Source organism: Lepidochelys kempii, chromosome 8, assembly GCF_965140265.1.
Source record: "Lepidochelys kempii isolate rLepKem1 chromosome 8, rLepKem1.hap2, whole genome shotgun sequence".
In the NCBI taxonomy this organism is placed as follows: Eukaryota; Metazoa; Chordata; order Testudines; family Cheloniidae; genus Lepidochelys; species Lepidochelys kempii.
Genome location: NC_133263.1, coordinates 74,958,222 through 75,534,937, shown reverse-complemented (window position 1 = coordinate 75,534,937; position 576,716 = coordinate 74,958,222). Strand labels below are relative to the sequence as shown.

Genomic DNA, 576,716 nt, shown 5'->3' with positions numbered 1-576,716 from the left:
TTGTAGGCTCTAAAGTTTCACATTGTTTTGGTTTTGAGTGCAGTTATGTAACAAACAAAAAAACCCTACATTTGTAAGTTACACTTTCATGATAGAGACTGCTCTACAGTACTTGCATGAGATGAATTGAAAAATACTATTTCTTTTGTTTATCATTTTTACAGTGCAAATATTTGTAATAAAATAATATAAAGTGAGCACTGTACACTTTGTATTCTGCGTTGTAATAGAAATCAACATATTTGAAAATGTAGAAAAACATCCAAAAATATTTAATAAATTTCAATTGGTATCCTATTGTTTAACGGTGCGATTAATCACAATTAATTATTTTAATTGCAGTTAATTTTTTTGAGTTAATCAAGTGAGCTAACTGCTATTAATCGACAGCCCCAATTATAATTCTTTGCTTTCAGGCTGCATGGTGTCAGGTTGGTTAGGGGAAGGGTAGATGGTCTTTTGATTTCCATTTGAAGCTCCTCAGGGTCACGGGGAATCCAAATCTACAGTTCAAATCTGATGGATAGATCTACTCCACAGGACCGGGACCTTCCTTCTTACTTGTGTTACTACTAACAGATCATTTAAAATTCAAGAATTATTTAAAGAGTGTAGTTTATTTCTCATGCTCTTTTTATAACTAAACCTAGTTTTTATCAACAAAGCACTTACAGGGATCAGTTAACTAGAGAAGAAGCTCCCCAGGTTAGCCATCTACTACCTTGGTTTGACTCAGATACGTTATGATCTACTACTATAAACAGGCTCCAAACATACCGTGGTGTACCTGTTTTCTCATCAGCCCCCATGGAAACAAGGGTTCTCCCTCTGCCCCGAGTCCCAATGTCTAGGCTTCTTTGGTGGACTTTGGGTGGGCGGGTTCTGGGCACCACCAAAATTTCTACAAACCTGCCACCCCTGATTCAGTAAACTATTAAAGCACATTGAAATCATTGAGACTACTCATGAGCTTAAGGTTATGCTCCTGCTTTAGTAACTTGTAAATACCTAATCCCTCGAAACACATCAACAAACCTATATTTTACTCCCTTTTTGTTTCATAGAATCATAGACTATTAGGGTTGGAAGAGACCTCAAGAGGTCATCTAGTCCAACCCCCTGCTCAAAGCATCATCTTTACGTTTCCTTATCTTTCTGTAGGTTTTTTTTCTCCAAACTTTTTACACATTTTAAATCAGATTATTGGTGGTCTGTCCCCTCTGATATTACAATAGTGAGTCAATTCACTTTGCCTTTATATTCTACCTGGATTTCAATTCAATTTCATGAAGGAACCCCTTCTGCTATGTAAATGTCTCATTGCCTTAGATATTGTCATTCATTTAGTACTCAGATTCTTCAAATTATGTTTTGTAAGCAGATTAGTTTGAGATCTAATGTGCAATTTGCATGTAATAATGGTATTTTTGTATCAAGTACAAATTACTTTATTCAACTTTTAAAATGCTGTTTGTGGTTTCTTTCATTAACAATCCCAGTGAAAATCTCTATTTTGAGTCTGTGGTGCATTCATTTTCAGCAATATCTGTTCCCATTCTGCTAGTGCAAAGTAGACTTGTATACTGCCTTATAATATTATGTATTTTCTCATAAGCAGGACATTCCCTCTGGAAATACAGTTTTTCTACAACTTTGGAACCACCTTTGTGCTTCATTATCCCATCCTTTACATTTGTTCAACTTTTCTTTCTTTTAGCTAACCTTGGTTTTTATTTTAGCGAGCAATGTTGATTGCTGCTATACTTTTGTCTCTTTCACGTGTTCTCACTTGAATTTGTTTAATTTCAGTGGCTTGACAAATTTGTATTGCTTTGTCTAGGATTAATCTTTTGTCCCTTAACAGCCTTTCACTTATTTAGGTACTATTAAATATAATCTCATAACAATCTGATCATGAATCAAGGGAACTCCCAGATTTCCAAAATAACAACTGGATGTTAAGCCTAAAATTAGTTGCCAGTCAAATTCTTCACTGATCTCATTTATCCTATTGCATACTTGGTTTGAAAAAGTAGTATTCATAATTTTAAGTCTTTGAAGAAATGCAAAATTCTTAACATTTTTTCATTAGGGCATCAAAATCACATTGTTTTCCATCTTGAACTAAAAGGAATTGTGTACCCAAGTTCTTGCTTACAACCAGCCTTTCTTTTTCAATCAATGATGCTTCAGGCAGGCAGAGTTGTAGGAAAGACAATTTAAGAAGTTTGCTGAGTGGCCAATGTTATGTGCTGGGGCACTGACATCTGATAGTTGGCAGCCTGGACTCAATTTACTGTGAGCCCCTCTGGAAAACACAAAACTAGATCTCTCCTGAAACCTGACCTTCTTTCTCCAGTTCCAGTCATCACACTACATAGTTCAGAAGGATTTGTAATCATGGAGTGACTTATCTCATCACCAAGAGAGAAATGAATGGACACAGGTCCATGATAGTCTCTCAATACAATAGGCACATACAGTACTTCCTATAACTACTTTGAACACAGATGAACAGGGAAAGCCTGAATGTACAAGCTCATACATTGGTGAGAGCTTGCTCACATTAACAGTCCTACTACAGCCAATGGGACTACTCATGTCAGTACTTACCAACACAAGTAAATGTTACACAACTGTGGCACTAAAAATAGCAACAACACTTACACAGACATATTACTATTTTCAAGACTCCAGGCAGAGAGCCCAGAGTTCAAATTCTCTCGCCAAACTGCTTTTCACACACAGACTCTCTGAAAACACACTGTCTGGCTGAATCCCTCTCCAACATGTTACAATCCTCTCTGAGTGGAAAAACTTTCAGTCAGAGTTACCCTCTCTTCAGCCAGGGGTATTTTTCCCTCAAAGGCACCTTGACCTTATGGTCTCCAAGTTTTTAAAGTTTTTGTCTGGGTCAGAGAGTGTAAACATTTTTTTAAAATATAGAAATTGACATATCCGATTAGACCAGTTGTTCTATTGAATCCAGTATCTGGTCTCAGAAGAAAATGCAATTTAGCCCCATAGCGAACAATATAGAATAATGTGACTAAACAAGAATTTTCTTCCTAACACCATCAGTTAGTGGTCTCCAAATTTTGCCACCTCACCTTTTCCCATACCACTTATAAATATAAACACCACCAGTTCTAGAGTGTAACATTTTGCCACATTGAGAACTGACCATTTAATTCTCCTCTTACTGTGTTTTAAGTAGTTTCTAACCCTTGACAATGCTTTGTCTCTCACCCTATGACTACTTAGTTTCCTTAATGTCTTGTAAATGACTTTAACAAGGTTTTTTAAGAGTCTAAATGAACTATATCATCCAGTTTTCTTTTTCCTCTATTTTGTTAACACGCACAAAGAAAACTAGTAAATTTAAGAGGCACAACTGTCTTTTACAGAAGCTATGCTTGCTTGTTACTATCAAATCATGTTCATATATGTATATAAGAATTCTATTTAATTACCATTTCCTGGGACTGAAGTAAAGATTTCTGGCCTATAATTTCTAGGATCACCTTAATGCCGTTTTAAAAACAGGCACACATTTACCACTCTCCAGTCATCTAGGACAACATATTTTAATGAGATTGCATATTTTTGTTAGCAGGTTAGCCATTTCATTTGTGAGTTCTTTCAGAACTCAAGATTGAATATTCATAGAATCATAGAATATCAGGGTTGGAAGGGACCTCAGGAGGTCATCTAGTCCAACCCCCTGCTCAAAGCAGGACTAATCCCCCACTAAATCATCCCAGCCAGGGCTTTTTCAAGCCTGACCTTAAAATCTTCTAAGGAAGGATATTCCACCACCTCCTTAGATAACTCATTCCAGTGCTTCACCACCCTCCTAGTTCCTAGTAATATAGTGTTTCATATTTATTCCTGCATCTATTCTTTTGACACGCCATTCTGACAGTAATTCTTCTTTATTACTTGAAAAGAGTGTTTGGGCTGGGTCTATTCCCAAAATCCTAAACAGCAAAGGCCGACGGAAAGAAAACATTGAGCTCTTCTGAAGTGTCCTTCTCCTCCTTAATTACTCCCTTTTATTTCAGCGGATCTACTGATTCTCTCAAAGATTTCTGACTCTGATATACTTAAAGACTTATCATTTGTATATCTTTGTCTAGTTGTTCTTCAATTCTCGTTTAGCCCTCCTAAATTCCATCATACACTATACCAGCCATACTTTATTATCCTTTCTGTTGGGCTGGATTTCCAGTACCTATGTGGTTCAAATAACTCCCGCAAATTTGCCATTTACCCACACTTTTTTGAAGCGTACAGTATACTGCATTAAAAAAGGAAGTTATGTTTTTGAAGTAGGTCTGTCTATTGTTAATATATTAGCTTTCCTATTCAAGTGCTTCAAACAATTACTATTCTTTCTGTATACTGGTATACAGCATGACACCATTCTTCAGACTGGATGGCTAAGGAAGCACCTTTCAAACTTCATAAACACTGCTTCAGCCACAAGATTCACTGCACTTACCAAGACAGGACGTGCCATACATACAAGACCTCTGGCCTCTGCCAGGCTAGAGAATAAACTGAAAATGTATTTATTTGTTTTGTTTTTTCACTCTGTGCAGTCAGTTATTATTCTGTCATGTATGTATTTTCATGCATTCCATGTTTCTCTTCACAACACAACGTTCCTAGCATGCACAGAAAACTGATTTTGACAAGAGACTTTCACGAGATAAAGCTTGTCGTTTTTCTCTCCTATTTGTATTTTACTTATTTTTCAAGGATACAAAACTTGTTAGTTATAATTTGTACAACTCTGGAGATGAAGTATCTGGTTTTATACCACAAACTGCAATATACTTCCCACTAACTATTTAATTAGCAAATGTTCATAGTTGATGTATATATAACATCTCATAATTTACTAGGTAGTGTTCTTTTTATCAAATTGTATATGAAATATAATTTATCTGGCAAAGTACAGTTCTTTTTTACTAGTGGAAATCACAATGGAAATCCTACTATTAAAAAAAAGCATAAACATTGTCAAAAAATCATAACCAAATAAGGTTTGTAAGGATCTTTTTATTTAAGTAGGTAACACATTATTTATACTTTTACAAGTCCTTCCTATTTTAGTAAATAGTTGGCAAAGTTACTTGATTAAGAGAGCAACCTGACCTTCATTCAACATAGTTATTTTCCATAACTAACTCTTCCATGAATTCAATTAAACTAGACAATTTTTTTTTAACCTAATGAAGAAGGCATTAAAGTAGCACTTGTTCATAGCTGGTTAAAAGTCTACTTAATTTAGGCACAATTGGCCAGGTGTCTTTTAAGAACTTAACATATACACACACAAAGATTTGTGATCACAACACAGTAAAACTAAAAAACAACCTACTATGGTGCGGGTCATGGGGACAAGGTGAACTTTTGTTTGGTTGCAGGATTCCTCTTTTATTCTCTTTACAGAGCTTTACTGCTAAAGATTTTTTTTTTTAAACAAAAAGTTATTTGATCAGAGGAAGCTTTTTAAGGGCTATGGAAATGCTGTTCCTTGCACAGGTGTCCCGAGGGAAAAGGGGGAGAACACAGTGACCCTTCCCTCCCCCACCTGTGAAACATCACAATTGCAGTCCTTGAGCTCACATGAATATAAAGACTGCCTGGTGTTAGCACTACTGAAGTGTTGGTGAGCAGACAGGGCCCTGAATCCGCACTCCCCTCTTCAATGGTTTAGCGGAGTTTGACAGTTAATGGAGATAGGACATGTTGCATCTCTTAGCCCTGGTCTACACTAGGACTTTAGGTCAAATTTAGCAGCGTTAAATCGATGTAAACCTGCACCCGTCCACACAATGAAGCCCTTTATTTCGACTTAAAGGGCTCTTAAAATCGATTTCCTTACTCCACCCCTGACAAGTGGATTAGCGCTTAAATCGACGTTGCCGGCTCGAATTTGGGGTACTGTGGACACAATTCGATGGTATTGGCCTCCAGGAGCTATCCCAGAGTGCTCCATTCTGACCGCTCTGGACAGCACTCTCAACTCAGATGCACTGGCCAGGTAGACAGGAAAAGAACCGCGAACTTTTGAATCTCATTTCCTGTTTGGCCAGCGTGGCAAGCTGCAGGTGACCATGCAGAGCTCATCAGCACAGGTGACCATGATGGAGTCCCAGAATCGCAAAAGAGCTCCAGCATGGACCGAACGGGAGGTACGGGATCTGATCGCTGTTTGGGGAGAGGAATCCGTGCTATCAGAACTCCGTTCCAGTTTTCGAAATGCCAAAACCTTTGTGAAAATCTCCCAGGGCATGAAGGACAGAGGCCATAACAGGGACCCGAAGCAGTGCCGCGTGAAACTGAAGGAGCTGAGGCAAGCCTACCAGAAAACCAGAGAGGCGAACAGCCACTCTGGGTCAGAGCCCCAAACATGCCGCTTCTATGATGAGCTGCATGCCATTTTAGGGGGTTCAGCCACCACTACCCCAGCCGTGTTGTTTGACTCCTTCAATGGAGATGGAGGCAATACGGAAGCAGGTTTTGGGGACGAAGAAGATGATGAGGAGGTTGTAGATAGCTCACAGCAAGCAAGCGGAGAAACCGGTTTTCCTGACAGCCAGGAACTGTTTCTCACCCTAGACCTGGAGCCAGTACCCCCCGAACCCACCCAAGGCTGCCTCCTGGACCCAGCAGGCGGAGAAGGGACCTCTGGTGAGTGTACCTTTTAAAATAATATACATGGTTTAAAAGCAAGCATGTGAAAGGATTACTTTGCCCTGGCATTTGCGGTTCTCCTAGATGTAGTCCTAAAGCCTTTACAAAAGGTTTCTGGGGAGGGCAGCCTTATTGCGTCCTTCATGGTAGGACACTTTACCACTCCAGGCCAGTAACACGTACTCAGGAATCATTGTAGAACAAAGCATTGCAGTGTATGTTTGCTGGCATTCAAACAACATCCGTTCTTTATCTCTCTGTGTTATCCTCAGGAGAGTGAGATATAATTCATGGTCACCTGGTTGAAATAGAGTGCTTTTCTTCAGGGGACACTCAGAGGAGCCCATTCCTGCTGGGCTGTTTGCCTGTGGCTAAACAGAAATGTTCCCCGCTGTTAGCCACAGGGAGGGGGGAAGGTTGAGGGGGTAGTCACGCTGTGGGAGGAGGCAAAATGCGACCTTGTAACGAAAGCACATGTGCTATGTATGTAATGTTAACAGCAAGGTTTACCCTGAAAGAGTGTAGCCACTGTTTTATAAAATGTGTTTTTTTAAATACCGCTGTCCCTTTTTTTTTCTCCAGCAGCTGCATGTGTTTCAATGATCACAGGATCTTCTCCTTCCCAGAGGCTAGTGAAGCTTAGAAAGAAAAAAAACGCACTCGCGATGAAATGTTCTCCGAGCTCATGCTGTCCTCCCACACTGACAGAGCACAGACGAATGTGTGGAGGCAAATAATGTCAGAGTGCAGGAAAGCACAAAATGACCGGGAGGAGAGGTGGCGGACTGAAGAGAGTAAGTGGCGGGCTGAAGAGAGTAAGTGGCAGGCTGAAGACAGGGCTGAAGCTCAAATGTGGCGGCAGCGTGATGAGAGGAGGCAGGATTCAATGCTGAGGCTGCTGCAGGACCAAACCAGTATGCTCCAGTGTATGGTTGAGCTGCAGCAAAGGCAGCTGGAGCACAGACTGCCACTGCAGCCCCTCTGTAACCAACCGCCCTCCTCCCCAAGTTCCATAGCCTCCACACCCAGATGCCCAAGAATGCGGTGGGGGGGCCTCCGGCCAACCAGCCACTCCACCACAGAGGATTGCCCAAAAAAAAGAAGGCTGTCATTCAATAAATTTTAAAGTTGTAAACTTTTAAAGTGCTGTGCTTAAAGTGCTGTGTGGCATTTTCCTTCCCTCCTCCACCACCCCTCCTGGGCTACCTTGGTAGTCATCCCCCTATTTGTGTGATGAATGAATAAAGAATGCATGAATGTGAAGCAACAATGACTTTATTGCCTCTGCAAGTGGTGATTGAAGGGAGGAGGGGCGGGTGGTTAGCTTACAGGGAAGTAGAGTGAACCAAGGGGCGGGGGGTTTCATCAAGGAGAAACAAACAGAACTTTCACACCGTAGCCTGGCCAGTCATGAAACTGGTTTTCAAAGCTTCTCTGATGCGTACCGCGCCCTCCTGTGCTCTTCTAACCGCCCTGGTGTCTGGCTGCGCGTAACCAGCAGCCAGGCGATTTGCCTCAACCTCCCACCCCGCCATAAACGTCTCCCCCTTACTCTCACAGATATTGTGGAGCACACAGCAAGCAGTAATAACAGTGGGAATATTGGTTTCGCTGAGGTCTAAGCGAGTCAGTAAACTGCGCCAGTGCGCCTTTAAACGTCCAAATGCACATTCTACCACCATTCTGCACTTGCTCAGCCTGTAGTTGAACAGCTCCTGACTACTGTCCAGGCTGCCTGTGTACGGCTTCATGAGCCATGGCATTAAGGGGTAGGCTGGGTCCCCAAGGATACATATAGGCATTTCAACATCCCCAACAGTTATTTTCTGGTCTGGGAATAAAGTCCCTTCCTGCAGCTTTTGAAACAGACCAGAGTTCCTGAAGATGCGAGCATCATGCACCTTTCCCGGCCATCCCACATTGATGTTGGTGAAACGTCCCTTGTGATCCACCAGAGCTTGCAGCACTATCGAAAAGTACCCCTTGCGGTTTATGTACTCGGCGGCTTGGTGCTCCGGTGCCAAGATAGGGATATGGGTTCCGTCTATAGCCCCACCACAGTTAGGGAATCCCATTGCAGCAAAGCCATCCACTATGACCTGCACATTTCCCAGGGTCACTACCCTTGATATCAGCAGATCTTTGATTGCGTGGACTACTTGCATCACAGCAGCCCCCACAGTAGATTTGCCCACTCCAAATTGATTCCCAACTGACCGGTAGCTGTCTGGCGTTGCAAGCTTCCACAGGGCTATCGCCACTCGCTTCTCAACTGTGAGGGCTGCTCTCATCTTGGTATTCATGCGCCTCAGGGCAGGGGAAAGCAAGTCACAAAGTTCCATGAAAGTGCCCTTACGCATGCAAAAGTTTCGCAGCCACTGGGAATCGTCCCAGACCTGCAACACTATGCGGTCCCACCAGTCTGTGCTTGTTTCCCGAGCCCAGAATCGGCCTTCCACAGCATGAACCTGCCCCATTAGCACCATGATGCATGCATTGGCAGGGCCCATGCTTTCAGAGAAATCTGTGTCCATGTCCTGATCACTCACGTGACCGCGCTGACGTCGCCTCCTCGCCCGGTATCGCTTTGCCAGGTTCTGGTGCTGCATATACTGCTGGATAATGCGTGTGGTGTTTAATGTGCTCCTAATTGCCAAAGTGAGCTGAGCGGCCTCCATGCTTGCCTTGGTATGGCGTCCGCACAGAAAAAAGGCGCGGAACGATTGTCTGCCGTTGCTCTGACGGAGGGAGGGGCGACTGACTACACGGCTTACAGGGTTGGCTTCAGGGAGCTAAAATCAACAAAGCGTGTGCCTGTACATCAAGGAGTATTTCAGGCAGGACTTCACGGAGGGTTCCAATAAGAAATGGTGCACCTAAGTTATCGTTCTTATTGGAACAAGGAGGTTAGCCTGGCCTCTGATTGATACATGGCTAGATTTACCTCACTGCACCTTCTCTGTGAGTGACTGCAGTGTGACCTAGAGGAATGAGTCCCCTAGACAGGGGAGGAGGCAAATGAGTACAAAACAAATCTGGTCTATTTCTTGTTTTGACCCACTCCATCTATCTTTTACATCTTTGGCTGGCAGCAGACTGTGCAGAAGGACTGCATGCCATCCACATCTCATGGCTGCTCGGCAGAAGATGGTACAGTACGACTGCTAGCCATCCTCATCTCTTGCCTGCCTGGCAGAAGATAGTACAGTACGACTGCTAGCAGTCCGTATCGCCTGCCTGCTCACCATAAGATGGTTCAATAGGACTGACTGCAGGACTACAGAGAATGACCTGGTCAAGTCACTCCAAATTTAGTCCCTGCGCTCATGTCTGCCCAGGCGCTCCCAGCCGACGTGGCCAGGAGCACCTCGGACACGACGAGGACGACTACTAGTCGTATTGCACCGTCTGCTGCCAGAAGGCAATGGGTTGCTGCTACTGTGCAGCAAAGCCGTACCGCGTCTGCCAGCACCCAGGAGACATAGGGTGACGGTTATCTGAGCGGGCTCCATGCTTGCCGTGGTTTGGCGTCTGCACAGGTAACTCAGGAATAAAAGGCGCGAAATGATTGTCTGCCCTTGCTTTCACGGAGGGAGGGAGGGAACGGGGGCCTGACGATATGTACCCAGAACCACCCGCGACAATGTTTTAGCCCCATCAGGCATTGGGATCTCAACCCAGAATTCCAATGGGCAGCGGAGACTGCGGGAACTGTGGGATAGCTACCCACAGTGCAACGCTCCGGAAGTCGACTCTAGCCTCAGTACTGTGGAAGCGCTCCGCCGAGTTAATGCACTTAGAGCATTTTCTGTGGGGACACACACACTCGAATATATAAAACCGATTTCTAAAAAACCGACTTCTATAAATTCGACCTTATTCCGTAGTGTAGACATACCCTTAAGGGCTGTAGCATCTGCAGCACTACCTATGCTTGCCACGATGCTCAATGCTTCCTAAGGTCCGTATTGTTCCCAGACACAAGTCACAAACTGTACCTACAATCACAGAATCATAGTGCACCATCTTGCCCTAAAGATTTGCAGAGATGAATTAAAAACAAATCAACAATCTTCTGTCACCAAGCCTCATTAAGTTTAAGACCCAGAGCCCAATTTCTCATTTCTGATTACAGCCTAATCCCCCATCAACTTCAAGGAGAGTTTTGGGTGTTTGAGGGAATGCAGGATCAGGCCTCTAATAGAGTTCTGGGATGGATGAATTGTTCCAGCTGAACCTTCTGAAAGAACTGTTTCAGATTTGGCCCTGACTACTTCAAAGTTTAAGCCGGGCTAGCCAGAAGGCTGTCTGATCGCTGTACACCACTGGTCACAGACTCTCAAATAGAAGAATCATAGGTGTCAAACCCAGTCAGACCTCCTGGGCAAGCACAGTTGATACACAGTACTGTAGCCCAGAGCCTGGTCTAAGAGTGAAAGAACTGCAGGACTGTACTCAGAGAGAACTCAAAGGGGACAGAAGTGCAGCTAGCCCTGGAACCATGATGCCTGTCTACACTACAAATTTGGAACATGTTGTAATAGGGTTAGGGGACAACCGTGTTGTAACTGGGCCCCTGATAGGTTCTACCTGTAGTGCAGATAGGGCCTTAAGGACTTGCATTTGAGTCCTATGAACTTCTGTATGTCTTATGAAGTTTAATCAGCTTTGTCATTCAATTCCACATGTTTCTCTCAGTTGCAACAATCTGTGGGAAACACTTTTTATGCAGACTGTTTTAGTTACAGTAAACCAGGCTCTTTGTGAAATTTATAACAGTTCTTTAGCAGTGGTGCCAGAACCCGGGAGACCATGAGGCCATGGCCCTCATATTTTTGAAAGTGGACGGGCTAGGCCTGTCCACTTTTCACTGGGTGGACCCCATCCCCTTCTTCTCCTCTTCCACCCAGAAGCCCCAGCCAGGCTAGCGTGGAGCCCAGACGGGGAGGGGAGCCTGGGCAGTTGTGGGAGCTGCATGCATGGACCCTCCATCTGCCCCTGGTGTGGGTGCAGTGAGAGCAGCCCCCAGGCTCCCCACCTGACCCAGGGCAGGTGGAGGGTCCACAACTCCACACCGACTCCCACAGCTGCCCGCGGGCCTCTCCCTGACCCAGCTCCGGCCAGGTAGGAGGACCTCAGAGCCACAGCCTAGCCATGGTAAGAGCCGCGTGGGCAGCTGTGGGGAGTTGTGCCGTGGACGTTCAACCCACCCTTGGCATGGGTCTGGGGTTGGAGACATGGGCTGGGGGCTGCTTTCAGCAGGCTCCTCCCCCGGACAGGTAAAAGGCAGATGAAAATCAATGTTGATAAATGCAAAGTAATGCAGCTGGAAAATATAATCCCAACTATACATATAAAATGATGGGGTCTAACTTAGCGGTTACCACTCAAGAAAGAGATCTTGGACTCATTGTGAATAGTTCTCTGAAAATATCCACTCAGTGTGCAGCAGCAGTCAAGAAAGCGAACGGAATGTTAGGAATTATTAAGAAAGGGATAGATAATAAGACAGAAAATATCATACTGCCTCTATATAAATCCATGGTCAACCCACATCTTGAATACTGCGTACAGATGTGGTCACCCCATCTCAAAAAAGATAGATTGGAATTGGAAAAGGTTCAGAAAAGGGCAACAAAAATTATTAGGCATACAGAACAGCTTCCATAGGACGAGCAATTAATAAGACTGACTGGGACTTGTCAGCTTGGAAAAGAGATGACTAAGCGGGGAAATGATAGAGGTCTATAAAATCATAACTGGTGTGGAGAAAGTAAATAAGGAAGTGTTATTTACTCCTTCTCATAACACAAGAACAAGGGGTCACCAAATGAAATTAACAGACAGCAGGTTTAAAACAAACAAAAGGAAATATTTTTTCACACAACGCACAGTCAACCTGTGGAAATCCTTTCCAGAGGATGTTCTGAAGGCCAAGGCTATAACAGGGTTCAAAAAAGAACTAGATAAATTCATGGAGGATAGGTCCATCAATGGCTATTAGCCAGGATGGGCAGGGATGATGTCCCTAACCTCGGTTCGCTAGAAGCTTGGAATGGGCAACAGGGGATGGATCACTTGATGATTACCTGTTCTGTTCATTCCCTCTGGGGCACCTGGCATGGGCCACTGTCGGAAGATGGGATACTGGGCTAGATGGACCTTTGGTCTGAACCAGTATGGCCATTCTTATGTTCTTAAGACAAGTTGGCTGAGGCTTCTTCCAGATAAACTGAAGTTATGCTGGTGAGATGAAGGAAACAAACTTAAAGAAATATTAGAGGTGTCATTAGCTCCCTCCATTACGGGAGGGTGCTTGCCTTTTGTTACTCAATTTTGCAACCTGGGGTATCCTGTTGTATCTCCAGCTGCTTCTGCATGCCCAGCTAGGAGCAGTATCTGAGAGTGCTTTTTATCAACACATGGATCTAAACTGTTGTTGCTGTGCGTAAATAATCTTTAACAATTTACCCATCCAGGGCATTAAGTATATCAAGTAACTCTAATAAAATAGAAGAAAGGAGTAAAAGAATCAACATTCAAAACAAATAGGTGCACCAAATGTAAATAAAAAGCTCCAGAAGAGACTGAAAAGGCAACATTTGTGTTTTTATTGAGTTGTCAAGATTTACCAAACCTTTTCACTGTAATAGAAAATGGCAGCAAACATGGTTTTAAAGAGACTGACTTGTGGGAAGACATCTTCAGTATAGGGGCAGAGAGTCTGGAAAGATCAGCATCTGAGAAGAAGGCAGGTTTCCTGAGGGAGAGTGGATTTCAGAGCTATCGAGGGATGTGTCTGTGGCTCAGCTCCAAAGTATCCACACACACCCCCAGCCTCCTCCTATGTCCTAATCTACAACCCCCAGAACCTTCCCTGAAAAAACAGTCAAAGAGATTTAGGAGACATATCTATAAATAGGACTAATGACACCACTCCTATAATGAGGTAGGAGTTCTATTTAATGGAATACAAGCAGTATGCCTCTGAAATAATTTCACAAATGCACTGAAACAAACAATGTTAGACTAAAATAGTACAACTCCTGAAGCACTAAGTTTTTAAAGGAAATCAGCAGAGCCAAATCAGCCTCTGTTTCTTCTGTGGGCACACAAAAAAATACACTGTACTTCTCATGGTAGAAATTTGTGCGGAGAGCAAGATCAAGATCAGAAAATGGATTCTTCAAATTCCTCTTAACCAAAGATCAGTCTGAAGAAAGCATGCTGAGAGAAGCCTGAAGTGCAAAGGTAGCTTCCCCTTTTAAAAAAGACCTAGTACAGCAATATGTGCTGTTGTAAACTGCTAATGTTTTGGACCATTGTGGGAGTATTTTCTCCTAGGAGGATTACTTCCAAGAACATGGAATGAGGAGGTCATGTTGTTGCAGCAGTGCTTCATTTGGCTACCAATACATTAGTAAATAAATAATAAATAATAAATAGTTTAAAGTTTTATTAGGTTTACTGGACTACCACATGGTCTCAGCCTGTTTGGAGATGAAATATCCATGTATCAGGGTTAATCAGCAACAGCAAATGCTAAATCTATGCAAATATCAGAGAACATTCTCTCCATGAACCTGTAACGCTTTTTAACATTAACAGGAGTTATGCCTCTGCATTGAGAGGAGATGATATTGCCCAGAGAGGTTACTTTAACCCCAGAACTCTGCAGAAGGGAAGCCTAGTAGGCAGTTGTAATCCATTTCTTAATGTTCCTGTTCTTTTGAAGTATAACAGTCCATAGGCACGAAGTACATTTCCTGAAAAACAGAAAATTCTCTGCTTTCTTTTCTGATTGTCAGATATTTCATTTGGAATCAGTCTAAGGACAAAATCCTGCAGTCTTTACTCAAGGCAGTGGTAATGTTGCTTGAGTAGAGAATTGCAAAATTTGACCCTAAGGGCCCAATCCTGAGAGGTGTTAAGATCCTTGTACAGCAAGCTACACAAGTACCCTGCAAATGGCAACAGGTTTAAAGTCCAACACAACCCAGGAACTCTACTACATATTGTTCAGCATTGGCACCGTAACTTTTTACACATGTATCACATTCAGTGTCTGGTCCAACATCCCTTGAAGTCAATGAGAGCCTTTCCATTGACTTCAAAGGGCTTTGAATCAGGATTTTAAGAGCACTCATGTAAAAAAAGGTGCTGTGATTGTCCATTCCCATTGGCTCCAGGAAGTTTAAATTATGAACCTGTTGACATTCAGAAGATCTCAATGGTTTCCAGGGGAGCTGAGGAAACTCAGCACCTCAAAAGATCTCTGTATACAGAGCCTGATGCTGATCTTCTTAGATCAAATTTGTTTCCCTTTAGGGAACACTTTTTCCCATAACATAATTTTCTATTCTTAATTCACCAAGTGCAGCACCCTTGTTGCATACTGCTGTAGTTTACAAAAAGTAAATGTGGCAGAAGCCTCCCCTCGGGAAGAGATTTTTAGAAACAGCCTTAAACCAAACAGAGGAAAGTGAAAATTATTACTGATATTATTTGTTTGGGGTAGTATCAACGGGCCCCAGTCAGGAACCAGAACCCATTGGACTAGGCACTGTACAATCACAGAACAAAAAGATAATCCCTGCTCCAAATAGTTTACAATCCAAACAAAAATACTTGATTAAAAAACTTGTTCTATAATCACTCTTGACAGTACAGTGCCTCTGCTTTTGTCTGTGAGGTTAAAACTCAAGAATTCAAGATCAGAAATGAGGTTTTAATTAAAATTCGGGTCCTCTTTTTCTAAGCACAGGTTTAAAAAGAAGCATAGAACAAAGATACAGTAAAATATGCTTAGTATGATCATACCAAAATAAGAATGCAGTAACAACATGCCTAAATGCCTTTCAGACACCAAGCAACTTCCATTCAGACTGGAGGGCCCACCAGATCAAGCCTTAATATTGTACTGATAATTCTCTCTATTCCTGGCCAAATGGGGTTAATTTACACTGCAGTGTATTAAATCATAAAATATAATATAAAACATGTGCTTCAAATCCACACAACTATTTACACTTAATAAATACTGCAGTGTAAATTCTGCATCTCTGCATCCATTATGCAGAGCTCCTCAGTGTCAATTACACTCTGGAGACTTAAGGAGCATCAAGTTGGTTCATAAAGAGGCACTCCTAGCAACTGCTAATGAAATGCCTCTACATAGGAAGAAAATCCACTGTTGTGAAAGCTAAAGAAAAGGAATTTTAGGGGTGGAAGGTGACTCGATAGCTCATTATTTCCAGCTCCCACTGTGAATTAGAACATTTTTTCTTAAGAGAATCCTTCACTGTCTTAAGGTTTCTACTGTCAGGTATATGCACTTAGTTTTCCTATTAAATACCACTGTTTTAATTTTTAAATTATTTCTTTAAATTTTTATAATTCAGGCATAGGTGTCCATCCAATGCATCCCGAACAATTCTAAATTACAGTATGCATATATCCACCTCAAGAGAAGGAGAAAGATTGACTTTGCATCATGCCTGGAATCTCAACAACCTCAATCTCTGGCAGACCATTGGGGATAGAAAGTTCCCAAATATATGACCTCTCACAGAGAGCACCTTGCCCACGTCTCCCCCTCATTTATACTGAAGGAGCTCCAGTTCAAGCCCCTCTACTGATCTCAGCTGTGGCACTATACTGCACACAGAGAGAAAATCTCTAAGATAGCCAGGTCCCAAACCATTTAGGGCTTTATAGGATAAAACCAACAACATGAATCGAAGCAGTGCAAATCATGGACCACTAGTGTAATGTGTTCTCCCAACATGAGGGAGTAAGCACTCTGCACTAGCTTCAGCTTCCAAATGGTCCAAAGGTGTAGTCCCATCCAGAAGGCATTACAGTAATGGAATCTTAAGTAACAAAATCATGCTTAATTGTGGCAAGAAAAGGTTGCACTCTTTTTGCCAAGCATATATTACTCCTGGGGGCATTCTGCACCAAAAAAATAAAAATAAAAATTCTGTACCAAAAAATTAAAAAGTCTGCAAAATTCTGCATATGTTATTTGTCAACATAACACTACATACTCACGCCAGTTTCAATTATTTTGGTAATTTATTTCAAAATACCTGTCAGCAAGTATGTCTGTAACAATACAGACACACAGAAAAATTCACCCAGGAATAGAGAGTTAAAGAAACCCCTACGACAACCCAGTTCCTGTTTCTCTGCCCCTTTCCCTCTCCCCGCCAGAGCCCAGCCAGGGGGCCAGACATCCACAACCCTGCCCCGCCAAGCCCAGCTGCGGGGGCCTCCTGGCTCAGATACCCACACCCCCTTCCCACGCCCCCCCAGAGCTCAGCCATGGAGCCCCTCCTTGTCCAGAACCCCCGGAGTCCAGGGATTCAGAAGGAGAAACAGCCTGATGCTTGGTTCCAGGCTTGCACAGAGTTTCCCGCGCGCCACCATCTCCTTCCCTCAGGGCACGCTGGGAACTGCAGCTGTGAGGAACCCACTAGCTCCCTCCTCCTTCCTCCTAACAGTATCTTTTATGCATGAGCTGGGCTCTGGTGAGTCCAGCGGCCCCTAGTGGCGGCTAGCAGCACTGCAGCCCATTTCTGTAGGGGGAAAGGAAATACTGCACATACAACGTTAATTTCTGCAAAATTCTGCATTGTGCGGTGGTGCAGGATTCCCCCAGGAGTAATATATAGAAAAACACTCTTGGCCATATCTTCTATCTGAGCATCCAAGAACAGCCTAGGATCTAACAACTTGCTCACCTGTTTTACAAATGGCAATCACACTCCGTATGTGGGGGGCACTGATATAAATTCTGTCAACCCTTTGGCTGCTTACTGTGGCCCAACATCATTCCATAGCACCTTTCATCTGAGGATCTCAAGTGCTTTACAAATATTGATTATCCCTCACTGTGAAGAGTAAGGGACCTCTTCACCTGTCACTGAAATGCCACTAATGCGGGGTGGAACACAACAATTAACAATTTGCAGTAAGGATACACAAAATTGGAATTAATTTGCAAACTGGATACAATTAATTTAGGTTTGAATAAAGACTGGGAGTGAATGGGTCATTACATAAAGTAAAACTATTTCCCCATGTTTATTCCCCCGCCCCGTTCCTCAGATGTTCTCGTCAACTGCTGGAAACGGCCCACCTTGATTATCACTACAAAAGGTTTTCCTCCCCCCGCTCTCCTGCTGGTAATAGCTCACCTTACCTGATCACTCTCGGTACAGTGTGCATGGTAACACCCATTGTTTCATGTTCTCTTTGTATATAAATTTTCCCACTGTATTTTCTACTGAATGCATCCGATGAAGTGAGCTGTAGCTCACGAAAGCTTATGCTCAAATAAATTTGTTAGTCTCTAAGTTGTCACAAGTCCTCCTTTTGTTTTTGCTACACAAAATGTGTATGACTATCCTGACTTGAAGGAGTTTGATCAGAGAGCAGTGTTTGAAAGAGTACCACTGCTTCTCTGACCCTGCCATCAAATTGACCCCTGTAAAAACAAAATAAAACAGCATTTAACATTTGAACCTCATTATTTAACTTATTAACCTCATTTTGACCCATATGTTAACACCTCGCTTCTACCCATCAATCTGCTTAAGGTCTTTTGATTTCAGAAAGAGAATATTTACTTATTGGAATATACCCAGTGTATAGCTCACAATAGCAGGCACCTCTACTCCTTCCTGAAGGGCTGCTTAACTTTTCTTTTTCTTTTTCCTGAATTACTCTGTTGAGATCGAGTAACAAAGATCCTCTTGTAGGAGAATTTTTGTTTGGGGTTTCTCTTAATATGGTGAGATCTTGCTCTTTGTTGCCCTCAACCCCCTCCCCAGTCCAGAAAGATACATTAATTATGACAGACACTAATTTCCTCCTTTTATTCATTTGTGCCCTAGTTGGGTGAATGCTGCAGGCGCAAACTTAACAGTTCTGAGTTGGCACTTACGTATCCCTCTTCACAGTGCAAACCCAGGACCTTTAAGTTCACACAGGAGAGCTCCTGCCCAGTACTTCAGGGAGCACTGCTACTCAGATCTGCTTAGTCCAAATTGCAAGGCACTGCAGACATGCCTTAGGCCACAAGCTAATTATCCCGGGGCAACTAATAACATTTCTTTGTTCCTAACTGAAGCCAAATTTCACAGAGTATTTATTGTGCTTTGGTCAGCTATTTACTTTTTCTCCAAATTGTTCTTGACCACTTTAGTTTGCTGTAAATTATTTATCAGAGGGGTAGCTGTGCTGGTCTGTATCCACAAAAAAACGCAGAGCTGGACTCATTGTTTTTGTAAGTTATTTAAATATTCAACTACTCCTTCCACCCTAGCTAGCTCAGCTGTCCAGTTTTCTACATCTGTTTCTCTTATAGTACATGCTCTCTGAAGTAATGACAGCGAACTTTCCTTTCAGTAAGCTAGTCCTAAAAGGGACACAGCTTCCTTCAAGGCTAGCTATCTGGATCAATCAACAGAGACTGTGAAAGCAAGTTCACACCAGAGTATCAACCTCATGGAGTACCAACACCTCTTGCACTTATACTGCTCCCCAGAGCTGCGTATGGTTGAAAATCTCTGGTAATATTAAAGGCTATAGGTAACAGCAGCCGGACACTCAATTAGTCTGTAAAACATTATTCACCCAACCAGAGCACAAATAAATAAGAGGAAATTAGTGTCTGTCATAATTGGGTTTACATATTAAATTGTGCATTATTGGAAATATACATTATCACGGAGACTGCTTCTTCATCCCAAAATTACTTTTAAAAGGGGGCAGAGAAAGAGTTCCTCTTCAGAAATCTTGATAATTTACAGAGCAATGTTCCCTCAGGAAAGCAGCTGAGCAAGAATCACACCCTGGTTTGCTTTTTGTCAATCTAAAAGAGGGGGAAATTGACTGTGATTGAGGTAGAGTCCGATCTAAGTCAGTGCTGGCAACGACTGTATCATGAGTCTTGAATTTTGTCCTGGAGGCATAGTTCATGAAAATCTTAGTTTTCATTTAAGAAAAAAAAAGTGTCTAGTCCTTGTGATTGCAGAGAAAATCTTGAAAGCATGACGCCTAAAAGTGTGAAGTTCAGAGGCTGTGATTTTAATACAGATCCTTTCCCCCAGTTCAGCAGCAAATGGAGTTCAAACACTGGTGCTGGCTATGTGCCATGCTTTGTCCTTCTCAGACCAAGGAATGGGTGCCATGATGCACGGCATTGGAGGAGGCAATGGGGGGATGGGAGAGAGTGGGATGGGAGAGAGAAATGCACAAAATATAAAGGGGAATGCAAGAGAAGAAAATTACCTGAACTGATTCATTTCACTGGGGACTTCAGCCAGACAACATGTGAAGCTGTTTGTGTTTTGTTTTTTGGTTACTACACCAAATTCAATTAATAGTGACAGATTATTGGAGTGATAGCTGAGACTCAGAAATAAAAATCTATTCTCCAAGATATTAGAATTTCCTTCCCCCCAGATTCAAATGCTACCCCGCCACCAGGAGAGACATACATACATACACACACACCCCCCTCTCCCCCCCCCCCACCACCGCCCCAACTCAGCTCTTACTAAATGCCTGTCAGAAAAACATGAACTTTGAAGTATGCCATTTGGGCTATTTCAGGCCAAATGAGAGTGAATGCTATAGAGAAAGGGCCCTCCCAAAGCCTCTTCAGTTTGAACACTGAGTACTGTATAAGGATAAATGCACCTCCACTACAGATATAACTGTTCCACGAAGCACCATGATCAAACAACCTCTCCCCTCAGACGGGGAATTGTTTAAAGGTCAAACTATAATATTACTTTGTAAAAAGCACAGGTCTACGAGTGCAGTGCTGAACAAAATGTACTTCTTTTAACATTTGATTCTAGTAGTTATCAGCTCAAGGATATTGAAGCGAAAGGTTGTTGTTAATGACCTTCTGTATCTTATTTGATCTGAGCTGCCTTGTCCAAGGCCAGATAATGAAGTATACTAGTCCTTGATTTATTAGTGTGACTTGACTGTATTAAATACACTCTTACTCACAATAATACAGTAAGGATTTGAAAGTTCAATGTCTTATACTTTGTTCTTTCTAAGTAAAAAATCATAAATCAGCATTGCAAACTCTCATTAAACCATAAAATACAAGTCTTTTAAAATATAACATAAAACATGCTCCTGAGAACATGCCCAGTGGCTTTAGATTCAATATTCAGTGGCACACTGATTGTTAAAACAAAATCTTTAAACCCCAGCATCCCCGCTGTGTTTCAGACCTTTACATTTCTAGTTGTGAATGATCAAGGAGTGACTGTCTGCGGGCAAGTCTACATGTAAAATGCTGCATCTGCACTGATGTAGGTGTGCTGCTGTAGAGCTTTAATGAAGATGCTCTGTGCCAACAGAGTTCTCTGGTGGGCGTAGTTAATCCATCTCCCTGGGATGTGGTAGCTAAGTCGATGGGAAAAACTGTCCCACTGACACAGCACGGTCTATGCAGGGGGTTAGGTCGATATAACTACATCTCTCAGGGGCATGAATTTTTCACACACCCCTGAGAGACATAGTTTTACTCATAGGTCTTTAGTGTAGACCAGACCCAAGTCTCCCCTTAGTAGAGGTAATATGGAGAGGTCTCCCCCAGCTTTGTGCAACTGGTTTGGTGTCCACATAACTGAGAGAGCCCCTTGTCAAAGGAGTGCCATGTTCCCTAGTGATCATCACTATAATGTATTTTAAATATGAGGGATTTTTAGCTTATTGTATTGTTTTCATTGGTTGATTTATTATCTCAGTTGTAATAAAAAATTATTACTTTTTTGTGAGATCAGTCACTGTTGCCATACACGTTGATTATTGCTTAGGAATTAGGGAATCCTTTATAGTATTAACATTAGATCTTTCATTGGTTTTTCACTTAATTACTAGTCTTTGTCAAACCAGTGACCAGTGCAAGTTCATCATGGGGCAGATCCACTGAAGTCACTGGAGATACCCCAAACATGAATTTGCTTGTACTTCCCCCAACTTTACTACTAGACCAATAGACAAGAAATTAGAACATTCATGTCATTTGAATACAAAGCTAAACCCACTGGAATTTGTCACTATCACTTACATTGCATAGAACTATTGTTGCAAAAAGAACTTGTCGCATCTTTATCGTCTCTTGTATTAGTATTTTACAACCACAGGAAAGTTTTCTCACACTTGAGTAAGGTCCATTTGGTAGTATCCAATGTGTCTGATCAGCTGAAACAAAGAACATGGATTTGCTTGCTCTGCTTATCCATTAAAAGGTGACCAACAAAGAAAATTAAAGATGCTTCAGCTGTTACAGCCAAGGCACATTTGTGGGGCTGGGGCTTCGGAGGACGTAGACCACACACCCGCGACATGCATGCTTGGTGGGCAGGCCCCTCTTTACAGGGAAACCCCCACGGGGTGGTTCATGTCACCTGTAAGGGAATCAGTGATTGTTTGTCTATGGGCTGGAGCAGCCTGCAAGACGCCCTGCAGCCTGGAAGCTGCACTATGTCATCTTACAAATTAGGCATCTACCTCTGCAAAGTTTGGAATCAAATAACCCCTCAAGAACACAAGCACAACATATGTTATAGAAGACCTGTGACATGCCTCCTTTAGAGACTCGACTATTGATTAGTATTTATGAGAGGCACTCAGATCCTGTGATGATGGGACTATTTGATATTTAGATAGATAAGAACCAGCGATAGATAGAAGTTCCATGTGTACCTCAACGCCTCACTCTAGATCCAGGTAATTTAAATTAAGGTTAAGTTACATACACCAGAAACTCTCAATCATATAACTGAGATTATCGACATTTTTACTGAGGCTAAAATATCATTGCTGTATAATTGAAATTAATTGCACTGTTGTTTATCTCACATTTTAGATGTTTGTCCTATGTTTCTGGGGCCCCATAGTGAATAATTATCCCATTAAGGGTATATATTGCTCATGAAGATTCTAAAACAGAAAAAGTTAGCCCAACAGAAAAGAATGATGTTTCTGTATGACATCAGAGGACTAATAGTAAGTTTCGTTGTGGGCACTAACAACAAGAAGTCTGCACTAGCATTAGAAACACACCTAAACCGGGAAAAGTTTTCATCAGCTGTGTCAATTATTTTTAACTAAACAAAGGCAAACCCTTTAACACCAAAACCAGAGATGGAGGCTGATTGGCACTAACATCAGATTTAAAATCAGGAAGAAATAGTCAGGAGTCCTTGGGGGATAGCTGCATTTTGTAACAAACAATACCTGCCTCTGCTACACACACTGAGGGGGTGGGAAGATAGAACAAAGGGAATGAGAATAAAAATCCTGCCAATCAATTGCACCATTTTTGGGAAACATTACAACACTACATAACAAAATGCCTCCATTGTTTTTCTTCCCTTATTTCATTTCCATATGGTTGAATAATTTTCTTTCTTGGTCCATGGTACTGGTTTCATATTATTAATTTACATTTATGGAGAATCTTTCAAAAGGTTTCCCCAAAGCACTTCATAAACTGATATAAAACCTGTGTAATAATATGTATTCATTATACAATAATAATACAATTCATACAGCACTTAACTGTTTCTTCAGTCTCCCATCCAACAACTACCCCACCTTGTTTAGCTGGTGAAATATTATGGGATCACAGCACAAGGTGAAATGGCTATACTCTTCCTACCCCCTTTGTTTCAAAGATCAGAGAAAAAGCAAATAAACTACCACCTGCATAGGGCATTCAATGGTCATTAAGCAAACATTGTATCCAGGTTACTTTCTATCTTACAAACAAAGGTTTTACTGAAGTCAATACATTACACAACAGTGTCTGTACAAAGAAAGGTTAGTTTTTCCAGACTTGGAACTGTACCAGAGACATTGCAGACACATTCACAGCTGTTTTTTTCTGGCCCTAATCTTGAGGTGACTGAACATTGAGCAGGTGGTGATCTGATGCTCATTTGTCAGTAGAACTCAGTTAAAGGAGAGAGTTCAGCCACCAGGTTTGCCATGATAGTATCGGGGATGCTATTCCTGACAGCTTGTAGTCCCTCTTTGTGTGGAATGTTCATGAAGAGCTTCTACATCCATAGTGGCTAGGATGGTGTTTTGTGGAAGATCACCAAAGGATTATAGTTTCCTCAGGAAGTCAGTGGTGTCTCGAAGATAGCTGGGAGTGCTGGTAGACTAGGGCCTGAGGAGAGAGTCTACATAGCCAGATAATCCTGCGGTCAGGGTGCCAATGCCTGAGATGATGGGGTGTCCAGGATTCCCAGGTTTATGGATTTTGGGTAGCAGATAGAATACCCCTGGTCGGGGCTCTAGGGGTGTGTCCGTGTAGATTTGCTCCTTTGCTTCTTTAGGGAGTTTCTTGAGCAGATGGTGTAGCTTCTTTTGGTAAACCTCAGTGGGGTCACAACAGCCACACCATCAGGGGCTCGTTCACCAGCACATCTACCAATATGATATATGCCATCATGTGCCAGCAATGCCCCTCTGCCATGTACATTGGCCAAACCGGACAGTCTCTACGCAAAAGAATAAATGGACACAAATCTGACATCCGGAATTATAACATTCAAAAACCAGTAGGAGAACACTTCAATCTCCCTGGTCACTGAATAACAGACCTAAAAGTGGCAATTCTTCAACAAAAAAAACTTCAAAAACAGACTCCAACGTGAAGCTGCAGAACTGGAATTAATTTGCAAACTGGACACCATCAAATTAGGCCTGAACAAAGATTGGGAGTGGTTGGGTCATTAAAAAACCTAAACCTATTTTCCCCCTACTGTTACTCACACCCTTCTGTCAACTGTTTGAAATGGGTCATTCTCATTACCACCACAAAAGTTATTTTTCCTCCCTTGGTATCCTACTGTTAATTGAATTGTCTCGTTAGACTGACATCACACTTGGTAAGGCAACTCCCATCTTTTCATTTATTTACACCTGCTCCTGTATTTTCCACTCCATGCATCTGATGAAGTGGGTTCTAGCCCAAGAAAGCTTATGCCCAAATACATTTGTTAGTCTCTAAGGTGCCACAAGGACTCCTCGTTGTTTTTGCTGATACAGACTAACACGGTTGCCACTCTGAAACATATCCTCTTTACTGAGTTTATACGTGCCAAATCAACAAATCCTAGATATTTCTTGAGCATTTCAGTACAGATCATTATTACTAATATTAAATTTAAAATGTATTTTGTTTTAGGTGTTATTAATGCAGTTTACAAAACTAGTGCATTTTAATAAAATAACATGCAAAATGTAAAATGTAGTTATGGCAAAATCCCTTCATAGTTGCCTTTACTAATAATCTTTCCTGTATTTTCCTTTTCTCTTACAAACCAGACTCAGTAACCAGAGCACCGTAGATAAACAACTAGCCATATCCAAAAGAAACAACAGTAAGATTCAGAGAAAATCCTTAGTCAATAACATTTAAAAATGTGATACTTTCAAATCACTAATATTTCAAACAGTCTATGATTTCTTAGATCTTAGCATTAGCATCACTTACAGAATTTGTTTAAAGCTGCAAACTCACTTGGGAAAGAGTATACTAGATTTTGTTGTCTATATATAAAGAGCAGCTGCCTCTGTAAAAAGATTCAATTATTATTTATATTTCAAAAAGGGGCACTTTTAAAATAAAAAAGCCTCACGGGTCTGATCCTCCGTCACTTGAAGTCAATGAGAGACTACTTATGTAGGACCCACTTCTACACCCCTGAAATCCATGGCAAAACTCCCATTGACTTGGTGAAGGATTAGATCACTAACTTTATTACTTTCATGACTGAAAAAGAACTGTGAACATTAGATGTATTGTTCCCCATTCATTCTGTTAGACTAACTTTCAATTTAATTCAGCCTGAACAATGACTCCAGGCTAGCCAGTTCTCCCTTCTGGGTCTCTGGCACTAAGCACAATCCTGTTATGTTGGAGGCTGCAACATTTCTAGGAAATGTTAGAATTTTTTTAAAAAAAGGGTATTTTCTTGAAATTTTTATATAATTTTCACTGAAAGTTAAAATACATGAAAGCCCAATTCCTCATGCCAGCCTCCACCCTGAGCAGCTGGGCTCAGCTCTGGGCAGATGCATGCTCGGCTGAAGAGGGGAGAATCGAATTGGCTGAAGTAGTTCTGTTTCTTCATTCCTTTGCCATGGTGGGGAGGATAGGGAAGGGGGGAAACCAGAGGATTTGCTCAGTGTTGTATCTTTGGCCCATTCCTACTTAGTCTGTCCCCACTGCCCCCACCCCCATTCATTGGCACACAGGGAGCCCCCAGGGGTCAGGACTCTGTGCAGTGTAATGGGTATGGCCCCACCCTGTGCCATTTTAGAGAGTCTCTTTTCAGCATATAATCACAGCTTAAAACAACACACAATAAACAGATAATTATTTTAGTCTCTTCCTTGGAGATAACTCCCTTCCTCACTGCAGAAAATGGCATGGTTGACATAGGTGATTGGTCCTCATTAACAATAGTGACAAAATTCCCTATTACTTTGCCAAAAAATAAAAAAAAATCTTTTAGATGCACATCTCTTTACATAGAACATTACTAGTCAAAATATTAACCTCATCGTACATGCAGTAAGAAAATGTAACTCAGAAAAGTAAAGAACCAGATGTTGTTGCGCTTATTGACTGTTAAAAGATTTCAGTTACAGTCATAGCTGGATGATTACATAGTAAGAGAAATATTTCATACACCCCCCAACCACCCATAAATTTCACTGAATTATATACTTGGCTTTTGATTAAATCCTTATTTTGCTCTCCACTTCTCCCTGCCTCAGTATTTACTTTGCTCATCTCCCTCATGACCTTCGCTGCAGGCTGCGTAGATAGTTGAGAAAGTGTCTTCCTTTGAAAGCAATGTCATGCTTAGTCTCAGAATAAGAGGGGAGTAGTTCAACTGAAATGGGAAAGCATGAGTTCCACAGGGAGTTGACTGAAAAACCTCTACAGTGATATAGCCAGCCTCTTCTGTTTCTCTCTGATCCCTATGCACCCCGACAACAATGAATGAGTCACCTCTATGATACATCCACTAGTTAGTTCACACAGATCCATCCCAAAAAAATAATGTGGAAAGGGAATCTGTGCTAATGTAGATTAACATTGTGAGAAGGGTGTGTGCGTGACCTATTTCCCAGAGAAGTCCCAGGAGAAAGTGCTTTATGTTGGGCCACCATCTTCTTCCATTCCCTAATTTCACAGTGGCCAGGCTGGACAAAGTGCACTCACACCATAGAAGCATTTGCCATACCCCTCCCATTTTTAACTGTTCTTGGTTTGTTTGTTTAGAACTTACCTGTTTCTGACTGTTCTCAACCAAAGGATCTGTGAGAGGAAGAGTCCAACATGGAGGAGGACAGGCAATTGATAGAAGGAAGTATTTCTGTGGGCTGAACTATGCTAATTGGTAGGTGGAGTTATGGCTCTCTCTCTAGAGAGAGAGTTCTGTACAGTACGGTTTACAGCAGATTATTAAAGTAGTGCTAGAGAAGGGAGGAGCTGGTGAACCCTCAGCCCCTGGAAACCCTTCTGTCTTTTTCTAGCATAGAAAAAGCACAGATTCAAGCATAGATTCATAGCTGTTCACACCAAAAGGAACCACCATTATGTTCATCTAGTCTGATCTGCTGCTTAACACATGCTATAGAATTTCACCAAGTGATTTCTTCATCAAGCCTATAACTTCGGGTTGAGTTAAAGCAATACATTATGTATATATTTATTATTTTTTCTTTCTAATTTATACTGTCTTTATAATAAATGACCCACAAGCACTTTGTGCTAAGCCTAAAAGTTTAGAAACCTGTTATTACGGATCATTCAGCATCACATGATATATGTGGTGTTAACGAACAGGACAGTCCGACAGATGAGGACCTGAATCAAGGGTGAGGCTTCAAGAGCTCACCACCTCCACTAGCCACAAGCCATGCTGTGTGTATTCCAGTCTGTATACAGGAATGGGGAGTAATGGAGAACAGAAAAGAGAGTCTCCCCTCTCTACAGGCTGGGGCACACAGAAAATCTATGAAGTAGTGCTCAGTAGTGTTCAGAATCACACACTGCTACATGGGGTCCCCAAATCCAGTTTTGTCCCTTCTAACTAGAGACAGGGAGCACCACAGAGAAATGGCCACATTATTTAGGTTTCCTCACACCAGTCTAGATATCCCTGTCAACACTAACTAAATTCTGAAGGTGCATGTAGCTGAGCATTAGTTACTGAAGGGGAAAGACACACAACAGACGTCTAAGGCAGGTGTTCTCAATCTTTTTCTTCTGAAGCTCCACCAAACATGCTATAAAAACTTCATGGCCTGCCTGTGCCACAGCAACTGGTTTTCTGCTTATAAAAGCAAGGGCCGGCATTAAGGGGTAGTAAGCAGTGTGGTTGCCTGGGGCCCCATGCCACAACGGCCCCCATGAAGCTAAGTTGCACAGGCTTTGGCTTCAGCCCCCTGGTGGCGGGGCTTAGGGCACCAGGCTTCAGCCCCATGCAGTGGGGCTTCAGCTTTCTGCCCTGGGCTCCAATGAGTCTAATACTGGCCTTGCTTGGTGGACTCCCTGAAACCTGTTTGAGGCTCCCCAGGGGCTCTCAGACCCCTGGTTGAGAACCACTGGTCTAATGTTATAACAGTGAAGGCAAGGGGAATCTTCCAAAATCAACTCCCTTTTGCTCATACGTGGTCAGAGGAGAACCCAAATGTTCATGCCTGAAGGCTCTATCTATTTGGACCCAAATCCAATCAGCCCTAAAGTTCAGGATAGTTCTAGTTTTGGCTCATTTCTAATTTAGAGGAAGAAGTGGGTAGCCAAGAGCAGATTGGCGCGGGCCGGGCATCTGGCATTAGAGTGTTCTTGCAGCAGTTGCAGGATAGGATCACAGAATCCTAAGATTGGAAGGGACCTCGAGTGGTCATCTAGTCCAGTCCCCTTCACTCATGGCAGGACTAAGTATTATCTAGGCCATCCCTAACAGGTGTTTGTCTAACCTGCTCTTAACAATATCCAATGACGGAGTTTCCACAACCTCCCTAGGCAATTTATTCCAGTGCTTAACCACCCTGACAGGAAGCTTTTTCTACCGTCCAATGTAAGCCTCCCTTGCTGCAGTTTAAGTCAATTGCTTCTTGTCCTATCCTCAGATGTTAAGGAGAACAATTTTCCTCCTTCCTCCTTGTAACAACCTTTTATGTACCTGAAAACTGTTATCATATCCCCTCTCAGTCTTCTCTTCTCCAAACTAAACAAACCCAATTTTTTCCAATCCTCCCTCATAGGTCATGTTTTCTAGACCTTTAATCATTTTTGTTGCTCTTCTCTGGACTTTCTCCAATTTGTCCCCATCTTTCCTGAAATGTGGTGCCCAGAAATGGACACAATACTCCAGTTGAGGTCTAATCAGTGCTGAGTAGAGCAGAATTACTCCTCGTGTCTTGCTTACAACACTCCTGCTAATACATTCCAGAATGATGTTTGCTTTTTTTGCGACAGTGTTACACTGTTGACTCATATTTAACTTGTGATCCACTATGATCCCCAGATCCCTTTCCACAGTACCCCTTCCTGGGCAGTCATTTTCCATTTTGTATGCAGCTGTTTGTTCCTTCCTAAATGGAGTACTTTGCATTTGTCCTTACTGAATTTCATTCTATTTACTTTGAACCATTTCTCCAGTTTTCCAGGTTAGGGATATAAAGATTGGTTAAAAAAAGTTAACCAGTTAAATTATTAAAATTATATTGTTTAACTGATTAACCGTTAACCGAGGTTGCTCTGGCCAGTTGGCAGGGGGCGGCTGGGGCCACACTGGCCTGGCTAGCATGGGGAGACCGGGACTGGGGTCACTCCAGTCGGCCAGCACAGCACGGCTGGGTTCCCACCACCTGGCCGGGGCTGGGGTCCTGCCAGCCCGGCCAGCAGGGCACAGCCGGGGCTGGGTTCCCTCTGGCTGGCCATCCCAATGCAGCCAGGACTGGGGTCCTTCTGGCCAATACAGGGCCGCTGGGGTTAACGGTTACGGTCAATTAACTGTAAGCCTAATGCTTACTGATTTACCGGTTAACCAATTAACCTTTTACATCCCTAGTTCAGATCATTTTGAATTTTAATCCTATCCTCAAAAGCACTTGCAACATGCCAGCTTGGTATTGTCTGCAAACTTTATAAATGTACTCTCTATTCCATTAGGTAAAGCTATTCAACAGAACCAGACCCAGATCTGATCTCCACAGGACGCCACTTAATAGACCCTTGCAGCTTGACTGTGAACTACTCTCTGGAAACAGTTTTCCAACCACTAATACACCCATCTTATAGTAGCTCCATGTAGGTTGTATTTCCATAATTTGTTTATGAGAAGATCATGCCAGACAGTATCAAAAGCCTTACTACAGTCAAGATATACCAAATCTACCTCTTTCTCCCTATCAACAAGACTTGTTACCCTGTCAAAGAAAGCTATTAAGTTGGTTTGACACAACTTGTTCTTGACAAATCCATGCTGACTGTTACTTATCACCTTATTATCTTCCAAGTGTTTGCAAATTGATTGTTTATTTATTTGCTCCATTAACTTTACAGGTACTGTAGTTAAGTTGACTGGTCTGTAATTCCCCGAGTTGTCTTTATTTCCCTTTTTATAGATGAGCACTACATTTTCCCTTTTCCAGTCCTCTGGAATCTCCCTCATCTTCCATGATTTTTTGAAGATAATCACTAATGGCTCAGATATCTCCTCAGTCAGCTCCTTGAGCAGTCTAGAACGTATTTCATGAGGCCCTAGTGACTGGAAGACATCTAACTTGTCTAAATAATTTTTAACTTGATCTTTCCCTATTTTATTTTAAGATGGCTCAGACCAGGCCAGGGGATGTGCTGGTTGGTATGCTTTGCTATTTCTTTTTAGACCAGCAGCATGTGCTCCTGGCTACCATGTGCTGACCATGGCACATATACAAGCTAACTAGGGCGTTGGATGTCTCCTCCTCTGATGATGTTAAAGTGTTAAGAGACTCTTTAACTTTATTTCTTGGCCCCAATCACCTGAAGTGGATCCTAGGTACAAAGTCTAATTACCCCCATCACATGGAAGAGTGAATATTCACTGACTATAGTAGTTACAGATGCATTTGAGATATCCAATATGGCTTGAGTAGTCCAATTCCCAATATTATCTGAAATGCCCTGAAGAGTTCCTGCCCTGCTACTTGTGTATAAGGTAGGGGTGGTGTCTATACCTTCTCTGCACCACGCACCACACACAACCCACCACACACCACTCATGTGGCACAGGCCAGGATTTTGTCCCTAATTTCCTTGAAATTCTATAGTTTAAAATATGGAATACTGTGAAAAGTCTTGTGTAGGATTCAAGCTGCAGGAGTACTGCACAGTGCTGAAGCAGAGAGGCCGAAGAACACCTATTACTTATTTGTATTACAGTAGCACCTAGAGCTCCCAATTGAGGTAGGGGCCTTGTTGTGTGAATCACTGTACAAACACGTAGGGAGAGGCAGCTTCCTGACACAAAAAATATTTATTGTAAGTAAACAAAGGGTGAGAACAAAAACAGAGAGGGAAAGGCCCAGATCCCCAGGAGGTATTTAGGCACCTAACTCCTCTTGGGCAAAGTACTTGTCCAAGGTCACAGATCAGGTTAGGACAGAGCGAGGATTAGAACTCAGTCCTCAATTCCCAATGCAGTGGCCTTATCTGCTAGATAAACTACTTAGGAACCTAAATGTTTGCCCTTGGGAGTGTGATGTAGAGATTGGCTCACTCTCCTCACACTCAGATCTACAAATGAAGATACCATATACTGAATGCCTCAGTGTTCATGATGTGCAAAGCCCTATTGTTACATCTAAGAGTACAGCATGAACAATTTTAAGGTAAACTAGCTTTGGTGGAAGTGATAGATCCAATTTATTTCAAAAACCTTTAAGTATTCATCATGATGATGATGAATTTTAAACCAAATTCTCCTTATACTGACCTACAAATCAAGTGTATTAAGCTAAGATATTTTCTGTCCATTATCAACAGAACATTCTCCTTAAAGTGAAAAGTTGCATTAAGTAAAAAAATGAGAGCCCTACATTCATCTCTCAGAGCTGAAGTAGATTCAGAACATGCAATTAGTTTTGAAATATACAGTCAACAAAACACAGTTGTTTTAAGTTTACCTTGGATAAAGATATTTCCTCACCATGAGAAACCCTTTCTGGGGCCTCTTGTTCCTTCGAGTGTTTAGTTTACAGCATGACATTTAATACTTGTGCAGACTTACTCTTCCACAAATTACATCTGTTGTGACATACAAATGGTTCTGTATCCACACCAGATGCTAACCAAAAAAAAAAGACTAGATAACAGTGAGGCTTCTCTCTCATACTCAAGGTATTGTCCTTTTATGTAGCTAAAGAATTTCCGAGTACACAGATTTTCATCTGAAAGGCAGGTATGTCAATAAGGAGATCACTTTCCCATAAAATAGCAGCTCCTTGGTTCTAGTTCTTCATGCAACTACACTTAGCTAACAATAAAACTGCCTCATTTAATTCTAATTCATGGTGTTATTTACAGAGGAAAATACAATTAAATATTTCACTGAGCTTTACTGTTGCAGATAGCTTGGACGAAAATAGATAAATGATTGAAATAAGAAAAGACCCAGAATTTAGTTAAAAATTTAATTAAAGCTTTCGTCACTTAACACCTGAAAAAAGTTCAGAGAATTCTGAAAAAAAGATGGAAAATTAAAATTTTAGCACTTCCAGCTGGCATAAAACATGAAGCTGTTCAGTAAGGGAACCACTTAGTGAAAACAGGTTTTTTTAATAATCTTTGGTTTTGGTGCTAACTCACTTTAAATACTTTATGTAGAATTCCTTGAGCAATCAAGATATAATATAAAGAAGAAAAGAGACCCAATACTTTTAATTTAGATAGTGTCTTGCATCTATGGTTTCACACCCTTCTTTGTAAGGTGCTTTCCACTTTACAGGCAAGAAAAATGAGGCACCAAAAAATTAAACAACTTGGCATTGTTACTGGCAGAGTGAAGAATGCAATCCGGTTCATGTGACTCAACAGGTTTGATTCTCTACTGGCTTGCACCTTGTGTAGTTGTTTATACCTGTGCAAAGTGGGTAAAAATGGTACTCTATCAGAATGTATTTTGACCACAATCACTAGGGCAAACCACTGCTTGTAGGGGCCCGGGCTCTTTAATGAGCATACAGGGGCAGACAAGAAATGCACCAAAAGTGCTGCAAAGAGTAAACTGCATGCATCTCAATTTATTTTCCATAAAGTATGAAGGACTGATTTTCTGGGATTTTTAATCTGTGTTTCCTGAGTCTGGGTGCCTGATTCTGATCTCACTCTGCTGAGAGTCAGGAGTAATGCCACTCAAGTCATTGGCATTACCTCAGTATGAACTTTGAATCAGACTCGCTTGGTGCTTTCAACCTAATAGGCCAGATAATCCGACTTGGTGTCTTCCATGTCTAATTTACCATATCTGAACCTTTTATTCTGAAGGTCAGTGCACAAGTATTGCGGAGCTTGGGGCACATAAAGGCAACAGGAGCCAACAAAAGGTACATTGCTAAGAATTATCTGTCACTGTCAGGAATTGAAGGAGGAAAGTATGCAAGAGTAGCTTTTATTGAAAATAAACTCAAGCTATCAGAGGAGAGGATACATAAATAGAGATCAACAGTAAAGTGGCCTACTGTCCAACTCATCTGCAGGAGACTGAGATTTACATGGGAAATTCCCACAGGAGCTCAAAAGATTTGCACACAAAGCCCCTGTACATTGATGGGAAAACAGATCCTTAATATGAGATTGCATTTATATACTAGAAGGCAATGCATTTTCAATTCCTTGGAATTTGGCTGTTCATATTGACCTTATGGAATATCAAAGAACAACCTACTGCTAGAAAAGGCACTACTAGAGGGACTGTTGTTCTTTATATTCACTGCTAAAAGCTTGTCAAGCTTTCTCGAATATGTGTAATAATTTGCTGCATACACTAGGTTTATATTTTAGCTTTCACCAATCTTTTCTCTGCTCTGCTCCCTCCCCCCCATAGCAGACATCATTTTGTGACAATGTGTGAACTCTTCACAGTAGTATTCAAGAAGTCTCTCCAATATTGTATTTTACTGTTACAGTGACAGCCCACATAAAGAAAATGAACAACGCAATATCTTCAAGTCTCTAAAATAACAAAGCAAATGTGCAACGAGTCGATTTCCTCAGCCGGCTGCATCTGTAATATCAAGTCTCTGAACTCAGAGACAAAGAAATGTAACTGGATGATGTAACTTCATTAAGCAACTTGAAATAGGCTTAGGTTTTAACACTAGAAAGCATCAGATAAAACGAACAGTCCTAAAGAAAATAACCTTTTCCTGTGGAAGAGTTTGACAACTGTGTTTGAATCACATATTATATAAGAGCTATCAGTCAAATATCACTTAACAGGAGTATCTAAGACAGATAAATCTAAAGAAACCGTGGAAAGACGAGAAATGCAGCAAGCATCACTCCTATAACTTAGCTCTGTAAGAAGATTAATCACATTGGGTAGGTTGAAACCGCATCTCATGTTGTATGAACAGAGATTTATTTTCATTCAATTATGTTACAAAACTGCCACAGGCTCTCTTTATATCACTGTATGACAGTTACATGTATCTGTGGAAGATTTATAATTTGAGAATTGAAATTATGATATTTTATTTATAGGACTGGGCAAAGAATTCACAATATGCAGTGTCTTTGGTGAATGTAGTCCTTTTTCCTGTTTGCTCATAGATTGAGAACAGAAAATAACTTACTATTTTGGTTGCCATTTGAATGTATTTGATGCATCTTGTGTGTGAACACGTTTCAGATTATAGATTGGTTGCAGACTCTTCACACAGAATACTTAGGGTGACCAGATGTCCCGTTTTTTGGGACTTTTCCTTATATCGGCTCCTATTACACCCAATCCCCTGTCCCATTTTTTCCACAGTTGCTATCTGGTTACCCTAAGAATACTTAAGATATGTGACTGGTTACCTGAGTCACATGCTATTGTTTCTGTTCTCTGACCGGATGATCTAACTTATAAACTACTGCTGCCAGAAGGTGAATAGCCTATACATGGGTCAAAAGTGGAGAGAAGTTTTCCCCTATCAAAATAGTACTATAGGATGGACTTTAGGTATAATTCTTAACAGTGGAGGGGCAAACAACTGAAGGGAACAAGAGCAAGAAAAGATCCTGTCTGTACTGGTCAAGGAACCATTGTTAGAATCCCACTCGCAACAATTGTGCTTAATCACAGGTAGTGCTAACTAGCATGGTCTCAGCTATAGCATGGATAGGACTTCAAAATAGTTGCCAGTTACACACATCTGGAATCATGCTATCTGGAGAGAATTCATAAATGGGTGGGATGGTTACAACTGACTCATGTGTGACTAATCCTAGCACTTTCCCTAGAGGCCTTACCACATGGATACAAATTTGGTGATGGGTCAGTGGATGATGTCATGATTATCGGAAGTGATTCTGAGGTGGGTGAGTGGCTTGGAACACAATTTGTTCCACACCTTGGGAAGTGATAACAGCTAAGGCAAGCAGATTCCATCTGAGGCATCTTTAGAAACGATTCCTCTATCTGACAGGGGCACAATGGAAGTTTGCCAAATAGCTTTCTCTCAAACTGAATGGGTATATCTGTCTCACTTCAGTTTAAGAGAGGCCATAATTTTAAGCCAAAAAATGAAGGGAAAAGACTTCAAGTGGATGTCCTTGGATAAAGTTGTTACTGATAAAGTAACTACCAAGATCTTTCCAAGAACAGAAAGAACCTGTAAGCTTTGTTGTGAAATTGATATCTAAATGACTAATTAACATTATTCAGCTGTTTGGTTGTACATTACCTAGAACACCCGCTTATACCTTCTTAGGGAGATTTGTACTAATATCTGCATTATTCACTGAGGTCAGAAGAGCCCTTTATGCAGGCACTTAGCATACCCCACTTTGGATTTTGTTTGTTTGCTTGTTTGAATCAAACCATTAAATTTGACATTTGCTCATCCCAAAATGAAACTCCCTGATATAAATACAAACATTGATGCCAACAATGTGTGAGTACCCTTTTTTGGAAATGTGAGAATCTGAGTTGGTCTGGGAAGCATTATGATCTTAGGAAAGAACTTTGGTGCTACAAATTTAAAATCGTGTGTACGGGGAGAGTGCTGGCGTAAAATTATAAGATGTATGAGTTGAGAGAGAGGGGAATAATTCCAGTTTTGAAGAAATGTAAGTAAAGGGGGAGGGAAAGAACTAAAGTCTAGGGAATAATATTTGGATCTGAGTAAATATATTGGCCTGTATTCAAACTGGCTGTTTGTCAGATTTATATTTCTGGTAGTCAGTGCAAAAGAACAGCTTGTACACTTAGGTCAGACCCTTAACTGGTGTAAACTGACATAACTCGATTGACGTCAATAGAGTTAATTTACACCAACTGAGGATTTGGCCTTTAGTGTTGCCGCCAAACTTGAAATAATCATCCTGAATAATTCCTGAATGCTAATCAATCATTCTTCCTGGCACATAGCATTGCGGCTACACACACACACACACACACACACACACAATGTAAAAGTTATGAATAAAACTTGTTTATAAAACCTCACAAGTAGTGAGGCAACAATAATCATTAAATCTTGAATTAACTTATCTGAGGAAGCAGGTAACTCCATACCCTTATTCCAGTAACCTTCATTTTCCTTTATCCCATTCCCACACAGCTGTTTGTTATCCCCATTGATTAAGTCAGAACTACACTTAGGTTGCAAGCTCTTTGTGGCAGAGACCATACCTGCCCATTTCTATTGTATAGCATTCAGCACACACAAATGCTGAGAAAATAATAATTAATAACAGTTACACCACAAGATATTTATGAACTTTTTGGATTAATGTTGCTGCCCCCGCCCCCCAGAAATATTCCAATATTTCAGGTCAGAAAAGACTTAGATACTGTGTCAATAAGCACTACAGAAAATCCCAAGATAAATATTTCCAGAACTAATAGTAAAAGGTAATTAGAATAAATATTCCTCTGCATAGTATGGATCAAATTGTCAGCATTTGCACATACACAATATGCATCCAGGGTGAATACAAGTCCCTGTTTTGAGCTCATCCATGACTAAATATGACTGCGTCTCCATATGTTTATATGCAAAATCACCTCTGTGGGCAAAAGTCCAGCTGCGTGGTATGTAAATGTACATGCACAAATACATGCCTACCTGAGCGTCATATTATCTCATCATATTAAGACATATTGTGTCTTGTTTTAACACAACAGGAACAAGAAAAAAACCCACAAAGGCATAGGTCAGTCCTGAATAACCATATTTATTTCTCATACAGAAACAAACATTCTACTGTTCAGGCTGTTTTCTGGACACTTCTAAAACAGAGAACAAGCACCACTAGAGGGCTCACAGCTAGAGATACATACATACATAAAATATAGTCTTTTGTTTGGCGAAAAAAATTTCTGTGGAACCTAACTCCCCCTATTTACATTAATTCTTATGGGGAAATTGGATTCGCTTAACATTGTTTCACTTAAAGTCGCATTTTTCAGGAACATAACTACAATGTTAAGCGAAGAGTTACTGTGCTACCCTATTCCAAGACAATACACCAACATAGGGTATGTCTACACTGCAATTAAAAACCCAGGGCTGGACCATGTCAGCTGACTCCATCTTGTGGAGCTTGGGCTAATGGACTTTCTTATTGCAGTGTAGGCATTAGGGCTCAGGCTGAAGCCAGACCGTCTACACTGCAATTAAACAGCTCCTTAGCCTGAGCCCCGGGAACTCGAGTCAGCGGACATGGTCCAGCCAGAGGTATTTAACTGCAGTGTAAACCTTCTCATAGAGCCTGATTTTCAGCACACAGTATCCCAGTCAACAGTGTAATTTTATTTAAGGTTCATTTTGTCTTGAAGAAAATCACTGGGCCCATTACTAGAAGGGTTTGCAAAGAGAAGCAGCGGTCTGATTGTTTTGAATTAGCTCAGCATAACCCTAGGGCTACTTTCAAACTTCATTTTAAGCTACACAACTGGAGATGAAAAATAATTCTCACTTCATTAATAGTTATATTTTCTCGGTCTTCTGTGAAGCACTTAGCTCACTACTGGATACTGCAATAATTAATACATTATACCGATTTGTATGGGACTAGCTAGCTGTATTTGAACATATTTTGCTGAACCTGAAATTGAGAACAGCCAAATTGTTTCTTAATTAACGGGAAAAACAAATGTGAAATCATGCTCACTAATACTTTGTTCAATTCCATAAAGATTTCAGAATCCATGCAGTCAGCATATCAAAGGAAAACTTTGAAAGGCATCTGAGAGCAGGTGCTATCACCATTCAGAATATTATAGATTCTGATTTATAAAACAAAATGTGCGCTGTTTCAGATCTCATAACGTCAAATATTCCCCTCCAGTGTAGCAGTGGCTTGTCTCACCTTACTTTTCCTCACAAGCAAGAGTTACCTCAGCTTTCCTCTTTGGTGGGTGATTTAGCTCTCTGACTAAACCAAAAAACCTCTAACCTTCCAATGTAAAGAAAGTCCAAAAATAGAAGCCAAATGTAAGGCCAAACCATCATAGTCTCTGTCCTTGTGTCACAGCTCTCCCAAAATGACTTGTCTGTCTGCCCCCTTTCTGCAGTACAACAGCAATGATCCTCTGTTAAAGGTTTCAGAGTGGTAGCCATATTAGTCTGTATCAACAAAAACAACGAGGAATCCTTGTGGCACCTTAGAGACTAAAAAATTTATTTGGGCATAGGCTTTCATGGGTTAAAACCCACTTCATCAGATGCATGGAGTGGAAAATACAGTAGAGAGGTATAAACACACAGCATTTGAAGAGATGGGAGTTGCTTTACCAAGTGGGGGGGGTGTCAGTGCTAATAAGCCAATTCAATTAAGGTGGAAGTGAGCTAGTCTCAACAGTTGACAAGAAAGGAGGAAAAATCACTCTTGTAGTGCTAATGAGTTCAATGTAATCAAGGTGGCCCATTTCAAACTACAAGAGTGATTTTTCCTCCTTTCTTGTCAACTGTTGAGACTAGCTCACTTCCACCTTAATTGAATTGGCTCGTTAGCACTGACCCGCTACTTGGTAAGGCAACTCCCATCTTTTCATATGCTGTGTATTTATACCTCCCTACTGTATTTTTCACTCCATGCATCTGATGAAGTGGGTTTTAGCCCAAGAAAGCTTATGCCCAAATAAATTTGTTAGTCTCTAAGGGCTTGTCTACACTTACATTTTATAGCGCTCTAACTTGCTGGCTCAGAGGTGTGAAAAATCACCCCCCTTAGTGCCACAAGTCTGAGTGCTTTAAAACGCTAGTGTGGACAGGCTCCAAATGCTGGGACCTGGGCTCCCAGCGCTTGGAGCTAATCCCCTCGTGGAGGTGGATTACTTGGAGTGCTGGGAGAGCTCTCTCCCAGCACTCATGCGTGACCACAATCACACTTCAAAGAGCTGCCGCAGGAGCGTTCCCATGGCAGCGCTTTGAAGTTTCCAGTGTAGAAATACCCTAAGGTGCCACAAGGACTCCTCGTTGTTTTTCCTCTGTTAAAGGAAACTCTAGCAGAGGGGACCTAAACAGTGAGGCAGATGGCAGCTCTAAACCTGGCTTCGCTTTCCCTCAGAGTTCCTTCCTGTCAGGAAGCAGGACCCACAGCAGAGCCAGGTTAGCAGCAAGGCCTGCAGCAGAGCCAGTATCCAGGCCATGTGAGGAGCGCAGCTGGCTTGTAGCAGGCTGCCTGATTAGCCACTTCGCCTAGTGGTTGGAAAAGTCAGCAGACTGGCTCTTAAGCCTAGCAACAGCAGTTCACTGGCTGCTCAAAGTGTTTGCCCATGGTTGTGATAGCCTCTGGGTGCCTGTTCCTTCCTGGCTCTTCTCCAGCCTTGGACCCCGTCTTGCCTCTCTCCAGGTAACCTGGCTCTGATTGTGGGTGTCTGGCTTGAACAACAAGGCATCACTGCGCACATCCTGGTCATATACGATACCTCGTCTGTTCTGCCCCACAAAAAACTTCTTTCAGGGCCCTTAGCAAAGAAACCTAAGGCTTTTCCTTTTCTTGGTCCCTCTTGGCTTGGAGGGAAAAGGTTGCCTGTATCTTCAGGAGCTCCTACCCAGCATCCCTTACTGAGCAAGCCTCTCATGCCCATAAGCCATGAGAACTAGAACTACAAAATTACCTTGTTCTGGATTGAATGGACCACCATCATGCTGGGCCTGTAACCTCTCTTAAAGGCCAGCACACTTTGTTACATCACATCACAGAGGGGAACAAATGGATGTTAATCAAGTGAAAATGACCCAAAAGTTTAGACATTGATACAAGGTCAACACATCAAGCCCCCTTCCTCCCCACTCCAGAAAACCTTCCCTGCAGTTGCAGAGGAGACTTCCCTAGGCAAAGGTGCTGCTGGAGCTAGGGGTGCAGGGGGTGCTGCAGCACCCCCTGGCTTGAAGTGGTTTCCATTCATTATATACAAGGTTTACAGTTTGGTTCAATGGCTCTCAGCACCCCCACTATACAAATTGTTCCAGCACCCCTGGCCCTAGGAGCTAGCTCGAGAGGAGTTTCTCTACCCTGGAAAATCTCCAGCTGGAGAGATCTGTCTGCTTTCTCACCCATTTGCATAGTCACAGCTGCAGAAGGTCCTGAACAGCAATCTGGCTCCTATCTTCTGGAGAGGACAGGGAAGAAGCTTAGTTTCATACATTGGGAGGTCTCTTCTCTTGAGTTTCTGAATGTGTTTATAATATTTGTGAAGTACCCACTGAACTCTGGATCAGTGGTTTAGAAGTGCTTTAGTAAATAACATGACCGCATCCGATTGAATATCATAAGTAATTGCACCTTAACTTGCCCTTTAATTAGGAGGTTTGTTATGGGTACCTTTTAAATTTCATAATGCTTTTTCAACTACTGTAAAAGCCTCAGAGTTGCTGTTACATAGAAAGTTTATTTTCCTAAGAACATAATTCTGTTACTATAGTCAGGCACACATTCTGGAAAGTCAGTTTCACAGGCCCTGCCACTGGAAAAAGGAACAATGTTGCTTAGTTTATACTTCTCTAATATTACCCATGATTTGTGAAAGTGAATTTCTAGTGGTATGCAATCTTGCCTTGTGGTATGGGGCCCTAACCTTAGATGCTGTTGGCATTGGTGTGGTGCAGGCCCTTACTATAACAGACAGTTTTGTATGTTGTGAAAGCTAGCCAAGACACTTAAGTGAAATGTGCCATGGACCTTAAGTTTCATTTCCAGGTCCTTTATAACTGCTTCCTTAACATTATTTTATAGTTTCCTTGGAACGATTTATATTTTTTACCATGTTCTGGCACTCATGAAGTTTTTTAAGAGGGCAAATATTATTGGTGAAAATGCTCTGTGTATATGGCAATTTTAATCCTGTTTGGTTTCTTCTTTTCATTTACTAGTTCAGTAATTACTGTGTTACTAACCACTTACCGTGAAATCATGCACTGCAGAGAAAGGCCTGTTAAGTAGAGTCTTTTCCCTGATCCCAAGTTCCTTAGGACTCTAGAGAATACTTTTACTAAGACTAATGGGTAGTCTAAGAGCTTTTTGTTCTCTTACCAGTGCTTACAAGGAAAATCTGGAAGTTATATGCTCAGCATACGAGCAGCAAACTGCTCACCAGAGCAGCTGCACATTGACTTTAACTGGGACTCCTTCAAAAATTAGCATAGCTTGCAAACTAAGCAAACTAGACTGAGCCACAGAAGGCATCTTTTAAGTTTAGGCACTCTTCTTTGCTTCACCCTCAAATTGGGGACTTGTACTGCAATAATTTAGATTTTTCTTTTATTTTAAAGTACCCTATGTCCTTTGCTGGAACTGTGTCATGGGCAGTTTACAGGCTGGAATAAGTAAGAGCAGAGTGAAAGAGACTCCACCCAAAGGGATTTTTTTTTTTTAAACAGTCTTTCAGATATAGATGCCAAAATAATTGAAAAAAGTTTCTTTTTAAAGAAATGGTTTAAGCGTAACAGCTTTTGCTCTCTTTGTTCGCATGACGGTCTGATAAACTGTTTTATGTTATACTTTTTCTAAGCATATAGCAAAACTACTGGACAAAATTGAATACTAGCTGAGGTAGACATACAACCACATCCATTGTGGTGCAGCAGACCAAAAGCCACTTCAATGTCCAAAGCTCTCCCTACAGGTTGTACAGAATCCCTCATGGTTTCTACTAAATGAAGAAATCCATAAAAATTTAATTTAAGCTGTGACCTTTTTTGGGTTGGTGAAGTGATGTCATTTGATCTTTTGTGTGTGTGGAATCCAGTCCATGTAAACGAACACAAGTTCAGAATGTCTGAAGAACTGGGAATAAAGTACAAAAATGAAGGCAGCAAACTGACTTCAATCCTCATAAATATGTTTTACAACTACAAAATGACAACTATGAAAATGTATCAAAATATTGGACCCTGTGATGGGGCAGAGTGGCCCCGCACTGTTACCGCACGGGTTAAACCTTCCTTCCTGGCAGAGGAAGCCCCACCCTGGAAGCCCTGCTGGGCATGCTCCAACTGGAGAATAGGTATAAAAGCCCGCAAAGGTGCTAAATCTGGGCTGACCACTGGAAGAGAAGTAGGCATACTGCCAGCTCCTGAGGAGGGACAGCAAATGGTCCAGGGGCCAGCCAAGAAGGGATGCACCTGGCATCCCAGACAGAGGTCCCGACAGGAGGGGATGGACCGGAGGACCTCCTGCCCCAGAGTGAAGAACACGACAGTGAAGGTAGGAAGTGACCCAGGCGAACTTTAGAGACCAGCAGCGTTAAAGCTGCACTGACGTTCGGCGTGTTGCGGGCGGATCCCCGCTGAGCTAAGCGCGAGGGGAAACCCTGCCAATAGGAGAGCCCTGGGTCGGGACCTGGTGGAGAGGGCGGGCCCGGGTCCCCCTACCACTCAGACCATTGGCACAAACTTCCCCACCTGAGAGGGGGAGCTATGGACTCTGGCCATCGGGCCACCCTGACCTGATACTTGGGGCGCGATGCATGGACTCTGGCAGTTAGGCCCTGCTGGGGTGAGCACAGGGAAACGGCCAATGGGCCACATCGGAATGCCCTTAAAGAATGGGCGTGGGAACGTAAGAGTGGCAAGGCCCCAATACCCCATCCACCCCTGCCACAAAGGGGAGCTGCGGTGCCGGATCCATCACAGACCCTTTTTGTTGTATATTTTCTTGGAGGGAATGCTGCTACACATTTAATTCTGTTTAGAGTAGAAAAGGTCTGGACTATGTTTTTCTTGAAATAGGCCCATACTAATATTTCTTCCCTCTCCAAAAAGCTTATATAATTCACAAGTGCCTGGCAGAGACCAACACTTTATAAATGTGGATAGTCACTTCGTAATATTGAAGGGTTTTATTTAAGACATTTTTAAAAAGTCATGTAATCAACACATTATAACTTGATAGCTCTGATTTTTTTTAATAAAAACTTTAAGACAGACACAGATCTTTGTTCCATATATCATTCAAAATATAAACCTTTTTAAGACAGGGGTGAAGCGCAGATCCAACTTTTTTTTTTTTTAAACACTGAAAATTAGACCGGGACAGGTCTGTGCCAAAGGAAAAATTGCAGAAACTGAAATACGGTCACTATGAAGCTCTCTCTCTATTGCACCTCTGTGAATTATAACTCCTGCAATCTGCAAACTTATGACTGCATCTTATTAGTGAGGAATTTTGCAGTTTATGGGAGTGTTGGCAGTTACAAAATGTTCAGTGATTTATTTTTATCCCTTTAATAGAAACTTAAGTTTGCAAATTAATTTGCAGGACATTTGAGCAGCTTTGAAGCTACACTCGACATGATCTTGCACAGTGCCGACGTGGAGAGTTGTGCACATAAGCACAAGGTACAAAGGAAGGAGCAGGACAGTCAGTGATCACCAAAAACTCTGGCCTGCATAAGAGCTGATGCCTGGCTGCCAAGCTACTGATGCCTAGTAGTTGGAATAGGACATATGAGGAAAAATGTATACCATAGCTCATTAACCTGATGAAAATCAGGCTTAGACCATGTCTCCCCAGACGATCTCCTCTTCTACCGTGGACACTTGTAATTAAAAGAGTGAGTGTAACAAGACTAAAGACTTCTACTGATCAGTGTGGAGGACTACTAGTGGCTCCTTAATCTTACTTGTGCCTGGCATTTGTGCTGCAGTAAAACACCCTTGTATTTTCTGCTTTGCACTATGTAAGGACTTGTAGGATCAGGATTGGGATGAACAGTAGTGGAGGAATTCAATATTTCTGTGTCTGTTTACTGACTTTGGCTGTAAACCATGGTAATGAGAAGTCTGCAAAAGGCAAGGGATGAAATGTGGAAGGGGATGGAAGGTGAGTAAGGACAAAATAAATAAGAATCAGACCGGAAGACAGAATGCTCTTGGACATGCAGCTCTGACTGAAGCTCATGGCAGGTGAATATGAGCTCTTAAGGCACAATATGGCCTATACATTTTGTCAGTGTTCAATAATGCCAGTACGACTTCAGAAAATGAAGCAACACATTTATTAATTGATATATAACTTTATTATGCACAGATTAAGATGACATGACACTGTGGTTATCAAAACCGTACAACTAAGCATTTCCCCAAGTCTTCTGAACACACAACTAAATACCAATGGGCTGTTCAGACTGGCCAGAAGGAATAATTTCTCCCATTGATTTTTTAAAAAAATACATCTGTAATGAGATTTTGCTAATTAAGAACTGATTTAAAAAAATCAAAGTACTGTGTTTGGAACCAGTTGAAAACATGATCGCTAATACCAATTAATTTCATGAACACCCCGTCTGACTGACGAAAACAGAGCACAACAGTTACCTCACAGAAAGTGCTGTCAGCATAACCAGCAGTACAAGTCTTCTTGTGAAGCATGAGGTAGATACACATTACAGAAAAGACTGGTGTATACATTACAGAAAACAATTAGAAAGAGGAACAAAAAGAATTTACAATCATCTCGAGAGACATTATGCAAAACCCTCTTCCATCTGGTAAATGCAATGGAAAAGCCCAGTTCAGAATGTTTTGACTTCTTAAAATGATAATGTAACAGCTGCCCAACACCAAATATTTGTAAAGGTTAAAGCTAGTGATTAGAAAATATATGAACACAACAAGCAGTTTGCTTTGGAGTTTAAATATTTCACTAATGGATTTTATCGTCAGAAGCTGTCTTTTTTTTTTTTTAAAGCCCAATTCTGCCATCCTTCCACCAGATATCCCACTGGACTCAAAGAGATTACCTGTAAAATTCACCTTGGGAGAGAAGGCCAGCACCAATTAAGTCTCTTGTGAGCCCCATTTTGAGGAACTAAATGGGAAGTAAATGGCACATAGGCTTTGTGCTGCTCCTCTGAACAAGGTAAATATCTCATTTGAGTAATGATGGCAGGATCAGGCCTCTTGATAGACTCAAACTGTGGCTTTGCAGTGAAACATTCAAATGATATATAACACAATATAACTTTAAAGAAACTTGCAGTAAATATAAATGGCTGTTTTATAAAAAGAGTTTACGTTTGTAGCAGTATTCTGAATTGCAGTAGTCAATGACTGCTGCAAGGTACGGTACATTCTTCTAATAAAGCTATTAACTGGGAAATGCCCTTGTTTTACGTCTCTTGCCTACAGAAGTGACTGTTCAATCCTATAAGAAATGACACTTGCATTTGATGACATCCACTGTCCAATTAACATATTGGTAACTTTCCATGAACTCAGTTTGATATATTCTTAACTCTAAACAGCTGAGTACATCAAGATGAGGCTTAATTTAAATTGTGTCCTGGATAGAAGGCTAAAAATTCAATTTTTTTTTATGCATTTTATATTTTGGTTTGTCAGTTTGGAAATATAAATCTGTAAATTATTTTAAAATTAGAGTAAATTATTGATAAAATCATTGATAATGCAGCATGTTTCTCTCAAAAATATACAATTAACTATCTTACACACAAGGTTTTAAACTTGTCCATCACAACAGAATTTTCTAAGACTCCTTGTGAGACTCTACTTTTTTTTAATCTGAGAAGGAAAGGGTTAAAATGGTATTAAGACATTACAAAAATGTAAAATTCACAGTAACTGAAATTAAACATATATAGAGTAATTTAAATTTATCTAAAACCACTTAAATATATCTTTATACACAAATGTAATGTAGTAAAATATAGCTATGATTGACTTAAAGGCTTTAGTCTTCTTTGAAGACATCTTTAAAGATTTTATACATAGAATATGCTTACACAATACATTCTGCTGAAGGTTAGGCAAAGCGCATTATTTTCAAAGACACAGGTAGCATATTTGTTCTTCCCACACGAAGGACACAATCCTGCAAACACTTATGTGAGTTATCCTGTTGAACTCAAAGTAATTATTCATTGGTCTGATCTTGCAAAGACTTTCACATGTGCTTAACTTTACTCACTGTGAGCAGTCCCCCATTGACACTGAGACTGATCACAGGGCATAAAGTTAAGTACATTTATAAGCCCTTGCAACATCAGGGTCAGTCAGTAAGTTTACTCATGTGCATAAGCATTTGCAGGATCAGAGCCAAATGTGTTTAAAAATTAAGGGCAAAATTCTGCTCTCTGATCCTGAGTACATATCTCTATTGCACATTTTGATCTCATTATACAGACTGAATATCCATTGACAATATGAGTTGTATACATGGCATGAGTGTAGAGTTAGCAATAGAAATCTTGAGTTCAGATTTAGGAGAATATCACCCTAATATAAAGAATCCTATTCTCCTGCTGCAGAATACAAGCAGCTTCTACTGAAATTAATGGGAGTCATTTATATCCTGTGACAAGAGAATAGCATTCACTTAAAAAACAAAACAAACAAACCAGAAACAGAGCAATCAGAGCATATTACAGTTGCAAAGTGACACCATAATATTCAAAGTAATTCACATCTAATTTTTCCCTCCTTTTGGGATTTATTGTAAGGTCAGGGTATGGCAAAAGCACTAAAATACTATGAAAATTAGTGCCTTGTTGCCCATCTCACATTCTAACATTACTTTGAGAATATCCAATTGCAAAGTTCATATGACTAACTAGTAGTTTGACACAAACCACTGTGGACTGTTATCTTAAAAGAAGAGTTTCATTTTTATATGCAGTGTTTTATACAGATAGGCTCAGTTGTATATCCCTTGTGCACTCAAAACCACAGTGATGTCAACTGGAATTCGGGGCGCACAAAGAACGTAGGACTGAGCCAAGTATCTTTCAATATACTTTCTTTGTATATTAGTCTCAAAATATTCATATAAACTAAAGTCAATTATAAATATCTAACAACATTTTCATGGGTAGAGTGGGATATTAAGATGTTTTTCCCAGTCTAAAAAAATAGACATGCTAGATTAAGTAAAATTGTGTATACTGTGGTATATACATTTGCATAAGATATTTCATTAAGTATACACACTAACATTAGTGCATATTATCTTTTCTTTAATCTTTGTGTGTGTATAAGGGTATAGTGGGTAAAAAACCCTAACTGAAGATAGTTTTGGCCCAGTGAACAAGAAAGGGAATGTTGCTTTAGTGAGCATTATAATTACCAAAGGCAAACACATTTTAAACACCTGAAACTGTACACAAAACAAAGCAGGTAAGATGCTATAGCAGTCAAGCTCAAGAAAACAAGGTGCTATTTTGAAGTGGTTAAATATAGCTGAAGTAATAAAATGGTTTTTAACCAAGTAGATCTGAGCTTGAGACTTTCTTCTTCTGATGTGTAGGAATCCTTTGACCGAAGATCTCCGTTGTTCTACTTATCTTGTTGAAATCCCTTTGCAAACACCTTGTCAGTGAAAAGGCTTAGGAACCAAAAATTATTTTGTACAGACAAAGCAGCATTTTTCAAACTGGCATGTGTTTCACACTGACAGCCCACACTCCCTTTTAACAGGTTGCAGTACTGTAGCATAACATGCTGTAGAAAGGTCCAAAGACTGTATTTATCCAGAAGATCAGGTGATTTTTTTTTCCTACAGTGAAATCCCTCCTTTCTCAAAAGAAACCAAATGAATCCTTCCAACTTTAGACAGCCAATGTCAACGTACTGTCTCTCTGAACCTCTGCCCTCCTATGATGCTCCCTGGACTGACTTCCCCCTGGGTTAGGCTGTACTGCTGCTAGAACAGGGGGTGCTTTGTGTGCTGCCGATACTGTGTGCAGCACTGCTGTTTTCAGAGGCTGGTGGGTATGTGGGGACCTGCTGTCTTCCTGCTGTTTCCCCTGGGGAAAAAAAGAAGGAAACTGAAAATGTTACATGCTACAGCAAAAATATTTCTACCAACTCCCAATGTTCTTGTCATTTTTATTTCCATAAAAACTCTGCACTCGATATATATTTCAAATGGAAACGTTTGTTAAAGATGTTACTTGATTTTGACACCTCTGGGTAGTATTTACATAAGAAAAAATCTTTTCTAGCTGCTTTCTTAATTGTATAAAAGCAGCTGACAGTGAGCTCAGCTATGGATGCTTTGTGTATCCTGCCGTCAGCTGCCCATCAACTGAGGTTCAGTCACCATACTCCTGGGGGAATTCTGTGCAATGGGAGGGGGGAGAAAGGGGGAGGTATCTGGGCCAGGGGATCCCCACATCTGGGCTCGGGGGGTGGGGAAGGGTGCAGGTATCTGGGCCAGGGAGGTCCTGTGGCTGGACTCTGGTGGGGTTGCTGGTATCTGGGCCAGCGAGGCCCTGTGGCTGGGGAGGAGATTTCAGTGTATTGGCTGGGAGGCTCCCTTTGAATAGGCCATGGTGAGAGAGGGGTTGTGGGTATCTGGCGTCCCAGCTAGGCTGGGGGGGAGGGGGAAGAAGGAGGCAGAGAAACAGGAACTGGTTTGTCATAGGGGTTTCTTTAACTCTCTACTCCTGGGGGAATTTTTGGGTGTCTGTATTGTTACAGACATACTTGTTGACAGGTATTTTCAGATAAATTACCAAAATAATTGAAGGTGGCATGATTATGTGGTGCTGTTTTCACAAATAAAATTTGCAGAATTTTAAAATATTGTGCACAGAATTTTTAATTTTTCTGGCACAGAATGCCCCCAGGAGTATCATGTAACTCGGATCAGGATCAGACCCTACATTTTTTGTGGTCTTTTCTGTTTGATGGAAAACAGCTAGAAAAGTGTAGTTTTGTCTTAATGCCAACACATGGAGCAGCGTGTACTAAAACCAATGAGTTGGATCTGAAAGCACTCTCCTCCCCCTCCTCAGTCAGGAGGATGGCACATACTGGGAGACAGAGGACCTTCTCCCCCCCCAGAGTAGGAAAATGGCCTATCCTGTAATGCTGAGTTGATTTACATATCCCACTCTAAATGTAATGTAGCAGGGTTACAGCAAGCTTCCACTTAGCTACTACAGTATGAGCAGTAGTTATAGCACAGTATAAGGTACAATATTCTTGCAATTTCATGCTCAGAGTGTAAGTACACACACGCACTATTGTTAAAAGAATGTTATTTGGATTACAAAGTCAAGCACTAAAAAGTTAGAAAATGCCTGATTTTATGGATGCCTGTGCAATATTAATACTTCCCTTTTCTTGTCCATTTTGTGCACTGAATGAGGCAGAGGTCCTGTGGGGGGAAAAATAGTATGATCGAATAATTAAAGATTGTATCACAATGCATATGGAGGGGGGGACGGGGGATTAAGGTTGCACAGGCAACCATAAATCTGGCATTGCCTAACTTTGAAGTGCTTAACTTTGTAACCTTAATGTTCTTTTAATGTAGCCATGTGGTTTCCTAATGGTTTTTAAAGAAAAAGGTTACAAGTTCTATTATGTGGATCTGTAGCCCTCCTCCCAATCATCAGCAATGTCAGAACCCCGAGTCTTCAGCATTACAGCATAGACTTCTGCTACTTGAGCTACAAGATTAACAATGTTGGCTAGCAGTAGGGTGACCATATTTCCCAAAAGGAAAACAGGACACCATGCGGGGCTGGCCTGAGACCCTTCCTCCATCTGCCCCTCCCCCCCCAACGGGGCTGGCCCCAGGCCCCCACTTGAGGCTGTCGCTGGTTGCTTGAACCATGCCCCCCCACATCCACATCGTTCCTCCACACTGCACCGCTTTTTTGACAAATGGGCATTTGTCCCGTTTGCTCTTGCCAACTGATCCAACTTTTGCCAAAAAAGTCCGGATGGCCAGGACAGGGCTTAAAAAAGGGACAGACTGTCCTGGCCAAAACGGGATGTTTGGTCACCTTAGGCCTAGAAGTAAGAGGGGAGACAGGATTGCTGGTTCTGGAGAGTGCTCGGGAAGCCCAGGCCAGCCATAGCTGGGATAGCTACTGTCCCATGAGTTGCCCCCAGATGGGTGACTGACCCCTGGTACCATGTGCTGGATCCATAGGGGCAATTAAGGGAACGCTGACCTGGCTGTCTGTCCCTCCCTCTCCCACTCCTTCCCTGCCCAGGAGTTGGGAGAGCTCCTACCCCCAGTGGTAAATGGACTACAGGGGACCGAGTGTTGGATCCTAGGATTTACAGGGTTGGAGCAGGCTGGCTCACTCTCCTCCTTGCCCCCTAAAAGCTGCTCTGGCAGCTCCCTGTTCCCACTGCAATGTGGGCTGCTGCAGCAGCAACACGAGCCCAGCCTTGGAATGGTTCAGAGATTTTGGTAGGTTGCCAAAAGTTTCCAGAGGAACACGAGTGACAGAAAGGAAGTGGTGATTTTGAACACTTTGTAGCTCACCCAATTTTTTTTATTTAAACTTTATTTGTATTGTTTTTACATAAAATATAAACACTTAACAAAACGCATACAAACAACCGCCTTAAATGTCACTATTTGTAAAACCTGGACAAAACAAAAACAAAAAAAACCTCTGACCCAGTAGCAGTCAGGCAGGGCATCAGAGCTCACCCATATCTGAATGGAATATCATGGGTGAATGAAGATGCACTTCTGCAGCACAAGGGGTTTCCCACCTATTAAATAGCAAAGCCCTGATGCAAACAATGGAGGTATGAGAGCTTGTCAAGTGAAGGGGTCACAAGAATCCTTCACAATGAAAAGTGCTAGGCAACCTAAATGTAGGGGTTGCTACCAGCTCATCCTACAATCACTGCCATATTCCTACTCTCGAAAGAGTGCACAGCTTTTGCCTTGCACCCCACTATTTTCACAAATAGGAAGAAAACTCCCCCAAACACTCTTCCTCAATTAAGTCAATGGCGCTGCATTGCTTTAACAGAGGTCAGAATTTTGCCCATGGATTCACTCAATAAGACATTTAATTTTGTGAGGCAGTTTCTGATCTGTACAAATCCAAAGTGATTCCACAAATTATAGACTTCTTCTATGTGTAATTGAATCTAGCACAGCATTTCTTAAATAAAATGTTTCATTCCTATCTTTTTATTAGAAACAGCTTTGTATATAAACAAAGTAAACTATAGCAGCAGTTTCTTGTTGTGTTATCTTACTATAAGCTTTTCATAAACCTTGTTGGGGCATTTTCTCCTTCATTATAAAATATATAGTTGTTTTGTGTATAAGCCTCCCTTCCTGTCATGTTAAAGGACATATCTATAAGTCAGTGATAAGCAAACTCCCTTTCATAAAAAAATGAAAATAAAAATAGAAAAAGCTGTTACCATTAGAACACAGGAACTGCAGTTACTTCTATTCCCTTAACAGGGCCCCTCAACATCTCTGCCAAGAAAGCAGTTCTGCAAAATGTAGAACTGGCCCATATTCCCTGCTGTTAGGTCTTATTACAGCTTCGCTGTCACCCATTTTACAAACCGCATGATTACACATAGTTTTGCCTCAGCCACAGCATATCAATACGATCTGTATAAACTTAACCATAACTTAGTTTATATGCTGAATACCTCTTCTTTTTTAGGCAAAATGACAAGCACAGCTGTCACAATCTCTTTAGAAGCCAAACAGCACCACACATCCCGTTCCTTTGCTCTTCTGGAAAACTTCCTAGGAGGCATCTTCCTTTAAAAGTTTGGGGGTTGAGCACTTTGCCTCAGTGGCAAAGACTCTGCTGTCATTTAATTTCCTCTTCACTGCTCCATGTCTAGAAAATTATTGGCAGTTCTGACATAACAATCTGTTTGTGTAACAGAGATACCAGCAGAATTTGCACTGCCCTTCAACTGAAGTATCAAAATCTTAGTGAGACTATGAACAGAACCTACCAATATATTTAGACTGACTTTTGCTTGGTCTTACAGTTATTGTTCACCACCTTGATAAACTGTCAAATCCTCTCGATAAAAAACTCAAAATAATTTCAGTGAAGAGAAAAAATGTATTTAATACACCACCACCTACTGCCTTATTTATGTAAACAGCTTCATGTGTCTAATGTTAGTGCTTGATCACGCCTCAAAATGGCCATGTCCTATCTATTGACAGTAAACAAGCTTTTACCCATCTGAATGTGACAACATGTACTTTATTATTCACACTTAGGAAAACTGCCAGTAGTACTCCCTGTCCAGGAAGTCTGAATGTTTGCTTTTCTATCTCCATTTGCCAAATATAATTGGTTGCTATGTCGGTTTATTTTAAATCAGATCCCATTTTAAAAACAAGAGAAGGGGAGGCCTTTAACTTCCAGAGCTCTGGAAAATTTTATCCTGTTAATTTGAAGCATTGTCCGAATAAGAGAAAAATCATACTTTCTAAGAGGATTATGTGACTGATGTGCGTGCCATACATAATGCAAGGTTTTAAATTGTTGGGTTTATGTTTAGCAAAGTCTAATAACTTATAAAGCTGTTCCATGTCCCTTGTATTTATCCTTAAGCATGATAGTTTATTCACTTAAAGCAGAGGTCTCCAGTCAGATAATTTCACAATCACTCCTGAAGGGTTACTGCACACAAACAGGGCTGGAGCAAGACTTTTACTTCTTCTAAAGAGGCTCAGGTAAACAGTATTCAATACTCGCCAAGCTCCTCTGCCTTCATTTGTTCTAGGATCCTCTCCAGACAGATATTCTATTATTGTGGAAAAGTTGGTAGCTACCTTTCAAGTTCTTTAACCATTTAGAAAAAATAGTCTAAAATAGGGAGCTTTTGGCTGAGGAGGAGGATAGAACACCTCTCAATTCCTCTACTCACTTCGATGCCTCTCCCTCCTTAAGTACTCTCTGAGCTCAAAGCCCCGTGTGCTCAATGGCAAACTAGACCCAAATTTTGCAGTAAAGCTCCTAGATTTTTTGTTAACGTTCTGGTGGAAACTTTGCAGCAGTTTCTGATTTTTTAAAAATGTATTTGAATGAAATAATCGAAGTGAGTAATACAATCAATAACTTAGCTGCTGAGTTGTTTGTTTTGATATTCAATTGCATTTATTTTATGCGGTCTCCTCTACATTTTCAGTTATCTTTTGGTTTCAGCATTAACAACACATTAAGATAAATGGGGGAGTTCATTCATTTAGGGCCTGGTCTATATTAGAAAGGGTTTGCTGGTATATACTAGCAAACCTTCCTAATGTAGACACAGCTAATACCAGCAAAGTAATTCTTTTGCTGATGTAATTTATACCAATTCCCCAAACAAAATAAGGTAAACTGGCAAAAATACTTCTTTTGTTGGTATAACCACATCTACAGTCTGGCTTTTGCCAGTATCAACAGTAATTTAAACACCCTTCACCCCCACCACGCATCGCTACTATGCCAGTAAAAGTTTCTAGTGTAGACCAGGCCTAAGAGATTGTTTCATGCTGCCTGCAAACCTAGGATGAAACCATGGCATCACTTTTGAAAGATAATGTTATGTAAAATGAAAATTGGATTATGTTCTGGAATCCCAATTACAAGGGCTGAATTATATGGCTGTAGTATACACAAGACCCTATCTAAGATATGCAGGTTAGCTACATATTTATTTATGCTTTATCAAAAAAAGTCTTCAGCAGACCCCAAAGCCTTTCAGCTGGGGCTGAATTATCTTGTACACTGCAATTCTCCACTGAGGGGTTATGGTGACCAGCGGAAGTCCCTAATAGAAAATCTCTACTACAAATCCCAATTTGTAGATGCAAGTGTGGGGGGGACAAAATATGTGCCCAGGAACAGCAGTCCATTTTGAGGCGCCTTTAAAAATCTGCACACTATATCTAATTTCTAAAATTCTCTAATCCAAGGAATTAGAGAGCCTGCTTCCTTTCTTCCCTTTTATTCTTTCCCCTTATTTTTGTCTCTCAGGCAATAAGGAACGTCAGAACAGCTGCTCCTCTTGCTGTTTTACATGGTAACTATGACTGATGTAGTTAGTCACTAATTATTTTAATAGGGTTGGTCCAAGTTCCATTTTCTTGAAGGATTTATTATGTCAACTTCCCATTGTTTTTGACAACGGGATTTTGTCAATTTTAATTACTCTCTCGTCTCCTGTATAATGCTCCTATTTATTAATACTGTAAAGTTTAACACACAACTTCTGACATACAACACATGTCCCTCTAGATATCTCTGTAACTGAACAGAGATTCAATACCTATTGATAAAGGATGAAGGCTTAACAGTGGGGCAATTTTCCCCAGGCCCTGGGCCCCACAGGGGCCCCCACGAGAGTTTTCGGCAGCACTTCGTCCTTCAGTCCTTCTTCCGCTCTGGGTCTTTGGCCCGGAGTGGAAGGACCCCCGCCGCTGAAAACCCCAGTCCCCCGAATCCTCTGGGAGGCCCTGGTGGCCAGGAGTGGAAGTGGCCCAGAGCAGAGACTACTTTGGGGATTCTGGGATGGAGAGCAGCCCATAGGGAGCCCAGGAAAGACCGCTGCATGTTAGAATAGTCCATGGTGCTGGTCTAACCATAGCAGAGTGGTTCTATTTACTGTGGCAGCTCAGAATCCAAGTGGAGCAAAAGATGATGTAAAGCCACCTGTGCCTCCCCTTCTCTTCCTCCTGTGTGGCATGTCTCAGGAGACACAGCAGACAACCTAGCCCAGGGGTGGGCAAACTTTTTGGCCTGAGGGCCACATCGGGGTTGCAAAACTGTATCAAGGGTCGGGTATGGAAGGCTGTGCCTCCCCAAACAGCCTAGCCCCCGCCCCCATCCGCCCCCTCCCATTTCCCACCCCTCTGACTGCCCCGCTTAGAATCCATGCCCCATCCAACTCCCCCCGTTCCTTGTCCCCCGACCGCCCTCTCCTGAGACTCCCCCACCCCATCCAACCCCCCTTTTGCTCCCTGTCTTCTAACTGCCCCGACCCCTATCCACACCCCGCCCCCTGAAAGGCCACCCGGGACTCCCACACCCATCCAACCCCCCCTGCTCTCTGTCTCCTAATCGCTCTCCACTCCATCCAACCGCCCCCTGCTCCCTTACCATGGCTGGGAGCTCAAGGGCTGGGCCGGACGTGGGCTGCGGGCCGGACGTGCGCTGCGGGCCGTAGTTTACCTACCTCTCACCTAGCCCATGATTAAGTACAGATTTATCTAGTTTGCCACAGAAGAAACTACTGGATAGGAGTTCCTCAAAGACTGGTTTTCATAGAATTTGCACTGGTTCAACTAAAATTGGTTTTCATATCAATTTACTTAAACCCATGGAAACTCTTGCTTGGCTCACACTTAAATCAGCTATCAGTGGCTATAAATTTAGCTTAACTTTTTAAAAACTGAGAATTTTAATTAAACCAATGTAAGGTTTTGAATAAACAAAGCCTACAAAACATTTTAAATTGCAGCTGGAGTCAGAAAAGGGCCTATGTAAATATGGTGTCTTTTTAGTCATTTGATCTGCTCTTGGTGTATAGTCAAAGTCACATCTGCGTACTTTACTAGCTAAAAAGATTTAATGGATTCTCTTCTGGCTCGCACATCAATAGAATTAACTAAATTCCAGTAACAGAATCTTTATTGGTGATGGCACATGAGCTATAAAATCTCAGTTGGACTTTCAGACCCCAGGGTAAGTTTTCACAGTTAGTCAAAAATCTCCAAATTTCTAAACCAAATATCAAAAGACATAATATGCCCCATTACTGAGAGAGGCAGATACAGCTACCTGGTTAACACCTTCAGTCTGCTGTGGGGAGTTGCTGGAAAGCACCTTAGGGAGAATGTGGAAAGCAGCAAAGAAGACCTAGTCTCCTGATTCATAAGCATTCGATCTCACTGCCTCCATTGTAATGTGCTATGCCAAATGGAAGCCGGTGAAAACAACTGTACTAACCTGTGTGAGAATAGATAAACCACAGTGCTCCTGTCAGCAGTGCTCCAATCACAAATGCTGCAAAGGCGATGCCCACAACGGTCAGAGTGTCCAGACCATAGAAAACTGCTACAAATAAAAACCATTTTTTTCATTTTGAATGCTGAATAGTATTTTTAAAAATTCCTCCTCCCGTTTTCACACAGAGCTTTGACATTTTCATATTTAATTAACCAGCATTTTAAATGCAAGAAAAGAAAGCCCCATGATACTTAGCAGATTACTGTGATTTGTGTCTAAGCAGGACAAGCAATGCGTATGCTGGCAGAGGTGAGTTTAACAAACTGTTTAACAAACTGTTCTGTCAAAAACCCAGCTCAATACATCCCAAATCTAGCAAAACCGGAATGAATTCGAAGTGTTCTCAGTTTCTTGTTAATTATTCTTTGTTTTCAGTTAAATACCAGGTTTCACTTAAATATATATTTAAAAAGCTGTGCAGTCTTACTAAAAGGTTACTTTTTATTCACATCCTACCATGCAAGCCAACTTTACTCTATATCCTCTGTAACTTCAGCCCTATATCTAGGTGGAGAACGGAAGTGCTGTTAAGTGAGAAGTGGTGCCAGCTCAAAAGTCAGCAAAAACATAAATAGGAGCAATTGTTTTTCATATTTGGCAATGTTCTTAATAAAAAATTAATTCCAGATCACAAAAATAGAACAAAAAACTCAGTTTCTAGGGGATGGGATCTTTATGCAGTATAGTTTGTACAGTACTGCATCTGGTTCCTGAATGTATGGCTCCAAATGTTACTGACACAATTACAGCAACTTCCAGCCATTGTCCTGCATATTTCTTCTCTTTGATCAAAAACACCTTAATGTGGTTCTCATACTGAATCAATTATTTTTTGTATTTTTTCTTACATGACTAATTTCAGATGTAGTTTTTCTAGTGTCTCCCATAAACATATGAAATGTTGTAAGCTAGTAAATAACTTTTTAGTAATTGAGTAAATAATGGAAAAGAACTGAACACACAGACTCCAATTCATCCCAGGGTCTGCGTTGGTGGGTGCGGGAGACACGAAGGAGGCTGGCCAGGGCATGCTTAGCAGATCTCCTCCAATTCACCTGCTTTCTACCTCGTTTCCTGCATCCAGCAGAAATTCCTTGGAAAGGCAGGCAGCAGCACTGGTACTTGCTTTCCCTCTGTTATTGACAGGCACACTTGCATGGGTACTGTACCTTTCAGACCCCTGCATCCGCTAAGGGAGTTCTTCAGAACCCCTTTCTGAGTATGTGCAGCCAGATTTGGGACAGAAAGAACAGCCCAGGTAGCGGCTAACTGGAGTTTTCTCCTGTTTTTGACTTGGAGCCATTTCTGAGCCACTTGGTCATGTTTGATTATTTTAAATCCAAACTATAATTGTGTTTGTTAACCAGAGATACCTCTTTTACAACTGCATCATCTTCTTGCCTTAAGATGCAGTTCACAGACAACTAGGTCCCACTCATCGCAGGACACAGGTAGCCCAGCTGGTGGAGGGAGGTAAATGTTATTCTCTGTGCCACCTTGTGTGAATCTAGCTCCAAGACCCAAAGAGACCAGCTCTTTTCCCTCACTTCTTTCCCTCCGCACTTTCTAAATTCTCACCCTTCAGCTACCATTTTTCCTTCCCTCCCATCATGATGTATTTCTAGTGCTACGCACTCTCCTTAGAGCTGATTGGGCCCTTTAGCATGGTTGAGATTTTTGGCTTCCCCAACTCCGCTGATGCTGATGTTGAACTCAGAGTGAAAGTCACAGAGCCACATTTTATCACATCTGTGGTGGTCTTGATGTTGGAGTACTGCAATCACTTACAAATTACTGCTCATGTAATACCCCTCATGAATTCCTCTCTCAAAATTCGTGGGAATGGCCTAGATCCTGGGAGTCATGTGCCTAACTATGTTTGAGGATCTGGGATGGTGTCCCCAGGGGCACTAAAACCAAAGACTTAATTCCGCTCTAAGTTTAAAAAGCTTTACAATAAACTATCTTTGACTTAACCTTTTGTTTGGAAGTTGTTAGATCAGTGGTTCTCAAACTGTGGATCAGGACTCCAAAGTGGGTCGCGACCCTGTTTTAATGGGGTTGCCGGGGCTGGCATTAGCCTTGCTAGAGCCTGGGGCTGAGGCCGAAGCTGAAGCCCAAGCTCCAGTGCCCAGGACCAAAGCCCAAGGGCTTCAGGTTATAGACCCCCTGCCTGGAGCTGAAGCTCTTGGGATTCAGCCTTTGGCTTTGTCCTCCGCCCAGGGTGGCGGGGCTTGGGTGGGCTTAAGCTTCAGTCCCCCTTCCTGGGGTCGTATAGTAATTTTTGTTGTCAGAAGAGGGTACAGTACAATGAAGTTTGAGAACGCGTGTTAGATCAACAAAGTAGACAGATATGTATAACTTACGTGGCTGCAACCCATTGCCTTTTGACTTGTGAATAGGTGGACCTGTTTAAAAAACACGAACACATTAATTGCATGATGTGCCATAGAAATACTACACACTATATAAGCAATCTTCAGCATCTCACTGGGAGGAAAGTCTTTAAATGCTGCATAATGTATTGGTAACATTTCAGGAAATCCTGTCAGAATTTATTAACCTGGATCAGTATGTAAAAAATCCATTTGTATCTTGTTTAGTCTTCAGAGGAATATATCCATAGCACAATGCAAGCAGCATGTTACGGAGTGCTGGCAGATGCTGTGCAAACCTCCCCACCCAGTAGTCATCAATTCTCACCTGCAATAACTCCCTCTTATTCCTATGCTGGGCTCTCCTTCAGCACAGATTGCTAAAATTGTTTCCTGTCTCCAGTCATGAGAGACCAGCACATGAAATCATTTCAAGACCCAGCCCCCCTTTTCCACTCCTGGGAAATGTTGCTTCTAGATATGATGGACCCTGTTCTGACCAGCTTAAATGCACATGTTTTGACTTGTACATTTCCACTGTGCTCTGTAATGTGTATAAATTACTTGGTATTCTATCTTATTTATACTGGAAGACAAAGATCATAGCTATGATGTTAAAGCTACTATTTTGAAATAATAATCAAATAGCATCAGCATGGAATGGAAAGAAATACAAAACTGTCTTTAGAAATGCATCATTACCCCTACTCTCTCTCTTATTTGACATCCCTTCTTCATATACATGCCTGGTATCTCCATGGAGGAACTATTAGATGTCGGGAGTCCCCTTCCTCTCAGGATACCCATGCCAAATTGAGGAATCAGAAACCCAGATTTGGATTCTAATTCAAACATCTTGTTTGGTAACCCATGTTGCACTCTCTAGATCAACAAGCTGCCCGAAGGATATAATTTAAATTCTGACATGTTTGAGTGTACCAGATGCTTCCACTATGAGAAGATTTGGTAAGGAACTGTAATGATACATATTTTTATATCCTTTAACAATTGGGAAAAAATTGCTTTGATCTGGAGGCAAGAGCAGTTCTATAAGTTCCAAAATATACTGAAAGTTATCGGTTTTCTTTTTATTGTTTATCCAGTACGTATTTATATGTCAGGATTAGTGTTCCAAACCTCTTCAGTAGTAACTGCATTAACTAACTTGAACCACACAGGGTACCATGTGGCCAAAATTCTCTCTCAGATTCATTACATGTTCCTCTCAGAAACACATACCTGCAATATCCAAAGCATTTTTATTTACTCTGAGAACAAACTAAAGCAGTGTAGTTTACCAAGTGGTTATCATCATCATCATCATCATCTTTTTTTTTTTAATATATCATTCATGCCAAGTGGACTAGACACACAGGTTAAAACAAGGATGGGGAAATTGGGACAAAGGTAAGGTTTTTTGGGTGACCTTAAGAATTTGTTTCCTGATTTAAGTGCTTTTTTAATTCATGCATTTTGGAATATGTTATTGTTTTTAATATCTCAGCGTTAGCTTTCTCAAAATGTACGGTTTTTTGTTTGTGAATATACTAACAAGTTATCAAATGGAAGTCAAAGCAGAAGTATAAATGAACGTTTATGAAAGGCACTGGATTGAAATACTAGAGAGTGAAATAGTACAACATGAGTAGCAGCACTATATTTGTCCATATATCCAGCTAGCATATCCCAAACTTCGACTAATCCGAACGTCTCCAGTGGTGACAGGAATTAATTTTCCTTGCTAACTCTGTCATTGGCCTCTCCACAGAATAGGAAGGTTGCCAAACAACAACTTTGCCAATTCACTGAATTAGTTATCCAGTTCCTTGGCATTAATGTGTGTTGCTTGCTGCAGCTTTGTGCAACACAAGAAGGGTGAAAGTTCATGAGGCCCAGGGAAAGTGTATAATTTTAAAACAACAGAAGCAGGCTTGAACTAATGCACATGGTTTTCTATATCTTGGTTTAGGAAAAGTGTTGGTCAGTTGCTCACTTGATCTTGTTCCCTTCACTGAAAAAAAAAAAACACCTTATTTTCCACATCTTGCATAAATTGAACAAACAGTGAAAGGGACATAACTATTCAATAGAAGAATATCAATTTCATAGACTTTAAATAAGTTTCTCTCTACACCTTTCACTTAAATTGTGCCAAAGAACAGATGTGACTTAGAGATGCCAGGATATGAATAATTTGTTGTGTTTTTTTTTAAACTTGTATGGTCTTTTTTAGGAGGTTTCACGGGAATCTGATACAATAAGGTGAAGAACCAAGCTTGTAAAAACCTATAAAGCAAAATGCAAACTGTGTGTGTGTGTGTTTTTCTCTAGCTATAGAGGCAGGGTTTCCATTACAGTCAATGGCAGTCATGTGCATGACGTATGGAGAAGAAAACAGACACCTTTGCATTGAACAATTTGTGCTGGCTCCCCAAATGTCAAACATACAAGCTCTTCATTTGGCTTATAGAGCAGATGTAACAGAATAGTTCCAATAACATGGTTTGTAACAATACCCACGAAAGCTGGCCTGTTCCACATCAAAGCAAATGACAACTGACATCTTTAAGATGAAAATACTCAGATTTTAGTAGTGCAATATAATTTGTTCTCAATCTTACAGATTCACTGTGCCAGTCAACCACAGCAGTTATAGAAAAGGGCCATTTGATTCGTTGTGGAACAACTGCATAACAGCGATGTTAAGGTGCTAATAGTTGTGCATTATGCTCAAAATCTGCAATATGCTGGGATGAGTTCCACCAAACATTTAGCCAAACTATTGTTGCATTGTGGGTGATCTTATCAAGCAACTGTCTCTTAGCGTGTAAAAGTAAAACCAGATTTACTAAGACCTCATACTCTTTATACAGACAAAACTCCAGCTGAAGTTATCCTTGGGAGTTGCACACACAGCCCTGCACACCCAAAGGGAGAATAGAGCTCTGGGTGTAAACCTGTTTGCTGAAGGATAAACATCAGTTACACAGTTTGATGTGTTCCGTCAGGAATGGATAATCACTGAGATGAGTGGGCATTTTGCATGAGGAAAGGGTACAGAATCAGGCCCAAAAGCAGAGTTTTAATTGTACTGCATTTACCAATCAAATACTTGCCTTTAATTCTTAGTGAATTTAATTTGCATGAAGAAGAATCGTGTAAAAACATGGGCTGCCTTGCAGAGTTAAACAAAAACAGTTGTTGCTTATGTCCCCCAGCAATGCTCCATGGTACCATATGCTGTTTAAACATTAAAAAGCACGCACTGCAGAACTGAGGTTAAAGGATTTCTGATCCCCCATCCTTTGACTCTCTCTGGAAAGCATTCCAAAATTTCCAACAGACATTGCATGCAAATAGAAGATTTTGATCTGCAAGTGAAGTGAGCTGTAGCTCACGAAAGCTTATGCTCTAATAAATTTGTTAGTCTCTAAGGTGCCACAAGTCCTCCTTTTCTTTTTATGAAACCCTCTAAACTACCATGCTGGAGCTAAAAGAGAATGGACAATGCAATTATTAGTGTTCTAATGTGCATCCCTGCTGTTGTCAGAAGGGCCCCAGTAAGAAATACATTCACAAAAGATGAAGGTCATAACAGTTCTGGTTTTCCCATCTTTTTATACATACACAGGGGCAGAGCCTCAGCTGGTGTGAGTTATCAGAATTCCATTGACTTCAGTGAACAATGACAGTTTACACCAGCTGAGGATCTACCCTGCTGGATCCAGTTTGCCTTTAGATATGTGGGTACAGCTCCCATTGACTTGTTCTGGAGTTGTAGCTTATGCTAGAGGGCAGAACTGAGCCCTCTGTACTAACTTGTATTTGCTACGCTATAAATGTAAACAAATGTTCTCATAAATGTACAAACACTGAAATAAGATATTAAAATGTCAAATGCACACACCATGGGGCTTCACGGGATCCATCACAAACGTGTAGGATCTGGAGGCAACATTTACAGCTGAATTTCTACACAGAGAATAGTTCTGTACTGAATCCCACTTAGGGTCTGGAGTGGGTCAGTGGCCTAGTCACATGCCAAAAGAATGCATCTGATTTTAGCAATCTTGATGGCCACCTTCCTCAGAGTCCAATCAATTAACTATTTCATTTTCCTAAAATCATCAATACAAGTCTGATAATACTACACAGTCTGTTTCCTACCCATGGCATAAAGCTTAGGTTTTTTTCAGGGGAAAACCGAATTATGACACAGTGTAGGTAAAACAATGGGTTAATCAATATGAAGTCTAATTTTCACTTTTGGGACAAATACCAAAAGATGAAAAGCTGCCTTTGTCCTGAAAAAGCTCAAGTTATGAAGGGAGGTTATCAAGAAGCTTAGCTCCTTCATCCATCCACCAGAAGAAAGCTTATGACCTCCAGAAAGTTCTTTATCTAAAAGTTCAGGCTCTCTGCAGCTGGGCAGTGTGGATATACTCTGGTTAGGCTAAGGCAATGGATGCCTGAGAAAGAGAGGAGACTTATCTCCATCAGGAGTTGGTCCATCACCAGTTTCATTGACTGTGGTGCTGAGAGTTAATGAGATCACCTGGAAGTCAGCAGAAGGAAAAATTACTCATGCCCTGTCTCTCCTGGCTTTCTTCATAACTCTTTAATCAGGGAGAGCTGGAGGAAAAGGGCAGGCTCCCCAATTTCCTCGCCCATTGCCAGATGAAGGCATCTGAGTATAGAGCTCTGGGGATGTAAACCCATGAGCAGTAACAGGGAACAAGTCACTGACTCAAACTGAACTGGTCTATGGGATCTAACAGGGACACATGAGGTGCTGGTAGAAACTCAGGAATACTTGGCTTTCTGGGAATTAGCTGGTGATTGCCGAGTCAGTCTGCAGTAGAGCTGATCTTTCCCTACAAGATATAGTGCTTGAAATGAGTGGAGACAGGATTATGTCCTTCAGAAGTCGCTGCAACAGAAGCTACTGATACTGCCCTGATGTTTACATAGGCTATCATTACTTGGTTGTACATAGTTACCATTTGCTGGTCCTGAATCACACACTCATAGGCTTGGAGAACTAAGGGATTGCCTAGAGCTCCAGGAGGGTAATACTAAGCTTCTGCTTCACAAGCAGAAGAGGGAGGTGCATCCCAAGCTGAGAGGGAGGTGCACACTCCAAAAGCCTGCCATCAGCATGGGTAGCAAGGAGGAAGGGGGAGAAGTAAATAAAAGGCACACACATCATGCCAGAAAAATCTTGAATGATTGGGGCAGAAGGAGAATTCTCTTGCAGTTGCAATCAGTGTCTTTTCCCCAGCTGTCACTGTAGAATACAGCCCCACAAATTTAAGATGTTCTCCTGCTGGAGAGTGTGATAGAGGATGGTGGGGACATGGCCACTCATAGGAGAAGGAAGGTGAGAAAAATGGAAACAAGTTTCCTGTTTGTCGTCATGACCAGCCACACTCAGAATATCCTATTTCTCTTTGAAAGAGAAAGCAGAGGAGGAACTATGCACTGAGAAAGGGAAGCTACTTCTAGGAAACCAGCTTAAAAGGGTGAGAAGTGTCAAGCGTGCTGGGTAAAAAAGGGTTACTACATAATTTGGAAAGTGTGTGTTAGTGAGCTTCTGGGGATTCTTCCTTAAAAGTGAGATTTTTTTTCGCATGTAAAAAAGTCCAGGTATTTTAGGGCTTGTCTACATGGGGAGTTATTCACGATTAGCTCCGTGCGTGGATGCTCTTATTCCAGAATAAGATAATTCTAACATTCCTATTCTGGAACATAAGTGTCAACATATGGAGTTAATCTACTTTAAATTCATAGTTAATCCACTTTAAATTCACACTTTACCTTATTCTGGATTAATTTTCATGTGTAAATAAACCCTTAAATTTGGCATGTAACTGTTCCAGCCTTCAAGCCAAATGTATTTTGGGCCACTGTCAAAGGCAATGTAACAAAAGAAAGTTGTGGGCATAATCTATTGAAGTATCCAAGTACCTGGAGGGAAGCTACCAGAAAACAGATTTTCTCCAAGTCTATCTGAAGAGCATGGAAAACAAAAAAGCCAATAGGTGACAATCCTGAGCACCAAAGGGGCAGCCTCATAAATTCTATGCAAGATGAAGTTTAGCCTTATTCTTCACATTTCAGAGTATGGGGGTGGGGCAGAGTGAATGTTGAGGTGGGGAAGAGGGTGTTAGTGGCCACTAAGGACATGGGAAATACCCGATGGAGGCTTGTCAGAGGACAGGGAGCCTCTGTAGGGCAGGGATGAGGTTGAGGCTAGAAGGGTTGAGAGAAAAGGCAACTTGAACCTCTGAAAAGGGTCCCATTTAAAACTCTTATTCCTGGACAGAGCTTTGGGGCTGTCCACACCAAAGATTGCCAAAGTACAAAGGTTCAGAATCACAAGCAGTTGAGCAGGATGTCAGGAAAGGGAGTCTAGAATGGTGTCAGGGTTCTGGAATAGGTAAGTGCTGGACCTGGGTCATCTTCCTGGCTATTGCCCTGCAGCACGGGAGCATTTCCTGCACCAGAGATTGAGGAATCTGAGATGTCCGTAAAGGCAGGATTATGGGTAGGCACAGAGTGGAAGATGGCTCTGATTGTTAGCTTTAAGTGAGCCTGAAAGAAGCCAGTTTGGGCAGGTGGATCCTCATACGAAGGAAATGATGTTGGTTGCTAGGAAGTAGGCTAGGCCCAGCTGCTTGAATGAGCCATGGAGGAAAAGCTGCACCATGGAATCAAAGTGGAAACACCAGAGAAGAGTTCCTGTGAAGCATGAGTGGCAAAGGCATGAGTTGTAACCGAACAACAGGGGGAAGATGGATGGGAGTATCAAAGATGCAATGCCTGAGCTGCTCATAGCTCCAAAGCAGCAGAAAAGTTGGCCTATAGCTACAGAATTGTAGGTGCTGGCAGGGATGTGAGGAGGGAGCAGAGTCCTCATCTCCCAGGAGCAAGCTGCAGTGGGGAGAAAGTATCAGACAGGCTGTTGGAGGCTGAAGGAGCTTCAGGGACAAAGACTGTTGATTACAAGTGAATTAGTTCAGAAATCTGAAGGATGGATTTAAGTGAGGGTTTTGCTGACTCTGGACAGTTTTTGGATTAGACCTTTTCAGTCACCCTCGCTCAGAGCATCTAGTACAGAAACAGAGTTTTCTATCTGCTACCCAGGTTCTTCTCCTTTTCTTCCTGAACCTCCTCTCTTTAGTGTTTAGACTTTTCTTTTTCTTTCTTAGAGCAAGAGAACTAAGTCAAATGCTTCATGTTTACAAGAAGGAGACGACAAAAGAAAACCGAAGAAATGTGGATGGGCTGTCATTTCTATACAGACCTTGTCAGCCCCTTTGCCTCCAGACTTCTTGGCAGGTGGAGCCATAATGCTGTCTGCTCTAACTGCCTCTGGTGGGATGACGGCAGAAATGGACTATTTGACAAAGAGTCATGTGCATTTGAAGCAGCACATCACCCAGGAAACGACACATTTTCATGACTCTGTTCTTGGAGTTTTTTGTAAAGATGCTAAAAGAGTTAAACAAACCCCAACAGAAGAAAACGAATGAAACACTACAGTTTCATCTCTTCATTTTACTGAACTAATCTTCTAGTGGAACTGGTTTCCCTCTAGCTACCTCTTTACTTTACAAACCCCTCAAGCTTTAATATTTCCAATACATTGGCATTTCAATTAAATTATCATGCTTAAATATTTTCAGCCACAAAGAAGAAATTATACAGCAGACAGTAAAGCATTGCTTTCAATTTCCAAACCAGAATTAATTGCTAGAAGCAATTCTTCTACATTAATACTTATGAAACCTATATTGTTGTAAAACATAGGAAGAGTATTCCTTTCTCAACACCAGCCAAATTACATTTCCATAAAAAAAGTAAGTAGCTGCGGGCGTTCAGATAAGATGGTGGACTGTATCACACAAATATCTCTAAATGAACACATTTTATAACAAGAGCACCCTTTAAAATATAAAATTGTATACTCCTAAAGCTATCTTTTTTTGGACTACAAATGGTTATATGTTTTTTAATGCAACATATTTACGTTAAGAAGTTCAAAATGTATGTTGGTACCTTTTGGCTTTTCTTCATGGGTTATTACAGCAAGGGGCTTGGTGAAAGTTTTCTTATTGTGCATCATGGCCAAGATCATATCAACATTGAGTGAGGTGCAGGCTTCGTCAGGAGGAATGCACTGTGGATGGAAACATGTGAGGTCAGGGATTCACTCAAAATAAAACACAATATCAGCCAGAGCAGCTGCACAGCTGCCTCATTATCAGTGTTTGCTCAGTATTGTTTACTAAAGAGAAACAGGAGATCTGAACGTTATCAACCCCTCCCAAAAACAGTCTACGTAATATACTGGCAAAGAAAACTTATTCTCAGCTAGAATGTCCAGATGTCCCGATATTAGGGGCTTTGCCTTATATAGGACCCTATTACTCTCCCTATTCCTGCCCCCCCCAGCCCGATTTTTCACACTTGCTGTCTGGTCACCCTATTCTCAGCTGCATCTTAAGATATAAACTTGCTTTAGTGCTAAATTACTTAAAACTCTATTGAAGTTTTACTATTGAATTGTTGCTGTAATAGTTGCATATTAGGATATCAAAGGCTGATGTTAATTACACAGAGGGTCAATATCTTCAAAGAGCTCTCACCTCAGTTTCCAAAACTACCTTCACTTGTCACAGCTAACTTTTGTACTTATTGAGTAATTAATTGATTTTTCATATACAAATGCTGTGTGTATATGCAAATCCAGGCTTCTATACAAAAATTTGGACACACAGATTTACAACCACAAAAATAAGGGTCCACTTTTGAAAATCCAAGGGCCAGTTCTGTAGCTCACTAGTGCATATATAGCACAATAACGTATGAGTCTTTTCTTATGTTAAAGAACTACTAAAAATAACTCAAATTTTAGAAGTTTACCTAACAGTTCATTTTTTTACAAAAAGATGTATTTTTTGTTATATACTATTTTTAAAGTAATAGTTTGGGCAGCAGTCTCTACAATAATCAAACAGGAAATGTTAATTCTACTTAAATATATTGGAGTGATCATTCAATACAGAGCATTTACTATAAATACAAAAAAGTAACCACACTGAAATCTGGAAAACAAATGCTAACATTTACTTATTTCCCATCGAAGTCCTCCTGAGATGGTCCAACCTTACAGGTCACATATGGATGTTCAAAAACAATTACAATATTATCTCAGCAGGCTCTGGAAAATTAATGTTAATTTTGTTTATCCTATTGCTGTGTGATCTGAATAGAACAGATAAATCTGGACCACTCCCTTAATGAAAAGCAATCTCTGTTTACCACATGTAACCACTTACTGACATTTTAAAGTGGAAAATGTAGACCATGTGATCAAGATTCAGCATAGCTCTGAATAAAAAGAACTTATAAAAATTATCAGGTCCACTGATAAAATGTTCATTACACTAATCTAAGTCTATAGAATCTTCAAATAGAAAAATCAATCTCAGGAACTACTATGATCTGAACTTGTTTATCTTGTAAACAGTCTCATTTTTTAATCTAAATCTGAAAGCTTAAGGAAGTTAAACTACTGACCTTCGGCAGTCCTTGAGTGTCTTTTTCTTTATTTGTACACAAAGTCAGCTCACAATGAAGAAAGAGCAATGAGATGTTGAATATAGGTTTAAACACAAAGCTAAACCTCTTTTTGTCCATCTGTGCATGTGGTATAGGAAAGTTCACCTTCTGGACATTGTAGAATTTAACAGATTCATCTTTAGGACAAATGTTTTCTATGATGGTGTAATCAGATATCATATCAGGGTTTGAATATGGTGAAACAAAACATGTTTGGATTGCAAAGCCCAGGGCTCTGTCAGCTTTCGTCACAGAAACCTGCATATGAAAAATAATTTATTAAAAACTTAGCAGTGGCATTTTTGTTAGCAGCATTCACATTTTGGATGATTATGGGGTTTTCAGATGCCAGTTCCAATCAAATATTTCAAACCTAAATTGTGAGGATGTACGGTCTAGTATATACTTAAAGGACAGATGACAAGTTTTGTGAGTTCAAATCCAACTTAGCCATTGTCTTGGCATGTGATTTTTATTTTTTTTTTTTGGAGGGTCAACCCTCCCTGTATTTCAGCCAGCTCACCTGAAATATCCAGTGAAAAAACAGGCCCACTCAGTAGAATGAATGCTAGATTGGAACTGAGTTTTTGGGAAAGGGGAGGGCACTAACACCACTCTCCCAATAAGTTTACAAACCATAGTAGAAGGCTATGGGAGCTGATTACAAGTTCCCCCCTGTTGTATCTGCATTAATCTTCACTTAAATATAAATGAGAGCATCCATAAGAGGTGGGGTGGAGGGTGGTCACGCTCTTGGTTGATTTCCCTTAGTAACTTTCCTAGGAGAACCTGGGTAGACGCTTCCTCAGGGAGATCCAAACAAGCTAGGTGAATGCGTAACACTGCAGCAAATGAAATTTGGTGCTGAGAAATGCAAAATACACCCTTCTGCAGCAGATAAGACGCTCAGAGTGTGAAGTGGCCCATTCATCTGATGGATATTCTTAAATTAAAAAGTACACTTCAAGGTGATAAATGAAGCCAGTAACAATACCTCTTAGATGTGATAACTGTTCTGCTCATAACAATGGATGTTCTCACTTGCTCCTGAGTTCCTAGATGTCTGTATAATTTACGGAGCATGCCCATTCTTAATCCCTCCCCCCAGGTCCCAGTGGTATATACCTAATGAAAGGACTGAGCATGCCTGTTCCCAGAGCCTGGTACAGATTCAGCAATGAAGTGAGCGCAGTAATTAGAAATAAAAAGCAATACGTATATAACACATGGGGAGAACAGTACAAGCAACATGAATTAGAAGTTATGAAGTGCAGAAAATTGATAACGGACGCAAAAGATATGAGGGGAAAGTCCATAGCTGGCAGCGCTTAGCATAATAATGAGTTTCTAAAATATATTTTATGAACTAAAGAAATGCCAGCAGTAGTATAGCCCCATTACCAGATGTAGATGGTAACACTTAATGATGAAGACAGACAAACGTGTGTAACAAATATTTCTGTATTTGGAAAGAAGCAGGATGATGCACTTGTATCAGATGAGGATGATGAACAATTTTCTAGTCCATTAGAACTAAAGAGGATGTTGAACAACATCTTATAGGACCAAACCTTTTAAAATCTGTAGTCCCAGATAACTTGCACCCAAGAGTCCAAAAAGATTTGGCTGAGGAGATTTCTGGCTCTCTGATGTTAATTTTTAAAAAATCTTGGAACATTGGGGAAAATACTAGAGGACTGGAGGAGTGCTAGTGCTATGTCAATATTCAAAAAGGGCAAGTGGGATGACCTGGGTAACTATAGGTCAGTAAGCCTGAGGTCAATCCTGGGCAAAATAATGGAAAAGCTGATACAGGACTGGATCAATAAAGAATTAAAAGCGGGAATATAATTAATGCCAATCAACATGGTTTTATGGAAAACCAATCTTGTCAAAAAATGTGATTTCATTCTTTGATAAGTTATTATGTTTGGTTGATAAAGGTAACTGCATAGATGCAATAGACTTAGACTTTAGTAAGGTGTTTAACTTGGTACCACATGACATTCTGATTAAAATTAGCACAATACAATATCGATAAAGCACACATTAAATGCATTAAGAACTGGATGACAGATCTCAAAGTAGATGTCAGTGAGCGAATCCTCATCATATGTTTCTAGTGGGGATCCATAGGAGTTGGTTCTGGGTTTGATATTATTCAACATCTTTATCAATGATGTGAAAGTAAATATCAAATCTGTGGGTGACAAAAAGATTGGCGGAGTGGTAAATTATGGTGATGACAGAGCACTCATGTAGAACGATCTGGATCCCTTGGTAAGCTGGGCCCATTCAAACAAAATGCATTTTAATACATCCAAATGCAAAGTTATACATCTAGGAACAAGGAATGCAGGCCATACCTACAGAAGGGGGTGGGAAGAGGGGGGACGACTGTATCCTGGAAAGCAGTGACTCGGAAGGGATTTGGGAATCCTAGTAGACAAACAACTCAACAGCTCCAGTATGATGCTGTGGCAAGAAGGGCTGGTGCAATCCTTGGATGTATAAATGGGGGAGTAATGCAAAGGAGTAGGGAGGTAATTTTACCTATCTGGATGGCACTGGTGAGAGTGATGCTGAGGGGCTGCGTCCAATTCTGGTGTTCACATTTTAAAAAGGATACTGAGAAACTGGAGAGAGTGCAGAGAAGAGCCACAAAAATGATTGGAAGGTTGGAGAAAATCCCTTAACATGAGAGAGAGAGCTCAATCTGTTTAGTGTATCAAAAAGAACGAGAGGTGATTGATTATAAAGTACCTCAACAGGGAGAAAATACCAGATAGTAGAGGGGTCTTTCATCTAGTGGAGAAAGGCATAAAAAGAACCAATGGAAGCTGAAGGCAGCCAATGTCAAATTAAAAGTGAGGCACGGGTTTTTTGGTTTTTACAGTGAGGATGATTAACCAGTGGAACAAACTTTCAAAGGAGGTAGTGGATTCTCCATCTCTTGATGTCTTCAGATAAAAACTGGATCCTTTTTTGGAAGATATGCTTTAGCCAAACTCAAGTTGTTAGGCCCAATACAGGAGTAACTGGGTGAAGTTTAATGGCCTGTAATATACAGGAGACCAGACTAGATGATCTAATGGCTCCTTCTTGCCTTAAGCACTATGAATTATAACATTCTGAATTTCATCCAGTAACCAAGTGATTTTAGAAGAAAAGTAGGTGAGCAAGGATGAGCAAAAAGTCACCACATAAGAAAAGAGATAAACAAGATCTACACAGACAGCATGTGAGATGATTACAGAATTAACATACTGATAAGAAAAACCAAAGCAGAGATAAAGGAAAAATGCACAAGTGATTATAATAAAGAAAACAATTCTTCTAGAAACAGAATCTACACAGGAGAGACAAGTACCAGGTCCTTAGAGATTATGCATGAGTAATTTATTGACGAAAGAGATGGACTTTTTCCAAACAAACACTATACAATGTTTTTTCTATCAGCGGAGGATGGAGGAACAAATGCCTGAAACAGATACTAATTTTCCACTGTGCAGAAAGGAGAAACAGAGAAAAACACATCAAGCTCATCCCAGGACAGGTGATAAAGAAATTAGAGTATGTGTTTGAAGAAATAACTCCAAGACCAGACAAATCCAGAGCCAGAGGGATGCATCCCAGAATGCCAAAGGAAGTTGACAATCTTTGTCCAAGTAAAAAACTAATACCTTTTACTTTAAAAAAAACGTATCTAATGTTGATCTATTTTAACCTTGCTTCAATTTCTTTTGGTGTATTTTTCACAACAGAATTGTAAAGTATTTGAAAGAAAGTAATTTTTATAGGTAGAGGACTAACAGGCAACTAAACATTTACAGAAGCACATAAAATGAACTGTTACACTAACTGAAAGTACTAAAAATCATATTTGAATATTGTTCCCAACTGTGTTTGTTAAATATCACTGGCAATTGCTGCTAGAAAGATGTACTTCTGTTTAAAGAAGGTTTGCTTATATAGTGGACCTTATTTTCTAAGGTCTTCTAAGTACATGGGCAAGCTCCTGTGATATTCTCTTGTCATTCTACTTAGTTGGTATCTTACTAACAAAGATGCATATCCAATATAAAGATTTTCACAGCATATGTTAACCACTGAATAAAAACAATAATTTCTTATAAAAGAGGAAGTTTGACACCTGTTTGGTATACCAAAATGTGACTGGAAGTGGCTTAAAGGTGAGATGGAGTTATGATGACACTGTTAGACCCTTTCCTCCACCATGTAACCAATGGGGGGAAGGGGAAGCTATAACTGTTTTGTACATAGCTTCATCTGGGAAATGCAGCTAAGCCATATTTTTGTATAAAATGAACTCATTCCTCACTGACAACTCTTTGTTTACCAGTGTTTGTAATTATCCAATAAAAGTCTGTAAGAGCTAAGAGACCAGATTCAAATACTGTCCCATACTGCATATCTGATCAGAATGACAGACTTCTTTTAGTTAGATTTACCCATTTTGAGAGGATTTTTTGGTCTTCATCACTAAGTATTATCTTATTAACCTACGATGTCCCTTTTGTGAAACCACAGAAGTACACACCTGTCTGAGAGAGGCAATCACACAATGCCAGTTTACTGCAGGCAAGCACAAACTTGGCTAAATTTACATGGCTTTGCGGAACATTTTGGCTAATCTGAAAGCCTTTCAAAGTTTGTTACCTCAACATAAATCTGTCCATTCTCAGCAACAGAGAAGAGTCCTTGTGAGGGAGCAAGGAAGAGGTCTGTTTTATAAAGCTCCATGTTGAAGGTCACATTGCTGATAGGGGGTTCAGGAGGCGCAGGATTAAGTGAGCGTTTGCCACCCTCTGCCTGGTGGAGTGTGCAGTTAAACTAAAACAAACGAAACACAAATAAATCCCAGAACTTTTGCCCCATGCAACCCTCCAGTAGGGTCATATGGGATGGAAATGAGAACAGAATTAGGCCATAGCTAAAAACTTTAATTTCAATATAAATATAAGGTATTACATACCACAACTATTTCAGGCCTGCTTGGAAAGGTAACATCTGCTTCATCAGTGTCTCCTGGAAATCCATTATCACCCGATTCCACATCTTCATCATCAATTCCCCAACCACTACTTTCCACTGGTGATGACAGCTGAATAACAATCTACATAAAGGAAGTGGGAAGTAGAAACTGAAAACTTTCTTACAAAGGTGATTGTGACTCCCTTTTCATGTTAATTGTTTCTTCCTTTCTTCAGAACATGAAGACCAAGAAGTTGTGACAGCCATCCCTGCAGCCCAGCACTAAGCTTTTAAAGTATGTATACTATATATGCGGAATAACCTTCAGTTTGTTCCCAGATGTCAAAACCAGTAGAGCCATAAAACTGCTCTCTATGTTGGAAAAGCAGCCTGGGTATTGGTATGTAAATGAGCATACCAGCAGTCCAACTCTGCTTCTGGAATTTCTGTATCCAACACTGCTAAAAGAAGCGGTTCTCTGAAATGGATTAACATACCTTCCAACATTCAATAACTGACTCCTGGAAAAATCACAAAAAGTTCTAGCGGTTAACAGGATTTTCTCCTGTAAAATCTCTGTATCCCCCCACCCTCCTCTTTATTTATTTAATATTAAAGGCATAAGCCAGAAAACTTGCTATCCCATTTCACACTTCTCTCTTCTCTGGACCCCTACCTGACCCCTCTTTTCCCCTCTTCCACTCTGTTTTTTCTCTTTCCTCTGAGACACCTTCTCTTTGGTGCTCCACTCATCCTCTGTCTGCTTTTCTCTCTCTCTCTAACCTTCACCACTAAGCTTCTGTGTTTCCCCATCTGCTCCTCCATTGCTCTTTTGCTTCTCTCACAACTTCAGCTTTGTTTTCTCAGATATAGCACAACTTCTAACAAGTGCCATTTTCTTCTGAATTGTTTGGACACCTCACCCTTTCTGCAGACTGCTGAATCACCTTTCAGTGGGAATTCTCCCAAACCCTTGGAAGCTCGGGAAATTGTACAGTAACGTGGAGCTCCAAATCAGTTTTTTTACTGAGAGGTGCTCAGATCAGTTTTAGTTTGACCCACTCTACGGACTGGGTCCAGACACAAAGTTTATATTGAGATGTGTATTTTCCACAGTTTTGGGGTGTTTAGGTTCAAGTTTTTGGTTTGGGCCCATCTCTAAGTCAAAAGCTATTTTGTCTTGCCAGTACAGAATAGTTTTACCCAGGCTAGGTCTGATCAAGTGGCTGTAGCTATTCTTGGGTTTCCTTTATTTGCCAGGGATACTGCAATGTGCTCAAAACCCCCAAAAGAGTAAAACACATCAGTGCTTGTTGGCCTGGCCTGGCCAATATCCATTCAAGTTCACAGCGCAACTGCTGTGCAAATTCTGGTAGTAGAAAGCCTAGAAGCAAAGTGGGATTCTTTCTGTGGTCACTTACCTATCCGTATCCAGATTACATTCCAAGCATGCAGCTGTATGAGAATTCTGAAACCAATTTTCAAACTGGGGGGCCTATCTTGGGTGTTCAGATCAGCACTTAGCTATCTGGGTACCCACAGTACCCATTCAAGTAGTTGTTTGGGTACCCAAATTGGGGAAGTGAATTCTGTACTTGGATTCAAACTTGAAGTCAAGGCCTGTCTTGCACACAAATAGATGAGAACTGAATATTTATTTTAAAACACATACTTGTAATGAGGCTAATGCTCATGTGAAAAGTAATAAGTGACAACAGCATACAATACTGCCTTCCTGTATCCAGAGAATAAACACACTTGAAAGCACATTTGAGGAGCTTATTGGTAGAGTCCACCAGCCTTTCATTGTGGAAGAGCTGGGTTCAGGTATTACGTTAGTGGACACAGGTGAAAGTGTGTGTTTTAGTGGGCACTTGTTCCATTGTAAAATAGCACTACACAATTTGCCATGACCAGCAGTCTGTGCTCAGGAAAAGCCCAGGCCTTCATTGAATGGCAAAAGAGCAAGATAGAAGCCTGCACAGATTGGACCACTCCCCTCAATTTCAGCAGCATTATTCATTCAAAATTGTAAAAGAAAAATGTTACCTACAGGAATTTTAATTTATGTAAATTTATATTTTCTTTTGTGATCATACATTTTTGTTGCTATACCAGCTCAGGGCTGACTTGTGCCAGTAGGGTGGGTGGGGTACTGCAGAGTTGCCCTGGGGGAGCTCAAGGAAGACTTGTGCTTCCCTCTCCAAGCAGCATGGTGCATGAAGGAAGGCTGCATCATCTTTTGGAATAGTGTAGCCAGTTCCCCACAGTGCACTTGGCTTGCTCCAATGCCTAGTGCGGAAGAGGGGAACACACACTCATCTCCTCCCACTCTCTTTGGGATGTCATGTGCACCCAGCAGCACACTGAGGGAGCAGCCTTGCACTTTCCTAAGTACACGGACTGTAACTGTGACTGGCCCTAGACTGGGCATGAAAAGATTGAGAAGGAGGCACACCTCCTGAATACTCATACTAGGGCCAGTCACAATTTGGTCTTTATAGCCTTATTGTGCCATAACAACACACAGCAAAGAAAAACATCTCTCCTTATAAAATACTCACAGAGTTAAAATAAACTATGTTATCCAAGGCATAGCCTATCTGTTGAGTCCCACAGCTGTGCAATGAAGATTCCAAAATGAAATGGGTACCATTCATCTTCGCTTTACAGGCAGGATCTAGTAGTGAGAGTTCTGTCCCTGTGTAACCATTAGCCTAAACAATGACATTGCATAAGTGGCTGAAACCTCGGTGAAAATACAATTGCATGAGATACATACAAGTTATACTCTTATTTTAAGCAGAGCTTAATATATTTTTGCATGACTGTTAATAAGATTGCCATTGAACTGCATGTCCTGTGACATTTACTACAAAATACTGCCACACAATGACATTAGTTGTTGGAACAACAGAAGGGACAAGCATCACATGGAGTAAAAAAAGAAAAAAAAAAACCCTACATTTTCATTGTTTGTCCAAAGCTGAACTTTAAAAAAAAAAAAAAAAGTCTTATTCTGTACAAGACTTCCATCCACAATGCAAATTATTCCTCCCTAAGGCACAAACAACCTCTGTGTAGAAGGTGAAGGGTAGGAGAGCTGTAGATGGCATTTTTTTTTTTAGGGATCATAGTGGATGTCCATCACAGTCCCAATCTATAGTCTCTGGCATCCACCAATTGCCTCTTCACATTTCCAGTTGTGAAGAGCCTGTAGAACCACCGGTCTACAAATTCTGGGACAGGCCAGAACGCAGAATTGGGGGAAAGAATTTTTGCCATATGTTTCCCCTTCAATCTGTGGGTTATCTGGCATGTGGCTATAGGTAATGGCTGGCCAGGATCTGACCTTCTGTAAAGTGTTTCACAGTCTGGGATTAAGAGAGCAGACTAACCTGCAGGGAGTCTTTTTCTACGGCAACAGTCATCATTTTGTCATCACATTTTACTGAGAGGGCTACATCAATGCTTCCCTGAACCTCTTCAGGTTCTTCAGATTTTTGAAGCAGTTGCTCATAGAAACGACTCATTATTGTGTCTACTGTATCCCTTGATAAGGAGATTCCTTCTCCCATCTTATCATGCCTTCCTCTGTTAATGTGAAAAGGAAAACCCAGGCCGTCGCTTAATGTGGGCTCCTTCAGAGCAGGCAGAGGGTTAGTACCTAGCAGTTCGGTCAGCTCTGGGGGAAGAAAAGGGTGGTCTTCGTCTTTCATCTCTTCTAGAAACAGAAAAGAGTAAATCAAATTATTATCATAGAAGATTAGGGTTGGAAGAGACCTCAGGAGGTCATCTAGTCCAACCCCCTGCTCAAAGCAGGGCCAACCCCAACTAAATCATCCCAGCCAGGGCTATGTCAAGCCGGGCCTTAAAAACTTCTGAGGATGGAGATTTCACCACTTCCCCAGGTATCCCATTCCAGTGCTTCACCACTCTCCTAGTGAAATAGTTTTTCCTAATATCCAACCTAGACCTCTCCCACTGCAACTTGAGACCACTGCTCCTTGTTCTGTCATCTGCGACCACTGAGAACAGCCTAGCTCCATCCTATTCGGAACTCCCCTTCAGGTAGTTGAAGGCTGCTATCAAATCCCCCCTCACTCTTCTCTTCTGGAGACTAAATAAGCCAAATTCCCTCAGCCTCTCCTTGTAAGTCATGTGCCCCAGCTCCCTAATAATTTTCGTTGCCCTCTGCTAGGACTCTCTCTAATTTGTCCACATCCTTTCTGTAGTGAGGAGTCCAAAACTGGACTCAATACTCCAGATGTAGCCTCACCAGTGCCGAATAGAGGGGAATAATCACTTCCCTCGATCTGCTGACAATGCTCCTACTAATGCAGTCCAATATGCCAACAGCCTTCTTGGCAACAAAGGCAAAAAAATCCCCAAGTCCTTTTCTGCAGAACTGCCGCTTAGCCAGTTGGTCCCCAGCCAGTAGCAATGAATGGGATTCTTCCATCCTAAGTGCAGGACTCTGCACTTGTCCTTGTTGAACCTCAAATTTCTTTTAGCCCAATCCTCCAATTTGTCTATGTCACACCGGACCATATCACTACCCTCTGGCGTATCTACCTCTCCCCCCAGCTTAGCGTCATCCGAAAATTGTATTGTATTGTATCCCTTTCATCATGTTCTTTATAATTTGAACATTTCCTACCTAAATGTGAATGCTAATTAATGAAACCACTGTGATGATATCTAACAGGTCACTAGTTCTCTGACGCTGGCAGACCATCTCAGATTAGAGCAATAGGGCAATTCACTTGTGTATGAATACCAAAGAAATGCTAAAAGGTCATAGTGTGTTCAAACTAATTCACTTGCTAGTATAGATCAAAAGGAAATACTAATGTTATTGTATCCTCTTGTCTATTTCCTGTGCTTGCTATCCTTATACTTAATTAACCCTAAAACAATAATGTGTGTTAATTTTTACATGTAAATTTACTTGACCTGTAAAACTACATGAAAACTAATGAAGGATTGTTTCTGGCTATTACATTGTCTTTACATTATATTTACCCATTGGAGACTGGAGCCTCGGAAATGTAAATGAAAGATTTTTTAACTTCAAAGCAAGGGCCATTAAGCAAAAATGGAAGATACACAAACTCTGTTTGTTTAGTCAACAGTGGCAGAGCCCATGCTGTGTTAAAAGCACTTTCCAGACTGTTTTCAACTATAAGAAGGAACTCTGGGAGGAATTCTGCATCTCTGATCTATTTGGATGCTGTCAGGAGGCGTTCCAGATATAAGACAGAGGTCCCCAAAAATATTTTGGGAAACCATGAGAGACTTCTCTAAGGTGCCACAAGTACTCCTTTTCTTTTTGCGAATACAGACTAACACGGCTGTTCCTCTGAAACCTGTCATTATAGGAACTAGCAGACATTACATCTCTGCTATCAATTGGACTTACAAACTGTGACACACCTGTTCTATATTTTATCTTCTTTAACCTCTCAATAACTCTAATTCCTTTTTCTTTAGTTTGATAAAAGACATTGGCTGTCAGCATTGTTTTTGGTATGAGATCCAGAGCATCCATTAACCTGGGGTGAGTGACTGATCCTTTGGGTTGGAAGAACCTACTGTGAGGTGAATTTTGGTTTTAATCACCTTTCATCACTAAGTCCAATTTGTCTGAGTGGCAAGATATGATGAAGAGCCTAAGGGGATTTTCTGTGGCTCCATGGTAAGGCTAATATAATAATCCAGGAGTGCACACTTGGTATTAGTTTGGTAAAATTTAATTATAGAATATAACACCAGTTTGGGGTATCTGTCCTGTTTTCTGACAGGCCGACCTGACTTTGGCACTCTTGGTTTTGAGCCACATCCTAGACACCGTGTCAAACATTATCCAGAATAACTGTCTTGCAGGACCGCAAAAGCAACAGCATCTTCATATTTACTAGATGACTACAACAATTTTTCCTTTATAAAATGCAGTAGTGGATGATGGGCCCAATCCTGTAAGTCTTTAATTAGGCATATCTACTACTGGAATTTTGTTTCAGTAAGGACTGAAAAAGGACTTCAAGGAATGGGCCTATTATCTGCAAAGGGTAAACAAATGAGAAGGAAACATCACAACCAATGAATACGGTATATTCATTTCAACAATGCTGCTGTCACACATCAATTCCTGGAGTAAAATTTTACTGTTACCTGCCAGTGTAAATCCAGAATTAACTCAACTGGAGTTCCAGACATACACCAGGGTAACCTCAATATTCAATCAAGTTCTCTTGATTTACACTGGTGGGCAAATAAGAGTAGTATTTGACCCTAGGCTCTCTGCATTGTTATTCAGGGTTGAAATCACAACATCTGGTCTTAAGCAGTTAATTATATGGAAGCCACACAACTACTCTCGATACACAAATATAAGCTTTTTTATTATGTAAAACATTATTCTCAATGGGCCAAATTCAGATCTAGTGTAAGAGTGGCTATTACTTAACTAAAAGAAAAGGAGTACTTGTGGCACCTTAGAGACTAACCAATTTATTTGAGCATAAGCTTTCGTGAGCTACAGCTCACTTCATCGGATGCATCCGAGGAAGTGAGCTGTAGCTCACGAAAGCTTATGCTCAAATAAATTGGTTAGTCTCTAAGGTGCTACAAGTCCTCCTTTTCCTTTTGCGAATACAGACTAAAATGGCTGTTACTCTGAAACCTGTCATTATTACTTAACTGGCTTCAATGGAGTTTGACCCACTTTTGTCATCAGTGACTTTGGTCCAATAACTATCTTTTAAAAGCCTTTCGATTTACTATCTTTGCCCAGGCTCTTCTGTTGAGACAATTTTGTGTGTAAACCATTTAAAATAACTCAGGGAAATATTATGTTCATATTTGAAAGACAAAGCCAGACTAACTAACAACCTATCCAGCCATTGGCAGTCCCTAATTCCAGGGATCACTGAGTACAGTTAACTGTATTAGCTTCAGGTTGTGGTAAATGCAGCTACTCAATTCCACCCCAATATTTCAGGTAATAGCACAGTCTACTGGGGTTTCCTACTAGAACTCTCATAACTTTTTGGGGGTAAGATTTTGCTGACTGGAAGATGTGAGCTCCCTTGGTGTTTTAAGCTTGGAAGTATTGAGATCCCAGTGAATGAAACCTCAAACACATGAGGCTCTGTCAAAATGTCACTTACCAAAGAGTATGGTATGTTTTTGTATATGATAAAAATCCACATTCATACTTACCACTGTCTTCAATTCGTAGATGGAACCTATTAGCTACAGGGGCTATTGTGTAGGAAGTAACTGGGCTATAGCCATGGTCATAAGCCCACTTAATCAAATCCTCATGAGACGAGGGAATATCAGGTATTACTAATTTATTCATAGTCATAGATCGTTCTGTTTCTTTTCCAAAGCCAATACTGTTTGGTGCCTGCATATAAAACAGAAAGAGACTGGTTCCGTGAATTGGCACTTGAAGCTTTTTCCAGTCATAGAAAAATGAATTTAAAAATATGAAAGATCATCATCTATTGCATTTGGTTTGTCAACATATTTTACCCTTTCCTACTAAAAGTTCACTGGGACAAACATATGGCCCTTAATATAACCATATAATTTTCAGACCATGAGTTGAGGTGAACCACAATAAGAGACCTGATTTTTTCAAATGTCCACCTTGCCTCACCAGTCACTGGGGTGGTGTCATTTTAATTATGTATGCAAAAATCTTCACTGTACCACTAATCAGGTCTCCTGCACAGTATGGTAGCAATGAAAAAGGCACAGCCTACGACCCAATCCTTTATGGTACAGCTGCATATCATCTATTCCATCTTTGAAGCCAATGGGACTTGAGGACACTGAGACCCAGATCCTTTGAGTATTTATGCACTAACTCCCATTGAAATCAGATGGGCCTCAGTGTCTCACTAAAAGAGGCTCTTAGAAATTGATCCTCTGAAGTACTGAATGCCTCCCGAAAAATGCTGAGCATCCTCAAACATCACTGTAAATTTTTCAGTCACTGGAAACCTACAATACTCAGCACCTTTCAAAACTATAGCTAACTATAAGACATGTTTAAAAATATATATAAATACCATGTATATTCTCATAAATACAACTTGTGCATAACTTGATAAGCTACAATATGAATTTATTTGTGTACACACTTTTCATAGTGACATTACACAACAATTTCCAGCTGATTACAGATGTCCGTCATCTTTCATTTTATTATAAATAATTATGCTAAATTTCAAAACCTCTCGTTTATATCTGCAAGTCAAAGGGATAAAACAAGCATCTCTAGCTGTTACAGGGTAAGACAAAATATTTGCTGTTATTCCACTTTAAATTTATTTTAAATATTTGGCATCTTGAGTTTAAACATATATTTACACAAAATTAAGTTCAGTAACAATCACATTAACTACAGACCAAGCTGAATGCGATAATAATGTCCAGTAAAGAGGAAAATGCACCACCTTTTAACTGCTGACATGTGCCTGCATTGTATTTTCTGTATGTAGATCATACTATTTTCGTGCTGCACAAAAAACACTTTCATTTCCAAGCCTGATTATTTTCTCCATCATATACGCTGCACTTTTGCTAAAATCCCCATTTGTTTCCCATTTTGTTTGCCATCAACATGACCAAATCTTAATCCTTTCCCACTGTAGGACTTTAAAAGATTTACAGTGCTGATCTGTCTTTGCCAGCTTGCTGCAGGACATTTGTCATATCTGCCTGCTGCTTCAGATTAAGGTTCAAAGAAATACATTTCCTCTTAAGGTGTCATCAACCAAGTTTTCGGACAAGGAGATATGAGTAGGTAGGTCCGCTGATAAAACTAAAGGTCCAATCCGACATTCTTTATACTCTCAACTTCCAGAAAAGTTAATGGAAATTCATTATCAGGCTCTTTAAACATAAAAATTTGATATCTATAGTTTAAAGATCATGCTATCCGAACAAAGTATAATGAGAAGCGAGCTGGGTGATCTGTAGCCACAAAGTTTTCTGCAGCATTATCAATATAGGAAAATCCCTCAAGAAGGAGGAAAAAAAAGGAAACAAGGGACATCCCAATTTTAGTGTCTCATCTTAATGCCTTGGTTCAAATTTTTACTTTTCAGCAGATACTAATCTGGATACAGCTTCATATACATTTCAAATAAACATAGTTCTGACTGGCTGGAATTACTATATGCCCCAAATTTGCCATTATTTCCCTTTCTGCCCTCACTTTTTAAATTTTGTTGTTAGGACAACACAACTGAACAAATATTTTTGTCATAACTAGCACTGGCCTATTTTAGTATTTGTTTGCACCTCTCCATTGCCCACTGAACCTGCACTCCTTCACTCCTGTGCATAAACCCAGCAAGACTAAGTGTAGTAACAAGGGTTGGCAGAATTGGGCAATTCATTTGTATGCCCTGTCAACATCCTGGTTCACACCTTGAGGACCCATATTCATAAACCATTATGTGTTAGAGATAGAAAGCTATTTACATATTTTCCAGATGTTCTTGTGAAGATGTAACAGCAGTTTCCGCTGGTAGGTTCCAGAATCTTTTCTCCTTTATACTTGGCAGGCATCCCAAAACAAATACACAAACAAACACAGCTACCCCAAATGCAGTCTGAAATGAATGGAGACCATTTCAGAACTTGGCATCATTTATGGTACTTGGTTATTTTTTCTTATCCAAAGCACAGTCCTAACATTTCTTCAAGTGTTTAAATCTTTTGGTTTTTACCCATTCCCACTTGCACTTTTATATGCTAAAATGAATGGGAGATAATAGAACTTGGCAATACATTGTATATTCTCTTCCTCACCCACAGCACAACCTATAGGTTTGCAAAACTTGGTATGCTTGAATGGAGTGGTTAGAACGCCAGGCATTCCAAGTGGTGTTCTACATGTGTGAGAGAAAATAATTTGCATTAATCTACCCAGGTACAATACCAATTCAAATATGTAATGCCGTACAAAATGGGCCAAATTCAGCCACGCTGTGAGTGGAACTGTGCCCACTTACCTCAGGCTGAATTTGGATCAGTGTGCACTATAATTTTGTAATTCCTTTTTCCATACGAAATACATTACTGGGCTGTAGTATTTAATCAAAAATCTCATGAGCATAGCAAACTGTGGGATGGACTAGATGACCTAATTGGTCTTTCCATCTCTAATTTCTACGAGTCTATGAATCTGGACCTTAAACTCCCTTCCCTGGTTTAGAGGCAGCTTAGTATTCACCTTTCACTGTTTGCCAGTACTTTCTCCCAGGACAATTGTGATTTGTGCTGAGGGCAAGTTAGGAAAATTCAGAAGTGTGGAACTGATTCAGCTAATAAACGAAAAAGAACATAATGAAACATTACCTAATTGTTTTGTAATGTTTTTACGCAATATCCAAAATTGGGCTTGGAAAGGACTTCATCTGAATAAAGGAATAAACACAGCCCAATTCTTGGATGAGAACTGTAATGTATAGTCTTCTTGAATGATATGGAGACATTCAGTTCTTTCCCCCCATAATTACTGTAGGCCAAGGATGTATATTCAGAAAGGGACACATTTTGAATGACACAATGGAGGAAATATTTGCCCAAGAACTTTAGCATGGAAATAAAAATGATCAGATGTCCTAACATTTCAAAATGTAATATTGTTTCCTGTTTTTGTTATGCTAAATGAGAAACATTACATTATTGTTCATCCACTTAACCAGGATGGACAGGGATGTTGTCCCTATCCTGTTTGCCAGAAGCTGGGAATGAGCAACAGGGGATGGATCACTTGATGATTACCTGTTCTGTTCATTCCCTGTGGGGCACCTGGCATTGGCCACTGTCGGAAGACAGGATACTGGGCTCAATGGACCTTTGGTCTGACCCAGTATGGCTGTTCTTATGGTCTTATGAAAGAATACATTTTATCGTTTTTATTGAATATTTAATTGAACTATAAAAAGGGACCATGTTAAAAAAATCAGTAATCTTGCTTTGTGCTCTTAACACCCAAACATTTGAGACATTTTACTGTCCTTTAGGATTTCATATGACGGCAAATACATAAGCCACAAATGGCAATTTTTTCAGGTAGCTACATGCACATGCAATTTAGGTTCTAGCTGCCTCTGAGCATGCAGTGGATTTGCTCTCAATCCTACAGCATGCAAAAATACTCCTTCAAAAAGGCATAGTTTCAGTTTATGTCTAAAACATTTAATAGCAAATTCTACGCAGCAATCCCGAATGAGAACTTAAACTCTTTTGTTTTGGGGGGGAGGGGGTGTCCCTGTGCTTACGGATGTGCTAAGCTCAGTAAACTAAGCTTGGGCTTTCCCTTACTGCACATGTCTACCCAGGGCACACTTTACCCTTCCACACACTGGCATGGGAGGGGAATTTTGAGATGTCACACAGGATGTCACAAAGAATAACTTTTCCTTCCATAGCTTGAACATCCTTCCTGTTTTCCCTTTACTTCTCTTACCCCCAAGATGCTGCACCCTGCCTACAATTCTCCCAGGAGATCTAGATTCAGCTCTCTCCAGGGCCTGTAGTACTGCTCCTGAATCAGCAAGAGAGGAGAGCTGCCAAGCAAAGTGATGTTCTTATAAATGCACTACAGCTCACAGAGTGTCCTGCAGTTAGCTTGCAGCACTTAACCATTAGGACATAGGTCTGGCTCCCAACAAAGATATCTTTTATTTAGCTTATTAAGCTAAACAGAGAGCATGCAATGTAACTAATCAAACATGACAGATATGGGCCATGCTGTTTATATGGTCAAGATCAATCTATTTTTCACTAGGGAAAGCTCATTATTGTGTTCTCAACCAATATGGTGCTGAGCCAAGGAATATGCATCAGGTGTCTTTCTGAAATGGAACTTCCAGCTATGCCTAAATATGGATTTAGGAGTCTAACTTCAGGTTTGAAACCCTGTATTTGCAGCCTGAGCAAAGGTGAGGGCGGTCTGGCCAAACACTATATGTGGGTAGAAATGTTGGCAAGGGACAGCCTAGCCATGAAGTCCAGTGTTATTCCCAGCATAAGCAGAACTAACCAGTTCCCACTTCTGTAGGAGATATGGGTGTGTTACTTGTAGTTACGATTATGCCCTTGCAGGCATCTTGCCAACTTCTGAGATGAACTTATGAATTCATTCACTGAGGTACCGGCACATGAGAAGTGAACGTGTAAGGAATCTGCATACATCTCATGGATGTCAGATAAGTGGGAGGGATTTACGTTCTAATCAGCAGCACTGTCCATACCTGGCCCAAATGTCACCAGCTGCGAGAAGAGTTTTTCTGTGTATGTGTTCCTCTGTATATATGTAGAGACTTCTGAATGCTGCTTTGTGAAAAGTGCTAATAACTCAGGGATGTTAGCTAGGAGGAAGAAAACATTCGGCGAGCAGTATGTTATTGTACTCTAACTCATTCACATAACATATTAGCTATTAACAGCATTTTGCCTCTTGAAAAATTAAAAAATGCCTTAACTTACAACCACTTCCAGTTTTCCCTGAACATCATGTGACTTGATAACCCAATTGACAGACTTTTTACACTTGAGGATAAGTATGAGGTCCTTGACAAGCATGACGTCTGGTTGAGATGGTCTAATGTCAATGATTATATCCACCTGGAAAGCACTGTATGTGGAAAATAAAGACAAAGTAAGTCCAGAATGCCAGAAATTTTCAGCTATCAAACTTCTTCCAGTCCATCATGATTCCAGTGTCTGGCCAGCTGATTAAAATCCTGGAGATTATCCCAGGCACCACAACATGTGCAAAACAGATTGCTACTTCACACACTAAAACGATTTTACATAACAGAATCAAGTGCTTTTTCAGACTAATAATTATTGTTCAATATTTATCTCCTATTTACAGAAAGTTTTTGTTACTTGTTCCAGCTGTTTGCTTTATACAATATTTTTACCTCATTTCAGCCAAACAAGTCTTAAATATAGTTATTTCAGTTTTCCATGGGTATAGATATATTGAAGATCAAAATCACTCCATCGTACCAAAAACCAAAATAAACTAGGCAGGTTCAGCAACACAAAAGAGTACAAATAATGTATTTTAGTAATACATCTGCCTGTGCAGTTAAACTGTAGAAATTATTTTCACTTAAAATTTTGCATGTGTTGTAGAGTTATTATACTATCGTGTTTAGTTTACAATACTTCTAGATATATAGTTATTTTAAAAAGAAAAGAAAACAGACATCCAACCTACTGATTGCTGGAAAATTGAGGAATACAATCCAGGTTTTTAACAGCACAGTAAAATAAGTAGAGCAAGTGGATTTGTACCCAGCAATAACATTTCCTGATGCAGAATATAAATTCAACAGAAAATCTTCATTTCCATCATGATTTTACCAAGTCGTAGACCATAAAAGTATGCTTGTTGCCAATTAATAGGCCTCAACTAAACTTTGCATTTTGATTTAGTGTCTCAGGGGCCTTTGTCTTATCTCCTGTAGTTATGCACATGTCCCTCTTAGTTCCTGTTGGTTTTTGTGTAGCTCAGTGGGCATACACTTTGCACATACAGCTGCCCTTTCAACATAGGCAGCATCTGGGCATATAACAGGATTGAGGCAGGTTCTGAATTAGTACACTTCTTCTTTAATTGTAAGTTTTACTAGTACATTTAAACTAAGAAAAATGTGCAGTTTAAATATCTGAAAAGTAAACTCCCATTACGCACTTTCAGCCAAAACCAAGACCCAGATCTCCACTCAAGCAGAAGGCTGTAACTGGGTATCTCTGCATGAGACCTGTGGTGGCAGTGATGGAAAGGAACTGCTCCATAGAAGCTTTGCTTCAGCACAATGTCTGAAGGAGCCCTTTATTCATGCCATGCAGCAACAAATCCATGGGCCCTACCCTGCCCTTCTTCTGTCATGACCCAGCCCCCCCCTCAAGTTCCCAGGCACTGCTATTTAAGGAACACCTGCAGAGCTGGGTTCAGCATCATGCTGGGTATGTGCAAGCCCTGTGTAGCCCCCTCCCAAGCCAACTCCTTTGTATAATTGAGGTGTACCAATTCCACTGCCAAGGAGATGGATTTGCTCTTAATGAAATAACTAAATTTGGACAAAATTGGGTAACTTTTAGAGATCTGCCTGGTCTCTTCGGCAAGCAGACATTAGTCTCTTTCCATTGTCTTTGAGGAATACACACTTCTACTGGTGCCTGTGGAAAAGTTGCACTGCTATGCTGACAGCGAAAGACAGATTTTATGTACAATAACAGTACTTAGCACCTATATAGGACTTTACAGGTGGGATTTAAAAAATGCTCCACATTGGCCTAACTCTGCTTCCATTGAAATCAAGCAGAAATTTACCATTGACTCCACTGTGACCAGTTAGGCTACAAGTTAATACTCTTTCCAAAAAAAAACAACCCAACAACAACAAAAAAACCACACCCCAAAATTTGCCTTACATCTTCATGGCATTTTAGCTAAGCTGAATACCCTAGAAAGCAATACTGCGAGGAAAACGGAGTCACAAAGGTTAAATGATTTGGCAAGTCACTGATAGTGCCGTGATTACAATTTGGGAGTGCTCGCTACCAGATAATGCTCACTTCTTTGTGCCAGATGAGTCCTCTTGAACACTTCAGGCCAGACTCTGCCACCCTTACTCTGTGGTAGTCCCACAATTTGAATAGGAGTTCTGCCTGCAGAACAATGGCAGGATATGGCCCACAGGAACTACACTTTACTTTTACAGTCCAAACAGGAAAATGAATGTATCATTTTGAGGCATCAATCCAGGGTCGGGCTCCAATATCCTTCTTGTACTAAACATCTCAGATGTCTACCTAATTTAAAGTATAACCGGTCAGATTCTTCAACTCTTTCTTATAATGACCAGGAAGTCCCATTCATTTTATTTTTGATGGACACTAGGATTTTTACTTTAAGTTATAAAGTAAACTTGTGAGGATTAGATAACTAATTTGTGGACACTTTACCTGTAGGGATTGGAGTTTGGAGTGATTAATTCAATTATATGAACCTCTCTCTCTTGGTCTGTGGCAGACATGAGACACCCCTCCGCTGTCTTTGGTTGTAGATATCCCGCAAGATAATTCAGAGAGAGGAAATTCTTTTCTATGTTGCATGTGGGAGGAAAAACTTGATCTGGGGAAAAAAAAAGTATACACATCTTCACTGATATATATGTACCCCCACCCAACACTCACTCACTCCACTTAAATTCAACACTTCCTGATATAAGTATATTTACTTTCATAAGTATGGATGATACACCAAGAATCTTGAAAAAAATGGTGTTACTATTCTAACAATACAGGATATCTCTGAAGCAAAAGCTATAAATAATTTATAATTGACAGTTTCCATTTACAACACTCAGACATCTGAAACAGGTGTAGTAAAGGTGATATCTGAAAAATGACAGGTGTAGTAAACTTTCTTCAGAATTAATAAAAGTACAGTTAATTTGGTGCACTGTGTTAAAAAAATATTTCTTCTGAATGTAATTCACAGAAAATATTTAAAAGGGATACCTTCAACATAAAAGCTAGACTTCCTTCCTTCAGAAATGTTTTTAGTCATTAGTCATAACATCCAAGATTAATATAAGTGAAAGATCAGATATTTTCTCTCTCTATTTTCAGTTTTCTTACTTTGTGTGTTTGACCATACGTATACCCTTCACACAGCAAGAGGGAAAACGGATTATAAAGTCACAACAGATAGGTTCAAGGGCAAATGTGGTACCTGAAACTACTATACTTCTTTTTTTTTTTTAATACTGCTGAGATTTCAAGTTGACGGTGGCCTTTTGAATCTGTGATGCAAAACAACAGAAACAAGAGTTTGGGGGCCAGATTTTTAAACGGGGTCTGTAAAATTGCGTTCAAAATACCAGTATTTCCATAATACTACTTTCTGTAGGACCTTTCATCCAAGGAAGTGAAAGTACTTTAACATAAGAATTAATCTTCATGATAAGCTGTGAGGCAGTTATCCTCATTTTACAGATGGAGACACTGTGGCACACAGGTTTTAAGTGACATGTCCAAGGTCATACAAGAAATCAGTGGCAAGGACAGAAATAAAACCCCAACTCCTAGCCTTTGCTCTAACCACAAGATTATCCTTCCAAAATAGCAGGATGAACAGTTACTTAGTTTTCATGAGCAAACTCAGGATATGGTGCAGACAAAATTGCACAACAGACCTAGCTCAGTTTCTAAAACCACTTGTAACATTTGGTTCTCTATGTTATGGCTGACATCATCCTTCAAGTGACTTCTAGTTTGGTACATAACTTCTTATAGAGACTCCTGCAATCCCTAGGTATAGTGCAACCAGCTAAGATGGCTCCTTTCCCCAACCCTGCACAAAATGGTCTTTGAATACTCACTTTGCTTCCTCCTCTAGATAATCTTTCTATCACAACTATATGAGACTACATTATGCAGGCTGCCCAACAGGCTCCCCCAACATCTGTTATGTGCCGGGCCAGATGATGAGCCCTGAATGCAGCTGCAATTCTGCCAACTCCTCCCACATAGCAGAGGATGGAAAATGATCCATACTGAACTCAAATAAATAGATATTTAACCCTCAGCAGCAGCACTGTAATACATTTCTTGCCATAAAATAATTGCCTCTCAGTAGGTCATGGATGATCACCACATGCTTTATATCATTAGCCACCGCAAAGAGCTTGATTCCTGTTCCTGGCATCTTCATTAAGTGTTTCTAGAATTTTCAATCAATCAATCTGTTTCTCCAGCTGCCATTGGTACTGAGACTCCTCACACTGGGCCTCTTCTTGATAGTACACTCTCCCTCTGCTCTTCATTTTAACTCTATCTCACTGGCTATTTGACATATACATGTCGTTTCTTTTTCCTCCTCAAAAAAACTGTTTACTCTTGCCACTGCTAGTTTCCAAGACACTGATTGTAACACAAGATAAAAGGAACCCCATGCTGTCTGCCCTTGGTCATTATTTTCTAGTTTATGAAAACAACAAGGAGTCCGGTGGCACCTTAAAGACTAACAGGTTTATTTGAGCATAAGCTTTCATGGGTAAAAACCTCACTTCTTCAGATGCATGGAGTGAAAGTTACAGATGCAGACATAAATATACTGACACATGAAGAGAAGGGAGTTACCTCACAAGTGGAGAACCAGTGTTGACAGGGCCAATTTGATCAGGGTGGATGTAGTCCACTCCCAATAATAGATGAGGAGGTGACAATTCCAGGAGAGGCAAAGCTGCTTTTGTAATGAGCCAGCCACTCTCAGTCCCTATTCAAGCCCAAATTAATGGTGTTAAATATGCAAATGAATTTTAGTTCTGCTGTTTCTCTTTGAAGTCTGTTTCTGAAGGTTTTTTTGTTCAAGTATAGCTACTTTATATCTGTTATAGAATGTCCAGGAAGATTGAAGTGTTCTCCTACTGGCTTTTGTGTGTTACCATTCCTGGTGTCCGATTTGTGTCCATTTATTCTTTTACGTAGGAACCGTCCGGTTTGGCCAATGTACATGGTGGCAGAGGGGCATTGCTGGCACATGATGGCATATATAACCTCTGATGGCATATATGATCCTTCTCTTTATGTGTCAGTATAATAATGCCTGCATCTGTAATTTTCACTCCATGCATCTGAGGAAGTGGGTTCTAGCCCACGAAAGCTTATGCCCAAATAAATCTGTTAGTCTTTAAGGTGCCACCGGATTCCTTGTTGTTTTTGTGGATACAGACTGACATGGCTACCCCCCGATACTTTCTAGTTTATGAATTTTCTAGTTGTTTGAGAGGGGGAGTTTACGGTTTTAATAATCTATTTAACTGGTGTTTAAAAAATGATTTATGGAGTGGTTGGTTTACGGCCTCTGCACCTTCCTGTAATCTCCAGACAATACTACTATGGAATTTGTTGTAAAATATGCATGAAAGAATACATGATAGGGTATCTGGTCACAATATACAGATGCCTTGAAACACAGTTTGCCAAAGTGTACCCACCGGAATTCTGCAATGTAGCCGGCAGCTGCTTCATCTTCAAAGCCTGCCAGATTGCTTGGATTAATATGGAATACTGTACATTGGGACCTGTAGTTTCTGTGGGTAGCACTTCCATTTTAAAGATGAGAGAGGCTGCATTCTGCTACATTCTGTATGAATTGGGTGTTACCCTTGGGTTCTTGGCCAATGTGACCCTAAATTAGTGCTCCTGGCTTAAGAGCATTAGGAGCCATTACTTGCATCACCTTTCCATGATAAACCACTGTTGCCAAGGGTTTAGAATTCAGCTGTAAAAATTCCATCCAACTGGAACTCGCCTTTCAAAGTCTAAGTCTGGTATGAGAGAAAGGTTTGGGATTTCAGCCCAGGAGCAAGCAGAGAAATCTCTCTGTCACGCATGTTGGTGGTTTAACTCATTTCTTTGCACACTGCTATTCCAGAATGTTGAAGACAGCACAGAATTGTCAGCCTTAAAATGGTACCAAGGAGAATTTAAAACTACTGTGGAGATTTTGTGCCCCAGCAGGGGAGTTGGTGCAATTCTTCAGTGCAAGGGATGGGGAGGAGTTTGGAAGGTGGGGTGAGGAAGGGGCAGGCCAGGGAGATGAGAGGTGAATGTGATTTCAAGCAGCAACCTCAAAACCATTAAAATGATTCAGTACAAAATTCTGTAGATTAATTAGCAAAAGCTTGAATATTAATTCAGTGAAATATATAAAGCAGTAATCCTGCAAACCATGTAGTATAACATCACTTTCTATTCACCACACCCATCACTGACAAAGAAATTAAACTACAGGGCAGGTACCCAAATATTTATGGAGCTTATACTCACAGGATTTTTGAACTGAACAACAAAGCCATCAACTGTAGTAAATGGTTGGAGTAACAATTAGTACAGTAGCTACACTAATAGCATGCAACAGGCTATTTGTTAACTGATGCTAACCAAACCTGGGTTCTGTCCTACATAGAAGTTTCAGCATCTGCACCAGCAAAGTCTGATTAAATTTGATCCCACGTGTTGTACAGTCTGTGTCTCAAAACATACATGTTTTGTCATAAAAAGTTATCCTAACTTTATCCTTGCCAGACAAGGAATTGCTGTCATCACATCTGTATCAAAAACATCCTTTTAAATATCATTAAAGGCATTTCTCCTTGTGTGTGCCTGGCTGAGGTCTTGTATTGTATTCTTGTATTCTCACTGACATGTCCCTGCAAACAGAATCCAGTCTCACTCTCTGAACTCTGATAATATAGTGATCAGACTGCTCTCCACTTCAGTTCTTTTCTGAGTCCCTCTTCATTTTACATAGTAACACCATTTTACATATGTTTCCTTGGCCCAGGATTTCAGTGCAGTCTGTCTAACGTTCTGATTATGCCCATCCAGCTGATCTCTAATCAGCCAGTTCCATTATATCCTTGAGATATGGCATCCCCATGATTTATATGCTCCTAGCTGACCTGATTTTCTAGATTTCCACCCTCCCTTCAGCAGCCATTCCTTGCTTCAACAGTGTTGTCTTAGAACAGCAAAGTTAGAAGTGATTTTGTTCTGGGAATGAGCTTTCTTCTTCAGGTGCCAGTCTTTTCTTCCCCGTGAACTGAATTTTCTGTTCAAGTTTATTCACAGTTAGGGCCTGAACCTCTAAAGTGCTGAGCTCTTCCTGGACCAGATTCTGCCTCCTTTACTCATGTTGAGTAGTACCATGCTATGTGAACAGTCCTTTTGAAATCAAGTACTACACAACACAGTTATAGGTGACACACTCAGGTGTCCTAATTTATGCCAACCACAATCGACTCTCACTGTAGCCAGTGGAAGTGGAGGGTGCTTAGCACTTTACAGGAGCCAATCATCATCTTGCATGCTGGGCTCTGGGTAGCTTAACCTTTGTTTCAAAAGCCTGAAAGCGCTCATTCAGTGTAGGCTGCATTTTGTCCAGTTCAGTATTTTGTTTCTCAGCAATTCCCTTATTAAACTTGCAAGGAGGGATATTGCAAAGAGATACTGTATGCAATGGATCTTCTTGTCATTAGACTGCTGTGGTGCATACGCTGAAGAAATCTGATTTTTCACTCTTCTGCCTATTTGAGGACTCAAATCTCACAACTTGCCAGGAGTTAAAAGACAGTTTGAATCTAAAAACCAAATAGGGGTTACACTTCAACTTGTTCGTAGGAACTCCTTGAAAAAGTGTTGATCTTGGTTGCCTGCCAAGCCCCATCTCATGTTGATATTCCTAGTTCAATTGTGGTGTTCAACAGTTTTTAGCTGTAGCAAGCTTCTTATATATTTCACTGCTTATCTGATTGGAGACTTGCAGATCAGACTACAAAATTCAGTCAGATTTTTGAAGCATCTAACTAATTGTTCATCTCCACAGCATACAGAGAACTACCACCAGTGTACATATGTTCCAAGAACAGCAGTGAAGGAAGTTTAGTTTAATAAACTAATAAATATATTTAAGAATGACCCTCTGGCATTAAAGTCTTAAACTGGTGCCAAGTAGAAAAGAAATCAAACGGGGGAATCCCTGCAGAAATTTGGCAGGTTTTTTGGATAAAACCAACAGGCATGTTCTGATTTGCGGGGGCAAGACTCATGCTTCAGGAAATAAAGTGATCATATGCAGGCGCTTCAGAAAGTGGGTTTTCTCCACATAGTCTTGTGTAACTGGCTAGGTGAATTACGCAGCAGTTTTGTCTTCTCCAGCATTACTGCAGGAGCACTGCTGAATTAGGCAGCCCACTGGTTCTGGTAAATGCTATATTTCTAATACTTGCTGGAGTTTGCTAAAATTTCCCACTGATTTCTACTATTCCCAGTCATAGTACTTGAAGGAGCCTCATATGGCTGGATAATATTCTGTGCCAGTTTTACGATACCTGGGCACTACCAGTTGTGCTGAAGATGAAGCCCTCATTTTCAACTGCTGGACTGTGCTCAGTGTGTATCTCAATTATTATTTACACTGTGTTTGGATATCAACATTGCTTTGATCTACAACTCTGATTATGCCTTCAGAGCACAAAATTGAGAGTTGCAGCAAGTTAGTGAATGACTCTACTTTTTCTGATGCAAAATATGCATGCAGAATATGCTGGCACCCTCCACCTATCATCCAGGCCTGCATGAAAATTGTCCCCGCATGGAAAGCTGCACTCAGTACTCCCCACCCTCTTTGTGAAGATGTGGGGCATTATATGGCCAGATAGCATGAAAAGACTTTCAACTGCCTTTGTAAGTGGTAAGAATTTCCTAATGGGCTAACTGAATGGGTTCATGCAGTAAGTATGCTGCAGGTCAGCATCATATAGCAACTCTCCTGAACTGACTAACTCACAGAGTGTGTTCAGAAAAAAGGCAGCTGGAGGGAGAAAAAAAAAAAGTTCACATTCTTTTAATTCAGACTGAATCCTTGAGGATACAAAGTACACATGTCCAAGTTGGGGGCTACTTATCTTTCAAAATGGTAGAAGGGAACAATTCTTTGTGCAAAGCAGTTTAGTCCCCGTTCATTTCTTGGATAAAGCAATAAACAGAGAAAAACCTCAGTGACTTTCTGGCTAGCAAAAATAAATCCCACTCATCTTCATTTTTTGAGGATCAATTCTTTAAATGAAGAGTACAGGCTACCTGATTAGTCAGCATGATTCATTTACCCTTTTAGAAAATGTGACTTCTTAAATATTTGACTCCTCTAATGGATTCTGGACAAAATTTCCAAACTCGGCTGCCTAAAATAAGACACCAAAATCCCTACATAGGAACTTAATTCCATGGCCTGATTTTCAGACTTTTTATTCCCCTCTCCCACATGCCTCTTAACGAGGTCTCCATTCTAAAATATTGAGCATTATATTTAATAATTAAGACACAGAATGTAAAATACAAACTAAAATGTGCCTCATTCTCACCACTCCCTGTTCTGTTAAAAAAAAAAAACATACCTTCTCCCACTTTGATGTAAATGTTTCTCGATATTTTGAGTTCAGTGAAAGATGTGACTGCTCCATATTCCTTTTGGGCCCACTGTAACAGATGTTCATTTCCCTGAGGGAAAGGCTTTTCCTCAGTTTCTGCTGCCAAGGAGAAATTTCCCTTCTCAAACTGAAGAACGGAACCTGGAGATACCTGATGGGAACAAAACCCTATTTTTAATTGGACACATTTACCTAGGACAGAAGTATATTTTTTTAAAAAAAGCCATTTAATCTGTCACACAGAAATCCGTTCATTGCAAGTGATGAAGTGACATTTGCATGTTTTAAAATTTGCTTAACAGACAGTTTTTTAACACTGTTTAGACCACATATAATCATTTTAAATATCACATGATCAGAAAGAACACAAGGTCATGCTTGTCCAGGTTAGCCGAAGATAATGACTGAAAGCCTCACCAGATGAGAATACCTTATTAAATAAAAACTCATATTGTTGCTTTCTTAACAGGAGCCTGTGTCTGGAGGCTTGAAATATCTGGTCCAAAATGTAAGAGCAACCATACACCTTTAGAAAGGAGTTGAAAAATACACTACACTATGAGGCCCTGATGGGCAACCTAACACCTCACTCATAACTTTAAAAATAATGAAAACTGAGGAATAGTGCATGTCACTATAATGAGGATATGTGCAAAAGCCTTGGGATATTCAAATATGTCGGCTGCAGAAGCAGAACAGAGTGAAATGAAGAATGAGAGCCGAATAATTCTTAGTTGTGTCATGGTAAGTCCAAGCAACTCCATGGACTTTGGTGGAGCAACAATGGAGTCAATCTGCAGCAGGTGAGATCAGAGGGCCAGACTGGCCCCTGCATTGGGCTGATTTCTGTCATACTGGTGGTGAAAAGCAGCCCTAAAGCAAGCATTACTAGCCCAAGGAAGATCATCCCAGTCTCAGGGGATCGTCTGGTGGCACCGAACTGGCATTACAACTCCTATGACATCCTCTTCCCTGCAGCTGGTGTATGGGACAATTCCCTGCACCCTGGCAACTCCTGGCTGTCATATTGATCCTTTGGGGCTGGCCACTGACAGCTAGGGTAATTTAGAGCATCTGTAGATGGTTCTAATGTACATCTTCGAACTGGATCAGTGCACAGTGGGCTCAGGATTCGAGGAGCTCAAAGGCAGCTAAAAATCATCAATCCTAGACTGTATTTTGTGCTTGTTCAATGTGACTGATAATTATGGCCTGATATCTGCTCCACATGGTCTACCAATGTTGGTCCTTCAAGTCCTGGTTTCAGCAGAGACTATCCAGTCAAGTCTAATGAGAACATGGGGGGGAAGGGGGGCGGAGAAGAGATACAGGAAGATAGATAACTTTTTGTTGTGATATCTCAGTGCAAAAAGGATTACAACCTAGAAAATTTCCTTCTGTGAGAAAGCACGAAACTCTCTGATGCTGGAGCAGAGCAAAGCAATGATAAGGGGAGACAGAGATATTTAAGATTTCTTCAGACTGTATATTTTCCATAGCAGTATGAAAAATGTTTGAAAGAATATACTACTCAAGTCCTGCATGTACCCCAGATAATTAAATCAATGGGCCATTGGTCCAAATAACCTGTTCTGAACAAATTAGAAAACATTTTCCTGACTTCATCCCAGAAGGCCTAGACATATCTTATAACCACACTGGATGTGCATAAAGCTGAGCTGCAATTACATTTAAACAAAGATTTAGGTGGTGGCAGTATGATCAGGCCCCAGCCTGAGAGGGAGATGGTGACTCCAGAAGTCTCCTCACTGCTTTGAAGAAAGAGTACATTGCAACAGGTCTACCACAGTCTATCACACACTCTGGTGCTGAAGAGTGTGTTGGTGGGAATAGGAGGTGTAGAGTCTTGACTCCACCCCCTACCCATCCACCATGCATGATTGGGGGAGGGGGTAACATAGCTGCTGTGCAAAGCTGGAAATGGCAGTATGATGTTGCAGTGCAAGGGAGAAAGGGGGTGTATCATGCACTTTTCTCACTTACACAAACAAGCAAAACAGGCCACACTACTTCTCCAAGAGAACAGATATTTGTTCATATTTCTGCAACGTGAACATCTTTTTACTGCAATTCATCCTGCACTCTTCTTTTGATGGACTGAACATGCAGTCTGGTTTTGAACTGCAAGTCTAATGCGACTTTAAGCATTACAATCAGAGCAATGAATAAAACATCATAATCTCTGCTCTATCCTGCACATTATTTATGCACATGCTTCTCCAGAATAATAGCCATTTACATCTGTCTAGCTTTATAAACAACAAAATACAACAATGAGCTCATTCAAAGGAATAAACTAAAATCGGTTATTTTTATATTAAACATCCATCATTGCAAACCAACAGCAACTCGTTATTAACTTTGCTAGAACCATTATTAAAAGTACCAGTTTGGGACACTGTAAACCAACCTGCTTAGCAAATACAAATGCTCATCGAAGTGGAGAAACAGCTTGTATGTTCTAGCATGTTAAACTCTTCTAAAGTTCTTTCCTACATCCATTGATATTTGTTAGTATTATCAATCATTTTTTGTGAGGACACACTGCACAGATCACATAAACTTCTCTTTTTTGAAGAGAGAAGACCCTTGAACTTCAGAGTTCATTTTGACCAGACCTGTCACAGAAAATAGCTTAGGAATCCTTTATCCCTTTGCCAGAATAGTTTTAAAATTTAGTCTAACATTTGTTTCAACTCTGGATGATCTTTATTTGTTGCTGTTCATATGATTATCATAAAACATTTTTCATAAAAAGGTTATATTCAGCACAACATAAGATACACGAGTTTAGCACATTTCTGAAGCAAGAAAGTAAACTCTGCATACCATAGGAAAAAACAGTGAGGGACCAAAACACTGTCTAAAATGTATTTGACAATTATGGCTTGATTTTCAAAGATGTTGGGCACCTGTATGTCCCCATTAAAGTCTGTCTACAGTAGGATAACCCCAGTTCTATGGTTTTGGGAAAAGGCAGCAACAAGGAGACATATCCTAAACAGAAAAGTACAATTTGTTAAAAGAATTAATCATGTTATAATGCAGATTTTGAAGTCTGCCTTAAATTGGAGCCAAACCAATTTCTGGAGAAATTCCAGTGTCCAAGATGCAGCTACACTATGGATTAATTTGACCCAACACATCTCTAAGGTATGTTCACATTGCATATTAAGGTGTAATACAAGGTGCCTTACAAGTTTTAATCTAGCTACCACCGGTAACAATAGTAGTGATGACATGGTGGCAGAGGTTTAGTATGGACTAACAATCCAAGTACGAGCCTGCTGGGCCACTGCGTGTTCACTGCAGCATACACATACCCTAAAATGTAATTAATTAGGCCCTACAAATATTTATGCACGTTCCTACCTTTACATATGTGAGTTAGTCCCATGGAACAATTCTTGTGCATATAGTCAAGCACATATATGTTTGCAGGATCAGGGCCTTGATCAGCTATGACTTTACACTAGAAGTCAATGGACACCAGTATACCACTGCACTTCCCACTATCAGCAATAAGATAAACCCTGAATTACCACAGTTATGCTACACAGTACTGAAGAAATGTGGGTCCTGATTGTCATTTAAACACTTGAAAATGCCGAGTGAAGGTGCCTTACTATAAATGAGCATCAGGCCTATGAGCTTTAAAGACTAGAGTGTCATGAAACATAATTCATCTGACAATAGAAAAACTTTGGGATCTTTGGATGGAAATGGTTATCTACTATTAATGACCGTAAGTTATTACATCATTTCAAATAAAATTTTAGTGCAGGCATGTTGTTCTGACATTTACTTATCTGATTCATTTTAAAGACACATTGAATGAGAACTTTCTATGCAGAGGAAGAAAGGATACTTTTGAACACTGAGCTGAAAAATATATTAATATGTGGTAGCTTACTGCAATGCACTTGTCATTCTATTTTCCATTTATGTTTCAACTGATCCCATGTCTGTTAACAGCATAGGTTTCCTCCTCAGAATTCGTTTGATTTTCTATTTGTTTGCGAATTAAAACTTTGAAACACTCTACAACATTCTTTGGCATGACAAATGTCTTCCTGTGGGAATGAAGCTGACAACAAGATCTAAGTAGGAACAAACTGAAGGACAGAAGGCAAAACAACTAGCAAATGTAAGGGTATATTATAGAATGTAGATGTTAGATAGTTAATAAAACATCTTTAAATACATATTAAGCTTTTCATTCACTTTTTAAAAAATCATGCACAAGTTTGCATATGAAATTTTGGTCCCACTACCAGATTTGAAAAAGAAGAGCAGAACTCTGCTTTGTCTGCCAGTGCTGGGATTTTTACTACAAGGACTTAAGGCTAGGTTAAGTGAGCCAACCACATTATTTTTTTTGGACTGGGTTCAACAAACTCTTCCAAAAGAAAGAAAGAAAAAATCAACCATCACTTTGTTTCAACACCTGCCTTTGTACATTAACTACTTACCCTATAGAACCAATCTCTCGGAAAGCAGCCTTACTCCTTAAAGCACCCAGGACATGTAGGTGCACTGAAATTAAAAGTACCATCATTCAATCAAAGATATTTATAACGTTTATCTGAGTGCTACACAGCTCAATTGGTCGGCTAGCAACACACTGTGTCAGGCATGCTATTGTCCTCTCACTCCATCTCCTTCTTTATTTGCTGGCTTCATAGCCATGGGGTGGAAAAAGTATTCCCTTACACTCTTTCTTGCTGTTGCATTTGATGTGGTGATTTCTAATGCCCTCAGTACTGCTGTCACCATTTCTTCTCCTTTTGAATGCACTGATCTCAGATGATGGAGTGAAGGGGAATTTCTCAAACTTGACACACTAAGTCTGGAAAACAGTGTGCAGGCCCAAAAGATACCGATGAGGGAAGTTACTAATCACAGAAGAGAAAGTATTTCTAAGGGCTATTCTGCCTTTCAAGTAAATGAGAACTGGGCAGCTACATCCCTTTCTCCATGAAATATTCTCATTCTCTCCCCCCCACCCCCCCCCCAAATATCCATTCTTGGGGCTTGGAGAGAATTTCTACAGAAAACAAAAACTATTTAGGAAGAGATATTGTCTTACTGCACACTCCTATCCAGCAGCAGCATATTGGTCACAGAGGGGAACTCGCACTGCAACAGGGATTTCCTTTGATTGTCCAGAGACAAAAAAAACATATGTCCCTGATTCTAAAGAAGATCCTGTATATGTCTCTTAAGAGAGCTATTCAGCCTTATAGAAAATGTGTCCTTGTAATGCTGCCAAGGTCCTTTTGTGCTTGACTTATTTTATGAGTGAGTGCTTATTATGCAAGTAATAGCGCCTCAGGGGCAATATTAACTTGAATGCCCCATTTTAAACAACTTCATAAATATTCCACTGGTGAATGAAAACAGTTTACACATTCAAGATGGTTCCTTCTGCCTCCACAGGTTAGCTATCTTCGCGGGAGATTATCTATATTAATCATATATAGCTAGCCATACATGTCACATTAATTTATCTGAATGCGTAACAATATTCAAAACTGACATGTTTAACTTACACAACTGAATGCACATAAAGATCAACAAACTAAATAAGCCTGTTAAAGGCTTCTGATAGAGTCTACTAGAATATTTCTAGGAACCATTTCAATTTAGTAGGAAGAAAAGAAGGCGAGAACTAAGATATAGACATGCAAGTCATTACAGCTGCCTGGTTTCCACTGAAATCGAGGACTAACACACACTGTAGTGATTTGTTATTTCTGCATTAATCACTAGGCTCCGTTAGTGGGATGCAGAAGCCTTCTCCCCACTTCTGCAAACTTCCACAGGCTACAGCACTAATTCCCTGTGGCACAGTAAACCTAGTCACTGAAGCAAGAGAAGAGGAGGAGGAGCCATGATGATACAAGGGAGGAAGATAACCCTGAATGCCAGCTCCACCCCTTCTAGTTTCTCACTGGAAGAAGGAGGTGGGCGAAACTGCCATCTGGGAACACATTTCACTCTTTGTACCAATATGGCTGCTCATCTTTACCTTCACGTCTTGGCTTAGTGTCAGGCCAAGGATGCATATATGGAGTGGTGGTCCTAAGAGTCAGGCTTCCTGTCACCTGGCATTAGCTGCGGGGTGGGACTTCCTATAAGAGGGAGCCTGCTTGACCAGTCATAGGAAGGGCAGGGACTTGAGGGGATACAGAGGTGGTGAGGGGATACAGGCAGGGGCTCTTCACACCAGCCATATGAAAAGGCCTGGATATAGTGTAAGGCAGGAGCTATAGTCTAAGAGGCTTGAAGAAATACTAGGCAGCAGGACCTAGGTTTTGGAAAGAACTGTTGAGCCCAGCAAGAGGCTGAAGTAACTGGAGTGGGAGAAAGCCATGTTTTGATTTAAGCTGACATTTGACGATATTGTTTTAATAAATTGATCCCAACGAGTGTAACTGGACTCAAAAGCAGCTGGATGCAGAGTCCTGGAAGGAAAACTGAGGCAGGATGCTAGATAGGGTAAAACCTCATTACACTCATGCTGAAGCATAGAGCAGCTTTTCCAAACAGGGAGGGCTCTAGGTTTTTTGCCACCCCAAGCAAAAAATTTGCCGCCCCAAGCTCTGAGAGCACAACTGCCCAAGCAGAAAAAAAAAAGGGTGGCCGGAATGCCACCCCTTGAAATGTGCCGCCCCAAGCACATGCTTGGTTTGCTGGTGCCTAGAGCCGGCCCTGTTTCCAAAGATTCCTGCCTGGCTCAAATCCAGAGAAAGTGATACACAATATAGCTGAAAGGTGTTTACATATTATAAAGTTCAGAACAATATTTTGGGATGTCACTGTAATACACAGATATGTTTGTCATGTACCTCATAATTGTGTAGCTTAGTCGAATTGCTGCCTCTCCTTTCTCGGATTCCTTTGTGAAACAATTTTAAAATGAAAAATCCAGTTATTTAAAGAAACACTAGTGGAGTTTTAGGCTTACATCTGATTTATTGTACTGTAAAATTTGATCTGATTTGGATAGTTCATCAGATTCTAAATATATATTTAACCTATCATTTTCCATCACCCCACCCCATAAATCCTTCATCTATTGCCCATAACTTTAAAAAAGCAACAGCATGAGTGGCCTGAGCTTCCACCTGATATGCATGAAAGTAGAGTAAAGATTCCAGTTTTGTAGCCCCGATAAAAACAATACTTAGTATTCTAAATTTGTCTATGTGACAAAAGTTCACAGAGCAATTTTCTGTCATGATAAAGCTCTACAGAAGTTACTGTACACTGAACACTATTTTTAATTATACCAGTGTATTATGCTGAAGTTATTTCAAAATATTTCTGTGGGAGACATTTGCCATGTAGAAAAGGGTAAAAAACTGGAAGGATGGGGAATTATTTTCAGGCTTCTGAGTGGAAAAACAATGGAGATTTAAAAAACCTCTCAATCCAATATAAATTGTAAATGTCCTTTTAAATTATTCTAAGCACAATTTCCCGACACTGAAAATCAGCTGCATTCTCTTGCAGTCATGAAAGGTCACTATTTATACACATTTTATCACTAGTTATGTATTTCCTATCCTATCTCACTCTTCTTCTAGCAGAGCACTTTGCTTACATCTGCAGCTGTTTAACAAGTGATTGCAAATTTAGCCTCCTGATTTCCCGTTAAATACTAGGCACAGGAAAACAAATAGCACTTGTTTTTCAGTGAGTTTTGTCAATCATCCAAAATATAGTGCAAACCATACAACTGCCTGTGGTTTGGTGGCAGAGACCCAAAATATTTGAGCCATATTTTTTTGTCAAGTAAAGAGAGTAAACCAACTTTTGGCAGAAATAATGAGTACCCAGCTTCCCTCCTTCCCCTTCAAAAATTCATAAATGTTTTTTAATTACTAAGCTTTATTCTGGAATTAATTTTTTTCACTACTATAAGTTTTTTTTTAAATGTCAAGCCTACAGATATAATACAGTTATTTGTTATTTTTTTAACTTGTTCCACCTTCCCCCAGACTCCATTTTACTAACTTTACTGACATGAGTAATCCCTTTAAAGTCATTAGGGTTGTTCACATGAGTAAAGTTACTCATTTGTATAAGTGCTTTCAGGGCTCATATCCGTTACTCACTAGGATTACTTAAGTACGTACCCTTCAAAGTAAGGGTTGTAGGATCAGGTTCTTCATAAACAAACAGTTATAAATAATTACACATGATGATTTCTGCCAGAAAGTCACAAAGGACTGAGTATAAATTTTCTATGGCAATTTAATTCTCATTTCTGCACTAAGATGTTTCACTTTCCTAGCAAAGGTGTTTATACCTTCAAGTCAGCGGGACTGCTAGGGGTACCCGCATGGCCCCACAGTATGCCAATACTTTTATGCCTGACTTAGAACAATGCTTCCTCAGCTCTCGTCCCCTAACGCCCCTACTCTACTTGCGCTACATTGATGACATCTTCATTGTCTGGACCCATGGGAAGGAGGCCCTTGAGGAATTCCACCAGGATTTCAACAATTCCCACCATCAACCTCAGCCTGGACCAGTCCACACAAGGGATCCACTTCCTAGACACTACAGTGCTAATAAGCGATGGTCACATAACCACCACCCTATACCGGAAATCTACTGACCTACATGCTTACCTACATGGCTACAGCTTTCATCCAGACCACATCACATGATCCATTGTCTACAGCCACGCTCTAAGATACAACCACCTTTGCTCCAATCCCTCAGACAAACACCTACAGGATCTCTATCAAGTGTTCTTAAAACTACAATATCCACTTGAAGTGAAGTGAAGAAACAGACTGAGAGCCAGAAGGGTACCCAGAAGTCACCTACTACAGGACAGACCCAACAAAGAAAGTAACAGAACGCCATTAGCCGTCACCTATAGCCCCCAACTAAAACCTCTCCAGCGCATCATCAAGGATCTACAACCAATCCAGAAGGACGATCCCTTACTCTCACAGACCTTGGGAGACAGGCCAGTCCTCGCTTACAGACAGCCCCACAACCTGAAGCAAATACTCACCAGCAACTACATACCACACAACAAAAACACTAACCCAGAAACCAAACCCTGCAACAAACCCCAGTGCCAAATCTGTCTGCATATCTATTCAAAGGACACCATCATAGGACCTAACCACATCAGCCACACCATCAGGGGCTCATTCACCTGCACATCTACCAATGTGATATATATGCCATCCTGTGCCAGCAATGCCCCTCTGCCATGTACATTGGCCAAACCGGACAGTCTCTACGCAAAAGAACAAATCTGACATCCGGAATTGTAACATTCAAAAACCAGTAGGAGAACACTTCAATCTCCCTGGTCACTCAATAACAGACTTAAAAGTGACAATTCGTGAACCAAAAAAACTTCAAACATGGACTCCAACTGAATTGTCTCATTAGACTGACTCCCCACTTGGTAAGGCAACTCCGATCTTTTCATGTACTCTGTATATATACCTGCTACTGTATTTTCCACTCCATGCATCTGATGAAGTGGGTTCTAGCCCACAAAAGCTTATGCTTAAATAAATGTGTTAGTCTCTAAGGTGCCACAAGGACTCCTCGTTGTTTTTGCTGATACAGACTAACACGGCTACCACTCTGAAACCTGTCTTCTGCATGGTGTTTTTGTTTGGTTGTTTTTTTTGCAAGCCTCCCCTCCACCCCCGAGCTGTAGCACAGGCAAGATGTTTTCTACAGGTTTGGGGAGCTGTTTTTATAAATTTTCAGGCATCAGAATCTAGTTATATCAATTGCAATACTCAATTCTGACCTATAGAATCCTGATAGTCTGACCCAGAGTCTCTTGAGCAGAGAGCTGCCAAACTGTATGGTGTTTCTATGATGTGTAAAAATATCCAGTCAGGACCAAATACATTTCATCCTGTGACCTAATTGAGGATTTTAACTTGCATCTCCAGAGTAAAGTGAGTGCACCCATTCTACAATGCAACCCTTTTTGCAATGCATCAGAGGACTTCAAAATACCTAATACCCATAAATCTACTTTTGGAATAAATAAAGCAAATCAGTTAAGATTTTTCTTCTCATACAAATCTCAACTATTTCCCCACTGCTACTAAATTAACCAGTTAGTGCAGTCCTAACTCATGTCCTAACCAAGCGTTTGAAAATAAAGTCTACCTAATGTTCAGTGCAATTTTGTTCACCATGCAAATAAAAAATAAATAAAACCATTTAGTCATCATGCATTCACTTTTTTGTGACTCATATACAGAAATTCATCATTTGACTCACTGCCCACAACTTCAATACTCTTGATCATGCTGCTGTTTCCTAGGTAGCCAGCACAGCTTCAGACAGAGCACACTGTCAGCAGAAACCAGGCCCCAGAAATCTCACCCTTCAAAATACTTTTTGAAAAAAAAAACACAAAAGAAATTATTACTAAGAAATAGTGTAGTAAAAACAAACTAAAACAGTGGGAGTAAGATGAAATTAGCCCATTTAACCTTTTGTACAGCACTATGTACAGAGACTACAATACTGCAATCCTTATTGGGTCACTTTTGAGGATGGGGATTACAGTATTTATGTTGACTTCACCTCTTATGAGTTACTGATCCCATCTTTCTCGTTACAATGAGGACACCACTGGGCTAAATTTTCCTGTGACTTGTTTACCATGTAACTCCATTCATTTCAACAGTGTTGCCCAGGTTGTGAGTTGCTACTGTTTGCTAGATGCCAGCAATTGAATCTCAGTGATGTCCAAGACAATGCAGAGTGGGTCCAAAATTTGCATCTAAATGACCATAATTTTTTATGGATACAATATAATATAATAATATACTGATAGAATAATAATATTTAGCTCTTAAATGCAACTTTCTATCCAAGATCCCAACACATTTTGTCAAGGTCGGTAAGTAATATAATCCTAAATTTACAGATGGGGGAATGAGGCAGAAAGAGATGAGGTGACTTGAGGAAGATTACACAATAAATCACTGGATGAGTGGGAAACTTCTTACTCTCAGTCCAGTGCCCTGTTCATAGTACAACACTATTTTCCTATTTATAACACTACAACTCTATGGGTATGTCTACACTACAAAATTAGGTTGAATTTATAGAAGTCGGTTTTTTAGAAATCGGTTTTATATATTCGAGTGTGTGTGTCCCCACAGAAAATGCTCTAAGTGCATTAACTCGGCGGAGTGCTTCCACAGTACTGAGGCTAGAGTAGACTTCCAGAGCGTTGCACTGTGGGTAGCTATCCCACAGTTCCCGCAGTCTCCACTGCCCATTGGAATTCTGGGTTGAGATCCCAATGCCTGATGGGGCTAAAACATTGTCGCGGGTGGTTCTGGGTACATATCGTCAGGCCCCCGTTCCTTCCCTCCCTCCGTGAAAGCAAGGGCAGACAATCGTTTTGTGCCTTTTTTCCTGAGTTATCTGTGCAGATGCAAGCATGGAGCCCGCTCAGCTCACTGTCATCGTATGTCTCCTGGGTGCTGGCAGACGCGGTACTGCATTGCTACACAGCAGCAGCAACCCATTGTCTTGTGGCAGCAGACGGTGCAATAGGACTGGTAGCCGTCATCGTCATGTCCGAGGTGCTCCTGGTCACGTGTGTGAGGTCTATCAGGAGTGCCTTGGCAGACATGGGCGTAGGGACTAAATTTGGAGTGACTTGATCAAGTCATTCTCTTTAGTCCTGCAGTCAGTCCTATTGAACCATCTTATGGTGAGCAGGCAGGTGATACAGATTGCTAGCAGTCCTATTGCATCATCTTCTGCCAGGCAGGCAAGAGAGGAGGATGGCTAGCAGTCCTATTGTACCATCTTCTGCCGAGCAGCCATGAGATGTGGATGGCATGCAGTCCTTCTGCACCGTCTACTGCTAGCCAAAGATGTAAAAGATAGATGGAGTGTATCAAAACAAGGAATAGACCCAGATTTGTTTTGTACTCAAATGCAAACACTTCCCCCCCACCCCGTCCCCCGTTTAGGGGACTCATTCCTCTAGGTCACACTGCAATCACTCACAGAGAAGGTGCAGCGAGGTAAATCTAGCCATGTATCAATCAGAGGCCAGACTAACCTCCTTGTTCCTATAAGAACAATAACTTAGGTGCATCATTTCTTATTGGAACCCTCCGTGAAGTCCTGCCTGAAATACTCCTTGATGTAAAGCCACCTCCTTTGATGATTTTAGCTCCCTGTAAGCCAACCCTGTAAGCCGTGTCGTCAGTCGCCCCTCCCTGCGTCAGAGCAACGGCAGACAATCGTGCATCTGAGTTGAGAGTGCTGTCCAGAGCAGTCACAATGGAGCACTCTGGGATAGCTCTCAGAGGCCAATACCGTCGAATTGTGTCTACAGTACCCCAAATTCGACCCGGCAAGGCCGATTTAAGCGCTAATCCACTTGTCGGGGTGGAATAAGGAAATCAATTTTAAGAGCCCTTTAAGTTGAAATAAAGGGCTTCATCGTGTGGACAGGTGCAGGTTTACATCGATTTAAAGCTGCTAAATTCGACCTAAAGTCCCAGTGTAGACCAGGGCTTAGAAGCATTACCTCACTTCAACTCACATTGTATAAAAGATTATGTTAAAGCAAACTGAAGTTAACAATGTAAGAGGCATGGCTCAAGTGCATAGCACTCTAAAGAGGATGCAGTATACCCTACTTCAAATGTAAATCATAGTAGATCTTTTGTTGTTTAGTAGTTTTCTACAGGATTTTAGTAATATTTTGGTCCACTGTTTGGCTTAACTGATAAACAGGAACTTCTTGTAAAGAAATGGCTAAACTGTGAGCCACTCACATTATATTTATGAATAGACACTTTACCCAAGTCACTTTTCCCTGAATTAAACTATGTGTATAACAAGGTAAAAAAAAAAAAGTATTTTAATTTTTTTCTATGTGCACCAAACCATTCAGAAATGCTTTTTACATTTTTCTACCTTAAAGTATCTTGCAGGAAGATTTCTAGATACTTATGCTTCTTAATTACATTTAAAATTATACTAAAACAATGGATTCTTTTCATAGTTCAAATTTCCTCCCAAAACAGAGTCAGGCATGATACAAAATCCCAACTCTAAGCATATTGTTAGAAAGTTCAGATTCAAATACTGGCCCTTGTCTGTGTAATGGGCTACAATGGATTGAATTCTCCTGAATTCTGGGAAAGTCCTGATCTGATCTTTGTAGCCTGAGCCCATCTCCATTCCAAAGTGGTTCTATCTTAAAACGGCAACTCTGTGCTGTCTTCTGTTACATTCCTTGAACAAATTAGTTCCAATGAAAAACTGAATACAATATTCCACAGACAGGAGGCAGCACTATACAATGGTCAGAGCACCACAGTGGTAACAAAGAGAAAGAGGTCTGATCCTGGCTGTTGCACTGACTCACAACATAACCTTGGATGAGTCATTTACCTTCACTGTGCCTTACTTTCCCCATCTGTAAATTGGGGCTAATAAAGCTGATAACCTTTGTATAGTGCGTGCAAAGGACTACGTTATGTGCTATTACTATTATCATCCTCTGTAGTACAGGGGCCTTTTAACTAAAGTGTTTAGCTTGGGTGCTAGGTTTTAGTCAGTTCAAGTCCATAAACTAGCCAGCTGAACATCTTTTCATGTCTTCATTTTCCTTACTGGTTGGGGATTAATCTCTAAAGAAACTGCAGATTGCATTAAAACACAATTGGGGTAAAAAAAGTATATCTATTTGTTTTGTGAAATGCTTGAAAGAAAAGCTAGAAAGTCAGCAATTACCCCAGGGAAATGCTTCCATAGAGACAGACACAATAGTTATGATACTGCAGCAGAATGTGTGACTTACATTTCTGCTTTGAACATATAATTTGTGGAAATAAAATAAGGAATTTATTTAAATTTGAAACCTGCTAGGAAAGAACACATTAGTAATTAAGATTCAGAATAATCTGTTTTCCACCTTGACCAAAAGTTCAAGAGAAGTGAACAACAGAGATAAAGCTGAAGTGGTGCATGGATAAGTCAAAATATTTTAACACAAAGAGGGCCAGGTAACATATCCTTCATTCTACACCTAACGGAACCTTGAGCTAGAACTGTGTCAAACTTTGCTAGATGTTGTGGCAAGAAGGAAGGGTGCCTTTCACTCCCTAGGTTAGAAATATTGTGTATGTCTGTTCCATGGTTCACTTTGAAATAAGGATCACCCAAAGTGCTTCCAAACCCTGCAGGCCAGAGAGGGAAGAGTGGAAGCCTCTAGGGTATGTATGTCTTCACTGCAGATTTAGCCTGGATGATGAGCACTGGGGTTAGCCTAGCCACCCTATGAAGCCATAACCCAAGTTACTGTGTCTTCACTGGTGCTGCGCTCCCCCATATGTGGCACTTGGACTTCTGAGGAGCACAGTCTGTGGTTCTGTGTGCCGCTGTAAGCTGAGCTGCTCTGATTCTTTCCCAGTGAATTGTGCGCGAACTTGACTGTCCTTCTTGGCACAGAGAGAGAATTGTGGAAAGGTACTGGAGGACTGACAGAACTCCAGTGATTTAGTCTACATCCTCACTGCAAAGTGGTTGGGTTCCCAGCCCAAGTGAAAGAGAACCCAACCTCTACCTCACACCCTGAGTCAGGGCATCTAGACCAGGTTTAAAGCATCACTAAACTGAGGTGAGAGGTTTTTGTATGTGGACAGGCAGGGAGTTAGGTATAATATCTGGGTAAGAACCCAGGCTAACTGCAGTGAAGACATGCCTGAACAGTGAAGGGAGAGGAAGAGAATGAAATGCTGGGTTGGGAGGCACTGCAGGTCGCGAACTGCAGCAGGTCGTGCTGAGTCAGTGCTATGGCACCCTTTGGATGCAGCACTCTATTAAAAAACAAAACAAAACAACCCCAAACCTCTATTCCTCATGGTTATGGAGAACACCTTACACATGGGAAGCAGGCATAAACCGATGCAGTGATTCCTAACTGCATCTACAGAGCACCTGCTATTCATCCCAGTGACTAAATTAGTGCAGATGCTTAGTGATGATCCTTTAAATGTCAACACTGGTAACTAATTTGCTGCCGTCCCACATGTGAATATGGAAAGGGAGGGTCATGCTCTGCACAGCCTACTGTTAGTAAAGTCTTTTTTGGTGCCATGAAGTGGACATTCTTTGAGAACATTGTCCAGGATGGGCTGGGTCGAAATGGAGACAATGGGTTGCTACTTTACATGCTATTTTGAGTGTATCTGAAATTAGCCATAAAGATGCACAGGATAGAGCTCAATCCTGCTCCTACTGAAGCTAATCTGAATTTTGACAAACTTAACTAGAAGCAGGATCAGGTCCTTCAAAGTTTAAAACATTAAGGGCTCAACCCCCCCCCCTCTTCTCTTCAACAGGGCTTGAGGAAAATAGCAGCCCTTGCATTCCACTGAATACTAGGGTTACTGGAGTCTACCACCGCAGCTGGCCAGCTGCAGGGGCAGTACACAGTGCATCCTCTTCACTTTGCACTCCTGGTGGCATTTTACCTGAGGCACAATGACTCCAGAAGCTCTCACTGGGCAGTGCACCACTGTACTGTCCACCATTGCCAGCTGTGCCTTAAAAGCAAAATTAAGCCCCAGATGGATATCCTGCAGCTATAAATAATAATGTTTACTTCTGAGATTATGATTGAAAATAGTAAAGCTGCAATTCTAATAGAGAAGACTCATCCTTAGACATTATGTCATATGCTAAAAATCTAATCCAAACCACCAGTCTGTTTCACTACAAATAGGAAACTTGAATGTCCTGGCAAACTGAAAGAACATGATTTACAAACAGAAGGTAGCATTTGGAGCTTGCCATATAAGCAGTGCTCCAGCCTTTTGAGAAACACTAATGGCTTCATTTTAGATTTCGTTTGGTCCTTCCTAGCAGTGCAACAAAACCTCATGTAAGAAATAAACTTTGCATTGTACACACGAGAAGCTCAGCTTATACGTATTTGTATTTTGGTGACAGACCACACAGTTAGCAGCTACTTGTAAGATTTCCTATTGCTCTGATGTTTTTAGCATTATAGTGCATTCAAGACTTCTAATCAGGACAGGTGATATGTCCTAGGCTACACAACTTCTCAAACTAGAAGTACTGCTAGAGTTAATAATCACACAATAGGTAGATTCCACAAAACCAGTTATTTTTTTAAAATTCACATAACAAGTAACTGGGCACTTTCCCAAACTGCTTTCCCATGCCACCTAATTGCTCCCCAGAGTCTCACACTGAAACTTGATCTTCTGTTAAGTTTTTTAAAGATACGCTTAAAATCCTTCAAAATGAATACTATTCACTCCACGTGCTGTGTTACAGAGCAGCAGGGGACTTGGTATACTTACGAAGAAAAATCTTCGGACTCCAGATGCCAATCTTTCTGTTTTTAGCTTCCAGGTCAGGGGCTGAGGAGAGTTCAGTAGGAACACCACAGGCTTATGGTGGATGTGCACTGAGGAAATGGGATTCAAATGTAACGTGACCTGCAGAGCAACAGAAAAAGATGTGACTATTTCCCTCTAACTGTTCAAAACAAAATGAAAGATAAAACTCTGATTGAGTAACAGGTCATCTTTACATACATTAAAGTTTCTAGAATTCAGACCTTCTGACCCAGGACTGATGGATTAGCCCTTCCCAAACTGTCAGTCTGTGCTGACATTTATGTTCTGAAGATGCTGCAAAAGTATTTAAGAAAACCTTGGCAAAAGCTGATCAAAAATAGTGTGGGCAGAAGGTCAAACCACTAAAGCTGAGGGTTAGAGAACACAGAGATAAACCAAAAGAACTGCAACCTGCATGGGGAGCTCAGATTTCTGATCTCTAAATGAAAGGCTGCAGAGGTTGTCTAGCAAGAGGCCTGAACCTGCTGATACTGATGGGACTGAAATCACACCTGGAAAATACAAAAAACAACCACCACCAAACAAAAACAAAGCACACACACAAGAGGAACAACAAGTCCAGTAACACAAGAAGATAGCATTATACCAGCCCTGACTTTCCTAGAGAAGGGATTCCAGCAGAAATCTAGGCCTACAAAGGAATACATAAGAAAATTAGTAGAATTTCTGAAATGGCCATGTGGAAAAAGGTATGATAAACAGGACTTTACAGTACAAAATAATGGGCTTTATAACCAAGCCCCTGTATTTCCTTAGACCTGCAGGGAACAAAGGAACAGAAAGAATCATCTGTGATCAACAGGCTAGGAACAAAGCCAGTGCTCTATTCTTTCTAAGGAGAATATCAACAGCAGTAGGGGATTGCTGCCTCCGTAAAGGTGGTCCCACAAGACAATGAAAGGAAAGTTAGATGACCCACATGGCCACCAACGGGAGGGGAGGTGTTCCACATAAAGATTAATGGGAGTGGAGTGCCTAAGAGACTATTTGTGTGATTCACACTATGAAGAAGTTTGAGACTAGCTAGTATTTGGAATATCACAAAGAGTAATCAAATCAGCTACACTGCTGCAATAAAGGTTCATTGTTTATAATGGCTCTTGGTACAGTCTATCAAACTAAGGTTCTATATAGGTAGGGTTCTCCAGCCAATAGACCATGCTCTACCACTATATCCCACAAGCCTTTGCCACACAGATCACCAGTTGCCTCCTCTTCTCCCCAAGCCAGCAATGTCCACAGGTCACTGATCAATCTGTAGTGCCTTCTGCTTTCTTTAGAGCAACAGGATGTGCTGCAAAGACAGCGAAAGACCTTCTGCCACTAAGGTAGCTGGCTGGGGGAGCACAACATATTAATCTTGCTTGGAGAGTGAAGATATCCACCCAACGACTGAGGAGGAGATGAAATCCTCCCCTTTGATCACGCTCACATTCAAAGGGCAAGATGAGAGTTGCAAGCGTGGCCAGCAACTCAGTCTGCAGGAGACAAAGAAAAGGATAAACCTCGTTGTTGGCATTGAGTGGAGAGCAGCCAAAAGGGGATACCCAGGGAAGAGAACTTTGGAGAATTTGTTATTTTGGGTTAAACCAAACCAAACCACACATAACATAAGAACTGCCATATTGGGTCAGACCAAAGTCCATCTAGCCCAGTATCCTGTCTTCCGACAATGGCCAATGCCAGGTGCCCCAGAGGGAATGAACAGGTAATCATCAAGTGATCCATTCCCTGTCGCCCATTCCCAGCTTCTGGCAAACAAAGGTTAGGGACACCATCCCTGCCCAACCTGGCTAATAGCAATTGATGGACCTATCCATGAACTTATCTAGTTCTTTTTTGAACCCTGTTATAGTTTTGGCCTTCCCAACATCCTCTGGAAAAGAGTTCCACAGGTTGACTGTACATTGTGTGAAGACATACTTCCTTTTGTTTGTTTTAAACTTGCTGCCTATTAATTTCATTTGGTGACCCCTAGTTCTTGTGTTCTGAGAAGGAGCAAATAACACTTCCTTATTTACTTTCTCCACGCCAGTCATGATTTTATGGACCTCAATCATATTCCCCCCCTCAGTCGTCTCTTTTCTAAGCTGACAAGTCCCAGTCTTATTAATCTCTCCTCATACGGAAACCGTTCCATACCCCTAATCATTTTTGTTGGTCTTTTCTGAACCTTTTCCAAGTCCAATATATCTTTTTTGAGATGGGGTTACCACATCTGCACGCAGTATTCAAGATGTGGGCATACCATGGATTTATATAGAGGCAGTATGATATTTTCTGTCTTATTATCTATCCCTTTCTTAATGAATCCCAAGATTCTGTTAGCTTTTTTGACTGCCGCTGTACACTGAGTGGATGTTTTCAGAGAACTATCCACAAAGACTCCAAGATTTCTTTTTTGAGGGGTAACTGCTAATTTAGACCCCATTATTTTATATGTATAGTTGGAATTACGTTTTCCAATGTGCATTACTTTGCATTTATCAATCATTAGTGATTTATCTGGACCTTTGGGCACAGGGGGAGAAAGAGGAGAAGAGTATCATTTACACGAAGAAGGAGAGAGAAGAAAGTTATATTTACTACTGGAAAGTGTATGCACCTGCCATCTCACACCCATGTCAGCAGCATATGTGGCTGCGTAGGGCACCCGAAAATTTGGGGCACCCCTGGGTCCTAATGTCTTCCCTCCCGCCTCTTCCTATACCTGTTCTGACCCTTCCTGTAGGCTCCCACCTCAGCTGGCTGCTGCAGCCTGGTGAGTCTTCCTCAGGAGGGGATCAGATACTTAAAAGTGAAAAAGCCTTCCAGTCTGCCAGACTTATTAGCACAACATTGAAACTGTTAAAGAGCCATTCAAGTGGTAATGAAGCCATTTAATAGGCATTTGTCAGTTTCTGAATTTACTGACAAAAACAGTTGTGCATTATGGTAATATTTACTCAGAACATGTTAGTTAAACATTAAAATTTAGCATTTAAATTTAAATTTGATTTAGCATTAAACATGCTTTAAAAATATTCCATTAGTGTGTTGCTGAAGATTATAAAATCATATCTCTAAAAAATCCTTGCATAGATTTTTAGATGCACAATCTGAATATTCATCTTTAGCCTTAAATGCTTGGATCTTCAGAAATATATTTTTTTAAATAAATCCTTCAAAAGACCACCCTTATCTAAAATACACATGCTGGCGTCGGACATAGGGGCACCAGTTTAATAATACTGCATAGGGCCCCATAAATCCTAAGGATGGCCCTGGCTGGAGCAGGGGGTTGGTGTGCGGGATGGGGTAAGGGCTCCGGCTGAGGGTGCAGGCTCTGGGGTAAGGCCAGGGATGAGGGGTTTGGGGGTGTAGGAGGGGCTCCGGGTTGGGGCCGAGGGGTTTGGAGTGCAGGAGGGGGCGTGGGCTCTGAGGTAGGGCAGGGGATGAGGGGTTTGGGGTACAGGAGGGGGCTCTGGCCTGGGGCTGAGGTGTATAGGGTGCAGGAAGGGGCTGGGACAGGAGGTTGGTGTGTGGGATGCAGGCTCCAGGAGGGAATTTGAGTACAGGAGGGGGCTCAGGGCTGGGGCAGGGAGTTGGGGTGCAGGCTTTGGGAGGAAGTTAGCGTGTGGGAAGGAGGTTCTGACCTGGGGCTGCGGATTGGGGAATGGGCGGGGATATGGGGTGTGGGCTCCAGGCCATGCTTACCTTAGGCAGCTCCTGGGAGTGGCTAGCAGATCCCTCTGGCTCTGAGGCAGAGGGGCCGGGGGCTCTGTGTGCTGCCCGCACCCACAGGTGCTGCTGCAGTTCCCAGCCAATGGGAGCGCTCAGAGTGGGGGCAGCGTGCGGTGACCCCGTGGCCACCCCTGAGCCTAGGAGCCAAACACGCTGGCTGCTTCTGGGAGCCACGCAGAGCCAGGGCACGCAGGGAGTCTGCCTTAGCCCCGCTGCACCACTGACCAGACTTTTAGGGCACGTCTTCACTGGCAACATTAAAGCGCTCTCCCAGCACTCTAAAAAAACCCCACCTCCCTGAGGGGTGTGGCTCCCAGCGCTGGTGCACTGTCTACACTGGCACTTTATGGCGCTGAAACTTGCTGCACTCAGGGGGGTGTTTTTTCACACCCCCAAGCGAGAAAGTTGCAGCACTGTAAATTGCCAGTGTAGACAAGCCCTTAGTGGCCCAGTCAACGGTGTTCCTTTTTGACTGGGCATTCTGGTCAAAACCCGGATGCCTGGGAACCCTATTCTTGATGCCGTTTCCACCCATTAATGACAGCTGATTCTTTCTGGACCCTGTTGACTCTAATATACCCCTTTCCTACCAAGTAAGGTAATAAATCATAATTATAAGTCCTCCATGACTTTTTAAAAAATTAAGAGAATACCTCAAAAAACCCTCTATATAGAAAAATTAAGAAACAGGTACTTGAATGCCCGTGATTAGAAAATAATATTAATTTATTAGCCCACATTGTCCTGGTTTTTTTTTACAAGAAGTATTCCCAGCTGATTTTAATAGGGAATTTCTATTTAGAACTCATAACACAATATACACTGTTGAATGCAAAATACTTGATTGTTGAATGTCTTTCTACTGCAGAGAATTAGTAAGAATTCTTACTATTTAGAACCTCTGGGGTTTGCTGTTTTGTTTTTTAAACCACAGAAGTCAAGTCTATGACAAAAGAAGCATTTGTCAAGTTTTACTAATAGACCCAGCAAATTCCATCTCTGCAGCACCTGGTACAGGTCCAATGGGTAATAAGAAAATGAAGCTACATCATTATCTATATTTAAACTGATCTCAAACAACTGTGTTCAAAACTAATAACTAGAGTCCACATAATGAAGTACAAAGTTTGACTCCATCTTAGACTTTCTGAAGATTTTTGCTTGTCAGCAAAGTTGTGAGAGACAAAGAAAAAAAAAAAAAAAAAAACCATATTGCTGAAGCTGGAAAGTCAGAGGGATTACCCTAACTGGATGTGCCATAAGAATTCTTGGTTGTTATTCCAGTAGGTTTTGGCTATTTTACTCTTTAGTTTTTTTTAATCATCATTGCTGAATCTGGCTTTTCCCCACAGGCTTCAGCACATGGGCCCACCTGCCATATAGACACAACACTGCCCTCTTTGCAACCGTCTTGTGGCTCCTAGCTGGGCTGAGGGGATGGGGAGGAGTTAAACTATATGTCAGTCTTCCCACATTCCCAAAAGAAAAGTGCACGCTGGTCCTTGGGAAAAGTCACAGAAAGTTACAATTGAAAAGGAATTTTTCACAAGTAAAATCTGTCTTTTTGTGAAAATTCTCTAACGAAACACAAAACCAGCACAATTTTGCATTGTTATCCTCTCCAAACAAAAACAAACAAAACAAAACTTATCTGAAACGTAGGCCTGGAAGCCTCTTAGACCCAGACTCAATGGAAATAACGTGCAAAAAAATGCACACACTTTTCTAGAAGACTCTGTCATGATGTTCCACCAGAGTGGATAGAATCCTCAGTCCCAGCTGTTTCTTAGAAGCAGAGCCATCCGGACTCCACACTCTCCATCTCATTACTCCTCAGGTCCCACCTAAGTCAGTGAGTCTCCATTAGCCCCTTATCCCCCACCTCCATTCCTGTCATTTGCTATTTTTTTGCTAATGGGTCTGTCAGATTTTAAAACCTGAACTAATAATCTAAATACAAGTACAATGCGATTTCTACAATATATTTAATTTAGGTCTTGATCCAGAGTCAGGTTAGTTTCCTCCTATTTTTCTTTTGAGGCACACTGAGCAAAGAACTTCTCCACTTGCCTCTCTTCTGTAACGCTGTTGACATCACCATCTTCCCCATCCCTCTGGCCTGCAGTGTGGCAGCCATTTTTGATCATGTCACTCCCCTTTTCAAATCCTTCCACTGGCTCCCAAAGTGCTACTGCATCAAGTGTAAGCTATGTCAGCACATTCAAATCTCTGTGTAAAACTCTGCCCCTCTCTGCTTATCCGACCTTGACAAGCTTCTTGCCACCTTGGTTCTGCCAACTGTTCCCAGCCTCTTCTGCTTGTCCATCAGCTTCTTGCACAACTGCCTCCTTGACAATGTTCCTTATGTATGGTACCACCTCCCTGAGGGCATTCGCATACATCTAAGTCCCTCTTCACAAACCACGTCTGCCATGCTGCTCACAATGAATCTAGCATACATGAATAAAAAGAACCCTATTTGTTGTTCCCCTTCTCCTAACCTCTGAGTGCCTGTCTATCTGTTCTTCGACTGTGAGCTCCTCAAAGCAGGGACTTCCCCCTCTTCAATGTCTGGACAGTGACTAGCATACTGTAAGTACTACATAAACAAATTAATAAAAGAGTATTTGACCATTTCAAACCAGTAAGCCAGGGTGTATTTAAAGAAAATGTTAGCAGAAGAGACAAGTTAAATAGAAAGTTTTTCCTTCTTGTTCTCTTTTTGTATTTTCCTCAGACTGAATGCTTATTATTATTAAATATTTATATTATGTAGTGCCAAGAGGCCCCAATAAGAATCGCAGCCCTACCATGTTAGGCTCTGTACAAACAGCTATGAAGACATAGTGTCAAAAATTGGCTCCACTGAAGTTCACAGTGGAAGACCCAGGGGGCCAGAATTTCACCCATGATTTACCTGAAAGCAGTAGGGAAGTTACTGTATTTTATATGATGCCTTATGAAGCGATACTCCCCCATCCATCCTTCTAATTTAATTTATATATGTTACATTTTTATTCCGTTCAGCATCATAATATCTTAGCCAACAACTATTAAGCAGTCATCCTCCATTTTAGATGGCGCTTGTAATTCTATCTGAGCACTTAACTCAGAGAATATCAACATAAAATAAAAAGTGAATAATTAAATGTGGCAAAGAGCTATTAGGTCATCTAGTTCATCTACCAGCCAGCTACAACATAGTTTATATTGCTTTATCCAGCCTCCTTTTAAAATGCCCTAAATGATGGAGCTCTCACCATTTCCCTTGGAATTACTATTAGCATTTTATGCATTAGTAATACGCACATGTCCCAGTATCCTCCCTTGATGAAGGTTTCACTTAGATTATTGATGTATCACAGTTAACATTTTCATAAACATTCATTTAACATTTCTGGGCATGCTTTTAAACAACAGTCCTTTCAGTTAAGCTTAAGTCCCAGAAGCTTTGTATGTCAAAATAGTTCTGTTCTTCCAGAATCTGTCTGCCTATCTCTTCGCCTCCTTTGGGTCACACTCACTCACTCCCCCAAGTAACTCATTCATAGACAAAATTTAACTTTAGGGCTATTCCAAAATGCATATACTCAAAATGATGGCAAATTCATTAAAAAAATCATTCTTCCGTTGGCAATTGTTTCAACAACAAAATATATAGTTGCAGGTGGGAAATGATACATACAAAAGGTCTAGTTGTCAGGTCAGTTAGAAAAATCATTTAATATATGCTGTAAAAGGCTTTAAAACTATTAAACGAGTTCAAAAACATAACATGTTTTATAGGGGACACAGCTATCAAACTAAAGCAAGTATTACCTAGCAAACAATATTTGTGTGGGTGATTATGCATGTAACCACTGTCTATACAGTTTGTAAAAAGCTCTTTTAAGGCTTATATCTAACATACATAGTATCTACAAGGTTAAGACAGCTGCAAAGGTTTCTGTTTCCCTGGAGATGATAGTTTCATGGAAGGCTGAATATCACCACAGCAACCAAACTACAAAAACAGTCCATGGGTTCCTGCCCCATTACTCTGGTAAAGCAATTTGTACTACGTGAAAGGCTAGAGCACAAATGTTGAAAAATGATCAAAGTAAACACCGCTGTTAAAGTACCATTTGTTTTGCTGACTTCAAGGCATCAAGTCACAGATTCAGTTTTGTTAAGAAAGATGAAAGTCAAGTGCCAGGAATTTGTAAAGTTGAATTAACTACTCTAGTGTGAAGGTCTTGCAATAAATTCATAGCACATTTTCCAAAACAACCGTTACAAATTTGTGCTAATAGACCAGGGCAAAAATATGCTATTATATCAAGTTACACTGCCCATACTAAGACAGCTGTTCAGTAAAGCAGAAGAGAAAAAGGAGATTTAACCCCAAGAGCATACACCACACTACATCACGCCATTTCTTCAAGTCACAAAAACTGAACAAGACGCACTGAAGGAGAACTTAGGTGAACGTAATTACTCAGCTGCAAGTATAAAATTGACCCTTTTTCCTCTGACCAAATACAAATTGGATCTAAATTGCATTTAGAATAGATATATGGAAGCATACCGCTTTTCTTCAGTTCTGTCTATAAATACTTTAAAACCTGTTGAGTCAATATTCATAATTAATCATTATCCATAGGTTACAAGTTATTTTGATAATACATACTAATGAACAGAATTAGTGTGATGAGAAGATCAGCCTATCTTAACATTCCACTAAGTCCTACTATCCAATATAAGAGATTCAGAAATTCTACAGGAATTCATTTGATGAAACATAATGCTAATGCACTGGCTACAGTGGAGTTCCACCCAGGATGAATTTCATCTATGAGTAAAATCATGATTTTAAAAACAAGGGATGTAGGATTATGTCATTTCTAGAGAAGTATTTGCTTTTTCAGTTGTTTGGGTTTTTTGTCCACAGGAGACAAGTTACCTTAATTTTCCTCCAGAAATAAAGAGAAAATATTCTTCAGGCAGGGACTGTAAATCCAAAATGGCAGCCACATATTTTACTCAGATTTTCGTCTTATTTTTGTAAGGTTTACTTTACTCTCTTTAAAAGATTTTGGGTGTTACAAATATGAAATTAATAGGTTGCAATTTACAGTTTTAGGGAACCAACAGCTTTTGAGAAACTGAGTGTGCCAACCTTTCAAAGACAGGAAAAGTTGAGTTCTGCACATGGTAATTACACTCATAGTATGTATCTGCACACATAAAACAAACAATTGCATGTGCAAGTATCCATCTGCATATAAAATCCCATTCCACAGTTTCTGGTTTTCAAGGGTACTTACTTCTTCTTACAAATGCAACTTAAGCACTAATTTTTCAAAATTTGGCCCAGAAAGGGAGACAGGAGCATGTCTGTGTACATGCAAGTCTGTAACAGAGATGACTCAATAAAACATATATACCTGCACCCTAAGAGAAATTCTGCCTAGAAACGTTACATATTTTGAAGAGTTTTGTGATCAACTTTGAGAAAGAAAATACTGATTAACAAAAGCTTTTGTTAAAACTTCCATAATGAAGCAAAAGGAATATTTGTCAAGATCTTCCTGCTTTCTCACTTGAAACCGTCATCTAAAATACATTCTTCAGCTAGTGTGGAGAAGCATCAAGTGGTTTTTATTTTCATTTTACCACTGGTTTCTGATACAGTTAAAAACTTTAAGTAGGAAATCAATATGCACATAATGTTATACTCATTCTTCTGAAACTCAGCTGTGTCCTTTACTTGGAATCGGAGGTGGTACTAGACACCCCAAAGCATCACACAGCTGACAGCCATGCTGTTACAGTGAAATCTTAAGTTAACAAAACTAGCAGTAGTCACTTGAATAGAGTAAATGTCATTAGCAAAGCCCTGATGTTCCCTTCCAGACCCTACAGAAAGAGGCTCAGATTGACCAAACAGCAGCTTTCAGCTCGTTTCACCCCTAGCATAATCCCACTGAAACTATGGGAGTTAAGCCAGGGATTACTTTGATCCCAACATGTTTTACCTAAGAAAAACGAATACTATCGCATAACTTGCTGACCATTACAACCTACCACCCTGACAGGAGAACCAGGTTTCTTCAAAAAGGAGGTGAGAGCACAGCAGCTTCAGAGTCAGCAAGGGCTACACGGCTAGAATGCAGGGCCCAATGCATTTGTTTCCTTTGCCCTTGCACACTTCCCATTAGGAGACAGCCAGGAACCAGCAGCCTATAGAAGTCTGTTTTTATTTATTATTATTATTATTATTATTAATTTGTCCTGTAATAGTGCCTAGAGGCCAAGACCTCACTGTATTAGACACTGTACAAATTTAAAGAGACAGTCCCTTTCCCAAAGAGCTTAGAAATCAAGGAGTCCAAATCCTATTCTTTTAATATTTGTTACAAACTATTTAAAATATCTTGAGAGTATCCCTATAATATAGTGTGTATTATGAACAATTCAGAGTGGAAACCCTGGCCACTTTGAAGTGAATCACAAACCTCCCATTTACTTCAACGGGTCCAGGATTTTACCCCGGTTTCAGTACTATAGGCTCTGTGAAGCAAAGCAATGTATTGAAATACAAATACAATCTTTAAAGAGGATCTAGGGTCCATTCTGAAAACCAGACATAAAAGCTGACCTGATCCAACCTCTGTTAACACAGCAGTTTTACTTGTGAATCTCAAGGCCCGCTAAAGTATTGTGCATAAAATGAAAGCTTGAGAGTTTACAGAATATCAAAATATAATCTGCAGCCCCTCTCTTTCGCCCCTCCTCCCCTGCAAGCCACCTTTAGAGTCTGTTATATCTCTAGAACAGAGGTCCTCAAAATGGGGGGCAGGTCCCCCGAGGAGAGCACAAAATGTATTCTAGGGGGCACAGGCACCAACTCTGTGGGTGCTCTGGGGCTGGAGCACCCACGGGAAAAAATTGGTGGGTGCTCTGCACCCACCAGCAACTCCCCGCCCCCCCACTCCAGCTCCGCCTCTGCCTCCTCCCCGGAGCATGCCACAGCGTCCTGCTTTTCCCCCCTCCCTCCTAGCGCTTGCACCGTGAAACAGCTGTTTCATGCAGCAAGCGCTGGGAGGGAGGGGGAGAAGCAGGACGCGGCGCGCTTGGGGAAGAGGCGGGGCTGGGGTGGGGATCTGGGGAGGGGTCCAAGAGGGGCAGGGAGGGGGTGGAGTCTGGGCAGGACCAAGGGCAGGGTCCGGGGAGCGCGAGCACCCACCAGCGCCAAGGAAAGCAAGCAGCTTTAGGGAAGAAAAAAAAAAACTTATTGTGTACATTTTGCCCACAGCAATGAACAACTAGCAAAACTGATTCCTCTGGACAAGTCAGGTCCTCAGATGACGCTGTGCATTTTGATGGATTTCTGTTAAGCTTGCATAGCATTATACAAAGTTGTTGCCCTCTATATGTTAATCTGTTTGTTACGACATGGTGTACACATTTAATAGTAAGCATGGACCACAATCACAGTTTCACTTTTGCTCTTATTACAATGGATAGTTGGCTCATTCATGCAACGGAAAACCCCCCAACTCAAATGAAAAATAAAGAACTTGAAACTGATTCAAGTGAAGCACCACCGCCGCATATCCATATATGTACTTGTGTGGCGGAGGGAGAGGGAGGAGGTAAATTACCACAGACACAAAGAAGGGGAGTGCAATCAAATAAGTTTGAGAACCACTGCTCTAGAACTAAAACACTAAAGGTCAAATTCAGATCTGGTGTAAGAGGATGCAATTCCAGTAAACTTGCATCCTCTTACGCTGGGTCTCCATTCAGACACACCAGCCAGCAGAGCAAAAAAAGTGAACTGCTAGCAGCAGTTCAGTACTGGATCATGGAAAAATAGGTTTGGATATAGTAAGAAACACACTATTATAGATGTAGTAAGTACAACATGTACTATATTAGAACTATTCTTCAGCACCTGGCAACAGCACTATGTACAACTAATTTTTAACAGATGTTTTAGTGTAGCAGAAAGACTTTCTCCTAAATAGTTTTAAAGTAACACAACAATATTGATAGGCTCTTACTGGAGGTAAAGTAGTTCAAATGCAACTTCAAAGGGCACCACAGTTAGCAGAAGTGTGTCAGAAAGTTCCCCACACAAACTGGAATTAGGAAGCGTTCTCCATTTTACTTTATTACAACTATTATCATTTCTGGACAGGACTTGTTCATATAGCATTTACTTTAGACAAAGACTGCTAAATCATTTCTCTTACTCCAAAGCATCTTTTTAAACTACAGCTGCCAACTTCTTCAGATTACATTAAATGTAAATAATTTACACAAATATATAGAGAGAGATAATATACACATTAAAAGAAAGGCCTTTCAAAGTGCTTCTTATACACGTTACCTATTGTCCCATTGGTAGGACAATTACTAAGGGGTTCTCTACACTAGAAAGTTGTACCACTTTAACTGTGCAAGTATAGCTAGTGATACCACCCTTCCACACCCAAGTGTGGACACACAATTATGCTAGTATTAAGGTGCTCTATATATAGTATAGATATTCTTTTACAGAAAGGAACAACTATAGGGATTATAAGGGCTTATCTATACTTGAAAGGCTACAGTGGCATAAGCAGCTGCGACACTGCAGCGTCTACACATGCTGACATGAGGAGTTCTACCATCGGTGTAGGTAATCCACCTCCCCGAGAGATGGTAGCCAGGTCGATGGAAAAATTCTTTCATTGGCCTAGCACTATCTACACCAGGAGTTAGGTCGACTTCACTATGTCACTCAGGGTGCTGAGCATTTTTCACATCCCTGAGCAATGCAGCTGAGTCGATCTAACTGTTTAGGGTAGACCAGGCTTTATACCAGTCACCTTTATACCAGTCTACCTTCATTCACACTAGGACTTTAACCATTTTAATTATTTTGGTAAAAAGATCAAACCCCTAATCAAAACAAGTATGCTGGTAAATCTTGTAAGTGTAGACCAGGCATTCGTGTCTGTGCTGCTCAGCTGCCCATGTTAACTTCCCCTATCTATTTGCTACCAAGTCCAACTTATCCTGGACATATGAAATTGTAGTTTCAATTTGTTCTTAATAATCAAAAACATTAGTAAGGCTCAAGATGCCTCAGGGAAGCAGAGGCAACTAGGATCATCAGAGCTCAGTTACGGGCAAGTTCAATAGGCAAATACTGAACCAGCAAAAAGACTTCAGAGAGACAGTGATGAAGAAGCCCCCCCGAGGAGACTACCATCTAGGTGCAGTGATCTTCCTTTATGTTTTTGCGTGTTTGGGGTTTTTAATTTAAAAAGAATAATTTTCACAAAATCCAGGAAAAGTTTTATGTAGAATTCAAATTTTTGCCCAGCTCCAGCAAATCTAAACTTTAGCCAACATTCTCTCCTCCTTTTATTTATCCTTAATATCAAGAGCAGGCTGCATATTTTAACAAAATGAATAGCTTATCACAAAAAGAAAAGGAGTACTTGTGGCACCTTAGAGAATAACCAATTTATTTGAGCATAAGCTTTCGTGAGCTACAACTCACTTCATCGGATGCATACTGTGGCAAGTGTAGAAGATCTTTTTATATACACACAAAGCATGAAAAAATACCTCCTCCCACCCCACTCTCCTGCTGGTAATAGCTTATCGAAAGCACAATGTGTTTGATAATCTCCTTACAATGTGTATGATAATCAAGTTGGGCCATTTGCAGCACAAATCCAGGTTCTCTCACAACCCCTCCCCCCCCTCCCCCCACAAACCCACTCTCCTGCTGGTAATAGCTTATCTAAAGTGACCACTCTCCTTACAATGTGTATGATAATCAAGGTGGGCCATTTCCAGCACAAATCCAGGGTTTAACAAGAACGTGGGGGGGGGGGGGGGGGGCAGGCGGAAACATGGGGAAATAGGTTACCTTGCATAATGACTTAGCCATTCCCAGTCTCTATTCAAGCCTAAGTTAATTGTATCCAATTTGCAAATGAATTCCAATTCAACAGTTTCTCGCTGGAGTCTGGATTTGAAGTTTTTTTGTTGTAATATAGCAACTCTCATGTTATTACCAGCAGGAGAGTGGGTTTGTGTGTATGTGTGGGGCGGGGCGGGGCGGGGGGGTTGTGAGAAAACCTGGATTTGTGCTGCAAATGGCCCAACTTGATTATCATACACATTGTAAGGAGAGTGATCACTTTAGATAAGCTATTACCAGCAGGAGAGTGGGGTGGGAGGAGGTATTTTTTCATGCTTTGTGTGTATATAAAAAGATCTTCTACACTTTCCACAGTATGCATCCGATGAAGTGAGTTGTTGCTCACGAAAGCTTATGCTCAAATAAATTGGTTAGTCTCTAAGGTGTCACAAGTACTCCTTTTCTTTTTGCGAAAACAGACTAACACGGCTGTTACTCTGTAGCCCATCACAGTGCATCTGTGCTCCAAACAGATATACTTTTCTTGGCCTCTAAGTTAACAGTGAACAAAATTTGCTTTCTGTTTTCTTTTTTGCTCTATTTTATTTAATGTAAATACTTTTAGAAAAAGAGTTTAAAAGAACTGGCTACAGCACATAGTGTAGGCAGACTACGTGCAAACTTCCCCATGTAGTTCTGCCAATACAGTTTAATCCTCATCTGCTATCCTAGTTCTGGGCACCTGCTAAGCAGAAGCTGCCAACAGTGTTGAGTCCTGACAAATTATATGATGGTTTTGTAATATGGACAAAAGCCCATGAGGCTGAGACCACCAAACTTATTTCATCTCTGACCTAAACCACATACAAATGTAGGCTCCCAAAGATGAAATGAAACTATCTGTGCCATTTGCCCCTTCATAACACAATTAGGCTTTCAATCAAAAGGACCTAAAACACTGTATTGTCTTAACTCTGCATAGTGGAATAGAGGTCAATACTGTTCACATACGTACAATGCAGCCTAAGGGGAAAGTCATTCTTTTACACATTTCATGGGGAAGTTTCTTGTTTATTTTAAATCTATTTAAAGGCACAGAGCCCAATCCTGCAGCCCTTATTCAAGGCAGTAGTCATAGTGATGTCAATGGGACTACAATTCTACAGGAATTCATTTGATGAAACATAATGCCAATGCACTGGCTACAGCGGAGTTCCACCCAGGATGAATTTGTCAATTAGTCAAAGGGTCTACTCATAAAAGGAATTATTACATTACTAAGGTTGCAAAGTCAAGCACTCAAAAGTTAGGAAACGCCAGAATTCAGGAGGGGGTGAAGGGTGTGGGCTCTGGGCAGCACCTATCTCAGGTAACTCCCGGGAAGCGGCTGGCATGGCCCTCTGGCTCCTAGGCGCAGGGGCAGCCATGGGGGGCTTCTGCACACTGCTTTGGCCCGGAGGTGCCACCCCCACAGCTCCCACTGGCCATGGTTCCCGGCCAATGGGAGCTGTGGAGCCGGCACTCGGGCAGCGCACAGAGCCCCCATGGCCGCCTCTACGTCTAGGAACAGCAGGGGCATCCAAGAGCTGCATGGAGCTCATTAGGGAGCCTGCTAGCCCCACTCCAACTGGACTTTTAATGGCGGGGTCAGCAGTGCTGACCTGCACCACCAGGGTACCTTTTCGACAGGGCATTCTGGTCAAAAACCGGACACCCAGCAACCCTATTCCCCTCCCTTCTCCCCCAGTCTGGTTCTTGTCCCCTTTGCATTGAAGTAAGGTTGCCAGTTCCTCCACAATGACCGAGTACCAGCTGGGGGAGCACTGAGAGCACAGGACAGAGTGTCTCTCTGCTCTCAGTTCCTGTGCCTTGCACAATACCAACCTGCAGCAGCTGGAAGCAGCAATTACAGGAAAAGTCCTACTCAGCCCCTGCAGTCCTGGGCTGGAGCATGCTCAGTGCAGACAGAATCTGCAAGAATTTAGCTACGAAACTCTAATCCATCTCAACTGAGCATGCATGAAGTGAGATTTTTTGAGGTCTATAACTTGGCCAAATTTGTTTCATAAGAACAATAAAAGGCACAGCTCTGTCCCAAAGGCAACCCCCCTACCTAATTTCTCATCCCTGCTCCAAAGCATAGAAGCACTAGACACTAGGCACTAACTTAAACAGTTATACTAATTGGTTTTAACATGGACAAAACAACATATTTTCCCCCAGTCTCATTCTCAGAAACAGCTGAACCATTTGTGCTGAAAGTTTTCAAAACAATTCAGCCTGAGGCAGACACTTTGCATGCATAATTTCAGACTGAATAGTTAAAATTTGATAGTTCTAAGAAACTGAAAGTTTCCAGCAAGCTTAAACATAGAATTTACTACCAGTTTTACCTATAATTCCCACCTCACACAAAAGTTAGGTGCCATAACTTCCCACCCCAAAAGAGTACCACCTATCTGATTCTAACTCAATCCAATACAATTATATCTATTGGGAACATATGGGATTTGGGGAAAATCTATGAAACGAACATCAACTTGATCCCAAAATCCCAGGATTGCAAAATGACTCTAGAATTCCATTCTCTACAGCCACAATTAGGATTTAATTTCCCAAAGTGTGACAATATCATTTCTACGGCTGCATCTTTTCTTTAAAAGATGTCATAAATCAACATAATGTGGCAGATTAATAGATTTGTTTTTGGATGTCTCCACCACACTCCTTATTTAATTACCAGAAGTTGTGGGAATGATAACTTGGGAAAATCCATAGAATTAAAGGCAGTGATGCCATTACAATAATAATAGTGAAGGATGGTCATGTGACTAAGGCACTAGACTAGGGTCAGATGTTGAATGAGGGCCTCTTGCTTCTACTAGACTACAAGCAGCGACTGCTGTGGAAACAGTGCCATTAATGCGCATGCAATTTAGTGACTTCAACTTGCACAAGTAAGATCAGTGCATGCCATGGTTTGTGAAATAAAGGTTATGTGTCGGTTATTATATCTCCTGGAATTTCTGAATTAGCAGACATCAGAGTGTTGCTTATTTGATTCCTATGTTTGTGACAAAGCATGTTGACACAACTAGGGTTTCCTGCACGTGACTGAATTCCTAGGTCTTCAGATCGGAAAGATCTACATCTATCAAAGAAACAGATATTTTTCACAAAAAGAAAAGGAGTACTTGTGGCACCTTAGAGACTAACCAATTTATTTGAGCATGAGCTTTCGTGAGCTACAGCTCACTTCATCAGATGTTTTAGCTCACGAAAGCTCATGCTCAAATAAATTGGTTAGTCTCTAAGGTGCCACAAGTACTCCTTTTCTTTTTGCGAATACAGACTAACACGGCTGTTCCTCTGAAACCAGATATTTTTCAGAACACTTCAGAGAAAACAGCAGCACACAATGGTGCCTATTTAGTAGTGAATGAGATATTACAAGCACTAGAGGAACAATCATGGTCTCACACATGGTGTTTCATAGTCTGCTCTTTAAAGGGAAGGAACTCTTACTTTTAAATAAAAGACTAAAATTTTTACATTTTAGATATGTAAAAACACAGTAGAATTATTAAGGCCTTTCCATTTTTAAAAAATAAAAAAATGACATTTACTGAAAAATCCAATCTTCGTTACCAAGTCTTAACTTCATTCAAATACATGTCTTCCCCAACTTACAAATGTGATCATCTTTTCCCAATGCTACAATCATATCCATGTGGCTTGAGCCTCTCTCTTATGTGGAGTTTCACTGACTACAGTGGGGCTCTGTATTAGCATAAGAGTCCGGTCACACAGATCTCCTATTGCAGGACTGGGGCCTAAGTGAGCAATTTCAGTAAATAAGATGAAGAGACAAGCTTTAGGTAGGGGACGTGTGAGACTGTATTTACATTATTGTGGACATATACTGTATCAGCATGAGGAAAGAGCGGCACGTATGTCTCTGTAACTCACTTTTATGTGGAGTTACAATTGGATGTAGAGGAAACATCTTCATTAATGGGATTCCACGTAACATTATTTAACATAATTCTACTATCAGCACTGGGAAGATCCTCGGCTATCCAGATTATTTTTATTTCAAATATTCAGTGTTTTTTTATTTTCATGATCAAAGTTTTCTTCCAGGTACAAATAAAAAATGGAATTGTTTAAAAGAAACAATAAATATGGGAATTATTTTAGTACTTTCAGGACATGAATTGCATTTGAATAAAACCAAGGAACCAGAGTTACTCAGCTCAGTGAGACGACTTCTGTCGGTAAAGCTACTCACAAGCATAAATGCTTCCAGGATCAGGATCTACAAAACAGAAAAAAGAATATTTCCAGGAACTATGAGAAACTCATAAGTGTCTTAAGTATGGCATCACTGTTGTGAAAATAGTCTTTTGACCTGCATTGTCCGGCTTCTACTTGTTTACAAATTGATTTATAGCACCAAATACCAGCTTAACTTTGAACTACTATTTAATATCCCTGTGTTACTTCCTGTTTACATTATTTGTGTGCATAACCTCAGGTATATTCTGTGTGGCCAACTTTTCCTCCTGTAACTTCCTTCCTGTAACTATCACTTTGAAATACAAATAAATTGTTGTAGGAGGGGAAAGTCGTAGATATCTATTCAGAGAAGAGTACTTTAAAAAAAAAGCAAGTCTCCTGTTCCCTTGAGTTTTTTCATATAATAATAGGTAACAAGGGACTGCTACATATATCCAAGAAAAAAATAAATGCCAAGGCACCCAGAAAACAAAAAGCAGTACAAATAGAGGCCCCCCCCATTTGCTAATGCACCCCTTTTCAAAAAGCGAAGTCCCACTGAAGTCAAAAGTATTAAGCACATGCTTAAGTGCTTTTCTGAATCAGGGTCATAAGCTCTGACCCTGCAATGCAATATGTCCACAATGGGTCAACTTGTCAAGTGGGCCTCTAAATTACATTTACATATTTTGTATGTGCACAACATACATCTGTGCTTTCAAAACAGATCATGTTCAATTGCTTGACTTGAACATGCATATCTGAATTTTGCACATGTAAACAGGTGCTTAAATGAAATCTGTCAATGGAATTGTATAGGCCCCTTTCTTCATTTGACACGATATGTTTCTGTTACTATAAAAAAAGCAAAATTTTCATGAGGATAACAAAGGCCACATGTTAAAGATCTCTAATGGTTAAGCACTCCAGCCTTTAGTAGGAACATAATTACAAAGACCATTGAAAGAAAAGTATGTGGAGGACATATCTACAATGAAAAAAGTCAGGAAGAATAGAAGTCCAATCTGTAAAGCCACAGAATCAAGGTTATTTCCAGCAAGATAATATGTTTGATTATTAGAGTTCTTTCCCATCACTAGGGTTCTGGACCACCACCAAATTCAGCTCTCATTTCTAGCAATGTTAACTGACACTCATGCTCATCACATATGTGATAGATGGACCATGGCCATCAGAAAACATTTCTCATTTTAAACTATAATGGCATGTAAACAGGAAACATGATTACTGTATTCTGGCAGTCTTCTTGGTAGCTGTTAAAGGGACAGTGTCAATTTAAAATCTAGGCAGCTTCCAAAAACAAGTTAAAAGTATTTTCAGGTACTACACCTGATCCTGAGTCCCTGATTAATACCAATCTTGCTGGCTCGAAGAGTCTCTATAGGCAGTAACTCTAAACAGATGATCTCTCATGACCCTGAGAAATGGTGGCTCAAGCACAAAAACTAGAGCCTGAAGAAATAATAAAACCTACCCAACTTGTCTATGATATAAAGGTGCACCTAAAGCTGTAGTGCTGCCATCACTTTCTTAATTACTTTTCCAAAGACAAGGGAATTGAAGACAGGGTGGCAGTCAACATACTCCAGAGTATGTCATGAAGAGACCTTGTGAGGATGGGTCAGTGACGCCAAGAACTGGAACCACAGTTGATTTTCAGAGAACGCAAACCAAATGTATCTGTCTGAAATTGTGTGTGTCTGCATGCATGAGTGGAAAAGAAGGAAAAGACATCTTTCTACCATACATGCCTTTAAAAAATTAAATAAAAATTCTAAAAATAAATACCTTTTAGGGTCTGTGCCTCAGTGCCAGAAGCCCAGTTCTTGTAAGAACCCTACAATAACAAATCAGTATCTGTGTACACACAGTACAAGTAGGGTGACCAGATAGCAAGTGTGAAAAATCAGGACAGGGAGTATGGGGTAATAGCCACCTAGATAAGAAAGAGCCCCAAATATTAGTACTGTCCCTATAAAATCGGGACATCTGGTCACCCTGAGTGCAAGAGAACAAATGTCAGTAAAACAGATTCTCATTTCAAGGTCCCAACAGGTCATTTTAAATAACGGGGGGGCGAGGCGGGAGGGGAAGAGAAGAGATTTGAATAATTATGAAAGTCACTCTGACATTTTCCTTTTAGCCCTTTTTCTTGTTTGCCTTGCCATTATTTGACAGCCAATTCCAGGCATCTTTGTGAAACTGTATTTTCACTGTCATTTTCAACTGGTGTACAGCAAATCATCTCATTTCTAAGAACAGAAAATACTTGAGGTTTTACATGGAACTTCCACCCCACGAAAATTCATTCCTGTTTCTTTAAGAATATACAGTCATCAATTGATGCTTCAGACGAACATCCTGCTCTAAATAAACAGACTCTTCTGGCTGTCACACAACTTCCTCCTGAAGTTCTGGTGGGTAAAAGTTGAAAAAATTGCCAAATTCAGTGACCAGCGACTTCTGAGCTGACTTAGATAACAATCTACACAGACTTCAGTCCAGAGCAAACAAGATGAAAAGCCACATTAAACATGGCTGGATTTCTATACTAGCATGAATACCTTAAAGTGCTCACAGGAGGCAGTGGGGGCTGGGGTGTCTATCCAGGTTTTTTTGGATATGGGAAGACACTATGCCTCAACCAAAGCAATTAAACTAATGGCACCTGTCACATTATTAGTTGTGTAGGAGTCCCTGCTGTCAGAATGAGAACCTTAATTCTAATATGTACAGCATCACATTTGAAAAGCGATACTGACTGACTTACCACAAGGTTTAATAATGGGCCCAGAACTGTGAAAGTGCCCTTGTTATACCAATAAAATAAAAACCAGCAGGATCTTATTAAAGGGAAAAAGGCAAAATACCACATTTATTGTGAATACAGAAAGAATCATAGTAAGCAGTTAGTTATAGCTATAACATTCCATTCAATCTCATATTTATTCACACATTCATTCATACAAACACACACACACAGGTTCTGCAAGGTTGTTATCATAGTTACCAGCCTTAGAGTTGCTCATGCCAAGCCACTGGCCAGGTGGTCTGGACATGAGGAGGGAGCAGGGCCTTGTCAGATGCTCATCTGATGCTCCTGGAAGTTGGTTTGCAGAATCAGACCCCAAAGTTCTCACTTTTTAGAGTCTATTTTTATAGAAGTTTCTTCCTATGCCAGTCTATGAGAATTGCTTCATCATGCTGTTGCTGAATCAATCAGCAGATAGCACATTCCTGACGGCTCCGTGCCGCTAGATGTTATCTTGTTCTTTGGTTCTCCCATTCTTGAGGCTGTTGGGTGGATTCCAGTCTGCCCTCCGGGGGTCCTCTGGTTATTTCCACTTGACGCCTTCTTTAGCCGATGGACACTGGATTCTTAGGCTGGCACCTCCCTGATCATTCAGTTATTATCCACACCAAGCATCCATCCACATACATCCTCTATCTCTATTTTAATCACAATTGTTAATACAACAAAAGGGCGGGGAGTCTCTGGGTGCTGTTTCTGTTGTTAGAGTATTGCTTTGAGTCTCTCTCTCTGTGAATTGCTTTGAGAACAGACTCTGTCTTAGAATGTACTAACACAATTAGCAGCTTGCAAGATTCACACAGAGGGAGAGAAACAGTACCAAAAACCAAGACACCTCTTAATTAGTAATACTCTGGAATTTAAACTATGGGGAATCAAACTCATTTGTGATTTTAATACAGAACTTCTTTAATATGATCCAACACCCTCTTCTGCAGCCCTGATTCACCAGAGCAGTCTCATGTAAGTCAAATAACCTACTCCAGCGAATATGGATTACAGAACCAGTGCACTAAACAGGACAACCCGAGTATTTTGAATATTTCTGGTGAGACTCCTACCAGCCAGCAGTAGACTTGAAGGTCTGTGCTCTGGGTTCTTTCAAAACTTTTAAGACTGCTGACCTGGCTATCCCCAATTTCAGAGGAAGTCAGTCAGTTTGACAAAGGCTCGTCAGATCTAGGAGGGCTGCAAAAATGGCTGGCCTTATCTTTACTGAGTCTGGGCTTGGAAGTCCCAGAGCAGAGTGAGAAGTTTAGAACAACCCTAAAAGAACATTACTGAGCGTCTATTAAAAGGAGTTTGGTAAATCAGGGCTGTGGTGTATTTTAACAAATGTTTAGAGGTTGAAGTAAATGTATAAATCAAGTCTACACATAATACCAGATTAGGAGGGATCATGAACAGAAAAAAGGACAGAGATAAATTGCAAAAGGATCTTGAGAGCATGGAGACATGGATAATTATTAACAAGTTGAGATTTAATTCTGATAAATGCAAAGCAATATGCTTAGGGGAAAAATAATAATGAGAAGTACCAGAGAAGAGACCAATGGTCAGAATGTAGTAATGCAGAGAAGGATATATGGGATGAATTGTAATACCGAACTGGACACACTCAGTGTGATGATGTTACAAAATAAAAAAAAAAAAAAAGAGCTGATACAATACAGCAAATACCCAGATAACTCAACCCCTCTTAACTAAACGTCTTGATTAACAAATCTGAATTCTTTCTCCCCCTTCCAACACCTCATCAAGAGCTATACAGACATATTTCAGAGTAACAGCCGTGTTAGTCTGTATTCGCAAAAAGAAAAGGAGTACTTGTGGTACCTTAGAGACTAACCAATTTATTTGAGCATGAGCTTCGTGAGCTACAGCTCACTTCATCGGATGCATACCGTGGAAACTGCAGCAGACTTTATATATACACAGAGAATATGAAACAATACCTCCTCCCACCCCACTGTCCTACTGGTAATAGCTTATCTAAAGTGATCATCAGGTTGGGCCATTTCCAGCACAAATCCAGGTTTTCTAGCTATGGCTATCACCAGCAGGAGAGTGAATTTGTGGGGGGGGTGGAGGGTGAGAAAACCTGGATTTGTGCTGGAAATGGCCCAACCTGATGATCACTTTAGTTAAGCTATTACCAGCAGGACAGTGGGGTGGGAGGAGGTATTGTTTCATATTCTCTGTGTATATATAAAGTCTGCTGCAGTTTCCACGGTATGCATCCGATGAAGTGAGCTGTAGCTCACAAAAGCTCATGCTCAAATAAATTGGTTAGTCTCTAAGGTGCCACAAGTACTCCTTTTCTTTTTGCGTATACAGACATAGTAACCCTGGATGAGAACATTCTCAGCCCTAAATCACAGCCCCTATACAACAGGTCAGTCTCTTTTCAGTGTACTGCATGTGTAAACTCTTCATCCAAAGCTCCATTTATCTGAAGGTTGTGGTTGGTCCCAAAGACCATTGGATACTCGGGGTCAACTGGAGGCCCGAACAGGGAATGAATTATTACACTAAATATAGCATTAATAAGGCCACACTAGTGTCCTTTGTACATTAGACTACAGAATAATTCATGAAGGGATGGTGTTAGATACCTAACGTGAAGGGGTTCATTTTCAAAAGGACCTTTACCAGCCCTCCACTTGTATCAGCATAAAACAACATGCAACCATACACAGGCCCACCACCTTTAGCATACCTGCAGGCACTTGAAACAGCCTAAAACTTGGGTGCATACAGATGTTAGATTACTGTTTAAGTGTACACACTGGTATTTTCACTTCTTCAGTGTGTGAAAACTTGGAACATAAACATATTCAACTTGAAGTCTGAAAATGTATCCCTAAACGTGTATCTAAGTTTTCTTTTGAAAACAGCTGAGATTAGTAGAGTGGAAAATCCAGTACTCATGCACAAGAATGGATTAGATGACCCAGGATTCCATTCCAATACCCATCATCCAAAACTCTACAATACTAAAAACAAATTACTTTGATGGAGAATGAAGAATAATCTGTTGTTATGAAGTTCTACAAGAATAACTGAAAAATGTTGGTTCAGGATACGTTGCCAAGGTCTTACGGTAGGAAGAGTTTATCAGATGGTCTATGTTTCAGTTTCTCCAGAACTAGATGAATTAGTGTCTCTTCTGTTCCAAATTTTAACTACTTCTAAAGAGTCAAAGCTGGATCTTTTTGGAGTATCTCTTATAAATTTGGGCTATGATAATTTCCCATTCACATGAAGCAGCCATTACACAATGGGGGAAATTATCATAGCCCAAATTTACTAGAGATACTTCAAAAAGATCCAGCTTTGAATTTTTAAAAGTAGTAAAACTGGGAACAAGACACTAATTCAGCGAGATCTGGACAAACTTGCCACTTTACTGCAGGTACTGCATCTTCAAATTATTGAGGAAGAAGATGTAAGTGAAAACAATGGTGAATGTATTGCCAGGAATTCTGATTTAAATTCTAAGTAGTCACATGAGATTAATTTTGTATTTCTTTTCCTTTAGTATTTTGATCATTAGCTGTGTAATTGAAGAAACTCAGGGCAGTTTAAATCAACATTTAGTAGTAACAGAATCTGCCACTAAGATTGTGTTACACCGCTATATTAACAAACAGTGTTCTTCATCTTTGAAGAATTTTATTTATAATTTTATCTCTGTGTATAATTCTCTGCTGCTAATCTCTCCACAGTGCCTTTACAAACATGAATTAATTCTCCCAACAGCTCACAATAGGCAAAGATTATCCTCTTTTTACAGATGGAGAAGCTGAGGCTGAGAGGCTGCCCAACGCCAAAGAGAAAGTTGGTGTTAGAGGTAAAATTAGAACACATTGGAACCTGGCTCCCGTATTAGTTCTCAGACCAGTCCATGCACTTTCTGGTGACTATTTGATCAAATAAACGGAAAAAAATGGCTCAAATTTTCCATGCCAAAGCCAACATTCACGCTCACATCTATTACGCCTCCTGTATTCAACTTCCCATGGTAAAGTATGGCAAAACTGAAATGTTAGGGCACAGACCATGAAACACTAATGGCTGAAAAATACTGAAGTTCAGTATCAGAATGCTCATTTAAAGAAAATGCTTCAATATTTTCAGATAATGAGATGCCACCCAAATAATTACAAAATTAATGAAGTGAAATGGAAATACAGAAAAGCAAATAAACCCCTTGAAAACAGCAGCTATGAAGTCCCCAGAAAAATCATGGAGCAGGTCCTCAAGGAATCAATCCTGAAGCACTTACACAAGAGGAAAGTGATCAGGAACAGTCAGCATGGATTCACCAAGGGAAGGTCATGCATGACTAATCTAATCGCCTTCTATGATGAGATTATTGGTTCTGTGGATGAAGGGAAAGCAGTGGATATATTGTTTCTTGACTTTAGCAAAGCTTTTGACATGGTCTCCCACAGTATTCTTGTCAGCAAGTTAAAGAAGTACAGGCTGGATGAATGCACTATAAGGTGGGTAGAAAGTTGGCTAGATTGTTGGGCTCAACGGGTAGTGATCGATGGCTCCATGTCTAGTTGGCAGCCGGTATCAAGTGGAGTGCCCCAAGGGTCGGTCCTCAGGCCGGTTTTGTTCAATATCTTCATAAATGATCTGGAGAATGGAGTGGATTGCACCCTCAGCAAGTTTGCGGATGATACTAAACTAGGAGGAGTGGTAGATACGCTGGAGGGCAGGGATAGGATACAGAGGGACCTAGACAAATTGGAGGATTGAGCCAAAAGAAATCTGATGAGGTTCAATAAGGATAAGTGCAGGGTCCTGCACTTAGGACGGAAGAACCCAATGCACAGCTACAGACTAGGGACCAAATGGCTAGGCAGCAGTTCGGCGGAAAAGGACCTAGGGGTGACAGTGGACGAGAAGCTGGATATGAGTCAACAGTGTGCCCTTGTTGCCAAGAAGGCCAATGGCATTTTGGGATGTATAAGTAGGGGCATAGCCAGCAGATCGAGGGACGTGATTGTTCCCCTCTATTCGACATTGGTGAGGCCTCATCTGGAGTACTGTGTCCAATTTTGGGCCCCGCACTACAAGAAGGATATGGATAAATTGGAGAGAGTCCAGTGAAGGGCAACAAAAATGATTAAGGGTCTGCAACACATGACTTATGAGGAGAGGCTGAGGGAACTGGGATTGTTTAGTCTGCAGAAGAGAAGAATGAGGGGGGATTTGATAGCTGCTTTCAACTACCTGAGAGGTGGTTCCAGAGAGGATGGTTCTAGACTATTCTCAGTGGTAGAAGAGGACAGGACAAGGAGTAATGGTCTCAAGTTGCAGTGGGGGAGGTTTAGGTTGGATATTAGGAAAAACTTTTTCACTAGGAGGATGGTGAAACACTGGAATGCGTTACCTAGGGAGGTGGCAGAATCTCCTTCCTTAGAAGTTTTTAAGGTCAGGCTTGACAAAGCCCTGGCTGGGATGATTTAATTGGGGATTGGTCCTGCTTTGAGCAGGGGGTTGGACTAGATGACCTCCTGAGGTCCCTTCCAACCCTGATATTCTATGATTCTATGACCTTTTCATTGAGCAGGTTTTAACCTTAATCTGAGTGATCACCTATTTAGTATTTTGCTGGCTGCTACAAACACTGCAAGTTTCTAAACCAGCGATTGTTTTCAGTTTAACGTGCATAAATAATTCCCATTAACCTTACTGGGAACGTTGTGCAGGTGGCCTGGGAAGAAAAGATGCCCCCAAATGTTTAAGTTCAAGAGATCTTGTTTTCTACATGTTCTAAAAAAGTGTCACAGTAAATTATTTGTGTGTGTGCACGCGCACACCTTGTATATTTATGAGTATCATGATAACTAAACAAACATGTTTAATGCATCAGTCCTACAGAGGATTTACTGCAGGAAGGGTTTACGCTCCTCTCAGTAAATAAGGAATGTCTAACTTAACAGCACCCGTAATAGGGCAAGTTAAAAAAAACAAAACAAAGCAAAAAGAAAAGAAAACCCACACCACACTTAAATCCAAGACTTAAATAATTTAAAGCATTTTAAGTCCTATATTCCATGCTATCAGAACCTTGAGAGATCAGAGTGCATGTGCAATCTGTTTTAAATACAGTTTAAATGTTGCATCTGAAAAGAAGGTATTTGCAAACAAAAAGACTATTTTTATTCCTATAGACATATTGTACTGTAAACAAATAAATCTCTGCCTTTGCTACCAGCATTTGCAGGCATCAGGAAACATCCTAAATGTTGAAGTGACCTGACCTAACCTAACACGAGGTGATGGATGCATTTTACTTTTTAAGTCAAAAGGGCACTTACAGTTGATTTTTACAATGATGAAAAAGATAACATTTGCTCTGCTTTGTTTTCAAACTCTTATCCTAGAAGTAAAATCTGATCTTTGAGTTGTTTACTCTCTTCTGCTCTCCGCTGTTGCCAGAAAGGCTTTCTCGGCTTCCTGTTCATTTTCAGAGGAGTTATCTCCAAAGGCTATGATTGTGGTAGGGTTGGGAGACAGGGGAAGGAGGTTAAGGGCTGCCAATACAAAATATATGTATGCCACTACAGCATCAGTGTGTCACCTAATACCCCAAAGAACACTGGAAAGATAGATATGGACAAACTGTTTTGATAAAATAAGTGAGTTAGATGTGACATAAGCAACCTCTTTCTGCTAGACAGAAAACATTTTGATCTAAAAGTTAAATATTTATCTGCTATAAGTGTGTCTATGAGATGTTAAGTGCAGAGTCCTGCAGCCTTTATACTTACATGACTTCTACTGAAGTGGTGTGCCTATGCAACAACTGCAGAATCAGGATAATCCAAAAACAAGCTTTCAAATTACAGTATGGGTTACATGCCCATATAGTAGAATGTACAGCACCTGTATCTTTCTAGACATTTATACTGCCCTCATCACAGTAGTATGTAAATACTTTATGAATTCTAAAAGTGCTACACCAAAGCAGATCTACTTTTCTTGCCTATCCCTAGCAGGACTGGTATTATATCTGTACTTGTTGCAAGATGGTTAGTCTGAAGCAGATCTCATGTCTGGCTGAGGGCAAACAGTGAGGATGTCCACTGAAAAGATAATGAATCACCTTTCCATCATAATCTGGAATTTTCAGACTGTGTAAATATTTCAGATGTACACAACAGCTGAAATTTCAGTTGGAATATACAATATACATTCCACTGACACCACAGCCTGGGCTCAGCTGCCCTGCTCCCATTGAAGTCAATGGCAAGATTTCTACTCACTTCAGAGGTGACCCTGTATATTAGAAGTCAGTGAACTTTATTTAACATTTTTTTAAGCACAGACTTAAGATCTTAGGCCTCTAAGCAATCAGCTTTCTCCCACTGGATCTGCTTCTTTTTCTAATGTTACCAATTCAGCTACTTATATACATATATGGTGCTTTCACAGGCAGCAGTAGTGGTTTGGGGTTTCTTTTGCTTTGCTTTTTGCTGTTGTTGTTGTTGGGGTTTTGGGGGCATAATATTGTAAGTACAAGAGCTAGGGAGCTGAGCTGTCCTGACATGAAATATTTTCTTTCCACTTCAGCAGTCTGTTTTGATGTATTTTCAGAGTAAACAACAGTACTGCACAAGTTAACATCAAGAGTTTTCTGCTGCTTTCATAGCAACTAGAACAAAAGTTCTCTCCAATCCATCTGAGTGAAGCCTACATAAGTAAGTAATTGCATTGTGCTTAAGAACTACTATAGTCAGCAACACTTCCTATCTGAACTACATTCCTTAGCAGTTAAGAATTAAAGATGTATTACAGGCGTAAAAGAATCTGAATTTAAGTATTTGTTTACAGAGGCCATGGCAAGGATCTGAAGGTATTTGTGATAATTTACAAACACACACATTTTGGTAAACGATGAGCAATTCAATACAGGCCTCCTCCAGATGAAAATCTGTTTCTTATTCTTCATTCTATTTTTCGTTAGTGAACTTCTTGCTTGTGAAAGCTGTAGCTGGACGGACAGCTTGGAACACCAAAGGAATCTGTTCCTCTACTAAGCAAAGCATGGATGGGCAGCAATAGTGCAAACTCCCCACATTTCCCTGTAGTGCTTCTGTTTATGCTGAAGAAAGATTTCTTAAACAAGTAAATGCAAAAAGAAAAGCTATTTTTGTACTTTCTTGTTTGGAAAGTGCACAATCCTCCCTTTACCTCTTTTTCATGATGGCCAAGACCTTCCTCTGGATTTCTGAGGTTGAGGATGTGCACCTCCTGTGGCATGCCCATTGTGCCTCTGCTTGCACAACCAGATAAGACGGTAAAGCTCTCCAGCAAGGCATGAACTGGGTGGGAACTATTGACAGGTGATAACACACATTCGCTCCTAGGCACAGGACCTGTAGAGGAAATCACAGATACACACCATTCAGAGACAAGAGCCAGAGTAAATGACACCTTTTGAACTAGAAAAGGAGTACTTGTGGCACCTTAGAGACTAACCAATTTATATAAATTAAATAAATTGGTTAGTCTCTAAGGTGCCACAAGTACTCCTTTTCTTTTTGCGAATACAGACTAACACGGCTGTTACTCTGAAATCTTTTAAACTAGAACTGTCTTTTTGATTACAAAACCGGTTGGAACACAAACAACAGAGGCTTCAATTAGTTATTTGCAATATATAACAGAAATAACTTTGTTTCAATTACTTTGCGTATTTACTTATTTTGTCATTCCTTTTTGGTGCTAGATCTTTAATTAATTTCTCTGACAATTCTCATTTGAATCTGTATTCCTCTCCTTCCCAAAACTGTAGGAAGTCCACCCTACACCAAGAAAATAAGGAAGGAAATGAGGACTGAGAAAGAAAAGAATGAAACAAATAAAAAACGGGGATTGGTTTGCCTGAGATGCAGATTATTTATGTGAAACATCTTTATGACAAAAACAGAAAACATAACTACACAATCACATATAGTCCTTTTGAAGTAGAGCAGATATATAATGCAAACATAGTTCAGGTGTCCTGCCACATTACTGCAGACATTTATTACATGGCAAACTGAAATTTTGTTTGTCAAGTATATTTTGAGTCTGACAGTGATGATCTAAACTGATAACAGCTATCTAGTCCACAACATAGCCAATTTCAGAGTAACAGCCGTGTTAGTCTGTATTCGCAAAAAGAAAAGGAGTACTTGTGACACCTTAGAGACTAACCAATTTATTTGAGCATAAGCTTTTGTGAGCTACAGCTCACTTCATCAGATGCATACTGTGGAAAGTGTAGAAGATCTCTTTATACACACAAAGCATGAAAAAATAACATAGCCAATGTCCTTTCAAATAATTATTACCATGCTCTTATGTTGTATTTGAGACAGCGTGATGTGATATAGCAGGACAGCCCCACAGTGACTGTGTATGGAGTAGTTTACATATAAACTATATCTGCAGGAAACTAAAGCAAGACAAATTTATGAAAAGCAGCCCAACTTTTCCAAAATGGTTCAAACACACTGTTATAACAACGGATACAATAAGTTTTTGATTGCGAAGGTCACTGCATTAGGCCCAGGTCAACTCAAAGATTACACATAGAAAAGACTGGGCACAGGCTTGAAGAATTGTGATATCTCAGCCTGCTATAAATTTGCTAGAAAAAAAAATGGTTTCCACTAGAGAAACTTTGAAATAAAAAAAACAAAATTTCAACAGAAATATTTTGCAGATTTTTGTATATGGTTCATAAGCAGTTACATATCGCTAAAGATCATCAGATCCAAACTGTATAATCAGCAAGTATATATATTTTAATTCTTGTTTTAGCATTGACCCATAGTTTGCTCATTAAATAAAAAGTACGATCAACAACTGATCATTTGAGAGTTGGATAGTTTCTTTTAAAACAGATTTTTTCTAAAGAAAGCAAAGGTGTCGAGAACAATGAGATTTTTGCAGTGCCTTAGATCATGCAGGTCCTGTCCTGTGAAAGGGGCTGTTTCTATTCTAAAACCCACTGGTACATACTACAAAGTCCTGCCCGCTCCCAGAAGACAGGCATGCTTTTTAAAGGCACCACTTGACGCATGATTTGCACCTGCCCAGACATGGAGTGCAAAGGATGAGCAAACAGCATACTCTCAACATGAGAAGCTTGGCAACAGCACTGAATGAACACTGACACGTGGGAGACTTTGAATTTTTTTTAAGCAAGATTAAATGATACAGCTACATAAAATAAAAATACAGTCCTCAAGCAGTGATATGTAATATACTTTATGAAAGAGTAATAAGAATGTTGTTTCTTTTATTGCTTTAAAAAAGTAGTTATCAGTAACAATAATACAACTGACAAATTAGTATATTACTATTATTATTATTACTGTACCGGTATGATGATAATGCCTTGGAGCCCCATTCATAGATTGGGCCAGGACCAGATTGTGCAAGGCGCTGTACAAACACAGTGCAATGAGACAGTCCTCACCCCAATCAGCCCAACCATCAGTGTAACAGTCTTGCAGCTAAGTGAGTTATTATATGAGCTATAGTCCCAAATGCCATGCCAGATACTTGGGTAAGGGAATGAAACAAGAATTAAGGAATGAATGGTCATTCACTTGAGCTCCTTTTTGCTGGCCAATTTATTGAATGGATTTGGGGTCTGTCACCCAGCCTCTCTTCCAACTGTCGAAGCAATGCAACAGTAGAACAATTCATTCATAAGAAGCGGCTCAAGAAAAATACAGCGCAAGCCAGCAACCTCTACCTAAAGCACAGTCAGGTGCTCATCTGAGCCAGCATTTGCATCAAGGGCAGAGCAGGCGAAGTGAAGGGTGCACACCAAAAGGTCCATGGAGGTGTGATGGGGTGGGAAGAAGTGGAGTTGACGAAGCAATGTTGACAAAAACTTGCACTTTCCTTAGTGAGGTGCTGGAGGAAGAGCAACTATCTGCTTTCCAACAGGATATTTCAAAGCCCCTTAATTCATTTCTAAAAACACCCCCCATCCTTCCCCTCCATCTTCCATCCTGGTCTTCTGTAACAACAATGTGTATTTGTGCTGGGTGCTACATCAAGCTTTCTAGGGCTCTCAGATTCTCAGGAACAGCAATTCCTTCTGATCTTGCAACACTGGAAATTACATGAACATAGAACTGTGCAATGACTGGTGTGATTTTGCACGTCTACAGCCAATGTCACACGAAAACCTGAATGATTTCCATATAGTTCCATATATTTTCACCAGGTCTGAATATGACCTGAAGCAATTCTTTCTAGCACTGCATACAGGGTGCCAATCCTCTTCTCATAAAAGAAGTCCTATTATCCTGCAACCCTGTCTATATAGGTTCTTATACTGCACTCATCACCGTATCGAACATGTAGAATTTATAATGCTGAAAAACCAAACAGATTAAATACAAAAATAAAAAACACTCTTTGATACCACTAATCATCTTATTTATCAAAAAGAAAAGGAGTACTTGTGGCACCTTAGAGACTAACCAATTTATTTGAGCATGAGCTTTCGTGAGCTGAAGTGAGTTGTAGCTCACGAAAGCTCATGCTCAAATAAATTGGTTAGTCTCTAAGGTGCCACAAGTACTCCTTTTCTTTTTGCGACTACAGACCAACACGGCTGTTACTCTGAAACCTGTCATCTTATTTATCTTCCCCTGCACAGCCTGCTCATAGCTGAAGCCTTACATAAAACCACTGCCTCATCCTGCCTCAGCTTTACTTTCCTGTTTAGCCATGCACCAGCTTTAGATCCACTTCTGCCAGCCTTCTCACGACATGCCCACATCCTGGCCTTACCTTTTCTACTTCACTGTCATCAACTATGATAACATGCCACCCATACTTGACATTATCACTGTTAAACAGCTGGTCCCTCCAATTGTAAGTCATCACTACTCTCTCACAAACAACACATACAAAATAATTGATATTCTGCCCCTCCCCTTTCATCACTGGCACTCAAGAAGCCAGAAATTGTATTTTAATGACTTTTTAACCCTCAGTTTAAATTGGGATTGGCTTCAAGCCTTCAGAATACAGACTTACCCCTCTTGAGACTATGTATTTTAAGTTGAGCTTGTACTCACCTGTCTTGCTATTGTATTGCATGTTTCATTTCTTTAACAGTTTTCTTATTTAAAAAGATCATGGCTTGTATTGCAACTGAAGATTAATTAGTTAAGGTTTGTAAAGCCCTCTGAAGATGAGAACCAGGTTAAGTACGCTCATTATAACGGACTAATATATACTCCCACGTAGCACAACATATATCAGGGTAACAATTGTTAGAGAATTGAATTAAACGTTTTTCCAATTTCAATAAATAGCAATTTTTTTTTAAAAGGCCCTTAATATAGATCCAATTCTGTTTGATACTAACATCTGGAAATTATTCAACATAATTTAAGCACTCTGCTTTCCCATATCACCCAACCTCCTAATGAGTAACGTGTGTTCTGTGGTAATAAAATAGGTAGAGATGGGGTGGGGAAATAATATAACCCAAAACCAACTCATAATTATCGTGGATTTGATTCAAAATAATAATATAGATTAATATAGTTTCTGTTATATTTCCATAGGGACTTCTGCAGCTCTGTCAGCTTAAAAGCGTGACCAACTCCCGCAAACTGTGTGAATCTGCATGGCAGGCTCCAAGCATGTTAACATTGTTCCACAGGAATCCCAGAAGGCCCTGCGGGAGCCTGCAAACTGCAACAACAGAATCCAACACTTCTTAGAGGAAAGCACAGATTTAGTCTAATGGATTTTCATATGAGGAAATGTTCCATATCTGGGCATTTTGCATAAAGGCAAAAGTTTAAAAACATCTGGAAACAGCAGAGTCCAGAAACACCAGGGATCTCTGAGCTGTTAAGTCTGAAGTAATGTAAATTACTATCGACCAGCTCTTTAGGCCATTGGGAATCTACCTAGATTTCACCACTTTTAATATCTAAAAAGACTCCCTATGCTTTTGCTGGTAAGACTATCCCAAATGGGCCTAAATGTCCAAACAAGAATCAAATATGCCCAGGTGACAAACTTGTACAAAGAAGTGGCTTGGGGGTGTGTGGTAATTTAGTGGCACTTTTTATTGGTCTGTAGCATGATGAATGGAACTAGACAAAGAGGGTCAGATTTCAGGAGAGATCTAGTTTGATGCATCACCAGTGGGTTCAGGAATACAAGCAGAGGCCAAGCTGCTATTCTAGAAAGCAGGGATTGGCAACCTTTGGCACACGGCCTGCCGGGGAAAGCCCCTGGCGGGCGAAACCGGTTTGTTTACCTGCAGCATCTGCGGGTTTGGCCAATTGCAGCTCCCAATGGCCGCGGTTCGCTGTCCCAGGCCCATGGGGGCTGCGGGAAGGGCGGCAAGCACATCCCTTGGCCCGCGCCACCTCCCGCAGCCCCCATGGGCCTGGGACGGCGAACAGCGGCCAGTGGGAGCTGAGATCGGCCCAACCTGCAGACAGTACAGGTAAAAAAACTGGCCCGGCCCGCCAAGAGCTTTCCCTGATGGGCCACATGCCAAAGGTTGCCAATCCCTGCTATAGAGCGTCAGCATGAAACACCAACCACTCTGCATACTCAGTAAAGATCTCTTTCATACAATTCTGCTGCACCACTTATTACTAATGAAAAATAGCCAATGCAGGGGGTGCAGACAGAGACTCTCCATTCCACAGACAGCTCAGGGAGGGACTGTAATCTCCTATATCAGGGGTGGCCAACCTGTGGCTCCGGAGTCACATGCAGCTCTTCAGAAGTTAATATGCAGCTCCTTGTATAGGCACTGACTCCGGGGCTGGAGCTACAGATGCCAACTTTCCAATGGCCCAGGAGTGCTCACTGCTCAACCCCTGGCTCTGACACAGGCCCTGCCCCCACTCTACCCCTTCCCATGCCCTCCCCTGAGCCTGCCATGCCCTCACTCCTCTCCCTTCCCCCAGAGCCTCCTGCACACCACAAAACAGCTGATCAGGAGGTGCGGGGAGGGAGGGGGAGGTGCTGGGAGCTGCTGACGTATTACTGTGGCTCTTTGGCAATGTATATTGGTAAATTCTGCCTCCTTTTCAGGCTCAGGTAGGCCACCCATGTCCTATATGCTCTCCTTTGATCAAGGACTTTTTACTGAAAAAGCACATTTATCTGAGCATTTACACTGTACTAATATGCCAGGGAGAGATCCAACGCAAAGAAACTGGTAGAGGCCTCAGTACTTCAACTTTTCAAAAGAGAAAATATTAAACTTCCACTTGCCTTTCTTGTATGTAAACTATTCCATGCTGTGAATAGACCACCCTATGTGACTCATCCTGAGAAACTATAGCCTTTGGCAAAAACGAGGAGTACTTCTGGCACCTTAGAGACCAACAAATTTATTTGGGCATAAGCTTCCGTGGGCTAAAACCCACTTTATCAAATGCATGGAGTGGAAAAAAAACAGTAGGCAGGTATCTATACACAGAAACCTATAGCTTTTGGGTTGTTTTGCTTTATGCACATCAAAATTACACACAACAAATTTTAAAGGAACGTCACTAAACTGATAGCCAAGTGAGAAAAAGCAAGTAGTAAAGTGTGGGAGCAAAGGGAAAACGGGGATATCTAGGTAAGGTAAGGGGATAAAGACCATCCAATATCCCCTAGAGCCCAGAATTTCTCTTGGGAACCCAACATCTAAGATCACTCAACTTCAACAAGGAAAGAAAAGTGTTAAAGAATTAAAGAAAGGGAGAGAAAGGAAGAAAAAGAAAAAGGAGAGCCTTCACTCAAAAAAATTATACTGAATTTAAGAGAACTATTCCCATTCGGTACCTCTTAAAAGGATCACAGTACTGTAATACAAATATGACTATCAGGACAAATGAGATTTCTTTGAAGATTTATGGTTTCTGCTGATGGTAATGGCATAGTTTCCATTGCCTCATATGGTAATCTGTTGGCATGGACTGTGCTCTGAAGTGCCTGGATAGTAAAAACCCAAGAAACTGTCAGAGTAGGAATTACACCACAAGTTATTCTTTTTAGAGTATCTGTTTGAGCGAAGGAACAGGAGTAACAGCAGGAGGAAGGCAGCTAGGTAGTTTCTGGATAAGGGAAAGTCAGACAACAGTGTCAAGTTAGTGTATGCACTCAAGCATATTAGATTACAGGCCACATGAAATGATAATTCTAGATCTCTCTGTTTCTGCATATTGCTAATTATATTAGGAAAGACAAATCTTTACCTATGTTAGTGATAATTAACAATATGCATCATTAGCCATCTCATTTCAAGAGATAGGGAGGTGTGTTAAAATTGTATTTACAAGTGAGTAGGAGATATCCATTTACTGTTACAGATTCCTCCATGACAAAGAATTGCACCATCTGCCATCTTTTTGAGAAGGAGGAAGCAAATGAGAGAGAAAATCTACACAGTCACTGTAACACATGGCCAGACAGTCTTTCATCCTTAACTTAGAACCCACCTGAACACCAGAGTTCTTAGATTTAATCCAGAACCTTTGAGGATCCAGTATCATTTGGTTCTGGTAAAAAGCAAGTTCTGGAGACTCTAAAACTTATCTTATTCCTTAGAAGTAGAACAAGGATTACTTTCAAACAAATAATCTTAATTGTTTACATAGCGCAAACATCCATTTAGCTATAGAAGCTATGTTATTAAACTGAAAATGTATTGAAAATAAACTACATTTCTTTTTGCGATAAGTCTAAGATATTTCACACAACCCAACATTTCTGGAGGGAAGAGAGGGGAAAGGGAATGATCTTACGGTATCAAATAACTGTTGTTTCTTTTGTTCTAAATTGTGGTGTTTTCTCTTTTTTGCCATTCTGATGTGCTTGTTGAGTAAAAAAACCAAACCTCTCCCCTCCCCCCCAAAAAAACCCAAACAGAGAATTTCAGAAGTGCTCAGCATTGGCCTAACTCCACTCCGACTGACATCAGTAGCAATACTGCCATAAATGTCAGTGGTGCACTTTTAAACCAACAATGAATACTTTTGAAAAACCCGTCCTGAAAGTGTTAGGGGAGTATTGTGAGGATGCTATCCCGAATATCGCAATACTTTTCCACCGCCACCATCATGGACTAAATCCTGAACACAAATCTCACATGTAGGCCCAGTGAAGGAGTAGGCCCAGAGAAGGCTTCAACAGGTGAAGGGGCAAACTTGATTTCTACAAGACTACTTGTGGATGTAAATTTAAGCAGGATTTTGTCCCAGGAGTTGCTCTTAGGGTGACCAGACAGCAAATGTGAAAAATAAGGATGGGGGTGGGGGGTAATAGGAGCCCATACAAGAAAAAGACCCAAAAATTGGGACTGTCCCTATAAAATCGGGACATCTGGTCACCCTAGTTGCTCTACAACAGTGGTTCTCAACCAGGGTACACGTACCCTGGAAGAGGAGATAGGGTCAGGGGACACAGAGGTCTTCTGGGGGTTGTGTCATTATGCTCCATATTCTTCATAGTAATATTATTATGATATGAGTATGGCATAATTATGATGTATTTTGTGCAAGATAAGGCATGTGAGATATCACTGGAAAGGTAGGTTTCAGAGTGACAGCCGTGTTAGTCTGTATTCGCAAAAAGAAAAGGAGTACTTGTGGCACCTTAGAGACTAACCAATTTATTTGAGCATAAGCTTTCGTGAGCTACAGCTCACTTCATCGGATGCATACTGTGGAAAGTGTAGAAGATCTTTTTATATACACACAAGAGAGTGGTCACTTTAGATAAGCTATTACCAGCAGGAGAGTGGGTTTGTGTGTGAGTGTGAGAAAACCTGGATTTGTGCTGGAAATGGCCCAACTTGATTATCATACACATTGTAAGGAGAGTGATCACTTTAGATAAGCTATTACCAGTAGGAGAGTGGGGTGGGAGGAGGTATTTTTTCATGCTTTGAGTGTATATAAAAAGATCTTCTACACTTTCCACAGTATGCATCCGATGAAGTGAGCTGTAGCTCACAAAAGCTTATGCTCAAATAAATTGGTTAGTCTCTAAGGTGCCACAAGTACTCCTTTTCTTACTGGAAAGGTAATGATTTACTGAATATGATTATCTTGTTTACATGCATGTATCATTTTGGTATCTGAAGTTAGGAATATTGTCTATACATCTATTACAAGTGTGTTTACACCTGGGGAACGCCCACTAGTCAGAATTCAATCAGTCTAGATGGCTGGTTGGGAAGGGCCATTAGGGAGAACAATAGGTCTTAGAAGATGCAAATCTCCCACTGGGAAGCCTTCCTGGGGATGCTGCAAACAGCCTCTGAGACATGGCTGCAGTGACCCTATAGGGGCATGTGACCAAGTCACCTGGTACTAGACTCCACAATACTATAACTAACAGGCATGGGATTCCACTAACCGGGCGTGGGAATCAAATGGGGGGAGACAAAGGGTTCCCCCCATATGCTAAAGCTATTTAAGGCAGGGGAATGACATCATCGTGGTTCGTTCTTCACTGACTCCCTACCCAAGAAGGAGGACTGCTTGAAACACCTGAGAAACAAAAAGACTGAACTAGGGGAGAAGGGCTGAACACAGGTTAAGGGGTTGTCTAGCCTGTGAAAGGAATAACTGGAGTTTTAAGCTATAATGAAGTGCAGCTTGCCTTCAGAATCTCAGCAATCTGCCTAAAACAACATTTAGGGTGAGAATTTGCTAATTCTAACCAATTTCTTTAGTATATTAAGCTTAGATTGCATGTTTGTTTTATTTGCTAGGTAATCTGCTTTGATCTGTTTCATTTCCCTCATAATCATTTAAAATATATCTTTTGTAGTTAATAAACTTGTTTTGTTTTAAGACCAGTGTGCGGAAAACATTACTGGTGGGCAAAAGCTGTTGCATATCTTCCTCCACGTTGAGGGAAGGGGCTAATTTCATGAGCTTATGCTGTACAGATATCTGTGCAGTGCAAGACAGTATAATTTTGGGTTTACCCTCTAGAGTGGGGTGCGCACTTGAGTACTGGGCAGTTCCTTAGCTGAGCCTTCCCATGCAAAGCCGATTTCAGTGTCCTGTGTGTTTCTGCAGTTGGGTCTGTCCCTACCTGTATGTGTGCTGGTAAAATGCAGTCTGAAGCCTGAGGGAGGGCTTGGCAGGCTGCACAGCAGTACAATGTAAAGGGAACCAAGGCTGGTGGAAAGGGAAGCCAGACTAGTGGGTCAGGCAGGCTCAGTGGTACCCCAGTTCCAACTGGCACTCTGTGGGAAAGGGGCAGTCACAGGGGTATGTCAACTTATCTAGATATTTGCCTAGTTTTACAACACGCTACATAAAAAGCGTTAGCAAAGTCAGTACAAACTAAAATTTCATACAACTTGTTTATTATACTGCTCTATATACACTATACACTGAAACGTAAGTACAATATTTATATTCTAATTGATTTATTTTATAATTATATGGTAAAAATGAGAAAGTAAAGCAACTTTTCAGTAAAAGCGTGTTGTGACACCTTTGCATTTTTATATCTGATTTTGGAAGCAAGAAGTTTTTAAGTGAGGTGAAACTATTGGGGCTTCGCAGGGCTCCTGAATGGGGTACAGTAGTCTGGAAAGGTTGAGAGCCACTGCTCTACAAAACTAAAGCTTTTCACTTGTTTATTCTCTGATTTGAGCATTATGCATTCAATTCACCTCACACATTGAATTAGTGTAAGTGAATTTGGGCCAGATCCTATTTTAATTGAAGTCAATGGCAAAACACACATGAAGCAAGATTGAGGTTGAGCAACATTTCTGGAAGCACATGTAGCATGTCTTTCCAAAGAGGAAAGATGAGTAGGACACTAATAACTGCTGATGTAAAGCCAGGAGCCAAACTCCGAGACACATGTACCAAGGCGACATAAAGGAGATGCAGCAAACATTGGGCAGTATATGACCTGTAGTGTAAAACCACAAAGGGCAGGTGGGTAAAGATAAGCAACTATTAGGGACAGCTATATTTGTTTAGTGTAACACTAAAACCGTCTGAAGGCAGTAGATTCAAAAGTTTGACTGTTTCTCAAATGTTACTGGTTTCATACTTTGCATAGAACAGATTGGGAGGAAAAGAATGAGGGGGTGGAATCATAGAATCACAGAATATCAGGGTTGGAAGGGACCCCTGAAGGTCATCTAGTCCAACCCCCTGCTCGAAGCAGGACCAATTCCCAGTTAAATCATCCCAGCCAGGGCTTTGTCAAGCCTGACCTTAAAAACCTCTAAGGAAGGAGATTCTACCACCTCCCTAGGTAACGCATTCCAGTGTTTCACCACCCTCTTAGTGAAAAAGTTTTTCCTAATATCCAATCTAAACCTCCCCCACTGCAACTTGAGACCATTACTCCTCGTTCTGTCATCTGCCACCATTGAGAACAGTCTAGAGCCATCCTCTTTGGAACCCCCTTTCAGGTAGTTGAAAGCAGCTATCAAATCCCCCCTCATTCTTCTCTTCTGCAGACTAAACAATCCCAGCTCCCTCAGCCTCTCCTCATAAGTCATGTGTTCTAGACCCCTAATCATTTTTGTTGCCCTTTGCTGGACTCTCTCCAATTTGTCCACATCCTTCTTGAAGTGTGGGGCCCAAAACTGGACACAGTACTCCAGATGAGGCCTCACCAATGTCGAATAGAGGGGAACGATCACGTCCCTCGATCTGCTCGCTATGCCCCTACTTATACATGCAATGAGGATGCAATGAGAAAACCATGTGCAAAGAAAACCAAATACAGAAAGAGCGTGAAAATGGAGGAAAAAAAACCTTCTATTGAAATAATAAATGGCATAGATATCATATCCAAGTCTACATATACTGCTCTTAGGGGACCTTAACTTTCTGGAGGTTCTTTTATTGCCAACATTTAGCATGAGATTACCTTCAGCTAGAAAGGTACGTTTTCAGTAGTGGTTCTTTTGAATTGAATCACCGCTGAGGCAAGGGAGAAGTTTAGAATTAAAGGGAAAAAGTTCAGACTCAGACTACTTTTGTCAACTCAAAACCCACTATGCACCACCACCTAATCTCTGTAAGGAAGTAAATTTGGCCTTTACATTACCTTCATATTGGTGTACTTCTGCAATAGCATATTAAGATACATGCCAATCTCTGTGATTTGTTTTCAGGTTGTTCAGTAATCCTGCATGCAACCAGAGTACGAATGAATGCATTCCTCATCCCACCCAGTATTATCACCCATATTAATTCCTATTCTGTACTATGATCAATTCTATCCCAGAGTATTGGCATGCAACACCCAATCCACTCTTTTCCTTTAACATTGCACTGCAAGTCAAAAGTAAGTTTAACCAAGATACTATTTTCCTCCTTTATTTTCTGTAGTGTTTTTAGAGGATTTTTACCATATATAGCATAAGTATCTGACTTCTCCTACCTGCCCATTTCAGAACCATCCTAGACTCCTGCAGAAGCTGTGTGCTGTTCTCTTGTTGGATTTAACTATGTATGGCACAATCCCACATATCTGATTTTCTCCCCGTGCAGAGGGATTTTTGATGCCTCTTTTGAAATGTTTATTCCCTCCATTCCTGGCTACTGATAAAACCATATGGCCCACTGCCTCTGTCACAGCAGAAGTAATCTAACCTTCTGTACTGCCTGCATACTTCTGGCATTTTCCCTTACGCAGGAATGCAAATTGCCTTTGGAACTAGAAACTTTTCCTTCCACTTTTTAAAAGCAAGTTTCTGCCTCTGTGTTTTGTGTTTCTGTGTGCGTGCACTGCCAAGAAGCAAAACTGAGGTTAGTTAAATTATAAATGGTGTGCTTGGAACACTGCAGGATTAATTTGAAAAAGATAACTATCAGATAAAACTCAGACTTTGGTGCAAGGTATGGTTACTTATGAAGGAGTAAATTACAGATAAAGGAGTAAGTTTATGAATGAATAAGATGACCAAATCAAATTAGTTCTTGATTATACATTAAAGTCCAGTTCAATATCAGCTGAAGCAGAGGAAAGTTAGCCAGTGTAAACAATATACTGTAAACCAAGTTTAGCAAGAGACTACAGTTGTTTAGATACATAGTAATTTGATTATACAAAAACAGGGAATGAATGAGAAACCTGTTCAGCTCAACATCTGCTGACCACAACTTCATGACAGTATTACAAATACAGCATTACTCTAGAAAACAAACATCTGTACCTGGGGGAAAAAAGTCCTTCCAAACAGATGTACTGTATGTTTTATCAAAGTACTAAATTTTATGCAATTTTTCCTGTACTTATTTTATGAACAAAAACTGTCAAGGTTCAAATTTCTGCTTTTCTGAATTTTGCAGTAACATGCTGTTTACAGGGAACTTTTCCCCTAGTACTTTTCCATCTCCAAATACTACTCTCCCTCTCTTCCTCCCAAGTGAGCTTTCAGGAAATACTCAGGAATTCATCTTTTCTCTGAATAATCAGCATAGTCCAAATGGACTGTTTTCCATTTAAATAATCCTAACATGCAGAGCTTTTGTTTTGAATGCCAGTGAACTAAAGACAGAATCGTTTGTGTTACAGACTTCATCACCGAAAATATTCAGACTACACTGATCCACAACACAAAAGTGAAGTTTCCAGTGACAAAATTTTAATTTAGCTTATTCTACTGTGTGTACCTAAGCTCTCCTTACAGTACTAAGTGCATCTAATATGCTCTTTCTAACCAAATCTGTTATTTAGTGTTGCTGTGTCCTATTAACCATGGTCCACATCCTATTAACCATGGATGCATTTCAGTGATGGCTGACTTCCAGCATGTACAGAGACTGAAAAACACTATAGGATTCCGTCACATGGAAGTCTACGTAAAAACAGGATATGGCTGTTATTTGAACAGAGACTAATGGGGGGGGGGGGAATAAAATGTAATCAATCAAGTGGTGTTTAAATCCATGGCTACTGAAAGAAGAAGAAATGAACAAATCTATAACTACTGCATTATTTCAAGCTGTGGTTAACTTTAAAAATGCTTTTTGTTGTGAAATAGTTCCTTTCCCCAGAGATAGCTCATAATGGTCTTGGATTTTAACCTTCTTACTGTAGAAAGGATAGGAAGTTGCATGGAAACAATGAATGGAAGTGCACTTTTTATCACACAAGGACAGGAAGCATTCAGCTCACTTGACATTAGAATTCCATACTGGGGCCAGAGAAAAAAAATAAACCATGTGGTTGTTTTTTAAAAAGCCTATTTAGATTCAAAACCATTGTATTTTTAATAGATTACTATTGAAACTATACAAACCAACCTACCCACATTACTGCTGCGATTGTATTGCTGAAAATGGGTCATAATAAACTTTTGATAAATTAAAGACAATAAGTAATGAAATTCCAGGCCAATTTCATGAGGTGAAAACAGAACTATATTTGTTTTTATATCCAAATAGACAGGAATTCATAAGGCACTAAATAACACACACACACGAATGAGACTTCAACATCTATGGTAGGAGATTCACAGAAACCAATGTCCGCTGACTTTTCCTTTCACTTAAAGGGAAAGGGTTACTTCTTTAAACTGAGAATAAAAAGACCTCAATTCTTTCGATGCTCTGATCTCCAATCTAACAGACCCTTTTAAGAGCAGCACATGCTATCTACAGTACTTACACAGCCCCTATCTCTGTAGTATCCAAGTGCCTCACAATCTTCAAGGATATATCCTCATAACAGCCCTATAAAATAGGGAAGTCCTAGGATTCCCATTATACAGATGGGGATTGAGGCAAAAAGAGACTCATGGTAAAATTTTCAAAAGCACTTACATGCCTTAAGATGTATCCCATTTCCAAAAAAAGGCCTATTGATTTTCAAGATCACACAGGAAGTCTGCAGTAGTGCAATGAATCAAACTCAAGTCTCCCAAATCCCAGGTTAGCACCCTAAACACTATACCATCCTTTCAGGGGATATTTCATGGAGAGGAACTGCCCTACTGAAGCAGGATAGCGTTCGATCTAGTTTGGTATCCTGTCTCTGGCCATGTCGGTACGTGTACATAAACGTACCAAAACATGCACCAACTTCGTGCCAATGACACTGCACTTAGTTAGTACAGTAACTCCTCGCTTAACATTATAGTTATGTTCCTGAAAAATGCGATTTTAAGCTAAATGATGTTAAGTGAATCCAATTTCCCCATAAGAATTAACGTAAGGGGGTGGGAAGGTAGGTTCCAGGGAAATTTTTTTCACCAGACAAAAAAAAAAAAAAACTAACTAAATATATATACATACACACACACACACACACACACACACACTCACAGTTTTAAACAATTTAATACCGTACACAGCAATGATGATTGTGAAGCTTGGTTGAGGTGGTGAAGTTTAGAGGGTGGAAGAGGGTGGGATATTTCCCAGGGAATGTCTTACTGCTAAATGATGAACTAGCATTCGGCTGAGCCCTCAAGGGTTAACACATTGTTGTTAATGTAGCCTCACACTCTACAAGGCAGCATGAACGGAGGGAGGGGAGACAACATGGCAGACAGACAGAGAGAGAGAGAGATGTGCATTGCCCCTTTAAGTACGCTGACACCACATTCTAAGTACTTTGCCTTTAAAAAGATCAGGAAGTTGAGACAGCAGCTGTGGTCAGCACTCCCCCCAAGCCCTGTTGTGTCTCCCCCATACTCTATATGGAGAAGGCATAAGCAGGGGGCAGGAGTAGGGGGGAAGAGGGATACCCCAACATTAGTCTCCCTCTTCCCCCCTCCTCTGCACAGCAAGCAGGAGGCTCCGGGAAGCAGCTACAAGGCAGAGGGCAGGAGCAACACATGGCAGTCGGGCCAGGGATATCTGAACTGCTGACAACTGGTAGCCTGCTGGGCAGCTGCTGCACAGGTAACTTTGGGGAGCGGGGAGCCGATAGGGGGGCTGCCGGTCCACCCTGGTTCCAAGCCCCCACCAGCTAGCTGCAATGGGCTGCTCTTCCTGCAAGCAGTGGACAAAGCAGGTGGCTGCCATACAACGTTATAAAGGAGTACTGCACAACTTTAAACGAGCACGTTCCCTAATTGATCAGCAACGTAACAATGAAACAACTTTAACCGGGACAACTTTCACTGAGGAGTTCCTGTATAATATGAAGACTATACATGCCACACTTATTAATTCCCTGGAGTTTTTTTGAAAGTCTGAATGATTGAAAAACCAGGAGAGGAGATATTTTTCAAAGGCACAAATAGCATTTAAGACACCTAACTTCCAGTTGAAAGTCAATGAGAGTCAAACACCTAAGTGTCATTTGTGCATTTGAAATTTCCCCCAACATGTCCACAATTACAAGGTCATTCATTGCTCTGCACTAACAGGGCAGACACAGTGCAGTACAACAGTCTACAGCTGATGTTTTTATACATGCCTAATGTGGATGACCTCAAGGATGCCACACAAGATTGTGGCTGGCTCCTCAAGTTAACCTCTTGCAGCACAGCATACCACACTCATTAGCTACGCTTCCACTTTGGCAATATCTTACAGCTATTGCTCTTGAAGCCAGGCAATTCTACTATAAAGACAGGATATCCAACACATAGCAATGAACCCATTACTGTGTGAGATTATAGCTGCAGTGTTCAAACTATGGGCCTCCCAAGAGAGTGTAGGAATGTGTCAAGGGAGGCACGAGCAGTGTGCTTTTCTATATATATATATATATATATATATATATATATATATATATATATATATATAAGAGCTCTGGGTGTCAGCCCCGGGTTGCTGGAGCTCGGGCAGAAGAGCCATGCAGATGTGGGAGGCAGGAGGGAGGGACAGCCAGAGCCCCACTGCCTAGGACTGACAGCTGAAGCCCCGATGCCCAGGCTCGGGCTCTCCTTCCCCACCCCTCCATCCTTCACCAGGAAGCAGCCAGGGATCGGGCTCTCCTTCCTCCCTCTCCCCCAATCCCTAACCTTGAGGAGGCGGCAGCCAGCCTCCGGTGTGGGGGGCTCTACTAACAGCTCAGGCTGCCAGCCCTGGGGTGGTAGCAGCAGCACAGAAGTCAGGGTGGCAATGGAGTGTCAAGTCTACTATGAAAACGGATATTGACAAAATATCATTTTTCACATTGCCACCCTTATTTCTGAGCTGCTGCTGGTGTGGTGCTGCTTTCAGAACTGGGCACCCAGCCAGCAGCCACTACTCTCTGCTCTGCCTTCAGAGCAGGGCGGAGTATACGTACTTCTGTGGTTTGAGGAGCATAAACGACTACAGACACAAAGAATGTGGGCGTGATACAAATAAGTTTGAGAACCACTGGATTATTGTATATACCAGTGATACTCCGATCTCAGTGGTTCAGGAGCCAAGTAGCAATCAACATTACCCAAAGAGCCACAGTAGTGTGAATTCATTGTTTCATTTACTCTCTATATAGAATTCTCACTGCAAAATGACTGATGAAGTATTTTTATTTTATCAACTACAATTGGTTAATAGCATAGGAAAAGCATCCTGACTGGTTAATAATTAAATCACACAGCATTTTAATACCATGTGCTGCAAAGAGCCACTTACAGCTCGCAAGCCTCAATCTGAGTATCACTGATATATACAAACGACTCAAACATTTTCCCTGTGGTTTACGGCATCACCATATCCTCACCCAAACTCAGAGGTGGAATTATAACTGTATAGTTCAATGTTTGTCTGTTTTTATATGGGACAAAACTAGCTTGTCTTTCTCACACAGGCAGAGGCACCGAGCCCAATGGGATTATATGCATAACTAAGGCAATCAGGATTCAGCCCTATGTTTATCCACTCCCTCTTTTCTCTCTATTCTCTCCCTTCCACACCACTTCCAAGCCTCCTCTTCATTTGTATCTTCCCACCAACTCTTCCCCCTTCATCAATTGGCTGCTGTACAGCCCAGTTCGGCTTCAGCTAGGATGTCACCGTGTCACGCATTGTCTCTAAACACAAACAGAGCAGCTCTTCTTTGTATGAACTGGATTGTTTCTACTTCTGCATGTTGGATTAGTGGCAGCCACAGGGGGTATATCTACACTGCAGCTGGGAGTAAGCCTCCTAGGCTGGGGAGACAGACCTACACTAGCGGGACTCAAACCAGCATGCTAAAAACAGCAGTGTGGATGTTGTGGGCTCAGGCAGAAATTCAGGCTAGCCACCTGAGCTGAGACCCAGGAGGTTGGGTGTGCTTGGGAGCCCCAGTTGCCACCTGAGTCGCAGTGTCCATGCTGCTATTTTTAGTGCACTAGCTAGAGCTGAGTGAGCATGAGTCTGACTACTCATGCTGGGAATTACACTTCCCAGCTGCAGAGTAGACATACTCTGTTGGAGACACTTTGTCTGCTCATGCCGGACTAATTTTCTTCTCTAGGGAGCCAGGTAGCAGTGACCCCTGTCCAGATTGGGCTATTGCTGAAGTACCTGGGCCATGACCCCAGAAGATTCACATATCCAGGCACTCAAGGAGAGGGGAGGAGCAGGAGACACAGGGCCTTCCTTTTCCTTAGCCTTGTCTGCCACAATTCTCTTTGCATGGTTCACAGAAGTTCCAGCCACTGCAGACCTTCAAGCAAGGACATTAAGTAGGAGACTTTAAATGTACTCTGCTCTCTGAGCCCAGCAGAGCCATGGAGCACAGCTAACAATTAGAAAGTGACAATTTATTCTGCTAAAAATAATTGGAACATTTTACTTTGAGCTGTATGTCAGGAAGGTCTGATGAACTTGTCGCCAGCTGTGGAGGCAGAATGAAACTGACAGGCTCTGAAAGGAGCGTGATTCTCCCAACTCCTGCATTAATAATCATGGACAGCTCTGATTCTGCCTCACCCCCGTCCCAAAGTGTAAGCAGGCTCAAGACCCACTTTAATGGCTGTGGATCCTCAATGAGATGAAGAAAAAATATGGTTCTCACTCAGGTTTATAGGGTCTGGTTAGCAACTTCAGTATGTCTTAGTAAGTTGCAAGAACGTTACTCCAAGGACAGAATTTGGCCTACTGCTGGTAAAGGTCATATTTACATTGCTCTGTGCCACCAAATGCAGACACATAGGTCTCAGAAAAAAAGCCAGAAGCCAAAAGGGAGGAAACAGGTTTAGGGGGAAGAGGAGTCCATAACTTACAACATGCCAGTCCTTTTCTAATTAAAAATAACAAGATTACAAGTTCAAATGAAGGCTGAATTCCTATAACTGACCCTTTAAGGGTAAGTTCACTATCATTAAATGTCTCATTGCACAAACCTTGAAAACTGATCTTGTTTCCACAGCTTAAGCAAAACAAAACTCCTCCATAATACTCTAAGCTTCAGCCTGGTCTTTGAGAAAATGTTCTGCCAAAGGTAACAAAAGTGATGGCAAATATTTATTTTCTTCTTTGTCCCCTCTTTCACTCAGTAGTCACCGTTACTTAGTAGCTCTGCAATGTGAAGGGACTGCAAAGCTAACCCAGCTGGATAAGTGCAACCATGACATTGGCTATGCAAGCTTAAAGTTTTTTCTTGTTTGTTTGGGGTATTTTTTGTTTCCTAATTATTTTAAATTTAAGAAGGAAGGATGTGTAGGGCTGAACTCTGTGCCCAGAATTGTGAGGGTATACAGTGGAGGAAGAAGGAAGAGGACACGAAGTCCTCCCCAGATCAAGGACTGTATGTGGCGTCCTTGCACTATTCTGACCTTGAGAACTCTGAGTCTAGCACTCTCAGAAGGGATGCGGAGAGAGGGCCCTCCTATTCACTGGCCAGCATGGGCAAGTCATTTGTCTGGTTTGAAGCCAGGCAGTCCTGTTTTTAAATGGTTTGTCCCCTGCTCATTACTGAGACAAAACCCCAGATGAGGCCCAGGGGACACCATTTTGAAGATCCCACTGCTCTGCCTGGCTGGTGTGACCGTACCTGCGAGGTCATGCTGGAGGGGGCAGGGCACTCTTCAAAATGGCATCCTCCATATAGCCTGACCTCGGATGCATGGTTATGCCAGTGGGAGCAGTCACTCAGGCAGCGGTGGGCAATGCCATTCCCAGAATGTCTGGTATTCTGGGTGTGCATGAGTGGCCAATGACCAAACAGTGACAGACTGTGTTCTCAGAGTTCCAGGAGACATTACACCTGACACTCAGTGCTTCCTGAATCTACTGCTGGGTGGGCGTGGCTCCACATTATCCCCTGATCTGAATAGCAATTTAAACCCAACAGAGCCCATGGCAGAAGCAACAAATTTAATATAGTACTCACTCTGCTATTACTCCAAAAAATGTCCTTCTGTGTCATACTGAATTGCATTTCATTGGTCTCCATGATGAGTGAACAAAAAACTAAAATCCCTTTTGTGGTCTATGGAAATTTGTTTTCAATCAAACAATGGCTATTAAAACTTCTGGTGGAGAATGGAGAGCCCAAACACAGTTCTGTATCAGTGAGATTGGTGCTGTAGACACATCACACCTTTTATAACTTCAGAAAAATATAATGTGATGAAAGATTTAAATACAAGCTATATTTTTCCTCCCCCCCCCACCCCAAAAAGCTGCTTTTCTTCTGAATACCCTGGGCCAAATTCTGCTTCTCCACTTCACTTGTGTGCATCCATAGGTGCAAAGTTACACTGGACCATAGAGAAAGAAAATTAGAGTAGAATTAAATATATGGGCCAAATTCTACAGTAGGGTGAGCAGCTGGCTTAATTTAGGCTTATGGAAACATTTATCTTCAGCTATTCCATATGTTCTGGTTATTCCTCAAAAATCTCTCATGATGAAGTTTTTGAGTGTATGTGTGTTTTTTGCTTGTTTTTTTAATTCCTCTTTGCCCATAACTTTCGATCTACTCAACAAGATACACATTGTACTGTAAATAATTTGCAGGCCTGGGCGAACTGCAGCTAGCATTAAACAATATGTTAATACATGAATCTATGTTTTTGCAAACAGAGTATCAAAGAACATCTCGTAAAAAAAGAGGAAGGAAGGGCATTTTCTAAAGTCCAGTTGCTGGAATCTTTAAAACATGATTTAAGATACTTATTATCATAAAAGAGATTCAATTCCCTGCTTCACAACAAGGTCAGCTACAAAAGGGATGTTATGACCTGGGTTTAAAACACTCAAGACTCAGACAAATAATTGCAAAAATAAAAAAGCAAGGCCTATTTAAAACTTCAGTATATTTTTTGTTTACACTAGAAGAAGAATTAAAGAATGGGCAACAAACTGTCTTCAAGTTACCATAGTGATATTCCTTCCCCATGGAGTTTACCATTGTGAGTTAGTCCCTGTGGATATCATTTTTAAAACTGCCTAAGCACAACAAATGTTGGCCCATGTACTCCAGCAGAGCCATGAATATTCTGAAGGTCAGAGACAAGCATGGATTATTTCCAATTAGAAAGCCAATTTTGTTGGAAGATATCCAGAAATAAAGTTTGGCCTTGGCTCAGTGTGTTCAAAAAGCATACAAACCAGCAAGCATTAAAAAAATCCTCCATTTTGAACTGGTCTGACACCAAGCATACTATTTTAACAGTGAGAAAAAGGAGATTTGTCTTCACTAACAAGGTCTTCTCCCAGACTGCTGCGCTGGGCATCACAACCTGGGGAGTAGATGGTCAGCCCTCTGTGGAGAAAGAGGTGGTTAGGGACTATTTAGAAAAGCTGGATGTGCACAAGTCCATGGGGCCGGACGAGCTGCATCCGAGAGTGCTAAAGGAATTGGCGGCTGTGATTGCAGAGCCACTGGCCATTATCTTTGAAAACTCGTGGCGAACGGGGGAAGTCCCAGATGACTGGAAAAAGGCTAATGTAGTGCCAATCTTTAAAAAAGGGAAGAAGGAGGATCCTGAGAACTACAGGCCAGTCAGCCTCACCTCAGTCCCCGGAAAAATCATGGAGCAGGTCCTCAAAGAATCAACCCTGAAGCACTTACATGAGAGGAAAGTGATCAGGAACAGTTAGCATGGATTCACCAAGGGAATGTCATGCATGACTAATCTAATCGCCTTCTATGATGAGATTACTGGTTCTGTGGATGAAGGGAAAGCAGTGGATGTATTGTTTCTTGACTTTAGCAAAGCTTTTGACATGGTCTCCCACAGTATTCTTGTCAGCAAGTTAAAGAAGTACGGGCTGGATGAATGCACTATAAGGTGGGTAGAAAGTTGGCTAGATTGTTGGGCTCAATGGGTAGTGATCAATGGCTCCATGTCTAGTTGGCAGCCAGTATCAAGTGGAGTGCCCCAAGGGTCGGTCCTCAGGCCGGTTTTGTTCAATATCTTCATAAATGATCTGGAGAATGGTGTGGATTGCACTCTTAGCAAATTTGCGGATGATATTAAACTAGGAGGAGTGGTAGATACGCTGGAGGGCAGGGATAGGATACAGAGGGACCTAGACAAATTGGAGGATTGGGCCAAAAGAAATCTGATGAGGTTCAATAAGGATAAGTGCAGGGTCCTGCACTTAGGACGGAAGAACCCAATGCACAGCTACAGACTAGGGACCAAATGGCTAGGCAGCAGTTCTGCGGAAAAGGACCTGGGGTGACAGTGGACAAGAAGCTGGATATGAGTCAGCAGTGTTGCCAAGAAGGCCAATGGCATTTTGGGATGCATAAGTAGGAGCATAGCCAGCAGATCGAAGGACGTGATCGTTCCCCTCTATTCGACATTGGTGAGGCCTCATCTGGAGTACTGTGTCCAGTTTTGGGCCCCGCACTACAAGAAGGATGTGGATAAATTGGAGGGAGTCCAGCGAAGGGCAACAAAAATGATTAAGGGTCTGCAACACATGACTTATGAGGAGAGGCTGAGGGAACTGGGATTTGATTTGATAGGGGGATTTGATAGCTGCTTTCAACTACCTGAGAGGTGGTTCCAGAGAGGATGGTTCTAGACTATTCTCAGTGGTAGAAGAGGACAGGACAAGGAGTAATGGTCTCAAGTTGCAGTGGGGGAGGTTTAGGTTGGATATTAGGAAAAACTTTTTCACTAGGAGGGTGGTGAAACACTGGAATGCGTTACCTAGGGAGGTGGTAGAATCTCCTTCCTTAGAAGTTTTTAAGGTCAGGCTTGACAAAGCCCTGGCTGGGATGATTTAATTGGGGATCGGTCCTGCTTTGAGCAGGGGGTTAGACTAGATGACCTCCTGAGGTCCCTTCCAACCCTGATATTCTATGATTTGCATATACTGTACACTCAGTTTCATTCCATCGGTCTCAACAACTTAGTTACTCTACATTTACACTTACGTAAATGAGGGTAGAATTTGGCCCACTGAACTGGATATGACTTAGTAGAAGAACAATCCGAAGAGACCAATTTGAATAAATTACCCCTATATGTACTATTAATTCTGTATAAGGATTATGGACAAACAGGAAACAAATGTAAAGAGACCTTCCTATACAGGTACAGTTCTTTTTCCCTCCTAGTTCATGTTTAGCACAGTTGTAGCACAAAATACTAGCTCAACAGCTCCATTTGCATTCTCACTCTTAATAGTTTCAGCAGTCCACCTAACATACAGCATGCTTACAGAATCCCAAGTAAATGTATTCTCGTGATGTCTTCTGTTTAGTGGATCTGCTATTTATTCATTACCTTTACACATATATCATATCTCTCGGGATGTCGTCAGGAATATGTTTGGGAGAGAAGATGAAGTGTTTGAGGCTGTAATTACATTTAAATACTCATCTGGGCCAATCTAATTTTTTCAAATGGATGTGGAATAAGGACCTTTAGTCCTAAGCCTGGCTACATTCATGCTCTCTAGATTAATATACAGAAGATGTACACATACAGTTGTTGAAAACACCATATGGTGTTAACCAAGATAATTTTATGATACTTTTATTCCCTTGCAGAGGCTATTTGTTCATTTTTGACAAATCTCATGTCACAATGGAAAGTACAATAATCATACTAGCATTGCCTTGGCATGCTTAATAAATGTATTAAATTGCTATTCATATTTTAGGGCTGTCAATAAATTGCAGTTAACACAAGCACTTAATGCAAAACAAATTAGCCAGATTAAAAAATAGTTGTGATTAATCACAGTTTTAATCGCACTATTAAACAATAATAGAATACCAATTGAAATGTATTAAATATTTTGGATATTTTTCTATATTTTCAAAAATATTGGTTTCAGTTACAACACAGAATACAAAGTGTACAGTGCTCACTGCTCACTTTTATAATTTATTACAAATATTTGCACTGTAAAAAAGATAAACAAAAGATATAGTATTTTTCAATTCACCCCACATAAGTACCGTATTGCAATCTCTATCATGAAAGTGCAATTTACAAATCTAGAAATATTTTTTTACATAGCACTCAAAAACAAAATAATGTAAAACTTTAGAGCCTACAAGTTCACTCAGTCCTACTTCTTGTTCACTAAGACAAACAAGTTTGTTTATATTTATGGGAGATAATGCTGCCTGCTTATTTATGACATCACCTGAAAGTGAGAACAGGCGTTCGCATGGCACTGTTGTAGATGGCATTGCAAGGTATATCTGTCACATAAGGTATATCTGGCAGGTAAATAACTTGTTTGTCTTAGTGACTGGCTGAACAAGAAGTAGGACTGAGTGGACTTGTGGGCTCTCAAGTTTTACATTGCGGTTTTTTGAGTGTAGGTATGTAAAAAAAAATCTACATTTGTAAGTTGCTCTTTCAAGATAAAGAGATTGCAATACCATACTTGTATGAGGTGAACTGAAAAATACAATTTATTGTTTATCTTCTTTTACAGTGCAAATATTTGTAATTATAAAAGTGAGCACTGTACACTTTGTATTCTATGTTGTAACGGAATTCAATATTTTTGAAAATGTAGGGAAACATCCAAAAGATTTATAATAAATTTAAATTGGTGTTCTATTATTGTTTAACAGTGTGATTAAAACTGCAATTAATCACGACTATTTTTAATCTCATGATTAACTGCCATAATTTTTTATTTGACAGTCCTATAAATTTTACTTAATAAAAATATGCCTCATGCAATAGATCAATCTAAATTTCATGTTACTATATCTACTTAAAACTACTATTTGACCTATATTTACTGGAAACAAGCACAATCAATTACACTTAAGACATATAAAAGGATCTGTTCCACTCTTGGGTACACACAGGAGATTGTTTTTTCTAAATATAAAGCTTTTCCTGGCATGAATTCATTTACTTTTCTCAGCATTACTAAATTCACCCTTTACAATGGCAGGACATTGTTGTCATGACATAAGGTCTCTCAGTAATGCTTCTCTCCCCAGTCTCACGGCAAGCACACTATTCATGCCTCCGAAAGGGATGGCGAGACTGGGGCTAACTATTTCTTAAAAGACAGCTAAAACAGCGACATGTCAAATGCTGAAAATTTAAAACATTCATCAGAGATCTGAGGTCTGGAACAGTTTTAATGATTTTTTTTTTTAAACAGGACACAACTGTAGCCTTGATTAATTTACACAAAAGACTATTATGACAGCAGTCCTTCAGATACCACGGAGTTACTCATTCTTTTTGAAAGAATCACTCTCTACTTTCTGGTCTAACCATTTTTCAAGAGGCTTTAGAGGGCTTAGTATTGCTTTCAATTGACTAGCTCTTACTGTACGTCTACACTGCAAAAAAGGTTCACTTTGCTAACTCAGGTTAAAATAGCAGTGAAGACACAGCAACTCTGCTTTTAAGTCTGGACAGCAGCTAAAATTAAAGCCTATATGGGAGCATGGGGCTGAACTTGAGCTGCTAAATTGAAAGTTGAGTTGAAAGTCGAGCTAGTCTGTCTTCACCACTTTTTAAACCCTAGTTAGCTACCACAGGTTAGCTAACTGAGTTAAGAACACAGAAGTTTTTTGGTTTTTGATTTTTGCAGTGTAGACAGAATCTTCACATCAACTCTTTCTCCCAACTTCAAAGAAAAAAAGGCTGCTTAAAAAACTAAGAATGGGGGTCAGGTGTAAGAATACTGTTCTGAATTAACTGCCTGCATTATGGATTTGTGAAAACACAATTAATTATGTTACTATTTAAATGACCAAAACCACTATTTTAGAGCTTTAAAAAGTGTGATTACAGCTATAAATGTACTCTAGAGTGGAAAACAATTGCACATCTTATCTCCAGCCATAATTATCTTATGTATCCGCTCTTCAATATTACTGGCCAAGCTGGAAGCCTAACCCAACCACCATGCCCACTTGCAGCTTTCACCAAATAATAGTTTGCTAGCAAAACAAGACTATTTCCAAAAGGAACACAAGTATGTTAGAGTAAGAATTTACTGTACTGCTCTTCAATAAACACGCAGAAATCTAGGGGAACAGTCTAAAATCACTCCATGTAAAAGTAATGGTATTGCAGCAATCAGATAGGGAAGAAAAAATATCAAATAGAAAGCATGAAGTATTAGGAGTGTAACACCATCAAACCACATACATTTTAACTTCACTCTTCAGTAAAAGGAGAATCAGTCATTTCACTCATCACTGAAGTCGGAAAGTTCACAGGTTAGAAAGCACTTATGAATAAGCTGTGACTTTTTAAAAATACTTTTAAATCTCACTGATGCAAAAGGGTTAAATTTGAGGAAAACTAATGGTTATTTGAATTCTAGTATTTTTTTTTTTTAAATTTGCTCTTTTGAGGAGTTAGTACCTCCGTTCACAATGGACTCCAGTTCTGGTTTCCAGTAGCTGCAGATTAAGAACTCCCCATTAGTAGGTCCTAGGTGATAGTTACTCAGACCTCTGTTTTGCCTGGAAAGCTCCTTCCTTAAGAAAACTGATGTACTCTAAATTCTACTGGGATCTGTTGAGGGACAGCGTGCGTAGGCACTTGATGAAAAATAAGGTATAGCAGTATAGAGAGTGTAAAACGCTTTGTACATCTCACTGTTGGGAAGGGCAAGGAAGAGCTGGATCATATTTTCATATTTACTCTATTGTAGGAATGGTCCATAACACACGGTATCTGGGATTAAGTATATCCTCATGAAGCAAAAAAATATTACTTACTTGAATGGTAGCCGTTGTACTTGGGAAATATCATGCATATGTGTATTCCTCACAGGTATGTATGCACAAAGCTGGAAAATTTTGTCTAGCAGTACTGTAGGGGGGCACTCACACCTTGTGGCTGTAGGCCCTCCCCTGGCTACATGGGGTGGCATGGCGTCAACTGCTATCAGTTCTTTCTCACTGAACTTCAAGAGCATAGACTCCAATTCAGAGGGGGACTGAGGGTGGGTAGAACCCACATCTGCATCACATCTCAAGAACAACAGTTACAGTTCAGTTAAGTAACTGTTTTTTATTCTTCAAGTAGATGCAGCTGGTATTCCACATAGGTGACTCACAAGCAGCACTCACAGTGGGTGGAGCTGGGAGTCTAGTTAAACAAGGATTGCAGAACTGCCTTCCCAAAGTTTGCATCTGCTCTAGATGCTGCAGTAATAGCATAATGGTTTGCACATGTGTGTACAATTGAGCAAGTGCCAGGCCTGCAGATTGGTGTTTTTAGGTGACATTTCAATATTGGACATTGACATAGCCTGCACTCAGGTAGAATGACGGGGGGGACAGCTTAATGGTTTGAGCATTGGCCTGCTAAACCCAGGGTTGTGAGTTCAATCCTTGAGGGGGCCATTTCGGGATCTGGGGCAAAAATTGGGGATTGGTCCCGCTTTGAGCAAGGGGTTGGACGAGATGATCTCCTGAGGTCCCTTCCAACCCTGATATTCTATGATTCTATGAGCTCACACATGGGGAATGATCAGAGCTCTCTTGTATTCTGTCTCTCTATATATGAAGTTTTCCCTAGAGACTGTCTGCGAAGAGATTGCTTGTCCTTTCATTCAGTCTGCCTATTACAAATAGATGAGGAGAAGCACAAAAAGACTAAGTCCTTTCCAGGTAAAAAGTCAGACACTGCCTGACATCCAACATGTGAAGACGCTGCTCTGCTGGGGTTGAATGTGGCTTAGGACAGAACACAGGTAAATACACCACCTGGTTTAAATGAAACTGAGAAACCACAATAGATAAAACCAGAGGGTGTTGTCACAAGGTCACTTTGTCTTTGGAGAACTGCATGTAAGGAGACTCTGCCATCAAAGCCTGCAACTCAAACACTCTCTTCGTATATGTTACTGCCATCAGGAACATTGTTTTGACACAAAAGAGAAAAGGAAGAAGATGCTGCAGACTCAAACAAAGGTCCCTTCAGAGCCACTAAGGCCTTAATAAGGTTCCACAAAGAACTGCTTCTCTCAATAGCTGGTGGAAACAAAGAATTCCTTTCAAGAACGTTGTTACCACAGTATTCAAAAATACCGACCTCCTAAGGATGAGCAGATGAAACACTGAAATCACCACCAGATGCACCATCAACAAGCTAAGTACAAGACCTGACGACTGGAGATATAAGTATTCCAAGATGTCCTGGATATAAGCCAGCTTTGACTGAACTCCGTGGGCCAACAACCATATCGAAAAATACTTCCATTTGGCAAAATAAGCCATTTAGTAGAGGGCTTCCTACTATTGAGCAGAAGCTGTCATACAGCTTCTGAATATCACTCTTCCTTCTCCTGTAGCCATGCACACAGTGGCATGGAGAAAGAGCGCAGGATGCAAAATCTGTCCGTGATGCTGAGTCAAGGGGTTGGGATGAAAAGGAAGGGATGTGGAAGGCTGAAACATTAATGTGAGAAGGTCTAAGAACCAACATGGCCTCAGCCATGCCAGAGCAATGAGGAGGAGTCTGGCATGGTCCAATTTCAATATGAGAATGACCTGCAGAATGATTGGAATCAGAAGAAAAGCATACAGGAATGCTGATTCCCAATTCAGGTGAAAAGTGTTGGCCAGGGAGCCTGGACTGAGACCCCCTTAAGGGCAAAACTGACAACATTACTAGTTGTCTCTCATGGCAAACAGGTTGATCGTCTGCATACCCCAAGCTGCAAAGGCAGATGGCAGGACACAGAGCTTCAGAGACACAGGGAGAAATTCCTCATGAGGTGACCCGCAAGTTGATTCTGAACCCCAGGTAAGTGATCAGCTCCTGGAGTAATGCTTTGTCTGATACAAAACCGCCAGAGCCTTATCACCTCCTGACACAGAACACTTGACTGTAGTCCCCTTTGTCTGTTCACATAATACATTACAGCAATATTGTCAGTGAGTATGTGAAAGACTGAGCCTTTGACGTGGACTTGGAAAGTGAGACAGGGACTGTAGGTGGCCCAAAGCTCCTGGATTTTGAAGTCCAGCAGTGAAGTTTCCTATTCTGACCACAGGCCCAGAACTTTCAGTGACCCCAGATGAGCTCCCAAGACCATCAAGGAGATGTTATTGACAATAGTCCTGGTTAGCAGGAGCTGAAAGAAAGAAACACCCTGGCATATGTTGTCATGAACTGTCCATCACTGTAAGGAGTCCATGATCAGCACAGGAAGTGGACAGATTTGTCCAAGAGATGGATAGACTGACAAGCCACATTCGGAGAGGATGAAGATGCAATCTGACAGAATGGACCACTTGTGTGCATGCAGCCATGTGTGCAGATCCAGACAAAGCTGGTCAGCCAGCAACAATGCTCTCAACCTCACAGAATCTATTAGGGCCCCAACGAACTTGCTTTTTTGAGTGGGGACAAACACTGACTTCCTGTTTAGGATAAGGCCCAGGCAATTGAGTCAGTGTAGTGTGACATGTACATGAGAGAGGTCTTCTTCCCTGGACTTGCCTCTCAGTCACCAATCATCCAGATATAGCAAGATATGAATTCCTTTCAGCCTGTGGTAAGCCATCACTGCAACTACAATTTGTTAAAAGACCTGGGTAGCAGAGAATAGGCAAAAAGGAGTATGGTGTACTGATAGTGACAGTTCACCATGACAAACCAGAAGACTTTCCTGTTGCTTGGGAGAACCACTATGTGGAAATAAGTATCCTGAAGGCCCAGGGTAGCAAGCCACATTGTGATTTAATGTGGGGAGGACAGTTGTTATGGTGACCATCTGGAACCTCCCAAACCTAATATAGTTGTTAAAGTGCGGAGCTCAAGAATAGGTCTCACCTCTCCCTTGGATTTGGGAACCAGAAAGTACTGAAAATAAACCCCCCCAATCCCACTGCTGCAGAGGAACCTCCTCCACAGCTCCCAAAGCTAGCAGAGACTAAACCTGCTTGAAGAGCAGTGTCTAGGAAGAGGAGTCCCTGAAGAGGGATTGGGAAGGAGGGTAGGGAGGAAGGATGGAAAAAAACTGGATGGCATAACCTGATCTGACAGTGCTTAGGACCCAGTTGTCTGTGGTAACTGAGTCCCAAACATTGTAAAAGTGAGCCAGTCTGTCCCTGAAAGGGGGGACAGGTATGTAGAAATCATGACTGGATCACTGCCCCAGACACAGAGTCAAAAACAGTCACTCAGTAGATGCTGGGAAGGACATGAGTCAATTGGCTGAAACTAGAACCTGAAGGCCTTTGCCTCTGAGATCTAAGACACTTTCTGGGGTATTTCCACTACTTTGAGTGAAAGAAGGACTGCCCAATGAAGTGCCGAGAGCAGTACTGCTGTTGCTGACTCCCAAAATGGTACCTTTGAACCACTACAGGATACACCTCTAAAGAATGCAGCTTGGCTCATGAATCTTTAAAAGAGTGCAAGTTCTCATCTGTCTTGTCTGAGAATAGCACCCAACCATAGAAGGAAAGATCCTCAATAGCCTGTTGCACCTGAGAACCAGTGCCTGAATTCTGCAGCCATGACACCTTCCTAATGGTCACAGCTGAGGCCATAATTCTGGCCAATGTATCAGTCATGTCCAATGCTGACTACTGAGAAAACTTGATCATCAAACAGCCTTCAACCACAAAAGCATTCTGGAGGCATCCAGCAACTTGTCTGCAAATTTAGATACGGCAGTCCAATTAACGGAAGTCATATTTATGTTGGTTGTTGATACACATTTGCAGGGAAGAGGAGGTAAAAAAAAAAAATCTTTCTCCCAAGTCCATCTTCTTGGACTCCTTTTCCTTGGGAGTAGATTGATATCTACCCTGTCAAGCCCTATCGTTCGCTGCAGTCATAACAAGAGAATTAGGGCCTGAGTGAGACTAGAAACCCACAAAACCCTGCACAGGGATGAAAGAGCACTTCTCCAAATGCTTTGCAGTGGGCAACACTGAAGCCCTTGCCTTTGCAGGTTCCAGGGCAGTTTCATTAATAGGGAGCACTATTCTCCCCAGCACAGACAGTTGGAGAATGTTGAGAACTTGTGCATATTCTCCTGTAAAAATTCTGCCTGGATGCCCAAGAAAGCAGCCATAAGCTGCAAAAGATCCTGGTATGCCTTGAAATTCTCAGGTACTGAGGGAGAAGGAGAATCTGGCACAATTGAATTGTCAGGAGATGACAAAGAAATAATCAAATGAACCAAATGCTGTATTTAAAGAAAACCTTCCAATTTTCAGGGGAAAAGAAGGCAGAATGGACTTTCCTGAGACTTCAAGCAATGTAGTTCCAAAGTAGAGATCTGAATGTCCCTCACAAAATGTGTAAACCTAATAATCAAGTGTCTGATTTTTCCATTTTAGGATATGAATAATTCCTGTGAATCTTAAGAGGATTATTCTTGTGCAAATACTCTACAGTGGGAGACTTGGACCCTTGTTCTTTTGGGAGACTCAGTAGAGCAAACAGCTGCCTTGGACCACCCTGGACTTCGTCTCCATCTGTAGTAAAGACATGTGACTGTTTACTTCAGCTGTAATGCAATACAGAACTGAAAAAAAATATGCTCTGATTGGTCCAACATTTGCCTGAAATAACAAAAAGGTTTTCATTCCAATTGGCATTTTGAGCCTGCTGCTGGAAGGAGCCATCCTGATTAAAAGGGAAGTCAAGATGTGTTACTAGTGATGTGGGAGCCCAAAGTAGGAATACAAGCTTGTTTCCAAACTGCTGTAACAGTGGTTTAAACAACCCTACACAAATAATTGTATGTGGATTTATGACATTATACTACACTTTTGAATCACTTTATCTTAAAATTTACATACATTTTGCTTGCTGGGCTGTTTGTTAACAGAGTGGGTGAAATCCATGTTTCATCATTTACTGTTGTTCTGGAAAACGCCCAATGGTAATTTGCTAACAAAATACCCATATCAAATACGACAATGAGAGTGAGACAACATCACATTTACCATATACAGAATAGTGAAAACAAGTAGCATGAGTCATCTGATTCAAATCAATTTACCATACTGGTCTGATTGTAGCAGGTGATGTGTAGTCTGTTGCCTCAAATGTGAAAGGAGAGAGCTTTTCAGAGGTGGGGTGATGGGGGAAGATGTGTTCTCTGTAAAGGAAAGAAGCATCTCTGATTACACAGAGACTTTGTAAGTACGTTACACTGAACTGCAGATAGCTTTAATCCATAACAGAAGACTTTTCCTCCCCTACCATAGGTAATCTCATAGTTTCATAGATCATAGAGCCAGAAGGGGCCAGAGGGGACCACTGTGATCATCTATTCCAGTGGTTCACAACCTTTCAAAACTATTATACCCCTTTCAGGAGTCTGATTTGTCTTGTGTACTCCCAAGTTTCACCTCACTTAAAAACCACTTGCTTAGAAAATCAGACATAAAAATACAAAAGTGTCTCAGCACACTATTACTGAAAAATTGTTTACTTTCTCATTTTTACCATATATTTTAAAATAAATCAACTGGAATTTAAATATTGTACTTACATTTCAGTGTACAATATAGTACATAGTATGGTATATAAACAAGTATATATAGTATATAAACAAGTCATTGTCTGTATGAAATTAAGTTTGTACTGACTTCGCTAGCGCTTTTTATGTAGCCTGGTGTAAAACTAGGAAAATATCTAGATGAGTTGATGTACCCTCTGGAAGACCTCTGCATATCCACAGGGGTACACATACCTCTGGTTAAGAACCACTGTCCAACCAACTGTAAAACATAGGCCATAGGACTTCACACTCCTGTTTGAACTAGATGCTTTTAGAAAAGCATCCAATCTTGATTTAAAAATTGCCATTGATGGACAATCCACCAAAGACCCTTGGTAAATTGTTCCAATGGTTAATCACTCGCACTGTCAAAAATGTACGCCTTATTTCCAGCCTGAATTTGTCCATCTCCAACTTCCATCCACTGGATCTTGTTATACATTTGAAGAGTCTTCAATCTACCAGACAATCTATCAATTTCCCCCCCCCCACATGTAGGTATTTACAGACTGATCAAGTGACCCCTTTACCTTCTCTTAAGGAAACTAAAGAGATTGCACTCGAGTCTTTCACTACAAGGCAAGTTTTCCAATCCTTTAGTCAGTCATTCTCATGGCTCTTCTCTAAACCCTCCCAAATTTATCCACTTCCTTCTTGAACTGTGGAGTCCAGAACTGGACACAATATTCCACTAGTGGTTGCACCAGTGCCAAATACAGAGGTAATATTATGTGTCTTCTCGTACTCAAGATTCCTGTTTATACATCTCAGGATTGCATTAGCCTTTTTGCTGCAGCATTGCATGGAAAGCTCATGTTTAGCTGATTATCCTCCATGAACCCCAATCCTTTTCTGAGTCACTGTTTCCCTGGACAGAGTCTGCCATCTTGTATCTCACTATTCTGTAACTTAAACTAGAGACCCATTTAGCAGTTTTCCATAATATCTGTCTACATAAGTGTGTTTTGCTTATCTTTTAACTTTTCTATTTCTGTAACGTCAATAACATTTACTTTTATTTAATCTAAATGTCATGCGATTGTAGATATACGGTGGCAACAATTTCTGGCAGGTGTCTTGGAAAGATACTGAACTTTGATCTTGGATAAAACTGACTCAGTAATGAGTGGCAATCTCAATACAAGGCCAGGGGCCAAGTGGCTTGTGATATTCCCACTATGAACATTGCCACAAAAGGGACTGACAAGGAAAAATATGGGTACCAGAAAAATCTAAGCAACATGAACATTAGTAGGTTAATGCACAGGCTTTGTAAGCTGTTTAAATTAACAGTCCACATTAAACTTTTCTTTCTATTAAGCTAATAATAAAGAGTTCAAGAAACTACCTCACTGGCCCTAGGTTCAGAAATGCCAGCTCTAATTATAAACCTAAACAAATAAGTTTCATAATATTTCCAAAAGGTCAAGGGCTTCTTACCTTGAACTTGTAAACTGTCTGACCTCAGCAAAATTGGTGCAGATTTTCTAAAGCCGTCACTCGTTAAAAGGGAATTTTGAGATAAATGCTTTGCACAAACATGACTGTGACTATATTCTCCTTTTTTACAACCTCTTACTGTTACAACCACTAATTTACAAGGCAAAAGAAATACAGGTATTTAAAGAGTTTGCCCCTTAGGCAAATAATTCAATGGTTTTAAATTTAAAGACTTCCAATTAATTTCTATTTACCTAAAGCAGCATGTTTCTTTTGAGTGCTAGATCATGATAACCTGCTTTGACCTCCTGCACTTTGCAGGCCACAGAACCTCACCCACCCATTCCTGTAATAGACCCATAACCTCTGGTTGAGTTACTGAAGTCTTCAAATCTGGATTTAAAGACTTCGAGTTACAGAAATTCTACCATTTACCTAGGTCAAACCAGCAAGTGATCTGTGCCCCATGCTGCAGAGGAAGAAAAAAAAAAAACAACAAAACACCCTAGGGTCTCTGCCATTGTGGCCTGGAGGGAAATTCCTTCCTGATCCCAAATATCACAATCAGTTAGTCCCCGAGCAGGTGGGTGAGACCCACCAGCCAGACACTTGGGAAATAGTCTCTGTAGTAACTCAGAGCCCTCCCCAAATAACAGCCATTGGAGTTATTTGTTAATAGCAGTCTTGCGTGGGCCACATGCCATTGTAGGCAGTCTCATTACATCATCCATTCCATAAACTTATCGCTCAGTCTTGAAACAAGTTAAGTTTTTGCCCCTACTGATCCCTTTGGAAGGCTGTTCTAGAACTTCACTCCTCTGATGGTTAGAAACCTTTGTCTAATTTCAAGCCTAAACTTGTTGACGATGGCCAATTTATATCCATTTGTTCTTGTGCCAACATTGGCCTTAAATAACTCCTCTCCCTCCTTGGCATTTATACCTCTGATGTATTATAGAGAGAAATCTTATCTTCCCTCAGCCTTCATTTGGGAAGGCTAAATTTGCCAAGCTCCTTATGTCTCCTCTCATAAGGAAGGTTTTCCATTCCTCTGATCATACTAGTAGCCTCTCTCTGCATCTCTTCCAGTTTGAATTCATCTTTCTTGAACAAGTGAGAACAGAATTGCACAGAGTGTTCCAGATGAGGTCTAACCAATGCCCTGTATAATGATAAGAACACTTCCATCTCTCTACTGGAAATACCTCGACTGATGCATCCTAGGACTACATTAGCCTTTTTCACAGCTGCATCACATCGTTGGCTCATAATCACCCTGTGGTTGACCAATACATCCAGATCTTTCTTCTCCTCTGTCCCTTCAACTGACATATCCCCCAGCTTATAGCAAAAATTCTTGTTGTCAGTCCCTAAGTGCAGGACCTTGCACTTAACATTACTAAATTTTATCCCATTACTCCAGTTTTCAAGGTCATCTAAATCAGGGGTTCTCAACCAGGGGTACACATACCCCTGGGGATACACAGAGGTCTGCCAGGAAGCACCTAAATTCAGGAAGGTGTTGTCTAGTTTTACAACAGGCTACATAAAAAGCACGAGTGAAGTCAGTACAAACTAAAATTTCATACAATGACCTGTTTATAATGCTGTATATACGATACACTGAAATGTAAGTACAATATTTATATTCCAGTTGATTTTATAATTCTATGGTAAAAAAATAAGAACATAAGCAATTTTTCAGTAATAATCTCACTATTGTATATTTATGTCTGATTTTGTAAGCAAGTAATTTTTAAGTGAAGTGAAACTTGGGCATATGCAAGGCAAATCAGGCTCCTGCAAGGGGTACAGTCGACTGGAAAGGTTGAGAACCACTGATCTAAATCTTTGATGATATTCTGGTCCTCCTCCAAATTGGCAACACCTCAATTGTGTGTCATCTGCAACTTTATTAGCACACTCCCACTTTTTGTGCTAAGGTCATTAATGAAAATGTTAAATAAGATTGGTCCCAAGACCGATCTCTGAGAAACTCAACCAGTAACCTCCCTCCAGCCAGACAGTTCACCTTTCACTATGACCCACAGTAGCCTCCTCTTTAACTAGGTCCTTATCCATCTTTCAATTCTCGTATTAATCCCCATCATCTTCAATTTAACTAATAATTTCCTATGTGGGAAATGCCTTACTGAGATCCAGGTAGATCAGATCTGCTACATTTCCTTTGTCTAGAACAGTGGTTCTTAACCTAGGGTGCGAGATACCCTTTCTGGGGGTGCGAGACATGCCAGATTTTTTTAGAAGGTAAATCATCGAAAATACAAATTAAGCACAGGCACGTAAGTACAACTACTTTGTTTCATCAAACCTATGTATTTATTAACAATACACATTTTTATTGATTACTGTAATATACAAAAAATACAGATATCTAGGTTTAAAGAACTGACCTACTTCAACGATTTTTAATAAGGGGTGCGAGAACATATTTTGAGAACCAAAGGGGTGCTGGCTGCAGTAAAGGTTAACCACCACTGGTCTAGAAGACCAGTTAACTTCTCAAAGAAAGAGATCAGGTTGGTCTAACACAATACACCATTTGTAAAACCTTGTTGTATTTTATCCCAATAACAGTTTGCCTCTATATCCTTAACGAGTTTCTCCTTCAAAATTGGTCACAGTAGGACCCGGTTACAGTTATTATTATTATTTTCAAAGGTTTTGAACATAGTTTGGTGCACACCCAACAGCTTCTGTATGTTAAACAGAACCAGAAATTGGGAACAACTAATTGTATGAAATTCTTCAGTTAATTCAGACTAAAGGGGCCGCTAGCAACATCCATTATTGCCCATAACTCCCCACCACCACAAGGCCCCACTGAAATTAAAATCTCAATTATATTAGAAATGTGGGTTTAGGAAGTACTCTTCTGCAGCAATAGCCAGGAGCACCAGGGCAGGGATAGGCCCAGCCAGAGCCCCATGGAAATTAGCAGGACAAGCTCTCCACCTCCAGTCACGAGGCCTTAGTAGTCCCCCTTCCCCAGCCATATGGGCTGGGAGATGAAAGTCAGACCCCCCAGGGGGTGGGAGGAGCCATCCCTAAAAGCAGCAAGGGAGGAAGAGGCCCAGGGCCCCAACTCTCATCCACTGCCCACCCTCCCCCATATACTCATGATGTCAGCGAACGGCTCTAAACGTTGTGAAGTCTGGATGCTATTTTCTGTCCGCTGACTGGCTATTTGCCTTGACCTCCTTTCCCCTTTCCTTTCCTTCGAAGTCCCTCACCTTCCTGTCTCCTCTCCCTTTTCTTCCACTCTCCCCTCATCTCCCCTCCCTGCACCCCCCCCGCCCTGAGACCCCAAGCTCACCTATCGGGGCCTGATCCAGTAGGTGATGTCAGAGCATGCATACCAGATTGGGCCCCGCAGAGGAGATAGGTGTAGGAATGCCATTCTTTCCCCAGTTCATGAATAGGAAACAGAACCAAGTCAGGAACCCATCACCACCCTGATCCCTCTGTTTATACACTGCACCCCTTATCACCACCACATTTTACGTCATTTTTTATGGTAAGCACTCTGCAGCAGGGATCACATCTTATGTGTTTTTACAGCACCTAGGTCTGGACCCCACGGTACTAGCCCGAGATCTTTGTGCACTATCACAATATCAAAATAAAACAAATAATTATTTTAACAACATATATATGAAGCATCTCATCTCAGAAATTCTTTGCACCTCTGCACAGTTATTTGGTTTAATTTTATCATCTTTGAAACTTGTTTCGGAATTATATTAAAATGTATACTATATTTCCCTTTAAATTATGCTCTGCTTTGATGGCTTTTTACCGTTCTTTGTTCTAGGAAGTCTGTTTTATTAAAATTCCAAAAGCAGAGCAAAGCCAAAACTATGTTATGCATACATGCAGCTAAAGTTACTATCCAACTTTGCTAATTTTTAATATACAGCCTGTTTCTCTTAACATGTTTGCTTCTGTGTCTTGATAACAAGCTATGAATTGATTATTTTTGATAAATGTTTGCAAATACCTGTATGTTTAAGGAAATGTAAGACGAATCATCATCAAAGGCTTTGTCTGGGTCCAAGTCAATAAAAGTTATGGCATTTTTTAGATCTTACATTCGATGGGCCAAATACCACATGGAAACAACTAGCCCAGACTCTTGTGTCCATGAAGATCCTACTGCACAAATGGGGTCTATATTAATAAGGTGCTCAGCATAGATACATCTGATATAAAGTATTGACTTCAGGATTTGGCTGTGATACAGTTCACATGCTTGCTGGTCCCTAGACTGGTTAAACTGCAAGAATATTACCATGATTTGAATTCTCTGTGGGAAATGTAATTGCATGGTCTGTTTGTGGAACTGTGGCTCACTGAAAATTAATTTTCATTTTCTGAACACAGGTATCAAGACCTTCACAAAAGGTGGACGAGGGACTTGAACTGAGGATCTTTCACATCCAAGCTGAGTACACTAACTGCTAAGCTAAAAGTTAGGAGGGAAGGCCTCCTTACCCACACTACTGTGTTGTGTAAGCTCACCTATTGGGGCCTGACCCAGTAGGTGACATCAGAGTATGCATACCAGATTGGGCCCAGCAGAGTAGATAGGTGTAGGAACGCCAATCTTTCCTCAGTTCATGAATCGCTCAGGGACTTCGGTGTCTGGATGAGAAGCAGAGGGCTGTAATGTGCATGCCCAGAGGCAGAAACAGAAATTTACTGCAAAAAGTAACGTTTACTGCAAAAAGTTTAGGCACCTACAGGGTTAGACGGCAGCTGAGCTGGGGTTTTGTGAATCCCAGCAGGGCCTGGTTCTGGGATTTAGGCACGTAAAGTGACAGTTGGATGCTCAAGTCCTTTTGTGAATCTAGCTTAGCCTACCCTGGATTTTCCTTAATCAGGGAAGACTCCTGTTGAAGTTCATAGGAGATTTTCCAGAGAAAGGACTAAATGAAAAGTGAGAAAGGATGGTCCTATAAATTTGGGAGTGGATGTTTTATGCAAATTTATAGGGGATAACTCATATCTCATGTAGATGGCAACCATATGCAAGAGGATTTAGCCATAAAATGTCCTTTGCCTGCTTGCTTCTTGCTTTTTTTTGCCCCCCCCCCTTTTTTTTTTTTTTTGGTGTGCTCAGTAGAGAAATGGTTACAGCTAACATTACTTTGAGGACCTATTTGTAACCCTTCTGCCCGTCAGAGTTGCAGCAACAAGGGCCGGGTTCAGTATCTAGGGGTTCCATTCCAATAACACAATGCAAAACCGGCTCAAGCCCCCACCCAGTGACCTGGGACAATTATATACCACCCCTGCTGGGCGCCCCTAAGAGGCAATACTTCCCCTCTCGGAAGCACAAAGTCTGAGTGTAGCAAAAGCCTTTTATTAACAGAGAGAAACAATGTGGCATTATGTTGGGGAAACACCACCAACAGGATTCATGACACAACCCATGAGCAAAAAATCCACCCCAAGCAAACTGGGCCATGTCCTTTCCCTTTGATTCTTGAGTCCAGCAACCCAAAAGTCAACCAAAGTCCCAAAAGTCCAACAACCCAAACGTCTCTGTCCCTGGTCAGTGCAGCCCCAGAGTTCAAAAGTTTATCTGCAGAGTTTTACCTCCCCACCTGGGTGGAGATGGGGGGGGGGCGTTAAAGGGCACCTTCCGTGGTCCAAAGCGGATTGCCTCACCAGCCGTCCCACAAATCGCTCTGCTCTGCCAGCCACCCCATGAGCTGCCCCAGCCATCCCGCAAGCTGCTCCGCAATATATCTTCAGGGCCCCCCCACACTTAACACAACACTCAGTGATTTCAGCTCTTAGTAATTTTAGCTCTTTTGTGATTTCAGTTTGCCATAGAGAAGCCTCAGTGATGGTGCACCATTGGCCCAAAGTGAATTCAACTCAGCAGCCTGTAACTAGACTCTAAGGGAATCAAAATTAGCTCTGATATTCCATACTGGAGAGAGGAGGAGGTGCAATAGGTATGTAGGGCCCTCACCAGGGGCCCATACCACCAGGTATTAATACCTGTCCACAGCCTCTCTCAATTCATTGAGTTTTGGAACCCATGTCCCTTGCCTAGTGAGTGCTACTTAGTTGATGGCGAGTCCCTCCATCATAACAAAAGGCCAAGTACAGTTCCACTGTCCTTGAGTCACATAATCAGGATAACAATTTATTTTTCCTGCCCCAATAACAGAGGAACTGGGGATCCCACAGCAACCAAAGTGACCATTTGGGCAGCTATGGGCTCATGCTAGGTGGGGTGGGTGTGCCTATGCAAATCAGATCAACCCCTGAAGTTCTTTGCCACAACTCGCCACCAGATGTCAGGGTGGAGCTCATCCTGACTCTGCTTACATCTTTACTCCAACGAGACCCTGCCCCACGTCCTGTGCAGCTGTAAGCCCCATTCCAGAGCCTGGCAGCTGCTCCACAATGCCATCCAGAACCGCCTGGTAAAAGCCATCGCAACACGCCTGGGGGAGGTCGCCGTGAACTGCACCATCCCCGGTACTGACAGCCAGTTGCGACCTGACATGGTAGTCACTGACAAGGCCCAGAAAAAGATCATCCTCGTTGACGTCACGGTCTCCTTTGAGAACAGGACCCCAGCCTTCCGTGAAGCCCAAGCTCATAAGCTGGAAAAATAAGCCCCCCTGGCCAACACCCTGAGAGCGAAGGGCTACAAGGTGCAGAGGGATGCCCGGATCGTCGGAGCCCTGGGCGCTTGGGACCCCTTCAATGAGCGTGCACTGCGGACCTGTGGGATCAGTCGACGCTACACACAGCTCATGTGGCGTCTCATGGTCTCGGACACCATCAATGGACCAGGGACATCTACAATCAGACACATCACCATCCACCGACAGTACCAGGAGGTATGAGTCGGTACAACATCGTGCATCAACTATGAAAAAGGGACAGAGACTTTTTCCATTGGACCATATGAACTGGAAACAAACTCACTGAACATTAAATCTCACCAAATGAGGGTAAATCCATCCTCATCATCGTATCTACTCATTATACTCCACACCTGAACATAGCCATTATATGAACATACCCCCATATCTCACTGTCTGTGCTTTGACCCGTTAACCTTTTACCCCCAATCGGGGAGATTACAGATTATGTATTCACACCCCTTGATAATCTGTACCTTATTCCTTGATAACCAGAAACTTCTATGCTTAAACTCTGTACCGTTTTCTTTTTATTTCAACATCATCTTAATAAAATTATTAAATCTGTAAAATATGGCAGAACGTCACTTCTCTAAGATATAAATAACTTCAATTTTGAAGGTAACCACAACAAATATAAAACATACAGTTTACACAGTCAAAATGTGCAAACGAAACTTCAGTTTGGGGCTATGCCCTGAAGTAACCAAAGGGGGAAGAAAAAACCCCCCAAAAAACAAAAACAAAAACAAAACAGGAACCTAGCCTGAAAGCAAACCATCTAGGGAAGAAGAAACTGATTGATGTGCTCTCTTTCCATCTGCCCTGATCTATGTTTTGTTTAGGAATTTCTCTGTTAAACATTAAGCATGTATTTTTCTTCATTCTCTGACAAACACAAAATGCAGCCTGTTACCAGCGACTCCCATTCCTCCCGCCCCCAAAAAAGTGGACAGATTATTTTTTTGTTCTTGTTTTCTTTCTTCCCTTCTTTCCAAGCGCCCCTCCCTTTTAAATATATGCTGTTTTCCATATATCATTGGATTTGTCTTGTACTGTTCTGATATAGTGATATTTAAGGAAGCGAGAAATGTAGCTCTGCAAGAGTTAACCAACTCTGTATTTTGTTAATGCTCTGACCAGCTGTTTCTTGTTAACTGTAACAGAAGAGAGCATGCACATTGGTGGCTAACTCATTTTCCACAATACTAAGAAGTTAAACAATTCAAGTCCAGGACATCAGCGTGCTGTTCTCCCAAATCAGCATTAGCTACGAAAGGAGAACCGATGTGGTCTTTCTATGAAAGCACAATGGCCCTTCTCCTTGAAAAATCTTTCACGCCATTTTATTCATTAAGGGGAGGTAGGGAAGGGAGTTAATTCATGGTCTAAGTCATATGTGTCTAATAGAGATACATGTATTATAAAGAATGTATCCCAATGATCACTGCAACTTGGATAAACACCTAATGGAAATATAAAACTGATTAAAGTTTAATTGAAAACACAAATGTTCACAAACAGTATATTAGAAGTTCATCTCTTGCTAAGACCTTGTTAAAGTGGGAGGTCTATTCCTGCACTGATTAGAGAATAACACTTTCTTGTTATGCTCCCTTAGCGAGCAAAGTGTATTTATTCTCACTGGACTTTGATTAGAATTATTTAGAACTAAAAAGGTCTCCAAAATATATGTTTTGGACATATTATTTTTTAGTGCTTGGTGCCCAAAGTCCCGCGGTGCCTTAAAACAAAACAAATTATAATAAAAAAATCCAAACAATCGCTTAGTTGTTCCAATGCTTATGGTTAGATTCCCACATTTACAATCAATTGAGTATTGCATCTGTATTGAAATATACACACACTGGGTTGACTGTAGAGCAGGCAAGAAGGTCATGGAAGCCTATTTTTAATATCTTGGATTTTATGTTTGATTCCATCAAATCATTAGGATTTGAGGTTCTTGACGCTGCCACAGATGGAAAAAAAAGAATTTGGTTTGGTATGAAGTAGAAGGTGATGGTCCTGTTACCTGGACACACATTTAGTTATAGCCTTAGTTATGGCAGTGCACACATATAGAAGAGTGAATTTGAAGACAGATTATAGTGGTCCTCAAGCCATGATTTGTCACCAAGCATTAGTGCAAATCAAGTCACACCCTGACCTTGATTAAACTCAAGCAACCCTAGCATAATGGCATCCTGGTCCCAGACTAGGGCTGCAAGATGCTATGGTAATACACATCATGCAAAATAATAATGAAGTTTGCACATGTGCAATGAGTGGAGAGTGTGCTCGTGTGATTTCAATTTTACACTTTGTACTAAACTAACTTCTGAAAGATTGTATCCAGTAATCACAGGTACAGCGGTATGTTTACTTTTATTCGTTTGTACAGTAACAGTAAGTTTAAAATTTTTCACATTACCAGTGACTGAAATTATTCTCACATGCATTTTCTGAACATGTACAAAGTCCTTAAGAGATAGCAAAGATGCTGAGAGTTCAAAGGCTGTGCCAAATTATGTTTTGCATTTCCCCCATATAAAGAGATCTACACACAGCTGCAGTCTCTCTCATACACGTGCAAATGTGGGTTTAACTCTGGGTTTAGATAAGGTATTGCAGTTGTGTGGGGTGGCTTATTAACAAAACAAAATTTTCTTCCATATAGCAAGATTAGTGCATGGGCTTTTTATACTCTTGCAGTACTGTAAACAATTTGAGAGGCCTAAAAGGTTGTCCATGTACTTTGAAGCTGTCACTTTCCCCCACAAAGGGCATAGAAAGCACACACAGAGCATTAAGCAATATGAGTAACATGACCTCCTGCTAAACATTAGAAATACATGTACAAGCTATTATTACTGAGTCAGCACTCAGCTGGGGCAGTTCCCACCATAAAATCAGTTTTGCAGGAATTTATACCTGCTGATATTACATCAGACTGATCACTGCCTTACAAGTTGCACACCAGATTCAGGGGACTCAGCAAGCTGGACTCCACTTACTAGTGTCTCCCACCTAGAACCTAGTGGGAAGAGATCGGTCCTCCGCTCAAGGCTGGGTCCTTCTGAACTGAGCTTCTCCCATTCAAGGCTCCTTCTCAGAGACTGGTATGCCTCACGGATGGGGCCTGCCTGAGTCCTCAGCTGCTTTTTAGCCCATTCTCACCTGCTATGGGGTTTGTGTACCCCATCACAAGGAGATTCTAACTCTAAAAACCCTTGAATTAATGTAGTGCCAGACACAGGCCTGTTCGTCATCCCAACAGAGTCAGTGGTAAAACCTCCACTTACTTCAATGAAATCAGGACCCCACTGTATTTTATTTGCATGTCACAAGATGCATGATAAATTAAAGATTATATAATGCAGAAGTTGTCTTCTGATTGTCTCAGTTTCTCATTTCCTTTGTGCTCTACAAAAGAAACATCCTTGTTTCCAGTTTGAGAGGGAAAGACTAGCATTGCCTAACAACGACCTTTTCCTTGGTAATCAAGAAATGGTACAGATACAGGTCTAAAGGGACATTTTCATCTGGAAAGATGGTACGAGCAACATGCAACTTCAAGGGAGAAAAATGGGGAGGGAGGATTCCTTAATGATCAAACTGAGAACAGGGAATTTGGTTCAGCTGGAAAAAAATAAATCCTTACTTTAAGCACAAACACACTTGTTGGGTTAGGAAATGGCAGGCCACCAAATTATCTGCCATGTTTGTTTGTAGTGGGTTTTTTTCTTTTGTAGCTGTGTTGGTCCCAGGACATGACACAGACAAGGTAGGTGAGACAATACCTTTTATCGGACCAACTTGGTGAGATAATTCCTCACCTACCTTGTCTCTCCCGTGTCCTGGGACCAACACAGCTATAAGTATGGTTGTGCTTAAAGCAAGGATTTATTTTTTTCCAGCTAAACCAAATTCCCTGTTCTCAGTCTAGCAAAGTTCCAATTATGTTAGTAACTAAATGTATTAGAAGTTAGTATTCAAGTGTATCCCTAACCACCATCTTTATAACTGCCCATGACAGTCACTAACAATGCAGCCACATGATTAATAAAGCCAGCTGCAATTTTCACTCACTGGAAATTGAAACAGACACCAAAAATAAACACAGGGTAATCCCATTTCCATTGCATGCATTTATTTTGTTTATATTAAGAGACTACAATTTAACTGCATTGTTGGAATTAAATGTTCCTGAGATTATCTGAGAGATTAGAAGGCTGGTTGTTTTAAAGTCCAAGTCATTTAAATGCACATGTATATTTTAGAAATATTACAAGCAACCACACACACATTAGGAATACATCACTCAGACGATATATCAACATATTCCTGTGATATCAGAGACACAAGGTCGATGAGGTAATATCTTTTAATAAACCGACTTTTCTTGATGAAACATCCTGGGATATCAACATTTACATTATTGACAACAAAGTATTAGAACTAGGAGAAACAACACGCCCTGACATAAGATAGCAAAAAGTAGGAGTGTCACAGATGTGATCCACTTTATCTCTGGGAAAGAGGGATTATGCTTATTGGGTCACTCTGAAGAATTTGACCCTCGATAGCAACCTCTCACTTAACGGACTATTTCACTGGCTAAAACTGCACCAGCTATGGCTTGCGTGACAAAAATTAAGGATGGAATAACTAATGAAAAGCGGGACTGGGTGCGTGTGGGAAGGGAATACATATGGAAAAGAAATTACCAAATCAAGACAATCAAGCAATCAGGTAGTCAACAGCTCAGCACAAAATCCCGAAAGCTAATTCCTTCGGGGAATCCCAGGAATGAGCTATATGAATCTGAAATCCCCCCAAAAGCTCTTCCACCACTAAATCTTTAAAGATATAGCAACATGTGATCACATCTGAGGCCAACACATGCTGACTCTGGGGGAAATCAGAGATCAAATCTTGAACTCATCCCTACTTGCAAGTACTGGCTGCACTACAGAAGAAGCAGACTGAATCCCCAGGGAAGAGTGCCTCGTGTTATTCAGGAAAAAAGCCTCTCATGTAGTTCATGTGTGCCAATGCATGGGCCAGCACTGAAAAGTTCCCAAAGGAGTCACAGCCAGACCTTTCCAGCTGGAGAGAGAATGGCTGTAATCAAAAACACTGAAAGGAGTTGGGGAAATGGAAAGAAAGTGATACCCAGAAGATCCCCCAGAATATACAGTAATAAATGATCATCTAGTCTCACAGTTTGTCCATTTAGAAAACAAATCCAGCTCTAAGAAATTCTCATTTCTTTGCTCAAGAAAAAGTTAAGACTCTCTTAAGATCACAACAGGTACTTGAACACTCGACCTTTAAAATCATTATTAAGTACAATATTATTTCTTTAGGGAGTGCACAGGCCAGGGAAGTAGTGTGGTGCAGTGGAGTGGGTACGGGACTAGGACTTGGGAGACCTGGGTTCTATTCCTGGCTCTACCATGGACCTGCTGGGTGACCTTGGGCAAGTCACTTCATCTCTCTGTGCTCTAGTGGGCATGTGTGGCTGCCAGGCAGTTCATGTAGGCAAAGGAAAACTGTTTTCAAATCAAGAATGTCAGAGTAACCAGTCTATTTGTAAAAGTTGTGCCAATCACACAGGCTCTATGGGTCACTGGCTCTATGGGTCAACACAGCTAGCCCCAGCTAATGAGACACAATAGGTAGATTTATGCAAGGATAAGGGTCCTGCAACTGGCCCAGATGAACTAACTTGGGCTGACTCGGCTAAAAATCACTGTGTAGACATTTGGGCTTGGGTTGGAGCCAAGATTGGGACCCTCCACCCTGGCAGGGTCTTGGAGCTCAGGTTCCCAACTGAGCCTGAACATCTATACAGTGATTTTTCAGTCCTGGAGTCCAAGCCCCATGAGCCCAAATCAGCTGTCCAGGGCCAACCACAGGTTTATCATCCCTGTGTAGACATACCCAGTGAAGTGAGTGAGCACCCACAATGGGATTCCTCATGGAGGAAATATTTCCTCTGTAAACAAATACCACACACAGTTTTTATGTATAACATTTGCTTAAGGCATTTCAAGTGAAGAAAAAAACAGAAGAAATAGCTGGTTCTGTTATGCCTTTTCTACATACAGAAAGATTTAACAAAACTAATAAATAGCTCAACACTGAGAAAAGTTTAATTAGAATTCTTTTCTTCTGAATCACGTCAATAAAGTCAAGGATTGGTCTGGTATTCGTAAGTGTTGACTTACGCACATACTTCTCACTGCAGATGTACAGCTGAGATCCTGTAAATATAACATAGGGCTAGAAAATTATACACAGTGGTATCTTAGGCCTGAAACTGGTTTAAGAGATCTGGTTTTGCTTATTTTATATAAAGGGCAGAAGAGAAAGTTTATCAGATTACACAAACAACGGAATAGGATTTTTTGGTGTCATTTTCATGCCATTAATAGCAAAAATAATATTTCCAGTAACACTGAACTTTTTGCATTAATAATGTGAATCTACTGCTATTGCAGAGGCTACAGCTGAAGTAAACCAGCTTGCCTCCTAACAAGAAACACTTAGGAAGTATTTAATTAATGCAGTTCAGGAGATTTTGCTTTTATAAAAGAAAACACATGAAAGAAATTCCCTCTGATAATGCATATTTTAGCCCTCCAACTTCCATCTGTGAAGATATCTGGTATCAGAGAGATCAAACATTAGTGCCTGTAGAAATGAAGGGGAATGCAGGGAACAATATGGACATGAGCACTATTTCAGCAAGAAAAACAACTATTATTGGCCGAGATCCAAAAAGCAATCGAGACGGGTAAGGTTCAACCTACCAATTTCTTGCCAACAGTTTTCTTGCCAATTTTCTCAAACAAGCATCAGTTTTTCAGATTGAGCTTCAATGGTAAAATATACCCTAAAACAATTAATAAATTACTGCTTTGAATTCATTAGCACTATACAATGAAACTCTGCCAGACAGTTTTGGTACAACATTTCAGAGCCTAATTAAATGTACTTTTAAACTGAGGAAAACTGGTACCCAGAATAAGCGTTTTAGGAAGTGTGAAGTTAATGAATCTTTGAACTGCCCCATTCTCTCTAAAGGTCAAGTTTGCCCCAGTGCAGACAGCCCAGACAATTTAAACCTCACTTAAGAGTCCTTACCATGTAACTCAAGCAGTGCATGAGATCTTGTGCAGGCCATATGCACAGGTGCAGGGTCATCCTAAGTGATCTGTTAGGAATGAGTTTTAGTATGGCTCTTCCTAAAAAGTGATGTTTAAATTATGGATGGGACTTTAGACCATAAAATCAATAAAAACTTTTCAGGGCATCATAAATAATTCACAATTTCCCCATTTTTCAAAACCTCTCCATTTTCAAAACCTTTCCCTACCTGAAAGCACAGAGAATTTCTACACTCCTGCATACATATGCATACACAATTAACTTTGACTAAAAAAAAATTAGAGGATGGGAACAAGAAGTCTGGTAATATTTTCATTATACCCTTTGCCGTTTTCATGCCTTAAAAAAATGGAGAAATATGAAGAATTAGGAGATTATTAAATAAAATAGCAGCAGCACTTAATTTGATCCAAGTGAAACCCACACACCTTCTGGATATGGTGTTCTGTCCCATCTAGTGGCACCAAGACCACTTAGAGAGAGATAAAATTAGTCTGCTAACTAGGGTGAGCAGATCGCAAGAGTGAAATATCAGGACAGACTGAGCAAGCACGGGGGGGGGGGGGCGAGGAGGAGGGTAGAAGAGAGACAGACACAGGTGCACAGCCCCAACTGGAGCCAGAGGCACACTGGTCCACTTGGCCCTGTGCTACCAGTGTGCCTCTTCCTCTTCGGGGTGGGCCCATGTTGCACCACACAGCTCCCCTGCCCAGAACCCCCCTACAAGCCTTCCACCACAAATGCACAGTGCTGTGCACATACACAGCGCGCCCAGCGCCCCCCTGCCCACAGCCCCACCACAGCTGCCCAGCACCCCACACAGAACCCCCCACTCTCTAGTTTCCCAATACACACAGATTTCCCCTCCCTGCCCTTCCCCACAACTACACAATGCCCCACACAGACTCCCACTGCCCAGTGCCCTGACACACACAGATCTCCCCCACTTCCCAGCACCCTCCAACAGGACCCCATTGCCCAGCACCCCAAAACACACAAACCTCCCCCACTGCCCAGCGCCCTCCACGCCCTCACAGCCCAGCACCCTCCCCCCACACCTCCCAGACACTCACTCCACCACACCCTGCCCCCTTTCCTGGCCGCACTCACCAGCCCTGCTGGGAGATCTCTGGCTCCTAGGGTCAGAGCGGCGAGGGGGCTCTCTAGACTCTCCACATGCTGCGTCTGCCACAAGCGCGAGCTCCATGGCTCCCACTCGCCAGGAAAAGCGCCAATGGGAGCTGCCGGAGCCACAGAGCGGGGCTTGCAGGCGCCAGCAGCATGCAGAGCACCCCCTTCCCTCCCCCCAAGAGCCAGAGAGACCTGCCAGGGGGTGAGGTGGGGAGTCCCGGCAGTGCTTACCTGGGGCGGCTTCCGTCCTGGGAGGCATCCGGCAGGCAGGTGCCTAAGGCTCCTAGGGTCATGGGGCAGAGGGGGTACGGAGGGCTCTCTGCCCGCTCCTGGTGCCTGCAAGCACTGCCCCTGCAGCACACGGCGCTCCTGCCAGCTGCTGTCCGGACGGTCCCGATATCGGGACAAAGGACAAGTCCCCTAAAATCGGAACTGTCTCGATAAAAATCGGGATGTCTAGTCACCCTACTGCTAACAGCCAATTGGCTTTTAGCTCATGCTGTAGAGGCTCATTCACTAAGCTCCAGAGATCCCAGGTTTGATCCTGCCCGCTGACAAGCAGGGTCTGTCGGCGTTACGCAAGCACTTTACAGACATTAAATTAACCCTCCCATATCCCTGTAAAGTAGGTAGGCAGGCTAACATGCCCATTTTACAGCTCAACCCCCTCAACAAAAATACTGTGCCCTCTATTGTGGAAAGTCTTCTCACTTTTCAGAGAATTCTCCAGAGTAAACCAAATATAGAAAGAAGAAAATGTAAGCACTTCAGCCTTTTTTGCCTCTTTTCTTCTTCACTGACCTCTGCATTTCCACTTTGACAGAAGTTTTGGGGAAAAAAAAAAAAAAAGGCACCACTGCATGATGCAAGCTGCTATTTATACCCATCTTGGATGATCACACGTGCTCTAGTGCAGTGGTTCTCAACCAGGGGTACATGTACCCCTGGGGGTACACAGAGGTCTGCCAGGGGGTACATCAACTCAGAAAGATATTTGCCTAGTTTTATAACAGGCTACATAAAAAGCACTAGCGAAGTCATTACAAACTAAAATTTCATACATACAATGATTTGTTTATACTGCTCTATATACTATACACTGAAATGTAAGTACAATATTTATATTCCAATTGATTTATTTTATAATTATATAGTAAAAAGTAAGCAATTTTTCAGTACTATTGTGATGTGACACTTTTGTCTTGTTCTGTCTGATTTCGTAAGCAAGTAGTTTTTCAGTGAGTCAACTTGGGGGTATGCAAGAGAAATCAGTCTCCTGAAAGGGGTCCAGTCGTCTGGAATGGTTGAGAGCCGCTGCCCTAGTAAAATAGGTATACCACTCTGCGAATGAGCAAAATTATAACACAACACACAGGCACAAGTCTATGTAGCTTGAAGAGGATTTCAAGGTTGAAACAGGTTTTCATAAACCAGGCTGAGGTGGAAGGATCAATAAATATAGACTAAAGCTGGATTTGCTCCTCAATAAATAATAATAAAAAGCCTTTATAGCTGCATAAGCACCAAGCAAATGTTTAGAATCTAATGGATCACAGTGAAAATTCTGCCTGAAGGAAGGTGAAAAGTGGAGAAAAGAATGATAAAATAAATAATAAAAAAAATTTCACTCCCTTTTGGTTCTCAACACCACTTTTTTTTCAAACAAGGAAAGTAAGGTTTCTTGAAGAGGAAAAAGGGCAAATTCCACAAAACTTTCTGCTGCATAAGCTTTGAATTTCTTCATTCGTGACTCCTTCGGTGTACTACTTTTTCATAATTAACAGGGCTGGAAATATATTCTCAGTTTACCACTTATCCTGCGAGGTAGAATCCCCCTTTTAACAACTGCTTCTTAACAAGTCCCACAATGCAGCAGCTGCCAGATAGATAATGAAACAATAGCTCCATGTTCCATAAATTGTAACAAGTACAACTATCTTTCATGCAATTATATGCAACCATGGCTATTGTCATTTTGGATCAAATTAATCCAATCCCCAATTAAATTCTACTGACTTCAAATGAACCTACACCCAGGAGGAATCTGGCCTAATGTCTTCAAATAACAGAAAACTGAAGAATATCATTTTTGTACTAAAATATATTTTTCCTCAAAATTCATCTGTGCTAGGATACATGGACTGAGGAATTTAAAATTCCATTTATTCTGTCATTAACAAAAGAAGATTCTAGACAGCAAAAAGTCAGTGCAAGACATACATCTGGCACAATGTTGGCACATGCAAATATTATTCCAGTGGAAAAGACAAGAACTGTGGGATCTCAATAACAATTTTAATGAGAACATCATGATAGTGATTGTTTTTCCAACAGCAGATGCTCCATTTCTCATTAAGACGCTTACAACCATATTACAATTTCTTTTTGGTATTACTGTATGTGTAGCCTGATTTCTCCTCCAGACATTCTATACTGTTTGACAAGCATGCGTGTTCTATACACAGTATTCAGAGCTCTACAGGCTGTCAGTTGTTTGGGCACACCGTGTCATGGGGACTATCTTTAAGTGGTCACATTAAGAAAACAAACAAGACTATCCAGAAGATCCATGGAGACAGACCTACTGAAGAGGCTCAAGAAGTTCTACTGGAAGAATTTATACTATATTTCAAAACACAGAAAATAACCTAAGAGAAAAGGGAATGTCATTCTCCCCGGTGTTCATTTTTTCCTGCATACTGCCATGAACATGGAATAAAATTATGGTTCTCTAATATGGCACCTCATATTATGATGAGGTAACCAGTTTCAAGATGTCCATAGGATGGAGCAAGTAAGGCAGCTGAGGAAATCAGAAGGTATGAAGAGAGAGTAATTTAAAAAGTTATGTCCCAAAACACATATGGGCTCACTTTGCACACTTCTGGATTAAGGCAACTGCTTAGGCTCTTTCTTTGAGCTGAGGCAAGAGAAGAATGCTGATTTTTAATTTAATTAATTATGGTCTTTGACATTCTTCATCTTAATTTCTCTTATTTCTTAAATTTGAAGGAGAGATGAAGAAAAGGACAGATGAGGAAGGGAAAGAACTTTCACTAAATCAGAGCCTACTCAGGGAGAAGAAGGAAAAAAAAGGGGAGCTACAAGAAAGGACAACATCTCACTGCCCTCTTTCAAATATACAGATGATTTTTTGCATGCTATTTATGAAATGGTTGCATGGTATTTTGAGCTTGTTAAAAAATGAATTACAGAATTTAAGATCATCTATTTCCTGACAAAGATAAGGACAAATGTCACTTTAATTGTAATATACAATTAAAGACACCAATTTTTAGAAATGTAATCCTGAGCTTTTCCCTCTAGAAGTACTGGGTGATATTGTTGGGTGGGACAGTACAATTCAATCATTGCATGCTCTGTTTCCTTCCCTGGGGATTTCACCTTGAGGTGGTAGAAAGGCATGTTTGTTCCAGTGACCCTGAGGGTATACCTATACTGCAAAAAAAAAAGTGTTTTTTAGCTTGGGTTACCTAAACCATATTAGCTAATTTGGGTTAAAATAGCAGTGAAGACATGGCTCTTAACTTGGATTAGCAGTTCAAGTTCATATTTAGGCTCCCCTATCAGCTAAAACTCAAACGCCTAGCCTGAGCTAAAAGCTTAGTTGTTGTGTTTTCACCACTATTTTAAACCGAACTAGCTAATGGGATTAGGTAACCATGAGTTAAATACACGCTTCTGCAGTGTAGACCCTGAGAGCTATGCTAACAGGAGCTTTAACTCCTGGTAGGGACACCCAACCTGGACAGGTGAAAGAACAGGGAGCAGATGAAAAGCAATCCACTGGTCTTCCATGTTGGGGGCTGAGCAGTAAGGCAACAACCTCGCCATATATTTATAAAAAGTTATAGAAACAAAAGGCAGCCATTCCACTTAGATATGGAAGAGCCTTGTTTGTACCCTAAGCGATGTTTGACAGCATAGAATGTATTCGGATGGTCTGCTTGGTGTTTATGAGAAGAACTCCACTAGAGTCAGCTCTAATTAAAGTGCCAGACTTTCACGTTTGCTCAAAGTCTCCAATTCAGCAAAGCACTTAACACATTCAGTGTTTCACTGAATCTGCACTTAAGCTCCATCATTGCAGAAGATTGCCTGAAGGGAGCAGTTTGCAATATCGTAGCCTTGCTGATGAAGGGAAAATGAATCTGCTGTCTGAACAATTTTAGCTCCTTTTGCACAAATTTTCTTTCCTCTAAAATTGGAAACCCTGTTCCCTTCCCCTATCGTTCAAGTGATGAAATCTTCGCACCATTTGTGGAAAGCCGAATACTGCTTCCAAGTGACTTAAATGAGATAGGACTTGACTCTGTCAAGTAAGTTGTGCAAAGAAAAGAGTTGGGCAATGCCAAAATAATGAGTCTAGACGACCAGAGTAGAAAACTAAAATATACAGAAACAGGTGAGCAAAACCTTCAATGCTGAAATTGGAGCAGCCATTAGTTCAGAACAGAATTGTCAGACAGATAGATTAACATAATTTGTTGAGGAAGAGTCAATGTGTTTTTTGTAAAGGGAAATCATGCCTCACCAATCTATGAGAATTCTTTGAGGGAGTCAACAAGCATGTGGACAAGGAGGAATCCAGTGAACAGAACACAGATTTTCAGAAAGCCTTGACAAGGTTCCTCACCAAAGGCTTTTAAGCAAAGTAAGTTGTCATAGGGTAAGAGGGTAGGTCCTCTCATGGACTGGTAACTGGTTAAAAGATGGGAAACAAAGGGTAGGAATAAATGGTCAGTTTTCAGAATTGAGAGAGAGTTAAATAGTGGTGTCTCCCAGGGGTCAGTCCTGGGATCAGTCCTATTCAACATATTCATAAACAATCAGGAAAAAGGGCAGGGGTGCCATTTGGGGGGGGTGTGGGAGGGGCAGGGGAAGGCTCTAGCCTCATGCTCCCCCCACCAAGTTTCGTTGGGGAGGTCTACTTATCCTAGCCCCAGACAGAGCTCTTAACTGCAAGGCAACTTGAATGTGATACGTGATGAGTTTGGAAGCTGGGAGCAGCACAGCCTTTGTGGCAGGGAGTTTGTTTATAAACAAAGGCAGAGTGATACGATAACAAAAAGCTTGTCATTAAAGTAAATTAAGGATCGTTAAATGCAGGGCCAGCTCCAGGCACCAGCGAACTAAGCAAGTGCCTGGGGCAGCAAATGTAAAGGGGCGGCAGGACGCCGGGCTCTGGGGTGGCAATCTGCCCGCGGCAGCGGGAATTTGGTGGCCGCTCCGTCACAGCACATTTCGTGCTCAGCGGCAATTTGGCAACGGGGACGCGACTCTTCTTTGGTCGCCGGCGGCAATTCGGCAGCCGCACCATCACTCCGCCTCCCCGTTCGGCGGGCAGGATTCTGCCTCCCCGTTCTCCGGCAACCAAGTCCAGCGACTTGGGTTTTTTTGCCGCTTGGGGCAGCAAAAACACTGGAGCCGGCCCTGGTCAGATGATCCTGAAAGCACTGCCCGGCACTCCAGTTAAAAGATAGGGAACAAAGGGTAGGAATAAAAGGTGAAAATGGAGAGAGTTAAATAGTGGTGTCTCTCAGGGTACTGTACTGGGACCTACTCAACATATTCATAAATGATCTGGAAAAAGGGGTAAACAGTGAGGTGGTAAAATTTGCAGATGATACAAAACTACTCAAGATAGTTAAGTCCAAAGCAGACTGCGAAGAGCTACAAAGGGATCTCACAAAACTGGGTGCCTGGGCAACAAAATGGCAGATGAAATTCAATGTTAATAAATGCAAAGTAATGCACATCGTTTAAGAAGGAAAGATCTGAATGCCTGCCTACCTCACAACTTATTCATTTTTTTCCACCAATTTGTGTCCTTCACCTTACTATGGAAGGACTTTCTGTTAGACCAGTGGTTCCCAAACTTCAACAGCCCGCGAACCCCTTTCACTAAATTGTGAAATCTCGTGAACTCCCTCCTAAAAATGAATATTTCCAAGGATTTAAGTTTAACTTTCCTCCGCACTCTGTGGGGCTCCTGGTGCTGGATCCCGTTGACTGCCCCGGTCAACTGAGCTCCACTGAGCTCGGGCTGCAGGTCCTGCTGACCGCCGGGGCTCGGGCTGCCAGCCCCAGCTGCCTGGCCCCACTCTTCCTGGGGCTTGGGCTGCCAGCCTTATGCAGAGCACTGGGGTTTGGGCGGCTGGCTCCCCCACTGACTGAGGCAGGGCTCGGGCTGCCAGCCCCAACTGCCCTGCCCCGCTCTCCCTGGGGCTCAGGCTGTCTGCCCTGCAACTGGGTCCCACCTGCTGCCTCCAATGCCTGGGGTCCTCTGGCTGCCATTAGTGAAATTTTTCTGGTAACCCCCCTGTAACATTCTGCGAACCCCAGTTTGGAAACCACTGTGTTAGACTCTATTGAGGCCTGGATTGCTTCTGCAACTACAGCATATAGGGACAGTGGGAAGTTCCTCTTGAAAGAAGGATGGCATGATATGGCCTGTTTATTCCTACTGTTACACACATTTCTGCGGTGGCCCATCACCACAGTACTTGGGGGCTCAGATCCAAGATTCGTGTTCACATAAATGCAGGCAACCTTACCAAAGATGGAGTGTCGTATCCAATGGGACTTGAGAAAGTAAACAGCAAGCAAGTAAAGTGCTTCTCAAGTATGAGGTTATTTAGAAGAACTAATGAAGCAATTAAAAAAAGGGATGTTGAGAACCAATTTAGGAAGAAAGGCAGTTTTTTAGCTAAAAATCTTAAAGGGCAGCTTGAACCAGCATATGTGAACAAGTCTCTAACGGGGAACCTATAACAAGTCTTTGGCTGTCTAGTTACTATCCATTTCTGTCTCCAAACCCCATCTGTCTTCCTGACCACAACTGTGCCAATTTGGCACAGGGAAAGGGGCACTACCAAACACTGAAGAGTCTAGAGGCAGTGCACAGGTATAGGTACAGCCAGTGTTAATTGTCAGAGTGCCACGGACTTTCATGGAGTTATAACAATTTACACAAGCTGAAAAAATCTGCCTCACGGCTTCTGAATGGATGTCTCTGGCCTCTGCAGATCCATAAGATGTAGGAGACTAAACTTCCCCTTGTTTTTCAGGAGATTAAATCACCCCCCAATTGAACGAGAAAGTGGAAACACAAGGAGGTCAAACTTTAAAAAAAAAAAAAAAGTTTTCTGTCTCCTCGCATAAATAACCACCTTAGAGGATGATTTGGCCCTCAGAGTTTGCAGCATCTATTATTTTCTGTTCACCTCTGTTAAGTCATTTCATCACCATGTACCCAACTAACAAATATTTGCCAGATGGTAAAAGAAATGTGGCTTAAATCAAAGACTGAAACCAATCACACTGATAACTCATTGTGAATAGCTGTACTCCTAAAGGCTATAGAGCCAAACTTGCTTATGAGGTTATCCAAGATTGTGTTGTTTGCACTTGTAATTATTTATGTGGAGTTCCTACAATCCATTCCAGGATGCTAGATCTTTGTTTATCCTCACTTCAAAGGTAAAATTCTTTTAGACAGCCAGGTAGTTTGGCAGCAACTCACTACTCTGCCTTCAACAAAGGAGTCCAGGATTTTCCATGGTAAAAAAAATAATTTTTTTTTTTAAACAGAAATCCAGGTTTTCCTCCCAGAGCTTTTACCTAAAAGCCAAAAACCATAAACAAATGATTAAAAACAATGTTTGCAAACTAGAAGTAAGGTGTGATTTTGGTAAGCAGCCACAGACACATCTGGGTAGTAAAAAGGGATCCAGAAATGGGTATATACCCTCTTGGATATTACATGGATCAATTCCAATGCAGTATTTGCAAAATTTATATAACTATCTATGAGCTAGAAAAACACATGGAACATATGCAGTGTTATAGCTTAGATCTGAATTGATTCTCCTGCACACCATGACATCCTTCTCATTTTTCTTTTTACGTTACTAACCTGCATGGCATTTGGGGCACAATTAACACTGGTACCCTTCAGGGCAAGAATGGAAAAAAATCAGTAGTCATTTAAGCAGTCAGTCTAGAATTGCCCCATTTTATCCATATCCAAAATGCAACACTGCTGAAAATAAGAGAAAACAGGTCAGCATCAGCAAGTGTGTCAGCAGCACAGAAGTAAATGTAGGCCTCCTGGGCTTCACAAAGAGGTGTCCTCTTCTATGCAACTTTACCATTTAAGAACACTATAAGGGCAGAGAAACTCTAGCTGGGGAAAAAATTCAGTGTGTACCAGATATCTCCTCAGGGAGGTGGCATGCTGCCCCCTGCCTCACTTATCCTTCACCACAGGGACAAAGGGAAATACTTTTACCAATATATTTCTTATTTATATTTCTGCTATCAGGAAGAACTGAACATAAAGGACCCAAGCCTGAAAAAACTCTCTCAGTATAGAGCCCCTACGGATTTCACGAGCCAGCTTATGCCACTGACACTCTCATAGCAGAGATACATTATGCTTCTTTGCCATGTTGTTCCTTTGGGCACATACGTATGGAAAACCTCTGTCTTGCCTACAGTTTTTCCTACCAGCACCATAATACTATATCTTTATATTTAAAAAACACTATTTGATATAATAGCTCTAAAGGCTCAGTGCTGCCCACGGAAAACCTCTTAGAAAGCTCTATTTTAAAAAATATAGTCTATTTCTATAGATCTTTCCCCTTAATTTTAATTATTCTAAGGGATATTTGACTGAAAACATTATTTTTGTTTCATAAAAGCACCTGCTCATGGGACTCATTTCTAACCTGCAAACTCCTCTGTAAGTGACATGAAAATCAGTTGGTTTGGAAGTTATCCTAGCATAGACAGATGAATGGCGAAGGCAGAAAAAGCCACAGGAGGGTGTCAGCATATGCCAAGGTTGCCATGCCTCAACTGAACTCTGACTAGTACATAACTGGAACAGTCTAGCTCACCTGTGTGGTGTTACTGTTAAAACAGGTATTACAGTTCTAAGAATGTATTTAGACTTCATGGAATGCTTGTGAGTTGCTGCATGCATTAATCTCACTTATGACCTCTGTATCCCATACTTCAACATAATATAGGACCATTTGTATTGTAAGCCTATGCAGTTATGGAAATCAGCAGATAGGAGAGAGACATTCATTACTGTGAAATGCTGGCCAGCCCCGCAGAGAAGGCCCACCAGCACCAGATGTTCTATAATAGTTCATGTAAGAGGACAAAAAGACTGTTGATTACTCTCATCTAGTCCCATAGTGAGGAGATGTGCAAATGAATTTCTCCCACCAGCTGAGCTGGTAGTTCAGAGAAGGGGGAAAAGGGAATAAAAATCCCTGGCAAAGAGAAACCCTCTCTATGCTGCTCGGTCTCTGGAGGGTAAGGTTTTCTACGCATAAAGTAAGACCTCCCCAGTGTTTAGCCTGGGTTAGCCCTAAGGGACATATGGAGCTTGCTTATTACAGATGTTTCTATTACCTTTTGAAACATAAGACTAACTCATTTGAGTGTGTTTACCTGCTTTAACCTCGTAAATAACTCGTTTCCTTTTCCTAGTGAATACATCTTTAGATTGTTTTTGGTGTGATATCTAAGGGGCAACAGACCTGGGAGAAGTGACTATCCCTTGAGACTGGGAGTAACCTGAATATGGCTGTGATTTTTGGTGTAAGGGACTAGCTACAACAAAGGCAAGCTTGCCTTGGTGAAAGGTAGATCGGAGTACCTATGATTCCACGGCTAGGCTGTTAGTGCCTGAGGAGTTTACACTTGATAACTGGTTGGTAAAATTTAAGTATAGACCTTACAACCAATTTGGTGTATGCGCCCTGCTTCTCAACAGTCTGCCCTGAGGTTGGTATTCATACTCTTGAGCCATTGCAGGACAACTTGATAGAGGGAAACAGATCCCACAAAACCATTTCTAGCCTACCTACTCTCCCACTCCAGATTCAAGCTCTGAGTGAGGAAAAAGCAGCTGCTAAATTCCTGGGCAATAGCAATTTTGCTCTTTCATGAAAAAGCAAATAGAAACAAGAGAAAAAATAAATCGACAAAGAAGTTTCAAGTTGGACAGATATTCCAACATTCCCATGAGGTGTGAATGACTTTTTAATACTGATACTGAGTCTGCTATCACTATATTTGGTAGTGCTCTTAGTTAATATCAGCATTGGGGTGTTGGTTATGCTTGGATTAGTAAATTGTCCCTTTGCCAGAAGACATGTAAACGAATTGCCAATACGATTAATAAGAAATAAAATCAACAAGTCAGATTTAGATACTGGCACTTTTTTAAAAGTAGGTTTCTTTCTTTTTAGAACAGTTATGATTTTCTCTAATAAGCCGTTATCCTTTTCCCCATCCCACACCGGCACTCATCTCCTCATCTCCACATGCAAACATGCTCACAGACACATCCCATATTGCTCATTAAGATCACTGCAGAATCTTAGCATCAAGTACTATTAAATAATCAGAGTTACTAATACTGACTGGATGCTTACAGTGTAGCTCAGCCCTGGACAAAGTCCCTAAAGGTCTGAGGGCATTCTTGAAACAGAATTATTTTCCATGTAATTGATGAAAGGAAGCCAGATGGCAACGTACTTGATTGCTTAGACATGTCTCTTCTAAAGTTGGTAATCTTTTCCACAATGAGGACATCCCAAATTTCAACAAGTCATATGTCCAGTCTCCCCACTACCTCATTTTGACTGGCTGCATCTCTGTTTGCCACTCCCCAGTGATCAGTTTTGGACAATATTCTTGCATGTGAGGACGACACAAAGCGAAGGGTGCCTCACTAAGGAGGGACAACTTCAAACATACCTAAATTTAGTGGACTTTTCAGATTATCACTTGCAGAAAATGCATGTAAAAGTGTGTGTGTGTGTGTGTGTGTGTGTGTATAGAGACGTGAACCTTCAGATCTTTTTATTGCTGCATTTGGATGATGTTGTAACACACTAGTTGAGAAGTATTTACATGGGACAAAAGATGGAGCAGATCCAATTCCTATAAATGGGAATGTATCTCCCTTGTCTATATAACTCCTGCTAACTTTAATACAATAGTCACCATTAAAAGTCTTTACAGCCATCCTTTAAAATAAACAGTGTTCTCCATACCAAGTATAGGCCCTGACCCTGCAAACATTAAGTCCATACATAACCCAAGCAACCCTATAGAAAGGGCTTGAAAAATTTACCCAGGACCTAATAGTCCAAGGATTAAGCCTACTCCCCAGACAGAAATATGCTAGTGCCTGAGCTGGTCAGATACTCACTCCTACAGGATCTTCAGGCCCAAGAACTCCTCACCTCCAATTCATACTACACATACAGTGCGCACACGCACACACCCCACACGTTGTAATTCACGTGTATTATGAGAGCCTAGAGGTCTCAACCAGAATTGGGGCCTCATTTACTATGCGCTGTAAAAACATATAAAGACACAGTCTCAAAGATCCTTATTGGCCCCAGCCCTAACCCCAGCTTGGGGATACTTACTGGCTCCAACCCAAAACTCTAGCCTAGGGAGCCTGCCAACCCCAACCCTAACCAAAGCCCTGACTGGCTTAATTTGCCCCAACCTACTCCATCCCACCAACAGATGAATTTATTCTCAGTTTGCACACCGAATCTTCTTTTTGATTAGCAAGAACATCCTTCCTCCAGTGTACTCTGCTGGGGTGACAAGGTCGTTTTGGCAGGATCCTCCCACACATGCACTGGGTGACTGACCATCTGTCCTCTCATCCTGGGATACCTGCAAAGATGGCCACCCTGAGAGCACAGCTGCCATGTCTCATAAGGGTATGTCTTCCCTGGGTTTTAGCCCAACCTCTCCCCACCATCCACACAGAAAAACCTCTAACCAGATTAGGAGGTGCTTTAAACCTGGGCTATCTTAAACAGCTGAGGGGGGTTAGTTAGAGCCTGTTTCAACTCAGTTGGAACACAGGCAAAAATAAAAAAAAAATTAGTCAAGTTTGATAGTTCCTAATTCCCCTGCCAATGACAGACCAGTTCTCCTGCAATTGAGACAACTGACTGGGAAAGAATCCTAGAACACTGCAGTACAAAGGACCACGGGATATGCCCCCAAACACACATGGGCAAGTGCAGAAACAGTGAGGACACAGTAACATAAGTAGAACTTTGTTGAGGGGATGCTTGCAACTGGACTAGACTAATCTGATTGCTCAGACCCAGGTGCCAACCAACCAGGCTAACCACCAATGAAGACACACACTAACAGTGGCAACAGCACAGGAGCTGTCTCTCTGCAGACTTAGGAAGACATCGATGCACTGTTTACAATTAGTCCACGTTTGGAAAGATTTCTTCAAAACCCAGAAAACCAGAAACTTAATTCTTTTTTAAATGAAAGCTTAGATTCTGCAGAAGTTGATAGCACTCACCCACACAGATTCCTACTGGCCCTGGACAAGACAATTTTTTCAAGTCTTGGTCATAGGGATTACCATAAATATTGCCACTGACATAATAAATCAGTAAGGCATCTTAGAAATCCTATATAGACAAAATTAGAACAGAATGAATGCCAGTGAATATTAACTATTTGAAAATAATTTAAAGAGTCTAACAGCAACCATAAGTAAGAGGGCTCCATTACAGAAGCAGTTATTTCTCATCAAATACTCATACCAGAAAGTACTATCACAATAATACATTATTGCTTTATATCTGCAATTAGATTCTACATGAGTCTTAGCTGACCTAAATTCTTCTAGCATGAACATCTATTTTTGATCAATAATTCCAAATGCACACAATGAGTTACAATGCACACATGATTTACATAATGCCACCTACCTGCAGCTGCTAAACACAAAATCATCAAAGTAAACACTGGAATCACACAACTTGAAGTCATTTTTGCAACACTGGGTCTTCTCAAATCAGCTCCTTTTGTAGCTCTTCATGTAGACATGCTTCCTTTGAAATCAGTGGTATATGCTTTGAAATCAAGTCTTCCAGACTTTTAATTGCCTACTGAGAGAAAAAAATACATTTTAATAGAAATATGTCTTACAGAAATGTCCTCATCTATTTAAAATTATATCTTTTTGTATCATATCTAACAAAACAGAGATATTTCTTAAAAGAGAATTATACAAGTATATTTTACACTGCTGAATATCCTAAGTACCAAAAGGGACACTAAGCACATAACTAATCTTTTCCCCTTTTGTTTTTCTACCTTGTCCATCCTCCCAAAATAATCATACCAGCTATGTCCTGTTCCAAACAGAAGGACACAGCTAGAATTGGAGTCCTGCTGAAGCCCAGAAGATGCCCATATGGTCTCAAGTAAATTTATTTTAAGTATGCAAATTTCTTTGGGTCACTGAAGTCAGAAGATATATTATCCAATCTTAAGAATATCATGAGAGGAGTTGCCCACACACAGTTTATAAGTAACACAGCAACTCTGACTTGCATTTCTAAATTGGCACCACAAACTCGAAAACCATTTGAAAGATCCTGAAACTAAAACACTTGTTAGAGTAAACACAAAAACCCCTAAAACCTACAACTAACATAATATACTTTTACAAGAGAAAGTAGAATGCCCCTACCCTATACTGGCTCTCTTTCAAGCAGCTAGCTGCCCAGAATAAGGGCATGAAATTACACTACAAAATTAGATCAATTTTATAGAAGTCAATCTTTAGAAAACAATTTTGTACAGTCGATTGTGTATGTCCCCACTAAGCGCAGTAGGTCGGTGGAGCGTGTCCTCAATACTGTGGCTAGCATCGACTCACTGAGTGGTGCACTTTCGGTAGCTATTCCACAGTCCCCGCTCCTGACTGGAAATCTGGGTTAAGCTCCCAATGCCTGATGGGGCAAAAACATTGTCACGGGTGGTTTGGGGTACATGTCATCAGTTTCTCCTCCCTTTTTCCCTCCGTCCTTGAAAGCAACGGCAAACAGTCATTTCGCGCCTTTTTTCCTGGGTTATCCATGCAGATGCCATAGTATGGCGAGCATGGAGCCCGCTCAGCTGCACACTGCTGTTGTGAGCATTGTGAACACCTTGCACATTATCCTGCAGTATGTACAGAGCCTGGCTAGGAGCCGCCAGCACGAGGAAGACTGTGAGGAGGACAGACAGACACAGACATTCCTGAAAACATGGGCTGTGACAATTAGGACATCATGGCAGAAGTGGGGCAGGTTGATACAGTGGAATGCCGATTCTGGTCCCGGCAAACAAGCACAGACTGGAGGGACCGCATAGTGTGGCGGGTATGGGATGATTCCCAGTGGCTGCGCAACTTTTGCGGGCATAAGGCCTCTTTCATGGAACTTTGTGAGTTGCTTTCCAGCCGCCCTGAAGTGCAGGAATACCAAGATGAGACCTGCCCTGATAGTTGAGAAGCGAGTGGTGATAGCCCTGTGGAAGCTTGCAACGCCTGACTCCTACCAGTCAGTTAGGAATCAATTCGGAATGGGCAAATCTACCAAATCTGCTGTGATCCAAGTAGCCAAGGCAATCAATAACCTTCTGTTAACAAGGGTAGTGACTCTGGGAAATGTGCAGGTCATAGTGGATGGCTTTGCTGCAATGGGGTTCCCTAACTGAAGTGGGGTGAAAGATAGAATGCATATCCTGATCTTGGCACCGCACCTCCTTGCCAAATAGTACATAAACTGCAAGGGGAACTTCTCAAGGGTGCTGCAAGCACTAGTGGATCACAAGGGACATTTCACCAACATCAACGTGGGAAAGTCGGGAAAGGTGCATGATGCTCGCATCTTTCGGAACTCCAGGCTGTTTGAAAAGCTGCAAGAAGGGACTTTCTTCCCAGACCAAAAAATTACCATTGGGGATGTTGAAATGCCAATAGTTATCCTTGGAGACCCAGCCTGCCTCCTGCTCTCAAGGCTCATAAAGCCGTACACAGGCAGCCTGGAGAGCAGTAAGGAGCAGTTCAACTATAGGCTGAGCAAGTGCAGAATGGTGGTAGAAAGCTCCCCCCTCCTCGCCTCCTTCTCCTCACCCCCAGTGCACCACGTCCCTGCTCGTCCCCCTCCCTCCCTGCACTTCCTGCCACCTAACAGCTATTTGGAGGCGCTTAGGACTTTCCATGAGGGAGGGGGAGGAGCGGGGACGTGGTGCGCTCAGGGGAGGAGTCGGAGAAGAGACAGGGTGGGGCAGGGATTTGGGGGAAGGGGGTGGAATGGGAGCAGAAAATGGGCGGGGCTGGGGTTGGAAAAGGTGGGGTGGGGCAGGGACTGTGGGGAAGGGGTGGAATGGGAGCCGAGAAGAGAGGCGGGGCAGGGGCAAGGCCAGGGGTGGGGCAGGAGTCGAGCACCCATAGGGCAGAGGGGAAGTCAGTGCCTATGATCTGGGATGGCTCCTGGAGGCCAACATCATCGAATTAGACAGCGCTGTGTCTGCACTACCCCAAACTCGACCCAGGAAGGTTGATTTTAGCACTACTCCTCTCGTTGGGGAGGAGCATAGCAGTCGATTTTAAGAGGCCTTTAGGTCGGTGGAAGGGGTTGGTTGTGTAGCTGCATTGCTTATAAAATCGACCTAACGCAACTAAATTCGACCTAACCTCGTAGAGAAGACCAGACCTAAGAATCTGAAGTCAGCAAGAAGGGAACTGGAACGCTGATAACGTTCAATCAAATAAAGCAAATATATTTTATTTCACTAGCAGCCTTCTCAAAACACAAAATGACAGAAGATGCCTCAGCAACCACCAATAGATTACTATAAAGCAATGTAAGGTCTTAAAATCTGGGTGATAGAACAGAACAGAGCTGAGCTGACAGAGAATTCCAAACTGAAGACTAACTCTTCGTTAGTCAATGTTTCTCTATGGCTCTCAATTCATTCTTCAATTTCTTCCTCAAGGATGTTGACGAAGCCATCACCACCCACTTGCCTGGCCACCTGAACAATGTGTTTCACTTCTTTGTCAATGGTCGGGAAACTGTTAAAATCATTCACACATTCTTTCCATAGGTTTCACCAACATGCATTGACTGTTTCAGGCTTGATTGCATCACTTGTATTAAACATTCAATGGATGTAACTGGCAATGTTGAAGGACTTCCAACACTCCATCACATTAAGATTGGGATCAGCATCCATACTGCTACGTATCCATGAGAACGTAAGCCTCGTGTACGTGGCCTTGAAACAGCGAATCATGCCTTGGTCGAGAGGTTGGAAGATGGAGGTGGTATTGGGGGGGGGGGGGCGAGGGGGGAGAAAGACTACTTCAATGTCGTTATGGGCAAACTGGAGTGCCGCAGGGTGGCCAGGAGCATTGTCTACGATTAGCAACACTTTAAAAAGTCAAGTCCTTTCTCTTCTCTTTAAGGTACCATTTGACCTCCGGAATGAAATGCTTGTGGAACCAATCCAGAAGCGATGCTGCCGTCACCCAAGCCTTTTTATTTGATTGCCAGAACACAGGCAGGAGATTTTTTGTTCTTGCCTTTTACGGCACGGGGATTTGCAGCTTGTAGAGCAAGCCTGGCTTTATTAAATGCCCAGACACATTGCCACAAAACACAGTCACACTGTCTTTAGCTGCTTTGAAGCCAGGGGCTTGTCTTTCTGATTTTGAAGTGTAAGTGCGGTTGGGCATTTTTTTTTTTTCCCAGAAGAGCCCAGTCTCGTCAGCATTAAAAATTTGTTCCGGAAGATAGTCCTTTTCTTCTCTGATTTTCTTTAATTGTTCGGGGTAGGCTTTTGCCGCCTCTTCATTCACAGATGCAGCTTCACCAGTAGTATGCACGTTTTTGAAGTTGAAGCGGTTCCTAAAAAACTGTTAAGCCAACCTTGGCTGGCTTTGAATTCCTTCTCATCAGAAAGCTGTCCCTCTTTGGTGGGAGGTTGGAACAGCACAGAGAGGCTAAGAGCCTTTTCTCGCAACGTGTTGCCATCGATAGGCACATGTTTACAGTTCATGTCTTCCAGCCATAAGTTTAATGCTTTTTCAGTCTTCACTAAAGTCTTATCACGCACCTGGCTCGTCACCTTAGCAGTTATTGGAGCACTTGATGCCACGGCTTGACGAATTGCTCTCTCTCGAATCTTGATGGCACGGATGCTAGATTTGTTGCGGCCACATTTACGCACCACGCTGGAGACCGACATACCGCCAGTTATTCCTCCTGCGTTGGAACAGATCACTGTTTCTTCAGTTGAGCACCAGATGAAGTAGTTGGCTTGCATTTAGGGGCCATGTTGTACGAAAAATATGTACAGTATCTTTAAACACTAGAATCACACTCAGCGCAGCAAGATGCTCACACTATGAAAGGCACATAGGAACTGAGACTGACTGAGGGAACAGCAGATTCATGTCTCCCATCTCATGCTCACTCCGAGGCATATGATCATTGAATGGGATGGTGGGCGGAATTGCCCGCACTATTTACAGGTATCTTGTTATTTTTCTCTCTTTTTTTTTTTTTTTTTTGACAAGCACATATAGTTGAATTCATGCAAGTTAAATGCGTGTATTGTGCGACTCATAGCAAATCCATATTTGCTAAAGAACAGAATGAATATTGAGAAAATTACTTTTAAAATGATGAGTCTTTTCTGTTTAAACTCTAACACAAACAAAGCAATCCAGCTGTAGGTTGAAAGCTACTGTCAGCAAGATTAACATGTGAAAGTCTGGTGGTTAGCACAAAGAACAGACAGCCCACTAAGTGGGAGGGATGACTGCTTTGAATTAAGATGTGAAAAATGTACAGAAAAACAGGAACCTAAACTGTTCAACTACAGTAGCAAATGGAGTTGAGACAAGAGACATTTCCAAGAGACTCATCCCCACGAGGGTACACCTGGATAACTACTTTTGTGAGCAAGGTCACAGGAGAGCAAATCAAAACTGTGATAACTGAAGGATCCCAGTGAGGAAGAATGAGAGAGGATGACATGAAACATCCAAGAGCAGAATTTGCATCTCCAACACTGGCTGCCAAAAAGGGTCTCAGAGACCAACTAGACCTCAAAAAAAACGTAGTGCAGAAAAGCAAAATACTGCTATTTTCCTAAAATGACACAAAGGGAATACACCTAGATTAGTTAAGCAGAATATAAAACTAGATACATTGTGCATGCTATTTACTTGTTTGAATTCAATTGTCTCTGCTTATTCTTAATAAATCTTGTGTTACTTGTGAGGATTTCATGCACACCATCCCAGAGATGTGAGACAACCTTCCAACTATAAGAGAGAGTGCCAAGGAAGAGCATCTAGAGCCCAGTCCAGTGAGGATTTTTCAGTCAAGAAGGCACAGCCAAGAGGATCCTTTTAATTTAGGTCTGTTGCAGTAAGGCCTGTGGTCCTAATCAAGAAGAAATGTCTAATGACTACAGACAAGGATCAGATTTAAGAGGACAAAAAACAATAATCAAGGTGCAATCACCACCTATTCAAGTCAAGAAAAACATGTATTCTACATGTTAATGGAGCTAGAGAGAGAGACTGAAACCTATACAATGATGAAGACTATTACGGAGCAGAGAGACTGAATTAATTGCCGAGTTTTAATTTGTATCTTAGAAACATTCAGTAAACCTGTGTATTTTGATATATGAAAAATTGAATCTACGTAACAATACAAATAGAAAACACAATGTAAAAAAAACCAAAACAAAACACATAAACAGGAAGTTCCTAGATGGCTGTCACTATGCTAAACACTATGGCTGTTCTGAACCACATGGTAACAGCAGGGACAGATCTCAGATCCTCCTCCCTCCAAAAGCACAACTCTCGCCACCTCTTAAAGAATCTGTTATCTGCTAGCACAGTCTGTGGCAGACAGCTGAGAGAATCTGATGCCGTCCTGCTAGCACAAAGTGGTAAACACATATACAAGACAGTTCACTACAATAGCTCACCAATTTCCCTACCTTTACATTTGCTTCATATTTGTTTCTTTGTAAGTATCTAAAAATCAAATTTCCCCAGAACTTCCAGTCTTCTCACAGGAGTCTTTAAAACTATTTTCTTCTGCATCAGCATAAAGGCTGTGTGAGAAAGTCAGTTTTAATACTAAAACTTGCTCAGGGTTTTCAGAAGTTAAAGCATCCTGCTTCAGACAATGTCTTTACTTAAAGATGTCTTTCTCATAGGCGGCTTCCTGTTCTCACTGACAGAGACTGCCAAGCTCTGCATATTGAATACCCAAGCACACTTTTACTTGGTCTACTTCTGTATTTTTAGCTAAATGACTATTGCATCGTATTCCCATTAGCATCTTTACTCCTATCTCCTTTTCTTCTTCTTCTTCTAATTCTTTAAGCTACTTCTCCCTACTACTCCTTTTTCTCTAAGGCCCAGCACAGTAATAAGTATGTCTGCATAAGGCCACAGAACAATTCTGGGGGGCTTCTGTTTTCTATTTTGGACTTGCATTGCATGGGAGCTGGACATACTCATTGTTCAACCAGGTCCTTAATGCTCTAATTTTACCTTTTATTTCTGTTCCTCCAAACCCTTTCTCCAAATGTCACCATCTGTTTAATTATATCCTCCCCTTTGTATATATGTCCTGGCTTTGCTTTAAATCCATCTCCACTCTATCATCTTCCCCATGGAGACCTTTCCTTCGCTGGCTGAAGAATAGCTTCCACTTCCTCTTTTCCTTGTCACAACAGGCTCTATTTCATGCTGTCTCCCTTCCATGCTCACAGCCAGAGGTTGTAACCCTCAAAAGGTAAAATACCACACCACAGTACTCCCCCATCATGCTGCAACAGCTCATAAACACTTTGGTTACCAATGTGAGCCAAATCCTACTCACCTTAATCATGGACTTCAATGGGAACTACTCAGGAGAAGCAAGCAGGATTTGTCCCTGTGTTGCTTTGCCATAGCAATGCGAACCCACGTTTCTAGGGCATCCAAGAAAACCCTTCAAAGCCAAAGCTTCTTCATTGTTTGTTTGTTTTAAACATGGCAGCCATTTTACTTATTTAACCACATTCCCATTGGTTCCTTGTACAATAAAAATGTGCATTCCACTGCACAAATAAAAAGCCAATGATTTGTAATCAAATATGCCCAAGCCCAATTTAGATGCTAGATTCAGTTATACAAGCATTCAATACACGAAGTGAAACATGGTTTTTCAAAAAGAAATATTATAACCCCAATCCTATTAACATCCATTTTTCAAGATATGTCTTTTTTTAAAACTTGATGACACTTATTCTCTTAATACTGTATGATTTGCATATGTACAGGCTAGAAGGCAGACTAACTGTATTAGCAAATATTACTGTGGGATTCAAAATGCACATCAATCGTTTTCATGTCTACATCTAAAACCGTGCAGAACTTAAACAGTAACTTATTCATAAACTATTAAGGAGACTGATTCTGCTTTATAAACACCAAAGCAGTTTCATTTCCAGGGAATAAGGAGAGTAATAAAACTAAATATCCTGACATATCAAAAGCCCAGGGAAAAAGTTATTCTGATGCCTAGCAGTTCATATGCTGCTGTGCTTGTAATGGGACATTTCAACAAGTCACAGTTAAAGGCTATGGGAACTGGAACAGGACCAAGGGAAGAGGCTTTATGCCACTTAGAAACTGTGCCCCCTCTATTTCAGATTGCTTTTGTTTTAACATTTTGTTTGTTTATTTGTACACTAATGTTTTACTATGTGTTCTGTCAAATTACAGGAAGCTACAACACATGCACAATCGGTCCCTGAAAGAAAAGACAATTTCACCCTTTTTGCTTGCAAGGCCCTGATAGCAGCAAATCAGACTTGCACCACAGCATGAATATTGCACGCATTTGGCACAAAGGTCTGGCTAGGATCAGAGACAGCCATTCTCAGTCTAAATCTACACTCAAGTTTCCCTTCAGCCTACACAGGATTTGCTGTCAACTCACTTTAATTGTTGTGAGTTTACATCAGAAAAGCAAAATCATTAAACCAGACACTGTGGTGTCTGAACCACCACTGCAGGATAGGTCCTGAATGCAAAAGAATAGACTGGAAGAAGACAGAAGAGAAACCATCTTCTTGTAGGTTATAGAGATTTTTCCTAAAGAGCGAGCTAGGGGGGCAGCTCTTTCGAGGGTCAGGGCAGGGTTTCTTTGTTACAGGAACTAAGGGACAATGCACATGGAACAAGCACTTGAGAAGTCTCTATAAGAGAATCAGGGAGGACATGGAGGTAGCTCCTGATAGGATTCAGGCATAAGGGGCTTTCCCAGGTGGAAGGGGAAAGTCTTCTCAGCAAAAACATCTGATGGCATATATAAGACTGATACTTTTGAAAATGTTACCCTCAAAGTGACTTAAGAGCCTAAGCCCCATTTTCAAAAATAACTTAAGTCTCATTGAAAGTCAGTGGGCGGCCAGGAGGCCAAATTCCATTGCAAGTCAATAGGAGCCTAAATCATTTCTGAAAATGGGACTTAGGCTCCAAATTTAGGATAAAATTTTCAAAAGTGCCTAAGAAAAACAAGTTTCAGAGTAACAGCCGTGTTAGTCTGTATTCGTAAAAAGAAAAGGAGTACTTGTGGCACCTTAGAGACTAACCAATTTATTTGAGCATAAGCTTTCGTGAGCTACAGCTCACTTCATGCAGTATGCATCCGATGAAGTGAGCTATAGCTCATGAAAGCTTATGCTCAAATAAATTGGTTAGTCTCTAAGGTGCCACAAGTACTCCTTTTCTTTTTAAGGAAAACAAAAAACCCACAGTAACTACAGCACAGAGATCTGCAGGACAGACCTAGAGACCATCAGAAAAGATTAGCAGGCTCTAAGGAATAGGTCTATACAACCCTTCCCCTTCAAAAGTTATGTTTCTTTGGCCTAATCACCTTATTTTTATGGTTTCTAATTGGAAACAGAATAAGTTTCCTGGCATTAGATTATCTTACTCACTACAAATACGCTTGCCAACTACCTCACGCAAATACCATTAATCTTGGTTTTATTTGGCTCAGTCCCTAACTGCACACCTAAGCCAAAATGATAATCTCTCAAAAACCCTTGCTGTAACCCTGGATAAGGCATCATCTTCTATGGCCAGTCATAGCAACAGAGTCACAGCAGGATGGAACCTTACCTCCACCCAGGTCTTGTCTAGGTAAGAGATCTCATCGAAGGCACTCTCTTACAAATCACTGATGCAATTATTTTTTTCATACATAGCAAAAGATTATCTAAAACAAGCCCTAATGGGAGAACTCCCTATCATAAAACAAACTGCATTAATCTCTGGCAGATTTAAATCTGGGGTAGGAGCCATGTTCCCTTAAGGAAGTAAAATAATGATTGTTTGCAAGTTTGCACACAAAGAATCCCCTGAAGGGGAAAAAGTGGGCAAAGTTTTTACAAACAAACTTCCCCATGGTCATTTGCAATAGGAAGTTAAAAGTGATAAATGGGTTAAAATAATAGGAAACAGTTATGTAAAAAATGGCAAAAAGATGCATTAAAATGTTTATAAGAGCAATAAGAGACAAAAGTTTCACTCTGGAGCAGCATTTACTGAATTTTACTCACTAAAATACATACTTTAGAAAGAAAGCATAACAGTTTATCTCCTAAAGCTGCTAAGCAAAAATCCCATTAAGATATTCATCAGTCAGTAATCAGTCTCTAAATCTTCAGAAGCACATTTATGAGTTAGGAAACTTCTCCCACATATGTGGGGAAGACCTTATAGTGCAACATTGGTAAAACAATGAGTCAAAAGGTGCTTCCCTTTGAGTAGGCGTCATCTATCCTCCCACAAATTGTCTACCAGATAATCATTGTAATCTATTTATTATGCAGAAAAGCACATTTAAGTTGAAGTGAGATATTTGTTCTTAAAAAATTAATATAGGAAAATAAAGGCATGTTCCAAAACAGTGTGCGAAAGGATTTGGCACACAAATTTCTGTGCATCACCTGCACATGCCACTCTGAGTTTACAATCCATATATTTCAATTCAACTACAACTTGTGAAAACACTTGGGGTTTTTTAGGAAAAGGGAAGACTTTCAATCGCCTAATGAACATTAAAAAAAAAAAAAACAACCAACCCTCATTTATCCATAAGGGCTGAAAAAAGCTCCAAACAGCATGTAATTAGTTATGACTGCAAGGATTGGAGGGAGTGGGGTAGGAAGACTGCAAGAAGTCCGTGAGCCTACACAAATGGTATGCAAATCTTATAACACATGGAGCATTATAATACCTTTGCACCCTAGTGAACTTTTGGTGGGTGAACCAAGGCCACTGGATCTATGACTATTGGGATATGCTGTGTATATCTCCCTATTCAAGAAGGTGGTAGGGGAAAAGAACAAGTTATACCAACTGTGGCTCCACTACTGCTCAGAACCCTTAAGAGGAACTGATCCCTACTGACCTCTGGAGACTTCCTTAGCACACAGTACAAGCTGCATATGGGGGAGATAATTTGGCCTTTTCATGTGAACAACTGTAGCAGTCATACCAAAGAGAAGCCTTCCCAACTCAGAATAGCAATTTTGTAAATCATAACAAAATTTGACTAACCTGTCATAACTAAAATACAAAGTATTTTAAGACTATTGTTAATACCATACTACCATCATTCTCAAGTACATTGGACCAAATTTATCCCTAGTATAACCCCAATGCTTCTGTAAATTTAAGGAAGATTAAAACATTCAGAGCGTGTCTACATTTGAAAGTTGTTGTGGGTTTTGTTCTGAATCACTTAACACAGATAAGTTGTTGTGTGAGCAGTGCATCCACAATGCATTGTTATCCCCAGTTAAACTATCTCCTTTTGGGATCAGTACTTCTACCTTGGCCCTGAATGGTTTCAAAATAAGCACTCGGCCTTCTAGGCAGACCGCCCATAGTGCAATGATCTGCCAGTAGACTCTGAGCATTCTTGGATTTTTCTCAATTCACAGTGCAGATCACTGCTTATGGGCTCAGCCAACAAGCACTGACTGGTGGGACATGATCGCGATACAGACTGGCATGACCAGGAATGGTGGCTGAACTTCAGGATGACAAAGGCCACCTTCTTAGAAACCCTATGCAGAGCTCACCCTGGAGCTGCAACTGTGGAACAACTACATGAGAGTTCCCCTCAGTGTAGATATGCACGTGGCCATTGTTATCTGGAAGCTCACAACCCCCTAATTTCTACCAGTGAGTATCTAACCAGTTTGGTGCTGGTAGATCAGCCATTAGGGCAGTTGTAATGGAGTTGTGGCCTGCTATCAAGAAAGTGCTGTTCCCCCAGATAATATGGCTAGGCAATGCATACAAAGCTATTGATGGACTTGCACAGCTGGGGTTCCCAAATTGTACTACAACCATTAAAAGGACTCATGTGCCCATTCTTTACCCAACCATCTCCCAAGCAGGCCTCAGGCTTCATCAACAGAAACAGCTGTTCCTCCACGATGCTCCTGGTCTGGTTGATCACTGTGGCAGATTCATCAATAATATGTGGGCTGGGCTGAAAAGGTCCATGATACCATGATCTTTAGAAATTCTGGGCTGTTTTCTGTAATGAGAAATGGAGCTTCTGGTCCTATTATCTGTGGACACGGATGATGTTGACATTCCTCCAGTCAACTCTGCTTCCCTTGCTTATGAAACTGGGCACCTGAATAACTGAAAGGACTTATTAAAAAAAATTAAAAAAATAAAAAGTTCAGCATGCATTCAAATTAGTGCTTTTGTGGTCACAGATTTGTGTATGTTTTGGGGGTTGGGTCAGAAATGTTCTTTGCATCTTGGGGCGTGGAACGGTGGTAGAAGGACCTGAGTCCTGTGAATAAGACAGTGAAGGGGGTTCTCCCAGTATGCACGGTTCTCCATGTCATCTGGTGGCACGGAATTTTGAGAAAATGTTCCTTGAAGTTGAAGTGAAGGGTGTATCCTGGTATACAGAGTTCCGAGGGAGAGGGCTGCAGAACACGGGTAGGTTGGGGTGGTGTCCTTCAGTATAATGTCACTATGTTCTCCATTAAGGTTGTTTGCCTCTCCATGATCCTCAGCAACTGTGCCTGTGAAGTACTAGCCAGTGCCCTGTCCTTTTTCTCTTCTATCATGCTTAAGGAAACCTTCCCTCCACTCCTCTGTCCACACACTGAGGTTGGTAAACATGTCAACCCTTGTTCTCTCTCTTCATATGTAGATTGGTCAGATATTCACTCACTGATAGTACCCCTATCCATGGTCATGCCAACGTGTTAGGTGCTACGTAGGGAAAGAGGGGAAAGTGAGTTATTGTCCAAATTGTACTCTCTATGCCAACAGTGATAAAATGTTGCTTTTTCCTGATTTTGGAATCCCTTTCCCAAAGACTCTCCCCAGACTTCAGGGAGCTTAGAGATGGTAAGATGTTTTCAGACAGACATTCTTCCCTGTTTGTGTAGGACTGCTGGGCCTGTGGGGATGAGGCGTGGTTGGAGGATGGGTTGGGTCACCTAGAAGGAAGTTTATTACTTGCATGTGCACCTATGCAGGCTGCCAGTGGCAGGGCAGAGAGGAAGACGGGCCAGCAGGGAGAGGCCATTAGTTGCATATGTACCTCTGCAGGCTGGGGATTGAGTTTGGGAAGGGTGAGGGAGAGCAGCAGATGCAGGCTACTAACTGGATGAGCACCTTGGTAGCCTATCTTGAAGGATGTTACCCTGTGGCATGTTCCCAAAAGGCAGAAAAGGATTTTGTTAAAAAAAAGCAATGCGCAAACCAGGACAACGTGCTATACTATTACTTGCCAGGATGGTGCTTGAGAGCTTGTGCAGAAGTGGAAAGGAAATGCAAGGTATACGAGCAATACTGAGAAAGCTGCACCGCTGTGCAGCTAGCATGCCAAAACAGAACACTATCATTCTCTAACACCCAAGGATCAGCATAAAATGAACCACAAAATAAAAACAAATTCCATAGTAGCCCAAAGAGGGGTATACTTGAATGCCTTAAAATCCCTTTCCTTTTTGAAGTGTCTGTGTAACATGAGTTGGATGATTTACCTCAAAAGAACTAAAGTTTGCTCAAATCTGAAGGAAGGCATTAATAAAACTGTGAGTCAGAAAAGCATTTGTAGTGCTTTTTCTTTCCTGTATCTGCTGCTACAAGAAGTGTGCCTTCCTTTCAATCTCTCATTTTTACCCACATGATGGTGCCCTCTTGAACAGAAGGGTGGGCTGCTGACAGGAGAAAGATGGAGCAATAAGCACCATGGCAAGTGCTGTGGAGGTGGGACCTGGTAACACTGAGTGGTGGTTGGGTTTGCATATTTCAGAGAAATAACAGTAAAGAGTTTTTAAAAGCTATGGCACAGCCCCCATTTTGAACACTGGGCATGTTGGAGATTAAAAGCTGAAGAGGTGGAGGGAGGATAGCCCAACATGGTGGCATCCTGACGGTATCTAAGTTGTTTAAATCTCCCAGTACAGTTGTATTGTAATACAGCACATAATACTTACTGGAAGAGGTCTCCTCCCCAAGCTGGATGTCCACCTAAGATTCAGGTTGGTCCTCTGCTTGTGTTTTTTGAGAGGAGGTCTTTTGGGTCTCTAGCATTGTCTGAGTTGGGGTTCAGTGGGCCGATGAGATCCTGAATTTTAGGATAAATCCCTCTGGATCTGCATCTGCCAGGGTATCCTCAATGGAGTCTATAATATGCTGTGGTTCAGTGGTGGCATCTCTGTCAAAAATATGGTCCAGCTAATCATAGTAGCTGCAGAGCTCTTCCAGAGACTTTATTATGTCCCTAATAGTCTTATGACAGGACCATGACAAGCACAGGGCATGGCTGCTGGATAATCAGTTTTTTACTTGATATGTGTGAATTTGCCATAAGTTGTAGTCACATAGTGCCTCTTCTGGCTGTGGCCAACACTTTAACAGAGAAATTATATCTTGTCAAGATGACCCATGAGCAATCGAGAGCACACAGGTAAAATAGACAGGCCAATCCAGATAGCCAGCAAAGCAGTGTAGGATACCAGGGAGAGGATTGCCAGATGCATAACAGTTGTTTCAGGATGGGGATGCAGCCAGAACTCTCTGTTGCTGGTAAACTCATCTCACAGTTTAGGAAACCTCAAATAGTAAACCTGCTTCCCAAGTGGGTTTCTTATCACAGGGTAAGACACCAGAAGATTCGCAACAAGAACTCTGGCACATGGATGTAAGGCATCTTATCACAAAGTAACTCAGGTTAACCTACAACATCTTTCAAGTGTAGATAAGACCTTAGTCTCCTAGTCTACCTACCTGGCTCCTGACAAGAAAACCCTGCTTTTTTTACAAATACATGGTATGTGGTAAGACTGTTGGACATTACAGAAGTTTTTATTGCCCCTGATGCACACAAACACCCCACTGATTTCAATGGGAACTGCATAGCATGCAGAAGATATAGCATAAGCTTTAAATGAATTTCCATCTTTTCCTCCTCATCATAAAAATTACTTCACAGCCTGCAGTCCTCACTACCTTTTCCCACAGAAAAACAATCTATGTATGTTAGTCCTAAATTTAACCAGCTTCAGCTCATGACCTTTAGATAAGCCATTCTCCTGGAATCTAAACCAGTCTTTTTCAAGGTCACAGAGGCACCCTTTTAAAAGGAGAGTCCCCTCTCAGTTGAATTTTCTCCCAATCTTGTGATATACTGTTACAATAAACATAAAAACTAACTTGGGTCACCTGTATTACTTAAGTTAGACACTTACTTTTATTGCAGTGAAAAAATTCTCAATGAATATTTTTTAATTACCAGTCACACCATGCACATGTGAAACAATACTGCTATATCTCAGTTTCCTCAAGAAAAACAAAACACTTATTTAATTATAAATACTGTCATAAACTAGCACACAACTTACCAATTTAAAAAGCTTCTATCTCAGGACTATAAGAGTCTGCTCTGCTGAGCTTTACAAATCAGAGACTTTGCATACAGCAAAACATAAGGACCCTGCTTACAACAACAAATGATGTTTAAAGAAATTTTCACTCCTGTGAAATAAGCAAACAAGAAATTCTGGGATGGAAATAGACCAAGAAACTACTCCAATGTCCATCCCCCAAAGGACTTCAGAGTTGTGTTCATTTATTTCAGTTTGGCTATGAACAGAACTAACTGCTGCCATCAGAGTGCTGCTCTACTGGACGATCACCACTACTGTGTGATGGCTTTCCACGGTTATGGAATAAAAGCAATTTCCACTTTACTACTTCTTAGTGGATTAAGGTATGCTTAGCTATAAATATACTACTAAAGTTGTTAAATGCTCATGTACATTTATTAATCCCCATACATATTAGTGCTATGGAAGAAATAATCCCGTATTTATTGTATACATACATCTTTTAGAATTAAAGGTCAATATCAAAATGCACTAAAAAGCTATTTCTAATCTGCAGCCCACAGAATTTTTTTTTTTTTTACCACTCTGGATAAATTGTATGCACCTAGATAATTAATTTAAACTAAATATTTATTTGGCAACCAAATTATCAAATAAAATATTTTTAAAAGCTCTAGTTGATTTCAGTTTTCTCCAAGTCTTTGCCAGTTGGCTGCACCAAGTTTCACTCACCCTACTGATAAACAGTATGGGCTTAGTGTTGCATACATAAGACCATCAAAAACAATGCTTTTTTTTTTTTTTAAGTAAGTACCGCACAGAAGAGACAACAAGAAGATCAGTACAGACAAAAATGGAAAATCATTTGTGTTTGACCTTTGATAAAATAAGCAAACAATGGGTCAAGGACATTAACAATTCCCTTAAGCATGAAAGGGTGAACTTCCATACCTAAAAATATTCCCTTCTGTAGCAAAAAATCTTATGGCAATCTTAAACAGTAGGAATGGTTTTGAGGGAGCTACAGTTCCCTGGTGACAGAATGGAAATCCTGACAACTTTAGCACTAACATTGTAAAAGTATGTTATTACTTGTGGACTACAGTTCACTTTTGAAGAAACACTATTAAAAGTACAACCCCCAAATTTAACTAATTGCAATTAGTTAGAAGAGCCTACATGAATACAGTTTTTGGTGTTCCCCCTGCTGGCTTTGCACTTAACTTACAAATACTATTCCTCAGAGCTGGGTATTACTTGATAATACTGATGTTTAAAGGATGTTTTGGCATGACAAGGAAATGGAAAAGGGAAAAATAAGATTAGGCCTGTCTATCTTAGAAAATAGATGACTAAGGGAGGTTGGGGGTGCAGGAAATATGATAGAAGTCTATAAAACCATGAGTGGTGTGGCAAAAAGTGAAGAGAGAAGTGTTATTTACCCTTTCACACAATACCAAAGCTAGGGGTCACTTGATGAAATTAATAAGCAGCAGGTTCAATACAAACAAGAGCAAGTGTGGAAAAAGTACAATGCAGAACCACCTTGTGAAACTTATAACCATGGGGATGTTATGATGGCCAAAAGTATAACTGGGTTCAAAAAAGAACAGGATAAGTTAATGAAGGATAGGTCCATCAGTGGCTATTAGCCAAGATGATCAGGGTCACAACCCCATGCTCGGGGTGACCCCCCACTTCTGACTACTAGAAGTGGATCACTCCAAATTGCCCTGTTCTGTACCCTCCCCTAAAGCTCTCGTACAGGCCACTGTCAGAGACAAGATACTAGGAAAGATGGACCATGGTCTAACCCACTATAGGAGTCCTTATGTTCTTATAATGCTGAAGTTGTGTTTGTTAAAAGAAAAAGGCATGATCATTTCAAATACATTTTTATTCACATAATCTATCTGAAGTTCTGGATATATGTCCAAAAGCTAAATAATCAAATACATGTATTAGCACAAGTGCCCAACATGAACCCGGCTCCCAACTAGGACTCTCCCATCACCCATTAAACCCCACTTTTACAGAAAAAGCCTGAGACAAAAGAAACTCTGAAGTGTGACCTCAAGTTTAGCAAATTTGGGTTTGAGCAAACAACCGAGGGAAGCAAGTTCCAGAACTGAAATTATAAAAGTGTAGTGCTGGAAGGGACCTCAAGAGGTCATCAAGTCCAGACCCTTGCGCTGAGGACCCTTCATTGAAGTAAACAATATGCCTCAACCCCCTCCTGATTAAACCGAGGAGTTTTTAGTTCATACACCTCAGCTGATTTCAAAAGCTGCAGTATCTTCCAGAAACAGGGCTAATCTCTCCAGTAGCCAGGATCCAAACCATCTACCACTTTATAGGTTAAATAAAAGTTGTTCTAAAGAATACATTTTTCCATGAAAACTTTCATGAAAGTTCTTGCTGAGAATATATTTTTGAGTATATTTTTATACATTTTCTATACAGCTCTAGTTAAAACCAATCAGTACCTGGAATTCAGTAGGTAAGGTACTTTTTGCAGAAGTGCTACTAAAGAAATGAGTATATATATTTTGCACTAGTTGCAGTTACTGGGTAGTTCAACTTCTAAGAGGTGTGTGTTTCATAAAAGCAATCCTGAGCATTGTCACTATCCGAGACTTCCAACTCATCTTAGTCTGAGGCTGTGGACATTAGTAACAAAAGTGGGCACACTTCCTCAATCAAGGGAGCCAATTGTCTATTTACACAGTCAGTTAGCATTTTCGAGATCTTATCTAGTTTGAGTTTCAGCCAGCTTGCCCGCACATGCACACCTCAGCCACAAAGGTAAATAATATATTCAAACAGAGGTGACAGGATTATTTATTTCTGAGTAGAAGGGGGGGAAAAATCAAAGTATTTTCATTTTATCACACAGATTACAATGACTATCTGCACGCAAGAAACAGGAATCCTTTAAAAAGGTTTCCTAGTAAAGCTAAATTATATTGACTGACACCTATTGGAGAAGAAAATGATGCACAGAAAAGTTAAAATGAATTAATAATAATAATTTATAGAACTAATGTCATTGAGAAATGTCATCATTTTGATCAACATAATGGAGTTTACCCTAGAAAGTAAACACAAGGACAGAGAGCGGGGGGAAAAGGCACTGCGCAAACATATATGCCTCAACATATGCTTGAAACACTCCTTCTATTTAACAACTTAGTCAGGCTTTTTGCTATTTTGAGAACAACCACAACCTCCCTCAGTGCTGCTCAATTTCAAGTGACATAACTTTGCAACTATATGTGAAGCTGAAATTGTGAAAGGTCCAATAATTTTTTACTTACATTTAACTCTCCTTTAATTGCATACATTGCAGTACTTTGATTATTGTTATTTACAGAAGTAGTAAATACTTACAAGTCTGGAGTTACTGAATTGCAGTACTTCCACTGCAAAATATGCAGCAGTAAATCCCAGGTGTCAACAACCAAAAGCTTTCTTTTTCTGTAGTATATCAATGAAATTCTACTAAAATGACATACTACTGGGATTTGTTCTATCTTCCAATACACTAAACATTGTGAAATCATACACTGCAATACTATACTAGAAAGTTCATAAGCCAACTTCTCTGCTGGCATGATTTAAGTGCCCGTTTATATCAATAGTGAATTTGACTTGATATCTTTATATATAGTTACTAACTGACTACAAACTTCTGTAGCTTTCTTTAACATACGGGTCTGAAAAACAAAAGAATCTGCATTAAAACCCTTGTAGTCTTTATTAGGAAAACTGCCTGCCTCATAGTTCCAGTATTTATTCAAGTACAATGCTTTGCACATCTAACATTCCCGCATCTACAGGGTTTTTGATTCTTTACAAACATTAATGAATTGATCAAACATCCCATCCAGGTGGTGGACATTATCATCCTCTTTTTACCTATGTTAAATCCTTTCCCAAAATCACTCAGTTACTCACAGAAGTGTAAACAAACCCCAGATAATACTAAAACTAATAAAAATCTTTGCTACCAAACTACAAGACCCAAGTTTGTGCTAAATAAGTGTCTAGGCCCCTAATTTGCTCTGTTATAGTGGTGCCATCCAATTAAAAATCAATAGGATGCACAAGTGTAAGTGAGAATTCAGTCTCTACTGTTTAAAAGAATGTTTTTGTTTATTAAAATCTAAACCTGCCAAGAATCAAAAACAGTCATGGTCAACAAATCATTCCAATAATAATAGCAGGACCGTTTGCACAATAGCAAAGAATGTAACAGAAGACAATATGCTGGAACTACAGTCAGTCATTTTCCTGAGTTCACAGCCCGCACACAGTAAATGTCAGCGGGCCAATTTAAATGTCAGAGCACAGAATTCTGCCGTTAACGATTCCCATGCACTCCAACGAAGGCGAGTTATGCTTTGGGGCAAGCGAGCGTGACACGGGTGTAACGGGGGGAGACTGTGGCCCCGTGACTCGGCTCTCGCCAAGGTTCTGACACCCCGCAGCTGAAGCGCAGAGACCCCCAAACCCCGAGGAGACGGACACATGGGAGAGAGGCTGAGCGCACTTGCGGTGAGCTCTCATCGGGACTACACGCCGCGTTACTTCCTCTTCCCTTAGGAAGATGCCGAGCCGGGCATCCCGAGGGCGAGCCGCTCTAAGCGCCGGGCTCACCACCGACAAGCCCCCCCTAGGGAAACCGCTCCCCCACTCCGAACGTGGGTTGCCGCAAGTAAACACACCCCGGTCAAAGCGGGGGCGCCCCCGAAGCCCTGCTCGTGGGCGTGATGTCAGCTGCTCCCAGGCAGCCGCCGAGTCAGGGAAAGCGCCGGGCAGCCCCAACGCTGCGAACAGACGCAGCGGGGAGGCTGCCGAACAAGCATCCCCAGCAGCCTGCAAACTCTTCACTCCCCCCGCCTCCCCTCCCGGGGACCCCCCGCCCCGGCTGCTGCTGGGGCAGCGGCTTTCCCAGACCTACCTCTCAGCGGGTCTGTCAGCCCGGGACGCCCCCCGGGAGCCACTTCAGAGGAAACGGGCAATAACTTTCCCTGCGCTCCAGGGGTGCAGCCCGGCTACGCCATCCGCAGCCAGCTGCCCCGGGCGGAACAGGCCGCGGCGAGAGCCGCTCCGAGCTGCCTGCGAACGCCCTGGTCGCCCCGAGGAGGAGGAGAGAAGCGGCCACCCGCTCCGCCAGGAACCTGCGATTCACCCCATCGGGCTGCGACTCCCAGCAAGTTGGAGCAACACGCACCGGGGCGGGGCCTGATTCCCGGCCGCGTCAATCAGCGCCCAGCGGCCCTGCTACTGGGTGAGGGGCGGGGACTGCGCTGTGATGGGCGCGCGGAGCCTCGGCCCGCGGAGACTCCTCCTCCCTCCGGCCCGCTCGCGCTTCGCCGCCCTCCCTCCGCCAGTTGAGAGATGAGCCTCGCGCGCTCCTTCGCCTTTTTCCCCCCTGTTCCCGGGGCGGGTTGTTTCCTCGCAGCAGCGGCGAGCGGGGCCGGGAGATTTCCTCAGGCGGGGACATGCACAGCGTGTTGAAGGGAGGGACTCGTCCTCCAAGCAGCGAGACACACTGCCCGCAGTTTGTCTTGTACGTTTTACTTTGGTTTAAACCCTAGACACGTTATGCAACATTCCAGCTCCGTTTTTCCAGGACAAGTTTGCGATATTTTAACTTTGTCTTTTCAAGATCTGGGCAAAAGATTGCCCGATCTAGCCCATGCCCCCCCCCCCCATCTTCCTAATTCTGCCTGTTAATAACGGACAAGTGTAGATGAAGGCACTCCTTTGACATTAAAAAAATATCTAGTCATATTGCTGTAGCTGGATCCAGATCCTGTCAGTGGATCTTCCTGGATCTAGACAGTTTTTGGTTGCAGTCTCCCAAATTCTACTGCCTAAATAGAGAATATTGCCACTCTTGCTGCATCTTATAAATCTGGACCCTACAGTGCAACAGTGTTACCAAAAAAAAATTCAGATTCAGCATCTGTATCTGATGGATTCTGCCAAAGAGTACCATCAGAAGACACATCAAGTGTTGCTTCTACTATTATATACAGACACACACGCAAGTATTGCTTCTGCTATTACAGATGCACACACAAATTGACTCCAACACATCCTAATACTGAAAAAACTCAGTTTTGCCGTTGTATCCTATTGCAGCTGGCTAATTTTGGGCTGTATAACCCTGAATTTTACTGACAAAACCTTCTCTGACATATGCACCTTATCCTAATCCACTGTAATAACCCAGATCCCAAAGAATCATGGAGCAATTTAGGATGATATAGGAATTATACAGTCACAAAGTGATTGGCTGGGATGTCCCAAGGGCACTTTTAGATCCATGTTAGGTAACTAAGTTCTCTATGAACTGTATTGACTGATCTGCTAGAAGATTAATTATTGTTGTAATAAACAGGCTGAATAATTGTTTTCTATGCTAATACTGTACGTAAACATTTAACAGGACATTTAAATTTCATGTACATTATAACTCTGGAGGGAAAACATAACCGTGGTAATTCCTAGAAGAAGGAAAATAATTTGAAAAGGAGATGGTTGGTTGCTATTGTCTTCAAGAAGTTAGATGAGCGAGTCTGTGCCAAGTTCCTTGTTTTATAGATGGAAGTCTCCCTTCTGCTTATAATAACCTTCAAACTGACTCATATTAATAGAATGAATCAGGTCTTTTAATTATGCAGAACAATAGAAGAGAATGCTAGTGAGAAGTGGAGTGAGCTAACTGTAACTGCATTGGACTGGAAGGCACGACTCTTGGCTCTGTCAAGAACTCACTGCGTGACCTTCAGTAAGTGACATAACCTCTGTGGGCCTAATTCATCCCTGTTGTAACTCAGCAGAAGTTAAGGGCAGAGTTGCTTGGGAACAAGTATTTCCATTCTGTGGAGAATTCTGACACTTTGGGGAAGAATTGTTCCCAGTTGGAATGAAAAGCCAAAATTTTGAAACTTCCTGCAAAACAAAACCAAAAAAAAAAATAGAAATTTGATTTGTGACCATCTAGATGTTTTGTTTAGATAATATCAAATAGTTTTATTTTTAAAAATCAAAATGTTTCATTTTGTTAAGGTAAAAACATATTTCAATAAAATTGAAATGTTTTGTCTTGACTGTGGTTTCAATTAAATTCACAAACTTTTACTACATTAAAATATTATTATATATATTAACTGTGTGTACATATATTATAATTAATATTTTAATATATAAAAATCTAAACTATGAAAACAGTATTTGAAACAAAACATTATTGAAAACCTTATTTTGAAACTAAATATTTGGATGTTATCAAAACAAAGAAGTTTAAATTATTTGTTTTGACATTTTGCTATCATTTTTAAAAATTAATATGTTCCTGCAAAACATTTTGATTGTTGACAACTGCATTTTTTTAATGAAAAACTGTTCTGTCAAAAAAATTTCAGCCACCTTTAGGTAAGGGTTCATAATAGATGAATCCTTTCTGCCTCATTTTACCAAACTGTAAAATGGGTTTGCTAATACTAATCTCTCTGACAATTAATTATTATGAGAATTAATTACTGAGGCAGATTTTTGGGTCTGTAAAGGCTGCTTTATGTTGCTCTAATGTGCATTCCCCAACTTCCCCTTTAAAAATAACCACCATACTTATCACATATAGCACTCCACAAATTTTAACAAATTAAAGGCCTGCTCCTCCTCCCCCTGAAATCATTGACAAAACTCCCATTAACATCAGGGAGAATAAAACTGAGCCAGATTCCTGACAACACCCCAGTAAGTAAACATCATCATCTTCAAGTACCTATGGCGAAACTAAGCTACTGAGAGGTGAGTGACATTTTAGGATGCTTTTAGCAAGGTTTATCCATTGAATCTATTTCACTATTGTAATTGTTGTAACTGTTTGTGCAGCACACTAAGCACCTTGATTTCAATGGAGATAAGTAGTCTGACCCTGTATTGCAAATCCTATGTTCCTATGACTCCTTCAGAGAACTGTAATGATTGGTTGGATACAATTTATCAGCCTACATGTTTCAATTTGCAATTAAAATACTTTGCTACTACCACCAATACTTTGTCTTTTAGCTGTTCCTTGCCCCCTCCCCCAATTTTACTATGCCTCTTAAAATACTAACTCACTACTTCCTGCAGCACAAACCATTCCGGGCCTGCTTGTGAGATTCCAGACACTCACTTTCACTGCTGAGCACCTCCTGGAAGTAGGCCCAAAATCTTTCTTTATTCTCTGAAATTACTCTGTATTTCAGTGGTACTTTACCAAGTGAATCTACAGCTGCAGTCATGAATACTCACTTTAGATTAAACAATTCAGTAAGTAATCTTATAAAACCCGCAGAAACAAACAAAGCAAAAGTTGGGGCTGTTCCATGGCAGTCTCAACCCACCTAGACTCTTTTTGTGATTAATTTTGTAAGTGTTTGGAAAGTTTTACATGTTAGAACATGGCATGCCCCTATCTTATCAGTTTCAGGCTACATCCAGGTTGCAGACTCTTTGTGTGTAACAGAGAGGTATGGGTGGGGAAAGTCCCTGAATAAAGAGGAAAAGTAATATACTGCAACTCTGAAATGCAAACTTTGCTATTTTAGAAATTTATTCTGTGTCTACTTTATACCCACATATTCAAATTGAATAATATTGGTTAGATATGAAATCAAGCTAGAGAAAAAGGAATGTATTTTGTTTTATTTTAAATCTTAATGTAGGCCCCAATTCTGCAAAGATTTATACATGTGTTTAAAACTACCAATGTGAGGGTTCCATTGAAATCAATGGACCAGTGAGGTATGTGAAACGTATATAAATCATTGCAGGATCAGGGTCAGAACATGCCCTTGTTCCCTTTGAAGTTAATGATAATATTCCCATTGATTTCAACTGAGACAGAATTAGACCCTTCAAGCCCAATTCTATAAGGTATAGAGCAGCCCTTAGAAGGTGCTTGTCATTGGGGCTGGCCAGCCCTAGATCAAATGGCACCCCAGGTGAAGAGCATATTCTGCGCGCCCCCCCTCCCTTCATTGGTTAAACTTTTGAATACTTTATTTTTATTGCATTTATAGCCCATTTCATGACTTGGATGCACAATTTAGCCTTGCCATCTAAGGCGATAAATTTGCATGCAAGGAGCTGTAAATCTGTATTTATTCATGCCATATGTAAGCAAATAAAAAAATTGTTTCCTCTAAGCTTATAAAAACTTTTTAATTTTAAAAATAACTGAAATATACTAACATCAAGAAATTGAACTGTGTACCAACACTGGATGGACCAGTATTCAATAGTGTTACCATAGGTGACCGCCTTAGAATGTTAACCCTAATCCTTTCATTCAAAAGGTTGCTTTTCTCGCCTTTGCCCTCATGAACTGAAGCATAGCAACATCAGAGAGACCCAAAGGCATTTTCAAGTGATAAAACAGCAAAAATCTATGTTCCGCAATCTTAGAAAGTCATCAAACATTACATGTTAAACGTGGCAAAAGAAGTAAGAGTATTTAATGTATATTGTTGCATATAGATATCTCTGGTGTCTCATTAAATAGGTCCTTTATTAGTCGCTAGTTATACTCTTCAAGTCTTAAAACACAAGTACACTTTCACAATTACACAATAAAACAAGGTTCACAATATTGCAGCTGGGCTGTCACTTCACTTCATTCTTGTATCTCACTGACTGGCTGGTGACACTCTGCCCCTTATATACCCGCAAGGGCATGGCTGACAACATTCTAAGGGGTTCAAAGAAAATGTAGTTCTCAGAAAGTCTGAAAGGTTCCATGAGATTCTACAAAGGTCCAGAACATTCGAGGAGGTTAGTGAAAAATGAATCCACATATGGAATACCTGAAACATTTTACTTCAAACATTCTATTTTCCTTTTTGTCACTAACAACAAAAAGAGCACCTTGAGCACAGTGCCCCCGCAAGCCTGGCACCCCAGGTGGTACCCGGATCGCCTGCCCCTAAATCTGGCCCTGGAGGATAGCCCTGTAAGGGGAGTCATGGACAGGCTTACTTGTAACAGGCCCCTATAAAGGGAGAACCAGCCAACTCAGACCCACTTGGAAATAGTCAAATACTGAGGTGCCTGGTTAGTAGCTAATTAGCTAAGGACTCGAAGCCTGCTAAAGGGTTACCAGGGCTCAGATGAGGTCATTTCTAGAGCTTCCAGGAGACCTGAGCAGGAGAGCTTACTCGAGCAAGGGACCTGGAAGGTGTGCTGAGGGACAAGGAATTCCCAAACTGTGGCAGGAAGTGAACATTAGTTTTAAAATTTGATACCAAGTACTACAGGCACAATACTTCAAGTGTGATCTTCCAGAGGTTTTGTATAGTAGAACCATCTGCTATTTTAAAAGGATTTAGGATGTGAATGCTTTGGGGAAGAGAACTTGCACCTGATTCTAATCTCGCACTAGTTTTGCACCAGTTTAAAACCATCAATTTAAACTGAGTTATTGCAGATTTACACCATTGTGGAAGCAGATATCAAGTCCTTTTATTTCAGGCTTGTTGGTAAAATGCTGTTGGCCCTGTATAAGATCTCTGCCCCACAAGGTGCTGAGTCTGCTAGCACCAGTCCAGCAAAGCACTTAAGCCCATGAGCAATGCCTCCAACGTCAACTCGAAGTCAGTAACGTCACATTTAAAACTGAGCACACGCTTTAGTGATTTACTAGATCAGGGCCAGAGTGCTCAACTCCTTGAAGGATCAAGCTCTATATAACCTAGGTCAGGTGGATCAAAATTGATGTTTTGGGTTTTTTTATTTAAAAAACATCTGATTTTTTTAATTTAAATTAAATACAGGGTTTTTTTTTAAAATAAAACCTATTAAAATTAAATTGGAAGTGACAAGCTATGTTAAGGTCTAACCTTATTATAATATACAAAAATAATTTAAATTAAATACACAAATAGTATTAAGCAGTACATATTTGCTGTCAAATTTTAAAGAAAGTCAGACTACTGAATTGGTAGAGTCACTAGCTAAGCACACGTGTAACCAGAATTTACTGAAGCACTAAACCAGCTTTCGACAGTAGTAGCCTCTTCGGCAGGTGCATAAAAAAATTTTTTTTTTCGTTTCAGTTTATTCAACTAGTTCACTTTAATGACAAGTTCATTCAAAGTAAAGAAACCAATTGGGAGTTGAAAAAACAGGAAAGTTTGTTTTCTCATCCATTCTATGAATAAAAACTAGGTGTGAGAGAATGAGATTGACTAGTTCTAACATCTTGAAGGACGTAGTAACCAGAAATCAGTTCAATTCAGTAGCTGCAGACAATACTTCCTTTATTTAATAAAGTTAATAAGTGTTAGTTTTAAATCCAAAACATGTTTGGATATTAACTTTTTTTTTCTGTATCCAGCCCATAAGATAGTGTCATTTAATTTAAAAAATTTTGGTTTTGTGCATTTTTAATTGAATTTGAATTTCCATCCTAATAGAACTTGACACAAGTAAAAAAAATTAATCATTTAGCAAATGCATCATTCACCATTTTCCAACATAATAAAAAATGAAAAAAAATTAAGAAACTGAATAAATGTAAGTTATGTTAGATACCTCTTTAAATAAATGTGTATAAATGCAGTATATCTTCCTAGTTAGCAAAAATCAGCATCACATTTAGTCTAAAGGCTATATTTAGTTGAAAATCAACATGTTTTAATGGTTACCAATCAATAAGAATGAACCTTTCTTTAGGAAAATAGCTATAAAGTACAAATGCAAATCACAATTAAAATCACTGATTTAAATCACGGTTTCCTGCTTTCAGATTTAAATCATAATTAAAATTGGTGATTTAAAACAATATAATATATTGAGTTTGACATACAATTTATATAGGAATTAAGTAGTCCTCAGAAACTGTACCCTATAAAAATAATTATCGGCTAGCTAGATTCTGCAGCTTCCGTGAACGCAGACCTTTCACTGACTTCAGAGTTCTATTAGAATCACAGAATCTTAAAAAAGGAAGGGCTGGCAGGGACCTCAACAAATCATCAAGTCCAGCCCCCTGTGATGAGGCAGGACAAAGTAAATGTAGACCATTCCTGACGGGTACAACCAGTTCTTAAAAATCTTCAGTGACGGTGATTCCACAGCCTCCTTTGGAAGCCTATTCCAGAGCTTCACAGAATGGCTCTAGAATGGGACCCTAGGGAATAGAAGGACCTCATATATACTGTAGCTTGTGCTGCCATCAAATTCACCTTTTGCTGATGAACATATGCAAATGAACATATGCTCGTGCTAATCTACTGTCAAAGGTAAAAGTAAAAAGGCATACTTTAAACGAAAAAATTACTATAAAAATATATGGGCAGACAGTTTAATGATGTCTTGCATTTATATTGCACCCTTCATATAAACGTCAAAAAGTAATTCACGCATTGGAACAAATCAAAGAAAAATTAGCTCAACAAAAATGTCTTAAATCTGGATTTACATTCTCACGGTGACTTGGACATCCTAATCCTGAAAGGCATAGAATTCCATAAATGAGCAGCATAGTATGAAAAAGACTATTCCCCATACATAGAATGGCTAGCAAGTTCTCAGACCTAGAATAAAAAGACTGACCCAGAGGTATGGGGTGAGAAAGTCATGAAAGTCAGAGAGGCCAAGACTATGCACTGTATGTGAATTTAAAAGCACTGTTTTACATTAAATCAGTGGAAGATATAAGTGGTCAGTGACCCTGGAACTGGATATAGCAACAAAGTCCCAGACCCTCTAAAGAAGTTTTAGAGTAACTAGAGAAAGTCCAACGAAGAGAGAAATAACCCAGTCATGAAATTCCAAAACAATGAACACGAGATGCAGGGAAAATGGATGCTAAAGGGAAAATAATTAATTTATTTCACATATGCTGCTTAAGACTCCTACTGGAATAGGGATGACAGGTCTGGGATCTTTATATGATTTTTAACCAATAAAACTGAAGCCATACCAAAAAAGATGTGTACCCAATAACTCATTAATACAAAATAGTAAGAAAAATCTGCATTCTGTCCTAAAGTTATGATCCTGCAATCCTTGCACACCTCAAATTTCCAATGAAGCAATGGAATGTAAGATTTGAAAACTTAGTGGTATAGGGCCCAATCCCGTGCAGAGTCCTCAACTCGCCATGAAGTTTGAACACAATAGTATATGCTATTTAAATTATCTGATGTTGAAGACTTCAGGTGAAAAAAAACAAAACAAATAACTCTGTGTCATCCCAATTTGATCCCTGTACCTTCTGCATCATAAGTCTTCCTAAATCTGCCATGCCCCTTCCTCTCCTTAAATATACTTCTTATAAGATGTTTATGAACTGCCATTCTAACAAGTTCATAGAAAATAGGCCAGAAGAGGTAGGAAAGGAAGAGAGGTTATGTGCAGGAGAGGAAAATAACACCCACAAAAAAAACAACAACAACAAAAGATCAAGAGGGAGAAAAGTGTCACTGCTCAATCATTTTTATTTGGTTGATTCCATTCCCATCCTATAAATTGTCTGTTTAAAGCCTAATCCAAAACCTATTGAAGTCAATAAATTGTAATGTCTTCAGAACAGGGACCTTGTCTTCATACTTGCCCATAAAGTGCTATATAAATAAATAAATATCCATAATATATTATATACATGACCTTTCCAATTCAAGCCTATATAGTAAATAATGTAGAATTCAATCCTGCAAAAATGTACACGAATACATGAGTTCAATGGGACTACTCAGATGAGTACAGTTATGCATATTCATGTTTGCAAAAGTTACTAAATATTGTCTTAAACCTGAAAGATGTGTGTGTCCTTGCAAATTGAAGCCCATAATATGAATTGAATTCTTTGCATGAGTTGTAAATATCTCAGGCTAAAATATTTTCATATATATAATTGTCTTTTAATATTATTATGGCATTATTTCTTACTTATTTTCATATTGCATCGAAGGTGTGACAGCTTCTTTGCTGACAAGTACGAAGACAAGTTCCCTAGAGAGAGTTTACAATATAATAAACAAAAGAAGAGGAAGGGGATACAACAAAAGTGAAAGTGACTAAAATTGAGCATGTTCGGTTAGTTCCATGGTTTGAGGTTTTTCTTTTTTGCTTTTGATCTTTTGATTTCCTACCCTCCTTCCCCCATCCCTGAAATTTCTCGTTTCTCCTTATTCTGGTCTGTTTTGTATGTTAGGGCATGAGTTTATAGGGATCTTATCAGAAATAAGATTAAGGAGGGACAAGAGCATGGCAGTCTGGGTCAGGGATGCAGGTGTAGAGAGCCTCATGGAAGAAGGCACAGAGGTGAAAGTTGAGTCATGTAGTTACATTTTTTTAAGTGATTATTTTCCCCAGTCATCTCATGTGTAACCAAAAGTTAGACTCCTACATCCCTATTTAGGCCCCAAAATAAGTATGGCCTTATATTCAGAATACACCAACAAATCTCACTTAAATCAGTAGGAGCTGCAAGTGCTCAACATCTTAAATTAAAGCCACTTTTTTAAAGTTCCTAAATATGGATTTGGGAGCAGCTAGTTTTGAAAGTTTTGGCCTATGTTTTTAGGAGTAGGTAAGACTCATATAATATATATCTATTTAGTATACATTGTTTCCGAAACTGTTTCTTCCTGAGAACTATCACTCCATATAATTTATTAACTGTGTTAATTTAATTACTAATCAATGGCAAACTGTGTGGTTTTGGGACTCTCTTTGAGTAATACATTACATAGCCTGTAATTTCTTTTGTGAGCTTTTAAAGTCTGACCAAGGAACAACAATGTGTAATGCCAGCCTATTTTAGAACTAGCTTTCTTTCTCTTTTTTCTTTTCTTTTTTTTTTTTGGATCAGAGGAAACTAAGATTTTTGAATACCCTAACTACTGAGACTAATATGAAAGATTCTCATGAATCCCATGAGTGACTCTCAGTTGGAATTAACTTTGCTGGAATTCTGAGCGTCATTTAAGAGCTCTCCCCCACATATACACTTTACATTCTTTGCTATTTAAGATTATCTATGGGATGGGAATTTCTTTTGAACTTATTAGTACTCAGTTTTTTCCCAAATGATTTATAATATAATTTGTTTCTTAAGTTATATATATTTAAAGTTCTGCTGCTTATTGATGCCTTATGTTGATACTGGTTTGTTTTTCCTGTGACTGTCTTAGACTACCAGCCTTGGAGTTATAATTTCTTCCTCACCCTGGGTGGAGGTAAACTGACAGGAAGATGCCAGAGAATGCATCATATCCGCCGTTACTGTCCTTGGCTAAGGGTCAGTAGGAATGGCAGGCAAGTATGTGTAATGTATCATTCATACTGTATGTGACACATGATCTGGACAAACTGGAGAAATAGTCTGAAAGAAATAGGATGAAATTCTATCAGGACAAATGCAAAGTACTCCACTTAGGAAGGAACAATCAGTTGCACATGTACAAAATAGGAAATTACTGCCTAAGAAGGAGTACTCCAGAAAGGGATGTGGGGGTCATAGTGGATCACAAGCTAAATATGAGTGAACAGTGTAGCACTGTTGCAAAAAAACCAAACATCATTGTGGGATGTATTAGCAGGAGTGTTGTAAGCAAGACACAAGAAGTAATTCTTCCCCTCTACTCGGCACTGAGTAGGCCTCAGATGGAGAATTGTGTCCAGTTCTGGGTGCCACATTTCAGGAAAGATGTGGACCAATTGGACAAAGTCCAGAGAAGAGCAACGAAATGATTAAAGGTCCTGAAAACATGACCTGTGAGGCAAGATTGAAAAGATTGGGTTTGTTTAGCATGGAGAAGAGAAGACTGAGAGAGGACGTGACACCCTGACACCTCAATATTCACCACTTTCGTGTAACTAGGATATATTTTGTACAAAGTATGTCTTGTGAGGTATCATTCTAAAAGTCTTGATCTGCTAGACATTAACATCTTGTTGGATTGTGTGTGTTACAGTTGTATATGAAGTTAGGAAGTTTGGGTATGTATGTATCACTGAAACATGTTGGGAGGTTGAAAGCACCCACAAACAGCCTTTCGGGTACAACAATAAAAAGACTAAACAATGTGAACGGCTTATTGAGGAAATGCACACAAGCACAAGGATTACCCCAGGAACTGTGTGCAATAGAAACCTCTCAGAGATAGCACTACACAATGGGAACTGTTTGACCCAGGTTACAGCAAAAAAGCTTTCCAGCAAGTGGGAAGAAGATATAAAAGGGGGACAATGACATCATGGGGGACCTCTCTCTCCCTGCAACCACACACCTGGAAAGATCTGAGGGGCAAGGACTGAACTGTGGGAAGTGATGGTCCCAGGCTAGAAGGATATTTAGCCTGTGTATTGAAACCTGGGAAAGCCAAGGCAACTTGTGCCTTAAGAGTCTGCCAGCCTGTTTATCGCTCAGGGTAAGAATTTGCTAATTTATATCCTACCTATCTAGTGTGTTAAGATCAGTTTGAGGTTTTTATTTACTAAGGTAATCTGACAGATCTGTTGGCTATCCCTTATAATCATTTAAAATCTACTTCTTGTACTTAATAAACTTGTTTTTGTTTTAAACCCAGTTTGTGTAATTCATAACAGGGGGGTAGGGGGAGAATGGGGGCAAAAAGCTGTGCATATCTCTCTCCACATTGCAGGAGAGGGCAAATTTCAATTAGCTTATGCTGTACAGTTCTCTGCCCTGCCTGCTTGACCCTCCTCCCCTGTGTGTCATGTAGCAGGGAGGAGTGGTTGCTTTTCCCCTTCCCCGCCCCCGCCCCCTGCCTACAGCCTAAAAGGGAGGAGTGGTTGACCCCTACTCCTCCCTCCCCCCAACTCTCTGCCCCTCCTGTTGGACCCTCCTCCCCTGCGTGTTGCCTAGCAGGGAGGAGCGGTTGCCCATCATCCCTCCCCCATATTAGGGCCTCCTCCTGCCTCTTGTCACCATGGATGAGACCCCTGTTCCTGCTCCAGGCCCTACCCTTACTCCTACCCCTGCTCCTGTCCCTACCCCTGCTGATCCCGTGGTTTACCACCACCCCTGCCCGCCCCTGCATCCAACCTGTAGGCCACCAATGGTCCAGACTCCGCCACTGCCATCGCCCCCCCTTCCATGAGCAAAAAAGGGCCAGGGGAACAAGAAGGGCAAAGGCCCTGCCTGGAAAATGAAACCTCCCATGGGTGGGTCTGCCCTTCCCGCCACAGCCCACCACCTGCCACAGCCCCTCTTTCCCCTGCCGTTCCCTCCACCAGCTCTGGGGGCACTCCATCCCAGGTCCCCAAAGCGTACGCCCAGGTGGCTGCCATCCCCCCACATGCCACCATGCTGCCCGTCCCAACCACCGCCTCCGGTACCATCCCTGGTGGCCAGGGTCCCTTCTCCTCACTGACCAGGAGCCATGGTGTCCGATGCCTCCTGGTGCCCACCTCACCGCACGTCAAAACATGTGTGGGCATTGGCATGGGCGGTGGGGTCCGTGGGTGGTGGGGTCCAAAGGTGGTGGTGTCCACAGTTGTCGTGGCGGCCTCCAAGATGTATGGGAAGGTCGTGTTCTTCCTGGCATCGGAGGCTGCCGCGCAGGAGGCGGTGGAGAAGGGCCTGGCGGCGGGGGGCATGTTCATTCTCTTAGAACCCCTAAAGGACCTGGGCGTCAAGGTGGTGTTGACCTCCGTCCCGCCCTTCCTCCTTAACACTGCCCTGTTGCCTGCCCTCTCCACCCTGGGGAAACCCATCTCTGTCATCAGCCCTTTCCCACTAGGCTGCAAGGATCCCACCCTCCACCGTATCCTGTCCTTCCGCCAACAGGTGCAGATTCAAGTACTGCGTGTGGTGCATGGTACGGTGGCGCTCGAGGGGTCCTTCCTGGTGTCCTAACAGAGGGCCCATTACCGGGTCTATTATTCGATGGGGGAGGCCCGGTGCTTCCTCTGCCGGGCGACGAGGCATGTTTGGAGGGACTGCCACCTGGCCTGGCCTGGAGGGACGCCCGGGACCCGGGAGGGCGCCGGCCCTGTCACCGCCGGCGACCTTGGTGGCCTGGCCGCCGCTGCCACTGTCCCTCCTCCCGTGGAGGAGAGGGCAGCAAGACCCTTGCCAGCTGAAGGAGAGGGCCCACCCTGGGGGAGGTTTCCCTTCCCCCTGCTGTCCCGCCCTTGCCGCCCTGTGCCCCAGAACCCTTGCTCCCTGGCCCTGCCCCTGCCAACCGGCCCTCCACCTCCACCTCGGAGGGCTGGGTGCTCGTCCGGGGGAAACGCGGCACCCTCAAATCGTGGGCTTGATCCCTCCCCTCCGAGGAGGAGGGAGAGGAGGCCCCCCAAAAGACGCTGCAGGGGGCTGATGTTGCTACATCCTCCACCATGCCCCCAGACGACCCAGCAGAAGGTGCTGGCCATAGAAGCCATGGCAGTGGATGGAGGCGATACTGCTCCTCTCGTCGAGTACCCCCTCCGGGGAGTACTCTATAGGAATTCTCCCGGCCCCTGTGCCCCCTGCCACCACCGATACTGGGGCTATTATTGCCCCAGTTACTGGTGGGGAGGACTCTGGGGCTGTGGGGACTGCATTTACATCCATATTTGAGGATATCGAGGCTCTGGGTCTGACCCTGGTCATGCAGGGGAAGGACAACCCTTCCCCTGCAGGCTTCAATCTGGATGCCGGCTTAGTCCCACTGCCCCCTCCTTCTCCCTGCCCCTCACCTCCAGCTCTAGTCCCTAGGGCGCCTCTGGCTCTCCCTGGCTCCCACGGATGGCACCTTGTCCGAGGCTTCTGAGCCCCTAGGGGTGACAGCCCATACTGAGCAGCCAGGCCCCAAGCCTGTGGGTGTGCCCTCCACCACCCAGACAGAGCCGCTAGTTTCCCTTCCGGAGGGGGGCCCCAATGAGGGCTCTACTGTGCTCGATGCCATGGCTGCAGGTGACACACTTACCGCAACTGCCGTGCCCGGCGTTGATAAAGGCCCCCCTCCCACCCCTGTCTCCTCAGCCCCAGATCCCAGTCAAGAGGAGCCGCACCCCGGTGGCCTGGCTGCCAGAGACTGGGAACCCAACTCTGTCCCCGCTCCTGCCCCTATCCCTACCCCTGCTCCTGTTCCTAACCCCTCTCCTGTCCCGGCCCCACCTTCAGTCCCTGTCCCTACTCTCGCCCATTCTCCTGCCCCAGCCCCCAAAGCACCGCCTGCCCTTCTCCCCTCCACTTCCTGTGCTATTGCCTTCCCCAAGGTTGTCTCATTTCCACTGCCCACGGATGACACTCAGGGGACAGTTTGTGTCCCCCCTTCCCGACCCTATGGGATCTGCACTATTCCCTCCGCCGCCCCCTCCTATGCTGGGGATGGGGATAGGGACGGGCCGCCCAGCGCAGCTGCACCAGGGCTCAGCCCCTTGTTTGCCCATCTCTGCAGGCCGCGAGGATCTCTCAGGGGCCCCACTGAAGGACGGGCAACGGGTTGGCTGCCGCGTCCCCCTCTGTGCTGAGGGATGAGCTGCACCACTTCCTGATGGACACTCGTGGCTCAAAGGGTAAGGTGCAGCTCGCCCTCCAGCGCTGGGGGGACTTCCATCATGTCCTCCGGCCCGTGAAGGCCCTTTTGGGGGAGGGGAGAGGGACTGGACAGCACGACATCGCGGCCTAGCAGTGGGTCCGCAAATTCCGCGACTCCCTCTTGACCTTTGGGGTTGACCATGGATTGTTGTGGGGCCCGCTGGAGGCTGTCAATCACCCTGCCCATGAGGATTCACCCCAGCCCTTCCTCTGAAGAACACCATCTTTGCTACATTGAACACCTGGGGCTGTAGAGTGGGTCTCCGCAGGAGCCAGATGCTCTCCTTCCTTTGGGAGAGGAGGTACTCTGTGATCTTCCTGCAGGAGACCCACACGGCTCCAGCTGTCAAGGCTAGCTGGCAGCGGGAGTGGGGAGACAGGGTATATTTTAGCCACCTCAGCGCCCGCTTGGCTAGGGTGACCCCCCTGTTCTCCCCCGCGCTATGGCCCAAGATGCTGGGGGTCGCTGAGGTAGTGCCGGGCCACCTCCTGCATGTCTGGGCCTGTGTGGAGGGGCTGACATTAAATCTGGTCAACATTTATGCCCCGAATACAGGCCCGGAACAAGTGCGCTTCTACCAGCAGGTGTTGGCCTTCCTCGGCACCCTGGATCCTCACGAGTGCCTGGTCCTGGGCGGGGACTTCAACACCACCCTCGAGGACCGGGACTGCTCAGGAGTCGAGAAATCCCAGGCAGCTACAGGCGTCCTCATGGAGATCATGAACCATCACTCCCTGGTGGATGTCTGGCGCGACCACCACCCAGACGATGAGGCCACCTTCACCTATGTCTGGGTGGAGGAGGACCAGTCGCACCACTCCCGGTTAGACTGCATTTACTTCTCGCGTTTCCATCTGGCACAGGCCCATCCAGCAGGCCCCGTTCTCGGATCACAACTTGGTAACCATGATGGCCTCTCTCAACTCAGAGAGGCGAGGGCCAGCCTATTGGCATTTTAATAACAGCTTGCTGGAGGACGTGGCCTTTGTGGCATCCTTCTGGGAGTTTTGGCTAGCCTGGCAGCGGCGCGCCTTCCCCTTGGCAAGGCAGTGGCGGGATGTGGAGAAGGTGCGCGCATGGCTCTTCTGCCCTGGCTACATCGGGGCGCCAGCCGGCAGAGGGATGCAGTGATAGGGCAGTCGGAGCGGGAGGTCTTAGAGCTAGAGAGGCATCAGGCCTCCGGCCCCGAGGATCCACCCCTCCAAGCAGCGTACCAGGAGAAGCGGGGGAAGCTCAGGGCTCTGGAGGACCATCAGGCCCTGGGTGCCTTCTTCGATTCCGCATCTGTCTCCTTTGGGAGATGGATCGGCGCTCCCGCTTCTTCTACACCCTGGAGAAAAGGAGAGGGGCCAAAAAGCACATCACCAGCCTCCTGGTGGAGGATGGCACCTTCCTCATGGATCCAGAGGAGATGTGTGGAAGGGCCAGGGCCTTCTACGCCAGCCTCTTCTCCCTGGATCCTACCACACCGAAGCGTGCAGGGTGCTATGGACCGAACTCCCGACGGTCAGTGCAGGTGACCAAGACCGGCTGGAGTTGCTTCTCTCTCTCTCTGGCCGAGCTCTCAGAAGCCCTCTGCCTCATGCTCACCAACAAATCCCCAAGCATGGACGGGCTGACCGTGGAGTTCTACCACATGTTCTGGGACATCCTTGGCCCAGACCTTGTCATCGTCTGGGCCGAGTCCCTGCAAAATGGGGTCCTCCCTCTCTCGTGCAGGCAAGCCATGCTCACCTTATTGCTGAAGAAGGGGGACCTCCGCAACCTATGGAATTGGCATCCCGTCTCGCTCCTCAGCACGGACTATAAGGTTGCTGCAAAGGCCATCTTGCTGCGGCTGGGGTCCATGCTGGCAGATGTGGTCCATCCCGACCAGACCTAAACCATCCTGGACCAGACCATATTGATAACTTGTATTTGGTCTGGGACCTCTTGGAGCTGGGGCGTAGGGATGGTCTGTTGTCCCTGGACCAGAAGAAGGCATTCAACAGGATGGACCACGGGTATCTCCTGGGCACTCTGCGGGCATTCGGCTTTTGGCCCCAGTTCGTGGGCTTTCTCCAAGTGCCGTACGCTGACGCAGAGTGTCTGGTCAGACTCAACTGGACTCTGACCAAGCCGGTCAGGTTTGGGAGGGGAGTAAGGTAGGGGTGCCCCCTCTCAGGCCAGCTGTACACTCTGACAATCAAGCCCTTCCTCTGTTTCCTCCACTGGAGGTTGACGGGGTTGGTGCTCTGGGAGCCGGAGCTGTGGCTGGTCCTGTCGGCATACGCTGATGACGTGCTCCTCGCAGTCCAGGACCCGGACGACCTGGTGTGGGTGGAGGCCTGCCAGGCCGTTTACTCGGCAGCCTCCTCCGCCCGGGTCCACTGGGTCAAGAGCTCTGGCCTGGTGGTTGGGGATGGGTGGCAGGTGAGCTCCCTCCCACCCACACTTCAAGCCATCCGGTGGTGCGCGGGTCTGCTGCTCTATCTTGGCATTTATCTATCTGTCACGCATTCTTCTCCGCCTGAAAACTGGCAGGATTTGGAGGCCAGGGTGGGCGAGCGAGTGCAGAGATGGACAGGACTGTTGTGGTGTCTCTCCCTGCGAGGGAGGATGCTGGTGCTGAACCTGCTAGTCCTGTCCATGCTCTGGGACCGGCTCAACACCCTGAGCCCGGCCCCGGGGATCCTGACCAGGCTCCAGAGGATGGCCCTGGATTTTTTCTGGCCGGGGCTGCACTGGGTCTCTTTAGGGGTCCTGAGTCTTCCTCTGGAGGAGGGAGGACAGGGCCTGGTCTGCCTGCGCAGCCAGGTCCACGTCTTCCGCCTCCAGGCCCTGCAGAGACTCCTTTATGGTGCAAGTAGTCCAGCGTTGGAGCACGTTGGCGCGTGCCTTCCTCCGTCGCCTCCAAGGGCTCCGATACAACTGGCAGCTCTTTTTTCTCCACCTGAGGGGCCTTCTGCAAGACCTCTCAGAGCTACCGGTCTTCTACCAGGACCTCCTCCAGACCTGGAAGCTTTTTTCGGCAACCAGGTCCTTTGTGGCCACCGAGGGGGTGGACCTCGTCGCAGAGCCCCTGCTACACAACCCCGATCTCCTGTGCAGGTGGCGGAGTCTCCCTCGGTGCGCCAGAGGTTGGTCCTGGCAGAAACCACCAGAGTCGGAGACCTCCTGGACTACAACAGGGGGGACTGGATGGCTCCCTGTGTGCTCAGTTGACGCATGGGGCTCTCCACCCTTCTGACCCCCATGTGCATACTCCAGGAGGTGGAGGCCGCCTTCTCACCCGTTTCTCTCGTCTTCCTGCAGTGGGCCCTGCAAGAGGGTGCTCCCCACCCATCCCTCACCCTCTGCCCTCCGGACATTTTTCTTTGGCCCCTGTTTCACAAGCCCCCCCTACCCCTGTTGAGGTTCTGGCTGCACTTTTCCTCACACTTGTTCCTTTTTGCACACCCCATCCCTGGCCCCACAAAGTCGCGAGACCTCCTCGTCAACCTCCTCCTGGCCCTGGCTAAAGTCTCCATCTGTAACACCAGGAGGAGGATGCTGGATGAGGGGGTGATCTGTGACTGTCGGGCCTATTTCTGTTCCTCCCTCGTCTCATGCATCCGGGCAGAGTTCCACTGGGCAGCATCTGCTGGCTCCCTTGATAGCTTTGAGGAGCAGTGGGTGCTGGCCGGGGTTCTCTGCTCGGTATCCTCATCTGGTACCCTCGTTTTGAATCTATGACCTTCACTCCGATCCCTGTTTTTCATTAGTTGTCCTCCGCATTCATTTGGTCCCTGGGTCCAGTGGTCCCTCTCACTAGGCTGGGGGAGGGGCCTTTAGAAGTGGGCAGGTTTCCAATATGACCACAGTTGGGCACCAATGGAAGTTCTCCTAATTCTTCTACCTGCTTCCAACAATCCACTTGCATCCTCTGTCTTATCCAGAGTAAGTGGCATCCCACGTGACCCTTATTGAGACTAATTTAGACATGGGTTATTTGTCGCACTGCTCCAACCAATTCAGAAGTGATAGAGAGCTGGTGGATGTCAGCAAACTGACAACATCACAGCCCATGACTTCTCACTAACCCTCCCAAGGGCCTCATGTACACATTGGTCAGGAGCGATTGCAATAATTCCCAGTAATTCCTCACAAATGAGAACCTTTGGGACAGAGAAACTGTTGCTTATTTACCCACTGGGTTCTCAGAGTTAAAAATAGAGCCACTCAAAAGGAACTTCATTCACCCATCCTATGTTTCACAAGAAAGTCAACAAAACCTCATGGTCAACATTACTAAGAGCTGCTTACAGATCTAAAAGAATCATCATGGTTGGGTATTTTATCTTTGTCCATTTCTAGGAGGAGACCATCAACTAACAGTTTCAGTACAGTTCCTACGTTTGACCTCGTTGCCTTAGGGATTAAGTTTATAGAAATTTCTTGCAATCCTGATTCTGGGAAGGTCCCTCTGCACAGAAGTATTCTAGTTATTTTTATAGATTAGAGAGAGATTAGCTTTATATTGGCATGGGGAGAGTGTGCCATGGAGCTCTGCAATGGGTTTCAAACTTCTTATTCAAAGTTTGTTTAGCTCTGTGATAATGGAAATGAACATGATGTACAGTTCCTGGGTGTGATTATAATAATGGACTAAAATACACAAAAGAGCAATGTTTGAAAATAAAAGCAAAGTACAAGGATTTATCATCACCCAAGTAAGTGGAACAAAATACAATAGCAGTTGATATGCAAGGGGCCATTCTTAAACAGCAGACGCTAATATTTAACACACATCATAGGAGATCTATACTTGTGATTTTTCTTAACTAGCGGTATGCTAATGATCCAAGCAGAACAGAACATTATTGTGATTGGCAGGAAACCTCTCTTTAAACATAAAATTTGGTGTTGCCTTTGGGGTAATGGAGAACAATTTTGTATGACATTTCGATACCCAAGGGTTTAGGTGTCTTAGAAATAGAATAGTTAACTAGACAGAAAGCAGTTCATAATGAGTGAGTCATTAAACCATTGGTGTGAGGGTGAGAAAGGCCCCATACTGGAGAATATTGTCTGGCCTCCATCTACCTCATCCTGTTTATCACATGCAATAGGAAACCAAACCTAATTTTATTAAAGAGAAATAAAAGTTCTAGAAGGAACGGGGAAATAGAAGAAAATAATCCTTAATATATATGAAGCACAAGATACTCACTCTGCTTATTGATGTAAATCAAGGGGATCCCTTCTCAGGCTAGTTATTATTTGTGCCACCCCCCACATTTACAGTGATTTTTAAAAATCTATTATTCATTAAGGACCAAAACCTGATCCCACAAGTAAAACCTAAGTAAAAGAGCTTTGCCTGAAAACCGTAAGTGGGATTTGAAGAGATAAGTAGGGATCAGAGAAGCTCAGCAGAGGAGCTATAGCTGAATATGTGGGAGGACTAGCAGATGCAACCCACTACGGTCCCCTGTTCCTCTGAGTAGCTCAATGAATGCATGTTGTGCATGGAGACATTGAATACTGTTCCAACAGGTCCACATCCTGCTCTGAATTCAAGTACAGAGAACTTCCATGAAGCTCTGCTTCTATGGGGTGAAATTCACCTCTGTATAGAGAGGCAGCACAGGGCGTATACACTGCTGTGTCTCATTTTCGCTCTATTCTAGGATTTATAGGGTGCATAGGCCTTTCACCAGTAGTGCACAAAGAGATTGGGGAACCCCCTTGTTAGGTATCTCACACTGCAAACATGGTACTTCCACTGGATTTGGGGCCTTGTAGCTACACAGGGGACACCACGATTTAACTCCTCAAAAAGTTTGGAAAAATACACTTTCTTAAAAAGGCACATTTAACTGTATGTGATGGAATAGTCATACAGTGCTCTTTAGATTGATTGAGAAAAAGCAGCTGACTTTTTCTTTGGATTTAAAGGTTCACTGTAATGCACATAAAATGTTACAAATTCTCTTTGATGCACAGGGGATAATGTATGTAATTTTAATTGGTGTATATAAATGTATATAAATCCCACACATATTGATAGAAGAAAATCAGATTCTTTTTTGTACTAATATGGAGATGTTTCTCGGGGTAGAGGTGGCTATTTCTCATATACATTTTTCTTCCATCTTTTATAAAAAATTGTGAAAGTAATAAGAGGGATGAAAGATATAGGCGGTGAAGAAAGGTTAGGGTAGGGTCATGGGTATAAAGGGCAACTAAGATGTTAGTGATTGAGCTGTTCTTTTTTGTGACTACAACAAATGCGTTTAACATTTAAGAGTAGATTTTGTACTACAAGTAAAAACTTAAGCCCAAATAGGCTTTGTGTATTTTACTTCTGTGGTTTAAAAAACACATATTCTGCACTCTTAATAGAGTTTCTGTGTTCCACTTCCACTTTTTAAAATGTGGGCGTTGTACTGCCCAAAACTAAGCCCATGGTATCTATTAGTATTTTATTAACTATTCCTATGTATACATTTTTACTGTAACCATATACATTTCTCATGGGGGCATAAGCTGGGGAGCATGCTTAGCTCATATTTGTTTTCCATATGCAGCTACACATATGGTGAACATCTGTGTAAATTGTAAGATTATCTTTATATATTGCACATACTGTAGAGTATAATATGCACACAAATGTGTGTGAAACAAGATCTGAAGCATTTATTTTAAAAAACATACAGATACATATCAGATTTTTGGTAAATAAAACCGGATACTTCCCCATAAAACCTAATATTTTGTTTATAAATAAGCCAATTATTCAGAATTACAGGTTTATCAGATCACAATATGAGCAAGCAACTTAACCAGCCTTTAACAAACTTCAGAATCATCCTCTATCAAAAGAAAATCTCTAATGGAACTTTAACTATGGTGTCATGACCAACTCCACCCTAATAAAACACAGAAATGGAAAAGTAGACTTGGAAATACATTTTCTCCAATCTTTGTGTTCTAAAAATAAATAAAAATTAATACCAGTTGAAACCGGGTCATCATTCAAGTGAAATATAAGTACTTTCTGTCTTTAAATCATGATGTGAGGACTTCAGTAACTCAACCAGAGGTTGTGGGTATCATAGGAGTGGGTGGATAGGTTGTGGCCTGCAATATGCAGGAGGTCAGACTAGATGATCATGATGGTCCCTACTGGCCTTAAAGTCTATGTGTTTATGATCGTAGGAATCTGCTGTGCTGGAAGGGAATACTTGGGGCTTGGAGGAGTCCCTGCTTTGATAATACAAATAAAATAAATAATAATAATAATTCTGCCACCAAACTGAAAGGAAAGTGGGGATGATTTTCCCATCTCTAATGGGAGTTTACTCCTTCTCTAGATACTGCTATGTCATTCCTGCCAAAAATATCTTATATCTAAGTCTCATGAAACATATCTGAAGAGTAACTTGTTGGTATTTGGAATGGTCCACACTGCACAATATAGGTTCTTTTTTTAAAAAAAGACTTCCCCTTGGTGGATATTCCCAAACTCATTCCCTCCACAAAAGACCAAAAGATTTAATCCCATAGATGGTACTAATAAATTAATCTTAAAATCAGACAGATGTGAATCAGGCTAACATAATTAATTTCCAGGGTAGCATGGGCCCCAGTTCTGCCAGCCTTGCTCACTGGAACCACTCAAATATTATTCAAGATGAGTAAGAGTGGCATGATCATCTTTTTGAGAGCAAAGAATCCACATTTTAAAATTTATACATGTGTTCACCAGTTTATTTATTTTTATTAATGAATTAGTTGTCATTTATTTAACCATTGGTGATTGATTGGAGAGACCTCTTTTTTCCACAGTCTGAAAATTATCCTCTTAGCTAATCAAGAGATATCAGAATCACTGTTCCCTCTAAGCTGTGCGCATGTGTGCAGGCACACAGATCCTAAATCCCGCGCACACGGCGAAACACCGCGCACACAAAAAATGAAATACTACATCGGGGCCTGGCAGAAATATCATTTACAGGTGACTTTTGACATTGCTTGCCCGCCATCTATCAACACAGCTAGATTCTACCAGATAGCAAAGGGGGGAGGAAAGGGAAAGGAGGGCAATGAATCATACCCCTCCCCTCCAGCATTTTGAATGTGGAATGTTGATCGTGTCGGGACGGTCAGGACCCACACATCTCCATTTTCCTGCGTTTTTTTGCCGCAGATGCATGAATGTAATCGGAACTATGCACAAACTTCCAGTATCCTGATCTGAATGATCTCCCGTTTGCCCTTTTGTCGAGTCACGCTGTTAAGCACATTGAAATAGTAGCCACATAATAAAAGTATTAATTTTAAATAAACCAATCTGGTAAAAAATCAATCCCAAAATGTCACTGTCTAGAGGTCTAAAGCGTAAAAGAGCAGCGACTTCATTTAAATCTGGATGGCTGGATGAGACTAGAGAGACGGTTACACCGAAGTCACATAGTGTAATGCTTGTTAAACTTTGTGAAATATTCACATATGATGAGGACAACAGAGTGGTTTGTGTATATTGTCAAGATGCCAGAGCTTTGGGAGAATTTTCAACAGGAAGAATGTGGAACAATGTATGGAAATTGGATTTCTTAAAGCATCATCTGTCAAATCCCTATGTTCAAAATACAAAGACTTTCATGCTGAATGACAGGTTTCAGAGTAGCAGCCGTGTTAGTCTGTATTTGCAAAATGAAAAGGAGTACTTGTGGCACCTTAGAGACTAACAAATTTATCTGAGCATAAGCTTTCGTGAGCTACAGCTCACTTCATCGGATGCATTCTTGCTGAAGAGATTGTTATAATCAGTCAGTACAATGACTTCAAGTTTGCAGTAGCCGAAAGAATCAAAAGCCAATTGGTTTTAAGTTTCCCAGATATGGTGACATTTGCTCACCAGAACGAACAGTTTCAGGATCTTGCAGAGTTGATGGATATTGAAGGAACATTCCTAGCATCAAGTGCAGACTGTGAACAAGGCTTTAACTTAATGAACACTCTAAAAAACAAACTACAGAATCGTTTACAAGGAAATCATTAGGACATGCTGATGTGTATTAAGAGTTACCAGCTGGATGGAGGACTGATAGATCTGGCCAGAGTTTATATTGAATGGGCAAATGAAAAGGATTGCAGGGAAAAACAGTAAGATTAGTTTAGCAGTCTGATATTTCAACCAATAAGGAAATTAAAATGCATTTGTAATTACATATCTTATTCTTGGCTGATAATCATTTATTGATTTTTTTTAGGAAAATTTTAAATTTAAAACACAAACTCTTGTTTTTCTTTTTTTACTTATGATGTCTCTATCTGAAAACCCATATAAATCGACATAATAGCATACTTATTAAATTGTCTTTATTATATGTTTATCAAAATCTTTTCGGACATGTGTATAGAATGAAAGGTGAAAGCGGACACCAATGGGCAGAAGCGTATGGACTGATAATGATCATGATTAATATGTGCTTGATATATGCTCGTGATTCTCTATAAAAAAGATCATAAAGCGTAATGGTTAAAACTAACTTCTGCTTCATGAAGAATACTTTTTTCTAAGTATTTAAAAATGACATTTATAAAATAACATGGTGTAAAACTATCACAAATTGCAAATTAAAACTTTTTAAATGTATAAGTATTTTACTCGCTTGGGCGCATTTGCCTCATGGCACACAAATTTGAACTCTGCTTCAAAAATTTGCACAGAAGAAATTTTTTTGCTCACACAGCCTGTCAAAAATTAGAGGGAACACTGATCAGAATCAATTTCTGTAAATACATAGGGGTTAGAATTTTTTCCTACAGTCCTGTCAGACAGATTGGGCTGGAGAGATGAATATACTAAGAATGTAACATACAATAATGACTTACAGATGTCAGAGCAATATTCTTGGACCTTTCTATCATTCTAACCCCAAAACTATCATTTGCCACACTAGCAGCCTGGAAGCGCTATACACAAGATTGTAAACAAGCTTCTAGCCTTCCCTAATCATTTGGTTTAACAATGTTAAACCAATCTTTACTATTGGGGAATTTTTTTTTATTTAATATTGCACATTAAAGTGTTTTCTTGTGATTTTACCACTGTTAAAGCAGTTTGGAAGTTAGTTGACAGTAACTTCCACTAGGCTGCCACACTGCCAGCAAGATGGTTGCCTCTATCACAAGAATTAGAGATGCCACTTATTTATGTAACCCTTCTGCCCGTCAGAGTTGGCAGCAACAAGGGCCGGGTTCAATCTCTAGGGGATCCATTCCAATAACACAATGCAAACCGGCTCGAGCCCCCACCCAGTGACCTGGGACAATTATATACCACCCCCGCTGGGCGCCTCCAGGAGGCAATACTTCCCCTCTCGCAAGCACATAGTCTGAGTGTAGCAAAAAGCCTTTTAATAACAGAGAGAAACAATGTGGCATTATGTTGGACAATGGAGACACACAGGTAGAGGATGTCCTGAGCACGCTGGACCCTCCAGCGTTAGAACTAGGAGTGCAGAGGCCTACGCTCCCAAAGTTGTGTTCAAGGGCCTCTAGGCAGTCCTTCACACTGACCCCAGGGTCAATGAGCTTCAGGGTGCGAATCACATCTAATGCTGGACCGCCAAGTCTCTCTATAAGGCATCTTCGCTTTTCTGCATCTGGTACGGCCCACTCTTGCAGCATTTCAGTGGTATGCTCTAACCAGGGTTCAAACTCCTCCTCCCCAGCAAATAATCTTAACTTATGACAAGAGTCTGACTCAGCATGGGACAGCACAACCTTTTCCAATGTTTGCCCCAGAGTTTTTGTCCAATCATCAGCTGAGGCTGCAGCCTCTGAGCTAGAAGCTGCTGAGCCAGGGCCCAACAAACCTGACATATTAGCCATTATACAAACAGTAATTTCCTCAAAATATAAGCACAAACAAAAACAATATAAATTGTTTCCCAATGTAGTGGATCACTCAACAGGTGCTTGCGAGGGGTACTGACCCAGGCAATCCCAGACGAGCCCCCAAAAATGTAACCCTTCTGCCCGTCAGAGTTGGCAGCAACAAGGGCCGGGTTCAATCTCTAGGGGATCCATTCCAATAACACAATGCAAACCGGCTCGAGCCCCCACCCAGTGACCTGGGACAAATATATACCACCCCCCTGGGCGCCTCCAAGAGGCAATACTTCCCCTCTCGCAAGCACATAGTCTGAATGTAGCAAAAAGCCTTTGTTTCTCTCTGTTATTAAATGTGGCATTATGTTGGGGAAACACCACCAACAGGATTCATAACACAACCCATGAGCAAAAAAAAACCCCACCCCAAGCAAATTGGGGCATTCCCTTTTCCCTTTGGTTCTTGAGTCCAGCAACCCCAAATCACCCAAAGCCCCAAAAGTCCAATAACCCAAAAGTCTCTGTCCCTGGTCGGGGCAGCCCCTGAGTTCGAAAGTTTATCTGCGGAGCTTTACCTCCCAACCTGGGTGGAGATGGGACGGGGGTAAGAGGCACCTTACATGATCTGAAGCTGATCACCCCATAGCTCCATAGCTTCGCTCCACTCCGCCAGCCGCCCCACGAACTCCTTCGCTCAGCTCAGCTCCCCTCCGCGGCCCGTGGACAAGCAGCTCCTGCCGTCCACGTCGAACTGCTTCACCAGCCTGTCCACAAGGCACTCCAGCTGTCCCACAAACTGCTCCACAATATATCTTCAGGCTCCCCAACTACTTAACACAACGCTCAGTGATTTCAGCTCTTAGGTGAATTCAGCTTGTAGTAGGGGATCCCCAGTGCTGGTGCACTGTTAGCCCAAAGTGAGCTCAGCAGCCTATAACTAGACTTCTAATGAAATCAGAATTAGCGCTGATATTCCACAGTGGAGAGAAGAGGAAGTGCAATTAGCATGTAAGGCCCTCACCAAGGGGCCCATGCCACCAAGTATTAATACTTGTCCCCAGCCTCTCTCAATTCACAGAGTTTTGGAACCCATGACCCTTGCCTAGCAAGTGCTACTTAGTTGATGGTGAATCCCTCCATCATAACAAAAGGCCACGTACAGTTCCAAGCACAGTTCCCATAATCAGGGTAATAACAATTTATTCTTCCTGTCCCAATAACAGAGACACTGGGGATCCCACAGCAGCCAAAGTGACCACTGGGGCAGCTATGGTCTCATTCTAGGCGGGGTGGGTGTGCCTATGCAAATGAGATCAGCCCCTGAAGTTCTTTTCCACAACTTGCCACACCTCACCACCAGATGTCAGGGTGGAGCTCATCCTGACACTGCTTACATTTAAAAATAACCAAAACCCACAACCACCATATTTGACATAGTGAGAAATGCTTGTGAACTTTGTAGTGTTGAGGCTGATCAAAAGGGGTACTTTGTCTTTAAGCTGTACTAGACTATCCATATGAAAGGGAATGAAAAAACACCCTATGTTACACAGCTGATGTATTTCTAGAAGAGCTTACATTGCCCAGATCTAACTTAAACTCTAAACAATGTAATATACAGTTAATTAAATTTCAATAATGACTATTAAGATGTTGAGTGACTCATTTACTGTGAAACAGGGTCAAGGCTTATATTTCAGATGACCTCATTTGAGAGAAGTTGTTTAATAGAAATTATTTGTGTACTTATATAACTATATTAGCATTAGATCTTCATCCCAGCACCTAAATGTCTATTAAAATTGTTGAAGATTTAACTGTTGTGTAAAACCTGGTCACACTGTATAGAGGTGAAAGATTCCCTTTTACAAATGAAGTCAGAAGAGATTTACTACCACGTTTGTTCTGGGAACTACAAGAAATATGTTTTTGTTGAACATTCACAATGGACCTAGGGTTGCCAACTTTCTAACTGCTGAAAACTGGACACACCTGCCTCCTGCTCTGCATTCATCTGGCACAACGGGAGCACCAAAATGCATGGTTCATTCAGCAGGGGGCACACTAATTCACACCTGGAGCATATTCTTCATGGCAACGTGAACAGCAAGGACATTATTATGTACTATACAATGGCAAGTGGAGCAAGGGGCCAGAGGAAATCAGAGCACAGCAGGGTGGAGAGGGGGTTGGTCCGTCCCTGGAGCAAGGGGCTGGGGGGGAGGGGGAAAATTGGGGCAAGTGGGGGGCAGGGGCAACAGTGTTCCCCCGCTGGGTGGGGGTGGGGGTGCTGGTGCCTACCTCCCCGCCAGTTTGGGAGCCAGCCTGTTCTCTCTGTCAGTTGTGCTGACTGGACACTGCCAGGTCCCCTTTTTGACTGGACTTTCTGATTGAAAACTGGACACCCTGCAATCCTATCTGATTACTAGGCATTTTGCTTGTTGGAGAACATCAGGAATGGGCCTGGAGGAATAAACTGCCTGTCCCTGGGAAGGTCTGCTGAGTGGGGAATAGCTGAGCAAGGGAATCTCTTCCCCACACAAGCACACTCATATCGGAGGCAACCAGAATATAGACCCCGCACACCCTTGAGTACTAGGCTGTTTGACCAATCAGTGAACCTGTGCACCTCACCTCAAAAAGGGCATGGTCAGCAGAGATGGGGGACCTTCTGGCAAGGAGGAATAAACACTGCATCTTCTCAAAGTTTTTAAGCACGTAAGAGGTGCATTGCTAAAGCATTGCATGGGAGTTACATAGTCAACTACCTTAATGGGAGATACCTCAGTAAAGTCTCACTCACCACTTTGAAAAATTATGGCCAGCTGATTACAAGTAAAATTTAAAGTTTTTCCTTTTTGTTGACATTAAGCCACAGTACCCCCATTTTCTGTAGTTAAGATTAATGGATATAATTATATTACCCCATTACCTCATGACAGAAGCCCAATTATCAAACTTGAATATCTAAGTTAAGATGCCCAATTCTACATTTTGATACTCAAGTTAGTATGTAGCTAGTTAGAATAGGTATATGGCTACCTAATTTCTGATTTTAGGGTCTAAATGTGGATATATGTGTCCTTAGGGAACCAAATTTCAAAACTGGGGCCCACACATACCACATGATGCATTTTGGTGAGTTTCAGAAAGTATTCTTCTAAAACAAGGGTTTATAAAAGAAGTTCAGTTATGACAGCAATAATTCAACTATTGTTTTGACATTCAGCAATTGTTTACCAGTCTGTTCCTGATATTCTCACCTTGATTTAATTTTTCACTCTGTAACAGGAGCACTAGTGACAGCTGAGTGGAAGTTATGATCACAGCCCCAAAAGTCAGGCCCTGCAAAAAAGGGGACAAAGAGCTCCACTCTCAGCCAAAAAGAAATAAAGCCATCACAGGATAACTCCTGTGGTCACAGTCCAAACAAAACAGAACAAACACATGGAAGTTTCCTTTCACCTGGAACAGTTGCTCACAGTCACAGGGCTGCTTCCTTCATCCAAAGGTCCACTTGGAAAACAAAACAAAATAGAAGTAGTTCTGACTGTAGTTACAGCTTCTGGCAGTAGAACAGTCCTTCTCAGTCAAGGTAACCAATTAATTTCCCCAGTCCCTCCTCTGTCCTAAACAGGACAGAATCAAAAACAGACTTGTAGATCTACTCTACTCTCTTCCTAAGGAACTCCACTCAGCTCTTCCCCATCAGAAACCTCCAAGTTTTACCTCCTTCACGCAGTGTTGTCAGTTCCACCACCCAACATTCTAACAAGGCACTGCCGCTAGCTCCTTATTTCAGGTCTGGCAGCTGAGTCAGTCTTTAAAAGTCTTATCATAGACTATCAGGGTTGGAAGGGTCCTCAGGAGGTCAGCTAGTCCAACCCCCTGCTCAAAGCAGGACCAATCCCCAATTTTTGCCCCAGATTCCTAAATGGCCCCCTCAAGGATTGAGCTCACAACCCTGGGTTCAGCAGGCCAATGCTCAAACCACTGAGCTATCCCTCCCCCCTCTTCCTCCTTTTTGTTCAGTGAAGGTGGAATTTTTTACACACACACACACGCACTCTCTCTCTCTCTCCTCCCATCCATCCAGGGGAAAATATATCCATGATATTCAACAACCCAAGAAGAACAGGCTTCTAAAAGAGTATCAGACATGAGAGTTCCTGACCCAAGGCTGGTTTTAGGGGCAGACTACCAAGGCAACCACCTGGGGTGCCGAGCTTGGGGGGTGCCGGGCTCGACGGTGCTGTTTTTGTTATAAACAAATTAAAATTTAAAAGTTTCTATAAGTTTAGAGGAAACAATTTTTTATTTGCTTATATATTGCATGAATAAATACAGATTTACAGATCCTAACGTGCACATCTATTGGCTTATATGACAGGGATAAATCATGCATGCAAATCATGCATCAAAATTGTGAAATGGGCGACAAATGCAATAAAAAATAAGGTATTCAAAAATTTAACAAATGGAGGGGGTGCCAAAGACACGCCTCGCCTGGGGCGCCATTTGGTTCTAGGGCCAGCCCTGTCCTGACCAAATGCCTGAGAACTACACCTATGAGTTTCTAGAGGGTTTTCACTATGTTGCCCAAATAAAAAAGTTTCACTGTTATAAAAAAGATGTAAACAGGGTCTGAATGAACTGAATGAATTTTCTGCTGACAGCTAGCTGTGAGGGGGAGAGACTTCAGGAGCAAACTTTATTTACATGAACACACCTACGCTCCTTAGATATCCACCAGATAGAGTGGTGTTGTTTAAACTAATCAATTCCGGTTGGTGTTGGGTTACAAATCACTTTAGTACTGAATGCAGGGATAGTGAAATGCTGTATCAATGTGTCATCCTTATTGTATGAATGAAGGGAAGCAGAACAGTGCTTGACCTGTGCCAAATGAGGGGGTCACACTTAATCCAGGGGCTTGAATACCAGAGCCCTGTGAAAATATGGGAAGGACATCAGGAGATGTGGACTCTTCCTAGGGGGTCCCCCACTGTTCAAAGAAAGAGCTAAATAGGCTTCATTAGGAGCCTCTTTATTATTTTAAATGCTCAGTCAGAGCTGAAAATCAGTTGTGGTGGCATTGTGTGTCTGCCAAGAGCTAAAAATCACTAAGAGACTGACTAACAGAGAGGCAGGTAGCAGCAGAAGGTGACTGATGGGTGGCCAGCAGGAGTGTGCAGCGAGCAGGTGGGTGGCAGGATGGCCAGCCAGAGCAAGTGCTCAGAGAGCAGAGCAAGCAAGGTGCCTTGTGCCCTGGGTGGGAGGTGAACTCACACAGATGCACCTCTGAACCCTCAGTCCTCACTGACCAAGGACAACCACTGTGAGTGGGTTGTCGTGAGGGAGCAGAGGGGAGCACAGTAAAGGAACTTTTGGTTTTAGAACTCAAGAACATGAGGCAGAAGGCACTGCCCCATGCACTCTGAGGTAGGTGTCCTGTTCACAGGTTTATGCTTATGAATCTTGCTTGTGGCATTTTCCCTAATTAATGTTGCGTGACCTCTCCTTTCACTAAAAGCTTCTTTTCTACACTCAGACTCTGTGCTTACGAGTGGGGAAGTATTGCCTCGCAGAGGCGCCCAGGGTGGTGTGTAATTTTCCCAGGTTACTGGGTGGGGCTCAAGCTGGTTTTGTGTTGTATCGATGGAAAGGAAACCCTAGATATTAAACCCAGCCTTAGTTGCTACTGGTTCTACCTGGAGGAAGGGTTACAATATATTTGGTTTATCCCTGAGAAACACTAGAGGCTCCCAAAATCTTTGAAGCTCATGATATTCACAACACTACTCATGCAATATTTGCTCCTTTCTAAAATGCAGTGAATGAGGGCAGCAAGTGAAACTAACTCCAATGAAAAGAATCAGTGCATTGTTTGATCATGCTCCAAAGACATTTGATGAGATCTTATGGCAGTGATAGGACTGGGAGTAAGTACACAGGATTGCCGTACTACATAAGATCAGTCATCCATCTGGTGCAGAATTCTGTCAGAGTGGCCAATACTAGATTTTTCATAGGAAGGGACAAGAAACTCTGCAGTAAGCAGTTTTAGGGTAACCTGTCCTAGGGAAAATGTCTTCTTAGTTAGAGGTCAGTTTATGCCCACAAGTATTAGGGTTTATATCTCTTCTAAAACTCTTGTTTATTTTCTTAATATTTAATATTACAAGTAAATGTAAAAGTAAAGGGTAGAATTAAGGTTACGTCTCAAGAGAAAGTTTTATGTTATTCAGCGTGAAAAGTAAACGTAAGTTAAAATCCAAAATCCTTAACGGAGCATTTCCAGACTTTTAAACGTTTACATTCTTCTATAGAATATTTTCAAAATGGGGAATAATTTAGCAACCTTGAATTAAAATTTACAAAGATTTCTGGCTGAGAATATAAACAAATAAATATTACATAATTGCTATATATATAGATTTATACATTTACAATATATTTACAACATATTAACATCTACTCTCTTTTTGAATCTTGCTAAGCTATTGGCCTCAATGATACCTGTGGCAATGAGTTTTACAAGCAAATTGTGCATTGTTGGGAAACAGTATTTCTTTTTATCAGTTTTTAGTCTGACACCTTTCCGTTTCATTGTGTTATTTTTTTATGAGACAAGGTGAATAGAAGTTCCTGGCCTATCTTTTCTACACCAGTTATTATTTCATATAAAATTGAGGTAATAAATACAACAAACAAACAAATGTATCATGTCATGCCTTATTTGTGTCATCTCCAAGGTAAACAGTCCCAATCTCCCTTTTAATTTTAATCTGAATTTTCAATCTCTCTTCCTAGGAGAGTTTTTCCATACACCTTATCATTCTTGTGGTCCATCTAATTCTATTATAATCTTCTTTAATTCAAGGTGAAGTAAATATTTTGATAGAAGGAACATCTAACTACATGCCAGGTCCTGCTAGGTACTATGTATTCTCCATTCCAACTGAGTTCAGTGCACCTAGTTCTAAGAGGTGCTGAGGGCCACTCAGCTTTCAATTTAGGCTTCACAAGAGCATAGGTACAGAAAATACAGAGTGGAACTTTTTCTATATCTATGTTTCATGCAGTTTTGGAATTACCTACAGAAAATAAACCATTTCCTAAATTAACTTGCTGGCAAACAGTGGTTAATTAAGCACTAAAGATGAAATTTACATTCCTTATGTAACGATCAAACAAATTTTGCATAGGAAACAAACTAGGGTTTAGAGAGAGAGGATTTTCTCTCCAACCAGAAGATAATGCATGTGACACTTGCTGCTTTATTACTGCTGTTTCAGTCTCCACCCAGGACTCTGGACCAGTAGGTTCTTCCTGTATGACGATCCACTCATTACAGCTGTGCTGCTCTCCTAGGTGAACCATAACCCCGGTCTCCAGTCTCATGAAGCTGAGTGCCATGGAGTACAGCTCTGTGGCTCAAAGAGAGAGACCCATGTATGTGTTCTCAACAGCGCAGCCCAATTCAGTTCACCATATCCAGTTTAAACACTTTGAGTGTCTCAAAATGTAATATAAAAATATCAGATACAAAGTGCTGGCCAAACATATTAGTTAGGCATTCCTATAAAACCCCCATTCAATCCACCAACCCACTGCCTAGTCAAATGGTCACAAGGAAATTTGCCTCAAAGGTTAACAAATCCAAGAACACTAATATTCAGGTTAACAATATGCTATAATACTATGACTCAGAAGGGTAGAATTAAGGTTACATCTCAAGAGAAAGTTTTATGTTATTCAGCGTGAAAAGTAAACGTAAGTTAAAATCCAAAATCCTTAACGGAGCATTTCCAGACTTTTAAACGTTTACATTCTTCTATAGAATATTTTCAAAATGGGGAATAATTTAGCAACCTTGAATTAAAATTTACAAAGATTTCTGGCTGAGAATATAAACAAATAAATATTACATAATTGCTATATGTATGGATTTATACATTTACAATACATTTCCTCATTCTAAACAATGCAACCTTGATTATGCCAGGGATGTGCAAAACAGCAAGGATGAATATTTGCTGTCAGTATTTTAGGGCACCTCTGCCTTGCCCTGCAGTTCAGACTAAGCGGGCATGAATAGCAGTGTGCATCAAAGTGCTGAGCTGTAACTCCCCCGTGTGAACACTATGGGTGTGAACTTAAAGGTATCAAGTTCGCACGAGTGTATTACTCTTCAAAGAGACAGCATTCAGAGAGGACTATATTAGTGAGAACTCAGGATCGTTGAAGTTTGCACCTGCAGTGTCCATGCAGGGGAGTTACAGCACAGCACTTTGATGCACACTGCTGTTCATGCCCCTTTAGTCAGAACTGCAGAGCAGTTTAGACATGCCCACAGACAGAACTACAGTTCCTGTTCTGAAAGAAGAATTGCAGCAAAAAGAGTGCAAAAATGTTTTTTTTCCCTGAAAATACACACATTAATTCTAGCTCCTCCCCAATAAACACCTAAAACCTCTGCTACAACTGGAACATTCAGTTATAGTTAGAAAATAGAAAGATAGTGGTATACTAAATCATGTCTGTTTATATTGCTAACCTGAGATCTCAGCTGGATAATAAATCAATTAATTTGATACCTTATATTTCAATTAGTTGGTTTTCATTTTAGTTGAAATTTTAGAATAAGAAATGTTATTGAAGTGACCTCTAATTTTCTGTTTCAGCAGTTTTCTTACTGAGAGAAACAGCAAAGCAAGATCTACAAATAATGTTTGGTATTTGGCTAATTAAAAAGGGATTACTAAAACAAGTTTTATCATGTTGCGTCTACCCAGAAGTTATTTTCTCTCCTAATAATAAGTAGAATATTATAGTCTACATTTGTCCATTTTACTTCTCACTCAATAGTACTTTTGCCTGAGTAAGGATGATAAAAAAATCATAGGTCTGATCCTACACACAGAATCACAGAACATCAGGGCTGGAAGGGGCCTCAGGAGGGCATCGAGTCCAACCCCCTGCTCAAAGCAGGACCGATCCCCAACTAAATCATCCCAGCCAGAGCTTTATCAAGCCTGACCTTAAAAACCTCTGAGGAAGAAAATTCCACCACCTCCCTATGTAACCCATTCCAGTACTTCACCACCCTCCTAGTGAAAAGGTTTTTCCTAATATCCTACCTAAATGTCCCCCACTGCAACTTGAGACCATTACTCCTTGTTCTGTCATCTGGTACCACTGAGAACAGTCTAGAGCCATCCTCTTTGGAACCCCCTTTCAGGTAGTTGAAAACAGCTATCAAATCCCCCTTATTCTTCTCTTCTGCAGACTAAATAATCCCAGTTCCCTCAGCCTCTCCTCATAAATCAAAAGGTTCTCTGTTCTAGAGACAAAGAACCTTTTTCAAGTTCTATTTTATTTTAGCACCTTTCACAAACACTACATTAATTTTAAATTAAGTAAAGCAAAAAAGAACCTGTGCCTAATATGGGAATGAATTGTGAAGCAAATGCATTGTAAGTTTATTGCCTGTGGGGTTTTTTTAAATAAGAGACTGATCCTGAGAAACACTGAACTGCTACCATTGTCATTGTGTTCAAGAAGTTGCAGATATTCAATATTTCTTAGGATCAAACCCTAATCCATGTAAGATTCATTTATATCTATTATTTTGTCTCTGTCACTGGCATTTGATGAGAAATTAAGTAGCAATAGCTACCAAAATAATTGAAAATATATGAAATACTGAGCCAAATTCTGTTTTTTCTCTGCTACATGGGTACCAGAGGCCAGTGGGACTGCACTAATGTAATGGAGCCAAATTTGTCCTCTTACATCCAGTGATTCTTTACTTATTCATTGTGCTAAAGGTCACAGAATGCTAGTAAGTCACGTCATTTCTCCCTATTCCCATCACGTTTAGATAACTCTAATGTTGGATGGATATCACTATAGATTTATGTTCGGATGAATCACCTGCAAAAGGTATAAGAAGAAAACGAAAATGAGTTGCAGTTTTTGTTACTCATAGAGGGAGAAAAGTTGTCAACAGCAATTTGCTCTTAATGGCTGTTTTAGCTCAAAAAAAGCCCTGAAGTGAAGAACAAAAACTGTCACAGGAATGGAGAGAAAGTCTCTTAAGATCAGGGTTAAGGTTCATTGGTACAACAGCTTTGAGGCAAAACATTACCAGATCTTGGATTAATCCTGGCATGTAGATAAATGAAAACATACAGCAGTAGTGCACACATAGTGCCTTTCGTGTAACCACTGCACATACATTTATATCCTCATGCTTAAAAGAAGAAACTGTAAACATGAAAGATGAGTTCTCAATGTATTGAAATGGAGGTTTATAAAATCTGACAAATATAGAATAATAAACAGCAAATAGATGAATATTCTCTACTGGCTCAACCTTTCACAAATAGTGTACCTCTTATATGCGCTAATGCAAGTTTGGCTTCTGCAAAGATTCCAAGCTAACTAATACCCCAGCTCACAAAAAATAGCCATTAATTAAATTAAGGTTTTTTCCCCTCCAATATTTTATTTTTGTTTTAATCAGGACTATTTGCATGTTTGGATCTTTTCCACAAATAAACTGTTCCTCAGTGCATATCAAATGCTTTGGAAAGCCAGCTTAAAGATTCAGAGAACATGCATATGTTGCCTCTCTTATATTTGTGCGCAGACTTCAAGCATGAGTGTATCCTTTAATATTTAATTAGACCTTATTTTAGCACAGGTTTCACAGTTAACATTCAATTCAGCATCAGATAAAAGAAAAGCCATTGCAATGCCTTGCTGCTCTTTCTGCTGCTTTTAAACATAATTTAATGCACAGGAGGCTGTGCTGTCCTCTTCTGTTGTAGGTCCAAAATCCAAATGAAAGCACCAGCTGTACAGCTTGATCTTTGAATCCACTGAGCTGCAGCAAGTGAGAGAAACTCCTGGATGGCATCAAAGTCATTGTAGGAGACTGAGAGCTATTGCAAAGAGGTCTGATGCAATGAGGTGCTGATAATCCTCAACTCCCTTTGGACCTGCTCCTGTTTGTATTTGAAAGTCCATTACTATTAAAAATTATTCTTTTATTGTATTTACAGTTTAAATACATACCCTCAGCAATGCAAAGCTAAAATAATATTTGAAAAGGAGCGGAGAAATTCAGAGGTACAGGCAAAGGAGAAAATAAATATCCATCTGCAATTTGAAAACATGGTGAGGTGATGAATTGGAAAGATAGATGAAGAATATTCTAGAACAATGGTTTTCAAACTTTTTTTCTGGGGACCCAGGGTGCAGAGGCAGACTCCCTGCCTGTCCTGGCACCGTGGACCGCACTGCACCTCAGAAGCGGCCAACAGCAGGTCCGGCTCCTAGGCAAAGGTGCGCAAATGGCTTCACATGACTCTCACCCGCAGCCACAGCCCCCTCCAGCTCCCACTGGCTGGTTGGAGTGGGTAAAGCAAGGGAGAAAGATTCTCTCTCTCTTCTGATCCACTTCTTTTGTGCTGTTCAGGTGATGCAAAGGAAGCTGATACCTCTTGAGTCCCCTGTTCAGGATTCCCATGGGAGTCCCCAGAGAGCATAGAGCCAGCAAAGCTGGCTCCTACACCTCCCTCTTCCTTCAACCTCCAGCATAAAGGAGGGAACAAGAAAGAGGAGTAACCACAATGCAGTGTGCTCTACCTGTTTCCACTTGGCATATAGTCCCTATGGGACCAAAGCTACTTCTAGCTGTTCTAACTTGGGCTAGGGCTGGGGAAGACTTCGGGAGCTGTAAACCAGCTCCCTGACAGCCTCACCCCAACTACTCAGCTGTACCCAGACACAGCAGAGAATCGGCCTCATGGTCTAGAAAGTAGACATGGCAAGCCTATGAGAGTCAGTGGAGTTGTCTGATGATGGAGCGTAGTGTTTATGTTTCTTTGTATATCATAAGGTGGCGGATCTTGACGGGGGAAAGTTGTATGCATGCTCAGCCATCTGCTCACCATTCTTCTGTTAACACTCAGAATATTTCTGTAAAAACAACCCAGCTTTAGGCTTTATTCTGAAACTGTTCCATGTGTCAAGGACAACAGGAGTCCTGCATACAGAGCTGCTACAGAATAAGCCCCTCTATGGCGACAGAAGCCTATCAACCCATCTGCTTCTTCTGTTTGTCAAACTAGTAACCATTACAATTCTTATTCTTGTAATTTACTTCTTTTTTTTTTAGGTCATCCACAGTGTCCATTCAAATTCATACCTTTATTTTAAAAAGGTCACTTTTGCATATCCAGAAATATTTAAAATTGCAAAATGTTTAAGACCATATGCTTTGGAGACAAAAAGAAGAGACAAGGCAGGTAGAGAGGACAGAGAACCATGGCCCCATTCCCCTTTTACCCACAGTGACCAACAGAAAAAAAACCGGTGCACATGGAAATATGCTGCTTCGCACAAAGGTTTGTAATATTGAAAGCAGCTCCACACCATCCCCAGTAGAGGACTATGCCCTAAAGATACCTATATGGTGCTCTGGCAGTAAATAGAGTCTGTAAAGGGGATAGAAACCCCATAGGGAGAGTTCCTCCAGTGCACGAGTAGCATACAGCCAACATATGCAGCCCTACATTGCCCCATTACAGTCTGATGTAGATGGCAGGGAGTATTGCGGGTGGGAAGAGGAGAAGCTATAGTACTCAGTGCTACAGCCATTCTGGGATGCAGAGCAACATACGTGTGGCTCTAGGGAGGCTACCCTCAATTAGCACCTCATGCTGGGCACAGTGCTTACTGTCATGAATAGTTCCACTTCCTTGAAACACTAGTCTAAGCACCCAAGCCCTACAGTCTGAGTATGCAGGATTGGGTGATACCAATTTTTCAAAAATTGCCCTTAAAGTTACACTTATATAATTAAAAATAAAACAGAAGAAATTAGTTATTTTTCAATCAAACCTCACTTCAATTTGAAGTATCCCTCTTTTTTGGAAGAAATTGCTAAAGTGATTATAATGTTATGTTTATACCAACACCATGTTCACTGATGCTCTGATCAAAAAGATACAATGTGAATCCTGATTAATTTATTTTAATTACTTTCCAAATGAGTGAAATGGAGTTAAAACAGTTATGAGCTGACATCTACTGGTAGAACATTGTAAGTTTATGGACATAATTAGGAACTTTTGTCAACCTATTTTACTGACAGGTTTCAGAGTAGCAGCCATGTTAGTCTGTATCTGCAAAAAGAAAAGGAGTACTTGTGGCACCTTAGAGACTAACATTTATTTGAGCATAAGCTTTCGTGAGCTACAGCTTACTTCATCAGATGCATTCAGTAGAAAATACAGTGGGGAGATTTATATACACAGAGAACATGAAACAATGGGTGTTACCATACACACTGTAACGAGACTGATCAGGTAAGGTGAGCTATTACCAGCAGGAGAGCGGGGGGGACGGGGATGACACACCTTTTGTAGTGATAATCAAGGTGGGCCATTTCCAGCAGTTGACAAGAACGGCTGAGGAACAATGGGGGGGGGGGAGAAGGGGGGAAATAAACATGGGGAAATAGTTTTACTTTGTGTAATGACCCATCCACTCCCAGTCTTTATTCAAGCCTAAATTAACTGTATCCAGTTTGCAAATTAATTCCAATTCAGCAGTCTCTCATTGGAGTCTGTTTTTGAAGTTTTTTTGTTGAAGAATTGCCACTTTTAGGTCTGTAATCGAGTGACCAAAGAGATTGAAATGTTCTCCGACTGTTCCTCAGACGTTCTTGTCAACTGCTGGAAATGACCCACCTTGATTATCACTACAAAAGGTGTCCCCCCGCCCCCACTCTCCCGCTGGTAATAGCTCACCAATGAACAGAATGGGGCAATTATCAACTGATCCATCCATTGGTCATCCAGTGCCAGCTTCTAGTAATAAGAGGTTTAGGGACACCCAGAGCATAGGGTTTTGTCCCTGACCATTTTGGCTAATAGCCATTGATGGACCTATCCACCATGAACTTACCTAATTCTTTTTTTTTAGTAAGTTTGAGCTAAACCACAATAAATCATTCTTAGATCAAAAAAAGATAGACCACTGCAAACTTCTCTGTGGACAAAGTGCACCCTTTTAACCAAGACTGTCAAGTTAATGTGCAGACAGAATCTTTGTGGCAGATACCCTTTTCTCCAGCAGCATAACAGAGAGCAGTGGCTGGAAGTTGTGGTCTGGCAGCATCTAGTGCCTTTTATAGATTACCATAGCTCCTGTTCCCAGTAGGATAAAAGTTGTATTTTTAAGATGTTAGCTAACACATTTGAATTAACACGAGTTAGAACCTATGTAGACAGGGCAAGTTGGATTTTAACATGTGTTGGCAGCTCAAGGCAGACCCTAGGGGAGCATGTAGCAAAGGATCTCCCATAGAGCCAGCCAGGGCAGCCTAGGAGGGGGGATCAAGAAGAGATGCTGAGAACCAACAGCCAATTAGGGCTCTTCAATTCTCTGCACCTGCCCGGTTACAAGTTAACACAGCCTTAGGACTGCTGCAATTTGCACAAGCTGGTGACAATCCCAAACTGAATACACACTAGCTAGGGAATGCAAGAGTACAGTGCACATCAGCCACTCCCCTCTCCACCCTTGGCACTCACTCTGCTCTGGAGGCTCCAGGGAGGAAAGCCAAGAAACCAACTGTGTCAGCTCTGTGCCTGCTGGAGACTCTCCCATGCCAGGGGACTCCCTACCAGGCCACTTGTAGCTGGTTTCTATTCACTTTGCATTGCCTACCCAGCATAAAGGGAGTGCTACAGATCAGGGAATCAGCCCCTATGTTTTAATTGTGACCCCTTGTCCTTTTTAGAATGTTTGGCCTTCAGCACATTCTCATGGACTGTCTTTTCAGTCCTCTTTAGGGCACAATCAGAGTTCCCCCAGAATCTGAGCACAGGTTTAATGTCAGGGTAAAGGATCTAGCACTATCTCAGGAGTACCATGAGGTGCTCAAATAGCAGAGGTGGAGAGAGTGAGAGGCTGGACGGATTTTGGGGAGGCAAAAGGTCTGATCTGGTGCAGAGGGCTAAAGAGGGAACCTGGTAGGGCTAAAGAGGGAACCTGTAGTCTGGCAGTGGGGAGAGTTTTTTTGAAGCAGATATACTGGAGCCACAGGTTTTACTTCAGGTGCCAGACAGAAAGCAGAGCATAGGGAGGGAGGGTATCTGATAATTTTCCAGATAATAACAGACTGGTGTGTGAGTTACAGCAGAGGACTCAGAGCTATTGGGGAAGGGACAAATTGTTTAGTTGGTTGATTGTCAGCAGTGATTATACATGAGCCATTTTCAGGGAGGTAGCTAATTGCCAGTCCTAGCCCCACCACTTATGGGCCTCAGCTGCCACTAGGCACTCAAAACTTGGCACACTCCAAACCAATAGACAATTTTGAAAGAGTTGTTTGAGCAGGCATTGATGGAGGGCTGAGGAAACTGAGGGTGAGCTAATATATGTGGGAGGGGCTTAACCTGTGTGGGTCACATGACTGGTAATTAAATTATATGTGGTAAGATATGCTGCTGCTTTCTATGGTTTTATATTTTTTCACACCCACTTGGCTGTGTTTTTAAATCACTCAGAGGTCTTATGTGCACTCTGGTGTGGAGTCTCAGGTTAGACTAAAATCAACATACATAAATACTTTCTTACAAATAACTAGAACAATGATTTAATACGTTTTTCTATCATGCATGCTCATGTAAATCCAGAGCAACAAATACTGAAGTCATTGGAGTTATTTACATTGGTGTACCTGAGAGTCAAATTTGGCCTATAATTTACACCACCTATTGCCAGATCCAATTTCTATATCCAGCAGTGAGGTTTGAATTGTATAATAAAGCTGTGTCTTATTGGGGAAATTGCAATCCCTATTAACTTCATTGTTCCATATCCCTAAAAGTCATTCTACCACATTGCTTTTACACTGTAAAAGCAATTCTTTAAATATTCATGGGAATACTGAAATGAGTTAGTTATAAGTGAATGCTTTCAGGAAGTATCCTTCAATGGTAATAAGTTAAAACAAATAAAAATCCACAGTCACATGAAGATTTCAATTTTGTTTGCACTTCATGAGTTGTGTGGCTGACTCAGCACAGGTAGAGAAAAATAGTCAAAAACCACAAAGTCAGGAGACACAAATAAAAATTGAGTGTTTGTGTGTATCAACTAACAAGAATAAATTCCATTGCTCACCGTAAATTACTGGATACCAAAAATGGCTAAGATTTGAAAATAAGCGTTAGAAATAAAACTCATAATTATGGTTCTGATTTATAAATGCTATTTTTTCACCATCTCACTCTAAAGTCTTGTTTGTAAAACACAGCATGTATTATTCTCTAAAGTGTTTGCCTTTATTTAATGCAAATTTCCAGAACAGCAAAGGTGGTGACATTACTGAAATTCACTTGAGGCAAGATGTAGGAATAGTCCAGCTGTGTCTAGACTAGCAATGGTGGGAGTGCTAGTGTAGACTGGCAACCAACACTTACATCTGTCTAATATATCCATGTTCAGAACAGATCTAGATAGTTCTGCAATTAATTGCAGATATTTTAACCATCGATGCTACAACAGTGATAATACAGCAGAGAGAAATTTTTCAAAAAATTTCAGGACAAAGTCTGAGAGACACAGCACATTTCAGCCCTGATGTAACTCCATTTTCATCAAGTGGATATCTTAGTTTGATGCTTTTGGAAAGGACAGGACGAATTTTAAGATGGCATAAATTTTAGAGGGCTCATTCTGCCCTCAGTTACGCCACTGTGTTACCATAGCATGTCTCCATGGAACTGAAAGGAGTTACTCTAGACTTATACTATTAGGGTCAGAGATGTATAATTTCCAATCCCCATGAAAAAATGCCCAAATTTGGCCTCTAAAATCTTAGTTCACACATGCACAGTAGAGGCTTCTTAGGCCTTGTCTACACTATGGGGGGAGATCGACCTAACTTACGCAACTTCAGCTACAAGTCCACATACTTAGATCTACTTACCAGGGGGACCACACTACACAATGACAGGTTTCAGAGTAACAGCCGTGTTAGTCTGTATTCGCAAAAAGAAAAGGAGTACTTGTGGCACCTTAGAGACTAACCAATTTATTTGAGCATGAGCTTTCGTGAGCTACAGCTCACTTCATCGGATGCATGCCGTGGAAACTGCAGCAGACCACGGCATGCATCCGATGAAGTGAGCTGTAGCTCACGAGAGCTCATGCTCACTTCATCGGATGCATGCCGTGGTCTGCTGCAGTTTCCACGGCATGCATCCGATGAAGTGAGCTGTAGCTCACGAGAGCTCATGCTCAAATAAATTGGTTAGTCTCTAAGGTGCCACAAGTACTCCTTTTCTTTTTACACTACACAATGTTGACTGGAGACGCTCTCCCACCAACTCTTCTTGTGCTCCTCATTCAGGTAGATTACAGGAGACAACTAGAGAGTGACTGGCAGTCAATTTAGCAGGTCTTCACTAGACCTCCTCAATCAACCTCCGCTGCATCCATCACCACACATCAAACCCCTGGTAAGCGTAGACAAGCTTTTAGTTTACTAGCTAAAGTCTCCAAAGATTCCATCTCTGCTGAGCATGCTCCCACCTGTCACTAGACTGCTCATGTGCTATCCCCACACAGTAACTGAGCATGCTCCATTCCCTCACAGCTCCTATATGTGAATGGACTGCTCATGAATCATCCCCCCATATTGATTGAGTATGCTCTAAATGGGTTCCCTAAAATATTCCATATTGTAGGACAGATCCACAGCTATGCTCTAGCAGTGCAAAACAGCCCTAATTGGCCCTTTAATGATTCCTTCTGCATTGGGGAATCCTTAACACGTGAGACAATCAGCACAGCTGCTACTCCACCCGCTCCTGATCTCCAGAACAGGGGACATATCCAGGGAAAGGGGGCTTGTCTGCATATCCTTAGGACACACTGATCCCCAACATGGTGAACATTTACATTAAAGAAAGTCATTAGCTCTAGGACCAATGGGAGCACTTTCTGGGTGTGGTATATATACACCTACTACATTACATTTACTAGTATTCTTACTATAATTTCCTCCAAGTCACCAGATGCTGCTCACCCATCAGTTCCCCTATGAAAACCCATGTGTTCTGCAAAGTTTACTAGCAAGGAGGACCACATCCAGCCCTATTAATTCTAAAATACTCATTACATATCAATTTCCTTGCTAATTAATTTTGTAGATTAGGTGGGTTTTCATGAGCAGAAAGTGTTCCCACTGATCATCGAGTAAAAGGCTTCTGGAATGTAAACATTTACTGTGCTGGGTGATTCTAAAAGATACGTTGTAGTTCAGTCACACCATGCAAGATAAAACCAGAATAGGTATCTAAGGACTGCAAGAGATGGAGAGTTTATCATATCCTTTGTAATCAGTTCTAATGGTTAATTACCTTCTATTAGAAATCTGCATCTTAATTCTTGTTGGAGCTTTCCAGCCATGGTATCTTGAAATGCTTTTGTCTATTAGCAGAAAGAACCTTCTTATCAGATATCTTCTCCCTGTGTAGGTACTTACAGATCATAGTCAAGTTACCTCTTAGCAATCTCTTCAATAAACTAAATAAATTGGGCACCTTAGGAATAATGTCCAATACTAAATCCCCCATGGACTCCCTCCTTGGCACCTGGTATCATTATGAAGTCCCAGGCCACTCCCTCAGGTAATGAGAGGTCCCAGGTTGCAGCATACAGGGCCAAAGAACTTTGAGGTACAGAATATCTTCAAGGAGATGCAATCCAACCCACTCCATGAAGAGAAGGTGGTGGACAAGAAATCTACAGGTGAGATGGTCAGACCCTTTTACTTGTAAAAATTCATTGCTTGGGGTCTGGAGGGAACATTGTTTCAGGTGTCATGGGGTCTCCCACCACACTGGCACCGCCTGCTGGCCATTTCAGGGATTCACTCTGGTCAGCAGGTGTGCCCTCCGGTGGCAGTAGCTCTCCCATGCTCGTCTCTGCCAACAGACCCACTGCAATTCTGGTCTCACTGCTTCATGGCACAGCCCTCCAGCCATGTCACAATCCAGGTTCCCCCCTTCCAGGGGACTCCTTCTGCAACATTCTAGCTGCTCCTCACAGCAGCTCAGCAGTCCATAGCCTGGCAACTTCTTCAGCAGTAAGGGGGCACGGGGGGAAGAAAGGATGGGATCCTGTAAACAACAGCTTCTTGCTGCCCCTCCTTTCTTTCTCTACAAATCTGTCTCAATTCCCTGGGCTACCTCTGGCTCCTTCACCCTCTTCCCAGGGCCTATGGGCCTGCAAGCCCTGTTCATGCTGCTAATCTCTACCACCCTCTAGGAAACCCATCCCCTCCCTTAAGCTTCCTGCAGCTTCTTTTTATATGGGGCGGCTGGGCCTTGATTGGCTTTTTTTTCCTTGCAGCCCTCCAGGCTGGGTTTTAACCCTATCAGAGTCAATGTGGAACAGATGCCACAACACACAGGCTTTAGTGTAGGGTGCTATCACTGTTTTTGAAATAGCAGAAGTATTCTTCTTTGTATGAGGATGGAAGTGGTCCTTCTTTTCCCTCTTCTGCTCTTCACTAAGTGGTTGCATGGGATGCCATTGTCACCCAGAAGTTTCCAATCCACAATTATCAGTGGCTGTCTGGAGGCATATCACACAGCCACAGTCAAAATGTCAGACAAGTGTGAGGAGGAGGGGATGAATATTAATAATAAAATACAAATCCAGCACAATGAACAAAGGTATAACCAAGATATGTTATATGGCTGTAAAACAAGCAGCAGCATTCTGTCTGCACAGCATGTGAGACGTGCAAGAAGCATTTTAAGCACTGTTCTCAACATGTTTAACTGAAACCAAATATTATTGTAATATCATCCTATTTAATCCTTTTTAACATCAACAATACATCAACGGAATTATAATTTCAAAGTACAGTTAAAACAATATGATTTTCAATCACAGTGTTTCCATAGTCACAGTGGGGCCTGGCAAACTTAGCTGACTAAAGACAAAGACAAACAAGCAATTGCAAAATGGAAAACTTGAGGGAGAAAGCTTACTGAGAAAGTAAGAAAGGATCCCCTCCATTGAGGGCCACTTGTCTCTGGTGTAACCATTGAGAAAGTTTCTCCTTCCTACTCCAATGACAAGAGATTCCCATCCATGTCCCTGTCAATGAGGGAACCTTCCTCTCCACTGTCAGGGAGTGTTTCTCTCTTATTTCAAGGACAGAAATCCCTCAGACCCACAGTTCCACTACACCTTGCCACTTACAAGGGTTTATAATAATACCTATCCCTTATATGGAACTTTTCATCAGTAGATTTCGAAGGACTTCAAAATCTGTGATGGATTTATCCTCACAACACTTCTGTGAGGTAGGGAAGTGTAATTATCCCCATTTTTACAGATGGGGAGCTGAGGCACGGAGGCTAAAGGGCTTGCCCAAGGTCACACAGGAAGTCTGTGGTGGAGCAGGAGATTGAATCTGGGTCTCCCAAGTCCTAGTCTGGTGCCCTAGCTACTGGGAGGATTGCCACCCTTCTCATTGAGACAGTCTTCTACCTCTCCCTCTTCTTCAAAAGTGGGAATCTCTGACACTCCAATGAAGGACTCTCCTTGTACCATCCCCTCCTGCTGCCTCTAAAAGATTCTCCCCTCTTCCTTCAGCCCCATTCCAGTAAGATCATTGCAGGGGTGGCAGCTCTTAGCCCTTTCTCCTTGCCTGTTCACCTACCTGCTTTGAAAAGAGTGAGGTGATTAGGATCAGAGTAAAAGCTGGAACTACCTGGATATTGTTGGATCCTATAGCTTTTTTGAATTCAAGCCCCGTAGTTGTACCATCAAAACGGAGAAAAAGTCCAGCTGCCCCTACAGCCTAAATAACACCCAGACACTGACACAGCCCAGTGCAGCAATACTGCAAGAACACAGATCTAATACTTCGTTCTGCTGGATCTAGGCACTTTTTAACCCCAAACCTCAGCTAAATGCAGATGGATACAGAAGAGACATATGAGTTTTTCCAGCTTTCTTGTACCACAGTATGTTGGGGCCAGATTTTTTTTTGGTGCAGCATTAGAAGCAATAGTTGTTCTTTAGGTTGATGTTACAATTTCTGGATCTGTGGCCAAATTTTGGCAGAATCCAGCTACTAGATCTGAGTTTTTGTAGTACTGTTGTCCTGGAGTGCATTAACATCCAGATTTTTAAGGTACAGCAGGGGCAGTTAAACTTGTTTTTTATTCAGGCAGTAGATTTTGAAGGATTGGGGCCAAAAACGGACTGGATACAGCAGGATCCAGGTTTTTGCTGCTCTGTTGTACCAGGATGCATCATGATTCAAGTTTAATTGATGGAAAAGGAGCATCTACACTTGCTCTCTCCTTAGACAGCAGAGTTTGAAGTAGTGGGGAACAAAAATTGTCTGGCTCCAGATTTTACTTTTTCCAGCTGGTTTGCTGACCAGCCAATGAATGGGTGGGCCTGAGTATAAATAACCAGGTGGTCACTATTGACTCCTGCCAGCTGCTTCCATTTTATAATGATAAATCCCCTGATCAAGAACACTGTTGGAACAGAGCTGAAGGCTCTACTCACTTTAGCTTAGGCTGGGGACCTACTCCTATACTTTGTATGTGTGATTGTATCACAGAGATAAAGCAGCTGTGGGAAGAATTAAATAAGCCTTCCCCCTCTCTGCTCTGAGGTTCTGTTCCTCCTCTGTAGGCAGGGTGGTGCTGAGTTGAGGCTACTTCCCTGGGGTTAAGGTAAATGGATGTCTGGTTTAAGTAAGAAAACTCAGGCTTTTAGCTGGTGAGTTCTGATGCTATTTGGTCTGGCTTGTCTCTGACAGTAGCTATATATTGATGCCATTTTGGAGCTAATATTTATATGGGTAGCCTTGCTGGCTGGCGTTCAAAAAACTCATGGCTTTGGAGATAATATAACAGCCCTTTTGAAAAAGGAATCTGAACTGCTGATGGAGATTGGGATGAGGGGGAGGCTTTGAGTCCTGTGTGGCCTAGACTAGATGTGTTTGGTTCTCTTCTTCTGCACCCCCCCACAAGTATTTGAGTAAACATTTTATTAAAAACAACAATGATCAGGTATATAACAGCTTTTTGTTAGTTGGAGGGACTAATGCTTCTAGTGCATGCAGAAATCTTGGCAGATAGCATATCTCTCTGTGTTCAAACATGGGGTGTGAATGTCTGAGTGGCTGTTCTTGGGTAGCAGCATACGTCCCCAGGAAGGGGGTACAGAAGTTAAGTATGTCCTAAAAATCCTATTCACTTTACAAAGGAAACCTTTCAGCTTTCCCATACACTTTCTAGAAGATAATAACTAATATTACCTGTGATATAACACGTGAACTAAAATCCCATGAGACTGTTCCAAATCTTATGACTTGATTCTGACTCTTGATAGTATCTTTCTTAAAGCACTAACTCTTGGAGTGATGTGATTGTGGGTAGCTCAGTCATTCTTTAAAACAAACAAACCTTAATATTTCCTAAAATCTCATGACTTCTGAGCATTAGCCTTCTGACCTTTTGACTGCTTGGGGGCTGGCAATAGTGTAACTCTAAAGTTACAAAGGATCTTCTTTTAAAGTAGGGAAAGTGCTGGTTTAAAAAAATAAAAACAACTTTGTCCTTCAGGTGCAAGGTTAAAGTTGTCTCTTCTGACTGTTTTGACTGGCTGTGCAAATATGGCAGTTAAGGATCCCCAGCACTCTCCAGAACGATGGGCGTTAGCTGCCATTCCCTTAATTTAAAATATTCCAGGTCCCAGGTGCCATATAAACTATTATATGCCTAAAAGCTGCTCTGCCTGATCGCTTGGTTACGCTGATACTGCTACTTAATTTTTTCAGCATTTTATAACCCTAACTATTAAAAGTGCTCCAAATTAAATTCTATTAAATTTCCTATGCAATCTTTTAATTATTGCTCAATTACAAGCTTTTGTCTTTTACCTTTATCTGGTTTCAATGTCCAATCTTAAACCTAGTAACTAATTTTAAATCTTTGATACTTTAATTTATTTTAAAAATTAAAGGGAAAGGAATTTACAATACCATTTTTTAAAGATGGCTTCTATACCTGTGGCCGAAAAACAATACACAGCTTAAAATTGCCTCCCAGCAAAAGGTACTTGGCTGAAGCTTAATGGACAGAACACTGGACTGGGATTCAAAACCCTGTGTTTTATTCCCAGCTCTATGACGGGCCTGCTGGCTGACCTTGGCTAACTCACTTTATCTCTGTCTGTTTACCCATCTGTCAAATGGGGGTTAGGATACTTCCTTCCTTTTGAGCTCTTTAAAGATCTGATGAAATGCCATGTAACAGCTAGGTATTAATGGAACTAATCCAATGTCTGCAGACAGCCTGAATCAGTTCATTTTTAAGATAGGATATTCAAAAACACGTAAGGAAATTAGTTGCCCAACTTCCCACTAGTTTTCAGGATTCGTTTTACAAAAAGAAGAGCCAGACTTTAGTTTCTCTAGAAGACTTTGACTATGGAATATAATTATTCTACAATTTAAAGGGAATTATGCAACTATTAAAATATCTGCATAATCCCATCCACAGGGTTTGTCTTACACTAGGCATAAAATATAAATTTTTCTTTTAAAAATTGTACAGTATGGTAGGTTTGTCCTAAAGTCAAAGCATTGCTCGGAAAAATAAATACAACAAATACTTATACATGTATCTTTCAATTATCATTATTGGATCTGTTTTTGTAAAGTCTACAGCTTAGCCTATTTTTGCTTAATGACCAATATTAAAGATTTTATCCGCCTATTTATTAAAATGCTTGACCAAAAAGTACCTTGAGATACAGTAGAATTTTACATTCCTGTTCATTTAAGAACTGGAATGTAAAATTCTAAACTTGAAAATTAATATCAAGCTATGTCTATTGATACAATCTCTGACTGGGTACAATCGGCTGATGTGAACGCTGGTAGGTTAACTTATCGGTTGTAAGAAATTAAATTAGCTGAAGAAACTGTTTTATGTTAATGACAATACTATCCATTGGAAAAATCTATTTTCTGTAAGTAAACAGAGATGGGGGAGGAATCAGAACAGTTCTGTATCTACAAGCACACCTAGAGATGAGGCTTCTTTTTAAATGCAAAAATAAAAGAGAAAACGGATCAAAATGCCAGATGTAATAGTTCATGTCTGACAAGATGCTGTCCTTACAGTAAGAATGAGTTTAAGGTGTTAGAGACTTTAATCAACTCAAAGCTAACAATTGTTTCTGCTTGAAAATTTCATGTCTCACTGTATATCTTGATCAAAGGTGTGTAGGGGTTTTATTTGTCTTTTGGTTTGCAAACAGAAATTGGACAGGATTATTTTAAACTGAATAATATTTGCTTTAGTAAGGTCAGCAGAAAATGGCAGCCTATAGTTCTTGAATTTACTTGCATTGTAACTTAAAATCTAGCTTCCTCTTGGGTAAAATCAGCAATAAAATTTATGCTCTGGTTTCATTTTCTAACAATTATCTGGTAAAATTCAGAAATAAACACCTTCAGTAGAAAAGGGTTGAAAATTCTTGTTTCAGGTATTCTCTCAGCTCTAAACTGGATGACAATATGATTAGTCTTATAGTAACTTATACTACAAAACACTATTTTAAAAGAACTTTTTATTCCTACTCTTAAGTGAATACATATTTGCATTCTAACATGCTAAAGACTGATTAAGTTTACCACAACAGCACTATCTACTGGCAAAAGTCAAATGATTGCAAGCTATGTTTAGTAAAGTCCCCTTAACGGATTTCAAATGCACTAAGACGGTATCAGGGTAGCATTCCATAAAGCTGTCGCAGCTTTGTTTGTACATAACAAGGATGGTATAAAGATACAAATTATATTCTTGTGTATATGGCCAAACTTGAAAAACAGGTAATCAAAGTCAAGTTTTCTTTGACTATGCAATTGTATGTGGTGGTTGCATGTCATAACTGAAGCGGTTTGGCAGAGATGTGTGAGACAGTTAATTTTAGACCTATTCTTATATTCTAGGTCAGACCAACACATCTGTAAAGCTGCACATTACTGTCCTGTAAGTGTAATATGAAAAATAAACCAATTTCATGAAAATCTTGACATGTCTATAGCAAAAATCTGTGTTATACAACAGCTGAGTTTTCTAACCTGAACTTCAAATCTAGGAAAACTTCTCTGCAACTCTTTTTAAATGAGTGTGTGTAGTGGTGTTGCCGTGTTGGTCCCAGGATATTAGAGACAAGGTGGGTAAGGTAATATCTTTTATTGGCCCGTTGGTAAGAGAGACAAGCTTTTGAGCTTACACAGAGCTCTTCTTCAGGTCTGTGTAAGCTCAAAAGCTGGTTTTCCTCACCGACAGAAGTTGGGCCAATGAATGAGTATAAGCAGAAAATTAACTAGATGTTTGAGTTATCCAGACCCGTAATTTCAGGTTTTTCCAGTATCCTATCTATTCCTGGGTTTCAGATGGCTTTGTAAACACTCTTCAGGTATAACAGCACTCCTAAACTAAGTAAAACATCAGTGGTTTCTAATGGTTTTCTATCTTGGACAGTAATGTTATAAAACGTCATTTCTGTGATCTCAAGTATGCCTTATCACTGTTAAAGAAGCATCCAATGAACTGTTTCATTAAAGAAACTAAAAACTAATGTGTTTAGTATTGCATGTAGCAGTGTCTTTCACCTTATGTACTGAGAGCTTATACTTTTCCTGACTTGGTTTGTCCCACAATATATACACTATAATTTATATTTAAACTTATTTTTTCTTCACAGATTGATGCTATAACAGACCTTGGAACATGTGAAACTCACTAAAGATGTCTGTTCCAAATCAACAGTATCCAACTATTGTTAATCCTCCACCACCAGAATATATCAATCCTAAAAAAACTGGCTGTTTAACAAATCAACTTCAATATTTACAGAGGGTGGTCATGAAAGCTATGTGGAGACACAACTTTTCCTGGCCATTTCACCAGCCTGTAGATGCTGCAGCATTAAACCTTCCTGTAAGACTCCATTTGAGTATTGTATTAAGCCTTATAATATGTTGAAGAATAAGCAAGTGAAATCTTAAAGGTAAACTGAAATGTTGGCTTTAAAAAACGAAATCTGTTACTCCACAGAGATTCTGGGCAGTGCTGCAGTTTAGGCCCCTAGGACTGTCTACATGATGCCAGAAGTATTTCAGCCCCCAAAGGATGGGGAAGTCTATAAAGGGGTCTTAAACCACCCCACCCAGCAACCCCTGAGCTGAAAGTTCTGGGCTGCACTTCTTAGAGGTGCAGCACAAACTCTTAGCCCAGGCCTTTACTCCTCCATCACTATATTATGATAAGAATTGTCAGGAAATAATGCTTGTAAACATTATCGTACCCAATAAGTAGCTGAGATCTTGCAGTTGCTTTCTTCAGAGTGGAAAAAATCCAAATAGTTTCTACCACTGAAAATCTGATGCAACTTATCCAAATACCATCTTGATTTAATGTTATGTTTGTCTGTTCTAAGGCCTCATTTGAGTTTCTGGTGGGAATGATTTAAAGATAGTCAGTGACCTGCTGTGCACAAGAGAAATATTAGAAAGAGAAATTCAGATGAATTTCCCACTAGAAAAAGCTTTCTCTTGGTGAATGGGAGTGGGGTACCCTTCTAAAGACACCTGCTCTTAAAAGTCAGTAGTTTCTTGACATCTTTTAAACTGTTTATAGAGCATTATGTGTCCATTCAAACTTTTGTTCAGGGTTCAGAGAATAGTGTCAACACCCCTGATGCGTCCCTAAGAGGTTGACGCTTAATGCTTCATAATCTGAAAGTATGGCACCTTTGGAACAGTTTAATATGCTATATTTACTTTTATGCATGTAAGATTTATGAGAAAATATTGACTTTATTGAAGATATGTTGTGTTTTAGAGAATGTTTGATTGACATTTGGGCTTGTTTGTGGAATGTCCAATTAACACTTTACACCAGTAAATTAATGGATTACTTTTTTTTTCCTGTAATCATCATGTGTCTCTGACAGGAAGGTGGTAAAACTGACCGATGATGCTCATAAGCTTCTTTCACTGTTATACTGACAGTGTATCACTTTTTTCTACACTGCAGAGAAAATGAATACAAATACTAAGGGTTTAAAAAAATAAACCTCATCAGACTTCCTCAACACCATATGCCTGCTGTGGGGCTTTCACTCACACTTTTGGGGCCTTGATGTAGGGGCAATCTGAGACTTTAACTGGTTTGAGTGGTGAAAGAATTAAGAATGTGTGGTCATTTTCTCACTAGGATAGTCTGGTTTCTCCCTATATCTGTCCTGTCAAAATCTCCAGTTCAAATACAGAATTACGCATTAGTTGACCAGACTAGCTCATTGTGGTAATCTAAAGTCTTCTTGACTTTCAAGTGAAAGACCGAACTTCTGATTTTAACTTTCATTTTCTATGTAGTGCTACATTTTAAAAGCAGGCACCCTTAGATAACCTTCAAGAAACCTAAAAAGGCAATATTCCATTCTTAAAATCACTTATAAATGTATGCATACTCCTAAAAGAAGGCTAGCCACATTTCTCAGTTTGGAAGTCTTTGAGATATGAAGGGTTGTTTTCAATGGTTTGATTCTTGCTTGAACTATAGACTTCCTCTCAAGAATGCATATGTCCAGTCACAGCCCAGGGGTTAGGCTGCTCACCTGGGATGTGGGACACCCAGATTTGAATTCCCACTCGACTTGATTTGGAGCAGGAACATGAGTGTCCCATATCCTAGGTGGGTGTCCTAAGTGCTGGGTTATAGCATCAATCTCTGTCTGGACCAATGAATACTTATTTTCTGAAATCGCTCATCATAAAATTAAAAGAATGGAAATTAACTAGATGACCTAACATCTTTCTGATACCCTACCAAAGAAGGCTTAGAAACATAGGAATTGCCATACTGAATCAGACCAGTGGTCTAGTAGTGTGTCACTAAGGATCTTTCTGAACAATGCCAAAGAAAGGTGTAATAAACCCTGACAGGTGATTATGGGATAGCTTGTCCCCAAATAAAGCTTTCTCCTAACTCTGAATAGTTTTTGGATTATGCACTGAAGTATGAGTGTTTTTTATCCCTGCCCAAACTCTGGTTTCTTTGTTGTTTACAATTAACTCGGGATATAACTCTCATCTTGTAAAGCTCTTGGTCTTAATGAGATCCTGTGGCAATGAGTTCCACAAGCAAACTGTGTATTGTGTGGGAAAAGTGCTTCTTTCATCAGTTCTAAACTCTCCGCACAATTTGGTGTCACTGACTGTTCCTTCTTGTATTACGAGACAGAATGAACAGAAGTTTGATGTATCTTCTCAATAACATTCATTATACTGTGTACTCTTATTTTTGCATTTGAGGGTATGCAATCCTGGTCTCTCTCAATATGAGGTTTTATGCCTTGAACCGTTATTGTTACCCAACTCTGAACTCCCTCAGGATGCTCCTGTATTCTTTCTGATTTTTGTGAGGTGGAGGGTTATGTATTAATCTAATTTTGTCAAGGAATGGGGCTTCCACCACAACAGCCCTTAGACTTTTAATATGCTACAAGATGTTGCTCTTAGGTTTATAATTTCTTAACCCAGTTAAGTTTCTTCTTGGATTACCCTTAAATTTGCCTTTCATTAGTGTCTACATGTACCAGCCATTTATAAATTGTTTCCGTTACGTAGTTGTTACTTAACCAAGGTATGGTATAAATACTTAGTTCTTTTAACATTTTCTCTCAGATCAGACCCTCCAGGCAATTTGAGCAGCAGACAAAACCCTTTATCCATATCTGTTTCTCTTGACAAACTCATTTGGTCAGTTTGTCCAAAAGCACTGTCAAAGTGACTGTCGTCTGTATTTTGTTTTTGTTCTTAGGAGAAGCTGTCACTTAAGGTTAATATTGTAGGTCATTCATTCAAAGTTGTGGCAACAATTGTAGTTAGCCTCGGGACAGTTCTGCCTCTTCAAATTTCTAAGGCAGCCACTTAGAATTTAACACATACTTTCAGAAATAGTGTAGCTTCAACTTTTGCATAATCTACAATAAATTCTGTCTGGCTTCATTACAAGGACAGTGAGTATCTAACTTAACCCTTCTGACACCAAAAGGGGACAGGAGGTGGCAGAAGAGATCAGTATTTTGACAATAGCTGTCTTTTTAGCTGTGCCCGTTTAAATGTTGTTCTGGTCATGTTGCTAAACAGACAGTTAAACATCATTAAGATGTATTTAGCCTTTTGTTCCAGTGGATGAATTGCTCTAGTTATAGGTGCTTCAGAGGTTGTCATTACTAACTTAATTATTTGAAGCATATGTAACCTAGTTAATAGGAGTGTAAAACTGTTGAATGTTTCTGATTTCTTCTAACCTAGCGATTAACAACTGGGTGCTAATTCCCAGAGGTGGAAGTGAGCAATTCTACTAGGATATATATTTTTTAAATGGTCAGTCAGCTAAGACTTGAATTCACCTTTGTCTTTAGGGAAGCACCATGGCCCAATGGATAACGTACTGGACAGACATCAAGAGACCTAGACTCTAGTCCCAGCGCTACCCGCAATTTTGTGCGAGTCTCTTTGCCTGTCTTTGCTTCCATTTCTCCATCTGGGAAATGGGGATGCTTATTTTCACTTGTAAATTGCTTTGAAACCAACAGATGAAAAGTGCTATACAAGAGAACTATTATTCCTAGCAGAAGTGTCATTTGTCCACATGGTCCTATTCAATAATACTATTGAAATTAATACTTTTTTTAAAAAATCTATCATGCAAGAGGAAGAGTACAAAGAAATTAAGTTCCATAATACCTCTGCTGTTGTGGCACTTACGATGCTTTTAATGGTAATTTTAAACCTGAAAGAAAGCTTTCTTTTAATAGAATGTTCCTATTCCAAATTTAGCAACATAGTAATTCTGTTCTCCTGTTAAGGTTAACAGGTTGTCCTCAAATGTACAAGAGCACTCATGTTCTAGTAATACTTATTAATCTTTAATTAAATTCACAAATTAATATAGTTTTAACCATCTTTTTCAAAACCACAGGATTATTATAATATCATTAAGAAACCCATGGACTTGAGCACAATTAAAAAGCGTTTGGAACATAATTATTATACAAAAGCTACAGACTGCATTGAAGACTTTAAAACTATGTTCACGAACTGCTATGTGTATAACAAGGTATGTAAAATGCTAAAAAGAGGGGACTGTAGTAAATGATAGTGATCAGTAGGCCATATACCCAATTCTGAAAGTGTTTGCTATTGATGCATTTTGTTACTTGTAACAGCCAAATAACCTAACGTGTCTCTGAATTTTAATGGAAAACATTCATTTAAATAGGCTGCTAGTATTTATTCAAACTTACCAAAAGCACCTAGTCAATCTCTAGCCATCTGTACAATTCATTGAAAGGATAAATGTCCCCACACAAGGATCCTACCAACAAATCCACTACAACATAGCCCATGTAATCGCACAACAAACATGTCTAACAATTAAAAAGCTTATCATAAGTAAGACGCATGTACACACGCTCCTGATTATCCTGAATCCCACATTCCACTCCTTCAGGAAGCTGGGTGAATAGATGAGCTTTGCAATGGATAATGACTGACAAAATAGTGTGTGACGGACCAAGGGAAGAAGCAACTTTTAAGATGCTTCTTATGCATGGCAAACTCAGGTGATTTTGTTCTAATACTTGATTGCAGTATCCTCAGGAGTTGAAGGATGCTCAAGTGAACAGTCTGAAACTTGTCTCCGTGTAGGGGTGGGATGGTTGGGGAAATATTGAAGGAAATAATAAAGGGGTGGCGGGGCATTTAGTCTTTCAATATAATCATAATTTGTTGTGGAACTGGTGGCGTGGGTTATGTAACCCTTTTAAGGTTGTTCTGTAATAACTTCAGATTGACAGTAAACTTGTACTGCACGATGCTACAGAACATGGGTGTATTATAATGCTACTGAACGTAATACTCTTGTACATTGTATATTAAATTATTGTATTGTATATTAAAGTATATTGCCTATATTCTGTGATTTACAAACATAATTATATCTTGCAGCCAGGTGATGACATCGTTTTTATGGCACAAGAGCTAGAAAAAGTATTTATGCAGAAAGTGGCACAAATGCCTCCAGAAGAGAGAATAGTGATAGTCAACAAAGGGAAAAGAAAAGGAAAGAAACAAGAAGGTAAATACTAGACTACATACAGTGTTAATATATTAACTTGCTAACAGTTCAAATTTTAATTACGACTTTTTTTGTAAACATCAAATTGTGGAAGAGTTGATATTCTTGTCCATAGAATGGTAAAATTTTACGGCAACTGTAAGCAGTTTACTATTTAGACTAAAACCCAAACCTGGATTTGTGCTGGAAATGGCCCACCTTAATTATGCACATTGTAGGGAGAATGGTCACTTTGGATGAGCTATTACCAGCAGGATAGTGAGTTTGTGTGTCTGGTGTGTTTGGGAGGGGGGTGATGGGGTGAGAGTACCTGGATTTGTGCAGGAAATGGCCCAACTTTATTATCATGCACATTGTGTAAAGACTTGTCACTTTGGATGGGCTATCACCAGCAGGAGAGTGAATCTGTGTGGGGGGGGTGGAGGGTGAGAAAACCTGGATTTGTGCTGGAAATGGCCCACCTGGTGATCACTTTAGATAAGCTATTACCAGCTGGACAGTGGGGTGGGAGGAGGTATTTTTTCATATTCTCTGTGTATATATAAAGTCTGCTACAGTTTCCACGGCATGCATCCGATGAAGTAGCTCAGTGGTTTGAGCATTGGCCTGCTAAACCCAGGGTTGCGAGTTCAATCCTTGAGGGGGCCATTTAGGGGGTTCTGGGGCAAAATTGGGGATTGGTCCTGCTTTGAGCAGGGGGTTGGACTAGATGATCTCCTGAGGTCCCTTCCAACTCTGATATTCTATGAATCTATGAATCTAAGTGAGCTGTAGCTCACGAAAGCTCATGCTCCAATAAATTGGTTAGTCTCTAAGGTGCCACAAGTACTCCTTTTCTTTTTGCGAATACAGACTAACACGGCTGTTACTCTGAAACCTAAACTTTACTGTGGAGCAGTTGGGATGAGGACTCTGTATTTCACAAAATGACAACTGTCACTTGATTTTCCTGGAATTCAGTAGACAGGCAAAAAATCATTGCTTCAAAGTTTAAGCAGGTTCAATATGCCAATAATAAATACCCTCCCCAGTTCTAGCTGAATAACTTATTTTTTTTAAATTCTACCTTTTGACATGAGTTTGAGGTTTAGCTCATTCTCTGCATTGACAGTTAACAGGTACAGTAGTATAGTTTTAGGAAAAATTGTTTATCCATCTGATGAAAGATCCTTCCTGAAAGGAGCAGAAGTGCAGTGCATATGTTCCATAATTGACTTAGTTTTTTTTATTGTAAGCTAGTTAATATACTTTTAAGTTAGGAAGTTTAAAAGTAAAATATTAACTATTTGAAAAGGGAAATGCAAGTCTGTTAGCCTTCTTCCAGGTGTGAGAGCAGAGGTGTGCAGGTCAAGAGCGATCCGGTTTTCTATTCTTATCTCTGTTGCTAAAACACTATTTGTCACTGATAAAATTGTTTAGTATTCTTGTACCTCTGCTTCTTCCTTTCTGTAAAATTAAGAGGCTTCTGAGCACTTCACAGAAGTGTGATCTGCTGATTTAAAGGTGCTGTATAAACAAATGTATTATAATAGGGCTGTTGATTAATCGCAGTTAAATCATGGGACTAACTCCAAATTAATCACAGTTTTAATTGCACTTTAAACAATAGAATACTAATTTAAATTAATTTATGTAATAATCCAAAATTAAATTTTTATTTAAATTTATTAAATATTTTGGATGTTTTTCTACATTTTCATATATATTGATTTCAATTACAACATAGAATACAAAGTGTATATTTTTTATTTCAAATATTTTCACTGTAAAAATAAACAAAACATAGTATTTTTATAGTTCACCTCATGAAAGTACTGTACTGCAATCTTTGTTGTGAAAGTGCAACTTATAAATGTAGAACTATTAACTCATATATAACAATATGGTGCTCTTCATTTCCTTTCACAATGAGGATATATACTTTGGCCATGAACTGGGTATCCGTTTGGAAATCTGATTCTCATAAAATGGCTCTACCATCATGCTGTCCAAACAGGTTGGTTGTTTGGGTTTTTTTTGTCCGTCCGTCCCGTCCCCCCGACCCCAACTCTACATATTTGGAGCTTTGTGAGTCATACCTTTATTAAACATTATACATAACGTTTACCATAGTTTACCACAAGTTCATACTTGTCTGTTTTCAAGGGTATTGGGTATTGTATGTTGCCAGAGAGACACATTTAACAGGAAAGATAAGTGAGAAGGTATTCTCTCTGTAGGAATCAAAAGTACATTATGTTGGATTTGCCTTGAAACTACAAGATAGATAGATACATGATGACACAGGTGACAACTCTTGGGTCTGTGCACTTGGCAGTAGAGCAGCAGTCTTGAGCTGTTATCTCTAACAAATGATACTGTGTGATGTCTTAATTAGAGCTGCAGCACCCTATCCCCAGTTGCTTCCTATGACTCCTTCACTTCTGACAGTAAAGGGGCACTGCTCTCAGCTGCCTCTGCTGTATCACCCTGTTTGCTTGATGGCTATCTACCAAAACTTGTGTAAATTTGTCATGCAGTGTCCTGTATTTAAATATTCTGTTACTGCTGTACTTATGGTGTAGGCCTCATGGCTCCATGTTTTCTGGAGTTAATCCTCTGTCAAACACTTATACTACTTTGAAGAAGAAAGAAGACACTTGAGGATTCCCCATTTCCTTTTATCTCAAGTATATCTGAGAAGCATCCCAAGGAGAGGCCCTAGCTGTTTTTGTGCCTTGCCCTCTTGCATCCCACCCCTCAAGCAGCTGAGCCAGAAATAAAAAAGGGCAAGCTAACTGGGAGCACAGCCCAAAAAAAAAAAAAAAAAAAAGTGGCATTGCATTTTGGCATGCCTGAGGTGACTGCCCTATTTGCCCATCCTGAGAACTGACCCTAAGCATCCCTATGGTGTCTTAAAATGACCTGGCGTGGTGTCTGCTAGAGGAATAAAACAGTCTGCTTTGAGGTGGACCATGACTTGCTATTTTTTTTTTATCTTACCATGTTACTCTTTTGGTCTCCCCAGTGCTCCCTAGAAGACAATAAGCCTCCATGCTTGAAAGTCTCATGTGAAGCAGAATAAGGGATCTTCACTACGTTGACAGGTTTTAGAGTAGCAACCATGTTAGTCTGTATCCGCAAAAAGAAAAGGAGTAGAGACTAACCAATTTATCTGAGCATAAGCTTTCGTGAGCTACAGCTCACTTCATCGGATACATGCAGTGGAAGTGAGCTGTAGCTCACGAAAGCTTATGCTCAAATAAATTGGTTAGTCTCTAAGGTGCCACAAGTACTCCTTCACTATGTTGAATGTCTACACAAATGCCACACTTCTCCAGTTCACTCAAAAGTATGTGCCACCACGGCCTGGCTATTGCCTAATCTAGATACAAAGTGTCCTTGGAACATTAGGCACTTTAAATATTTAAACTTTCATGGTGCATTTGGCTATCACTTGTGCTGAGGAAATTACTGATGTTCCTCCATGAACCTCCCTAAGACAATATTAGTTTCTCTTTAAGAAAGGCTTATCCTTATTTTTGATACTGAACAGGACCAGGCCAGACATCTTGAAATGCCTATAAAGGGCTAGGGTGGCAGTGAAAAATGACCAGTCCTGACAACAGCCATGCTACCCTGGCAGTCTATACAAGTGGTGGCTAGGAAGAAAGTTGGCTTCTAGGGATAACTCCAGATTTCCTTTCCATCCTCTTGGAGAAAATTGTGCAGGAAAAGAAGTCATTTTGGTGCCATTCCATCTTACATTAAATTCTTCATTAACGAGGTGATACTGTAAATGCATCTCACTACTTTCAGAGCTGGTATCAAGATTCAGTTTCAATAAGTCACCTATCAAGGTTACTCATACGCCCTTGCATCCATCCCAGGAAGGTTCTCTTCCACAATCTGTTTCAAAGATCTTAAGGACTTCATGTGGAGTAACTAATGTCCTGCGATAATGTACCCAACCTCTCTTGCTTACCACTCAACTGTTCTGCTCTTTGAGAACCATCTCTTAATGTTTGGCAGAGTGAATATTTTATTGTCACCTTTGGCAGGCCTTTGATTTTTAGGGTCACATTAAAGAAGTCTCTGCTTCCACAGTGAACCTTCAATCAGACTTCACATGAGAGATTTATGAGGGCAGCCACCTGGAGTACACAACTATGAATCACTGTTGCTTGGACTCCTCAAGTTAATAATTAGCTTATTAACTAGTGGTCTTACAGAACCCCTTTTCCAAGCTAAGTGCTTCTCCAAATTAGTAAACTTACTTTTGGAATATTGGAATTTGGAATAGTAAATCTTAAATTACAGAGAGGATTTCTGTCACAGACTGTTTATCTGGTATCTGTTCCTTGTTCCAGTACTACTTCTATTCTAGTCCACTTTTTTTTTAAATCCAAATGGCAGACCTCAATGGAGAAATTCAATTTCCAAAAATAGAACCCTAAAAAAGCCTGTATCTCTGGAAAAAAGATGAGTCAACTAACTATTGCTTTCAAAGATAAATAGTTTAGTTCAGTTTTTTTCAAGGGCATTAATTGGATTGAAGACTCTTGGGGGCACTATGGCTCCGCTGCTGAAACAGCACTTCAGATCTGAACCGGGAGAGTCCCAATCTGGACTTGCATTAGGAGCATGAACGCAAGAGTGGTAATTGTTGCACTTATGTATAGCTTCAGAGAGCACCAATTGCACGTAAGTATTTGGTCAGATGAAAATAAGACAGTGTGGCCTTTGGGCCTACAAACAGGAGCTTTGTGAAAGGAAATGTAAAGATGGGGGTTTGATACATTCATTAATGGGATTATGACTAAGTTGCCTGCAATAACAGGAGGTTGGACTCGATGACCTAGGAGATCTCTTCTGTAAGAACATAGGACTGGAACTGTTGGGACACCAAAGTACACATCTCTGTAAATTGGTTTGATTTATTAGGAGCTCAGCAGCCTGATTCAGGAGTTTGTACCACTAAGCAAAATCAGCTGCAGAAGCAACTTGAAAGCATTGTTAAGCAGCCTCAAGTGATGACTCCAGTACCACAGCAGCCTGCGCTAGCCCCTCTGTCAATGACTCAGTCGACTACCTTAATGTCAGCCACACTACCTATATCAAAAGTAAGTTGCCTTTTGAATACTGGCTTCTAAATGAAAGTAGATTGATACTATCTGGGGCAGTAGTTGATACATCCACGTATAATGTGGCTCACGCACAAAACTAATGGAACACCATTTAACATAGGGCACTGTGAATGAACACAACCTATTTATCTTGCATCCTATAAAATGTAGATTTTTTTTTTATACACAATTTCTGATCTCTCGAATAAGTAGGGCAGCGCTAATTACAGTATTTAGGGCAGAGGTTGAGTCAAAATGTAGGGTGATTGCATATTTAAATCTGGGTGTTTTGCTTTTCTTTGTGCTGAGATGAGTTAAAGAACGTGTTTGTTTTTCAGAAAGATGGTTTGAGAGACTGGTAGCTTTGCTTTATGTTAAGTTAAAGGTAGTTTCCAGATATGGGGACAGATCTCTGCTAAACTTCAAAATTAAATATTCAAAAGGAACTGATTTAATGTAAACTAAGTCCATGATATGATGGAAATACTTGATTTTTCAAAATAAGCAGATTACCTGTTAAATCTATAACAGAATAGTTATTTTAAACAACTCGTTTGTATGAGCTACCAAAAACAATTGCTGTTATCTAGACCTGTGTGTGAAAACATGCCATTTTGGTTAGCTCAAACCATCTCCTATCAACTAGCTTTGTTTCAACTATTCCAGCTGGAAACATGCATGCTCTCTCCCAGACCTTTTTCAGAAAAGTAAAAATATGTATCTGGTGAGTGTCTTAGTGAGTTAGTGGCAAAGTGCATATATTGTATCTCTTCCAAACCAGCGGCAGCACAATGTTAGACAAAACTTATGAGCTAAAAGCTTGTACTGATGGCCTCTAATTAGGCCTCAAATACTAGAGTGCAGCAATCTTTGTATTTGCTGGTGGCTGTTCTTATGTCAACTTCATAATCTAGTAACTTTTTTGAGATTTTACCCTACTTAAAAGTGACCGCAAAATAGATTAAACTGTAGTACGCTTTCCTTCCAACTCTAAAGAAGAAAGCATTACATTTGATGCTAGATTTGTAACACTTTTCTGAAAATGTAGGTCTTAAATATAAAATTGTAGAAACAAGTTCTACAGTTGTGGATAAAAAATACAGAAGCTTTTTGTCTAAAAAACCAAAGAAGTTTCTCTTTTGCTATTTATAGTGGAATTGTGCTGTTTTAGTTACTTGAAATATTCTGTGTGAACTTTTGTTTTCTAGGTTAAAAAGGGTGTGAAAAGGAAGGCTGATACTACTACAATATTCACAGCAAGCTGTGAATCTTCTCCAGCACTTAATGAACCAAAAGTTGCTAAAATATCATGTAGAGGAGAAAGTGAATGTAGTGTACCAGACAGTCTTCTAAAGAAAGACTTGCCAGATTCTCAACAGCCACTTGAAATTGTCAAAAATGTTCAATTATCAGAACAACTAAAGCATTGTAGTGAGATCCTTAAAGAAATGTTTGCAAAGCAACATGCATCATATGCTTGGCCTTTCTATAAACCTGTAGACATTACAGCTTTGGGGCTCAATGACCACCATGATACCACAAAATGCCCTATAGACCTTGGAACTATTAAGGTAAGAGGTTTTGGCTAGATTCACAACTCTAGTTTATTCTCATGTATAAGGGATTTATGGTCCTAAATTAAATATACCTTTTTAAATTGAATCTGAAAATGTCATGAAGACTTGGTTCTTTAAGGAAAGTAAATCTAGGCACAAAGACTGCATATCCTGTTGTACATAGTGTCTTACGGTTATTTCATGTTGTTGATTAACTGCTAAAGTAATTAGTTTGCTTACTTGTAGGGTGAACTGAGCTCAAAAATTAGTAAGAGGTCTTACATCACAGTTAGACTTTCACTCAAGCAAACTTCTAGTCATGATGCAAGCTTTCCAAGTTTCTAGCCTATCTGTATAAACCTACTGGGGCACAGGTAAAAGTACCTTTTTGGGTCACTTTTTATATATGCTGACAGTAGTCTTCTATATAAACAGATGATAGTCTCTATCCTTTTCCCAGTACTTAAGCATCACTCTAGCCCTTCAAGACTCGCTCTCATGATGCAATCTGAAACCTCAAACGCCCAGATGTCTCAACCGTGTAAGCTCCCTGTTTTGTCTTAAACTTAACTGCTCCCCATCTTAATTGGTAGGGCCATAATTCAGACTCTGTCATGTTTGTCCCCATTTATAAAAAACACAATAAGTCCTTTAGACAGTGTAGTCAAGGACTGAAAAAATGGATACATATTTTTATAAAATATTGATTTCTAAAGTTGGGTTCCCAAACCCTTATTTAGCTACCTAAATAAGTGGCCTAAGTTTCAGAAGAGTTGAGAACTTAATGGCTCCCATTGACTTCAGTGGAGCTCTCAGGTACTCAGTTCTTCTGAAAATTAGGCCACTTATTTAGGTAGCTAAATTAGGGTCTGGGAACCCAACTTTAACTGCCCATATTTATTTTTTATTTATCGCAAAACCTTGGCCTGGATTTATTAGAGTATTTCAGTCATCTACATGAGTTACAATACAAATTAAAGAGAGGACATGTGCAGAACAAATGTAGATTCTTTATAATCTATAACTGAACATTAGCTAAAGCTTTTTGGTACTACAACAGAAAGTTTAGTTATTCAGATCCTGTTAGTATCATAGCTTTAATTCAATAAAGTTGTATTGCTGACAGTTAATATTTGCAACAGAATATTCTAAGTCAGAAGAGGCTATGTGATGTATGAGCTTGTGTGGTGTGTGTGTTGGGTTTTTTTTTCTTTAATGATGGTTTTGGAGCTTCTGCAGTATGGTAACCCTACTGCACAAGATTTATTCTGATGCTGGAAGTATCAATCTTTCTTGACTTTTTTATATTTGGTGTTAAGCCCCAGATACATAGTCTGTAGCTTAAAGTTTATATAATCTAAAAAGCAACTTCATTATTCTGTTTCCTCATAGAAGAAAATGGATAACTATGAATATAAAGATACACAAGCGTTTGCTGCAGATATTAGATTAATGTTTATGAATTGCTACAAATACAACTCTCCAGACCATGAAGTGGTTGCTATGGCAAGAAAACTGCAGGTGAGTTATCACTTAATAAATTAAACTGGACCACCCAAGATTCCCACTGTGGTGCTGTTCTGGTAATGGCTCTTGGAGAATTAGCATAGGAGATAGAAGAGAAATCATTGGGTGCTAGGTGACCTGTGACTACTCTAGGACATCTAGACCAATACAAAGAAATCAGTAAAGATGAAAAACTCTTCTATAAAAGAGGTCCCAACATTTTTTATTTATATTTTAGGATATCTTTGAGATGCAATTTGCCAAAATTCCAGATGAACCTGTTGCAAGTATACCACCATCACAGCCCAAAACACAAATAGCAAGTGCTTTTTCTAGTGAAAGCACCAGTGATGACTCCACAGAAGAAAGATCATCCGAAGATTCAGAAGAGGAAAGAACAAGGCGCCTTGCAAAGCTTCAGGAGCAAGTAAGCAACAATGCTCTGTACAAAGTGCGTGACTATTATAACCTTGGGTGGCTCTTGTTCATATGTATCCATTCTAAGGTCTAGAACTAAGTGCTAGGAACCCAAGTAAAGAGGTTTTTTTAAATGTATGTCCAGAAGTGTGCATTTGGGGTGGTGGTACAGAATTATTTTCTTATGTGGTAGCACACTACACTGTGGTTACTTTGTGGGAGATGATAGATTCATAGAATATCAGGGTTGGAAGGGACCTCAGGAGTCCCTAGTCCAGCCCCCTCTCAAAGCAGGACTAATCCCCAATTTTTGCCCCAGATCCCTAAATGGCCCCCTCAAGGATTGAACTCACAACCCTGGGTTTAGCAGGCCAATGCTCAAACCACTGAGTTATCCCAGGCTTAACTTTCTACATACTGGCTTCAGAGCCTTCAGTAGGCAGACGTTGTTGAATAGGATATCTGCTACCTGTTCTTTAAAATGCATTGAATTAAAATTTCAAAAGTGCCTAAATCCAGTTGGTATTGCCTTGTTCTGAAGCCCCAATCCAATTGGGCTCTTTGCACCTCTCAAGCAGTTGAAGAGGCAGCCAGTTAGCATCAAGACAAGTCGCTTAGGGCAGTGATTTTCAAATTGTGATTCACAACCCAGTACCGGGTCGCGGAATGGAAGGCACTGGGTTGCGGCGGCTCTGGTCAGTGCCACCGACTGGGCCATTAAAACTCCCGTCAGCGGTGCTGCCCAGCTAAGGCAGGCTAGTCCCTATCTGTTCAGACACCACACTATGCCCCGGAAGCAGCCAGCAGCAGGTCCGGCTCCTAGATGCAGGGGGCCATGGGGCTCCGAGCACTGCCTCCACCCCGAGCAGTGGCTCTGCACTCTCATTGGTCTGTTCCTGGCCAATGGGAGGTGGGCAGGGGGAGGAGGGGAAGAACGGTGCCTTTGCCTAGGAGCCAGACCTGCTACTGGCTGCTTCTGGGGCACAGAGTGGTCCGCAGTGTCAGGACAGGTAGGAAGCCTGCCTCTGTACCCCGGCTGTGCTGCTGACCAGGAGCCGCTGGAGGTAATCCCATGCCCCAATCCTCTGCCCCAGCCCTGAGTCTCTTTCCCCCCCCCCCAAACCTGGAGCCCCCTCCTGCAACCCTAACTCTTCATTCCTGGCTGCACCCCAGAGCCTGCACCTCCTGCCCAGAGCCCTGATCCCCTCCTGCCCTAGCCCAGAGCCCCCTCCCATACTCTGAACTCCTCATTCGCAGCCCTTGCCCCCGTACCCCAACCCTCTGCCTGAGCCCCTCCCAAACCCCTCATCCCCAGCTCTGTTGGGTCATGGGCATCAACAGTTTTGTTCAACTGGGTGGCCAGAAAAAAAGTTTGAAAACCACTGACTTGGGGTATGTCTACGCTTACGAGGGATCGACGCTATGGCAATCGATCCACTGGTGGTCAATTTAATGGGTCTAGTGAAGAGCCGCTAAATCAACCACAGATTGCTCTCCCGTTGACTCTGGTACTCCACTGGAATGAGAAGGGTAAGATGGGTTGACCCAGGGTGGTGTAGACACCACAATAAGTTGACCTAAGCTATGTTGACTCCAGGTACATTATTCACATAGCTGGAGTTGTGTAACTTAGGTCAACTTCTCCCCATAGTGTAGGCTTGCCCTTAAGCTCTCTTGCTTACTCCAGATCCTACTGAGCTATAGTTCTAGCCTCTGGCTATTCAATTACCCCTTCCTTTTTTAACTGTGTCCTTCCCAGGACTTTTTCTTTCATGAATACCTTGCTGCCTTTGTGCCTTTAGACTCTCTCAAAGCTACTTCACTTCATAAATTATCACCATCCTATGTTAACTACTTTCAGGCACACTGACCTGGACTCTTAAATGCCTAACATAATAATGAAACTCCTTCAGGTTTTCAGTCCGATGAGCAATCTAATGCTTTGTTTGTTTTGTCTTTGAATTTTGAGTTGTCCTAAAATGATCATGAATATGTTCAAGTTTTGTGGAAAGCAGGTCAATAAGATGCTAGGCTACATTAAACTATTGTAAACAAGATTGTGAAGTTTCTACTGTATCACTGCTGGGTGTGCCTGTCTGAGGAACAATATCAGTAGGAATTATTCTAACATACTCTAAAGATCATAGGTCAAATCTAAAAATTTATTGCAAATTTAAGGGAATGTAATTAATCTATGACACTGTTTTCAACTCCTAATTTAAGAGGAGGCTGCATGCAGACTCTCTCATCCACAACCTCCAAATCCTAAGAATGAAAGAAGGCTATTACATTCTCAGTCTCCCTGCTGGGCAAGAAAGCATCAGTGATAAGTTACTTAAAAATTAATTGCACCACTGAAACTCAACTCTTACCAAAATTCAAGTTGGAACGTCTACAGCTCCTCTATTTTCTGTCAGTTTAGTGTTGATTGCAGTCCCTTTATGAAGGCTATCTTAGTATCATCTTACTCTTTTAAAAATATAATTTATTGAATTTTAATGAGCATAGCCACTGTGAGGTTCCATCAGGACAATTACTGGGCTTTTTTGCATCTGTGTCAAGATGCTCAAATTCTGGCAAAAGTCCAGAGAAGAGTTCCAAAATCTAATGAAAGGTGGATGGGTTTTAGCTCTAAATTTCCGTGTGCTGAGCTACTTAATTTGGAAACGAACTTCTCAAAGAGCATCAAGATGTGTGGTGTTTTCCATTTTGCTGAGGGCAGGCAGATTAATAATCACCCTTACTTCTGTTTAACTGTTCTGCAGTGAACTGTCGAGCTAATGTGTCTTGATGGGACTTCTTATCCATCCTTTCCTCTTTTAATCCCTATGCAGTGTAATCTGCCCCCCCCCGCCCTTTTTTTTTTTAACTTGGACAAAACATGAGTGTTATCTCTGCAGGTGTTATATAGTTCCAGCTGATTGTTGAAGCCAGCACTTTGTCTTGGTTTCAGTATAACTGTCTGGCCAGACTACAAGACTTCAAAATAGCTTGGACTTATGATGTGGAAGACTCTGCCCCAACATCCTCTCTAGACTGCCTTTCACAGAAACATCTCACAGGAGGTGGGCAAGCGATGCACTGAGACACTTGAGCCCCAAGTTCCTCATGCTAAAGAAGAGCTTTGGGATGTTTCTGCAGGAAGACAATTTTTTTTTGCAAGTCTGGGAGGCAAGAGACAACCCCTATGTGCACATGTAGCTGCTACAAATGTTCTCCCTCTTAATGCAAGCCCCCATTTTCCAAAGCTCCCCTCATCCTGTTTGTTCTACCTTCCAAAATCTTGTTACACGACTGAGTAAACACCCTACTATCCCTGCCCAGCTGCCAAAACTCTCCCATGGCCTTCGGGACCAGTTTTTTCCCTTCCCAATATTTTTCCTGTAATGACTATCAAGATGCTTAGTTTCCTTTCTTCTTTTCTTTGACAGCTTAAAGCTGTTCATCAGCAGTTGCGGGCATTGGCCAAAACCTCCTTGCCCAAGCTGAGGAAGAAAAAAGGGAAGTCTAAAAAGGGGAAAAGAGGCAAAGAGAAATCCAAACACAAATATGTGAATCAAAAGAAGAAAAAGCTAAAGCAAAAAAAGAAATTGAAGAAAAAACTGTCTTTAAATATGTAAGTGTGAGGGTTGTGTGGGTGACAAATTATTTTAAATTGCTCTCAATGCAGTAAACTCTCTCTCTTGTAGTCAGTCAAAGAAAACAAAGCAGCAAGTCTCACTGGCACATAAATCAGAAGATGAGGATAGTGCCAAGCCTATGAATTATGATGAAAAAAGGCAGTTGAGTTTGGACATAAATAAACTTCCTGGAGATAAGCTTGGAAAAGTGGTATATATAATACAGTCAAGAGAGCCTTCACTGAGAAACTCTAATCCTGATGAGATAGAAATAGACTTTGAAACTTTAAAAGCATCGACACTTAGAGAACTAGAGAAATATGTGATGGCTTGTTTAAGGAAAAGACCAAGAAAACATGGTGTGTATATATCATGGATAAACTCTACACAATATGTTTAACTAGAATTTATTTTGGGTTTGGATGTAGCTCTTGATGTAGCTCTTAATGTCTCTCTTTATTTCATATACAGTGAAGAAACCAGAGAAGTCAAAAGAAGAACTTAATTTTGAGAAAAAACAAGAGTTGGAAAAGAGGCTGCTGGATGTCAATGGGCAGTTAAACCCTAAAAAGCAAAATAGCAAATGTAATGTGACCATTAGTTGTACTGCTCTGTTCTTTATAATGAGATTTCCTCCTGACGTCTGTACTCTGATATAACTGGTGGGATTTCTTCCTTTTAAAATATTAGCGGCACTAGAAGTTGCTAGTCGTCACTTTTTTTTAACCTGCAAGAGTGGGAGATCTCTCCTATATTATCTCAACTACACCACAACAGTAATTTTTTGTTGGTCAGCTATTTTTTTCATCTGTTACAGAACCTTTTCTGTAACATTTTTTAAAAATATTAACAAAAGTTATCTTGTACTTCATGGCGTTCGCATCTCTCAAGCAATGTAGGGTGCCAGTCAGACCACAGGAATTGCCACTTGCACCATAGCAAAGGTCTGTATTTTGTGTGGCATCCTGCATCTGATCATGGCTAATAGAAAATGCTTCAGGAAAAAGTTTCATTTAACCATGTTCCTCTTTTTCAAATCCTATTCTGGTGTGGTGGTGTGAATATTGAATTGGTTCTTTTCCACCTCCTTCATCTCTTCTTTAAGATGATAAAGACACAGTCAAGTGCCTGCAAAAAGTGTGCAGTTAAAAATAGTACATAAGAAATATCTTGGTCACTGGTTTCACCCAGCAGTCTCAGAGCAGTGGGGTCCAGGGAGAGTGGCATAAAGCTCTCTTGAACTCTAGTGTCAACAGATTAAATTCAACAGTAAATCAGCACAGAGGGTCTAATACTTCTGGAATGCATTGGTCAGGGGCCATTGCTTGGGTAAGGGCTTGTCTACGCTTACAGCACTGCAGCACCACCACCATAGGGCTTTGTGAAGACCCTCCCTACACTGATGGGAGAGTTTCTCCAGTTGCTCTAGTTAGTTGTTGCCTCTTGGAGGTGGACTATGGTGGAAGCCCTCCCATTGACATAGCGAGAGTTAGGTCGGTGTAACTGTGTAAGCCAGGGGTGTGGACTTTCCACTCCTCTGAGCAACGTAGTTATACCAATCACAAGTTGGTGGTAGAGACCAAGCCTAAGAATCTGCATCAATGCCAGCCTCTCCAGCACCCACTGCTGGATTCTGTTGGAGTTAGTACTTTGAAGGAATCAAAGCATAAGCTATGTCAGTAATGAAGGATGTGACAAGATGTATTCAGGCGAGGGCTCTCACATGATTAAAAAAATTTAATTGCATGATTAAAGAGTAGATTACCAAATGAAATTTATTAAATATTTTTGGATGTTTTTAAAATATATCTATTTCAGTTACATCACAGAATACAAAGTGTACAGTGCTCACTTCATATTTTCAATTACAAATATTTGCACTGCAAAAATGATAAACAGAAGAAATAGCATTTTTCAGTTCACTTCATACAAGTACTGTCATGCAATCTCTTTATCATGAAAGTGCAACTTACAAATATAGTGGGTTTTTTGTTACATAACTGCACTCAAAAACAAAACAATGTAAAACTTTAGAGCTACAAGTCCACTCAGTCCTACTTCTTGTTCAGGCAATCGCTAAGAGAAACAAGTTTTGCTTACATTTATGGGAGATAATGCTGCCTGCTTCTTGTTTACAGTGTCACCTGAAAGTGAGAACAGGTGTTGACATGACACTGTTGTAACTGGTGTCGCAAGATATTTACATGCCAAATGCGCTAAAGATTCATATGCCTCTTCATGCTTTGGCCATCGTTTCAGAGGACGTGCTTCCATGCTGCTGACACTCATTTTTTTAAAAATGCGTGAATTAAATTTGTGACTGAACTCCTTTGGGGAGAATTGTATGTCTCCTGCTCTGTTCTACCCACATTCTGCCATATATTTCATGTTATAGCAGTCTCAGATGATGACCCAGCATATGCTGTTCGTTTTAAGAACACTTTCACTGCAAATTTGACAAAATGCAAAGAAGGTACCAATGTGAAATTTCTAAAGATAGCTATAGCACTCAACCCAAGATTTAAGAATTTGGAGTGCCTTCCAAAATCTGAGTGTGATGAAGTGTGGAGCATGTTTTCAGCAGTCTTAAAAGAGCAATACTCCGATGCAGGAAACTACAGAACCCAAACCACCAAAAAAGAAAATCAACCTTCTGCAGGTGGCATCTGTCTCAGATAATGAAAATGAACATGTGTTGGTCTGCATGGTTTTGGATAGTTATCGAGCAGAACCCGTAATCAGCCTGGACGCATGTCCTATGGAATGGTGGTTGAAGCATGAAGGAACATATGAATCTTTAAAGCATCTGGCATGTAAATATCTTGCGGCACCAGCTACAACAGTGCCATGCAAATGCCTGTTCTCACTTTCAGGTGACATTGTAAACAAGTTGGCAGCATTATCTTCTGCAAATGTAAACAAACGTGTTTGTCTAAGCGATTGGTTGAATAAGAAGTAGGACTGAGTGGACTTGCAGGCTCTAAAATTTTACATTGTTTTATTTTTGAATGCAGTTTATTTTGTACATAATTCTACATTTGTAAGTTCAACTTTCATGATAAAGAGATTGCATTACAGTACTTGTATTAGGTGAATTGCAAAATATTGTTTCTTTTGTTGGTTTTTACGGTGCAAATACTTGTAGTCAAAAATAAATATTAAGTGTGTTCTGTGTTGTAACTGAAATCAATATGTTTGAAAATGTATAAAACATCCAAAATATTTAAATGGCATTCTATTATTAACAGTGCAATTAATCACGATTAATTTTTTTAATCGCTTGACAGCCCTACTTAACATATATATGCATAAGACTTTCAGTGCTATATGTACTTCCTTTTCTTATCTTGCAGCTGAAAATAACCCTATACCAAAGATTATTGGTGGACCAAGGCGACTGAGTGAGAGTAGCAGCAGCAGCTCCTCCTCTGACTCTAGCAGCAGCAGCACTAGCGGTGATTCTAGCTCCTCAGATACCAGTGACTCTGAATCAGGTCAGATAACCTCATTGTGTCGCCTCTGCCTCTTGAGATACAGAATTTACAAAAGAAGCTTCACTTTGCATACTTCTAGGCCTACTGACTTGCTGTATGTTCCAGGGTGCCATAGTCTAGTCAAATGCTATGAAGTAGAAATACCTGAAACTCTTTTACGGATAAAACTTCTCTAGAAACGTACTTTTTTTTTTTTAAGTAGCAAACTGAAATTGTGAATGAAAACTTCTAGTAGCAAAATGTAAGTATCTGTACTGGAGCTTGTCACAAACTATATTCTAGGTTACTTGTCGTATACTTTTATCTAATTCATATTTGTCTAAAAATGGTGTTGCCTAAGTGTTTGTAACAACACAGTTACTATAATTGGATGACTATAGAAATACTTTGTTTGTATGTAGGCCTACAACACAGCAGCAAAACTCTTTTTTTAAGAAATAGAAAAATAAATGGGTATGGAGGGATGAGGGCCGGTGTAGTACCTAAAACTCTTACCAACAGCATTTCTAATGATAATACTTCAAACTAATGTTTTCCCAAAAAAACAAAGCTGGAGTTAATGGAAATTGTTTTTACAGTGTTCCATTCTGAAATGCAATTCGCAGTGCAGTCTGGATTGAAAACAATCCCAGATTGCTGCAAGATTGTGAGTGTCTTTGACTACTGTAACACATGAGGTGCATATCTCTCTCATGAGGTGGGAGGAGAGGAATGAGACTTGTATTAGTTCTTTGAACTTTTCAAACTGTTCAATATAAATGTATATAGCGGGGTTCTTTCAAACTGTAATTAAAGCATTGCTCAATGTTTAGGCCCTGTTTACACTGGGAAAATAACACTTTTCCTGACATGTAATCTTTTTCCCAATAATATGTGTAAGCATCTAGTATAAGAAGGAGGTTTCAGTGGTGGTTAACATAGCCCATTTTTCCAGTGGCCCGTGTCTTAGACTCTCTGTACACTGATTTTGGGGAACAAACTTAAAATTATTCAAATAGCAGGTAAAGCTGCTATACATGATGAGATCCTCTGAAGGACTGATACATACACTGTTATGCATAAAATGCTCACCCTTGCAGTTTACTGAACACTCAATGACTAGGATGACTATATTTCCCTATGCTGAACACAGGACACCTGGTAAAATTTATTCGTATTCAAGCAAGTTCAACGGCAATCAATCAGAACCATGCAGCACAAACGTTCAAATTATCATCAAGTTGACTGAGCCCCTGTTAAAAAGAAATACTGCATAGTTGGATTTTTTATTTGCCTTATCTTTAAGGCTTTTGGGCTCACACGAGGAGAGGTCACACACACACACACACACACACACACGACGGGGTGACTGACTGACCCCCACACCCCCTCCCTGCCTGGTGTGCTTTGCCCTTCATGCCTGGCTGGGCCCCCAGGCTGGACCCGCCTCCCCCGGTGCTGCACCTTCCCAAGGCAACACATGGGAGGGGGCACACAGGATCACATGCTTCCCCCCCCCCCCGCCAATTTCTGCCAGGGTTCACACCAGAATGTGGCCAGCAGCAGCCTTTCAGCACTGTGTGGGAGAGAAGGGATAGGAGCTGCTTCCAGCCAGAGGGGAGAGGAAGGGATGACCTGGCCCATGTCTTTGCAGAGTTTGTTCTCTCTCTTTTTTTCCCCGTTCCTCTCCTTTCCCACTCCTTCTGTGGCTGGAAGCAGCTTGTCCCTTCCTGCCGCACAGTGTTCAAAGGCACCTAATGGCCACTGACAAAACCCAGCTGTCTCCTGTCCCCTGGCTACAGGAAGGGTTAAGCCCTAGGATGAATTGTGCACAAGGGCCCAGGGAACCTGGCTGCAGAAGCTTCAGCAAACCTGGCTAGAGAGATGTCTCAGTAGCAGAGTTTCCTCGGGGGCGGAGCAGCCCCAGGCTCCTTGGGGGAAGGACCCAGGGTGGGTGTACGTATGAAGAGGCTGGTAAGCTCCTTCCCGGGGCGGGGCTGCTGTCGATCCTGCAGGGTCAGGGCATGAACAGATTGGAAATTGCTCCCGTGCACTGTGGCCCCCTCCGCCTCCCACCACTCCAGAGCTTAGCTGAGGGGCAGAGAGGCTTCCCTGTGCCAGCTCTGTGCGTGTGCCAAAGCCCCATAGAGCTTGGTTCCTACTGGCCAGCGCCCAGGCCAGAGAGTCTTGGGCTTTCATGGGGTGCTGGCCCAGCCAGAGGCAGTGGGGGAAAGAAGGAGCCTGCCAGCCAGGCTGTTGGTAAGCTGAGCATTCTGACCAGGGGCTGGTTCTTTGCTCAGCTAGTGGGGGTGATATGGGGGAGCAGCAGGGCTGGAGGGGATGAAGGGACAAAGCAGGGAGAGGACAGTGAGAGAGGGATCACATAAAAGGGCTGATGGGTGGGCAATAGAGGCGACACATAACTGGCCACTGCCTAGTGCCTGCCTGCACTCACCAGTGGCCGCAGAGTGCAGCCAGCACTGGCCAGAAACGGGACGGGGGCGAGGCCCTGCTGGTTAAGAGCTAACATGCAACGGGGGCTGAGCTGATGGACCAGTAGGGGCAGCGGCCACCCCTGTGTGCTGCAGCTTCACCCCATCACCAGCCTTGTACACCCACCCCCATCATCAGCCACTGGACCCTCCCACTCACCGCCTGTGGATGGGCAGCTGGCGAGCAGGGATACAGCCAGCAGCAAGAGCCAGCAGCAAGACCCACCAGTACTGATGGGGGGAGACAGAAAATATGGGACAAATTTGCCCATTTTTAAGAAAGTCAGGACACCTGCAGGAGGGCTGAAATGTGGGACTGTCCCTTTAAAAACAGGACGTCTGGTCACCCTATCAATGACAATAATATCCGGCACTGAAGAGTTGACCTCTGTCTTCGTGTTAAAACCAGAACTTCAAGTTCAGAATTTTTGAAAGTGTCTGGGCTCTTCCAAACTACACTAGTTGCCTGGAAGATGGAAGCGCATTCTTTAGTGTAAAGGATTTTTTTCTCTTGTAGCTGGAATTAATTTTCATGACTGGCACAACATTTCAGCCAGTTTTATATAGGCATCTATGTTCAAAATATAGGTAGTTCATCTCAAGGCGGTGTTGACTCTTAGTGGCATTCTCAGACCAACAAACTACAGTACTTGCAGTTTAAAGTTACATTTAGAAGTTTTGTTTTACTGAGCCATCTGTCACTACTTCAAATATCTAATCATTTCACATATACTGAATGACAATCTTTAAGTAAAAATAGACGTAGTCTAAAAACATACAGAATGTATTTTGAACTTGAAATCACGCTGTTAATTGAAAACTGACATGCAGTCCACTGGTACGGCAAGTTTTCAGCTAGAAATACAGCTGCCTTTCACTTTAAATATTTTATATGCTGTCATTGATTTAAAACATCTATTCTGAAAGCCACGTACACTTAATTTTAATTGTTAATCAGTTTTTGTAATACAGTATGTGTTCATCTACCATTTCATCAGAAATAAAAATATGGATCTAGTTAATGGATACTCTAAGAGCATGTCTACACTTTGAGATGGTGATGTAACTTCCAGCTCCAGGAGACACAAAGGTGTTAGCGCACTAAAAATAGAGCATGCCTGTGGTAGCAGGAGGGGCTACCTGCCCTGAATCTATACCTATGGTCTTGGATGGGTACATACTTGAGGCTGCTAGCTGTCTAGGGCTGCTTCCAGCTACTGGAGTATGCCAGGATACCATAGCCTCATCTCTTCTATGGCAATGGCAGCTAAGGTATAGATCCCATTAGGACCCTATATGTGTGCCTAATTCTGTGTATTGAGTCCCATTGACTTCAGTGGTGGTACAGATGCTTAACTCTGTGAACAGGAGTAAGCTCTCTGGGACAGGGATGCCTGTTTGTTCAGTTCCCACAACAATGGGTCTTGGACCTCTAGGTGCTACTGCAATACAGATTAAAAATGTCTTGATGTGAATCCATACAACAGATGTGAATACCTGAGTTTCTCCCTTCACTTTATTTATGATTACAGAAATAGGCTCAAAGCCAAATGGAACCAGACAGAATGGTCTGACTTCTAAAGAACAAATGGAGGTAAATTCACATTTCTCTTCTGTTAGAATGCATATAACTTTAGATCTAGATTAAAAGGTTTGTCATTCACTGCTTAGTATTGTTTGCTGAAATCACTTAAATAGCTTTGTTCTCTGTTGTTTGATACTAAAATTTTGAATATTTAATTTGATTCTAATTTTGTTTACCTCACTCATAGGGAGGAACAAAGTTTGTTTGCTGCAGAAGTTCAAAGTTAAGCATATTGCTGACACACTGTAGCTAGACCTCGCCCAGCTGCTGGGGTGGGAGCAACATTTGGGGATCTTACTTCACTACAGATGTGGGGGAGGAGGAGGGAACAGGGGAGAAATATGGAGGCAACATTTAACTAAAAATGGTTAACAAGGTTTATTTTTTTTAAGTGTCTTTAACACAGTCTTACCCTTCACACACTAAAGTGAATCAACCTAATAAACCATGCTAAGCACACTAAGGTCTTATCTTCGCTATAAGCACACAAATCTTCCAGTAAAATATTCATTCAGATATAGTGACAGATGTAGGAAGTATCCAAAACGTTACAGCATCATCTGAACAATGAGCAAGATTTAAGAGGAACTAGCCTAACATGAAACTAAATACATAAAACTCTTTAGCTCTCTTTTTCCAATAAATAAACAAACTACCTACTCCACTCCTGGGTGAATACCCATCTTATATACCAGTGCACCTGCTTGGCCATGACCCTCCCATTGCCCATGCCCATCCTTCACAATGTACTCTGATCCCAAATGGGAGGAGAGGCGGCAGCTAGTTTTTCAAAGTACGTTTACAAGAAAACTTCCACATCAGTTTGCCCTCACTGGACTCAATCCTCCCCCCCCCCCCCCGCCCTTTCTGGAAGAGTTTGAGTACCGCTCCTGTGCTTCAAATATACTGCTCTTCCTTTCAGAGCAGAGCACTTAACCACATAGGAAAATCAGGTGGCAAACTTAACTGGACGCCTTTATTCAACTGCTGTTTATTCACCCTCCATTATAGATGCAAGACCTCCTCTTAGAATATACCTTTCACTCAGACTCTGATCCTGCAAAGACTTAAGTATATGCTTAGCTTCATTCAGTGTGAGTAGCCTTTGCAAGACAGGTGCTCACGTGTCTCCACAGTGAGAGCCATGCTACTGATATATCTCGGTCTCTCCCTGGTAAAACTAAGACTTACAGAATGCTACTCCTATGCCACCAGGCTGGGTCTTAAATGTAATTTGTCTTTATCTCTACAACTTTCTCTGTCGTATACTTGGTATCTGAGTCAGAATATAGTGTATTTACCAAAGTATCTACCAGACAGCAGGAGTTAATGCCACTTCTTCCGTTTAAATTGTGCATCATTGTTAATTTAAATGGGTACATTTTTCTGCTGTCAACCTATAGAATTCCTAACAAATACTATAGGCACCAGTGACATCAGATATTATTTGTATTGTATTTTTAAGAGAAGTAGATCACTTTCAAATGCCCAGGTGGAAACGGGAAAACTTGAAGAGGTATAAAGGGTTAACTTTATCAAATGCAAGGTAAATATCAAAAATTAATTACATTTAAATCTTCCTGCAGCAAATACCACTGTCTTTACAAAAGACATCCTGCAATGCTATTCCTGAAGTGCAGACCTCATTTTCTTTTACTAGTAGCTTGCAAAATCAAAGATCATCAGAAACACAGCCTTCTCTTAAAATACTACAGTGGCCTCAGCTTTTGCAACGTAGTCCACTTAAACTACCTGAACAAAGCATGCTGTCTCCTTCAGGTAAAATCTTTACACCAGAAAATGAAATGGCTATTATTGACATGAGACTGTCATTATAGCAGGAGAAGAAAATTGGTATTGGTCTTGTCTAGAAAATTCCTGTTTTGTTTGTTGGAGTTTGCTGGGAGGTAGGATGGGGGAAGTGTTAGGTTAGAGACCCTGCAATAGCTTCCATGTGTAGTGTTGAGCACCCTTTGTTCTATGTCATGGAGGTCAAGCAACACTTAGCAGAATCCTGGTTGCAGAAATGCAGTCTACCAACACTTCAGATACAGTGGTTTTTGTAAGTGTCATTTTACTACTGTCAAACAGCAAAATAGAAAAGAGTAATGTGACTATAAAAAGTGACTCAAGATTGAGATAAAAGGACATAATCCTGCATTGGTAAAGCTGGGTTTAAAGGAAAGAATATCCAATCTCTTACCTTAAAGCTATCTTGCAAATATTTAATGACATGCCCCCCCCCCCCCCCCCAAATCATCCTTCCTCAGTTCTGGTATAAATCTAAATGAGTTGCTAGCTGATTATCCAGCTGGGAAGCTAAGTAAAAATAGATGACTGTCCCAAAAGGTATCTAGCTGGAATGTACACTTGGCTATTCTGTGTCTTAAAATATTGTTGAGCTAATTTTGAGTATAGGTTACAGATTTGTTGACTCTGTATATTACGGGAAGTTGCACATTTAATTTCCATTTTTCCCCCCTCCACTCAGGTATAATCACAGTTATATCTCCACTGCACTCCACACCCCTACAGCAAAGGCCTCAAAATATTCCAAAGACATGCCAGCCTTTTGTCAGCCAGCCTACTCACATTGCCACAGAGGTGAATTGTCATTATTTATGCTGATTTATCTACAAATAGATTTCTCAAGTATCTTCATATAACAAACCTTTTGTCCTTTAAAATAAGTAGACCTAGTATTGCAACACTTCAGGCTTGTATTCATACAACAGTGGAGTAAGGTTTTCTGTTTTCCTGGAAATGTTGGCTGAGTTTGATTAGACCCATACAGAACCACTGAAATGCTAATCTAATTCCCATTAATCAAATAGTGACTTAATTGCCTTTAATAGGAATTGGATTGTGCTTTCTATGCCAAAATATGAAAGGAAAAGCTTTGCAGCTGAAGGAATCACTAGCTTAACTGTCTTTCTTTAATGCATATCCTCTAACATAGTTGCTGAAAGTATAAAGCTGCCAGGATCACTCTGACTTTCAGAAAGCAAAGATTACCTTGTAATATAATCACAGCATCTTCATTAGTTCTTCTTTTTTGCTTCCGTCTCTGGAAATATACTAAACTCTTGTCAGCTGTATGGTACAGTGACGATGGTATGAGGTGAGGCCTGGCTTTTTTCCCCCCTCTCCACATGATTTTATCTTTTGATTAAAAGATAAATATGGAGAATTCCTTGAGCTTTGAGGGAAGAATGATTTAATAAATAAAACCTGGGACGTGAATAATCCACCCTTGAGGAGTCTCTGGATGGGGGCCCTCAACTGTCATGCTGAATTCTATAGTTCCCTTTGAGTTGGACTTGATGTCACAGCTTAACCTCTCCCAACTTGTCTAGGAAGATAGTTAGGTGAACATGCTTCCAAACAGGTCTAGGTACAGTTGATTCACCCAAGCTTTCAATAGCTTTTACTTTCTGAAGTTTCTCCAGTGCAAAGACTTAAAATGCACCTCTTCCATGCTACAGAATATAGCTTTAGCCATGTCGGTCCCTGCATATTAGACACACAAAGTGGGTGAGGTAATATCTTTTATTGGACCAACTTCTGTTGGTGAGCAAGACAAGCTTTCAAGCCACAGAGAGCGCTTCTTCAGGTCTAGGAAAGGAACTCCCAGCATCACAGCTAAATATATTGTCCCTCTTCGGTGGTGCTATTTTGTTCTTAGACTCTCCAGCCCAGAGTCTCCATTACACAAAGATAGGCTTTCTTCCTCTTCTGCACTGAGCCTGGTGGTAGAGGGCCAGTAACACCTTCTCTAATTCTCATGATGCATTTGTGAAAGCCCCAGCCCAACATAGGGGCTGCTTTATCTTATGCCAGTTTAACCTCTACAGGAACATACTCGGCTGAGAATGAAGGTAGTGCAGGTGTGCTCCACCCTGCCCCTTACTCTGGCATGGGGTGGCAGTTTTAGGAGCCAGTAAAACACTTTGCACAAGCTGAACTCCCCTATGCTGAGGGAATTCTCAGCTGGCCAGCTAAGGCTTGATTCTGCCACTTAGCGCCACTCAGGTGGTGCAAACTTCCTGGAACAGGAGGAGGGAATCTGGACCACGGTCATATTGTCCCCCACTTGATTTTCTTTCAGCAGTACTTGCTACTAAGTCAAAGTGCCTGCTTACGTAGAATTTACTTTAGTTGACTACAGTATGGATTAAATCTACTTCGTCCTTGCAGGTCCAGCCTGTATAGACTGAAATAACCCACTGCTGAAATTCCCTTTTTCTGTTAGATAAATACTATAGAACATTGCACATATTAACTGATCAGAGTACATTTTGAAGACTGTCTTAATTTTCTCCTAGGCATCCAATTCATCTCTCCAGGACATTCCAGTTACTGATGGCAAAGAACCTGGAAAATTAAATATTCTTCAAAACAGTGTTTCTGGTGGAGTTGCTGGCTCAAAATCCATAAATCAAGAACAAAGTATGTATGGTCTTATTAGAAATGTAACTGAGATCAGGGGCATACACTTGAAATAAATGTATATGTGAACTTTCAGATTATATTGGTCAAAATAAAGTAATACTGAATGTAGTATTTGTTCACTAGTTAATATCTAAATAGTACTGCATGCAAACATTAGTGTGACTATTTTTCCGGGTACACTTTGTTGTTTGATTCACTTAACAATTTACATAAAGCTAAGTAAAAATGGATATCCAGTTCTCATTCTGGTTGTATCTGATACCAAGACTATATAAAGCCAATGACTTTACATTTGAAAAGGCTTAACTTTCCCTGCAGTTTAGTAGCGGGGACAAATCGCTTAATTTAGAAAGCTCAGAATAGTTAGATAAAAATTCACTCCACTGATGCCCTGTTACGTAACAGTAAAACTTTTTGCTGAACTTTAAAAGGATTCTCTACTGACACTCCCTAGAATGTCTCCAGGCGGCTTAATCTTTATCATATGGCTTTTGGGGGTAGCAGAGATCTGTCAAAATAAACAGATGATAAAGAATTTTCCCTACTGTAGAAACAAATTGATAAAATACTGCTTCAGTCTTGCATCACTATTGTGAGAGCAGGGGCTACAGGTATCAGTGTGTCTACTGCAGCGTTTCATTCCCTTCTAAAGTTCTTCAATACAGTCCTGAGTAGGGGATTCTGCTAAAAACGATGATCTGATGGCTTCATATTTCCTGGGCAATATATTAAAAGTAGCCCATAAACCACTGAGCAATTAGTGCAGTAGGGTTGAAGGAGGTAAAGAGGTCTGGGAATAACCTGTCCCTAGAACGTAAAGTTTTTACTTACTTCAGACTTTTAAATAGGTACTGAGCTGGAGATCAGTCATTTCTGCTGGGGATGACTTAACAGTTCTCACACTGAGTCCCCAATGCAATAGTAGCTTGAGCTTCAGAATACTTTGAGCTCCAACCCACCTCCTTTGATGAGCTAGCTTCTTCAAACTCAAAGAAACTCAAAGCCCTAGTTACCCTAGGCTAGAAATTTTTCTGTGAACAAGAGCTGAGTTAGGGTATCACCTGAGTTGTGCCCCAAACTAATAATGCAGTGAAGACCAACTTATCTTCCTCTTCCTCCTCCTCCCCCTGTCCCCATTAATTTGAACATAAATAAAACAAATTTCAAACAAAACTTCATGGAAACTGAAAAGCATACTTATTTCCAAACTCTTAACAATTAGCAGTGAAGATTGTCAATGAATAGTGTTAGAAATTTAGGGTTAACTAACTTAATTATACCAAAACAATGCTTTCACATTGCAGTCTTAACCCTGCTCTTCTGTATTGCAACACTTATTTAGTACCAGTAATGTACTTTTATATATGCTAAAAAGCACCTACCACTTTACAGCACCTGGTATCGGTTTTACATGAATTATAATTCAGTGCACAATCCTCAATGACAATGAGTGTATGCCTTTTTGCTTTTGAATTATTTCCCACATACTGTTCAACTGTAAATTTCAAGGCAAGGACCTTGCTTTAATGTGTTTCAAAATGACAGGTACAGCTATAGCAACCTATATTATTTGAAAACACAGGTCTTTCATTCTCTCCTTCCATTCCTGTTCCCATCTTTTCTTTGTCTGAATGGATTGCTCTTCCTTTTTTCTTTCAATCTTTTCCTTCCTCATTGCCTATCTTCCCCTTATCCTTACTTCTCTATCCCTCTTAGTTCTGTCCTCTTCAATCCTTCAGCACCTTTTTACTCACCACTCCTACAGTTTCCACTTGGCCAAGTGGAGGGGCTGTGGGATGGTTCCTCTCATCTTCACTGTTGAGATCACCAGAGTTGGCATGCTCTATTCCTGGCCCTAACACGGGGGCAATAAAGCTAGAGTTCTTGTACATAAGAAGGCTGCTGCAGGAAGAATCTCAAGATTGGGAGGTTTGCCCAAGGACGTATTAAGAGTTGCTTAGCCTTTGAGCCACAGCGGTGCGAGCACTAGTTTGCTTATGTATTTTTTTTAAGTTTTTTAAAAAATAAATGAGATGATGAATGAGCAGAGCTCTGCTCAATGCTCATTCATCAGCACCAGACCTGCTATTGCAGGAGTAACCAGCATGGGAGCTATTTCCCAGTCACCCAACCTGAGTTTCCTACTAAGATTATTACATTTATTTTCCATTATTAAAACTCTGGGGGGAAATGTTTTCCTTGAATAATAAAAGGAACTTAAACTTTACTCAGTAAGCTTTTGTGCTGCTTAATCCTCAGATGAAAGATGCTATATAAGAGCTAAGAACTACTATGTACATCTTTACTGATATCATTTGACCTAAAACTTGGTTGGGGAGAGGGATAGCTCAGTGGTTTGAGCATTGGCCTGCTAAGCCCCAGGTTATGAGTTCAATCCTTGACAGGGCCATTTAGGGATCTGGGGCAAAAATTGGGGATTAGTCCTGCTTTAAGCAGGGGGTTGGACAAGATGACCTCCTGAGGTCCCTTCCAACCCTAACTTTCTATGATAAAACTTGGTTAAAAGAATTGCATGCTTGTCTGAACCACTTGTCAAGAGATCTTGCAGAAAAGCAAATCTAATTAGGCATTCTTCTATGGTCATCTGTTTCCTAGAAATACTGAAAATAGCTTTCCTGAGCTCCACAACTGTGTATTAGCACCACCCTTGTTCTTGCCAACTTGGCTGTCCTGTACTAAGTCCTAGTGGAGCTGCCTCATTACAGAAGCATCCCATGCCACTGTGAGCTCAAAGTACTGGCTCCTCAATGCACTCACAGCCTGGGACTCATGAAGCTCATTAGTAATGAGATTTAGCCCCTCTGCTGCCAAGGCAGGAAATGCCAGGGAGCCAGCAGCTCAATTTGCAGTCCCTGACTGCGGGCAGGCAGCTTTGTTGGAAGGCCTGAGTTTCACAGTCTTGCATTCATTCTCTTGAAGTGGAGATGAAGATGAATTCTTGGTACCTAGTCAGGTCACTAGCAGGTTTCTGAAAGACTTCCACGAAGCCCTCTGTGTGTGCTTTGAGAAAATCCTCTCCTGCCCAAGAGTAAATGCTCCTTGTGCATGAAGTGCTGGCCTTCACAGCAGAGCCTCTTGTGCTGAAGATTATGCTCCAGGCTTCCCATCACCTTGACAATTCCAGCTGCTTGTGTGGGGGCAAGGTGAAAAGCAGGGTGATGAAGGACATAATTGGATTCAGGGGAACTGGAGGTTCACTTCAAAGCCAAGTAAATCTACATGCTGGAGAAGCATGAAGATTATGACCTTTCTCCAGTTCTCATAGAAGCTACCCAGACAGGTTTGAGTTCAAACTGGTCCAGAAATTTACAAGGGTCATCAGAGATACATACCGGGGCTCAGACCCCTATCAACAGGGCTGCCTTGACTTAGCATCCTATTTTATTTGCCTAGCCAAAACTCTTGCTCATTTGAAGTTGAGTAATATGCTCATTTTCTGACTTTTTTTTTTTTTTTTTTTTTTTAAAGACTACTTGGGATGTTTGATTCTTGTAAAGGTTGCTTTTGGAAAAATCTCATTTGAAGACCAGAGTTTAAATTTTCACAGAAGGCACTTTAATGTCTTAATGTTTTCTACATGTTTGTGAGTCTGGGATGCTTATGTAACTGCTTACATAATATTTTATCTTGTAGCTATCAAATCTGCTACACATTGAGTAAGAATAATTCTACATAGAATTACTGAAACCTAGTTTAGTTACCCAGAGCAGATGAAGGTGAGTTTTGTCACAAAAAGGTGCAAGAGTATTAAACCTGTCTTGTGCTATATCAAGGTCTAAAGCAGTTCCTTTGTCAAAAACAAAGTTTTAGCTTCCATTCCTAAAGCACTTAACAATCTAGGTATAGAAATCCCTTCTGAGCACTAAAAAGCAGTGATATCCATGGTAAAAGCAGCATAACACTTCTGTAACTGTGTGGTAATTCTTCCTATTGAGTATGTTTTGCCTGAAATAATGGAAGATTTAGTCATCTGCAATTCCACATACTTGTCAAGGTATTTCTAATATTACTCTAAGTGCGCAATGCAAAAACACATGACACTTTGCGGTTTTTCTTTTGCAGTACATACAGTACAGAGGAAATTTCATTTATATGTGTTGAAATGAATGCTATTGAAATGGAATTTATAGTTTGCCTTTCAGAATGAATTATCTATCAGTGTAACAAATAAGATAATCACTCGGAGCACATACCTTATTTCTTAAACATTCTGTACCCTGGAGCTACTGGAAGTAGAAATGGATTTACATGACTAGAAGACCTTACTGGCTGACCTACTTGTTTAAAAAGGTGGAAACTGGCAGGACAAATGCTTTTATGAGGAATGTGAGGTTACTAAGTAACTGACTCCTCCCTCTCTAGGGGAAGCCAGGAACATCACAGAAGGGGTAGTCAATCTCTGTTGGAGGGGGAGGGGAAAGGAGATGAGTAATATGTAGAGATTCTTCCCCCCACCAGTCAAGTAACTAGAAATAGAAAGCACTGCAGTTTCTAAGAAGGTTTCTTGTCCTGCCTACATTAACTTTCTACAGGGTAAGTAGGAGCTCTAGAGAGAGCCTTCACAAAATGAAAGGTGGAACAAAACCTACATATCTATTCAAACATTTAAACTTCTAACTCAGGAAAGTGAAAGCACTTTAGGCATCTTTTTCTGTCTTAGTTGGGACTGATGAATTCAGGAGCTCCTCTGCCACAACGATAAAAGCAGAGACCAACTTGTAAAGGACTTTTTCAGTGGGCTTCCATTCCAGAAATAGAAGCATCTTCCGGATGGTCAACATGATTCATAAAGCTCATTCTATTGTTCCAACAGGTCATTCTGACAGCACTGATGATAAAAACACACTAGATCCTACACTTCAAATTCTTCCTAAAAAGGTAGGAATATTGTCTTTTTGGATGTCCCTCTTAAGACTCGAGGAAACCATTTTTGCATATCTTATTTGAAGATCTTTAAAGTTTATTATAAAGCAGTAGCACCTTATCTCAGGATCTTCTCAAGTGACTTCTATGGCTTATGCGTTCATTGTCTCACAGATCTTGGGAGCTATTGAAATCCATCTGCCAAAGATTCAAGCACATATTTCTATTCCATGTCCTATGTGACCATTTTTTTTTCTATTGGTTTATGCTGTTTTATGTCATGCTCTACTGTGACCAGATGCTCAACACAATTAATATTCACAACAAAGTGGAGGGCTCTCAGGCCTAAATAGGGGGGGAAAAACATATTTAGATGTATTCAAGTCAGCAGGGTTGGATGAAATTCACCCTAGACTCGAGTACTCAAGAAACTAGCCAAAGCGGTCTCAGAACTGTTACAATTATCTGAGAACTCATGGAGGACAGGGGAGGTCCCAGAGAACTGGAGAAGGACAAACCGTACCTAACTTCAAAAAGGTGGAAAAGGAGGACCTGGGGAATTAGACACCAGTCATCCTAATTGCAATATCCAGAAAGATACTGCAACAATTAAACAATTTATTCAAACCTAGAGCATAACTGGGTGATGAGTAACTATCAAAAAGAGATTTGTCAAGAATAAATCATGTCAAAGCCATCTAATTTCCTTCTTTGACAGGGTAACTGGCCTAGTGGGGTAGGCGAGAAGAAGTAGATATGATCTATTTGGACTCTAGTAAGGCTGTTACCACAGTCCCACCTGATGTTCTCATAAGCAATCTAAAGAAATATAGTCTAGATGAAATTACTATAAAGTGGTGCACAACTGGTTGAAAGACTGCACTCAGAGTAGTTATTAATGGACTGCTTTCAAAATGGGAGAATGTACAAGTGGTGGTCTGTTATGGGTCAGATACTAGTAAATATTTTCATTAATGACTTGGACAATGGAAGCAAGTATGCTCCACAAAATTTTCAGATGACATGAAGCTGGGAGATGTTGCAAGCACTTTGGAGGAGAGGATTAGAATTCTAAATCATCTAGATAGATAACTAGTCTGAAGTCAATAATACTAAATTCAGCAAAGAATAGTGCAAATGCCCAAATATATAATGGGAAATAAGTGGCTAGGCAGCAGGACTGCAGAAAAGGATCTGGGGGTTATAGTGGATCACACATTGAGTACAAGTCAACAGTGTAATGCTGTTGTAAATAAAGCAAATGTCATTTTTAGGGGAGTATTTAACAAGAGTCTGATAAGAAGGTAATTGTTCCATTCTATTTGGCATTGGTGAGGCCTTAGATGGAGTACGCTGGCCAATTTTGGACACCACACTTTAGGTGTGGACAAATTCTGGGGGAGAGAGAGAGACAGACACACACATACACCAGAGGATAGCAACAAAAATAAGAGGTTTAGGAAATGTGAACTATGAAGAAAATTTAAAAGAATTGGACATATTTAGAGAAGAGAAAGCTGAGGGGGGGATATAAGTCTTCATATACATTAAGAGTTGTTATAAAGAGGTTGGTGACCAATTTTGTTCTCCATATCCACCAAGGGTAAGAGAAATAGTAATCAAGTTTACACCAAGGGAGATTTAAGTTGGAAATTAGGAAATAACTATAAGGGATAGTTAAACACTGGAACACGTTACCTAGGGAAGTTATGGAATCACAGTGACTGGAGATGTCTAAGAACAGCTTAGACAAATACCATTCAAGGATGGTCTAGGTATACTTAACCCTGCCTCAATGTGGGGGCGAGGGGGGACTAGATGACTTCTTGTGGGCCTCTCCAGCCCTATATTTCTGATTTCACATCATAAAAAAGTTAACATACCAAAACAAAGGACTCAAAATTCAAAATGTGCGCACCTGTACTATGTTAACTAATGTGGTTTGACTCTTTTCAGGGTGTAGGTTTTTTTAATACTAGCATACCTCTCCTCCATATTACACAATACCCAAGTCATAACAATACTTGAGTAAATGCCTCTAAGAGTAGTGCTGGAGTTCAAACTTACATGTGAGACTAGGAAAGAATCTGTCACACTTCTACACCACTGAAAAAAAATAAAACTGATCATGATCCCACCACTATGCATGGGACCAGCTTGAGGATTTTGGGAGGGGTTCACAAGAAGGTTCTTCTTGGTATGCCTGAACTGCACTGGCTTACTTTTAGAAAATGGCAGGGAGAGGGGATCTTCCAGTTCCTGCTAACTTGCTGCTGCAGGAAAAGTTGACACTTGATGATGTTTATAGAAGTGCCAGTTTTAGTTGCCCCCATAAGCTGTGGGCCTCATGGCCCCTAGATGCTGTAGAGTTGTGTGTAAGCCTGGTAAATTGAAATGCTTCTAGAATTCCTGTCAACACGCTCAGCTCTTAAGTATTAATATAGGGCTTGTCTATGCTACTGCTTAAGTTGATGTAACTTGCGTTGCTCAGGGGTGAGAAAAAGCCACCCCTAAGGGACATAAGTTGCATCTACTTAAAGCAGTGTCTACACCGCACTATGTTGGCGGGAGACGTTCTCCCAGTGACATAGCTTCCACCTATCACTGAGGTGGAGTAATTATGCCAATGGGATAGCGCTCCCTCGTCAGCATAGCATGTCTTCACCAGACATGCTACAGCAGCACAGCTGCATCAGTGCAACTGTGCTGATGTAGCGTGGTAGTGTAGAGTCTGTGGACTAGACCTTAATAAATTTCCATTGTTCCAGCAGCTTACATTTTCTTAAACTATTAATATTTGGATTCAGATCCCAGGGCAGATATGTAATAAGTCAAAGAAAATAACAGATTTTCATGAAAACTTCTCGGAGTATTGTTTATTAACCCAATATTGTGTATTGACTTTACAAAGGAAATCCCCCTACAAAGAACTAGGGTATCTCACTCTGATCCACATGCATCCAACTATTTCCCCTTTATATATATATATATAACTGCAGGCCTCATAGGAGCTTCCATAGAACTGAGATGGGAGTTATGCAGGAGGACACACAATGTACTGTGTGTGAGAGAGAGAGTGAGAGCAAGAGAGTGAAGCAGTCCTGAATGCATCTTTTCTGGGGGTCTAAAAAAATCTGATGCATATGTCCTAATAGTGAGGATCTGGGGAAGATATTTAACAGATATGTCTATTGCTGCTGATCCATTTTTCTATAGAGTGGCATTATTTGAGAAAGTACACTTAAAATATCTACAACAAAATTTTTGAAAGCTTATATCTAATAAAACATTCCTACTGGAAAACTGCACTGAAAGGGTTATCATGTGTTTGTATCTTATGAGTGAAAGTATGTCCAGTGAAAACGAAGTGATTTGTGAGTATAGTAAGAACTAAGTGACTTATTTACAAAAAAATGCAGTTTAATACCACAAACTATTATGTGAATTACAATCACTTCTTAAATTGCAGGACATCAGAATCAAGAATGCAGACTCTTGGATAAGTTTATGTAAAAATATGGCACTTCCAGTTCCCATAAAGGCATCTCCGGAGAACTTCAAACAGTTCAGGAAAGCAGCACTAGAAAAGGAAGAAACTGAACGAGCACAAGAGTTAAGGAGACAACTGGAACAAGCCAAGAGGAAAGGGAAAACCCCCTCTCAAGAAAAAGAGAGGTTTGTAATTCCTTATAGTTGAGTGGAAAAATGACCCAATTTCGCATGTCTACTTTTATTTATATCAACTACCTGTCAACTGGATTCTTGGATGGCTGTATGGAATTTATTAAATTAATTTATATTTAAAAATATACTTAAACTGATTCCTTACTGGTTTATTCATAAAGTACCACATGACTCCTTTGAAATATGCAATGTTGGCTTGTCCATGAGAGTGTGACTCATCAGTCTGTTTGATCAGCTGATAATACAATTATTTAAGGATGTGTAATGAGCAACTGTACCAGTAGCCATAAAAGAATCAGTCATAAGCAATTTAGGATTCATCTATATTGGGAGATATTCTGGAATAGCTATTTCTGAGTAGCACTCTGAGGATGTGTTTTTATTCTGAAATATGAAGATCCATACATGGAGTTAATAAAGACTAGCTAATCTGCTTTAAATTCAAGATAAGTGCATTTTTGCACTTAACACTGCTGTAACAGAATCACCTGTGGCAGAGTTATAACAAAATTCTATTCCTAAAATGTGTAGGGGTTTGGCCTTGCCTCTCCACTGAATCTGCACCAGTGCATTGCATCCATCTTAACAGGAAGGCAGTGCACTGTCAAATCTAGACAACTGTCAGAGCTGACAGTGCTGTTGGCAAGCCTCTATAATTCATGGGCTGACAGTCCCTCTTCATTCCCTGCCATGCCTCTCAAAAATGCCTCTCTCCAGCTCTGCAAGTCCTCCAATGACAAGCCACTGACTGGATGAGACTGCTCTCTGCCCCATGCCATGCCCCTCACTTCCAGTAGTGGAAGAGAGGCATCACTGGAATAAGTCATTGGGGGGGCTTGCCCTATTTTAGGCAGCAGGGGGTCACTTGATAGAAAAAACTTCTATCAGATTAGCTAGTCAAAGAGGAACAGGACAGAAGCCATGAGTCTAGACTGGCTTCTGACATTTCCCTTACCTGACTCGCAGGTAAAAAAATCCCCACTTCATATTCTTTATTCACAAAACTTAGTTCATCTAGAAGAAATATACAATCCCCATATAGGTTTGTGGTGGGGAGTGTCAATGGTTCTTTTCCCATTGCTACCCATTTAAAAACAGAAATATTGCCACATAATGCTTATATTTGGGGAAAAGCTTTATATAATTAATGAACATGTGCAATACATATTGTTGGACCACATTTAAAGTATTGTGTACTAGGTAAGTGCTGATTAAGCTACTAACAGATGCTTTTGTTCAGTTGACACGTTAACGCTACAGAAATAATGCTGAGTAAACAAAAGAATCGGACATTTTATTTTACTTTTTAAGGCTCCATGAAGGAGCAGAACTGGAATCCACTGGAATGAAAGCCCACGAAGAGCCACAAAAAGAGAGGCCAAACAACGAACAGCAACAACCACCATGGATTCAACAAAATATCCAGAAAGGTCTTTTCAAAGACCGTAACCTGGCTAGAAAAATGGAGCAAGAGCGCAGGCGGAAAGAAGCGGTAAGTCATGGAACTTTTTTCAACTATTAACTTTGCTTTACTTTCAGTTGAGCACAAAATAAGGTGGAATAGATCCTCAGGTGGCATAAATCATTGTAGATTCACTTGAAGACAATGGAATTATATTGATTTAAAATAGCTGAGGACCCATCCCAGTAAGTAAAATCTGAGGCTTAAGATTCCGTGCTACACCTCCAGGAGGCACAACTCAGAAAGACAGAGTAATGGGGAAAGGGAGGTGCAAGGATCAAAGGTGGCTTAAGTCATTTTTGTGCCTTTCCAATTTTGGGCTGCTCCAGGAACTGGTGGTATATATCAGGGATGCCTATAGGTTACTCTGCTGCCCACAGCAGCATGAAATCCTCATAGTATTGTGTGCTGTGGGGATTCTCTTCCAACCCCCAGCTTGCCTCCTTTTCCCCAGGATTAATGAAGGGGGCTAGTGTAGGTAATGCAAGGTGGGAAATTCTTCCCTAGCTGGTTAAGGGGCTTTTATGGTGTCATACAGGGCCCAGAACAAGTGCGTGAATCTCTACCTATTGTTCTTTTGCATCCTAAACTAAACTGACTGTAGTTGATCCAAGAACTCAAATTCCTTTTCCTCTGGGATACCCTTAAGGGAGAACTTCTAAGAGTAAATTATCATGGAACAATAAATGTGATTGATTAGGATATTTGTCAGTGCTAAATTGGCACCTCTGTCAGTTTCATTTAGAATTTGGCCTCTGCTGGGTATGGAGGCTGAAAGGCTCTTTCCCCTGGAGAAGGTCACTCAGAATACATTGAGTCACCCTGGAAGTCATGTAGGGAAGCTTATGCTGCTGCTGCTGCCCATGCGAAGTTCCTGTTCCAAAGAACGTCCTTCATAAACAGTTATCAGATCTATCTGAAACTCTTCACAAGCACAACATCAATTTACAATTTAAGTAGTTTGTTTGCCAAGTTTCTTTCAAAACTGGAGCATGTATCTTCCTTACGTGATGTAAGTCTGATTGTCAGAATATATTACTTCTCAGTCTTTAACCCAATGATTTGGAAAAATCTCTTCCATATAAAAAATGTAATTTGGCTAAACCAGAGCGGACTCCTCAATCTGCAAAATGCTTTTGTCTAAATTTGGCATTTCATCGATATTTCAGTAAAGTTTTGGGTAAATTGGTGTAACCTAATCTTTTTTAGAAAGTGTAAATGTCACTACAATCACCTGTCTTTTAGAGCCTGCTCCAAAGCCCACAGAAGTTGACGGAAAGACTCCCATAGACTACAATGGACTTTGGATCAGGGCTTTGGCATCTGCGACTCTAGGCTCCCCCAGAGTTACCAGATTGGCTATTGTGGAATAGGTATTCCACCATACCTGTTCCAGAATATTTTCCTGGGTAGACATTCTAATTCTGGAATAAGAGTGTGCTTTTCCAGTTTAGGTTAATCTGAAGTAAATTAGTGTGTCCACAGGGTAAACTACTCTGGAATAGGTATTGCACTTTAAATTCATACCCTACCTTAATCTGAAACTTTCAAATGTTGACAGCTGTCAGACTCTTCGAGGACATACGCACAAAAGCAGACATAGTAACATCAATGATTGTGCAGCAGAACAACCCTACAAAAACAAAACATTCTCACCACCCAAGGGGTGTGTGTGTGTGTGTGTATATGACCTACAGTGCTCATCAGATCAGAATATTAAAAGACAGCAAAATTAAGGTTACAAGAATTCTGGTCTCTGAATATCTCAGAGCAGAAAGAAGTCTTGTATATTGTCCATCTGTGCTCCTTTATTATGTGTGTTTTGGACTTAATGTTAGTATTGCAGATCAATTTTAAAAAAGAGAAATTCCCTCTAGTCCTATTAGAGTAGGTAAATAACCATCTTATCTTTCTCTCCCATCACCATTGGTTACAGAAATGTCTTTCTAATCAGAAGTGCTTGCCTTTTCAATTCACTTCCAACTATCAAATCCTTTAAAAGTCTTGCAACCTGATACCATGAAGTGGTTGATGTCACAACCACAGGATTTAGGCCAACTTTAAAAACAGAATGTTTTTGATACATATTGAAGTCCACCTGCAATGATGAGAAAAGGAAGTGGACATGTTACTTTAATTTTTTTTAAATTTAAGTTCCTTTTAATGCAGTCTGGACAGTGCCTAGTGCTACCATTGTGGATGCCACTATAAACCAGCAATAGGTGTGCTGTCACTTATTATGGTATTCCTTTTGTCTGTGATAACTCAATTATGAAACCTGTTAATTCATTTTCCCATAGATGACTGGTACCATTGACATGAACCTGCAGAGTGACATAATGGCAACTTTCGAAGAAAATCTTTAGTGGAATTTTGGACACTAGAAAAAGTTGCAACCTGGCCACAGTCCCTGAGTGACATTGTACTAAATGCAATGGTACAATAAACTTGATACAAGTGCTAAATACATGTGTGCTATTTATTTATCTCAACAGTATATTGTTTAGACCACTTTGAAGAGCTGTAAACTGCTGTAGTATGTTTAATTTGCATAGCACTGTTAAATATTAAAATTATGCATTGACACACAACACATCACAGGGTATTTTTGTTGCTTGCATTTATAATCTGTCAAATCTACTTGTTGCTAGCTAGTTGAGCACGGTCATGTTTGATTGCATATACATTTTACTTATCAAAATACATTGTAGAGATTTTTTTGGAATCTCTCCCTGTTTTTTAATTTAGAACTTTTAAAAGCAATTATCTTTCACAACCATTCCAGAAGCTTTTTTTAAAATATACTGCCCAGAGCTGATTTATTTTCTTGTTTTCACTGGCTGTTTCTGGTTATATACACTGCATTTACATGTGGTGTTAAATAATACTTTTGGAGAAGTTATCCAAACCATAACAACTTTGTCTTCAGAAGTGTTTTATTTTGATTAAATAGTGAAGATATCACTTTTTTAATTAATACATAAATGTGCTATTTAATAAAAACTGGACTGTGCAAAGACCTTGTAATGACCATATATACTATCTGGAAATAATTTGTATTTAAAGAACTCCATTTGTGGAACGTTTTCATTTTCTGTACTTGACTTACACTTTCATTTGCCAAATTCTGTCCACTTAACCTGCCTCTACTTCGTTAAAAATGTTAACTGTTTTGTTCATGTATTTTATAGCAGAGATTGCTTGAAAGAGCAGGCAAGCTAGAGTGCTTACCTAATCATTCATATTTTGTATGCAAAGAAATTCATTGGAACTAAAATGGTTGTATGCATCTGATCAATCTGTCTCTTAACCTTTAAAATACTGTTCTGGTTGTTTTTTTTTTAAAGTACCCAATATGTAGCAGCCCAAATCAGGATCAGAATATGATTGCAGTTATACTAAAATAGTACAACTAGAGGGGAAAAGGACTTGCTAATATGTACATAAATCAAAGGGGTTGCAAAATCCCAATTACAATTTAGAACTTCCTACCTTCTAGCTGTCTGCTTGTGCCTCCTTATAGCCTCTATCTGCCTCTGCTCTAGCAAATCACACTCTCAGGTAGGGAGCTGATATCTACTCTGCCATGATAGATCTACTGTCTAACTGCCTCTATCGAACAGAGTAGCTACTGTTTGACTTCAGGTTTAATACCCCATTCAGATGAATTAAGAGCAGCCCGGTTTAATACCCCATTCAGATGAATTAAGATCCATTATTTGGCTGCACCCTTAAGCTTACATCACCACATCAGTTTATGGATCATACATATGATTTGGGCATTTAACATTTTAATGAAAACGTAAATTCTTAACCCTCCTAAACAATTTAAAAACCAGTGCACCCTGATGCAGTAACCTGTGCTTCTGTGTACTCCTGTTACACACGGGGCCTTGCGCATGGAGTGGTAAACCAAGGGCGATGAAGGGTAGGGCTGCAGTTAAAACACGGCACCGGGAGGGAGAGTACGAGTAGATTTAATTCCCAACTCTGCCACTGACTTTCTGAGGGACCTAGCTAAGGTCAGGTAATGTCGCAGCTCCCCAGCTGAGCAGCGAGGATATTTTTCCTACCTCCAAAGGAGCGTGGGGGGGGAGACGCTCACAGTAGGTGACGAGCGAGGTTGCTCTTCGAGGCCGCCCTGGGCTGGCTGAGTCCCCCCAAGCCCAGCCTGGGGACTCGGGGCGGAGCTGCCCCCTGGTTCGGGGGCTATAACACCCTAGGCTGACCCGGGCGAGCCTGGGGCTGCACGCTGGGCTGACGGCGCCCGGCTGGGGCACAGGAGCGGGGGGTCGGGCTACCTCTGCCAAGGTAGGTGCGCAGCGCACGGGGCTGCTTGCGGCTGACCTGCCTTGGAGCCGGGGGCTGCGGGGAGGCCCTCTGCGCCATTCCCGCCGTTGGGCGGGGGCGAAGGGGCCGGGAGGGAAGCGGAGGGAGCCGAGGACCCTGTGCCTGCCCCCCCGCGTGGTGCTGGGAGCAGGGGGGCTGCCCCGCCCGGCTGCTGTCGGTCACGCCGGCTGCTGCTGGCCGGCTCCCTGCCGCTGGCGTGAGGCAGACGTGCCGGCCTCTCCTGGGCTGGGCTCCGGCCCCGCTCACGCGGCTGCCGGCGGCGGCTCCTGCCTGGTGCCGCGCTGCGCTCCCTGCCGCGGAGCCCATCCCCTGACGCTGCCGGGGAGGGAGGATCGAGAGGAGCAGCCGCCGCCTAATGGCGAGCCCCGCTGGTTGTTTACCGTGGCTCCCGGGCGGGTTCATGGTGGCGGTCAGGGCTCTGCTCTTCTGGGCGCTGGTGTATAGCTACTGCGCAGCCTGCGCCTGCATAGAGCTGCTGAAACTTTTGTGGCGCATCGGAAGGAGCCCAGGCAAGACCTTCCAGCGGGTCATCCGGGAGAATCCTCCAGCCTGCCTCAGTGATCCCTCCTTGGGCACCCACTGCTACGTGAGAATTAAGGTAAAGGCTGTTGGTTTCTGCGCTAATCACTCAATATGGGGGTGCGAGGGGGTAACCTGGCTGCCGCTCAACATAAATAACAGGCGACTCGCTCTCTTTGCTTGCAAAACCCGAGGGTGCGGGGTGGGGACTGGCTGGCCTCTTGCATTTCCCCTTCTGTTCTCTCTGAAGATCTGCTGTAGCGCCGTTTGTTTCTTGGGTTGGTGCTGAAGGGGAAGCCGCACTGAGTGTGTTTGGTTCATTCAAACGAAAGGGAAGGGTCTTGGTTATCTCTTCGTTTTAGAGCTTACCGTGTAGTGGCTTTGAGAACCCGTTCTACGCGCATCACGAAGATGGGGTTTGCAAACCGTCATCCATTGTGAAACAGTCACACTGTGTGCATGTCAGGTCTTTGGTCGGAATTGTTTCACTCTGCTTCCGTTTATTTGTTGTCTTAAAGACAGAGCTGAATTTTCCTGTGCAAAGCACACAGAATCCTTGCAGGTCACCTTCGTTCGCGGGCTGATCCGTTTGACCTGAGTGGAACGAGCTCTGTTCAATAAAGTGTAACCTAGCTACAGCTACTGATGGGGGACAGGAAACTTGATGAAAATAACCAGTGTGTATGCAAATCAGCTGAGCCAGGTGATGTGTCTCAGAGTTTTTGAGGGAATTAACAAATGAACTTACTCAACCTCTGGTCATTACTTTCAGAAAGTCATGGAACACTAGAATTAGACAATCAGGGAAAATTCAAGGTGGCACTAATCACTCTTCTTTCCAAGCTGCTCCTACGTGCATGTTCTGTCAGCCCTCCCAGGGTTGCCTGGTGTGATGAATCATGCATACTGTATAGATGCTTAACACAGTATAAAGCATGCACTCTGTATGTGCACTGGTGAGGATTCCAGAGACAAGACCACTGTCAGATGATCAAGTTGTTTCTCCACTTTACCAGGAGCTTGAGCACTCAAACTGGTGCCAGGTGAGAATAGAACTGAGTGAAATCGACTGATTATGCCCCACCAGGATGGCAAGGCCTGTTCAGTTGCTGGGCTATCATTGTCCTTTGCCACTAGCCTAGTGGGAGAGAGGATCTCAGGCTTTATACCCATATACAACATCCCCCCCCCCAAACATTTTGGGCATAAATGAAATCATTGACTATATCCAGAACACCCATTTCTCTCAAGAAATATGAAACATCTTTTCCATCAGTAATAGAAGGCAAAGTGTATTTTTGTTGTGATCAGTACTAGAGTAGTGCTTACGTGTCCCAAGTAAAACAGCAAAGATGAAAGTCTGGATCTTGAAATGTTTTTAAAAAAGGAATGACATTTCAACACAGCCTGGATGTGAAGTTTGAAGATGATGCTCCAGTTACAGCTTGGATGACTGTGCAGATGATGATGTCAACAGTCACAGAAAAAGTGGGGAGAAGAGAGGGCTCGAGAAGTTAGATGAGAAGCTCAGTTTGGGGCATATTGAGTTTAAACAGCTGCCTGGACATCCATGAGATAATTTCAGGGAGACAAGGTAGTTTTGGATGGAGGAACAGAGGTCAGGAGAAGAAAGGTAAATTTATGAGTCGTCAGCATACAGATGACGATTGAAGGTGTGTGAGTGGATGAGATATTGTTTGAGGTGATAGATATATACACAGAGAGAGATAGAAAGGGATGAGGAGTTTGAGGACAAAGTCCTATGGGTCACCCACTGAAAGAGAGGAAAGGAGGAGGACCCACTAAACAAGACATTGAAGAGCGGCAGGAGGATAACAAGGAGAGAAAGGAATCATAAAAACCAAAAGAGGACATGATTTTTGAGAAGTACAAATGGGTATGGGGTCAAATGTGGCTCAGACGATATCACAGGTGATGATGAGGGAATAGATGCCCTGAGATATGACCAGGAAGAGGTCATTAGAGACTTTAAAATTAGGGCTGTCGATTAATCACAGTTAACTCATGTGATTAACTCAAAAAAATTAATCATGATTAAAAAAATTAATCGCAATTAATTGCCATTTTAATTGCACTGTTAAACAACAGAATACCAATTTAAATTTATTAAATATTTTTGTATCTATTGATTTCAAATACAAAACAGAATACAAAGTATATATTATTTTTAATTACAAATATTTAAACTGCAACAATGACAAAAGAAATAGCATTTTTCAATTCGCCTCATACAAATACTGTAGTGCAATCTCTTTGTCGTGAAAGTGCAACTTACAAATGTAGATTTTTTTTTTGTTACATAACTGCACTCAAGAACAAAACAATGTAAAACTTCAGAGCCTACAAGTCCATTCAGTCCTACTTCTTGTTCAGCCAAGGGCTAAGACAAACAAGTTTGTTTACATTTACATGAGATAAAGCTGCCCTCTTCTTATTTACAATGTCACCAGAAAGTGAGAACAGGTATTTGCATAGCACTTTTGTAGCTGGCGTCGCAAGATATTTACGTGCTAGATGCACTAAGGATTCATATGCCCCTTCATGCTTCGGCCACCATTCCAGAGGACATGCTTCCATGCTGATGACGCTTGTTTAAAAAAAAACATAATGCGTTAATCAAATTTGTGACTGAAGTCTTTGGGGGACAATTGTATGTCCTTTGCTCTGTTTTACCCGCATTCTGCCATATATTTCACATTATAGCAGTCTTGGATGATGACCCAGCACATGTTGTTTGCTTTAAGAACACTTTCACTGCAGATTTGACAAAATGCAAAGAAGACACCAATGTGAAATTTCTAAAGATAGCTACAGCACTTGACCCAAGATTTAAGAATCTGAAGTGCCTTCTAAAATCTGAGAGGGACCAAGTGTGGAGCATGCTTTCAAAAATCTTAAAAGAGCAACACCCCGATGGGGAAACTACAGAACCTGAACCACCAAAAAAGAAAATCAACCTTCTGCCCGTGGAATCTGGCTCAGATGATGAAAATGAACATGTGTCGCTGCACACTGCTTTGGATCGTTATCAAGCAGAACCCGTCACCAGCATGGACACGTCCTCTGGAATGGTGGTTGAAACATAAAGGGACATATGAATCCTTAGTACGTAAATATCTTGCAATGCCGACTACAATGGTGCCATGCAAACACCTTTTTTTACTTTCAGGTGACATTGTAAACAAGAAGCGGTCAGCATTATATCCTGCAAATGTAAACTAACTTGTTTGTCTGAGCAATTGGCTGGTCAAGAAGTAGGACTGAGTGGACTTGTAGGCTCTGAAGTTTTACATTGTTTTGTTTCTGAGTTCAGTTATGTAACAAAAAAATCTACATCTGTAAGTTGCACTTTCACAACAAAGAGATTGCACTACAGTACTTGTATGAGGCGAATTGAAAAATACTATTTCTTTTGTTTTTTACAGTGCAATTACTTATAATCAAAAATAAAATGAGCACTGTACACTTTGTATTCTGTATTGTAATTGAAATCAATATATTTGAAAATGTAGAAAACATCCAATAATATTTAAATAAATGGTATTCTATTACTGTTTAACAGTGTGATTAATCGTAATTAAATTTTTTAATCATGATTAATTTTTTTTAATCTCTTGACAGCCCTATAATGTATAGATAATGTCACAAATAATTCCTGAATACTGCTCATTGAATTTGATGCTTCTAAACTTTTGTGAATTAATTTTCTGTCTTCACTGGAGTTACAGTGTGTAAAACTGTTGTAATGCGGGGGGGGGGGGTGCGCTTGGGAAGAATCAGGCCCAAATTCTTCATAAAATCCAAAATGAGTATGAAAAAGAGGAAAAAAATATTTCCCTTCTAGAACCCTGGTCCCAAGATATAAGTTGATGCATTTGCAGTATCGGGGGCAGCTCAAGGAAGTTCAAGCAGATACAGCCAGGAAGTTCTGGCTACTGTACTTTCACCATCATGGAGAGTACATCAGCCCTTGATCCACAGGCAAAAGCATTAATTGATCAGGTTGTAGAGAGGAGGCAGTACATTCTGTTACATCTATAAAGAAGTACAATCTCTCCTTATGTGAAACCCAAACCAACGGACTAATGCTTCACAAGCCAACTCTTTCCCAAGTCCCATATCCCCTTGTCTCAGGAAGGTCTTCACCAGCAGTATCTCCTCAGATCTACCATAACACTGTTTTCTGTGTGAAGACAACGTACAGCCTCACAGGCAATATTCAGAGTATACTAGTCAGCTTTATACCTGTAACCTTTTGGATCGCTCTCAAGTCCATGGCTGAGCATTAAGTTTTCTTCGTTAGGGAGGCAGGAACCATCAAATCTATTTGGCCATCATTTCAGCCCATTTAAAGTCTACTCAGTCTAACCTTCAGTTGATGTATCTCAGCAGAGCTCCATTAATTTAAATAGAGCTATGTCAGTTTACACTGACTCAGCTTCTAGCCTACTGACAATAAACACCTTGCCTATTGGTAATTTTCACAATCATAAAAATTCTCAGGGGGCTTATGGCTCCAGCCAATTTCAGTAAATAAAGACGAGGTAGGTGAAACAGTCACATTAATAGACCTTCTTTTCCAATCTCTCTGAGAAAAGCCTTAATGGACTTCAACTTTTTAAAATAAAAATAAGCGTGTTTTAAACCTTGTGGCACATCAAAAATATACAATTTTTAACTACCTTAATTAATTTTGATGAACTTTTATTTTAAAAAAACCCAGAGGTCCGTCAACTCTATACCTGTTTTCAATGTGATATAATTTTAAATATCTGAGAATAGCATCATCTAACTCACAAGCTGTACAGCAGATATAAAGTATTCTTGGCATGGACTAAAATACATTGTATCTAGTGGTTGTTTGGTGTTCTGTGTGAACTGAATGGGTGATAGTTCCTAGTTACCTAGTATGTAGTTACCTGGGCATCACACCAGTTGGTGCTCTTGTTGGAAATCTTAGCAGAGTCACATAACTGTACAGGCATAGAAACTGAACGACCTTGTCACCTGCTAGAGGAGATCCTTCCAGAATAGTTGGTAAGCTTGTACTACCACTGCCCATACATCACTGATCTGTGAAGATAGAGAAGACTTCAATTTCCAGGACTGTCAATTTGGCACTTATGTTAACCACTAAATTCATCTTTTTGAATACCTTTGAAAATCCTATTAATACTCAGATCCTCATTGCAGCAGTACTGGGCAGCAATCAGATCACAATACTTTTTTTTCTTTCCCTTCCAGGATTCAGGATTAAGATTCCACTATGTAGCTGCTGGAGAGCGGGGTAAACCACTCATGCTGCTGCTTCATGGCTTTCCAGAGTTCTGGTAAAACTCCCCACTTGTTCTCATTTCACTACAGACATAGTTTATATATCCTTTAAATCCACTCTGCTATTCTCCATAACTATGTTCAAATATCCCAGTAATGGTAAGTTTTAAGACTGAACAAACCACTACAACTGAGCATGCATTCATTTTTTCCAATTGTACCATCCACAAAATAATCTCGAGGTGTTCATCTAACCCAAAATACCTCTTTCCATTCTAGTTCAGGAAATATTTCTTCATGTGTATACACTTTTCATCAAACTATCAGGAGAGCCATTTACTCTGTTCTAGTACATTTCAGGGTTGACAAAGCATAAACATTTAGAATGAGTATTCCGGTGTTCGGACGTCCTGGTGATGGGCACTAGCACAAAAACCCAGGCAGACTTTTAAGTGAAAAAAATATTCAGTATATTTATTAATAAATAATGGCGTAGCATACTATATATTGTAAGAAATACAGGGAGGGAAATGTACAGTTTTTAAAGGCCTAGAGTCTTTTGTGTAGCTTAACTACTTTTAGGTGTCACTAACGGAAAAAGGCTCCATTAAAGTTATTACATCTGCAGGCCCATGAAGAAGCCTGGCGGATCAAAAGTAAACAAAACCTAAAGTGTTTATTTGTAATGATGAAAGGACCAAGTTTCTAACATTTTGGCCGTATCATTTAGGCTGTGATTGCCAGATTTAACAAGCTAAAATCATTGCAGGTCATGCCTTTCGCAACATTCTGTGTATTGTCTGACTACTCAAATGGAATGGGATATTGAATAAGAAAACTGCTATATAGGTCATTGTTAACACCAGTAACATAGCTTATATCTGCTGTTTTTAGAGAAGACAACAATAAAGTAATGGATGAGATAAAATATGCATGCTAAAATATTATGGTTGGCTTGTTACTGAATCTATGCAGAATTTTATGTATGAACTGAGATTTTGTTTTGAAAGCATGAGATAAAAGAATAACAATATGAGTAGTATAAAGCAGCAGTAAACCTGTACTTTTTGGATAGTAACAGGAATGGAAGTAACTTCCACTATTATGAAGCTTAATTGCAAAATCCTCTAGCTTCCAATGTCTCAAGGTTATTACTAGGACACACGAAATAACCAGTCAGTGCTGACCTCAGTGAGCAACTGAGGGTGTATATTGACAAAAGGTCAGTCAAATATATAATGCACCACTGCCATTAAATCCCTTATATGCACATTTTTTTACATCAGTACAAAATCTTATGGGAAACTAATATAAAAATTTTAAAATTAGTGTAAAAAATTCAGACAGCTGAATGCCTGTAAGGATGTGTGTGAGCTGCTGAATTTTGTATAAACTGCCTTCCAGAAATAACATGACCAGAAAAACCCCAAATAGCTCCAATTATTCAGCCTTGCAAAAACAAAGGTATTTACCAACGTTTCAAAATCCTTCCTGCAAAGCAGTGGTTTCACTAGATAAATACTTTAGGCATGATAAAAAAGTGTTGTATGAAAAGATCAGTGATACATATTGAACACAGAGGCTGATGACAGGATACTTTTACTGGATAGCCCATGCCTCTGGGATCTGCTTCTCTTGGTGGTCTGCTAAGGCTACAGTTTGGCAACCATCAGGGTGCTGTGCAAGACCTATCTGTTCATTAAGCCTTTAACTGATTGATGGACCATCATGACAGAAGGGTATGGAGATATAAAGGTGGTATGTCATTAAAAAAGAAAATATTTACTGTGTCATGTTGTTTCACTTTAATGAGGTATTTGTGATAGCCCCTATAGTTACCATGGTAAACTCGACTTACTGGGCAGTGCATATTGATTTTTTAAAAATAAAAGTCATTTATAGAAACCTGTATTTATTAAATCTTATATTTATTTGCATTAACATAGGGCACCCAGATGGAACTGTGATGGGTGTTGTGTTTACAGTAATAACATTTTCTTTGATTAATCCAGGAACAATGTAATGTTGACCATGATGTGTTCAAAATCCCTGATTGGTTAGCATTACCCCCAAAGCAGAAGGCATAAGGATCTGAAATAAAATGCTACTTGGAGTCTGGCAGAATTCTACACCTCTCTCTCATGCTATTTGACCTCCCAAATGCTTCATTTATGTTGTTTATTTGAGATCTTTGCAGTAGGGCTAATAGTAAAAGTTAGCAAGCAGGGGTCCATGTTATATTATCTGTGGTTAAAATGATCATAACATTTTTCATATTTCCTTGAATGATACTATAATATAGTGCCAAATCCTTCCAGGTTCTGAGCACCTCCTAGAAGGTGTTGGGTATGCTCAATTTAAATTGATTTCATTAAGAGTTGAAGGGTAGGTAGCACCTTGCAGGACAAGGCCCACAGTCTTTTATTATCTTTATACCATTTTTATCCAGTTATAATCTATTATTTCTAAACCCAAGAATAATCCAAATCTTTCTCTGGATGCTTATTAAACTCTTCCTCACTCTAAGTAATTTAAAGTAAGTAATTTCTGTCTTTATTCTCCATAGAAACACAAGCAGTAAAATACCATGTACGGTACTGACGCCCTGACAGCTGTTAATCTTCATTGTTCTGGGAGAGTTTAGAGTGACTGAATAAGGACACACAGATTAATATAGCACAGATGATAAACCATAGAATATCAGTTGATCAAATTAACTTGTAACATATTTTATTAATCCTTTGCTTTACATTGTGAATGAGTTATCGTTCCTTCCTTCCCCCCTCCCCCAAAGAAACCCAGATGTGTTCATCTTGTCATTTGAGGCCCTCCATTCAAGCCCTATCTGGTGCAGGAGGAAGATGATAGGAGAAGTAGCTCTCCACATCCCATATTCTGAGGCCTGTTGAGTCCTCAGAATTACAGCAGTCTCAGGGATGCTCTAATTTTTGCCAGCTACCTATGGCACTAAGGAGCCATTCTAGAAGCCATGAATAACTGGACCATAGAGACAGTCTGGTTATACCCTCTTTCCCTCAGCTATGCTCCCTATCTTAGGGGCTTCGAGAAGATGGTGGTGTAGAACTACTCATGCTAGCTCATCTTCGCTACAGATTCCCTTTCTAGTGGGAATTCCCAACCAGACAGAAGGAACCACTGTGCTATGGCAAAAAGGGGCCATACATAACAGAGAATCAAGCCAATAGAATTTAACTTTACCCTATTATAGAGGCTGTACTACTGACTGAATTCTAGTATTCTTCCATGTAACCTTTAACTACATTTTTTTCTCCTTTATTAGGTATTCTTGGCGCCATCAATTGCGAGAATTTAAAAGTGAATATCGAGTTGTGGCACTGGATTTGAGAGGTTATGGAGAAACAGATGCTCCTTCTCACCAGGACAATTACAAGTTAGATTGCCTAATTACAGATATAAAGGATATTTTGGAATCTCTAGGTGCGTTAGCAGAAACCAAACTGCCCAAGTTGTTAATTTTATTTCATTTGTTCCAGAAATATAAATAGGTATCCTGTGATTTTAAAAAAAATTCCAGGGTGATTGGTTTTATTTTAATATATGCATTTAGTTGACGATATTGTCTAAGAAAATTTGATTCAAATAGATCTGACTTATTTTATGGATTTTAGTCCATACTAATTCTTGAACAGTATGAAAAGTTTTGTTTTCAAGTCAATATGCCTAGGTCAGCATAAGGAATATGCAAAAATGAAAAGCCCTAAAGATGCTCTTATATGCCCCCATCCTGCAATGGGATCAGCTAGCACAGCTGGATCCAGTACTATAGCCTTATGCTGAGAACCACTGAAGTCAGTGAGTCTCCACCTAATACTTACCCTTGCACTTAGTGAATCTAATTATAGGATTAGGGTTTTAAGCGTCAGTAGCACTTACAGGGCCTCACTACTAGAAGATGGAAACCAAAACAGCGTGGTGAGACTTTCTGGTACCTACAATGCAAAGTGCATATGCTCTACCCTCTGAGTGACAGTAGTGTAGGGACTGTATAGCGTTAATAAAAAGAAAACAACTTACTAAAATGTTACTGCATAAACACAATAGCCAATTCTCAGTTGTCAATATTCAGCTGAGCTTTACAGTTCATTTATGTACTCCCTTGTACAGGCCAAATCATGGCCAAGCTTGCACAGCTGCGAAAAGGGGACTAAGAGGGGACATAAGGTACTGTACTCCTTATGTCCTTGTATAGGCTATGTGTACCACAGGTAGCAGCATGGGAGGGGAAGCAAGCTCTAAAGCTGCTGGGTCTCCCCTATTCAGGGGGAAATGTAGCTGTGCTGGATATAAGGACACCATAGGATACTTCCCCTCCAGAGTAGTGGGGAGATCCAGAGGCACATTGCTACTCTCTGAGTCGTTATCCCTCACAAGCTGCACACAGGGCAGCGTAAGAAACACTGGGCAAATTGTAAAGTGATGATCTAGCCCTCAGGTTTGAATTTAGAACTGGTCTGAAAATTTTGAATCCCCTCAAAAAATGGGGCATGACATCACAAACTTTGTTTGCGTTTTCTAAGCAGCTCTAGTTTTATTAAACTCCTCAGTAATGCCATGGTTGTGCTTTGCGATGTATTGTGCTCTCTCATTATAAGCCCTGCTTCACAGGGGCTTAAAAGTTCCTAGAAAAAAATAACCTCTTGGACTCAAATTTCCCCTGCTTGTTCTTGCTCCAGAGAGGAATTATTTTGGAAAGTCAGATAAAATCAAAAGTGGATGGAGAGATTTTTATCAGAGAGTAGATAAAAGGTGTTTGTCTTAACTCTTGACATTTCTCGCTTGCTTTCTGTCAGAGAACCCAAAATAATTTGGATTTTACACATCTGACTTGGCATGTATATAGAGCGCTTTAATTTCCAGTAAGGAACTGGGGCTTTGCAATGTAGGTCTGTCTGGGTTAAAAAGGTGGAATTTCCTAAAGCACAGAAGTCTTGAATTAACTCTGCTCCTGGTGAGTCAGTGGTCAAATTCCCACTGATATTAGTGGAAGCATAGTTAGGCCAATGCTTAGCACTTTTGAAATTCCGACCTAAAGAGAATATGGATAAGTAAAGAAGTGTTCCGAGCCTGTACACCATCCTCCCTATCTGTTTAAGTGTGCAGTAAGTGTGGCTATCTGAGTATAATTCCCACCGTTACAATGATGCAGAATTGAGATTTTGAACACAATGTGACCAGCTTGGCCACATTGCACATAGGTATTAGGGCACGGAAATGATCTCATATAGTAAGATCACTTAGGTCACATATACAAGGGGGGACAAATTATATTTGCAGTGGAAACCATTACTTTTAATTACCTGTTAAAATTTCAAGCGTAACACTCACTAATCTCTTTTTTATGTTTAATAAAGGAAGTATTGACACATTTTTAACTATGGCAGTGTAAATAATTTGTTAAGAAAAAATGAAAAAGTTGAAGTGTTGTTAGCAAATATGTTGGAACATTTGTTTTTGTTTAACTGTCATTATTTTATGTGATAACTCATTTTCATATAATTGTCAGTAAACAAATGTCGAAATCTGTCTTTATGTGGCAGGGTACAATAAGTGTATGCTGATTGGCCATGACTGGGGTGGAATGATCGCTTGGTTAGTTGCTATTTGTTATCCGGAAATGGTGACCAAGCTTATTGTGGTTAATTTCCCTCATCCCTCTGTATTTACAGGTGAGTTTTACAATATTTGTATATTAACCCAAAATATTCACATTTTCACTGAGCAGGCAGATTTGGTGCTTATTTAAGGGTAGATCTGGAGAGGCACTGCACACCAGGATACCTAGGGGTGCTGTGAAAGAACATTACAAGTGCTCAGCACCTCTTAGAATCTGTCCCTTATTTAAATGAAACCCAAAGCTGTTAAATATTTTGCATTAAAGCATAATTTTACAGTAATGTGTGAGGGTACTAGCATGCAGATATACTGGCTTCTTGTCTTTGGAAAACCATGGCCAGATTCTCATTTACACTCAGGCTGCTTTACTTGGCTCTGGCAGTGCAAAGGTGCCTTAAGGTGGATGAAAATGACCCATTATATTGCCACGGAAGCGTAAAGCCAGAGGCAGATTACGATTTTGTAGGGCCCTGGGCCAGAGCAAGTGGGGGACCCTCCCCGCACCTTCCGCCTGCAGTCTCCCCTCCGCCACTCCTCCCACCGCTCCTTGTGCCACTCCACCTGCCCACCCGGCACTCCTGCCAGAGAGCGGGGTCAGGGCGTGGGGGCTTCCCCCGCTCCCTGGCAGGAGTGCCGAGCAGGTGGAGGGGGGAAGGCCCCTCGCCCCGACCTTGCCCACTCTGAAGAGGGCCCCCTCACCCAGCACTACCCCTTGGATGTGCTGCTTTGTCCCTTCCCTGGTTATTGCATGTTGCCTGAGCCCCTCCATTTCCCTTCCCCCGCCCTCCGCCTAAGGACATTTGCCCATGCTCCAGTCTCAGAGAGCAGAGGACACAGGGCATGGCCTGGCATAACGCAACTGCACAGAGGACAAAGGCCATTGCTCTCGGTGTCCCTTTGCTGGCCAAGGGCAGGTGCGTGGCAGCTCAGTTTTCCCCTCCTCTTCTAAGACACGTACCTTTGGTCCCATCCCACCCAACCCCCACCGGATGCTAGCCTGTGCTTTGGAGCTGCCTCGATAGTGCCCCTCCTCTCAGAGGATTGTGAGAGCCCTGCTAGCAGCATAAAGGGAGGAGTCACGTCTGCGCTCAGGGTCCCAGATATGATCATGATTGACTCACTTCAGCCCTGAGGGTCCTGGGAATGTCTGGACCCTTCCAGCCCCTAAGGCACAGGTTCACACTGATTCAGGGATGCCCTGGGGCTCTTCAGACCCCTCTGTGGGATGGCAAAACTCATTGGAGACCTGCAGCTTCTCTTTGGAACCGGGGCATGTTGATGTGGAGGGGCTGGGAGCCATCAGAGCCCTTTGTGGATGGGGCAAACTTTCTCCACATGCCTCCCTGCACTCCTTCTGGGGAGCAGGGCAAGCCCCCACACCTGGACCCTGCTCCCCGGCAGGAGTGCTGGGCAGACCAGGTCAAGGCGCAGGGGTGCCCATTTTTCTAGGCCCCCCAATTGGCCGGGGCCCCTGGGCACGGGCTTTGTTGGCCCTTTGGCTAATCCACCACTGTGTAAAGCAGCCTTAATGTACATGAGAACCAGGCGCCTACAATCTAATCCTCATTTAGACAACAAGTGAAATTGAGTTTTGTGATGTTATACTACAGCATAACATTGTAACAAAACAGTCATCCAAGTCTGCTTAATAGAGGACCATGACTGTAATAGCATGGAGTTGAAGGTAAGGATTTTGGTGGATTTTTAGAGTTGTGTGGTGAGGTACGCACAGAGAATATCTGCTATCTGTCTGGCTCTAGCCAGTGCTACTTGATTTATACGTTCCCATGCATTAAATGCACATACAATTTTAAAATGCCCACTAGCATCTTACTACATTTCTTTTCTTTAATTGCAGACCTGTTTTTTTCTCATTAAATATCTTATGGTCTCACCCCACTTCTCCAGATATATTTAACAGAAGAGTACTTAATAAGGGCTTGATTGTTATCCCACTTGGTGTGAATAAATTTAAGCCAATGAAGTAACACTGGTGTAAAACCAGTATAAGTGAAATCAGAACCAAGCCCTAAAACTCAATTACTCCTACAAAATATACTCGAGTAGCCTTCCTAACTTACTAAAGATTATTTTACTGAATAATTAAGCTACACTTACCAAAATAAGGGCTTATCTTGTACCATTGGAGCCAGTTGAAGTTTCATCAGTAACTCCAGTTGGAGCAGGAGCCAGGCTCTGTATGAACAAAATGCACTTTGTGATGCCATAGACTTTTTGATGTGTGTATTTATCTACTTGCTTAGTAGTTCACATAATCCACTCTAATTTTCAGTGGTCTTGTCAGTCAATGGCACAAATCAATTAGATTCTACTGTGCACTGAATAAAAAGATTCAAGTTATAAATCAAGTATTCTGATAGCCATAAGCATCGTTGTAATGCCCAGTACATTAAAAGTATGACTTTTTCCTCACATTTTTATTCATAAATTGCATTTTAGAATAACAATAAGATACCCTGAATGATGCATTTCTAAGGAATTATTGCACTTCTCACATGGCTGAAGTCACCTGACTTTCAGGCTTGTGCCCTATAACACCACTCTGGGCTTGCTATAATCACTTACTCATGTACTGCATATCATTTCTTATTAAGTAATAGCAATAACAGATCTTTGACAGTTCCCCAAAATTTGCACGTCACGATTGGTTGACTTCCCATCGCATTCACATGTCCCAGCATCAGAGGACTAGATGTACTACTTATGATCAGTGCTGAAGTCTGCCTATTAGAAAATGGTGAGTTAACTTTTTCCAATATTGAGCAGATCTCTATTGTCCTCCTTGTAAACTTATAATATTTGAACGAAAACTTTAGAGAGATCAGGCAATACTGAAAATATGTTAGTTTACCATTGTCTTATAGGGCAGAAAAGTCAAGTGACCTTGACCAGCAATGTTGATGACCTGTCAAAGGAAAAACACAACAGGTGATTCAGTTTAAGAATTTACAAAATAGGAATGTTTGAAAAGGTTATTTGGGACTTGAACTATTAAATGCAGTTAAATTAGTTTTGTTTTAAAGAACAATCCCTATTCATCTTTTGTGACTGATTTTTCAGAGATCGGCTTCCATTTTGTAGGATCAATTTTGCATCTCCAAATAATTGCATGTGTAATTTTACATCTATAAATGATAGCCTTTAGACTTCTACCTAACTACTATACTTGCTACTTAAATGTTATACTTTGTACGTGTAACTCATTGCAGGCATAGAGCTGCACCTGCTTAATGTAAATTCAGTTATATTGTTTTCTTTGCTACGTGTGCTTTCAGGGTGCTACTGAAGTGACTATACAGTATCTTGGTTCCAGTTTTTGTACCTGCTAAGAAAGAAGACTATTCAAAAGTTTAATCCTTCCATTAATAGGATTGATGCCATATTTAAAAGCATAAATGGATTATCATCTATATTCTATAGCATCTCTACGCATCACATTTGTGAAAGGAGAAATATTTAAAATGTTCTTTATTGAATTGTTTTTGCACAATTAAAAATAGTTTTGACTAATAAAAACAGGTCATTTTAATTAAACTGATCAAAATACCAAAACCCTCAAGTCCAGCCCCTTTTGCTGAATTTTTGTCAGGCCTTCCTTTTGCTGTCTACTTAAGATACTGTAAATGTAAGACTGAATTCATTACATTTTAATGGCCAGTACATATACTCATATACTTACTTTAAAAACTATAATCATTCCTTGTCACATAGCATTCTCTAAAATAATACTTTTAAAATATTCCTTTGATTTTAAAAATAGTGATATCAACAGTAATTTTATCAGGTTTCATTCATGGGCATTTTTGTTTCAGAATACATTCTACGACATCCTTCACAATTGATTAAATCTGGTTACTACTTCTTTTTCCAAATGCCTTGGTTTCCTGAATTCATATTTTCAGTAAATGATTTCAAGGTAAGCAAAATGAGTGCTCTTTTTTATGTTTAATGTGTGACTGATGGAAAAACTGCCACCTATGTTGATCCTTTCTGATAGTATGACAGTTATGGAAGAATTAAGGATAGCTAGCAAAACATGACTGTAATTCTGAATTTTATTTTAGGTAGGGCTGTCTATTAATCGAAGTTAACTCACACGATTAACTCAAAAAATTAATCGTGTTTAAAAAATTAATTGCAATTAATCACAGTTTTAATCACACTGTTAAACAATAGAATACCAATTGAAATGTATTAAATACTTTGGATGTTTTTCCACATTTTGAAATATATTGATTTCAATTACAACACAAAATACAAAGTGTACAGTACTCACTGTACTCACTGGACACTACAGTGCTAATAAACAATGGTCACATAAACACCACCCTATACCGGAAACCTACTGACCGCTATTCCTACCTGCATGCCTCCAGCTTTCACCCTGACCACACCACACGATCCATCGTCTACAGCCAAGCTCTGCGATACAACCGCATTTGCTCCAACCCCTCAGACAGAGACAAACACCTACAAGATCTCTGTCAAGCTTTCTTACAACTACAATACCCACCTGCAGAAGTAAAGAAACAGATTGATAGAGCCAGAAGAGTTCCCAGAAGTTACCTACTACAGGACAGGCCTAACAAAGAAAATAACAGAACGCCACTAGCCGTCACCTTCAGCCCCCAACTAAAACCCCTCCAACGCATTATTAAGGATCTACAACCTATCCTAAAGGATGACCCAACACTCTCACAAATCTTGGGAGACAGGCCAGTCCTTGCCTACAGACAGCCCCGCAACCTGAAGCAAATACTCACCAACAACCACATACCACACAACAGAACCACTAACCCAGGAACTTATCCTTGCAACAAAGCCCGTTGCCAATTGTGCCCACATATCTATTCAGGGGACCCCATCACAGGGCCTAATAACATCAGCCACGCTATCAGAGGCTCGTTCACCTGCACATCCACCAATGTGATATATGCCATCATGTGCCAGCAATGCCCCTCTGCCATGTACATTGGGCAAACTGGACAGTCTCTACGTAAAAGAATAAATGGACACAAATCAGATGTCAAGAATTATAACCTTCATAAACCAGTCGGAGAACACTTCAATCTCTCTGGTCACGCGATCACAGACATGAAGGTCGCTATCTTAAAACAAAAAAACTTCAAATCCAGACTCCAGCGAGAAACTGCTGAATTGGAATTCATTTGCAAATTGGATACTATTAATTTAGGCTTAAATAGAGACTGGGAGTGGCTAAGTCATTATGCAAGGTAGTCTGTTTCCTCTTGTTTTTTCCTACCCCCCCCTCCCCAGATGTTCTGGTTTAACTTGGATTTAAACTTGAAGAGTGGTCAGTTTGGATGAGCTATTACCAGCAGGAGAGTGAGTTTGTGTGTGTATGGGGGTGGGGGGGATGTGAGAGAACCTGGATTTGTGCAGGAAATAGCCCAACTTGATTGTCATGCACATTGTGTAAAGAGTTGTCACTTTGGATGGGCTATCACCAGCAGGAGAGTGAATTTGTGTGGGGGGGTGGAGGGTGAGAAAACCTGGATTTGTGCTGGAAATGGCCCACCTGATGATCACTTTAGATAAGCTATTACCAGCAGGACAGTGGGGTGGGAGGAGGTATTGGTTCATATTCTCTGTGTATATATAAAGTCTGCTGCAGTTTCCACGATATGCATCTGATGAAGTGAGCTGTAGCTCACGAAAGCTTATGCTCTAATAAATTGGTTAGTCTCTAAGGTGCCACAAGTACTCCTTTTCTTTTTTAGTACTCACTTTGTTATTTTTATTACGAATATTTGCACTGTACAAAGGATAAACAAAAGAAATAGTATTTTTCAATTCACTTCCATAGTGCAATTCAGTATCATAGTGCAATCTCTTTATCGTGAAAGAGTAACTTACAAATGTAGATTTTTTGTTCGTTACATAACTGCACTCGCAATGTAAAACTTTAGAGCCTACAAATCCGTTCAGTCCTACTTCTTGTTCAGCCAATTGCTAAGAGAAACAAGTTTGTTTACATTAACAGGAGATAATGCTGCCGCCTTCTTATTTACAGCGTCACCTGAAAGTGAGAACAGACGTTCACATGGCACTTTTGTAGCCATCATTGCACGGTATTTACGTGCCAGATATGCTAAATAGTCGTATGCTATACAGAACATGAAACATGAATAAAGAAAATCAACCTTCTGCTGGTGGCATCTGAATCAGATGATTAAAATGAACATGCGTTGGTCTGCACTGCTTTGGATTGTTATCGAGCAGAACCCGTCAGCATGGACGTATGTCCTCTGGAATGGTGGTTGAAGCATGAAGGGAATATGAATCTTTAGCGCATCTGGCACGTAAATATCTTGCAATGCTGGCTACACCAGTGTCGTCGAACACCTGTTCTCACTTTCAGGTGACATTGTAAACAAGAAGCTGGCAGCATTATCTCCTGTAAATGTAAACAAACTTGTTTGTCTGAGCAATTGGCTGAACAAGAAGTAGGACTGAGTTGACTTGTATGTAGGCTCTAAAGTTTTACATTGTTTTATTTTTGAATGCAGTTATTTTTTGTACGTAATTCTACATTTGTAAGTTCAACTTTTATGATAAAGAGATTAAACTACAGTACTTGTATTAATTAATACTTTTAAAATTAATTTAAATTTAAAATTAATTGAAAAATACTATTTCTTTTATTTTTACAGTGCAAATATTTATAACAAAAATAAAGTGAGCCCTGTACACTTCATATTCTGTGTTGCAATTGACATCAATATATTTGAAAATGTGGAAAGCATCCAAAAATATTTATATAAATAGTATTCTATTATTGTTTAACAATGAGATTAATCACGTGATACATTTTTTAAATCACGTGATTAATCGGGATTATTTTAATTGCACAATTAATCACAATTAATTTGTAATTACTTGACAGTGCTAATTTTAGGGCTAATATTTAACAGACTAATGCACATGTGGATAGAAAGAAGCATATAACAGTACTGCCAGCCTCAAGAGATCAAAAATCATGAGTCAGACTCAAAAAAGCATGAGATTGCTAAGTGAAGGCTAGCGTGGGTATGCTTACATGTGCTGCAGGCCCACACTACGATTGCATAGACACCCTAAGCCAATAGCCAGATTCTCTGCACGTAGAACATCCACCAAAGTCAATGGAACATCCTCTTAGAAATGTTAGCCCTTTTCTCCCTCAGATCAAATACAAAATGTTGACATTTTAATTTCCTTCCCTTACAGAACAGTAGTTTCTAAAGAAGAGTCTGATTGTTTGAAAACAAGAACTTCTGACAGGCTGGAATATGGAATGCTTTCCTGTGAAATGTGCTGCCTAAATAACTTGTTGAGACAGACCCCAAAAACAAGACAAAAGAAAAACAAAAGAAATGTCAATGAGTTTGACATTAAATCAAGTTGTTGCATTTAAAAATGTTTTCCTTCTATGACAGTAGAAATCTGTGTCGAGAGCTTGTGTTTGCTTATGACAGTATAAGGGCCCACTGCGAAGGAGTTTTGTCTTATTTATAAAAAGAAAAGGAGTACTTGTGGCACCTTAGAGACTAACCAATTTATTAGAGCATAAGCTTTCGTGAGCTACAGCTGCTCTAATAAATTGGTTAGTCTCTAAGGTGCCACAAGTACTCCTTTTCTTTTTGCGAATACAGACTAACACGGCTGTTACTCTGAAACCTGTCTTATTTATATATATTTTAGCACTCTGAAATAGACCTCACCAGGAATAAGAACGTTCTATACTTCATTATTTATAGTTGCCTAAAAAAAGTAGCTTACACTTCAGACAAGGAGGTAGATGGATTTTAAACAAATATCTCCTACTCAAAGGGAAAAATATCATCATCACTGTTTTGCTATCCACAATGTCTAGACATCTTAGGTGCTTTTTTTTTTTTTACTAGGTTCTGAAAAACTTGTTTACCAGTCGGACTACTGGAATTGGAAGGAAAGGCTGTCGATTAACAGCAGAGGACATTGAAGCTTACCTTTACATCTTTTCTCAACCTGGAGCACTTACTGGACCCATTAACCACTACAGAAATATTTTCAGGTCAGTCTAATGTTCATAAACCAAGTAAAACATCTCAGCCAAATCCTTGGAATCCAAATATATTATTTTATCTATTACCCCAAGGGCAGGAGAAAAGGTAAATCTGTTCCCAAACCAAGGTCCTTTACCAGGTACTACACTGATTCAGTGTCAGAGAGTATGATGCAATTTAAATTCCATGGCATGGCCACAGAATGTAATCAAACTGCCAACGTATTATGGAGGATAACCTTTATGTCTAGAGCTGATAAACATTCTCTCCCATTAATAACAGGCATGGCAAATCAAAGATTCAGTCTTTAAATAGGATATTAATGATATCATAGAAACAGAGTATCATACAAATGTGGGACTGGAAGGAACTTTGATAGGTCATCTAGTCCAGTCCCCTGCACTGAGGCAGGACTAAGTACTATCTAGACCATCTCTGACAGGTGTTTGTCTAACCTGTTCTTAAAAACCTCCATTGATGGAGATTCCACAACCTCTCTAGGTAATTTGTTCCAGTGCTTAACTATCCTTATAGTTAGCAAGTTTTTCCTAATGTGTAACCTAAATCTTCTTTGCTTTACCTTTGCTAAATCTTCCATTACTTCTTGTCCTGTCTTCAGTGGATGAAGAGAACAATTTATTCTCCTGCTCTTTATAATAACCTTTTACATACTTGAAGACTCTTATCGTGTCCCTGCTCAGTCTTCTCTTCTCCAGATTAAACAAATCTAATCTTTCCTTGTAGGTCATGTTTTCTAGACCTTTAATCATTTTTGTTCCTCTCCTCTGGACATTGTCCAAATGTGGTGCCCAGAACTGGACACAGTACTCCAGTTGAAACCTTATCAGTGCTGAGCAGAGTGGAAGAATTACTTCTCATGTCTTGCTTACAACACTCCTGCTAATGCATCTGTGATAAATGAAGTCAGGGGAGGGTAGCTCCCTGTAATGGACACCCAGCCAGCCAGTTAGCTGCAAAATCCCTCTTGGTAGCTGTTCTCTGCGTGTTTTACCTGTAAAGGGTTAAAAGTCCCCCAGGTAAAGAAAAGGAAGTGAGCACCTGACCAAAAAAGCCAATGGGAAGGTAGAACTTTTTAAAATTGGGAAAGAAACTTTCCCTTTGTCTCTCCGTTGTTCTCTCTGGACTGGAGGGACAGAGCAGCAATCCTGTAAGCAGCTTTAAGCCAGATATGATCATAAATCATCAGATCATACCTAGAACTACTTAACTGATCTCTGGGTGTCCATTAAAAGGAGCTACCCTCCCCACACCTTCATTTATCACAGTATCCTAGAATGATGTTTGCTTTTTTTGCAACATTATTACTCTGTTGACTCGTATTTAGTTTGTGATTCACTATAACCCCAGGTCTTCTTTCTGCAGTACTCCTTCCTAGGAAGTCATTTCCCATTTTGTATTTGTGCAGTTGGTTATTCCTTCCCAAGTGTACTTTGCATTTGTCCTTATTGAATTTCATCCTGTTTATTTCAAACAATTTATCCAGTTTGTCAAGATTCTTTTGTATTCTAATCCTGTTCTCCAAAGCACTTGAAATCCCACCCATCTTGATATCATCCACATACTTTATAAGTGTACTCTCTATGTCATCATCATTTATGAGCATATTGAACAAAACTAGACCCAGGACAGATCTTTTTGGGACTCCACCTGATATGCCCTTCCATCTTGACTGTGAATCATTGACAACAACTTTCTGAGTATGGCTTTCCAACTAGTTGTGCACCCACCTTATAGTAGGTTCATCTAGGCTGTATTTCCGTAGTTTGCTTATGAGAAGGTCATGTCAGACTGTAACAAAAGCCTTACTAAAGTTGCAGTATATCACATCTACTGCTTTCCCCCATTCACAAGTCTTGTTACCCTGTCAAAGGATATAAGGTTGGTTTGACATGATTTGTCATCTTATTATCTTTCAGACACTTGCAAACTGACTGATTATTTGCTCCATTATTTTTGGATAATGACTGATTTATAATTCCTGGGGCTGTCTTTATTCCTTTTTTATAGATAAGTATTATATTTGCCCTTTTTCAGCCCTCTGGGATCTCTCCTGTCCTCCATGAGTTCTTAAAGATAATTGCTAATGGCTCAGAGATCTCTTCAGCCAGTTCTTTAAGTATTCTAGGATGTAGTTAATCAGGCTATGCTGACTTGAAGACACCTAATTTGTCTAACTTGTTCTTTCCCTATTTTAGCCTCAGATCCTACCCCACTTACACTGATGTTCACTATGTTAGTTGTCTGATTACTGCTAACCTTTTTGGTGAAAACTGAAACAAAAAAGGCATTTAACACTGAAGCCATTGCTGCATTTTCTGTTTCTGCCTTTTCCTCCTGATTGAGTAATGGGCCTACTCTGTCCCTGGTCTTCCTTTAATAATATATAATAGGGGATTAAGTCCCCCAGTGCATCAGCACCATTAGAACTAAAGGATTAGATCAGTCTTGGGACCCATTCAGTTCTTGCCTGTGTGAAGCTGTCTGTAAGAATACCAATTGTGATGGTAGGATATTGTTGGATATGAATACCTGTTCACCAGGAACTGGATTGAAACCATCACTTTATTGCACATAAGGCACTGAACAGCATTCAGATTCTAAAGACTTTCATCTTCACTAATCACAGTGGATTGTACCTTGTGACCTAGATGTTCTAGATTGCAAATCTGCACGTTAATCCTTGTTAAAAGAAACTATTTTCTATTTGGTACCTTGAGGCACAATGCTACATACTGAATTTCACATACAAAAGAAATAACACAACATGGTTCATAGACATCATTATCTTATTGAGCAATATTCTGGTTTCTTGAGTTCAGAATTGTCTATGACTAATCAAATCTCCAAAATATCCATTGTCCTAACTGGGTGCAAGAGTAATATATTGATTAAAGAGAATGAAATAAATGAAGAAACTCCTAACCTTCCACCCCATGCTAATTGCTCATACAAGCTTGTCTAAATAAAATTATTTCAAATATTCTGCTGCTTTTAAATAATCACATTACATCATTGTTATTAACTGATTAAATGTCAGTGTACCTTGGTGGCTGTTTTGAGCAACTGCAGTTAATCTGTATTGCAATATGCCACTAAGATTTATAAAACAGTTTAAACTTAAACATGGATGGGCTGTTTAGCATCTATTTGAAAATGGATTATTTGAAATAACTTCTGATGGGTTAATAAGGCTTACATTCAAGCAATTATCTCACATCTGTCTACTATCTGTCACAACTTAGTCCTGTAACTTATAGATCTATTAATAAATATCAGTAAAAATCATATTAACTACTTCAAATGTTCAGAAAGATTTTATTTCTAAAATATTTACTTTAATATAAAGTCAGTTATATAAAGAAATATTTTAATTATAATTTTATGCAAGTTTAAGTGAGTCATTTAAATGTTATGAAACCCTTAGCCATGTTTCTTTTTGAAGTCTCTTTTTCAATGTGTTAACAAAGTGTCTCAAAATCTTTCCCCCTGCAAGCCCCTCAGAAATTCTTCCAAAGCCCTGAGTTCTGATGTTGAGGATCTAAGCAGCTTTTACTCAATGCTATGCAAATTTTGGGTAATATTCTTCTCTCGGTGCATAGAGATTTATGTATTTAACTCCCACTGCTTCAAAAAGAGACTGTACCCCTTTGTACTGTGAATTCTGTTGTCTTTTGAATGTCTTTATGCATTCTGCAGGTCTGTTTGAATGTGACTGGCTACATTCAGCATTTCAGAGACTAATATTCAATTGAAAGTTTTTCTCCATAAATATTTTACTTATAGTTGTACTGTACATTCAGTTTTCAGTAAGTCTAGGAGACTGAATAGATTGGTCATCTTACACGGTGTTTATGAAAAACAGTTAAAAGGAATTAAATGATAGTCTACTGGCATCATTTTAAACTTGACACAGCATTCACCAATATAGGAAAATTCATCAGCATGTAAGATTCTGACTATGTTAGGCTTAGATTCTCTTTTATTGATGTTACTGAGCCCCTGATCAGTAGATCAAAGGGGGACACTATTCAAATGCAAGAAAGAAAATATCCTTTTTAATCTTCTCCAGAATCACTGGAACAAACACACATTAAAATGGAGCAGTTTGTGACAGGGCATTGAAGACTCAAAGGGGAAATGTGACACAAAACATTCACAGACACAGCTCTAGAGCCAGATTCTCAGCAGTTCCAAGCAGCAGTTCAAGCATCCATGGATTGCTGGAATGCAAGGGCCTACCAGTCACACTTCTTTTTTCCTGGCAGCACTCCCATGCTGGGTGCCAGGAAAAGAGTTGTTCATCTCTACGCCACCTGTATACACTTCCATGCTGGGGAGTCCTCTACCAGACAGATCTGCAGCGTTTAAATCTGCATTGCTCCAGAGAACTAGTGCAAAGATAACTTAATTGGACCGAGGATCTGACCTCTCCCTATGTTATTTCCTTCTGCTAATTTCTTATGCACTCAAAGACATTTTTACAATAGAGTTACAGTTCAAGATAGATCACATAAAGCAAAGGCCACTTAGAAATTATTTGCAAATATCTGCTGCAGAGTCAATAACCTATTATATAAATCTGCACAAAGTTATTTTTCATACCAACGTACAAGTTGAAAAAATGACAATGTTAATTTCTCTTTTTATAACAAATGAGGCCCAAATGTATCGACCCTCAGTTTTGCTTCAATGAGGTTTTGTCTGAAAAAGCAACTGCAGGATTTGGACTATGGTAAATTCTGTGTTAGAATAAAGATACCCTTGGAAGATGTTGCTGACATGAGATCAGTTAGAGAGCTTTGGTGATAATTAGTAATGTCTTGGTAATATAGTGAATAGGTTGGATCCTGGAAACCATGCAACTAATCTGTGATGTATTTTGAACTGGAAAGTTAAATTGACTGATATTTTGTCATGAAGATTTTAAAAAAACAATTAAACTTGTATTTTGTTTTTAAAGTTGCCTACCTCTGCAGCACCATGAGGTCACCATGCCTACCTTGTTGTTATGGGGAGAAAGAGATGCATTTATGGAAGTTGAGATGGCAGAAACTACTCGAATTTATGTTAAAAATCATTTCAGATTAACTATTTTGTCTGAAGCCAGTCACTGGCTCCAGCAGGATCAACCTGACATAGTTAACAAGTTGATATGGACCTTTCTAAAAGAAGAGACAATAAGAAAAAGAGAGTGACTTTTTCTACATGTTTTAAAGGTCTACATAAAAGCTCTTACATTTAAAAAACTAATTATTAGCAGGACCATATTTCCAGCCTACCTTCTAATTTGGGCTCTGTTAGGGAAAAGTGTTTTCAATGTACTGTACGTATTGACACCGATGTTATTACTAAAAGAAGATAGTGTGAGAACATATAATGTTAACATTGGTTTTACCTGTATTCTTGTATTTTGCACATAAAAACACCTGCCTTAAAATGTATGTATTTGTACAGTAAGGAAATCATGGAAAGTTACTTGGTTCTGGTTTCTCACTTGCTTTACACTTGTAATATATGGTGCCTTTCACAAACTTATAATGAAACAATGGCAGGCTGCCATATGAAAAGGAAGTCAGGTATCAGCTGGACTATCAGTTTTCATTCAACCAGTTGAATTTTTTTTTTTACTGTATTGTACCATTACAAAAGTTACCAAGTATTTTATTGTTTACATTTTACTGTATCAGTCTAAAGAAAACAAATTTCTGGGCAAATCTGTGGTCTTCAAGTGATATATCACACATACCTTGTTGTATTGTGAAATTACAGTTGTTTTATGTGGTATATTTTCTTCTTAATTGAAAAATAGGGATCGGTCCACATGTAACGTATCTGGACAAGAAGAATGGGAAATGAAGAGCTATATATTCATGATTTATGTATCAAATCCACTTCTATCTAATAAAATGTAATTTAAATTGTACCCTCTACCTGACTCTTTACAGAGAGATTTGTTACTAAAGCTGAATAGCAGTTTTGAAAAGTAATGTCCATTATTATTGTGCAGCCTTGCTCATCCTATCATTGTTGAAATTTCTAGCAAATAAAGCCATTCAGCATTCATCCTTCCATGCTGGCAATTATCATTCTTGGATCCAAGAAATGTTGCCAGGTCCCTGTGCATAGGGGAGGAGAGAGACTCAATAAGTGATAACCCAGAGGAGAGTAGTTGTTTGAGGATGGATTTCACTAGGCATGGGGAGGTCAAAGAGAACAACAGGATGTAGGTTGCTAGCAACGGAGAAGAGAAGGCTTGAAATGGGAGAGTCCAGCATTAGAAGAGAGAAGTTGGAGTCACCTCCCCGTACAGCTCCTTGTTCAAGACCCTCTTTTCAGAGTGAAGACCCTCCACCTTCACTCTCATTTTAGAGAAAGAGCACTTTCTTAGCCCATATTGTGAGAAAAAGATGCTGCCAATTTCTCTAAAAAATGAGGGAAACAGCACTCTATTCCAGGAAAAGGTTGCTCTGTCCCTGCAGTGGAACTGCATCCCTGCAATGAGATGGATGGAAATTGGCCCCCACGAGTTCTATTCAAGCTCTCCTACCTCTCAAACCCTCTGTGGCACAAATCTGTGTTCCCTTCTTCCCACTGACAAACACAATACTCCTCCCAGTTTTCATGCTCCCTCAACCCACCACATAGCTGACAAAGCTTCTTGTCTGCTATTATAAACTCTTTCCTTCTCAGCTGCAAAAGGCATTGACACCTGACACCTTCTAGGCACAAGTGTCCAAATAAATAGAGTACTTAGCCACAGTAGGATACGAGGGACTTTATACAACTGGAGTTGGGTAACTCAGGTATCTATTTTTCCCACATTCCTTACACAGAGTACATCTTCATCTTTACATCCATAAATACAGCTGGAGACTTCACTTCCGTTGCTATATGCAACACAATGCCTTTTTTGTTCCCCTAAAATTTTTAAGACAAAAAGCCCTCCCACCCCCCTACCCCGCAACCTCCCCTCAATCCCGAGTTAAACATGTCCATGAAATGGCCATTTGAAATGAGCTCTGATGGTGACCCCTTTTAGGGCTAAATGCTGTCTCATCTGTCTCCCCATGTAGGCGGAGGGCACCCGTACACAACAGAACTAATGCAGTTATGTTGTTTGGAAAGGCTGTGACGTCAGAATGATGGGCCCATGCAGGGTGTGCACATTCCTTGCAGCTAGAGATGTTTGAGCTTCTTAACCAATCTTTGCTGGAGAGGTAGAACAATCCCTGAAACATACATCTAGTTTTAAGCAGGGTTCAGCTTCTGAGTGTAGATTCACTGACTTCTTTTCAATCCTAAAACACCCTTTCAGATTCAAGCTCCTAACTTCCTTTGAAATCAATGGAAGATAGACGCCTAGATACCTTTGAGGACCTGGGCCTAAGAAACTTCAGAGGTAAGAGACAGGAATAAATTGCTGCAAATTCATAAAGAATTAATTTCCTGTACAAAAACAGATTTACTAGTCAAAATATTGTAATATAAATAAGAAATCTTGTTGAAAAGCTATTGCCTTTTAAATAAGCTATAGTGTATATATAGGCTTGGCAGGATCTGATTTTTAAAACTAATTTTGACAGATATCAATATTTATTTTTAAGCATTTTTAAAGTTTATTTTGATTTAAGTTTTCACTGTTGTGTGAGATTTATGGGTTTTAGCATTTTAAATTATTTTTATAAATTTAAATGTTCACAGTTGCAGCAAATTATGGTGGGGGTCAGACAATTATTTAAGACAGTAAACATGGAGATTCAAAAAGTAAAAATTTTATAAACTCTTAAAACATAAATTGTCTACCTCACATGCCAAAATATACAAAGTAAATATCCTTAAATCAACAAATTATGCCTGTTTTTTACTCATCCACTAGCCCATTTGTAACAAGCCTAATTCAAACATTTAAATATGGATTTTGACTCTAATAAGCTATCAAGCAGAATTTTTCTTTGCCTAACTGTAGATTTCTATTATTATTGATGAAAATTTTTTTTCCTGGCTTTGTATGTGTATTGTAAAATCAATCTTTCCAACATTTACCAATAAATATCTAATCCTTCTAATCCTAAATATATACCATTGATGGAAATTGTGATTAAAAATAAACTTTCCACCGACTACTCAGTATTGCTTATGGACAAGTGGGGAAAGCTGTTAATAAGAACAGGTTTCCGAGTAGCAGCTGTGTTAGTCTGTATTCACAAAAAGAAAAGGAGTACTTGTGGCACCTTAGAGACTTACAAATTTATTTGAGCATAAGCTTTCGTGAGCTACAGCATCCGATGAAGTGAGCTGTAGCTCATGAAAGCTTTTGCTCAAATAAATTTGTTAGTCTCTGAGGTGCCACAAGTACTCCTTTTCTTTTTGTTAATAAGTGATTAAGTGTTAGATATTAGATCACCATTCAAAGCTAGAGGAAGGTAGATCATCTTTATATACAGGTTTATGGGTCTGTTCATAAGAAAAGAGGCATAATTTTATGGCTACAACTTCCTGAAAAACTCTTTTGGACTCAGGATTAAGAGACATAAGTAATTAAAAGAGTGAAATAAAGGGTTTTGAACAAATTGGAGAGGATTCAGTCAAAAACCAGAAGAATGATGCAAGGTCAAGAAAACCTGCCTTACACTAAGAGCGTTAAGAAACTCAACCTTTTTAGTTTATCAAAGAGAAGAGTAAGAGATGCATTGATTACCATGTATAAGTATCAACACAAGGAGAAATATCTAATGCTAAAGGGTTCTTCAACATAGCTGACAAAGGTGTTAAGTAAGACCAAGAGCTAGAAGTTGAAGCTAGACAACTTTAAACTTAAATAAGGCATACTTTTTTTTTTTTTAAATCTCTGCGGGTAATTAACCAATGGAACAATTTATTGAGGGATGTGGTGGATTCTCCTACACTTTTAGTCTTTTAATCAAGATTGGATGTCTTTCTAAATTATATACTTTTGTTCAACTGAAAGTTATGGCTTGTGTTATTGCTGGAGGTCAGCCTGGATTATCATAATGGTTCCCCATGGCCTTAAAATTTATGAAATCTATGAAAAAGAAAATGAATGGCACCAACAACAAATGTGAACATGATATCTGGACATTAAAGAAATGATGCACATTTTCACTGACTTTTTTATAACGTATTTTACCTTCCAAGAAGCCATTCTCAAACAGAATCAATGGCCTAACATTTGTAACAATCAGGGGTTTCTAAAGACTGAAAAAACAAAACAAGAAGACGCTAGTCCTTTATGATGTTTTTAAGACCATAACATTGGGTTCAATGTTCACCTTCCAACGCAGATACATTCTGGAAAACAAGTTATTTATCTTCTAAGTCTATGAAGCTTGAACATCTTTTGGGGGAAAATTTCCCTTGTGATTCAGATACAAGTTATGGATGACGAAGGCAGGATCAATGCTAAACTTGCCAACTCTACGTTTGCCCCCAACTGGTTGGATACCAATGAATTATGTATGTTCAATGTTGGATACCAATGTTCAATTATGTATGTTCATGTATGATGTCTTCCCTGTTGGGTTAGTTTAATTAATTAACAAGACCTAGGATTATTTGTCTCTAAGATATGCTGTATATTTATATTATTTATTACAATACAGGAAAATGGAAAGAAAAAGCTAAGTTAAATCCACCTGTTTCATATTACTATTGAACAGAAGTCCAGCTGCTGCTTGAATTGCAGTGAAGCTATTAGATCCAGTTTTGCTGGATCCTCTGGTGGCCATACTCTTCCTATGTTCTTGCTCTTTTAGGTCTACTTCATGTAGAGATGTATTACTGTAGCTTACTGACAAAATCAAATTAATTTGTAAAAGGGCTTCCTTCAGTGTTCTCAGATCTGTTCTCTTCAGAGGATCAAAAAGTCTCTTTCTTTGCTCCCCAACGTAGTACTGTTTGGGTTTGATCATGTGTGTCTCTTACACAGAGAGAATAACTTGACTCATTTCTATTGATGGTTAAAACAGTGCTACTACAGTAAGTACATTTATTTAGGGATAACCTTCAAGAGGACTCTCAGTACTAGGCTCCTGCTGCCTTCCTCCCAGATACAAGGCCACACTTACAATTTTCAAAGCTCTGTGTGAAAAAAGATGTGTATGTGCTTCAAGCTTACTTCCACTAAAGGTATATAGCACAATAGTGATGGGGGCAGGAGACATATCAGGCAGGCTACTTGTCATACCTAAGTAAAGGGATACCAGGAGGGTTTATCATGAGGGAGGAGACTGATGGGCTTGTCATTAAGGGAAGGGAAATAATTGGGGAAAATCGGGTTCATCCTTCAAGGCTGAAAGGTGGGATCATTATTTAGGACAGTGTTGTGAGTAAGCTAGATCCCAAAGTGCACAACCCTGTTTGGCTGCACAGTTGGCACACACAGGTGAACAGACATTTGGGGCCAGGAGGGAGTGAGGTCTATTTTATCATGGATCTTTTATATGGAGTACAGATGGGTGGACTGATAAGTAATTTGTGCCTACTTCAACAAGAAAAAAATTAAGGTTTAATTTTAAATTCTGCTTTTAGAACCGCAGATTTCTGCCATGACAACTGCCAGGGTGAATACTCATTCTCAAGGTTGCACAAAAGCACTGTAACCTGTTTAACTTTTAATTTTATAGGAAAGATGCAGGACAAGAGGGGCCTGACAGATAGTGAATGTGGCTGCAGTATGGGACAGTCATTTAGGGGTGATTCAACTCCCATGGAACTCCAAGTTTTTTATCCTAACAATGCTGGTGCAACACCGTACTGTATGATGCTTTGCTATAGCCTTAGACATAAATTAGGGTCTTTATTTATTTGAAGTTCTTTATTGAGTGTTGTGGCTACAGGAAACCAAATTATTTTAAACCCTTTAAACCCGTGGCATGCAAGAAAAAAACACCCTTGTGATAATCGTGCTCCCACACGCTGTTGCCTTGTTCCCCACCCCAGTAACATTCCCCGTGCTGGACGGAGACAAGTACAAAACAGACGGGAGCCACTGAAGGGCAGCAAGGGCAGGGGACAGCGGTGGAAAGCACCGCCAGGACCCGCATTCACCACACCGGCCGCCTTCTGACGGTGGCACGCCACAAACGTGTTAAAATTGTCATTCTCAGATTGCCACAGCGCGCCGGGCTCCAGGAGCTGCCTCTTGTCTGCGTCCAACGCTCCTCCCCGCCCCTGCTGAGCCAGGGCTGGCTGCCCCGGCCGGAACCCCCCTGCTAGGACCCTGGATCCCCGCCGCGTGCCACTTTGCCCCTCACCCCACCCCTCTGCGGCCGGCCGCTCCGCTGCCCTGCGCCCCGGGGCCCTGCCCAGCTCCGCGGCGTCAGATCAGCTGCCCACGCACCCAGCAGCCAGGCAAGCAACCTGGGGGCGCAGCGGATGGATCTGAAGGAGAGCAGCCTCGATTGGTCAAGGTCGCTTCCGTCCGCCCAATGGGAGGAGGGAAGCTGGCGCTGTGTCCAATGCGCGGAGGTTTCCGGTGTGGAGAAGGCGTCCGGCAAGTTAGTTGTTTTGAGAGAGTCCCTGGGCTGCTTGGCGTCGGCGCCGTAGGGCGAACGTCGGGGCACGGCGTCTTCGTGAATACCAGCGATGTCGTATAAACGCGGTGGCTCGGGGACCGTCTGTCAATCATCGACGCTCTCGCCGGCGTTAATACAAGTCGCTGCCGCCTGAGGGGGAGCGGATTCCAGCACATGGCGCGGTGTGGGGGGGACGCTGTCTCGAAAGGCACCAGCTGGGCCCCGGCGGCGGCGGCGGCAGCAGGCGGCGGCGGGAGGGGGGCGTGGGAGCGGCAGAGGCTGAAGGAGATGGTGGCTGAGCAGCTCCGTCAGGATCTCGGCAGGTAGGGGTGGGGGCGCGGCACCTCACCCTGGGGCTGGGCGCGCACCTCGGGTCAAAGCGCGCTCGGGAGAGCGGCCAGCCCCAGCGTTGTCATGGTACTCGGCGCAGGTGGGGTCACCCCCTGGGTGTACTTTGGCGTCGCCATCGTATCTCAGCTCCCCCGCCCCGGAGCTTACAGCCAGAGCTAGAGAGGAAAGGTGAAATAATAGCAGCCATGATACTGTAAGAATGTCAGTTTCTCTGCTGTGAGGTCGAGCCCCTCCTCCCTTGGGCTGTCAGCCTGGCGCTGGAAGAGCTCCTGCTGTGAGGGGGTGGGGGGTGGCGGTCTCCTGCTGAGAGCCCTGCCTAGCGCTGACAGCTAACAGGCGGTGTGAGCAATGCAGTTCCTTCACAGGCACGCTCTGTTGGCCTAACTACATTGACCTAAGCACTAGGCTTCTTGAGGAGGTGGAGTTATTAAGTCAAGGTACTGGGCGACTTACATCTGTAGGAGCACCATTGTAGCGTAGACCGTTAACAGAGTGAGCTTGACATAAGCTGCCTTATGTCCACCCAACTCTAGTGTAGACCAGGGTTCTGAGTCTAGCAAACCGTCTCTTTGTTGCATCTCCTCCCGCCCTGTGGAGTTGCCTTCAGATAGTTCTCTGTGTCTCTCTTCTGTGATGATCTCTATAGATGCTCTCTGGGTGTTGTCTGTTGTCTTGTATGCATCTCTGGTTCCTCTGGATCACTTGTCCTTCTTGCATAGTCATCTTGTATGACCTGGTTGCTACTGCACCCCTCACAACTCCTTTAGTCCTGTCCTTTTGGTGTGTCTCTATTGGCTGGATCCTCACAGGAATGCCTATCTCCAGGGTAAGTCCTTGGCTGACCTGCTGTACGTTTAGTGCCTGCTTTCTCAGATTGTTGGCCATCTCCTTTTGGCAGTGTCCCCATCCTTCTGGCTACACCAGGTCTCCCCTCATTGGTGGTTGGTTTTGGTCCTTCATCACATCAGTGTCTGCACTGGACTGTTTTGGTGCCCCTATAATGGAGTATTTCTGCATGCCAACAAATGCTAACAACAATGCCCGAATCAGAAGAAACAGCCTTGTGTAACAGTCTCTGAGCTGTTTTTGCAGCTGATTCCACCTTACTCCTATGGGTATGCTTGGAAGGAGGTGTGGTGATCAAACTTCCATTTACATGCAAATTCCTTGAATTCTTCCAAGGCAAATTTGGCGTTTGTTGTCAGTAAGTATAGTGTCTGGAATGCCATATCTTGCAAAATGAGCCCTCAGTTTGTCAATCACTGACTTACTTCTTGTATAAGACACCGGGCATTGACACACACAGTATGGTAGTTAACTATAATCAAGTACTACTTTTCCTTGAAGGTAAATAAGCCTGCTCCCAATTTTTCCCTTGGCCAGGTATAGTTCCTAAGATAGGGTTTTGTTTTGTTTTTCCTGCTGGTGGTTATCACATGACCAGCAGGTGTCTCACCCTTCTATCAAAGAGTGGATTGGTGAATACATTTCCTGGCCAGTAAACATACTTTTGAACCTATCAGAGAAAGCAGTGAATACTCGGGTGTGAGTTTTTTTTGTTTTTTAATTCATTATATCCTTATATAACAAGGTGGAGACAATAACTCTCTGTCCTTGAAATACAATTTCATTCTGCATACTCAGCTCATCTCTAATTTGAAAATATGGTTTTGATCCTGTGGGTACCTGACTTTTGTCTTCTGGCCATCCTACTTTTATCATTCTCTTGACTGCCTGTAGTCAATGTCGTTTTGTTTTGCCCCTTTGATTTCCATCAGCTTCGCTGTTAAAACTGGGAGATAGTGTAGCATGTTAATTGATTCAGTGTCCTGATCCTTTACCCAGCATCAGCAAGTTGGGGGAATCAGCTAACACCAGTAATTGTCCTGGACAATATCTGAGCTCTATCTGGTAATGCTGGAGGTGCTGCAATATCTATGGAGCACTAAGGGGGCTTTGCCTTGATTGTCTCTGGAAGGGGTTTGTTGTCTGATTGCACTATTACTGGGTGGGTTATAGGTGTGCTTGTGGAATCACTCAGCTCCAAATACCACCGCCAAAAGCTCTTGTTCTATTTGCATTTACCACTGTTCAGTCTCTGACTAGGTTCTGCTAGCATAAGCGACTGGCTACTCCTGCAAAAGAGCTATACCCACTCCTTTCTCCAATGGATCATGCAGGAGTGTTCAGTGGCCCTCCTGCCTGGCAGTACTTCAAAACAGGGACATGTGTTATCATTTGTTTCAGCATGTCCAATGGTTGCTGTTGGGGACCTGACCAGTCCCACTCAATATTCAGCCTTGCGAGTTGATGTATGGGTTCCGCTACTGCAACTGGGTGCAGGCAGAACCTGGACAGAAAATTTGTCATTCCTATGAAGTGCTGTACCTCTTTCATATCCACTGGAGCTGGCATGTCTCTGAGCGTCTTGCTCTTGTTGGGATCTGCTTTCAGTCCCTCTGCTATGAGCAGATGTCCGGTATGTGTCACCTCACGCTATTTGAGTTGCATTTTTTTCCTGAGTTGGGTTTTATGTTTTTGTTCCTGCATCACTGTACAAAAGCTTGTAGTTTTCTTTCATGGTCTCATTCATATTTCGTATCCTTGTTCCCTTCCTCTACGATGAGGATATCATCTGCAGTTATTTTCACCCCAGATAGTTCTTCCAGCACTTGGGTGAGTCTTCTCTGGAACACTACCAGTGCTGAGCTTATGCACACTGGCATGTGCAGCCATCAGTAGCAATGGTGTTGCAAAAGTTGTCAGCATGCTGGACTCTTTATCCAGATTTATGTGCCATAACCCATTCCTCACATCAGACCGTAAAAATTCTGGTTTTGGAAAGTTCTGGCACCGTATCATCAATTGTGGGCAGTGAACAGTGGCATCTTTTCAATGCTGGTTCAGTGGCTTTGGCTTGATGAAGATATGTAATTTGTCTGATAACTACTTTACCACCTTTGTACTATTTACCCAGGTTGTACTTGTCTCTACTTTTGAACTCTTTGGATACTGGATTATGTGTTGCCAATGAAATCTTCCTACGTGGCAAGCACTTAAATTCTACTGTGGGGTCTATTTTCAGTTGCAGCTTTCCTTCACGGCAGCCGTTGCCTTTGAAAACATACCCTTTTAAAATGGTCTTCATTATCAGAGAGTCTCCTGCATTTGCTGCTTTCACAGCAGGTATAACTTTCTCACACTGCACCTGATTAGCTCTATGGCTCTGCTCTTCAAGAGGGCTCTATGGCATTTTTCCTCCACCACTACAAACTTCAGTTGGTATTGCAGACATTGTTGCATGCATGGAGTGTGGTATTCTCCCTTGCTGATTTCCTGTCCCAACATCCTGAACCTGATACACTTTTGGATCCAGGGAGAGTCAAGATGCCATCAGTGCTGTCTGATGTGCTCTCCCTCTTTTGTACAGGTCTTAATTGAATCTTTCTGAGACCTTCACCTGCTCTTGCTCACACTGCAAAAATGGTTCAACTTTCCACATTCCTGGTGGTCATAGGCTGGTGCACGTCTTTTCCCCCCCATGTTGTCTCCCACCAGAAATGCATTTCACTGTGGGTATAGAACCCTGGCCATCTGCTTTCCTTTGCTATTGTCTCACTGCATGTACTTCTGAGGGCGTTGTCATTTCTCTTGAGGCTTCTGCTTCACACTCTGAGTATTTATCTAAGGTGATTTCGCCTTCCCAGAGCAGCCAAGTGCTGCATTCTGTCCTGTCCAGAATTATGGAATCTGTCAAGTCCCCAAAAATTGCATGTAGCAGCCAATATGCAAAAGGCAGTAACGTAGAGGTCTATCCCCTCCTATTTAGATTGGTATGTAGTGAAAAACTTTGTGTCACTCCACAGTTTTTGTTCTGCTTTGGGGAGCAATAGTTCCCCGGAGCTCTTCGGACTGCTGTGAGGCTTGAGGCAGTGGTGAGCCCTTCTTGTTCCCCAATAACATAAAATAATAGTTTTACTTTCCTGCTATTGTCGTCCTGTTGCATGACCAGCTCTAAATCCTCCCTCAACTGGGTCCATTGCTGGGCTGGATTTGTATCTGCAAAATCCAGGGCTCTGTGGGGGCTTCAGGCCACATTTCATGGCTCACTTTGCAAACTGCTCAGCTGTTGCCACCATGTTTCATTTTCAGAGTGAAGCATTGCTGCAAAGTTAAGCTGCACAAATGGAACTTTATTAAACGCTCTCCATTGCTCTGTCCACCTGGCTGAGTTGCTTCCAGCCTAACTCCCTACAGTCCCTGTTTTTCCTGGTGCTCCCTTAATAACAGTCTCTCCAGGGAACATGAGTCCTCTGACTCCAGTTCCACTGATCATGGTGCAGTAGTGGCATCACCAGCTGGGGGGCTGTGTGCCATAGCAATGTATTATAGTGTCAGCATTGCACGTGGGCCGTAGTGATGGTTGAAGATGTGGGTCATAGTACAGCAGTTCCAGCAACTGAATTGAGTTTCAACAGGAATTTTTTTTCTTTAGATTACTATATCCTGAATTGTGGCATTCATATTTCACTGTAATTAAATAAAGAAAAAGAATGCATTTTTTTAAAGATTCCAATATATTATAAACAGTGTTTAGAGTGTGTCATCTAGATCTGAATTTAACTGCATAATGTTTCCTATCCTCTAACAGGCTTCTTCAAGAAGAAATACATGCAGATGTCACTTTTTGTGTTGGTCAGACTCTATTCAGAGCACATAAAGCAGTGCTTTTAGCAAGAGTTCCAGACTTCTTCTTATACAGTACCGGAAAACAATTAAGTAATCTGAAAGACCATGAAACTTTTAATTTGGAGAACTTCGAACCCTCGGAATTTAAAACATTTCTACAGTAAGTTTTTCATTATCTTCTTGGTGGTGGTGGGTTGTTTTTTATTTTTGGTGGTTTGTTTTTTTTTTGTCTTTGGTACTTCACTGTCTAAAAATTAAAATGGACTTGTAGTCAGCATTTTTTGTGTATGTTCTGTAGTATCTGGGAGAGTATCTGTTCAACAAAACTTTAGGTTTTGCTTAAAGTTACTGGATTTGATAGTGTTCCAATTAGTGTCAATGGGAGTTTTATCACAGATTTCAATAGTAGCAAGAGTGGATCCTTAGTTTAGGGGAGAGGTGACTGGGGCAAGAGAATATTTAGTACTATATCTTAAGCCATTAAACCACCCATGCCTATTCACACCAATTAATCCATTCTTGGATGATACAGCTTGGAGGACAGTTAATTGTAGTTTTGAAATAAATGTTTTCTTTTATGGTCTTTCTGTTAGCCAGGAGCCAAACCAGTTAAAACCTGTATAGGTCAGGAACAATACCTTGAATTACACCCAGAAATGAAGTGGTGTAGGTCTTGGAGCACAGATGTAATGTGGTCACTGCATGAAGCTCTGGTAAGCAAGGGGGGGATGTGCACTGTGTTCTATATTAGATAAAGTTCTGGATTGTCCTCCAATGTAGCACCATGTAGAGTGCATTTATTCTGCAGTAACAAATATATGGATAGCTATAGCAAAGCTTGTATCTGAGAAGTAAGGTTACAGTCTCCTAGCCGAGCCCAAAGTGAAATAAGTACTTTTGGCCATTGATGCAGCCTAGATTTCTAGAAACCGCTAAGGCCCCTCAGTTGCAATCATGTGTGATAGTAGTAGGATGTCGCCCAATAAAGGGAACTGACCCAGCCTTCCCATACTATCCCTGATGTCTTCTTCCAAACTAGCAATGTTAGGCTCAATCTTGTCTGCACTGAGTGTCAGACAGATATACTTCCAAACCATAATCTCACTTCAGCACAGAGTCACTCAACTGCTCTGAATAGGGCAGATGAGCTGGAGAAATAAAGAGGGGTGTAATTTGCATACTGAAGACACTGCAGCTCATATAACCTCAATAATCCTCCTAATGGCTTTTTGTTCATTTTGTGCGGGAAGGATGACAAGATGAACTCCACTTGGGAGAAACATTTTAAACTAGGATGAGAAGCCTGAGGAGTGATGACTGGGACTGGTTAAATTAAGAGAATGGAACTAGGATGAGGAGCCAGGGGTGGGGAAGAGAGAGGGTGGGGACAGGCACAGAGAGAAAGGGATGGGGCAGACGGGGTCATGTTTGGAGGGAATGGTCAGAAGAGTCTGTGCCCCCTAGGTCATACTCCCCTGCAGAGCCTGGAATGGAACCTAAGATTCTTGAGTCTCATCATTCCTCTGCTGTCAGCAAATACCAGTGAAACCCACTAGCAAAGTATCCTATCCCTCTCTAGTGCTTGCTCATGTAGAGGAGGACAACATACCACTGTTAATTTACTCCATTAGCTTGAGTGGCAGGGGTCTGTGCAATGGATTTAAAGGTTCCGACCCTGCTGATGAACCATTTGGGGTGTCAATATGATGCACATGATGGAATTTGTGTCTCCATTTTGCTTTTTTAATAAATCTAGGAAGCTACACCAACCAAACTCCATTAAAAGAACACTCTATTAAGGTTGCAAAGTCAAGCACTCAAAAGTTAGGAAATGCCAGAATTTAGGTTGGCGGTGCAACCTTAATTTGCTCCCTTGTATGTATTAATTACAAGTCTTTAATTACATGATCACATACAGGTTTTTTTTTTTTTTTTTTTTTTTAAGCAAGATATCTGCCTCCAATAGTACACAAAATGGACTGTTCTGGGATGAATCAGGTTATGTAGTTAAGGAGCATGTTTTCAGTAGGACCCCTACTTCATTTCTTGCAGAAGTTGGAAGATGTGTAGTGAGTGAGTTAGGGTGTTACCCATGAGAACCCTCCTTCTTGTAAGTCAGTTGACTTCTGCCCTGGATAATTGGACTTTATCCCTGCTTTTCCCACAGAGTTCCTCTGTGAAGCTAAACAAGTCAATTACATCAGATTTTTGACAGGTAGTCTCTAATAGTATGATCCTTATTTTCTGGGTGCCTGAGTTGAGATTCTGGGTCTCATTTATGAGTGCTAAGCACTTTTTCAGCTGTAGCTGAAGTTAATGAGACCTGTGCTTTGGCTACTTAAAATGCTGAAAAATCAAGTCCTAAGTGTCTATTGGGTGTCCAAAACCAATGGATACTTTGACCATAAATCTCTCTGTGCCTCAGTTCCCCATCTCTAACATAGCCATCTTGTATGAAATATGTATACACAATATATATATTTTGCATGTATAATCTAATTAGGCACCTCGCTTTTCATTGTCTCTCATTTGCATCTCCTTCCATTTGGTTATGAAGGTAGTGTCCCAGCTGAATAGCAGACTGCAACTGCAACTTCTTTAAAATCTATGGTGAGTTTTATTGTGTTTGTCAGGTTGCAGAGGAGAAGAACCTGAGCATCTGGGTTGATAACCTCTGGCCTGCATCTTGAAACTTATGACTCCACTTGTCAGATTGTGGCACGTCTATACTATGACGTTTGGTTGGCACAAGTTACGTCAATATATAACCACTGACTGCAGTATGTTGTGTGCATGCATACTTGGGTGCATGCATCGGTGCTGCATGTCCTCCCCGTGCATGGTTGCATTGATGTAAAATGCAGTGCACCATGCATAAGTATCCCAGTGTGCCTTGCACCACTGTTCGGCTCAGGGCCTTGTGGGTTGCTTTTTGCAGTGGTTTTTGGAATGCCACCAGTTCACCCAGAGATTTATAGAGGTAGTGGTTAAGTTTTCACCATGCCATTTTCTCCGTTCCATAATTTTTTGCACTGTTTTTTAAACCTCCCACAGTTCCACATGCCCCTTTTTTTTTGGACTCCATAATCTCTCTGGCAGGAGTGTGGACCATGCACAACTCAGTGAAACTCTCCTGAGTATTGCTAATACAGGACACATGATTCTTCTGAATGTGTAGAACTTGAACGTGCGCTACTACAATTGAGTGTGCAATGAGGAATATGTGGAGATGTTCAAGCACAATAACTGGATGCTGATTGACACAGCAGGGGAAAAAAATGCCAGGCTGCTGTTGGCGTTCATGGAGAAGCTCCACATGATAGATTGCTGCACCTGAGCCTGAGAAATGAGAACCGATTGATGGGATTGCATTGTAATGAAAGGAATGACAAGCAGTATCTGCAAAAGGCTGCATTCCTGGATCTGTGTGCCAAGGTCACTCCACCCCTCTGTCAAAGGGACACCAAACTAAGAGCTGCATTGGCAGTGGAGAAGCAAATAGCGATTGCCCACTGACTGGCAGCAATCTGTTTACAGTTGGGAAAAACTACACTGAGATTGTTGTGATCCAAGCATGTAAGGCTATTAATCATCTCCTGCTATGCAGGGTTGTGACTCTTGAGTTATGTTCAGGACATAGTGGATGGATTTACAGCAATGGGATTCCTGAACTATGGTGTGGGGTGTGGTAGATGATGCACACATCCCTATTCTGGCACATTCCACCTTGTCACTGTTTTCCATTGTTATGCAAGTACTGGTGGATCGCTGTGGATGTTTCCCAGACAATTAGTGTGGGTGGGGGGGGAGGTTTGTGATGCTCGCATTTGTAGGAACGCAGGACTTTTTCAAAAGCTGCAAGCAGGGGTAGTCTTCCCTGATCTGCATGTTACAATTGGCAATATTGAAATGCCACTAGTGTTTCTGGGGGACCCAGCCTACTCTTGTTTCCCTGGCACATGAAGATGTACACTGGCCTCCTCAACAACACCAAAGAAAGATTCAGTTACCAGCTGAGAAGATGCAGAATGATTGAATGTGCTTTTGGTAGATGTAAAGATTCCTGGCAACTCCTGCTTGCAAGATCGCATCTCAGCAAGGCTAACATCAATCACCATTGTTACAGCTGCATGCTGTGAACTGCAAAAACATCTGTGAAGCAAAAGGAGAAAAGTGACTGGTACACTATTGGGTTGAGATGAACCATGTTATCTGATGAATACTTTATAGAACAGCATTCATGGGTCGGTGCTTCCTGTTCTGAATTCTGTGATGCTTGGTGTACGATGATAAAGATACTCAGTTTCCAAAACCAGAACTTTTTTGTTCATTGCTTCTTTGCACACAATAAAGTGCAAAAATAGGGTAAGAACAGTCTAGCAATGCTATAACAGTGAACCATCCTCTAAAAACCCAAGAACAAAAAGGAAATAAATACTAGTATTATCTGATCCTGTGGTTTTTCACAGGTCTCTATCTGTGGGGGGGGGGGGGGCCCTGTGGCTGTGGTTGTGGTTCTCATTTTTCCCTGGCATGGAGTGGTAGGGGTACATATGTGAATCCACGTGTTGGGTTTGAGGTGGTGTAGGGAGTAGTGGCCATGGAGTTCTTCAAGGATAGGAAAAGTTGCGGAGTTGGTAGTCTCTAGGCAGATAGGTCAATAATGTATTGCAGCATTGGTTTGTTGCCTGAGCAAACCCATGATGCTTTGATGTATTTCCCAATGTGCCACTCGGTCCTCTTCCCTTTTTTTGCAGCAGCTGATCCCTCCATTCTTGGTCCTTCTCAATGATTGTGGTCACATGACCCCAACTCCTCTATGATCTCAGATAGTAAGTACAGGGCTTGGAGGGGATCTCACTGAACTTATCCTCCCTAGTTCTTTTTTCTCCTTCTGATGAGGTAAGGTATTCAGCAGGCGTGGAGAGGGGAACACTCAAGGCAACCACACCAGAGGTACTGACTTCATACAGATAGATACACCATTAGATTTATAGTCACAATGGAAAGGGAAAGTTAAGTCTCAAAACTCTTTCATTAGTCCCAGAAATACTTTTAATAAGCAAACCTTAAGTGACAATTAACATTTGAGTGCCTCGTCAAGACACTGCTCTGGAGCTCAAACCCTGGTGAGTACAGCCTAGCCTAGAGGGGGGAGGAGGAGGTGTTTTGGTGTATTGAAGCCTTAAAAGCTGGATATGGGTATAGGCAAGTGCAGTGAATATTGGCAATATTTTCACAGCCAGGGATGCTCTTGGCTATTTGAGGGTGCTAAACGCACAGAGAACCCAGCTGTTACTGGCAGCCCAAAGCTGCCTGGTCTGTATACTGCTAGCCCCTTTAATACAGTAGTGTGAGTGGTACTCATCGCAGAATGGCATGGGAAATTCTTCTAGCACAGCAAGAAACAAGGCTGCCATCTGTATAAATGTTCAGGAGAGAATTGCAGAGTATTTTAATGACATTTTCATCAAGATCTCTCAAGGACAAAAGGGACATCCCTATTCAGATAAATGAAGTACTCTGCATGGCTCACTGCCAAGCTGGAAAAACAGGCTGACTACCTCTGTTTCTTCTACCTCTACCTGAGCACAGGACACTGTGCTGATGTGGATTGTGTAATTGTACTACCATGCTATTTTTTTTTAATTTATTCTCTACTGGCATAATGTTAAGACAAAATATTAAAGTAATCAAATAGAAATCAATGCCTTTGTTCACTAAAGTTGAAGGTGGCACAAGTACCATTTTAAATGGTGATGTGCAGTGTGGGGAGGGAGGAGGTAGACTCTGTTTTGGGCAACAAAAAGGGAAAAATTACTATGAGATACAATTCATGTACAAATTTACCTAAGCTCCCTTCCCCTTCAGCAGTAGGCTCCTCTGTGCTCACCATCAGAGACTGGCTTAACTCAGGAGACGTTTCAAACCACTCATGGCTTGATTTGCTATGCCCTCCACCTCCCCTTCCTTTTACTTTTCAACGTTTGCAGCAGGGGTCTCTGCAGTGGGCTCCTGCAGTGTCCACAGTTGTACATGGTTGCTGGTGGGCTCACTACCAAGAGGTGCATGCAGTTCATTGTAAAAGTGTCAGGTCTGTGAGGCAGCACCAGATTTCTTGTTACCTTCCCATACCTTCTAGTCTGTCTGCTGTAATTCCTTTTGCTTTCGCATAGCACTGCTGCTGATCCCTGTCGTGCTCCTTTGCCCCATATAATCTGCTTGTAGATGTCAATATTTCTAGGGCTAGCATGTAGCTGTGCTCGCACAGCCTCTTTGCCTTACAGGCTGAGGAGATCCAATTCTGGCCTGCAACAGGCAGTAATTTATGTAGTAGCTTTCTGTGTTTGTGAAGCTGGCATGGTTGGACACATAACTAAGGTGAGCTGGTAAGTGTGCTCACCAAGGTGAAGTAAAGTATCAGGGGATAGTCATGTTAGTCTATAGCCACAAAAACAACAGAGTCCGGTGGCACCTTAAAGACTAACCGATTTATTTGAGCATAAGCTTTCGTGGGTAAAAACCCCACTTCTTCAGATGCTTTTTACCCACAAAAGCTTATGCTCAAATAAATCTGTTACTCAGGAAAGTGCATTTCAAAATCTGGGGGAAGAGGGGAGTAGTGGCTTCTGGTCTCTGCAACCCCGGACAGTGGAGTTTGAAAGGAGCACAGGAGCGACTGTCATGGGGATAGGAGAATTGTGGGACAGCTGCTGGAGTACTGTCAGGTCGACGCAGGGCAAGTGTAGACACTGCATGACCTGTGTTGACCCTAAGTAGATTGAACATAGCTCTGCATTGCTCAGGAGGTGGTGATATTGCATCACTGTAACGGTGCTTACATTGCTGGGAGACCAATTATAGCATAGGTACATGTACAGTGAGGTTGGTACAAGCTCACTTAGGTTGACCTTTCTTTGTAGTGTAGACCAGGCCTAAGTAGAAAGAACAGAATGGGCTGGAGCAGTGCAGGAGAGAGTGGCAAAATACAAAGTTGGCATTATAGGTCTCAATTATGGATTTGGCTGAGTGGATTGTTTTCCTTTAGAACAAGGAGAAATTGAGCAACATATGCATTACAATTAATACAAATAACTGACTAAATCTGTCATCTGAAATTGTTCAAATGTGCTTTTCTATTACTTATATGGTCCAAACACCTCCCAAATGTTAACAAGCTTCTCCTTGCAATAATCCTGTGTGATAGAAAATATTATTTCCATTTTACATATGAGGAACTGAGACACAGAGAAACTGACTGTCTTGACAAACGTGTCACAGGAAATCTGTTATAGAAGTGGGAATTGAACACGGATCTCCTGAGTCTTAGTGCAGTTAATGTGAGAGAGTAGCATTAAAGCTACATTAGTGGATTAATAACAGATGTGATTACTTTTACTGAAGTTTTCACTGCCAGTAGCACTGTGAATTCTTTATATGTGACCAGTTAATCAGGTCATCTTGGAATCTTTCCATTACTGTATCTTTTGCTTCTGTGGCTCTGAGCCTTTACAGTTTTCTAATTGGATTCTCTTATCTCTAAAGTTTGTGAAAGGAAAGAGAATAAGGAATGTTATCAGTTTCAACAGCTATATATAATTCTTCTGTGTTTTTGTTAATTTCTTCTCAGCATTGTACTTGCTGTTAAAATCCTTTGTTTAAGAATGTCTTTTTCAGTGGCTCCACCAATTATTTTAACTCCATTTGTAAATGAAAAAAGGAAGAGGAATAACTATTAAATGTTCTTTTTTGAAGAAAAGAACTTAAATTCAGCATTTGAAATTTCAGGGGAAATAAGTTCCCCATCATCTAAACCTAGTTGTATACCTAATAGGAAGCAACAGTTTAATTCAGAAATACCTTAAAATAGACAGGATTCTAATGTGCCCATCACCTTAGGGCCTGGTCTACACTAGAAAGTTGTACTAGCTTAGCTGTGTCGGTTAGAAGTGTTACATTTTCCACACTTCTAACCAATTGACATAGCAATACTGGCAAAAGCCTTAGGGCATGGCTACACTGGAAACTTCAAAGAGCTGTTGCAGGAATGCTCCCACAGCAGCGCTTTGAAGTGCGAGTGTGGTCGCGCATGAGAGAGGTCTCCCAACACTCCTTGGTGAGGTGGATTACCAGGGGATTAGCTCCCAGTGCTTGGAGCCTGTCTACACGAGCACTTTTTAAAGCGCTCAGGGGGATGATTTTCCACATCCCTGACCCAGCAAGTTAGAGCGCTATAAAATGTAAATGGAGACAAGCCCTTAGTGTAGGCACAGTTATATCAGCAAAAAAGTCCTTTAGCTGTTGTTACTTCTTCCATTGGGGGAGCTGGTTTAAGCTATACCAGTAAAAGGCTTCTAGCAGAGATGCAACTTATATCAGTTAAAGAACTCTTGCTGGTATATCTATAACAGCAAACTCTTAACTGTAGAAAAGGCCTATGTGCCACTTCAGAAGTGGTTTCCATCAGCAACTCCATGTTTGTGTCCCTACCTCCACCTCAGACCCCGAATTAACAGATATGCAAAAGAAGTTAATCATTTTTAAAGTAAATTTGACTAAGCAAACTCCAGACGTGTTGTGGATTTTTCTAATTTTTTTTTCATTTCCTTTCTTAAACACACTCATTCTCATTTACCCTCAGCACCCTCCCACTTAATTGAAATACAAAGGTTTTTTTCTCAACCTGGAAAGAAATTTTCAGTGTTCCTTTTGTGTTCTTCATCCATTTATCTTTTATCCTTGTTCTGGCTTTTTTTCCCTGCTCCTTCCTTTTTCCTCTTGGATTTCCCTTCCTTGCTTTTCTAGTGCTAATGTTCATTCAGGTGTTCTGTCGTTAGTTTATTAAATACCTAAGTTATACTGAGGCACCTAAAGGGAATTTAAAAACGTAGAATTGATAAATGATAAAAATTCTTAATACCAAGTTGTTAACATTGTGAATGAACAAATTCTTCTTGCCTGTTCATATTACATTGAGTAATAACTTTTGGGGGCAGTAGGTATGAATAATATTTGATGGTGCCCAGAATGGGTCCAAGTCCTGCCACACCCCCCCGCACACACCACACCTGCCTTGTAAGCAGATATATATATAATTTTTTTTTAAAAAATAACGTAAAAATGTGAGGGCTCTGGGGATGAGGGGTAGGGGTGGGGGGCTCTGGGCTAGGGCAGAGGGTTGGGGGAGGCATGAGGGCTCTGGCTGGGGATGAGGGGTTGGGGTGTTGGAGGGGGCTGAAGGCTGGGGATGAGGGGTGTGGGAGGGGCTCAGGTAGAAGGTTGGGGTACAGGAGTGAGGGCTCTGGGGTGGGGCTGAGGGCTTCACAGTGCAGGAGGGGCTCAGGCCTGGGGCAGAAGGTTGGGATGCAGTGGGGGTGAGGGCTCTGGCTAGGGGTGCAGGTGGTGGGGTGGGGGCAGGGCCAGAGATGAGGAGTTTGGGGTACAGGCAGGCTGCCTCCAGCTGTGGCCAGAGGGGAGGACTCTTCCTTCCCTGCCCCCCCAACACACTCACCTTGCACCACTGTCACTGCGTGTGCTCCTAGAGCCACTCTCAGGTCCAGGAAGCCCCCTCGCCTCTCCTGTGGTGGGGACGGGGGGGTCTGCCATCACATGTGCACCTCCTCCCATGCTGCTGCCCCTCACTGGGGTGGGGGATGGTGCTGCCCCTTGCCCAACCTGGGGCAGGAGCAGTGACTGTGGGTGTGGGGGCCTCCTGTGCTGGTGGAGGGTCCTGCCAGAAAAGGGGAGGGTCCATCCCTCCAAAGTGGAAGAGCAGGGGCTCAGTCAGCCTGCCCTCACACTAGCACCCCCATAACCACTAGGATACTGCAGTGGCAGCTGATGCTGGGAGTCGGCAGAGCAGAGCGCGGAAGGCAGCTGGCTGCTACCCAGGGCGCAGGCAGGGACACTCAGGGTAGGTGATGTGGTGGGGCGGCAGGCAGGGTGAGACGCTGCCCCGAACATTGCTGGAGCCTGGCCCCCGTGCCCTGAATATTGCTGGAGCCTGGGCACCACAGGCCCATGTAACTTGCTGCCCCAATCATTTTGTAGTACACAAGGAAGACCTTTTTTTCTATCCTATGCACTTTGAACACAAAATGATAAATATTGCCCTCTCTCTCTTGCCCTATGATCTTGCTGCTTCATATCATTTCAGCATGACTTTGTCGTACTATTTTGGTATTCATTCATATTTTATAATAAAAAAGATAGGTTTATTGAGCCTAGAAAGGAGGGCTTAGAAAGAACTAGACTGATGTATTCTCAATACATGAAGTTCCTCTTTCCCCCTTCCTTAAGCCTCATTCGTGAAATATAGGTACCAAGAGACACTGACATTGAAATTAAGTTAACAGGCAATACATTTAGATCAAATACAAGGAAACTCTATTGACATTGATGCTTCCTGCATGGGTGTTTGAATCAGATACTGATGCTAGATATTAAAGACATGGACCAGTGGTTTGATTTTTTTCTATGGCAAATGTTGTGTTCTTATGGTTCTTCATCACCCAGCAGGACACAAAATCTAGTACATTAATTGCAGGCAGCAACTCTCTGAAATGAGACTTCTGCCCCCTCCACCCCACTCACGGCCTATAGTTAGCTAATCTTTTGAGTACTGTAGTCCTAGGACAACCTATCCTTTTGTAAAATCATCAGACTCCAGCTACTGCTACTAACTTTGAGAGATTGCCCTATAGCATCATTCAGATTTCATTATCCTTCATCTACTCATATTGTACACATACCTCTTGAACTCACTGTTCAGGCCTTTCCTAATCTTCTGTGTGCAGAGGAAAAAATAAAACAACCACAAGGTGGAGTGTGTGTCAAAACTACAGGCCATTAGAGTGGTATTACAGAAGATGACAGCTCTATTTTTGGATCTAGCTAATGTAGCCTTTTGCTGCACACATTTTCGAAAGGTAGTTGTAGCAAATATAGCACATCCAGAACTGCTTGTGAAAACTTGGATTTAAGAACTGAATATTTTAAAATAGCAGAAGTCCTAACTGTCAATACTAGTTCAATACATTTTGATTATAAATAAAGTATTATTACAATTTAATAGATTTCCCATTTTCACGGTCATCTTGGAGAGCTTGTGCATAAGATGACTTTATTGCATATAACTTAATGATCATCAGCAGCTAAGAGGTTATTCTTAGAAAGAGGCATCTGTTTTTAAACCAAATAAATCCTCCAGTGGTGTCCTCATAATATTCTCAACGCTAATGCTTTAGAGATTCTGTTAATGCAGTATACGTTTTTGTATTTCTCTTTCTGATGGTGATAGTTGACAATCCAGGCTATTCTAGGAGAGAGAGAGAGAGAGAATGTATATTTTTGGACCAGTTTGAGGAGGCAGGAAAAGAATATAGGTTATAATGAACACTGGGAGGTGGTGAGTCCCTCCTGTTTCCCCCCCACACACCCCTTCTTAGCATATATTCAGCTACTTATCCAAGAGAGGTGCATCTTTTTGCATATTATCAATTCAGGTTACCTACATATTAACTTTACATTTACCATGCACAAGGGATTCTCTGAGGCTCTTGCACTGCAGCAGTATTTCTCCTTCAATGCTGATCTCTTTTTCTCACTATTAGGATTGTACTGTGTTATGAAATGAGGTAAGGATCTGCAGTGCAGTTATTAACTCATGGTAGGTTATCACAACAGTGCTGCATGCTGTTGTCTATTGTTTCTAGTTTCTTTAGTTGCATGCGAACAACCTAATCCTCTTGTTGTTAGATTAGTACAAGTTACTGTTATAGTGTTCATATACAAAAAGAGAAGCTGCATGGGTCTCAACTGCTATTTGCTAACCTATTTGACTAGAAAAGAAATGATGCAGAGGCCACGTTCTCCATAAGATACCATAATTCAGAGGACCCCATGCAAATAGAGACTACAAATTACTTAGGGTGTGATTAAGCAATGTGACAAAGTTCCTCCTCTGCGCTTATTGGCGGATTTGCTTGCCTCAGAGATTCACAGTCACCCTCAGTTTGGCCACTTTTGCTAGTGGCGCAAACCTGCCGTTCACTCAGCTAACCTAATCACTGGCCAGCATGGGGAAAGGGAGGAGAACAATCCCCACAGTCTCTGCTGACCCACTTAGTGGGTCGGGGAATAGGCCAGGGACCTTCCCCTCTGGTGGGACCCACAGTCCAGGTCATCTTCTCTTGTCTCAAATAGGGAGTTGAGGGGAATGGGGGGAACCCAGGCCCACCCTCTCCTCTTGATTCCAGCCCAGGGCCCTGTGGATTGCAACTGTCTACAGTGTCACTTGTAACAGCTGTGTGACAGCTACAACTCCCTGGGCTACTTCCCCATGGCCTCCTCCCAACACCTTCTTTACCCTCACCACAGGATCTTCCTCCTGAAGCCTGATCACGCTCATACTCCTCAGTCCTCCAGCAGCATGCCTTCTCACTCCTTGTACCTCCCTCCCCTAACTGATGGGAGGTCCTTTTTAATCCAGGTGTCCTGATTAGTCTGCCTGCCATAATTGATTTTATTATATTAATTGGCTCCAGGTGTCTTAATTAGCTTGCCTGTCTTGATTTCTCTAGTGCAGCCCCTCCTCTGGTCACTCAGGGAACAGAAAACTGTTCATCCAATGGCCAGTATATTTGCGTTCTACCAGACTCCTGTACCTCACTGGTCTGGGTCTGTCACATATCCCTTCCCCCTGCTCAACACCAAGGGATTGGGCAGCTTGGGACTCCAGACAGTGCACACGTGACAAGCCATCGGCTGTGACGGCTCCCTGTCACACGGAACTGGAAAGGTTGGAGGGATAAGAACCACCTGGTCACCCTTGTGTTCTTCTCCTTGTTCCGCTGCATCCATTGAAGTGGGGCATGGTCGGTCACGAGGACAAATCTGCACCCGAGCAGGTAGTAGCGCAGTGTTTCCATGGCCCATTTTACAGCGAGGCACTCCCTCTCCACCACTGCACATTTTTGCTCCCTCGGAAGGAGTTTCCTACTGAGGTAGAGAATTGGGTGTTCCTCCTCCCCGACCATCTGTGGTGGAACGGCCCCCAACCCTACTTCCGATGCATCCGTCTGCAGGACAAATTCCTTGGTGAAATCTGGGGCTACCAGTACGGGGTTACTGCAGAGGGCAGTCCGTAGGTCTGTGAACGCTTTATCTGCTGTGTCAGACCTTCTCACCAGATCAGGTCCACAGGCCTTCATTAGGTCTGTCAGGAGGCTTGCCCTTGTGGCAAAGTGGGGGATAAATTGTCAGTAATACCCCACCACACCTAGGAATGCCCGGACTTGTTTCTTGCGACTTGGTCGGGGCCAATTTTGGATGGCCTCTAACTAATTCAGTTGGAATTTTACCAGACCTTCTCCCACAATGTAGCCAAGATATTTGGCCTCCATAAACCCTACAGCACCTTGGCAGGGTTTGCTGTAACGCCAGCTTGCCTGAAGGTAACGAGGACTGCCTCCACTTTCTCTCGGTGGGTTTCCCAGTCTGGGGTATGAATGACCACATCGTCCAGGTAGACAGCAGCATAATTGTTATGGGGGCGTAATAGCTTGTCCATGAGACGCTGGAAGGTAGCTGGGGCCCCCCATGTAGTCCAAAAGGAAGGACAGTATATTGGAAAAGACTCTCTGATGTAGAGATCGCAGTCTTTCCCTTTGTCTTTGGCAAGGGGAATCTGCCAGTACCCCTTTGTCAAGTCTAGGGTAGTCAAGTACCAGGCATTGCCTAAATGGTCTACTAGCTCCTCTATATGAGGTATGAGATACGCGTCAAACTGGGATACCTCGTTTAGTCGCCGGAAGTCATTGCAAAACCTTGTGGTGCCATCAGGTTTGGGCACCAGCACGATTGGGCTGGACCACTGACTGTGGGATTCTACGATGATCCCCAACTCCAGCATTTTTTTTTATTTCTGCTTTTATTTCTTCCCTTTTGGACGCTGGCACCTGGTAGGTTACTCTGACCCCAGGATTTGTGACGATGTGGTGATAGGTCTCGGTTGTTCGGCCCGGTTTTGTCAAGAACACATCTTGGTTCCGGAAGATCATCTCAGACACCTCATTCTTCTGGTCTGGTGTTAAATCAGGAGACACTCTCACCTGTTCAGAAGGTTTGTTTTCTTGGGGTAGGTCTTTTTGGACAGCTGTGCATCCCTCTTGTGAATACCAGGGTTTCAGAAGGTTGATGTGATATATTTGCTCTTGTTTCCGATGTCCTGGTTGTCGCATCTTGTAATTTACCTCCCCTATGGGTTCAACTATTTCGTAGGGTCCTTGCCACTGGGCCAAAAGTTTACTGTCTGTTGTGGGTACCAACACCATTACTCAGTCTCTGGGCTGGAATTGCCGAACTTTGGCTTGGCGATTGTACTGATCTCAGTGGGCTTCTTGGGCCTTCTCCAGGTGTTCCCGCAATATGGCGGTGACCCGCGCTATCCGGTCCCTCATTTGTAACACATGCTCGGTTACATTCTTCCCCTCATTGGACTCCTCCTCCCAAATTTCCTTGGCTATGTCCAAGATGCCCCGGGGGTGGTACCCATATAATAGCTCAAAGGGAGAAAACCCAGTTGAGGCCTGAGGTACCTCCCGGATGGCAAACATAAGGTATTGTAGTGGGTGTCCCAATCCTTCCCGTCTTGATTTACCACCTTCCTTATCATAGCCTTCAGGGTTCAGTTGAAACTTTCTACCAGCCCATTGGTCTGTGGATGATGGACCGAAGTCCTCAGAGTATGTATGTGGAGTAGGACACATAGGTCCTTCATTAGTTTTGACATAAGTGGGGTTCCTTGGTCAGTCAGTATCTCCTTTCGTAGCCCCACTCGGGCAAAGATCCCCACTAGCTCTTTGGCTATTGTTTTAGAAGCTGTGTTCCTCAGGAGGACGGCTTCTGGATACCGTGTAGCATAGTCCAGGACGACAAGTACATATTGGTGGCCCCAGGTAGTCTTTTCTACAGGTCCCACTAGGTCCATGGCTGTTCACTCAAACGGGACCTCTATGATGGGAAGGGGTACCAATGGTGCCCTCAAGTGGGGACGGGGACTGTGCAGCTGACACTCTGGGCAGGAGGCACAGTATCTCCACACTTCTTTGTGCACCCCGGGCCAGAAGAACCTTTGTAGGATCCTCACCAGGGTCTTCTCTACCCCAAAATGCCCCCCAAAAAGATGACTATGCGCAAGGCTTAATATGGTCTTCTGGTGTTTGTGAGGTACTAGGAGCTGCTCTACCTTCTGTCCCTGTCCTGGTGCAACCCTGTACAGGAGATCCTTCTTTATGATGAAGTAGGGGCCGGGTCCCTGGGTTTTCCCTTCCATGGGAACCCCATCTATTTCTGTTACCTCCTTCCTAATGGTGTTGTACCTTGGATCTTTGGCTTGGTCCTGTCCGAAATTTACCCTCACGGGGCTGGTCTTCCCAAGTTCTAGGGGATGAGTCACTGTTGCTTCTGCCGGTTCAGAGGCATTAGGGTTGGGGTCTGTATCAGGTGCTTCTCCCTCCTGGGCGGCCTCCTTTTCAGGTGCCTGGGTCCGCCTACCTACGAGAGAGACCCTCTGGCTTTGGGTCAGTATTCGGGTTCCCAAGGCCTTAGCTGCCCTTTTTTGTCTGTCTTTCTGTCCCGCCTGGGAGTGGAGAAAATGTCTGGGGAAATTTCGGAGAAAATTGGGGGTTGACAGTTTACTGTGGATGCCTCCCCTTTCTCCAATCCCCCTGTTGGGAGTAAGTCATCAAATCCTGGGAAGTCCCACCCTATGAGCACCGGGTAAGGGAGTTTAGGCACTACACCTGCTGCTACCTCTGTAGCGTTCCCCTGGATTTCAATTTTTAACTTCAATTTTCAATTCACAGTGTGAATTAGGGAGCATGGGTTTTCCCAGTTGCCTAGGCTATGTTGCATAGACTTCTCGGCACTGAGACACTGTGCAGCTATGTGTCCTCCCCCACTCCCTCCAGCAGGTGTAACATCTGTATGGGGCCCTAGGCATTCCCCGGTCTCTTGGTTTAGGCAGCCTAATGTCATGATCCTCTTCACCCTCAGTGCTCTGACTTTTAAATGGTCTCTGGTGGGCCTTCAGCCCCCCTCTTTTTTCCACCTGGGCCTTCTTGGGGGCTCAGTTGCCTGAGCTCTGAGGATTGGTGCCACTAGTTTAACCCAGGGCGCCTCTTCCTTAGCTGGTTGGGTCAGTTCCCTCGTCGTCCTACGCCTCTCTACCAAGGCGACAACCTCATCATAAGCGGAGGGTTCGTTCTGGCTTACCCAGGCATGAAGGTCTGGTGGTAGTCCTCGCATGTACCGGTCGATGACCAGAACCTTTAGTATCTCTTCTGGACTCAGAGACTCGGTTTGTAACCACTTTCGTGCAAGATGGAGGAGGTCATATAATTGGGACTGTGGGGTTTTGTTTTCCTGGTACCTCCACTCGTGATACCACTGCACCCGCACTGCGGTCGTTACCCCAGATCTGGCCAGGATCTCTGCTTTCAGACAGGGATAGTCTGCTGCAGCTTCTTCAGACATATCATAATATGCCTTCTAGGCCTCCCCACACAGGAATGGAGCGAGGATGCCAGACAACTGTTCGAGGCCAAGACTCCCGTAGGGCTGTCCTCTCAAAGGCCAGGAGGTATGCTTCTACGTCATCCTCCCGCATCATTTTCTGCAGACAATTGCTGGCCCGTATGACCTGCGTCCCATCATGGCTGCGGTTCAGCTCTGTAAGGGTCTTCACCTGGTTTACCAGTTCCCGCAACATAGCATGGTCTTGAGTGCCTGGTCCATCAACAGGTGATTGGTCTCTTGGTCACACTGCCTCCTATTGGGTGGCTGCCTGGACATGGGTAGCCTCCTGCTGGGCAGCTGTGGCTTGTATCGGTGCCTGCACTACGTCCTCCATTGTGGTGAAGAAAAAAAAAACCCAACCCTCTTGTCAAGGTTCCTCCCCCACTCTGGACTCTAGGGTACAGATGTGGGGACCTGCATGAAAAACCTTCTAAGCTTATCTTTACCAGCTTAGGTCAAAACTTCCCCAAGGTACAAAATATTCCACCCGTTGTCCTTGGACTGGCCGCTACCACCACCAAACTAATACTGGTTACTGGGGAAGAGCTGTTTGGACACGTCTTTCCCCCCAAAATACTTCCCAAAACCTTGCACCCCACTTCCTGGACAAGGTTTGGTAAAAAGCCTCACCAATTTGCCTAGGTGACTACAGACCCAGACCCTTGGATCTTAAGAACAATGAACAATCCTCCCAACACTGGCACCCCCCCTTTCCTGGGAAATGTTGGATAAAAAGCCTCACCAATTTGCATAGGTGACCACAGACCCAAACCCTTGGATCTGAGAACAATGAAAAAGCATTCAGTTTTCTTACAAGAAGACTTTTAATAAAAATAGAAGTAAATAGAAATAAAGAAATCCCCCCTGTAAAATCAGGATGGTAGATACCTTACAGGGTAATTAGATTCAAAACATAGAGAACCCCTCTAGGCAACTAAGTTAAAAAAAAGATACACAGACAGAAATAGTTATTCTATTCAGCACAGTTCTTTTCTCAGCCATTTAAAGAAATCATAATCTAACATGTACCTAGCTAGATTACTTACTAAAAGTTCTAAGACTCCATTCCTGGTCTATCCCCGGCAAAGACCCAGCATACAGACAGACACACAGACCTTTTGTTTCTCTCCCTCCTCCCAGCTTTTGAAAGTATCTTGTCTCCTCATTGGTCATTTTGGTCAGGTGCCAGCGAGGTTACCTTTAGCTTCTTAACCCTTTACAGGTGAGAGGAGCTTTCCCCTGGCCAGGAGGGAATTCAAAGGGGTTTACCCTTCCCTTTATATTTATGACACCTCTCCTTTCTTTCTTTTTTTTTTTTTTAAACACCCTCTTTCTGCCACGCTGTGCACCTGATCCCACTGCTAACACCAGTGTGACAAAGTTCCTCCTCTGCCTTGGTGGGTCCTGCGCTTATTGACGGATTTGCTTGCCTCAGAGATTCACGGCCGCCCTCAGTTTGGCCACTTTTGCTAGTGGCGCAAACCTGCCGTTCACTCAGCTAACCTCATCACTGGCCAGCATGGGGAAAGGGAGGAGAACAATCCCCGCAGTCTCTGCTGACCCACCTGGTAGGTCAGCGAATAGGCCAGGGACCTTCCCCTCTGGTGGGACCAACAGTCCAGGTCACCTCTTCTTGTCTCAAATAGGGAGTTGAGCGGAATGGGGGGAACCCAGGCCCACCCTCTCCTCTTGATTCCAGCCCAGGGCCCTGTGGATTGCAACTGTCTACAGTATCTCCTGTAATAGCTGCGTGACAGCTACAACTCCCTGAGCTACTTCCCCATGGCCTCCTCCCAACACCTTTTTTACCCTCACTGCAGGAGCTTCCTCCTGAAGCCTGATCACGCTTCTACTCCTCAGTCTTCCAGCAGCACACCCCCTCCCCTAACTGATGGGAGGTCCTTTTTAAACTAGGTGATTAGTCTGCCTGCCATAATTGATTCTATTATGTTAATTGGCTCCATGTGTCTTAATTAGCTTGCCTGTTTTTAATTGGTTCTAGCAGGTTCTTAATTGCTCTAGTGCAGACCCTGCTCTGATCACTCAGGGAACAGAAAACTGTTCATCCAGTGGACAATATATTTGCCTTCTACCAGACTCCTATACCCCACTGGTCTGGGTCTGTCACAGCAATCTGTCTGCTTTGTCGTTTGCAGTAAATGCTGGTAATGATTATTTTTCTTTCTCTTTCTCACCTCCTTTTTTCTTTTTCACCTTGCTTTTGTACTCTCAATAGTTGTTTCAGAATAGCTAATGGTCACTTTTCTCAATACTGTAAGATTATAAAATTATTATGAACTTTGTGTGTACTTTATATTTAATCACTGTCAAAATGTTACAAAAACACAAGTGGAAGAGATCCTAAAATTAATTTGAATCTTCTGATATTATTGCTGAAAACCTCCCTCTTGCCTTCCAAAATATCAACCAAACAAAATTAACAAACCTACTGCTTTATGAATATGCAGTTTATAAATTTTGAAACAGGTAATCTACCTCACTCCTTTTTTATTGAATTATGGAAGTCAAACCACTCTGTAGACAGTGTTAATTGAACAATGGGGAAAAAATGAGAAATTAAATTGTCTAATATAAGAAGCAAAAAATCCGTTTAACACACATCTTCTCCGAAGAGCAAGTTTAACTGAGCTTTACCTTAAAGAAGGGGAGAAATGTGAGTGGCTGTATGGAGCTCCAGCTTTGGGTTACTGAAAAGTGTCCAACAGAAAAACTTTAGTGTTTTTCTCAATGAAAACAAACTTTTAAAATAAACAGCTTCTAAAAATGAGTGTAAATACCTTAAATGACGAATGTGAACAGAATAACAAGTTTTGTAAAATGAGAACATTTCTATTAATTAGGAATTGCTTTTTTGCTTGTAGGTTGATCTACAAGGAAAACAGTCTGCTTCTCTTGCTAGAACTGTCTGTCTGATATCTCTACTTCATAAAAGAGAAACATTATATGGATATAAACATTTGCAAAGGAGGGAATATAATAGAAAGATCTGATGATAAAGCTTCTCGTTTACTCATTTGTATTTGAAATATTCCTGATTTTTGTACTGAAAGTTGAGGACTGAGCATTGTACATGTGAAGTTAAGATTTTGTTTGCGAAAATTCAGTGAACCAATGCCATGGGATTGTCGTGAAGATGCTATAAGGGATCCATAGACTTGTAATAAAAATATCTGAGATGAACAGAAATCTTTCACTGGGAAAGTGCATTAGTGGTTGCTTAAGGGCCAGATCTTGCTCCCTCTGAAATGAATGGTATAACTCCCACTGATTTCATTGAGAACTGAACTCTGACCAAAGTAAGGAATAGAAGCAGCTGATGCCTCATTGTGTCTGGTGAGAAGGAATTTGAAGAACACTTGTCTTAAGGAGTCAGACTATCCTCTGAGCTGCAAAAGCTGGCCAGTGGCTCCTTTTAGTGTTGCAGGGTCTTAGGGACACAGCAAATCATAAGATTGGTTTTGGTTGGGGTATAACTACTTTCTGGAACAGTGGGAGTCCTAAGTTCTGTTTTTGCTATCCACAGTCCCTAGTGAAAACCATAGTGCACAAGACTGTAAAACTTGTAAATAAAGGAAATAGGATCTGTATTGTGTCTGTGTCTACTTATTTTGTCTCCCAAGGAAATAATCTACTTCTGGGATCTAAATCTTTGTGGGCACTTAGATGTTGTGACAGTATCTTTTACAGTGTGTCAGTATTTCACTGTCATGGACAAAGTGGTAGAAAGCGTCCACTTCACAGCAGAAGTATCCTTTACAGATAAGTTATAGATTTGTGTTCCGATAGCTTCTTGCTGTTCATATACTTTACAAAGAAATGAAATACGCTTACTCTGACTTATCAGTTTACTTAAATACATCATTTATCCTGAAACTGAATTTAAAATAGAATTAATTGTCTTTTGAAAGTACTATTCTGCCTAAATTAAGCCTCAGACACATTTTTTACGACTTCAAGTTTGGTTTTGTACACACATTAGAAAGCCTTCTGCAGCTTCCTGCTTGGCCTTTTGAGGTTTCAAACATTGAGCCTATTGAACAAAGGGCAGTGAAACCGCGGTGAAGAACTCTAGGGCCACGAATGTCTGAGGATTCTTATTTGTCATTGATTGATTCTTTCACAAAAAGAGTGGATTTGAATTGGTGCTGTTGGCTTCCTGACCCCCATACCATTATCTTGCAATGGCATAGTTATAACTTCATGCAAGAGAAGACAGCAGTTGTTTAGATCTCATAGGCACCAATTAAAACATTCGCATCAACTATTCTAAGTTAGCTATTGCAGCAATAGGGAAAAACAATTGTCTCAGAGAAAAAATCATATTCTGATTGCAAGTACATCGTCTGTGGAGGGAACTGAATAAGAGATAAATGTATACTTGCTGCTCTCCAAAAACTAAGTTATTCAGTTTTTCAGAAACGTGAGCGATACAGCTCAGTTCAGTACCCAACAATCCAGGCTTGCGCATTTATCAAGAAATATTATTATTCTTGTTAGTAAGGGTCATAATCTCAAAATTAATGCAATCAAAAAATCACTGTTTTAATTATATTCTACCTGTTTCCTAATCGTAAGAAAACCAGACAAACGGAGGCATATGTGTGACCTATAAAACATAACTAGTTCTCTTAAAAGACACAGTGCAACCCTTGAACTGAATAACTTAAAACAAAAAACAACCCAAAACCTCTGCCCATGCAGGGACAGGAACTGACTCCTTTCTCACTTACACTAAGGTATTTTTATTAATTTCCATGGAATCACTCCTGATGCTTACTAGTGTAAGAATCAAATGGGGCCCTTTGTGTTGTAAGATATAATATATCTGTGGCATGTTCTACATTATACAGCTAGGTCATCCATAAGCTGCCTTGCATTGACCTAGCCTATGGAAGCATCTTCACTTAAATTTGGCTCCCGCCGACCTAAGTGCCTCCCTAGGCCAATTTAGTAACACTACCTTCCCCAAGTGGCGTAGAGTCATGGTTGATGTAATTAGGTTGACGCAGTGTCAGTGTAAACACTGTGTTGCTTACGGCGACTGTTACTGGCTTTCAGAAGCCATCCCACAGTGCCCCACGCTGACAATACAGTTATATAAGTGCTTCTAGTGAGGATGTGCATTGCCAACACACACAGCCAAGTGGGCACATGCACACAAATGATTTAATAAGTGCAGTGGCAACATAATTTTGTAGTGTAGACATGGCCTACTTTTTAAAAGTGCAATACCAATTAGTTTATCACTATTATTCTGTCTCTTATGGCCTACAGCAAGGGGTGGGACAAAGTCATTGCCGTTTCATTGTACTTGTGCTTGAGATCTTGTCAGCCCTTCAAGTGATTATCAAGATTTTAGTTCTCAACATAGTCTAGCTCAGGGAAGAAGAACTTCAGATCCTCCTTAATTTAGATGACTGATTATATGATTTCTAACAAACATATACAAGTTTCATCTGATTCCAACCCACAGTTTAAAATGTCTGGAGGTCATTTTCACATCAGATTTAGAGTGTTTGTGCCACCAGGGAGAATGCACATTCTTTAACATACTATCAATTAATGCATCAACAATGTATAGAGCCAAACAAGGGCTTCTGAGATGGGTTGGATTTTATTTTATTTTTATTTTTAGAACCTTCCCAAAGGATTTAGCCTTAGTGACCTGGCTATTGGAAGGAAATGCTTCTTCAGGATGAGTTTAAATGAATTAAAAAAAACAAACTGGCTTTTACAAAGGTATCTTTGCTATAGTGGGACTTGGAAAGATCCTGGAGTGCATGAGAAAAATGATTAGTGGTATGGTGTCGTCTTACACAGGGCAAGAGATTGGAAACAGTAGGATTTCCCCTCCTGAAAAGAACAGCTAAAGGGACTGAGATATAGTGAAAACTGATTAGTCCCTGCAAGTAATCTAAGAACCAAGAGGACCCTCCATGATATTAGAGGGCAATAAATTTCGATCCTATACAAAGAAATACTCTTATGAGGTACCTAGCCAATCTGTTGAATTCCTGGCTGCTGTGACTGGATTTTAAAAATTGGCTAAATTGATGAAAGTTTTGTAACTCTGTATGGGAATAAAATGTGAGTAATTAGATTGCATTCTTCAGAATGTGCGGTGCTTATCTTCAGGGCCCATGAATGAATTATTTTATCCCCAGACACATTGCCCAAATGATCAGATGTATTAGGAGTATGTGTTTGCAATTGCTGTAGGCAGGATGCTAAAATAATAGCCTCGTATGGTTTAGCAATGACTCTGTTTCAATTAATTTCTCCTCTGTTGCACAGTGTATTTGTACTTCCCTTGGATGTCACTGGTGAGTAAATGAATAATGTTTCAGTGTAAATCTAAGAAAAGTATAACTGTCAACACATAATAATAAGGGAAGAGTTGCAGTTTTGGTGATTTCCTTTGTACTATAAGACTAATTGAGGCCCCCTACCTTTCAATTTCAAAATTGGTGAGTCTGACTAGGGGGCAATATTCTTTGTTCAAATAACCTTGAAATTTGATTAAATCTGTTTAGGATACAGGAGAGAAGAATTTTCAAACTGTGCTGATTAATGTTTCTTATTGTTTGCCAAATCCTAGCTACAAAATGTTTTTTTTTTTTAACATAACTTTATATGAGGCTTATTTGGAAAGCTGTTTGATTCTGTGACTACATCTATCCTACTTCAGATGTAGAAAATAAATTTATTAGAATGACATCATGGAATCCAACAAAATTCCAAAAGATCATTGGGATTCTGCTCTTTGGAGCTCCTAAACTGTACTGAAGCAGAGCCCTTGATCCACAGCTGTAGATATTAGCACCTGGATAGCACAGTGTACTGGGGAAATATATGGAGGTTAAAGACCCTAACTTCTTGTAGAGGTGCAAAGCGCCCAACTGTAATTGTGTGAAGTTGGAAGAAAGCTCAATGTATTCCACTGGAAGTTGCCAGCTCCCCATAGTCAACCCTGTAGCCCTGGCATTCTTTGAAGTATGTAGAGTTCTTAGGCTGTTTCCACTCTTCTTTCCATCCCTCAGCCCATCCCAACCCAAAGATGGAAAGCCCTGTAAATATCAGGAGCTTCAGAGTTTAGGAACTCTGCAAGCACCTTGAGGTATGAAGATTTTAAAAATCCATGGGGGGTAGGGGCTTGAAGTCATACTGACCTTTAAAAGGTCTCCACTGTAACCTTGATTCGTCCAGACACATGCTCCCTTAATGCTGCTCCCAGTACCAGTTTGACTCCTCCATCCTCTTTCCTCCTCTGCAGTTTCTCATTTTTTCTTGACTAACATGTACCCTAATCATAATTTATGGAGTTGTCAGAAGGGGAAGCTACTCCACTCAGCCATAGGACATAGGTCTATAAACATAGGCCTTTTCCTAAGAAGGATTGTTTTCAATCTCCTCAGCTTGCCAAGGGCCAGGCTATACACAGTCTGCAGAAAAATGTACTTAATTCCTGATTAGACAAATATATTTATTTGCCTAATATTCACAAAAATCCCACTTGCCACAGAGTGAGTGATGTTTAAACACAAAGTAAACATATCTATAAGTATGAATCTCCTGAGCTCAGATATGTAACTATAGCTTTTAAATGAAACTAGCAAAGCTTACTGTATCTAACTTAATGTTGAAGATATGTGTATGACACCCAACTGTACTAGTGAAGTATCTCAGCTACGCACTTTGGACTTTGTAAATCCATAAAGTCCTTCATCTGAAAGTAATACATCTTACAAAGTAGGTATGAAGGGAAAATGGAAGGCTGATATTGCAAGAGGGAGGTTTTTGTGTGATATTAACTGAGTATTTACATACACTTGGTTTTCTTTGAAGTTAAATTTAAACTAAATTTCTGACTTTCTAATCATTTGTGTTTTAGTAACTACAGTGTTCCTTAGAATCTTTTTACCTCTCAGTTTTATAAATGTAATGATGAGACTAACATAAGGGAGTGCATTTTATTGTTGGTTCTGCTAAGCTGCACAGATAAATCAGCCATTCTTAATATTGGCTGTTAAGAGAGGCCAGTTTGTACCGTAGGGATCTGTTATTGCTAGTGGATGATAGGGATAGACAGAAGATATGGAGTGGTCTTAAATTTTCTTTTTAAGATTTTTCTCCCTGCAGCAAAGAAAGTAAGTTACCAAGGAATGTTAGAAAACGAAATGCAGTGCTACAGCCTTGCATTCTGGGAGTAAATTACACGATATGCAGATGCGTTCTTTTGAAGGCTGCACTAGTGCAGGGCTATAGAAATATTTCAACACTTATTTTCACAGATTTTGCACATTTTCAAGTACTCTCTTAATTGCTAAGATTTTTTTATATTCAGTATACAATTCAAAAGTAATTGTTTTCTTAATATTTTCTCTATATAAGCCTTGTTAATTATAATATATAAATGTGTTTTCGAGCTGTTATTTTGGAACATTTGAAAAATTTACATGAGTAAACTTCAGTGTCTTCTTCTAGGGTTGTATATTCGTCTGATAAAAACATTAGGGAAATCGAGGAAGAGACTCTGAGGAAAAGAGTACTGGAGCCCAGACAAACACAGGAAAATGAAAGCCTTACATCTGGTAGTCTTCAGAACACTCAAATATCAGGTGGAAAATGCATTGGAAGTGATAAAAGAACTTCTGTTAATCAGCATTTTCTGGACGGAGCCATAGAAAGAGAAGTTGTTTGTTCACCTAATACTGAAGATGAAATTCTAGAAGCCAATGATGCTGAAGGCAACGTAACTAATCCAGGTGAAGTTAGAATTGTGTTTGGATTTTGCTAGTTACCTAAACCCCAGTGTAGGTTTGTTCAAAAATTGTGGGTAAAGTTTATTATTGCACTAACAAGACCAAGATGACTATTCTTTGCTTTGGCCCAGATAATTCCCTCATGCCCTGAGTAAATGGGTGTTCCATAGGGACCATACAGGGATGTGGTAGAAACTGTATCCCTTGCACTCGTACTGCCACAGAATGAAGATGTAGGTATTGAGGAAGAGGAGCATTTTACATTGGTACCAATGCCTCTTCTGGGCTACAGCAGATGTAAGCCCAGGCCCCTTTGATACAGTGCTTCAATATTGGGTGGTCCTTCCTTTTCCTCCTTGCAGAACTTCACTGGTTCCACTGTGTTTCATGTACACGTAGTGATTGAGGGGGCAGGGCCAAGTCAGTTCCATATAGTCCTGCAAGTTGGGAAATGTAAATATCCATTTTTCATTTTGTAAGGAGTTAATAGCCTTTGTTTCTGATGTCAGAAGTAAACTTAAATTTCTTCAGAGACCAATCTCCTTGAATTGTATGTATGGTTTGTATAGAAAAGGGAACAAACAACATACATCTTCACATACAGCAATAACAGTAGCTGGTAAAACTCCCAATATCTCAGTTAAGAGCAACACATAGAAGTTATTCCCCACTACTAGTAAGTTTATCTGAAAAGGCTTTCATCAAATGTGCATTTCAGAAGGAAATAAACTATCCCATGTGAAAGCTGTAGCATGGATATAAAATATGTTGTCTTTTTAGTATGATAGATCCTTTGTTTCAGATACCTGAAATTGTTTGTAACTTCAGAATAATCTAGTATAAATTGGAAGAAATAAATAACTATTTCCCCCCATTTACAGGTAATTCTGAACTAGAAACCGCATCTGGGTTAGGAGAAGACTTAATGATGCTCTACAAGAAATGTTGTTGTCCAGATATTAATATTTGGATAGAAGGCAACCAGTTTCAGGCTCACAGGTATTTAAATAAGTAATGAATTTAGAATGTAAACTATGTCACCAGTAATCCTTTCTGTATAAAAGACTGTTAATGTTACCTAGCTGTGTTGCTCTACAGGTTTAATATAATAAAGTATTCTTAACATGTTGTCTTTATATTATTTTGTACTGTTAGAGCTACTATAATGGCTTTGCTAGTTTCACCACAGAGACCAGTATTATTTTTGTAGTAACTGAAGTGCTTCCTTGTGATTACAGCTGTCGTTCTTGTGATAACTTAAGTCTTAAGAGAAAATGTAACATGTTTTTAATACTGTAGCTCTGTGTTTTTTACTTTAGGTGCATCCTAGTATAAATTAAAGTAGAATTAGGCTGCAATATATTTATTGAAATGAAACCAGTTAAGAAAACTAAATACAGCACAGTGTTACAACTTGAAATCCTGTAAACAGGGCTTTGGAGCGGAGCCCAGAAGTGGAGCAGCGGAGCTGCAGGTTTTTGCCTAGAGCTGGAGCGGAGCCGGAGCACAGCTCCAAAGCCCTGCCTGTAAACAAATCTATGCTGTCAAAATAAATAAATAAATCTACAAGTCAAAACTGATACTAATTAATTCCTAATAAAACTAGCCTAAATAAACAGAAACCTCCTGGGATGGAAAGGAAAGGTCTTTGGAGCCCTGAAGATTCCATTTCCATTTTTTCCTCCCCTTGTTACCTGTCCACAAGAAAACAGTAACCACTTCAGTGAAGTAGAGGTGAATGTTGTCTCCTTGTCTCAAGAGAGTTACCAGCCCTTGGTAACCCAGAAATCATCACTCTGCTTAAGAACCATTTAGGACTATCATGTTGCAGTAGATAAAGCTGAGATGGCCATTCTCTCCTGTTTTCAGACAATTTATAACTTTCTGGAGAAAAATACCAAGCTGTAACCACTGGACTCTGTCCCTGCTGTTCTGATTGTTAGTTGCACACAAGTTGGGAAATCCCTGGTTAGGTTAGGTTAGATTCTCTATGGTGGGGTCCAATTTTCCATGGTTGGTTTTGATGTAGGAAGCTGGAAAAGAGCTAATTGGCATGTTTTAGAAAGCCACAACTTCCATACATATTCCTGAGCTTCCCCCATAGCAAGAGGCTACAGGGAAATGGAGGTAGCATAAGAGACATGAAAACTAAGGTCAGACCTATGATAGGGAGATCTGAACTCATTTATGGCCCCTTTACACAGCCAGAATGGTGCAGAAGGGTTGCTGGAATGATATAGAAAATATGGCCCATGCATCCAGAGCAACCTGAGTTCTGGAAGATGTGAATGTAAAGCTGTGTCTGCACTGCACACCACTGGCAGCAGCATGAATGTATGTGTAGCTACGTGCTGCAGTGAAAAGCAAGCTGTGTTCTCACTGCAATGTACAGGTGCATGTGTCGGTGAAAGTGTCTGGCAGGGGGAAGCAGGCATTTTTCTCCATTGTCTCCCATCAGATCCTTTCTCTGTTGCTGAAGTCTTTCATTGCAAAGGGGAAAGACTGGCAGCTCCCTGCGGAAGAGAGGTGGCTCACCTGTAGGGTTAAGTTATTGAGATAGGAGCCCAAAATTTGTTACAGATTATCTACTATCATAGAATATCTGTGTAAAACACCATCCGCAAAGTGTTTCCCTTGATCACGGAGGCAGCTTACCTAAGTCAGTCAGCTCATTGTGTTGCACTCCACCTTTTGGTCAAAGCTGACGTTTTTTCTCTCTCTCTGTGGGTTTTTACATTTTTGATGCATTACTTTTTTTGCAGTGTACAAATAAAGAGTAGTAAAGGGAACAAGATGACTTTCTGAGTATTCATCTTTCTCATAGGTATTTGAAAAAGCCAATAATCTCTTCTGATTTGTCCTGAAGGCAGGCATAAATCCAGATAATATTTTTCAGTTTGAAACAATTTTCCATTTTGCTTGCATTTCATTAATATTTTACATATATAATTGAGAGAGTTAGGATAGAAAAAAAAAGTCTTGTTTTCTAATCTCTCACCAAGTGAGACTAGTGGAAACGGGGGGAAATATCCATTTAATGTAGCAAGTCTGATTATTTTATTTACTACAGGAGATATGGGAATGTGGGGGGGGGTTTGTTTGTTTTTAAAGTTATGTTGGATGCTACATGTCTGAAACGGTGTTTATGTAGGTTGCTTCTCTTTGGATGATGTAGGACTGAGAAAAAGACGTTCTCATTTTCATAGAGCAAAAGAAATTTTAATGCAAGAAGGAATCTGCCCTTCCCCCCGCACCTCAAAAAACAACAAATCCATTCTGCAAGAGCTGTTTCAGTCCAGGCCATTACCTTGCCAGGATGTATCCAGTCTAGCCAACATCAGAAAATTTGGCAGCGCATCATATCAGCAGGGAAGAGGAAAACTGGGATGTTCTGAAACAGACACAAGAAAATTGGCAGATTGGTTCAGCATTATATAGAGATTTGAACAGAAGAGGGTGTCTTAAAGTGAGTCAGGGAAAGGTAACTTTGGGTATAATTGCAGTGTAGATAGCAGTGAGTTTTATTTATCATCCCAGATTATGAGAAGTGATATCCTCAAACTGCAGGCAATTTCAAGGCCCATCCTGCAATCTTTACTCATGAGAGTATTCCTTACTCAGGTAGTCCCATTAACTTAAATGGACTATTTTTTCGAGTAAGGAATACTATTTGAGAGAGGGTAACAAAATTAGGTCCCAAATACTGCAAGAGAACTGCCATTTGGTTGTAGTCCCTTGTGACTTGTATAATTAAGACTGAACAACTTACACTGCTGTGTGGCTCAGATCATAGCAGTAGGAAACCAAGGGCAAGTTTCTTTTCTGTATCAAATGCATCTGGAACCTATACAAATGTACACTGTAACACATACAAGAGACACCAATATAGCATGTTTAGATAATATCATAATGCTACTTTTTCACTGGGTAGCCATCTTATTTAACATGCATTATTTAAATGTTCAGTATCATACTAAAGCAGAGCTTAGCCTTGTTCCTGCTCATTGCTGAAGCTTGTTTGGAGGGGAATTGACAAAAACAAAGACAATATATTTAGCTTGCAGGAGAAGGTCACATGTTCAGAATTCACTTTCACATGCTCAGGGCTGTTTTGGTCTATTACAGCATCCTTGTTGGATTTAGGGGTTGACCTATTTAATTCAGATTAGGAGGATACCAGGAAAGCTTAAATATTGCTGGCTGGCTTGTGGGAGGAATGGGAGAGAGATTGTAGATTGGACATATTGGAGAAGAAAGAAACCATATGAGAGAGATACCAGTATATAAACTGACAGGGGAAGAGAAGGCAAATTGTATGCTGCTTCTTTCTTTATCCTGTACAAGAACAAGAGTGCTTTCATATAATTTAAAAGTCAACAAATTATAATGTAGATAAAAGGAAATACCATTCTTATATAGTGTGTAACCTATTGTGTTTTCTGCAAAAAGATGTAACTGAAGCAAAGTAACTTTCAAATTTGAAGGTTAATGTCAAACTATAAGAAATTAATATGAATGAGAAAATCATCCACAATTATACTAGCTAAGATAAAATATATAAAAGCTAGTCCTTGTACTTCAGAGTGTACCCTAATCATGAGTTGGGGTCAGGAAGCAATTTCCTCTCTCTTACTGCTTGCTCGCTCTTTCTACCTCTCTACTCCCACTCAAATAATCTAGTATTGCACAGCTAATTATATTATGGGGCTTTTTATACTTTTCTCTGAAGCACGTGGGCATTGCTGGAGATGGGATATTGAATTGGATGAATGATTTGGTTTGTTTTATGGGAGAAGAGGAATAAATCAAACACACTGTTTTACTCCCTATTTTGCTTCTGAGCCTGGGAATGTAGGCTATTATAGACTAGAAGGAAATAAAGTAGGGTGTTGATTAATCACACTTAAATCATGCAATGAACTAAAAAAAATAATTGTGATTTTTTGCAGTTTTAATCACACTGTTAAACAATAGAATACCAAGAGAAATTTATTAAATATTTTTGGATGTTTTTCTACATTTTCAAATATAATGACTTCAATTACAACACAGAATACAAAGTGCACAGTGCTTATTTAATATTATTTTTTATTACAAATATTTGGACTGTAAAAATTATAAACAAAAGAAATAGTATTTTCAATTTACCTCATGCAAGTGCTATAGTGCAATCTCTTTATCGTAAAAGTGCAATTTACAAATGTAGATTTTTTTTTGTTACATAACTGCTCTCAAGAACAAAACAATGTAAAACTTTAGAGCTGATAAGTCCACTCAGTCCTACTTCTTGTTCAGCCAATCGCTAAGTCAAACAAGTTTGTTTACATTTAGGGGAGATAATGCTGCCCACTTCTTATTTACAATGTCACCAGAAAGTGAGAACAGGCGAATTTGCATGACACTTTTGTAGCCGGCATTGCAAGGTATTTACATGCCAGAAATGCTAAGCATTCATACGCCCCTTCATGCTTCAGCCACCATTCCAGAGGACATGCTTCCGTGCTGATGACGCTCGTTTAAAAAAAAAAAATTAATTAAATTTGTGACTGTACTCCTTAGGGGAGAATTGTATGTCTCCTGCTCAGTTTTACCCACATTTTGCCATATATTTCATGTTATAGCAGTCTCTGATGGTGACCCAGCACATGTTCATTTTCAGAACACTTTCACTTCAGATTTGACAAAACGCAAAGAAGATACCAATGTGAGATTTCTAAAGATAGCTACAGCACTCAACCCAAGGTTTAAGAATCTGAAGTGTCTTCCAAAATCTGAGATGGACGAGGTGTGGAGCATGCTTTCAGAAGTCTTAAAAGAGCAACACTCCGATGCGGAAACTACAGAACCCAAACCACCAAAAAAGAAAATCAAGCTTTTGCTGGTGGCATCTCACTCAGATGATGAAAATGAACATGCTTCGGTCCGCACTGTTTTGGATTCTTATCGAGCAGAACCCATCATCAGCATGGATGCATATCCTCTGGAATGGTGGTTGAGTGCATCTGGCACGTAAATATCTTGTGACTCCGGCAACAAAAGTGCCATGCGAACATCTGTTCTCACTTTAAGGTGACTTTGTAAATAAGAAGCGGGCAGCATTATCTCCTGCAAATGTAAACAAACTTGATTGGCTGAACAACAAGTACGACTGAGTGGACTTGTAGGCTCTAAAGTTTTACGTGGTTTTATTTTTGAATGCAGTTATTGTTTTGTACATAATTCTATATTTGTAAGTTCTACTTTCATGATAAAGAGATTGCAGTAGAGTACTTGTGTTAGATTAATTGAAAAATGCTGGTTTTTGTTTTTACAGTACAAATATTTGTAATCAAGCATAAATATAAAGTGAGCACTGTACAGTTTGTATTCTGTGTTGTAATTGAAGTCAATATATTTGAAAATGTAGAAAACATCAAAAAATATTTAAAGAAATGATATTTTATTATTAACAGTGCAATTAATCACGATTAATTTTTTTTAATCTTTTGATAGCCCGAAAATAAAGTATAGCTCTTCTCATGTGTTCATGTAAGAAGCACACTCTATTTTGTTGGAACATACTAATATATTAGAATAGACTGAAACTTACCTTTTGCTAGGAGATGGGTAGTTACTCTGGAATGACTGAAGCTTTAGCTATATCTTTTGTAAACATTTCTTTGTTAAAATCAGTATATTATAAGTATCAGCAAGAGGTCCAGGACATAACTGTCTGAAGTGTTGTTATATAAATAATTTGAATTTAGTGTTACACTGTAATATGATAAAAGTTGCAAACTTGTATCTGAAAGATCTATTCCACTTTCTCTTTTGGAGGAACAGGTAAGTCTTGCGGCAATTTATTTCTTCTGTTTTATGTGAATACTAAAGGTGTACTAGAAACTAGCTTTAACTGAGAACTTTCAGAGTGGTATTAATTTTCCTCATTATTATAACATCCTCAGATTAGTTGCCAAAGATACTGGGAGAAAAAGATATGCAGTGCACAGATACCTTGATGTGTCAGGGGCAAAGATCTGAATTGATCTCATCTAAGATTTTTCTTGTAATAAACATTATTTCACTAGATACAAATATTTACGTTTTTCCCTCTCAGGGCCATTTTATGTGCCAGATCTAGTTACTTTGCTGCTATGCTGAGTGGAAGTTGGGCTGAAAGCTCCCAAGAGCACATCACTCTTCAAGGGTAAGCATAGTTTTTGCAAGTCATATGGGAGCAAAGGTAGGCAATTTAAAATCACTGCAAATATGCAGTAACCATGCTACATACAAAGCAATTCATAGTAATCTGCTGTGATACTTTTTTTTTCTTCAATTTAATAAATTTCTGGAGTAGTATTGTGACTTTGTTAGTAGAATACAGTGGTTTTGATGTTCCTCTTAAATTTATCAGTTGGGGGAAGAAAGGGGGAGCATTCATCAACTTCATCCTTTTCCATAATCTACATTTTAGTGTCCCACAGCCTATATGAAAGTTTTTTTACTCCTCTTCTATTTAACCTCACGTGTGCCACAAAAATGTGCCCTAAATGGCTGAGCTGTCTCATAAATTTTCATGGCTCTTTAGGATGCACATTTAGGATATAAAAGCAAATCAACTATTCAGTTTATAGGTCACTTTTAACAAGTGTAATTCAGGATCATTGTACACTAGGAAATTGAATCATGGTTGGAAACATTTTGTCCACAAGTGCTCAGAACAATATTGCTGCTAGTGTATAGCAAATAAAACTCTTCTTGAGTCTTATTACATATTGTATGGATAAATCAGGGACTTTGATGTCTCTGGGGATGTCAGTTCTGTTCCTTTCAACACCTCAAAAATTGTATATATAATTTCCATTAAATATTAGTAGCTGTTATCACATAATATGTAATACTGCTTTACAAAGTGTACCCAATGTACACTAACCCTGATGCTCTCTAAACTAATGGAAACTAATATGGCATTCAGGTCATTCAGACCCACTTTTCTTTACAAAGAACCATGCACATTATAGAGCGTTAGAACATGTATACACTTTGTCTTGATATAAATGGTATGACCGAGCAATCCTCCCCTAGTTTTTCCTCATTTTAAATTTCCTATTTTAATAACATTTCTGTGACATCATGACAAAGGTATTGTTTTGACTTGTTTTATTTTTTTAAACTACTGAAGCATTGTTATATATTTCTCAGTTGTATATCTTTTATGCTATATAGTGAATTTAAAAAAAAATCAAATGACAAAGTATAATTTTTGTACCTTGCCCCCATCCTCCCCCCAGTAATTCATCTCCATCTTTCTGAATAGCTAAGGAATTTTTTAGTAAAGACTTTCTCCTGAATATTGTTTAATCTTTTTACAAGCATGTTTAAGTCTAAATAATATCTTGTGGTTTCCAAGAGCTAACTAGATCCATTATTGTACTACTACTACCTTTTCAAGTTCAGTCTTCTGCTTTGTGCAGATTTTCATGCTGTCTTTATAAACACTTATGAATAAAGTGCATATGGCTTATTCTGAAATAATAAAAATGCTGCTTAAGATAACAGCTGTCAAGACAGCAGGGAAACCTTTTCTTGCTGTTTTTATGGCTATCCTGTGTGCTAATGTAGAGAGAAACAACTGTGTTGATTTTGCTGCTTAGCATGTTGCAACCAATTTTGTTCTTTGTTTTTAGTCATCACTGTCTGTTGCTTCAACATGTTTAATGTTTTAAGAGGTCTCTTATTAACATGTGTGAGTAGTCCCCATTTACACTAATGGGCATGGCACCTGCATGTTTTGGGAATTAGACCTTGAGATTAGGATTAACACAATAATGTAATTATTCTGAAAATTGTGTTCACCAATATAAATCCTTCTTCCATTGATTTTGATGGTAAAACTCCCATTATCTGTAATGGTGGAAGATCAAGCCCATAGAAACTTTCTAAATATTTTGAGATCTGACTTTTTACTATCACAGTGCAAATGATAATACATTTTTATGAAAAGTAAAAGTTTAAATATACTCTTAGATTTAAGAAATCCATAAATCTAAATTCTAATTCTAAAATTGTTTTTAAACATATACAGTTAACATGAAAAATGGAGTGTTTTCTAGTGATATGTCTTAAGAAGATGAAAATACATTGCTTGAACACACAATGTTAGTAAAAATAATCTCGAGGTTAGAGAACCACTATAAATCTCAGTAACAAGTAATTTTAGCCAGGTTATAACTTCAATCACAAACGCTGCTAGCATTATGAAGCTTCAGTTGGACTACTCACATTAGTGAAGTTACTCACAAGCTGAAGTGCCATAGATTAAACTTGGAAACTGCTTTAATTTTATTATATGCAGTGTATTTGTAGCAGTGTTAGTCCCAGGGTATTAGACAGACAAGGTGGATTAGGTTATATCTTTAATTGGACCTGAAGAAGAGCTCTGTGTAAGCTCAAAAGCTTGGATCTCTCACCAACAGAAGTTGGTCCAATAAAAGATATTACCTCATCAACCTTGTCTCTTTAATTTTATTAGTTCATTTCCTTTCCATAATTTTTCATATGACCAGATGACACATCAACCTTCTGAACCATTTTATAAAATGTCAGCAATGGATTTTCTTTTGAACATATCTCTTGTAGTGATTTTCCTTTCTGTTTTGCAGCATAAACCAAGTAGAAATGAATGTCATATTGTATTTTATATATGGAGGAATGCTGGACTTCCCAAACAAAGCTGATGCTAGGTATATGTCAACTTTTATTATTTTTAATTGCACTTCATGCCTATTCTGCTTTTTCTCAGTTCAAATTCAAATGGAAAATGCATCATGTAGTATAAATAAGACAAAGGTGTCAAATGTAATGATCATTGCACCTAAACATATTTTGAAGAAATTCCAAAAATAATATAATTTTTAGATAGATCGTGTTGTTTATTCAGCAGCTACTGGAAAAGGTGGACCAGCAGCCCTATAGAAAATTATATGGGGAGAAAAATGTTTGGAAAACAAACAGCATAGCCTTTTATGCTAAAATAATTTGACACTTTGTGCTGTACATTCTGTTTTTACTCAGCTTTTAGAACAATATGGACAGAGTGAGATGATACTTTGTAACAAATATTTAGAACGTAATATTTGAAAGAACTTTTTGAACTAGTGAGATGTCCCATTGTTTGTAAAATAATAGATCCACAGAAAGTAGTTGAACAGTAACATGAAATACTTGGAGGCAATCTTTTTTAAAATGTTTGGTCTAAACCCTCTCCCCAGTGTATAGCTGGTGTAAACAACCCTAGGGAAATCTGTGGGTCTTGGGAATGGTATAGAACTCATCCATGAAGGTAGCAGGCTGTGTTGGAGCCACTCCATGGCTGCTAATTCAGCCATTGCATGCCCCCCAGCAAGGAGATTTTGACATCTGCAAAATCATGGATGCCCTGGGCCCACTCCCAAAATGTTCCTCGGTGGTTGCACCGATTGGAGCTGTTTTACATACCTCACAGCGTACATGCATACACACACTCTTGGTTGATTTCCTATGTAATCTGCTCGCCCCCAATTCTTTTCTGTAGAATTGCACCAGTTTTGTTTCTCATTAGGGATTCCGTGTCTATTAAATTGTAGTGGAGTGGTTTAAGATTTCTGGGTTTGTTCATAAACTTAGATGCATACTTACATTTGCTGGTTGGATGTTACTAACATACAATATTACAGTATCAGGATCACAAACCAGTAAAGAAGAGTTTTGAAATATTCGTTGTAATCCGTTCTATAGAAGCTGTTCTTAAGTGTGCTAGTAGATGTCAAGAACATAATTTCTGAATAGTGAAAATCATTTGTTGTTCAAAGCTTATTCCCCCAAGATGACATGGAATTGTATTTAAAATGTCCCCTACAAATCCTTGCCTGGAATGGGCCATATCATAGAGGTATTAATTATTTTACAAAATTAGTAGTTTGTTTACTATGCTTTTCTGTTATTTGGAAGTGACTCTTATTTGGAAGTGATGTAATTTTCAGATGCCAGACTACATAACCCGTAACATCATTTATAACCCTTATAATGGGCAGCCATGAAATGCCTAAATCATCCTACTGCAGCAACTAGAAAAGAGCACTTGCCCTCAAAATGGAGAGGTTCTGAAAGCCCTGTAAAAAGTTCTGTGAGCTTCAGCAAGCAGCTCTAGAGGGTTACTCTGTGTTAGTTGTAGGGTTTTTTTTTTTTAGCTAAGTTTGTTTCTGTTTGAAGACTGTATTTTGGAAAATTCTAGACCAGTGTTTTTTAACCTTTTTTCATTTGCAGACCCCTAAATAATTTTGAATGAAGGTGCTGACTTCTTTGCAAATCTTAGACAGTCTGCGGACCTCCAACGGTTCGCAGACCGTGGGTTGAAAAACAGTTCTAGACATGTACCATGTGCTTTATACTTACTCAATACACAGTGGTGTATAGAAACTTCTGACTGAGAAGAAAAAAAGGGTTGGGAGGAGGTCATTTGGATTGTAAACTGTCTTGTAAGCAAAAATGTGAACTTCCAGGTTGTATGGTGATTTTATGATTCCTATCATTACTGCTTTCACTTCAGTCGAATACTCAGCGTTGCTGATATGTATGGGCTAGACGGACTGAAAGAAGTAGCTATCTATATTCTCAAAAGAGACTACTGCAATTTTTTTCAAAAGGTATGTGTATATCTTTCAGTTTTATACTACTGTGTGAGCCAAAATGCCTGTGGGGGGGAAGAAATGTAATTCTTCTTTGTAAATCAGATTCCTGAGATGTTTAACAACAAAGAATCATTCTGTTACTACAGAGGGTGCTAGGCCGGGGTCTGCAGTTCCTACTCTCTTCTGCGTAATTCCATCAAGTTAAAGGGGATTACTAATGGAAATAAGGCCTGCAGGGTCAAGTACCTATTTGTACAACAACAATGAAGTAGTAATATAAGTTTAAATTCCTTAGAATGTTAGCCATTGTCATGTAGCTTTATATTGTTGAGGGTTGTATACAGACATGTTGCATTCTTGGGTAGTAGGTGTCATGGAAGTATATTTTTCAGGTATTTCTGTTCAACTGAAAATTGAAAGTTGAAAATTCAAGATTTTTGAGTTGAATGTGTCCATTTTTGAGTTGAATGGGCATATATTAGGCCCAACCCTGCAACATTGCACTGATTTCAGTGGAAGCAGGAGTAGTCCCATTATGCATAAATTCCCACAAATGTAAATATTCTGGTCACTGACAATGTTTCCGGCTAAACTGAAGACTTGTATATCTGCATGGTTTCTATAAGTCAGAATGTACAGTAAGTATGATTATTTTCTCACAATTTTAGCCTATTCCTGGAAGGCAGCAACATGTGCTAGAATGCCTGGCTATTGCTCATTTCATGGAAGTTGAGAATCTTTATGCTGCTTGCATGAAGTAAGTGAAATAAAATGCATTATGGTTTATGCTGTCCATTTTCACTGTTCATTCTTTAAATTAATATGTTTTGACAGACTGAACATAATTTTGGGAGGAACTTAAAGTTCATATTTTAATCTAGTTTTTCCATGAAAACTCTTGGGGCTCATTTATGTTAGCAGAGGTGAAGATATTACATCAATAGTTTTATAAAATGTCATCTATGTTCCTTATTTAGGTAAGTAAAACTCTTATTTTAACAGATGGATAGGAAAACATTTTGTGAAGTGTTGGTCAGAGAGGAGCTTTGCCAGTTTACCCACTGAGCTTCAGAACAACTGTCTTACTGTGATGATTCAGTCTTTGGTAAGTATGTACATAGTGAGAACTTACATGTATGTTACTTTAAAATTGTGCTTATTTAGCTTTGCAAAGGAATTAAAAAGTCAATTAATATTAAACAGGCCTTATTAAATGTATAGTAGATTAATCATCGTAAATGAAAAATCATTATATAAATGAAAACACAAGAACATTGATATGCAAATACAGTCACACTGATGTTTCATGGAACACATGATGATGGAAAATCTCAAACGACTCCAAAATATAGCCATTTAAGAGGAGTTTATCAGATTCAGTATTCTGACAGAACGTTATACATTCAAATAGAGAGAAGGAGCAATTGTAGTAATTGTCAGGTTAATTCTTATACCAGACACCAGAGGTAAAACTCTGGCCTGATTGAAGTAAGTAGGAGTTGTACCACTGACTTAATGGTTCCAGGAGGATTACACCCCAAATTTTAATTTGGAGACTTATGCATAAGGTGGTTGGTTGGGGTGTTTTTTTTCTCTAGGCTTCAGGTGAAAGTGTTTGGCTATCAATGAGTGGTCACTAGCCATCTACGTATAGGTAGGGCCTGTGTCTGTCATGGATTCCGTGACTTTCTGCGACCTCCATAACTTCTGCAGCAGCCAATGTGGCTGACCCCAGGGCTGCCCAAGCAGCTGGCACCAGGGACAGCTGGAGCAGCAGCAGGATTGTTACCACAGGGGGCAGCCGGAGTAGCCCCTGCTCAGTAGCCCCCGACAGCTTGTGCTGCTAGCCCCTTCCCCCCCCAGCAGCGCCCCCCCCGGATAAAATTTAGTTGGGGTATTTATAGTACAATTATGGACAGGTCATAGGGCCATGAATTTTTTTATTGTCCGTGACTTGTCCATGACTTTTATTAAAAAAACTCATGACTAAATTTTAGCCTTACATATAGGCAACTAATCTCTCAAAATTGTTAGTGTCTGTAATTTTTGGTTGTCTAAGCTTAATATTAAGCTGTTTTATCTTCCGTTTTACAAATGGTCAACATTGATATGACCTCTGAATGTATCCATCTTCAGACCTTACCAGTTGTTGTTAGTGTTGTGTGTTTACATTCAGCTCCAGATTAGAACTGCCCGAATTTGCAGATTTCCCAGTCTGGTATTCATGGAATGAATATCTGGATTGATTTAGTGGGTTAGATTAAAATCTGATTTATGCCAGCTGAAAATTTGAGCTAGAATGTACACTGTATCACAGCACAAAGAAATATAGATAGCTTTCAGGGTAAAAACTATCTTTCTGTCAAAAAGTTACATGATACCTAGGATGAGATTCTCATCCCCACTCTAGCTGCTTCACAGTGGCTAAAGGGGCTGAAACAGTGTTAAAGAGGCTCTAAAAGACCTGTTTTCAGCTGGGTATGGTTTCTCCATGAACGCACTATAGAGTCAACCATAGTGTTGTCTTCTGATGACCCCCACATAAGCCCTGGTATAGGGTGTGTGCTGGGGGCAAGGTGGGCGGGGTTGAGTTGCAGCATGCAGTGCCACAGAGATTCTGGGCAGTGCTGAGGCCCATCGGGTGATCCTGGGCAGCTGACAGGCCTGTGGAATCCTCTCCAGCCCCAAGAGCAGCCAGGATTGAGAGGACACAAAGGTGGCTTAAAGCCATCTTGCCCCCATCCTGTTCCTCCTGGGCTGAAAGTTCTGGACTGTCCCTCTTAGATGAGGTCTAGTAAGGCTTCACAATCATGGAGTTGAAAAATAAATCAACACACCTCTTCCACTCTCTTTCTGCCTCCCAAAATCGTATGTGGCATCTATTCCCAACATTTCCTGAGACTGAAAATTTTCTAGTGGTTTATGGGGTTTTGCACATTTTAAAAACTTGCCAAGCAGCCTTAATATTTTTGCAAACAGTCTAATATTTATAGATATTTATTTTACTTGAGCTATTATATTTTACAAAAAACTTTCTATACTGTGCATAGTACTTTTTAACAGTTACACCCGGTCTGTAAATCTGAGCTTATTGGTTCTTTCATCTGTCAGTCTTCGCCATTTTAAGTTTAAAAGCCAATTAAATATAATAATGGAATGCTTTCTTCTGCTGTGCACAATTTCCAAACTGTACAGGTGTGGGCTTGAGTAGAATCTCTATTGGCTTTGTGAGCTTTCATTGAAACAACATTAAAGGCAGCATAGAAGCCAAACGTTTTCCAAAATACTGAGCTGTTTCTCTTGCTCCTGTATAGCAAATCTTGAGAGGAGTGTGAGGTATATGGAGAAGTAGACTTGCAGCGGAGAGACTCTTTGGTGAAAAGCCACAAAGATTGGTACAAGAAATGAAAAACTGCTAAGCATGAGTGCCATTTAAAACCACATTAAGGGTGCTTATCCTGGTAGCGTCACAAACAGGTGTTTGGAAGCAACCATTTTTTAGAAAAGAAAAAGAAACTTCCTCCTAGAACAAAACTATAGTTATTCACAGTTCTCTCTTACCCTAGAGATAGATCATGTATGGAGGAATAAAATGCAGATAGGCCCAGTCCTGTAAGATGCTGATTTAACTGGATGCTGTGGAGGTGTTTCATATTTCACTATGATGCTTAATGGGCATCGTGGGCACTCAGGACCTTGCAAGAAAGAGGTAGATGCTCCTCATCTTGTGAGTGAAGACCTGATCCTCCACTATTAAAGAGGCTTGTAATTGAGCCAGTGGGAGCAAGTTCGAACCCTAAGTGCATCCTAATCCTTTATTTTTATATGCACATATGAAAAATAGGCTTTGTCCATAACAAATATAAAAATAGTTGAGCGAGGACTCGCAGGAAGTATACTGCTAGTTGAAATATACACAGAGAAAATACATGCTGTGTTTTTCTTTCTCTGAGCTGAAAGTATTTGAGCTTTCTTGGTAAATGTGAATCTGAACTTACAACACTTTTCTGTCATGTATTTAGTTGAATTTAGTGTTTTTCTTTTCTATAGCAATCTAACTAAGATTAAGCAAATTTAGGCTTTTTAAACCATCAGTATGTTTTCTCTTTCCTACATTGTTTTTCACTAATTTGTCTTTGCTTTCTCATGATTAACTCTCATTCCATAACAATTAGGAAATTGTGAAGAGAACTAGAAATTCTGATTACTTTACAGGTTTACTACTACTTTGTTTCCATTAGGAAGAATACACAAGACCCTGCTTGGAGAAAACACTGTTTACCTCTGACAGCATTTTTAAACCAAGATAACAGGGGAAAAAATAATTAAGCTTATTGAGCATATTGTATAATTTATCAACTGACCTGGCAGGTCACATATAATAGATATTTTAATCTATTTTACTGTGGTAGATAATGACAAATTGTAAATTACTTTTAAGGTGTGTGTTAGTAGGTGGTGATATGGACATTGGTGATGAGGCCTATGTAAGTACTTAGATTAGCTGTGAAGCATCAAAAATCACAGTGTAGCTAAATTAAAAGGGAGGAAATGTTAGGAAACTAATTATGTTTAGCACAAATGCCACCTGGATCAGCTCATTCCTTCCTATGGAAAACTTGGGGATACGGAGGCTAAGTGAGAATAAAATTCTGTGAAGTCCAACAGTTGCTTCATTAGACAGGGTTGGGGGAAGGCTCCTACAATGTCTCCCAGCCACCTAGAACTCTCCCTGCCCCTTCTGTCAACACTCTCTTATGACAATATTATCCTTTCCGTTTAACTTTTCTGTGAGATTCCATTTACTAGTTTAGTGTTTGGCATTTGTTTGTGAATCTGCCTTCTCTCTAGGCAGCAAAATATAATGATGAAAAGAGGGAAAATATAATAAAATCCCATTATGAAAACATTCTCCCCAGCATCAGCAGAGAACAATAGAAGCAACTGAGCCCACCAGACTTATTAAACTAAAAAAAAAGGTAGTGGAATATGCTAATATTAAAATCCAAATACGATTAAGGTAAGTGAAATTTATAGTTTAGTTAGTAGGATGATGGTGTAAGTGTTCAGTAACTGAATAGGAGCTATTTGAGAAACAGCATTTTCTTGGTTGTCTACTCTAATAGATAAATATTCTAATATATATTAATTGCTTTTATTTTAAGAACCACAAGAATGCAGCTTCTCTGTTGATGGAAAGTGACTGGCTGCTCAGTAGTCTTCCCCAAGTGAAATGGTCTGAAACGGCTCTGGCCTTGGCATCTAGGCTTCAAGAAGAATGCATAACATTTATTGTAACAAACTTCCCTCATATAATAGAGAGTGAAAGTTTTCATATTTTCTTGCAGGTAAAATGCTCATGAGTTATGTTCTACTTTTCTCAAAACAAATGCATTGTATTATTACACTTTCTTGTATGGGGGTGGGTTCTTCCCAACAACTTAGGCTGTTAACTTATTCAGAATGATTTCAGTGTCACTTAACAAATACGTTTACATAAGAATGTAATATTAGGGCAGGGGTCAGTTATTAGGGCATAATTAATTTGAAAAAATTAAGGCTCTGATCCTATGTACAGTTACTTCAAGTTAAGCAAGCGTGGAGTCCCTTGTGTGGGACTACTCTTGTGTGTAAAGTTAAGCACATGCATAAACACACCATAAGCATGTATAGGACCCAAGTCCAAGGTAGCAGCACGGGCATGCCACAATGTCCATTGACTTTTTGAGTTGTAAATGTGCAGCACTGCTAAGGGTTAAGGGTTAATTGAAAGAGTTCCCTGCAGTGGTGTTTCCTGGTAAAAGCTTGTCTAATTTTACCCAGCACTGCATTTCCCTAATGATGCTCTGATGCGTCAACAATTAAAAATGGATATATCAAAACTGCCCCTTTTCTTCAGATTTGTATTCAGCTATAAATTCAGCACCAGCTGTTTCTTCCTAAGATTTTTTTTGGCTCGATGATGAGATCTCAAAAATATTTGTAGCACCTTTTTTTGTGTGGAGAGAAAGGTGGAATGAATAAATGGGAAACACTGAACACCAAAGTCCCAGTGATCACTTTCTGTTGGGTGGTGTTTTTTGCATATGAAATACACATTTATTTTAAATGATTCCCTTTTCATTGTTTCCTTAGGCACAGGCAATGAGCAGCAAACCTGATCTTCTAGAACAAGTTTTAAAAGCAATTGAGAAAAACATTAGCATTGAAAACAGTTGCTTTCTTCTTATAGCTGTGAATACTTTGTTGAGCTCCACAAATGTGACGGAAATGGTAGGCTTTTCAGTATTAATAGAAAAAGAATAGCTCACAACACTTATGCCGTTATTTTAAACCTGTAACCTTTTTTTTTTTTTTTTTTTTTTGGTGTAGGAGTTCAAATCAAGTTATGCAATTTGGGCTCTATGACCCCAGTACTGCAGCTGGATCCATGCAGGCTGTCCCTCACACCTGTGCAAAGTCCTGTTGAAAACACAGGACCTACTGGCATTTGTGTATAGCAACATTAAAAAAAAAAAAAGAAAAAGGAAAAAAAAAAGTACTTAGCACTGCCTGTGGCAACACTAAGTGTTACAGGCTAGCAGCAATACCTAATAACGTCGTGGGTGGGAAGGCACTACTAATGTTCACTACCATTGTAAATATGTGACCGAGAAAGAATATTTAAAAATTAAATAACCTTAAATTTACTCTGGGGGACAGAGTTTATTTTTAATTAATTTACTTTAAAAAAACACTTGAATACGAGGGTTGCGTTTGCTTTTTTTCAGGCAAACTCTTCGGAGCAAGGACTGCATCTTCCTATGTTTCTGGAAAGTGCTACCATGTTCTGGGTGCTACCACAATCTAAATAATAAATTTTAAATAAAAATTGACTGTAATGTCATGAGTGACATGTGGATGATACTGATATTGAATGTTACCTGCAAAAAAATTTAAATCTTTTCTTAAACTACTGCAATCAAGTGCTATTATAGACTTACTCAGTAAGAGTGTGAAAATTTAATCAGATACATTTTTGTCCCCCAGAGAATTTGACCTTGTAGTGACAGAGCTGATAGTAAAAAGCTCTGAAAGGATTAATTTTAAAAAGGAATGTGGTGGCTTGTGATGCTTTAGCTTCTGTGGGAGTGGCTTAGTTTCAAACTGTATAAAATTATGGTGGAGTGAAGGGGACGACAATAAGCCCTCATAAACAGCATCTACATCTACTAGGTTATTGTAAAATATAAATGATGACATCATTGATCTATCTTAGGGAGTAAGTAGATTCTGAAAGGAATAATGACTGGTTGCTATGACAATGTGCCTCTCGCCAGCTGCTGATTTGTTACTTGAACACAGGGTTTTACGTGCAAGATCCAGGCTCTGCGTGATAAGCTGTGGATCTTCCTGGTTCAGTCTTTTTATGCTGTTCGTCACACAGAAAGCTGGAAGCTGATGAGACCAGATCATCAAGAGAAAATACAAGCAGGTATGCAAGCAATCAAGAACAGCTATCATTGCATAATAATAGGGTCCTTAATATTAAAAATGTTGGTAGTGTTGGGGGCTGGTAACAAGCTATAGCATACTTAAAACTGTGATGCTCTTGCTTTTAAGGAAGTATTTTATAAATGAAAGCAAAGATAATATGCTTAGCTAGCTTCATGCCTGGAAATTATTTAACAGTGAGTTCTGTGAATATTTTCCTGGTTTTTATTTTTATAGATATGAAAAATGGAAACCTTATATGTAGGTTAAGTCTATTTTTGTTTGCAACTATTCTAAATTATTAAAAATATTGCAATAGGCTTAAGGAAACCATTATCTATCTCCATTTTTAAGCAGATAAGCATTATAGAAGATTTTAATCTGCACAAAGCAGATTACTAATTCTGTGAATTCAGTTTCTTTCTTAACCAGTTGTTCATATTAATGTATACAGATTGTATATCTCTTGCATAACATCCATCTCATGTGGACTGTGAATAAATGTAGACGGCTTGACTTCACAATTGATTGGTATTGTGATACTGTATGTGTTGCTGCAGAGAGCCCCCAGGAAGCTACATATGATCTCTTAAAATTTTAAGAGGCAGTACTTCAGCTTTAAACAAAAGGAGTTTGTGCTCTGAATGTTTCTGTATTTTCAAATATGTGGAATGAAATTTTGAGGGTGTGGAAGTGAAAATGGCTTCGGGGCCTTGGTTGAATATTTGCTTTGTGGTAATGCAGTTTTATAAAGGAAAAAATGTGAGACTCATTTAAATTTTCTTTAAAATTAGCTCACCTTTGATTCATAGTAAAAGGTAAAACATCCTAAATGTTTTATTAATGAAGACATTAAAATTGAGACTCTAATGAAAAATTGTACGTGATTATAGATGGATTTAATTTTTTATCCCTTAACATGTTGGTTGAAAGATGGATTATGTCAGTGTTTACAAGCATGATTTAAGGGTGTTACTAAATTATGTTTGACTGCTACTTTCTGAAAAAGGCTCATGATTTCATTCTTTATTATAAAGCACTTCAGTAACTTGGGAGTTTGCTTTCAGAAATAGAAGCATAATTTGGAGTATGTTCGGCATCTGATGTTCTTCTGTACTAGGGCTGTAGAGTAAAGTAGTACCTAGACCGGTGTTCATAAAGTGGGTGTCATTCAACTCTCCATCTTAATAGTAGGAAAGTTATTTTGGTTTGGGTTTTTCAGAGTTATATAGCATTAATTCAGCTCTGATAGACTTCATTTTAACTGTAAACTATTAAGTTATGGAAAACTCTCAGTGTAGGTTTTTATTCTATAATCAAAATGATGGTATTTTCCAAGAAGCATCTTCATTCTTACACGAGATTTGTTTAGGATCACAGAGGTCAAACAACTTTCATCTTGAGAAAATTTCAGGTAGTACTAAATTCTGAAAAGACCTAACCTTTGTAGATTAATATCCTAGGATAGGAAATACACAACATTAAGACAAGAAGGTGCTGTCTTTTTTTCATTCACAGCATTGCTGTGTTCTCCTGGGCACAAGTTTATGGGAAAATTATATTAATATATTGGTGTATGTTAATGTGCAGAGTCATCACTGAAAAAATATTATATTCCTGTGGTGCCATTTTCAGCATCTTGCCTTTTCTTGCAGGATTTCTATACAGCTAAATAAAGATGCTTTGTAGAACCCAAAATTCTGTTGTTATATTGTGTGCTTTGTCCATATAAATAAATAGTAGGATACAGCATGTGGAGAGTGAATGTTTGTTTAACCCATTTTTCTCAGAATAGATCAAAATTGCATCAAGCCAAAAGATGCGTATAAACAAAAATAAATCTCTCTGGGTACAGTATTTACATATATCCTTTCTATATTGCACAAGCACTACAGATTTGAAGGTTTCATTGACTGATGCCTCCTAGATGTTATACAGTAAAAATATTTATTAGTAGCTTTATTAATTCAATTATATAGCATTACACACCGTGCTTTACAAACATGGATAAGATGCATTCCTTGCCCTGAAAAGCTTACATAATGTCTTCCAGATAACTTTTAAACTAACATGTATTGCCTCAAGAGATGGTGTATACCTAATGCACATATGCAAATATGTGGAGACAACAACTTTTGACAAAGAACATGAGAATGGGTCAGACCGATGGTCCATCTAGGCCAATATCCTGTCTTCTGACAGTGGCCAATGCCAGATGCTTCAAAGGGAATGAACAGAACAGGGCAATCATCAAGTGATCCATCCCCTGTTATCCAGTCCCGGCATCTGGGTGTCAGAGGCTTAGGGACACCCAGAGCATGAAGTTGCAGCCTTGACCGTCTTGGCTAATAGCCATTCATGGACCTATCCTCCATGAACTTAATCTAATTGGTTTTTTGAACCCAGTTATAGTTTTGGCCTTCACAACATCCCTGGCAACGAGTTACACAGGCTGACTGTGAATTGTGGGAAGAAGTACTTCCTTTTGTTTCAGAGGAACAGCCGTGTTAGTCTGTATTCGCAAAAAGAAAAGGAGGACTTGTGGCACCTTAGAGACTAACCATGCTCATGCTCAAATAAATTGGTTAGTCTCTAAGGTGCCACAAGTCCTCCTTTTCTTTTTTCCTTTTGTTTATTTTAAACCTGCTGCCTATTAACTTCATTGGGTGATCCCTGGTATTTGTGTTAGGTGAAGGAGTAAATTCACTTCCTTATTCACTTTCTCCACACCATTCATGATTTTATAGATCTCTATTTTATCCCCTTTAGTCATCTCTTTTTCAAGCTGAACCTTCTCAATCTTTTTAATTTCTCATCGAGTAGAATTGTACCCTTAATCATTTTTGTTGCCCTTCTCTGCACCTTTTCCATTTCTAATATATCTTTTTTGAGATGGGACAACTAGAACTGCACACAGTATTCTAGGTGTGAGCGTACCATGAATTTATATAGTAGCATTAAGATATTTTCTGTCTCATTATCTATCCCTTTTCTAATGGTTCCTAATATTCTAGCATTTTTGACTGCCACTCCACACTGAGTGGATGTTTTCAGAGAACTATCCACAATGACTCCAAGATCTCTTTCTTGAGTGGTAACAACTAATTTAGACCCCATCGTTTTGTATGTATAATTGGCATTAGGTATTCCAATATGCATTATTTTGCATTTATCAACACTGAATTTCATCTGCCATTCTGTTGCCCAGTCACCCAGTTTTGTGAGATTCCTTTTTAATTCTTCGCAGTCTGCTTTGGACTTAATGTTCTTGAGTAATTTAGTTTCAACTGCAAACTTTGCCACCTCACAGTTTACACCTTTTTACAGATCATTTATGAATATGCTGAACAGCACTGGTCCCAGTACAGATCACTGGGAAATACCACTATTTATCCTTCTCCATTGTGAAAACTGACTACTTATTCCTTCCCTTTGTTTCCTGTCTTTTAACAACTTGCTGATGCATGAGAGGACCTTCCCTCTTATCCCATGACTGTTAGTTTGCTTAAGAGCCTTTGATGAGGGACCTTGTCAAAGGCTTTTTGAAAGTCCAGGTACGCTGTATCCACTGGATCACCCTTGTCCATATGTTTTTGTTGACTCCCTCAAAGAATTCTAATAGATTGGTGAGGCATGATATCCCTTTACAAAAGCTGTGCTGACTCTTTTCCCTTTCGTGTTCATCTATATATCATTATTCTTTACTATAGTTTCAAACAGTTTGCCTGGTATGAAAATTAGGTATGAAAAATCGCCTCTGGAGCCTTTTTTGAAAATTAGCATCACATTAGCTATCCAACAGTAATCTGGTACAGAGACCTTGTCATAAATATAAAGGGAAGGGTAACTACCTTTCTGTATACAGAACTATAAAATCCCTCCTGGCCAGAGGCAAAACCGTTTCACCTGTAAAGGGTTGAGAAGCTAAGATAACCTTGCTGGCACCTGACCAAAATGACCAGTGAGGAGACAAGATACTTTCAAAGCTGGAGGGGGGTGGTGGAAACAAAGGGTCAGTCTGTCTGTGTGATGCTTTTGCCGGGAACAGATCAGGAATGCTCTTCATAACTCCTTAAGTTAGTAAGTAATCTAGCTAGAAATGCATTAGATTTCCTTTTGTTTGATGGCTGGTAAAATAGCTGTACTGAATGGAATGTATATTCCTGTTTTTGTGTCTTTTTGTAACGTAAGGTTTTGCCTAGAGGGATTCTCTATGTTTTGAATCTGATTACCCTGTAAGGTATTTACCATCCTGATTTTACAGAGGTGATTCTTTTACTTTTTCTTTAATTAAAAGTCTTCTTTTAAGAACCTGATTGCTTTTTCATTGTTCTTAAGATCCAAGGGTTTGGGTCTGTATTCACCTATGCAAATTGGTGAGGATTTTTATCAAGCCTTCCCCAGGAAAGGGGGTGTAGGGGGATATTTTGGAGGGAAGATGTCTCCAAGTGGCTCTTTCCCTGTTCTTTGTTTAATACGCTTGGTGGTGGCAGCATAGGGTTCAAGGACAAGCCAAAGTTTGTACCTTGAGGAAGTTTTTAACCTAAGCTGGGAAGAATAGGCTTAGGGGGTCTTTCATGCAGGTCCCCACATCTGTACCCTAGAGTTCAGAGTGGGGAAGGAACCTTGACAGGCCTATTTAAGTCATAGGTTACATACCACATTTAGTAGTTCTGCAATTATATATTTGAGTTCCTTCAGAGCTCTTGGTTGAATACTATCTAGTCCTGGTTTAATTTATCAATTTGTTCCAAAATCTCTTTTGTTGATACCTCAATCTGGGACATTTCCTCAGATTTGTCACCTAAAAAGAATGGCTCAGTTGTGGGAATCTCCCTAACATCTTCTCTGGTGAAGACTGATGCAAATTCATTTAGATTCTTGGCAATGTCTTTTTTGAGTGCCCTGTCAGCACTTAGGTCTTTCTTGAGAGCCCCACTGATTGTTTGGCTGGCTCACTGCTTCTGATGTACTTTAAAAAAAATGGCTCTTTAGTTTTTGAGTCTTTTGCTAGTTGCTCTTCGAATTCTTTTTTGGCCTGCATAATTTTACTTTTACACTTGACTTGCCAGAGTTTATGCTCCTTTCTATTTTCCTCAGTAGGATTTGGCTTCTAATTTTTAAAGGATGCCTTTTTTGCCTCTAACTGCCTCTTTAACTCTGTTTAGCCATGGTGGCTTGTGTGTGTGTGTGTGTGTGTGTGTGTGTGTGTGTGTGGTCCTCTTACTTTTCTTTTTAATTTGGGATATACATTTAATCTGAGCCTCTTTTATGGTGTTTTAAAAAAGTTTACATGCAGTTTGCAGGCATTTCATTCTTGTGACTGTTCCTTTTAATTTCCATTTAAGTAGCTTCCTCATTTTTGTGTAGTTCCCCTTTCTGAAGTTAAATGGTACTGTGGTGGTCTTTTTTGGTATTCCCTCCACCTCCTCCCACCGCCACCCTCCAAGACATTAAGGTTGAAATTTAATTATGTTGTGGTCATTATCTCTGAACAATTCAGCTATATTCACTTCTTGGACCAGATCCTTTGTTCCACATAGGACTAAATCTAGAATTCTCTCTCCCCTTATGGGTTCCAGGTCTAGCTGCTCCAAGAAGCAGTCATTGATGGTGTCTAGAAACTTTATCTCTGCATCCCATCCTGAGGTGACATGTATACAGTCAGTATGGGGAGTCATAGACTTTAATGCCAGAAGGGACCATCATGATCATCTAGTCTGATCTCCTTCATGTTGCACGGCAAATCCACTTCTGTAATAGACCCATAGTCTCCTCCATGCATTGAGACCCTGCAATTCTTCCCGTCTAATTGGTTCTGTACATGGAACTGGAAGAATTTCAGAGAATGCTACCATGAAGGTCCTGGTCTTTAATCTCTTACCTAGAAGCTTAAATTTGACCTGCAGGACCTCTCTCCTGCCTTTCCCTATATCACTGGTATCTACATATACCATGACCACCGCCTCCTCCTGAGCACTTCACATAAGCCTGTCTAGATGTCTCGAGAGATCCACAACCTCGCACCTGCCAGGCAGTTCACCAGGTGGTTCTCTTGGTCATCACAAACCCAGCTATTTATATTTCTAATGATCAAATCGCCCATTACCTGTCTCTCGCTAATAACTGGGATTCCTCACCGTCCCCTCTCCCACCCCACCCCCGGAGCGGTATTCTCAGTGCAAGAGGATACCATGACATCATTTGGAAGGAGGGTCCCAACTATAGGATTGTTTCCCTCCGCTCCAGTTCGATGTTCTCCTTCCAGGAGACTTTCATCCTCCTCAACAGCACAAAGGCTGTCAGACCACTCTGATATGTCCCAGAAAGCCTCATCTATGTACCTGTTAGTCTCCCTTAGCTTCTCCAGTTCAGCAACTTTGGTCTCAAGAGTCTGTACTCGGTCTCTGAGGGTCATGAGCTCCTTGCACTGAATGCACATACGCCACCTGCCCACAAGGCAGGTAATCATGCACGCTGCATTCAGCAATAAATTGAATAGCTCCAACTCTGCTGCTGGACTTCTGCCTGCTTCGTCTTTACTCTTACAGCTTTTTTCCCTTTTTTCTTTTGGAGGGCGGGGGAGTGCAGGTGGTTATTGGCCTAAGTTTAGAGAACATTAGGTATATCTGGCTCTCATGCTTCTTCTCTAAACTCCCTTGCAAAACTCCCCTGATCACTTTGAAGCTTGTTTTTTAAACCCCTGTTCTCTCTGACTAGCCCTGCTCCTTGGTCAGTGCTTAATGGATTCTAAAGGGATTAGGAATCAAAATTTCCTTAAGAAACTCTCAGCCTTGCTTAGCAGGCTGCTAGGCTCAGCACATGCCCCCCAAACAGATCATACTGTATACTACAGTATATTGTTTAGTTGTTTTAAGAGAATAGATCTTTTATTTCAAATAGATGATGTTAGTACAAATGTATAAGTGGTTAGAACTAATTGAAAGTGATTGTTTTTGCACATTCCTATACACCCAGGATCTCAAAGTACACCGCAAAGATTTAATGAGCTACGTATATCAGAGATATGGAAGTATTATCCTTGTTTTGTAGATGGGGAAACAGAGAGATTAAGTAACTTGCACCCGGTACATAAGAAGTTTGTTGCAGAGTTCATTACAACTATTGGCTCTCCTAACTCTGAATCCTGAACTCTAGACATAAAAATATCCTTCACCACTTAATGTTTTCCATTTTGCCAAAATAAATCTCCCCTGACTAGTTTTAGAACCACTAGAATTGTTCTCTGGCTCCAAAAGATAGTTCCATGAATAAGGGTGGCTTTTTTTCTCTCTCATGCTGCCTTCCCACTAATAATAGAGATCTTTTTTTTTCTCCTATACAGCTGCTTTTGACAAAGGGGATGATCGAAGACTTGGCAAAAAACCTGTATTCACTAGTTCTCAGGTAAATGCTTAGATTCTTACAATTAAAAAAAATCAGAATCCTGTAAACATAACTGCTCCTTTTCATGGTTTATATTTTCAAAATAATGTAATGCATTGTGGTCTGTGTTTACTAACTACTGGTAGCTAATATTCAGCAATCACATCTTCCTTGTAATTCTAGTTGAGCCAATATTTTATCCATAATCTGTGATGTCTGTTATTAGAGCATTTTAGATTTTGATGTGGGTTTACAGGAGTCCATGTTTTCAAATAGTTGGGACCAAACAGAAGAGAGGAATTTGTGTTCAGAAGTTATTGCAGGCTTCCCTGTTGGTGTATAATAATAAAGCTGTGATCTCAAGTTTGGAAAACAAGTGGTCTGCTACTGAGCTAATGGAGCTGTTCCACGAGCTCAAGCCACCAATAAACTCAGTCTGTTACACTCCCCATTAATCTGCTTGCTGTGAAAGAGCTTTTCAAAGTCATCAACAATCCGTGTATTTGAGAATGCCCAAAGTAACATTGCTGTTTGACAGAAAAGGTACTGTTATAGGGGTTAATGTCCAAGGATATACATTACTATTCACTTTGTTACTAGTTAGATTACATTTTTATAGGCTTAAATCTTAACACTAAAAAAATACCTTTGCCTGGGAATTCTGAACCCTTATTTGGAAGATGTACTGTTTTAGAATGGTTGAAAGCTTCCCATGTCATATGTATTTAAAAATAATGGCAGTGTTTATGTTCATAGGGAATCGTATACTGAATTCCCACTTTGAAAATCTAAATACAACCTATAAAATAAATGAATCTTTCCAACAGGAACTATTGTATAAAGATTATACAGTATTGTGTCCAAAGCAAAGGACAAGGTTTTGCATAGGCATTTCTTGTACCCTCTGATTCAATAGGGGACGTAAAGGGAACTGGAGTTAGTACTTAAGAGTGCTTGAAAGGCAGCAATCTGAGCTCCATGACTTGAAAAATGATTTTTATTTCTTCCTCCTAAACTCTACTTTTAGTGCTAGATTCATGCTAAACTTCAGGAGTACCTACGTTTCAAGAGCTAAAGATTATGCATGGTTTATTGTGTTGCTAAGTATCTTCTGTTCTTTCCAGCTAAACAGACGCATTACTGACTCTGTTGATATAAGGCACACTTCCTGGAAAGTAAACAGCAAGAGAGATTATTGGGGCAATTCCTTCACTAATCAGGATAAAATGAAATCTGATGGATTAGGAGCATCTGGACATACATCAAGTACTAACAGAAACACTGCTAATAAGACTTCAAAACATGATGACTTGAAGGGAAAAGATAGTAAGAAAACAGTTTCCAAGATTACAAAGGATTCAAAAACTGGGGAAAAAGTTGCTTCACCAAAGGCTAGAGCTGTCATAAAGCCAAAAACAGAAATCAGTGGAAATGCTAAGGCTGAAAGCTTGATTACCAAACAAGATTCAGAGAGGTCATCTTCAAGTGGGCAAAAAAATTCAGGAAGTGGAAAAGGAGTAAAAAATCAGGAAGGAAAAAGTTCAGGTGCCAGACCTAAAGTACTTACTGGAAGCCCAAGTGTGCAAATCAAAACAAAGCCATTGAAGAAAACCACAGGGAAAGAATCACCCTCTCTGGTAACAGAGACAGGAACTTTCAGCAAGTCAACAAACTCAAGTACAGATTTACAGATTTCCAATGAACAACTAGATGAACCCAAAGAGGATAAACCAGTAGATGAAGGAAAAAAACATACTGGTAATAAGAGATCCCTTCTGACTTGCCACAGGCAGGTCATATGCTAGAAAACAGCCTGAAGAGTTCTATTCTATATGGTTATGACCCTGCACAAGCACATTTTTAAAATAAATATTAATTACAAAATGTAATGCTAAAATGCCCCATATTAATGGCTCTAACTCAAATTGTATGTGCTTTGAAAAAATATGTGCGTATACAAGACAGCACTATAAAAATCTCAATTCTTCCAGTTTTGGCATCTATGCTGTTTTCAGTATCTGACCATTTATACGTTAGTATTTCTTTTTAGGTATTTGTATATCATACATTTTATCCTATAACTGAATCTTTAATTTTGCTTATAGCAGTGAAAACAAAGTCTGCTTTGAAGATGACTAATGGAGCCACCAACAAAAAAGCTAATGAACTTGAGACTAACATTACAACAAATAGGTTTGTGGGAAATCAAAATATTACTTATAATTATATACTGGGTTTTTAATTGCTTGATTAAATGTAATTGTCATTTAATCAACATGTTTTTAAACCTAAGAATTTTTCAGAATAGTTGTCTATTTCTCATTGTTAGTAAGAAAGTAGAAATAACTATGGACAATATTCTTGTGATGATAGAATTCTTTTGCCTCTGGGTTTGGGCTGCTTTGTGTATTTGTTATTTTAGCATTGTTACAGTAAGCCTGCAGATCTGAACAATTATATGACTGAATCCTGGGAAGTGCTGAGAACTGTCCATAACCTCTGAAATAGCTTTAGATGGAGCTACAAAATCAGTGGAAGATGAGAGGAGTTAGTACCTTGGAGACAGGGGTCCCTAAATATATTGTTTATTTTCAGAAAGAGGAAAGTCATTTCACATGGCATATATTGTGCTTTCGATGTTAAAATATATAGAGTACTACTGATTATTTAAACAAATTCATTTTTAGATCTTAAACTTCCAAGTAATGCAAGCAGTATCTTTTTCTCCCACAGTGTGACAAAGAAATCCACTGGAAAAGGATACAGTGAACAAAATCAACAAACTGTTTTGAAGAAAAAGGGAAATGTGAGTGGCAATTCTACATCTCAGAAGAAGACAAAGAATGCACCAGCTAATGTTGCTAAAAACCAAGGTAGAATTAAATGATAAGGAATTTGTTATCAGACAACAGACAAGTTCTGATGATCTTGGTGTATTTCCCATATTTCATTTTTGCTGACAGACCTTAGATATATTTTTCTGCTTGTTTAATTCTCATGAGGCTGGTGTGTGTGTGTCTATATCTATATCTATCTATCTATATAATATGGCCAGCTATCGGGGAGAACCCTCTTCCCTAATATGCTTTGTGGATCTTTTGTCCTCTGATGGTATCTTAAGTATTCTGCACTTAGAACTTCCATTAAGTTCAGTAGAAATTCTGTATCTGAAACAAGTTCACATACACATTAGAGATCCATGCTGAGGATTGGATGGAAGATATTTCTCCTTTTGTCTACATAATAATATGTTTTTTATATTTAAAACTGGTTGATTCCAGTGTTCATCATTTATGAATATAGTTTTTCATGCATTCTGTACAATATGTAGTAAAAATATTTCAAAATGATCTTTTCTTTTGTAATAATCTTTTAATTTAAGTGTGTAAATAAGAATTAAACTTTTATAGAGTGCAAAATATAATCACTTCAGTTTGTTTGTATTATAACACCAGAGAGAGTTACAGTGGTTGTGGAAAAAACCTAAGTAGGAGGTAGAAAATCAGAACTGCTGATGAATGACTTTGCAAGTCACAGTAATGTGCAGGGAACAAGTGTTAGAGGTGAACAAAATTCCACTACTATAAAGACTGTAATGCTCAAATTAACATAATTAGCCTAACCATAACAAAATTACAAACATAACAAAACATAACAAAATTAACCTAACCGACATTATTTTTCATATTTAGTTGGTCTCATAGTTACAGCCCCAAAGTTACTGACTTGTCACACAAGCCAAGGTATTCCAGCATGTACTGAACTCTAAATGTCAGTAGCACTGATCATCAGTTCTGGAGCACACGATTGCCTATGGGTAAAAGATAAGTAGTGTTTACTCATTACTCTTAAGGATTTTGAAATAAAATAAGAGTATATTATGGGATATAAAATATATTAAGTGAAAGTCCAAAGTCCTCAGAGTATTAAGTAAAACCTGACTTCTCTTTTCTTAAAAATTCACTGTCTGCTCCATTAATAAGCAACAGTATAGAAATACTGTGCATTCACAGACATGGAAAAAGTATCATAAGGCAAGGAGAAATCAGTTTAAGGTGCAAGGACAATATACCTTGAGAATTACCTTTTTTAAATCTGCATTTTAACACCTTGGCAACCTATTTTATAACTAGCAAAAAGTGTAGTCCATTGTAGCTGTTTTTATAGCAAGTATGGTATGGTATGTAATAACCTTCACTGTGTAGAGACCTGGCTGTGCCAAGGCACAAGAAGGAAAGTAAAGGGTGGAGTATTTTCAGCTTGAACACTGCATATCCTTATTGATTAAATTAGAACCAGAATGCTACTTTAATTCACATTCAGCTAGTAAAGGGGTTCTCAGACTTTTCTACTGGTGACCCGTTTCACACAGCAAGCCTCTGAGTACGAGTTTTATACATTAAAAACACTTTTTTGTATATTTAACACCATTATAAATGCTGGAGGCAAAGCGGAGTTTGGGGTGGAGCCTGACAGCTCACGACCCCCTATGTAATAACCTCGTGACCCCCTAAAGGGTCCCAACCCCCAGTTTGAGAACCCTTGAGCGAGTACATGAAACATAGGTCCTGTCCATTTATGGTCATTAAAGATCTCACAACACTTTCTGAAAGAGCAGGAGTGTTAACACTGGTGTTTTGGCCATATTACAACTAGAATAAGTACATTCTGCTTACTTAAATTTCCTCTGTAATTTAAATTGAATAGAGTACTCATCACTTCCTAGGTTAAACAGCTGAGCAGTGATTTTTGTGTACCGTTAGATAGCTGCTGCTTTCCACTCTAGTAATAGTTGCACTTCAGTAGTGGATGATTCCTACATTTACAGTTTGTAAAGTGCTTTGCATTCAAAGGTCCTATATTAGTGCAAGATATTTTTATTAAATGTTTGTGTTTAAGATCATTTAATTGGGTAACAAATATTAAATTGAATTACATGCATCCAACTTATCAATAATATAGTTCTCTGACTAGAATGTGTTTTGTTTACTTTTTTATTTGTTAGGACCACAAGGAGATTCACAAAATTCATTAAAATCTGGAATGTTTCCGAAACAAAATGAAGAAAAAAACATGATGCAAAATTTGTCTCAGACAAGACTTTCAGAAAAACAACCTTCATCTAAGAAAGAGAGTATTAAACAATCACAAACATCTGCAGTTAAAGCCACTGCAAAAATAATAGGAACACCCAAAAATCAGACCCATTCGAAGAAAGGTGAGACTATAAACAGTAAAGACCCAAAACAGAAAATAGTTACTGGGCAGCCTATATCAAAAGCTCAATCTTCAACACAAAGACATTCAAGAAGTGAATCTCCTGTTGTCCAGAAAAACATGCATAGTCCTGAACAGAAAAGTTCAGAACAGAAACTTGAACAACACACTGCTGCTGCTTTTGCAATTCAGCCACACGACAATAACAAATGCAGCCCTGCAAAACAAAGTAAGTGTGAAAAATCTATGATAGAGTGTAGCAGAGGAGACCTGCTCATGGCATCATGGCAACCTGATCCAAGAAAATTATTGGATCCTCTTGAAAATGGGGAATACAAAGTAGAAACCAAACCTTTTTGTATTCAAGTTAGAGGACAAAATGTTCCTAACCTGAATATTTCAATGCAAAATGAAATGGAATCAAAACAGGTTTGTGAAGATGAAATTGAATATCTGGTAGATAAAAACAAAGATGATGATAGTACAACTGAATTTAATTGTTATACAGAGCCTAGTAGAAATGCATACTCAGTCATTTGCAAGAATACTGGCCAAAAACTCCCTAGTTCCGTTTCAGAAGAAAGATTGAAAAAGTGCAAAACTGTTTGTGATTCAGCTCAGAAATACTTGGGATATTCAGGAAACAGCAAAGTACATTTAACACAAGCAGTAGAAGACTGTGCGGAACAAAATGAAACCTTAAACACTGAAATGGGCATTAATTATGGAGAAGATCACTTTCCCAGCTTTTCTAAGGTAACAAATGCCTCTAATTCAGAACAAGATGAAAGAAAATCCTCTAAGACTCATGTAAAGGGATTTGCAAAGGCTGGTCAATTGTCTGATAAATCAGCCTTGACCGAATACAGGTCTGCTACAGTAGACTCAGATGCTGCTTCAAAATGTTTCACAGGACAGGTTACAGAAAAATGTTCACCTAAAGATATGGATACTACAGAAACACCAGAAAGCCATGAAAATTCAGAAATTCCCTTTGTGGATCGTTGGAATTTGAATTCAGGTGTGTTGGATACAAAAGAGAGTCCTGAATCTGATACCGGCAGTGCAACAACATCTTCTGATGATATCAAACCAAGATCAGAAGACTATGATGCTGGAGGCTCTCAGGATGATGAAGGATCAAATGAGAGAGGGATTTCTAAATGTAGCACTATGTTGTGCCATGATTTTCTTGGAAGAAGCAGCAGTGATACAAGTACACCTGAAGAACTGAAGATCTATGATAGTAGTCTAAGAATAGAAGTGAAAATGAAAAAAGAGGCTTCAGATCTTTTCCGTGTTAATTCAACAAGTGATGATGAGATACCAAGAAAAAGATCTGAAATGTGGTCACATCAAGGTGTATTAAGGTTCAATACTAGGGAAAATGAAAACACTACTTTTGGCAGTGCACAGTTTACTCAGGAAGCGGACCAAGTTTCCTCTTCTGCAGATGAAACGGAAGATGAAAGATCTGAAGCAGAAAATGTAACAGAAACCTTTCCTCCATCTGACCCTCCTACTCAGCCATTCCAAGGAATTGTTAATTTAGCTTTTGAAGATGCAACAGAGAATGATATTGAAAGTCAAGAGTTTTCTACAACTAAAAATTTTAAGCGATCTGTTTTACTTTCAGTAGACGAATGTGAAGAGTTGGGATCTGATGACGGAGATGCTCACGGTCCCCTTCAGCATTCCATAGATTCCCCTACTCCTTCTGATGTTTTTGATAGTGTATCTCAGGAGCATGATGGAAAGACTTATTATTCAAGGTATTCATTGGAAACTGAAGATGGATTCCTGGAATGCAAACAGCGAGAAAAGGATAGACGTGAGAGATTAGATAAAAGTGAGCACTTTTTTGTAGATCCTCATAACACAGAAATCAAAGGAAAAGATAATCAGGGTGCTTCGGTGACCGAACAGAATTGCCCAGAGAAAGTACTTTCAGTAGCAGATAGTCAGTGTTCAATACAAGAGCAAAAGGTAAATAGTAAGAATGAAGAGACTAACGAAATTCAGCAGTGCAATAAACTTTCAGACAATGACACAAAGTCTCAAGAAAGACCATGTCATCTGGACCTTCATCAAAGAGATACTAATTGTGACATGCAAAAGAACAGCTCTGCAAAACCTGTAAAACCCTGTAAGAGTCAGTTACTGACTCAGGAAGGTCAAGTGAGAGAATGTCAACGAGCACCTACTGAATACACTAATACTGATTTACCTGCAGGTAATGTACAGAAATAGAAATGTTAAGTCCCTCAAAAAATTAAATTAGGCAGAATATTGGAAATGTGATGTCTGGGGTCAAATCATGAACTCTAATTAATAATTGGCTCAGATTTTTTAACAAAACATAAATGCTTTTAATTATTTACTTGTTTACTGAATGCTCGTCCGTTTTGGATACACATTAAATAACTTAATGTTTCAGTGGAAAACTTGAATATTTATACTAGGCAAATCTATTCAGATAGATTTTATGCAGTACTAAAAAGAAAGATTGGGAACAATTCCTTGCATGCTAATTATTTTTGGTCCAATTTAACATTGGCAGCATCAGCTTTTGGTGGGAACTTTTGTATACGTTTTGTCTGCTTTACAACCTATATCATATATTTAAGTGGGATGTGCAATAACTACAGTAATAACCTTACTAAAGTGCACTGAACTGTTTACCTTAACAGCTATATTCATTACTTTTGCAATTTGTTGATATATTGTATTTTACACAGAGATATGGATGCTGATCCTTCTCCCACTGAATTTAGCGGGATGTTTCCCATAGACTTCAGTGGGAGCAGGTTTGGACCTAAGATTTGCAGTTTACAGGATTATTAAAATTGTTTTAAATTTTACCAGTGAAAACAGATTTCCTAAAAGAGAGATTATATTTGAACCAGTGATCATAAACAAAAAAGCTCTAGCTTGATTCACCGAGTTTGATTATTGTCTAGATGTTTTATCTGTTTTGTCTTTTTAAACCAGTAATTCAAAGTATCCCATCATAAAATACACAATAGTGTCTGAATATATTAAGTATTGTGTATTCAAAAGTAATGAAATGCTGATGATCTATGTTCAGCAGAACCACAGAAGACCTTTAAAAGTTGTACTATTTTTTTTTAAGTTTGCTTGTCCTTGCCTGCAGCTACCCTTATAATGTGTAGTATAAAATAAGCCTGTGAATAAGCTATTTTGTTTTTCCTTCTCTTTGGAGCTGATATAGCTTACATCACCATTCAGTGATCATATGTTCTTTTTTTCCCCTTCCTTCCCACCCACCTCCTGTTCCAACTTTAAGTTATTGTAGTGAATTAGAAATTCCATGTGCATTGTTTGTTTACATAACTTGTCTTTTCTGTATCAGAAATTTTCTAATTATGAAAGTTTATTGTTAATTACCAGTGGTGATTGCTGCTCTAACTTAATCTGTAAACCAGAATTCGTTTGGTTGGTTGGTTGGTTGGTTTTTTACACAGAAAATAAATGCCTACATTTTGTCAATTTTGTATAAATTTACATTTTTTCTTACTTGTTGGATTGTTTCTGGTGCAATGAGTTAAATTTTGCTCTACAAAGCCCTGAAGGGGGAACATGTGCAATTTTTACATTGTGTAGTATTATGAATTATTGCAGGAGACATAGATGATTATGACGTATTGGCACAAACCTGCATGTATGAGCATCGACCTTCAAAAACCCTTTCTCCAATATATGAGATGGATGTTGGAGAAGCTACTGAGCAGAGGATGGAGTCAGAAAGGGACATTCTAGATGTGGATTTTGAAGATCAGCAATTTGCAGAACGGGACTGGACTCTTCTCAGGCAATTGTTATCTGAGCAGGACTCAAACATTGATTTCAAAAACTCTGTTCCCGAAGACCTTAACTTAGCACAATATCTTATCAATCAGACACTACTTCTAGCACGAGATGGTTCAAAGCCTCAGGGTAAATCACACGTTGATACTTTCAGTAGATGGACTGAATTAATGTCACCACTGGATGATTCTTCAGCAAGCATAACAGTGGCAAGCTTTTCCTCTGAAGATTGTTCTTCTCCTCAAGGGGAGTGGACAATTCTTGAACTGGAAACCCATCATTAAAGTGATCAAGTGTTTGAAAATGGACTCCATCCCCTGCCCCAAATCTATTTTTTGATGCATTGTTTCCATACAATAATGAAATACTGCATCAGTTAAGAACAGCCAATTCTTGATACGGAGGCAATCTTTCCAATATATTGAGGTAAATACTGGTAATTTATAACCTAGCTTTAGTCACAAATAGAATAATTTTTCAAAGCTGAAATAGATGTTTTTCTAAAATCAACTTTGAGCATGTATTTTCTGGAATTGTTAGAAAAATTAGATGACTTGCAAGAAAAATCTTGGTTTAAACTCCATCTTCTATCCTCTTCCTGTTATTTGTTAATATATTCTTTATTGAGCATGGATTTTAACATCTGACTGCATAAGTAGCGCCATTCTTTTCCTTTTTGCTCTTCATACAGTGACTTGGTGATTTTTCAACAATAAAAGATTGAGCAGTTGTGTTGAAAGGTGTTGTGTTCCAACAATACTTTAAATATTAGAAATGTATACTTGCATTTACAGAATGTAAAAAGTTTTGGACTTTATTTACATAAGCCGCTTGTTCAGTTTGTTTCCACCAGATTGATTTTGTATATTTTTTGTTTGTTTTGAACATTTTCAATAACTGTTTTTAAATTGTAATTTATTTAAATACAAGACTACAGAGGTACTGTAAGAATGGTACAGTTCCTCTCTTGGGAACACAAATACATCCCCTTCAGTAAATAATGGTATGGTGTATGAATCAGAATGCTAAGCCTGTTCTAAAATACTGTGTCTAACAGCTCAAAAAGTAGATTAAGTCTGAAGCTTTAGCAGTGGCTCTCTTGCCTTTTTCATTTTAAAAGTCCATGTTTGAAGTGGAATTTTGGTTGTGCTACTACTGAAGACACTTTTGTGCCCCTCCCCTACTGTTTAAGTCATAACTAGTTTATTGGGTTTTTCAAAATCTTTGTATCTTTGTGAGAGTATTAGGGGTTTTGCTGTCTCTTTTTAATCTTTTTAATCTCATAATTTCTATAAAAATTTCCTTCTGGAGGCCCAGTGTCTCATCCTCTTGATTAAGGAGAACCGAGAAGGAAATGCTTCTCACCATGTCTGCTCTGCTCATTCTGCTGCTAAAGAAGATGGCAGTTAAATGACATGAGCAGGGGTTTTTTTATTGTTGTTTTTGAGAATTGGGGTCAATAAGGGGGATACTTTCCAGGTGAGGGGTATTGGACCATATTCTTCATGCCATACTGAGGCAAAACGCAGCAATAAGGATGTTCTTATGTAAACTATACAATATTGCTTCTGCAGATCCCCTCCTGTTGGTCATTAACAGGAGATGTGCCTTCAAATGGGAGTGCTACACTGCAGTAACAAATTACTAAAATGGTGATTTAAAAAAAAAGGCTTTTTTACCAAAAGTCTAACTTGCACTGGTTATAGCCAAGGATAATACAGGCGGGTGTTTTGTAAACTTTTGCACAATTCGGCCAATTCACCTTAATCCTGGTCTGCAGGTATTCCTGTTATCTTAATCCTAGGCTGTTTATAAGAAGAGACTGACAGTAGCCTTGAATTGTGAAGTCGCTTTGAGATGTGGCTAAGCAGTGACTGCTGAACAAACTTTCACTTTTGACCTAATCAGCATTTGATCTCAGATCTCCTGACTTGGAAAGGCTGCTATACACTGACTTTGACTGTCTGTCAATACAATCAACATTTTACTGAAGCAGAATTATAAATCGATAGAGCAAGGATTTTACCTTTTTTTTTTTTTAATGGAGAGAGAGGTTAAAGAAAAGACATTAATCTCCCCTTCATGTCTGTGCCCATGATACTTAGAAGGGAGTTCAGTCTTGGCTGCATGCCCATCCCCAGCTTTCTTATAGAGGGTCCTTCCTAAGGGTTCCTGTGAGGAGGCTAGGAGCATCAGTTGGACTCCTGGATATCCTGTCCTAAACCCACAAAGGAAGCTGCATAAATTAATACAGCCTGAGTTTGTGCAAGCTCAGCATCTTAGGCATTGTAGGCTGTATTTGCTCCATTATCCACATTTGGTGGACAGGGGAGGGGAGGTTACTGCAGCTAGGGGAACTCCCAAAAGGAAATCTCCAAGATCAGGAGAGAGACCTCATTTACCTCCTCCAGTTCTGAGAGGAGCACAGATATTGGAGAATCTTTGGGATAAGGAAAAACCACCATTGTCGTCTATAGAGGGGTAAACCACATAAGCTTAAGAGGGTTCAAAGAACTCAAAATAGAGACGAAACTTGGGTCTCTCCCCCCAACGTGGTTATTCCTGTGTAGGAGACAATAAGGACCATGAAAGGTATAAAATAAAAACATTTAATGAACTCTAAATTGATGAAGGCACAAGAGAGTATTAATTTTTACACAAAATAATATGGGAGAAGAAAAGGTAAAAGATCAGGAGAGTAGACAGTGAATGAAAGAGAAGGATCCTTGTGCGCTCTGTCCCCTTTCCTTTATATTTTCCTGTATTTTTTCAAGTGCAGCTCATATCTGAAAAGTAACTGTGAAAAATGACGTTTCCCTGTTTGTGTGTCTGACTCCCAGATCAAATATGATTAAGTTACAGTTAAAATAATGTGGGTTTTTGTTTTGTTTTTTTTTCTGAATACCAGCTCTCATTTTTTCAGGCTAGAATTTGAAAGTCAACTTGTATTATTTTCTCAGGTCCTCAGTGATATAGGTACAACTTCTTCAGTGGATTGGAACGGGTGTAACTAAGTGGAATTTAGTAAAAAGTTTGTCAACGCACAAGAAATAATAGAATCCAGCTCTCTCTCTCTCAGCCATGTTGGGTCTGCAAAACCAACAGGAGTAAAAAGTAGCAGTAGTATTCATTATCTGTATTGCCAAAGTGCCTAGGAGCCCTAGTCAAGGACCAGGACCCCATTGTGCTAGGTGCTATACAAACACAAAACTAAAAGATAGTCTGTACCCCAAAGAACCTAAAATCTCAGTAAGACAAAAGACAACAGATTGATATAGACAGGGGAGTACAAGAAAATGATGAGAACTGATAAGAAACATCTGTCTGAGTGACAGGAGAATGAGGAGAATTGGAGGAGGAGGAGAAGAAAGGGAAAGTAAACCACGGGGATGGAGAAGGCCACATATGTCAACTTTTTCTTGGAAGAACTTAACTGTAGCATCTAACATAATTACAATAAAGTCAGCAGATATGGCTGTGATGCTCACAGGGAATAGATCAGTTGAGTAAGAAGGTCCTCCTTTTAAGTGCTTTGGAGGCAATTGGTAAAGAAAAGCAATACTGATGCTGTCCAAGAAATATGTCCAGTTTGCAAGATGGCAGTTCTGGCCAGCATGAAGCCTCTCTGTACATCTTGAATAAGTGTGGGCTATATTTTTATTTTTGAACTCTACTTCAAAGTTGCATTGAATTTTTGAAATGCCATAATTCTGTTTTCCACTGCCCTCTACCTGAAGATTGAGTCCAGGATCTGGCCCCCTTAACCTTTTTGTGTGTTAACGTCTTCCTGGAAATACAACCTGTAAATTAAAAACCTGTTCTAGCTATATATTGCTAGCGGCGTAGACTATTTTAAACCTTTGATACCATGTTATTGCCATCTGGAAATTCATTATCAACACGCTTACTGCATTTGTTCCAAAAAATCTAATCCCTCTGTTTGAAGGTGTTAAGACTTATTACTATGTCTTTCAGCATTGCCTGCCATGGAACATAAACAATTAAGAAGGCACAATCTTGCTCCCATTAAAGTCAAAGGTAAAACTCCCATTGATCTCAGCTGGAGTAGGTTCAGGGCCTATGTGACTAAAGTGTATGTAGTATAAAAGCAGGGTTTTTTTGTACATGTACTGAATAGTTCTCTATCTCTAGTCTGCTAAGTTCTAATATTTTAGATGTAGGGATGATTTATGGCAAAGAAAATTTAACCAAGCATAATTGTGTGTATTATGCTGATATTCATGATTGGATTATTAACTGTTCTACCTTGGTATATCATGCTCTTTCCAGCACTAAGCAGAACTGAAGACAAAAAAAATACAGGAATTCAGGGCAAGTGGCTGTGTAACAAAACTAGTGATGACTACACAGGACTAGAGGTGGGAAATGGGCTTTTAAAATGACATCCATTATGACTACAAGCTTTTATCTCTTGCAGAAATTTTGTAACTGTTTTCATGAATCTATTGTTGATGACAAGCTGTGGTAGAGGATTCTACAGCACAATTAGAAATACTGCTGTTTCACTGCAAAAAATTCTATACCTACTTAATGACAGGTTTCAGAATAGCAGCCGTGTTAGTCTGTATTCGCAAAAAGAAAAGGAGTACTTGTGGTACCTTAGAGATTAACATTTATTTGAGCATAAGCTTTCATGAACTACAGCTCACTTCATCGGATGCATTCACGAAAGCTTATGCTCAAATAAATTGGTTAGTCTCTAAGGTGCCACAAGTACTCCTTTTCTTTATACCTACGTAAGTTAGTATCCAGACTCTGGCCAGGGGGTATATTTCAGGGAGCTGAACCTGGTGCACTGGAAAATGAACTTCTTTAGAGGAATAATCAACTTAAACTAAAAACAAACAAACAAACAAAAAACCCACTTCCATCTGAATTTTTTTTCCTACAGTTATTACCAATAATTGAAAGAGCCTGGAGCAGAAAGTACAACTCTTCTGATCTTTCATTTGACAGCCTTCTGTCTACATTCAGTTTCACAGTTTCCTCTGTGTAGTCAGGCCACAATCTTGCAAACATTTAAGCATGTACCTGTCTTTGAACTACTTGTATGAGTGAATGGTTTCAGAGTAACAGCCGTGTTAGTCTGTATTCGCAAAAAGAAAAGGAGTACTTGTGGCACCTTAGAGACTAACCAATTTATTTGAGCATGAGCTTTCGTGAGCTACAGCTCACTTCATCAGAGTATTTGCGTGATTGGGCCCTTAGTCATTTCTCCATGTTTTTCTTTCATCCGTTGTGTACAAGAATTGCACAAACATGTTTTAAACTTCATGAAGTGTTTGTAAAATCACAAAAATTGGCAGGGGAACTAAAAAGTAGGTGTAATACCTGAAACTATTTTTAATTCCCAATGGGATCCTGATTGGACTCTCTGGGTGCCACAATAGTATAAATACTTAGTTCCATTATTATTAATATTATTATATGCTGTTTTCCTGCTCTCCCTGGTTACTGCACAGACATTCCCAGGTAAGAAATCTGCCTCAATATGTGATCCTATTGGTACTTCAGTTGTGATTTCAAAGCTGTAAGAAATGTAACTTCAAAGCAGGTGGGAAGCTTGAATTACAGCAAGGCTAGAAATGTTTTCAGATTCTATTTCCATTCCTATTGAAAAAAATACTCAATTATTCCAGGGTTTTGTACCGTGCCTAGTAAGATTCTTACTTAGATATAAGTGGTCAAAATAGTTTGTGTTCAAAAAAAAAAAAAGTCTGAAAGGGAAGGAAATATGTGCAAAGTCTATTCAGTAAGTTTGAGATAATGCGTCACATGTACCTCTTGGTGCCTAAAGTTAGGCACCATCTCCATGTTTAGCCACCTGAGTGGCCTTATTTGTTTCAGAAATGTTGAGCCTTTGCTGCTCCCATTAAAAATCTGGCCATTGTTATGTACGTGCCTACATATGGAGATGGATGTCTAACTTCAGGCACCCAAAATGAAACTTTTAGCCAGTATTGCTTCAAATTTTTGTTTCATTTTCACGATGTGATTCATTCCATAATGCTGAGTTTGGCAAAGCTTTGCCTGAGCACTGTTTAATATATTATATCACAAGACTCCAGCCCTCTAGTGCCCTTTGAGTGTTTTATACTGGTAAGGCAAATATATGATTGTCAGACTTGTGCTAGAGTATTGAATTTGTTTGTTTATAAATCTGAGAGTAGTATTGTATTCAGTACAATATCATCAGTGTACATAACACTGATATGTCAGGGACAGGCCAGTGTGTACATCAGATCCAATGTAGCAGTGTAAAATCTCTATATAGTTTTATCTTTCATACAATCTTAAAATAACTATCAACCAGCAGTCATATCATGCTCAGACCCCATAAATTACTTATGTGGCAGACAGACTCATCTGAGTGTCAGACCTTTCTACCTTCCACTAATTGATCTACTTTTTTTTTTTTTAAACTGTAGAATAGAAAACATTTTCTGGACTGTTATGCTCCAGTTCTTGATAGATCTCCTACATATAAACTTGGATACATTATGAGAGAAGGTACAGTTTCACTTCCAGCAAACCATGGCTTTAGGGTCCTAAAATATCTGATCACCCAGTGGTTTAGAGTTGTTTGATAGCTTAAAAAACAAACTGAAAACGTGCATGTTTTCTACCTGTTTGCCTTTTAAACATTTAGCCCACATTGTGATCCTAGGGATAAGTAACTATCTGCATCTCCAAATGATGAATAGTGAACATGCACTTCTGTTTCTAAAATTGCTGTATAGTTGCTTAGTCCTACAAGCCTTCTCCATTTATGTATAAAATGGAAAATAAACCCTGTATGTAACTGAAATGCTGAGTCTTTGTACTTCATTGCACGTGGGGTGTGGCAGAGCTCCTTCTCCGCCTTGGTGGGTTCCACACTTCCTCTTGGCAATGGGCTGGGGGATTCCTCACACCCTTGGGTTTACTGTCCCCCTCCTTGTCTGAGCAGGGGTTCCTCCCGGCCTCCCTGACAGGGGAGGGGGAGGAGAGCCTCTTAGTCTCTGGTAGCTCCTCCGGGTGTTATGGCGGCAGGCCAGGCACCCAGTTCAGTCTCTCACATCTGGCAGGGTCTCTTCTCCCCAAACCTTTGGGTCCCAGAAGGGATATACACCCTGTTGGGCAGGGTTTCCCCTGCTCTTCACCTCTGTACCGTGAGGTCTGTCTGCTGGCATTTCTCAGTGTCTGCACCATCCGGCTCTCCAGTAGCACACCTGCTCCCCATAGATCTTATTGCATGCCCCTATCTGACTTGAGGGGAGGCTTTTACCAGGTTCTGGCAGGCCCTTGATTGGCCCCAGGTGTCCTAAATTAAGCTGGAGTAACCCCTGTTCAATTACCATGGGAACATGGACCTGCTTATCTTGGGGCTAATATACCCGCCTTCTATGGAAGCTCTTTTATTTCCGTCCGAGAGGTCTTCTGCGAGACCTCTCCGAGCTGCCGGTCTTCTACCAGGACCTCCTCCGGACCTGGAAGCTGGTCTCGGTGACCAGGTCCATGGCAGCCACGAGGGGGCAGATCTCCTCATGGAGCCCCTGATACACAATCTTCATCTTTGTGTGCAGGTGGCGGAGCTACCCTCCGTGTGCCAGAGTTTGGTCCTGGCAGAAGTTACCAGGATCGGAGACCTCCTGGACTACGACTGGAGGGAGTAGGTGGATCCCTATGTGCTCGTCTGGCACATGCGGCTCCTTCATGTAGCCATGAGCACAGGCATGTACCTGGTGCGGGTCACCCCTCTTCCTGACGCTTGCGGTGTGTGAGAGACCCTAGCACATGTCTATCTGCAGTGTGCCAGGTTGCAGCCGCTCTTCCGGCTCCTCCAGAACCTCTTGTGGAGGTTCTGGCTGCGCTTTTCCCTGCACCTTTTTACATATGCATACCCCATCCGTGGCCCCACAAAGCCTGAAGATTGAGGAAGCACTGCTATTGGGAGTATCTTGACTAATTAGTGCAAAGCCATTTAATTTATCTAATCATTTATATCAAGATCATCACCGTCATAGCTGAGAGTAGGAGCCCCAAGTGCCATTTGACAGATGTAGGAAGGGATTCTCAGCTCTGTACCTAGAGGTGATTTGATCAGTAGCCAGACATGAACCTGCCCTCTCCTCCACTACAGTCTTCCCTAAATGGGGGAATCCAACCCAGTGGGTGAGAGGCTGGAACTGGTGAGAGATACAAAGGTAGGCCTGGCAAAATGTCAAAAAGCCTCCCTGAGCAGAGCCAAGTGTTGCCAATAAAATGACTGTATCTGCACTTCAGGGTTTGTGTCCAATAATTCTCTGTAAAGGGAAGCTTAAAATAATTTTTCCAAAATCAGTTTTCTTTTCACTTGTCTAATCGACAGGGTGAGTCTGTTCAGAGGAATCAGTCAGTGTATGCCTCTGTTAAATCGACACATTTCCAAGAGTCCACAACCTTAGTTGAACTGCAGCTCCTCAAATGACTTCAGATGCACATCTTGAAATCTCTTCTTAATCTGCTTGTACATTCCACTCAGAACATGGTGCATTTTCCACCCTCGTAAAACTCCCAAATCTGTCTACAAAGTTCAGTGAGAGTTGAATGTTTGTTCTCTACACATTCACATTTGTGCTTTTTCCTGTGTTCTAAGGAGTAGGCCCCACATGCAATGCAGTTCTGATGGGCAAGTGGGGAAGGCAAGATTTGGGAAGTATATGCAGTGAGTGCCTTGCATGTTCCTGAAGGCTTGGGGTTCAAGGAAAGAGCTGGATTTAGAGCAGTGAAGCCACCAGTGCCTGGATCAAACAGCAATTTCCCTTTCTTCTCTTCTGCATAGTAAGGCCCAGGAGTAGCAGGAGCTAAAGTAGTCTCAGGACTACAACAGTCAAGAAGTGGCTCTGCAAACTGGAGGGGATGAAGAACTACTGCTCCTCTCTTTACCCTTTGCATTGCTCCCATCCTCTCACATCAAGCCTGTCTACTCAGGCTTGGCATAGGTATGGTGTGGGCAAGTATTTAGCCCCAAAGTACTAATTATCACTTCATTCCTCAAAACCAAAACTTTTGGCATGTGGGCTGTAATACTTTGCTCTCATTTCAGTTGTTGGGTTTAGTTTTAGTGTGTGGGTGTTGGGTGGTGTTGGTTGCCTGTGATATACGGAAGGCCCGAATAGATATTCTAGTGGTTCCTTCAGGCCTAAAACTCTGACTCTTGGGCAATGTATAGAAGCATGTGAGGCTACCAGGGCAGGTAACAGTCTTCTTGAGGCCTTCACTGTCCAGGATAGTCCCATTTCCTGTGTCTGAGTCTCTGTTTGTTTAAACAACCCTGTACCATTTATATGGAGGTATCCTACTTCAAATCACTAAATTAGTGCAAACATGTCCTCCTTCCAATACTCAAACCCAGTTGCAAGTCAATGTTTAAATGTGCCATTTGTATTTCTCATGTCTGCATGGGTTTAATATATGTTTCATGGGAGGGGTTAATTTAATAGTTACATCCAGGGAAGTGCAGTGTTATACTTTTTTGGTAGGTCACCAAATACTGATCCTTTCATCACACTGAGTTTACATATTTTTCTAAACTGACTGGCCTGCTCATTTTTAGATTGATAATGCAAACAATACCCTTGGTTACTTTGTAGTTTGTGCTGCCATGGTTTACATATATAATACAGTACAGCTGCTGAGAACTATCATATTTTGACAATTTTGAGCAATCTTCTGTCCCTCTGAAGACTTCCTAGAGGTTTACCTGAGATGAGTTGCAATCTACGACCCCAATCAATAAAATCTCAATTTGCCCTGACTCAGTTGGACTCTTAAATCCTAAACGGTATCTTTAATAATCCAGTGTAGGCATTTTAGCAATGTTCTCTCTCAGGAATACTGATACTGCTGAAGTCAGGTCACAATGTAAATAATGAGGGCAAGAGACTGAGTTTCTCTCCTGTCTGCTAAAAGTGCTGCCTGTGTAAACCTAGATCAATCCTAGTCTCTTTTCTGGGAGAGGGAGAGGATTTTTTGCAACACATTAGACTGTGAAGACCAGAGCTGTCTAGAATGCAGAAGAGCTGGGGGAAAATACTAGATAGAAAAACCTACCTAAGTTCTCTTCTCTGTCCCCTTCCCTTTTAAATTTTAGCAAACACAACGCTTCTAAAAAGATTTTAAATTACAGCCATTACAGAGCTTCGAACCTGAAAACAAAATCATAGATGTTTGTTTTTTCTAATGAAACAGCCTGGCCCCACTTCTCCCAAGAGATTTCAATCTACTCTTGCACAGCCTTCCATTCTTCATTGAACATAGAATGTGATACTGTGTATTTACTAATGTATTTTTCATTGATTTTTATGCTTCAGCTTTGAAGTCCAGCAACATAGCACGCAGTAGTATAGGCAATTAATTTTTCATTGTAACATTCTGGCACTTGAAGTTGAGAGATTCTGATACACAGCAGTAATGCAAGATGAAATAAAATTATTACTGTAAAGTTAATGAGGAAAACCAGCCAGAGTTGAGCTGGTGCAATAACTCTGAGCTCTTAAGTGCTTTTCAGCTGGAGATCTCAAAGCACTCAACAAAAAAGAAGGTAAGTATTACTATCCTCTTCTTCCAGATGGGGAAACTGAGCATAAAGGGTGGGATTCACAAAGGTACTTAGGCACGTAAGTCCCAGTTTTAGGCTCCACTGCAATCCACAAAACTCCTGCCAAACGCTATAGGTGCCTAAGCTTACTCAGCTCCTAAATGTTAAGGATAAAAGTTCCCTAGCTGATTATGTTTCTGCTTCTGGGTTTGCTTTCTACTCTCTCAGTCCAGGTGTTCAGACACGCTCCTTTTCCCACCTGAGCCCCAGAGCAGTCCACAAACAGGGGAAATAGGCATTCACTTTCCTATCTCATGTGTAGGACCTCTTCTGGTAGGTGGGCTCTGAGCACACCTACTACACTGGCTCCCATTCAAAATCTGGGGAGAGGAAGAAAAGGTGTCCACCATACAAATTTTAGCTCAGTGGTTAGAGCATTCACCTGTGTGAGAGACCCAGGTTCAATTTTCCCCTCTTCCCGAGCAAGGAAAAGAGAATCTGAGTGCTCTAACCACGGGGATAGTCTGACATAGGCTTCCCACAATTTCTCCTGCTGAAGTTATTCTACTGTGGATAAATAAGGAAAGAATGCTTGGAGCAGGGGCACTGGACCCTGGGTCTTCCACCTCCCATGTGGATGTCCTAACCACCAACATACAGAGTCATTCTCAGTTTCTCTCTTTCTGACCCAATTACTCTCTAAGTATTTGTCCATAGTGGAACAACTTCAACAGGAGCGATTGAAGAAGACATACATAAGAATATCACGTAGCTCAGTGGTTAGAGCACCTGCTTAAGGGGGTGGGGAATGGCCCTGTTCAATTACTTTCTTCCCCTCAAGCAGAAGGGGGAATTGACTGTGGGTTTACCACACCCTAGGTGAGTGTTCCAACCACTGGGCTAAAAGCTCCTTTTCCACCACTATCACAGTTTTAGGTGGACTGAGGGAGGCATCCATCTCATTTCTGTAAGAAGCTGTTTAGATGTCTAAGCCTCCTGACTTTGAGGGGTGTCCATTCATGGATTGCTAAGTAGAGATAGGTGCTTCCCTGCTGCCTGGACTTTGGTGCTAATCTGTGAAAGGAGAGGGGCTTAGCCCACACCCCTGCTGTCAACATCTTCTAGTTTAGGCAGCTCCCCACCTAGCTTGTTGGCTGTTGTGGATTGCATCCTAAGGCTCCTATCTCACCCCAAAAAGAAAAGGAGTACTTGTGGCACCTTAGAGACTAACCAATTTATTTGAGCATGAGCTTTCGTGAGCTACAGCTCACTTCATCGGATGCATACTGTGGAAACTGCAGAAGACATCATATCCACAAAGAGACCATGAAACAATACCTCCTCCCGCCCCACTGTCCTGCTGGTAATAGCTTATCTAAAGTGATCATCAAGTTGGGCCATTTCCAGCATAAATCCAGGTTTTCTCACCCTCCGCCCCCCCCCCCCCAACTCACTCTCCTGCTGGTAATAGCCCATCCAAAGTGACCACTCTTTTCACAATGTGTATGATAATCAAGGTGGGCCATTTCCTGCACAAATCCAGGTTCTCTCACCCCCCTCCAAAAACCACACACACAAACTCACTCTCCTGCTGGTAATAGCTCATCCAAAGAGACCACTCTCCCTACAATGTGCATGGTAATCAAGGTGGGCCATTTCCAGCACAAATCCAGGCTTTCTCACCCCCCCCCCAAGAACACACACACACACACAAACTCACTCTCCTGCTGGCAATAGCTCATCCAAACTGATCACTCTCCAAGTTTAAATCTAAATTTAACCAGAACGTCTGGGCGGGGGGGAGGAAAAAACAAGGGGAAATAGGCTACCTTGCATAATGACTTAGCCACTCCCAGTCTCTATTTAAGCCTATGCATCCGATGAAGTGAGCTGTAGCTCACGAAAGCTCATGCTCAAATAAATTGGTTAGTCTCTAAGGTGCCACAAGTACTCCTTTTCTTTTTGCGAATACAGACTAACACGGCTGTTACTCTGAAACCTAGCTCACCCCATTCATTGTAGAACCTAATTCAGGCTTTGTGGATTGCAGTGCTGTTCCTATGATTTTTCTAGTTGCCACAATACTCAGCATTGCAATGCCTAACCTCATGTGTGGATCTAGGTTTAAGAAGTTAAGTGATGTGCCTAAGCTCACAAAGCAAACCACTGGTAGAACTGGGAATAGAATACAGATCTACTGATTTCCAAACTAGTGTCCTATCTGCAGCACCTTGCTCTCTCTCACAGGGCATTGTGATCGTACTGTGTATTGCAGCTTCGGTATACTTTAGATATAATTTTAGTACAGCCAGACCCTCTACCATAGTAATAAAATGTTAGGATCTCAGGGAAAAACACTTCGTTGTTGTGTACAAAGCCAGACCCTGGCACCTGCTGGCTTCAAGAGAGCCTAAAACTACCCAGAACAAAACTTATAATTTTCAACATTCAAAGAGAAATAAATAACATACCAAACATTCCCAGCAATATTCCACAAACAAAGGAAGATACAAGTAAGCAGCTAATCTTTATTCCTCTACTTACCTGCTAACATTTGTACCTTGTGATCTGTTGGGATTCTCCATCCTCAAAAGGTGATAACTTATAATGTACATCTGTGTTTAGACAAGTTCCAAAATCTCTGAGTTCAGGGGTAGCTCTTGTTACAAATTTGGCAGATTCACTTCAACAAAAAAAATCACTGCTATGCACCCTAAATATAGCACCAGTACTTGAATTAAATGGTGCCTTTTATTTAGATTTATACTAACTTCAGAACAAGTGCACACACACATGAAGTCTAAACCAGCACTATGTCAATGTATAAACAACCAGCTAGATTCTCAATCTGTGTCAAAGTTACCTTCATTATTCCATAAAACAACTTAAGATATATATTTAGATGGGAAAAGACATGCAGGCTCTGTGTAAAATTTCCATGCGTGTGTCACAAGAAATTGCCCAGCATTCTATTAGTACCATCACACCCAGCCAAAAGAGCACTGAAGCCTACCTACATACACAGAGGTAGGAAGTCTAATGTTTTTCTCCCTTATTTTACTCCCTGTAGAATATAAAGTATTTAAAATATTTTAAAAAAATCTTCAGTATTAAAAAATATGGACTTGACTTACTCCCTAAGGCAGACTGCAGGCTCCCGCCCCCCTTCAACATTAGCTTGTACATCTGACTGAACAGAAAGAAGCAGGCACTCGAAGATGACTGCTTATTTGCCAGGAATAGAAGGGGAGAAATGGCTAAGGTGTTGAATGCCTCTCTTTGCTAGGTTAACTCATCCGGCCTATTCAGCGCAGAGCTATAAACGTTATTTAATTATTTTTTTTAATGTGCACTTTCATTAATTTGAAATTATTCTGCACAGAGTCTGAGCAGTCCATGTTGCAGTAAAAATGTACTGGTGTCTTTACACAAATGAGTGTACACATTCATTTATTATCCAAATGCAGGGGCTGGGCCCAACAATACTTGTTTGTAGTACCTACTTTTATTGGCCTCCGGCTCCTCCCTCTGCAAAGCGCTGATATGCATCCTATAGTCAGAAAAAAGAATGTACCAACATTCTCAGGCTGCTTCTCTCTCCAGACAAGATGCTGCCTCATGCTTTAACATTAAAGGCCCATAGAGAGAGAAAATATTTGGAACATTCCATCACCGCAGTAACAGCGTTAGTGGCGCAGAAGTGGCGTTCTGTTATTTTCTTTGTTAGGCCTGTCCTGTAGTAGGTAACTTCTGGGAACTCTTCTGGCTCTATCGATCTGTTTCTTTACTTCTGCAGGTGGGTATTGTAGTTGTAAGAAAGCTTGACAGAGATCTTGTAGGTGTTTGTCTCTGTCTGAGGGGTTGGAGCAAATGCGGTTGTATCGCAGAGCTTGGCTGTAGACGATGGATCGTGTGGTGTGGTCAGGGTGAAAGCTGGAGGCATGCAGGTAGGAATAGCGGTCAGTAGGTTTCCGGTATAGGGTGGTGTTTATGTGACCATTGTTTATTAGCACTGTAGTGTCCAGGAAGTGGATCTCTTGTGTGGACTGGACCAGGCTGAGGTTGGTGGTGGGATGGAAATTGTTGAAATCATGGTGGAATTCCTCAAGGGCTTCTTTTCCATGGGTCCAGATGATGAAGATGTCATCAATATAGCGCAAGTAGAGTAGGGGCTTTAGGGGACGAGAGCTGAGGAAGTGTTGTTCTAAATCAGCCATAAAAATGTTGGCATACTGTGGGGCCATGCGGGTACCCATAGCAGTGCCGCTGATCTGAAGGTATACATTGTCCCCAAATGTGAAGTAGTTATGGGTAAGGACAAAGTCACAAAGTTCAGCCACCAGGTTAGCCGTGACATTATCGGGGATAGTGTTCTTGACGGCTTGTAGTCCATCTTTGTGTGGAATGTTGGTGTAGAGGGCTTCTACATCCATAGTGGCCAGGATGGTGTTATCACGAAGATCACCGATGGATTGTAGTTTCCTCAGGAAGTCAGTGGTGTCTCGAAGGTAGCTGGGAGTGCTGGTAGCGTAGGGCCTGAGGAGGGAGTCTACATAGCCAGACAATCCTGCTGTCAGGGTGCCAATGCCTGAGATGATGGGGCGCCCAGGTTTATGGATCTTGGGTAGTAGATAGAATATCCCAGGTCGGGGTTCCAGGGGTGTGTCTGTGCGGATTTGATCTTGTGCTTTTTCAGGAAGTTTCTTGAGCAAATGCTGTAGTTGCTTTTGGTAACTCTCAGTGGGATCAGAGGGTAATGGCTTGTAGAAACTCGTGTTGGAGAGCTGCCGAGCAGCCTCTTGTTCATATTCCGACCTATTCATGACGACAACAGCACCTCCTTTGTCAGCCTTTTTGATTATGATGTCAGAGTTGTTTCTGAGGCTGTGGATGGCATTGCGTTCCGCATGGCTGAGGTTATGGGGCAAGTGATGCTGCTTTTCCACAATTTCAGCCCGTGCACGTCGGCGGAAGCACTCTATGTAGAAGTCCAGTCTGCTGTTTCGACCTTGGAGACCTTGCTGTTTGACCTTGGGAGACAGGCCAGTCCTTGCCTACAGACAGCCCCACAACCTGAAGCAAATACTCACCAACAACCACATACCACACAACAGAACCACTAACCCAGGAACTTATCCTTGCAACAAAGCCCGTTGCCAACTGTGCCCACATATCTATTCAGGGGACACCATCACAGGGCCTAATAACATCAGCCACACTATCAGAGGCTCGTTCACCTGCACATCCACCAATGTGATATATGCCATCATGTGCCAGCAATGCCCCTCTGCCATGTACATTGGTCAAACTGGACAGTCTCTACGTAAAAGAATAAATGGACACAAATCAGATGTCAAGAATTATAACATTCATAAACCAGTCGGAGAACACTTCAATCTCTCTGGTCACGCGATCACAGACATGAAGGTCGCTATCTTAAAACAAAAAAACTTCAAATCCAGACTCCAGCGAGAAACTGCTGAATTGGAATTCATTTGCAAATTGGATACTATTAATTTAGGCTTAAATAGAGACTTGGAGTGGCTAAGTCATTATGCAAGGTAGCCTGTTTCCTCTTTTTTTTTCCTACCCCCCCCCCCCAGATGTTCTGGTTTAACTTGGATTTCAACTTGAAGAGTGGTCAGTTTGGATGAGCTATTACCAGCAGGAGAGTGAGTTTGTGTGTGTATGGGGGTGGGGGGGATGTGAGAACCTGGATTTATGCAGGAAATAGCCCAGCTTGATTGTCATGCACATTGTGTAAAGAGTTGTCACTTTGGATGGGCTATCACCAGCAGGAGAGTGAATTTGTGTGGGGGGTGGAGGGTGAGAAAACCTGGATTTGTGCTGGAAATCACTTTAGATAAGCTATTACCAGCAGGACAGTGGGGTGGGAATAGGTATTGTTTCATATTCTCTGTGTATATATAAAGCCTGCTGCAGTTTCCACGATATGCATCTGAGGAAGTGAGCTGTAGCTCACGAAAGCTTATGCTCTAATAAATTGGTTAGTCTCTAAGGTGCCACAAGTACTCCTTTTCTTTTTGCGAATACAGACTAACACGGCTGTCACTCTGAAACCTGTCATTCTTTTCTTTGTTTTCCCTGATCTGGAGAAAATTTAAATTATTTTTGAATTTCATCATTTTGTCATTTTACTGCTTTGTATTTTTGAGGGCTCCCCTATATCTCTGCCTGCAATCAGCAATTCTTTGTATCTCTCAAGCAGCTCATGTATTCACACCTGTATGGCCACAGGCTTTCAGACTGAAACTTGGGTTTATAGAGAAATTATTAGGGTGGCTTCCAAAGTCTCAGGATTTCCAGTGGTGACTCGCCCAGGGACACAGGTCCCTCAATCAGAAAACAATGTTGAACAGAAGAGAGAGGAGTGGAGTCCAGACAGAGTGTAGAGAAACAGTTGTGTTCTTGAGCTCCACCATTTTCCCGTTTCACATAGAGGCAGAGATTATCTTCCTGGTGATAAGATAATTGCAGTTTCTTTGCTTTTTCTTTTGAACTTTCTGAATCACAGAGAGACGTTGGGTTTGAATTGGGGCACGTCACCCGAGAGGAAAGTCTCAAGTTACTCCAGGACTTGGTCCAGGTGCCAGTGGCTGTGGTACCAAAAGGAGGGAGGAGCCCTCAGACACAGGCCCAAATTCTGCCTGCTACATTTCCACTTGCTTCAGTAGTGGCCATGAAGCCGGGCCTTTCAAAAGGGCAGAATTAGTTAGGTCGTAACCTGAAGAGCTAGAAGGCTCAGAATTCCAGTTAATCCCTTTCTTCCTCTGCCTCCCCTTGGCAGAGCCCCGAGCTGGCTTTTGCTCAGACAGTGGGCCCACAGCAGTGTGGCAGTGCTGCACCGACTCAGCTGACGCCTCTGCACATGGAGTGCCAGCCAATCTCACGCTGCCTTAGACACCCAAGTCCCGCCTTCCGAGTGCCTTCCGACAAGCAAGGTGTTGGGGGGAGGGGTGGCTAGGAGGCCTCACAAGGGTCTGAGGTCTGCGCCTTGTCATGTTCTTTAAAACAGCAGACCTGAGGGTGGCCTCTAACTGGGAAAGGTAGAAACATCCCCAAAGGGAGCCTGATTCCAGTCCTCACATGGAACTGGGCTGAGCTTACCCACAGCTTTACAAAGCAGGCCTCACAACCCTCCTGTGAGGTAGAGCAACAGCCTCATCCCCTTTTCACAGGTGGGAGCTGAGGCACAGAGCGGTTCAGTGACTGGCAAAAGTGTCACAGCAGATCGATGGCAGAGCTAGGCTGGAGGATTCAGGGCTTCCTGATGCAGCTGCCTAGGCCCCTCAGCCTCCTCCCAGTAAAGTAACCCAGGGTGAAGAAGGCATGGTCTATTAAATGTGTCAGACCTAGACATACCTTTCAAAAATACAAATGCGAACAACAAGGAGAAGGGCTGTGGGTCAGCTCAGAAGCTTAATGACCTGCGCTGTGCCATGGAGGAGATCTGAGATAACACTTTCAAAACCACCTATGTGAAAATGGCCCAAAATTGCAAAACTGCCTTTTGAAAATGGGATTTAGGTTCCTAAATAATGTAGGCACTTTTGAAAAAATGTATCCACTGAATCATTTCATGATGGTCTCACTCCCTGTTGTCATGTGAAGGAAGCACACTTAGCCCTGCTACACTCCCTGATGTGTAATTTATTTTATAAAACATCAGGAAATCCTAAATTCTAAGCCACGCTCTGCCAGCAATTCACTGGGACTTTTGCCAAGTCACTGAACCTCTCCATAGGTTTTGGGAGGAAATTGGATTGTTAGAAACACTGCTGACATGTTCCAAAGCAGAGTTCTCTTTAGTCCTTCTCACCTCAGCCATTTGAATGGTAGGACAGTTATAACAAAACGGTCATAGATGCAACAGATTCCTTTGGGAACAATATTTACAGTGTTTATTAACCACCACACTTGGGCATGTACAGAATATTTATATGACTTATAAGAACATTTCTCCAAAACAGTAATACACTAGTATGAACAAACTGATTTTTTTTTTAAATTATTAGTTCAAAGCTAACACAATAGATTTTGGATTGTGAAATCTTTGGGCAAGTGGCCCTGCCACAAACTTTGTACATGACCTTGGGCAAGTCAGCTGATCTCTCTGTGCTTCAGCTCCCAATAATCTGCTTGTAGCTCTTTCTTCCACCCATGGTCTGCCTTGTGGATTTACAGTGTAAACACTTCAGAGCAGGAACTCTCTCTTACCCCGTGTTTGCAAAATACGCAGACACTGTGGCCCTGATTTCAGTTGGGGTCTTTAGGCACCCCTGGTGCCTTGACCAAGCACCATTAATGTGTGTCCTTTATTACAGTTGTGTTCTCTTCAGTTGGTGGCTGACATTTCTGTTCTCTCCAAAAAGCTTAAAGAAAACTAGAGAGAGAGAAAGTTTTACCAGATATTTCACTGAAGAAGTATTAATGACCCCTGTGACAATGGCAGAAAGTGGTGGGCAGGAAAAGGCAAGATGGATCACAACTGTTATCATGAGTTCAGCTCTCCAGGTACTGTATACCAATTATTGGTGAACTGCATAGGCACTGGCTTTGGGGATGCTCTGAGGCTGGAGCACCCACTCACCAGCAGCCCCCTGATCAGCTCCTTCCCCTCCCCCCAGCACCTCCCACCCTCCGGCAGCCATGCCAATCAGTGCCTCCCGCCTGCCGTGATCAGTTGTTCCACAGGAAGTGCTGGAAGGGGAGGGGGAGAAGTAGGGTGACCAGATGTCCTGATTTTATAGGGACAGTCCCAATATTCAGGGCTTTTTCTGATATAGGTGCCTATTACCCCCCACACTTTGTCCCGATTTTTCACACTTGCTATCTGGTCACCCTAGGGAGAAGTGAGGGCAGGGCATGCATGGGGGAGGGGGCACAACAAAGTGAGAAGAAAGCGTGGCAGAGGTGGAACAGGGGCAGAGTGAGGGTAGGAGGAGTCGGGGAAGGGGTGGGGCCTTGGGGGAACGGGTGGAGCACCCCCCGACACATTAGAAAATTGGCACCTCTGGTCAACTAACATTGAACTGTCAAGTATTTCCAAGATTTTATTTTATTTTATGCAATGCTAAAGTATATAATAGATACAGGAAAATGTGTGTCACTTATCTGGTAAACCTGTTGCTACTGTAGACCTACCTTTTTCTTATTCTGCTCTTTCCCTTCGTGTTTGGTACCAGTTTAGTATTCCTGCCACCTGCTGTTGTGAGTTAAATGTTTTCCTAACCCTTGTCTTTCTTGTTGCACTAATACTACTATATGGATATTTTTTTTCAGCTGATCAATGTAAGTCATTCCAGCAAGGATATTGTAGTCTTCTAGATTCCCCTCTGAAGACTTTATCTCTTCCATCATACAGTATTAATACTTTGGATAAATTACAGTAATAAGTTAGGAGATTCAAATATGGGTGCACAATTTTTGGTTTAAATTCGGTCTCTTGAGGAGACTGAAGTCTGATTTGAGCATGTTAAAGTCACAGTCCACAATGTGTGCGATTGTTTGAGATTTTTTTTTCTAGACCACTAGAAAATTCAACCTGCAGGTTGAAAAATATGCACAAGTCCACCCCATTCTTCAGATGACATTGTTGCATAGTGTTGTCATCTTGCTTTCCTAAGCATTTCGTATTCTGCCATGAAGCTCCCGTGGTAAGGATGTTGTCCAGAGCAGTCTTTTCTGATCTATCTGTCCTTCAACTAAAATGCTGACATCCATATTGATTCATTCAAACCAGCCTACTTAATTGCAGGCAAACATCTAGTGTGTACATTTCTACTGTCTGAAAATCTTCCTTCTATGCATCATTTTTTAAAAACAAAGATTTGACTGTAAAACGTTGTTTGTGAAGTTTCCTTGTTTATTATGCAAGTGTTTCCTGTGACAAAATGAATGTAGACAGTCTGGTTATAATGGAAGAGGTAAAAAATTAGAGGATTGTCACCCCATTATTTGACATCTAAATCATTATTGCAGCTATGAAAATATTTCATATTCTCATCAATTATGCAAAAGTTCAGTTAAAATGTTTAAAATCATTACTGCTACTGGAGTAAAAATATTTTCTAAACTAAGGTACTAAAGACCTTTTAACAGTCAGACTCTGTTTTAAGAGTCCAGTTGATATGATTGCAAGCACGTTTTAAAATACATTTTTTACATTTATTTAGAGTCATGAAGTTTCAGCATCTCTACAGAGTCAACACCACAGAGTTCGATATTCAGATTCGGTGGAAAATGGAGCCATGATTTTTTCTCTTTCCGGTACAATAAATTGAATTGCAGCACATATTTCTTAAAGAACTCACCAGAAATTCTAACGGGGTATAGGAGCAGATCCTCTTGCAGTAGCACAGAGTAGACCTAAGAAACTGTACAAAAGCTACATTGCAGAAATGTCATATAGTTTAGAATGGTGGATGTGAAAGTGCAATGGTATTTTCTTTTTCAAGAGGCCAACATCAGAGAAGAGTGGAAGTGAGGAGAAGAGGGGCTGTGGTTAGAAATCAGATACTAGTTATTGCATTAAAGTGCAGTTGTACTCTGAAAAGTGATTATATAAAATGTCGTCTTACTTGACGGAACAGCTCCTTATGTGTACCTAATGACTTTTGTGATTTAAAAAAAAAATCTGCTGTTATTTAATCGTTAGCTTTACTGAAGCCATTCATCTAAGAGTGACTAAGTTGGATTCTATTCGTTCTGTGCATTAATCAAACAATTTACTGAATCCCAGTCACACCTGAGTGAATCTAGCTGAGACAATATCACTGCACAAACCTTTACTACGGGTGACAATGTGTGAAAAGAAAACCAGCTTCACCTTAATCTTCCAAGTCAAACTTTCTGAGCTGGCAGTTACAAAAAAAATGTGTCTCTGTAAAATTTGACCGATTTGACCAGGGAAATCACTGAGGCAACAAACGTGAAACCCCATATTACTATTTCTACCGTTGCTTTTCAGAGTAAAACAGCACTTTAAACAACTCAAATAAATTGGTTAGTCTCTAAGGTTCCACAAGTACTCCTTTTCTTTAAACAACTAAAGTGACACTTAGACAAAATAGTTCTGCTTATTCGGAATCTGAACCCTTTCTGTGCTATCAACATTGCATAAGGCATGAATAAATTTCCAACGCACCTGTCTAACCTGAGCTGCTCTTTGCAGGTCCTCTATGTTGCTAAAAAGTCTCAGAAGTTTCCCTGTCTGAGGATGGTTCAACAAAGGGATTCTTTCAGTTGGCATGTTCAGTTTTGCATGTTCCTTTAGGCGCCCAATGGCACATCTGCCATTGCAGATGCTCTGTCTTTGTTCTTAAGCTGTTCCCCACATATTTCTAGCTTCTTTTCTGCATAATTTTAGAGATAAAGGTTTGTTGAAGTCTGACAAATCTTGGCAATTGTTATAACTTCATTCCATTTAATACCTAGAATTTGTCTGTATCTTTTGTGGATTTCAAGATTTCCCATCCACATGTTAATATGGAAATAACATTTAAGTAGAAAACTTGTAATTTGGTTTTAAGTTGTATATTTTCAATGACCAAATCTTAAGCTGGTGACTGCAGCTGCTGTCTTTCAATTTGTGACATTATTTCTTTCTGGCCATCCCCATTGGCTTGCACATTACTGCCAAGGTATGCGAATTGACTCACATTTTATATTCCTTTGCCTTCTAAAGTAATGCTTGAGTTGGGAGTTCTGCTTTTTGATGACTTATTAGTAGTTAGAAGGCTAGACCTCATTACTAGCTTGAAGTAACAAACTGAGCTTGCATTGTAATCAATTTCTTCTCTAGGCATTGCATTTCTATTGGCAGACACACAAGACGTGTTTAAGACAGGAGGAGAACAGTTTTTAGACAGAACTGAGAAGTTCATAAACATTCATCGGAATAGTTTTTTGCTTTTGTCAGCTGCCTTGCATGGACCAAAAGAATGGGATTTAATGTTCAGGATTCAGAAAAGGTATGTCTTTAATTGGACCAGTATTTTTATTACTAAAGAATAATGAGATGTAATATTAATGAATATTTGCACAAAGGTCCTATTTACAGATTTTCAAAGGTCATGCCAAGCTGGACACTTGCCAGACTGCTGTGAGGTGATCAACTGCTGAATCCTCAGGTGTTTTAAGCCTCCAGAGTCTCAACAGAGCCAAGGCTCTGTCTTGGGGTTCCTAGGCACATGCTCAGGGTTCAGACCCTCTGTCTAGTATCCCCCTCCTGAGAGCTGCAGCCTCACAGCTCATTACCGAGTCCTTAAAAACAGTGCTAAGCAGGAACAGATTTACCATGAAACAAACTGTGTGGTGGCACGGGGCCCGCAATGACAGGGCCCCGCCCTCCCAAAGTGCAGGACAAATCTCACTTGACAACCTCCCTGAGTCCTGGCCAGTGGCGCAGAAGGGCTCAGGCAGGCAGGCTGCCTGCATGCTGTGGCCAGTGGCCCCACGCCACTCCCAGAAGTGGCTGGCTGCGGGGCACGTCTCTGCACGCCTCTGGCAGGTAGGGGAGGTGGCTCTGTGCACTACCCCTGCCCTGGGCAGCGCACGGAAACCTGCTGCCTTCCTCTCCCGACGGGGTGCACAGAGACATGCCAGCAACAGGGCTAAGGCGGCTCCCTGCCCGCTCTGCCTCCCACCCTCTGTGCCATGCTGCTCCCAGAAGCAGCAGGCATATCCCTGTGGCCCCTGGGAGGGCAGGGTGTCTCCACGTACTGCCCCTGCCCCGAGCGCCGACTCCACAGCTCCCATTGGCCTGGAACAGAAAGAATGAAAAATGGGGGTGGGGGGGAAGATAAGAGAGAATGTTCTTTTTCTTGGCTGAATCCCAAAGGCAGGGGGGGAGAAAATGAAGCTGCACACAGGGACCCACTAACTCTAAATCCACCACTGGTGCTAAGCCCTTAGATTTGCACCCAGAATTTAAATTCACCCCGTCCCAGAACTTTAGCCATGTGGGTCTCCTGGGCCTACAGTGTAACACACAAAACACAGACACTTTGCACAGGATTCTAACACCATTGCTTTTTACCTAATCACACAAAAAATACTCACCTCAGTACAAAAATAATAAACTGTACATGCATTTTCCGGTTTCCTCACTACTCCAGAGCACTGTTTGGGTTGGGGTCAGAGTTGTCAGGGGCAGCCAGAATCCTTCTGCTGAAATGCATGGCTTGCATTCTGAAACATGGACCCTTCTCTCACCTAGGCTAATCCATCCCCTTACTTTTGCCTGCATGTCTTCACCCGCTATGGTTTTTAAAGGCTGCCCTCAACACTTTGGCTTCTTCATCCTATATTTTGGAATTTTCCACTCTCCAAACGCCAGACACTGAAACCCTGCCCCTCTCCCCCCAAACTGGTGAGGGAAGTTGGAGAACTAGTTTCTCCTAGTATGCAGTAACTCCTTTGTTCTTCCCAGGTAAGACCTATTCAGATGCGGATAGTCCTTAACAATCTGCTCTTATCCTTGGTCTGGATACACAGACCTAGAGGCATTCCATGATACAGCAATTTTACATAGTAACAACTTCATAATATCAACCAGAATTCATAAGTGCTGCAGACAGATTTCCCAAATTGTCACACAGGTGAATTTGATTTTGCTCATCTAGTGGAAAATTAGCCAGAGGCTAACGTTTGTAATGCTGCCTTGTCTTATTAATGGAGAATGTGCAAAACAATGCTCTCAAAATCATTTTGACGTGTCAGTCAACTTGACAACATGGGACATGCTTGAAAGCATGACAAGTAACACTTTCTTCAATCACTTCAGTGCTACGTAATATATTTAGCGATTCTTTCTTTTTTCTAGGTTTGACTGGAAAATTTTGCTATTTTTCTTAAATTTTGAAAAAAACCAAAACTTTCCCGTAACAAGTCTTGTCTGCATGAAGAAATATTTAACAAACGTTTGTTCACTGGTTTGTAAAACTTCTTACCTATAGTCACAAGAAGGAGGGTCACAGAAGCCATACGTATCTGAACAGTTGGCTACTTATTTGGATTAAACCTCTGATTATTCTAAAAAAAAGAAGGACTTGTGGCACCTTAGAGACTAACCAATTTATTAGAGCATAAGCTTTCGTGAGCTACAGCTCACTTCCACGATATGCATCTGAGGAAGTGAGCTGTAGCTCACGAAAGCTTATGCTCTAATAAATTGGTTAGTCTCTAAGGTGCCACAAGTCCTCCTTTTCTTTTTGCGAATACAGACTAACACGGCTGTTACTCTGAAACCTGTGATTATTCTAAAGCATTCTCATCCCGTGTCACCCTGATTTTTCACATGTAGGCCATGTCTACACTACTACTTATGTTGGCAACATTTATGTCACTCGGGGTGGGAAAAAGCACCCCCCTGAGCAACATAAAAGTGTGTTTTAAAGTGAAATTCTTGTCAGGATTATCCTCTTGTTTTGGGTATATCTGACAGGTAGCACATTGTCTGGATAGTGCAGTAACAAGGTATGGGAGTTTAGATTTAAACCTATTCCTTAGTGTTTTCAAACACCTGACTGTAATCTACTACCATCCTCAACAAATCCACTTGCCTACTGGCATTTTGAGAGTGAAAACTAATTCTGCAACTGGCATGGCAGAGCTGTGCTTACAGTCTCAATCCTTCCTGAGCACACAATTGCTGAAGGAGCTTTATCTCAAGCAAAGTGGAATAGGGCTTGGGTCTCTGTCACTAAGCACTCCAGAGAAAGAAGGGAGCTTCTCTCCTGTAACAACACCTCATAAAATACAGGACCAGGAGATGCATGGGTGGGAGTGGGGGAGAGAAGAGAAGAGGGATGTAGGAATAGTGTCAACCTTCCATTTGCCTTAAAAACAAAACAAAACCCCAAACTCTCTGCATGCACTGGTGGTGAGCGTAGGAGGTAGGATTGGAAAACTTCTTACTGATAATTTCCTTTCTGGTAGCAATGTCTCCCACAATTCTGGACATCTGGGCTGCTCTCCTCTCTGCAGCTCACAGAGGCAGATCAGTGTTTTGGTGCCACATGGTCTGGACACTCACCCTGTGCTTCTGCTTGCTGTCATATAAGTTATTCCCAAATTGTAAAACTTGCATAACATCGTTAACAAATGTTCCAGAGATAATGAAGTACTTATGTACATTAGACCAAGGAAGACAGTCATATGGTAACGATTCAACTTAATATCTGACCGTTGACTCATGACCCCTACCAGGACAGGTAGAATTGTGGGAGATGCTGCTAGCAGGAAGAGAAGTATTGGTAAGAAATTTTCCATTCTGAAGCTCAGCATCTCCTACAATTCTGGATGTCTGGAAAGTAGTGAGATGTAGGGAGGGTTATGAAACAAAAGTATGGTAGGAAAGAAGTGCAGAGGAGCAAGCAGGGAGACGCTGCAGTGAAGGCTCAGGGACAGTTAAACCCCCCAGAGGTTAACTGACCCAGGGAGAAAGGAATGCTGAGGAGGGAGAACACTGTTCCCCAAGGCCCAATAAACTGGGTAGAAAAGTAAAAATAGAAGAAGGGCAGAAGGCAAAGAAACTGCAACTGTCTGCTGCTGTGAAGGCAGACAATCTGGCAGCAAGCAGGAGCAGAAGGGATATGGCCAGACCATGTGGTGCCATGAGATGCAGAGAGAGGACAGCAGCCCAGATGTTCAGAATTGTGGGAAATGCTCGGATGGAGAAATATTACTTGGATAATGTGAGAAGGGTTTTTCAGCCTTAAGCTGTCATGTACTGTAAATATATATTTTAAATGTAACTATGGTTATTCTGATGTGCAGATTCCTGGGCAGTAATTTACGTGTAATTCCAGTTCATAACGCTGCTGAAATAGTTAAACTCATGCTAACTATAGCCAAGGTAAGTCTTGTGGTATATATTAACAAATATTACCCATGAAAGCTTTTTAAAAAAAATACATTAACCAACAAAAGCAATTAATTTTTTGTCCTTAACTGAGCTTGTAGCTTACTGTTACGTTGATCAGAGTCCTGACAATACCTACTGTTCTAATAACACAAGCCAAAGTCTGATGTTGTAGTTCAAATGTTTGTTTAAAACTATTATTAACAATAGCTTTAAAAGGTCTTATGAGCATGTATAAAGATGAATGACAGAGATCTAGGGCCTAATTCTGCTCTCACTTGCCATTGTAGATCAGGAGTGACTCCATTCATTGATTAATGTAAAACTAGCATGAAATCAAAATCAGGCTGTAAATATTCAAGATCTTCTTAAAGTAAATTACTAACCTAAAGACTATAGCAGCTTGGTGACTTCAATCAATTATGGATTTACTTGTATAAATCTACTCTATAGACTAACAACTACAACAGAGCCATTTGTGTTGTTTATATCTGTGAAACTGCCACACATCCTACATGCTTAAGTAAACATGAATTTTCTTTGAAAAGATGAATGCATATGCAGAAGCTATTTAATGATTTTTCTACAGAAATGTTGAGTCAACATTAATTATAATAGTATGAACAGCACTCCGATAAAGTACCAAAAATAAAAGAAACAGCAGCAAACCAGATATTAGTTTGCATTTTATCCTTTTCGTAAGTGGTCACTGTATACAAAATTAGCATTTACCAAATTACAATAGTCTGGCATAAGATACTGCAATTATTTTCTATTCTAGAGTCTATAAAATAACTGTGGCATCTCATGTACTACAGTGTGACAACTATTAAATGTTGACATCTTAATAGTAACCACTGTACATCAGACCTCTAGCTTTTTGTGAAATCTGTTCTGCACCATATCCTAATTCAGTGTTAACTGCAAAGGTGTTAAATAAAATTAGGCCTACTGCTGATCCTACAAATTTGAAGCTCTCCTGCACTTGATCTTCACTAATGTCACAGTGACTTCAATGGGAGTTCCATGTAAGGGATGATGTCAGCACAAGGCCCAGGCCTATCTGTGGCCATTAAAATACAGTTCTAAATCTTAAGGCCAGAATCTGGCCCCTGCTGTGGTCAACTTGCACTAGTTTGCCAGTGCAAAGCAGCCTCAAACCAGTTGAATAAGCTACTTCAAGACTCCCCAATTTGGGGAACACCAGCTGGAGTACAACATGCATAATGACTGCTGTTTCACTTCTCCCTGTCCCCAGTGCAGGAGGGGTGGCCAGGGAGCAACCATATTTAGCTAACCCTTAGCAGCTGTAACAACCCCTTGTGGGATGTTATCAGAATATGAACAAATCAGTCCCACAGCTGCTTTAAGTTGTGCTTCAGGATCAGCCTGGCACCCCAAGGTGGCTTACCCTGTTACCTTTGTTTCTCCCTTACCCCCAGACACCCAGTTGAGAGAATCTGGTCTCAGTCTCTTCGTAATTTCCAGTTGTACTATATTAAGAGTATATGGTTCAGTATTTCTTTAAAAGAGAATTAGATAGTTTGGGTAATCAAAATATTTGTAAGTAGCGGCACATATTTCTTTTTTCCTTTTAAGATCACCTGCAAACCACAAATAGACAACATTCGCTACAGAATGCTAATGGCAAAAGCCCAGATCATAGACCAGAGTCCAGTTTGGAAAATGCTTCACAAGATCCAGTTGGATTGTAACTAACTTAGTACCAATTAGATTTATTCAAAACTTCTGGAGTTACATTTCTAAACAAAATACAAATGTTTTTCTTGTCTGTTCAAAAAAAATACAGCAACTATACAAAAAATGGTCAGTTTAAAAATATTTGTGTATATAATTAATGCATTAAATGAAAATTTACATAACATTTATTGTGATATTCAATGCTAGATAGTGTGAGTTATACCGAATTTGCTAACTTGGAGAAAAGTTAAGAGATTTTTTTTTAAAATCCTATGTATGTTTTGTTTTTACAATTTGGGCAATTTAAATAAAACAGCATTAAAAAGCAAGTACCTTAACTTTAGCTTGATTGCAAAGTGATCTGTTATTTTCCAAAACATTTAAACACCTCTTTGGGAGATTCTTCATAGTTAGGGAGGATAAGAATAATCAATGATCCTAGAGTAGATTCTCCCCCAAGTCCATATATTTTAGACCATATTATGAATTAACAATTTATGCACTGAATTGTATTCTTGTTTCTCTTTACAAAAAATACGTTTACTGTCTTGTTTATGTATATTACTTTTCACTGTGGAAAGTTCTAAAACTTATCCTGTTTTGTCCTGGAGGTGCTTTTTGAAGCCTGGCTTCCCCTTGTCCTCAAATCCCTATGCTCAGATCTCCAGTTTGGATAGTCCTGGTTTACAGTCAGTCTTTATTAATCTAGAAGTATGGTTAGCAATATTAACTGCAGTAATAATACCTACTATTTACACATCTGTGGATCTCAAAACTTTCCAAACATTACTATTTGGTTCTAGGTAATGCAAACATAAGGCTATTTCTACACACCAAAAACATCCTCTCTTCTCCAAAGGTTAATAAAATATAATTATCTTATGCCAAGCAGATGCAAACACTAGCAAAACTGCAGCAAACTCAATGAGAGGGTAACTTGGGATATTTTGTTGTAATTAGTACATTGACTATCTCCATTAATCAGATTCTACAGTAAAGACACGTAATAAGACATGTAAAGAACAGCACTTGCAAATATTCTAGCAGCCTTTTATAAATAATTCTTCAACAGACTTGTTTAAAGCTTGATAACGTCTCTTTCAAGTAAAGTCATAATGACCAGTGTCTTAATGTACTGCAAGAGTTAAAAACCCACTAGGATTTACGACATCAAGTGCTTCATTTGACCCCCAATATTTGTTATGTTATGGTTTTTATTTTCACTTCGATGAGTTCTTCTACTCGGGCCAGAACACTTTCTATTAAATCAAATGTGAAAAGAGCTGAATGTAGAACCTGAAATGTCAAGAAAAATTCATGTTATTTATATTAGCACAATGACATTTTTTTCCCCCCAGTCAGCTCTAAATGTACACTTGCCTTCAGGTAAAAAAACAAAAACAAAAAAAACCCACAACAACAACAGTCTAAATGCATTTGCATAACTTTGGGAAAAGGTATGAACTTACCTGAAGCTGCATTTCAGTGGTCATGTTAGGCATCTTTTCCCCGCCAACTGTTACAGAACAAACTGCTTTAGAATTGTGAGATTCTGCAAAAGAAAAGAACATATTATAGAGCAGCAGAGTGTTCTAATTTTTAAATTAACATCTTCATTATATTACAGTTATAAATTCTAAATTGTTAAATGTGTGTATCCAGTGATTGGTCAAGAGTTAAGAATGGAGAGCGCTGAATTCTAACAGAATGTAGACCTGAGGTGGCTCCTATAGCTTCAGCGTTCCATATGGCAGGTCACTGCATTACTAAGCTATTGGGCTGTTCTCTATAGTAAGTGTTGCATATGAACTATTACTATATGGATTTCAAAAGATAAATCTTGTACTATAGTAAAATAGCAAGAGGTATATTATATTGCAGTACAAGACAATTTTATGAAGCTGCAAATCACATAAAATGGAAAAATGCAAGAATTCCCACAGCACAATCCTGTCACCCATTTTTTATACAACTTTCTTTGAATAATAGATAGTTACACATGTAAAAAGATGGCAGGAGAGGGTCCAATGCCATGATTTAATTTATCTACCACTTAAATATTAATTTTATTGTTTAAGCAAAGGCTACTAGCTTCTCCATATTTTATCCATCCCCCTTTCTTGGTTTGCATTGCTTCTGTAGGCTGCATGAACACTAAGTCAGAAGTAGCAGTGCAGAGCAATTTTTGAATGTCCACATGATATCACTCATGTTGAAACAATCTCCGAATCACATGTATTTTTCTATTAGCTTCCATAAGGCTTACATGTATGTGCACTTGGAAATAAACAGACCCTGAATAATGGCTACTTTTAATTGATAAATAGTCCATATTGGATGAAAAACTGAAGAAAGCATAGTAATGAAAACAAAGCCCACAGATTTGTTTTCTGACCCCTATTACATTACGAAAGTAGTTCCTAATGACAAATATGGTATCTACAGGGTTGTTGTGTGATCATTTTGAACCCAGCATATTTCAAATACTTCTACCTAAAATACAACCTACATAGTGTTCACTCATTTTTCTCACACCATTTCCACATCTAAAGGACACATCTAAAGGATAGTAATGGAGACAACCAACCTCGTCTATTTGCTTTTTTACTTTTTATTTCTGCTTCATAATGTGCTTTTGACATATTAAGTCCTGTGTGCAAAGGCTTTAAGAAATTTTGCTCAATCTTGTTAAGTTCAGTCCATATACCAGTCTGTTCAAATTGGAAAAGAAAAAATGTTAGAAATCAGTTTTTAGCTAAGCCGTAGAACACAGTTTCTGTCCTAAACTGCTGGTCCAGGAAGGAAAAGGATTTACTCATCCTGTTGTGCTGACATGCACAACAGGAAGTTAGCTGTTGAACCCCCTAACTTCCTTTGCCTTCCTATAGCAGCATTTACATTCCTTATAAACCAGAGTTGAAATTATTCTCAAAACTGGGCCGTTAACACTGCACTACTAAAACAGAATTACATCATATGCTACACTCTGTTATGAAAGAAAATGTAACCAACCTAAATAAACAAATACTGAAGTATGTAGCAAGCTTCAGATAAACTAAAACGGGGTCTTTTACTGGAAATAATACAATCAGCACAGTATTCCTTGTTTTATTTTTGCTATTTCATGTTAATTGCACTATCAAATTTTCAAGAGAAAACTGAAGGCTTAAACTGCTGGATAAGAGGAAGGTTGAGCTTTTGGCATGTAGGTTGAGGATTATAGCACATGGGGAAGGTGCATATTCTTTCATTCCCTCTTGCAGGCTAAGTTGGAAGTGACTTGATATTTTTGTGGAGGGTGAAGAAGGCTTAGAGCTTGTCTACACTACTTGCCAGATCGACAGGCAGCGATCGATCCAGCGGGGGTTGATTTATCACATCTAGTATAGACACGATAAATGGACCGCTGAGCGCTCTCCTGTTGACTCCAGTACTCCACCAGAACGAGGAGCACAAGCGGAGTCAACGGGAGAGCGTTAGCTATCGATTTAGAGCAGTGAAGACACCACAATAAGTAGATCTAAGTACATAGATTTTAGCTACGCTATTCACGTAGCTGAAGTTGCGTATCTTAGCTCGACCTGCGCGGTAGTGTAGACAAGCCCTTGGACTCCTGTGTGTGTAAAAGTCTGATCTGCTCACTTTTTCCTACTTTTACTCCTGTTGCCACTGCAGAAACAACACAGCTAAGAAAATAAGCTATTTTCTAATCTAATTCAAACATGAACAGAATTATTAGCTAAGTACCCACTACACAGCCAGATTCTGCCATAAGCTAACACCTGTGAAACTCTGCTTTGTGGGTGCACTGATTATGCTGGACATTGTACAAACAATCCCTATCCCGAAGGGTTTGCAATCTAAAGACAAACAGCTGAAGGGTAGGGGATGGGAATACAACGTACTGTACTAGCAAATGAACATGGTGATGAATTGGGACAGCTCTGTTAGTAACGTGTATTGTAAATAGTTGGATTGTTGTTTTTTTAAGGTAGCTAAGGGCATAATTTGACTTGCAGAATCTATTCCTGATGATGTTGCATGAGCCAGAAAAAAAAAATCTATTTGACTATAAAATCCAGGTGGCATATCAAAATTAGCTGGTAGGAAAAAAAAGTTTTTACGGTAAACTTAGCAAATCGGATGCTGAAGTCACTGAGAAAAACATGAAATTACAACTGGGGCTGGTCAAGACTTTTCTTTCAAAACATTTTTTTGACAGAACTTGTTTTTTGACTTGACAATTTTTCACAAAGTGTCTACTTGCCACAGAAAATTGACTGTGGTTCAAAAAAATTAATTTACAAAAACTGAAAAATGTTGTAATACTCCATGGGAATTGTAGTTCAGGTTCCTCATGTCCCCATTCTTTTCTATGGGATGGGTTCCCCAGCTGGACTACATCTCCAATGATACACCATGATTAAGTTCTAATTGCACACAAAGTCTACCTCACTTACACCTATATAACTCCAAATTCTGTAACTGATAGCAGAATTTGAATATAATAGTGTGTAACTAAAGGCCAAATATGGTCTGAAGACTGGTGGTGATACAGGACCCAAAAACTACAGAACTATAATGTTCTCAAAGTTCCCTTCCCCAACCACATTAAAGTGATAAATATTTACAGATTAACTTCAGATTACAATTTTTTGCCTGTGAATAGTATATACTAGGGGTACTGGTATGTAGATTTTGGTGAAACCACTAATGTATGAACAGTGAAACAAATGGAATTTCTTAAAAGGTCATTGGGAAGTGCTCAGACCAGTGCCCACTCATACCAGAGTCCCCATGTCTCAACTGAACACTAACAAATACATATCTGGAATCAGTCTGCCCCACTTGTGGGCTAGAATTGTTAAAATAGGTATTAGAATTATAAGAATGTGTTTAGACTTTATTGAATGCTTGTGGGTTGCTGAATGCATTAATCATAACATCTTATAACATCTGTATCCCATATAGTCAGGTAATGTTTGAGTGGCTGTATTGTGAGCCTGTGACTGTGGAAATCACCAGATAGGAGAGAGATGTTAATTAGCATGAAGGGCTTATCAACAGAAGGCATTACATCCTTCCCAACAAACAAGGTCAATCAACACTAGACAAACTATTGTGGCATGTTAAAGAGGACAAAAGATATTTGTTGTTCTGCTCTCTCCCTCGCTTGTCTGCTGTGAAGATGATTCATGCTAGTGGATTCCTCCCATCAGCTGAGTTTGCAACTCAAAGCACATGGCAAGAGTGGGATAAAAATTCCTAACACGAAGGAGCTGATTATCTCTATGCTGCTTGAATTCTGGGGTGGGGGTAGGAGGCAAAGTGTTTCTAGGTAAAAGCAAAAGATCCCCAGCTGCTTAGCCTGAGTTAGCCCTAAAGGACATACAATATTTGCTGATTACAGAAGCTTGTATTACCTTTTGAAACTTAGGATCGTAACTCATTTGTGTATAACTTTACCTGCTTTAACCTTTTAAATGACTCTCTGGTTTCTTCTTCCTATTTTATAAATCTTTATATAGTTTGGCTACAAGTGTTGTCTTTGGTGTGAGATCTAAGCTGCAACTGGCATGGGGTAAATGACTGGTCCTTTGGGACTCAGAGTAACCTGAATATTTCTGTGATTCTTGGTGTAAGGAACCATCTATCACAAAAGTAGGCTCACCTGGGTGGCGAGACAGATCGGAGTAACAGAGGGCAATATCTGTGACTCCATATTAAGGCTATTACTGTGCCTAAGTAATTTACACTTGGTAATTTGTAGATGAAATCTAAGCATAGAACTCAAAACTAATTTGGGGTTTGTGCCTTGGTTCCTAACAGTCTCTGCCTGAGGCTGGCATTAATATTCTTGAATCACTACAGACAGCATTACAGTCATGTCCCTTCAATGGAACTAATTTAGAATCTGCAAGGTGACCAGTGAACTTTCCCCAACTTTAGGTTCCTATATAAAGGGCATTAGGAAACAAGGAAAACTAGCTTGAAGGAAAGGTGTATTTATATTAGGAATAGTTTTTAAAATAAAGCCTTTACTATGAGATCTGGTTGATTATAAAAACTGTTCAACTCTATGAATTGCAGGAATGTTGGTGACTAATGACTTGGGGAAAACAGTCAGTAGGACTTGCCTTTGTTATGGGGATAAGTGGCCTTTTCAGTACTGGAGTACAGTAAGAAATTAAACATGTAAAATTCCAATGGGTCTTCAGTCTTCAGTACTGAAGCTAAGCTGTGCAAGCTATGGCACTTAAAGAAATATAGTTCAGCTGCTCAGAACTGCAACCTGATGTTAAGCCAGTTGTGAAATTTAAATATAAATTTAAACATGGATCCATCTAGATGCAGCTGGATGGGAGTGACTGCATACAAGAACGGATCAGTCAGTCATAAAACATTACACTGAAAAGCTACTACAGCAGTTGAATGATAAGCATGGTCCAGGCTGATCTGAAATAGCACAGCCAATAACAAATATTGCTGACTGCTTCAGACGAGAGAGAGAAAAATAAGTCACAGGCCTGCTGATAAAGCTGAACAGTTTATCACATTTCCGACATTGTAAAATCTTGCTTTAAATTGAAGTTGAGTAAAAACTTCTACCACTTATATAAAATTGTAAATAGCCAGAATCCAGCATATAGAGAGGTGCATTGTTTCTCCCTTTCAGGCTATTGGCTAGGAGCTGTTAGAGCTTAAAGAGAACATATTAAAAAAATATTGTTTGACAATTCCAACCTACACCGTAGGTTAACAACACCAAAATGGCTATAAAATACTTTACCATTTATGCTGTTTATTGTTTTCCATTTCAGTTAGGACAATACAATAGGATGGAGGGTTTCACTTGTCTATAGTAACAATTTCCAGATTATTTGCATTCAAACATCAAAGCATGAGAGAAATGTATTGATTCCCTGCTTATACATATTTAAGACATAGTGTTCTGTCTGAAATTGCAGTGTAAGGTAGTTTAGTAAATGGTCTTCATGCATGAAACATTCCAGGCTATATCTAGTAAAGCAATGAAGTAGCCAGCCAGAAAAAGGTACAGGGTATGCAAAAAAGAGAGGTCAATATAAGAGCAGAGGTATGGATTAAACACAGACTATAGGCGTCAGAAAAACTGATGTGGAAACCCCGACCACAACCAGAGCAGCAGAGCTATCTGCAAAATCAGAATGGCGTACAATCTTAAGCATGTTGCCCTTAGGAGGAAATAATGTACTGTTTTTCCCTCTCAGAGAGAGCAAAATTTATCCTAAGAAAGTAGTTCAATAAAACACATTTGCCAGGAGCAATTACAGCACTACAATCTAGTCCTATTTCCCTCCCAACCTCTTTTTGCCAAAATATCATCTGCTTTGTTTGAAAATCTTTGTCTTGACATGGGGAGTTGGGATTTCACAGCATGGTATATTATGCAAAATATATTAACATTGCTGCAGGGTCTCGGTGAACTTAGAAAGTACCAGGAAGCTATTTCATATTGTTTTAGTTGAAGGATTCGGAAACCTGAGGAAAATAAATAACTCTTCCATTATGAGTGTTTGGTTTTTTTAATTTATATCTATTGTTTAAGATGTTCTGCAATTTTTTGCTAATTTGGGACAGGCATATCAATCCTTATGTTATTTCAATAATGCAGATCTTACTGAGAAGCACTGATTTGGCTTTAATATCCAGTGGAGTTACTGACATTTACCAAAAATGCAGTTGCAGAAGGAGTTGGAAATACAGGATTTTTTTTTTTACATGTTTAAAAACAAAAGCTATTCAGTGCAGAGTTGTCAAAATGCTTAGGGAGACACCCTGACACTAAAATAAATTCTCTTCCATGCCACTTAAAGCTAAATGATAAAGAGGTTTCCTTGACTAATGAAGCAATTCTAAAACTTCAAAGGTTTGTAGAGAGATCCCATCTAAAAAGCTTTACAATGCTTGGTGGAAGTTAGCCCTTCCTAAGTATCTGTACACAAGTAAAAGTATATTTATTATTTTTGGAATACTGGCCATATACTTTATTTTATGGTGATATTATCGGGAATTACAGGCGCTGACCTGGATTTCTGGTGGAGGTAGAACAACACTAAACTTGCTGAAAAAATAGTGAGTAAACATTTAACTTTCACCAGTACAAACTTCATAATTTTCTGAACACCATTAACAAAAACATTCTCACTGGATATTGAATACAGACATTTTTTTTTTTGCAGCAGCTAACTTTGTCATGAACTGGCACAGCTATTGTTTTTAAATTGAAAAGATAGCTTTTTAAATCAACCATCACTTACTTGATTGTCGTATTCGTTGTCCTTAATGACTAAATATCTCAATAGATTTAGTGAGGCCATAATCCTATGAATTAGAAATGTACAGTTCATCACTTAGAGTGCAGATTTATATTAAGATTGACAGTAATTTAATTTGTTCCTGAAAAAACACCAACTGGTATAAAACACAGCAGCCCATTTGTTTAGTAATACAGGTCAACCTCGTGCATCTCTCTGCACTGACTTCCAACTGACTAGACTAACTCAAAGGCTCTGTGTTGATATTCAGAACCTTCCATGTGATGGCCCAATGAAACCTCCCCACAAGAAGGGCAAAAGAAAAAGGAAGCACTATCCTTCTCCTCCTTCCTGCTCCCCTAAGGGGCTTGAACACTCTTGAGGCAAGCAGTTTTTCTCCAAATTCCTCTGGATTTGAACATCTCAGTACTGATTACCTGACTCCTCTCGGGTTCAGATTCCAGTAACATCTTCAAGGCCTGAAAGGGGATCTGCTGTTGAGCCTACTGGCAATCATTCTGCATGCTTTTCTTCTGCTTGACTGCCTATACCAATTTCTCTAGTCATAATCCAGAATCACTTTGGGGTACCTTTGACCCCTTCAGAGATGAATCTAGAAGATGCCCTCCTTAAATCTTGAGACTTCGTCAGCTTCCCTCACCTCAGATCCAGAAATTATGGAAGGATCTCATAGAGGGTCCTCTTCAGCAGTCCATGTGGCCCTATGTACAGGGCTCCACAAAAGCCCTGTGGGAGGCTGAGATACCAGCTCTGGCACAGACCTCAGTACCAGTATCCGTTCCAACATGGTGCCCTCCCTCAGCACTCATATGCATCTATTCCTCATCTGGTGCCAACCCAAGCCTTCCTTGCCAGCAATGATACCAGCACTGCAAAGACCTGCCTCTAGCTGAGAAATGGGATGAGACTCCTTCAGAGGAGCCACATGAGTCCCCTTTGGAGAACTTCTGTAGCTCTTCACCTTCCCAGTAAGAAAAACATGAAGGTTCCTGGATCAACATAAGTGCTGCTTGAAACCAGTGGTGGCTAGCCCAAGTATTTCACATATGGAGACAACCAGAATAGTGTGTGTCAAACAAAACACCAAATACCAAATGCCAAGTACACACAAAGACAAAAGTTTTCTTAGATGTGTTCCTACTATGTGTCTTCCTCCGATTCCCCTGATACCAAGTATATAAAGATCAGGTTGGACAGAGCCAACATCCTATTAATAGCCTCAATGTGACCTCATCGTCACTGGCAGCCACATCTTCTGCAGCTGGCTAGAGAATCACTGTACTTGCTGCCTCTGCTTCCAAACCTCCTATCTCAACAGTAAGGAAGGATTCTGCATTCCAACCCAGAGATATTCCTCGTGCAGCCTGAAGGATAACCTGCTGACTAATATGAGGGTTCACACCATTCTTTTACAATCCACAAAGGGCTTCACCCTGCTATAAACAAAACTGGAAACTGTTTACTATCTGGGACACTAGCAAATAAGTGACTCCATCCTGAGCTTGGGCCCATGCAATCCTAGAGTACTTTATAAACTTTAAGTCTCAGGACTTAGGCTTAGCCTCCTCATATTGCTGTTCATATGGCAGCAATATCTGCTCACCACAACAACATTAAAGAGAATCCTATCTTCCATACTAAGGTCTCCGGATTTCTTAAGGGCATGGTAAATAAATTCCCCCCAATTAGGGAGCCCTGGGCTTTATGGGACCTAAATCTTGACCCAACAAAGCTGACAGGCCCTCATTATGAGCTTCTTGTGCAACTCCCTCTCACACACTTAGTGATTAAAACAGCCTTCCCAATAGCAATTACATCTGCTAGGAGGGTGAGTTAGCTTAGTGCTTTGAACATTCGACCTTATACCCACAGGGACAAAGTCACCAGGAAGCCCCATACCAGCTTCATGCTTAAGGTAGTCTCAGTTTTCCACCTGTCTCAATGTATTTCCCTCCCCATGTTCTTCCCCAGACCTCATTCCTACCCTTGGAAGCCTACCTAGATGTAAAAGGAGTACTCAGTTTTTACCTGAAAAGACCAAACTCTTTAGAAAACCCATTAACTTATCTGCAATATAAAGAAAGATGCCAGGGAGAACCCACTACGGAACAGATACTCACAGACAGTTGTTACGTCCCACCTAGGAAACCCCCTGCTTTAAACACCCATTCTGCAAGAGTTACCACAGCATCAGTAGCATGCCTTAGGCAGGTTCCTCTGGTAGAGTTAAGCAAAGCATCAACCTGGAGTTCTGTGCTAGACCCACTCCTTCAATTGAGCATCGTGCTCTGATGGCCAGTTTGGGAAAGCCGTGCTCCAGTCGATATTTAGTGAAGAACTCCATGTCCATCCTCCACCTGCTGGAGCACTCCTTACTGTTTTACCACAAATGGGAAAACCCTGAGACGCTCTTGAAGAAAAAGAGGTTACTTTTGTTCTTCAAGAACTATCTCTGTGCACTCACACTACCTGCCCAACTTCCCCTCTGCCTCAGATTTCTATATAATGTCTGCGGTTAGGGAGAAGAAATTGAGACTGTTGTGGGATGATGCACTTCCTTATATACAGTAGGGCAATTACATCACCCTCGCATGAGCTCTCTTCTGTTGAAGGAGCATGATTCAAGATAGTTCTGCAGCTCGATGCCAGGCCACTACATCTCACAGAAGAGCTAGCACACAGGTGACACTTGAAGAACAATAGTTACTAGTAAGTAACCTCTTATTGCTATTAATGTTGATAAATGCAAAGTAATGCACACTGGAAAACATAAAACTAACTATACATATACAATGATGGGGTCTAAATTAGCTGTTACCACTCAAGAAAGAGATCTTGGAGTCACTGTGGATAGTTCTCTGAAATCATCCACTCAATGTGCAGCAGCAGAATTTTGGGAATCATCAAGAAAGGGATAGATAATAAGACAGAAAATATCGTATTGCCTCTATATAAATCCATGGTACGCCCACACCTTGAATACTGTGTGCAGATGTGGTCGCCCCATCTGAACAAAGATATATTGGAATTGGAAAGGGTTCAGAAAAGGGCAACAAAAATGATTAGGGGTATGGAACGGCTTCCGTATGAGGAGAGATTAATAAGACTAGGACTTTTCAGCTTGTAAAAGAGGCGACTAAGGGGGGATATGATAGAGGTCTATAAAATCATGAATGGTATAGAGAAAGTAAATAAGGAAGTGTTACTTACTTCTCATAATACAAGAACAAAGGACCACCAAATGATATTAATAGGTAGCAGGTTTAAAACAAACACAAGAAAGTATTTTTTCACACAATGCACTGTCAGCCTCTGGAACTCCTTGCCAGAGGGTGTTCTGAAGGCCAATACTATAACGGGGTTCATAAGGGAGCTAGATAGATTCATGGAAGATAGGTCCATCAATGGCTATTAGCCAGGATGGGCAGGAATGGTGTCCCTAGCCTCTGTTTGCCAGAAGCTGGGCTTGGGTGACAGGGCATGGATTACTTTATGATAACCTGTCTGTTCATTCCTTTTGGGGCACCTGCCATTGGCCACTGTCAGAGGACAGGATACTGGGCTTGATGATCTTTGGTCTGACCCAGTATGGCCGTTCTCATGCTAGTTTCAACTTAATACAGTCATGACCTTTTCTACTGCAATGCTGCACTCCACTGAAAGGGTAGTGTCATACGATGACACTGGCCCTTTAAAGAGGAAAGAGGCCAGTACACTTGTCACTAGTCAGCTGCCTCCAATTAGGCTTAAAAGAGGGTGCCCAGGCCCTACGGGGGGAGGTCCCTGAAGGAAGAGCTAAGTAAGAGCTGCGTGAGGGGAAACCATAATAGCAGAAACCATGAGCTGCTGCTGCTGAGTTCTCCAGAAAACTGTCAAGGACTGGCTAGAGCTGGCGAACTCTGCTGAGTTGCAAGAAGGCTTGTGCAGTGGCCCCTAGGAAGATGGGAAGGACCAGCATGGTCAGCGAAAGCTGGGATCAGAAACAAGGAAGGGACGGTTCCTTGAGCAGGACAGGGGTAGGACTCACAGGCCAGGAGGCCTGAGGAGCATAACACTCCAGGGAGCTCTCGGCAGAAGACTCAAGTGGAGGGCTGTTGGAGGAGCCCAAGAACAAAAGATTGTTCCTAGAGGGAGGTGCCTCTGAACAGGGGTAGGATTCACAAGACAGGCGGCTGCTGGAGTAAAGCACTGCAGGGAGCCCTCTTGCAGGAGACCTGAACTGGGGGCTACTGGAAAAGACTTGAGAGTTCCGAGACCTACTTTTCACCCACAGGTAGATGGCCTGGAGAGTGGGACCCTAGAACAGGGGTTAAAGGAACTGAGGCAGAGTAGTTAATGACTCTCAGGTGACTAAGGAAGGGTGACCTTTGAAGGGCATTGAAGGGCTGCTGCATTGTAACCTTGTTTTACTTTGGGATTTTGCAAAGAAATGTTTTATTATCAGGTAAAGCAGACTGTGAAGAACTTCAAAAAGATCTCACAAAACTAAGTGATTGGGCAACAAAATGGCAAACGAAATTTAATGTGGATAAATGTAAAGTAATGCACACTGGAAAAAATAACCCTAACTATACATACAATATGATGGGAGCAAATTTAGCTACAGCTACAACTAATCAGGAAAGATCTTGGAGTCATCGTGGATAGTTCTCTGAAGACGTCCACGCAGTATACAGCGACAGTCAAAAAAGCTAACAGGATGTTAGGAATCATTAAAAAAGGGATAGAGAATAAGATGGAGAATATCTTATTGCCCTTATATAAATCCATGGTACGCCCACATCTTGAATACTGCATAGAGATGTGGTCTCCTCATCTCAAAAAAGATATACTGGCATTAGAAAAGGTTCAGAGAAGGGCAACTAAAATTATTAGGGGTTTGGAACCAGTCCCATATGAGGACAGATTAAAAGAGGCTAGGACTTTTCAGCTTGGAAAAAAGAAGACTAAGGGGGGATATGATAGTGGTATATAAAATCATGAGTGGTGTGGAGAAAGTGAATCAGGAAAAGTTATTTACTTGTTTCCACAATATAAGAACTAGGGGCCACCAAATGAAATTAATGGGCAGCAGGTTTAAAACAAATAAAAGAAAGTTCTTTTTCACACAGTGCACAGTCAACCTGTGGAACTCCTTGCCTGAGGAGGTTGTGAAGGCTAGGACTGTAACAGGGTTTAAAAGAGAACTAGATAAATTCATGGAGGTTAAGTCCATTAATGGCTGTTAGCCAGGATGGGTAAGGAATGGTGTCCTTAGACTCTGTTTGTGAGAGGGTGGAGATGGATGGCAGGAGAGAGATCACTTGATCGTTACCTGTTAGGTTCACTCCCTCTGGGGCACTTGGCATTGGCCACTGTTGGCAGACAGGATACTGGGCTGGATGGACCTTTGGTCTGACCCAGTGTGGCCATTCTTATGTTCTTAGGTGTCTGTGACTTTTTATATCAGGGTTTAAATTTGCCACTAAAAGAGACAATATTCCTTTGCATGGATGGATTCCAACTGGATGGAAACTGAGGCAGACGTGCATGTCATGCAATGGCTTGCCATAGGAGGGCACCCCAGGCAGGGGGCACCTTATCACAGGGAGGAACTAGTTTATTTAACTAATAATTTCCATCCTTGGTTCTAAAATTCTGAGACAAACTGATACTCTCCTCATAGATTATGCAGCAGTCACTTGCTTAGTTGCACTTACTTTGTCATTAAATAAAAATCTGGGCAATCTTCAAATTATATATATACACACACATACATACAGATACACACAGATTTAGATTTACTCTAGTTCTGATTACATCTCACCTATCTGAGTTTTGGAGAAGATCTGTTTCAGCCCCTTCAGGAAGCAACAGCACTAAATCTAGAAGTGAAACCAGCTGGGGTCCAGTAAACCACTTACTGTCATTTGCTTTCTGGAAAGCAACAGGGAAAAAGAGAGAAAAAGTTTAAATTCACACTTTGCGTAATCATGTAGTGTAACAATATGACCACTGGGTAGTGTCTGAAAATGAGGAAATCAATTTACGGAAAAAGATGTATGCAGATTACCATAAAATGATCAAAATATACTAATCTTTTCAAGATCAGACATTTCCACACTCTTTCCCCAGCTCACCCACTCAAGCTATCCATTCTATTCTTATCTGAGTCATTAGACTCTCTTTCCATTTCTACTCTTCCCAGCCCCACCTAACTACACCATTCTTTGAGTCTGTTAATATGATTTTTTTGCCTCTGTCTTCACTAACCAGGTCAGCTCCCAGACTGCTGCGCTGGGCATCACAGCATGGGGAGTAGATGGCCAGCCCTCTGTGGAGAAAGAGGTGGTTAGGGACTATTTAGAAAAGCTGGACGTGCATAAGCCCATGGGGCCGGATGAGTTGCATCTGAGAGTGCTAAAGGAATTGGTGGCTGTGATTGCAGAGCCATTGGCAATTATCTTTGAAAACTCGTGGCGAACGGGGGAAGTCCCGGAAGACTGGAAAAAGGCTAATGTAGTGCCAATCTTTAAAAAAGGGAAGAAGGAGGATCCTGGGAACTATAGGCCAGTCAGCCTCACCTCAGTCCCTGGAAAAATCATGGAGCAGGTCCTCAAAGAATCAATCCTGAAGCACTTACATGAGAGGAAAGCGATCAGGAACAGTCAGCATGGATTCACCAAGGGAAGGTCGTGCCTGACTAATCTAATCGCCTTCTATGATGAGATTATTGGTTCTGTGGATGAAGGGAAAGCAGTGGATGTATTGTTTCTTGACTTTAGCAAAGCTTTTGACACGGTCTCCCACGGTATTCTTGTCAGCAAGTTAAAGAAGTATGGGCTGGATGAATGCACTATAAGGTGGGTAGAAAGTTGGCTAGATTGTCGGGCTCAATGGGTAGTGATCAATGGCTCCATGTCTAGTTGGCAGCCGGTGTCAAGTGGAGTGCCCCAAGGGTCGGTCCTGGGGCCGGTTTTGTTCAATATCTTCATAAATGATCTGGAGGATGGTGTGGCTTGCACTCTCAGCAAATTTGCGGATGATACTAAACTGGGAGGAGTGGTAGATACGCTGGAGGGCAGGGATAGGATACAGAGGGACCTAGACAAATTGGAGGATTGGGCCAAAAGAAATCTGATGAGGTTCAATAAGGATAAGTGCAGGGTCCTGCACTTAGGATGGAAGAACCCAATGCACAGTTACAGACTAGGGACCAAATGGCTAGGCAGCAGTTCTGCGGAAAAGGACCTAGGGGTGACAGTGGACGAGAAGCTGGATATGAGTCAGCAGTGTGCCCTTGTTGCCAAGAAGGCCAATGGCATTTTGGGATGTATAAGTAGGGGCATAGCCAGCAGATCGAGGGATGTGATCTTGCCCCTCTATTCAGCATTGGTGAGGCCTCGTCTGCAGTACTGTGTCCAGTTTTGGGCCCCACACTACAAGAAGGATGTGGATAAATTGAAGAGAGTCCAGCGAAGGGGAACAAAAATTATTAGGGGTCTGGAACACATGACTTATGAGGAGAGGCTGAGGGAGCTGGGATTGTTTAGCCTGCAGAAGAGAAGAATGAGGGGGGATTGGATAGCTGCTTTCAGCTACCTGAAAGGGGGTTCCAAAGAGGATGGCTCTAGACTGTTCTCAATGGTAGCAGATGACAGAACGAGGAGTAATGGTCTCAAGTTGCAGTGGGGGAGGTTTAGGTTGGATATTAGGAAAAACTTCTTCACTAGGAGGGTGGTGAAACACTGGAATGCGTTCCCTAGGGAGGTGGTAGAATCTCCTTCCTTAAAAGTTTTTAAGGTCAGGCTTGAGAAAGCCCTGGCTGGGATGATTTAAATGGGGATTGGTCCTGCTTTGAGCAGGGGGTTGGACTAGATGACCTTCAGGGGTCCCTTCCAACCCTGAAATTCTATGATTCTATCTTTAAATCAACTGGCTCAGCCACTGTTAGGTAGGTGAGTAATGCAAGGATGGGAACAGTTGATGGGAGGGATCTTTCAGTTGTTATATGACTCCCACCAGCAGTGCAGAATCCAAGTACTTCACAACATTAATGATCATTTTCTCCCAACACCTGGGCGAGGTACAAAAGTATTATCACCATTTTACAGATGGGAAACAGAGGCATAGAGAGAAACACAGAAGTTTTCAAACCTAGGTGCCTAAAGGTAGGTTCCTAAACCTATATTTGGACACAAAGCTAATAGTGGCCTATCTCAGAAGTGCCAAGGACCAACACATCCCACTGAAGTAAATGGAAACAGCAGGTCGTGCGCACCTTTGAAAATCAGGCCATTTTTAGTTTAGGCACTTTCACTGTAAAACTTTGGCCTAAGCAACTTGCACAAGATACCACAAGAAGTCTGTGGCAGAGTCAGGAACTGAACCCAGATCCCCTGAGCCCAATCCAGTACCTCAACCAAAAGAGCATCTTTTCTCTGTCCTTTGGATAAAGAACTATGTGATGATATCCCAGTATCAATAAGGAAAACAACATACTTTTGAGACTAAGCATGAGAAACTGCTGCACAAACGGTAATTTTAGGAAAAAGAAAAGGAATACTTGTGGCACCTTAGAGACTAACCAATTTATTTGAGCATAAGCTTTCGTGAGCTACAGCTCACTTCATCGGATGCATACCGTGGAAACTGCAGCAGACTTTATATATACACAGAGAATATGAAACAATACCTCCTCCCACCCCACTGTCCTGCTGGTAATAGCTTATCTAAAGTGATCATCAGGTGGGCCATTTCCAGCACAAATCCAGGTTTTCTCATCCTCCACCCCCCCACACAAATTCACTCTCCTGCTGGTGATAGCCCATCCAAAGTGACAACTCTTTACACAATGTGCATGATAATCAAGTTGGGCTATTTCCTGCACAAATCCAGGTTTTCTCACATCCCCCCCACCCCCATACACACACAAACTCACTCTCCTGCTGGTAATAGCTCATTCAAACTGACCATTCTCCAAGTTTAAATCCAAGTTAAACCAGAACATCTGGGGGAGGAGGGGGGGGAAAACAAGAGGAAACAGGCTACCTTGCATAATGACTTAGCCACTCCCAGTCTCTATTTAAGCCTAAATTAATAGTATCCAATTTGCAAATGAATTCCAATTCAGCAGTTTCTCGCTGGAGTCTGGATTTGAAGTTTTTTTGTTTTAAGATAGCGACCTTCATGTCTGTGATTGCGTGACCAGAGAGATTGAAGTGTTCTCCGACTGGTTTATGAATGTTATAATTCTTGACATCTGATTTGTGTCCATTTATTCTTTTACGTAGAGACTGTCCAGTTTGCCCAATGTACATGGCAGAGGGGCATTGCTGGCACATGGCATATATCACATTGGTGGATGTGCAGGTGAACGAGCCTCTGATAGTGTGGCTGATGTTATTAGGCCCTGTGATGGTGTCCCCTGAATAGATATGTGGGCACAATTGGCAACGGGCTTTGTTGCAAGGATAAGTTCCTGGGTTAGTGGTTCTGTTGTGTGGTATGTGGTTGTTGGTGAGTATTTGCTTCAGGTTGCGGGGCTGTCTGTAGGCAAGGACTGGCCTGTCTCCCAAGATTTGTGAGAGTGTTGGGTCATCCTTTAGGATAGGTTGTAGATCCTTAATAATGCGTTGGAGGGGTTTTAGTTGGGGGCTGAAGGTGACGGCTAGTGGCGTTCTGTTATTTTCTTTGTTAGGCCTGTCCTGTAGTAGGTAACTTCTGGGAACTCTTCTGGCTCTATCAATCTGTTTCTTTACTTCTGCAGGTGGGTAATTCATTGAAAACAGCTTGGAATGAAACAGTCATCTCAATCATACACTATCTTACTACTGCTGTTATGCTATAATGAAGTGTCATGCCACAGCATGTGTGGGACAGAGAGAAGTGGTTAATTATTCTGGTGGATATTAACACCACCCACAGGTAAAATTAGAAGGATATCTACCAACAAAGCCCCAATTCAGGAAGGCATCCTGAGTCAGGACAACAGTGTCAATGGGATGTAAGCATGTACGGAAGTGTTTTTCTAAATCGGCCAGAAGAGTGATCTTTAGAAAGCTGGGCGTGCATCATTGCAGTAGTAGCATCACCTGCTAAGATTGCCCAACACCTCCCATTATCGGAACTTGTTTTCAGATACTTTTATATAACTTTGCCAAACTTTAATCATTTGGGCTAAAATGGTTCCATGCTGGGTATCTACCTCAAACTATTTTTTTTTTAAATTTCAATGGAAACAGTTCAGTAGCTTCCAAGAAGGGAAAAATACATTTTGCCCATGTTAAAAAAAAATCTGGTAACCTCGTCTTTGAAAAACTCAAGTGCACTCCTGCTTTGGAGCAGCAGCTACAGAGAAAGTCAGACTTCAGCCTGTAAATAAAATAGTATGTAGTTGTGTAATTATAGACTGTATCATAATGCATAACCTTAAGGAGGACAAATTAATGTTGCACAGGCAACTTTAATTCTTGCATTTCTTAACTTTAAATATGCAAGGTCAAGCACTCAAATCTCCTTTTAACACAGTATTTTCATATGTAATACATAAATAATTTGGAGCCTAAACTATATGAATTCTTTAAAAACGGTATTGAAAGCACTTTCTAAATTAGGAACTTACAATATTCTCACCTTTAATGATAAATCAATCTGATTTTTGATATTTTGTATAACATAGCCTTCTACGCCAGCGTGGTTGCTTGTCTTCAATAAACACCTTTAAAGTAAAATAGAGAAAGACAGTATCTCCTAGATATTGCATTACATTTCATTGAAAAAATATAGATTAAATTCTGGCTTCATAGAAATAAATGGGAGTTTTGCCATTGACTTCAAGGGGGACAGAATTTTACCCCTAATCTTTGGAGTTCACAAAAGGGCTGGCTTCAGTGTTTTGTTTTTTAGTAACAAGAAAACTAAAATCAATTGCCATTGTCATGAAATTAACATGGTAGCTCCTATGTGAGCTCCTATGCAGTGTTAGGATATAGATAGATATTCAGGCCTGTCTGTAAAGGCCTACGCTCTAAGAATTTAGGTGTATTCTTATCACTTGGCTAGTTCTAGAGGTACAAAAGAAAGAATCAAAATCACTGTCTGCTGGTGTAAGGGCCTTCTCTTACTGTGACAGTCTGAGGCCCTGTTCTTAGGCTAAGGCCTTCGGCTAAGCAACAGAGGCAGCCATAAGCTGGGAAGCGAACAGTCACATCCTCACATTCCAAACTAGTCACATTGAAATAAGGTGCTATTGGGCTGGTAGGAATACAATCCTGTCCTGATAGTGCCTATCACCTCCAGAGAAAGGGAAGTGCCTAGAAAATGTAAAGGGAAACTTAGTTTGATAGCTTTCTGTCTGGCAAGAACTCACTTATCAATAGCTGGGATGTGAAATCCTCACTTCTGTATTGTTTTGTCATTATAGTTCCCACTTTGTTATTGTTTGTCTGTATAACCTCTGTCTGGTTCCGTGATTGTTTCTGTCTGCTGTATAATTAATTTTGCTGAGTGTAAACTAAATTAAGGTGGTGGGATATAATTGGGTACATAATCATGTTACAATATGTTAGGATTGGTTAGTTAAATTTCAGGAACATGATTAGTTAAGGTATAGCAAAGCAGAACTCAAGTTTTACTATATAGTCTGCAGTCAATCAGGAAGTGAGGGGGTGGGTGTGTGGGGGAGATGGGAACAGGGAATGGGGTGGGGAAATTGCAATCATGTTTTGCTAAAGGGGGAAATTGGAACAGGGATTGGGGTAAGGAAATTGGAATCATGTTTTGCTAAGGGCAGGAATGGGAACAGGGACACAGGTGTAAGGCTCTGTGGTGTCAGAGCTGGGAAGGGGGACACTAAGGAAGGAAACTGGAATCATGTTTGCTGGAAGTTCACCCCAAGAAACATCAAATTGTTTGCACCTTTGGACTTTGGGTATTGTTGCTCTCTGTTCATGTGAGAAGGACCAGGGAAGTAAGTGGGTGAAGAAATAAGCCCCCTAACATGCAGTTACCATGATTTCTGACTGAGTTACTAGGCAATTAAAGGTTTCAGAGTAACAGCCGTGTTAGTCTGTATTCGCAAAAAGAAAAGGAGTACTTGTGGCACCTTAGAGACTAACCAATTTATTTGAGCATGAGCTTTCGTGAGCTACAGCTCACTTCATCGGATGAAAGCTCATGCTCAAATAAATTGGTTAGTCTGTAAGGTGCCACAAGTACTCCTTTTCTTTAGGCAATTAAATTGCATCAAGACATGTTTTTCTGCATTTCATGCAGGATGCATACCTGAACAAAGTGTATTTTCCCTCTGCATCAAACTTGTCTATATATAACTGCAATATCTTCAAACTCTTCTTTCGCTAAAAGAAAAAAATTCTATGAAGACATTTGCAGTTAATTAAAATAAAACAAATTTAGCACTTCTAACCCCTCGGAATGATTAAATTACATACCAGATGCTCTATAGGACAAAGGGTCATCACTTTAACCAAATCCTGCAGTTGGAAAAAAGTACATAAAGTTTGGTTGTACCTACACAATTGTATCTTGACTAAATTCTAGTCAAATCATGAACATAAAATCAAAACATGTTTTTATAAAAAGGAAAAGCTAGGAAATTCAGAGCTGTTAGACTGTCTGTTTTTAAGACAGAATACTATACACACGGGTGTTGAAGGGGTCTCAGGCTGCAAGCAAGAAAAACAAGTGGTAAAAGCTGTAGTAAGACACAGAGGAGTGAATTAAGGACAGAATAGCGGAGCGTAGGACTCAACCTCAGATTTTCTACTGGGTCTGGGATTGCCATGAAACTATATCAAATGTCAAAAGAAATCACTGTCTGTTTTGACAAAGTGGTATCAGTTTTCCCTTCCATAGGGAAAATTTCCCTGCTTTCCTACTCCACATGGGAGCATTATAAGGATTACTTAGAATATCATACATTTTCTGTAGGGCTGTCGATTAATCACAGTTAACTCACGTGATTAACTCAAAAACATTAATCGTGATTAATTGCAGTTTTAGTCACACTCTCAAACAATAAATACCAATTGAAATGTATTAAATATTTTGGATGTTTTCCTACATTTTCATATATATTGTATTCTGTGTTGTAATTGAAATCAAAATATATATTTTTATTATAAATATTTGCACTGTAAAATTATAAACAAAAAATAGTATTTTTCAATTCACCTCATACAAGTACTGTAGTGCAAACTCTTTGTCTTGAAAGTGCAACTTACAAATGTAGATTTTTTTTGTTACATAACTGCACTCAAAAACAAAACAATGTAAAACTTGAGAGACTACAAGTCCACTCAGTCCTACTTCTTCTTCAGCCAATCGCTAAGACAAACAAGTTCGTTTACATTAACAGGAGATAATGCTGCCCTCTTCTTATTTAAAATGTCACCAGAAAGTGAGAACAGGCATTTGCACGGCACTTTTGTAGTCAGCATTGCAAGATATTTACGTGCCAGATATGCTAAACATTTGTATGTTCCTTCATGCTTCAGCCACCATTCCAGAGGACATGCTTCTATGCTGATGACGCTCATTAAAAAAATAATGTGTTAATTAAATTTGTGACTGAACTTTCTTGGGGGAGAATTGTATGTCCCCTGCTGTTTTATCTGCATTCTGCCATATATTTCATGTTACAGCAGTCTGGGATGAGGACCCAGCACACGTTGTTCATTTTAAAAACACTTCCACTGCAGATTTGACAAAACGCAAAGAAGGTTCCAATGTAAGATTTCTAAAGATAGCTACAGCAGTGGTTCTCAAACTATGGCTGCCGTTGGTTCAGGGAAAACTCCTGGTAGGCTAGGCTGGTTTACCTGCCGCGTCTGCAGGTTCAGCCGATCGCGGCTCCCACTGGCCGTGGTTCACCACTCCAGGCCAATGGGGGCTGCGGGAAGTGGCACGGGCCGAGGGATGTGCTGGCCGCCCTTCCAGCAGCCCCTACTGGCCTGGAGCGGTGAACCACGGCCAGTGGGAGCCACGATCGGCCGAACCTGTGGATGCGGCAGGTAAACAAACTGGCCTGGCCCGCCAGGAGCTTTTCCTGAACAAGCGGCGGCCCTAGTTTGAGAACCACTGCGCTACAGTACTCGACCAAAGGTTTAAGAATCTGAAGTGCCTTCCAAAATCTGAAAGGGATGAGGTGCAGAGCATGCTTTCAGAAGTCTTAAAAGAGCAAGACTCTGAAGTGGAAACTACAGAACACAAACCACCAAAAAAGAAAATCAACCTTCTGCTGGTGGGATCTGACAGATGATGAAAATGAACATGCATTGGTCCACACTGCTTTGGATTGTTAGGGAGCAGAACCCGTCATCAGCATATACGCATGTCCCCTGAAATGGTGCTTGAAGCATGAAGGGACATATGAATCTTTAGCGCTTTTGGCACTTAAATATCTTGTGACGCTGGCTACAACAGTGCCATGAGAATGCCTGTTCTCACTTTCAGGTGACATTGTAAACAAGAAGCAGGCAGCATTATCTCCTGCAAATGTAAACAAAATTGTTTGTCTGAGTGATTGGCTGAACAAGAAGTAGGATTGAGTGGACTTGCAGGGTCTAAAATTTTACATTTTTTTTTTTTGACTGCAGGTTTGTTTGTTTGTTTTTAACAATTCTACATTTGTAAGTTCAACTTTCATGATAAGGAGATTTCAATTCACCTAATACATGTTCTGTAGTGCAAAATACTATTTCTTTTGTTTTTTTACAGTGCAAATACTTGTAATCAAAAATAAATATAAAGTGAGCACTGTACACTTTATATTCTGTGTTGCAATTGAAATCAATATATTTGAAAATGTAGAAAACATCCAAAAATGTTTAAGTAAATGGTATTCTATCATTAACAGTGCGATTAATCACGCGATTAATTTTTTTTTAATCGTGCAACTAATCGTGATTAATTTTTTTTTATAATTTTCTGAACATAAGCTGTAAGATGTTTGTGGGCACTAATGAGAAATAAATAACTGAAATGACTGAAAATACTGAAACGAAAGTAAGCAAAATAGCAGTTAGGTATGGCCTGCATCTGTGGATGATCTAAAACTGGGAACCAACCAAGTGAGCAGTTAACCATATTTTAGAAGTATTTTGAAACTTGAAATACTGTATAATTGAGTAAACATCAAGTCTAGTTTCTGAATTTAATAGAGATTTATTACTAGCCCTGTAAGTAAAATCTATCAGGAATATATTTCAAGTTTATATTTATGGTTATATTTAGAAATGTATTATTAAATGGGTCTGAGCCAATATGGATTTGTGAAAGGTAGATCATGTCAGAAATTCTTAGACTCATCGACTTTGAGGCCAGAAAGGACCATCATGATCATCTACTCTAATCTCCTGCACATTGCAGGCCACAGGACCTCACCCACCCACTCCTGTAATAGATCCCTAACCTCTGGCCGAGTTACTGAAGTTCTCAAATCATGATTTAAAGACTTCAAGTTACAAACAATCCACCATTTACACTAGTTTAAACTTGCAAGTTGACCCATGCCCTGTGTTGCAGAGGAAGGCGAATAACTCCCAGGGTCTCTGCCAATCTGATCCGGGGGTAAATTCCTTCCCAGTGCCAAATATGGCAATCAGTTAGACCCTGAGCATGTGGACAAGATCCACAAGCCAGACACCTAGGGAAGAATTCTCTGTATTAACTCAGCCCTTCCTATCTGGTGTCCCATCAGAAGCCATAGGAAATATATGCTGCTAGCAGTCACAGATTGGCTACATGCCATTGTAGACAGTCTCATCACACTATCCCCTCCATAAATTTATCAAGCTCAACTCTTGAAGCCAGTTAGGTTTTTGGTCCCCACTGCTTCCCTTGGAAGGCTATTCCAAAACTTCACTCCTCTGATGATTAGAAACCTTCATCTAATTTCAAGCCTAAACTTGTTGATGGCCAGTTTATATCCATTTGTTCTTGTGTCCACTTTCTTAGTGGATGTTGATAAGGAGTAAATGAGACAGAGCTTTATAATGAGAATGGACTGATATCTAGTATTGATTTACACAAAGCTGTATAAAGATCACTAAATTTACCATGGATACTAAAATAGAGCAAGTGGTCAAGACTTCATGGATGAACTATTCTGAAAATATTCTTGATAGATTAGGCTTAGAAGAGGAGTTTGAAATTTAAAAAGTATAAGGTGATGCATTTGCAAAGAAACAACAATGAAACTAGGAATAGTTTAAATGTCATTGAATTAGCTATTGTGGTCAGTAGAAAAGCATGCATGTATTAATAGACCTTACGCTGAAATTCTCAGTCCAGTGTGCAACAAATGCGAAGGAGGACAACAGAATATTGGTTTTGTGACAAAGTTCCTCCTCTACCTTGGTGGGTCTTGCACTTATTGGCAGAGTTGCTCGCCTCGGAGATTCACGGCAGCCCTCAGTTTGGCCGTTTTCGTGAACCCACAGTCCAGGTCAATTCCTCCTGTGTCTGACCAGGAGTTGGGAGGCTTGGGGGGAACCGGGGCCCACCCTCTACTCCGGGTTCCAGCCCAGGGCCCTGTGAAATGCAGCTGTCTAGAGTGCCTCCTGGAACAGCTGTGTGATAGCTACAACTCCCTGGGCTATTTCCCCATGGCCTCCTCCCAACACCTTCTTTATCCTCACCATAGGACCTTCCTCCTCGTGTCTGATAAAGCTTGTACTCCTCAGTCCTCCAGCAGTAAGCATTCTCACTCTCAGCTCCTAGTGCCTCTTGCTCCCAGCTCCTCACACATGCACCACAAACTGAAGTGAGCTCCTTTTTAAACCCAGGTGTCCTGATTAGCCTGCCTTCATTGATTCTAGCAGCTTCTTGATTGGCTGCAGGTGTTCTAATCAGCCTGTCTGTCTTAATTGTTTCCAGAAAGTTCCTGATTGTTCTGGAACCTTCCCTGTTACCTTACCCAGGGAAAAGGGACCTACTTAACCTGGGGCTAATAAATCTGCCTTCTATCACTCTCTTGTAGCCATCTGGCCCGACCCTGTCACAGTTTCTATCAACACAAATATAACCTCTAATATTGTGTGCTCTCACTTGGGTTAGACTAAATCTGGTATAATTTTAGTTATATTTTAACATGTATTTGTAGAATATGATGTAGGTAAAAATGCAACCAATGGAACTTAGGTTCCTATTTATGAGGAGAGTGACAATTGAGATTGTTTCACAAGAGAGAAGACTTAAGAAATGGTAATGTTGTATTTAAACTGGCCATGGATCATTTTAATATAAGAGTGACATGTCTGAAATTGAGTGAATCTACTGAACTATGGGTCTCTGGTTTAACACTGAAGGGAATACATATTTTATTTAGAGGGTAGCGAACTGGTGGAATGGCCTTCTTGCACTCCTCTGGCATAAAATTGTTTTTTAAATTTTAAAAAACTTCAAGTTAAATGTTTAAAAAGCTTCACTATATAGGAAGGCATCAAACAATTCCAGACACAAGGGTACCTGTCTTGCTTCCAATCCTTCACAAACTTATAGCAAATTAAGATGCAGAAATCTGAATTCATCATCGAAATTTTATATATAAAAATGGCACTGCATATTTGCATTCACAATGTTCACCCTGCTAGCTGGGATGAGACTTTTACTAAGATAGGAGCAAAGGAGCCCCCTTTTGTTGCGAGTGTGGAGGGAGGAGAACATGCAGCAGTTTCATACCCCCAGTTTTTCCCCCCTTTGGTGGGTGAAAGTTGTTGCTTAACTCTTCTTTTCCCTTTCTCTTCCCCAGCCTGCTTCTTCATGCTGCATAATGTGTGTAGGGGAGGGGAGAAGGGACAGGGACATGACAGTCACATGATGCACCTGAATCCAATCTCTGGGGCTTGTCCTGCCCACCACGATTGCCACTGGATGGCAATGGGATATAGGGATGCTGTTTGGTGGTGAAAGAAAGGGGGCGATAAACTTTGCTTCCTAGGTGGATAACCATTGCAGGCTCCCTGTTCCAGTTAACAATTCTTAATAGCAAGACACTGGATGGTTTCAAAATCAATTAAGTTTTTGAGTGAGGCAATCCTTTTATTCTCTAAATTCTTCTCTCTCAACCCACCTAGGGAACAGCTAGACATGACATGGCATTTTAAGTAAAAATACTTGTTTACATTGCATCCTAATACCTGAGGTGCTGTAATGAAGCCTTTGAATTCCAAATACTGGTGGTGAAGGCTATTATCTCCCATTCTCAATAAACAGTTTCCAAGCAGGTCCTACAAGCAATAAAAAATAATTTTGAAGGCAACGTAACTTTGCACTTGTACAGTACTTTAATCCAAGGTCCTCAAACCACTTCACAAACTAAGGCCGCAATCCTGCAAACATTTATGCATGTATTTAAGATTTATTCATATGCAACGTGCTTTCAAGACTGGGGCTTATCTGATTAAGCCTCAATAACTCTAAAATTATAGTATGCAATATTATCCTCATCTTTTACAGACAAGGGAAATTAAGGTTGTACCATAACATAGATTACAAAGAATATTCAATATTTGATTTAAAAAAAAGGAACTTACAAGTCCTTTAGTTAACACAGATTCTTCTGTCCTACAAGAAATTAAGAAAATCACCAGTTTCAAAGTATGAATTCAAAAATGTTTTGTTGATGTTTAAGAATTAACTAAGTAGTACAGGATCTATCTAAAAACAAGCTCAGCTACCAACAGTTCCTATTCTGCTTCCTGTCATCATTCCGTCAACTGAATTATTTAACTACACTAAACAGAAGAGTTTGTAGATTTGACTCCTTTTGAGATCAAGAGCTGATATTTCCATTCTATATTTATGAGCGTTCAAAGGAAAGAGCTCAAGTCCCTCAGACGCCATGATATTAAAAGGAAGAAAATGGTACTTTCCCAACTGTAGAACTCTGCAAACTTTTTCCAAACATGAGCAGAAGAGAGTGAATCCTAATCTAAAGAGACTGAAAAGTTTAGGCCAAGTTGTAGCAAGGCACAGTGGAGTGTTCATCTTAATTGGTGATAATCTATGAAACACTCATGCTTGTAGAGTAGTACTTGGACTTATTCTTTGTAGACAATAAAGGGGCAAATGACTACAACACTTAAGTAAGTCTGGTGTTCTATTTATTGAAGGCCATGATACAGATGAAGATAGCATACTATCATAGGCTAGAGTCAAATATTTCCATGGCAACCTCACTTCATTCTCAACTGTGTAATTTAGTTACAGAAGTACTACTAAATATTCAAATTCAGAAAACTGGAATGTTTAAAATGTTCTTAGTTTGGGTTTCCATAAATAAAACACAGTTGTGAAACGAATACTGTAAAACATACTGAAAAATGTAAGAGCATATCACATAGAAGTATTGTGTTTGGGACAACTTTTTACAACTCTTTGGCGGGAAGGGGCATCATCTTGTGCTGAGCCGTACCATATTAACACTCAGTTTCAAAAGAGTTTTCCCCCACAATTTGAATCGTAAATTCAAAGTCTGATTTCATAAATTACTACTACAGATCAGAAAGCAACTGTGGGACAATTAAACCAGACAAACAAGAAACAAATCCAGTATTTGAAACTCCAAATTTTGTATGATCTTACCTTTTCAATAGGACCTCAATATGTGTCATGTTGCACTGTAGAAGATATGATGGACTAAAACAGAAAAATTATTTATAAATATAATTGCAGAGACCACACTGCCTACATGTTGATATATAAATAGTCTCTGTGGAACTATATATAGGAATAGTAACTATTTCATAAAATTAAAAGTAATTTTAGGCTAAATGGATACCTTCAAAATAGATGTGTGCTAAAAATCAGGATGTCCCCCCTCAACTCTCCCACATTGGTTATCACCACACTAAGGTTCCAATCCTGCAAACACTTACATGCTTAATTTTAAACATATAAATAGTCCATGGCTCCTTCTGTGAGACTACTTATGTCTAAAATTAAGCACACACATAAGTTTCTGCAGAATTGGGGCCTAAAAGAGAAAACACCTCTGCACACATACCATTTATTACATGACCGTTGCCCTGAAATGAATGCTAATGTAACACAAAGGCTTACACAATAATTAGTGATTAATATTAAAAGAGCTACAGCTCACTTCATTGGATTCTGTAGCTCACGAAAGTTTATGCTCAAATAAATTTGTTAGTCTCTAAGGTGCCACAAGTACTCCTTTTCTCTTTGCGAATACAGACTAACACGGCTGCTACTCTGAAACCTAATAGTAAAAGGTTTTCTTCTGCTCCTGATAATGTCTTTAAAGAACCTCAACAAATCAGCCACTATTAATAAATGGAGGGAAAATAGCTCTTACCTAAAGACCATTGGAAAACAATCAATACCAAAGTACTGAACATACACAAGATATGACAGACATGCCAAAGAATCTGCAGAATGCTTTCCATCTACATCCAAAAAATCCTGATTATCCCAGTTCTGATTTCTGCTTCCATGGTGTAAAAACAATGTTGGTAACAATTCTCTTATATCCAATAAAATACCCTGTTTATTTAAAAAAGAAAAGTCAATTCCATATAGCCGCTTTATAAAAGGAAATACAGATATTAAGTTTTAAATTAGGATTCACATTTTAAATTTTATATAGTAAAATCTCTACCTACCATATGTACAATCATTCCTGAAAATATTTTTTGTAATTATGTGTATAGTTACAGACATCAAAACTACATTTAAGGAAATTATTAAGGTGGCAAAGTCAAGCACTCAAAGGTTAGGAAATGCCTGAATTGACATTGCCTGTGCAATCTTAATTTGGCCACCTTGTGTGTATACTCTATGACACAGTGTTTAATTACATGATCACAAATTCTTTTTCCCCCCACAAACCTTTGCCTCACTTAGTGCACAGAATGGATGATGCTCACATAATGACCAGCTATGCTGTATTTTGTTTTCTCTTCATTGTTCAAAGTGCAATCCCAGACATTATTTGCCACATAGTATTCAAACCCTGCTCTGAAGACACAGTTATTAATTTCCTTACGGGCTAACAGGAAATAGTCCATTAAGACTCAGTTATCTAGGACCTACACAAAGAGCAATCTCTCCTAATCAGGGTTGGAGACACTGGTTGTGTGATCTAATAAGATGGCACTGCAATTATTTACCCTGTAGATTAGCTTCCTGAAATTTCAGTTAATATTACTAGAGCCATGTGCGGGACTATTTTTAATCCCACTCCTGACAGACCCCGCAATACCCACTCCTATCCACTCCCGCTATTATGGCAGAGGGTTCTGCGGAACCCCTGGGATCCTGTGGAAACCCTGGGATCCTGGTCCCACTGCAGGGCTCTAGTTTATACACCCCAATTCAAGATATCACTTATGCATGAGTTTAAGAACAACTGAAGTCACTGGGACCGAAGCACATGTTTAACGTTAGGTTTGTGCTTAAGTGGGTGTCCTGAATAGAAAATACTCTTAACTTTATCCAACATATGATACTCTTAGATTTTTAAAGTGCAGCTCTACCCAATGACATCAATTATTATAAAAAGGAAAGGGCTATAGTAAGTAGAAGGACAAACTCGGTTCTTTTAAAAAGCCAAACACAGAATTGCATTAGTTTTGGTCACGTAGGGACCTCACCTCATTGTCTCCTTTTAGAAGCCCAGATAGATTAGTACATCTATGGGGATGGGGCCAGCTGCAGAAGAGAGGAGGCTGCTGATAATTCAGAGAGCAGCAGCCCAAAGAGATGTACCATGCGGGCTGAATTTGGTCCATTAAATGCTAGTCATTTATTGCATAACATTCACAGATTTTTTACTTTCAAAGCCAAGTTTTGTTGACCATAGGGATCTGATATTATTCCAAGTCTGTACCTTCATCAGCTCTACCCTACAGAATCTCATAAACCATCTTACTAACCAAATCAGGAAGCCAACTGATTATAGTGAATACTGAATTGTAGTGACTGATTTTGTAAGTCAATATAATTTGTTTTAACTGCACTTACTAGAATTTCAGCTGCAAAATGCCTTAAGGGATCTTCTTCAATATCTTCATGCAGCTGATCAAGCTGTGCTATTAATAAGGGGTATTTCAAGCTTTTCAAACAACTGAAACAAAAGAAGATGATTATAATTAGAACCTTTTAACAAAAACCACTACCAAAACCACCAATACAGAATATAATGACATTGTCTCCAGGGGGTCTGAAACTGTTGTACCCCTTACCCCTGCTGCTGCTCATGGTGGATTGAAGGGGGAGTTTCCAATCTCAGGGACTGGCTCCGCTTCCTGTTTTTCGTCCCTATACTCTCATGGCTGGGGGCACAGCTTGGATCCTGATGCCTCCAAAGAGGGATGTCCCTCATCCTGGTGTAAATGCAAGGAAGGAGTAGGGGCCATTGGCTGGGCTTCCCACCCCTTATACAAGTACTTTTCTACCACCTGCCAGCCAGGAGGGGAATGAGTGTTGCCCTTCCTCTCATAGTTCGCAAATATGGAAGGGTTTGTTTTTTTAAAAACACATTAAAAACAGTTTATTTGATAAACTATAAAACATCAACAGTGTATTCACTGCTGGTGCAAGAAATTTTGATTGCTCATTTTGTTTCATTACACATGCATTTTAAGCAGAAGTAAGCTACTCACAATTTTAGCAATTCTTCTTTGAGCTCCTTGTCATCATTTTCTGTTGAGCCTTCCATATTTTTAACAACTTCATCCACAAAAGGTTTAGCAAAATCTACTACTGCATTGCAACACTGGCAGAGGCCAAGTTTATCTTCTTGTATTTGTTCTTTTGTGTAAGGTACAGGCAGGAGAGAGAGTTGATTTAAAATGGTAGACAAAGATAAACCCACTGAGTATGACTTCTTGCTATGAAGTTTCAATAGAACTGTAATAAAAAGAAAAAGTGTTGTTAAACATCTAGTTATCTACTATTTCCCCCCACAAGTGATGTTACAGAGGTGGAACATCTTAATTTCTTCTCATTTATAACACAAAAGCTTTTGCCTGCTATAGCAGATTCAGGGTTTGAGAAAATGCAAAGAATAAGATCTGTGTTGAGTTAGGTGACTGTATTGAACAGCCTTTGGTTAAAAAAAAATAAAATCAAACCTGCAATACTATGAACAAGTGCAGAGACACCAGGATTCTACACCGGTTAGTTTTGGGATGTTATAACTACCAGCACCATAGGGTTGAGTATTGCAAAGAAATATCACAACAGCATCCCATGCATTTTAATATACAACAAATCCTGACTCTGTAAAGTGGACATAAATACTGAAAATTTCTCTCTTAGATCACTGGCCCAAAGGGGCAAACCCTTCCTGGCCCTGAAAACATCTGTACCACCAAAGTGTTTCTAATCTTGGCAAAACAAGAGACTATACCAAATGCCTGCTGAAATCTGGCCCTTTTGCACCACATCAGGACTGTTCTGATCAGTGTAGCACTGGCCCCAAAATCAGTGTGCCACAATTAGCTCCTTTACAGACTCCTCCCTCATCTCAGCTGCACTTAGGGACACGGGGTGCAGCTGAGAAGCGAGTCCACAGACTCTTAACAGAAGACATTGTTCTAATTACCAAAACATTCCCCTTAAATTCCAACATAATTTTAGCAGCCTGTATCTTGTGAACCACTAAGGTTAGGCTTGGTCTACACTTAAAACTTATGCCAGTAAAGCTAGATTGGGCAGGGGTGTGAAAAAACCACATGCTAGTGAGAAAGCTATGCTGACAAAATCTCCAGTGTAGACCTCCAGAAGAGTAGTTCTGTTGGCATAGTTAACGCCATTCAGGGAGGCAGTATTCGCATACCAGCACAAAAATTCCTTCTCTTGGTATATGCCGTGTCTACAGGGGACATTCCTTTGAAAGAAACATTGATTTTAAGCTCTAGTGGGTCTCAGGACAGCAGCCACTAATATCGTATCAGAACTGAAATGAAAAGAACTAGTGAATAAAAAAAATATTAGATTGATGCGATTTTCAGATCAGATATATTGTGCAGGCTAAAATGCAATGCTTTATACCACTAGAAAAACTGCATTCACAGCTAGTGTTTTCAGTGGTGAGAGGTGTTACATTCTGTCCTCCAAGCTCACAGGTATTTTTTTAAGCAAATATGCAGTTTGTGACTTTCACTGATATGCAGGAATTGGTTAACTTTCAATACCTATAAAGGGCAAGTGAATAAAAGGCATAGATACAGATGACTGTTTCAGGAGGAGGAGGGCAACCCACAGAAAGTAAAATATTTGTAGTACAAGCAATATTCTGCATTTAAACCATTAATTGTGTCCTCAGGCACTCTTATAACAGGTCTCAGTAAGTACTGAAATTATATTTCACGTGCTCCCCCAGAACACTAGGTGTTCTAGAGCACTACTTTAAATACAACTAATAAAACAATCAGATTAGAAATGTTCCAAATCTTTTTCAACAGCAACTAAATGAATGCACTAAAATGGAGTAGGAAAGCTATTTTGTTTAAGTGTACAATCAGATAGGAAAGTGCTCATTACCTGTCTGCAGAGGTTGAAGCAAGAGCAGAATAGTTTGGGATATCTGTTCCCCAGAGGTCTGCTCAATCTGCTCAAGTAAACCCAATAAAAGTTCCTTTGGATTACACAGCTGCAAGAAAGGATCAAGCCACTGTACTGTTGTTTATCTCTAAAGTAATACATTAAGTACCTTTACAATAATAAATGTACTTCCAAAACTGTAACACAATTTTTGCATGACAAGGACAGAAGATGCAAAACATCCAGGACATTATTGTTACAAAAAACCAAAACCTAAAAACCAAAAAAAGCTCATGCTTTCTTTAAAATAGTAGTTTTCAACATTTTTGAGCTGAGTTCCCTCTCTGAGTTACAATTTTTGGATGTGCCCCTGCAATACCTGCTCCTCCCTCCTCGGGGTTTCAGGATGTGGGAAGAAGTGTGCCTTGGTCTCTGGGAGTGGAGCCAGTGCTGGGCATGAAGGTGTTGACATTGACTTGGTGGCCTGCTGAGGGGAGTCAGGGGATGGAGGCAGTGCTCCCTCTCTGAACCCCCCGGCGTGGAGCTGGCCCGAGCTCCTCTAAACATTCCTTTCCACCCCTCTAAGGGGGAACGCCCTACAGTTTGAAAACTTCTGCTTTAAAACATGCATTTAGACTGAAGCCACATGTAAGGATATTTAGATTGCTATGGCCAAATAACATTTAATTCTACTTTGGTATGAGACCACTTTAACTGGTAGAGGTAAAAGAAAAAGTTCAGCATGTACTGTAACAGCTGGCTAACCTAGTGAGGAGGGCTTTAAACTAGGTTCACCGGGGGAAGGAGACCAAAGCCCTGAGGTAAGTGGGAAAGCGGGATACTGGGAGGAAGCACAGGCAGGAATGTCTGTGAGGGGAGGGCTCCTGCCTCATACTGGGAATGAGGAGCGATCAACAGGTTATCTCAAGTGCTTATATACAAATGCACAAAGCCTTGGAAACAAGCAGGGAGAACTGGAGGTCCTGGTGATGTCAAGGAACTATGACGTGATCGGAATAACAGAGACTTGGTGGGATAACTCACATGACTGGAGTACTGTCATGGATGGTTATAAACTGTTCAGGAAGGACAGGCAGGGCAGAAAAGGTGGGGGAGTAGCACTGTATGTAAGGGAGCAGTATGACTGCTCAGAGCTCCGGTACGAAACTGCAGAAAAACCTGAGTGTCTCTGGATTAAGTTTAGAAGTGTGTGCATCAAGAGTGATGTAGTGGTGGGAGTCTGCTATAGACCACCGGACCAGGGGGATGAGGTGGATGAGGCTTTCTTCCGGCAGCTCACGGAAGCTACTAGATCGCATGCCCTGATTCTCATGGGTGACTTTGATTTTCCTGATATCTGCTGGGAGAGCAATACAGCGGTGCATAGACAATCCAGGAAGTTTTTGGAAAGCGTAGGGGACAATTTCCTGGCGCAAGTGCTAGAGGAGCCAACTAGGGGGGGCGCTTTTCTTGACCTGCTGCTCACAAACAGGGTAGAATTAGTGGGGGAAGCAAAAGTGGATGGGAATCTGGGAGGCAGTGACCATGAGTTGGTTGAGTTCAGGATTCTGACGCAGGGAAGAAAGGTAAGCAGCAGGATACGGACCCTGGACTTCAGGAAAGCAGACTGACTCCCTCAGGGAACGGATGGCCAGGATCCCCTGGGGGACTAACTTGAAGGGGAAAGGAGTCCAGGAGAGCTGGCTGTATTTCAAGGAATCCCTGTTGAGGTTACAGGGACAAACCATCCCAATGAGTCGAAAGAATAGTAAATATGGCAGGTGACCAGCTTGGCTTAATGGTGAAATCCTAGCGGATCTTAAACATAAAAAAGAAGCTTACAAGAAGTGGAAGGTTGGACAAATGACCAGGGAAGAGTATAAAAATATTGCTCGGACATGTAGGAATGATATCAGGAGGGCCAAATCGCACCTGGAGCTGCAGCTAACCAGAGATGTCAAGAGTAACAAGAAGGGTTTCTTCAGGTATGTTGGCAACAAGAAGAAAGCCAAGGAATGTGTGGGCCCCTTACTGAATGAGGGAGGCAACCTAGTGACAGAGGATGTGGAAAAAGCTAATGTACTCAATGCTTTTTTTGCCTCTGTCTTCACTAACAAGGTCAGCTCCCAGACTGCTGCGCTGGGCATCACAAAATGGGGAAGAGATGGCCAGCCCTCTGTGGAGATAGAGGTGGTTAGGGACTATTTAGAAAAGCTGGACGTGCACAAGTCCATGGGGCCGGACGAGTTGCATCCGAGAGTGCTGAAGGAATTGGCGGCTGTGATTGCAGAGCCACTGGCCATTATCTTTGAAAACTCGTGGCGAACCGGGGAAGTCCCGGATGACTGGAAAAAGGCTAATGTAGTGCCAATCTTTAAAAAAGGGAAGAAGGAGGATCCTGGGAACTACAGGCCAGTCAGCCTCACCTCAGTCCCTGGAAAAATCATGGAGCAGGTCCTCAAAGAATCAATCCTGAAGCACTTGCATGAGAGGAAAGTGATCAGGAACAGCCAGCATGGATTCACCAAGGGAAGGTCATGCCTGACTAATCTAATCGCCTTTTATGATGAGATTACTGGTTCTGTGGATGAAGGGAAAGCAGTGGATGTATTGTTTCTTGACTTTAGCAAAGCTTTTGACACGGTCTCCCACAGTATTCTTGTCAGCAAGTTAAGGAAGTATGGGCTGGATGAATGCACTATAAGGTGGGTAGAAAGCTGGCTAGATTGTCGGGCTCAACGGGTAGTGATCAATGGCTCCATGTCTAGTTGGCAGCCGGTATTAAGTGGAGTGCCCCAAGGGTTGGTCCTGGGGCCAGTTTTGTTCAATATCTTCAAAAATGATCTGGAGGATGGTGTGGATTGCACTCTCAGCAAATTTGCGGATGATACTAAACTGGGAGGAGTGGTAGATACGCTGGAGGGGAGGGATAGGATACAGAAGGACCTAGACAAATTGGAGGACTGGGCCAAAAGAAATCTGATGAGGTTCAATAAGGATAAGTGCAGGGTCCTGCACTTAGGACGGAAGAACCCAATGCACAGCTACAGACTAGGGACCGAATGGCTAGGCAGCAGTTCTGCAGAAAAGGACCTAGGGGTGACAGTGGACGAGAAGCTGGATATGAGTCAGCAGTGTGCCCTTGTTGCCAAGAAGGCCAATGGCATTTTGGGATGTATAAGTAGGGGCATAGCGAGCAGATCGAGGGACGTGATCGTTCCCCTCTATTCGACATTGGTGAGGCCTCATCTGGAGTACTGTGTCCAGTTTTGGGCCCCACACTTCAAGAAGGATGTGGATAAATTGGAGAGAGTCCAGCGAAGGGCAACAAAAATGATTAGGGGACTGGAACACATGACTTATGAGGAGAGGTTGAGGGAGCTGGGATTGTTTAGCATGCAGAAGAGAAGAATGAGGGGGGATTTGATAGCTGCTTTCAGCTACCTGAAAGGGGGTTCCAAAGAGGATGGCTCTAGACTGTTCTCAATGGTAGCAGATGACAGAACGAGGAGTAATGGTCTCAAGTTGCAGTGGGGGAGGTTTAGATTGGATATTAGGAAAAACTTTTTCCCTAAGAGGGTGGTGAAACACTGGAATGCGTTACCTAGGGAGGTGGTAGAATCTCCTTCCTTAGAGGTTTTTAAGGTGAGGCTTGACATCCTGGCTGGGATGATTTAACTGGGAATTGGTCCTGCTTCGAGCAGGGGGTTGGACTAGATGACCTTCTGGGGTCCCTTCCAACCCTGATATTCTATGATTCTATGATACTCTACTGCTTGAATTAAATTCAAAATGATACATTTTCACAAAATCTTATATATCACTTGTCTGCCTATGCTCTTCCACATTTATATTGCTGTCAAGGGTTCAACAAGAGACAACAAATATCAGGACTTTAATATCATTAAACAACATCCAGTCCAGGATGGAAAATCCATTATTCAATTCAAGGAAGTTTTCTGGTTAAAGTAAAGATTTACAGAACAAACACTGTAACATTAAGAGACTTAAATAAAGTACTGTAATTGTATAATAATTATATGAGATTCGCCTTTATTAAGACTACATGGTTCAACAACATACCTGCACCAACTGATCTAGTATTTTCAGACAATGTTCTCTCTTCTCATCTTCCTGCTTATAACTCAAAATGGATCTAACAAGAGGACAAATAAGATTCCAGCCCATACTCTTGACAATAACCTGTAAATCAGATTTACAGAGAAAACAGGCCAAAATTTAGTGGATTTAAAATACAATCCTAAATGAATACATATATACGTCAAAAAGAGTCAATAGATTATGGATGACAAACAGATGAATGATGGATGACATCAAGAAGGCTGAGGTGTTTAATGCCTAGTTTACTTCAGGTTTCAGAGTACCGCAGTCTTCATTAAAAAAGTCAACTGTGACCGGATGCTTAATACAATTAATATTAATAAGGGGAAAGGAACACAAGTCAGAATAGGGAAAGAACAGGTTAAACAATTTTTAGATATGTTAAATGTATTCAAGTTGGCAGGGCCTGATGAAAACGATCCTTGGGTACTTAAGGAACTAGCTGAAGCAATCTCAGCAATTAGCAATTAACTTCGAGAACTCATGAAGGACGGGTGAGGTCTCAGACAACTAGGGAAGGGCAAACATGGTATTTATCTTTAAAAAAGGGAACAAAAAGGACCCAAGAATTATAAACCAGTCTGCTTAATTTCGATACTTGGTAAAATCCTAGAACAAATTATTAAACAATTAATTTGTAAGCACCTAGAGGTCAATAAACTAATAAGTAATAGCCAACATGGATCGGTCAAGAACAAATCGTGCCAAATCAACCTAATTTCCTTCTTTGACAGGGTTACTGGAATAATGGATGGGGGAAAGGCGTAGATGTGACATATCTTGATTTTAGTTCAGCTTATGACACATTCCCACATGACAGTCTCATAAGTAAGGTTGCAAGTCTGTCATGGAAGTCACGGGACCTCCATGACTTCTGCAGCCAGCAGGTGTGACTGACCCCAGGGCTGCCTGAGCAGCTCAGGCAGCCCCGGGGCCAACTGCACTGGCCCACCCCAGAGCCAGCTGCACTGCTTCCTCCCCCACACCGACAGCAATGGTCCCAGGCTGCCCTTGCCAGCAGTGGTGGTGGCTGGGCCATCCCCCTGCCAGCAGCAGCGGTGGGTGCCCCAGAGCCTCCCCCCACAGCACCAGCGGGTGCCCCGGAGCCTCCCCCCAGAGCACCAGCGGGTGCCCCGGAGCTTCCCCCTCCAGAGGAACAGCTGTGCCCCCGGAGCACACCAGAACTCCAAAGATTTAGTCAGGGGTATGTAGTACAAGTCATAAACAGGTCACGGGGCCAGGAATTTTTCTTTATTGCCTGTGACCTGTCCATGACTTTTACTAAAAAATACCCATAACTAAATCTTAACCTTACTCATAAGCAACCAGGGAAATGTGGTCTAGATGAAATTATTATAAGATGGGAGCATAACTGTTTGAAAAACCATACTCAAAAGTGTTCATTGTGCAATGGTTCACTGTCAAAATGGGAGGATGTATTATTGAATGTTTTCATTAATTACTTGGATAATGGAGTGGAAAGCATGCTTATACAATCTGCAGACAATACCAAGCTGGATGGCGTTACAAGCACTTTGGAGGACAGGATTAGAATTCAAAATGACCTTGACAAATTGGAGAATTGGTCTAAAATCAACAAGATGAAGTTCAGTAAAGACAAGTGCCAAGTATTATACTTAGGAATGAAAAAATCAGATGGACAACTACCAATGGGGAATAACTAGCAGGGTGGTAGTATTACTGCAAAGAATCTGGGCGTGATAGTGGACCACAAATTGCATATGAATCAACAATATGAGGCAGTTACAAAAAAGGCTAACAACACTGTGGCATGTATTAACAGGAGGGTCGAATGTAAGACACAGAAGGTAATTGTCCTGCTATGCTTGGCACTGGTGAGGCCTCAGCAGGTGTACCGTGTTCAGTTCTGGGCACCACACTTTAAGAAAAATGTGGACAAAGTGGAGAGAGTCCAAAGGGGAGAGAAATAAATGATCAAAGATTTAAAAAACCTCATCTATGAGGAAAAGTTAAAAAAACTGACCATATTTAGGTTTGAGAAAAAAAACTGAGGGGAGACCTGACAATAGTTAAGGGCTATTATACAGAGAACAGAGAGCAACTGTTCTCCATGTCCACTGAAGATAGGATAAGACGTACCGGTAATCAGATTAATCTGCAGTAAGGGAGATTTAGATTGGATACTAGGAAAAACGTTCTAAACTATAAAGAGAGTTCCAAAGGACGTTGTGGAATCCTTGTAATTGAAGATTCTTAAGACAAAGTTAGGCAAACACCTGTCAGGGATGGTCAAGGTATATTTGTCCTAACTCCATGCTGGAGGCTGACCTAGGTGACCTCTCGAGGACCCCTCCAACCTTGTATTTCTATAATTCTGTGATCAATGCTGGTTGTAACATACCATAGTCATTAATATGAATACAAAGTTTATCATTACAATGTTCTGTTCTGGGCATCTGTTATGCTCTCCTTCCCTATTTGGCAGAATGGATGAAAATTCTGAAGAGCATTCTCCAAAATATACATGGAATAGTTTTTCTCCTATGTCAATATAAACTTATGCATTTCCAGGTGTGTATGTGAACGTGCCTTTCAAATAGGGATAGGCAGTGTTCTAACTCTTTTATTGGATGGTAGTAGCAAAATTCCAGACAAAAATTAGAGAGAACACAGTATTTGAGGAAGGAGGTAAACTGTTCTTTTCAGGTCTTAAATGCTTACTCTAAAATTAATGGGGTACAGAGGCTGCAACCAGACTACTTTCCATCTTTCCATGAAGTGGGACAATATTATTCCATCCCGCATCACCTTTTCTGACTTCCTATCTATCTCTGTATCCCATTTAAGTAGGTTCTCCCAGTTTCCCAAACTGGCCATATACGTCTCTGAACTTTCATTCTGTTACTTCCTGTCTGCTCGCTTTCTTCTTAGACTCTTGGCCAATTTTAGTCCATCTATCTGGAATTCTCTCTGCCCCAACAAAGAGTCACTATCACTTTCCCTTTTTAAAATTTGCCTTAAAATCTCTCTTAAAATCACTGTATTTTCCACTGAATGCATCCAATGAAGTGAGCTGTAGCTCACGAAAGCTTATGCTCAAATAAATTTGTTAGTCTCTAAGGTGCCACAAGTCCTCCTTTTCTCTTCTCTTCTGTTTATCTTAATTAATGAACTATTAATGAAAGGATTTGTTAAGGACACTGTGCCTCATATCCTTGTTTACAGCTAAACAGTACACTGCTCAGGAGGAAATATACAAAGTTGGCTTTAAGCCACTTCTTCAACTCTTTCTGTCCTGGACCAGTTGTGCAGCAACCTGGATCCCCAACATAAGGCAATGCAGCCTGATGGCTGCTCTAAGATGCTCCAGCTAACAACAGCTCTAAGGGGCTGATCTAGGAATCAAGAATTACTCAGTACGAGGAAGCCCCTGCTTCCTATGTGGACAGCCTGGAGTGGTCACATGTAGGAGCCACTAGCATGCCTGTATGACATGAAAGGATTGCCCTACTCTGAGGTGACCTCTTGTGGTTGGCTATGTTTGTTTCAGGTCCAGTAATCATTGCCAAAACAGTTTCATAGAAAGATGAATCTGGGTCTATACAAACTGTACATGTCTCTCAGTGTATAGCTGGTACAGTGCCCTGAAATTGTACATCTTTGTGCGTACTGTATGGTATTTGTATCTTACAGAGATACTAAGAATAAAACTCTCAAACCATGTATAAACAGCTGGAATATGCAAAATTTAACCTATTTACCTGTGTGTTTAAAGTATACTGCTAAAATACACACAGATGCAGATTTAACCTTACCTTATTTTTCTCATTTTGAATTACTTCTAATACTTCTGCTGCATAACCTTCTTCTAAGCACTTCTGGCCTGCTACTTGAAAAAGATTGAAATCTTCTCCTTTGAAATCTTCTTCTTCTAGAATTTGCTACAATGAAAATTTATCTTTAATTTTACATTTATATAATGTAAATCACAAACAAACCCAAATTTGAGTTTAAATACAAATTTAATTTAGCTGTAACTTTAGATTTTACTATACCTATAATTTATCATTTAGACACTAGAATACTCTGAGGGAATGCTGCACCAAAAAAATTAAAAATTCTGCACCAAATAATAAAAATTCTGCAAAATTCATTTGTCAAAATAACACATTATAATTACACCATTTTCAATTATTTTGGTAATTTATTTCAAAATATTAGTCAGCAAATAATTGAAAATGGTGTGATTATATTATTATTGTGTTTCTGTGTTATTTTGACAAACAAGCTATGCAGAACTTTGCAGAATTTTAAAAAAATTTATTTTTTGGATCAGACTTCCCTCAAGAGTACCAGCATTCTGTGTGGTGCAATCTGGGTGCAGACAGCTCGGTGGGGGTGAATCTGGATGCACAGAGGCTCAGTGCAGGGTTCTGAGTGCAAGGCAAATGGGGCTCTGTAGTGGAGTCCAGGTGAAGGTGGTTAGGGCTCAGTGTGGGTGTCTGGGGGAATAGGGCTGGGTGGGGTGGAGGGTCAGGATGTAGCTGGTTGGGGCCAATGGGGTGCAGGTTTGCGTGTGGGGGGCTCCTCATGCAGGGGGTCAGGCTCAGCAGGGTGGAAGTTCGGTGGGGGGGGCCTCAGTGGGGGGTTCCAGGTGCACGGATGGGGGGAGTGGATCATTAGATAGGGAGCTGCTCTCCCTGTCCACCCAACCCCCATGCATCTGGACCGCCTGCTCCAACTGAGCCTCACCACCCCACACCCGGAACCCCCACCCAGACCCCCCCTCTCTGCAGTGCAGAGCTTCCTGCAGCCAGGGGAAATTTCTGGGTGTTGATCTGACCAAGCCCTGGGTGTTCTGTGCAGGGAAGAGGAAAGCAGATCCCACTCACCCCCAGTGATTTACCTCTCCCCGGCTGCCTGAACAGATGCATCTGAGCTGCGCGCGTGCGAGAGAGAGTGCGCACATTGGTGCAGCTTCTCCTGTTTCTGCAAGGAGGCAAAGAGAATCTGCGGGCGGGGGCGCAGAATCCCCCCAGGAGTAAAACAGATACTAGTAATTAACTCAGAACACATGCCAGTCTCTCAATAACACTTTCCCTGACGTGAGATTACACCAAGTCTTTTGGAGAGGCACATTTTCTTCTACAGGCTCCTGCCTATTGCTGCTGCCTCTTAACTGGCTGTAGAAGCTACTGTTGAGGGAAGCAGAGCACTTCCTCGTCTAGTAGGAGTCTTAGGACAAGAACCAGGGAGCAGGCAATGGAAACTGAAAACCAAATCTGCATGGTCATGACAAGCGCTATCGAAAGCTCCCCTGCTTTTTTATTTAAATATAGTACAGGCAATGCCAGTTTCTATAACTTTTAGTATCTTTTTACAAAAAGGAAGTTACTTACGCATCTTTGTATAATGGCTTGAAGTTCCTCAGTTGCCATCATATCTTGACTTTGTTCTTCTGACATTGAAAAGCTCTGGCATAAGTTAGAGTACAGTACCGAGTCACATATTATAACATTATATTCAATATTATACTGGATTTAAGATGGAGATTAAAAAAGTATCACTTTTTAGCAAGTCCCGACTGGTAAAACAGCTAACAGATGGAGGAATGAGAAAGATCAGTCATTGGCAGAAGTTAAGAAGGCTGAATAAAAGAACATGAGGGAAAATAGAAGAGAAAAAAGTTCAGAAATGCAGGGTGTTCTTTCATTCCACCATCTCCCGTGCATGCAAGCACTGCTATTACTTGTTTATAGGAGACAAGAAAGAGCATGCATACTGTATCTAGAGAGGGAAATTGTCCAACTATTAACAGAAAGTCCACTGCATAAGGATCAATTCCTTTACTGTCTTTGTGGAACAAAAATGAAATAGATATAATGTGACCCAATCAATAGGTTACAGATTCAGAATATCATAGCTATAGAATCAGTTTTTGAGGAATAAGATTTTGCGAGGCAGTTGTGGCAGCCTAAAAGTGCAATGTTGCAATTGGGGGATAAATGATTCACTGTTGAAGAAGGTAATCATCATATATACTGACAGGTTTCAGAGTAACAGCCGTGTTAGTCTGTATTCGCAAAAAGAAAAGGAGAACTTGTGGCACCTTAGAGATGAACCAATTTATTTGAGCATAAGCTTTCGTGAGCTACAGCTCACTTCATCGGATGCATACTGTGGAAAATACAGAAGATGTTTTTATACACACAAACCATGAAAAAATGGGTGTTTATCACTACAAAAGGTTTTCTCTCCCTGCCCCCCCCCCATCCTACTCTCCTGCTGGTAATAGCTTATCTAAAGTGATCACTCCCCTTACAATGTGTATGATAATCAAGGTGGGCCATTTCCAGCACAAATCCAGAGTTTAACAAGAACGTCTGAGAAACAGTGGGGGGGGGGAGGAATAAGCAAGGAGAAATAGGTTACTTTTTATAATTACTCAACCATTCCCAGTCTCTATTCAAGCCTAAATTAATTGTATCCAATTTGCAAATTAATTCCAATTCAGCAGTCTCTTGTTGGAGTCTGTTTTCAAATTTTTTTTGTTGAAGGATAGTCACTTTGAGATCAGAAATCAAGTGACCAGAGAGATTGAAGTGTTCTCCGACTGGTTTTTGAATGTTATAATTCTTGACATCTGATTTGTGTCCATTTATTCTTTTACGTAGAGACTGTCCAGTTTGACCAATGTACATGGCAGAGGGGCATTGCTAGCACATGATGGCATATATCACATTGGTGGATGTGCAGGTGAACGAGCCTTTGATAGTGTGGCTGATGTTATTAGGCCCTGTGATGGTGTCCCCTGAATAGATACGTGGGCACAGTTGGCAACGGGCTTTGTTGCAAGGATAGGTTCCTGGGTTAGTGGTTCTGTTGTGTGGTATGTGGTTGCTGGCGAGTATTCACTTCAGGTTGGGGGGCTGTCTGTAGGCAAGGACTGGCCTGTCTCCCAAGATTTGCTGTCACTTGCCCCACAACCTCAGCCATGCAGAACACAATGCCATCCACAGCCTCAGAAACAACTCTGACATCATAATCAAAAAGGCTGACAAAGGAGGTGCTGTTGTCATCACAAATAGGTCGGAATATGAACAAGAGGCTGCTCGGCAGCTCTCCAACACCACTTTCTACAAGCCATTACCCTCTGATCCCGCTGAGAGTTACCAAAAGAAACTACAGCATTTGCTCAAGAAACTCCCTGAAAAAGCACAAGATCAAATCCGCACCGACACACCCCTGGAACCCCGACCTGGGATATTCTATCTACTACCCAAGATCAATAAACCTGGAAATCCTGGGTGCCCCATCATCTCAGGCATTGGCACCCTGATAGCAGGATTGTCTGGCTATGTACACTTCCTCCTCAGGCCCTACACTACCAGCACTCCCAGCTACCTTCGAGACACCACTGACTTCCTAAGGAAACTTCAATCTATCGGTGATCTTCCTGATGACACCATCCTGGCCACTATGGATGTAGAAGCCCTCTACACCAACATTCCACACAAAGATGGACTACAAGCCGTCAAGAACACTATTCCTGATAATGTCACGGCTAACCTGGTGGCTGAACTTTGTGACTTTGTCCTTACCCATAACTATTTTACATTTGGGGAAAATGTATACCTTCAAATCAGCGGCACTGCTATGGGTACCCGCATGGCCCCACAGTATGCCAACATTTTTATGGCTGATTTAGAACAACGCTTCCTCAGCTCTCGTCCCCTAACGCCCCTACTCTACTTGTGCTACATTGATGACATCAACATCATCTGGACCTATGGAAAAGAAGCCCTTGAGGAATTCCACCATGATTTCAACAATTTCCATCCCACCATCAACCTCAGCCTGGTCCAGTCCACACAAGAGATCCACTTCCTGGACACTACAGTGCTAGTAAATGACGGTCACATAAACACCACCCTATACCGGAAACCTACTGACCACTATTCCTACCTACATGCCTCCAGCTTTCACCCTGACCACAACACATGATCCATCATCTACAGCCAAGCTCTGCGATACAACCGCATTTGCTCCAACCCCTCAGACAGAGACAAACACCTACAAGATCTCTATCTTACAACTACAATACCCACCTGCGGAAGTGAAGAAACAGATTGATAGAGCCAGAAGAGTTCCCAGAAGTCACCTACTACAGGACAGGCCTAACAAAGAAAATAACAGAACGCCACTAGCCGTCACCTTCAGCCCCCAACTAAAACCCCTCCAACGCATTATCAAGGATCTACAACCTATCCTGAAGGACGACCCAACACTCTCACAAATCTTGGGAGACAGGCCAGTCCTTGCCTACAGACAGCCCCCCAACCTGAAGCGAATACTCACCAGCAACCACATACCACACAACAGAACCATTAACCCAAGAACCTATCCTTGCAACAAAGCCCGTTGCCAACTGTGCCCACATATCTATTCAGGGGACACCATCACAGGGTCTAATAACATCAGCCACACTATCAAAGGCTCGTTCACCTGCACATCCACCAATGTGATATATGCCATCATGTGCCAGCAATGCCCCTCTGCCATGTACATTGGGCAAACTGGACAGTCTCTACGTAAAAGAATAAATGGACACAAATCAGATGTCAAGAATTATAACATTCAAAAACCAGTCGGAGAACACTTCAATCTCTCTGGTCACTCGATTTCTGATCTCAAAGTGACTATCCTTCAACAAAAGAAATTCAAAAACAGACTCCAATGAGAGACTGTTGAATTGGAATTAATTTGCAAATTGGATACAATTAATTTAGGCTTGAATAGAGACTGGGAATGGTTGAGTCATTATAAAAAGTAACCTATTTCCTCTTGCTTATTCCTTCTCCCAGCCCCCCCCTCCCCCCCTGTTCCTCAGACGTTCTTGTTAAACCCTGGATTTGTGCTGGAAATGGCCCACCTTGATTATCATACACATTGTAAGGAGAGTGATCACTTTAGATAAGCTATTACCAACCGGAGAGTGGGTTTGTGGGGGGGGGGGGGGAGGAGAAAACCTGGATTTGTGCTGGAAATGGCCCACTTTGATTATCATACACATTGTAAGGAGAGGAGTACTTGTGGCACCTTCGAGACTAACTAATTTATTTGAGCATAAGCTTTTGTGAGCTACAGCTCACTTCATCGGATGCATACTGTGGAAAGTGTAGAAGATCTTTTTATATACATACAAAGCATGAAAAAATACCTCCTCCCACCCCACTCTCCTGCTGGTATTTTTTCATGCTTTGTATGTATATAAAAAGATCTTCTACACTTTCCACAGTATGCATCCGATGAAGTGAGCTGTAGCTCACAAAAGCTTATGCTCAAATAAATTAGTTAGTCTCGAAGGTGCCACAAGTACTCCTCTCCTTACAATGTGTATGATAATCAAAGTGGGCCATTTCCAGCACAAATCCAGGTTCCCCCCCCTCCCACAAACCCACTCTCCTGTTGGCAATAGCTTATCTAAAGTGATCACTCTCCTTACAATGTGTATGATAATCAAGGTGGGCCATTTCCAGCACAAATCCAGGGTATAACAAGAACGTCGGGGGGGGGGGTGAGGAAAAAACAAGGGGAAATAGGTTACCTTGCATAATGACTTAGGCTTGAATAGAGACTGGGAGTGGCTAAGTTAATAGTATCCAATTTGCAAATGAATTCCAATTCAACAGTTTCTCGCTGGAGTCTGGATTTGAAGTTTTTTTGTTGTAATATCGCAACTTTCATGTCTGTAATCGCGTGACCAGAGAGATTGAAGCGTTCTCCGACTGGTTTATGAATGTTATAATTCTTGATATCTGATTTGTGTCCATTTATTCTTTTACGTAGAGACTGTCCAGTTTGCCCAATGTACATGGCAGAGGGGCATTGCTGGCACATGATGGCATATATCACATTGGTGGATGTGCAGGTGAATGAGCCTCTGATAGTGTGGGTGATGTTATTAGGCCCTGTGATGGTGTCCCTGACACAAATCAGATGTCAAGAATTATAACATTCATAAACCAGTCGGAGAACACTTCAATCTCTCTGGTCACGCGATTACAGACATGAAAGTTGCGATATTACAACAAAAAAACTTCAAATCCAGACTCCAGCGAGAAACTGTTGAATTGGAATTCATTTGCAAATTGGATACAATTAACTTAGGCTTGAATAGAGACTGGGAATGGTTGAGTCATTATAAAAAGTAACCTAATTCCCCTTGTTCCCCCCCCCCACGTTCTTGTTAAACCCTGGATTTGTGCTGGAAATGGCCCACCTTGATTATCATACACATTGTAAGGAGAGTGATCACTTTAGATAAACTATTACCAGCAGGAGAGTGGGGTGGGGGGAGGTATTTTTTTCATACTTTGTGTGTATAAAAAGATCTTCTACACTTTCCACAGTATGCATCCGATGAAGTGAGCTGTAGCTCACAAAAGCTTATGCTCAAATAAATTGGTTAGTCTCTAAGGTGCCACAAGTACTCCTTTTCTTTTTGAGAATACAGACTAACACGGCTGTTACTCTGAAATCTGTCATTGTAAGGAGAGTGATCACTTTAGATTAGCTATTACCAGCAGGAGAGTGGGGGGGGGGGAGAGAAAACCTTTTGTAGTGATAAACACCCATTTTTTCATGGTTTGTGTGTATAAAAACATCTTCTGTATTTTCCACAGTATGCATCCGATGAAGTGAGCTGTAGCTCACGAAAGCGTATGCTCAAATAAATTGGTTCGTCTCTAAGGTGCCACAAGTTCTCCTTTTCTTTTATCATATATACTCTCTCTAGATTATTTGCTCTATGATTGGAATGTAGGATATTGTTTGTTTCTTTTTACTGTCTAGACATTTTTTATTAAAATCAAAGCTCCATCACTGCTAAATTTTATCTAGTGAATATCTTGTCATTTAGGTGTTGGTATCTTTAAACCTACTAATGAATTTTAAGAGAGCCTGACACAATGAGCTATATACTATGCTAGCCTTTCACCTGTAGAGGGAGACTGGCTCAAATCCTTCCCATTGAAGGCAATAAGACTACTCACATGCATAAAATTAAGTACACGCTTAAATCTCTGCATAATGAGGATCGCTGCCTAATGCCTACTGGATACTTGTAAATCTCACATTTTTATTTAATAATAAAAAAAAAAGCCTGAGGATTTGTTATGCCTACATTTGGGCGTGCAATCACTGTGTCTGTACACACATCCAGTGATTCTGCATGCAAATGGCTAGTTTAGTGCCTAAACTAAACCTATCCGAAACACGTAATCTTGATATTTATGCAACATACACAGGTGCACAATTGCATACACATTTTTATATACTGTCCTCATGCATTCCATTTCAAATCTTGGCCTCACCCATTTCACATGATATATTTAAACAACTACATTAATTTGGTCCATAAAACAAACATTATTAAGTCAAATTGTACTAAAAGCATCCAAATTGTATTTAGATTACTAAAAGAATAAATGCGATAGACTAATTTGATAGACTATATTGATAGTCTACTTACATTTTATTTCACTGTGGGCCAACACTGAACCTAGACTTGTCAGTTTCACTTTGCAGTTCTCATTGCCCCATAAGTGCTGGAATTAGGTGTGCTGCCACACCCCCTGTCTTGAAGCAGTTTCTGTTATATACAGAGTTTACAGTTGGGTTCAGTGCCTCTTAGCACCCCCTCTATAAAAACTGTTCCAGCGTTAGGGTTTCCAATTTTGGTTGCACGTATTCCTGGAGGTCTCATCACACCACAATCTTTAATTAAAGCTTAATCTTTAATTCCTGGAGACTCCAGCCCAATCCTGGAGGCTTGGCAACCCTATCCAGAATCCCTGCATTGCACTAGCATGTGCTGTTGTGTTTTGGTTCACAACACTGCAAGAGCAATGGTGACATTTCCCCAGAACTATTTTAAATTTGTTTTAAAACAAATGTATAGTCCCTATTTGGGGCCCATCATTGGGGCCTATTTGGCACAACATCAATCATGCCAAAATCATGGGGCTGAGCTCTGTGCTGCTGTAATGGTGTACTGGCTCAGGGCTCATTGCAGAATTGGCGCCTAAGTGATTAATCCAGTTGTCAATATCATCTTATTCTTTTCCCTAATTTCAGTGGGAGCTGGACAGGTATCTAAGTCATTATGAAAAATTACATATTAGCTATACTTGATGAACTCCCGTCACTCATTTATAATATTTTTCACCTATTTTGATTTCAGACTTGACACTGCATGCTCTCCATAAGAACAGTCATACTGGGTCAGACCAAAGGTCCATCTAGACCAGTATCCTGTCTTCCAACAGTGGCCAATGCCAGTGCTTAAGAGGAAATGAGCAGAACAGGGCAATTATTCATCCCCTGTCATCCACTCTCTCAGCAGTCAGAGACTAGAGACACCCAGAGCATGGGATTGCATCCCTGACCATCTTGGTTAATAGCCACTGATGGACCTATTCTCCATGAATTTATTTCATTCTTTTTTTAATCTAGTTATGGTTTTGGCCCCCTAGCACATCCCCTGTATCTCCAAATACACAGAGGTCTAGTACAGGCTCTGTTCTGAACTTTTAATTGAAAGCTATTTGAATTATTTAACTTTCCACTCCACTCCCCAAATGGATAACTCCAAACACACACAAGGAATTTCACTGGAGTCTGGGGGTTACTTAAAGAATCCGATCATCAATGAAAAATGCGACTCAGTGAGGGAATTTATTCCACACGGCTGTCAGTGCCTAAAAAGGATGAAAGCACCTAGCATCCTCCATACACTTTGGGACACTGACACTGCAGCATCCGCATCGCCGCTAGCCACACTTTGGGTATGGAGAGGATGGGCTGTATGGGATCCTCTTGGACAAGGTTCAGCACAGTAGTACGTGGGATTATAACCCATGCACTGCGTCACATCAGACGCTGCTCAATACCCCTTGGCCTAAAATAATGCAACTGGTGTCTCTTAAAGCAATAAGCAGATCGCCGTTCCCGCCAGAGGCCAGGGCTGCGGGGGCATCGCCCTGAAGGAAGAGAAAGAGGAGACCGTCTGGGTGGCTCACGGCAAAATCCTCCAGCCAGAGGCGGAGGCTGTAAACAGGCCTGCGAGCTCCAGTCCTCCAACCAGGGGGGCGGGCGGGGAGGGTCGTTGGGAGTCTCCTCATCCGGCCCCTCTGAACCAGCTCCAGGGGACACGTCTGGGGAGCTGCCCCGGGTGAGGCTCGGCTCGGGGGACAGGCCCAGTACCCCCCAGGAGCAGAACGTGCCGGGAGAGAAATAAGGAGCCCTCCGCCAGGGGGCTAAAGCCCGCAGCAGCAGCCGCTCCGCTCCCCAGCAAGGCTCAGGGCCCGCTTCGCCCGGCAGCGCGAAGCCTCCTTCGCCCCAGCCCCCTCCCCGGGGCGGCAAGCACTGCGCGGCGCCTGCCTCCTACCTAGCGTGCGTCCGCAAGAGGCCGCGCTGGATCGAGCCCCGTGTGCCGCGTCTCAGGCTCCGCCTCCCACGGCGCCGCGGCGGGTGTGAGAGGTCAGGCCGGGCGGGCGATGATGGCGGCGGCGGCGCCGCTGCGGGTCGGTGCGAAGGCGAGGTCCAGCCGGAGACGCGCAGGTAGGATTAGTACAGCCCAGTCACACACACGCACGCACCGCCGCTTCCCGGGCTCGTGGCCTCGTCCTCCCCGGCTCCGCGCAGGGGACTGACCCAAGCCGTCCTGGGGTGAGGGAGGTGTTAGTGGTTGGCATAAACAGATTAAGCAATCGCTTAGGGCCCCAAGCAGCTCAAGCGCCCCCCCCCCCCACATTATTAGTATGTGTTGAGGGGGGCAACAATATTCCAGTGTAGGGCTCCCAGAGTATTAGCACCAGCACTGGGGGGGCTCTGTGGCTGGCCCAGCCCTATGGCATAGCCCAGCCCTGTGGCATGGCCATCCCCACTCCTGGCCCAGTGGTGTGGTGTGCCCTGGCTGTGGCGTTCTCAGCTTCTAGAACCATAGAATATCAGGGTTGGAAGGGACCTCAGGAGATCATCTAGTCCAACCCTCTGCTCAAAGCAGGACCAATCCCCAATTTTTGTCCCAGATCCCTAAATGGCCCCCTCAAGGTTTGAACTCACAACCCTGGGTTCTCCTGTAACTATATCCTGAGTAGGACCCTACCAAATTCGCATCTGTGAAAAACACGTCACGGACAGTGGAATCTGATCTCCCTTATGAAATCTGGTTCGATGAAGTGAGCTGTAGCTCACAAAAGCTTATGCTCAAATAAATTTGTTAGTCTCTAAGGTGCCACAAGTCCTCCTTTTCTTTTTGGTCTTCTGTATGATTTTACCCTATACTATACAGATGTCACTGGGGAGACTAGCCTTTCCCAAACTGGGGCTGGTTGTGGGGGGCGGTTGCAAAATTACTGTAGGGGGTTTGCGGTATTCCCACCCGTACTTTTGCGCTGCCTTCAGAGCTGGGCAGCCAGAGAGCGGCAGCTGCTGACCAAGGGCCCAGCTCTGCCGGCAGTAGCGCAGAAGTAAGACTGGCAATGCTGTACCATGCCATCCTTGCTTCTGCACTGCTGCTGGTGGCAGCACTACTTTCAGAGCTCGGCTCCTGGCCAGCAGCCACCACTTTCCAGATGCCCAATTCTGAAAGCAGCGCTGCCGCCTGCAGCGCAGAAGGAAGGGTGACAATACCACGACACCTCTACAATAACCTTGCAACCCCTCACAATCCTCTTTTGGGTCAGGACCCCTACAGTTACAACACTGACATTTCAGATTTAAATATTTGCAGTCATGAAATTTAGGATTTTAAAAATCCTATGACCATAAAATATACCATAATGGACCGTGAATTTGGTGGGGCACGAATCATGGGTCATGGTGGAAATTACCATATCTCATTGTTAGTGAAGCTTGGCCAAAAGGGGGTGTCTGTATCCCAGGGAAGATGGGATGTTGGACAACGTTGATGTAAAGGCGCTTGACATTAGGCCACGTGCACCAGCATCCATGAGAACGACATGCATTGCTCCTTTAGGGATGTGGCTTGTTGGCTGCAACTTTCACTTGCTTCCTCCATGTAAGGACCCTGTTGTGTAGCATCATTAAGGATGGTGTCAACCTAAGTTGTTTGAAACTAATCAAATAAAACAAGCCTATTTTCTGATCAAGCACCATTTAAATGGTATGTTTTGAAAAAGTGTTAAGTGTTAAAAAAAAAAAAAATCTCCCCTTTTTTACATAATTCTTTTCTGCTTCTCTTTCTGTATAGAAGTTTCCTTTCAAAAGGGAGTGGCTGGCTAAGGGGAAACAGTAAAATTGCTTTGTGTCAAATGCTGTCAGCTGCACAAAGACGACAAGCTGGGGAGGCAGAAAGATATTGGAGGGGTGTCAGGACTTTTGCAGGGCTTGGTTCTAAAACTTTTTTTAGTTACAGGAAACTTAGGTTGCATCTACACTAAGAATGTATCTAAAATTTCCTACACCTTCTGCCACTTGTGCTACCAATGGGTTGGGGAAGAGGAGCTAATGTAGGTCAAACCCCTGTTAAAGTCAGCAATGTTCCACATGGGTGTAGTGCACGTGGCGCCTGTTGCAGAATCAGGGGTCATATTATTTCACCTGTTCAGAGCAGATTCAACCAACGTCAGGGGGCAGAGAAAACAGTGGCAGCCAGTGCCTTGTCTACATTGGCATTTCCGCAGTTGCTGTTGCCACTGGAATTACAATGGTGGGAAATGTTACGGAAGAATCCATAGGACGGGGTGGCCACATGCAGCTCTTCAGAAGTTAATCTGTGGCTCCTTGTCTAGGCACCAACTCCGGGGCTGGAGCTACAGGCGCCAACTTTCCAATGTGCCGGGGGGTGCTCACTGCTCAACCCCTGGCTCTGCCACAGGCCCTCCCCTCACTCCACCCCTTCCTGCGCCCTCCCCTGAGCCTGCTGTGCCCTCCCTCCTCCCCTCCAGAGCCTCCTGCATGCCACGAAACAGCTGATTGGGAGGGGGAGAGGTGCTGACCGGCGGGCGGGAGGACCGGAGTTGGGGAAGCTGATGGGGAGCTGCTGACGTATTACTGTGACTCTTTGGCAATGTACATTGGTAAATTCTGGCTCCTTCTCAGGCTCAGGTTGGCCACCCGTGCCCTAGGAAATACAGTTGTTACAAAATCTTCAGGAAGAAATGTGACACCACCATCCCCAGTTAATAGTATCCCCTTAACTTGTTTTTTTGAACAATGTACAGGACTAAAATGATTTATTCTTCCCTGTCCTGTAGTTTGCCAGTAGATAGTGTGCCAACTTATTATTTGGTCTTGCTGCTGAATATTTAACTAAAAACTGCTGCAGCTATCTATTTAGAAACCCCAGAAGCACAGGTTTCCAAGCAGTTGCTTATGGTTTGGCTTGTGTGCAAATATTTCTTCCCTGAGGCTACTTTATGTATGGAAACGTATGAGCCACAAATGGATGTTTTGTTATTTTGAAAGTTAAAAGGTACATTGATTTATATATTATTTTATTACTAGGAAATAAACAGTCAAGTATTTTGAAAAATGAAGATGCAGCACAAAGGTATGATGCCTAGCTAATGTTATATAGTAATAATAATTGTTTACTTTAGAGTTCTCACCTCTTTACAGAATGTCTTTTTGCTTTTTCAGAAATTTCAATAACTGTGTATAGAAGATACTTACCATTCTAATAATATTTAGCAAGTTTGTCTGCTATTCAGCACTGTAAGATGATTTAAACAACTCCGCAGATTTGTCTTGAGTTATCATATGCACACCTTTTCCTTCCAACCTGTCTCTGTCTGAGTTCTTTTCATTACCTTCCTAGGCTCTTCATCCCAGTCCCAATCTTCTTGCCCAGCCAGTCCCATTGCAGTCCCAGACTTCCTCCTGCTCTGGGTCCCGGTCCCAGTCCCCAGCTGTTCCACCTGAGGGCATGAAGGTTTTTGTTCTTAAAAGAAAAATGTTGCCCACTAACCAGAGTACGTGTGAGAAAACATTTACATGCTGCTTTTCTTACAGTCCTGACTTCTGGATGCTGTGCTTCATTTACTATTTACTTGGGCACTGGCTCAGTTACGTATTAATCTTGTTACAATGATGTGTTTACTTCCCAAATGAACTGTTTTCTCCAATAAAGATTGTTCAGGCTGCCTGTGGGAGAAGCCCTGGATACTTCTCCAAGAACTTGGCGGAATGCCAAACCAAGTTTGGAAAACTCACTTGATGGTTCCTGGTTGTTACAAAGTTCTAGTCTAAGTGGAATACATTGCTGAGGTTACCGTAGCAAAATGCATACCAGATCATTAAAATGCTACACTTCATATAGGAGAGAGACAAAAGATATGTTTGAGAGAATTGTGTATGGTAAAGTGCTGTCTATGTAATTCAATATTTACTCTATTGTAGGAAAGCAGCACTTGAGGCTGCTATTAGAAAGAAGATTGAATATGAGAAAAAAGCTCTGCATGTTGTTGAACAGCTATTGGAGGAAGATATTACAGAAGAGTTCCTTGTGAATTGTGTATGTGTTTCTTTTACAAGGTCTTACACTAATTTGTGTCCCTAGCCCCTGTTTGCCAGAAGCTGGGAATGGCCGACGGGATGGATCACTTGATGGTTACTTGTTCTGTTCATTCCTCCTGAAGCACTTGGCATTGGTCACTGTCGGAAGACAGGATACTGGGCTAGATGGACCTTTGGTCTGACCCAGTATTGCCGTTCTTATGTTTTTAAAGTTCTTTTTAATTCTTGTAACAGATTTGTTTGGGTAATAACCATTCAATCATCCAGTGTCTCTTTCAGTGCTAATGTACCCTCTGTTCTTGCTTTTAATATTTCCACTGTGAAAATATATATGTCTTGTTTTTAAAAGCTTGGCTTAGCCAGCCCTACTCATGATGAGTATTGCTTACTCTGGGTGAGTAGTCCCACTGCCTTTAGTGGCTCATGGATTCCAGATTGACGAGTGTGGTGTAAAAAGTTAGGATCAGATCATCTCCTCTGTGGGAAGGGGCTTTAGAGAAAGGCCCCATGGTACCATCCTTTGACCCATATGACTTCCCTGGCACCATAGCTTCATTAGAACAATGGAAGGACTACCCGTGTTGTGGTTGTTCTAGGTGAGGTTATGCAGAAAAGACAATACAGCTCCAGGTTGTATATCTTTTCTGACTACTCCCAGTTGGCCCTGCAGAACTTAATATGTGGCTGAGCCTCCTCTGCACACGGTAGGAGAGAAAGCCATGTGCAGAGGGCCTGCTCTTAATGCGCATATATATGTGTATACATATATATATATGAGATATGATCCAGATCACAGATACTATTACTCAACATGATGTAAGGATTGTAGAATCTGGCCCAAGGGGAATATATTATGTTGCAAGCGTTAAACTGAAACACTCTTGTGAAGATACCTGACAAATGATCTATTATATTTTATCTCATGTATATGTTAAGTAGATCTGGGCAAACATTTTAGTGGTTGAATCTGAGTTCAGCTTATATAAAACAAGTTCCCTTCTACTTGGTGCTGAAAATTTTTGGCTAAGTATGTACCATGACTTGGGTACTCTTGAAAAATATTTAGCAGGACAAACTTACCGAAAACATCCATATGTTGGGTGTACCGTTTCTTCAAATTGTGCCCAGGGCCATAAGCACAGTTATTTTACTCAGTGTTCATCACTTAAACAATAATATAAATGTAAAAGCATGAAAAGTGTCACTAGATTTATAATGTGTACCATGTAAAAAGTGTCAGTTAAGCTATATACACTGTGGAAATATTAGCCATTTATGGGGGAAACTGCAGAAATAACTTTTTCACAAAATTATCTAAATAAAAATATAAGATGTTTTTAATAGTACTGTCTATACACTTGCTCTCATCTTACTGTGTGTGCTCACTCTATTACCATTTTTATCTTTTAACTTCTGCTTTTTAAATAGTAGTGGTTTTACTAATTTTTGTAGTGAACAAACTTAAGCATTCATGTACTTCTGAGTTTTGAGAGTTATGATACAGTGAATACATTTAAAATAAGTCTGTTGATAACTATTTTCTAATGATTTTAGGGAAATTTTATTACCCCATCTCACTATAAGGATGCTGTGGAGGAGCGTTTTATCATCAAACTCTGTGGCTATCCCTTGTGTCAAAATAGGCTAGAAAATGTAAGTTTCTTTTTAATTAATATTTTGATGTTAAGAGCTCTTGAGCCTTTCTTTATCTTTTCCATTCTCTCTTTGTCATTCTAATCATATGATCAGGAATCATTCTGTGTTACTCCCAGGTGAAGGTCCTGTTGCTCCCCACCAAAAATCTCTCTAAAGGGAAAGATTGAATTTGCTCTTTTGGCTATGACTACTGCATGACTGAATCCTTTGTCATCTTTGTAAACTGACAAAGAATAATATGGATTAAACATTATGGATTCATGACTCCAGCTGTGCAACAGGAAAAGTTTATTTCCCATCCTAGTGTTTTCTTTTCTGTGAAAGCACATATCTCCATGGGGAAAGAGGCTTATAATGTTTAAAGACAATATATCCCCATGGATACATTTTAGAACTCTTTGTCACTGTTGGATAGGTTGGCTTCATAGAAGCCTCACTATGTGGGGTTATTGGGGACTCAGAGCCATTGCAGAGGTCTGCATAGGCCCACAGGAAGCATAAATGAAACTTCAGAGCCTGAAATACAGTTGACTTAAACTGTGTTGTAATGCTAGCTGCAGTATAGTAGGTAACTAGTTAAATCCGTTTAATGTTTCTATTACAAGTAGGAAACAACACTTCCTAGATTTTAAAAGTAACAATACACTCAATCCCTAAATTTGACACTTCAAGTAAATTTCCATGATATTGGTATTTGGCCTTTGACATGATCTACTTGTCTCTGGAGTTTAATCTATCTATTAATCTCACAGCATAATAAAAAATAGGACTAGCTCCTGTTGCACAATTGAAGTCTAATGACAGTAGTATCAATTTAGTAATTCCAGTATGGCAAATATGGTCAGGAAAAGAAAAAATCTATGTTCTGCTTAAATTAAAGTGAAAAATCTGTGTCTTACATATTTCTAAGACTCTTATTTCCATGGGATAAAAGCATTATTTAGCACAAGATTTTCTAGATCAAATGTAAAAGGATATTGCTAATTTCATAAATTTAGACACTGCATCTAATCATTACCCCCAGTTCATGCTTTATAACATACAAGAATGTCTATTTTGTGGCGGGGTTGGGGGATGCAATTTCTGTTACATCTTTGAAATACTTCAATTAAACGGATGACAGATGACCAGATTGTGTTATCCAATACCTTCATCCAGAGTGGAGGATGGGGAGTGTCAAACACCTTTAGCACTATTGTCCCCCTTCCTAACTCTCAGCAAAGAGCTCTCTACTGGGTCAGGTTTGTGTTAGAAGGGAGGAAATCTCTTACATGGTCCTTCCTCTGGTCCCACAGAGATTTACCTATGCTACTATCTTATCTGCTCTGTGGAGCCATCTCTGTGGTGGTCAGAGGGCTTGCCTTGTAGGACAGCTTCATAGGAGCCTCACCAATGTAGGGTTAGAGTGGGGGACTCACAGCTAGCACAGAGGCCTCCTGCAGATCTCCATACAAGTTACACATGAGTAATGTTACTCTTGCAGGTAATCTCATTGGCTTACATATTCCAGTCACCTAATTTGTAACAGTAATTTTTAACATGTGGTTTAAAACGAAAGATTGATCTGAAGTTATAATCCTGGTCTCACTGGTAGGTGTGTCACTTTTTAGGTGCCAACACAGAAGTACAGAGTTTCAACAAAAACAAACAAAGTTTATGATATTACAGAAAGAAAGGTAAGGTTTCAAGTCTTCCTCTAACATGTATCTAATTTTGTCTTAAGTCTCGTACATTTATTTTTGCGACAGCTTTCTTACCAAACCTTGTTTAATCACCAATATACATTTTGTTATTAGCAAAATAGATTTTTACAAACCTGTAGAGTATAAAATAGATAACCTCTCTGTCTCTAGATGCTGCCTACCTTTTAAAGGAAAATGCTATATTGTGCTTATATTTAAAAGGAACACAGTGCAGACAGTTGCAATCCAACAGAAAGATCTTATTTACATGTTAAGTCAAATCTGACAATACTGATATATTGCAGATAAATTTGTGAACAGGTGGCTTTCTCAGCCTCCTCCAAATCAAAGATTACATAGTTTTCATAGGGTCAAAGTTCATCCCCATCATAGAGTTTGATTTTTATTGACAAAGAAACTAACAACAGCATAGCACAGATTCCATCCTAAGCCCTCCCACGGCTTGACTACTCCTAGTGTTCTTTTTTGATTACTCTTTAACTTAGACCGTATTTCTAGGCAACTGCTCCCTTATATTAGCTAGAGAGTTAATAAGCTGTTTGCAGTAGTGAATCAAAGGCATCCCTTGGCATTTCCCAGCAGGATCTATGCAGAATAGCACTGCCAGCCTATCATATGATCTGAGATTTTTCTCTCTCTTCTCTTCATAAATAATGGCCATACTGGGTCAGAGCAGTGATCCGTCTAGTCCTGTATCATGTCTACTGACAGTGGGCCGTACCAGATGTTTCAGAGGGAATGAATAGAACAGGGCAATTTCAAATGATCCATCCCATCATCCACTCCCAGCTTCTGGCAGTTGGAGGTTTAAAGAAACCTGGAGCATGGGGTTGTGCCCCTGATCATCGTGGCTAATAGCCACTGACAGTCCTATTCTCCATGAACTTATCTAATGCTTTTTTGAAACTAGTGATAATTTTGGCCATCACAGTATCCCATGGCAATGAGTTCCTCAGATTGTCTGCATTGCGTGAGGAAATACTTCCTTTTGTTTGTTTTAAACCTGCTGCCCATTAATTGCATTGGGTGACTCCTTGTTCTTGTGTTATGTGAAGGGGTAAATAACACTTCCTTATTCACTTTCTCCACACCATTCATGATTTTATAGACCTCTGTCATATCCCCCTTAGTTGTTTCTTTTTCTCAGATGGACAGTCCCAGTCTTTTTAAGCTCTCCTTGCATGGAAGCTGTTGCATATCCCTAATCATTTTTGTTGCTCTTCTCTGTACCTTTTCCAATTCTAATATCTCTTTTGAGATGGGGTGACCAGAACTGCACACAGTATTCAAGGTGTGGGCGTACGCTGGATATATATATATAGTAGCATTATGATATTTTCTGTTTTATTTCTATCATATATATTATGATATTTTCTGTTTTATTGTCTGTTCCTTTCCGAATTGTTCCTAACACTCTGTTAGCTTTTTTGACTGCTGCTTCACATTGAGGTGATGTTTTCAGACAATTATCCACAATGATTCCAAGATCTTTCTTGAGCGGTAACGTCTTTTTTTAAACCCTGTAATTTTGTATGTATAGTTGGGATTATGCTTTCCAACGTGCATTATTTTGCATTTATCAACATAGAGTTCATTAGCCATTTTGATGTCCAGTCACCCAGTTTAGTGAGATTCCCTTTGTAACTCTTTGCAGTCTGCTTTGGACTTAACTATCTGGAGTAATTTTGTATCCTCTGCAAATTTTGCCACCTCACCGTTCACCCTTTTTTCCAGATCATTTATTAATCTGGTGAGCTGCATCTTACAGGTGTGGTCAGATGTTTGGCTGCGTGTGTATGTTCTGTCTGCGTGCTGTACTGACTCTGGCCAGATAGCCCATACGGCAGGCTCCACTTAAACTGCCCAATAAAACCACAGACTCAGTTCGTAGCGAAGGCGCTTGGTCAGATTTATTGTTAATGAAGCATGTTCCTAATGTCCTGGATCAATGTTTACAGGTACACTAACACATATATGCCCATTGCAATGGACTAGCTCACTTAATGGCGGGACTTTCCATTATCCCCTAGGCCAGCCAAAGACACTCCCTCCCTCTGAGATACATTTTTATACACAGATACAAACAAGTTACGTATTACCACTGATGGATTTGGGTGCCACCCTCTGATGGATTTAGGTGCCACCCATTACCTTATACATGTTGGTTCAATCAAAACATCTCTATCCATCATGCTGTCATCCTGACCTTCTCTTTAGGATGGGTCAGTGCGTTCCTGTTATCTTTGGGGAATGTGTTTGGTATTGAGGTGTTCTGGTACTACAGTTGTCAGATATACGGTTTTCGACTGGAACGCCTGGTCGAAAAGGGACCCTGGCAGCTTCAATCAGCACCACTGACCAGGCTGTTAAAAGTCCGGTCGGCAGCACAGTGGGGCTAAGGCAGGTTCCCTGCCTGCCGTGGCTCTGCGCAGCTCCCGGAAGCAACGGCATGTCCCCTCCTGGCCCCTTCACGTAGGGGCAGCCAGTGAGCTCAATGTGCTGTCCACACCCCAAGCGCTGGCTCTGCAGCTCCCATTGGCCAGGAACCGTGGCCAATGGGAGCTGCAGGGGCAGCACCTGCAGACGGGGCAGTGAGCAGACCCACCTGGCCACGTCTCCACGTAGGAGCCGAAGAGGAGAGATGCCGCTGCTTGCGGGAGCTGCTTGAGGCAAGCACCATCTGGAGCCTGCACCCCTGACCACCTCCTGCGCCACAACAGCCTGCCTCAGTCCTGATCCCCCTCCGAACCTCAGTCGCAGCCTGGAGCACCCTCCTGCACCCCAAACCCCTTAGCCCCACCCCAGAGGCCGCACCCCCAGCTGGAGCTCTCACCCTCCCACCCACACCCTGCCCCAGCCCTGACCCCCTTCCCGCCCTTCAAACCCCTCAGTCTCAGCCTTGAGCTCCCTCTTACGCCCTAAACCCCTCACCCCCAGCCCAGAGTCTGTACCCTCAGCCAGAGACCGCAGCCCCCCCCTCCGTCCCTGCCCCACCCCGGAGCCCGCACCCCCCAGCCAGAGCCCTCACCCCTTCCCGAAACCCAACCCCCTGAGCCAGCCCGGTGAAAATGAATGAGTGAGTGATGGTGGGGAGAGTGAGGGACAGGGAGGGAGGGATGGAGTGAGCAGGGGTGGGACCTTGGAGAAGGGACTGGACCTCAGAGGAAGGGTGTGGCGGGGCAGGGGTGATAGATTTTATGTAAGTAGAAACTTGACAACCCTATTTGGTACCATTTTTCTGGAATTTGTTTGCTTATATATTTGTATGCTTAGCACTACTTAGGAATGTGTGCTTTTGCAATATCAGCCATGTTCTTGCCAGATTCTGTGAGCAGGGACTGCCTCTTGCTCACAATTTAACTTTGCTTTATATTAGCAAGTTTTAACCATTACTTTAGCTCAGGCCTCATACCAAGCCTTTGATACAAGGGCTTATGTTTCAGGCCCTCTGCCTACTACAGCAGAAGGCACTAACCACCTTATAGAACAAGGTCCGTTCTCTGCTTAAACTGTTCTTCCATCTACCTTTTAAAATCTTCAGTATTTTATTTAATTCCTCAATCTTATACCTTTATGGGGATGGGGAAGTGTTGTGGAAAATAAAGTGGCAGGAATTGCAGGTATAATCTTATATGGTGCATTCTTTGAGCTTCATGTTTTGAGATACAGAGCAGATGATGAGATCCACAAATCCAGCATTTGTTCTTCCCAGAGTTGTAAATTGTCAGTTCTCTTTTAGATAGCATGCCTTTTATTTCTATAAAGAGTGCTGGATTTAGCCCAACATCGATAGCCAACTGCTCATTCAAAGTTCAACACTGGCCAGATTACAAATAAAAAGCCACTTTTGCATGTGAATTGTAGTGCGTATCTGTAAACTGTGCAGTAAGTTCTTTGAGGCAAGGATCATGCTTTCCTCTATGTTTTGTAGAGGTCTGACTTCTCTGTTTGTGTATTACCAATGACAATGCTGATGCTTAATACATAATAAAAGTGCAAGGAGAAGACCTATAAGGTTGCAAGGGCTTCTGTGGGGGAGCATGTTTTTGTTCTGAGGTTTTTTGTATGATGGATAATTTTGCAAGGCATTTGTTTTAGTTTAGTAGAAGCCCTTACTGGTGATAGGCTCTTTAAAAATCTGAATATCTATGTTCTTAATAATGAAGTTTATACATTTAAACCAAAATAAATACGCTTTAATATCATATTTTTCCAGTGTTTTTGCAGCAATTTTTGTTACAGAGCATCTAAATATTTTGAAGCTCAGATTCCCAAAAGTCCAGTGTGGATGCGAGAAGAAGAAAGGTAATTTGATCAAGTGTTCTTTTTGTTTATTCTCTGAGTTCAGGTACAATACAACTAGGTGTACAACTAGATTATACTGAAACTGAAGAAAATCTAAAACTATAAAAGGCTAATGAGGTGTGTGTTATAAAAGTTGTATATATAATCAAGATGGTAATTTTACTGTATTGACATGATTGGCAATATAGATACCAGTTAACAAAATTGTTCAGGGTCTGATCTGGAGAGGTCCTGAGAAACTACTATTCCTATTAACTTCAAAAAGTCCTTCTTAAATTTGGAATAGGCATTTTTATAAAATATACTAAGGATAGGATTAATTCATTTTATCCTATTACAAGAGTTGTTCTAATCTTAACATAGCACTGATACTGGATTTGAAGTCAGGCCTTAAAAATATGCATCAGAAAACAGAATATAGGACTAAACAAAAAGCAGTACTATATCTTGGGCAAAATCCTAGTTTCCATTCTTTTAAGCAATAGATATGGAGGAAAAGGCAACATGCATTTTGGAAGGGTGTAATTTTGTCATTTCTCTTGGTAAATTGACTACCTGGGTAAGTAGGGAAATAAGTACTTGAAATTAACCAACCAAACCACTGGATGTCACCATTTCACTGTATAAACACCTGCCTGGAGAAAGGTCATACAAGTTTATCTAACTTGCTCAAAAATATTCTCTAAGATACTGGTTTCCAGAATCTCCTGTATTTACCTCTAGTTCAAAATGAGGAAAAAAGCTAAAACTAAATTTTGAGACTGACAAGGTTTGCTAAGAATTTCCTAGACTATAAGCTCTTCAGGACTGGGCCTGTCTGTCATTACTAGCACTCCGTTGATGTTATATAAAAATAATAATTAGATGTAAATCTGTAAAGACTATCTCTGAAATCCTTTCAAGAGCAAAGAATAAAGTTATCTCATTGAAAACCTGCAAATGGAGAATTTTGCATGATACTGCAATATAAATAGTATTTTTGACATGTTATATTCTCATCTTGAGATTTCAGACTTAAAACACTGAGATGAATGGGACAGTTCACATCCATCAGAGCTATTGTTTCTGTGGACTGAAGAAGACAGCACTGTATTGGTTTTCTTTTGGTTCATGTTTAGAAGGTTTCCTTGCAGCCATAGGAGCTAGAAACAATTTTAAAAATAAATATCCAAAGCAGTGGTTCTCAACCAGGGGTTTGTGTACCCTGGGGGTACGCAAAAGTCTTCCGGGGGGTACATTAACTCATGTAGACATTTACCTAGTTTTACAACAGGCTACATAAAAAGCATGAGTGAAGTCAGTACAAATTAAAATTTCATACAGACAATGACTTGTTTACACTGCTCTATATACTATACACTGAAATGTAAGTGCAATATATATATTCCAGTTGATTTATTTTATAGTTATATGGGGAAAATGAGAAAGTAAACAATTTTTCAGTAATAGAATGCTGAGACACTTTTGAATTTTTAGTTCTGATTTTGTAAGCAAGTAGTTTTTAAGTGAGGTGAACCTTGGGGTACACAAGACAAATCAGACTCACTCCTGAAAGGGGTACTGTAGTCTGGAAAGATTGAGAGCCATTCTTGTAGAGCGCTGTTGGTGCTGCAGACAAATAAAAAAGCAAGCTAATTTTAAGTCCCAATAGACATTTTTGGTGGGGAGAAGATCCATTGAACACTTCTTAAATGGGCAAGAATTGTCAGGGTGTCTTTCTAAAAGCAGTATTACATTTTCCTTTTGGTTTATAACAAAAATGTGTTTCTAAATATGCTGGAAATATTGACTGCTAAACTTCATTTTAAATCAGCAGTTGGTTAGAATTAGGGCTGTCAATTAATTGCAGTTAAGTCACGCGATTAACTCTAAATAATTAATCACGATTTAAAAAATTAATAGCAAATAATCACACTGTTAAACAATAGAATACCAACTGAAATTTATGAAATATTTTTGATTTTCTACAGTTTCACGTATATCTATTTCAGTTACAACACAGAATACAAAGTGTATGGTGTTCGCTTTATATAATTTTTTATTACAAATATTTGCACTGTAAAAATGATAAACAGAAGAAATAGTATTTTTCAGTTCATCTCATACAAGTACTTTAGTGTAGTTTCTTTATCATGAAAGTGCAACTTACAAATGTAGATTTTGTTACATAACTGCACTCAAAAACAAAACAATGTAAAACTTTAGAGCCTGCGAGTCCACTCAGTCCTACTTCATGTACAGCCAGTCGTTAAGAGAAATAAATTTGTATACATTTACGGGAGATAATGCTGCCCACTTCTTAATTACAATGTCACCTGAAAGTGAGAACAGGCATTCAAATGGCACTGTTGTAGCTGGTGTTGCAAGATATTTATGTGCCAGATGTGCTAAAGATTCATATGCCTCCTCACACTTCAGCTATACTTCCAGAGGACATGCTTCCATGCTGATGATGCTTATTAAAAAAAAATTCATTAATTAAATTTGTGACTGAACTCCTTGGGGGAGAATTGTATGTCTCCTGCTCTATTTTACCCGCATTCTGCTATATATTTCGTATCATAGCGGTCTCGGATGATGACCCAGCACGTTGTTCGTTTTAAGAATACTTTCACTGCAAATTTGACAAAATGCGAAGAAGACATCAATGTGAAATTTCTAAAGATAGCTACAGCACTTGACCCAAGATTTAAGAATCTGAAGTGCCTTCTAAAATCTGAGAGGGACGAGGTATGGAGCATGCTTTCAGAAGTCTTAAAAGATCAACACTCTGATGCGGAAACTGCAGAACCCAATCCACCAAAAAACAAAATCAACCTTGTGCTGGTGGCATGTGACTCATGATGATGAAAATGAACATGTGTTGGTCTACACCGCTTTGGATGGTTATCAAGCAGAACCTGTTGTCAGCATGGACGCATATCCCCTGGAATGGTAGCTGAAGCATGAAGGGGCATATGAATCTTTAGTGCGTCCAGCATGTAAATATCTTGCAACACTAGCTCCAATAGTGCCATGCAAACTCCTGTTCTCACTTTCAAGTGACATTGCAATTAAGAAGCAGGCAGCGTTATCTTCTGCAAATGTAAAACTTGTTTGTCTGAGTGATTGGCCGAACCAGAAGTAGGACTGAGTGGACTTGTAGGCTGTAAAGTTTTACATTGTTTTATTTTTGAATGAAGGTTTTTTTTGTCCATAATTCTACATTTGTAAGTTCAACTTTCAAGATAAAGAGATTGCACTACAGTACTTATATTAGGTGAATTGAAAAATACTATTTCTTTCTTTTACAGTGCAAATATCTGGAATCAAAAATAAAGTGAGCACTGTACACTTTGTATTCTGTGTTGTAATTGAAATCAATATATTTGAAAATGTAGAAAACATCCAAAAATATTTAAATAAATGGTATTTTATCATTGTTTAACAGTGTGATTAATTGCAATTAATTTTTTTAATCACTTGACAGCCCTACTTAGAATATAAGATGGTTTAAAAATGAGGTTTGGGGAGGAGGGGGGGTATCATAAAAACTTCCCCGAATCATGATTATGGAAATCCTATTCAAAATTGCTCATGATAGGTTCCTGCAAACACTTACATGAGTAGTTGCTCGTGTGTGTATGTAGCCCTCTGAGTTCTATGGGACTATTCAGAAGAATAAATGTTTGCAGGGTTCAGCCCTAAGGCTGTATATAAAAGCTCCAGTTGTTCATTTTTCAGTATCAGTTATTGGAAAACTGTTCCAAAAATTTGTTAGTCTCTAAGGTGCCACAAGTACTCCTTTTCTTGTTCCAAAAAGATGTTTCAAAAATATCTGTTACTGTGTCACCTTTGAAATTCCTGTTTATTAAATCCTTCATCTTTTTATCTTTTTGGCAGACCACCAGACATAGAACTGCTGAAGGAGGGGCAAAGGTACAGCTGAATCAATGATTCTTACATTTAATGTATTCACAGTTGAAAAGGGAAGCCTTTGATTTCCTGTTTTGCTGCAATATATAATGTACCATTGTTGCAGACCACATAAAGGATATTTGCCTTGTTTAGCTTTTTCCTTTGTGATGCTAAAAAGAGTATTTGATCTGTATGATTTAGTGTACAGCTGCTCGTAGCCTGTAACTCTTAATTGAAGCTGTTGAAACCTGACACAAACGCCGTGTTTGTACTCTGCATATTTTGTACCATCGATTCTTTATAAACTAAATGGTACCAATTATATGTGTTGAAAGCTTCTGTGAGTCTTAATATAAAACATTTATGTCTGCAAAATATAAGTCCTACCACTCTTTATTTACTTCCCCCTCTTTGTCAGTTCTGTAAATTGTGATTTTTTTTTTCATGTTTTCCTCTACAGCATTTGGCCATTAGGGGGCAAACACACATACTTCTGCAAAAACAAGTAATCTATTATCCACTTGTTTTTAATCAGTATACTGTATTTTATTCATATAATGGAAAAATGTGGCTTAATATGCTGGTGTTCACTCTAGATTTTTCAGGTGGTAAAATCTGGCAGCATAAGTCTGACCTTATGCTCTTTTTTCTTCTAAATTTTGTCAAAGCAAATATATATATTTTTTCTTTTTCTCTCTACCCCTCATTTGCAACATAAGATGTCTGCTGTATGGTGTCTGCAGTCGTCATCCTGATTACTAAACACTAAAACTCTTTAAATTTGAAAAAATTTTCTTAGAAAACAAATCTTATTTAGATCCCTTAGTAAGGGCCTAATTCTTAATGTTAAATAAAATGTTTTGTTTGCTAGAACAAAATTATTTGTTCATTCTTAAAATATATGCTATTCAAAATCATCTAGTTTGCAAATGCTACTATAACTGAAGTCTGTCCTGTATTTTAATGATAGTCTATTTCTTCTGTTACAGTGGCCAGTCTGGGGAAGAAGTAAAACTGCATCATGAAGTCATTAAAGTCTCAGATATTGAAAATCCTAAACCATCAGCAAGCCAGTGTGACTCTGGTTCCCTCGGCACATACAATGACAGCAGCAGTGATACTGAACAAGAATTTGTTTCCTCTATTCTACCAGGAAATCGATCAAATGCAACCAGTCTGGTGCAACCATTGCACAAAAAAAGTATACTCAAAAAGAAGCCTGGTCAGAATAAAAACTCCACGCATAGAGATAGAGACCATAGAGTGATAAATATCACTGAACAATTAAGTGCGTGCAAATTAGATAACCAGGAAAAAAAGAGTTCTTGTTCTGTTACTGGCATTTCTTCAGACACTATTATGTCAGAAAACTTAAAAAATCCAGAAAATTGTGAAAGTAGGTGTAATGGTTCACAAGTAGTTTTGCTAGGTGTGAGCAAAAAGGGGGCAGAACAACTGAAAAAAATACTTGCTAAATCAAAGCAGCATATCAAACCTGAATTGAATGCACCAGTTGATTCCCTTACTGCTACACGTAATGTCTTAGATGTGCTTAAACAGACTTTTATTGAATGGAGGACTGAAGAAACTTACAAGTTTCTCTGTGGTTCCAGCTATGCTACTGTACACTTACCAGAACACACATCAGCTGTTAACTGTGAGAAAGAAGAACTTGATGAGGATGACTTAAAAACAGCAGATGACCTTAATGACGCTGCTGCTGCTGCTGCTACAAAGGAATCTAAAAACAGTTTGAACCAGTCTTTGCCTTTTGGGGGCACAGGTGCAACGGTTAAACCTTTGCCTAGCTATGAAAAGCTAAAAGAAGAAACAGAACTATTAGGACTAAGAGTAAAGGAATTCTATAAAGGAAAATGTCTCTTGGCTGAAGAAGCAACAACACAGGTGGAAGGAGCGGAGCATCCTAGCAATGTTAAAGTAAGTATCCTGAAAAACTGGACTGTTTAGTTATGTATGTTTATACAGTGCTTAATTCAATGGGGCATGTCATGAGATGTCACCGGCGTGGTGCTCTGCTCTGTTCAATTATGATAACAGTCGGCTGCATGTGTGTGTTCCCTCTGTGTGCTGCCCCAGCTCTGCAGATAGCTGACACAGCAGACCCCAAGAGAACCCCCAATGACCACAGAGTCCGATAAGGTTTATTGTCAAACGAAGCACAGTAATAGTTTCCCGCAGACCCTACAGGACGTACTACGAATATGTGCCCCCTGACAATGGATCAGCTCAGTCAGTGTCTGGATACTCCACTGCCCTCTAGGCCAGACAAAGACAGCCCCTCAGGGGTGCATTCTTATACACAGGTACAAACAAGTTACACATCACTCCTGATGTATTAAGGTACAACACCTCTAAGTGTTAGGGTGCTGCTTCTCACCTTGTACATGTTGGTTCGAACAAAACAACTATCCATCATATTATCCTTTTTACCCTATCTTTAGGCTGGGTCAGTATGTTCTGTGTGGAATGTTTTAGTACTGGACAGGGTGGATTTGATTTAAATCATGATTTAAATCAATTTGATTTAAATCACTAGTCAGGAAGACTCTATTTAATCATGGTTTTCTACATAAAAGTGCATTCTTGTTGGTTGTTATAACCTTAGTGCATATTCTTCACAACTCAGAGATAGGTGTAAGTTTCATTTTTAGAAGGTACACACTATACATTTTTAAAGTGATTTATTTTGAAAACTTTTCAGATTAGTTTTGCAGCTATATCAAAAAATGAATAATAGTGTGGTTATTTCATTGACCAAAAGTAATTGAAGCAGATATTTATGAAGTCATTGGGAGGTGAACTATCTCCAATTCAACAGGTTAATCATTAATATTTGGAGGATTTTCTTGCCATGCTGTATTACAGGGGTGGCCAACCTGAGCCTGAGAGGGAGCCAGAATTTAGCAGTGTACATTGCCAAAGAGCCACAGTAATATGTCAGCAGCCCCCCATCCGCTCCTCCCCTCCAGCCCCAAGTGCCTCCTATGCATCGGCAGCCCTGCCAATCAGCACCTTCCTCTCCCTCCCGCCCACCGCAGTCAGCTGTTTTGCAGTGCACAGGAGGCTCTGGTGGGGAGGAGCGAGGGCATGGCAGGTTTGGGGGAAGGGGAAGGGGTGGAGTGGTGGCAGGACCTGGGACAGAGCAGCGGGTTGAGCAGTGAGCACCCCACAGCACATGGGAAAGTTAGCATCTGTAGCTCCAGCCTCGCAGTCATCGCCAATGCAAGGAGCCCCATATTAACCTCTGAAGAGCCACATGCGGCTCCGGAGCCACAGGTTAGCCACCCCGGTGTATTAGGAGGAGAACGTCACCAGACAGACATTTAAATTGTTTTATTTAACTAAAACAACGTTAAGTATTCTGGATTTTTTTCTTCAACAGCAAACGTACAATATTTTAACAAAACAAGCATATGTCCCTCGATTCTCACATTTATCTCAGACTTCTTCTTGTCCAGATCTGTTCCACCCCCAACAATCTTCTATTCATTGAACTTTTTGAAACTTTGCACTTTTAGAGAGAGGTAATGGATTGACTCTGTGTACACAAATTTGCGGAGGGACAATAGAGTTGAGGTCTGTTATTTCTCACCTCTATATATTATTTATTCATTTAAAAACATTTTTGCTGTTAACTAGCATGTTACCTCTGGAGACACAAATCCATAGTTTGAGAACTGCAAAACTAAGCATCTCTGATGGTATCTTCTAAACTGAGCACTGAGTCCCATTGGGTAGATAGAAAGATTAACCTAAATAATCTATACAGAAGCCATTGGGTCCCTAATCCATGAACTATTGGAACTCATTTACAAAACTTTTCTTAAACATTACACGAATATATCGTCTCATACTATAGAATTAGAATTTATAGTCCCTATTCCATGATAAGATCTCTTTGAGCTATAATGTATCTTTATCTTTAGATAGGTTTTTTTTTCCTCAAAAAGCATTTTTTTTAAAAAAATCGTTGATTTTTATCCACCCTGGTACCGGAATGTTCTGGTACCATCCTGGCACGTGTTTATCTGACTACTGCTTAATACCTTTTAGGTATGTGTATATGTGCAACATCAGCCCTCTCCTTTCCAGACTCTGAGCAGGACCTGCCTCTTGCTCACAGCTTAACTTTGCTTTATGTCAACAAAATCTTGACCTTTACTTTAGTTCAGGCCTTAGGCCTTGTACCGGGCCTCTGATACCAGGGTTTATGTTTCAGGACCTCATCTTACTACAGGGCACTGACCTATATGGCCTCTAAGTACTACCACAATATAAATGTTGATGATAATCTAATAGTAAAATTTCAGCATTGTCACCTTCTGTATGTCACTCTGAAGCTAGAATGTCTGAGACCATGTGATTAGAGAGACAAGATGGGTGAGGTAATATCTTTTATTGGACCAACTTCTGTTGGTGTGAGAGACAAGCTTTTAGCCACACAGAGCTCTTCTTCAGGTCTGGGAAAGGTACTTCAAGGGACACAATTAATTCCAAGGTGGAACAGATCATTTGGCATAGGTAGTTAGCACATATCCTGAAGGATCATTCAAGGTAGAGTGGCCCATTAAAACCTCTTCAGTCATAGGACAAAAAGCAGGGGTTTGTGTGTTACAGATTGATGTAATAAGCCATAAATCCAGTGTCTCCGCTGAATCCATGGTTTTTAGTGTCTAGCAGAGTTATGAATTTAACCTCCTAGGCTCATTCGTGTGAAGCAATGGAAACAGCTACAAGCATGGCTGAGAGCTCTTTTTCTCTACAGTATCACCAGTCCCAGTCATCACTGGGATTTGCAGTCTGTTGTCATATGTACTGGTAAATAGAGGCACATGACTTCACAATTTACACCTGTGCAGCAGAATGGCTTTCAGCTAGTAATAATAATTAAGGATGGTCAGGTCCTGAGCAATTACCTAGGTTTTGGCTAGCTAATGTAATGAATTCTCATGTTCAGTTTCAACAGCTTGTTAAGCTATAGAATGTCATGGACTAATCAGCTCTTTTAGTGTGCTTTAACTTGGTATAAAGCACAGAAAGGAAGCATTGCTAAGCTGAACTAATGTAAGAATGTTAAAGGTTAAATTAATGCTATCTGGCCATTGTGCAGATGCATAGAGGAAAGACAGGATGGAAGGAGTCTTTTCTTCCACCCAGCCTCTAGGGCTTCTGCACGAGGGCCAAACACAACCAACATCCCTGCTCAGAGAGTACTGGAGTGACTGCTTCCCTTGGAATCACAGAGACTTCCTAGTCTTTCAGATTTCAAAAATTGCAAGGAATCATAGAGCTTTGGGAACTTTTTCACTTTCTAGGCATTAAGTCATCATGTCACAGAGCTTTGCATCTCTTCCTGTCTGTCTGCTGGTAGGAGGATTTATAGACATGAAGAGATGCAAAACTGTATGAGGTTTCATCTCTAAGCATCCAGTTCCTTCCGTCTCCATCGTATGGAGACAGTACTCTGGCTGATTAGACTCAGCTACACATTTTGTGTTGGTGTATGTAGTTCTGGGTTTCTTTAAGTTTTAGGAAGTTGTCAATATGAGAAGGAGTAATTTTGCAAATACTTTATTTAGTAAAAAGAAGCAACTGTAGTGTGCTTAAAATGAAAGAAGAGGTTATCTGGGCTCAGGCAGTATCACATAAGACTCCCCCTGAAAAGTTGTCATTAGTTTTTATAAGACATCCTCCATAATGGCTTCTGAAGAAAGGGAAAAAATAGATTGGTAATATAGGTAGGACTGGCTTGACGTGGGAATCCCAACAAATAAGCAAATTGTAATTAAGGCCCAATTTAAATAACAGTTCAGTCCTTCAGGAGCTCATACAGTTCCTAACCAGTCCTGTTCAACTACAACTTCCACTATCCTGAAGCCAGATCACTATTTCTAAAATCTAGCCTTTAGGTTTTGAATATTCTTTCCTTTCATATATGTAAATACTTATTGCACTTGTGCCATTTTTTTCTGTTCAGAAACAGTAACATTTAACCATGGGGAAGACAATCCATAATTGGCCACAATATTGCTTTCATGTATTGACTTTAAAAAATTCAAAAAATTGACTTTACAATTCAAATGTCTACCATGTTTTCATTATTGTTTTTGTATTGTATTATAGGATGACCAGCAGGGTGATCCCATCCTCCCGCTCGTAGATTCTCATGCCCAAATGCAGATTCGAAAGCAGATTGTGCTTGAAAAATTGAGGAAAGTGTAAGTATCCCTTCTTTCTCTTTGAGTGCTTATGACTAAATTAAGTCTCCAACCCAAATTAGCTCAGAATGTGACTGCCCTCTCATTAATCAGTGCCACGTATATTGAGCACATTACACAAGTGCTCTGCAATCTCCATTTTCTGCCTATTAAATTCCATCCAGAAATTAAAATACAACATAAAACCATAAATTCTTTAATGAGCTGGGATTTAGTCGCTTGAGGTATTGTCTCTTTGTGTGTGATACAGCTGTAGTTGTTGTTAGTGGAAGTGCTCAATCTGTCAACCTCCTGGATCATAAAGGAAGGGCCTGCTGGCAGGACATCTTACAAGAGGAACTTGCCCCTTTCTTTGGTGTGTCAGAGCCCATGTTTGGTAAGCTTCTGCTCATGTTGTAAAGCTCATTATCCTCCCCCCGCAGAGCGGGGAGGAAGTTGTCACAGAATTGTGGGAGGAGTTAGTGTATATAACTATGGAATACATTCCACTGCAGTTTATGTATTTGATGGATTTTAATGTTTGTTACTGTAAATATGCATGGATCTTAAATAAGGGATAAGTGCTTTCAAGAAGTCAAAATGATCTTGTTGTCTAGATGGAAAACTAACTTCTTTTCCTTGTTTAAAAGAGTTTTCTGATAGACTTTAAAATATGAAGTATTGCGAATAACGTTAACACACTAACTTTAAAGTTGGACTGGAAAATTTTTGCTCGAAATTATAAACGGAACTGTTTGGGGCAGGAAAAGTATCATTACGTCTTGTACAGTATCAAGCATATTGTCACTAAACAGATAAGGCCACATATACACAGAAGAAAGCATAGTTTTGAAAACTGTTAAATAGTTCCAGCAAAGTTGTGGCTCTAGGAAGAAGGATAAAGGAGTTGGAGGCGCAAGTGGTATTCTCGTCCATCCTCCCCGTGGAAGGAAAAGGCCTAGGTAGGGAGCGTCTAATCGTGGAAGTCAACGAATGGCTACGCAGGTGGTGTCGGAGAGAAGGCTTTGGTTTCTTTGACCATGGGATGGTGTTCCATGAAGGAGGAGTGCTGGGCAGAGACGGGCTCCATCTTACGAAGAGAGGGAAGAGCATCTTTGCCAGCAGGCTGGCTAACCTAGTGAGGAGGGCTTTAAACTAGGTTCACCGGGGGAAGGAGACCAAAGCCCTGAGGTAAGTGGGAAAGCGGGGTACCGGGAGGAAGCACAGGCAGGAATGTCTGTGAGGGGAGGGCTCCTGCCTCATACTGGGAATGAGGGGCGATCAACAGGTTATCTCAAGTGCTTATATACAAATGCACAAAGCCTTGGAAACAAGCAGGGAGAACTGGAGGTCCTGGTAATGTCAAGGAACTATGACGTGATCGGAATAACAGAGACTTGGTGGGATAACTCACATGACTGGAGTACTGTCATGGATGGTTATAAACTGTTCAGGAAGGACAGGCAGGGCAGAAAAGGTGGGGGAGTAGCACTGTATGTAAGGGAGCAGTATGACTGCTCAGAGCTCCGGTACGAAACTGCAGAAAAACCTGAGTGTCTCTGGATTAAGTTTAGAAGTGTGTGCAACAAGAGTGATGTAGTGGTGGGAGTCTGCTATAGACCACCGGACCAGGGGGATGAGGTGGATGAGGCTTTCTTCCGGCAGCTCACGGAAGCTACTAGATCGCATGCCCTGATTCTCATGGGTGACTTTGATTTTCCTGATATCTGCTGGGAGAGCAATACAGCGGTGCATAGACAATCCAGGAAGTTTTTGGAAAGCGTAGGGGACAGTTTCCTGGCGCAAGTGCTAGAGGAGCCAACTAGGGGGGGCGCTTTTCTTGACCTGCTGCTCACAAACCGGGTAGAATTAGTGGGGGAAGCAAAAGTGGATGGGAATCTGGGAGGCAGTGACCATGAGTTGGTTGAGTTCAGGATCCTGACGCAGGGAAGAAAGGTAAGCAGCAGGATACGGACCCTGGACTTCAGAAAAGCAGACTTCGACTCCCTCAGGGAACGGATGGCCAGGATCCCCTGGGGGACTAACTTGAAGGGGAAAGGAGTCCAGGAGAGCTGGCTGTATTTCAAGGAATCCCTGTTGAGGTTACAGGGACAAACCATCCCGATGAGTCGAAAGAATAGTAAATATGGCAGGCGACCAGCTTGGCTTAATGGTGAAATCCTAGCGGATCTTAAACATAAAAAAGAAGCTTACAAGAAGTGGAAGGTTGGACATATGACCAGGGAAGAGTATAAAAATATTGCTCGGGCATGTAGGAATCATATCAGGAGGGCCAAATCGCACCTGGAGCTGCAGCTAGCCAGAGATGTCAAGAGTAACAAGAAGGGTTTCTTCAGGTATGTTGGCAACAAGAAGAAAGCCAAGGAATGTGTGGGCCCCTTACTGAATGAGGGAGGCAACCTAGTGACAGAGGATGTGGAAAAAGCTAATGTACTCAATGCTTTTTTTGCCTCTGTTTTCACTAACAAGGTCAGCTCCCAGACTGCTGCGCTGGGCATCACAAAATGGGGAAGAGATGGCCAGCCCTCTGTGGAGATAGAGGTGGTTAGGGACTATTTAGAAAAGCTGGACGTGCACAAGTCCATGGGGCCGGACGAGTTGCATCCGAGAGTGCTGAAGGAATTGGCGGCTGTGATTGCAGAGCCACTGGCCATTATCTTTGAAAACTCGTGGCGAACCGGGGAAGTCCCGGATGACTGGAAAAAGGCTAATGTAGTGCCAATCTTTAAAAAAGGGAAGAAGGAGGATCCTGGGAACTACAGGCCAGTCAGCCTCACCTCAGTCCCTGGAAAAATCATGGAGCAGGTCCTCAAAGAATCAATCCTGAAGCACTTGCATGAGAGGAAAGTGATCAGGAACAGCCAGCATGGATTCACCAAGGGAAGGTCATGCCTGACTAATCTAATCGCCTTTTATGATGAGATTACTGGTTCTGTGGATGAAGGGAAAGCAGTGGATGTATTGTTTCTTGACTTTAGCAAAGCTTTTGACACGGTCTCCCATAGTATTCTTGTCAGCAAGTTAAGGAAGTATGGGCTGGATGAATGCACTATAAGGTGGGTAGAAAGCTGGCTAGATTGTCGGGCTCAACGGGTAGTGATCAATGGCTCCATGTCTAGTTGGCAGCCGGTATCAAGTGGAGTGCCCCAAGGGTCGGTCCTGGGGGCCGGTTTTATTCAATATCTTCATAAATGATCTGGAGGATGGTGTGGATTGCACTCTCAGCAAATTTGCGGATGATACTAAACTGGGAGGAGTGGTAGATACGCTGGAGGGGTGGGATAGGATACAGAAGGACCTAGACCTATTGGAAGATTGGGCCAAAAGGAATCTGATGAGGTTCAATAAGGATAAGTGCAGGGTCCTGCACTTAGGACGGAAGAACCCAATGCACAGCTACAGACTAGGGACCGAATGGCTAGGCAGCAGTTCTGCGGAAAAGGACCTAGGGGTGACAGTGGACGAGAAGCTGGATATGAGTCAGCAGTGTGCCCTTGTTGCCAAGAAGGCCAATGGCATTTTGGGATGTATAAGTAGGGGCATAGCGAGCAGATCGAGGGACGTGATCGTTCCCCTCTATTCGACATTGGTGAGGCCTCATCTGGAGTACTGTGTCCAGTTTTGGGCCCCACACTTCAAGAAGGATGTGGACAAATTGGAGAGAGTCCAGCGAAGGGCAACAAAAATGATTAGGGGACTGGAACACATGAGTTATGAGGAGAGGCTGATGGAGCTGGGATTGTTTAGCCTGCAGAAGAGAAGAATGAGGGGGGATTTGATAGCTGCTTTCAACTACCTGAAAGGGGGTTCCAAAGAGGATGGCTCTAGACTGTTCTCAGTGGTAGCAGATGACAGAACGAGGAGTAATGGTCTCAAGTTGCAGTGGGGGAGGTTTAGATTGGATATTAGGAAAAACTTTTTCCCTAAGAGGGTGGTGAAACACTGGAATGCGTTACCTAGGGAGGTGGTAGAATCTCCTTCCTTAGAGGTTTTTAAGGTCAGGCTTGACAAAGCCCTGGCTGGGATGATTTAACTGGGAATTGGTCCTGCTTCGAGCAGGGGGTTGGACTAGATGACCTTCTGGGGTCCCTTCCAACCCTGATATTCTATGATTCTATGAAGTTCTCACTGAATTTGTTTCTTATACAGATGGCTGATGTGATGAGGCTCATGTGATTTTTTTTTTCCCCCCATGCTTTGTCCCTGCCTCAATTAGCTGTAGGCGGCCAAACTACATTAAAGCCTGTCTAAACTGAATTTTAAAAGTTTCCAAACACTGTTCCCTTCTCATTGTAGATAGGGCCTTTGTGCACTAAAGAAAAAAGCATGTGGCACTAAAAATGGCTAAACCAGCAATGGCTAAACCAGTGCTAACCCACAGTGCAGACAAGAAACAGTTGAAGGACCATGAATAACAACTTAGTCTAAAACATTATTATTTTTAAATGGCTATGGCTTGTCTGTGTTGCCTAGGCTACCTTGGCATGATCCCCTTCCCCCCCCCTTTTTTTAAAGTTCTATTAGCATTTCTTTTCAGAACTGTGTTGTAACAAAATTGATTATTATTAAACAGAGATCCTAAGAAAACTTGCCAGTATTTCTGCCAGAGTGAATGTTATCACAGCTACCAAGAACATGGTTTGAAATAGTATTATTATACACCTCTGCCCCAATATAATGCTGTCCTGAGGAGCCAGAATATCTTACCGTGTCATAGGTGAAACCTATATCGAACTTTCTTTGATCCATCAGAGCGCCACTTTACCGCGTTATATCCGAATTCGTGTTATATTGGGTGTGACAGGATCGGGCCAGATGGCTACAGAAGAGTGATAGAAGGCAGATATATTAGTCCCAGGTTAAGTAGGTCCCTTTTCCCTGGGTAAGGTAACAGGGAAGGTTCCAGAACAATCAAAGGAACCTTCTGGAAACAATTAAGACAGGCTGATTAGAACACCTGCAGCCAATTAAGAAGCTGCTAGAATCAATGAAGGCAGGCTAATCAGGGCACCTGCATTTAAAAAGGAGCTCACTTCAGTTTGTGGCGCATGTGTGAGGAGCTGGGAGCAAGAGGCGCTAGGAGCTGAGAGTGAGAACGCGGACTGTTGAAGGACTGAGGAGTACAAGCATTATCAGCAATGAGGAAGAAGGTCCTATGGTGAGGATAAAGAAGGAGTTGGGAGGAGGCCATGGGGAAGTAGCCTAGGGAGTTGTAGCTGTCGCACAGCTGTTCCAGGAGGCACTCTAGACAGCTGGAACCCGGAGTAGAAGGTAGGCCTGGGTTCCCCCCAAACCTCCCAATCCTGGTCAGACACAGGAGGAGTTGACCTGGACTGTGGGTTCATGAAAATGGCCAAACTGAGGGCTGCCGTGAAGCTCTAAGGCGAGCAAATCCGCCAATAAGTGCAAGACCCACCAAGGTAGAGGAGGAACTTTGTCACATGGGGTAGAGGTGTATTATAAAGTCATGTTCTCATTCTCTCATAAATTTATCACATCTGTCACTTATGCTGAACCTTCTTTTACTTCTAGGATGAATTTGATTTGTACCGTCTTTGTGCTCTGTATGTGTGTGTGACATGGGCTCTCAGTTCCTACTATACCTATATATATACCTATGTAATGTTCTATAACTCGGTTGTGTAGTTTCCTCTGACTACTTCTTTTGAACCCAAATAAAATTATGAGGGTAGGAACATTACTCACTTAACAACTAAATCAATTAAACAGCTATGAGCTGGGTGCAAACTTTTAAGGGGAGTACAAATGCCATTTCTCACTTAAGTAGATATGTTCTAGGTGTGTTATATCCTCCACTTGGAGACTTAATTAAGAAAATTAAATTATTTCACTGCCAAAGAAATCTAAATATTGCAAATTTGAAATAGTTTTGACAGTTAAAATTCCAGTCTTCCATATTGTAAACCTAATTGCTTTTGTAAGAATGCCTTGGCATAACTGACATTGGTAGCTAATTAATAACATAACTTGCTAAGAAGCAAGTATATCAAAAGTCATATCCTATTATGCTCTTCTACAATAGCTACTTTAAAACGCAGTGATATTGCAGCAATGTCTTCTCTAATGAGTGAATCTGAAGTGTAAACTATATGCCCAATCTAAAGCTCAAAGAAGTCAATATAAGTCTTTCTAGTGATTCCAGTGAGCTTTGGATAACCTTTGCTGAGGAGCAAATGGTTGGGTATAGAAAGAAAGAAAATAACCTAATATCCTTTTGCTTCCAGATTGCCTGCAGTTTTGGGCCCTCTTCAGATTACACTAGGTGACGTTTACATGGAACTGAAAAATCTTGTCAAAACTTTCAGGTAATTTTTCCTGATTGAGTAAATAACATCTAATGTAGACGCAAATGAATTAGGATCAAAGGAATCCCAGTGAAGATTTGCCCTGCTTCAGTAGTAGGTCAGTGTAGGTAACATCATGTTCCCTGTGGACTAACAAGGCAGCCCCATCCCCTGCTCCACTGACTGTGCTCAGGTCACTATGAGTATTTTATATATTTTTAAGAACTAGGCCAGTGGTCTCAGGAGGATGCTGATGAGTCCTTTAAAGATACTACTTCCCTGTCATCTCCTATTAAGCATGGGCTTTTGAGATCGGTAACTTCCTCAGTGCACCCTGCAGCTGGGCTAAATGGGGCTATGGGGTGTGATTAATGATGGTTGCTGCCAACTCTCTGAGCAGAGAGGAAGGTCAAGCTTGGCCCACTCTACTCCTGATTGCAAGGGGAAGGATAGAGACAGCTAAGAACCATGTTAGTTCCTCACCACAGGAAGCCAGTGATCTTTAATCTCTCCCTATGGCCTCAGTGAACCTAGGTCCCAGGAGCACTGAGGAAGGTGGCAGCACAGACAAAGAGAGTGGTGGTAACTTTTCTAAACACCTACCCACTCTGCAGGTCAGCAGCCCGTTCCTCTTCACTACACAACACAAACTCCATACCCTTGAGCACCAACAAGAAGATGGAGTGATAGCAATTGCTAATTATGAGTGGCCTAGCCATGTTTCAGGACATTGACTTTAGGTGTTGCTGTTTTTGCTCTTGGCCATTCGGTGCAACCCAAGAATTTTTAAAAACACTTTTCTTGTGGCATTTATATTTTAATGAGTAGAATGTCAGTTCCACTTGAACCCTTAATTTTGGCTAACATCTTCAAAGATCAGGTTAGACTAAAGAGCTGTAGCAGGGACTTGTAAAGACAGAAAACATTTTTTTATGCTGATGGAGGTGGCACGCATGATTTTTTAAAAATTTAATTACTATAATTGCTGTTTTTTAAAATAAATCCTGATTAACTCCACACTTTCTCCTAGCAACTATGCCAAAAATATGTAAAGGGTTAGGGAAGAGCTTCTGTCATATATGCTAGAGTTGGAGAAGTATACCCCACATACACGAATGACCTGGGTTTACAGAAATGTAGGATTTTTAGTCAGTCTGTAATGCTAAATTCATAATAGTCCCCTCAGCCTGATTGAGTTCTCTGGATTGCTGAAACTAGTATGAATTCTGGCATACTCCCACCATGGGCCTTTGTAACAGTAGTGTCGCAGCACCAAAACAGTAGTGTGTCAGCACCAAAACAGACTTCTTTCAAAAGCATACCTGAAAGCAATTTGGACATGTTAGTTAAATTTGGCTCCCTATTATTAAGATTTTGACATACAGATTTTACCATCTTCATTATTATTTGTTAGGACCTGTTGCGCAATAGCCCAATTGAACTTTTATTGCCAATTTATTGTAAATATGATCTGAATTGCAACCTGCCTGAGGACTCTCACTGTTATGTTTCACCTTTTTTTTTTTTTAAACTCCTCCTAAATATATGAAACAGCGCCTTAACAATATTCCAACCTTTAGTGCTGAAACAAAATAGAACAAAATCTTTCTTATTAATTGTATCTGATGATGCTTGAGTTGTCTTTAAAGTCAGTTAATGTTGAGACCTTTTTGCAACACTTTTGGATAAGGGGTGAGTTGAAGGCCATTCGTAGCTAATTGGGAGTTCTTCTAATGTGGAGGATCTTAGATGAACTCTTTCCTTAGCAGTTGGTTTGCGTTTAATTGCAGTTTTGGAATTTTTTTTCTACATATTGAATTTATTGTAGCACCTAGAGCAATGAGTAGTTGCTTTAGGAACCTAAATAAAGTAAATATTTTGAATTCACTTCATTGATGCTGAGAACAAGATTACAAAATACAAGATGCATAGTGTGGGGCCAAATTCTCCACTTCAGTTATCCGTAGAATCAATTCAACTAAACCTACATTTATTTTTCCTTCATACTGCTCCTAGCAAGAAGGAACAATTGGATGGGCCTTTTCTCCATCTGTACCTGGACTTCTGCTGTAGCAGAAGCTGGTGGCAAATACTGCCTCATGGACCTGAGGATAAAAGCAGTGGTCATTTATGCATAGATCTCCAATCTTGCAAATGCTTATGTGCCCAGGCTTAACTTTACTCACATGAGTAGTCTCATTGATTTCGGTTTGAATACTCACAAGGGACAGTTAAACCATTTGCTGAAGTAGTTGGAAGATTCAGGGCCTTAAGTACCACTTACTATGTTAATGGGGTTGAAATGCTGAATAAAATAATGAGTGGGCACCTCTGACAAACAAGTTCTCTTTTCTGCTTCCTGTACTGGAAGGACTTCAGGGTGAAAAATCGTTGAAGGCCCATCATAGGGGATAAAATACATGGTCACAATGTGGGAGAGTTTAGTTAAAGGGTAAAAGAGAATGTGGTGAACTGAGCAACAGCAATTTTCAGCTCCATTGGTTTTTAAAGGAACACTTGCCGTTCAGCCTCTTTTGGGCAGCATTTTATTCAATCACCACTGCTGGGAAGCTCTCTGAAGAGATCTCTGGAGACATTTCAGAATGGTTATAGTTCTTCCCAAGCAAAGTCCCTCAGTGCCTATAAGCTTTTGTTACAAAAACTGAGATGTCAACTCTTCAGTCTGCCAGGGCACTTTGTTAAAGACCAAGAGAAAATTAGGTATTTACATAGAAATTTATGTTAAATTACTAAATGAGTAAATTAGAGACATAAGGCAGGTGAGGTAATACCTTTTATTGGACCAACTACTGATAAAACTGATCAAAATAAATACTTTTTCACCCAATGCACAATCGGCCCATAGAACTCCTTGTCCCAAGATACCACAGAAGATAAGAGCTTAGCAGGATTTTTAAAAAATGATTGGACATTTTATACAGATAACCAGAATATCCAGAGTTGTTATAGTATGGACAAAAAAGCAGGAATTTGGATATAATTACTTATGCACTAAACCAGTCCTTAATGGAAGTTAGGAATAAACATTTCCTAGGGCATGTTATTTGATAACTGCCTATTGCAGTTTTCTTGCACCTTAATCTGAAACATCTGATGCTGGCCACATTCTGAGATAGTGTACTAGATCTGATTCAGTATGGCAATTCCTATGTTCTTGGCACTTCATCTGTAAGTTTCCTTTCAAGGTGACCACCTGCCTCTCGGAGCACTGGGAGGCAGTATGTTCTATCCCTGGGGTGAGCGAGCCCTTGTACTGAAAAAGAACTTCTTTTCTGAAAATTCTAGATTGTTGGGTCTCAGAGCCAAGTTTTGGCCCAAAAGCACTGTGGAGGTGCTTGAATCTTGTCTCCCACTTGTGTCCTATTCATGTTAGAGGCAAGGATCAGGCCATTACACTATTCTTGCCAGAGGGGAATCTGATCAATGATGAATCGCTCAGGCAGGAGCTGACATTAATTTAATGAGAAAATGTACCAAAGTAAAACTATAGATGATTGGCGTTTTGATGCTAAAAGAAATACGACCTCCTGCATGCATTTGCCTTTTCTTGTGTTTTTTGTTTAACCCAATTGTTACCTGAAGTTTGGGCTTCTTTATTGCTCCTGAAACTTCCCATGTCAAAATTAGTTTTTTCTTCTTTGAGTAATTGTTTCTGTGGGTACTCCGCGTCAGGTGTGCATATACCTGTGTGCCTCTGATCAGAAACTTTTGGTAGGAGTGTCTGCGTGGTCCATGTCTGTGTGCTGTACATTCTTGTGCTCCAATCCGAGGGCGTATAAGGCAAACTGGACCTGCCACTGCTCCAGTTACTTCTCAACTGCCCACAGCATGAGATGAGGCGCTGTGATATCTGTGAATTAGCGTGGACCTCTAGTCCTAGCTAACTTTCTTCAGCTTATCCGTAAATTTGTATTGTTTTTTACTTACCTTGCACGCTTTTTGTGTGGTCTTTTCATTCCCCCCACCTTCTTTTTCACAGTCAGGGTTCTAAAACCTGCCAGATGTGAGAAGGTCTTTTTCCCCTCAGCAAGTCATTCCAGCTTTCTCCACTGTCTGGGGGCGACACACATCGTGTCAACATGCAAGATCTTCATCAGATTTGAAAGCAGACCCAGGAAGCTGAGGGAGGCTAAACTTAAGCTGCTTCCCATGGTGCATTCTGTGCAACCTTCCTCCAACTAGGGCCCACCAATAGCCCTAACTAAGTGTATCAGGGTCAGCCAAGCAAAGCTCTCCTTCAACTTCTACGGCTCTGTCTCTGCTGGGTAAGACCCATGGGGCAGCTCCAGAGACTAGCTCAAAAAAGAAGAGACCTAAGTCCACTGATAATGGGGCATTGAAGAAAGGGGGTACTTTGCCTCAGAAATCTACAATGAGATCTCATGTCCCATCTCAGGTACAGTCAAGGCTTCTAGAGCCTCCTGTACTGTACTTCCTGCACCAACTAAAAGACTTCTAGTGGTACTTGCACTGAAAAGTTTCTTGATACTCAGCCCTACCTGGTACCGATGGAAGTACCTGGTTTGGAACCAGCCAGGCAAAAGAACTCTGCCACCTCAAAAGATGGGTACTGGCATCAGCTGCCCCAGTCCCTACCCCTCCAGCAGGGCACAAACACCAGGAGCATTCTGATCACGACCCTTTGCCATCTTCAGTACTAGTGGCTTCAGCTACAGCAGACTTAGCTTTCCAGTGTCCTGCCTCTCCTGTACCGAGCAGATTCCTGTTCCTGAAAAATCTCCTAGTCTCTGAGGAGCCCAGGTCTCCCCTACAAATGGTACCGAAGAAAACCACTTCTCCAGAGCACTCTCTGGTACCAATGAGATCAGCTCCCGCCTTCAGTAGAGGGGAAGACTCCTCTTTTGACTCCAGAAATCTCAGGGTTTCACCAGCTGCTCGTTCAGATCTCCCTCCACAGAAGTCTATTCTGAAAGAGTTTTACCAGGACCCAGGCACATGCAAGCCCCTCAACAGCCCTCTTGGTACGACTGTCCACCACCTTTCCCCTATACCCCACCTCAAGGGCTCTTCTGGAATCCCTGGGCCACATGTGAGGAGACCAGTCCTATAGAGCACAACTTCTCAATAGGACCATGAGGAGAGAGAGCTACCTGTTTCTCAGTACCCTCTTCACTTGTCCTCTAGTTAGGAGGAACCCTTTGAGGAACAAGAACTGAGGGCTGATTGGGAAGCTACACCACCCACTGATAAATCCTCTTCTTCTCCATATGGGGCTGTAATGCTGCTTTCCCAATTTCCTGTGCAGTTGACTTCAAACGCAAGACTTCATGAAAAGAATAACTGAGTCTGCAAATCCCTCTGGAAGAGGTGCAGATTGGCAAGAAAAAACATCTTGAACAAAGGCTGTACCTTGCTAGTTTTAGACTTTTAGATGCATGTTTTCACTTGCACATGGTTTGGGGGAAATTTGGGACTAGGAGTATGTTGGGATCACTTTGCTGATTGTAACCAAGGCTGGTGGAAGCCAGAGTGGAGCTCTGGGGCTGTAGATAGACCCCTGGGATCAGAACTGCTGAACCAGGCTGGCTGCATAGCACCCAAACACTCAGGGTCTGATGTGCATGCTTGTTGCTGACTGAATATCACAGGCTGGGAGCTACAGTATCAAAACATTGTGATGCGCTTGGGATTACAGGGTAACAGGTGACGCAATCCCTTACTGTTCTGGATTGCACCCCAAACCTTATGACAGCCGTTCATCCTGGTTACAGCCCTCTGTTATCCGAGGAAGGTCCAGAGCACAATGGAGGATCGTCTGTTCAAGGCCACCAAGCTGTTTGTTGACACCATGAATAAATCCCTCCACTCCAGAATTCCAGAGCAAATCTTCAGTACTTAGGAATCTATTATTCTGCAAGCAAAAGCAGGTACAGCAGACCACAGACCTCCAAAGGTCCTGCCCCATCCAGTTTCAAACATATCACAGGGCCACAGCGCCACCTAAGAAAAGATCTTGGTTCCAAAAGAAAAGACCATCTAGCTTCATCTCTCTGGTCATCTAGCTGTCAACCTTCACCAAGCAGCTGTTTTGATATATTGGTTGAGAGTCATGAGCATGGATCCTAGAAATCGGTTTGCCATGGAAAAACTTGGAATTCGTATTTTCCCCAGAGAATCTATAGTTTTTACATTTTTGTGAAAAAAGAAAAACATATATTAACTATAACTAAATTTTACTGAAAGTACCAGTGTCTCTTATTCAGTGTGCACAACCTTCCCCTATTGTGGTTGATTTTTTTAATATGCTTTAAATTTACACAGCTAAACATACTCCAATAAACTGCTTCCAGCGTATAGAGGTTATTCAGCAGTGTAAAGGGGTTCGTGTTTTAATGCCTCTCAAATTTCACTTCATCCTCCAAATGTGAGTAATTAAAGTTATGAAAAGACCACCTCATACATCCACGTTAACCAGTACATTCAGTTATCCATCTTTTACCCTAAATTGCACAACTCGAGGGTGGAAGCTAGTCTACACACTCTGAACGTTAGGAGGGCACTAGTGTTCTGCCTAGAAAGAACTAGGCAAAGCCTCTTCTAGACTCTTTGTCGCCTTTGTAGACAGAATGAAAGGAACCCCTGTTTCTACCCAAAGGCTATCCATATTGGTCACTGGGTGCATTTTGTCATGCTGCAAACTCTCGACCGTGCATCCTCCCTCAAGAGTGACTACCCACTCCACTCAGACACAGTCTACCTCTATGGCTTTGCTCAAGAATGTCCCATCAAAGGCATCTGTAAAGCTGTCACCTGATCATCTATTCACACCTTTTACCAGTACTACACCACAGTTAAGGCCTTACATTTTCAGGTTTTATTTTAAAATTTCCTGGGAATTTATCAATATTTTTATTCCAAAATTTTTAAAAGTGAAAATTGGTAAATCCTGAAAACAAAGGACAGCAGTAGTTATGGGCAGCAGTACCCAAAGGGTGCAGCTTTCCACGCCCTGTCACTGCAGCGGTCAAACAATCTCAGCTGCCAGAACCTGGCTCCCTTCCTCTTCACAGTGCAGGAGCTGAAGAGCTGAGGTCAGGACGGGACTGTCTGGCAGGGGAAACGGGCTGCATTGAAAGGCCCAAATACCAGGGACAGTACTCAGGGGGTGCAGACTTCTGCTCCCTGTGGGCCTGTCACTGCAGTGGTTGTGTGGTCTCAGCTGCTGGGACCCAACACCCTTCTCGTCTCGCAGCAGCAGGGACTCTTCAAGGGCGGAGCCAGGTGCTGGCTCACCCAAAATTTGATGGAAATTGCTAAAACCCGAATATTTACTTTTTAAAAAATGTATGGATTTACCGATTTTTCTCCAGGAAATAGTGAAAACCAAAGTGTATGTTTCTAAGTCTGATGCAGCCTTTGGGATGGCTGTTCTCCAATCTGGGCTAAATAGGACTTCGCAGCGCCATCCCCCGTAGCCTGGACACTACAAAAGTCACCTGAAATGGAGCGCTAATAGGGGCAATTACTCAAAGAAGAAGGAGAAGTTACTTACTCATATAATAACTTGAGTTCTTCAAGATGTTTTGTCCCTACGGGTGCTACACCCTCCTTCTCTTCTTTGGAGTCCCAGCATTAGGCCAGATTTCATGGTGGAGAAGGAACTGGAGCAGCAGTGGGTCCACCCTGCCTTATATGCCCTCAGATCAGAACAAGGGTGTACAGCAGTGGTGGGCAACCTGAAGCCCGCAGGCCACATGCAGCCCATCAGGGTAAGCTGATTGCGGGCCGTGAGACATTTTGCGGACGTTGACTGTCCGCAGGCATAACCCTCTGCAATTCCCAGTGGCCGTAGTTCACAGTTCCCGGCCAATGGGAACCGCAGGAAGCATCAGCCAGCATGTCCACTGGTCTACAGAATGCCTGCGCAGGTCACGTGGACACTGCTACCAAAAATCTCTAATCTGAGACACATAGGCATGCATTGACACCTGAAGTGGAGTATCTGTAGGGACAAAACATCTCAAAGAACGCAAGTTACTGTACAAATAAGTAACATCTCTTTTTACATGCTGTGCTCCTGTCAATGACTGAGGGGAGGCAAGATTTATATTTTCTCTCTTTACCTTTTATTTTTGATTCCTAGGTTGTTGTTTTTTCCTTCACCTGTCATCCTTGTGCTACTCTGATTCTGTTCGCCGAACAGGTTTATATGCCTTCACATGCTGCTAATGCAGCTCTGCGGGTCATATCTCCATCTACAGGGATGGAGGAAATATTGCAGCTGGATTTAATACTGCTTTTCCCCTTCTATTGTAGGCTGTGCTGTATGAAGCAAACCTGCTTCAGTACTGTGTGGGGTTTGACACCAACCAAACTACCAGAATGACCAGTTTGAATCTTATGGGATCTTGGGGGCATTCTCTGGCTTTCAGCACCTAGTCATCTAGCCCTACTTGACCTAAGAAAATTTGCTACAGTTTCTCTCTTTAAAACTTGTAGGACTTTTTGTCATACTTTTTAACAAAAAATTAGAACTCTGCAAACCCAAATCATAGGCTTAAACTTCTACGTTTAAAACATTGCTGCTAGGTTTTTTCCCCACAACATATGTTTAAAAGATACAATTGTACTGACGTTTTTCTCCCCTCCCTCACAGATTGTTTTGAAGTAGCAGCTTTGGCTAAAGATAAGACAACGAATTAGTGAACCATTTTTAGTGGAGGCCTTGCACTTGACTGTTTTTTGAAAGCTTTAGTCTTCAGACGCCTTGGTGTTGACACACAGCTTGTTTTTGAAAGTGATTGATTGCCCTTTCACTGCTCCTGATTATTTAAGGCTTCACAGCTGTAGGTTGCGTGCTTTAGTCTGATCTTCCTAAAATGGCTTTTTTAAAACAGTTGCACAAGTGCTGTAGGACAGGTATTGTATCAAAAGGTTACTGGTTGTGAAATCTTGACTAGTCATCCAATCCAGTGACAGTACTGCGACAACCGATCTATATTACTGCATCCAGCAGGTTATCTGTGTCTTCTGACTACCTCTACTGTAAATAGCATATTGATGGCAATGACTAGTGTTGAGACCTTGCCAATCAATACTAACATTGAATAAGAGTTAATTGACACAAATAACTACATCTCTTAGTTTGTGTACAAGAATGACGCCTTCTTGTGCTCTAATCAATAATGGCTCCTTGTAGAGCACTGAAACAAAGCTGCTTTCTCTGCTATTTGACAGCGTTTTCCCAAGTGATTTAGAGCTGTCTCTTCCATTGTATCTCATCAAAGCAGATTAACTGGAATGTTACATATGAATTGCCTGTCAAGATGATTCCATCAGGCATTTCTTAGTAGTTTTTATCACTGTCATCAGTATTGAGTCAAGACCTTAAAGTCCTTGTTTTGTCTCATATTCTCTAAACAGAAAAGAGTAACCGTTTAGCACATATTAACTTTTTGTTGCTAGACACTGCCTTGAGCAATTTCATATAGTAATCAGTGCATGCTGGTTTGTTTCAGACAATCCATGTTATTTAACCAAAAATACTGGTTATGTTATATGACATGGCCATTTCGTTTAATAAAATTAACATTGAGTATTAAAGCATAGGAAGGAAATAATACAGATGGAGATGCACTGCTTCAGTAGTCATGGCTGATACTTATAAAATTTGTATTTAAACTATAGTTAAACACTTATCTTGTTTTGAAGAATCACCTGGATTCACTAGGGATGGGGAGAAACAACACTGTTGTTTTAGTTTTTAACTTACAAAAGAAATTCCCTATCTCTACCACCTGCTCAGGCAGATAAAGAAATACTAAATGTTCATATATAGAGTGCTTTTCGCTAAAGATGAATAGAAAAGTGTTAGGTTTCCAAACCAATAACCACAGATACGTGTAATGCCAAGAATGAGAAGGTAGTTAGTTGAAATTAGTTACTATGCTGAGGAAATAAAGCAGGAAAGGGAAGCAGTGAAGATGTCTTGTTCTCCTTATTGGTCAGATTTGAGTATCTGTTGCTCTTCTATTGAAACCAGGCTAAGCAGAGTTTACAGATTATAATTGGAATTGTGTTTTATGTGTGATTATTTTGAACCACTATATTAGCTGTATGAATTCTGGAATTTTACACAAACTTAGCAAATAACAAGATTGCCAGGGATAAGGTTCCAAAGTGTCAAATGCTTGGATCTTTCGGTTATTCTTTTGTTAACCCTAAATTCTCATTGTGGGGGAATCGTTCCCTTAGGGTGGAAAAGGTCAACCTTAAAACTCAAACTGTTGTTTTTTGTCAGATATTGATAAAAACAAGTGCCATCTGTTACTGATTTAAAAGTGACTGTATTTGTAATATTCCCTTATTGCTTGGAAAATAATGTATATTATATGGTTTGTGATGTTCTGCTAGGGTAGCAGCTATCATAGTTTGCTATGCATTCAGAACACCAACAGTGCTCTGTCCTGCTGCTGAAATCAGTTTAGGTTATTGGCTAGAAAGCTGTGGCTGTGATTTTGTAACCAGTTAGAGGCATGGCTACCTTTTAAACACAGTTCAGTTTCTGTCACATAGCAGTTTTTGGCAACACAGCAGTTCACACCTGCCTTGCTGCATAACCCTATTTTACTGGAACATTTTGAGTAACCTGGCTAGTTATTCCATACTACCTCTGCAGGGTATAGATTGTCTAGATGACATGCACACAGAGTGGGAGCAACAGTCTGGCACAATGCACTCTGGGGTGTCCTAGCATACAAAATTGGTGAGGGAAGGAGAAGTGGCAGAATAGCTAACATTGCCATGATTGCAAAAAGACAACCATGTGATAGGTTGGCCTCTGGCAGGGACAAAACACTGCTAACTGCCATGGTCATAGAATTTTATCTACATTTTGTAAACATAAACCTGTGTAGCGTTAACTATGCCAGTAGTGTGAACAGAGTTGGGGTCTGATGCACAAGGTATCTTTGGACCTGACCTAAAAATTCTCATGATGTATTCAACAAATGATTTAAATTGTTCTACCAGATCCACCTCTCTACTCTTCCACTTTGTGCTGTTCTGTCTCAGGTCATACAAAAGTGTCATATTGCAAGGCCAAAATAAATTTGTTCCTGGTTCCCTGGAAATATATGTGGACCACTGAGGCACTCAAAGCCTAGAACGGCAGAGTTTGTAATTTTCTGGATAAATGTGCTGCATGTGGAAGGAAACATTCTGCTCTGTGCCTCAGAGTTGACAATCTGGTGGGATGGTCTCATGCATTGTCTGTCTATCATGCAATATTTTTTCCCACCCCAGCAGCTGGGGCCATACTTCCCATAGTTATTAAAATTCTATGAGCTCCCTAAATGGGTCCAACTGTGGGCACTGGTGTCAAACAACTTTTATAAAATTGTCTGTAGGGGTAACTTATTGAGCTACCACTTAAAAAACCAGTTGTTAGCATTGCCCAGTGTAACTTGCGGTGTACAGTAGCCTACCCAAGAAGGAAAACCCAACTTGTGATGCAGATCCCAAGAAGAAATGGTAGGGCTTGCAGTTTAGAAAAAAATTACTTTGTCTTGTAAAGTGAGCACATTTGGTATGAAAATCAATGAGATGCAAGAAAGAAAGTATCCTGGTCTACCCTGCTGCTTAGGTCAATGTAAGTTACGTCACTCAGGTGTGAAACAATCACGCACCTGAGCGATGCAGTGTACATCAACCTAATGCAGTGTCTACACCACGCTATGTCGGCAGGAGATGCTTTCCTACCGACTTAACTTCCACCCCTTGGTGAGGTGGAGTGCTCTCCCATCAACTCATCGTGTCTTCACCAGACCCATTAAATTGACGCCACTGCGTCAATCGCAGTGGCGCCAGTTTAGCCTGCAGTATAGACAAGCCTTAAGTGTGCCATCTTTTCAGATTCTCTATTCCGAGTGGAGCCATACTTTATAAAATATATACCCTAGTGTGGGCACCAGGCAGAGAAAATCATCATTTTGGCTCAAGGGTAGTTAGTTTCTAGATGTGAAACATGAAGCTTGATCAGTAAAGGGAGATATGGAGTACAGGAGACAGAACTTTTGCTGGTATGGGACCTAGGCTTCTGAACTCTCTCTCGCTGGAAATAAAAATGACCTTGGACCTCTCTGAATTCTGAAATAAATACAAATTCTGTTTCTTTGACTTAGCTTCTTCTCCCCCCCTCCCCCCCCCGACCACTCATGCATAGGAGCCATGAGTGAGTGAGAGGGGGAATTCTGCTATCTTTCAAGCTCTTACAATAGATGCAGAAAAGAAAGAGGGGTGTTCTTACTATTTGAGAGGTGCTGATATAAGAGGGTGATGAAGGCCAAAAATTTAAAATATGTAGGTATTGTGCAATATTGTTAAAAATATAACGAACTAGATTCTGATATTAGCTACGCCAATGTAAATCTGGAGAAATTCCACTGAATTCCATAGATTTACTATGCTTTAACACTGCTGTAACAAAATCTGATCTCATTGTGGGTGTCTATAAATAGGAAGGAGGTTGAAAATCTTCTTTTAAGGATACTTGAATATTAATATACTTGCACACAATTCAGTGGGTCTTGCAGGTACTCAACATTTCTCAAAATCGGCCTTAAAATCCAGCCCCTTATTCTTGCTTAACAGTAAGTTTCAACTGTTCTGATTTTATTTGTGTTCTAAAACATAACATTTTTGATGTTGCCCTTATTGTTTTTCAGGTTAACAAATACAAATATTATTCACAAAATGCCGGAATGGACCCTAATTGCTGTTGTGTTGTTATCAGCGTAAGTACTGCAATTATTCTAAATAACGGATATGACCTTTATCAAGAGGTGTTCTAATTCTAAGGATTAGAAAAATTATATCAAATATCAGGGTGTTTTTCTTTAAATCTGATTAACAACTATGCTAGGCACTATACACAGATATATTCACATAAATTCGACAGTGTTTATTTTGCCAGCAGTTTTGTAGCTGTCAGGCTTTCAATAACAAATAATCATTTGAAAAATTACAGCTTGCTTAAAAAATACTAAATCCTACAGACTTCAGGTCAGTGTTGTGGGGTTTTTTTAAGCAATACTTCTCTTTTCACTCATTTTTCCAAAACATTCATTTTCTCTCTGATATATAGTACTTTACAGCAGAAGCTTTGTTATATTTTGATCCAGTTATCTGTTGTGTAACCTGTAAAAAGTAGCCTTTGTGCATTCTAATAGATATTACTTAGTCAATAATAGACTAATTTGGAAAAACTTTTAGAATGAACGAGAACACAGTGGAAAATACTAAAGGATACTTTCTATTACATAGTAATTTTAGGATGTTTTTGCCTTTCTTAAAGAATTAATTTTTCTCAGCAGCAGGAATTCACCTGTTTTTATTTGAAAATAGGCAGTACATTAAAAAAATTATATACTTTAATTACTTTTCAACACACTGTTGAATAAACTTGTGTTTTGAGATAGAAAAATTCTCATTTTGAAGCCATAACTTATTCAGACACATTCGGACTGGGATATTTAATTAAATGTCCCCAATCTGCATTTAAACATACTTAGAATAGTTTTATTGTGTAAGATTTAAATACTAAAATGTCTAGATTCCTACATTATTTTAGTTTGCATGTGGTGAGATCTGGTCTTCAACAGTTTTTTTTCTTAATCGTAAGCCTGATTTTACATACTCCTTCAACATAATTCTGAAGTCATAAACAACGCAAACTATAGTCATATACATGAAGTAACTTTCCCATTTTTATTGTCCAAATTAGTGGACAGGTTTAAAGTTAAATAAAGGCAAAATGTAGAGGTTTCAGTGTTCTAAAACAGGCAGTTCTTTTCACAAATTCATATTAAACATTTAACATTAGTTCACCTTTTAAGAAATCACTGGTGGTTTCACACAGTGTCAGACTCTTCCTTTCAGTAGGGTTAAAACCATCAAGCAATCTTTGTATGTCTTGCAATCTTGTAATTCAAGTTGAAAAAATCTTATTGCAGAGACTGTTTATTACCGCACTGCTGCTTCTTCTTTTGGGCTTCCTGGGTCACTGGAGCCTGTAGGACAGAGAAGTACTTACCAGACATTCACAGGTCAAGCAGTGTTGTGGGCCAACCTCATAGCGTCCCCAGTACTGCACTTACTTTATTTGATATTACTTCAGTCTGACACATTGTTCTGGCTTTACTGTCCCAAGGAAGGCTATACCAGTAGGCATTAGAGTAGGCTTCAGCGAGCCCTACATCTGTGTCACCCAGCCAGATACTGCTCAAATGATTCATTAAATCAGAACACAGAAAGTAACTTTACTTGAATGCCTTGGTATAAATTTTTTATCAACTGTAAGAACAAATCTTTTGTCATTTTTACTATACACTCTTATGGTTGAATTGGTAATTTGTGAAACAGATCTTATGAATTTTTCAGGCAGTTTCTTTATATTCAGTGAAATGACTATTTTGTTCACAAGTAAAATGTGTGTCTTTGGTCATCTGCTACACACAGTATTAATAATGAGCTAAAAGTGTTTACAAACGTAATTGCAGTTTTACAGTTGCTTTAAAATGTAGCTAAGCTAAAGATGCAGTAGTAGCGAGCAGTCTTTTTTCTACAAAGTCACAGGCTCAGAATAGGAGCTGTCTTACTTCTGCTTTCTAAGGGCCCAGTCATGAGACAAAGGCTTCAGAATTGTCTTAATCTTATTCCGGTGAAAGCAAGGATAAAGCTTCCATTGGCTGCAGTGGAAGCCAGAATGGGCACCAGGTTCATTACAGAAGTGATGGTCTTTGGTTTCTAAACAATAGCCCAGTTACCTCCTCTAGTGGAGACATGAGTGCAGAGAGGGGAGGAAAACTTGAAGAATTTCCTCTATCTGGAGGGAGAGTATTTATTCACTTCTGGAAAGAAAAGGGAGTTCAGCCTTCAGAACCATGGCTTTTTGGAAATTCATGTGGAACTCTAGGAAATCTAGTGGAGGCCAGGAACATCCATATGGAGGATCTATACATCTGCTCCTGAGCTCCCAACCCAGCTCCCTGCTAGTGCTGTTCCCCAGGCTGTTCCTGCTCCTGAAGAGGTATTCCATGGTATGGAGGGTCTCCACGAAAAAGCTTTAGGCTGGATTAACTCTCCTGAAAATTTCATGAGGTCTATAGGGGGATGATGCTTGTCAACAGCAGACTGATGGTCACCATGGACCCCACAAAGAGCTTTCTGTGGGGTCTGGGTCAAGACATGTCTGAAACCACTTTCACTTGCCTCTTTGACAGAGGGAGATCTGTATATGGCGGGCCTCTTCTGCATGTGCAAGTATCAACAGGGCACGATCCGGCCCCAGGGACAGGTAGTGGCTGTGTTATTCCTAGAGTCAAACAATGGGGTAGCATAAGCAACAACTTGAAAAGAAGCTAATTGCACATCTCCCCAGCTTGGCTGAAAGGTGATATGATGGAAGCTTCTAATGTACGAATAACCTGGGGGATCAGAGGGGATAAGAACATGAGCTAGAATGAAGGAGTGAGCAATGGGATTTGAGGGCGACGCATCATAATAATCCACCTGTTTCATTTTTTCCAATTCAAGGAGACATGACAAACAAGTAGCCTCTCTCTGATTTGAGGACCCAAAGTGTTTTGTTTCCTAAAAAGGTAGCAACTGTGTCAAACTTTGCTTGCACCCCTCTCCTTAGGCACAGATACCATGACTCATCACTTTCTTGTCATATATGGTGTCATGTGCTGGAGAATGATATTGAGAAAACTTCCCAGGGCATTTTCAGAGTACCCTGGATACTTTTGTGTCTGTGAACTCCCTGCTTTGCTGCTGGCCAAGGTTACTGTTACCATTAGTGATGTCTCAAATTTAGGAGGATGTGATTACTGCTTAATAGTTTATATTACCATGGCACAAAATTTTCCTTCATTTCCTTAGCAAGGTGTGTGTGTAATACATTGGTTTTCTTTATGTATAAAGTATAGTCTATTAAGGTAGTAGAGCTACCTGTCCAGAGAACATCCAGATTAAGACAGTCCAAATGATCATGATATCAAAAATGAATGTCCAGTCTGAGCCCTTAATGAAAACCTAACCTGAGGCATTTCTATCTATCTGTTCAATACATTCTCATTTGCCATATTATTATATACTGTGCTTTCCTAGACTGCCCTTTGACATCCAGTGAAGAGGCTATACCCAAATATTACTGAATTCTGCATCTAAGCCAGGCATGGAGCAGGAACAACTTTAAAATGATGCACAGACCAAATGCTTTATTTGCTTGCTAATTAGTTCTAGTAAGTTCAGTGGTGGTGGTTTGCAATCTCTCCTTTTAGGAATGTTTAGGGTTTAAATTTGATATAGTAATATCTGTGATATAATGCAGTATAAAACAAAGTACTGGAAGATATATCTTTTCCCCCAAAGATCTTTGATATCAAATGAAGCAGATAAATATATTTATACACACAGTATTTAAAGAAAGAGGGGATCGGAAGGTAGGGAAGATTGTATACCCCTGATACGGTCTAATGGAAAAGCTTTCAAGATATTCTCAAGAAATGTCTGCTTTCATTTTATTTATCTGAACTGGCTGGTTCCAGTGAACTGTGGTCAGTTTCATCTGCAAAGTCCATGCAACAGTTTTTCCCTCTAAAAGCTTGAGAGCATTTCAAAACGTCCTGGGATTAGTGGGTAAGCATTAGGACTCTGTATTTAAACAAACTCAAAACGACCATGATCACTAAACAAAAGCCTACGTTAGACATGTGCAGCCACTTTAGGTAAATGTGTCATGTGGAGATGTACTCTAGAGGTTTAGTCTCAGAGATGACAATGCAGGGACTGAAGAATCTGGATACAAGTGCTTGTTTTTACTTCACAAACAATATTGATAGCATATCAATGCTCGAAAGAAGAGGCATAAAGAAATCTCTCTAAATTGTTTCAAGAGGAATTTGCTTTTTCATAAATTTCTGTTGCATGTGTTTATGCTCAATGTTGCATTCTTGATATGTGAGAATTAAATAGGCTTATACTGACTGTAAAAATCTATTGGATGTGAGTTTATTCTGCAAAGTAACAATGTAAAAATGTCACTCTTACTCCACAGACCTGCTTCCTTTCTGTCAGTTCTGTATAGTCAGTTATGTCTATTTAGTTTAATAACTAAAATAAGCTTTTATTCCTGTTACCCCAACAGAGACAACACACCTTAGAGCGAGTCAGCTGGATGCTATTTTGGCTAACAATTCTGTTGATAGTTGAGCCAAATTTCAGCTGGAAAGTCTTTCTTCATTACAGATAGAACACAAGCTGAATATTTTTCTAATCCCAAGATGAGTTTGCAGGACGACTAGTTAGAAAAATCTTCATTTTACTTGTAAAAATGAGCCCATTTGATCTGAATCAGTGACACTCAAACTGAGGCTTGTGTGCTCAAGTGGCTCTTTAATGAGTCTTTGCAGCACATGATATTAAAACACTCTGTGATTTAGTTACTAACCAGTCAGGAGGCTTTTACTATGTTATTAGCCAATTGTAGAATACTTGGTCACGTCATTTTGCTGTGAGAGTGGTTGGTAGATAGATAGTAAATGAAACAATGAATTCATGCTTCTGTGGCTCTTTTGGGTAATGTTGATCGCTAATTTGGCTCCTGAACCACTGAGGTCTGAATATCACTGATCTGGAGTTCATGAAAGTTATGGATGCACAATGCCATCTTTACAGAGTCATTTTTTGGGTCTCATTCCACTTTATACTTTAAAATGCAAAGAATCCAACTTTCACCCAAGTTACACTAAGCAAGATAATACTTTCTTCCATTTTTCTCATGTTTTTGATTAATAAATCATGAATGTTCAGAAATGGTTTGAAGTAAATAGGCTGAAATTCAATAAGGACAAATGCAAAGTACTCCACTTAGGAAGGAACAATCAGTTGCACATCTACAAAATGGGGAACAACTGCCTAGGAAGGAGTCCTGCGGAAAGGGATCTGGGGGTCATAGTGGACCACAAGCTAAATATGAGTCAACAGTGTAACACTATTGCAAAAAAGCAAACATCCTTCTGGGATGTATTAGCAGCAGTGTTGTAAGCAAGACACCAGAAGTAATTCTTCTACCCTACTCCCCGCTTATTAGGCCTCAGCTGGAGTATTGTGTCCAGTTTTGGGCACAGGAAAGATGTGGACAAATTGGAGAAAGTCCAGAGAAGAGCAACAAAAATGATTAAAGGTTGTGACAGAGCAAGGCCAGATGGCTATAGAAAAGTAGTGGGAGATAGATATATTAGCTCCAGGCTAAACAAATCCCTGGTACCAGGATAAGTGAAATGGCAGCTGCTCCAGGTCAATTAAGACACTTGGGGCCAATTAAGAACTTTCCAGAAGGCAGGGAGAATGCTAGGTTCATTGGGACACCTGAAGCCAATCAGGGGCTGGCTGAAACTAGTTAAAAGCCTCCCAGTTAGTCAGGTGGGTGTGCATGTCAGGAGCTGTGGGAGGAAGTTGCGCTGTTGGAGAGACTGAGTAGTACACACCATATCAGGCACAAGGAAGAAGGCCCTGAGGTAAGGGTGAAGTGGAGCTTGAGGAAGTGAGGGCTGCTGTGGGGGAAGTAGCCCAGGGAATTGTACATGTCGTGTTTCTAAAAGGTCAGCTACCATAGCTGATACTATTAGGGTCCCTGGGCTGGAGCCCGGAGTAGAGGGTGGGCCCGGGTTCCCCCCCACTTTGCCCCCTGATTAATCACTGAGACTGGGAGACAACAGAGACTGTGCAAGGAAGGATAACTTCTCCTCACCTCCCTTGCTGGCTTATGATGAAAATGGCTCAGTAGACAGTGACCCTTGTCTCTAGAGAGAGAAGGGTTACATGGAGGGTCACAGTGAGCCTCTGAGGCTAGTGAAATCCGCCAGGAAACGCGGGACCCACGGAGGCAAGGACAGAACTTTGTCACAAGGTGTAGAAAACGTGACCTATGAAGGAAGATTGAAAAAATTGGGTTTGTTTACTCTGAAAAAGAGAAGACAGAGAGGAGACATGATGATAGTTTTCAAGTACATAAAAGGTTGTTACAAGGAGGAGGGAGAAACATTGTTCTTCTTAACCGCTGAGGATAGGACAAGAAGCAAGGAGCTTAAATTGCTGCAAGGGTGGTTTAGGTTGGACATCAGGAAAAATTTCTTAACTGTCAGGGTGGTTAAGCGCTGCAGTAAATTGCCTTGGGAGGTTGTGGAATCTCCATCATTGAGGGTTTTTAAGAGCAGGTTAGACAAACACCTGTCAGGGATGGTCTAGATCAGTGGTTCTCAAACTTTTGTACTGGTGACCCCTTTCACACAGCAAGCCTCTGAGTGCGACCCTCCTTATGAATTAAAAACGCTTCTTAATATATTTAACAACATTATAAATGCTGGATGCAAAGCGGGGTTTGGGGTGGAGGCTGACACCCCCCATGTAATAACCTCGTGACCCCCTGAGGGGTCCTGACCCCTAGTTTGAGAACCCCATGTCTAGATAATACCTAGTCCTGCCATGAGTGCAGGGGACTGGACTAGATGACCTCTCAAGTCATCCCCTTCCAGTCCTATCATTCTATGAATGTTAAAGTGCAAATTAAGTTTTCTGCTAAACAGCAAGTTTTAGCACTTATTTTCTAAGCATACTCAATTCTGCTTATTCGGCTTATTAGTATAAACCTAGTATTTACTGCATGATACTGTACTTCCTCCTAGCACCATTCAGAAGTTACTTGGGAAATGTATGTGGTACAGTAATTTTGTAATTGCCTAGTGCAGTCACTACCCTGCACACCTTGCTGAGTGTGAGAAAGTTCACCACTACTTTAAAACTAAATTATAGTCTTTAGCCTCATCACTAATAGAAAGCACCAACATATAATGCTTCCCAGAGTCCCTTGTTGCATAGGATGAGCATTGGTCTTGCATACCTGCCACATCTACTGCCCAATGTAGGAGGAGACTGGGGTCATGGCCCCCTTTCAGGTGTCTTCCACCTGTGAGGTTATGTGGGAAGAGTCCATGTGTTTATATACGTATGGTAGTGTAAGAAGTGCCATCAGCCTTAGTTTTGAGGGGTGTGGGCATTGTGCGCAAAGAAGTGGAGTGTTTTCTAGTCCTTGGTCCTGTGAGTGGCCTTTACTTTGCCCTCCTCCATGCCTACCCTAAAAAACCCAAAATACCAGTAACATAAGAATTCTAGATGGGAGGAAAATACACAAGTCAATAGAAATACTGGGATTTTTTCCACTGATAAACACCTGTTTTGGACCTTCTGGAGGGAGTAACCTCATGGAACCTTACATTTTATTTAGTTCATTCCCTGCTTCCCCCCACACACACCCTTTTATTTTGAATCCACAAGCCACAAATATAGCCAGGAAGCTATAGTGCTTCCCCCACCACCTCATTTCTGCCCTTTGTATGAATAAGATGCAGCTCTGGTTTTCACACCAACTCCAGCCCTGGCCCTCTCCTACAGACAGCACACACATTATGGAAGGTACTTTTGTCATGCTGACTTTTGTCCATTGGAGAAAGAGTTGTGTCAACACACTTCACATCACTTTGAATCTCATGCCACAGTTTGACCCTGGACACACAGGTGAAAAACCATCCAGCCTTACTTATAAAATACATAGGCATTAATAGTTCAGAAACTTTAACTTTTAATTATTGAAAATATATTTGATTCATTTAATTGAGTGTTTACTTTTTAGTTTTACTTTCCTTCTCCTTGCACCACACACACATTAGTGTGCATAATAAATAAATCAAGAATAAATCAAAAAGTTTGCATCCACAAGACTCAAAAAGTCTTTGCTGCACCTTTGTAAAGAAAGAAGTAAGTTGACTGTAGTCTGGGTGATTCTGAAGAAAAGCAAAATGTTGATGATGTTGCATGTAGTACAGTATATTTAGTAGCTCAGTGGAGTTGTTAGCAACAGGATTTAGACATAAAGTCTTGGCATTGAAATTACTTTGGGTTCACCCACTGAGCAAACCTAATTGTAATATGTATCATCACAGAGTGAATTACAAAGTACTAGCTTTATTTGTGATGGAAACATCCCTTTGAAAATGTACCTGCTTCCTTATTAATAGGTAATCTTTATACATTAAATGCAAACATTTTTATCATGAAACATAAGCCATCTGTTAGACAAGTACACTTGTGTCTTTTTCTTTTATCACAATCTTTTACATTCAGAGCTTTAATTTTATCTCAGTAAACTTTCTAAAGAATGGTCCGACATACCATTCATTGGTGACATACCCTGTGCAGTTCCACTGATTTGAGTGAGATTTCACAGTGTGTAAATCCGTGTTGAATTGTCCCATTGTTTCTGAAGCAGGCTGAAAGCTATGCTTGAGAGAATTCAGAAAGGTTGCTGAAAGCCTGGTCTGCACAGACACATTATACCTGTATAACTATTTCAGTTAGGGGTGTGATTTTTTTTTATTTTATTTTTTTTCTTAAACTAAGATAGTTGTATTGGTACAACCCTTAGAGGATTCAGTTAAACCTCGATAGCTGGAATAAGCTGCGCTGGTATAGCTGTGTTGACGCTAGTGGGGTTGTATACTGGTTTAGTTAAAGCAGTACGACTTTTGAGTGTAAAGAAGGCCTAAGATAACAGAGAACTTTGGAAGACCTGCACTACTAGGCCAGTCCTTATGGTTCTCAGTTGTTACTGATGGAGCTAAAACTCAGTATGATCTCAGGTACTTACTCCTGAGGGCATTCTGCGCCAAAAAATTAAAAATTCTGCACACACATCTTAAAATTCTGCAAATTTTATTTGTCAATAAATAAATGCAGAGGCTCCAGCATAGCAGTGGGGAGCACAGGCCACTGGCTGCATGAAGATGGATGATCATTCCGCAGCTCCCCCACTCCTGGGACACAAACCCATTGGTGAGACTGCAGCCTCAAGTCCTCTACACCAGGCACCCCAGGTGGGGGTAGGCTGGTTCAACCAGGCAGGATTCAAGTGTGGACGGACTCAGTGTGGGGGGATCCAGGTGTGGGGTGAGAGGATTCTGTGTGGGACAATCTGGGTGCAGGCAGCTCAATGCGGGGTCTAGTGTGGTGGGAGCTGGATTCCAGGTGCAGGGGCAGTGGGACTCTGGAGGGGCTTCCAGGTGAAGGTGGTTTGACCTCAGCAGTGTCGGGGGGTTCGGCAGGGGAGCCTGGGTACTCGGAAAGTGAGGCTTGGTGGGGTGAGGGTCTGGGTGCAGCTAGTTGGGGATCAGTGGCATGGGGGTCTGGACGTGGGGACTCAGGGTGGTGCAGGGAGGTGGGGCTATTCAGGGTGGGAGTTTAAGAGCAGGGAGCTCAGTGGAGGGTGGTTGGTGGAGGGGTTAGGGTGGAGGTCCAGAGGCAGGGAGTCTGTGTGAAGGAGGCTCCAGGTGCAGGGGTTGAGGTACAGGTATGGAGGACTAGGGGGTTCTGGGTGTACGGGGTGAGGCTTGGCGGGGGTGTCTGGGTATGGGAGGTCCAGATGCACAGGGGTTGGGTGGATGGGGGAGCAGCTCCCCATACAGTGACCTCTCCCCCGGCAGATGAGGAGTGACAGGGGCAGGAAGGAGGGGAGGGTGCTGGGCTTCCTGCAGCTGGGGGAGGTTGTGGAGCTGGGTTTGACACAGCCCCAGGCACTCCTTGCAGTGGAGAGGAAGTCCTGTCCTCTCCAGTCCAGCTGGGACTAGCGCTGATCCCAGCTCTGGGTAGAAGCCTCTGGCTGGGGTGTACCAAGCCCTGCAGTGATTTACCTCTCTGCTGGCTGCCTGAAATGATGTACCTGCACAGCTAGGGAGTGGTGCATGACTGCTCCTGCAACTTCCTTTTGCTTTGCTTTGCTGTCAGAAAGTCATTTTTTCTGCAAGAAAGCAAAGAAATCTGCAGGGGACATGAATCCTGTGCATGCACAGTGGTGTAGAATTCCCACAGAAGTAGGTACTAAGCTGGGACTATCTAAAAGGCTGACACTTAATCCTTGGCATTTTGGTTTGCTCTCTGTCTTAACTTCAATTGAGAATCGCAGATCTGATATAGCAAATAGTGTTGCCACACCAGTGTACGTGGACACTAACAGGAGAAAGAATCCATTTGTCTCTGAATACAAAGAGCTGCAAAATGCCATATTTAAAAAAAAAAAAATTATGGCCTTGAAAAAAATTTAGCTTAAGATTCATCCAGCAGATATGGATGCCTGGAGATGGTATAAGCTAAACACACTTAATGGTTAATGCGTGTGCGAAGATGGATAATTGTCAGTCTTCACTGTCCAAAGGTAAACTATAGAAATAATTAGATGTCTGAAAAGACTTTCAGTGGAGAGGAGAATGAAGATTAGTACTGCTTAATTTTTACAGAGGCATATAAAATAGTGAATGCCATAGAGAAGGTGAATTGGGTGCTCCTATTTATTTTCTGATAATACAGGAACAAGGAAACATCAGATGAAATTTAAAATCAACCTTTAAAACTGATAAAAGGAAATATTTTTTTTGGCACTATCTCAAAATTAGCTGTGGAAGTTGCTGCTACAAGGTATCAGAGGCTAAGAAATTAGTAGATTTAGAAAAAGAATGAGATATGTACATTGATAAAAACATCCACTGTTACATCAGGTAGAATACAAACCCTCAGGTTTCAAGACATAAGTCAGCCACTGATTTCCTGGAGTCAGGAACAGACTTCACCTACTGGTAAGTTATTCCAGAATTCTCTATTGTGAGGGTTTTCCTATCTTCACCTCATTCATCTGATACAGTCTACTTTTGAGACATGTTAATAGTTTAGATGAACCACTGATCTGATCCAGTACAGTGGTATGTTCCTAGTGAAGAATGTTAAATTAATGGGAAAGCAAATCAGGTAACATGGTATATGGTGCATTTTGAAATGTGCTTATCATTTGTATTCCTGAAAACAAGCAGAAAATATTGCCTCTTTGAGGAAGAAAAGGGATACATGCCATTGTCAAGAAGATGTATACAAACCGTGTCTCTGGGCAACTGGGATAAGGCCAAAACATTAGAAATGTAGAAGATCCACTCTAGTGTGTTGGGAATGCAGAAGAGTGGGTGGCTTTTATTGACAGAAGGAATGCAATTAGAGCAAGCAAATTGAGGATGAGAGGGAAGCTCTCATATTAGTAGAAGGATCCAGAATTTACTGCAAAATGAAAGCTGACTTTTAATGGATAGAGAAAAGTTTATCTTTTTGTATTTTCAAGCTGTATATTGTAATTGATTACAGAATTATCTTGATGAAGGCAATTAAAATTAGTGTACGGTATATTTTGTTTAGCTGAAACTAACACCATCCCCAAGTATTTGCATTCATTTGTTTTGTTTAAATACTGGGCTGTTGCTGTTTCTGTAATCAGTTGTTTTATGTAGTATGTTGTTTTACAATAACTAAGTACCCCTAACGTTTCACATTAATTTTCTGTAAAAACAGAAGGAAAAATCTTATTTAATAATATAGGGGGAAAGAATTGGAGACATTTGCCTTAGGAGGACAGGGAGAAGACATAATGAACCAATACTTTCACACTTAACCAATATGTGGACAATTATATCCTGAACCTGCAAAGCACTTCAGCATGTATGTCACTTTGGTTTCCATCGAACTACTCGTAAGCAATGGGGCTACAGCCTGAGCAGAGTTATGCATGTGCTTAAGTGCTTGGAGGTCTAGGGCCTTAGAGTATTATTTTGCATTTAATAAATGCATTTAGTATGCATACTCTCTACGGTCCTTCCAAAAAACAAACAAACAAAGGGTATAAATATCTTAAGATTGTCTGGTGATGCCAGAGACATATGTAAGTCACTCACAGCAAAACTGGGTGTTTCTGGGAAGTAGTTTATGAGGGAATGTTTTTAGAGGGACAGGTGTAAGTTAAATGCAACCAAATGCCAGCCTTCATAATTTTTAGTATTCTGTCACAAGTCTGGTCTCTTAACAATACCTACTTTTATGTAGCTTTACAAACAAGAGTTAGTAGTATCTCCTCATTTTGTAGATGGAGAAATTGAGGCATAGAGCAGTGAAGTCACTTGCCTGAGGTCACACAGTCGGTCAACAGCAGAGCTGGGACTATAACTTTTACACAGAAATAGTAATGCTTTTAGGCCAAAATGTGTGTACCTACTATGAGTTGGGGTAGGGAAAATAACTCATAAAAAGCCAGTGGCTGCCCAGACGACTGTCTGCACTAATGCTCTCATTGTTGCTACCACCATTGGAGCTGTGACAACATTAGTAATGCAGGGGAATTTTTTTTAAAGAAAATACCCTTTGAGAAGCCCAGGACTGGAATAGCAGAGGTTTTGCAAACAGTGAAGTTTAATCAGAAAAATATTGATGTGCTTATCTTTCACATCCTTCTTTTAAGTTTGGACATATTTAGTAGCAGCAAGTCTATTCCTGGCTTGTCTCTTTACTCAGCTGCATTATTCCAAGTGTTTGGTTTGTATATTGGACTGAAAAGTAGATAATCAGATTATTGTGTTAGAAAGTTCTAAAACTAAACTATGATCAATTTTATGGTAAATAGTTTCCATAGTAACTGAGTACAGGGGGGAATATTTATAAAGTATTGATGAGTTATTTACCAAGGTGGATTGGACTGTAGTTTTTCCACCTGCGACACACTGTATATCTGAATCAATCAATCTTTACCAGAATTTTTCCATAGCTTTCACAGAGAGTACTGACAAGCCGTAGCAAGGAGAGACTTTCACTATTATGCTCAAAGAAATTTGTTAAGTCTCTAAGGTGCCACAAGTACTCCTTTTCTTTTTGCGGACACAGACTAACACGGCTGCTACTCTGAAACCTGTCACATGTGTAAGTGTTTGCAGGATCAGGTTCTAACTCCACCCAGCATAAGTTGAGAAATATGAAAAAATAGGAAGGTATGATCAGTGAGGGGATCAGTGTAAGAAAGATTCATAAAAATAGGACTTAAGGAGGAGTTGAGTGGGAGGACATTTGATTCATAAGGAGCTGATCTGAGAATGGGAGGTGGAATAAAAGGAGGGCCAAAGTCAAGGGAGGAGAAAAAAGCAGTAGAGTATAAGAAGTGAGAAGTATCTTTGATCTGCTGGTCTGGTTAGCAGAGGGGACTGATTTCAAATAAATGGAATCCTTTAAACTAGGTCTGACTTTGTGATACGTATCGGCGGGAGGGGGGGCTACATTTCTGGGAAGCAATTTTATTTATAGCAAACAAATTGATACTTGAAAAGAAAAGGAGTACTAGTGGCACCTTAGAGACTAACTTAGTTATGGGCTGGTGTAATTGTGCCCCCAGTCATATGTACATTCCCAGCAAAACACCTTATACACAGTACACCCAATTGTCCACCCCTTGCATAGGCCATTGATCCTGCTCCTCCATAGTCACAGGAGAGGGGCACATCCAAACATCTTCTGTTGATTTACACTATTTTACACACCCCTCCATTGATTCCTTATTTCTTCTGGGATTTAACTAACAAATTACTTAATTATAAACCAGTCAAGTGAAAACCTTTTGGAACAGCTCCCAAAATAAATGTTATGGCTTTAAATGCCATGAAATATTACAAACGTTGAGATGTATATAATATTCATATTTACACCACTAATTACAACAAATGGGTTATCTAGGTGTTGTATCCTAATTTAGTTCTGATTAATATAGGACTATATTATGTTTCTAATACAAAACAATGGACCATATCCTCTGGTCTACCTGAGCTGTGCTTGGCATAGGACCTGGGAGAAGAAAGTAAAGATGGCTTTGAGCCATCTTGATGCTTCCCTCTGCTTAGCGCCTGGCTGGACACTGGTCTGGTCTACAGTGTGAGTTAGAGCAATGTAATGGCTGCTCTGTCTTGCACCTGGCTGCCCAAGAAGTTATTCTCAGTGTTGCCAGTTCTTGAGACTTTCATGATAATATTTGGTATCTTAAAGGTACAGCTTCTGGAGTCATGTGATTTGTTGAGAATTGTAACTTTAAATAAAAAAAATCGTTTCTAGCCCTCATGGGTTGCAGCGAAAAGTTTGAAAACAAGAGCCCTAAAGGCTCAGAAACCAGCAGGCAAATAAATAGAACCCCAAAATTATTTTTAAACCTAATATTTAATCCAGTCTCATGACTTTTTTAACGTGTTGGGGTTGGCAATACTGCAGTTAGACCTGGGGATCACAGAGCGTAGGCCTTCTAATTCCCCCAGTGCCCTGGGCCAGGCCATGGTGAAACAAGAACATTCCCAGCTACCTGGTTAAGCTAGCTTCCCAGCTGCTGTGCATCACTGGATCAGCATGAAGCAGCCAAGTAGTATGGGAGGATTTGACCTGTTGTCCGTTATCTGCTGAATATTCTGAAATCTGCATTTTTTTCTAGAACAATTACTGTGGAAACTGAATTGGTTATACATATATAGCAAGGAAAATATTCAGAGGGAATGTTATACACAAGACTAGAGATTCAGACCCTGTCTCTGGACTAAAGACAAATTAATGTTAGTATAGTAGATAACCCTCTGATAATACACAGGAAGCCGAGGTGTTATATAGCAGCATATGTCATTTTTACAGTTACTTCTCAGAGGAGAATTGCATTTTAACATATCACTCTACAGTATGGCAGAGTTGTATATGCTGTGGAAACAAGCATATGCTTGTTCATTTAATATTTCAAACAAGTTTCACATCAGTTCATTTAATTTTATTTATGCTGATACACACACTGCAAATCCTGTCTTCCCTTACACCGATGGTGCACAATATGAATGAGAATGCATGGTTGTAATTGAGGCTGAAATTTGACTCACTATATTTTTGTCTTTGGGAATTGCAATGCAGTTCTAAAACAAGTCTTTCATGTGTTTTTACATTTGATATTTCACTTTGTTTGCAAAATCCTTATTGAATAAATAATGCAAGAAAAGTGATAAATAGTATCACATTTTGCATATTAATATAAAAATCTCCAACTTCTTTTTGTGACCTTTATTAACTTTCCTTCAGTGACTACTAGTTGCCATTCTCAGGAAGTTAATGGTATAGAGAAGTTCTAGGTTTTTTCCCCCTCCCTGATCTGAACTCTTTTTGTGATGAATAATATTCCATTGATACAACATCATCTGGCTGGCTGTTATCTGTAACAGCTGGCAGCTGACAAAGTGGAGCTTTGCAGAAAGAAAAGACAGGTGTAGTCAGTACATCCTGCTATTCATGCTTACAGCTCTGTTCTTTATTAGTAAAAAACGTTAATCTTACTATCAGTATCTACCAATTTTTTTTAAATCAGCTATTTTTTTAATTGGTCAGATAACTATAGACCCATGTTGTCCTAACACATCGTCATATATAATACAGCTAAAAGAATTATGGAAAAGCATTTTCACAGGTATTCACTTCAGCCTCCCAAACAATCTTGTGGGGAAAGTAATATCGCTATTTTGCATATGGGGAAATGAAGCACTGACTGGTAACTCAGAAAATCTGTTGCACAGCTAAGAATAGAACTCCAGTTCTGTACGCTAACCCCAGGACCATTCTTCTATATAACCATCTCTTTTGTACTAAACCAGTTTTAAAGGCATCTCATAAATAGTGTAGTGTATCAGGAGGCTTTCTTGTAAGCCATTGATAAATTAGTTAAAAATCACTGGTTGGAATACAGATTACTGATTGAGCAAGGCTGATAAAGTCAATTGCTTTTTCAGTTTATATTAAACTCTTCTATTACTGAGAGTATCAAGTGTATTGTTGAGCAGACCAGATTATATATACTGATTATTGCATTAAATTGTCTGTGATTTTCATTTTACCTTTAATTAAAGTCTTTTCCGTTTATCTGCACTATGGGTGAAAATCTGGCCCCCTTGAATTCAGCGGCAAAGGATTTTACCCTGTCTGTTGATGTGTGGGCACTTAAGAAATAAAAAGTGACAATAAAGGGGTTTTTATTTTTAAGGAAGAATATATATATAAACAAAACATTTACTTGAGCAAGTCAGCGATTTCTGGGGCTGCAGGTGAAGAAACTGACAGTAGTGGGAGCAGTGAACAAAGATAAGATGTTAATGAATCCCACCTCCTGCAATTGTTAGCATTCAGGCCACTGGTTTTGAATCAGTTTTATAGCCTTAATTTAAGTGTAGTGGACAAAAAAATTAAAAATATGAATAAGTAAGCTTCTGTTGCCATCAAAGGGTTAAAATAATATGTAAGGCAACTATATTGGATTCTGTGAACAGGTCAGTAAACATAAAATGTTGGGTAATTTGTTCTTTTCATTCACCTAAGTAAACGCTAGTGTCTCTTTTCCCTATTATAAAAATTAATTTTTGGGATTAAAGAAAAGAGCTTTGAAATACTCCTTTCCCCCCTGTCATAATCCAACCTAATAGGATAAAGCCTTTAATTATGGGACATTTTAAGTCCATAGTTGCAAATAACATTAGTTCTCATCAAATTATTTAACTAGTAGCATTTCATAACATCAAAAATTTAATTCTGGAGGTCTCTTTAAACACTTCTGCATGTTGATGTTTGTAAGTTAGATGTTTTCAATTCAAGATCATCTATCAAATATTAATGTGTTCTAATGGAAAATCTTCACTCTAGAGGCAACCTCTTGCTTTTAACAAGGTTTTTTAGTATGTTTTGTTGAGCTTGCTTTATAAACTTGAATTTAAGTTATAAGCATAGAATATTTTAAATCTTACCCATGAGCATAACAGCTAAATATAAGATGGGGGTACAAGTAGTAATAATCATTTAATACTTACGAGCATGTGTAGTTGTCTGTAACACAGAATGATTGTGTAATTATTTAAATATCACACATTAGATTATACTTCCTACCTGTCAACCTTTATCATTAGAGTGAATTGTATCTAACCTTACTCCATGCCTGTGCCTACCAGCTTTCAGTACCATGTTAAAATTATCTATTAAAGAAAAAATCTATTTTGTGAACTTCTGGGATATATGGTAGAATTGTCCCAGTGGGCAGCTGAGCAGCCTGATTGAGAACATCTGATATAAGAGAAGCAGCCAATATTTAAACTAACCCGAAAGACTTGAAATATTGTATTGAATAAAAATTCAAGAACAAGCTATTCACTCTATAATTCATGTTTACTCAGTTTTAAATTCTTTTAATCTGTATTCAGCAACATCTGCCCTTAGGCCAGAACGCATAATTTCAAACTGGCAGAACACCACTCAGCAACATGGCAATTGCTGAATGAGTCTCCATTAAGCAGCAATTTTTTGTTGTTAATACTGTTGCAAGTTAAGCTTTAGTCTATGCCATTCCTTGGGAGATGTCCTAACAAAGTATTTGTCTCAAGCACACGCTGATCAAGTGGAGTGTAATCTACTGTACGTTATTGCCTGAAGTTAAGCAAGGTAACAACTTAATTAGTTTTGTCCCATCTGAATATGTTTTGTGAGGAGAATTCAGATGACCAATGCTCCTTCGATTTTTATTTAACTCCCTTGGTTATGTCATGGTGCGTGTGGTTCAATCTCCTTCAAATAGGGAGTTGTGCAATATATAAAAATTATGGATATTGTGTGTGTGTGTGTGTGTGTTGAGGAGGTCTGACCCTAGTAAACTGAAGTTCTGACAGTAAGGATCTGATGGCATTTGCTATACTCCTGTTGTAGTACAGGCTGATGCTATTTGGGCTACCATGTACTGTTCTCCCTGAACACAATGCACTTCATTGCTGACCTGTGACACTCAGTGGGTTGGTTGATTTGAGTCCCATATTCCTCCTAAGTAGAAACTGACGCGTTGTGCTGATTTGTGGACAAATTTCTAATATGAAGAAGACCCTAAAATTTATTTTGGATTTTGACAGCAGTAAAGTTTAATCTAAGATTTTACTTATAAAGGCTTGGTACACTAAAAGATTAATCTAGTCAAGTTCTGAATAATAATAGTTTTATTGCATTAATAGACTTATCAAAGCCTTAAAGTAAGAGTACTGCTTTATCGCCTATTAGTTTGAAATAAATAATGATTAAAAGTACAAAAAAGTCCTTGTGTGGCAAAGGAATATAACTCTTTACAGTTGTACCTATTCATTCATTGAATAGGGTGTTACATATTTATATATGATGGTTTTTAAACTCCATATGATGCAAACTAGTTTCTTATGTTGTGTTGCCACTGAACATGATTTGAAACTTAAAATAAGGTAATCCATTATCTGAATGTGTTGTGTTTAAATAGGGTGAGATTCTCTGCTGAACCTCTAAAGTCCTTGCAATGTAGGAGATAGGGAGGCTAAATAGGCTTTAAATCACCTTTTGTACCCTCCAAATCCAGGGTTGCATTGGGGGTTGGAGTGGCCTCCAGTGTAACTTAGACAACCTGGGGGACATGGCTAACTTACAGCAGCCTACTGGGGTTGCCCTGTGGGCTGTATTGCTACCCAGAACCTCTGCAATGCTGAGTACTGTGGCCCCATCTGTAATCCTGTCCCGCACATGCCTCTTATGCTAGGGCTTGCAATGGGTTTCTCAGGAGGCAGCCTATGATTGCCTACCTCAGGGGAATCTTCTCCCAGCTAGATACAGGGCTTTTAGATCCCCTTTATGCAGTTCCAGCCCTTTTATGTGATGTAAAACAATTGGAGTGGGGGTGAAGATCTCGCCCATAAATGTTTACAGAAAGGTGGAGGGAAAAGAGAAGATTTGTTTAATGTTAGCCAATATTGATCCAAAGCTTGTCAAAAATCGTCAGAAAGAGTAGAAATAGTCTGCTTTTTTGATGTGCTGTAATTTTTTTAAAAGATGCCACTTTTCACAAGAAATTGCTGTCCTGGATTCATACCATATTTTCTAAATTTCATCCTAATTCAGTTTTGAAGTTGCCAAGATATCATTCTCTTCCAAACTGGAGTTTCAAATGGAAATGCAGTATAATTAATTAATTACTTAATTACTTTTCTTTGATCAGTAGCACATGCAGTAGTGAGTGTCACTGACTTGTGAAGTAAATAGCTACTCACATACATAAAGCAATCTAAATATTTTACAAGTGTTCAAATATTCAGGCATTCAGCTACATACAGTACTGAAAAGAGCAAGAAAGCCACCACAGCTCATAAGTGGCTTTAGGCACCTATCCTAACCCTGCTTTGATTTTATATCTATTCTACAAATGTACTTTTGTATACAAAGATGGTCTCCACTCAGGAGGGCTAAACCAGCCAATCGGGGAAGAAGTAGAGATGTGTGTAGTCAGGGAAGCATAAAGGAGAGAAGGGCTGATGGATAGAACATTTAATTCTTCATGGCTCTCACAACAAGGAAGGTCACAAAATTATGAATTTAAATAAGCTGTCTTGCCATTACCCCAACAGTAACTTATAGAGGAGCAGTGCAGCCTTATCCTTTTCTGACTAGCCAATTTATGTGTCAAACACAGTAATACCATTGGCCACTCTTATTTCAAGGTTGAGAGTGGGAATGGATATGGACTTTTGTGTTTTTGTTGGGGTGGGGGTTGTTCTTTTTTTAAAGAACTAACAACTGTGACTGTTTCATAACCCCCTGAGGAAGTGGAGGAGCTTCATAAGGTAGATGGGAAGAGGACATAACTTAATATAGCTAGTGATTTTATTAATTTTTAATGATGTCCCCAATGAGTTTTGTGAGGAAGGAATCTAGAAGACCTCATCTGGTTTCCCTGCCCCCAGCCAACCTTCTGAGACTCCAGAGCTTCCCCCAGTCCTACACAGACGCCCATCCATATGTGGGCTCAGAGGGGTGCATGGAGCCTCAAAGGAAGAGGCACAGTTTCTAAATATTAAACAAGGCAAATTATCTTTATTATAATACCTATTAGAGCAGTGGTTCTCAACTCTGGTCCACCGCTTGTTCAGGGAAAGCCCCTGGTGTGCCGGGTCAGTTTGTTTACCTGCCACGTCCACAGGTTCGGCCGATCGTGGCTCCCACCGACTGCAGTTTGCCGCTCCAGGACAATGGGGGCTGCAGGAAGCGGCGCAGGCCCTGGGGCTACAGGAAGGGCGGCCAGCACATCCCTCAGCCCGCGCTGCTTCCTGCAGCCAGGGGCTTTCCCTGAACAAGTGGTGGACCAGAGTTGAGAACCACTGAGTTAGAGAGACAGAGCCTTGGGGTAAAGGTCTGTTCTCTTTTCACCTGTGCTCTTAGAGATGCTTCCAACAGCCATCATGATGTCAATTTTCATAGAGAAACATGCAGTTTAACTAGGCAACTTTCAGGCATGTTCCCTGTGCTGGAGCATAACTGTCGACAAAGAAATTATTTATGTAAGATCTTGAGCTGAGAACATACAATTAACAGTAAGCAGCACACAGTGGGGCTTTTATTCAGAAAAGGTTGTTGAATTCTTTATACGATATTGTGGTTGACAAGCAGAGATAAATGCCGCTCTGTGTGTGTGTGTGTGTTCTGCACAATCAAATTTCATTAAACTTTTAGCATTGTTTCTCCTAAATCATAGTGCTTGACAGTGTGAAATGACCATATGCTGCAGTACTGCTACAGACTGAATTCTTGAGTTTTAAGTGTTAACTACACTTAGTTGGAGTAGCTGATTATTTCTTCTGATCTCTCACATGTCTTATTTCATTTTGAGCATTTAAAGCTTATGTGCAGTTTTATTTAGACTTACCAAAATGATACATTTGACAGGTGACAACGCAAAAAATATTTGAGATTATAGGACTATAAGATTTTATTTGACATATTCCATTTTGTGATCTTCAAACTGTGTTCTGAAATTAGTCATAAAATTAACAAGACCTGCAGACCTTCCATTAAGTTTGAATAAATGATCTGAGGTCCTTTCTTTAAAACATGGATGATTCATTACATAAGCAGGTATCTTTATTTGGAGCTTGTAAATGCATTGGCCACTTACCTAGCCTTTGGAGAGGGGAGAGAGATGCCTTAAAAGACCTCATTAGCAAAGAGGGGAACTAAAAGTGAGAAATATCAGCCAGGAGGGAAGAGAATAGAGAGGAAGAAAAGAGGATATTTTAATTGTCATGGATATCTTCATTTCTCTTCTCCCCCTAGCCTGGAATACAGGGAGATCTCTGCACTTACCAAAGGGTGAGGCGGATGGAGGGGATCCTCAGCAGGTCTAAGGATGGCACCTAGGTTGGAAGTCCATTGTCACCTTTCTCTAGCTTACAGCAATCAGTAATGTAGATTTCCCTATAGCAGAACTCTGCAGTCGTTGAGCACACATTCTGTCCTGGCTGCAAGGTGTGGAGATTGTGCTACCTTTCAAGTGTTGCTAACTCTCCCAGTTATTATCAGTGGTGTCATGAAATTTGGTTGTGGTTATAAAGACCCCACTCTTGAAATCAAATTGTGATTTTTTATTTTTTTTTAAGACTCTCAGTTTACATTTTTTAAAAGTTTCTAGCCCTCATAGCTGTAGAGAACAGTTTGAAAATATGAACTCTAAATGCTCATAGCCAGAAAGCAAATAAGTAGAACTCTAAACTTATTACTACTTAGAATCTCATTTTTAAGCCAGCATCATGATATTTTGTCATGACCGGTGATTTTTGAATGCTGGACTTGGAAAAACTGTTTTTATCCTTTCCTGTTCCCTAATAACACCAATCTAGGAGGAGATGTGCTCCCACTAGTTCCTCCTGTCTGGGTGATAAAGTTTCTCGCATTACTCATTTCAGTTTCAAACATGGTGAACAATATGAAGAGTGAAATGATCATCTTTTAGATCCACAGGCTTAATCATGGAGCATGTTGATGAAGCTTTTGCAGCCACTTCCTGTAGAAAGCTTGGCTGCCTACATTTTTACTTGTTGTAAAAGCAGACCATTACATTCTGTAGCAATAGGACTTAAGATCTGACTTCTTTTCCTGCTTCTGCCACAGACTTTTTGGGTAAATTAATGTAGTCCTGAATTTTTAGCAGTAACGTAATTTTGGATGCCCAATTTAAGATACCTTAACAGAACCTGACTTTCAGAGGGCACAAGCTGTTCAGAACTTTCTGAAAATCGGGCTCTTTTAAAGATGTCTCGAGTTGGACAAAATCACTGGTCACTTTTGGAAATATTGGCCTTACTCTCTGGGCCTTAGTTTCCATCTCTGTAAAATGAGGATAGTATTGACACTCTCCCAGGGAGGGAGAGTGTTTGAGGGCTTAATTCAGTAATGTTTATAAAAGGTTTTACTCCCAGTCCTTGTATGGGAGATGTTCTAAAGTAATCCTGTAACCACATGAAGACGCTATTCAAGACCTACACTTTTCTCTGCATATATGTCTTGACCCAGACAGTGACACAGGTACCTCTGTGAGCGAACGAGGGTATGTCTGCACTGCAATTAAAAACCCATGGCTGGCCCATACCACCTGACTCGGGTTCACACGATTCAGGCTGTGGGACTGTTTAATTGCTGTGTAGACTTCCGGGCTTGGGCTGCAGCCCAAGCTCTGGGACCTTGCCACCTCGCAGGGTCTTAGAGCTCAGGCGGCAGCCCAAGCTCAAAAGACTACACTGCAATCAAACAGCCCTGCAGCCCATGTTCCGTGAGCCTGAATCAGCTGGCACAGACTAGCTGCAGGTGTCTAATTGCAGTGTAGACATGCCATTGGCGTACTAGAAGATATTAGTTAACGAAATTTACTCCAAAAATATTTCTGTACGGGCTTCCCTTGTACAAAGATAGCCATCCTCCTAAATGTACTTGTTAAAGCTTGCTGTAAGAAAACTATTAAATAGAAAGCTTGTTTTTAAGTAGAGGAGCTGAAATTATGGAAACGTATTTCATGTTAACCAGATGTCATTTAATAACTTGGTAATGTGGAGGTGTTACTTGTCTTAACAAGAAATTCACTTATTCTTTCACATGTAGCATATGTGGAGTAGCCAGCTTAACAGGGTTTTATCATAAGATGTACTTTGACATTTTCAGCCTTTTTTTTAACTTTACAAAGACCTGTTTACCATATGGTATAAGTGGGTGTGTAGGAACTGCACTGCTTCACTAAATCTGGTCTATACGACACTGCTTTTCTATAAAATGAGCATGAGAGTTCACTTATATCTACATACAGTACCAAGGCTGACCCTTTCACATGAACTGCTGACAAGCACAGGTGTGTACAGCTGGGCATCTAAATTCACATTTAAGCATCTAAACAAAAATGCCATGATTTCAGAGGTGCTGAGTGTCTGCAGCTCCCAGTGACTTCAGTGGGAAGCTACTAGTTCAGCACCTCTGAAAATCACACCACTTTTAGATGCCCAACTTCAGGCACAGTCTAAACAATTTTGGCCCCTTTAAAAAAATTGTATAGTATATCTTAATTCAGTGCCTGTTGTACTCTTGTGATCAAGTCACTATTCTCTTCTTTTTTTAAAAAAAGGCCACTGTTGGTGACAAATTAGTAAAATTAAGGAAGTTCCAAGGGCTGATTTAGCTCTGTGTGGCTTGGAAGCTTCTCCCTCTCTCTCCAACAGAAGTTGGTCCAATAAAATATATTGCCTCACCTGCCTTGTTTGTTCACACCAGCAATTCTGTGTCATGTCGTAATGTTTCAGGGTGTGAAAGTAAGCAACCTTAAATCTGAATGTTAAAGATTTCCCTGCCATGTCATTTGTTCTTAAAAAATAAAATAAATAAATAAATAAAAATAAAACACCAACCAGTTTGCATTATCTGCAGTGGTGCTTCCTTGTACCTTAATTCCAGTTCAGTTTGCAGTTCTTTTAAAATATGCTAGAACTTACGGAGCTTTGAATGTCACTGCATCCCTGAACTGAAGCAATGCAGTTCATTCGAATTATTGAGCTGATGGCTTCTTCAGAACTGTGGCTGTTTGGTGTTCCTGTGACACTAGGACATTGGGCCCAAATCCTGCTTTCAGGTACTTGCATGCAATTCCCATTTAATTCAAGTAGAGTTTCATGCCAGTATGAGGATAGCATATATGGTCTTTAATGCATCCCAAGAATAACACATGTTGCTTATAATGCAGCCCCATGTAGTGGTAATAGCTTTGAAATAATGGGGACTAGAAATGTGAAGCTTATTACTACACGGTGCAGGCTAAAATCCTGATCCAATTGAAATCAGTTGCAAAACTCCCATTGTCTTCAACAGTGCAAGATGCAGCCTTATATCATTAATTGTTAGAAAAACAGCTTCTGTATAACTGTTTTAAAGGCGGGAGGGGGAGAAAACAGAGGCAGCTGTTAAATGCCAAAAGGACCCAGTCTGCCAACAGAGAAATTAATCATGTTCTATATGTGCTCATAAATGTGTTTAATAGGCTGCACTGAGTCAGACTGTCTGCCCAAAAATAGTTTCAAATTTGAATTTAATGCAAAAATACTAGAAACCTATACATAGCTGGATGAAATTGTTTGACCAAATCTCTAAGTAGTGCTTATTTGAAAAGTTTCAGAGGTTTGGCTGCTTCTTGCCAAAAAGTGGCCAAAAATATTGATCCAGTACTGAATTTCTATAAAATGTATTCTTCCCTAATGCACATAAGTAACTACTGTTGTCAGTAGCAAGACACTGACAGTATGATTCAGGAGACTACACCAATCGGTAGGCTAGTTTCATAGCATAAACATGTTGAGTCTTTAGCAAATAACAAATAGTTTAAAAGTATATGCACAAGTCTCTTACTTTTTAAAAGTGAAAGCTGTAGTCCTCTTTAATTAGAGCACAACACAGGAAAAAATCCTGAGATGAAAAAGTCTGCAATTCTGCAGTATTGCAGAGGTAGCATTTTGCAGTGTCACAGGGAGTCCTACTGGCACTGGTCAGGAAATTGTGACAACTGGTGCCAGTGGGTAATTATCATACACATTCTCTTTAATCCTGAGAGTGGATGGCTTGAAGAAGAAGAATGCATCTCCAGGCCTTTCCTCTGATATCCTTGTCTCCAGCCTAACTCTGAGGTCTGATCACTCTAATTCTTGTTCTATCAGCACTTCCTCTACTCCCGTACTGAGCACTTCTTACTACAAAAAATACTTCCAGATCATCAACTCCTGTCTTTGAGATACTCAGAATACCTCTGCTTGGTCTTTTAAAAAAGGTAGCCATTGTTATCACACAAATGACTGCTTAGTGCTATTTTTACATTGTATAGAGCAAGTACTATTGGCACCAGTCAAAACACTAATGTAAAGTCAAGTTGTGAACCATTGCTGTCCTATGAAAGAATGGTGTTTACATGTCACAGCTAAGTTTTGTTCCATGTTGTGTGCTTACCTCATATTGCTTAGTGCTGCCATTTTTGAATAGTTTAAGTATTCAATGAATCTCAAACTCCAAAAGGCAATGAAAAATAATCAAAATGTCATACTATGTTAGACATCACAGAAATAAACATTTTACTACTTTTCTGTTCTTTCAGGAAATCAAGATTTTTTTAAAAACTTTTTTAAATGATTGTTTTGTATTAATAAACAATGTTTACTTTGTTTTGTGGGATCCTTTGTGTTACCTACCACTCTTTTGCTTAATTAAAGGCACCTTTTGTTTTAATTTGCATTTCTTTTAAAATGGAGATTTAGTCCTATCTCCAGTTTCCACAGAGGGTCTGATGTCAGAGTAATTACCTACAAGTAACATTCCCCTTAACTGCTGAATTTGTTGGAAGCTGTGTGATCTGCTTTTTTCCCCTCTATATAAATTGAGATGTTTAAATGCATTTTTCAGAAGTTGTCTTCTAAACAATAAAAATAAATCTTTCCACAAAGTGTTACTGACATTTTCTGTTTACCTGGATGAATACATTACATGAAACAGCATGTACCTGAAACCACTAATGGCAAGGAGGGGACGATTTCACCCTTTATATACAGATAACACAATAATGTGAAATTTCCTTACAGTACTGACCACAAGTCTTTTGTGTAAACACTAACATTAAAACTGATAGGAGGGTAAAAGAAATAGTGTTTAAACTAACACAAGCTTTTTTATACAGACTTGCAACATACATTGTAATGGCCCCTTGTGATACTGTGAATGCCTATTAGCAGCACCAATCTTGGGTCCACAGTAAAGAGCATATTTGGCTACCACTTATGGTGTTAGTATATGCTGCAAATAAATATGGACAATAGTGCATGTCTGTGCATTATTCACGTCAGATGAGTACTAAAAATCCTTCTAGGGATATTCAGTAGCCCCAACAAACTTCAGTATTTCTGGTATTATTTTTTTTAAATGTCAGCATCTTCTAGCCTTCATTTAAGCATTTGATCCTGTTAGTTGTGAAGTGCCCTCATCTCACGAAAAATAGGTCTGGCTTTGGTGCTACTGATGTTTCAGCCTGGGAACAAATAAAAAGAAATTCAGTATTATGAAAATTAACTGGAATGGTTGTATGTTTTCTTTTTTAATGTCCTTTGGGAAAACAAAGTTTTCAGAACAAGGAAGTGAGGGGGCTCTGCTTTGCTCACCAGCTTGAAGAATCAGGGTCTAATGGAAGAGAGTCTCTGCAAAATTTTGTTTGCAAACAGCAGAATTTTAAAAAGCACTATAGGAAAAGTGTTCATTTTTATTCAAATGATTAGGTACTTTAAAAGGCCAACTGATCTTTTTAAATTTGCTTTAAAGATGAAATGTGTGGATCACTGAAGCCAGATTTATTATTTGATCCAATTACAGTATTGTGCTCCTTATGGGTTTTGTTTTTTTAAAAATCTTTGCAGCTGTTCCAATTTATTTTGCTACAGTGTTCACTTCTTAAAATCCATACTGTTTTTTGCTATGAAAGAAGGCAGGACTGCAAGTAGAGAGTTTCTTATTACATATGTAATATAGTATGTAAAATTGAAGAACCCTGATTAACAGCTTCGCAGAATCTAGTTATGTCCTCTGTCAAAATCTTTTTCTGACCAACAAGAACACAGAGGTTCTTAAAATAAAATAAATGTACACAGCCCACTGTGTAAGAAAGTTATCAGAGACTGCTTCATAGGAACAGATGTCCTACTGAGGAAATGCAGTGCTCTGATTACTCACCTACCTGCACTGATCTGCAGCTTCTGAGTGTTATTTTATTCATATTTCATGTGCCCAGTGGCAGTGGGTGAAGTTAAATTAAATAATAATCTGAAAGGCCACTGTGGGAAGTTTTCAACTATTTGGAAAAATCTTGGTTTTAAAAAAAGAGCATTTACTACCTAAAAGCTTTTTCAGTTGTTTTGTAGAGAGTCCTTTTTAAATAAACAGACAGAGGTTTTTCATTAGTAAACACACCTGGGTTCTCTAGGAAAATAATATGAAACTCTGCCTGTGTCTCCTTCGTGACTAGGTAGAACTTGTGAAAAAGAAGGTTTGCTAGTAATTTGTAGTTGAAAATACTTTCTTCAGCTACTCTAAAATAGTATTTCCTACAGTTTTTACAACTGTTTTTGTACAAGGAAATGCATAACTTGTACAAGATGAACAATCACTTTCAAAATTTACTATAAATTCTTGTTTTTTTTAAAGTTACATAAAACTTTAATCTTCAAAGCACATAATTTGATGTTTCCTGTTATGTAACAACTAGTAGTTGATTAGATGCATATGAAACTAATCTCTTGCTTGTTTTCATTTAATTTAAAACTGATAGAGATTTGGTAAAAGCTAATAAAATTTCACAATTTAATACTCATATGCTATATTGTAAACTTAAAAACAGTAACTTGTAGTGTTATAAATGGGGCATGTCCTAGAAATATCTTTCCTCTGGCAATTGTTTCATAGCTGATAGCTCTGTATAAAGCACACCAGCCTTGTTCAGACATTTAAAGTCCTCTCTTCTGTATTCAATGTCATCTTCCAGATTGTCACAGATTATTCCAGTCTTCGCGAATTCTCAGCAGAGTCCAGTATATACACAGTTCCTGTCCACATTACTTGAAGAATTGCATTTTACTAAAGAAGATCTTGAAAGTTTAACAAGAATATTTAGACATGACAGCATGCCTGAATGGTCAGTCATCTCAGAACTATGGTACCTGGCATAAGATTTTTTCAAACCAAATGAATTTCTTAAAAGCAAATACTGTGACTATAGATAGTATCAGTAAAGTCAGAAGATGGGTAAGGTGTTGTCAAAAGGGAAGAATATGTACAGTACAGAAAATTAGTGTCACTTAGTAAATGCTAAAATAATTTTGTAATCTTGTCACAATATATAGTAATTTTCAGTTTTACTTAAATTGTTAGCAATTATAAAACAATATCTGGTTTATGGGTACAGCATTTGAATCTTATTTGGTTTGATTTTTATTCAAATTGGATAGTTATAGCCAGTTACCTTATTAAAATTTAACTCTTCAAAAGTTTAGATTTTATGTTTGTTAGAAACCTCCATTTTTGATTATTAATTAGGTTAATTTTACTTTCTGAATGGTGGGGGGAGGAGTAAATTTTTTATTTTTAGAACTAGTATTGGTCACACTTATTAGCTGATACACTTGTACTTTTAAAGTTACTGATCAATTTTTTCTTTGTTACCCACAGAATGATGAGGATCTCAAACCTCGTTTTTTGCACCTGAAGTATTGCTATAGTGAACAATATTTTTTTTCTTTTGAGAGTTGAATAAGCATTTTACTTTGCATCCTGTACTTTCACGTCTGTTTCTTATGAAAGTGTTCTGAAATCTTTTTGGACAAGCTAAGTAGCATAGCATTTGTTTAAGGTATGGATGAAGCTAAAATAAGTTCGTATATTCTGAAAATTGCCTGAGAAAAAGTAGTAAGGATCACCATTTTTTGTTTCATTGCTAAATCTTAAGGCAAACTGTGCCCACAAGATTAGGGGAAAGAAAGAAAGACGACGGCGCATGTACCAGTCTCATGGCAGGCAGGGTACCATTACTGGCATCTTTTCTGCTGTTTCCCTGCATTGAGCAGCATTCTCCAGGAGAATGCTGAGAAGAGCAGCAAAGATTTCTGGTCCACAGCCCGGCCCCCTCTCCCCCCCCCCCCCGGGGTGGCCTGTGTATCTATTTTTGCTACTTATGAAGATTGGTTTTGGGTTTGAATTTTTGTAACATTTGACAATTTAAAACTGTTCATAGTTTGGCTTGCAAGAAATAATTCCTGGTTTATTTTTGAATAATTAAAAAGACTTCGTTTGAGCTTTATTTCTATAGTTATTAAAAAAATTTTGGTGATTGTTGCACTATTTAGCTTTTTAGACAAAGAACATCATGACATGCTCACAGTGTTAAGCCGATTAATAAACATGCTTTGAAACCAAGCTACTTGTAATTCTTAGTGTTGTCATAAGATGGTGTATTGTGCTATTCTTTACTTACAGTCCATTGCTGAATTCACAATCTTAATTGTATTTTGACAAATCCAAAAAATTGCAATTCACTAAATGGCATTTGAAGTAAACTGAAAATGTCATCATGAGACTCAGACTCCTAGAATTTAAGGTTAGAAGGGACCAGCATCATGATCATCTAGTCTGACCCCCTGCACGTTGCAGGCCACAGAAATAGACCCCTAACCTCTGGCTGAGTTATTGAAGTCCTCAAATCATGATTTAAAGACCTCAAGTTACAGAGAATCCACCATTTACACTCGTTTAAACCTGCACATGACCCATGCCCCATGCTGCAGAAGGCGGCAAAAAAAACCCAGGGTCTCTGCCAATCTGACCGGGGGAAAATTCCTTTGGGGAAACCCCAAACATGGCAGTCAGTTAGACCCTGAGCATGTGGGCAAGACCCACCAGTCAGCCACCTAGGAAACAATTCCCTGTAGTAACTCAGAGCCCTCCCTATCTAGTGATCCATATCAGCCACTGGAGATATTTTCTGCTAGCAGTCTCAGATCAGCTACATGCCATTGTAGGCAGTTTCATCATACCATCCCCTTATCAAGCTCAGTCTTGAAGCCAGCTACGTTTTTTGCCCCCATTGCTCCCCTTGGAAGGCTGTTCCAGAACTTCACTCCTCCAATGGTTAAAAACCTTCCTATAATGTCAAGTCTAAACTTGTGGATGGCCATTTGTTCTTGTGTCCACATTAGCACTAAGTAACTCCTTTCCCTCTGGGCTATTTATCCCTCTGATGTATTTATAGAGAGCAATCATATCAGCCTTCTTTTGGTTAGGCTAAACAAGCCAAGCTCCTTGAGTCACCTCTCATAAGGTAGGTTTTCCATTCCTCAGATCATCTGAGTAGACCGTCTTAGCATCTGTGCCAGTTTGAATTCATCTTTCTTAAGCCCAGAATTGCACGCAGTATTCTAGGTAAGGTTTCAACAGTACTTTGTATAATGATACTGACACTTCCCTGTCTCTACTGGAAATAACTCACCTGAATGCATCCCAGGACTGTATTAGCCTTTTTCACAGCTGCCTCATATTGGCGGCTCATAGGCATCCTGTGATCAACAAATACACCCAGGTCTGTCTCCTCCTCTGTCACATCCAACTGATATGTCCCCAGTTTATAGCAAAAATTCTTGTTGTTTAGTTCCTAAGTGCATGACTTTGCACTATTAAATTTTATCCCATTTCTATTATTCCTGTTTACAAGGTCATCCAGATCATCTTGTAGGATATTCCACTCCTCCCTGTTAACACTACCTCCCAATTTTGTGTCATCTGCAAATTGTATTAGTACACTCCCACTTCTTGTGGCAAGGTCAGTAATAAAAATGTTAAATAGGTTAATTAGTTAAAACACTACAAGCAGTATTCATTGTTAGGATTGATGTACAGTAACTCAGTTTGCAAGCAGAGTTTATTCCTTTGTTTTGTGACTGTAACTAGGCTCCTAAAGGGAACCATACATTTGATTAGTAATTGCTCAGTAGTTCCTTCATGATACTCAAGAGATAAGCAGGGATATGTCTTCCTTAACAATAAGCCTGTGAAATATTTTTCCTAGAAAGCTACCTGGTTCCTAAGTACTCAACTGTCTACTACATACTTCTATCACTACATGGGAACTCATATTCAGCTTAGTTACCAAATAGTTGATTTTGAGGTTGAGAAGAGAGCGATGTGCTGGGCTAAAATATAAACTGTTTGAAGTACACAATGGAAAAATACCTTTTAAAGACTAGAGTGTTTGAAGCCAAATTCTGATTTGGATAGAAGTTGCAACAGCTTGTAGCAAGGAGTTCTTATTAGCTACCATCACTTTACAAAGAATGTTGATGAGCGATGAGACCTTATGAAAAGATAAACATAAAATCCTCTAATTGGGTAATATGTAAAAGTTGGCATGAACCGGGGCTGCGGAGCCTCATTTAAAGTGAAGGGCATAGATTTACACGCGCACAATACCACCGCAATCTTCCTCTTCCCCCTCCTAATCTGAGTGAGTGGCGTTATGTCTTGGACATGGGGTAGCAGCACCACTCAGGTTGGCCCAGCCAAAAAACTATAACTAATTTTCCTTTATCACAAGCAGAAGTAACTTTTAAGGGCTACGGTGACCACACCTAGAAGATACACAGTTACCATATGACACTCTAGTGTCTGAGAACAGAACAGTGTGTCATGGTGACACTTACTTGTGTGAGGGTTCAGTAGGGCCTACTGAAGGTGCTTTTTCTTCATAGGAAAAGCTAGTAACGAATCCCCAGGAGGCTTCCATGTTTTGACATCTCACTATCACGGGAGTCTAGCTCAAATCCCCAGGAAGCTGCTGGACTCTTCTAATGTTTACCTACCAAAGGACTGGAGCATAAGGACTCCAGCAATGATCCTCTCTCCCCATCCTCTCCGTGTCTGGAAGATAAGGGGAAAGACAGCATTTAAATACTGTTTGTGTTTGTCATAAATATAAAGGGAAGGGTAAACCCCTTTAAAATCGCTCCTGGCCAGAGGAGAAATCCTCTCACCTGTAAAGGGTTAAAAAGCTAAAGGTAACCTCGCTGGCACCTGACCAAAATGACCAATGAGGAGACAAGATACTTTCAAAAGCTGGGAGGAGGGAGAGAAACAAAGGGTCTGTGTGTCTGTCTATATGCTGCTTTGCCAGGGATAGAACAGGAATGGAGTCTTAGAACTTTTAGTAAGTAATCTAGCTAGGTATGCATTAGATTATGATTTCTTTAAATGGCTGAGAAAAGAATTGTGCTGAATAGAATGACTATTTCTGTCTGTGTGTCTTTTTTGTAACTTAAGGTTTTGCCTAGAGGGATTCTCTATGTTTTGAATCTAATTACCCTGTAAGGTACCTACCATCCTGATTTTACAGGGGTGATTCCTTTACTCCTATTTACTTCTATTTTTATTAAAAGTCTTCTTGTAAGAAAACTGAATGCTTTTTCATTGTTCTCAGATCCAAGGGTTTGGGTCTGTGGTCACCTATGCAAATTGGTGAGGATTTTTACTAAACCTTTCCCAGGAAGTGGGGTGCAAGGGTTGGGAGGATTTTGGGGGGAAAGACGTGTCCAAACTACGTTTCCCAGTAAACCCCGTTAGAGTTTGGTGGTGGCAGTAGTTATTCCAAGGACAAAGGATAAAATTAATTTGTACCTTGGGGAAGTTTTAACCTAAGGTGGTAAAAGTAAGCTTAGGAGTTTTTCATGCAGGTCCCCACATCTGTACCCTAGAGTTCAGAGTGGGGGAGGAACCTTGACAGTGTTACAGTTGCACACCTAGAGCCTCTGGGAGCTAAGCACTGTACAAATATAGGATAACCATCCCTGTCTTGGAGATATTACAGTGTGCTTTAATACAGTATTTATTCTACACTTGCCATCACTTCAGAGGATGGCTTAAGCAAGCCACTTACCCATTCCATGCCTCAGTTTACTCCTCTGTAAATAGTACACAGTTTGCCCACCCTACAGCTGTGCTGTGAGATTGAAGGTGCTATGAACGTGCAAAGTACTATGAATGACTTTTTATCAGCTTCAGTAGCTCTCACTTTGAAATGTTTTTACATTTCCTGTTAGCTTAGTGGTGTGATTTTTTTGTTTTGTTTTGGGAGGTTATTTTTAGGCACACTCTTCAGCGCTGTTTAGTGGAAACATTTGAGCTTCTAATGAAGTGTAAATAACTCTTGGGCTCCAAGAAGGCTATTTATCAGAGTACACTATAGCTGCCACTAGGGCCAACCACAATGGTTCTGAATAAATAAGTCTCCATGGTTTTTTTACTTCTCCCTTCTGGCTCTTGGGAAATAGAATCAACTCTTCTTCCCCGCACTGTGAGGGCATGAAGTCTGCTCTCTCTAACTTTGTTCCCCTTCTTCAGGGGCAAAAAGAGAACTTCCATCTTTTGCTGCCTCTGGGGGAGTCCTCACAGTTCCCACACTACCACATGTAGTTTGTTCTGTGCTGGGGCGCTTCAATACTCACTGGGTGCAGGCTGAGCTAGAGGGTATTGTGCTTTGGCATCACTTCAGCACAATTGTTTACAGATGTTCCAGTATAAGAGCCAGGCTTTCCTACCACTGAACTGAGGCAGCAGGCACCATTACCAAAACTCCATCTCCTCGTGATTCATGTATAGCTTAAATAGGATGAAAGATCCATATTTTCCCATTGCCCCCCTCCCCCCGCAGCATCAGAAAGGCTGCCTGTGTCTCTTCAGAGATAAAGCTATTGCTAAGCCCTATTTTTACACTTTCCTTCACTTTGTGGTTGCTACTGGCCTTAATCTGAAGCAACGTGAAGCAGAAGCAAACTGAGTACATCTAGCAACATTAGCAAAAATGGAATTTGTTGTGTTTTCATGTGAGCAGTTTTTACAGCAACTGAACTCCTATAATGCATTTGTCCAGATGGCCACAGCCTTCCCAGCCAGCCCTAGAACAGAGGGTATATCGTCTGCAGAGTTTATCCATCCACACAGCAGAGCCACATTTGTCTCAGAATCATAGAATATCGGGGTTGGAAGGGACCTCTGGAGGTCATCTAGTCCAACCCCCTGCTCAAAGCAGGACTCATCCCCAACTAAATCATCCCAGCCAGGGCTTTGTCAAGCATGACCTTAACAACCTCAAAGGAAGGAGATTCCACCACCTCCCTAGGTAACCCATTCCAGTGCTTCACCACCCTCCTAGTGAAAAAGTTTTTCCTAATATCCAACCTAAACGTCCCCCGCTGCAACTTGAGACCATTACTCCTTGTTCTGTCATCTGGTACTATTGAGAACAGTCTAGAGTCATCCTCTTTAGAACCCCCTTTCAGGTAGTTGAAAGCAGCTATCAAATCCCCCCTCATTCTTCTCTTCTGCAGACTAAACAATCCCAGTTCCCTCAGCCTCTCCTCATAAGTCACGTTTTCCGGTCCCCTAATCATTTTTGTTGCCCTCCACTGGACTCTTTCCAATTTTTCCACATCCTTCTTGTAGTGTGGGGCCCAAAACTGGACACAGTACTCCAGATGAGGCCTCACCAATGCTGAATAGAGGGGAACAATCACGACCCTCGATCTGCTGGCAATGCCCCTACTTATACATCCCAAAATGCCATTGGCCTTCTTGGCAACAATGGCACACTGTTGACTCATATCCAGCTTCTTGTCCACTGTAACCCTAGGTCCTTTTCTGCAGAACTGCTGCCTAGCCATTCGGTCCCTAGTCTGTAGCAGTGCATGGGATTCTTCCGTCCTAAGTGCAGGACTCTGCACTTGTCCTTGTTGAACCTCATCAGATTTCTTTTGGCCCAATCCCCTAATTTGTCTAGGTCCCTCTGTATCCTATCCCTACCAGCATATCTACCTCTCCTCCCAGTTTAGTGTCATCTGCAAACTTGCTGAGGGTGCAATCCACTCCATTCTCCAGATCATTTATGAAGATATTGAACAAAACTGGCCCGAGGACCGACCCTTGGGGCACTCCACTTGATACCAGCTGCCAACTAGACATGGAGCCATTGATCAGTACCCGTTGATCCCGACAATCCAGCCAACTTTCTATCCACCTTATAGTCTATTCATCCAGCCCATACTTAGTTAACTTGCTGGCAAGAATACTTTGGGAGACCGTGTCAAAAGCTTTGCTAAAGTCAAGGAACAACACGTCCACTGCTTTCCTCTCATCCACAGAGCCAGTTATCTCGTCATAGAAGGCAATTAGATTAGTCAGGCATGACTTGCCCTTGGTGAATCCATGCTGACTGTTCCTGATCACTTTCCTCTCCTCGAAGTGCTTCAGAATTGATTCCTTGAGGACCTGCTCCATGATTTTTCCAGGGACTGAGGTGAGGCTGACTGGCCTGTAGTTCCCAGGATCCTCCTTCTTCCTTTTTTTAAAGATGGGCAGTACATTCGCCTTTTTCCAGTCATCCAGGACTTCCCCCGATCACCATGAGTTTTCAAAGATAATGGCCAATGGTTCTGCAATCACATCCGCCAACTCCTTTAGCACTTTTGAATGCAGCGCATCCAGCCCCATGGACTTGTGCTCGTCCAGCTTTTCTAAATAGTCCCAAACCACTTCTTTCTCCACAGAGGGCTGGTCACTTCCTCCCCATACTGCGCTGCCCCGTGCAGTAGTCTGGGAGCTGACCTTGTTCGTGAAGACAGAGACAAAAAAAGCATTGAGTACATTAGCTTTTTCCACATCCTCTGTCACACGGTTGCCTCCCTCATTCAGTAAGGGGCCCACACTTCCCTTGACTTTCTTCTTGTTGCTAACATACCTGAAGAAACCCTTCTTGTTACTCTTAACATCTCTTGCTAGCTGCAACTCCAGGTGGGATTTGACCTTCCTGATTTCACTCCTGCATGCCTTAGCAATATTTTCATACTCTTCCCTAGTCATTTGTCCAGTCTTCCACTTCTTGTCAGCTTCTTTTTTGTGTTTAAGATCAGCAAGGATTTCACTGTTAAGCCAAGCTGGTCGCCTGCCATATTTACTATTCTTTCTACACATCGGGATGGTTTGTCCCTGTAACCTCAATAAGGATTCTTTAAAAGACAGCCAACTCTCCTGGACTCCTTTCCCCCTCATATTATTCTCTCAGGGGATCCTGCCCATCAGTTCCCTGAGGGAGTCAAAGTCTGCTTTTCTGAAGACCAGGGTCCGTATTCTGCTGCTCTCCTTTCTTCCCTGTGTCAGGATCCTGAACTCGACCATCTCATGGTCACTGCTGCCCAGGTTCCCATCCACTTTTGCTTCCCCTACTAATTCTTCTTGCACCAGGAAATTGTCCCCTACATTTTCCAAAAACTTCCTGGATTGTCTGTGCACTGCTGTATTGCTCTCCCAGCAGATATCAGGGTGATTGAAGTCTCCCATGAGAACCAGGGCCTGCGATCTAGTAACTTCCATGAGTTGCTGGAAGAAAGCCTCGTCCACCTCATCCCCCTGGTCCGGTGGTCTATAGCAGACTCCTACCACGACATCACCCTTGTTGCTCACACTTCTAAACTTAATCCAGAGACTCTCAGGTTTTTCTACAGTTTCATACCTGTGTAGTCAGGTCCACATTGGCACTGCAATAAGCAGGGTTAGATGCTTTGGATTTCTGGGGGCAATAGCTCAGGGTTCTTAGCACCTGATTAAGTTGAGCCATTCAAGGAAGTGTTTCACAGGGTACTGTGAGAAAATCTGTCTGTCCTTCCTGAGCTCCTCTGCAAAAGTGTCCTTAGCCTGCCAATACATTGAATGGAAGCACTTCGGCTCTGTATACTCACCAGTGCTAGCCAGTACCAAGGCAGTCACCAAGAGACTTTCACTTTAAAGCCACTGGGACTTTTAATGCAGGCAGTTTGGGACTTCTATAACGCTAGTACCAATGTAACGGTTTACTCTAGGACACTTCTGAACAAAGTAGGCCATTCATGCTTGCTAGAGCCATGGTTCTCAACCTTTCCAGACTACTGTCCCCATTTCAGAAGTCTGATTTGTCTTGTGTTTCACCTCATTCAAAAACTACTTGCTTACAAACTCAGACATAAAAATAAAAAAGTGTCATGGCACACTAGTACTGAAAAATTGTTTACTTTCTCATTTTTACCATATAATGATGAAATAAATCAATTGGAATATAAATATTGTATTTACATTTCAGTGTATAGTATATGGAGCTGTATAAACAAGTCATTGCATTACATTTTAGTTTGCACTGACTTTACTAGCTCCTTTTTATGTAGCCTGTTGTAAAGCAGGGCAAATATCTAGATGAGTAGATGTACCCCCTGGAAGACATCTGCGTTCCCCCAGGGGTACATGTACCCCTGGTTGAGAACCACTGTGCTAGAGCATGTAATCCCAGTTTTGAATAATTGTTTTTAGGAGTAAGCAGTTCAAATACTGCTAGAATAAATCCTTAGTGGCATGTTTTTAAAAGAAGTTTTCCTTCTTGAAATCCATCTTGGATCACACATGGTGGAGGAAGTATGTGGAGGAGGAGCAGGGAAGTGGCATAGTTCAGTTGAAGCTGAGCCTGCCCCATAGCGCGCAGTATTGGCGATAACTATTTAATTAGCATAACCTGGGAGCCCCTTCTATTTTTGCTGTGATTTTTGCCCCTGCCCCCCACAAGCAAAATACAAAACATGGCAGCAGCCTCTGACCCAGATGTAGCTTGAGCGCTGATGCCCCTTCATCATCTGCTCCCCAGCCAATCCCTGAACAGATCCTTGGAATACGAGACCAAGATGTCTGCCAGCCCACCCAGCTATGGGGTCCTTCCAGCTTAATGGTCTAATTCCTGCTCTTCTGCTCCCTCTGTGTCCGGTTCTCAGCCACTGCAATCACCAGGTGAAAAAAATTGACCTTTCCACCTCAAGTGTATCATGCACAAAGATAGTGCTTGATACTGCCCTGAGGATGGAGCCCCAGTGAAAGTCCTCACAGGAGGGGCACATACATGCAGAGTTCATGCACTTGCCATGAGCATCCTTTGTCTTGCAGTAGGCACCCTAAAGGCTTTTTAATTCCTTTGCAAGCACTTGGACCCCTTCTCCACCAGCTTCTTTGAGACAGGCTTATACAAATGCGTCTGCCATGATGAGGTTTCTTGATATACTCCAAGAAAAGGGCAACCTGAAGTCTGGTGTGATCTTCTGGCCAGCTTGCAGCTCTCGGGGAATGGCATCTTCTTGTGTGGTTTAGCTGAGCTGTGCAGAAAATCATAGAATCATAGAATATCAGGGTTGGAAGGGACCTCAGGAGGTCATCTAGTCCAACCCCCTGCTCAAAGCAGGACCAATCCCCAACTAAATCATCGCAGCCAGGGCTTTGTCAAGCCTGATCTTAAAAACTTCAAGGAAGGAGATTCCACCACCTCCCTATGAAGCAGGCTGTGTGGAATCAGGGGATTAAATGCTGACAAGTTGCATACAAACTGGTACATGGCTTCCAGGTCATAGGAGGCAAGTGGGAAATGAGCAGGAAGAAGGCATCTGAGGATTATCAGAACCTGAGCAACACAACTTGGGCTTCAGCTGTGTCCACGTGCAGAGTAGGAGGGTTAAAACCTGCTCTAAAGCAAAACCCGAACGGTCATCCACACCCTCAGAAGGGTGAGCAAGACCAGGTTCAAAGCACATATAAGCCTAGATTTAAGGACTGTGTGTGTGGATGGTAAGGGAGGTTGAAACCCACTAAGAGCCCACATTAACTCTTAAGTGAAGTTACAGCCTGAGAGATGCATCTTTAAGCCCAAACTTTGCCGATGACAATATGCTTACCCCATAGGCTGTCACCACCATTTGCTCTTTTACAGAGCTTATGCCTCTGTTTTAGCAATCATTAGCACACAAATACATTTGCAGGTAGCATTAGTGCTGTGTGCATTGTTTATTTCTTTCAATACTTGCTTAATAGGATGAATGATAACAAATGCATTTTACACTAGTTTTATGGAGATGTCAGAATAAACTAAAAATTTAGATACTGTGGCAACAAACAAGACCACACTTTCTCCCACTTTCCCAGTTCTCTCCTGCACAGGATGAGAAACGGTTAAAAAGCACCACGCAATTCAGAAGGAAATCTGCCTATAAAAGAATGGATTGGGCAGTGCGTAGGTTAAGGTAACTGACAGGTCTCCTGTGCTACTAACAAGTTCAACATTTTAGATTCAAATGGAACCCTTTCAAGATTTATCCCCTTTTGAATGTGATCCTGTCTTTGGGGCCAAGAAATTGAGGAGCTCTGTCCCAAAGTCTGAATTACAGGCAAGGTATTTACTTCCAACAGATGTAAATTTCAGCACACTTTTTTTTTTTTTAATTTAGTGAAGAATGAAATGCCTTCGCAGTGGACCACAAATCTATTTTGCTTTTAATCTCTTTACAAATTTCTGTTTTTTGGAAGCCTTAATTGTAATCAACCACTTCTGTCCATTCCCTTCTTAGAAGTCCCTAATCAAATACAGAAAATGATAGAAAGGATTGCTTTTAAATAAAACAAAAACTCTACACACACTGCTGCACCTTTTTAACATCAAAGCAGGCATGTGCTGTGTGAAGTACGATGCAGCTGAAGACTCTTTACCACGTTTGCAGCTGGTTTAACAACAAACCAGAAATAACTTTGACAACCACCAAATATATATATACACACACCCTGAAACCAAACTCTTGTTGGCATTCAAAGCAGCCCCTTCAGTCTGGTATCACATAGTCTCTGCCCACCTCTGTCTTGACAAGCAGAGTCTTGTCCCTTTTCACACTGACATACAGCTGCTGTGGTCCTGCATAACTACCTGAGCCTTTCCAGAGTGTCCCCTGGAAGCAGATACCTTGTTGGGGGGGGCCTTTTCATGAGTATACCCTGCTCCAAGCACCCATGCCTCAGTCTTGCTAGGAGAAAACAGTGTCATTTTACAGTCATGTTAGTTCAGGCTACAACACAGCAAAATTGTCATGCCTTCAAAATGTGTGAGCCTGCATCTTGATGGGGCTTTTCAATCTTGTTAAGCTAACATGACTGACAAAGCACTTATTGTCCATGACACTCCCCTAACATTCACTTCATAAGCTAAGCCACAAAAAAGGCAACTGTTAGTCCAACTAAGTGTGTCCACACAGGGTGTTATACTGCTATAACCACTTCAGTGTAATTATACTACTATAGTAATGCTGGTAAATTTCTCCATGTAGACCAACCCAAAGACTAATAGAGACCACTCCTGAATGCAGATGAAGAGGTGCTGGTAGGCCTGGAAAAGGGACTTAAATATCATTGTAGGTATGTTCAGTGACACCTCCAGCACTGGGAGTGTCTCACATGCAGGCTCATTTGCCTCATCAGTGTTTCTGCTCTTTTGCCTCACTGGACAGCATCACTAAACAGAACATTTGATCTGCAAAAACATTGTTTTGAGAAGAGCATCAGCTCTTTCCAACTTGCTGTTCAAGTGTCACTCTCCTCTTCCGTAGCATGAGCGAGAACCCTGGGCCACACCAGAGTGAGGAGAGGAGGCCATCCCTGTATGCTGATTCTCCCGAATCAGTGAGAGTGTTTACTCCAACATTGTGAATGCAAGTTCTGCCAAGTAACATGGAACCACAAATAGAGCAGCTCTTTAGTGGCTGCCCCTACTCAGTAGGAACTTCAGGCATATTCTGATCCTCTGGTTCAGTTATCTCGATGACTGCTTGTTAGCTCCACGGCTACCCCATGAGGGTTTGAAAAAACAACCCACCACCTTTGAGAGCTGCCTTTGTAGCAAAGGGGAATTACAATAGGTGGCAAACAACTAGAAGACTGTTTACAGTACTGACTGGTATATTGCCAAGGGACTGTGCTGTAGTGCTGGCATTGTACATGAGCTTGCCATCCCTACCTTTACGTCAGTGACTCTTTAGGAATATAGGATCACGTAGGAGCTCAAGAGAGTATGGTTCCATCCACAGCTGTAGGTGGGGTTAGCTGATCTGATTGGCTTAGTGCATAATTCTAAAATGTCATTCCAAAGGGACATTAAATATTGAAAACACAGAATCATCCTGTCTTTGGCAAGTCTTAAGTTTCCATAAGTGGCAGATGGAGTATAAGGCAGGGCCAGGCACATCGTAAAACCCTGTATATTTCTCAGTCGGCATGTCTCTGCCATCTGACAGCCAATCCTTCTCTGCCTTCACTGATTAGATTCAGAGGAAGTAGGGTGTGCCTTCTGTTGGCAAAGACAAAGTAATTGTCTAAAGAGAGTTTTTTCTTTGTGACATTTCCTTTTTAACTGAAGGGGCTTAAATCCATGAAGGAAAGTTCTGGCAGTGGACTCAATATTCCCAACAAAGGTCCAGCAAATGCAACCAAGCGCCAAACTTTATATAGCATTTCAATAGATGATCTGCACAGAGGATTCTGTAAAGCACCTGTCCTGTGACACCACAGTTCTGATGAAAGACAAGGGACACAGTTCTAATGGTGCCTCGCAGTTACCGTCCTTTGCTCTGGAAGCTCCAGGGTTGTTTCACATTAAGTGACACAGTGTACTAGGATAGCAATCACAGTGCAGAGTTCCATAGAGTCCAGAAGGACCATTGCGATCAACTAGTCTGACCTCATGTATAACACACACCATAGAATTTCCCTCAAATAATTCCTAGAGCTGATCTCTTAGAAGAGCATCCAATCTTGATTTAAAAATTGCCAGTGACAGAGAATCCGCCACAACCCTTGGTATGTTGTTCCAATGGTTAATTATGCTCACTGTTAAAAATTTACACCTTATTTCCAGTCTGAATTTGTCTAAGTTTGACTTCCAGATCGTGTTATATGTTTCTCTGCTAGATTAAAGAGCTCATAATTCAATATTTGTTCCCCATGAAGGTTCCTGTAGGGTACATTTATGCTTCAAAAAAAGACCCATGGCAGCGAGTCTTAGAACTGACTTGCGCTCAAGCTGCAGGGCTAACAATAGCAGAGTAAACGTTTGGGCTCAAGCTGAAACCTGAGAATGGGGAAGGGTATTGGAGCTTTGGGCTCCAGCCCACGGTACATCTACACTTCTATTTTTAGCTCTGCAGCATAAGCCTGGGCTCTAAGACTCTGTCTTG

At 41.0% G+C, this 576,716-nt stretch overlaps 8 protein-coding genes across 25 annotated transcripts; 6 read left to right on the top strand and 2 right to left on the bottom strand.

The window, feature by feature from the left end:
• The first annotated feature begins 5,892 nt into the window (after positions 1-5,892).
• LOC140916625 (uncharacterized) lies at positions 5,893-7,445 on the top strand. Its single transcript, XM_073358297.1, has 2 exons — positions 5,893-6,705; positions 7,294-7,445. Exons 1-2 carry the CDS (start codon positions 6,129-6,131, stop codon positions 7,443-7,445), a joined length of 729 nt encoding a protein of 242 aa, XP_073214398.1. The 5' UTR covers positions 5,893-6,128.
• A 37,036-nt stretch (positions 7,446-44,481) lies between these two features.
• On the bottom strand, positions 44,482-222,892 carry TGFBR3 (transforming growth factor beta receptor 3). Of its 7 annotated transcripts, XM_073357091.1 has the most exons (20): positions 222,586-222,892; positions 202,586-202,765; positions 172,822-172,920; positions 140,714-140,898; positions 129,680-129,706; positions 111,699-111,836; positions 95,266-95,449; positions 88,265-88,433; positions 85,769-85,916; positions 80,471-80,660; positions 76,645-76,970; positions 75,811-75,963; positions 73,248-73,388; positions 72,932-73,105; positions 68,210-68,509; positions 66,686-66,806; positions 58,616-58,657; positions 56,190-56,297; positions 49,569-49,606; positions 44,482-48,250 (listed from the first exon to the last, which is right to left on the bottom strand). In XM_073357091.1, exons 2-20 carry the CDS (start codon positions 202,644-202,646, stop codon positions 48,200-48,202), a joined length of 2,655 nt encoding a protein of 884 aa, XP_073213192.1. In that variant the 5' UTR covers positions 202,647-202,765; positions 222,586-222,892; the 3' UTR covers positions 44,482-48,199. The 7 variants fall into 7 exon arrangements, with proteins under 7 accessions (XP_073213192.1, XP_073213190.1, XP_073213189.1 ...); XM_073357089.1 differs by lacking the exon at positions 49,569-49,606 and having other exon boundaries at positions 44,482-48,248; positions 56,190-56,294; XM_073357088.1 differs by lacking the exon at positions 49,569-49,606 and having other exon boundaries at positions 44,482-48,248; positions 76,645-76,967.
• A 51,056-nt stretch (positions 222,893-273,948) lies between these two features.
• BRDT (bromodomain testis associated) lies at positions 273,949-315,977 on the top strand. The gene is made up of 19 exons (XM_073358225.1): positions 273,949-274,140; positions 278,194-278,331; positions 279,222-279,351; positions 284,275-284,453; positions 285,665-286,027; positions 287,405-287,533; positions 287,757-287,945; positions 291,367-291,551; positions 291,625-291,914; positions 292,027-292,140; positions 294,909-295,049; positions 299,053-299,114; positions 300,692-300,884; positions 301,597-301,709; positions 303,431-303,554; positions 308,392-308,456; positions 311,911-312,116; positions 313,437-313,617; positions 315,888-315,977. The coding sequence occupies exons 1-19, from the start codon at positions 273,949-273,951 to the stop codon at positions 315,951-315,953; spliced, it is 3,060 nt and encodes a 1,019-aa protein (XP_073214326.1). The 3' UTR covers positions 315,954-315,977.
• A 1,604-nt stretch (positions 315,978-317,581) lies between these two features.
• Positions 317,582-343,419, top strand: EPHX4 (epoxide hydrolase 4). Its single transcript, XM_073357085.1, has 7 exons — positions 317,582-318,535; positions 323,722-323,807; positions 327,053-327,210; positions 329,331-329,459; positions 333,240-333,343; positions 337,335-337,483; positions 342,457-343,419. Exons 1-7 carry the CDS (start codon positions 318,293-318,295, stop codon positions 342,689-342,691), a joined length of 1,104 nt encoding a protein of 367 aa, XP_073213186.1. The 5' UTR covers positions 317,582-318,292; the 3' UTR covers positions 342,692-343,419.
• Positions 343,420-348,978: 5,559 nt separating this feature from the next.
• On the top strand, positions 348,979-434,047 carry BTBD8 (BTB domain containing 8). 7 transcript variants are annotated; one of them, XM_073357072.1, is made up of 19 exons: positions 348,979-349,353; positions 354,033-354,230; positions 379,154-379,434; positions 380,313-380,430; positions 386,528-386,617; positions 389,073-389,153; positions 390,998-391,094; positions 391,748-391,836; positions 392,082-392,184; positions 396,245-396,427; positions 397,215-397,352; positions 398,424-398,553; positions 405,898-405,959; positions 407,063-407,696; positions 408,044-408,131; positions 408,672-408,811; positions 410,944-413,388; positions 418,959-419,021; positions 433,959-434,047. In XM_073357072.1, exons 1-19 carry the CDS (start codon positions 349,205-349,207, stop codon positions 433,961-433,963), a joined length of 5,094 nt encoding a protein of 1,697 aa, XP_073213173.1. In that variant the 5' UTR covers positions 348,979-349,204; the 3' UTR covers positions 433,964-434,047. The 7 variants fall into 7 exon arrangements, 6 of the variants coding, with proteins under 6 accessions (XP_073213173.1, XP_073213172.1, XP_073213171.1 ...); XM_073357071.1 differs by lacking the exon at positions 433,959-434,047 and adding an exon at positions 419,896-421,812; XR_012160414.1 differs by lacking the exon at positions 433,959-434,047 and adding an exon at positions 414,798-415,409 and having other exon boundaries at positions 348,980-349,353; positions 418,959-419,026.
• Positions 434,017-443,275, top strand: C8H1orf146 (chromosome 8 C1orf146 homolog). Its single transcript, XM_073357086.1, has 5 exons — positions 434,017-434,100; positions 435,762-435,855; positions 437,390-437,558; positions 441,367-441,445; positions 443,051-443,275. The coding sequence occupies exons 1-5, from the start codon at positions 434,017-434,019 to the stop codon at positions 443,168-443,170; spliced, it is 546 nt and encodes a 181-aa protein (XP_073213187.1). The 3' UTR covers positions 443,171-443,275.
• GLMN (glomulin, FKBP associated protein) lies at positions 442,139-493,743 on the bottom strand. Of its 2 annotated transcripts, XM_073357079.1 has the most exons (19): positions 493,538-493,742; positions 485,487-485,561; positions 483,903-484,028; positions 480,067-480,186; positions 475,984-476,092; positions 474,099-474,345; positions 473,458-473,560; positions 471,791-471,978; positions 471,058-471,111; positions 470,007-470,037; positions 469,611-469,700; positions 463,902-463,943; positions 463,735-463,808; positions 462,085-462,169; positions 457,277-457,386; positions 451,453-451,516; positions 445,740-445,863; positions 444,622-444,704; positions 442,139-444,448 (listed from the first exon to the last, which is right to left on the bottom strand). In XM_073357079.1, the coding sequence occupies exons 2-19, from the start codon at positions 485,550-485,552 to the stop codon at positions 444,353-444,355; spliced, it is 1,812 nt and encodes a 603-aa protein (XP_073213180.1). In that variant the 5' UTR covers positions 485,553-485,561; positions 493,538-493,742; the 3' UTR covers positions 442,139-444,352. The 2 variants fall into 2 exon arrangements, with proteins under 2 accessions (XP_073213180.1, XP_073213181.1); XM_073357080.1 differs by lacking the exon at positions 463,902-463,943 and having other exon boundaries at positions 493,538-493,743.
• Positions 493,294-564,035, top strand: RPAP2 (RNA polymerase II associated protein 2). Of its 5 annotated transcripts, none has more exons than XM_073357074.1 (14): positions 493,297-493,710; positions 496,621-496,666; positions 497,515-497,629; positions 499,186-499,284; positions 500,898-500,963; positions 505,207-505,295; positions 509,178-509,213; positions 509,653-509,697; positions 510,182-511,130; positions 515,337-515,431; positions 521,677-521,757; positions 534,444-534,512; positions 562,613-562,783; positions 563,296-564,035. In XM_073357074.1, coding segments are annotated over exons 1-14 (1,926 nt in total). In that variant the 5' UTR covers positions 493,297-493,646; the 3' UTR covers positions 563,297-564,035. The 5 variants fall into 5 exon arrangements, with proteins under 5 accessions (XP_073213178.1, XP_073213179.1, XP_073213175.1 ...); XM_073357075.1 differs by having other exon boundaries at positions 493,299-493,710; positions 562,613-562,762; XM_073357077.1 differs by lacking the exon at positions 521,677-521,757 and having other exon boundaries at positions 493,294-493,710.
• Positions 564,036-576,716: the final 12,681 nt, after the last annotated feature.

Coding starts and splice junctions, on each gene's coding strand:
- C8H1orf146 (XM_073357086.1), top strand. CDS start 434,017: ATGACCCCTGTGACAATGGCAGAAAGTGGTGGGCAGGAAAAGGCAAGA. Junction 434,101..435,761: donor TCATGAGTTCAGCTCTCCAG/GTACTGTATACC, acceptor ACATTTATTTAG/AGTCATGAAGTTTCAGCATC. Junction 435,856..437,389: donor CATGATTTTTTCTCTTTCCG/GTACAATAAATT, acceptor TTTCTTCTCTAG/GCATTGCATTTCTATTGGCA.
- LOC140916625 (XM_073358297.1), top strand. CDS start 6,129: ATGCAGAGCTCATCAGCACAGGTGACCATGATGGAGTCCCAGAATCGC. Junction 6,706..7,293: donor AGGCGGAGAAGGGACCTCTG/GTGAGTGTACCT, acceptor TTTCTCCAGCAG/CTGCATGTGTTTCAATGATC.
- RPAP2 (XM_073357074.1), top strand. CDS start 493,647: ATGATGGCGGCGGCGGCGCCGCTGCGGGTCGGTGCGAAGGCGAGGTCC. Junction 509,214..509,652: donor CTGCTGAAGGAGGGGCAAAG/GTACAGCTGAAT, acceptor TTTCCTCTACAG/CATTTGGCCATTAGGGGGCA. Junction 521,758..534,443: donor AATCTTGTCAAAACTTTCAG/GTAATTTTTCCT, acceptor ATTGTTTTTCAG/GTTAACAAATACAAATATTA.
- EPHX4 (XM_073357085.1), top strand. CDS start 318,293: ATGGCGAGCCCCGCTGGTTGTTTACCGTGGCTCCCGGGCGGGTTCATG. Junction 318,536..323,721: donor ACTGCTACGTGAGAATTAAG/GTAAAGGCTGTT, acceptor TTTCCCTTCCAG/GATTCAGGATTAAGATTCCA. Junction 327,211..329,330: donor GGATATTTTGGAATCTCTAG/GTGCGTTAGCAG, acceptor TTTATGTGGCAG/GGTACAATAAGTGTATGCTG.
- BRDT (XM_073358225.1), top strand. CDS start 273,949: ATGTCTGTTCCAAATCAACAGTATCCAACTATTGTTAATCCTCCACCA. Junction 278,332..279,221: donor ACTGCTATGTGTATAACAAG/GTATGTAAAATG, acceptor TATATCTTGCAG/CCAGGTGATGACATCGTTTT. Junction 287,534..287,756: donor CTATGGCAAGAAAACTGCAG/GTGAGTTATCAC, acceptor TTTATATTTTAG/GATATCTTTGAGATGCAATT.
- BTBD8 (XM_073357067.1), top strand. CDS start 349,205: ATGGCGCGGTGTGGGGGGGACGCTGTCTCGAAAGGCACCAGCTGGGCC. Junction 379,435..380,312: donor AGGCAACGTAACTAATCCAG/GTGAAGTTAGAA, acceptor CCCCATTTACAG/GTAATTCTGAACTAGAAACC. Junction 391,095..391,747: donor ACTGCAATTTTTTTCAAAAG/GTATGTGTATAT, acceptor TCACAATTTTAG/CCTATTCCTGGAAGGCAGCA.
- TGFBR3 (XM_073357087.1), bottom strand. CDS start 202,646: ATGACTTCAAGTTGTGTGATTCCAGTGTTTACTTTGATGATTTTGTGT. Junction 73,389..75,810: donor ACATAGTTTATTTTAACTCT/GTGAGTATTTTA, acceptor TCCTTTATGTAG/ATTGTTATTCAGCTGTCATC. Junction 58,658..66,685: donor CCATGAAGAAAAGCCAAAAG/GTACCAACATAC, acceptor TTTTTTAAACAG/GTCCACCTATTCACAAGTCA.
- GLMN (XM_073357079.1), bottom strand. CDS start 485,552: ATGTCAGAAGAACAAAGTCAAGATATGATGGCAACTGAGGAACTTCAA. Junction 462,170..463,734: donor GGAAAATACACTTTGTTCAG/GTATGCATCCTG, acceptor TTTACTTTAAAG/GTGTTTATTGAAGACAAGCA. Junction 457,387..462,084: donor AGATTGATTTATCATTAAAG/GTGAGAATATTG, acceptor GTTGCTTTCCAG/AAAGCAAATGACAGTAAGTG.